The sequence below is a fragment of the Megalobrama amblycephala genome, linkage group LG6, assembly GCF_018812025.1.
Source record: "Megalobrama amblycephala isolate DHTTF-2021 linkage group LG6, ASM1881202v1, whole genome shotgun sequence".
In the NCBI taxonomy this organism is placed as follows: Eukaryota; Metazoa; Chordata; class Actinopteri; order Cypriniformes; family Xenocyprididae; genus Megalobrama; species Megalobrama amblycephala.
This window is the reverse complement of record NC_063049.1, coordinates 25,796,023-26,372,738: the sequence shown is the minus strand read 5'-3', so window position 1 is coordinate 26,372,738 and position 576,716 is coordinate 25,796,023. Positions and strand designations below refer to the sequence as shown.

General features: G+C 36.9%; 10 protein-coding genes, 3 long non-coding RNA genes and 1 other non-coding gene across 30 annotated transcripts; 9 read left to right on the top strand and 5 right to left on the bottom strand.

Annotated features, from left to right (window-relative positions):
• Positions 1-100,926: 100,926 nt before the first annotated feature.
• Positions 100,927-105,464, top strand: LOC125270230. Its single transcript, XR_007185301.1, has 2 exons — positions 100,927-103,015; positions 103,634-105,464. It is a non-coding gene; the product is annotated as an uncharacterized LOC125270230 (long non-coding RNA).
• Positions 104,460-121,695, bottom strand: LOC125270229. The gene is made up of 4 exons (XR_007185300.1): positions 121,429-121,695; positions 105,150-105,352; positions 104,682-104,791; positions 104,460-104,512 (listed from the first exon to the last, which is right to left on the bottom strand). It is a non-coding gene; the product is annotated as an uncharacterized LOC125270229 (long non-coding RNA).
• Positions 120,300-129,016, top strand: LOC125270228. The gene is made up of 2 exons (XR_007185299.1): positions 120,300-120,622; positions 127,235-129,016. It is a non-coding gene; the product is annotated as an uncharacterized LOC125270228 (long non-coding RNA).
• A 48,611-nt stretch (positions 129,017-177,627) lies between these two features.
• acvr2aa (activin A receptor type 2Aa) lies at positions 177,628-242,826 on the top strand. 2 transcript variants are annotated; one of them, XM_048193595.1, is made up of 11 exons: positions 177,628-178,812; positions 203,562-203,772; positions 205,741-205,850; positions 210,816-210,970; positions 224,266-224,409; positions 225,966-226,109; positions 226,840-226,985; positions 227,131-227,245; positions 232,692-232,830; positions 238,937-239,067; positions 239,156-242,826. In XM_048193595.1, exons 1-11 carry the CDS (start codon positions 178,758-178,760, stop codon positions 239,348-239,350), a joined length of 1,545 nt encoding a protein of 514 aa, XP_048049552.1. In that variant the 5' UTR covers positions 177,628-178,757; the 3' UTR covers positions 239,351-242,826. The 2 variants fall into 2 exon arrangements, with proteins under 2 accessions (XP_048049552.1, XP_048049551.1); XM_048193594.1 differs by having other exon boundaries at positions 205,741-205,892.
• A 6,765-nt stretch (positions 242,827-249,591) lies between these two features.
• Positions 249,592-270,024, top strand: epc2 (enhancer of polycomb homolog 2 (Drosophila)). 2 transcript variants are annotated; one of them, XM_048193593.1, is made up of 14 exons: positions 249,592-250,044; positions 253,464-253,623; positions 253,741-253,886; positions 256,988-257,194; positions 259,582-259,730; positions 259,944-260,073; positions 260,190-260,399; positions 260,557-260,640; positions 262,349-262,488; positions 262,719-263,020; positions 265,556-265,677; positions 265,814-265,952; positions 266,240-266,582; positions 269,565-269,698. In XM_048193593.1, exons 1-13 carry the CDS (start codon positions 249,892-249,894, stop codon positions 266,539-266,541), a joined length of 2,244 nt encoding a protein of 747 aa, XP_048049550.1. In that variant the 5' UTR covers positions 249,592-249,891; the 3' UTR covers positions 266,542-266,582; positions 269,565-269,698. The 2 variants fall into 2 exon arrangements, with proteins under 2 accessions (XP_048049550.1, XP_048049549.1); XM_048193592.1 differs by having other exon boundaries at positions 249,593-250,044; positions 266,240-266,528; positions 269,565-270,024.
• Positions 270,025-273,057: 3,033 nt separating this feature from the next.
• On the bottom strand, positions 273,058-281,899 carry itm2bb (integral membrane protein 2Bb). Of its 2 annotated transcripts, XM_048193590.1 has the most exons (7): positions 281,717-281,899; positions 278,613-278,744; positions 278,076-278,186; positions 276,543-276,755; positions 275,495-275,605; positions 274,391-274,541; positions 273,058-274,153 (listed from the first exon to the last, which is right to left on the bottom strand). In XM_048193590.1, the coding sequence occupies exons 1-7, from the start codon at positions 281,789-281,791 to the stop codon at positions 274,065-274,067; spliced, it is 882 nt and encodes a 293-aa protein (XP_048049547.1). In that variant the 5' UTR covers positions 281,792-281,899; the 3' UTR covers positions 273,058-274,064. The 2 variants fall into 2 exon arrangements, with proteins under 2 accessions (XP_048049547.1, XP_048049548.1); XM_048193591.1 differs by lacking the exon at positions 278,076-278,186 and having other exon boundaries at positions 281,717-281,897.
• A 625-nt stretch (positions 281,900-282,524) lies between these two features.
• Positions 282,525-285,564, top strand: med4 (mediator complex subunit 4). The gene is made up of 7 exons (XM_048193588.1): positions 282,525-282,683; positions 282,974-283,040; positions 283,358-283,528; positions 284,023-284,080; positions 284,680-284,766; positions 284,906-285,037; positions 285,186-285,564. The coding sequence occupies exons 1-7, from the start codon at positions 282,613-282,615 to the stop codon at positions 285,356-285,358; spliced, it is 759 nt and encodes a 252-aa protein (XP_048049545.1). The 5' UTR covers positions 282,525-282,612; the 3' UTR covers positions 285,359-285,564.
• A 4,448-nt stretch (positions 285,565-290,012) lies between these two features.
• htr2aa (5-hydroxytryptamine (serotonin) receptor 2A, genome duplicate a) lies at positions 290,013-358,632 on the top strand. 2 transcript variants are annotated; one of them, XM_048193586.1, is made up of 4 exons: positions 290,013-290,516; positions 328,075-328,994; positions 345,724-345,924; positions 357,018-358,632. In XM_048193586.1, exons 2-4 carry the CDS (start codon positions 328,526-328,528, stop codon positions 357,815-357,817), a joined length of 1,470 nt encoding a protein of 489 aa, XP_048049543.1. In that variant the 5' UTR covers positions 290,013-290,516; positions 328,075-328,525; the 3' UTR covers positions 357,818-358,632. The 2 variants fall into 2 exon arrangements, with proteins under 2 accessions (XP_048049543.1, XP_048049544.1); XM_048193587.1 differs by lacking the exon at positions 290,013-290,516 and adding an exon at positions 323,949-324,010.
• Positions 358,633-377,367: 18,735 nt separating this feature from the next.
• On the top strand, positions 377,368-381,846 carry esd (esterase D/formylglutathione hydrolase). 4 transcript variants are annotated; one of them, XM_048193584.1, is made up of 9 exons: positions 377,368-377,509; positions 377,927-378,001; positions 378,078-378,166; positions 378,478-378,576; positions 379,077-379,201; positions 379,346-379,465; positions 379,566-379,664; positions 380,908-381,075; positions 381,540-381,846. In XM_048193584.1, the coding sequence occupies exons 2-9, from the start codon at positions 377,934-377,936 to the stop codon at positions 381,618-381,620; spliced, it is 849 nt and encodes a 282-aa protein (XP_048049541.1). In that variant the 5' UTR covers positions 377,368-377,509; positions 377,927-377,933; the 3' UTR covers positions 381,621-381,846. The 4 variants fall into 4 exon arrangements, with proteins under 4 accessions (XP_048049541.1, XP_048049542.1, XP_048049539.1 ...); XM_048193585.1 differs by having other exon boundaries at positions 377,379-377,509; positions 377,930-378,001; XM_048193582.1 differs by lacking the exon at positions 377,368-377,509 and adding an exon at positions 377,774-377,794.
• Positions 381,847-383,592: 1,746 nt separating this feature from the next.
• On the bottom strand, positions 383,593-429,274 carry lrch1 (leucine-rich repeats and calponin homology (CH) domain containing 1). 6 transcript variants are annotated; one of them, XM_048193578.1, is made up of 21 exons: positions 428,891-429,272; positions 411,809-411,953; positions 409,563-409,689; positions 409,048-409,153; positions 406,478-406,614; positions 406,270-406,400; positions 404,684-404,771; positions 403,939-404,044; positions 403,182-403,267; positions 400,862-400,929; positions 400,694-400,756; positions 400,274-400,351; positions 400,106-400,142; positions 399,029-399,142; positions 398,028-398,084; positions 397,823-397,892; positions 396,746-396,859; positions 393,448-393,557; positions 393,159-393,296; positions 392,530-392,607; positions 383,593-385,750 (listed from the first exon to the last, which is right to left on the bottom strand). In XM_048193578.1, the coding sequence occupies exons 1-21, from the start codon at positions 429,117-429,119 to the stop codon at positions 385,637-385,639; spliced, it is 2,196 nt and encodes a 731-aa protein (XP_048049535.1). In that variant the 5' UTR covers positions 429,120-429,272; the 3' UTR covers positions 383,593-385,636. The 6 variants fall into 6 exon arrangements, with proteins under 6 accessions (XP_048049535.1, XP_048049536.1, XP_048049532.1 ...); XM_048193575.1 differs by lacking the exon at positions 383,593-385,750 and adding an exon at positions 386,839-389,366 and having other exon boundaries at positions 428,891-429,274; XM_048193579.1 differs by lacking the exon at positions 396,746-396,859 and having other exon boundaries at positions 428,891-429,271.
• Positions 429,275-429,917: 643 nt separating this feature from the next.
• On the top strand, positions 429,918-438,254 carry rubcnl (rubicon like autophagy enhancer). The gene is made up of 12 exons (XM_048193574.1): positions 429,918-430,136; positions 430,464-431,105; positions 432,198-432,366; positions 433,734-433,788; positions 433,877-434,009; positions 434,164-434,297; positions 435,327-435,391; positions 436,273-436,511; positions 437,029-437,090; positions 437,256-437,409; positions 437,609-437,699; positions 437,905-438,254. The coding sequence occupies exons 1-12, from the start codon at positions 430,134-430,136 to the stop codon at positions 438,006-438,008; spliced, it is 1,851 nt and encodes a 616-aa protein (XP_048049531.1). The 5' UTR covers positions 429,918-430,133; the 3' UTR covers positions 438,009-438,254.
• Positions 438,255-440,615: 2,361 nt separating this feature from the next.
• On the bottom strand, positions 440,616-440,725 carry trnal-caa. The gene is made up of 2 exons: positions 440,688-440,725; positions 440,616-440,661 (listed from the first exon to the last, which is right to left on the bottom strand). It is a non-coding gene; the product is annotated as a tRNA-Leu (tRNA).
• A 3,394-nt stretch (positions 440,726-444,119) lies between these two features.
• dnah7 (dynein, axonemal, heavy chain 7) lies at positions 444,120-522,225 on the top strand. Of its 2 annotated transcripts, none has more exons than XM_048193567.1 (66): positions 444,120-444,172; positions 444,271-444,453; positions 444,628-444,699; positions 444,788-444,878; positions 444,955-445,123; positions 445,209-445,299; positions 445,429-445,609; positions 445,875-445,947; positions 446,400-446,525; positions 448,042-448,161; positions 448,652-448,835; positions 449,041-449,220; positions 449,684-449,956; positions 450,054-450,181; positions 450,251-450,329; positions 450,436-450,660; positions 451,311-451,457; positions 451,907-452,227; positions 452,483-452,850; positions 454,796-454,982; positions 457,420-457,613; positions 462,074-462,272; positions 462,762-462,902; positions 464,901-465,113; positions 465,247-465,356; positions 466,194-466,362; positions 467,444-467,546; positions 467,811-467,938; positions 468,675-468,887; positions 472,650-472,748; positions 472,855-473,103; positions 473,604-473,753; positions 475,107-475,289; positions 478,421-478,597; positions 479,905-480,036; positions 481,227-481,448; positions 482,286-482,483; positions 485,512-485,667; positions 486,024-486,192; positions 486,739-486,865; positions 486,943-487,162; positions 487,239-488,111; positions 489,901-490,130; positions 490,253-490,583; positions 494,986-495,332; positions 495,703-495,883; positions 497,433-497,618; positions 499,248-499,411; positions 500,075-500,229; positions 501,081-501,271; positions 503,390-503,523; positions 503,711-504,046; positions 505,426-505,552; positions 506,137-506,331; positions 506,447-506,539; positions 507,007-507,183; positions 507,370-507,531; positions 507,752-507,952; positions 508,104-508,265; positions 509,203-509,388; positions 511,998-512,135; positions 512,256-512,486; positions 516,538-516,690; positions 517,579-517,756; positions 519,754-519,857; positions 521,631-522,225. In XM_048193567.1, the coding sequence occupies exons 2-66, from the start codon at positions 444,442-444,444 to the stop codon at positions 521,835-521,837; spliced, it is 12,021 nt and encodes a 4,006-aa protein (XP_048049524.1). In that variant the 5' UTR covers positions 444,120-444,172; positions 444,271-444,441; the 3' UTR covers positions 521,838-522,225. The 2 variants fall into 2 exon arrangements, with proteins under 2 accessions (XP_048049524.1, XP_048049525.1); XM_048193568.1 differs by lacking the exon at positions 444,120-444,172 and having other exon boundaries at positions 444,275-444,453; positions 521,631-521,856; positions 522,065-522,225.
• Positions 522,226-522,240: 15 nt separating this feature from the next.
• slc39a10 (solute carrier family 39 member 10) lies at positions 522,241-552,321 on the bottom strand. 4 transcript variants are annotated; one of them, XM_048193569.1, is made up of 11 exons: positions 546,878-547,349; positions 546,657-546,703; positions 531,744-532,949; positions 529,973-530,144; positions 528,883-529,058; positions 528,620-528,793; positions 528,284-528,404; positions 527,557-527,868; positions 527,386-527,466; positions 525,421-525,611; positions 522,241-524,506 (listed from the first exon to the last, which is right to left on the bottom strand). In XM_048193569.1, exons 1-11 carry the CDS (start codon positions 546,915-546,917, stop codon positions 524,354-524,356), a joined length of 2,673 nt encoding a protein of 890 aa, XP_048049526.1. In that variant the 5' UTR covers positions 546,918-547,349; the 3' UTR covers positions 522,241-524,353. The 4 variants fall into 4 exon arrangements, with proteins under 4 accessions (XP_048049526.1, XP_048049530.1, XP_048049529.1 ...); XM_048193573.1 differs by lacking the exons at positions 546,657-546,703; positions 546,878-547,349 and adding an exon at positions 552,299-552,321; XM_048193572.1 differs by lacking the exons at positions 546,657-546,703; positions 546,878-547,349 and adding an exon at positions 552,179-552,311.
• Between the last annotated feature and the right edge of the window lie 24,395 nt (positions 552,322-576,716).

Genomic DNA, 576,716 nt, shown 5'->3' with positions numbered 1-576,716 from the left:
ATATATATATATATATATATATATATATATATATATATATATATATATATATTTTTTTTTTTTTTTTTTTTTTTGTTGCTGCCAATATATATATATATAGCTTTGCTGCCAAAACTGCCCTGACCTGTCGAGGCATGGACTCCACTAGACCCCTGAAGGTATGCTGTGGTATCTGGCATAAAGATGTTAGCAGCAGATTCTTTAAAGGGGACCTATTATGCAAAATTCACTTTTGCATGGTGTTTAGACATAAATGTGTGTTGGCAGTGTGTGTACACAACCACCCTATAGTGATAAAAATCCACCCACTCCTTTTTTTTAATCCCCATAAATCATAAGCAGTGTCTCAGAACAAGCCGTTTCCAGATCCCTGGCAGTGTGATGTCACAAAAGCCATAGGCTCCGCCCACAAATGTTGACAGACACTGAAGTTTGAACACAGAACTGCCCTGAGCACGTTCACAATCCGCCATTGTTGCACTGACGAGAATGTGTCCCAAGCGTTTTAGGTGTTCTCTAGCTGGATGGATTAATCCACATAGCTCTCTCCATTTACTACTTAAATCTGAGCTGCTGAAAACGAGGTGGATTAACTTGGTTTTCCAGGAAAATGCTCCCTCAGTTCTGTCGAAATTCGTTGATGTCTGCGCGAATCATTTCACACCGGACTGCTTAGTGAACGAATATCAATACAAATGGACAATACAAAACAGAGACTGTGCTAAAAATGTGTTACTCAAGGAGGATATACAAGACTGTTCGTGATCCAGCTTAAAGACTCCAGAGTGATACTGGATACGGCAGTAATGAAGGTGAGGGCTTTTATTACAGTTCATCTGAGTTTATTTACGGATATAAAGTTTATTAAGCACCACCCGAAAGGCATAATGTCTTTATATATTTGTTTACTTTTAGTTGTAATGAGTGTTTCTGTATTCTTCCTATGCATGTTGGTGATGATAATACAAGGGAAAGAGAGAAAGTTTATGGATAATATTTTAATGCATACTTGCAGTGTTTTATTAAGCTCTTACAGTGATTTTCTTAAGTAAAAACGGACGCTTCATCTTTTGTGTGAAGTACAATAAACGTCACAAAACTCATCTGTATAGTTTTGGCCATCATTCGGACGGTACAACAGGGCTGTACTAATATAGTGGATAAAAACAAGAAGACAATATAAGTTATAAGCGTAATTGAACTAAACTATACCTGTTCTATCTCCATGCAGCATATATTCGCAGTTTCTGACATTATATTGCGTCCTGACTGAATCCTGACACCAGAGAATCTGCTTGTGAAGCTCCGCCCTCTTAGGCCGAGCACAGCAGCTCATTTGCATTTAAAGGGCCCACACTGAAACGGCTTGTTTTTGCTCAACCACTAAAAGCAATTTTAACATGCTATAAAAAAATGATCTGTGAGGTATTTTGAGCTAAAACTTCACATACACACTCTGGGGACACCAGAGACTTATTTTACATCTTGTAAAATGGGACATAATAGGTCCCCTTTAAGTCCTGTACACTCTAAAAAATGCTGGGATAAAAACAACAACAAGTTGGGTTGAAAATGGACAAACCCAACAATTGGGTTGTTTTAACCCAGCGGTAGGGTTAAATGTTTGCCCAACCTGCTGGGTAGTTTTATTAAACTCAACTATTGTTTAAAAATTACTGTATTGCTTAATTAAAATTAACCCAAAGTATGTTGGAAATGAACATTTATTAATGTTCAATGAATAATTATTAAACAATAAATATTTATTAAATTGCTTATTAATAAATTTATATTAATAAACTATTAAACTATTACATTTATATTAATAAAATATTAAAGCTTATTAATAAACATTCACCTTTTGTCTATTATTGTTGCCTCTAATTGCATCTGGTTTTTAATTTCCCAACTATTTTGGGTTCATTTTAAGCTAGCCATATAGCAATTTTTAAACAGTAGTTGGTTTAAATAAAACTACCCAGCAGGTTGGGCAAACATTTAACCCAACCGCTGGGTTAAAACAACCCAACTTGGGTTGTTTTTAACAAAGCATTTTTTAGAGTGTAAGTTGCGAGGTGGGGCCTTGATGGATCAGACTTGTTTGTGCAGCACATCTCACAGATTGGACTGAGATCTGGGGAATTTGGAGGCCAAGTCAACACCTCAAACTCATTGTTATGATCCTCAAAACTATTCCTGAACCATTTTTGTTTTGTGGCAGGGCACATTATCCTGCTGAAAGAGGCCACAGCCACCAGGGAATACTGTTTCCATGAAAGGGTGTACATGATCTGCAACAATGCTTAGGTAGGTGGTACATGTCAAAGTAACATCCACGTGGATGGCAGGACCCATGGTTTCCCAGCAGTACATTGCCCAAAGCAGCACACTGCCTCCGCCGCCTTGCCTTCTTCCCATAGTGCATCCTGGTGCCATGTGTTTCCCAGGTAAGTGATACACACGCACCCGGCCATCCACATGAAGTAAAAGTAAACGTGATTCATCAGACCAGGCCACCTTCTTCCATTGCTCCATGGTCCAGTTCTGATGCTCACGTGCCCACTGTTGGTGCTTTCGGCGGTGGACAGGGGTCAGCAAACCCCTGTCTGGTCTGCGGCTATGTAGCCCCATATGCAACAAACTGCAATGCACTGTGCATTCTGATTCCTTTCTATCAGAACCAGCAGTAACTTCTTGAGCAAACTGAGCATCAGTAGTGGACCACACCAGCCTTTGCTCCCCACATGCATCAGTGAGCCTTGGGCGCCCATGACCCTGTCACCGGTTCACTACTGTTCCTTCCTTGGACCACTTTTGATAGATACTGACCACTGCAGACCAGGAACACCCCACAAGACCTGCAGTTTTGGAGATGCTCTGACCCAGTCGTCTAGCCATCACAATTCGGCCCTTGTCAAACTCGCTCAAATTCTTACCCTTGCCCATTTTTCCTGCTTCTAACACACCAACTTTGAGGACAAAATGTTCACTTGCTGCCTAATATATAATATACAACTAATATACAACTAAAGTTTTCTGAGTTTTGTCACACCGCCAGTGGTCGAGAATGTCCATGTCACTGGAAATCGCACAACCCCTAGTTGCTTTCTCAGTGCAAATTGCTGCATGTGAATTCCCGTGCAGTGTTTGATTCAAAACATTGCTCTCAACACTCGCAGCACTTTTAAAGCAAATCTTTACAGCTTAAGTTTCCTGAACGTCTGCTAAATAAAATCATGCTTCTGTCGCACTTCCAAAACAAGCTTGTTTAAACATCTGGGATGGTATAGTCGTTTTTTTCAAGAAGAGTGTAAATGCTGTGTTTACTCTTGACCGCCACATCTCATTAAGCAGCCTCTGCACTCTGACTGCCTAAATACTGCGTCACCCTCTTTCTCTCAGTTTGTTTTCTCTGTCATTCACCATGTATTTGCACTCACTCAGCCTGTGGGTTTGGCCCCTGGCAGCAGCGCAAACGGGTTACGGTGTAACCGCACCCCTCGTCTGCTTCATCCTCCCGATCGTCCTCTCAGCCATGTGGTGTGAGGTAACACGGCTGACCACAACTGTAAGTAGTTCCACCTTCAGCTCATGGAAACCTGGGGAGAAGGCTAGACTGTACAATTATGACCAGCATCTTCCAGAAGAAAAATACATTTCTCACTGTTAGCGGTTGAGGTATGGCAGTAAGGAGTTTAATGATGAGGTGGATGGGCCAGCGAAATTAAATGACATCTGATGACCTCCATTATTAAGATTCATTAAAGGAGCATTGGTTCTGTGTAACCTAGTTTTAAAAACACTGACAAATGCTGACTCCATCAATAGTTTTAGCTGAACTAATGTGAAAAGGCTGATGTGCTACAGTCAATATACTGCTAGTTCAGAGTGGAGTCGGCGCCAGGATGAATTTCTTAAGGGAGTGTTTGGAATTTCGGCCAGGGGGACACATTTGTCACTTTGCCCTAATTCAATGTAACGCTGATTAAATGAGTGGTCATTCTCTAGGACAGAGCGATTCATTACTGTTTGACATTATATGCATAATCCTGAAAACATAAAATGTATGTACGCTACCACTCAAAAGTTTGGAATCATTACGATTTTTTTTATGTTTTTGAAAGAAGTCCCCCAAGGCCTCTCACCAAGACTATTCATTCAAAAATACTGTAAAACAGTAATATTGTGAAACATTATTACAAATTAAAATAACTGTTTTGTAACATATTTTAAAATATAATTCCTAGAATATATTGCAAGAAGCTAACTGAAACCTTTTACCCAAGATGGCAAATGGATTTGAGAGAAATTGACTATAAATTTACTGTACATACATTATATATGAATAGGTTCCATATTGTGAAGACGTTGACTGTTTAAATCAAGGTTTTATTTCATAAAATTGTTTAAATATTCAAGCATTCCTCTTTCAGTGTTCCAGTTTTAAAATCTCCAAAACTGAAGCCATATATTAAAACACATGTGTGGTCAATATTTCAGTATGTTTCTATGGTTACACATGAAAAAATCAGTTTAGAAATGTAGGTAATGTGTTTTCCTGCCCATTTTTGCACAATATTCTCTCCTGAGGAAAGCTGTAGCTCCTTCACATGTGAAATAGAGGCCTAAAATCCACATATACTGCAATCTTTCTTGAAAACAAAGTTCAGTTTTGTGAAAGCCAGGCTTCATTTCATCTTCGATTTGAGCGTGACTCAAAAAGATCAATTTTCAGATGAAGCCTGTGGGTACTTAAGTAGCATCAAACACTTGAAAGCCTTTGATTTTAGTCCTGCATTCTGAATACGTCACAGAATTTACAAACAAGAATACCCGTTTAAATGCAAGCTGAGCTCTGAGGTTTAGACTCTTTTGTGTTGTTGTGAGTTTGTGTAGCATCCTGGAGCTCGCAGATTTTATTTATGGAGCTAAGGTTGTGTTTGAAATATACTGTATGTAGCAATTTTCAAATGGGTTTTATCTAATTACATGTGAGTCTTTCAAAATTTTAATAAAATACAGATACATTTAAATGATTTGTCTCATCAAACACATTAAGAATCATTCATTAAGAAAAATCAGGAACAGAAATTATAAAGTCAAATGGAATAAATGTAAATTGCACAATAGGTTAATGAGCCATATCGAATGAGGAAAGAAGCTAGTGCCTCTCATGTCATTTCACAAGGGTTTTGCAAGATTTTGAGAAAAATTCCAAGAACATTAAATCTGGTTATTCACCTCCAATATACACTGGATAATGGTTATAAATAATATCTCAAACTAAGTTAGATCTGTAGGGAATATGATTATGGGTTTGAAGTCATGGCAGATCTTCAAAGGCCCTTCTTGCTCGTGTCTGATGCCAAAGATTAAGAACACAGATGAAATGCTCTTCGCTGCGAACGCCGTTCTGTATTAGAAAATTGTGAGGAAACACTGACTGTCACTGAATGAAATAATAAAGTGAATGAATTAATTTATCTGTTACAGTATATTAAAAATGAATCATCCACTAGTCTTAGCATTAACAATAATTTACATAACCTCTAACAACTGTGATCATTCAGTGAATATACAACCTTTGCTTGTCTACACACAGGATGCGTTCTTGTATTCTGCCTATGATATTTTTCAGTTGTTCTTCAGTTTACCTTGAAAAGACCAACCCAGTCTCGTAAGAAGTCATAATAATTTGTACAAAATGGAAAGATCATAAGAAATCGTATAAAGAAAGTCAAATAAAAATGTGCGACTTGTACCTTTTCCTTTAAGCCAAGCACGATTTTGCCATCTTGTGCAAATTGTTACGAGTTTTCATGAGGGTGTGTTGAAAGATTGTCTTTAGCCGTTCTGTCACATGTCACTTTTCCAGTGTGTCATGCTGTTGTCGCTGTGTCAAATTAAAATTAGACTTGGAAAAAGTTACGAAACCATTGTATTGTAATTTATTGCATTTTTATAATTAAATTATTTACCATCACATTTTTTAGTACTTTGACTTTGAATGTTATATATATTATATATGTTATATATGTTATATTATATATGTTATATATGTTATATATTTATATATATATTCTGATGTCATTCAAAAACGTTCTGAACTATCTCTTTAAAGTTTACCTTTTTGTTATCAAAAATGGCTCAGAAAACATTCACCATCACAATTCACAGTTTTGGCCTCTCATGCCAGTGATGATCTGATTCCATTTTGGGAGCGTGTATGACATTAAATGCCCCTTTCAGAAGAAGGTCATCACGACAGGCAGTTCTTGATCTGTACACAGGAAAAGACATGCACGTATGCACAGACCCACACACACACATTTTTGTCCACAAGACTGGGGGCAACTCTTCATCACAGGAATTCTTGGGGAATTTCTGCTCTACCTCGCAGGCAAATGAAATTAGTGGGGATTGTGGTGACAGAGTGGCCATTGTGGGAATCATACAATGTGGTTCTTCATCCTCTCTGCACTGCTTGGGGTGGAAAGTCCTGTCTTGAAGGCTGGTTCACTGGCCTGCAGGGGTGCTGTTATCCTCCCCCCTGCCCCAGACACGGTGGGATGCTGGCCAAAAAGGAATGATTAACTGATTACAAGGCAAAGGGGGTTTGGCCCTTGTGGTCATCTGATGCACATGCTCATTTGATACCTGTACCGATGGCAGACTTGATGTAGCCAGTTTTTATTTTGGACAAATGTGGTTATCTAACAAGCTCGTAAAGTCACATTTTCTCATGTAAATTTTAAGTCATGGTTTTAGAGAGGGTAAAGAGTTTGTTACCAATTTCTAGCCATGGTAGCAAGAGTGTGAAGGAGCCAGGTGTGATGTCAAGGTTGGCTTTATTAAGAGCCTATTACTATTAATAAATATTCTAAAATAGCCCTAGTTAAAGTTTATGTGGTACTTGTGCCATAAAATTTGATTTGCAAGTAAATTAGCACGAGTTATAGACATTCAAATGCTGACTACTGTTCAGCACTCAAGATTAAGTTGTTTTTCAAAGTTGCACAGAAAATGATGAGCCCAGCACCTGAGGTTCGGAAAGAGCTGGAGACTCAGGGTTACAAGATTTCCATGGCATCTTAACAGACCTTGTGATGTAATTACTATTTGGCTTGAAAGCAAAATCTAACATTATGCAGTAAATGAGAAGCTTTTTGTAAAAGAAAGGAAAATCACAAAGGTTTGACTGACAACAATGTCATTGTGTGCTTTAGGTAGTGATCTTTACCAGTCTGGTAATACATGCATACGGACTGCATATGGAATTCCAGTTTTTGCATTTATTGAACACAGAGGACTTTACATTTCAAGCTTGGCAACTCGCGGGTAGATGAAATCTCATTGTTGGGACGGTATTCTAAAAATATGAGATGATCTGTTCGCTATTAAGGAAGTCTTTGTGGATGGCAGTTGGTCATACATTCCTTTGCACAATTACACATTGCCCCCTGTTCTAGGAACAGAGGTAGCATTATAACTGTAGTGCACGATTGCATTTGGGGTTTCAAACTGACAAAATAAAATTGAAATGCTAACATGAAACATACATGGGTAGCTCTCATACTTGTTCAGAAAGTTAAATTTGATTTTATTTGTTATGCTTTCAGGAGAAAGTAAATAAAAAATCCCTTTGTCAAAAATTGTAAGTTGGTTCAAGTGCAAATAAACACACTCTTTGTTCATGGTTTGTTCATATGTTTGCCTCAGGGTGTAGTTATTATCCTGTGTCTGGCCTTTATTGAAGTACAGATAGATTTGCACGTCTAGATATAAAGACATCATTTTACTAAACCTTGAAAAACAGGTCTTGGATGGTTCTGAAATATGAATTTGAAGGGTGTTTTTAGTAACAACTAAACTTTGAGTGTGATATCTGCATATAACACTTGATCACATTGCAAAAGAAATAATCAATCTGATTGTTCTTTTTTTTTCTTTTTAATTGAAATAGAGGAAACTATAATTGCTTTATCTCTCAGCCTTGGATTCCTTTTTGCATCTAATTTTCGATTTGCAATAGTTTGCAAGCAAAGAAAACGTGTTTTACTTCTTTAATTAAATATGTAAATATAAGGGGTACAGTAGCTCTAGTCATAACTTGGAGGTCTAATAATTTAAACCTTTTTCCAGTGAGATTTCTATGGCATATCCGCAAAGGTACAGTCCATTTATCTACTTATTGATTGATTTATTCATTCTCTTACTTTTATTCTTGCGAAGGACTTCCATGTTGTCTTCAAGCAGGTGCAGGCAAGGAAATATCCTCTTTAATATCAATGACTGGCCACACAAAATTTGAACACTAGTGATGCCATCTCTATTTATTGATTAAATCTACAGCATATCTAAACAAGACCAGTATCTTTCCTCACATTTCATTCTCCTTCCATACAATGTCATTTGCTACACATGCATTGTTCCAAATATATGTCATAAAAATCAAAAAGCAGTGACTTCCCTCACATGGTACAGAGTACGGTTTAGAAGTTTCTAATCTTATTTTACAAGGCTGTGGCACAGTTGCCAACTATTTACAAGGCTTCGCTAATTACCATCAACCCATCACTATTTAAACTCATAGAAACCAAGAACACAAAAGCCACGCTGGGCTTAGCAAACAGATTACTGCTCTTAGAAGTACATGCAGTAAAGATTTAATCAACTCGCTTGAATTCTGGGAGAAAAATCTGACTTTATTGAGGCTGTGCATGATTTATCACTCTGTGATCCAAGAACTAATATTTCTTACCTGTTTCTAAGCATAGATTCCAGTCTCATGCCAGCCAGATACATCATTACCACACGCCCTGACTATATTTTTATGTACTTTACCGCAGTGAGTTCTTAAGTAAGTCCTGCATGTCCTTAATTTGATCTTCTCCCTGAATTACAGCCACCCAGACGGTGTTTCCCTGGAGGATTCTGAGTGTTGTGGCAGCACTAATTTAAACCACTGACCTCCCAAATGATATTGTCTCCCTTTCTTCATCCAGATTTTTCCACATTCTCATTTGAGCACATATCTTTTCACCATGTTGTTCATCATGTCCCTTTCCCCCCCCCCTGGAGAACCCCTGAGCTGAACAAAGATAATCTCACTGCATTCCTCCGTTTCCTCCTGGTGGGAGGTAGTGCTCTGATTCCAGTGATGAGCACATCTTGACTCGCGGCACTGGCCCATCTGGGTTCAATATGCCCCTTGTCACTATTTCATCTATGCCTAAACAAATCTTTTGATTTAGGTAATCACAGACTGCAGTGTAATTTTGTATTTTTATCCTAAAGGCATAAGATTCTACTATAGTTAAACTACCTGTGTGAACTGAGCAACTTGATTTAAAGATCTGATATCTAATCATCTGCCTTAGGAAGATATGAATAGAATTAATCACATAACAGTTGATTGTTTATCACTTGATAGTATTAGGTAACATGCATGTTACCTTTAGAATGTGCGATTTTGATTGTTTTGGACAATCTAAAGCAAGTGTTGGACTGCAAAATGTGTTTTCTAATGTGCCACTGAGATTGTTCTCAAATTACAGGATGCAGTTTATTGTGAATGCTCATTTAAAGGGAGAGTTCATCCAACTTATATGACTTTCTTTAATGCAACGCAAGAGGAGTTCTGTATAAAAAGAAAGCTAGAAAGTTACTTTTTCCCACTCAGTTAAAGTGGACAGCCTTGATAATGATTCACGGACATTAATGGAAAAAACAGCTTGGACATTCTGCTAAACTTTTGCTTTTGTGTTCCTCACAAGAAAGAAAGTCATACAGGGTTGATATGACACAAGGGTGAGTAAATGATCATTTAAATTTTTTGCTGATTTAATGCACCAATACAAATTCATAGTAGAATCAAAGTGTCCAAAAACATATAAACAATATTTGTCTCTGGATTTTGGCATCCATGGTTTTCCAGAGTAAGGTTTCAGTTTTAGATTGGATTAGTGGTACTAAAGTGAGCAGAAGGAAAACTCAGCAGCTGTTGGTGCACCCCAGGTGAGCGGGACGCCCTGATGGCTTAAGGCTGTCTGAGATAATGGCACCATCTCACCCCTTCATCTCCCACTGTCTTTACATCCCATACCAGTAAGAGTTTAATGATTAATCCTTCAAAGTGTGCTAGAGATGTCTGGGTAAACATTCACTCATATTTCCTTTGTGCAATCTCATGGCTCATTTTTGGTGTTTTGTTTTATTAGTAAGATGAAACTATGATATCACTTTCTATTATTTGGTGCTCAAGAATCTTATAAAAGAGTTTCATGCTGCTGTTACTGATAGACCAATAGAAACACTTTAAAATAAGATTCAATTCACTGACAATAGTTTTAAATATATTAAGTGTCATAAACAACCATTTTTACAGCATTTATTAAACTAGATTAATATTAATTTATACTATTTTATGATTAATACTATTTTATACTTGTTTTTGTTTGTTTATAGTTAATTCATGTTTGCTCATAATACAACGACTAATAAAATTAAAATGTTATAACTGCTTAAAAATCATTTAGTATATGTTGAAATGAACAAAGACTAATGAGCAAAAGGATTAATGCATAGCTAATGTTAACGGATTTAACATTATTTTAAAGTGTTACCTGTTATCAGATATTTTAATAAATTTATTGGTTAATGGCCACACACTGAACATTTCTATAAATGGTACTGTGTCATACCTCCAACTGTACTGAGAAAAATGAATATAAGATAATTAATATCTGTAAAATCTGTACCTGTATTTCTATATCTGTATCTAAACTGGGATGGATGTAAGAGTATATATATATATATATATATATATATATATATATATATATATATATATATATATATATTTTTTTTTTTTTATTTATGTACTGTATATTGCGTGTATAATATATTGTATATAAGTTTGCTGTACTGTGTCCTGCACCTGCAACCAACTTTTTCTAGAATTTCTCTACCTAGACCAAACTTTTTTTTTTAGTTAACATTCAATGGTCACTTTAATATATGTACATAAGCTTATGTCAAATGAGTTACATTGTTGAAATATAACTAAATGCTTTAAACAAATATAATTCGGGCTGCAGTAAAAAAAAAAAAAAAAAAAAAAATCATGGTTATTCACTGCTTCACATTTGAAGGGGATCATTATCTCATGGACAAAAGAACACACAAGAACAGGTGACAGAGGCCTCACAACAGCCCAAATTCCCACTGACTGTGGCCCCTTTTGGCCTAGCAGATGGCACAAGGCTTGTTGCTAGGGATAAGGAGTAAGGAATCCATTTTTTAATTCCAGATTATTTGCTTCAGCATGGCAAGCAATATCCAAAGCTTTCCCAAGGCCAAAAGGGGAGGAGGACGCATTGAGAGAAGACACAGGCCAGGTCAACAGTCACTTTTATAGGCAAAAGGACTTGTCAGTACAGCTGGCTGAGCTCGCTGAGGCCTCAAAGAAACAGATTTGCTAAAAGTTGCTCTAGTTCGCTTGAGGTGCCTGAAAGGGGGGGGGGGGGGGGCAAAAAATGTTTTTAGCAGGTGAAAGATTGTTGGCTCTCTTAATTAATGAAAACATGCACTACCTTTTTTGCTCTCAAGTTTGTTGTGTAGAAAAACAACCGGTCCACTGGACACACACAAACATTGGATAAGTGGGGATTCCAGCCAAGAGGGAAGTGTTGGTGGTCTCCCAAGACGTTTGATGAAGGAGCTCTACCGCAGCAGCTGATATTTGTTTTGATCTCACCGATCTCTTTATCGGGCTCATTTGTAACAAGAAACAAAAACAGACTTTTTTATTTCAGAGAAAACAGTCCTGTCCACCTAGACAAACCTAACGGGAATGATGTCAGATGTTAGGAGCCAAAATTTAAAAAGCAGGATAAGAGGGTTCAACAAAGGATATGGGAATGCCACAACTGAATTTCAACTGAACTAATTTGCCACATATTAGCAAAACAATACAAAAATATAGCTGCGAGCAGCGATGGCGGGCCCAAGCCCGGTGGCACCGCCACCCCGGTGGCTTCAGGGCAACTGTGCACAGCGGGCAATAGGCACTTAAAACGGTTAAACATCAAAGGACTATGTCAAATTCACTCCACATTTACTGCACTACAAGGTGCCACTATAGAGCCCCTCCTCCCTGCCCATTTTCAAAGGATTACATGTGCCAAGTTTTAACATTATTCTGATGAATTTTGAAGCAAATCAGGTAAAAATAAGAGGGTGATCTCAATGTATGCTGAAAGTGACACATTTTCTGCTTCCAGTTGGTGGCGCTATGACTTTGAATCACAATAGTCACATCCATGTGATCAGCCTTGTACAACGAAGACTAAGCCGAAGTTTCATCAAAATCAATTAATGTATGCAGAAGTTATAACACTTTGTTTCCCTTTTCTTGCCATAAATTCGTTGCCTCGCCACGGCCAAACCGTTTGAGATATCCAAAATCCGTTTGCAATTAAACAACTTCAATGTGTTAGCAACAAGTTAAAAAAAGCTTGGTGTAAATTGGATAAACCCTGTAGGAGCAGTAGTATAAAATTCATAGCCTGTTTTTTCAAAAAATTAACATTCAAACCAAAATAGCTGACTTCCTGTTGGTCGGAGCTAATGAATGTAAATTAGAAAATTGTCCGGCTTGATGAGAACAATATGTGTACCGAGTTTGGTGATTGTAGGAAAAACTAACCCCCCCACTTTTGTCAAAAGGTGGCGCTACTGAGCCCCTCCACCACGCCATTTCTATGGCTTTGTCCATGTCTACTGGTTGACAATATTGATGTGTGTGTCGAGTTTCATGCAATTTGAAGCATGTTAAGAGCCTCAAAAACACTCAAGAATATTATTACAGTTTGACCTGTTGCCATGGCAACAATATTTCAAATATCAAAAATCCTGTCATAGGTCTACATCTGCTGTGTATTGACATTACACTGATGAAGTTTGAAGCAAATCAGGTAAAAATAAGAGGGTGATCTCAAAACATTTCAAAAAAGTGATACACTTCCTGCTGCCAGTTGGTGGCGCTATAACTTTGACTCACAATAGTCACATCCATGTGATCAGACTCCTATAACGAACACACTCGTGAAGTTTCATAAAGATCAATATATGTACGCAGACGTTATAACACATTTCCTGTTTCCTTTTTCTCGCCATAAATTCGTTGCCTCGCCACGGCCAAACCGTTCGAGATATCAAAAATCCCCTGGCAATTTTTAATCATCAGTGTCTTGACTTCATGCTGACCGAGTTTGGTGGCGATCGGATTAATCGTCTAGGAGGAGTATATCAAATTCCAGAGCATGCGTTTTTCAAACAACCCTTAATAGCTGACTTCCTGTTGGCGTGGTGTTTAACTTAGAGCACGAAAGTTGTTCGGCCCGATGAGGTCTATATGTGTACTGAGTTTCATACTAATACGTGCAAGCGTGTTTAATATATGGACCAAATTTTCAGACTTTTTTCAAGGGGGCGCTGTCGAGCCCCCCTGCCACGCCCGGGTACCAGCCTCTCCGGCGTCCTAATGGCCGCGGATTCCAATGTGTGTGCCAATTTTCAAGAGTTTTTGAGCATGTTAAGGCCCCCAAAAAGCCCCGGAAGACGGAAAAAAAAAAAAAAAAAAAAAAAAAAAAAAATAATAATAATCCTTAGAAGAACAAGAGGGCCCTGCGCGAATTTTCGCTTGGGCCCTAATAAATCAATGTATTATAAAACGGAAGCAAGTCAGCTTGAGCAAGTAAGCTCATCAATATGCTGTTAAAACGAAGTAGAGCAGATTTCACCTATTCGTCCAATAGTTGGGGGTCTTCTTTGTATTCAGTCTGTAACTTCTGGATTTCAACTATAGATAAAACTCAACGCCTCTCTGGTGAGACAGACAAAGAAAAGCTTTTGTGAAAGTTTGAGTAGTTCTGATGTAATGACAGCAGCTCTCCACGCAAATGCACTGTATCTCAGCGGATCTGATGCCAAGACTACATTTACACTCCATTATATGCAAAAGCAATAATACATGTTTGAGAATGTGATTTAGTGCTCTTTCAGGGAAAAAGAAAATACAGAAAAAAACAATGAAATGGTAGTACTTTTTTTTTTTTTTTATGAACTAATTTTATCTTGAAACAATGCAATTTAATGCCTAAGACTGGATATGAGGACATGACACTTCTTTTGCTGAATTAGGTGTCAGCAAATGACTACTGTGTTCAAGTAGGCCACCAATTTCCTTGTAGTGGGTTTCATATTAGTTTGTGTTAGCATCTGAGTTTCAGTTGAGATTAGAAAAGAAAGTTCCACAGTTTCAAAATGCTGTGTATTTACACATTTCTGTATTATTTGAAAGCAGTCATTTGGAAATGTCTGCATGGTAAGTGGCACGTCGATAAAGTAAAAAAAAAAAAAAAAAAAACGTAAAGTTTGGCTGGTTAGTGTTGTTCGGGTGAAATATGAACTTCAATTTTAAATGTTCCATTTTAAACGTTTAAAAGAAAAGTTTTTTTTAACTTTCTATTCATCAAATAATCCCCAAAAAATGATTTCCTCACAGATATTAAGCAGTACAACTGTTTTCAACCCTGATAATAACAAGAAATGTTACTTTATTAGACTGAATTCTGAAGGATCATGTGACACTGAAGACTGATAGGACTGAGAATGAATACATCTTATTTGAAATATTGCCTTTTATAGCTTTCTAATTTTCCTTCTGTTGTCTTTGACATCACTTGCTGTTCACTCCTCATTACTCGCCTCAGGTTACGGGAGGCATTGCAGCCTCCACCTGTTTCCACATGACTGACATCATCACAGCCCCGCCCATCGCATGCCATCACGTCAGCGGCCGTGTGCGACAAGAGCATGACAAGCAAACACCGCGCGGACAGGCTATTTGTCTGAGCAGGCAGCGTGGCGTCTCGCAGTCTGCGTGAAGACTCTTTCGTCATGTTACATTTCCTCCCTCTCCTCCGTTTCTTCCTTTATCTGTGTCCCTCTCTCTCCTCCTCTTGTTCCCTGAAGCTCAATTTCAGTCTCTCTCACATCCTGATTATAACGTCGTTATCTCATTAAAACGGCCATAGATGTAAGAGCGAGCGAGCTGAGTTTAGAACACAAGCAGTGTTTACCGCGGTGAAGCTGAGGTAGCGACTTGTCAGCTTACTTTGTAACTTCTCAGAACCAATTTCCCACATTCCCTAACCAGTACAGTTCGTCTGGACTCAGTCAGGTTGACAGGTACTTTAAATCGCCTTTATGTGCAGTATCTGTGTGCTGTTTAATATTTTCTTTCAGCTGAAATAGAATTATGACTGTTGGATTTGTTCCATATAGATTTGCAAAGTATTTATCTCTTATTTCATTAATTTTTATAGAGCAGACAAATCTTTGCTAGCCACTGTCATCAATTACTCTTCAGTTCCAGTGCTCTACCAGTGATTCATAGCCTAAACGTATCCATTTTTCTACTTCATTTTCTTTTGAAATATAGCTTTTATTTACTAACTGTTGCTCCGTGAACCTGAACGTAAAGAAAGAATGATTTTTATGCTAACAAAAGAAGAGTAAAACATAACAGATGTGCACCATTAGAAGGGAGTTACAGGAACGATCACAATTCAAGTGGGCATTACAGTGCCAAAAGACCAATGACGGAATACCACAGTGGAAAAGCAAAAGCAATACAATCTTATCATGTTATAATGAAAATGAATGACATTATCACTTAGGTTTCTCAGCAGCATAGTAAGAGTTTTGAGAAGAGATGAGCAAGGTTAGATTAGAACACTGTCTCTTTAGATTTAGCTATTTTATGATTATTGACAAACATTGGGTGACTTTAAGAAAACCTCAGGTTGTCCATCCAACCCAGGCACCAAGACTTTGCTTGTTCTCTCCCTACACTAAAAATTGAGCAGAATGTTTATATAAATGTCAGATTAGTTATTCAGAACTGAGCTCTTGCTGACTTGCTGCTTTGACCTCAAAGAGTCAAGAGAGACTCGCCGGTTTGCTGAATATTAAATTCAGAGGTAATTTGTTTAAAACGTATTCATGCAGCAAGCAAAATGATGTCTCAGAAATACATTAAAATGTGTTCTCATATGATCCTCGAAAACTATAGCACGGTGTTTTGTTTGTACCATTTCCACTATTGCTTCTGTAAAGAGTGATTTATTGTAATTTTAGAACTTATTCTTGTTCAGAACAGTTTCAACTACATATTTGGCTATAGCAATGTTGTTTGTACATGAAAGTAACTGATTCTTTTGAGGGGACCCTGCCGAGCATATTTTAATTCTCATGTTGAACACTCCCCTGAGACCTGTCCCTCTTCATCTCTCTCTGCAGCTCTTAAAGACTATTATTGCAAAAAAAAAAAAAAAAAAAAAAAATCTGAATGAAAACAGCAGGATTACCAACTCCCATGTGTGGTTTTTTTTTTGTAACACTTCACTTTTTAACCATTTGAGAGTGTGTCACTTGTCAACTAGTCTTCCAAAGGGATTACAAACCACTTTGTAGACCTCGGTTTATAATCACATATCATTAAACTGTTTTCTTCTACAATGCTCCTTTGACATTGATGTAGGTTTACAGAGCACTAAATAGAGCTCTCTAATTGTATTTGAGAGCAACAATGTTAGGAGAGCATTTTTTCAAACCATAGCGTCCTAACCAACAAGCTATTTTTATTTTTTGTAACTATTATTTTAAGTGATGATAATATTTCAGAATATTACTATTTTCACTGTATTATCAAATAAATGCAGCCTTGGAGTTTCATTCATTCAAAAAAAGAAAAAGAAAAAGAAAAAAAGACCCAATAAATAAATAGCTACTGAAAAATGTAGTAATGTTGGTAGCGTTGTTACTTTTAGTTAGTTACTACCCCACACTGGTAATATGACTAGCAGTGGCGGCTACTGGTCTGTCAGAGAGGGGAAGCTCATTTTCGGCCTACATCACAAAATTGTCTATTTATTTAAAAGTAAATTCTGCCCTACGTTCCTTTTCAAGAAAATGGTCTGTGACCCTGTCGTACCAACTAGGAGTCTTTTCAAGTGACTTGACCAGTGTCCTCTCAATGGCCAGCAGAGCTAGGCTGCTTAATGAATGAATGAATGAATGAATGAATGAAGGAATGAATGAATGAACGATCTAAAAAAAAAAATATTAAACTCTGTAAAACTGAAACAAGGAATGTGGTGTATAATTGTGTGAAATGTATGATGAAAATCAAGCAATTTCGCCAAGCAAATATCAAAGAAATAGGTTGCAGCAGTTTTTATTTCGACTGAACTTGAGAAATCCGAAACAGGATCAGGTAGATAGTACAGAATCGCTGTCAGTCAAAAGGAGATGCAGTCTTTCGACAGACCCTCCAATCATCACACAGAAGCTCGGAGTCCGGGCCAGCCCACTCCCCATTCACCCCCAGAGACGCTGAGCGTCCGTGGGCGGGACATAATCGCAGCGTTTATCCAATGACCGTCTAGTTTCGAAGCGCTGAAAAAAACCGTTCAAAGCAGCCCCATTGAAGTCAATGGACGCTGGGCTTCAATAGGGAAATGCACTGTGACGCTGCGGGAATGTATGAGAAGGAATCGAGTCAGCCGACCTGCTATATGTAACTGATTCTGAACGAACTCGTCTTTGAGATGAACGTTTTCTAACGCATTTTTAGTCAATAAAATGTTAATACAATAGTACATATTTGACCATTTATTTTTCTGACATTATAAGGGAAGCCGAGCTTCCCTTGCAGTCTTAAAGAAATCGCCACTGATGACTAGTGAATACACTACAAATAATCATTTGTCTTGACATTGTGGGAAATAAAAAGGAACTGTCACTTTTTCTGATTGTACTATATTTTCCAATGCAATGGTGTTAGCCGTGTTCCATGTAAATTTTAAATGAGCGCAAACCTGCTGAAGCTGCACTTGACATGTTCATTCCTTCTTGACCTCATAGGATGTGTGATTCATGGCGAATCAGATCATTTTAATAAATTCCAGCCACACTGGGAACACGCTAACCTATTTCTCTGTAGGGAGGAATCTTTGGCATTAAAAATTACGCCGAGGAAATGCGCCCATCAGAGACCTCTAAAGCGTTGCAAAGGGGAAGATGTCATGCCTCGTATTTGCTACAACACTCAGAGGATGTGGCTTATGCACATTTTTAATTATCCTTGTCACCCTAAGGCCGGGCCTCAAATGTGTTTGTGTCTTTGACTCAAATGGCTCAAATGAAACTCATTTCCACAAACAAAAACCCGAAAAGTTTTCCTCACGTAAATCAAGTGCGCCGAGCGCCCCGCAGCTCTCCTCCCTGTCGCTTCCCTCAGAGCCCTTTGGCAGGGGCTCGCAGTAACTTCTGGCCACGTTCTGGAGGAGATCCACCCCGGGTAATTGTGGCCTCCTAATTGCCCAGGCACCGCTGGGCTTTGTGAGGGGAGACAGCGGCCCGTGCTCGCCGGCAGCCCCCCCTCTAAATGAATGCCATGTGCTGGGAGTGAACGCCCGAGTGAGTGGCTGCGCCGGAACGTTCTTTGAGGTGGCGCCGTGACGCCTCCGGCTCCATCGCTCTGGCCCGGCGCTGCCAAGAGCAGCATAGTTCAACTCTTACGTCTCTCAAGACACACCTCTCTCTCGCTCTCTCTCTCTCTCCTGGTTTATTCTTTCTTTTGGTTTCTTTCTAACTGTCTGTCTCCATAACACACCCTCTCCTTCTCTCGTCCTGTTTTTATCTTTGCCCATCTCTGTTGCTCTCTCACTCTTTATTTCTACTCTGTTTAAATAATATTCATGGGATGCTCATTAGCAGCAAAGTTTGAGCCCCTCTCTCTCTCTCTCTAGAAATGGGGAATGCTGGCCTCAGGAATGCCAGCATGTGCCAGCCTCTCTGGATAGGCGACCCTTTTGGTTTTTCTCTTCACTGTCCCTGGCTTCATCCAAGAGTCTCCGATGTCAATCAGAGCGCCTGACATCTGGGAGGCTAGTTAGCACACCAGCGCTTAAAGAGGCCACGTGTGTTTGGTGGGAAACCCTCATGCTGCTGTCCAGCTCACACACACATACACACAACACAAGGCCCCTTTAAAGGGCCGATCCTCTTGACCACATCTCTGTTTTCATCAAGGGATTTCTGCCATTCTGGATTTTGCGAGCAAATGTGTAGAATGCACTGAAACTATAAAAATTGCAGCTGTTCTGCACCCTCTGCATTTTTCTTCATAGTATTGTATATGGACACAAGGTAGATTTAGGCTACGTTTACATCTGGTATTGAGATGCGTTTTGGTTGAGGGAGACACATTCTCGTTTACACCTGGTGTTTTAATCCGTCTCTTTTGTCAAGCGCACGCATATAGTTTGCCACAGCACACTGGCAGAAGTAATGATTATGAATGCATCGGGGAAAAACAGCAAGGAGACTGCTTTAACATTTTAATAATTAATTGATAAACTAGTGTTTTCTGTATTTTCGGCTGCAGTGATGAAGCTGATGATGCTGACTCATCTCTGCAGTAGTGGACGCACCTATATGCACGTTTCATACGGATTACATAACCAAAGTATATTTGTTTTCCATTTCAATTGGTTCATTTAAAAGTAGACATTTCGCTTTCCATAGATATATTATTAATGTCTATGAGGCAAGTTTACATGGGGTTTCGGTTCTTTCTTTTTTTGGCGTGCTCAAGTTCACACAGAGAGATGGCAGAAAGTGCATCGTTTGCTTTCATTATTTTACAAAAGCTCAACCTTTTGTTGTTATTGTGAGGGCACACAAATAAAAGTAGACTCTTCACAGATTCAAAAGATGTGTTACTCTTATCTGTATGACCAAAAATTAGTATTTTAAGTGCAAGTGATCGCACCGGCGCCTGCATGTTAGCGGTCATGCAGTAAGCGCACTACTATTCAGCTTTCACACTACGCACAAACACTTGAATAGCCATAGATGGAGTTTGCGGGTTTGGGACCAGAGCCATTTATAATTTTGAGCTATTCAATAAAAATAAAAATCAATTAATTCAAATATTCTCATTTTATTTGTCTTATTCTATTATTTTAGTGAGTAGAATGAGTAAATTAGGGCTAAATCATTCTTTAAATACTATACTAAAAAACCAAGAAACTCATTCTCTCCCAACTCGTGAATCATACCGTGCACTGTAAAAAATGACCGTGATTTTAACAGTAAAAGACTGTGAAAATGCTGCGGTGAAAAACTGTCAACTGTGAATAACTGTAATAGATCTAACGGTACATTTCATGTAATTTTACGGTAAAATACCGTTAAATTCACAGTTTTTGGAAGTGAAAAATAACAATTCATTGTAAAAATTTACAGTGAAGAACCATAAATTGACATTTCCACAATTCCCTGCGTGACACTTCACATTTGATACATTTTCGTTGAAATAACTCTGTTTCTTCTTAGTTTTTCTCATTTTTTTCTAATCAGTTATGTACATTAGGGTTTTATGTTACATCTAATGTTGTTAAATTAATGTTTATTGCATTTTTAAAATTTCATGCATGTTACCATGATGGTGTTTGTGTGAATGACACTGTGTGCACCTTATTTATATTAGTATTGTCCTCCTCAGCTTGTGGAAAAGCTGCTTGTGATGAACTTTGATTCATCATGTGACTCTTATCACCACTGTGTTTGGTGACTGTCAGTGTATTATAAAGGTACAAAACAGATATTAGTACTTCATTAGGTTGGTAAATTAACATTATATCAGTTAATGAAATACGTTATTTTACCGTATTTTTTATTTTTTTTTACGTTGCTACTGTATTTTTTATGGTAAAGTTCTGGCAACCACAGCTGCCGTTTTTTTTACCGTAAATTTTACTGGGATTTTTTTCACAGCGTGGTATGCGAGAGGACTCTCTTCTCGTTCTGTTCCCACTATAGTTGAGGCTTATGCTAAATAGCAGGCTAACTAAACTAAATGGATATTTATTCATAGTTTTAAAAATAAACCTACAACTAAAGGAGAGGGCGCTCTAACTCTGATGCTAGCTTTCACTATCAACATCTACGCAACTTGTAAAAGAGGCAGCTTCTTCTGCATTAGGTAGGTGCTTTTGACTCTTTGTATAGCAGTCATTCATTATAAATTTTAAATGTAGAAGATATGATGCATATAACTGTATGAAATGTAGAGTATATGTTAGATATATAGCCACCACAGACATTTAGAGGGACAACTCTCCCCAAAAATTTGAAATAGCCAAATTGTCCCTCAATATTTGATATGATGCTGCTCTGCTGCACCCTATTACGTGCAGCTCTGTTTGTTATTTTAAAAAGTTTAAACGTTTTTTGGTTGTTCTGTCTCAACAGTCTAACAGCGCTCATCAATGTCAAAATGAGTGAGATGGCCAATCAAATCAAAAAAGGCGGGTCTTACTGTTTACAGAAGACAAGGAAAGTAGCAGCTAAACATTAATATTTAACTGTTTTATGAGAGGAATGTTGAACGACCGACACTAATATCCAGGGATGCAAACAACTCAACTTTTTAAGAAATGTCACTGTTTTGAATGTAAAATATGGTATAATTTATATTTGATTCATGTAACTCGTAACTGATGAATGTGACAAGACAAATGTTTTCATTTTCGACATATCAGATATCAGTAAGAGTGAACGTGCATATTTTACAACAAAATATTATTTGACAATAGTTTCAATTGATTAATTCACAACTGCAGTAGAACTTATTTTACTGTTTTATTTATTCCCTTTATTCTTTTAATCCTTAATAATTATTTAATTCCTTTAAAACCTGTGGAGTATTTTTTCTTTGCGACTAATAAAATTTTGGTCGACTAAGCCTCTTCTCCTCGACTAATGGTTAGTCGACTATTGGGGGCAGCCCTATCTACAAACAGATGGATGGATGGATGAAACCATGGTAGAAAAACACTTAATTTCCCAGACTGCATTACCAGTGTTAAATTACTATTCTAATCTATTCTATTCTTATTGTCACAACAAACAATAAAAAAAGTTGACAGAGCTCACCCTAAAAGGGCTCAGTTTAGTCAGAAACAATGCAGTCATCTCTGATGTGTTCGAGTTTCGTAATGTGAGCAAAGGTGTTGGAAAATAGGAATATTATGCCTCAATATGCATCATGGGAAACAGCATGACTAAAATCTGTGTTCTCGTTGTTATATAAATGGGGGATTTTTACAGAGAGACTCGCCAACATTTTTTACTCCTTCCCAAAAATCTTTACGAGATAGGTGCATTTTTTCCCAGGCTAGAACAACAGCCCTGTTCCCTGTGGAACTGAGTGACTGACTGTAAGTCACACACACACACACACACACACACACACACACACACCCACACACACACAAACACACACATCAGACGCCCCCCTGTCTTGCCCTAGGAAGAAGCAGGAAATGTCTAAAAATAGACTCGATTAAAGGTATGTTATGGCAGAGACACATGAGAAGGATGTACTTGTGTAAGAGAGAGATTTGCTCCTCAGCATTCCTGCCTCTGTTTCTCATGTGAAAGTTTGGGAAAGAGCCCAAGCAGCTGAGAAGTGGCCCGTTTATTTTCCTTTAAGGTTCAACATTCTCTGTGTCACAGTTCAGAGAAAAGAGTAGTATGTGTGTGTGCGCATTTCAAACATGTTAGTTGTTTTTAGAACAAATTAGTGGTATGTTTCCTGTATAACACCTTTGATATCCTAGTCTAGTCTAGTCTTGTCTTTTCTGTTCTAGTTTATTCTATTTCAGGGGTTCTCGACTGATTTTACTTTGGTGACCTTACACAGTTCCAAAAATGTTATCATACCAAAGCAAACAAAAGTTAAATTAAAATTATTATTGTAATTATGAATTATTACAGCACATACTGAATAGGAACGACCGTTTTGGGTTAGGACTCACTTGTTGAGAACCACTTATCTATTCTATTCTATTCTATTCTATTCTATTCTATTCTATTCTATTCTATTCTATTCTATTCTATTCTATTCTATTCTATTCAGCTGTGCTCCAAACCTCTGTTATTGACTTCTCAATTATTATTTTTTTGCATTTAGGGTGTGCAGATGTGCATGCCATGCATGTGTGTGCGCTGTGCTCTGTGTGTGTGTGTGTGTGTGTGTGTATACGCATGCAAACACTCCCGTCTGCGCTGCACCTGAGCAGCACTTAATGAACGGAAACCTTGTAAAATTATCTTTGTTACAGGCACTCAAATAAAAGCACTGCCTTCCAAATTTCAGTAATTTCATCCTGCCAAAAGCAATGCAGTCCCTCTGCAGCCTCTCTTTTTCATCATCCTTAAATCAAGCCTTTCAAATCTGATTAGAGATATCCCTCCGATGAACGTATACAAATGAAACGTTTGATGAAATCTTGTGCGGCCCTTCTCACTCAGAATTTTCATACGCACGTTTATCTCTCTCGACACCCAAGAGAAGTCAAGAAAATGTTGAGCACACATTTCTAGGCAGGATCATTTGGGGCAATTACAAACACATGGCACCGAAGGGAGGAATAAATTGTAATCTGAGTGTATTGGCTGAAAGCACAGAAAGCATTTCAGGAGACGCCGTACCTGCAGATATGCTAGATATGAAGGATTTCTCTGAATACATGTTTTTAAAAGTGTCACATGCATTTGGCAGCTCATTGACTGACTTGCTGTTTTATCTTTACCACTTGTGCAGTGTTTATTTTGACTCCATCGTTCCTGCTCTAATGCTGACAGAATCAAACTGACTTCAACCGAATGGTGCCACTAGATGAGGTAAAGGCCTTTCGCACTCACGCTGCATTCGAAACCAGAACGCGAGCCAGAGCGAGGGACGCCACATCTGGATCTCTCTCCTTGTGAAATTAGTTCAAAGACTCACAGCTCCTTGATTATTTAAACATTGTTCAAGCCAATTGAGGCGCCTTCTTTTCAGAGGGGATGGAACTGTATAAAAATACACCGCAGTCACTTCAACACCCCTGTAAGAGCACGGAAAAGAGGGGGGGGAGCGGAAAAAAAAGAGAGAGGCTCCATACGGAGGACTTCTGTGGGCAGTGTGTGTTTGCTTTGAATCCTCTCAAGACATCACGTCGCTTCGGGGAGCCTTTTGACGTGCTCTTTACTCTTCGCGTGAGGCTTTGATGTGGTCTGGATGAGGGTTATGTAAATCAAACCCATAAAATGCCGAATCGTGCTCTAGATTTGAGCCTCTACAATGCTGTTGTGGTGTATAGAACATTAGAGCGGATTGTAATGAATTATACGCGAGCGCCAACTCGCCCAGAAAGAAAACTGAAACCGTTAGTGGTGAATTAAGACACAGAAAGTTTGTGACACCATGCTTGTTTGTGTTAACGAAATGTGACGCCAGCTCCGTCTCCGGCTGACCTCCAATCCTACAAATTTGGTTGAACCGAACTGAGCTATTTTAGGGCCAAGGTTCGAAAGTCTGTTGTGACTTCGATGTGGGAAAAGGCTGTCCTCTACACTCCCCTGTCGCCTGATGCATTCCAGCTTAACAAGTCGAAGAGTGTAAGGGAGTGTGGTCTAAAAATGTGTATTAATGTGTAGTATGTTGACATAAGGGATTTAGAAACGTGAGAGTCAAGCCATCACTGTTCAAACAGGTCAGTGTCACTATCTCGCACACACGTAGAGCGCAGGAAGACTTCCTCCTCGGCCCTCTCTCTGCCTCACTTGTATCAGAGGAATGGCATTCCTGAGCCATTTCATTGCAGAACAGGAAGTGGGTCCGGGGCCAAAAATGATTAGGGGCTGGGGAAAACATAACATCCCCAGTGCCTGAGTGCTTTGGTGGGAGTTTTGTGGCCTGACACTGTGTCAAACACATGTGAGATAGCAGTCCCTACACTTAAGAGACCAGATCCATGGCGCTCTGGCTGCGGTACCTGACTCCCACCCTGAGAAAGCAGCCACAGTCCAAGCATCAGGGGATTCTACACAAACAAGGGATTGTAAGGAATCAAAACTGTGCTGTTGATTTAGTAATAACAATACGTTGGATGTGTCTCTGTGTTTTACAATACAAATGTAGTGTAATTGAGATATATTAGGCAATCTGTAATTACTAGGCAAAGTAAATTGACATATTCCTCCTCAAAAGGAGAAAAAACGATATTGTCTTTCTGAATACGCTCTGAACTGTGGAGATTAATTCAGTCTTTTGTTACATTAACAAAACACCAGTGCTATTAAAGTGGAAAATAACCTACTCGATTGCGGCGCTGATATAACATCTTATTTTTCCAAAGCCAAAACAGCATCAGTCGATTGCAAGTGCTTCGCATATACATGATAGAATACCAGGAGCTCAACCAATTTTACATTCGACTTGTGTTTCCCGCGCAGTTTGGGATTATGCCCCATCCAGATCCACTTGGCAGGATGTGTGCCTCAGTTATTAATATTCCACCAGAGCTTAGAGAAAATAAACTCCCTGTCAGAGCGTGTTGCCATAGCATCTGTGGCCGCCACAGAAGTCAAACTTTATTTGGCAGGTCCAAAATGGCTCCGCATGGCTCATTGTTCTCAATGGCTTCATTTTACAAAGAGGCCCCTTTTCAGTAGACGTCAAATTTCCGTTTATTTGCTCTCTACATTAATCATGTCTTTTATGAACAGAGCATAACTTTTTTGTCTTGTTTTTTGAGAAGAGGAAGAAAGGCCAGCAAAACAGGAAGTTTCTAGCAGGGCATGAGACAAAGAATCAAACATTTTTAGCAAATAAAATATAAAGCGTTGCTTTGCAGTCCTGCTGGTTTTAGCCTATTTTGCACATTTCAAGCATGTCCATTTTCTTCCTATCTATCCAATTGAGTAATGATTGATTAGGCATATTTGCATAGACTGCAATAAATTGACCATTATGATCTCGGAAAATTAAAATTCAATCTCCCACTATAAAACTGCAGTTTTGTCCTATACAAAATAATCATTGTTGAAATACACTATACCATTCAAAAGGTCAGTAAGATTACCTAAGATTTTAAATATTTCAAATAAATGCTGTTCTTTTTAACTTTCTATTCATCAAAAAAAAAGAAAAAAAAAAAAATCCTTGAAATGGTATCATGGTTTCCACAAAAAATTAAGCAGCACAACATTGATAATAATAAGAAATGCTTCTTGAAGGATCTTGTGACACTGAAGACTGCAGTAATGGCTAATGATAATTCAACTTTTAAATTATATATAAAATATATTAAAATAGAAAAGTTATTTTAAATTGTAACAATCAAATATTGCATAATTGCAGTTTTTACTGTATTTTTGATCAAATAAATGATCAAATGATTAGAAAAAAGAAAAAAGAAAAAAAAAAAAAAAAAACTTACCTACCCCAAACTTTTGGGTAGTGTACATGCATTATATTTATGTTATTTATGGTTTTGGCTCTGTGCAGATAATTGGTGCGTGCTGCATGGTTTTGTAGCTCTTTTCATAAACTTGCATAACACTTTGCTCAAAGGTGCAACAACATCATTGCAAATAACGCAGGAAACAGCAAATTGTGAAACAGTAAAGCAGTTTCCATGATTTATTGATATTGCAGTGCATGCTGGGAATTGGGGTCCTCCCCCGGCACAGCATACATCAAAATATAACAAGGTCAATTTGTGCAGTTATTGTACAATGAATTGTACAATGGTAGAATCATCTTTATATGTGTACTGTTTCTTTGTTTGAATACTTAGTTTCATTGCATAATAACATTCATAATTCAAAATGTAATTATTTATTACAAGTAATGTATTGTATAGTCAAAGAGATCTGCAAAGTGAGCCAAACAGCAGGATGGCGAGAGGAGCTTCAGTAAAGGAGGACAAGGATTTCCAAGTGTCTCAGGCAGGCCAAATGTATTGTTCTTTCTACGAGACAGGCTGAAGGAGTCAGGAGCCAAGGAATACACTTTATAGACACAAATACTCGTAAATTGGGAATGTCACCTTAAAGTCAGGGCATTTTTATTATTGTTGGTGGAGCTGCTGAGAGCCTCTGATAGTTTATTCTCCGAGACTCCAGCCGTTCCCAAGTCCAGGAATCCGCGGTGTTCCTCTTGCCTCTGTGTGAGGGGATGACAGGGTGCCAGGGGGCACTCACTAGACCTTGGGGTGATTGATGGCTAATGGCTAACCTATCTGCACACAGGACAGGATTATGTTGGCTTTCATTAGAAAGATTGAATTCACAAAATAGTTTTGTTTTGTAAAAAGGGGATACTTAGAGTGAAGGTATTGTACTAGACAGTTTAATGAATGCTGCTAAATGTGGTGAGAACTGCTTTTCTTGCCAACAGGGATTCTGTGGAAGGTTTGATGTCATTAAAATTCGTGGTCGCTCATTTTTATGATTTGCCCACTTGAATGTTTGACTGAGTTTGTTGTGGTTGACTAATTGAATCTGCAAAACCTTTGTGTTATATAAAATATAACAATGACGCTTCTAATGGTATCTGTTATTTACATTTCTATAGAAATAAATGAGTCACTAGGCAGGTCCGATAGATAGATAGATAGATAGATAGATAGATAGATAGATAGATAGATAGATAGATAGATAGATAGATAGATAGATAGATAGATAGATAGATAGATAGATAGATAGATAGATAGATAGATAGATAGATAGATAGATAGATAGATAGATAGATAGATAGATAGATAGATAGATAGATAGATAGATAGATAGATAGATAGATAGATAGATAGATAGATAGATAGATAGATAGATAGATAGATAGATAGATAGATAGAATATTTATTCAAACTAAGCTATTAAGTGGATTACAAAAGGATTTTTTTGTTTTTTTTTGAAGAAAAAAAAAATGTTTTTGCACAGGTTTATGGTTCATACTGTGATCAAAAAAGCAGTATATAGCTGATTTCCCCTTGCTGCCAAGTGGGATAGGGGCAACAGACAAAGGAAACATTCATATATTCCAATTAGATTTGACACACTTCACTGGCTCCAGTGTGTATGGGGGTCGGAAGGTCCATTTGCTGTCTGTTTTCCATTTTTGTTGGTGTCTGCAAATTAACAGAGAATGAGTGTGTTGCATTTTATTTTACCTCTTTAATTATGAGAGTGTTTGAAATGCATGCACACACATACAGCCTTTAATAATTTGTAGTGAAGGAGTCTTGGCTAGAAATATAGTATTTGTTTGTAGTATATGGTTGATCAATGCAAACATGTACTTTGGTATATTTATTAGATGTTTTGAGATGCATACATTCTATATTTATCTGATTAAATTAAATGAATACATAATATTCTCCATTTATCAATCATGTGTACTTCACAGGATTCTCAAGGTCCAAGTTTTGAGGTCACAACAAAGACTCGCAGCTTGTGCAGGGGGATCTCATTTGTATTTGCACAGTATTTGTATGTTAAGTGCACACATACATTTTTGTGTTTGGGTAGACACTGAAATTATTATAAATTAATTATAAATAATGGTAAATACTATTAATGATAATTCATTTTGATAATATGGATAGATTCTGATTGGATAATCCACATTCAAAGATGTTGTAGAATGAAACACACATTCGGTATTAATGCGTTCACATTCTACATTGCTTGATAACCATAAAGAGTTTGGATCATAAGCCATATTATGAGGGGAAGAATTGTTATTTTGATAATTATTAGTAAGTTGATAAGTTATTTAGCATATTGCTGTTGCCGCCAATTTAAAAAGCAATAGCCATTCAAATCCTTGTATTACAGTGATTTTCACCACTCTGCTTTGTGTTATGCTTAAAAACATCACTTTCTTATAGTAAAGTCATTGTAATGCACATCCTCTTGTGGCTTATTGCTTTTACTGATGTCAGCATTTCATTAATAAAAGTACAGTCATTAGCACTTAAATGGGTGAATTTAATCAAAAATACAACTGAAACTAACTTTTTTCTATTTTTTAAATTAGCTTTTTGCTCGTTATGTCAAAATAGGTAAATGCTAACTGTTAAATGCAATCGCAGTAAAATATCTTATTAATCTAATTCATTAGAAATACAATATAATTCATATTCTACAGTACAAAGCTGAAAGGATTTGTAAAAGTATGTCTCTACAATTGTTCACACATGAAAGGTTTTACATTTTAGACGCTTGTCAATGCATTTATACGTTTATACAGTAAAAGTGTGTTGTTATAAAATGTACATGCGCTTTATGTGAATACTAATGAGATCACAGTAACTGAAACTTAATTATGGCCATTTTTTTTTTTTTTTTACTAACAAACAACCATGGCAAGTTTAATTTGAAGGCAGTTGAGGTAGAGATCATACCTCCAACTCTATTTCAGCTCTCGTTCTCTGAGCTCTGCAGTGAACGTGGCTGTGTTTCTCAAAACAGTAACTCAAACCTTTTTTTGTGCTGTAAGCAGCCTCGCTTCAAATAAGGTAGACCACAGACCAGTGCTGTCAACTCCACACAGGTTTGTCAAATGTCAGCCAAGCCACGGTGCCGTTTTCAAAGGGACCACAGCTCAAATTATATGTCAGATGAGAAGCCTTAAAACTGTTGACGAAAAAAACGAGTAGAAGAGGCTGATTTGGTCCGGACTGTTTTATTTTTCAGTCCTGTTTTGGGAAGCCTCCCTCAAATACCTGTGGAGGCCGGAGATGAGGGACTAACTACAAAACCTCGACTGCTCAGCAGACCAAATTTTAGACAATTGATTGTGTTTTATGTCAAGAGGTACCGTATTCAAAACCACAGCTGTGCATAAACATACTATTTAGTGGAAACGACAACTTAACTTCTTTCCATCATTTTTCTCTTGAAACATATCCATGTGCCTAATCAACAGGCACAAATGGCAAGGTCTATGAATGATGCCATATTTCAAAGTGACAAGTGTACATAGTCCGTTCCAATCACATCATGTTATATGACAGTATTTTAAAGTGAAATGACATTTGGAGACAAAATTCAAAAACACTGAGCCTGACATTGATCAATTGATGTGCGATGAGGTTCAGAAAATGTATTAGAACAAGAATATGACGCATTCCTGAATTTGACAACTTACAAGCAGTGCAGCGGTAGTTTGACATGTTGCAAAAACAGCCAGAGGAGTACAAATTAGTGGCCATACTGTGTTCAAGGACTGAAACCTCAGTCACATATACAGTGGGTTGAGAAAACAAATGGATGTCCAGAGGAGCCAACCAAAAGTGTGGTAAAGATTGGTTGGTCTGAGGACTGAGCTGTCGTGGAGAAAGTTCAAACCTCAGTGCTTTCACATTCTCAACAGCCCATAGTGTGGCATGACCCCATCCACCGCCCCGTTCCCCACTGTATCAACACACTGAATGACTGTATACTACTCGTGGCTCAGGAGGCCATGAAATGATAAAAATGTGTATCAACTACTGGATTCTATATCAAGCGCATTCTCCACAGCCCTTGAGCAAATAAAGGCCCTAATATCTTTTTCTTGGAAAGGGTTTCTCCTTTTGTCTGCTGACGCCAGGAAGCTTTTCGCAACAGGGTGAGGAAAGCAGGAATATGAGGTCACAGGGCCTGTGTGTATGGGTGTGACTGGTAGGAGGCATCAGAGGCTCGCTATCGCATTCCCTGTGAGAGGTTCCAGCGTTCCAGGATTGAGGCTGAGGTCTGGCACATGGATGCTCAGTTAATTTTACACTCCATGCTTATTTCACTTGGCAGGCGGTCTGAGGATCTTGAATGCGATTGCTGACCATGATGGTTAGCATCCTTTGACCGCTGTTTTTAACAGAGTTTTCAAGTGTTCTATCAACCTGATCATTTGAGTGGTGAATATCAGGCAAGCGGTTTCAAGGCGGTTAAGATGTATATCCAGGGTCAAGCTGTTTTAAGAAGAGACACACAACTGATTTATACTGAATTTGTCACTTTTGCTTGGACTAAATGCTGAGAGACAGATAGATATTGTAAAATATGACAATATTTATTCAAACTAGGCTATTAAGTAGATTACAGCTAAATGTTACAACATCTGTGGAACTGATTTTGGTGTCACAACATAAACCAACACAGGCACAGACACACATGTCCTCAGATGAGCTTGTAATTCCATGGATAAATGCTTTTAAAAAAGCTAAGTTATATATTTATTTATTTCCCTTCACTATCTGCAGGACGCTTACTGTAATCTGATTATATCTTCAGCATCTGAGCGGTTTTTCAGGACCATACATTGCTTTCTGCCTATCATCCTTCAAACATAATGCAGGTACTGTACACTGAAAAACACATCCAGTTGTGCAGTATCTAGTTTGATTTTATCAGAGAACAGGGAGGACCCTGGTAAATCCCAACCTCTGGGTCCGTCCTCACAGGCTCCACTGATCTGTGGCACTGCTCTGAGATCAGGCATGTTGAGACCATTGTGTATCCCTGAACAGATGCCTTTCTTCCAGGCCTGGTACTGAGGGAACAAATTTTTGTTGTCACAATTTCTGAGGCACAAAAAGGTTAAAACAAGCTATAAATCCATGTAATGCCTCCAAATGCCACAAATCTGGAATAGCACATCTATTTGGCAGATGTTGGAACAAAGTGATACAGAAAAAAGGCATAGGGAAAATGTGGGAAAGCATATTTCCTTCATTTGGTAGCTTTAGATGGAGAAGTGCCCTGTAGCGATATGTTAAAGTGAAAAAGGCAACTATTATGGTATTTAAAAGAGTGAAGTCTGTGCATGATTATATATTTCTGTGAATTCAGAACCTTTCATGCATTAACAACAAAGAAAACCTTGTCTATTTAAAACACTGGTGAAAGGGAAGAAGATATACATGTCTCGATAAGAACATCAGCCGTAAGAGAAATGTAGCATTTTAGTCATCTGTTAATGACCTTGATGCTCGGGAAAAATAATAGCATCGCATCTCAGACATTTCTGTAACAAAGGCAACGATCATCTCCATTGAGTGAAAAGAGTGGAAAGTGATCCATGAACTGGAAAGCTCCCTCAGCACTGTTAAATTAAATGAGTTTAAACTTTTATGAAAGAGAGACACCAAATTATAGCTCAAATACTTCCATCGACAACATATAATTTAAAATTCACCAAGGAGATGTCTCTGCTGCCAAAGAGTGCGGTTTTCTTTTGAATGTTTTTCGCATATGACAGGCTGCAATTATTCAATCACAGTAAAATGTCACTGATGTTTTTAAACAGACATGCGCCTCTCACCTCAATTAATCAGTCCGGTTCATTTTCTAGAGTTTTTACCACGTTCATTCAGGTTGTTTTAAGTTACATTTGAAGAGAGGAGCCTTGAAAATGCTTCAAAAAGCTAAATAATGGAACAATAATCATATCAAATTTGTGGTGAGATGCTGCCAATGTAGAGGGTATACTTACTTCAGCCTAAAGTAATTCAAAACTCTTCCAGTTCATTGGTGGATTCATTAAAGAGTCATTTCACCTAAACAGGAATTGTGAAGCATTTTCCAGAAAGGCTGGTCAACTGATAATTTTGAGGATCATAGCTATCTTTGTAGTTCAAGGAATTTCTGGATTCATCAAGCTCTCCTTTGATTTAGTGGTAATGCACTATACAGTGTAATATTCCGGGTTCAGTACACGTTAAGCTCAATGGACACCATTTGTGACAATGTTGATTACGCAAAGATTAATTTCCACATGTCCACCATTGTCTTCAAAACAGTTTACAGTGAGGCAATTACAATTGAAGTGAATGGGACCAATCCATAAACGTTAAAATATTCACTTTTTCAATAATCCTGAGACCCTGGATATGACCGGTAGTTTGGAAATTGGATGGATGGATGGATGGTATAGCAACAAAACATAAACAGTATGTTTTAACATGATTTTTGTGGGAAAATCATTTTTCAGTTATATCCAATTTACCAACTTTGTTGCCATGGCTAAAACCCTAAAATGAAAAACTGAAATAACATTTAAATATTTTTTAACACAAGAATAATGTAATTGCTTTTATAAAATGACTAACTTCACCTTACTGCTTTTAACTGACAAATTGTGCCCCCTTTATTTTCATTTTAATTGTAACCTCATTTTTGTCTTAGTGGTTTTTTTTTGTTTTGTTTTTTTCAATAACGAGGGACAAGTAAAAATGATTTAATGTGGTAATCAACATGATGCCACAAATGCTGTCAATTGAGCTTAACTTGTATTGAACCCAGAATATTCATTTAATGAAAATTCGAACAGCAGGGAATGCACATCAGCTGCACTAGACAAATGATTCTGGATGGGGGTGGATGGATGAGGTTTTCAGAAGCTGAGCGCTTTGTCTATGAAATGGGACTTCTGAATTGCTTCAGTTTAAATAAATTTTAAACTCACTGCTGGAAGCCAAGACTGTGATCAGAGGTTAAACTGGGCACAGAAAGGTGGGGGACTGTAAGTGGGCATCCATCCATCATCTAAGAGCTGCATAAATAGAGGTTTAGATGCTGAATTATGGCACCAAAGCCCAGATTAAACTAGCCCTCAGTATAAATGGGATTTTGGGAGCTCGGCCCACTTAGCTCATGTCCATAGTGACTGTCACCTTGTTGTGATTTGCAGGGTATCCCCTGTTACATGTATTGTAAACGCTCACTCTTCACAGATAGTCCAGCATGCTTTCTTCCCCTCTTTTAAATTCACAGACCTCAGCCACTGCCTTGTCTCTTGAGTCTTGCGGTGGACTCCATCTAAACTGAACTTTTAATGGAATGGAATCTGATTGGTTGTGGCTGTCCTGAAGTTTTGAATGACAAAACCAAAATCCTTGCCTCAGGATTAGAATCATCATCCCTTCAGTGTGCTGACTATGATATCAAAGCAGTGAGTGATGACAGGATGCCTTCTGAGACAGAAAGGGCATTGGAAAACACACAGCCTCTTTTATGTTCCAGGCACTGATATTTATTTAAACTAGCAGATTTTTTATTTTTTTTTTAAAATACATTTAAAACTTTTTTTTTTACTTTTTAAGTTTTAAAACTTTTTATCATGTTAAAAATGTTAGTGACATTTCCACCATTGAAATTTATCCAACATCGTGCATCATTTGAGACGTGTTGGAATTTTCTGTTAATTCCGGAAAAAAAAAGAAAAAGAAAATTTTCCTGTGATGCATGTACTGTAAATCCATTGTCAGTAGACAAATAAACTATAGAGAGCATGAAAAGTGTTTTAGAGTTACTGTTAGCCCACAGGGCCAATTTATTTTATTAATTTAGTAGGCACCATATTTTTGAATGAATCTTATTCCTCTTACTATGGGAAGATTCATTCCCGATCGGAAAAATATGTTGGCACACACCCTCGTGAAGATCTACAATATGAAGACCTCCCTGCTTAGATAACCATGGAGATCGTTAAGGAGGTCACACTGAACTCTACATGAGATTTAGGGGGAAAAGCATTTTTATCCATGGTCGTCTTGACCGCCTGTTCAATTTCAGCACAACACGTCTGGCCCCAGCTCACCGACAGCAATATGCCCAGTACATCTGTATCAGCATACTGAACACTTCTTGTATCTGACCGGATTAGTTCAGATGTTCACAGGGACAAGAGCCCCGTGCTCTGGAACTGCCGACACAGGTGGCGTCCTGCTCTCAATCCCGTCCTAAAACGGCTTTACAGCTGCCTGTCAGAAATAAAAAAAGAGGAGGCAAAAACATCTGTCCGGAGATTGCTTTTTTAAGACTGATTAATGAAAATAAAGCTGCTCCACCAAATCCTCTACCTTGTCTGAGTAGTTTTTCCAAGTTGAACGTCCATGTGGTGAGATAAAAAAAATGTCAGGAGTGAAGAGGTCTTGTAAATCTAAATCCTTGGCCTGCTGGCTTAATGTGTGGCTGTCTGCTGTTATAAGGTGTATTAGAGGTCATGTAAATGCTGTATATTGGTGTTCTTTCAGTGTTTTCAATGTTGATGTGTTGCTGCTATTGTCTTGGGTTCCAGAGATCTGATACCATTGTTTTTCATTGAGAACAGAACCAATGTGTCTTTATTTACAGAAACATAGCCCACTGTGTTTGGTATAATGTATTGTTGATGAATGAGCTCCTAAACAAAGGTCTCTCACGCACATATGAAAGTTAATTGTAATAGTAGTACCTAAACTGGTATGAAAAGAAGAAAAATATGACATAAAAAAAAAAAAAAAAAAAAATGCAATCTTTTTATGGTGGAATTTAATTATCATTGAATTGCCCATGAATGCAGTAAAACTGAATGCACTACATTTTGAAAGCAAACAAACAACAACAAAAAAAAAACACTGGGGACTCAATTTCCGCAGGTTTGAAATAATTGTGATTATTTTCTTTTGCAAGTATGTTTGAAGTTTTTAAAATGGCTGCCACTTTTAAATTATTTTAAAAAAAATCCACAGGGGTTAGGGATTTTTCGAACTTTATAAGCCAGCTGTTCTCTCTCAGGTCCTCTGTACAAGAAGGCCATCAGGTTGTTTCTGGTTTATTCATCATTGATCCTTTGGAGAGTCATTTTAATGTTCTGAGTTCTCCTTAAGAGAACATGCTGGACCATAGACCTCCACAGGTGGGAAATGAATTAGAGGAAGTAGAGTTCATTGTGCAGTGCATACAGTTTTGATTCCAGCTGAGAGCTCTTTGTATGTGGTCACTAATGGCTGCTGAGAGCCCCTCACTCGTTGGAGGTGTTGATACAAAGGCCATATCAGGCATGAGTATAATCACAGTTTGCTCATGCACTTACTGGGAACTGCATTCTTCACACAGGAGTTTCACAGCACACTCAAAACAGAGCTCATGTTACAAAGCAGTGCATTTAATCCAGCAATTTAAATCGACTGATGAAAATCCTAAAGAAAAGATGCTTTTTTGTTCTTTTTCATTCATCAAAAAAAATCCTGATCCTGAAAATACTGTGACAATGTATCACAGTTTCCACAGACATATTAAGCAGCATAACTGTTTTCAACATTGATAATAATAAGAAATGTTTCATGAGCACAAAATCATCATATTAGAATGATTTCTGCTGCTGAAATTTCAGCTTTGTCATCACAAGAATAAATTACATTTTAAAATATATTAATATTGAAAACAGTTATTTTAAATTGTATTAATGTTTAGTAATATTACTGTTTTGTCCTGTATTTTTTATCAATAAATTGAGCATTGGAGGCTTCTTTCAAAAGCATAAATTCTTACTTACTCCAAACTTTTGAACATTTATAGTTGCTTTTTAATCACAATGAATGCTACATTGACAGCCCTTTTTAAAACATCTCAGAGTGTCAGTACCAATTAAAAGTGCTATGTTATGTTGTAGCATGACTGTTGAATCTTAATATCTTGAAATCTTTAAAAGAAACATAACAAAAAATGTGGTCTGGGATCATTCATTTTCCCTTTATGCTCCTGACAACCTTACTTTTTCTTACTTCCCAATATGTTGTTTGGGAAAATGGTGAATAGATGTGTTAAGATGGTCAGTGTGATTAGCCTGTATTACTTCTCTTCTAAAACTGACAAATCCGCCGTAATCCGTCATCCAAGATAACAGGCAGAAAAGTTGAAGGACACACTGCCAGAGAGAAATTACCAATATTTCTACTTAAAGAAGCACTCTGGGACTTTTGAATGTGTGCGCTTAACTGGCCGGCCCATCATTTCTGATTACACTAAAAGCATCTGACACATGCTAATTATATTCAATTCATCAACATTTGTTTGATTACTAATGACATGGGTGTCACGAGTGGCATGTTTTCTCATGATGTGTTCACTGTCTTGTCCAAATGAGCTGTTTTTTATTTTACCCTGCAGAAAAGCTTCCTGTAACGAACTAGCCGGCCCTTAACGCTTCCTCATTTGTATATCACTGATGTTAGCGCAGTCAGCTTGAGATGTCAGACAACTGGAAAAAGAACACAGTGCTTAGAGCACTTATCTGGGCCGGAGTGAAATGACATGGTCTCCAAGTGAAGCATGGGATAATTTCAAGTCGCTAACAGCAAAGTGTCCAGTAATGTACTGGAGAACTTCTAATTCGTTGACGTCCCCCAGTCTACAAAAGAGCACGTTGGTCGTTTCTCACAAGGATTAGGCCGATAGTTGGTTCGTCGGTCCAACATTGTTGTGATAGTGGAATCCGACCAGGTGGACTCACGGGGGCATGTTGCTTTTCTCTAATCCGCGTGTAAAACGGAAGTGTAAATGTTCTGCTTTGTTTAGAGTCACTAAGGCATACGCTCAGGGAAAATCCAGCGTGTTTCCCATTTTAATACCTACCTCCATGAGGGTAACCAATCCCAGATGTGCTCCAGCACAAAATACATTTTCACTCTCTTTAAAAGCTCCTTTTCCCCCCTCCCTTCTGACTCGGGGTCAATGACTTGAGTTTCAGCTGTAGTGGTAGCTAAATATAGATTTATTGAGAGTCACTAAATGACTTGTTTTTAGAGCATTTGTCAATGCGGTCCTTAAGAGAACAAATATTTATGCATTTTTAAATGGGGATACGTCCGGGAGAGTGGCGTCGCTCTTCCTGGGGCTGACGTGAGAATGCAGTTCACCGCGTGTCAGGTTTTAGTAAATCAAGATAATTGGTCATTTAAAAACAGGGAGACAGTAAGTGAGAGAGAGAGAAAAAAACACTCTAACGGAGGCCTGGTCCATCAGCGTCTTTGTCTGTAATAATAGACAAGGCAAGAACAATAATTTCAAAAGGGTGAAAAGGCGGCGGTCCTCCTGTTTGAGAGGCCGCTGTACACAAACCAGCGCATCGCAAACTCTGTGAGAAAGTACGGCCGGGTTGGGGGGGTAGGAACGTGTGAATCTATAGTGTGTTATGATAGCTCTGTACAGGGCCCCCAGAGCGATGTCCTCTCCACGTTTTGGATCACCTAGGGGGTCCTTGCATCCTGTTCTTCTCCAGCAGGGAGAGGTGGGAAGTTCCCCCGACAGGAAGTGGGCCTGTCAGATCTGCAGATTGTGAGGGCTTTGAGAAAGTTCTGGGTGTTTGGCTTGCCCCGTGCTTTCCCAGGGAGAAGAGCCTCAGGAAGAACTTGTGAGACGGGGATTTAGGCCTGTTTCCTTTTTAGATGTTCTCTGTGTTTTAGAGTATCTTTTCCTTACTGATTGGATGAATCTGTGCCCTGTAACAGGACTGTCACTGTGTTCTTGTTATTGTTTTGTCTCCTGAAATGTGTTTTGAACAGAACTTATCTAGGGATTATTGTTTTGTTTTTTTTATCCTTTTTTTTTTTACAGCCATACTATATTTGACTTTATATGGAGCAATGTGACTTTATATTTGACAGTTTGACTATATATATCTCACAATAAGACTATTGTGCAGTTGCATCTTTACTTCTCATAATTTGGATTTTATTTTTTAAAAGTGCGACTTTATTTTTCCAAAATCTTGCATTGTGAATTTTTATTGTGTAGTTGCAAGTTTATTTTTTCAGAATTATGACTTAAAGAAGAATATATGTATATTCAGGGCTTGACATTAACTGATTTCAGCAGTGGCATGTAACGCAGTTACTCCCTAGCCACTTCGGCGGGTGGAGTTTTATATATAATATATACATTTTTCAGTTTAAGTCTTTTAAAAAGGCACTTTCAAAAACTAAGTGCACTGTAGTGTTGTCAAAAATAGCAATATCTGAAATATCTGAAACTCATTTTCCGCTCATCTGTCTGACAGCGAGTTGACACACAAACCTGACTCCTCTCACTCGTTTCATTTGCTCTGGATGAATATTGTTGGTGTCTCGCAGGGCTTGAATTTCGGCGTGGGATTGCATGTATTGTGCATAATTTAACTCATTCCCGCAGATTTTGTGCTCACACCCAAAGCTTGCACACATAAAGCCCCACAGTACTAAACTGGGTTCTTTTTCGCTGCTTATTGTGCTTAAACAGTCAAAATTATGTACTATCCACAGTGGCCGATGAACAAAAAAGTTAATGTCAAGCCCTGTGTATATTTATAGGATGGTGAAATTCATATATATGGAGTCATAAATAGATACAAAATGATATAAATAAATAGAATTAAATATAAACTGTATTCATAGATACAATATTTTTAGTTTTTAAGAAAACATATGCATATTGAATGATTATATAAATATGATTATGATTGTAATGATTATAACTTCTCATTTTTTCCCATGTTTTTCAGTATTTGTTTTGCTTATTCATCTCAAATACTGGCCCTGTCCAAAAGCAGCTACTGTAGACAGAGCCTATACTAATACAAAATGACCCAGAACTGAAACTGAAAGGAAATTAAATTAGCCAAAGGCCTGAAGCTCTCTCTCACCTTCATCATGGGAGATAATCTCCATCACTGAGATGTGGCTGAGCCCCTGGGCGTTGTGATATTGATGTGCAGACGTGTATCTGCACTGCCCTCCCAGTGCCACCCTGGGTTTGGCCCGCAAGTTACAGACCTCAGTGATGCATGCATGCACAATTCAGGGATGCAGTCAAGGCAGCTTAGTGGAGACTTAAAGACTCAAGCAAGAAAAACTGGCAAGTGAGTTATACTTCCTGTTAGGGGCGAGACATATTCTAATACAATATTGTGAATTTGTTATGCTTTAGATATTGATTGTCTGTGTTTTATTTCATATTTACAGAAAGATTGCATTTACAACTTGACTTACACATTCTGACTGGCATGTTACTTCAAGTTCAAATTCACTTGTGAATGTGCATCATTTTGTGCAGAAGTTGAAATATTACATTACTGTTCAAAAGTAAGTAATTAATACTTTTAATTAGGGCTGTCAAAATAATGCGTTAATTTCGATTAATCTGAGAAAAAACAACATGTTAAAAAAAATAACGCAGATTAATCCATTCCGCATTGACCTTTGAACCTGGAGCCGTGTAAAATGAAGGAGCCTGTAAAATGAAGGAGGGAGACGACTGTTGCGCTGACGGACAGAACGAGCAGAGCTCCTCCCTCACTCTACCTCACACATAATAATCTAAATCAACTGACACAATGCTAAAAGTTCGTAAGACCGAATCCATGTTTCACGAGGTGCATTCGGAGAACGTTTTTCCTGAATAACCGCTGGGTGTGAATAGTGCTCAAAAGAACGCCACCTCATCTTCTCTGACAGGCGCCCTGCACGTGCAGCTGACATAAACCACACTTTCAGTAAACAAAAAGAAAATCCTATCCAGTAGTGAAGTGTTTTCTGTGTTGACAAATCTTTTGTGATATCCTAATAACAGTCGTGATTCGCACGCAACGCGTCAACGTCCGCTAATGTCCAATTCACAACCTAATGACTCATTGTAACGGTATGCTGGTAGAGAGATGAGGCAGATACGGATTTCCACAATAATAGACAGTACTTTAATATATCAAGGCAGGTAACACCAAACACAAAACCAAACAGAGAACGGACAATGAGTGAAGGGAGTGAGTGAAATATAAAGGGAGTGCTGATAATAGAGTCCAGGTGCAGGTGATCCGTGAAGATGGGGAGATGACGAGGGAAGTGAGTGCAGGTGTGGAGAACAGGAGGATCATGGGAAATGTAGTCCAGGGAGACAAGGGATCTGTGACATTACCCCCCCTCCCGGTAGGCGCGTCCTCGCGCCGTAGATGGAACAACCGGGAGGGGGGTGGGCGCCCTGGAGACCTCATGCTGGTGCAGGGGGAGGAGCAGACTGGAGTGGAGGTCTCCAGGGCGGGTCCAAGAACCATGGCGGGTCAGGTGCAGCGGGCAGCCATGCCGGGTCAGGTGCTTCCGCCGTCGAGGCCAGGCGGCACAGAAGGTCTGGCGAGAGATGGCGGAACCAGCGGCTCCGCCGACTGAAGCGCAGGCAGGGCTCCAGAAGGCCGCAGTAGAAGCCAGACGACACACAACAAAGGGAACACAGGAGGGAGTGAGGAGGCCAACTGAGACTGAGGGACGGAGGGACGGAGCGAAGACGGAGGAGTGCAGTCCAGAGGCGAGGGCAGACTGACGAGGGACCAAAGTGTGACCGGAGGCAGGGTGGAGACTGGTGAGACTAGTGGACAGATGGGCCATGGTGGAGGCGAGGGAGGTTGGAGCCAGGGTGAAGGTAATCGACCAGAGGGCCGAGGTGGAGATCTGGACGAGGGGGCTTGAGGTGGAGGTGCAGTGTGGAAACAAATGGGAGGAGGCGGGAGAGGGAGGCAGGGAGGGAAAACAGTCTTAGGGCTGGAGACCAGCGGGGAGACATTTATAACAAAGTTCATAGTAGGAGAGGCCTCGTGACAGGCTGGAGCGGCAGGCTTGGTGGCGGCTGGAGCTGCCGGCTCGGAGAGGGCTGGAGCGGCAGGCTTGGAGAGGGCTGGAGAAACTTGCTCGGCGGAGACTGGAGAAACTTGCTCGGCGGAGACTGGAGATAATGGCTCAGTCCAAAAGTCCATTAACCAAACCGCCTCACTTGGCGGCTCGTGTGAGGCTGGAGCCTCCTCGGTGAGGGCTGGAGCGGCAGGTTCGTAACAGGCTGGGGCTGCTTTTTTCCTCCTCCTCCGCTTTCTGGACCCAGCGGAGGAGTGTGGGTCCAGCGTGGGACAGGCAGGGAGTTCGCTGGAGGGGTATGCGAAGGCAGACGGAGGCTGACTAACTGGCCCGGCCAACCGTGTTTCTGGATGGATTGGACGAAACAAAGGAATTTGGAGCCATTTAACCACAAAATTAAATTGATAGTTTCGCTTAAGGAGAAACGATAATCAGGTTCATCAAAATGGATAGTGTTGTCGTCCAGTCCATCCAGAAACAGGGCGATCAAATTAGCGTCTGGCCAGTCAGTCAAAAAAGCGAGCTCAACGAACTCCTCCACATACCTCTCCAGCGAACGACCAACCTGCAGGAGCCCGATGAGACGATCTCCGGCTGTCATAGAAGAGGGAGGCATGGGAGAAGCTGGAGCCAGGGAAATGAAGAAAGAGTCCATCTTTTTTTTTTGGTTGTGGAAAATCCTGCAGTTTAAAGGTCCGTTCTTCTGTTACAGTATGCTGGTAGAGAGATGAGGCAGATACAGATTTCCACAATAATAGACAGTACTTTAATATATCAAGGCAGGTAACACCAAACATACACAAAACCAAACAGAGAACGGACAATGATTGAAGGGAGTGAGTGAAATATAAAGGGAGTGCTGATAATAGAGTCCAGGTGCAGGTGATCCGTGAAGATGGGGAGATGACGAGGGAAGTGAGTGCAGGTGTGGAGAACAGGAGGATCATGGGAAATGTAGTCCAGGGAGACAAGGGATCTGTGACACTCATTTGAACAGATTCATTTTAATGAATCATGACAACAACTGATCTGTCCACACGGTCTATAATGAATCATTTACTCGAACATCTCTGAAATGAGAACAAGTGTGCTTACCCCATTTAGCAAGAGTGATTAGTAAAATTAGCCTTAATAATCCACAATATTTTCAGGTTATTTAAATGACAATGTGTAGTAAATTAGGCCTACCTATAAAATCAGTTAATTTAGACTGGAGTGAGGTGAAACCAGAACAAAGCAAGTTGTTGTTAGCTAGGTGCATTCAATTGTATATGGTATAAAATTACATTATTAGTTAATATAACATCTAAATGCTACTTTTTAATACTTTTCAGGTTTAGCAAAAAAGCATCTTCTTTTACAAAGCTATAAAATCACTGTTTTTTTTTTTTTTTTGCAAAGAAGGCAAGAAAGAATCACAGTGAGAGTGACGGGTACTTTATTGTCAGTATCTGGCTCGCAGATCACGTGAGTAGGGCACTTTTTACTGTTTGTGTGGATGACCATGTCTGTCACCACCGAAGACCATTTTTGACCCAGGAAAAACCCTGCATTGATTCATTTGAATTGAAATATTTACTTTCACAGCAAAAATTATGTATGCAATTAATTTAGATTAATTAATCACAGAGTATGTAATTAATTAGATTAAAATTTTTAATCGATTGACAGCCCTACTTTTAATTAATACTTTTATCTAGCAAGGATGTATTACACTGATCAAAAGTGACAGTAAAGACATTTATGTTACAATGGTTTTCTATTTTAAATAAATACTGTTCTTTTGAACTTTCTATTCATCAAAGAATCCTGAAAAAAATGTATCACAGTTTCTACAAAAATATTAAGCAGCACAACTGTTTGCAACATTGATTTTAAAAAGAAATGTTTCTTGAGCACCAGTATCATGTGACACTGAAGACTGGAGTAATGATGCTGAAAATTCAGCTTTGATGAATTACATTTAAATGTATATTAAAATTTAATATTTCACAATATTACTGTTTTAACTGTCTTTAATATCAATTAAATGGAGCCTTGGTGAGCATAACAGACTTCTTACTGACCCCAAAATCTTACATATCTGATTAATCTCATGACGTCATAATGCACATTTTTCGCCTCATTATTATCATTGCTAAAATCATCAAACAGTTAATTTATTAACATTTTTATCAGAACTAGAGAAAACCAGGTTAATCATAAGATAATCACACAGACCTCACGATGGGTCAGATTGCTACACAACTACCCAGAGTGCACTACACACGGTGTCACTGCTGTGTTAAAAGGAGAGCAGAACCCCTTGGGGGCCGGACTAATGGCAACATTTAAGTGTGTATGTGTGTATGTCCATTTGTGTTCAGGAGGGCTCCACTGTTTCCCCTCCCACTCAGGTCAGTGGTAATGCACTCGTTGTACATCCTGGCCTCCACGTAGGGGGAAGGAAAAATAAATAGTAGCAAAAGAACGCGTCTGGGATCTAAGGGAGGAATGCAGCGGGGCATGGGAACGGCAGTCGCCCACGAGGATACTTTGGCCAGCCATTAAACGCCACCTCACCGTCATTACGACACACACCCAGCCCCATATTATCACTGCAGCCATCGGTGCTCGTGGGGGCTTGAGAAAAAGTGTGTGGGCGCTGTCCTGATTCAAGAGTGGGCAGGAATTACAACACCTTCTTCTCATTTGCTCTCTTTTCCTGTCCCTCTTTTCTCGAGTCTTTCTCACAAAGTCTTTCGTACTCTCTGGGGGAGGGTTTACAAAATCCTGAAGACAGGAAGGCCTAACTTGCAAGCTTCAGACAGCCGGCTCTACACTAAGGACAATTTATTTTAACCGTGGGAAGGGGGAGGGCGACTCGGGTGTTGTTTGAAGGTTTAAAGATGACAAGGCCTAAGGTCCATCGGGGAGGTGGGGGGGTGGGGGGTGGGGGGGGGGCATGTTGTTCCCACGAAGAGCGAGGGCCGGAGGGGTTCGACTCCCCGACTTGCGGGAGCTGACGCACAGAGGAGCGATGACTGCGAGAGAACTGTGTGCAGGACTCTCATGTCAAGAGAGGAGGGAGGCAGATAAGGAGTGCCGCCTCATTAGTTTGGCTAATGTTAACAGAGTCGACAGTGGAGAGTAGAGAACAGGTCACAATGAGAACTCCGGTTTGATTTTGAACAGGGGATGGATGGAGTGCAAAGGCCAAACACAACAAGTTCCTGAACTTTCCTTTTTCAATATGCTCGTTACTGGAGAAGCATGAAACGCTGTGTAGTGTTTTGAAATCTCTGAGATGTATTGCCAGTGGCATAGGTTTTGTTTGGGGAGGAGGCATTTTCTCCCCCTAAAATAAATAAATATATAAAATTATATGTCCATTTATAATAGGATAAGAGATATAGTGGGATTACAAAATTATGATAAATTGAAGTAGCACAACACTCATTTATGTTAACATATACAATACACAAGGAATTAAAGCAACATGGCTATGCTGCTTAATATTTTATGAAAACTGTGATACATTTTTTTAGGATTCTTTAATGCATCCATGCCAAGTATTTATTTATTAGAATTTTTGGTTTGACTATATATTGTGATCACTGACCACAAAATTTTGAATGCTAATGTAGATGAGTGAACAATAACATTTTATTTTACTTTGCACTATTGCTAGAATATTTTAGTGCTTTACTTTTGCTTTAGTGGTGTTTACATATTAATCACATTAATGTTGCTTGTAACTTGTTTTGATAACATGCTAGTAAGTGTTTGTTATTAGCTATACAGTAAAGCAAATACAGTAATATTCAGTCTGGTATTTATTTATTTATGTTGTCTGATGCAATGCAGATTTTATTACATCATTCTATTAATTATTGATTTCATTCATTTCTGATGTCAGAAACCTTGCTTGTCCACCAATAATAATCATTTGATGAGAATCAAGTATCAAAAGTGACATTTGTGAGTTTTATGCATGTTATTTATTTCTTGAAACTTATTTATAGTTCACTCCATTACAAAGTAAACAAATGGCAGTTTTTGTTTGTGATATATCATGCAGATAGAGAAGTATGATCCACACGTGACATATGGCGTCAAACATGTGAAGTTGACAAACCTGTTGAGTACACTCCGTATTTCTTAATCAAGTGATTTATTTTGTGCACATGAGCATGTGTATGTGTGAGACAGAGAGAAAGAATTAGTGTGGGTAAATGGACATCTTGAGAACACCTCTGATGAGAGATTAGTATGAAATTGGCAGAAGCAAATGAGGTCGTTTTGTAAAGCATAAATCTCAATCTGTCTCTGTCATAACATTAACTATTTCAGTTGCCATTAAAAATGGCTTAAAAGATGAAAGATTCTTCATTTTACTCTGAGGAATGAGACATGCCAAAAGGAATGTCACTATTTCAATACAGAGCAGCTAAACAAATTTCTTAGTTGTTTAAACTACAAGTTAATTAACACATTCTTAATTGAGTACAAGGTACATAATTATTTCATAAGCAGCATAAATATAATTTAACTTTCCATTTCAAATGTTCGACTTTTTTCTGTCTACAGGTTGGTTTAATTATGCAAATGAGAATCCTAGTTTGCACAACCTAGGCTTTGATGTTCTCTAATTGTTCAGATCATCAAAGGCAGAATTGCCATTTGGTGTGAATAAATGTAACACTTTCTTCATTAAAGGGAGGCGTATGTTAATGAAGGTGCGAGTAATTAAATATGGATGAATCCTGGAATGTTTAACAGGAACATTTGTTTCACCATTGGCACAGGAAAATGAAGATGGTTGAAATAACAGTTCAAATGAGACGAGATCAGACAGAGACTAATCTTTCCGTTTCAGGTTGTTTTCTTAATTTGGAAAGCTCCTGCAGGAATTTGCTTGCAAATTCTGATTGGCATAATCATAAAAGCTGTTCAACAACATCACTACATCCTCACTAATCTGTTGCTCACTTTGACCATTGACCTCTGGGTGAGCAGTCAGTAATGTGAACCCTTCATAAATAAAACAATTATCCTGTCATTAAAAAAAAAGAAGTCTAGTCTTTGATTATAAAGTGATTTGAGGACAGAGAATGTAAAATATTAGATGAGCATCTATAAACCAGCCCTGCGCTGCTCTAGGAAAACTTTTCATCTCTACCAGGCAAAATTATAGGTCATTCAGAATTTAATTGATATTGCATTTTAAAAGGGGCTGAATTCTTGAATTTAAATTGAATTTGAATTGAGGCAGCAAACAGGATGCAGAAATGCAGTTTAAATTTGAATGCAAGAAATTAAAAAATAATTGAAATTCAAAGAATTATAATTTAAACAGAATTGTTTTTTTGTTTTTTTAACCAGAATCGCAAAGTTTGAATCTCAGCTTTAAAGGTCCCGTTTTTCGTGGTTTTTTGAAGCTTTGATTGTGTTTATAGTGTGCAATATAACGTGTTCATGTTTCACGTGTAAAAAAACACAGTATTTTTCACATAATTTACTTATCTGTATACTGCTGTTTCCACTGTTATAAAAACGGGCTGATGAATTCTATGAAGTCCCTCCTTCAGAAATACGTAACGAGTTCTGATTGTGCCAGCGGTTCCTGTGTTGTGATTCGACAGCAGCTTAGCGAACCTTACCCGGAAAGGTCACGCCTCTTACCATAACGTGGAGATGCACGCGCTCAGTGTTATTGTAAACATGTCTTTAATTTTACCCTATCAATTTGAGCCGGAATCAGACCCGGTGATTGGACTGCGGGATGAAAATAACAGCGTTTCGACGACATGGCGACAAACACACTCTACAAACGCAACTCTTGTGTATTCCTGTGGGCGGAGGTTAGTCAAAAACTGTTTTAGTGACGTCATTAAAGAAGGAAGTAGAGGGATGTAGTCCAAACTGGCCGTTCGATGTAGGCGACTTCTATTAAATAAAATATCTCGCTTGGCATTGAACTTTGAGCTTTAAAATTTTACAGATTTTATTTATACTCTAACAACAACATTACACACTAACTAAAGTTTGAAACATGGGATCACGAAGAACGGGACCTTTAAAACTTGCCATCTCTTGTTTGGACACGGTAAGTAGTCAACACTTCCTAACAAATCTACTATTAAACTCATTTTTATCTATGAAAGCTATTTAAACTCCATATGAAATGTATGACATAAATATGTCATATCACAAACAAAACATAACAATTTGAATTATTCTATTATTGAATTATTCGCCGTCTAGCTTTAAAATGAACTTTGAGGATTCGCCACCCTGGGTCACATGACCATAAATGATAAAATTACTTCCTTGAAATGACCATGGCATGTACCCTTCTCTAAGGGACTTGTGGAAGGGCTCTTCGTCAAGGGATTCACTTTCGTTTGGAACGCCCCTACAAATGGCATCCCCTTCCCGAAGTGCCCTTCAGGGGTGCAAAAATGCCATTTGGAATTTCTCTAACTTACTTTGAGAATCCTAATGTAATATTGTAAAAGAAAAAAAAAATCATTAAAATTATCATTTAAACCCATATGTTTTAGTTTACACAACTAAAACACTGTCAGCCATTTGTGAAAACAAATATCTGCCGACCAGCAACCATGACCTGTCAATCCATAAAGCTTACAGTAAATGCTTGTGGTGAGCGTCCTATAAAAGAGGACCTTTGCTAAGTATCTTTAAGTCCAGCTACAGAAAGCTTTAACAGGCACCGGTGATGTGTGCATTAGTCGTGTTGGTTAAGTGCGTCATAATACACAGATAAGCTGGGGACAGATGTGTCTGCCTGTTTACCATTGTTTTCCTCCATGCAATATGATTGATAAAAATATTCCCTGTCCTAATAGGCTTTTTTCACTCTTGCAGCTTTGCCATTTGGACTCTTGACATTCATTTAACCTCACAACGTGAACGTTACGTAAACACTTATCTGTGGAGTGAAAAGCGGCCAACGTTTGCCTCAAATTTGTTTTACACTGTAGGTCACCTTTTGATGAAACCACTTTGCTACATTCACAATTTATGAGATATTTGTTCAAGGTCGGAGTCATGGGCATTCATTTTAATATCCTTTTTTTCATACCTTTTCATGTACTACCTACAGGGTCACAAACAGTCTACAATAACGTGGCTAAAGTTACCGCCATGTATAGCTAAAATCAGTAAATATAATGAGCCTTGCCACAAAGCAAACCAATGCCATAATCACAGATATGCGTTTCCTATTTTGTCCCACTTCTCCATACTTGGTGGGTCTGGATATGATCTCATATTTCAAGTACTTGTAACATCAGATAAGGATTCATAGTCCCACTTAAGACTTACTCTCTTTTCTCAAGACCTGTTTTATCTCACACAGGAAAGAAAAATCACCTGTGCCACAACCTTCCACCAAAATAATGTGGGACAAATAGGAATCTCTGATAACGGATATTATATTTCTGTGAAAATATTATGTGTCTGTGACCTGGCCTTCTCAAGACAAACGCTCTACTTTCATAAATGTTTACGAGGGGAATGTTACTGTCGGCTTGTATTTCTTTTTAAGTGCAAGTGGTGTTGAATGGCCCTACAACTCTCTCTTCACCCCATCAGGAACTAGATCTATCTAGCCAGTTATGATACATCATGGATTTGGAAACATAAAAAGGCCAAACTTTACATTACAGTGTTTATGTGTCATATTATGTGCAATGCACAACATGTACAACAATGTTAATGTAAAGTGTAAAACAGTTACTGGGCATTTTTCGGCAAATTAATAAACAATAACCATTCACAAACTGATGAATCAGAATGAATAATGGTTATGTTCTAATACCGGAGTATGGATTTTCTAATGAAATGTCTACATGTCCAGATTGTGATTGTTAGCAGACTTTGTTTTGTCAGCGTGGGAATGTAACATTCAAGAGCATTTCAGTTTTGGTGAAGAACACAATGACCAGGATACAATGTTACATGATTATGAAAATAGTCAAGTTCAGCATACCACCTTTAGAAATCCAACCCCCTTTATACAATTTATGATATTTTTAATAATAATAGTAAAGTGTTTCTTCAAACTCAGGCACTTTTATGTTCCAGAGGTTGTTTTTTATTCAAACTAATAATTTATTCATTGTATATGTATTTGGTTATTTATTTATATATTTATTTTGAAAAGTCTTTGAATATGATTACCATGACTTAATGAATGTTTAAAAGTAATTATCTAAACAATGATGAAATAAACACAAACCATTCTAACCCACAGTTGTAGCTTAAATTTTAACCACATTTTGTTTATCAAAAAGACAACAGAGTAAGTGCTTGAGATGAGACATTGGTAAAACTTTACAATTAGGTCTCATTTATTTGTATTAACGAACATAAACAAACAATGAGCAATATATTTTTACAGCATTTATTAACCTTTGTTAATGTTAGTTAATAAAAAATATGCATGTTCATGTTAGTTCACAGTGTATTAACTAATGTTCACACATACAACGTTTGATCTTAAAAATGTAGTAGTAAATGTTGAGATTAACATTAATAAATGCTATAGGGTTAGCAAATTGAGTTACTAATGTTAATTAAAAAAGCCTTAAGTGTTACCGAAACATCTGATGTGTGAAGAAAATAGTAAATATCACTTGAACAGATTATTTGGACTTTATATTAAGTGTCTTCAACTACTATGTACAAACATTGAAATTAATGATTTGATGCAATTTACTTAATGTGTACATACTTGTTTTTATATTGCATTTTAAAAATGCATGTATGTAATTACATCTGTAATTAATTTCTGTAATTACCTCAATATAATATACTATAATATATTATATAATTACATAATATTATATATATAAAATTACACTTTTGAAACAACTTCTACCCCTTCTAACCCACACTTAAACCTAACCATACAACTAAACCTGTTCCTAACTTTACCCATATCCCACCTCAATAGTAGCAAAAGTGTTTTTAAGTACATTGTACCTAAAACTGTATGCAAGTTCAAAGTAGTTATGGTGTATTGTCATTTATAAATGACGCAGATAAAATCACATTTAAATTCAATAATGTCGTTCAACCAAAATAATTTACATTTCAGTATCATTATATGACATCTTCTTCAACCAATAAAATTTAAATTTATGTGCCATGTGCTTGACATTTTTGGCAACAAGCACCTGAGACATTAGCACATGTTAAGTGAGTTCCTTTGAGACTAGGAAATAATATAACTCAAATTGGAAAGAAAAAAAAAAATCTATATGTTATGCATAAATGACAAAGTCCTTTTAGGTTATAGATGTTTTCTGTATAGCTGCACTATTGTTCATTACTGGCAGGCAGGTTAATAGCCTTTTTGGTTGATGTTAGTAAGTTTTATAGAAGACAGAGTAGAATCTGTACCTTTTCCAGAAAGTATTGATGATAGTGATGGCAGTGCATCAGAAAATAAGGTCATAGTAAGAGAGGAAGAAGTTGAAGATCAAGGAGGATGGAAGCAGTGAGGGTGATGGTAGAGATGAAGAATATAAGTCATAGATTGTTGTGGAAGTCAGGCATTTGGGTATTTATATGCCAGTTTAGAAGATGTGATCCATACTACAACCATACAGAGGTCAGGAAAGATGCCACTGCCTGTTGGCCTCATTATACTGACAAGCAAATGCTTCAAAAATGATGATTAAACATCAAAATTGTGTGAAAAGTGTGGGCTGAAAAAGAAGTCTTGTTGATTTCACTTGGGCTATAATCATTGATTTGGACTTCCAAGAAAGAAACAATGTTAAAGATTGTTTTAATGTTTTACATGGTTTCCAGGCACTGAAGCTACATCTGAATTTGTCTCAAGTTTTTGACATTTTCACATGTGAGTTCCAAATGAAATATAGTAGCACAATATGAAATGGAATGTTAATAAAACATTAAAATGTTTTTTGAAACACTAAGACCTTTCACTACTATTCAGATAGTGAAAATGCATTTGAATGTGTAAAAAGTTTTAGACAATTTGCCAAAAATAATTTACCCTAATAGGAAACGTCAGTTATAAATGACGAATGCATAAAAAAGGTCAAAGGTCAGACGTAGAAAAATTTTGGAAAATGATTTTAGCCTTAAATATATGTAAAAAATAAGTCATTATTTTTTTCTAGCTGTGATTTAATAATTAGTCCCATATGGGTTAAAGACACCTAATATAAAATGGGACCGATTATGTTTTTTTTGTTTTTTTTTGTGCATCACTTCCAATCTGTCTTTTATGCAAAAAGTGTGGAAATATTTCCATAGGGTCAGTACTGCCCATAGTTGAAGTTCCATAGCTCATAGTAGAACCCAAGAATATGACACTATCAGACTGAACAATCAAAGCTTTTATCTCTACATCGTGTTTATTAACTTAGTTGTTATATGATTTTATTTGACCTTAGGTCAGAGATATTGATGAAAAATAGACAGGGACACAGACAGAGAACTTGAGCTTGGCAGCATTTCCTGAGAATTCTTCAGGATCTGTGTCACCCTACTGAGGACATAAAGACAGCCTCCTCCCCGCTCATCTGTTCCTCTGTCCCACGAGACAGTTTAAGGTGGGTGGGTAGGCACAGGAAATTCTCCAGATACTCTCTGTGTGTGTTTGTGTGTTTCAAGCTGAAACTGTTTGTGGAATGTAATTAAACCACAATTTAACCTGAATTCAGTTATTTTTTCATCTTTACTTTTGAATATACCATTTTAACATCTTTTGACTAGAATCTTTTTTGTCCTGTTTTTAAAGAGATATCAGGCCAGCTAACATCAGACAAGAGCTTGACTCATGCTTATGTGGAATAATGTTCCTTTACGGAGACCATTATCTGATCCAAAACTACTCCCAGTCACGGTTCCTCAATCTAAATGACATTATCCGTGCTCTGCTCCCTACTCCACAGCATTTAGGTGTCTTAAGCGGTACTCAGAAGTGTCCAGAGGGGGGAACAGACACAGTCCAGTGACATGAAACAGCCTAATTGCCTGGGCCTTTCCTATCTCAAGGCAGAACTTCAGTCTTTTGCTTACATTGCACCACACACACGGGCCTTTTAACTTGAACCTGAGGACACGATTGGGAGTTTGCTTGTTATCAATGTGTAATGTAATGTAGACTGAAGGCTAGAACTATCAAGGTAAATGACCTTTCTAAACACGTGAGGTTGTGTGTGTGTGTGTGTACAGGTTTGCCTATATTTGTATAATGTCAAATTTCCTCACTTTTAAAGTGAAATAGGACATTTTACTGGTCCTCACAAGTTAAAAAGCCTTTAAAATCAGCCAAAACCTTTTTTTTTCTTTTTATTTAAATCTAGTGTTTTGCATGTGTTTCTGTAATGGGTAGGTTTAGAGGTAGTTGTTGGGTTAGGCCATAGAAAATATCATTAACCTGAAATAAAATCATTAGACGTCTATGCAATGTCCTCACTATAGTGAAAAAAAAGTGTGTGTGTGTGTGTGTGTGTGTGTGTGTGTGTTTTCTCATCATGTCATTTTAGCAGCTGCATGGATGGTTTCTCATGTCTTTTGTGTCTCCTGGGACTGAACAACAATTGTCAACACATCCTCTCTCTCTTTCTCTCTCTCTCACACACACACACACATATATATATTTTAATTAATTCACTAATTCTTTGCAATACTGCAAACATAATAAAATTTGTTGCAATTATGCTTTGTCCAACCAAATAGTCATAATAAAAAAATCTGAATTAATTAATCAACAGAAAAACACAAGTTGGAACAGAGTTGTCTGAATAAACTCTTTTGTGTACAAATGTTGTTAAAGGTTTACAAGCTCTCAGCATGCATTGCAGCATGAATAAAGCAAGCAGATACAGTCAAAATGCTTCTGTTTAATTGTTTGTTACTTTTTTATCCTATTCTTTTTCTTGTTGTCTTCATTTTTAGCAGTCATGTAGGATCATTGGCTATACTATAGCATCAACAACGTGATGGGTTTGATTCCCAGGGTATGTATGTTTACTTGCAGTAATACTGATTGTCACCATTATTGAAGTTGGTATGTTAGTTGTTGAGTTCTAAAATCATAAACATGAAAAGAACATAATATTTGTTGAAAAAAAAAAAAAAACCTTGACAAATTGGTTTCATTTGTTGACTGATTTACACTTTTTTTTTTGGAACAAGCAAATTTAAATTGACTAAACAAAGTAATGTTACTGAGAACAATTATTAAGATTTTCGTTTTATATTATTGTTGTGAGAACTTAAATATATCATTTTGGTTAATAAAGGCCTTCTGAAATGAAGCAATGGGTTTTTATAAGAAAAATATCCATATTTAAAACTTTATAAAGTAAAATAACTAGCTTCAAGTAGATGGCCGTACAGGATTTGCGGTTGGAAGAGCAACCTCTGACCTGACGCATGACACAATGACGAAGCAAGGATAGAGCAAAATAAAACATCAGTCACAAATTAAAAGTCTAAAATGAGAAATTTTAAGAGAAATGTTGGAGGATTTCAATACAAGTGAAGAGGAGCTTGAGTTTGTTGCCCAGCCATATTTGTTTAAACCGCGAGAGCTGATTAAGCTTACGATACTCCTACATCCTTCATTATGCATCGCTTCAGAGGTTATTCATTTGGCTTAAGTCGACTTTCACAGTATGTGTACGGTCGTCTGGCTGAAGCTAGATATTTTACTTTATAAAGTTTTAACTATGGATATTTTTTCTTGCAAAAACCCATTGATTCGCTTCAGAAGGCCTTTATACACAGAAGGCTCCTACACCTAGGATGGCTTGAGGGTAAGTAAATCATGGGATAAATGTTCATTTTTGGGTGAACTATCCCTTTAAAGAGAAAAAGGAAAGTCATACAGCTTTGGAACGACATGAGAGTGAGTAAATAATGACAGAATCACTTTAAATTTTCTCAAGATTTCCTTTTTATCTAAATGTGTTACTTTATTTACAAGCCAAAAAGCTATTTCCATATTGCTAACATTCGATATATGCTTTGCTTGTAACTAAAGTACAGTACAATGCACATGCACATATAAGTAGTTGAGCCAGTAAAATGACTGCTATCCAGAAGTGAGCTCAAAATCAATCCCTGGTGATCTGGTCCACGGGGAAGCTGTCACCAAACTGTAAATCTGACTGTCACACCAGGGTCTGACCTCTGTCAGGAGTAAATCCACAGGGCTGATGTCAAACTCCTTAGCAGTCAATGCTGTCAGCTGTGAGAAACTGACATGGGGCAAAATCATTGATGCAAATACTGCCCTCAAAAGAGATGTACAGTATTTGGGGATTGAATATTGACAGTGCGGAGTAAGGGCAGAGAACAGCACGGGCTCTGGATTGTCTCCTCAGCTCCATTGTCAGAGTTTGTGATTTTGTGTATGTTAAGATTAGAAAAACACGTGATGAAGGTTAAAAAAAAGTTATGTCATGAATGAATGTCAAATACCCTGGACTAAATCAGATTCAGCAAAAATGAAAAACAGACTATAAGCCACAAGAGTTGAGATCATTCAGACAACACCCATCAGTCAAACAAACATAGTTACAGGACACCCAAATCCTCACGTATCTCCAAGATGCTTTTGTTGGGACGCGAGGACTTTATCTAACAAAGATCACAACACAGGATGACGGAACATCCAATAACCACTGGAAAACAATTGTGAGCAAAAGTAAGACAAAGAAAATATTTAATGTGTGCATGTTGCTGGGCTTTTGGATGGCTTCATTTTTAAGGTCAAAAGGTCATTTGCAAAGAATGCAAACAGGGAGACAAAACACACACACCTTCATCAAACTTGACATTGGTTTGATAATCCTAAAATAAAATAATAAACAAATAGATGAAATAACTAAATAGCACATGCTGAGTTGAGTAATAAAACCTGGTAAATTTTTGATTCTGCTGCTATTGTTGTTACCTTTTCTACCATGAACATTAGACATCTGATTTCAAGTGGATTAACGTGAATGTGACAAAATGAAACAACTTTTCAAAACGCCTTGATTTATCGCTGCTAGTTACTGTTGACCTGATGGGATCTGCCAGTCTTTATCATGGGAAAGTATAAAAGAGCAATTATCTCTATTAAACAACCCGTTCTGTTCTCAAAGGCTGTCCTGAACATTAAAAGGTCCTGTAACAGCCCTCCTTATCTAAATGGAGTTTGATCAGTCTAGAAAAAGCTGAAAATAGCATTTGCACCACTCTTGTTTAACAGTAACTGAGTCACAGGCAGTGTTGATGGTAAACCTGATTGAGATTAGGTAAGGTGGAGCAGATCTGGGGCTGTACCTTATCTCTTCCGCTAATTTAGTCATGCAGCCAGCGTTCCAGAGAAAGCGAGTCAGCTCTAGCTCACCGTAATCAGGTAATTAAAGCTATTTGATCTAATGGCTCTCAGCTCCGTTGCACAATTGTTTATTCCCTTGATCCTCCAGCTTATCTACCTTGTTGTTTTTATAAATCTTGAAGGCAAAATGAAGGAGATCCTGTTATTGTTTCCTGTCGCCGCTAAGTATTTATTTGCACCATTCCCTCAGATACAGGCCTGTATTCATGATGAACTTTTAAAAGTAGGTTTGATCGGGGAAGTGGATCCATCACAATAACCCCCAAGCAGACAGTCGGTAACTAACCATCTTTGTCTTCTGTAAGTCATCAAGTTGTGTTTGTGCCTGTGCCAAGAAACCTTCTAGGATTTGACAAAACCCACCGTCCCTTTCCCTCCCAGAACTGGATGATCTTGGTAAATACAGAAATAAATAGAGAAACAACCTCAAACAAATAAATCCACTTTTAAAGACGCTCTGGCTTTAAACAAAGCAAAGGATCAGATGCATCTTGAAGATGCCAAGTGAAAGGAGCCACAGGCTGTTGTTTGAAAAGATGGCTTCGCTTTTGTTCCAGATTTCCTTTTGCTTCAGTTCTGTCTCCTCCTGTGTCAGATTTGCAGAAGAGATATGTCGTGAGATTTAGGCTACAGCTCAGAGCTCGAGTTATAACATGGTGTAACATTTTTTTTTTTTTTTTTTTTTTTGAATAACCAGAACGGGTCTTTAATTGTTCTTCATTTACAATAAATGAAATAAATATTTTAGTAAGATAAATCGGTCCGAAATACACTAGTTTTAGTTTACCCTGACTAAAGACTGATAATATATATATATATATATATATATATATATATATATATATATATATATATATATATAAATATATAATATATGTCACGAGATCTCGCAAGATTAAAATGTGACGAGATTTCTCGTCGAGGCGAAAAGTAGTCTCGTGATATTGCCATGACAGAGTGTTAGGATGATTAGGAAAGAATATGCCACCACTACGTTTACATTACGCCTCCACTATCATTTTGCTTTGTATTTAAATAAAAAAAAACATTTAATTCAGTTGGATAACGGTCGCCGCCGCTCCATATTTACAGAGTTACGCGCGATCGCGAAAGTGAAAGTAAACGCGAGCGCGCATTCAAGCGCGATTTCAATACCCCTCATTTTGAAAGTGGCTCCCTGATGAATGCAAATATCTCTCAATATGAAAGCTATTTTAGGCTGGGCAGTGTAGTTGTAACCATCTCTTAGCTCTGTATCAAAGAAACATTTGGTCTTATTTGCACTTTGAATATTGAGAGAGTGCGATTATGGTTGCACTTAATGTAAAGTGTTACCATAAAAACGAATAACAGTTTTCTCTTAATCTTATTAAGCACAAACATTAAGGTTTCATTTGTTAACATTAGTAATGCACTGTGAACTATCATGAACTAACAATGAATGACTATTTTTATTAACTAACATAAACAAAGATGAATAAATACTGTAGCAAATATATTGCTCATTGTTAGTTGATGTTGGTTAATACATTAATGTTAATAAATGAGACATTATTGTAAAGTGTTATTTTTATTTATACTGTTTTTATTTCTATGATCAGTTTGTGGAAAGGAGTTCAGTTAGGAGGTCAAAAGATGTAGAAGCTCATAAATCATGTACAGCAAGGTCTGAAGAGACTGAAATCAAGAAGAGAAGTATATAACATTATATACATTATATATTACATATATATATACACTGAACTGTCTATGAAATCCTGAAAAAAGATTTTAAAAATATTAGGCTAAAATATTAATTGATAATACTAAAAAAAAAATTCTTGAGCACCAAATCAGCATTTTACAATAATCTCAGAAATATTTTAAAATATATCCAAATAGAAAACAGTTATTTTAATTTTTAATAATATTTAACAATATTACTGTTTTTACTCTATTTTTGATCAAATAAATACAGCCTTGGTGAGCAAAAGAGGCTTCTTAAAAAATTGTAAATGGATTGTCATAATTATTATTATATCATTACTAATAACAATTGGGATTATTCTTCAACGAGACAAAGTAAATAAAAACACATGTACTTTTTTTCTTGAATTGTAAACGCTCCTTAGTCTTCTGTGTCTTGTTAATATGATTAATAACATGTGGATTTGTTATCAAAACATCATGCTCTTAATAAGCATCATATCACAAGACTACCAGTGAAACAACAGCAAGTCAGAGGATTGGCTCTTTAGTTTGTCTCCAAGACCCCCAAGGCGCAGCAATTTCACTTCTTGGCATAGGCCAGGGATTTCAACCCAAACAATGCCCCAAAGGCTCACTCATTTATGGGGATGAGATCAACTCAAAAACAACTAAGGGAGAGTGGGGGGGAGGGTGGGAGCCTATAGCGCTTTATGACTCATTACATAAGCACTTAGCGACATGAATATTCCTCAAATACCTGGCATTGCAAAATGTAATCTGCTTACGACGACAGGACTGGATGTGCCCGGCTTGTGTGGCAGGTGTTTCTGCATTAGCTTCTGTTACAAAAGATTACGGAGGCAGTGATGGCAATCTTGGCCGTGGAAGAGAGGAGGGGAAAAACGTTTTAGAAATGGCTTAATCCAAGGGCTAGATTACCCACAAGGTACCGGCTAGGTAGACATCAAAGGCCGTCCCAGCCCACTCAGTGATATTGAAATGAAAACGTGTTCCCGCTAAGCTTGAATGGAAAGCGTCGCCGGAGGTTGTCAGCTTGGTTTTGGGAAAAGAGAGGCGATAGAAGAGCAATCCTATTCACTCTACTCATGACACTGTTTGGCTGCGCACTTTGCTTCTGTGCTTATCGCATTGTTGGGCTGAAAGATGAGACGGAATTTGTGCTCCTGTTTCAGAATCTTTTGATTCCGTTTTGTTTCTTGTATCTATCTGAAATGTTCTGCAACATTTCATTTACCTGTTTCCAATGTAAAGGCTCAAATTGCAGCTTTTTGAGAACCATTGCATCATCTTTTTTTATTAGCCCGATTGCAATTTGTCATGGCACAATAAAACTTCTTGTCTACTCTGTGGCTTTGCATATTAAACACACTGAAGTGCTCAAACACTTTTTTTTGGCAGTCGCGGTCAGTTCACATGACCAGAAGGTCCTGGCTAATTTCAGTCAAAATCCCCAACAATGGTGCTCTCTGACAACGCTCAGGTTGTTATCTACAAGTGCCCTTAGAGTAGTGTCGCTCGTAGAATGCCTCTTTGGAGAAAGCGCATGAATCACTCGCTCTGTTAACTTCCACAGAGACACCGTCCACACTGCCCCCTTTACTATTTCGAAGGTCGCACGAAACCCCCCTGAAGCCCTGAAACATGTCATCCGTCACTGCTAGCCCGGAGTGCCGGGTCTCATGCTGCTGGGAGAAATGCCACTGTTTAATGACTACGGAGACTCATAGACGCTTACTGTCAGGCTAATCAGCTATAATCGCTGCACAGTAGTTAATTGACAAAGGTCACGCCTAGGTTAGGCAGTGCTGCTGCTAATGGTTATAAATAGAGTTCTTAGAGTGTGTCTTCTGTTTGATGTCACCAATACATCATTACAATATGCTCATAGTAAGCAATGAGGTAATCTATATTATCATGTATGAACAGAAAAGGTTGGAAAAAAATCCTATTATTATTATCGTTATTAGGCATTCCTCTTGTAGCTATTTTGCTAGAATATTGAGTATAACATTGAAAAACATTGAAACAATGAGTATAACATTGAAAGTCTGAGCTACAGTGAAAGAGGGCCACATTATGCATCTCATCTGAGACCTGCAACCTTTCTCCACGTCCTGTCAGCCTACTCATTCAGACATGAGAATGTGTAAGCGTGCACTGGCATGTTTGTTTAGTTTGCTGTTTCACTTTAACTTGTCCCACAGGAGAACGTTTGTGAAAAATGTACAGCTTGTGGAACCTTTTTTTTATTTCTGTCTTGAAAGCTGATAGTAACTTTAGACAAAGTTCTTTGTCACTGCCTTTTTAAAGTATATGGCTGGGTTGTTTTTGGGTTGGAGGGGGGTGGGGGGGGGGTGGGGGGGTTACATGGCCATGAAATATTATGTAAGATTACTGCATTTATATTAAAGGTACAATAATTTTTGCTGCTAGAGGTCGCTTATTCAAAACAAAGGCGTAGCTTGATGATGCTGTGAATGAGCGTGGGATCATGGGAGTTGTTATCTTCACCTCCACAGCCAATGGGAAGGAATCCAATGGACTTGGGCAGAAATCATGTTCATGGATGAGCTAATGTATTGAAGTTTTGTTAACATTGCGGTGGTATAAAGCAGGATGGATCGAGAGCCATGGGAGCAGAATGAGGCCGCTGGAGACACCAACGATACACACTTTCATTATGCTTATGCTGCAGTCGGCCACTTCCGCTCTTTTTGTTGAGTATGTGGGGTATCGCAGCGCTGTTTTACATGGTTAAAACAATCATACTAAATACATTTGAGTGTGTTGAAAGTTATGTTATAATGTTGCTCTGTGTGTTTGCTTGGTGGTTGTTAACGGAAATCGAGGGTAGGGTGGATATGAAGTTACTGACAGGTGACGCAATGACACGGTCCGTGTACTGGTTAAAAATGCTGATTTCTCTGGTTTTAAACATTGTTGGAAATGTTTCAAATAATGTAAGTACAGAAGTCAACAAAATATGTAACATTGTTCTAGTGGTTTTTGAATATTTTAATCTAAAAATCGTATATATTGTGTATGTATTTTATTTGTGATTAAGCATTTTGTAGCCTCCATATTTAGGCCGAAGAATCAATGACGATGCATCAATAGAAGGAAAAAAAAAAAATCACATTCTTCTTGGCATAATGAATTCAAATGCATTTGTCTTCAAATAGTTTTTGATCAAATATTTTTATGAATTTCTATGCTAAAGAACAAGACAAGTGATAATCACATTTTGGAGGGTGGATTTTGGTCACACAAATGGTCATGCCAGTTGAGTTTTGCCTTTTATTTAGCTCATTATCTGCAGATGAGCGTAGCGTGCATGTGCAATTCATCATGTACGTGAGTCAATGACGTGACGGGTCATTTTTTTGGCGTTCATTAAGGCGTTAATAATAATAAAAAACAAAGATATGACATCCAAAGTATGTAAGGTAGAACATAGATCTCTTTTATTGAATCCAATATTGGTTTTAATTATATTTTGCTACATATAAAGGTATTTTAAAGATTCTGAAGTGTCAAAAGGTCATTCGGTTTAACCGTCCAAAGGCCACTACAGCCATTTCCTTTGTGATTAAAATATCTTAAAATGTAATAAATGTATATATTTTTTATTCTGGAATGATTTTATAACATCATTAAACATTATTAAAATTATGTGTTGAAGTCGTTGCTTTGTTAATATGAGAAAAAAATATCTGGAAAAATGAATTTCATTGATGTCATTCGGAGTAACCAATATAAAGGGACCATTTTGGATCATGTCATGCGGTCAGTATCATGTGACAGCATGTGACATCATTCAGATACCTGCAAAACACCACATGGTCATGAAGCAAAGTAGCTAAACTCTCTTTTAACTATTTGAAAAATTAATGTTTTCACTTGCCCATACACATATGCCGAAACATCAGGTCATTCAGTACAACCGCTATAAAACATGGAAAATGTTGAAATATTTTAAAAACTTGTACTAAATATAAAATGTTTGATTGTCCTTTTGCTAGCTACCTAACAAGCTAACTAGCTAGCTACCTAGATTTCAGCCTGTTAACATTGTTTGAAAATATCGTCATTCAGTATAACCGAAAGTGTAATTTGGTAAAAAACAAAATTTTAGTTAAATTGAAGGACTTTTTTATATATATAAATAAAATGCATGGGTAATATTACTGTACAGTATTTTCTTACAAACAACAGAGATAACATTCCCTATGTACACATCTTTCCAAGAGTGTGCAATGTTTGAGAGCTGGCAGAGGTTGACTGTGGTGTTGTCCCTCTCTCTGTGGTGTGAAGGGCTACAGATATCGACTGGTCAGATATTAAAGCTTCAGCAGGTGTCCTGTAGCACTGTAGAGACGGACCCTGAGTGAATGCATCAAATTGATCGCGCAGATAAAAAGGCCCCTCGTTGTGCATCAATAATGCATTCTCTTTATCTGGGTCACTATACGTCCCAGGAAGAGTAGTCACACTACATTTCCACATGAAGTCATGTTCATAAACTTCATAGCTTTGCAGAAAACATTAGATTCTGCCATCATTTACCTTGAATTTGTTGATAACAGTCTGTGTATTAGCGCTGGGTCCGAACTTTACCCTGAATTATTAAATGAATGTACACTGCCATTCAAAAGTTTGGGGCTGGTAAGATTTTTAAAATGTTTTTGAAGTCTTTTATGCTCACCAAGGCTGCAAAGATTTGATCAAAAGTACACCAGTAATTGTTTTTTATTTTAACAAAAAATGTTTTAAATGTTTTCTTCAGTGTCACATGATCCTTCAGAAATCTTTCTAATATGGTGGTGTAATTTGTTGCTCAAGAATTTCTTATCAATGTTGAAAACAATTTTGATTATTTATTGATTATTTATTATTTATTTATTATTTATTTGATATTTTTGTGAAAATGGTTTTCTTTTTCAGCATTCTAATTTCCTTCAAAAAAAAAAAAAAAAAAAAGAAAAAACTTAATGACCCTAAACTTTTGAGCGCTAGTGCTTCCATACTCATAAGGCTAATTAAATGCAGTTTATGGCATTATATTTAACACAGAAAACACATTTATCTAATCTGACAGTTTTAATAATATTATATATATATATATATATATATATATATATATATATATATATATATATATATATATATATATATATATATATATATATATATATATATATATATCTTTATCTTTCATTTTAATTTTATCTTTCAGTTCTATGTGATTTCTGAAGACAGCACTGAAAAAGCACATGTATGTTCAATATACACAACAATCCCAGATAAACTTTCATTTAACAGTTGAATGAAACAAAGACCTTCTTAAGGGTATATAATCATATTTAAACTTAACTGTGTTTAAATCATGTCTAGTCTTTTAACAAATGTTGAGTAATTTGCAGTCTTTGTATGACTTTTATTTGTTACTGAATTCAATTGTTGGTGAAGCTCTGAAATATGACAAACAAGTGAAAAATGAATCCTAAATATATTTTTAATTCATTTTACATTCATTGCTTGTTGTAAATGTCAAAATCCTAAAACTTTCCATTTATTTCAAAGATAAAATTAGATTTTGACAGCCCTGAAAGAATAATTTCTGAATAATTATCAAGATCAGCAATCTGAAATTAGTGTTAGTTGTTCAGCAGAAGAAATGTATACTGTGGAAAGAGGACTGCATGTGTGTGTGTGTGGCCTACATGTTGCTGCATTTATGAGCTTACGTTGGACTATGTGAAAGTGTGGCATATCGATAGCCTCCCTTTGTGAGTATCGATCAGGTTATGAATGATGAGCAGCAGGGTGCGCCCCCTTTAAATGCCTGACACCGGCCACTTAGCCTTCCTTTGGGAAGGTGCGTGACAAAGAAATCATTGCGAACACAAAAGCGTCTTGTCACACCTGGAGGTACAATGTGTTCTTTCTCACAGGAGCTCCACATCAATAACCCACATAAAAGAGAATGTGAAAACACTCCTGCTGCTATAAATGACTTTTGGCTTCCCATAATTTAAACTCTCTGTGCTTCACTGTCAGGTGTATCATGTTAATTCTGCATTCATGTGTTTGATGAGCTCCATCCCCTTTTTTCTTCTCCAATATTTCATTGTAAAGTTTTTTAAGAACCGTTTCTAGAAGTGTTTTATTCTTCTTGACTCTTTTATCCCTAAAAATAGTGATAGATGTCAAATTTTCCAAAGGCCATAAACATTTAATATCAGCATATCTGATACGATATACAGCACAAATGCAAGTGTGCTCAAAGCGCTCTGTAATCATTCCACTGCGTGTGTGTGTGTGTTTGATTGATTGATTGATTGATTAATTAATTGATTTGATTGATTTTTTCCAAGTAACAACAATAAACTGCCAATTAATTTATGGTGCAGGTTGTCTCTGCATGACATATCACATATGATTTTACTTTATATAAATAATTTGGTTTCATTTTTGTTGCCAGAAAGGTGCATTACAGTGTTTGTTACATTTGTTTTAAATTTAGTTAATGTTAATTGCATTATTTTAATGTATATTGAACAGAATATTTCAACAGTATTTTTACAATGATATAAACACAGCACTGTGCAAAAGTCACATCAGATGCTTCACAAAAACAAGTTATTTATATCTTCAGCTTTAGTAAGTCAATGGGAATATAAATGTACTGTAGATTTCCAAACATTCCTTCTGTAAATATTGAAGTGATGATCATTTTTATATAGGAGTGTTCACAGAGATCAGGGCTCGTATTTATCAAGCCTCTGAGAATTACTCAAGAACACTGCTAAGAATTGACTTAAAGGTGCCCTCGAATGAAAAATTGAATTTATCTTGGCATAGTTGAATAACAAGAGTTCAGTACATGGAAATGACATACAGTGAGTCTCAAACTCCATTGTTTCCTCCTTCTTATATAAATCTCATTTGTTTAAAAGACCTCCGAAGAACAGGCGAATCTCAACATAACACCGACTGTTACGTAACAGTCGGGGTGTACGCCCCCAGTATTTGCATATGCCAGCCCATGTTTCCAACATTATAAAAGGCATTAGACAAGGGCAGCCAGTATTAACGTCTGGATGTGCACAACCAAATCATCAGACTAGGTAAGCAAGCAAGAACAATAGCGAAAAATGGCAGATGGAGCAATAATAACTGACATGATCCATGATAACATGATATTTTTAGTGATATTTGTCTTTCTAAATGTTTCGTTAGCATGTTGCTAATGTAATGTTAAATGTGGTTAAAGTTACCATCGGTTATTACTGTATTCACGGAGACAAGAGAGCCGTCGCTATTTTCATTTTTAAACACTTGCAGTCTGTATAATGCATAAACACAATTTCATTCTTTATAAATTTCTCCAACAGTGTAGCATTACCCGTTAGCCACGGAGCACTATCAAACTCATTCAAAATCAGAAGTAAACAATATAACAGTATACAATACTCACATAATCCGACGCTCTGTGGGTGGAGAGCACGGGATTTAAAGGGGCCGCAGCATAAAATCGGCGCGTTTATAATGATGCCCCAAAATAGGCAGTTAAAAAAATTTATAAAAAAAAATCTATGGGGTATTTTGAGCTGAAACTTCAGAGACACATTCAGGGGACACCTTAGACTTATATTACATCTTTTAAAAACATAATCTAGGGCACCTTTAAGAGTACAAAAATAATAGGTGCGCTAAAAAGTTAGTTATCAAGCATCTCAGTCGTAATTTAAGTGAAGTGTAGGACTAAATCTTAAGTGTCAGTCTTAGAGATGATTCACGACACTTTGCTGTGCCACAAACAGGATTTTTTGATGACAACACAGGCATGGACCAATCACTGAATAGATTTCCTTATTTAAGAATATTCTCAGATAAATTAACATTGAATGGTGAAATTTCTAAATTTCTAAATTTCTACATTATGATATAGACAAATACGTTTTCCACCATGTTTTAATAGCAAATTTTAAACCGGTGTGCTGTTAACTGACCTGCCTATATGTAGCCTAGATTTTATGATATAATCAGCCACCATGGATTCCAAAAGAAAACCAAACAGGTGCATGGAAGAAGCGCTACCGTTTGCTGAATTAGTCTAACAATTCAGCCCAACATTAATCAGCGCTGACAAAGATGATGCCTGCTCTGTCCAAAGGATACCGTTTGATTAACTGCTCATCGTCAAACATTTCAAAAACGTCTTGCTCCCCTGAAAGGTTTGCGCATGCCTGTCTCCTCAGTGCCATCACAATAAAAAATAATAATAATAAGTTTTATTTATATAGCGCCTTTCCAGAGCTCAAGGACGCTTTACAGTGAACAATTAACAAGCCCCTACTGGCAACTCCTAACCACTTGAGAGACCTCTCAAGCTGTCTTAAATAACTAGGAGAGTAAGAGTGATTCTTAGCTTTAAGAAATGTGATAACTTGCATTTATACTTAAGTTTGAAAGTAGGAGTAAATTTCATGAATTCTCAGCACTTAAGACTAAAATGGCACTTTGAGAAACTTGATAAATACGGGCCCTGGGCCCGTATGTATAAAGCCGCTGAGAGTAAAATTTTAGTCTTAAGTGTGTCAAAATTCTAGGAATTCTAGGACGTAATTTTACTCTTATTCTTAGATTTAAGAATAAGTGTGATTCATAAAGGTTCCTAAGTGTCAAGACTAGGTCTTAGCTCCTAAATTATTTAGGAGAGCTAGAGAGGTGTCTTTACCTAGTTAAGAGTAACGAGATGGGAGCAAAGTAGAGGAGATATCTGCTTTCCAATGAAGATATGATGTATTGGAGTTATATGATGACATGGACTTGATAAAATGATATAAACTTGATTGTCAATTCTTTTTGTAACTGACCTAATAAGAAATGTAATAACTTTAAATAAATTTAATAAATATTACTTAAACAATAATTAATATGTTTAATGCATTTTAATACATTTAAAGGTGCTGTATGCAATTTCTCAAATTCGTTGTTGAACACTGTTGATATTTGAAATCAACCCAAACAAACACACCCCTCTCTTCATTGCACCGCCTCCAAAACTCACACTCCAATGATAACCACACTGCACTGAGTCAGTCTCGAACTCCGGCCCAATCACTGCTGTCATGCGAGGCGAATGCACCATCAATGACGCTAAACACCTCATTCTCTAGCGGGCGTCAGTGTGCAGTAGTTTACCTGCAAAACTTTCACTATCTGGCCACTGGTACACACGTAATGTGAGTGGATGTCTTTTTATCACAGCTGACGCGCAACAAAATGCTTAACGAAAAACAAAGCGCAGTTGATGAATGAATGACAAGGAAACACAAAAAATGAACATATAGTAAACAACAGTAAATACAAACAATTTTGCTTAAACCATCAAAATATGAGGAAATTGTTTTTTATTTTTATGTTTACATTATTTAAATGTTTTAAAATATGACATTGACTACAACATAATCAGTTTTTAATATTTAATTGGATCACTTGTTTTTGCTTGTGTTCATAATTTCTTTGCATTACAGCCTGGCAAAAAATAATTTGAAATAATTTGAAATTTCATTTCATTATCACACATGAAACAATTGACTCCAAGCACAGCTACACGATATGCTTACATCTTTTAACACATTTTTAAAAATATTTGAATTAAGGTTGAAGATGTCAATTTTCATATGGCTGGACATCACATTTGGTCACTACTCTATGGTAGTTCATTGACTCTCCAACTGACAATCAAACCATGCAGCAAAAGCATGTTGACTGTGGGCTTCCCTGGAGTTGTTGGAGCCATTGATGGAACTCGTGTTCACATCATCGCTCTAATTGTAAATGAGGAGACATATCAATAGAAAAAGATTCCACACCATCAATACTAATTTGTGATAATTTTGCACAATAATAAAAATAAAAATACATTAAAATATTAAAACCTTTCAGTGTCTTTTTAATTTTTTTTTTTTTATAATAACATTAAAATGATTGGTGTTGTGCTGCTGTGACTTCACCCTTGCAGGCTCGCTTTTGGCTGATTCAGAAGTTAAGGGCGGCCATTTTGAGTTGACATCATTGCAATCCTTAGTTCACAACACTTAAGTCAGCACTTAAGAATCTGTCTTATACTTTACTAAAAGTTGCTTTTAGCTTCTTTATAAAAGTCTCCTACTCTTAGAAAAGTCCTGCTCATTACTAAGAATTTTTTGACACTTAAGTCTAAACTTCTGAGAAGTTTTATACATAGGGGCCCTGATTTCAGCATCAAGTCAGTCTGGGATTATATAAAGAGACAAAAAAAAAAAAAAAAAAATCAGAGACACTTGGAACAACCTACCTGTAAACTACAGTACTGTTTTAGCCACTTCTGAAAAAATGCTGCAAAGTGAGTTAGGATGTTGTAAAAAAATAATGCCACAGTTTTTGTTTATCACTGAACTTCTGTTAACTAAATTGAATCAATATTTGGTATGACCCCTTTGGTATGAGGTTTGCAGGTTTATTGTTCCAAGCATCTTGAGAGCTGTTGACATGATTCTTCTATGAATTTACGTGTCTCAAAATAACTTTAACTAAGTCTCTGGATTATTACAATAGTTGCAAATGGCAAAATTGATATTTCCTATTGACAACACTAAAGCAAAGGATAAAACCATCTTAAAACAAGTGTTTATGTGAAGCATCTAATGTGCCTGAGACTTTTGCCCAGCAAATATATGTAAATATGAGATTCCCACTGGTCTAAGACTGTGAAACACTATCCTTTGACGTTTTTATTTAGCTGGCAGACAAAATGCATCCTCATCAACACGTGGCCCCAGAGAGGATGTATGCTTTGACTTATTCATTGTTCTTAAACATATATGTTTTTGTTTGCTCCCAGCACGTAACCCCACAGACACAGGGTCGTATATCATGTCTCTTTTCACGTTTTGCCTTTATACACCACACATTGCCAGTCGAGCTCTTCAACACAATCAAACGCAAACACTGGAATGATTGAATCTTCTCTTCACACTGCTGCTCTGCCTGGTACAGGACTGATTCATTTCTGAGGTGTGTGTGTGTATGTCGGTCTCAGGGCGAGGTGAGGATAGGGCTCCTCACTGTCTCCACAGACAGCAGTGCTAACAGGGCGTCTTTGAGGGGGGACCTCATCCGAGCGGGCGGGTGCACATCTGGGCGGCCGCACAACAAGTGGCCCACTGTGCTGCGGACCCCTGTGGCGTATGAAATCAAACGCACATTCATAACGCTTTCTGTGATTCCCCTCTGTCCCCGGGCCCCGTTCCTTAGCCAAAGTGCATCCTCGGGGGGTAGAAGAGGATCGCACCATTATCTGTGGTGCTCGGAGAGTAAAACATGCTCACGCACAAACTCGCACACAGAGGTTTTATGTCCAGCTGTTTTTTTTTCCACACATGGATAGAGGAGCATATCACAACGAAGAGGCTGTTTAAACGACAGAGCGAGGCCTTGTGGACAATCCAACTTCCTGTTGACAAGATTCCACTCCCATAATGCAATGCTCACTATCGTACGCACAGCCAGATGAGTGTCAAAGGCCGCTTTTAACACATAAGTGACACATGGCGACTCGAAGGTGAGCTCCGCAGAAGAGGACCTCAAACTCTTACAAAAGCTTGATGATATATTAAATATAAGCAGACCCTGATTAGATTTATGTAATCCATCATGAGACATTAATGGCAGGATCAACTGTCGTATCGTATATAATGTCTGTTGTGAAATTGAACAGGAGAATAGAGGGAAATTTGAGAGGAAGAAAAGTATTTTTCAGATGTCCCACATGTGACTTCAGAGTTAGTCTCTTATGTAGTCATTGTCAGGTGCAATAAACATTAATAAAAATCTGTTCAATCCCCTGCTAAAACATCTGCCATTGAAACATTATTCTGAACATCACCGTTTTGTTATGTTCTTATGCTATTTTCTGGTGTATTATGATGCTGGATCCACAAACAAAATACACTACAATGGTTGCATTCCACCATTTTTTATCCATTCTATTTTATATTTTGCTGTATTAGATTAGATTTTATCCAACTTTATTCAACGTCATTGACTTTGTATTTTGCACAATGCTGTTAAATACTGTTAACATTCAACCATAAGTGTATATACTTTTTATAAATAAATTATAATGGCACTGAGGTATAAATGTCAAAGCAGTGCAAGTAATCATTGTAGAAAAGAAAACATGGTATGGAAATGGTAATATGCAAAATGGCAGTATATGTGTATGTGTGACATCTAAAATGAATACATAACAGCATAGTTGCAAGCACAGATAAAAAAAATAATATAGAATTAAGATATATAAACAGTAGTATATATGGTATGGAACTGTGTGCAAAAGAAAAAAATAATAAAAGTATTAAGTTTAATTGCGTACTTGCTGAATAAAACTATTATTTAAAAAAACCATACTCCATATATATATATATATATATATATATATATATATATATATATATATATATATATATATATATTATTATTTTTATTCAGCAAGGATGTCATCATTTAATCAAAAGTTTCGGAAATATTTTGTAACACTATACATGTCTTTACTATTTCAAATACTGAGCTTTTGATTTTTCTATTCATCAAAGAATCCTGAAAAAAAAAAAAAAAAAAAAAAAAAAAAAATTACTGTATCACGGTTTTCACAAAAATAGTAAGCAGCACTGTTTTCAACATTGATAATAATAGAAATCTTTCCAAATCAGCATATTAGAGTGATTTCTGAAGGATCATGTGACACTGGTTGGAGTTGTGATTGGAGATTGGCGTAATGATGCTGAAAATTTAGCTTTGCCATCACAGAAATAAATGACATTTAAAATATATTAATAATATATTTCACAACATTACTGTTTTTACTGTATTTTTGATCAAATAAATCCAGCCTTGGAGAGCATAAGAGGCTTTTGAATGTATAGTGTATATATTTATGTATTAATGGTCACAAAATTTTTAAATGACTTCAAGGCAAATAAGTATTTCTGAGCTTTTAATGTGCGCACTCCTCCAAGCATTCGTCTCCTGTCCAAGAGCAGCTCCTAACCTCTTTCTGTCCCTATCTTGTTCAGTTTGTAAGACGGATATCTGTTCTGACTCCACAACCACAATATTTGTCCAGAGCGGTAGCTAATAACAGGAGCACAAGAAGAGCATGAGAAAGAGCGAGGAGTGAGGGATAATTCTGCAAGTTATGGAAGAGAAGCTTAGTGTGGACTTAGGGCGCTCCTGCAGCGATAAATGCACTCACAGCTCTTAAAGGGCATGCTTGGGGTGAACATGCTGCGCCTAACTTGCCCCTGCGCTGTTCGTTTTCAGCCGCGATCATGGGGAGCCTTGCCTGCTGCCAATATCCTGCAGATACCATGTCTAATTTCCTTCCAGTTCATTGACTAGCCTAGATGCAGCGGCCTGTTGAGTGTGAGCTGTTTCTACTTAGTTTCATGTTGAATCATGTGAAATTCAGCACAAATACTATATCCTTCTTCTATCTTCCAGGCTAAAAATGTACAAATTACACACACACGCACACACACAAACACAAAAATGTATATACATATATGGCATGCCGTTCAGGAAATTATAGTGTTTATAATATGATTGGTTGCAATATTGAATGAAAATCTGAATATATGGAATGAAAGTCTGAATATATGGAATGAAACTTATATTCGGTGAAAACTGATGTCATCAAAGCTTCATCTTGTGTTTTTCATTTGTGATTGTTCAGATGTTGAACTATGAGCAAGTCTGCACAAAATCTAGTAGCAACAATTTTAAGTAATAACGAATTAATAAACACGCTGGCGAATGCGTGTACGGGCCAAAATACTGGCAACCGGACTCAACACGCTTCTAACGATGAAGAAATCTGTTCACTATTTAATTGCGGTAAACCTCACAGGCCAACAAGTTCCTGCTTGTCCGGCAACAGAAAGAAACATGCCTTCCACCTCGACCTCACAGAGACCACCCACAGCATCTCCTATCTACAATCTTCGCCCGTTCACTCAAATTTATTTTACTCATAAATACATACATGCCATTAATACAGCAGTGCACTAATCCAAAGTATTCATTTAAAAGTTTAAATAAAACCTAACAAGCCTAATTTATTTACCTTAAATTTAAAGATATAGCCTAATATTGACTACGTCTGAAATCAAACCCCAATTCAAATGCATTCAGTTCTATTATTACCTCTTCTGTCTAGGACCCTTTCGGGTATATGGGCGAAGATTGTAGATAGGAGATGCTGTAGGTGGTCCCTGTGAGGTTGAGGTGGAAGGCATGTTTCTTTCTGTTGCCGGACAAGCAGGAACTTGTTGGCCTGTGAGGTTTACCGCGTTAAGTCCACCGCGATTAAATAGCGAGCGGATTTCTTCATTGTTATAAACGTATTGGGTTGCCAGTATTTTGGCCCATACACACACTCGCCAGCGTGTTTATTCATTTGTTAGTACTTCAAATTGTTGCTACTACATTTCGCGCAGACTCGCTCATAGTTCAGCATATGAACAATCACAAATGAAAAACACAATATGGCGCTTTGATGACGTCAGTTCCCTTTCAAGGGAACTCGCATTGTGTTGAGAAACTGACGCAACATCTTGTTCCCTCTTCAGGGAACTAAGGTTACAGTGGTAACCAAGACGTTTTCATTGAATACAAGTTTCATTCCATATATTCAGATTTTCATTCAATATATACAACCAATCATATTATAAATACTATAATTTCCATGCCATAGATAATATATTATAGTTTAGTACGTCAAGGTTTAGGCAAGGCAAGGCAAGGCAATTTTATTTGTATAGCACATTTCATACACAATGGTAATTCAAAGTGCTTTACATAAAGAATAATAATAAAAATAGAACATAAGGAATAGAAATAACAGTAAAAACAGAGAATTTTACCGCAATATTTAAAATGCTTTAAAAGTCAGAATCAAGATGATAAAATACATTAAAAATGAAATAAAAACAGGAAAAGGAATTTAAAGAATAAAAAGATAATACATATAAAATAAAGTGCAAACAGTTCGGACATAGCACAGTGCTAGCATAGCAAATGCATAGTTAAAAAGATGTGTTTATATACTTTATGTATATAGATATATATTATAGTTTAGTATGTCAATGTTTATATATATATATATATATATATATATATATATATATATATATATATATATATATATATATATATATATATATATATATATATATATATATATATATATATATGAAAATATTTGCATCAATACAAAGATAGATACTATATCTTACATGTGCATTTTCTATTCCTCAGGAGTCTTTTTCCTTTTACTAGCTCTCTTGTCTCGTCCTGTGGATTGAAAGCAATAAAAGCGTCACCTTGAGTGATTTGTGCACCCTTTGGCATTTTTTAGTTGAAAGACACTAGGCTTCTTTGAGTGTGGACACCCGTGGACCATCCCTCACAGCCTCCACATTGATATATGCTATGGTTTGTCCCTGCTCTTATTCGTGCACAGCTGTGGCAGGCAGCGGGCAGGAACAATGGTCGTCTCTCCTTTGGCCCACAATGCCACACTTGTGTTGCCCTCTCTGGACTCTAAGGCGACCCCATCTCCTTTAGAATAGTGGGCAGAGGGAAAGAGTGAGGGGAGGAGTGACTTTACAGGAGAGAGATGTTAAATTAAGATAGTAAAGACAAAGCTAGGGGCTGAAGAAATATTAGTATTGGGGGGGAAAGAAAGAATATTTGTGGGATAAACATGCAGTGAATAAAAAAAGTGCTCCCTGCAGGGTGTTTGTCTTTGGTCAGGTAGTTCTTGGACTGACTCCCATTTTCTAACACAATTGGCAGACACCTGCTCTTCACAGATGGCAATTGAAGGACTCGATTTGCCACCATCTGCTCCATATTACAGAAAGGTGCTGCACTCTTCCTTAAGTATTAAATAACAAGGAGAATCTCAACACGTCCAGTGGAATGCAGCTCCAAAGGTTACTTTATCCCTTGGCTCTTGTTTGTCAAAATGGGTTGTTGCAGTCTATGTTTAGGAATTATTTGGCCTGCTCCACATACTTTGGCGCCCAAGGTCTGTGTTTTGCACAATAACGAGAATCTGTTTTTTGTATGCGCCGGGCCACTCATTTTTGCTACTATTGATTCACCAGGCAGATTTTTTTTGTTAGATTTGAGCTCCCTAATGAGCTGAACAAGTTCTCTGGTTCATCTTGAAAGGTCAAAAGCCCAAGGAAAGTGTTCAGGTCAAAAAAAGTTGGAGTATTTGACCTCTCTACCTAACATCTAACACCTTTAAACACGTTTAGCTTTGACTCCAACCGCCACCCTCGTTCTCCATCCAACTTGATTATTCCTATTGTCATAAGTCAAGATATAATTGCGAGATCAATTATTGATTGTTTTCTGACTTTGTTTATGCGATCTGCCAAGCGCAATTGTGTTTGTATTCATTATTTGAATATGACGTTCTCATGAGGATTTGGTTGCATTCGAGAAGAGGGGAAGAACTTTGCTCAAGGCAAGAGCATATCTTCAATGTCAGATCACACACACACACTCAGGCCTCTAGACTTTCATCTGCAGCGATACCGAGATGCTCGGCAGCACAGTTGGAGGTCTCTAAGTTGGGGCAAGGGCTCCTCAGACAGAGCGTTTCCTCCACGCATACAACACACACGCACATGGAGACACGTACAGCACACTTGCTTTCGGCGTACTTGAATTATTCATGTAGGAACAGGACAAGAAGCTACAAATGAGGTTATGCAGACCTGCGCTGAAACATATTGACTTCTCTCTGCAGGAAGACGATGCTCCTTTAAATCTGTGCCATTACATTCTCTTTGAAATAAAACGAATTGGGAAGGTATTGTGTACCAAATAATAATAGCAATGTAAAATGCACATGGTTACTGAAGAGCACTCATTTAATGAAGCCATTTACAGAATAAAAAGGAGCAAAAACTGTGATTGAGAAAGAAATGGTCTTTATTTAAACACTGATATTTGAATTGCAGCTCAGGTTCAAGTCCAGCTCATGCTGTGAATGCAGTTATTATTGATGATTCTGTGCTTATATACACTACCAGTCAAAGTCTGGGGTAGGTAAAAATCTTTTTGAAAGAAGTCTCTTATGCTCACCAAGTCTGCATTTATTTGATCAAAATACAATAAAAACAGTAATATTGTAAATAACATATTATAACTTTTTTATTATACAATTTAAAATAATTGTTTTTGTAGATTTAATATATTTTAAAATGTAATTTATTCCTGTGATGGCAAAGATGAATTTTCAGCAGGCATTACGCCAGTCTTCAGTGTCACAATGATCACATTCTAATATGCTGATTTGGTTCACAAGAAACATTTCTTATTATCAATGTTGAAAACAGTTGATTTTTTTTTCTTCCTCATGATGCTTTCATAAATATAAAGTTCCAAAGAAAAGCATTTATTTGAAATCTTTTGTAACATAAATGTCTTCACTTTCACTTTTGCTTAATTTAATGCATGTTGTCAAATAAAACTCATTTCTTTACTTACTATCCCCTTGAAGCGTGAATATATTCTCGATTAGATATTCTGGAAAAAAAATCTTGCTATCTTTTTTTTTTTTTTAACCATTTTCTTCACTTCAAATGTAATATATTGTCTAACATTCGCCTTACCAAACATTCTAACTACTTTTTTCTTCAAACTACCTTTATCACAGACCCTCTAATCTGTTGCCAGTCTGAAGATCTGAGTCATTAGCCATTGGCCAATCCAATAGACTTTGCCTCAGAAGTAAGTCTGGATCAACAGCCTGTAACAGTGGCATCATACTGGCAGGGATAGAGGCATTTCTCTTGAGAGGGTCTGGAGGTAAAGAACCACAAGAAGTGGGCCAAGAAAGAGAGCAGAGTTTTTCCTCACATTTTTTCCTCACTGTCGCTCCACTGACTAACTTGGCTGCCGTCTTCCATATACTGTATATTCACAGAGTGACCAAATAACAACCAGTATGTAAAATCTTTGGAGTGACTCTCATCAGCACAGAATTAATGAATGTTGATCTAGACTGATGTAAAAGTCACATAAATTCAGATATTACTTTTCAGACTGAGGTTGAATTGCAAAAGACCTGTATCTGATTTAGGACCACATATGGAAGTGTCCCATATCAGGCAAATGTAACACTAGCCAAATTGTGAAGGAAAAAAACGGATGCTGCGTTAATTGCGTTAAATATTCACGTTAAACTGAAAAAATGAATTGCATGCGTTAACGCGCTAATTTGACAGCTCTAATTTATATACAATAAATTAAAATTGTTAAATTAAATTACTGCTTAGATGGGGAAAAAAAGCATTTTGTCAAATTTGTCAAGTCAATATATTGTTGTTTTATATCCATAGCACTAAACATCAACCTATCCCTGGCCTACCTCATCAAATGTATGTAAATCATATATATTATCTGTACTATACAAATGTATAAAGTAATATTTAGTACAATAAAAAATAATTACAATATATAAAAAAATATTAAGAAATATATATAAAAAGTTATATGTATAGAATACACTGTCAGTTCTGCTACTTGGATGTAGAAAATACTACACAAAACACACACACACACACACACAGTCACAGAGGTAAACCTGAGGCACTCAGCCGGTAATAAAGCAGACATAACAGCATGCTGGATATTCCCTCAAGATGTCACATTAGATCAAACATAGAGTGAGCCAGAGAGAGCGAGAGACAGAGAAAGAGCGAGTGATCCAGGAGCGCTGGCCTCAGGTGTACTGGCCACGGCTGTCTGCCAGACTCTGACACGTGCCAGGTGAAACATGTCATCCACAATGTCTTTGCTTCAATGAGGCAAGAAAAGAGCTTCCCAGCATCGGCAGGCTGAGACACAGGAGGCGGCAGTCAGCTGCAGGCTCTACCTGTCTGTGTTGGAGGGACGCTGGAGTGGATAAGTGGTTATGTAATTTGTTGTTGAGCAGCAAATTACACGCTCTGTAACTTTTACCCGCCCAGCCAAACATGGGGCAAATGGTGGTGTGCTATGCAATTACACGAGAGGCATGAATATACGTGATGCGAACGGAAGGTGTAATTTGTTAATGAATGGTAATACTTTGCTCATGAACTCTCTGTAGGTCTGTTAATTATTTCATTTGTGATTCATGATTAGGCATGATTACCTAGCAAAACACATCCTGACACAGAAGAGTCACTGTTCACTGCTACGAGTAACTCAATTCAAACTGCTGTTTGCTAAATCTGATTGGATGAGACAAAGTCATTGTAAAAGAGCAAGAACACACGTCAATAGGATTCTATAGTAAGTTCAAAGTGGTTTGGGAATGGAAACTATAACCAAAATTTAGAGACATTTACGCTTGAAACAAACAAACAAAACAAAACAAAACAAAACAAAAACAAAAAAACAGTAAGTTCTTCTTTAAATGAGGAAATCCATTAGGTAGTAAACTAAAAATGAACAACCATTTTTACAGCATTTATTAATCTGGGTTAATGTTCTTTGTTCATTGTTAATTAATGTTATTTTTCATAATATATTAAATAATGTTAATTAATACTGTACATTGTATATGTAGAAATTAACATTAATCAAGATTAATGAATGTTGTGTTGTATTTTTCATTGTTATTTCATGTTTACTATCTCATTAACTAATGTTACAGAAAGAAAGAAAGAAAGAAAGAAAGAAAGAAAGAAAGAAAGAAAGAAAGAAAGAAAGAAAGAAAGAAAGAAAGAAAGAAAGAAAGAAAGAAAGAAAGAAAGAAAGAAAGAAAGAAAGAAAGAAAGAAAGAAAGAAAGAAAGAAAGAAAGAAAGAAAGAAAGAAAAAGAAATTTATAATGCTACAATTCGTTTCTATTTTGAATAAATGCGATTCATATGAATGATTCATATTCAAAGGATCATGTGACACTGAAGACTGGAGTAATGACTGCTGAAAATTCAGCTTTGCCACAGGAATTAATTACATTTTTAAAATATATTAAAATAGAACGCAGTTATTTTAAATTGTAATAATATTTCACAAAATACTGTTTTATTGTATTTATTTTACTAAATAAATAAATGTTGCCTTGTTGAGACTTCTTTCAAAAACAATAAGAAATCTTACAGACCGTGAACCTGAACGGTACTGTAGTTATATTTCAGAAAGATTATGGTAATTATTCATAAATCGATTTACTTATGAGTGATTAGATTAAGCCATGCATTACAGTGGTTTTTACCATGGTTAAGAGATGTTTTATGTGCTCCGCTTCATGTCATGTCTATAAGCGCCATTTATATGTGATTACACATGGCCTCTCTACCTATCTGTCAGGTTCTAGCCCAGTCACATTATATGTAAATTCTGATTTAAGGAAAAAAGAAATAAGCTCAAACCAAATTTTTTTTTTTTTACACTGTCACTGTAAAAAAAAAAAAAAAAAAAAAAAAATCAACAAGCTCACAGTTTAGACCGTACTCACATGCATAAATGGATTGAGAGCTTGCTAAGGGTGAGTCCCTGCAGGGCTGTTTTGTGCTTTGAATGATGGACTATCTTCAGAGCAAACCTATAAGAACATCATGTCAAATGCCATGGGCCACATCCGCAAACATGCTGCCAAATACCTCCCGAAACCACAGTTCCCGCCAATGTGAATCCTCAGCCTGCAGGTGAAATGGCTATTTTTGCAGCAGATATGTGATTATACATATGATTATACTCAATATCTGATCTTTAGCATGAAAGTATTTCAGTGAGTTAGACATCTAAGCCTCCGACTTTTGCGCTCTTCATGTTTAAAAGTTGAAAGATATGAAGCAGGCTGTGCATTAAGTATTTAAAGAAGGAAATATTGATGCCTGAACTTGAATATATAGAGAGGATACCACATTAAAGTTTTATTACAAGGAATAAAAGTACCTAAAGCAAGATGTTCGTACAGGAGAGGCGCCGATACCGGGATTAAATGATTAATGAATTCTGGAGGGAATACTTGCGAATCTTAAAAGCCCACGCTGCAACTGGTGAAATGGTTAAAAAGAAAGAGAGGCTACATATTCCATGCCGTGCGTCAAACACACAGTCGGAGCGGGTGAATATTTTCAATTGTTCTGAAAAACAAACATCTTCATTTACTCATTACCAAAGAATAGATCTCGTTTAGCACCGTCAACCTCCAAACGCCTCTGAATTATACACCAATTTTCTTTACATTTTGAACCGATTCAGTTGTATTTTCTCAGATGACCAACAAACAGTTTTGTTTGTTATACTAACAGTAAGTGCGGTAATATTGCAAACACATATTTCGGTATTTAACTTAATCCCCACTCTCTTTGTTTACAAGAGTCACGGTCTGGTCTGGACTGGAAGGAGGCTGCAGGCCCCAAACTGAAGTCCTATGAAAATACATGAAGTTAGAGCAAATGTTGGCCAGAGACGTTAGTGGCAATGTTTTTTTCTTCCACAAAAATCTCCCGAAAGTTGACATAACTTCAGGTCCTGACTAACAGCCCAGTGGGAAGAAATGAGTTTCAGTGCAGTTTTGGACTGTTTTCCTTAAACTGAGCTGTGAGCATTTTGGCAGACATTTCTGGTGCTCTTTCGGAGGTCCTTTGCCTATGTGAATGCGAGTGATGCTTCTGCCAAGGGTAGCAGTGAGAAGTCTAAAATCCTGGAGAGTAAGATGCAAGGCCTACATTAGTTATGTGAGCTTAGCCAAGGCTCTGTTTTTCTCCCTGGCAAAAGTTGTTTTTATCAGGCCCCTGTCAGGCTCATTTGATAGCACACTCCTTTGGTTTTACAACTGCTTTGGCTAAAGAGAGACAACCCACTGAGCGATGGAAATGGCGCACACCCAGACCGTATCTGCGAAGACCAACAGGTCACAGCCAAAAATGTATTGCATTTTACCTTTATCAGCTTCAGTCTTTGATTATACACGAGCGATACATGTGCAGGAGACATCTGATATCAGAGATATCCAAACTGGACGGAACCCAGACTTGTTCTGTAAGAGCTTTGCAAGGCATCCAGCTTCCAAATCTGTAATTGTGTGCTGTTCAGAGATTTTTTGTGGAATGTATAAAAGGGTGAATTGGATGATGTTTGCAGAATGGGACAACACCCACAATACCGTGCTGGGACTCGCGCTGGGCCATGAGACTCGGATCCAACTGAAGAGTAACAGCATCGTTAAGCTGTCCAACTTGAGATAGTTAGGAACAGGCGACGCTCCAAATATGGATAGAGAATAACATTCTCTGGTTGATGACTTCGATCCATCTCTTTATGAGAAAAATTTCAATCCAGAGATGTCCTTGTTGTTGGAATTTGGAAATATTATGTGATGACAAGGGTGCATCACAGTAACCAATTTCATATCTAGATTATATGGATAGATCTTACGGACAGCAATTCTGAAACAAACACAAGCAAATTATTATTATTTCATTTTTATATTATTTTACTTTTAATGCATATTATCTTATCATTTTGTTTGTTAACTGAATGGATGTTGATTGAAAAGCGAACTTGAGCTTTTTAAAGCAGCTATAGAACTTCATAACTTATTATTATTATTTATTAATATTATTATTATTATTTTAATATAAAATGGTTAAACTCAGCTCTTGCTGGAACCGCTACTAGCTTTGCCTTTGACATCCAGCTTTGTTGAGAGGAATCATAGAAATCTATACAAAATATAAAAAAAATCTATACTCTTATATACTTTCTTAATACTTACATTTTAACATTTTATTTTATATGCAGTAGTGGCCAGAAGTGATGTCCGGCCTAGGAAAGTTGACATCTTCACCATTTATTCGAATATTGTTAAAAATTTTGTAATCATATTACGTAGTTGTAAGAGAGCAAAAATGAAATATTAATAAGAGAGAGCAAGAATGAAATGTTAATAACTGATTAATAACTGATATTAATTAATGTATGCTTTTTCCTGTGAGTATTTTGTTTTTCTATGCAGTTTATTCATAGTAAAATAAAAACTGTAGCTGTAGTTTGCCTTTTTTTTTTTAATTTTGTCAGATAAATAAACCAAGTTTACTGTTATGTTCTTCCCACAAATTTCTAATTACACTACACTATGTAACTTTAACACTCTGAGGTCTAAAAACGCGCCGGCGCGTTTTGCAGGTTTTTTTTCACATTGCAGCAAAACAGACTTAAAATACTCTGTCATTTTTTGTCATAGAGACATAAGTAATACATCAATTGAAACTATAGAATATCTCCTTTTATTTGTATACACTCAGAGTAAAAACAAAATGTTGTGCTTTTTGTAAAATAAAGAAAACTAACATGATGCGTGATCTCTCATCTCCCTCTGAACGAAGTCCAATCTGATAGTTCTCAGAAAATGAAGTGTAACTTAGTGAATACTAATCACAAAAAAGTCATACTTATGTCTAACAAAACGTTGAAATGTCAGGTTTTAAATCGTGCAAGTCAAATCGAAAACAAACATTCTGTGTTTATGTAATCTGTATGAAAAGAGAGCCATGTCAGAAGTCCGTGATTCAGCTCATTACCCACTAATGCGGCCACGCCCACGGAGCCAGCGCTATTCACAGGCAAATTCAGAGACAACACATGCATTCATCATCTCAATCGTGTATTTATTGCCTTGAAAATTGTTTATCTGGATGAAAAAGCCATGGTTAGCGATCTCTGGAAGACATTCAGTAAATTCCTGTTTGTTTTCTTCTATTGATAAGTTTTAAGTGAGTTTTTGTTTCTTTAGCGCCCTCCGGCTGTAGTATGAATTGGTAAACACCATTCATGGAATATCGTCTTCTTCTTAGGTGAATTTGTGGACTAAAATGCACAGAGCGCCCTCCGGCTGCAGTATGAATTGCAAACACCAGCGCTCATAGAGATAATAATGAATATTAAATAAAAAATAACTCCTCTGTATAGAAAATTGACATAAACATATGAGAATCCTATATTTCTCCAAATGTGCATGCTTTTAAACTAAAAGCCTATATTCAGACTCTTTGCATCACAGAAATACATTATATTTTAAAGTATAATATAAAACCATTATTTTATATTGTAATAAAATTTTTCTGTATGTTTCATATATCATGATGAGCTTGAGACATCACAGAAGTTTTTTTTCACAGCCTACCTGACTGAAATGCCTCATTAATATGCAAGTCTTTTCAGGTCATTACTATTCAATTCTTTTGTCTTCACAGGTGAGAATGAGCCATTATTCATGGAGATTCACGCCTCCTCGCATACCGTGTTTCTTGGCAAAAAGTGTCTTACAAAAACTAAATCAGTATATTGTTATAAATGAAAGAGTAGTCAGCATAATTTTTACATAATTTTGAAGCAAAAACTCTAGTCTACAACCTTCAATACCCAAAAGTCTTGTGAACACAGATTTAATATACTTTTATTGGCCTTATATCAGTGACTTAAGTTTTTTGTTTTTTCAGTAACCACGCATAAACGTTATTCCTTCAAAAACACAAACATGTACACACATGTTCCTCACATATTATGGTAGCCTAGTTTGTGCTGAATACAGTGTAATGACACTTGTGTCATTAATATGTTTATGAACAACTGAAAAAAGCACAAATGTCAGGGTATGTCAAAACTTCTCCAGGCCCCAAATCAGCCTCAGACTCCAGAGGGTTAAAAAAAAAAAGCAGAGGAGAGTCTGCTGGCAAAAAGAGAACGCAACCAAGCTCGGAATAAAATGAGAATCAACATTGGCTTGGCTTTCAACAGGTGAGTAAGGTATTTTATTGAAGAGACAAATTGCTATATGTAGCTCTCTAACAGAGTTAATTGTAAAGCATTATATATATTGTGAAGGGTCATATTCATCCGCACAGTCACTCAGAGCTGAAGCACAACCAAAACAATGTTCTTCTGCAAAATGCATGCAGTTTTGTTTTTTAACTGAGGGCCAAAAGTTACATAGTGTACCTTTAAAAAAAATAAAATATTTTGCTCATGGTTTAAATCGAACTTGTAGAGTCATTAAAAACAAATATCCCATCCGGACATCACTTTTGGCCACTATACTGTACATTATTATTATTATTATTATTATTATTATTATTATTGCTAATAATATTTAGGGCTGGGTATTGACAGAAATTTTCACGATTCAATTTGATTTCTATTCACATGCTTGCAATTCGATTCGATTACGATTTTCGATTATTTTGGATGTAGTATATCAGAGACAGTACATGGCAAATTTTGAGAAAAAAAATCTCTCAACTAATGCTGTAAACTACACATGGGAGTCAGTTGGTACTACTTTACTATAATATTGAAGGTTAAAATTAACTTTAAATTAAATTTATATACAAACACTTAAATTACACTCAATTATGTTTTTTTTTTATAATAAAAGTTTAAAATTACATAATCATATTTCTACTCCAATTCCTTTTTTTTTTTTAAATATAAACATTTAAATCATGGCTGTCATATCTGATTTATTCAAACATGCATTAAATATTGAAGAACATTATAATGAATATGTAAAGGTGCATAGCTATATTTGTCAGAATGCTGCTTTCTAGAGTTCACTTTTCTAGCTGACTAATGAGTTTATGGTCACTGAATATGTTTTTCTGAGGTAAATGTGACGTTACGTGACATAGTTTACAAGCTGTTTTATTGACGTCTTTCTGAGGTTGAAACACTGATTGAGCTGTTACACAAGACATGATGCGGATTTCGGTAAGTTGTACTGTATCTTTTAAGATACCTTCAGATGTTTAGTCATGTTTATTTTGCGCTGTAACTGGTATTAAAGTGGAGAGGATGTTCACATGCGCTCATGCTGCTGCTTCTCTTTAACTGAGGCACTAAAGCGATCTGTCACGACACATTAAACAGCGCCAAAACTGTATTTATTTTTTGAATCTCATAATAAGATGGATGTCATGGATGACTTTGCTTCATATCAAAAAGTAACAAAGCACAAAGATTATTGCGATTTATTGAATGGGAGGCACGCTACATGTTATGTTCAATTGAAAACAGACTAGACTAATTGATTCTTGGGATTTACACTCTAAAAAATGCTGGGTTATTTTTTTCAACCCAAACGCTGGGTTGAGACTGCTGGGTAAGGACGCTGGGTTAAAGGATTAGTCCACATTCAAAAAAAAAAAAATTCCTGATAAATTTACTCACTGCCATGTCATCCAAGATGTTCATGTCTTTCTTTCTTCAGTCAAAAAGAAATGAAGGTTTTTGATGAAAACATTCCAGGATTATTCTCCTTATAGTAGACTTCAATGCCCTCCAAATGGTTGAAGGTCAAAATTACAGTTTTAGTGCAGCTTCAAAGGGCTTTAAATGATACCAGACGAGGAACAAGGGTCTTATCTAGTGAAATGATCTGTCATTCTCGAGAAAAAAAAAAAAAAAAAAATGTAAATGTACATGCTTTATATAAACAAATGATTGCCTTGCATGTGCTTCCGCCAAAACCGCACTTCTGTATTCTTCAAAAAGCTTACGCTGTATGTTCTACGACTTCCCTATTTAACTTACGGAACGAACGCAGTGCCAGTTAGATATATACAGTTAAATATAGTGGGTTTCTTGTGTCATATTTACAGTTTTTCTCAGTCGCTTTGGTGCATTTCTCACATCACTATTTACATTTGCACAACAGTTAGTTCAACCTCCACAACATTTAGTCATTTGTGCACATCATAGTAGCAGTTTCTCATTCCTTCGAACAAATTGCAAATGCTTTTGGACATGCATCAATTGCTTTCATACAACTCTCTGCTGTTTTATAACATTATCATTTGCTTATGTCATGTCAGTCAAAATTAACTATACTTGTGAATGCTGAATAGTCATTCCATATAAAACTAATAGTCCTCATTTCATTGCTTGAGTCATTACATACAAAAATGTTGAACTAGTTGTCAAAATCTGTCAAGCAAATTTTACACATTTTTTTAAAATCTTTTTTTCCTGAAAATGTCTCCTAAATTGAACAATTTCTCTCAAGTGAATCTCAACTTTCACTGATGAGAAGGGGTGTGTGAAGCATTAGTTGCAACCAATGATAAGCCACTTCTCTACAATCACTGTCAGAGCTGAATCCCATAAACCCCCATTTTACAAGCATATACGAACCAAGCAGGACATAGTGTGTACCATTTCTACAATACTGTGACACAGAAGTGGAAGGTCAGCCTCATGGAAGAGGGGTAAGGGTGCGGGGAAGAAGGGGAAGGGGACAAAACAGGGGAAGAGGAAGAAGAGGCCAATAGGCAGATCCCTGATGAAATCAGGGCTACAATTGTGGATCATGTTGTCAATCACGGCCTCACAATGGCTGAGGCTGGTCGAAGGGTGCAGCCAAATGTTGGGAGAACCACTGTAAATTCAATTATTCAAACATTTCGTCGGGAGAACAGGTGTGTATAAATGGACAGTAATTCAGCACTAAACAATCTGCACTGCTCTACTGTCATCGTGTCATACATGAAGCTTGCAGTGGGACAAGAACTTGTCACTGTACATTTTACATTTAGACGTACAGCTTTACTGCATCACACATTTAGTGTATTGTAGTGTACAGTAGTGTTACAGTAAAGATTTGCCATATGTACTGCAATATTGTTTACAGTTGTGCACAGCTCTACCCAAAGGGAGTTCATGTTTGTTGCAAATAAGGGTGTATTTTTTCTTTTGCACAATGCTGTGAACAAATTAGAATTGCAAAGAGCATATGCAGTAAAAATGTGAAACATACATATTCAGTGTCTTGTACTCAGTTACCTCACTAAAGACAGTAATGTGTAACTTTACTGTATTTTTCAAATGGCTGTGCAAATAGTATATAGTGCTGTCTTGAGCATTTTCAGGTAGTGTCACCAAGATCTGACTTTTTTGCATTGGAAAACATTGACAGAGTAAACTGTCATAATGAAAACATGACAAAGCCATTTGACTATCTTGTTCATAAACAATGGTGTCAGGACTTTTCATCTTGATGACACTGACACTTTCATTGACACGAATACTTGCTTTTGAGGAATGACCTATCCATTTTGAGCAAGTGACACGCTTTTGCAGGTTATCAACTAGGTTTTGCAGTTTGTACTAATTGTTTTGAGAACTGCATTAACTGTTGTGCAAATGTAAATAGTGATGTGAGAAATGCACCAAAGCAACTGAGAAAAACTGTAAAAGTTTCTTGAAGTCTGTTAATAGAAGGTTACCAACAGATTCACATTTTAATTTTTTTTTTTTTTTTTTTTTTATCTGCACGATTAACCCGAATGTAATGACCTAGTTTTCCTGGAGGAAATGAAACTGCGATATGTTATAAAAGTTGGTTTATTTTGATGGTGTTGAAGCGATAATTGTTAAATTTGATTTGATGTGATTAATGTTTTGCATGTAATATTTCAGACTTGTTGTGCTTGTATTCATTTGGCCCACACCGGGAGTAAACGACAGGCGACTGCTGTGCGAGGATGCGTGATCTTCTCAGCTTCTTCAGAAGAGAGGGAAAGACGATTTATGGTAAGTAAAGTTTAAAATTCACGTCGCTATCAGTTTTTTTTTGTTGATAAAACCATGTTTGTTTTTGTAGATCAAGCCAGAGACCTAAGGAATGCTTCATTCTTTTGAGTTTGTGAGTTTATTTTTAGAAAATGAATGTTTCTGTTGTCTTCTGTCTGTTTAACGTTACTTAAAATGGTATGACTTCTTCACATTTTTTAAAATAACTGATGTCCGTGTTATTCATTGCAGAACTCAAACCAACTGTGGAGAGGAGATATTTTTAATTTTCTCGTCTTCATTTATTTATTTTTTATCCATTTACAGTCTAGATAATCAGTATTTTTAAGCTTCACTAATGCAAAGTTATTGTAGTAATCCATACCAATATTTATATATGAATAAAATCCTAAATTAAATCGGTTTATATCATATAAAGCAATCATGTCTGTTCAGAAAATTTCCAGAAAACTTGCAATGGATGGACAAAAAAATTTAGAGAATATTAAAAATATCTTCATTTGTGTTTCAAAGAATAGCCAAAGTCTTATAGTTTTGGAATGACATGAGGGAGAGTAAATTATGACAATTTTCTTTTTTGGGTGAACTAATACTTTAAAGAGCAGCCCTCCCAAGTTCATCAAACTGTGTGAGGTATGTCATTTCTGTTTTAATACTTCAACTAAAAAGTAGTTATTTATATTTTTATTTAAATAATTTTTGGCATGTTAACTGTTAAGCTTCATAATGACAGAAAAACATCTCACTGGACTCCACACTACATGCTGTGTAGGGATCCACTGGCCCCTAAACAGACCTGCCAACATGTATGCATTTTGCGTAGCAGGTATGCATTTTGACCTCAAAGTACGCTGGTACGATTTGTCACTCTAAACTACGCAAAAACCTGGCTCTGTGCATGCGTAGTACTCAAATCAAGCAAAAGAAAAAGAGTTCGACCAATCATAGTGCTGGGTTCATTTCCCCAAATAGCAAGAGGGAATGATTGACAAATGCGTAAGGCCTATCAATAAAACGAGACTGCAAATCGACAGCAACACAAAATCCCGCTCGATCTCCCTCCTTCCAACCCCGCCTTCTGACAGTGACTGAACTCTGATGTGAGGACAGTACAGTACTCACACACTTGTAACTCCTTAAGGTAAACGGCTATAAAATACTCAAGTAATGTTGAACAGCAAATCTAAATAAAATTGAAATTGCTATATGGCTTAGTGATTATGAAAATGCTGTGACGTGTGACTGACTGACAAGCGCGAGTAGGGCTGGACGATTATGGCCTAAAATCAAAACCTCGATTAATTGAACATTTCACCTCAATTACAATTAATGAGCGATTATTTTGTTTCTTTTTTTTTTTTTTTTTTTGCCCTCATAGTTCACTGACAAGGTTTGTACTGTAAATATGATTGACTATTAAAAGGTGGGATATTTTTTCACTTTCAGCAGTTATTTTATCTATGGTTCGTAACATTTCTTACAGATTTCTGCTCGTTGTAAGTCAAATAAAGATAAAATAGCACAGTACCAGTACGAGTGATTGCGTGTGAATTAGTCATACAGTCTCTCTATTCATTGTGAAGCTGTGGGTTGTAAATGATTACTTCAAAAATATATGCTATAATAAGTTTTGAGTTTCTAAGCTACTTTAGTGATAAATCACAGGACAGCGCTGACAACTAGTTTCTCCGTTCCTCTCTGTGCACGCGATCTTCTATTTTGCGCAGCTACTGTTTGTATGTGTTTGTGCCACAATGCAGCTGAGCAAGCGTGTTAGCTCGATATAATAATACACATCCGATCGTCTAATCGCTTGAATGTCCAAACCATAAAACAAATAGGCTACAACTGACAAAGTTCAGTGAAGACGCAAGGCTCACCACTCACCGCTCCCACTCCATCACTGTTGAACCGGCGTTCACCTCCGTGTTTTGCTTTTATGCCACTGACTGGACGGGGCAGAGTCACGTGGCTACACACGCAGCAGTGTGTTTTAAGGGGGAAGTATTAACAGGATTTAAAAAAAAAACAAAATAACCGACATCGGAAAATCACGTCAGTTAGAGGTTCTGAATTTCGGTTTCGATTACTTTTCGATTAATCGTCCAGCCCTAAGCGCGAGTCTGGGGAAACAGGCATTTATGTATTTATTATCAGTGTTGAGAAACGTATAGCCTACATGTGTTGCGTTACTGTGTTAATAATAACTAAAGTACCCAATTATGTTGCATAGCCTAATTATTTTGTATGAAAACTACCACGTTAGTTACCTATGGATTTAAAAGTACCGTTGTCTCAGTGCTACGCAAGCTCTCTCTCATAAACGCGCGCACACACAGAGAGAGGGAAGATCATTGTAAAATGAAAATTGATGTGCTAGGTTTAAAATTTGTTCTTGCTTGTGTTGTTTTGTTTTTTTCTGTCAAAATGTCAGAAACGCTAAAGTTAGGCCTAACACAACCGATCGTTATATGTTGGACTCACCTAAATTATAGGCTACTTGATATTCTTGAATACTCGATTTGTTTTGCTCTTATTGGTCCTGTGTATTCATTGTCAACTGTTTTCTATAAATATGTTTGTATTGGCTAACGTTTATTCAGCTAAAACTTGTCTTGTTTATAATGTGCAATGATCAAATTCAAATAGAAACCCTTTTTTTCTGTGGGATTTAGTATCATATTTGGATATTGCAATAATAAATTAAGTATTTTAAATGAATCACATGTAAACTCAGTGTTTTTACTGTTTTCTAAGGGTTTTTAATTTTAGAATAGTTGTCATTACAAAACCTGTTTAAACGACTGTCAGGTTAGTCGTAGTTTGTAAATATAGCCTAAAAATTGCAAAAAAAAAAATATATATATATATTTTAGTTCATTTTAAATAATTGAATGCGATTCACTTGTGGTTGTCAGTTTGTATAAGCACACGTCATGTTAACTTGTGTTAGTTATTAAAACTCTTATAATATATAGCTCCATATTTTAGGCAACAATAGATATTTTAGATAATTATTACCAAGTAGTTTTGTATACAACTTAATATTATGGATTTATAGTTATGTTTGAAATTAAGTGAACTTTGTAAGTTAACTTATTACCTTTGTTTGCTTGAATAAATTATTGCAATATTTAATACAATTACTTAAAGTTGAAACCAGTGAATAATTTTATAGTGTAGTGTTTTCGTTGGCGGTGGATAATATGCAAAAAAAAGGCTTATTTGGTCTTAAAAGGCAGTTATATTCATCAATGTTCATTGAAATGTGAAAAACTATTTCATTTATCTGTGTGGCTGTTGATTTGCAATTCTTTTCTGATTTTCATCTCACATGCATGTTGTTACTTTTGACCATGTTTGCCCTAAAATGTTACCTTTTGATAGTCATCCTGTGTGTACAAGTGATTTTATAATGTCTAAGATTTCTGGGTTTAATTAAAAACCAATTTGGGTTCATTTAAATACAGCAATGTAGTCATTTAACACCAAAATTTAGGTTACAAAAAACAACCCAGCATGCTGGGTCAAATATTTAACCCAACTCTCTGGGTTAGTCCCTTTTTGACCCAGCACTGGGTTGCCAAAATAACCTGAATTGGGTTGTTTTTAACCCAGCATTTTTTAGAGTGTAAGAATCGATATTGGTTCGTAAAATGAGAATCAATTAAAATCGAGAAATCTATATTGTTTACCCAGTCCTACTAATATTATTATTATCGTCAACTGACTAACCCATTTCAGTAATTAATATTATATATCATAATCTGAAATGAGCATGTAAATATCAAAACCGTGGTGAGAACGTATCACGACAAAGTTCCTCGTAACTCCTCTCAACAAAGCTGGAAGTCAAAGGCAAAGTTAGTAGCAGTTCCAGCAAGAGCTGAGTTTAACCAGGAGCAGATGGATTCTAATCCTAAGGGTTTCCCTTTGCTTCCGGAGTCACCCACGTCCACAGGTGCTCGCCTGTACTCCCCCCATTCCCATTTTAAATCCTCCCCCTCCATTTCCTGTAAAGCAGGTGCAATGTTAATCCCTACTGGGGGTCAGCGTGGCAACATGCCTCTGGCTAGACCTCCACCTGCTCATGTTGAGCAATACCCATCCACAAATGTATTCTCTTATGGAAATAATCATACTCTGAGGCTAAAATAAAGATTTGTTCAAACGTGGCATCAACATACAGCAGTGAGGCTGACCTTTCTAATGTACAATGCATAATCTCTCTTTGAAGAAATGTAGAACTATAAAAACAAGAATAAATAATTGTTTAAATTATTGAATCTATAGAGAATGCTTAAAAGTCTGCCGTTTGTGTTTTGAACTGCCAATCAACCAGCGAGTCATTTCACTCCCTACTTCCTGCCTGAGTGATCACCTCTCGCCTTCCTGTCACTCAAACCTCACATAGCAAGAATTTCTGAGAAAAGGGGGGAAAAGTCAGCTAGCGCCTCAAAGACGCCATGTGTCAAAGAGCCGGACTTTTCACACTTGAAAATGTACATGCAAAATTTCATTTAAAATTTGATTACACACATCTTCTTCCGCATTCTAAGATAAAACAGCATAGCTGACTTATAGCACGGTGGCCCATATTTTCATCTGAACCAGTCAAAAGAAGTTCACCAGCTGGAGTGTGGCAGAACTAGAATGTGGAGTCACATGTTGGGATAAGTTACAGATCTGTGAGATTAACGCAGATGGTCCATGCAAATAATTAAAATGAATCAAACATGTAACAGCAGTACTTCTCTTTCCTTCCATCATGAAATTATCTAATTCGACTCCTAAGACCAGTTAAGGCATATTTTCACTTAGTCACTTCATGCATTTTGATTGATTGCAACCGCTGTTATGTGCACCATTTTGCATGCTTACATAGTTACATATATAGGAGGAGTTTACATGTGTGGAGGTTTTCAAGTTTTTGGATGCCATGGCCTTATCCCCTTGCAATGGACCACCTTCCTGAATTATAAAGCCAGAAATACAGTTTCATATAGAAAGACTCATTTATATGTGAGAGAAAAACAAGTGTGCATTAAGAGTAAAATGTTTGCACATGTAAATTTTTCGCTATTATATTGTTACTGTACTAAAGCCAAAACAGATATATTCTGCAGATATTATCTGGTAAATAGTTACTTTGTATTAAGCTGACAAGCTTTGTAATAAGCTTTGTATTATGATTTTGTTTTGTTTTTTACCTATTAAATGTTAGAGCACACCCTTGAGCCCAGTTTGAAAACCCCTGGGCTGGCCTAAACAAACATGTGCATTTACACATTCTCCTAAAATCTTTTGAGTGATTATTTCGTTGTCGGTCTTCAATGCTCTTAGGGTTATCTACACTTGTTCTTTTTGTGATCAGAAAGCTATATTTTCAGTATTAAGTGCAAATATCCCCTTAGTCTGACTCCACTTACAACTCAAAGTACAATGCAAGTATCTTTAAATTCTACTGATTGATAAATATCTGCTTGTTATTCAATAAACAGACAAATTCTGTTGTTGATTTTCCTTCATTTTCCCATTTTGCCCTTACAGGCATGTTATCTTAACCACAGGTATCATGTCTTTCTGAGACAGTTTCTTAAGCAACCCTCCCTAACCCTCCCTCTAGTTTTTCTTTTGCAATCCTTGTACTTTCTTCACCGCTGTCCTCAAATGAGGTAAAAGGAGAAACAGATAGAGGTGAAACTGCTACTTGTGTGTTTCTGTATTGAGAAACTCAAAGACAGCATTCCAGTTAAGGTTCAGCCTCCACGAAAACCCAACTGCATTATCAGCATGATTCACTACCCAGATCTCTGCACTCAGACTTTGCCAGGTACATCGTTCGGCCGACTGGATTGCGACAGGCCACTCTTGGCTCAACCTTAGTTCCCTCTCTCTTAGTTTCATGAGGAAATTAAAAGGGAAGAGGTGACTCTAATCAGAGGTTAAATTATTTTTAAACATCTGGTTAAGAATGTTGTGCAAATCGCACAAAGTCAAAGAGGGAAACAAAAGTTAAGTCTCATGTAAACGAACAAAAGGGTAAAAAAACTACAGTTAATCATGTCCATCACGTCCATTCGGGGCCCCTCAGATTTTTAATAAAAGTAATTAGTGAAAGAAATCTTTATTTTATTTTGATTTTGATTACTATAAGATTATTATAGAAAGAAGTGCCAAAGAAAAAGTACTACAATATCTCCTTGTAGTAGAATAGCTACTTGTCTCACAATAACAGAACAAGTAAATAAAACTGTTGGGTTTTATATAAGAGAAAATCAACAAATCTCTATGAAACAAAATTTCAGGTCTTTGTAGACTTTGGAAGAAAAATATGATTGTCATTGTTCTAAGCACTTGATTACACAACCACAACTGCCCTCTGCTGAGGCTGTGGTTCCCTCAAAGAAAAGTCACTGCTCTCGCAAACCTTTACCACAAAGTTACAGCCTTATTATGCCAAATTACTGCATGCAATCTTGGGCCTTAAAGGTAGCTCATCATGCACTGATGAAAAACACATGAACAAGCACAGGCCTTCATTTCACTATTAAGAATGATTACAATCGCACCAGGGGCGAGTCCTGTAAGACTAGCAGTCATTTGCGTTAATTACCGACATTATCAACAAAGGAACTGCGTTTGTCGAAACCTGTCTGATTAGGGACAGAGAGACAACGGCCTCATGGGAACGAGAAACAAATGTTCTCCCCTGATTTCTGTTTGTATAGTTACAAAGTTGCCTTAAAATCCCCTAAACGTCGTCACATTTGCATGTTTTTTTTTCTCTCTGGATTACACAAGACATGGTTCGTCCTGAATAATGTGTCCTAGGTCCTTAAAAATGTTAAAGTTTGACCCCTTCCTTTGTTTACATTAGTGCTGTCTACTTGGTAGTAGCAATTAGAGGCAATTGGCAGGTTTTTTGATGTCACATAATATATGATAATTTATGCCAGTGGGAAATCATGCACACATAAATGGCACCAGATATAAGTTGTCTGTCTGAGGCAAACTTGTTTACATCAAAAGTACAGGAAAATCTGATTTTATAGAGATTTACATATGACATTTATGCACACAAGTTGCTCGTCGTACTTTGGTTAGTAATTTTTTGTGGTTAAATTGTAAAATGTTCTAATTTATATACTGAAAACATTTTTTTTTTTATCTAAAAAGGTAAAATTACCCAAAAGTTAAAAAAAATGACAAAGTCTTAAACTTAAAACAGCCAATCACATTTGTTTCAGTTGCACATTTTGTTGAATAATTTGTCAACACGTTAAAGCAGCTAAATTATTGACTGCCAAGGAACATGTGGGTGGGAATTGTGCTTGAAGTATTATAGCAGGGTCGAGTACAAAATGCAGTGTTACAAGTTTTAAGCCCACAGATATATTTTAGTTCTTCCTGTCATTACTAGTGATATCTCCCCCAATGCTAATGGATCTGTAAAGCATTACCATAAATCTAACCTCCCCCATAATATCAGAGTTCTTATGGGTCACTGACTCACAAGATTCTACTTGATGCCTTCACACCGTGTTAAAAGATACAAGCCCAGTAGCCTTGTGTAATTCATTTCTAATGCTACGCTCTAACCTTTCAGGTTGCACTGCTACCTAATAAGACATGTACACACATGACGTGAATAGGCCCCTTGAAAAAAACACATTCAAATATGAGTAATATCGCTTTGACAGCAATCTGCATAAATTCAAATGCAGCCTGAAGCATACACTGGCCTCTGTTTAAAATTCAGAATTATCCCTCTTTTAGCACACACACTATGGCATCTGTCCTCTAGAATTACTGCATGAAAAACGGCACCTCACTCTCATGCAAATGGCAAGTTTTGATGAAATAGTGTGGATTGTGTCAGATTCTCATCACATAGAGGTGTCTAGGGCCACATCCAGGTCTCAGGCAAAACATATTCAAGCATGTAAATTTATTGACTAATCTCGCTGCTCTTGTTAACAGGGCAGATATTCATATGCGCTAAGGAGGTTTATCAATTTTTAATAACTTATTTGAAATTTCATAAGGGAGATATGATATCTTAACAGAGAGAGGAAGAAAGCATGGCAGTTCCATTGATGTTGTTTTTATTAGAGAAGGTGGACCACAGAGAGACTTGGACCACCGAGAGATGCATCAAACGCACAATAAACCCCTGCTGAATCAGCATCGCTCTCAGGAGTTTTAAGAATATGTACAGGGAGTGCAGAATTATTAGGCAAGTTGATTTTCTGATCATATTTTTTTTCCAAGCACATTTTACCAATTCCAATCCACATCAATCTTAATAACTACTATTAATATTGTTTTTAATCATTTATAAGTGATATATAATTGTTCATGAAGGCTGGAAATGAAAAATGCCTTATATTCAGGTGTGCAGAATTATTAGGCAGGTTTTCTTTTACAGGCAAAATGAGCCAAAAAAGAGATTTAACTCAGACTGAAAAGTCAAAAGTTATTAAATACTTATGAGAAGGACGCAATACTAATGCAATACTAGAAATTGCAAAGTTAAAGCATGACCAAGGGACAGCAAAATGCTTATTGGGTCAGCGGGGTCAAACAAAAACAGGTGGAAAAGAAAAGACACATGTTAACTGCAAAATAATTAAGAATTAAGGTGAAGAATTAAGTGTAAAACAATCAGGAACCCTTTAGTCTCCAGCGCCACCATTTTCCAGAACTGTAATCTACCTGGAGTCTCCAGAAGTGCAAGGTGTCAGGATCTCAGAGACTTTACGAAGGTAAAGAATCCTAAAAAATGATCCACTCTTAATAAGAATCTCAAGCTGAAGTGTTATAAAATACATGAAGACTGGGTTTTTATAGGCCTTATAGACAGACAGCTTGAGAGTGACTCCTGAAGGACCAGCACCACAATCTCTTGTACCACTGTTTGAAGAATTCATCTTCCAGAATCTGGCAGTAAGTTTTGGAAGATCAGTTTTAGTCCATCTCTGCAAGACGGACATTTCAGGATAAGAGATGGACTAAAAGTGAACTCCCACACCTTACTGCCAGATTCTGGAAGATAAATTCTTCAAACAGTGGTACAAGAGGATGTGGTGCTGGTCCTTCAAGAGTCACTCTCAAGCTGTCTGTCTATAAGGCCTATAAAAACCCAGTCTTAATGTATTTTCTAACACTTCAGCTTGAGATTCTTATTAAGAGTGGGTTATTTTTTAGGATTCTTTAGCTAACGTAAGTCTCTGAGATCCTGACACCTTGCACTTCTGGAGACTCCAGGTAGGTTGCAGTTCTGGAAAATGGTGGCGCTGGAGACTAAAGGGTTCCTGATTGTTTCACACTTTATTCTTCACCTTAATTCTGAATTATTTTGCAGTTAACATGTGTCTTTTCTTTTCCACCTGTTTTTGTTTGACCCCGCTGACCCAATGAGCATTTTTCTGTCCATTAGTCATGCTTTAACTTTGCAATTTCTAGTATTGAATTAGTATTGCGTCCTTCTCATGAGTATTTAATAATTTCTGACTTTTCAGTCTGAGTTAAATCTCTTTTTTGGCTCATTTTGCCTGTAAAAGAAAACCTGCCTAATAATTCTGCACACCTGAATATAAGGCATTTTTCATTTCCAGCCTTCATGAACAATTATATATCACTTATAAATGATTAAAAACAATATTAATATTAGATATTAAGATTGATGTGGATTGGAATTGGTAAAATGTGCTTGGAAAAAAAATATGATCAGAAAATCAACTTGCCTAATAATTCTGCACTCCCTGTATATCACATTTAACAGAGCTGGTTTGACACTCAATATGTGACTATTACGGTTATCAATAGATTAAAATTAATTATATATGTCAAGTAATTAATTGAACTACAAAAACTTAGTTTAGTTTAAAAAAATTGTTTTAGTCACTTTCTGCTTCTTGTATTCCATCAGCAATATTTTGTATATAATTTATATATATACACTGCCTTTCAAATGTTCAAGGTTGGTAAGATTATTTTAATGTTTTTGAAAGTATTCTCTTATGCTCATAAATGCTGCATTATGTGACCAAAAATACAGTACAAAACAGTAATATTGTGAAACATTACATTTTAAAATAACTGTTTCTATTCTATTTTAATATATTTTAAAATTAATTTATTAATGTGAGGGCAAAGCTGAGTTTTCAACTGCCATAGTTCACTGACAAGCCACGCAATATCGCGTTCATTATCGAAGGCGATTCATCTGCGATATTGCGTGGCTTAGTGATCTACGGTTCTGTCTATTAAATGCCGCTCCATTTGAAAGCAGGTGATGGCGATTTAGCGGTAATCAGGGAACCGGCTTTACTGACGAAATGCGCGTGACAATCGCATGCGATATATCGGTCAGCCCTAATGTACATGTATATAGCATACATGGATTACAAGTTGCAGATCTATACAGGTGGAGCTGGGGAAGGTGGAGCGTTTCTGAAAGCGTGATGCAAACTGCTACAGCAAATGCTGACCAAATATTTCAAGGTTGAGCAGCGAGCTCATTGGCTACTGATACAGCAGGAACCAATCAGCTGTGCCCTATAGAGAATGACGTGATTGCAAGCAGATTGAGTCATGGACCTATCAGCCTGTGCCATCTAGAGTTTCATGACAGTGTATTATTAAGAGTGTTGAAAACAGTTGTGTTGCTTAATATTTTTGTCAAAGCCATGATACATTTTTTCAGGATTCTTAGACTAGAATGTTCAACAATAGAAACATATTTGAAATAGAAATCTTTTTGTAACAATGTAAAAGTCTATCATTTTTGACAAATTAAAGAGTCCTTGATTAATAAAAGCATTTCTTCATTCATTTTCTTGAATCAGACTCCAGAATTAGTTCATGTGTACTTAAAACTTTAGAGGAAGTTAAATATGGTGAGTGGCAATTAAATGGGCCTGAGAGAAAGATGGGAGTGAATTATGTCCCAGACGACTATGTCTCCCCAGGGGTGGAGGTATTTGTTGCTGTAATAGGAAGCATTTGGTCAGCACTGAGCAGCTGAAGTGAGCAATCAGGTCCGTGGCAGATTACCTTACCCAGACGACAGGCCTGCTGGGAGCGTCCTGATGTAACGGCACCTGACATGCCTTCCCACAGCTCCCTGCATGTGACTGTGTGTTTCTCCCTGTATGTGTGAGCATTTATTCGTATGTGTGTGATAGTTTAGGGTCTGCTGGTAAGTGATGGCTGGTGAATCACAGGTTTTGCCAATCTGGTGGGTTGGCATTTTTTAGGTGGAAAGAAATTATACAATGTAAAAACAAAAGAGAATTTGAAATTCCTCAACAATGTACCGCACACCTTACCTAAATCTACCCTCACGATTAAAGTTCTTTATTTACCCGAAAAGGAAGTGACAGTAGTGGTTCAGTCTCCTTAAGCCTTTTCCTCTATCAAAACATTCATGGCCTTCAACTCGGCCCCTCGTGACCCCAGCATCTGTTTGAGGAAATGGCCCTTATGCATCATGGACTAAAATGAACTTTTCCTGTGGCCTTGAATGAGAAGGTCATTAATGGGATATTATTCCAACAAACTCCTAGAGTTGCTATCACCATATCACACTCAACGTATCTACAAAACGCGTGCCATTTGTGTCCCTCATGTGTGTAGAAAAAAAAAACCACACCTTTTATTTTCATGACAGAACAAAATTCAAGTCAAATGAATCCATGTCAATTCCAAAATCAACTGAAAACTGTTCTTTACTGATATATCACAGCTTTATGACAACGCTGAGTTGTCGACACTGTCAGAACGAGGCATATGTTCATCTGACTGCACATAATTTGCTTAGTGACATTGTAATCTATGCAAATGATTTTTAAGCTGAACACAATAAGGCCCTCTCATTTCGTAACGTAAATAAGTATGCATGAACAGACAATTAGAATATGATAATGTAAATATCAATCAAATCGTGGGGAAAACATGTCAAAGCTAATTGCCCATCTATTTGATTGCCAATAGCCACAAGCTCTGTTTTTCTCATACAGTTTTATTCATTTTGAAGTTTACTATGTAGATGAACTTTGCGCTGGCTGTTTGTCAGGTCTCGATTAATATGGTACGATGTGTTGTTGAACAGTCTTACAGTGTGAACTACAGGAGCACCTTTAAATGTGCATTCTTGAGTGTCGACACACAACACATGGCATCTCAAACCAAAACCGTGGATCAATATGTCATTGTTTATTCTACAGTGTCTAAAAAACAGCATTGTTCAGCTTTTTTGTTAAGTTGTTATTAGTTTGTTTTGTGGACCTCACCAAATCAAGTGACACCAAATCAAAAGTCTGTCATTAATTACTCACCCTCATGTCGTTCCAAACCCAAAAGACTTTTCATTCATCTTCGGAACACAAATTAAGATCTTTTTGAAGAAATCTGAGAACTTTCCGTCCCGCCATAAACAGCTTTCACAACTGAAACTTTGACACTTCAAAAAGTTCATAAAGAGATTGTAAAACTAATCCATTTGAATTGAGTGGTTGAGTCCAAAATTTCTTAAAGGATTAGTTCAATTTTAAATGAAAATTTCCTGATAATTTACTCACCCCCATGTCATCCTAGATGTTCATGTCTTTCTTTCTTCAGTCAAAAAGAAATTAAGGTTTTTGATGAAAACATTCCAGGATTTTTCTCCATATAGTGGACTTCAATGGCCTCCAAACGGCTGAAGGTCAAAATTACAGTTTCATTGCAGCTTCAAAGTGTTCTACATGATCCCAGACGAGAAATAAGGGTCTTATCTAGAGAAACCATCGCTCATTTTCTTAAAAATAAATAAATAAATAGATAAATTATATAAGTTTTAACAATAAATGCCCATCTTGAACTAGCTCTCTTCTTCTTCTTCTCCATTAGAATTCCAGCAGTGTAGTCACTGCTAAGTGTATTACTGCCCTCCACAGATCAAAGTTTGAACTAATTGTTATATACTTGCACTAGCATATTGTATATGACAATTTAGTTCAAACTTTGACCTGAGGAGGGCAGTAATACACTTAGAAGTGTCTATAGTGCTGGAATTCAAATAGAGAAGAAGAGATCTAGTTCAAGATGAGCATTTATGGTTAAAATGTATAAAATAAAAAATAAATAAATAAATAAATAAAAAATTAGAAAATGAGCGATGGTTTCTCTAGATAAGACCCTTATTTCTCATCTGGGATTGCTGTAAACTGTAATTTTGACCTTCAACCATTTGGGCTCCATTGAAGTCCACTATATGGAGAAAAATCCTGGAATGTTTTCATCAAAAACCTTAATTTCTTTTCTACTGAACAAAGAAAGACATGAACATCTTGAATGACATGGAGGTGAGTAAATTATCAGGAAATTTTAATTAGAAAGTGAACTAATCCTTTAAGAGACTCAATCGCTTTATATGATGAACAGATTTAATTTAGGCTTTTATTTACATATAAACATTGATCAGTGAACATAAACAGAAGCTCAACCGAAACTGCTTGATGCTTGAGAACAAACCTCTTGCGGAAGCTCAAACATGCTGCGTAACACGAGAATGAACCTCATAGGTTTTCGCACACATCAAGCAAACTTGCTTGAGCTTCCGTTTACCACAATGTGTGAGTTGATGAATGTTTACATGCGAATAGAAGCCTAAATTCAATCTGTTCATCATATAATAAAGCGATCATGTCTCTTCAGAAAATTTGGACAAAACCGCTCAATTCATATGGATTAGTTTTACAAACTTTTTGAAGTGTTGGCTGTCTATGGAGGGATGGAAATCTCTCAGATTTCATCAAAAAGACCTTAACTTGTGTTCCGAAGATGAACGAAACTCTTATGGTTTTGGAACAACCTGAGGGTGAGTAATTAATGCTTCAAATAGCAATTAAACATCTAAAAGTATCTTTATTTTTATGTTTTCTAAGAGGAGTACCTTTCCTTTGACAATGAAGAATGCTGTTTTTCTCTGCTCGATTCACCACCCGTGCTTTCCCTCAGCAACTTCCTCATTAGTCCAAGTTTGGTATTGTTTTAAAGCGCAGCATTCCAACTTTGTGAACATTCAAAGTGAATTTTTGAGTCTCAACCAATAAAATGTGGTTTTCAAACTCACCGCTGATGTAAACAAATCGATCTTACTTGCGGTGACTGACAGATCCGAAGCGCTCGCACAAAGGCGCCTTATACAGCGAGCAATCCTGATTACAGTACTTCAAAAAATATAAGTATAATATTGAAAAAAAAAGTTGAATATATATATTTTCATATAGATATTTGGTTTTGATGAGGTGTGTGCCAAATTGAGTGTTATTAACAGGGATTTTAAGGTATGGATGCTAGGTGATTTATTTATTTATTTATTTTTTTGGAACATTCAGAAAACTTTTCTCAAAATTGACTTTGCAGACTCTATCAACTTCAAACAAGTGTAGCTCAGTCATTTTTTGTCAGATTCCAACAAATCATACATCAATTTGAACAACTATTTTTAAAAATGTGCTCATTACAATTTATTTTGCCAGCACGGTTCACATATGTAAATAAAAGCATGCATTTTATATTTTTTAGGTGGCATAACATACTAAGAAGCAAAGTCAAAGACATGTTTTGTCAAGGAATTAAGAATTAATTAATTAAGTCATTATTCAAAAAATAGCTCTGCCCATCTGCCTTTGGTTGGACAAACAGATAGTCCCGCCCCATAACTCACACCATTGGTTAAGTCAGTGTTGTACCAGGTCAAGGAGAAAGTATTTTAACAAAAATTACACACATCACACTTAAAACCGTGCCTACAAAATAATGGCCACAGTGAGGTCAAAGGTACACACCTGACATTTCCTGCTTTTCCTGCTTCTAATTGGCCAAGTCCGACGTTTACATTTTTAAAACCAGGGGAAGTGTGGCATTTACCCTTATATAAACACACAACGCCATTCGGGATGCAACAGCTGTCGAAGATTTACATGCCAACCAGTGCCACAAACTTGCATCATTAGAGTGTAAATGCTCAGACAGCAAGGTACCTGCAACATGTCACTCACTATATTTGTTATTTGAACAGACGTGAGTTGAAAGCATGAAATCTGGCAAGAAGCATGCAGGAGTGATTTGTGACTGTATTTTTAGCTCAATGCTGTTCATTTACTATTTCAGTTACAGCCATGATTTGTAGAAGATAAATTTCCATAGCAGCAGAAAAGCTGTGAGAGTATACGTTTAAATATTTAAAAATGCAACTGACTTTAGAACCTTGCGTGTTTAATGTAAATTGTGCCATCATTTGTATTTAGCAAATCAGGCATTTCCCGTTTTCACATATAACCTAAGGATACGTCAGAAATTGAGAAGCCTATAAATTACACGAAACAATCAAGTTCCCTAAATCAGCACTAGAGTTCCCTAAAGGCTTGTTCCATACTGTCGTTTCACATTCTCTGTCAAGTTTTTCCCTTTCAAACACACACACACTGCGGCACAAAAATGTACACTGTGATTTTCTCATTGAAAAATGGCTGTGAGCAGCGAGCACCTATGAAAAGCTACAGAATTGTATTTCCCCACATCATTTATTTTCTTTGGGCTGCCGAGTCTTTCTCCCATGCTTCATGCTCTGGCTGCGGTGAGCTGAGAGAGAACAGGACACGCCTAAAAAACCCTAAAGTGTCTCTGGTGGCCGGTGTCAGTTGTGCACAGAGATTGTGGTCCTTGGCCCCGACCCAAGGATTAGGTGTTCCAGGGAAGAGAGATTTCTTGGCCCTCACCAATCCCCAAGAGTGCTTTGGGAATTGTGTGTTTGTGTATATGTGCCTTTTCCCTCCTCCCTTCCCACCTCCTCTGCACTTGAGTTTTACGCCATCTTCCTCCTCCTCAAATGCCCACGATAGCACGCGGATGGCATAATCAGGGTCTGCCCTGGCTGGGTGGGTTTAAAAAAGACTGACAAAATGTAGCTTGGATTGCGAGGGGAGACAAATCTAGTAATATAGTCAAACAGAGCGGGAGAGCGAGAAGGGGGGAGAAAAAGAGAGAGAGAGCAGTCAAAGGAGTGAGTGGTGGGGGATCTTGGGCAAAGGAGGTAAGACAGGATATGAAAACAATGGACTCATTGTAGAGAAATGATAGTGGGATGAAAAGGAGATCAGTGGAACACAGCACCATCTACAGGCTGATACGACACACCATCAGATGATCACAGGAGGACGCCCAGAAGTGGGTGGGATGGCGTTTCCTTTCATGACTGGATATCATTTGTGATTGGGAAGAATAAATGATGAATTCACTGTAGTGATACGGGTGAAATCGCTTTGATAAGAGATGGATTATGTCGGTTTTATTGTTGCAACATGAGAAACAGTGAGTCGGTTTGAAACCCTCCTGACATGTTTCCACATAAAAGGCTTCGACAAACAAGAGAGAGGTGACCTATAGTGACAAAATGCATTCTTCTCCATTTCCTGCATTTTTACAGGCTGCACATGAGGAGCTTGAATTTCAAATGGAACAGTTGTACGAATGCCAGCTCTGACGCTTCCGCTCTGCTCCTAAGTCCCTCTTTCTGTTCTCCAGGTGACTGTTTTCTAGCCCCTCCACCTTTCCTGTGCCAAAAATGCCAACTGTAACAACAAAGAGTGGCAGATGCCAAGGGAATCCCAGACGAATGACCTCCGTGAAGCCGGCCTACCAAAGAGAAGCAAATATTTACCCTGCGTGTTTGAACCCATGGCGCGGTGCCACGACTGCCCCTCGGAGCACATACCGGGCCGATAGGCTTACTCGTCCTCCAACTTTACTCTCTGGGACTCCTGGGTACACTCTACATGACGCCAACTAAAGTATTCTCAATTTTCGACCATCACGTCATGGAGAGGAACATGTCAGAAAGGGGTATGTTTAAGGAGATATTAAAGGAATATTCCAGGTTCAATACTAGTTTAGTAGAAAAATCAATTGGCTCATCTCTCCTTTTCTTTAAAAAAGAAAAAGAAGGAAAAACTGATAAACTGAAAAACTATATTTTCTAATAAAATTAGTTTCACTGTTGAAATGGTATAGGGACAATATTCATGTTAATGTGTAGATTTATATTATAAACTTTATAATGCCTTAAAAATGATTATTCAGAGAATGTCACAGCTCAAATAATATATTCATTTTAAGAGAAGATTTAATCTATAAAGTTATATAAAGTAAGCTTAACATTTGTACTTTTTAACCCCCAAAATCTGCCCTATTCATTTCAATTGTAAGTTCCTCAACATAGCTGCAAATTTTGTTTTTTAATAAAATAAGAGTCAAAATAAAGGTTTGTGGTGATCAACATTATGCCACAAATGCTATCAATTTAGTTTAACTTGTATTGAACCCAGAATATACCTATATTTTTTTATTATTATTATTATTATTACTACTACTACTACTACAGTTTTATCAAACAATTTTAAATTTCTCAGAAAACTCAATTTAAAAGGCCTTATTACTCGTGCTGACTCTTATTCCATTCAGGTCTGACACATGCCAGAGCTCAGCCGCCCTGAGACCAATGTCTCCTTACGGGGCACGGACTTCAAAGTCCATTTTGGATGGACTGATCTGAAGAACGCGAACTCGTCTCTGATAACCAACAACAGAGCAGTCGGGATCAGTGGAGAAGCCACCAAATGAGATCTCCTGGGCATCAAACACACACAATACATAAAATATGTGCATATATTAATGTGCTGTTCTATTCTTCTGTCGAGGTGAAGTTGGTTGAAATATGCTGACAGTCTTGGCTGTGCATGATTTACTCATCTGTCATCGCTGAATAATTATACATGGAAAACACATACTGATTGTAGTTTTCCTTGACTCGTTGACTCAGACTTTGGAAGAGTTTGTAGGTCATGCCAGGGTGCAACAGATGCAAGACAGCACATCCGACCCACCTGTGCACTCCATGGCCCCATAACCCAGCATCATCCTCAATCAGATTAGCATGTCCACTCCAAGAAATGAGCTCTCAAATCGGTCTTTAATCCCTCAGGATAAAAACAACAACAACAACAACAACATGGCACCATATAGGACAGATATGCAAAACCTTAACCTGGGACAAGAAAATGGCTACTTTGATGCTATGTGTCAGCCATAATTTTAACAAAAAAAAAAAAAAAAAAATCAGACTTAATCTGATAAAAGGTTCCAGATTAGGTGCGGCGCAAATTGAAAAACTCTGATAAACTTTGAATGCCTGTTAGGATTAGGGTATTGTGCTTTAATTTGGGTATGTTGGTATTGTGCTTCAAATTGTAATCCGTGTATCCTGTAGGAGCAGTCATCAACTACATGGTGGGGAAGCAGGAGTTTAGAGGCAAAATGGAGATGCATACAATGTATTGAGCTCTACTGAGCTTCAGTGGATCAGCAGATATGGAATCAATCACTAGAGCTACTGAATTTATGGCTCTACTAAGCTTGTTCTACTAGCTAGAACAAGTTAGACAGGTGGGTTTTTGAGAACAGCGATTCAAAATAAAATTAAGAAATTCTTCAATGGTAAACAAAAAGTAACTTTTTTACTGAAATATTCCACATCAAGCTCCATTTCGAAAATGCATGACTCCAGGAGTTGGCATGCAGCGGCGATTCAAGCCTGCTCAACCCACGCCGTCTCTAAAGACCCTAAACCAAAGCAAACATTTCAACAACATTTCCATCCATTCCTACTCTAACAGTGTGATGAGAGCAGGTTAAAGCTGTAAGCCATCAAAGTCTGCCGAGCAGCGTGCCCTGTTTGAAACTCATCTGGATCCCCCATAAACACTCGGCTACTAATTGACTACACATGTGGCGCTGAGTGCATTTTAGCATGCGTTAGTGTGAGTGTGTGTGCCGTAGCGTGTTAGAATGTGCATGCGTGTGTTGGCATATACCATGGCTTATCAGTCTGATCAAAGACAGCCTTTCCTTAAACTGTCTGGAATATGAAAGGCACACAAAGGCTTCATGGTAAATATCTGATCCGGAGAGTAATTGGTACCTGTCTCGGAGATCTGGCTCTTTGATCGACACTCCTTTCCTCTTCCGTAGTTTAAATGTGGAAATATATTTACTGGTGGCTCCCCCACATCCGATCGTCGTGCACCATCTGGGCAGGGTGCTAAAAGATGCTCGCTGCCAAAATGGGCTCTCTAAGCTCATGAAACTGTCCTCGCTTCTTGTCACACTGCATATCAAGAATACCTGGGAGGAATGACATACAATTTAATTATTAGGAAAACATGTAAAATGTTATAAGAATATTTAACAGGGCACTGAGAAGCACATTATTTTTAGTAATAAAAGACTCAAATTACTTGCTTTAGTGACTTATTTAATAGATAATTCACTGTTGTGCAAGAAAGCAAATAAATAAATAATGAAATTAAACGCATTACACTATTTCATGTAACAAAGAATGTATTTTTTTCCATGTACAATACATCTCTTCAGTAGATCCACTATTACAAACATGAAAATCATCTAAATGCATCTCGTTTGAATGATTAATATGATGCAAGCCTCTTAAATGAACTTAAATGAACCTTCTGAGGTCATGTGACTAACATGGTGTCTTGCTGGGACAGGGTTGAGAGAGTCACGACTTTTCACCCCAGTGCATCGCTGTGTTGTCTGTCATTTTGAACATGACTGAATGACGGCTATTTACATGCCCTAAGGGACAGTATTGTGTGGCAGGGGCCAGATCACATGCGCAGGGTCTGCTGAATTGAACGCCTGTTCTAAAGGGGGATTTTTGCCACTGTAGAATCTTTTAAAAAACAACAACCATAAACTCATACTTGCCTCTAAATAAAGTCAAACTCTTATGTCAGTAGGTTTAGTGTAGGTCTACAGTCTCTGGGAATGTGTTTTTTTTTTTTTTTTAAGGAATGATGTCTCAGAGCATTTCATGGAAATGATTTGTATTATATAATTATATACTCACATGAAATGTACTGTTAGATGCATAAAAGAGTTCCCCCCAAACAACCAAGTTGTTTAGCTGTGCTGGGGCCAATTGATACTCTAAACTATATCACCACATTAAATAACTGTTAGTACGCAGGCAGTGTATTGACAGCACACCGGCCAACACAACCTCAAATGTCACCTATAAGACCATAAGCCACTTTAGGGATTTCAGTGATGCGATAACTCACATATCATAATCAAACAGAGTCTGGATGCGATTAAGAGCCAAAGGCCTCAAGAAATCCTTCTGTCCTCTCAATAACAAAAGGATTGCTATTTCTCCCGCTAGCTGGCCACGTTCTGTTTCACAACAGAAATAGCGCCTCAAAAACATCTTTAATAGCCTTATCAGTCTGGTTGGAAAACACAGGCCCCCGATTCTCGCTCCGTACATCAGAAATGTTGCCCTTCAAATGCTTAGAGAGTCTGGAGTTATTTAGCTCTGGTCCCCAATTCCAGGCCCGTGCCAAACCCAGAGTAGCATTGGAGGATTGTGTTTAAGAGCTGGCACAGGATAGCTCGGATACTTGTGTGCAAAGACACTGCCAGAGGGAGGGTGCCAAGAGGGCCCATCTCATCTCCAAGCTGTAAGCAACTGGAAAGTTTCAACAATTGTGGCATTACATTTTGTCTTGGACAGGGATATTTTAATGTTCACCATATTTTATGTCTTGCATTGGAATCACCTGAACAAAGATCAGAAAAATGTTCATTATTCATACAAGTGCCATTGTTCAAAGTAACCATAAAATCGAAATTCTTATTTTTTTATGTAATATTATAGTATTAATTATAAATGATTTATCGTTGCAAATCATTATTTCTTTTAAATTTGTGTGCCCTTTTAATCTTTAATCAAAATAATTTTCTGATGACATGTTTACTGGCGCAAGGCCGGGACAACCTGTCACTCAAATGAGAATGCAGCAATAGCAAACCACAACAATCCAATCAATTATGATGGACAGAATCAAGTCCCACCCTACTTTTTTTTCTTGTTTGAGAAGCCATTTCACTTGGAAATAGGGAAGACTATCGCAACTTCCATTTCATTCCGACTTTAACTGTAAATTTGCTGTCTCCAACATATTTTAAGCAAAACTGTAAAAAGAAAAGAAAAAAGAAAAGAATTGACTTAGAGACATACGAAAATAGACTATCATTAACACGCAATCAAAGACGACACAATCAACCTCAAAGCTCCGTCGCTGATTTCTACTGGAATATATCATTGCTTGATCTGCGCAACTTCCATTACCTCCAATGTATATCAGATGGGGAGGAAATAAAATCAGTATTCGTGTCCCATCCAGCTTTTTGCCAATGGGAGTCTACGATTCGGAGACAAGTGGTGGCGAAGCGGGGCTGTGAACCTCTCATTTGCAAGAGCACAGAAGTGTGTGGCTTAGGAAAATGGCTGTAATAGCAAACATGTGTGCCATATGTAACATGTTAGTGAAGTTGGGGGGTCTTTACAGAGTGGAAATCTTGATAGCTGCTGATAAGAGCCCTTTCTTAATTTAGTTGACTATACAGGAGGAAACTACTAAATACAAGCACAAGACAGATGAAACGGGGGTCTTTTATACAACAGCCCACGATTGTGTGATGTCGCTTTTCAATTAATAAGAAGTTAATATTGAGTAACTTATTTTAAGACAGTTATTGCCAGTAACTTTGTTTGCTCAACTAACAAAAATATTAAGATAAATAGTTCCGAATGATGCCACAGCAGAACACCGAGCAACACACAGTAGAGCAGGGGTGCCCAATCCTGTTCCTGGAGATCTACCTTCATGCAAAGTTCTGCTCCAACCCTGATCAAACACAACTGAACCAGCTAATTAAGATCTTAAGGAACTCTTGATAATTACAGACAGGTGTGTTGGATCAGGGTTGGATCTGAACTCTGCAGGTAGGTAGATCTCCAGAAACAGGATTGGCACCCCTGCAGTAGAGGTTAGCTCCTGAATGATTCCCTGTTTTGTTTTTTTTTTGTTTTTTTTTTTAAACAAATTGGTTGTATGATAGGGCTGGGACAATATATCGATGCATAGCATATCGAGAAATTATTCTGGATCGATTCTAATATTTTTCAAATGTATCGCAATTCTATCTCAAATCGATTCTGAGCTTAGTTTTTAACAGCAGATGGCACTGCCTGCTTTAACCCTCTGGAGTCTGAGGCTAATTTGGGGCCTGGAGAAGTTTTGAAATGCCCTGACATTTGTGCTTTTTTCAGTTGTTCATAAACATATTAATGGACTGACTTAATATGACATTCCATATTAATGGAATGACTGAATACAGTCATTACACTGTATTCAGCACAAACTAGGCTACCATAATATGTGAGGAACGTGTACATGTTTGTGTTTTTGAAGGAATAACGTTTATGTGTGGTTATTGAAAAAACAAAAAACATAAGTCACTGAAATAAGGCCAAAAAATAATATTATATATGTGTTCACAAGACTTCTGGGTATTGGAGGTTGTAGACTAGAGTTTTTGCTTCAAAATTATGTAAAAATTATCATGCCTACTTGTTCATTTATAACAATATATTGATTTAGTTTTTGTAAGACACTTTTTGTCAAGAAACACAGTATGCGTGGAGGCGTGAATCATCATGAATAATGGGTGATTTACACCTGAGAAGACAAAAGAATCGCATAAAAGACCTCTAATGAGCTGCATAATAATGAGGCCTTTCAGACAGGTAGGCTGTGAAAAAACCCTCTGTGGTCATGTCTCAAGCTCATCATGGTGTATATCAAACATACAGAAGAAACAGCAATACTGTGAAATATTATTATAATTTAAAATAATGGTATTCTATTATATTCTTTAAAATATTATGTATTTCTGTGATGCAAAGTGTCTGAATAATTATGTTACCTCTATGGCATTTCATATAGGCTTTTAGCTTAAAAGCATGTACATTTGGAAAAATATTGATGGATTCTCATGTTTATGTCAATTTTCTATACAGAGGAGTAATATTTATTCAATATTTATTGTCATCACTATGAGCGCTGGATACTGTGTTTTCAATTCATACATTTAGTCCACAAATTAATCTAAAGAAGAATAGGCCATGTGACAATCCAGGAACTAACAGGCTTCCAGAGATCGCTAACTATGGCTATTCAAAACACCTTTGAAGACAATAAATACACGATTGAGACGATGTATACATGTATTGCCTCAGAATTTGCGTCTGAATAGCGCTCGCTCCGTGGGCGTGGCCGCATTAGCGGATAATGAGCTGAATCACGGAGGTCTGACTTGTGTCTCTTTTCATACAGATTACATAAAGAGAATATTTGTTTTTTATATATAAATATTTGAATATTTGGTTTGACTTACACGATTTAAAACCTGACATTTCAACATTTTTTTAGACACAAGTCTCATTTTTGTATCATTAGTATTCACTAAGTTACAGTTCATTTTCTGAGAACTATCAGATTGAACTTCGTTCAGAGGGAGACGACAGATCACGCATCATGTTAGTTTTCTTTATTTTGCAAAAAGCACAACATTTTGTTTTTACTCTGAGTGTACACAAATAAAAGAAGATATTCTATAGTTTCAATTGATATATTACTTATGTCTCTATGACAAAAAATGACGGAGTATTTTAAGTCTGTTTTGCTGCAATGTGAAAAAAATCCTGCAAAACGCGCCGGCGCGTTACCCAACTCCAGAGAGTTAAAAACAGCCATACTCTGCTTCCTTCCAATTCCTTGCACACACCACTTGAATCTTCTATAAAATAATCAGTTCATAAAGTTCAAAAAGGTTTAAGCGAATTACAAGGGGGTTTGCAGTAGGCTGTTTACATAAAAGCATTCTGAGGTGCAAGTACATTCTCAGACTCTGCCGAAAGTATAAGTGTTCTTCAACACTCTTCTTCGTGAGCATTTAAGTGTGTGGTTAAAAAGTAGCCTAGAGCGCAATCTGCTGTTAAAAACTAAGCTCAAAATCAATTTGAGAGTGAATCCTGATACATTCTGAGAATATAAGAATTGATGTTTTGACGCATTGACATATTTTCCCAGCCCTATTGGATGATTTAATGACTCGCTTAGAAAGACAGTCAGCAGGTGTGTTCGACTTGAAGCTGTGCTGTGCAGACCGATTGGTGTATAACATCAAAGTATGCATGTATGCTTTCCACTTGCTCTGGCGGTACTTTGATGTCATACATTGATCAGTCTGCACAGCGCTGCTTCAAGTCGAACACACCTAGCCACCTACTCTTTGTAAGAATCAGCATTAATTAATGAATCGGTTGAATGGATGATTGACTTGTTTGAATGAATGATGACTTATTTAGTTTCTGAAAGAATAAACGTTTTGAGCGAATGGGTTCAATAAATGACTCAATGACTAAGACAGTCACTTGCGCCACCTACTGGCTTAATGATGTAACATGAAAAGTCACTAGCACGGTCTGTCTGGAATACGAAAACATGGACAAGCCAAGTGATTTAAAAGGTGAAAAGTGCTGTTGGACTATAATTGGCACTCTTGGATCAGATTTGAGGAACTGAACTGTCGCTTTGTTCACAATAAGATCATGAATGACACCAAAGCAACAAATAGACTGGGAAAAGGACACAAAGATATTTTTATCTGTTTAAATTGCAAATTAACTAGAAATTAGATCAACAGAATAACATCTGTGATCAAATGATGTTTCTATTTAAAAAAAAAAAGAAAAAAAGATGGGAGATGGTTTTGGAAGATATTACTGCGATTTAGGCCTGTTTTCTATCACACATGCTGGAACTAATATGATTATGAAAGCTACATGTTTAAATAAGTGAATAACTCAATGAATAGGCCTATTCTTAACAATACTGATTTGTCAAGGAATCAGGGAAGGTCTACCATTGAACAAAAAAAAAAGATTTCATGAATAAAATGAACAAAAATATGATAATGACTCCTGGAGAGTCTGTTTATTGAGTAGTGGAGATTTTATGCTCTGGCTAAGGTAGCATTGAAGTTTGACACTTAAGTGGTATTTATAGATTTCCTGAAAAACATGGTCTAAATGCTTAGAGAGTGACAAAATTCATTTTCAGTGAGTATGACACTGTTCTCCTAAAATAATACTCACTTTATTATGTTTCCAAATACTTAAAAGGCATTTATAATTGAGGACAATGTACACTTCATTTCATGTGAAATTATTTTGGAAATGATGCCACTGAAGCAATGGTTGGAGGCTATATCCAAACGCAGGAATGTTTCACAGAATATCATAGAAATGATACAGTAGCTCTTTCCATATCTTTCTCTGATTCAGAAAATTCAGTTCTTTAGACTCTTATTATGTTGATTCTATATACATTTGCACATGGAGTGGTACAGAGATAATGTATTTTTGTAGGCCAACCCAGAAGTTAGCATCACACTGGTTCCCTCGACAAAAAACCCGATTGGATTTTCCATAGGCTTTTGAATTATTTGCAAAAAAAAAAAAAAAAAATGTTTATCTTGATGTTTTTCCCATCAAGATAATTTTCTCAAATGAGCACAACTTTTATGACAACTAAATGTAATCACCAGAAACAAAAAAGCTAAACATAGGCTATAAATGAACTACATGTTCTCATGACTTCAGCGTCACCACCTCCAAGCTTCTGACAACTCTTTCAGTCTTTATTAAAAAACATTTTCCCTGAAAGTCTTTATAGTCCCATTTAGCAACTTGATAGCCTTTTTCAAGAAACGTAGAAGCATTAAAAAGTCACGAATGGGGTATTACTGGTGTGTTTTATGTTGTAGAATAAAACGTGAAAATATCTTGACCTTGTGTTAACCAAAATCCTATTCAAAAAACCTTTTAACTTTGGGATGATGGAACTGGAAGTGCTAAAATTCTAAATTGTTTCTGGGTTTTGGCCTACAGAAATACATACATACAGAAATCGAGGCACATAAATATATTTATGTTAGTGTGATTAAATCACAACTATTTTTTTAATTGATTCACAGCCATAATGCATTGGTCAACAGTCATTCCGAGGAAGTTCAGAGCCCTGTAAATAAGTAAATAAGAACCTCAATGTCACATTCATCTTTTGAGTTTTATTGTAACTACAGACTTGTTGTTTATTGTCAGTTTCTCAGCAGTAGCAGCTCTAAACTAACATGGTTCATTGTGTGTTCATCGACAACTTGAAGCCTCCATTCTCCAAAAAAAAAAAAAAAGGAGGATGCCACAAGGACACCAGCACGCTGGTTCAAACGGATTTGTGCTATTGCTAAGAGACCACTGGTCGAAGCCAAAACCTCTTCCTTCCTTCCGACCAGCCTTAGTAGAGAACAGCTTAAGCTGCAATGAATTAAGAAAATGAGAACCGGAAAATTGCACTTTTAATTTTCTGACCTTGTTCCATTTCCTGCGCTAATGTCCAAGCACTCTGGGAGACACATCCCTCCTTTGTTTTTATGACTTTTATAGACAACACTCCACCATGTAAACCCTATTTTCAATACCGAGCCTTACAATACACATTTTGTTTCAGTTTGGATCGATGTGTCTGGGTTTCCTCTGATCACGGGGTTTCCAGCAGAGAAAGGAGAAGAAGTGGCTCAAATAAAAACTTGAGGGACATCATGGAGATTTTGGCAGATTTTTGAGCACCATAACAATATGATTTTAATGTGGCAGAATATCCCCATGGGCCATTATAGCCTGTAGTGAAACCCCGTTGAGTTGTACAAAAAGTGAAAGGAAGTATGCCAAATTTCTCAGAAATCACACAAACAGATATTTGATCAAAAAGAGTGATGTTTATCAGAGGTGACGGTAGAACGTTATTCTCCTGAATAATCATTTTCTAAAGTCCATTTTGTTCAGAGGATTTTGGAGTGACTGGCAGGTATCAATGTATCAGACTGATATCGCTCAAAGTCAGCTTTAATCAGCCAAGTCTCAATGGCTCCCAAGTGCTGTTATATAGTGAGAATATACAGTGCTTGAATCACCATTAGTCAACAGCTGGCTTACTGCATTTAAACCAACCGAATGGAGGTCTCGTGAGAAAATAAAACAACAGCAGCAGTCACATGCAGTACTAAGTGATGACATTCAATGGCTGTGGGGTATATGGAGGCCTTATTAATCACAATACATTTTATCATAACTTTACTTTTGTATTCAAACATTTTTTGTGCTCTTCTTGTTTGTTTGTACTGCAGAATCCTCGGTGGAAAAATGAAACAGTACCCCGCGCAGAACAATAACTTATTTGATTTCAATGAGAGTATTGATGTTAAGCCGGCTCTTTATTTGTAGCGTACTATTTAGTGTAGTGTGTGAAAAAGAAAAAGGAGAATACTGCATAACTGTCTTGCGTTAGTGTTTGGATGTAAGCCACTCTGTTTTTGCTCCATGCAGAGATTCATCGCGCCCTCAAGGAGCCTTATTTAGAGTACAGATGCATCTCATCTGCTGGGTCTTAGAAGCCATGCCACATGGGAGGACACAAATTTGTTTTAAGTAGGAATTTAAATACACACATAAAGAAAACTCTCTCAGTGCCTTGGCCTTACAACACAAACTTTGCAGATTTCACATGTCTATTTCACAGAAGTGCTCCAAAAAAAAGACAAGAAAAAAAAAAAGACCGCTGCCCCGTTTTAAGTCACGCACCACGGCCTGAAAAAGGTTGCACTCCACCACAGAGAATGGCGCATATAAGCAATTTGGCAGTTCTGTATTGTTTGTGTCAGCAGAGTAAAGTAATTTATCCAAGATAACCTAAGGAGACCTCATTTGGTAGTGCTGAATTGACCATTCAGTCTTATCACAGACCTTTCTGAGATGTTCGTAGTCTCTCTGTTTTATCCAAGTTTTAATATCACAACTCATTGTCCTTGTCTGATTTAATTAGTTGGCACTTTATTTGTGAGTTAAATGACCATCTCTTCCTCTTTTCAAATATGAAATGACATTGTGACAAGATAGTGATTCAAATCTGCCTCTCATTGTGTCCTGCTCATGGGGACGCCATCAAATAAATTAAGCAGATAAATGAATATTCATAATAAGTTGTGGTTATTCTTTCTCTGCCTTGAGAGGTAAAATGATTGCAAATTACATGCTGTAGATACCGATGCAAGTTTTTAAAGTTAATATAGATTAATTTACTGTTGTGAGAATAACAAACTGTACGATGACCCTAGCTTGTGACTTATTTCTATGTGGAAACACCATGCATATTAGGTATCCCAATGAAGAGTCCAAAGAAAAAAAAAAAAAGTTTTTAACCTGAACTCAAACATGAAGACAAATCTAATTTACATGGTGTTCTCTCAAAATATTCCATGAAATGTTTGAGGAAAAATTGAGTTTTCAACCCACCCAAATAAATCAAGCCTTTGTAACCCTATTTGGCATCCCAGTTCTTGTGCAAACCTAAATTTATATGCCTACTGTGTGTATGTATGTATGTATGTATAATGTTGCAATTTCTAAATTTCATTTTAAAATTGTTTAAAGGTCCCGTTCTTCGTGATCCCATGTTTCAAACTTTAGTTAGTGTGTAATGTTGTTGTTAAAGTATAAATAAAATTTGTAAAATTTTAAAGCTCAAAGTTCAATGCCAAGCGAGATATTTTATTTAACAGAAGTCGCCTACATCGAACGGCCAGTTTGGACTACATCCCTCTACTTCCTTCTTTAATGACGTCACTAAAACAGTTTTTTGACTAACCTCCGCCCACAGGAATACACAAAAAAGGGGGCGTGGTCTTGTTGCGCTCCCACGGAGAAGAGCAAGAGTTGCGTTTGTAGAGTGTGTTTGTCGGCATGTCGTCGAAACGCTGTTATTTTCATCCCGCAGTCCAATCAGGTCTGATTCCGGCTCAAATTGATAGGGTAAAATTAAAGACATGTTTACAATAACACTGAGCGCGTGCATCTCCACGTTATGGTAAGAGGCGTGACCTTTCCGGACAAGATGCGCTAAGCTGCTGTCGAATCACAACACAGGAACCGCTGGCACAATCAGAACTCGTTACGTATTTCTGAAGGAGGGACTTCATAGAACAAGGAAGTCATCAGCCCGTTTTTATGACAGTGGAAACAGCGGTATACAGATAAGTAAATTATGTGAAAAATACTGTGTTTTTTTACACGCGAAACATGAACACATGTTATATTGCACACTATAAACACAATCAAAGCTTCAAAAAAACACGAAAAACTTTAAATATTGTAAGATCAAATGTAACCAATTTTACATTTTCTAAAGACTGGTTGGAAATAGGGCAAATCAAAATGTGTATATTTAGACAATTCTTAGTTTTAAGTATTATTTTAAAGTTTTATTTTATTTTTATTAATCTACATTAGAGCAAATCCATTGGGGGAAATTCTATCAAAGGCTGCATTTACACTGGCACAAAAAAAAAAAAAAAAAAAAAAGATTTTTTTGCTCAGACACAGATCGGAATTTGTTGCACACATGTAAACACAAAAATCCACACGAGATCCGATTTTTTCGCATCCAATCTGAGCCACTTCCAAATGTGGTTTGAAATCAGATCCATATCCGATCTCTGGACATGCGACCTACGTCTAAACACGCATATCCGATTCCCATTGGAAATCCAAGCCACCACAAGGTGAGGGCGACACGTTTGCTTACTAAAAGGTAGCTTTAATGTTGTATTATGAAGCAGACGTGCCTGTATGCACTCGCACTAAAAATTCGCAGCTTTATTATTGAGGTAGAAAATGTCTATCTATTTTTTCCTTGAAAGAAATTGTGTGCACATGCACACACAACATTCAGCAGCTGAATTTGAACCTCTGCCCAGTTAACTTAAAAGAGACCGCCATGTGTTTTTTTATTTTTTATTTTAATAAACCAAAAGCTTCACTGGGTGGGTATGCTACTACCTCTCTCTCTCTCGTGTACGCTCTCTCCTTGCTCGTGCTCTCTTTATCATTCATTCAAATAAATGTAATCTTAGCTGCTACTTTATTTCCCTTCAGAATTGTAGATTTAACGACTGTAAAATAACAAACGCAAATTATCTTTATTTTCCAGTCTATATTAGTTCAGTCAGAAATCGTGCTGCAAAACATCCATGACATTGACATCTGTTAAGTTATCCATTCTGGCAGGTAATCATGACTTGACCACCCGACGTGAAATATATAAATAATTTTAATAGCACTGCCATTCAAAACCCAAGAGTCTACCATGTGCATGCAAAGCTATCAATGACAATCATTTTGGGCGGGAATTAATGTAAACACAGATATCGGATACCAGTTGCGTCTAAAGTGAATGTAAATACACTGGCCAAAAAAAAGATCGGATCTGTGCATTAAGACTTGCAGTGTAAATGCAGCCAAAATGCCTTAAATAGCAAAAAGAAAAAACATTAACTTTTAGATTTAAAAAAAAAAAATTGAGATTGACAGAGTGAGATATGACCTTTGACCCTTCCTGCTTCTCTGGGTTATAAAGTGACTGAGTGCTACATAGCCACGGCAGCTCATTCTTAAAGGGCTCGTAGGAAGGACACACTGCATCTGTGGTGAACAGCCCTCTGGTAGAGCGTTTCTGCACAAGAAAGCTTGAGGACGCATCTGAAGTGCTTTGATAAAGTGCTTTGAGAGAAAATGAACTCCCTCATGGATTTAATGACATCAAAGAGCAAGTCTCTGGCATCGTAATAAATTCAGACCAAACTCATTGAGAAAGAGAGGGAAATTGAGCCTTGATTATCACAGCTTTTGTGTGACATTGAAAAGACTAAGAAGGCCAAGGGAGGAAGGGGATAAAAAAACCCACTTGTCCTCTCTCAAACTAGCCCACAGAAGAGAAAGAGAAGAGCCGTTTTGAGGATAATGTGCTGCCTGGTCGTTAGAGCGCTACATGGTTCTGAAACAGAAACTTTTCTGCCCATTGGACACAGCTTTTATAAGCATATATAGAGGACAAAAGAAAGCCTGGAGTAGCAAGGAGCCCTCACAAAGGCCATTATTTATTAAGAAAAAAAAATTGAATCCCTTGATGCATTATTATTTATGTGATCACAGTGTTCAGACTGGTCTTTTTTAAAGTCAATCCAAACTGTGATACTTACAGTTTTATTTATGTTATTTTATGTGGATTTTATTTACAGAATTATGTACCAGTCACTACGTTACTCTCTTTTCCCAGTATAAATCTTTTATATACATGCATTTTGAATCCCAGTATAAAACTATAAATCTTATTTTTCGGATGCTGTGTTAAATTCTTCCATGTTTCATAGCAACAGAAATAATTGAGTTTGCAAGCACAATGGGTCTGGCATCAGTACCTTGTCACAACAGTTCTTACCTCATAAGTGGACGTAATTCCACCTCAGCTCATGCCAAATTAAATAAATGCTTTCATAGTAGTATCCAAACACTTATCCAAATAGCTCACCGACTCTGCCTTCCACTGACTCATAGGTAACAAACATATGACATGGAAATATTGGATATAAAAGTCAGGGGGGTGAATTATGGGAGTTAAAAAAAGAGTGATGTAAAATTCAGGCCAGTCTGTCATTACCTCAAGCTTTAACAGCAATACTTTTCAGCTTGGGTTTTGGGTGAGAGCTGAAAGGCTGAAGTTGACAGATTTAGTTTATTGGTACACTGGCTTTCCCCACCAGCATAGATGAGTGTGAATTGATGCCTCTAGAAATTGCCATATAATTGTTCCATTAGATTTGACATTGAGAGGCCTGTTTCTTACTTCAGCTCAAATTCTAGTTATTGTTAAAAAAAAAAAAAAAAAAAAAAGAAGAAGAAAAAGATATCTGTGGTTTGCGTAGAATGTCTTCATTTCAGTTCTGTGACTTGTTAAATGAATATCCATGAGTGAGCGAATTACCATTTGCAATGGAAAAAGTCCGGAAGACAAGTGGGTGTTTGCTCATTTAAGCCCTTCATGAAAATCAGGGTGGAGGATCCGGAGGTTTGCATGAGTTAGTGCTGGTCTTGATTTGGACAGAATACATCTCTATTAACAGGTTAAAATGTTAAATTTGGGGTCAATAAAATGTTTTATTTTAAATTAGTTTATTCGCCAAGGACACATTAAATTGATCAAAAGTGACAGTAAAGACATTTATAATGTTACCAAAGATTTCTAATTTAAATAAACGCTGTTTTTATTTGCTTTTTGAAGAATCATGGGGAGGACATACTAACAAGATATTATGTAGCACAATTGTTTGCAACATTGATAATAATAAGAAATGTCTCTCGAGCACCAAATCAGCATATTCAAATAATTTCTGAAGGCTCATGTGACACTGAAGATTCAGCTTCGCCGTCACAGGAATAAATTACATTTTAAAATACATTAAAATAGAAAAGCTTTTTTGAGTTGTAATAGCATTTCACAATATTACTGTTTTTACTCAAATAAATGAAGTCTTTAAAAATCACATTTAAAAAAAAAAAAAAAAAACATCCAACAGACTCCAAACTTTTGAACAGTGAATACATATAAACCGATTAACTCTGGAATTATCTGGATTTCTGCTTAAATGTTTGCTATAAAATTATCTTCATCTGATTAAAATCATTAAAACCATATAATTTAATGAACCACAAACATGAAAACCCACAACATGCTACAGTGGCATCTTTGTTGAGCTAATCGTGCAATCAACTTCAGTGATGAAAGAAGAATGTGAGCCCTTATATGTAGTAAGTGGGGTGAGCATTGTGTATCTGGAAACTTCCCATTAATGCTGATCAGATATGCTGTGAATTAAGTATTTTGACATGTTCATCAATTCAGAACTGTTTGGATTGAAATATAGTTTTGGTTTTAAAGTTTGTCTAATGAACTCAGGCAACAATAAAATGCTGCCACACATCCCTGCTGTTAGTATTTCTGAATTGTGATGATTTTATAGTATATCCGTTCACTGACCATTCAATGACACTCAAATCTTTCAATCCATAATGTCATATTCTCAACCCCTTTGAAATATTTTTTCATAGGTCCTTATTTCTTTGAACAGCAGGTCATTAATATTATGCAGTTATGTTTATGGTGGGGTGCCACACCTGAACTGACTGGAACACCTGACACCAATTACCCCCTTTTCAAGAGTTCATTATCCAAACATTCCACAGGCCTTTTCCATTAAGGCTTTCAATTGTTTAAACCAGGGTTGTTCCTGAGATCTACCTTCCTGCAGAGTTTAGGTCCAACTCTAATCAAACACACCTGAAGCAGCTAATCAAAGTCTTGAAAATCATAGGCAGGTGTGCTGTAACCAAACCTATTCCAGACAAAATATACTTAAATAGAATATAGAACATTTTCTTCTTAGCGAAATATGAATTAAATTGTTAGTTCACCCAAAAATGAAAATTCTGTCATTTATTACTTACCCTCATGCTGTTCCACACCCGTAAGACCTTCGTTAATCTTTGGAACACAAATTAAGATATTTTAGTTGAAATCCGATGGCTCAGTGAGGCCTGTATAGGGAGCAATGACATTTCCTCTCTCAAGATCCATAAAGGTACTAAAAACATATTTAAATCAGTTCATGTGAGTACAGTGGCTCAATATTAATATTATAAAGTGACGAGAATATTTTTGGTTCTCCAAAAAAAACACAATAACGACTTATTTAGTGATGGCCGATTTCAAAACACTGCTTCAGGAAGCATCGGAGCACAAATGAATCAGCGTATTGAATCATGATTCAGATTGCGTGTCAAACTGCCAACGGCCGAAATCACGCGACTTTGGCGCGCCGAACAGCTGATTCGATACACTGATTCATTTGTGTTCCGATGCTTCCTGAAGCAGTGTTTTGAAATCGGCCATCACTAAATAAGTCGTTATTGTTTTTGTTTTTTTGGCGCACCAAAAATATTCTCGTCGGTTTATAATATTAATATTGAACCACTGTACCCGCATGAACTGATTTAAATATGTTTTTAGTACCTTTATGGATTTAGTACCTAGCCATCGGATTTTAACTAAAATATCTTAATTTGTGTTCCGAAGATTAACAAAGGTCTTATGGGTGTGGAACAGCATGAGGGTGAGTAATAAATGACAATTTTTATTTTTGGGTGAACTAATCCTTTAAAAGGGCTGTATGTAGAATTCAGAAACCGTTGTTATTAGCAACACTGGTGGCTGTTAACTGAACTACAGCAAATATTGCTCGTGCTCGCACACATGCACACGTAAACTGAACGTAATTAAAGGCCCCAATATACTCATGACGAAGTTCTTTTTCGTTTTCTCCTAAGAAGTAAAAATAAGTTTGGACATACCTTTGCAGAGATATACTGTTAATGAACATCCAGACGCCGTCTCCTGAGAGTGACTGTTAGATAAATGTGCTGCGCGCGCCGCTTTCTTCTCAATAAAAAAATAAATAACAAAAATGGCAGCGGTAAGCATCTGATCTGTTTTCACCGGCATCATGTCAACGGATGAGGTCATTAAAATAACTCTGTTATGATAGTTTGAGTATATTTGAGACCTATAGACCTGACTACGTGAGACTATTTAAGTAATATCCCTTTTCTCTGCGTGAGATTACAGTTAGTGGCGGGTGCAGAAAATAGATGATCATGGGCCTCTATAAGTGTGGGTGGGCCGGAATAATTCGCATCACCCCATGTTTTTTTCAGCCGGCTTAATTTGAAAATAAAAAGATAAACGGGTCACTGCACGGCAATATAAACGTCCATGCCTTAAAGGTGAAGAATGTAAGAAAGATTAAACAGGTCACGAACACGTCAAAGCAAACGGGGTAAGTTATTGTATTGCAAGACACTTCGGTAAAGTTGGTTTTATATTCGCACATTCGGACTTCTGATCAATTCAGACTTTCCAATAAATGTGCAATAAATTAATGTTTGCGAATTTTAAGCAGCGACATGATATTGACAACCAACGATTGTCAACTTACAACATTTTTCACAGTTGATCAAAATAGGCAAGTATTGTTTTAATGGCATATTTACTTGTGAATGTCCACTGAATGTCCAATGTAGTGTGATTAACAAGGCTATTGAATACGGATGTCCGAATGTGCGAATATAAAACCAACTTTAGTTTAACGTTACCCAAGTTTGCAAGACGCGCTACAATAAAGTCTGTGTCGACGACTCGCCATTGCTAATACAGTACATGTGGCTTATGTACATTTCAGAAAACCCATTGCTCACAAATGCAAATAATATGGCATATTAACCATGCCACGGCGGGCCAGACTACAAAAACCTACCCATAGCTTACCTTGTATGGCCGCTGTCTGCTCTAAACAAGTCGGAGTCGCGGGATTTTGCATTTAAGATGTTGATGATAATATCGTCGTAATTCTAATTATCTGTTAGTTCTCTTTCAGAAGACCAAAGTGTCAGGTTTTTACACTGTCCTGTCATCTTTTAGACGTGTTTCTTTCTTAAATGTCATAGATGGTGGTGGTTTAGCCATTTTTGTAATAACATAAAAAGGTCGCTGCTAACATTAGTTGGAATCCGGATATTGGCGCGAAGAACATAACATTACTGGTGTGACGTAACTGAAGATAATTAGCATATTCTTGTTAATATTAGGATCGAGTTCTAATGCATAACAAAACGCATTTAATACTATTGTTAAAGAATTGTTAAATGTTAGAAAATTGTATTATTAAAAAAATATAATAATGTATTGTACAGAATGGAATGTCTATAGACACTTATATAGTGTATACACTAAGTGCAAATAGCGTCCCTTGTTGGCAAATGCTATTTACACTAGCTCCACTCACCAATGTCTGGTTGGGCCACTCAAGTTTTAAAAAAGAGGTGCAGCAGTATTGTCTGGCTATCACCAGACCAAGCTCAATTTAAAATTGAACATTGGTCTGGAGAGTCTGCATGTATTTTCTACTGCACACGAGCATTATTCACGCAATTGGATAGTCCTTCAACCAATCAGATCAACGATCCAGGTGACGTACTTTGCAGAGCGACACGAAAACTCCAGACAGGTTTAGTTTGTATTGGTTTGTACCATTGATCAGCGGTTTGCAGAAGCAGCAATGGCATCGAGCGATTTTTGCAGGTTGTGCAAAAAAACATGAAAGTGAGTGATATTTACACCCAGTCGAGCGATTTGTTTGCTAAACTAAAGAAGTCATTTAGGATCGTTGAGAGGTTAAAAGCTGCTTGCTGTCGCTTCTCTATCGTCATCGTGTTATACCCGCCAATAGCGAGCAAGGTGGATAAGCCAGTCTGTGATTGGTTCCCACAAAAGTGTAACAGATGCAGCAGAAATGAATGTACGGGTTTCCAGACTGAGTTGCCGGGCGAAATCAAATCGCCAGCAGATCAGGCTGGGTTTACCCAGTCTAGCAGCAGTAGTGAGTAATACTCGCAGACCTGATTTTTAACACGATCGACATGGGTCCGAATCCGCCTTTTGCAGAGTTCGCATTTATTTTCAATAAAAATGAAAATAATGTTCTGAAAGTGCAAATAAACTGTGAATGAGTTTATTGTTTATTGTTTGAACGAGTTTAAAGTGTTTATTGGGTAGGTGCAGCGTCCATTTAATAATCATTTACACCAAAAATACTGAGGTGCAAATAGTATCTTCCACTATAAAGTATAGATGGCATCTTTACTCTTATTGCAAAGATCTGATACTTTTACATGCTGTAAATAGAATCTACTGCTATTTTCACCTAGTGTAAATGCATGTCATTAAGAAAATGCTGCTATTGTCACTTAGTGTAAAAAGAATATATTTCTTTTGGAATTTTCCTGAAAATTGTATAATTGGGGTGTAACAATATATTGCAGTATACAATATGTATAGTGATTCGTGGATAGTGTTTAGTTCACCCAAATTTGAATATAATGTATAATAATGCAGTGGGGGAATATTTGTGGGTCCTTTATAATGCCAAATGTCTTACGTGACCAGTAAAACATGGCATTATTTTAAATATATCTAGTCAGTGACATAGTGCAAGCATATTTGTCTAAAATAATTCATTGTCTAGATTTTTTTCTTCTTCTTAAATGTGTCATAGAAAGATCTTTAGCCATTTTTGTAATAATAAAAAGGGCCTGCTAGTTGGAGTCGGTTGGAATCCAGATATTGGCGAATTGTCAAACATTAAAAATATTGTGTTATTAAAAAAAGGCCTGTTAGCAATAACAAAATTAATACATAAAAAAATTCTCACATAGCCCTTTTGATCTTATCGTATATTATTATTACATGTTTAGAGATTTTAATCACATTGTAGGTGATTCATTCACACATTCAGACATTCACTAAAAATAATTTCAAAAACAGTTACAACTCATCTTAAAGCTTATTCAAATACAAGTCTGTTTCAAATAGCAATAATGCATTTTGATTTTAAAATAATAGATTTAAGTAACAAATTTATTGTTTTTATTATATATTTTTTTTCATTTACACATGATAAAACCAAATGTTAATGATTTTAACTTTTAGCAAATCAGTGTCTTAAGATTTTCTGTGCCAACATAGTAACTCAACTGTGCTATGGTTTAATATAATGTATATTAAATAATATTTTAATTAAAGAGTCTTTTATTTTTACTGTTCACTGGTTTAGAATGTATCTTTTTATGTAATATTTTTAAGCAAATATGTGGAGAGAAAATGAATGTATACTAAATACTGTGCTTTAATGTTTAATATAGTGGTGGTAAAAATATAAAATGTAAATAAAATATTTAAAATATTTATATTAAAATAATGTTTTAAATGACAAATAATTACATTAAAAAAATAATTTATGTTTTAAAATGTTTAAATAAATATTAGCGGTTGGGTTTAGACCCCTTCAGCAAAACATTCTTTCCGTAGTTCGGTGGAAGAGCACAAAACTTTCAACATAACTGTCACAAGCCTCACACACAACAGTCTCACTCAACTCAATGGCTCCACCCAGCAGTAAACGCTCTCCATTTTTTCATAGTGAAGGCAGAGCAGGAAATGATATAATTGTTGCATTTTTCCCATGCCCGTTTGCCCTGTGCTTGACCCCCTCCTTCGGCTGCTGGGAATGGTCACTTAGTGATTAGTGCTGTGAGCGTCTGAGTTTTCATCCACAGAGATCTGTGTAGGGGGTGTTCGGAGACCTTTACAGTGCGTCCGTGTGGCTGTGAGAGAGGACTTGTGGGAAAAACGGGTTTATGTGGCGCTGCAGCTATAAATAGTGCATCAGGAAATCTGTTTAACAATCACTCATGGGATGTTTAATGAGTCTATAGTTAGCAATTCCAGCAGAGAACAAAAAGACATTTTTAATCAATCAGCTACATTGCATTACGAATATGCAGTGCACTGAGCTGCCTTTCGCAGTGGATTTGATTATGGCTGTTTTATCGTGTTCAACATCAGCCTGTTCTTCAGTCAATTAATACTGCGTATAATAAGGTCGCTCATGGGAAAGGCAACATCTAAACAGTGAAGTGAATTGTGTCCTAAATCCAACCAAGTGACATCATGTCGTTTTGCTCCTGAGGTCATATGAAACGCCCTGTGCCGTGTTTCCCAAGAGAAGACAGTGGAAGACATTAGGTGTTTCGGACACTCTGGGTGGAATCTGTGTAAATTAGATCCACTAGTCTCAAATCTTGACTATAACGGTGGGAAATGTCAGTCTGACCTCAGGCATCAACCGAGAGTCTGCTGTCACCGGCTATTAATGTTAAACTGGCCCTCTGTAGTTCCCATAAACATTTATTGACTCCTAATAAGAAATCACAGAAATGACTCAATTTGGACACTTCTAATGAACACTATATTTAGACTTGTCTCTGAATGGACAATAGCCACATTCACACATTACGGTAAAATTATCAGATTGAATTTTCTGGTGAATCTTGTTCATACAAGCGGCGTAAATGGAATAAAAAGTGTAGCGACCGCCCCCTCACACCCGGAATCTAAAGTTTTGTTCACACATAGCATCAAAACAGACATTTTTACAGCTTCTTATCCCAGATAAATAAAGAAATGTAAAATCTCAAGAAATGTTTTTCTCTAAATTGAATTCAAATATTGGATTATTGCCCTGACATAGCATTGTTGTCGTTTTATCCAACTATTATTCAATGATGTCATATGACTTTAATTTTCAATATTAGTTGAGCAGGATTGTCTATTACATGAAGGTTTGAATTCATGATTCATGCTTTACTTGATATGCTACTTCTAAACAAAATAGATTAATTTGATCTTTGTCAGCCTCTCTTCACCTTCTGTAAAAAAGATGAGGGGAAACGGTCACATTTCACTTACTGAATGAAACAAATCCAAACCAATCACGAGTCATCAAACATCACAATGACGATATATCATTCTGGATCCAACTATCAGTCAGACCTCAATTTATTTGGCATCCAAATTGCTTTTGTGACATTTATAAAGGAAACCAGTGTGCTCTGTGATTCCAATCCAGCTTTTCCCTTACAAAGGCAGATAAATAATGCATTCTGGGCCGTCATCACTGCAAAACTATAGACATACTGAGACCCACACACATACACGCCTATTCCTCAAGAAATGAATGAACTCGTACTGGATTTTTTTTTTACCCTTTTTTTTCTGATACACAGAAGTGGGTGAAATAATTGGCTGCCATTTCCTTTTATTGAGAGAGAGCAGTATAAACTGTTTGTAATTTAGTACATTGCCTCACTTGAGAAGTTACATAGTTCACTTGAATGTCTATTGAAAAGTGTTTTTTTTTTTTTGTTTTTGTTTTGTTTTTACTATTTGACCAGTTTAGAGAAATCCCCTAAAATTATCGTTTTAGGTCATATTTTTAATCAAATAAATATATGGAGAAAAAGGAATGTACATTAAATATTTTGCTGTAATGTTTGATAGGTAGAGGCAGAATTCACACTATATTAACTATTAATATTAGTTAAAATTAAAAATCTGCTTTAAAATATGAAAGGAAGAAAAGAATATAACAAAAAGGAAGAAAAAATAACTAATAATGTGACGTGAATGTTTAGGGGCTGTTTTCATCTAAAAACGATAAACTTTTTGTGCTTTGGCAGGTCATTTACACGACAACAGCATTTTGGTGGCCTGAAAATGTAAAATGTGAAATGTAACGTACAAAAACGCGAATTTGTGAAAACTGTAACGTCATGCGCATGCGTATTACGTGTTCAATCTATAGGTGCGTAGTGTTTCTTTACAAAGTGACAGCTCCAACTACTGGCCTGGCATGCACAATACAGCGTTTTGGTCATTTTCACAGATCCGTGTGAACGGGGATCGTTTTGACCGAGTTGTTGTCTGTATGTGAAAAACGCAAAAGGAAAAACTTTTCCCTTTTGAGTACGTCGTTGTGTAAACGTACCCTTAGCCATATCTGCAGGTGCAAGACTGACCGAGTCATGCAATAATTGTCTTCATTTGTGTTGTGTACATTATGATTACATCTAATCATTTCTCATCAGTAACACAGTTGTATACCACTTTTTACCTTTTTTTTAACAGTGCAGGATGTCTGGTGACTGTTTATATGACGAATCCCAGCAGCCTTTGTGTTTGAGATTGGGACTATTGTAGTAGCTCAGGAGGTTTAGTTAGTTTGGGTTGGCAATAGTCCTTCATTTTAGGGTTTCAAACTACTGTTTAGTTTTTGCATAAACAATTGCATTGTTCAATGTCAACCTTATTTTTACCTCCTTTCTTTTTTGAAAGTAGGATCGTGTCAACAGTTGGACTTGGAGTGGTCCTAAAAATCATACTCTCATGAAATCCAGCCAGGCTCTCATTGATATAGTAACAAAGCACGATGAGTGTTGTTGGCCGTTCGGTTAAATTGTACAAACAATGTGGATTCTGGAATTTTCATTTGAGTTGTGACGCATTACAGTTATTTATGATTATTCTGCACTTGACAAAACTTTAAGGAATTACATTTTAGGATCGTAATACATTTCTTTTGTTCCCTGTAATTATGCATGTATTTTATGTATTGAAGATGAGAATTTATTTACAAATAATTACAACTGCATTTTTATTTCTTTGTGTGATTGTGCAGGCCATCAGAATGATTCATGGAGTGGATATTGGAGTAAAGCTGTTGGCTTGTGGCTTGGGAACTGTAAGAACTGGATTAGACTGTTTTCGGCCTGTGAAAGTAGAAAAAGAAAATACCAACAAGCCAACAATCCAAGGTCCATAGTGGTCTTGTGTGTGTGTTATCAGTGGAGTGCCAGTGAGGTGGGGGATACAGTGGCATTATACAGTGGTACTGTGGCATGATGAATAATGCCAGGCTTAGAAGATGCGCCCAAGCCAAGATTTGAAAAGCTTTGAAAGCTTTACCAGTACAAGAGGAGGAGGAAAATATCTGCCTGATTGTTCTTAAGAAAAACATTTCTATATGAACAATTCTGTTTGTTTTTAATTATATTCATTTTATTGCATTCTTCTTTTTTATTGCTGGATCTTGTGAACATCTGAGACATTTTAAAACGGAAGAGAAAGAGGAAAAAAGTAGTAATATGCACTTACCTATAAAAATGCTCCTTTGGTGCAGGGTTTAAGTAAAGGCCAGTATTTACTATACAGTATCTGAGGTGATTTTGTCAAGTGCATGGTTTCCTACAGAAATTGCTGTCACTCTTTACCTCTAACATCTGCTTCCATTAAAAGCCACTCAGAATGGTAATTTGGTGACCTGCTGAGCCCCGAAGCCATCTCTACTGAAGCACACCTGTGCTTTTCTAAGAGTATAATGGGATCAGGACTATTAGCTGGCAATTAGAGATTGTTTAAACCTGAAGTATTACCAGATCACATTACAGGCACCGGCCAACATTTAGACAAGTTCACAAGTGCAAGTCACCCAGACAGAAATGGAAGCCTCTTTAATGCTTATATGTTTTTGGCTTAAATGTACACATTTGCCCTTGTGCTGAGATTTTAGTATACAGGCTGCTTCGATATAAATGCTATGGAAAATTTGTTTGTGGAGCAATAATTAACACCTGGCATCAAAAATTGGTCACTGCCTTAAAAGTATATTTTTATGGCTTTTTAATTATTATTTTTTGGTTCATAGATGAACACTTAAAATAAATAATGTCACCTGCATTTATATAAATATTTGAGTTATTCCCACAGCTATGACTCTCTTCATTTGCAAGATCTAGTTACTGACAACATACATCATTTCACATTAGTAGATGACATAACTCATACTTGAAGCAGCCGGGTAGGAGTCGCTTAACTAAACATTTATATTAAAGAGACATTGTGCACCGTGTGAATTTGATAACTTTTGATTGACCCTTGTGGATTATTAAATCTTAAGAACACACAGTGACCACGATCTGTGTAGAACTGGTAAACATGTCCAAGAGCTTACTTAATGTTTCACTTGTGGACCAATTTGGCCTGCCCAACACCCTGCAGCTGTTAACATACCGTGAAATGCTCAGACTGAGCCAAAAGACAGGAAGTGGCTTGTATTTAGCCATCGACTTGATAACTACCTTCTTTTTTCTTTTTTATGAGAAACGAAAGAAAGAAAGAAAAACAGTTCAGAAAAACATTCAATTACACACAGCCAAACTGAAATTACTGATGTGCATTTAAATTACATTCATAACATGTTATTGTACACTCAATCTGTCAGTAGGCAATAAATCAACATTTTGAAAAGTGTTTTTGTTTGTTTTAAAAACCACGTGTTAAAGCATGTCGCTCTAGCCACTGAAATACTGTTAATGTCAACATGCCGCCCTCTAGTGTTCAAGAGACACTTTACTGTGAATGGAGACATTTCTAGCACAAATAAAATAAATCTAAGACTACATACCCATTTTCATTTTAATTAAAATGTCAAAACTAATTACAATAAAAAGTTCAATTGATATGACCACATGTAATCAGACAGAGGTTCAATATAGACCTAAACATGAAGAGAATTGTTATGAAGGCTAATTTTGGACTGAACCATAGCAATAATACATGTCAAATAATTGATCAAATAAACATTAAGTTATTAAATAAATGGGATCTATAAGAAAGTTTTCTGTGGAAACCAAAGGTAAGTGTTTTCAGATTTTCAGAATAAAATCTTACTTGATTTCAAAACATATTGGCTATACTTTCTACTAGCTGCTCACTTGAGCAGAATATTATTAACCATTACTTCCTTTCATTCGAAACTTTTGTAAAAGAGGCGATGAGAATTGTTTTATTTTAAATCCCTGAGTTTTGGAGTGTGTCATTGTAAATTATGTTGATTTTGGGATGAACTACTCCTGAGAAACGGCAGTAGTGCAAAAAAATTAGCCACCAGATGGCAGCAAAACCTTGTCTATATACCCGATATCTCCGTTCATGTCACTTGGAAGCTTTGATTCAAACAATATTGTTAGTTAAATTATACAACCAAAATTAAAGTGAACTTGATGGTTTATTTCATGCCGTGTTTCTACATCGGTGCTTAAGAGAACTGGTTATACAGCAGAACAACCCTCCATTTTAACTCTACAATCCCATAAATTGCTACATAAAACTGTCTAGTTGAATTCAGATTTGTTTTTGTAACCACTCTGTGTAACTTTTTAAATTTAAATTATTGTGGTGTTCATAATACATATTATTTTAAACCAGCTTTACAGTAAATAATCATTTACTCATGTTGTTGATGTTCCAAACATTATTTTAAACATGAAATGCAAAAGGAGATGCTGCAAAATGTTAGGTTGGCTATAGCCACAGCCCAAGACACAATTTATCTTTTTTCCGTACAATGAAAGTAAAAAGTAACCGAGACTCATTCTGCCTAACTGCTCCTTTTGTGTTCCACAGAAGAAAGTAAGTTATATTTTGTCCATCCAATACCCACAGTAAGTTAATGTCAACTGTGGCTCCTTCTGAGATGTTTAGATAGACGAGGAGGAAACCTTGGGATGAACTAATACTCAGCAGGGGGAGCCCATCATCTTCTGACTGTCTGCACATATTAAAAACAAACGAGGCAAAAAAAGAGTTACATACACAAATGTTAATTTAACCAGATATACTAACCCAGAAACAGAATATGACAACAGTGACTAATTGATCTCTCATTCAGTTATATGATGAATTATCATAAGATGGCAATGTTATTCACTCTCAAGAAGAGATGATCTCCTCCATTGGAGCGCAGCACTTCAGAATGAAGATCTTAATGAGGGTTTTTGAGTAAAGCTACGCTAGAGCCATCTCTATAACTAAAACCCTGTTTCACCCTTTAGAAGAGAAACCTCAAAACTGATGTCAGATTTGTGCAGTGAGGTAGTTTCCACCGCCACCTTAATGAGATTTTCTTGGCAGCGCTTATAGCTCCATCTAATGCAACATAATTCTGAACGCAAGACCCCCTATTGATGCCTGATGATGTAATGCATGATGCAACCATGTGTAAGGCTTTGACCAGATTATATAAAAGATGAGGCCGAGGGATATTGGTGGAAAGTCATGCCGTTAGGAAAGAACAAGTCCTTGTACAACTTTTATGTTAAGTATAAAAGTGGATCTGAGAAAGTATAGCTTGTCTCTGTTTGCTAACAACAGTCTACAAATACTCTTTGTTGGTATTCTGCTTTCATTGTGATTCAGAAACCTTTTGATATCTGAATTTATGAAGAGGCCACTTTGAGACTTATACAATAAAAGATGTAATTAAATCATCAAATGTTGTTGTGGTTTATTGAGCTGCCTGTTGCTATAAATACTGATGTCCTCAGTGAGATTTAACTGTGTGTTTGGGGGGGATGAAAAGCTCTGAAGCCATGTGCCATTTTAAACCTTTCTTTTATGTGCCTTTTTACTTCATGTAACCACACATGAAGGCTGGCACCACAGGATCAAAGATATGACTCCTGTTTTTCAGAGATTAAAGTGCAAGTGCTATACAGTTTACAGTTGCATATCTACACACACGCATTTACAGTGTGTGTGTGTGTGTGTGTGTGTGTGTGTGTGTTTTTTTTCATATATATATAGTGAGTACACCCCTAAGTGAAAATGTCCAAATTAAGTGTCAGACACACTTTTATATTTTATATATATATATATATATATATATATATATATATATATATATATATATATATATATATATATATATATATATATATATATATATATATAAAATATGGTTGTTGTTTTTTTTTTCTTCAATTTAGTTTAAACCTAGAAATTAACTAACTTTTGGCATTAAAAAAATATTTCGGATTCTGCACTTCTAAGTCGCTTATCAAATAATCAAATTATATAACTAAATATTCCAGCAGTTTCTGTGCACAGTAGATCATTTTAAACCGTTTCAGTGGCTCTACCTTAAAAATAGAGGAATTATAATGCATTGACTGCAGTGAGGTGTCAGTGTGTCCCAGGGCATGTGTTTGTGTTTTGGGGCTATTTATATATGGCAGAATATGCGCTAAGATGATGGGAGACATGTGTTCGACCAGCCACGTTCCCTCTAAGCCTCAAACCAAAGAGGAAGGTGAGAATGGGATAAGAGCACCCATGCCTCTGAGGCAGGGTTTACCGTTTTAGCTGTGGTTGATCCAGCTATATTGACTGGCATCTGTGTGCAACTTGCTTAACATGCAGGACAGCCTTTTTTTTCCCCTTTTTTATTTATTTATTCATTTTATATTTTTTTGTGTGTGTGTGTCACCACATGTCCTTTGTGACTCTTAAGCTAATTTCCAACAGATTTAAAAGGATAATTCACCCAAAACTGAAAATTCCTGCAGACCTGCACTCGAAACTATATAGAACCTTAAAAGGATTATTTCAGGTGCTTCATATATAGAATCTTTTAGGGGCTCCCATTATGGGATCATTTTATAGATTTAGTTTTATTTTTAATTAAATTTTATGAATTAAACAGCTTTTAAACATACCACAAGAAAAAAAAAAATTAAATAACCGATAAACATGAAAGTATTATGGAATCATTTAAGACATTTCTCTTTAAAATTGAGCCAAGAACCCTAGGGTTCTATATAGAAATCCAATTAACTTTTTAAAGAATGTGTGTGACTTTTTTTCTTTCTGTTGAAGAACACAGACATTTTGAAGTATGTTGTCGATGGAGTCCAAAACCACGCTGGACCCAACTGATTTCATTGTATGGACAAAAAGGGGAAATTATTCAAAATATCTTATTTTGTGTTCCAAAATAAAAAAAAAGCCATAAGTTTGGAACAACAACAGAATTTTCATTTTTGGGTGAACTATCCTTTGAAGTTGCATGACATATTTTCATAGTTCAAATGCAAATCTTTGTTTTTTTGTGCATGGACATTCCAGTAGTAGGGTTAGTATGTGCATGGGCGTGTAGGATAATTAGCGTGGGAATATTTGCGTGTATGTATGAGAGAGAGGAGGCACATTATCACGTGTGTAATCACAAAGCTTCATTTTCTGCGTCAATCCAACGCGCAGTCATGTGTTTGCATCAGTGAATCAACCACCAGCTTCATGTTGTGTTTGTGTTTTCACAAGAGTTTGCTTTCCTCGCTTCTTCAGTTAGTGAAACAGCTGCCCTCTCACGCATAGCTGTAAGCTCCTGGATGAAATGTGACTGGTTAACTACACAATGGCTTAGTCCTGCGGGCTGAGGGGGGGATGGGACTGGGGTTTCAGGTCACATGATATGAACCATATTTAATACAATCTGAACTACATGCAGCAGGACTTACAGCAGTGGTTGAGCCAGCAGCTCGGTACAATCTCACAATCTGTGTCAGTGACCCACTAAAGACCAAATACTGTGTGCTTGTTAATACCAGTCGTGTGACCAAACCTGGAATTCAATGAGCAATACAAGTACAATGAATTCTCTCTCAACTTTGCTCACAATAAGGAACTACGTAAGCGATAATGTGCAGTCAGTAAGTGATTATTGCAAAATAAACTCTTGACAGGGTGATTAGGACCTTAATGTGAATTGGATGGGTCTTGTATCACCCTACGGTAAATAGGTTTATTCTGAGATAATGACCAGCTGACTGCACATTATCACAATTATTATATGGCTACTTACCAAATAAATAAATAAATGGGCATGCAATCTAATTATGTTTGAGTTGAAATTATATTCTTATATTTCGCTTAAAGCTTAATTATAACATACTAACGTTTGTAGTCAGTACGACTTTTTAAAACTTTTTTTTATTATTCAGCAAGGATGCATTCACTTGATCAAAAGTGGCAGTGAAGACTTTACATTAAAGATTTCTATTTCAAATAAATGCTGTTCTTTTGAACTTTCTATTCATCAAAGAATTCTTTTAAAAAAATGAATGTTTCAACAAAAATATCAAGCAGAACAACCGTTCTCAACATTGATAATAATAAGTGTTTCTTGAGCACCGAATCAGAAGAATGATTTTTGAAAGATCGTGTGACTGGAGTAATGGCTACTGAAAATTCAGCTTTACCATCACATAAATAATTTACATTTTAAATTATATTAAAATAGAAATGTAATAAATTGTAATAATATAATATTCCACAATATTCCAATGTTCTGATCAAATAAATGAAGACATGAAGAATTCTTACCAACCCCAAACTTTTGTGTATAATCTGCAATCCAAGTTACTTCTAGCAATCAAGTTTATTCTGCATGTGCATACGTTGTCTGTATATGAAAGAATCTCTGTAGCTTCTAATGTTAGTTATGCACAATCTTGTTCATTTCAGCATTAGGTCTGAGATAATAACAAAAATAGCTGTGATCAACAGCTTCAACACCGTTTCCAAAAACGGTATGAAGGGTGGGTGGAAAATGGCATCCTTCTCTGTGTCACCCTTGCTTTTGTAATCACTCTGATGTGACATGTAGGTCACCGTGGCTCACAAAGCTTAATAGAGTTGTGAAGCATATAATCAACAGCCACTAACAGTGTGACATGTGAGACATCTGGAAGAGCATGATGGTGGATCTACAATCTTTTCACATCATGTGCTGCTTATCAGCATTATGTCCATACTTCCATCTTAACCTATGCTATTGATACACTAGATAGACTTGGTACAAAATAAGCATAAACTAGCCTGAAGCAACATTTGCTGGTGTAGTCCGGTCCATTCAGCAGTGTTGACCGCATTTAAAATGAAAAAAAGGTCAATATCTAAACAAACAATAGGGTCTTAAATACTGTTTAATGTTCTACTTAGACTTACATAATTTATTTATATCATTTATGTCAAGGTATGTTTGGGTTTGATGACAGACAGTGCATTACATGCTTTACTCACCTGATGGATAACGTTTTTGTTTTTGTTTTTTTCCTGTGGTGTTTTTCTGTAATAATTAAGCAAGTCTTTTGTAAAACAGATCAGAGTAGAGAACAGATCTGCTGGCCTTGAGATATATATATATATATATATATATATATATATATATATATATATATATATATATATATATAATACAAACCCGATTCCAAAAAAGTTGGGACACTGTACAAATTGTGAATAATAACAGAATGCAATGATGTGGAAGTTTCAAATTTCAATATTTTATTCAGAATACAACATAGATGACATATCAAATATTTAAACTCAGAAAATGTATCATTTTAAGGAAAAAATAAGATGATTTTAAATTTCATGGCATCAACACATCTCAAAAAAGTTGGGACAAGGCCATGTTTACCACTGTGTGGCATCCCCTCTTCTTTTTATAACAGTCTGCAAACGTCTGGGGACTGAGGAGAAGTTGCTCAAGTTTAGGAATAGGAATGTTGTCTCATTCTTGTCTAATACAGGCTTCTAGTTGCTCAACTGTCTTAGGTCTTCTTTGTCGTATCTTCCTCTTTATGATGCGCCAAATGTTTTCTATGGGTGAAAGATCTGGACTGCAGGCTGTCTGTTTCAGTACCCGGATCCTTTTTCTACGTCGCCATGATGTTGTAATTGATGCAGTATGTGGTCTGGCATTGTCATATTGGAAAATGCAAGGTCTTCCCTGAAAGAGACAACGTCTGGATGGGAGCATATGTTGTTCTAGAACTTGGATATACCTTTCAGCATTGATGGTGCCTTTCCAGATGTGTAAGCTGCCCATGCCACACGCACTCATGCAACCCCATACCATCAGAGATGCAGGCTTCTGAACTGAGCGCTGATAACAACTTGGGTTGTCCTTGTCCTCTTTAGTCCGGATGACATGGCGTCCCAGTTTTCCAAAAAGAACTTCAAATTTTGATTCGTCTGACCACAGAACAGTTTTCCACTTTGCCACAGTCCATTTTAAATGAGCCTTGGCCCAGAGAAAACGCCTGCGCTTCTGGATCATGTTTAGATATGGCTTCTTTTTTGACCTATAGAGTTTTAGCCGGCAACGGCAAATGGCACGGTGGATTGTGTTCACCGACATTGTCAGTTTTCTGGAAGTATTCCTGAGCCCATGTTGTGATTTCCATTACTGTAGCATTCCTGTATGTGATGCAGTGCCGTCTAAGGGCCCGAAGATCACGGGCATCCAGTATGGTTTTCTGGCCTTGACCCTTACGCACAGAGATTGTTTCAGATTCTCTGAATCTTTGGATGATATTATGCACTGTAGATGATGATAACTTCAAACTCTTTGCAATTATTCTCTGAAACTCCTTTCTGATATTGCTCCACTATTTTTCGACGCAGCATTGGGGGAATTGGTGATCCTCTGCCCATCTTGACTTCTGAGAGACACTGCCACTCTGAGAGGCTCTTTTTATACCCAATCATGTTGCCAATTGACCTAATAAGTTGCAAATTGGTCCTCCAGCTGTTCCTTATATGTACATTTAACTTTTCTGGCCTCTTATTGCTACCTGTCCCAACTTTTTTGGAATGTGTAGCTCTCATGAAATTCAAAATGAGCCAATATTTGGCGCGACATTTCAAAATGTCTCACTTTCAACATTTGATATGTTATCTATATTCTATTGTGAATAAAATAGAAGTTTATGAGATTTGTAAATTATTGCATTCCTTTTTTATTCACAATTTTTACAGTGTCCCAACTTTTTTGGAATCGGGTTTGTATATATATATATATATATGTTGTGTATATATATATATATATATATATATATATATATATATATATATGTATGTGTGTATATATATATATATATATATATATATTAGTATCTTACAGAAGTGAGTACAGCCCTCACATTTTTGTAAATATTTTATTATATCTTTTCATGTGACAACACTAAAGAAATGACATTTTTTTACAATGTAAAGTAGTGAGTGTAAAGCTTGTATAACAGTGTAAATTTGCTGTCACCTCAAAATAACTCAACACACAGCCATTAATGTCTAAACCGCTGACCACAAAAGTGAGTACACCCCTAAGTGAAAATGTCCAAATTAAGTGTCAATGACACACTTTTTTTTTATTATATATATATATATATATATATATATATATATATATATATATATATATATATATATATATATAATATAGGTCCATATTGAAATGACAGCATTACGCAGTTGCTGCAGATTTGTTGGCTGCACCATGATGCGAATCTCCTGTTCCACCACATCCCAAATGTGCTCTATTGGATTGAGCTCACTATACTCAAATGGCCTCCACAGTCACCAGATATCATTGTCATGTTTAAGAAACCAGTTTGAGATGATTTGAGCTTTGTGACATGGCGGAAGGTAGATGGGTACACTGTGAACATAAAGGTATGGACATTATCAGCAACAATACTAAGGTAGGCTGTGGCGTTTAAACAACGCTTAATTGGTACTAAGGGGCCCAAAGTGTGCCAAGAAAATATCTCCCAAACTATTACAACACCACCAGCAGCCTGAAACATTGATACAAGACAGAATGAATCCATGCTTTCATGCTGTTTACGCCACATTCAGACCCTACCATCTGAATGAAGAAATCGAGACTCGTGGAACCAGGTAACATTTTTCCAATCTTCTGTTGTCCAATTTTGGTGAGCTTGTGCGAACTGTAGCCTCAGTTTTCCCTTCTTAGCTGACAGGAGTGGCACCTGGTGTGGTCTTCTGCTGCTGTAGCCCATCAGCTTCAAAGTTCGATGTGTTGTGCGTTCAGAGATGCTCTTCTGCAGACCTTGGTTGTAATGAGTGGTTAACCAGTCTGGTGTTGTGATGGTTGAGATGGTTGTGCTTGAAAATCCCAGCCCCTGCTCTGAATTATTTTCACTTTTCTTTAATTTGGCTAGCTGTAGTTTTCATGTTGAAATGGTCTCTTGTGTGGCTATTGTGCTTTGTGACATTTTGAACAGCTGTGCATGGATTAAGGCCACTGGAACCGGACCGTAACTTAAAGGCGTGTGTCATCTTAAAGGCGCAAGTACATTTCTAATGTTACTTTTGCTTAATCGTGCTTGTTGAAGCATTTTAATTAGTTATATCTATTTTAGATATTTTATGTTTCTCAAACTGGGGTACGCGTACCCCTGGGGGTACGTGAGGTGACAAAAGGGGGTACGCGAACAAAATGCGGAGTAGTTAATTTAACTCTACCATACCTTAAAATAATATTAAAACCGAACATGTATTTCTAACTGGCAAAATGCCGTAAATCCCTTACATTTAATCAAATTACCGCATGTTTTGCAGTCTAAAATGACTGCATCCACACAAGCAGCATGCATATGATAGATTGCGTGCAGTCTGCTGCCTTAAATCGCGCTAAATTACTGCCGTTCTCGACAATGCACCTTTGTAAAAGTGGGGATTTAGCACTTGCATGAAGAACAAATATAGACACAGATAGTGGATTTATATCAATTTAAGACTCAAACTTTCTTCGATACAAAAACATACCTTGTGTGAGTTCTTCTATTTAATGTTGATAACGAGGAAGAATGCAATTGTACCCAAATATCCACATGACTGCAAACGTGCATTATTATACAACAGGTCAAAAAACAAAACGTACATTTTAAACACAGTACTGTCAGTATTTACTCTATTTTGCAACGAAAAAATATTTCTAACTAAAACCACAGCAGAGCTACAACACACGAATGCGGCTTTGAACGAATCGTGAGAGTCAATGATTCAATGATTCATTCACAGCCACTTGCTTCATTACAGAATGAATGACTCTATGACTCACTCATAAAAACAGTGACTTGCTGCCACCTACTGGCAGTTTTAGTTTAATATTTAAAAGTATCACTTCGTTTTACCATCATTGCATATTTCTCTGTTAAACATTTTTTTATTTAAAACATTATTTATTTTATGAAGTTATTCATAAACGTAAAAATATGCACTGGAAAATCAATTTAGGGGGCAAATATTGTCCCTTAATGGTAAAGGTGTGACTGCAGTCGAAGTGGAAGAGAGGGGGTACGCAGAAGGATGGGAATCCCTTCAGGGGGTACTCCACGCTAAAAAGTTTGAGAACCACTATATTATCTATTGGTGAAGCATTTTGAACTACATGATCTATTGGTGAAGCATTGATCACTATTGAAAAGGGGGGTGGGGGTCAAATAAAAAAAAGGCAACAACTAAATTGTGGTCCATGTTATTTAAAAAAAGAGCTATGATTTGAGATGGAACTAAATGCTCCATCACACTCTGAAATATTCATAATTAATTCTCATAAATTCATGCCAAAAAAAGACGTTTTGTCAAACTGTAGCAAAATACAAACAAAATGACATACTGCTGAGCTTCAGAGATGTGGTGGCATTTCTATTTTTACATCTCATTTAAGAAGTTGATATTCATATCCTTGGGAGCATGCAGAATGTGTCTTACTCATCCGTGCGTGATGTTGTCAGGAGATTGATGAATTATTCATTACAAGCCTTTATTTTTGCGTGCCTCTTTAGGTTTGGATCAACCACATAGTGCATCATTCAGGTGGCCGACAGTATCTGGTGCAAAAGAACAGTCAATATTGATGTGGGGGTCATTTAAAACTAAAATATTCCTTATCGAAGTCAAGACTGTTTAAAGCAGCATACATAAAACATTCTTGCAGCAGACGACGTCCTCAAAGGATTCACACTCAAACCTGTAAATGTTACACATCACCTGATCTTGACACTTCAAATGTTCATCAAATACACATTTTGTTGTTTTTGATTTAGTAAGTTTTAGAAGCCATGTTTTTGTCTTCAGTTCAAATGGAAACACTTCAGCACACTTATAAGGATACTGAACATGTAGGATCTGTACACAATCCATAATGCTGGAAATAAGCTTATTTAAAAGTACAATAATATGGAAGGTGCGCAAGTAGGTTTGTGGCTGTTTATTTAGGTTTTGGTGTTTCTTTCATCACGGATCAGAGACGCTGACCGCAGCTTTCTGTTGAAGTGGGGAGGGTCGGCGTGACCTAACACATTGCATCTAAATTCTGCTGCTAAGAGAGTCATCTATTATCCATGCTGTGCTTCCTGCAGCCCACGCGCTCTTTTCATAGAGAGATTATGCAATTTCCACCCAGCAGAAATCCTGTTTCTTAACATACGAGGAACATTACAGAAACACTATAGAAAGATCTTCATGCACGCATTAAGAAGATCACACGATTCGGGTTTGCTAACATTTGTCGGAAAGAAATTACGCTTTTCCTGACCCCCTGCTCACTGTTGATGTACAGAAACAAGCACAATAGGACTCAAAGGCATGTTTTTAATGAACAAAAGTTGTGTACTGGATTTACTGACACATTTTTTTTGTGTGTTTTGTTTTGTCACATCATGCAAAGATAATTAGTGTATTTTACATAGATGAAAAATTGTCAGGTTAGAGCAATATTCTGGGTTCAGAACAAATTAAGCTCAATCAACTGCATTATGTAGGTTACCATAAAAATCTAATTCCACTTGTCCCTCCTTTTGTTTAAAAAATAAATAAATAAATAACTACAATCTGGGTTACAGTGGTAACAGTGAGTCACTTCCAATGGAGGTGAACAGTATGTAAAACAAAAAATGTAAACCATATGCATGTTAACATGAATTTATTATGGAAAAAATACTTTGCAAACTTTTTTCTGTTATATGCAATTTTTCAACTTCATTGCCATGATAATGTAACACTATATATCCATCCTATGATTATGATTTAAACAAATATTCTACTCAAATAAATAATACACAAGTTTTAACAGGATAATTAATGTAAATGCATTTTGTAAAAATGTGCATATCACTTCCATTGTAAATTCCGCACCTACTGTTACCTTGTTAAATTAACATTTATGGCACAAATGCTATTGACTGAGATTAAAGGGATAGTTCACCCAAAAATTATCCAATGATTTACTCACCCACAAGGCATCCTAGGTATACAGTATGTGACTATCTTCTTTTAGACAAACACAATCGGAGTTAAATTATAATATATCCTGGCACTTCCAAGCTTGATAATGGTAGTGAAGGGGGCGTGAGCCCAAATAAGTGCATCCATCGATCATAAAAGTAATCCATACGGCTCCAGGGGGTTGATAAAGGCGCCTTCTGAAGCAAAGCGATGAGTTTTTGTAAGAAAAATATCCATATTTAAAACTTTTATAAACTATAATAACTACCTTCCGGCAGATGGCCGTAGGCATCGATTTACGCCAGAAGAGTAACCTCAAACAAAGTAAGTAACCTCATGCCGTTCCACACCCGTAAGACCTCCGTTAATCTTCAGAACACAAATTAAGATATTTTAGTTGAAATCCGATAGCTCCGTGAGGCCTTCATAGGGAGCAATTGACACTTCCTCTCTCAAGATCCATAAAGGTACTAAAAACATATTTAAATCAGTTCATGTGAGACAGTGGTTCAATATTAATATTATAAAGCGACGAGAATATTTTTGGAGCACCAAAAAAACAAAATAATGACTTTTTAGTGATGGCCGATTTCAAAACACTGCTTCAGGAAGCTTCGGAGCATAAATGAATCAGTGTATCGAATCATGATTCAGATTGCGTGTCAAACTGCCAACGGCTGAAATCACGTGACTTTGGCGCTCCGAACAGCTGATTCGACACACTGATTCATCTGTGCTCCGATGCTTCCTGAAGCAGTGTTTTGAAATCAGGTATCACTAAATAAGTCGTTATTTAGGTTTTCTTTGGCACTCCAAAAATATTCTCGTCGCTTTATAATATTAATATTGAACCACAGTACTCACATGAACTGATTTAAATATGTTTTTAGTATCTTTATGGATCTTGAGAGAGGAAGTGTCCATTACTCCCTATGAAGGCCTCACGGAGCTATCGGATTTCAACTAAAATATCTTAATTTGTGTTCCGAAGATTAACAAAGGTCTTATGGGTGTTGAACGACATGAGGGTGAGTAATAAATGACAGAATTTTCATTTTTGGATGAACTAACCCTTTAAGCTCCTCTTCCCTTATATTGAAATCCTCTGACATTTCTCTTTAAAATGTTTCATTTTAGACTTATAACTCATGACCGGTGTTTTGTTTTTCTCTATCCTCTACGCCTCCGCGTTCGCCAATACGTCATGCGTCAGGTCAGGGGTTACTCTTTCGCCATAAATCGATGCGTACAGCCGTCTGCTGGAAGCTAGTTATTATAGTTTATAAAGTTTTAAATCGATTCATTTCAGAAGGCCTTTATTAACCCCTGGAGTCGTATGGATTACTTTTATGATGGATGGATGTACTTGGGCTTCAAAATCTCACGCCCCCTTCACTACGATTATCAAGCTTGGAAAAGCCAGGATATATTTTAATATAACTCTGATTGTGTTCGTCTGAAAGAAGATAGTAATATACACCTAGGATGGCTTGAGGGTGAGTAAATCATGGGATATTTTTAGCTATCCCTTTAACTTACTTAACTTACTAAACCCTGGAATGTGACACTTTATTCACAGATGTGTGAATAAAACATTTCAAGAGTCGTAGTTCAAGAGTCGGATTTTATTCACAGATGTGTGTGAAATATGTAAAACCAAATTAATTAAAAGTGAACAATCATTTTTGATCAAATGTTGAATGGTGTATTCACAGACCAAGTGCCACTGATACAAATGCTAGTATCAATTACAACGCCAAACTATTCAATATGACGCCTAAAACACACATCCACAACTTAGCGCATCCTCAGTAAATGTCGCGCTAATCTCCCTAAACTCTAACTCTAGCTGTTCTTCCAGAGAATAATTCTTCCAGCGTGAGTCGACTGTCACTAATCATTCAATCAGTTCACTCACGGGAGCGCAAACTGCCCGAGCAGCAGATTCCTTCAGCGAGAGCCAAAGCGGAACTCAGCTCGCGCAGTAATCCATACACGCAAGAGCACACATACACACGCTCGCACGCCCATGAGGAAAACAAGAGCTTGTGCATCTATTTTTGCTCTCTCGCGACCTATGGTTTTACAACAGATGCAAACCAGACTGAAAGCCTACTGGCTAATCGATATCAGAAAAAGTGAACCCGTAGCCACAGAATCTGACTCACTGTATATAGTTACAGAAAAGCAATGAGTTGAAGTAACAGGATAACAAGAGCACATCTACCCGCTGAAGCAGGGATAGAAAACAAACTGATATATAGGGGCGTGAGTCGTCTTCATTAGATAATTAGATAGGCTAGATTGGCTTCAACTGCAGGAGGAGGACATGCTTTTTGTTTGATGGCAGAAAAGACATTTCCATTTCTGAGAACACCCAGGTGGAATAAGCCTGTGGCAAAAGGTGGAGTTTTATTGCATTACCCTTATCATAATGAAAACCTGTTCACCATGAAGTGTTTAGCTACCAAAGTATCAACAATGTTAAACATCATCAAAATTATAAAACCGATCTATAACGACTAGATACTATAGCATATGATTAATTCACTTGTATAATTTGCGTTTTAGGCAGGTTAAGGGCCAGTCACACCACACTTTTTGTTCCATTCAAATGCTTGAAAATACTGGAGACTTGAAATGCTCATGTGAAGAAATTTGGCATTTCGCTGCATTCCAAAATTCAATTTTGGTAAACTCTGACCTGTGAATTTTTTTTAATAGCATGTGTGACCAATAGAAGATCAATATGTCACGACATGACTTCTTAGCTGAATTAAAAGAATAGAAACTTTAAAGCTGCAGATTTGCAGCGTTGCAAGATAATTGAGTAGATTGTGTTTTTACATTTATTCAACTGATTAGGTATTGTTCCCAGCCAATATTTTCCCAAATGAATCACTTGTTTTCTTTTTTGTTGTTGTTGTTGTTTTTGTCTGTTCCATTTGAATTGGTCACATGGGTTAGGAAAGCGGTGTGAATCAGTGAAACATCTGAATCATTCAGACAGCTCACTTATACACTGAATCATTTAACTACAATTAATTGAAAATAAATTCATTCAAACCTGAAAATCTATCCTATCAATAGCTACGTTTACATGCACCCAAATATTTCATTAGTAATTGGATTGATGACTCATCCTGACTGAAGAGCCTTCATGTAAGCTTTTGAGCTAAATAAGCTCAACTGAAAGGGGTGGTGAAGACCTGAAATAATCTGACCAACATGAACAAAATTAAGAATGTAAATGCTTGAATCTGCCTTTGTTTTTGTTGTTTGTTTTGTATTGGGTTTTTTTTGGGGGGGGTTGTTTTATGTGAACTTTACATCTTACAAACGTGTGTATGTTTATTTACATCTTGTGTCATAAGAACTGTATGGAAGAGGATTAGGGCCAAGCAATAATAAAAAAATAAAACAATCTCGAGATTAAAGTTGTTCAATTTCGAGAACTCGTTAAATTTCAAGAAAAAAGTCGAAATAAAATGTTGAGAATAAACTCGTTAAATTACGAGAAAAAAACTTGTTAAATTTTGAGAAAAAAACTTGTTAAATTACAAGAACAAATTCGTTAAATTATGAGAAAAATGTCGTTAAATTTCGAGAAAAAAGGCGAGATAAAATGTTGAGATAAACTCATTAAATTATGAGAAAAAAGTCGTTAAATTACGAGAACAAACTTATTAAATATCGAGAAAAAAGTCGAGATAAAATGTTGAGAATAAAGTCATTAAATTACAAGAATAAATTCGTTAATTTAATGACTTTATTCTCAACATTTTATCTTGACTTTTTTCTCAAAATTTAACTACATTTTTCTCATAATTTAACGAATTTGTTCTTGTAATTTAGCAACTTTTTTCACGTAATTTAATGAGTTTATTCTCAACATTTTATCTCGACTTTTTTCTCGAAATTTAACTTCGGTAGAACTGTTCAGTTGAGGAGACTGAATATTTACTCAATTTTTGCTATAAAAAAAAAAAAAAGATATATGTATGTCAAGGCAAAAACTGCAATTATACTCACAGAAGCTCCCGTGACATTATTGTGGTGGCTTTCTCCATTTCTGAATGTGTGACTGGGCCAGCAGACTTAAGTTTTGTTCAGAATCGGAATGCATGTAATGAACATGTAAAGAAATGTGGTGTGAATTAGATTGCAGTGTTTAGGATTCATATAAGCAGTAATTTCAGAATCTGAAATGGGATTGGATTCATTCCAATTGATGAAGATTAGAGCATGTACTGTAAACATACTAATTTAGTAGCCAAGCCAAGTAGTATAACAACATTACATAAATAATTTGTGTACAACACAACAACAACAACAACAAAAAATGAATGCTTAAAAGCAACAACCTATTATAGCCATGCTTGTACTGTAGCTAGTTGCTTTAGCTGAAAGCGATCCTTCAGAGAAAGGATTAGCTAGTTAGCTTAGCTCATTTTTAGTAGTAAACCACCATCCTTTGCACATTCTAATATTTATTGACGATTGATGTATTGTATTGTGCACAATAGGTAACACAAGAAGTGACCTCTAAAGCACTGTATCATGTGATAAGGTTGGTAGATTGCATCTGACAAGAACAAAGGCTTACCAGCAGTACAGTGGTCATGCAACTAATGCAAACACAATCAAATGAGATACTATTGTGTATTGAAGTAACACACATGTAAGCCTCTATCAGATATCCCACCCATAAGTACTTGCACAATCAGTAAAGTACTGATTCTGTATTGGCTGGAGCTCAAGTTGTTTGAGTGCTGTATTGTACTGTACTGTATGAGGAAGAGGAAGGGAGGGGAGAATCTGGAAAAGAGCCACATAACTTTAAAGCCTTCAGCACTGATCTGAGACCAGCATTTAGATGTTTGTGGTGAAGATTATGATTTAAGATCTATTTCCTTGGGAATTGTATAAAGCTAAGAATTCAGTGAACAAAGACAATGGATATGTTTTTCAAGGAAGGGAAAGAGTTTTATTATTAAAAATAGAGAAAATCGTTATTTATCTTTTAGTAACAATTAGGGATGTCAATTTAATACAATTAATTATATGGCAGGAAACCATAATGCAATTAATAATGCCTCTTGGTGCTGGAAGGGACAAAACAGAACACAGATTTTTCAAAGTCGAATTTTTTTTTAATTCAACACATATTTTGGCTTCAGTGGTGAGAGACATTGAAAAGAATAGCGTGAAAGACGAATCCTGTATGCATACACCAAAATTTAATGCAGATCGAATGTGAATCCATGGACTGTAGACCAGTGGTAGATGTGTTCAATAATATGGAAATTAAATTAACAATAAGTTGATTTTATAAAAACACTTTTTATCATTTCTAGTGCTAATTATAGTAAGTGCTATCGAAAATATAAAACATGTTATAATTAATGCTTCAGTTCAGTTTATCTATCACTTTATCTATCCCGTTTATTTATCCCCTTAGGAAAAGTGAACTGAACTGAAGCATTAATTACTTAATTAATGACTGCCATGTAATATGTCTTAAAGGGTTAGTTCACAAAATGAAAATTGTCATTAATTACTCACCCTCATGTCATTTCAAACCCCTAAGACCTTCAGAACACAAATTAAGGTATTTTGATGAAATTCAGAGAGATTTCTGATCTCCCTATACACAGCATTTCAATGTCCAGAAAGGTACTAAAGACATCGTTAAAATAGTCAATGTGACTACAGTGGTTCAACCTTAATGTTATGAAGCGACAAGAGTCAGTCGCATATGCTGTTGACATAGTAAACCCAGTGCAGCGCTTCCGGGTTCTACGTCAGAACGCTGTATTGGAAGACACTGTCTATGTGAGCATCACGACACATTCGTGTGATCAATAGCAATCCCTATTTCTCAAGGCAAAAAAAAGAAGCTACAAATGTTGTTTTGCCTTTAAAAGGTACATTTACCAAACTGACACTGAGAAGCAATGAGATGCTTATAGCCAAAAATGTCAATATGTTAATATAAAATGTTCATTTTGCTCATGTGAACAGTGTCGGCCAATGCTGAGTCAGCGTTTTGACGTAAAACCCGAAAGCCTGCAATGTGTTTACTATGTCAACAGTGTAGGAGACTGACAGGGAAGAGAAGTTGTTGAATAAAGTCATTATTTTTGTTTTGTTTTTGCGCAAAAAAAGTATTCTGGTCGCTTCATAACATTAAGGTTGAACCACTGTAGTCACGTGGACTTTTTTAACAATGTCTTTACTACCTTTCTGAAAGTACTTATGATGTTGCAGTCTATAGGGGAGTCAGAAAGCTTTCATCAAAAATATCTTAATTTGTGTTCCGAAGATTAACGAAGGTCTTATGGGTGTGGAACGACATGAGGGTGAGTAATTGATGACAATTTCATTTTTGGGTTAACTAACCCTTTAAAGGTACAGTACGTAATTCTGGGCTTTCTATCGATATATCTGTGGTTGAAACATAAAATTGCAGTTTAGTTGCAGAGGAAGCCTAAAATGCTGCCAAATCAAACAGATTTTTTTAATGTACGGTGAACTAAATTTAATGTCAAAAGAATTTAAATATATTGATTTAGGGGCTTTTTGCAGCAGATATATGCATTATGCAATTAATTGTGATAATGTCAAATTAATTTGATCACAGTTTGTAATCAATTGACAAACCTAGTTGTGATCTATAACATGCAGAACTGGGCATGGACATCACCAGGTGGTGGCACTAAAAACGAAAAGAAAAAGAAAAAAAAAACATTTTATATTAACATTTTTGGCATCTCATTCCTTCTCAGTGTCAGTTTGGTAAATGTAATTAAGTACCTTTTAAAGGCAAAACATAACGTTTGTAGCTTCCTTTTTTGCCTTGGCAGAGGAATAGGGATCGCTATTTATTACATATGCAGCAGTAACACTGCATCACCGTGTGGAATCGATCAGCTGTTCAAGTGCTAAAGAGTGATTGCAAACGTGGAAAAAATAAACCTCATTAATGGGACCACTATCTTACTAAATGGCCAGTCAGACCATTAATGAAAATCAGCTGTGTCCTGTAGTTTATTTTTATTCATTACATATAAAAGGAGTTCAACAATATTTCAAAGTTTCACAGACATGTTCCCATCCCAGTAACCTGAGCGATGAGGACTTTATCAGCAATAAAGGTGATGTAAGAAGTTCCTTAGGGTTCCTTATAATCATAAGAAACATAATAAATCTGATTCCAATTGCACTTTATTTAAAGTGTCATGAACCCCCCTGTGGAAAAGTGGGAGGGTAGAGAGGTGGAAAAGGGGAGACAACAACCAATAAAACACAGACCTGCAACACAATCATTATACAGACATATGAATATTAAAATATGACCATGTATAGAAAAAAGTTGAGGGCACCTTGATCCATTTTAAAAATATAACCCTGTATGTCACCAAACTCCCAAGAATGAGGGAGAGATGTGGAAGAACATTTAAAAGGTCTAATAATATTTTAATATTTACGAGCAATAACAAACAACACATGTCAGTTTAACACAGAAAGAATACATTGTTCTTTGAATTTTCATGTTTAGAGCACTACAGTATATGGCTGAAACTAACAATGATGAACAAAGGTCTTAACAGGTTTGGAAGGCCATGAGGGTGAGTAATTGATTACATAAATTTCATTTTTGGGTGAACTAACCCTTTAAGTACAACATATATGACCATAAATAATGACTTGTGGTTCAGTTTGAGTGATTGAATCAGATGGTAATTCAGTAACAGCTCTGAATGATTCAGTGAGTGAGTGAGTTGTTTTAGACCAACAAGTTTGCCTGTGACTCATTTATGACAAAAAAGAACTAATTCTTAACATTCATGAACCATTAACAATATATTCAGTTCTGAATAAGATTGATTCCCAATCCATTTCTCAACATTTTCTTCACACACACAAAGGGTAGGAGGGAAAAATGTTGAGAGAGGGAGAGAGAAAACAAGGAAAAACAGCCGACCATATAATGCATAGTCCAGCATAGCCCTGGGAACCAAAGACAACTGTTGTCTTGTCATCTTTGGCACTTTTTTCTCCAGCCTAGAAGAGAAAGATCATCGGAAAGAGTGAGAACGTGTGTGAATTTTCCCACTGTTCTTGGCTGAGCTGAGTGACTGCATGGTCTGTGCGTTTAGTGGCTGCTAATCATCTCTTCCCGTCTTGTTGTGGAAGTGCATCCTGTGCCAAGGCCTGAACCACCCTCGCCTGGCATGCTGCCTGGACCATCTCGCCCAGGCTGCATATCTGAAGTGGCTTTTGGAGCCAGCATGGACAGCAACCCAGCGGGACGCTCCTCACAACACCGCCCAGTGTTAAAAGAGAGCAGATCTGTTCCGTTAGCATGAACATGCTACTGCTGAAAATATTTTCCTTTCTGATATGTGCACAGACAGTGTACTTTACATTCTCACTACTGGAGAACATACAGCTGTAGAAACCAAATAGGCCCTTTAAAGGTGCCCTCGAATGAAAAATTGAATTTATCTTGGCATAGTCAAATAACAAGAGTTCAATACATGGAAATGACATACAGTGAGTCTCAAACTCCATTGTTTCCTCCTTATAAATCTCATTTGTTTAAAAGACCTCCGAAGAACAGGCGAATCTCAACATAATACTGACTGTTACATAACAGTCGGGGTGTACGCCCCCAATATTTGCATATGCCAGCCCATGTTCCCAACATTATGAAAGGCATTAGACAAGGGCAGCCAGTATTAACGTCTGGATGTGCACAGGTGAATCAACAGACTAGGTAAGCAAGCAAGAACAATAGCGAAAAATGGCAGATGGAGCAATAGTAACTGACATGATCCATGATATCATGATATTTTTAGTGATATTTGTAAATTGTCTTTCTAAATGTTTCGTTAGCATGTTGCTAATGTACTGTTAAATGTGGTTAAAGTTACCATCGTTTCTTACTGTATTCACGGAGACAAGAGAGTCGTCGCTATTTTCATTTTTAAACACTTGCAGTCTGTATAATGCATAAACACAACTTCATTCTTTAAAAATCTCTCCAACAGTGTAGCATTAGCCGTTAGCCACGGAGCACAGCCTCAAATTCATTCAGAATCAAATGTAAACAATATAACAGTATACAATACTCACATAATCCGACGCATACATGCCGCATGCATGATGACACTTTGTAAAGATCCATATGAGGGTTATATTAGCTGTGTAAACTTTGTTTATGCACTGTTCAAGGCAAGCGCGAGATCTGTGGCCGTGGAGCACGAGAATTAAAGGGCCAGTAGCCCCGAATCGGCTCATTTATAATGATGCCCCAAAATAGCAGTTAAAAAAATGAATAAAAAAAAATCTATTGGGTATTTTGAGCTGAAATTTCACATTCAGGGGACACCATAGACTTATATTACATCTTTTTAAAAAAAAGTTCTAGGGCACCTTTAAAGCCAAAAACGGTCCTGAGTGAAATTTGCACGCTACAATTCTTGATCTTCCATATTGCTCTGCAGCACAATCTATAATGAGCTGAATTTACACATAAAGGAAGTGTTTTTGAAAAAAAAATTGACTTCATTTAAATAATTGTAATGTATTTCACGAATTGGCCTGCCCATTCAGTCTTAACTGGTAAACAAACTTGACTTGCTGTCCTCGAAAGAGGCTCGAACCCGAGACTCTGCACGAGCTCCGAGCTAGACCCCCTATAACGGTACTCTGCAGAGGAAGAATAGAGGAGATGGGGAGGAGGAGACATGGACTGAATGCTTAGGCTCCTCCCGAACCCACATTTGGAACTTCATTTAGTATAAGGTTAAGCTGGAATGAGGTGCAGCCTTCAGGTTTTTGTGCTCAATTAGCGCAACCGTTAAGTAAAATCACCCCTAAATATCTCGAAACGCAGCAGAACTGAATGTTTGTTCAAATATTAATGTCACATTTTGAGGATTACAATCGTTCTGATGATTCTGTGAGGGTGTTAATGATGATTATCATGAGGACGCGTTTCTGAATTGTAATCTTCTTAATTAGCGCTCGCAGTCATCTGTTGTGTTCATCAGTGGTGATGTAAATGACTGCATTAATAATTGATTGTTGGCACACTGATCTCTAGCTACATGCTCTTAACAGATGGCCTGATGCTGAATGGAGGTTTCTGCAGCTGTTGGTTACAAGTTAAGGCAGGTAGAACTGGATTTCATTTCCACCAAAAGCTATTAGTCTTTTTAGTGCCTCTATGTATTTTTCGAAGTCTTCTTTATAAGGGTACTGTAGCTTCACATGCCCCTCATCCCCTGGCACACTTGGCATACTATGCTACATTTTCCTGATTATTTACTCTTTGCTTGGAGGGGTTGTTTTTTTTTTTTCAGCTTGGTCAGCTGACTAGATTTGTTACTGCCAAGGTTGTCCTTAGATACCCTTGTTGCACCTAGTCTTTGCAATTCAAGCTTAATCTGTTACACGGGGAAAGCGCAGCCGTGTAGGAGGGAAACAACATCAATCTTACAGCTGTGGAGATGTCACGCAGCTTACCTATTTCCACCCCTGCTGTCTCGAACCACCGTAGCACACATGCTTTGACCTGTTTAGTAGCTCTTGAGCCCTGTTTTCAGATAAAATATTGTTGAGAGAGCAGCATGGTCTTTGTAAGAATGCCCACGCAAGGCCTTGCCAGGTTGCGGCTGAGTGTATCGCTAGCATCGGATTCCATCCCCATGGAGAGACAGAACCAAGGAAACCAAGGGGCCGATGAATAAATAGTATCCCGCTGATTTTACTGTGAAAATGTTACTTCGGTTTGCCGTAGACCAGGGATCAGAAAACTTAAATGGCACATGAGTGACAGAGAAAAAGAGAAGTATTTTCTTAGTCATAAAGCTTGTTTTAATTAGTTATGAGCTGAATTGGAGGAAAAACAATAGTGAAGTGTGATTAAAATGTGCTAATCAACAGAACTTCACTGCACCGAGAAATAATTTACACAACCCTCTAAACCGCATGCTGCAGGCTAGTAACAACAACATATTGCATAATGCATCATAAACCCCTTGATAGCATGGCACAAATGATGTCCTGTTTGCTATGGACTTATTTAAATTTGCTTATAAATACATATTTTCTTTTCCAAATGTAGTAGATTCAGTTCCTGAATAATAAATAGAATATATTTTTGCTGCTATAGCCTGCAGCACCATTGCTGGCCTTCTCATTAACAGTGTGTTTCACGCACTGATGATATTTCACATGTTGAGCTTATTATAAATATTATAATGAGATTAGAAATAAATTTGCTGTTAAGAAGGCACAAAGAAAAGTGCTTTTGTTCATTATTTACTGATAAACAGGATTTGTGTGCGCACACACATATGTTGGGTTTCCAAGTTTTATGGGGACTTTCCATAGCCATAATGATTTTTATACTGAACAAACTGTATATTTTATCCCCTATCCCTAAACACAACCCTCACAGAAAATATAATTTAGTATGACTTACAAGCTGTTTTCCTCACGGGGACCAAAAACTCCTCACAAGGTCAATGATTTCTGTTATTACTATCTTTGTTGGGACATTTCGTCACCACAACTTTAGGAACAACACACACACACACACACACACACACACACACACACACAAACATAGAATGCTGACAAAACAAATTTATATTAAATAAATAGTTGATTTAATTTATGATCAAAGAAAATAAATATATATGTGTGTTGGTTCAGAACCTATTATTAGATCTGTTATGCATGAGTTCATTAGGTCCCTCTCTCCTCTCCCACACATTGCAGTGTTTGAAGAGTGTAGTTGAGCATTGGCACTGACACCCTTTACTGTCTTCTTCGGTTCTCTGTAAACTGCAGTTCAAGCTGATATATGATTAAATATCTGCTACAGACCTTTGATGGAATAGTAAAATGGTCTTGGCATATGTTTGCCAATCACTGCTTTTTTTTTTTTAGATTTAAGCTTTGAAAACACAAAGTTCCATTGAACTTGAAAGATGACAGAGCTAGTGTTGTAAATGTCACCTGATGAATGACTAATCATTTATGTTTCTCATAATTTCTCTTTGGCTGCATTATAATTTCTTCATTTGGGAATATGATCAAAGATTGCATGAACATGTTCTTGGAATTTTGCTATTGAAAATATAACATTTTAACTCCTCAAATTAACAAAATTACTTTACTAAAGATTTGATCATTGTGCTAAATGTGATTCGAAGATAAAATCCGTAAAAATGATCCTCTCTTCCCATTCTGCATATGGGTTAAGTTAACACACATGACAAATTGTATAAAGAGTTGCTGTACAGTTTTTGTTTTCAGAACACTAAGTCTACTTGAGTCAAATAAAGTCACCTCGATCAATGTTTGAGAGGTTTCTAAAGCATTTTAGCATTCAAGACACAAACCAAAATGCTTTCCACACACTGACAGTAACTCTCAACTTCATAATTAATGGAAAAATGCACTCTAATCAAACACAACAACCATTACAAACAATATAATAATCAGTAAAAAAAGAAAAAGGTAAACAGTAAACACTAAATTTACAAACATTATCGCAGCGATTTGCAGGGACATGGAATGTTAAGTATACATCTTTACTATATATCCATTTATATACACACACAGGGCTTGACATTAACTTTTTTGCTCAAAAGTGGCTATAGTGGTTCTCCAAAGTTACTAGCCACTCAACATTTTCACTGGCCACAATTTTGACATCAATACCATGTGGCAAAACAGCCATATATTGTTAATATCTCATAATTTAGCAGCAGGTATATTAGGCTGCGGTCACTTTAAGACCTGAAGCACGGATCCATTATACTGTTACATGTTTTCTTAATCAACTGTTTACGTTCATTTAAAACATAAATGTCTGTGTTTACGTGGATACATACCAAGAATTGCATTTTGACCTTATTTTGTGTGTATTTGACTGTTTAAGCACAATAAGCACCAAAAAAGAACTCAATTTAGTAATGAGAGGCGGCTTCATGTGCAAGCATTTTGGGTGTGAGCACAAAATCTGTGGGAATCAGTAAAATTATTTGCAATACACGCAATCCCACACCAAAATTCAAGCCCTGTAACACCAACAACCAGAGCAAATGAAACGAGTGAGTGAGGTAAGGCAGGTTTGTTTGTCAACTCATTGTCAGAGAGTGGTATCGCGCATCTCTTCAGCAGAAAATGAGTATAAGAAGCATTTCAGATATTCCAGGATCAATATGTATTGATTTTTCAATACATATCGCACTTAGTTTATTATTTCAGATGCATTTTTAAAAGACTACAATTTAAAAAATGTATATATTATATATAAAATTCAACCGGCCAAAGTGGCTAAGAGTGACTGCATAACACGCCACTACTGAAATCCACAGCCATTTGGTGAGTTGGCAGGTGTTAATGTCAAGCCCTGTACACACATACATCTATGAATTGCATTTCATGTCAAAAAGGTTGCTTAACCCTGCCATACACATTTATATAGACCAATGCATACAACTGTATGTCACTTATAATGCAATAAACTTGTATAAGAGAAACATGTACATACACTAATATCCGGAACCCACATTAAAAGCAAAGCTTTTAACTCAGTGACCCTTCTGCCGACGGCCTCGGATATGTCCTCGAGCCATTTGCCGTGATCGTGACAATGTCACCGTGCTGCTTTCATCAATTGCACAGCCGTTCAAAGGGATCTCAGCAGAGAGCTAGTAAGAGTAAGCTCCTCTGATGAGACCAAAGCTCTGCAAATGGCACTTGCTTCAGCACTCTCATGTTGCAAATGATCAGCTAATTGGCTAATTAAAGTAATCTTTGTATAAATTGCTCCTTAATTACAACCAGCCAATAATGAGCTACCCCAGAGGGAGGGTTAACCCCCTACCCACATCAGTGTGACTATTATTACACCTCTTCAGTTTATATGAGCATGAGATTGGTGAACCATCAACCATTCTTATTAAGAAACATACACACATTTGATGCCAAATGAGTCAGATAGCCAGAACAGCAGATACACGCAAATACAAGACAACAGCTGGCCACTGCTGACACTGAAAGGTAGTTTCTGGAAAACTAATCTCTGTAATTTACAGACAAACCCCATTTTCTGATTGCATTTGTGGTTATGTTCCAGTAAAACATTCCTGCTTAATCTCCCCCTCTCACTTTGAACAAATACTGGTAATTGATTTAAAAATGTGGGCCAACTGCCCTGAAATAATGCCTTTCACACAAAGACGGCTATGTAATTAATACTCTGTATTGTTTCTCCAAAAGAAGTCCAGAAGTCTAAAATTCTCCATATGTGCTTAGAACGAACTTAGTTAAAAAAGGCTGATTTTTCACAAGGGAGGAAAATTGGAGTCCCAAGACAGCTGAAGTGCTTTCAGGATAATGTGGCATTAAGACTGGTTGGTTCCTCTACTGGAATTCAGTGTGGTTATATTTATATTCATGATTTATTCATATTTAGACATGCATACTTAAAGGAGACACACCAGAAACAAATTACATAATTCTGAATATAAAGTTATAAAACTATATAAATCTGAACAGTTAAATGTCCAAAGAATTAGTTGTAAATATGTAGTAAATATAAATTAATGAATATAAATATAATATAATAAATATAATCTGAGTATAAATATAGCCTAATTAATGTTATGCATATTAATAATATTAATATTACAAATAAATTGGATATATATTTTTATTTAATTTTAAGTTTTTTTGATTGGATAAATTGGTGATTATCGCAGTGAATTGGCTATTTAAAAAAGGCATTTTTTGTTGTCTTTACAAATTTGAATTTGATACAAATTTATGTCAACTTATTTGTTAAGCAAATAGCAATATAATATTTATTGGTCACACAAAGTTTGTCATATTTATTAAACTGTAGGTGTGATGGAGAGAGTCTATTGGCGTGTAATGTTTTCATGGAAACTCTAGCAGTGAAATGTGAACTATCGCAGGTAACATCGATTTCAACACGGCTGAGGGAGAAGTCACTTAAGAATGAATGGACTACTTGCACAAACAGAGTTACAGTGCTCAACGTAAATGAGTACAATCCCCTTTGAAAAGTAACATTTTAAACAATATCTCAATTAACATAAAATACATTACCAAAATGTTGACAAGACTAAGTTTTATATAACATTTGTTTAACTTATAACATGACAGTAAGGTTAATAATATAACTTGGAGAACAAAATTTTCAGTTTTACTCAAATTAGTGTGATGCAAAAATGAGTACACCCCACTGAAAGTCTCTGGAGCAGAGCTAAATTTTAGATTACAAATGTCTAATTTAACAAGAATTCAACCACATGTGAGTCTAATTATTCATTACACAGGTGTCCAGCAGACAGTTAACTATAAAAGGGTGTTAAAACCCCTTCCCATTTCATGCTGTCAGCAATGGCACCACATGGAAGAGAAATGTCACAAGAAAATAATTTAAGAAAATTATATATTTTCTTTACACCAGAAAGGTGAAGGCTACAAGAAGATCAGCAAAGCTTTACTTATCGGTCAGAATACTGTAGCAAAAGTGCAAAAACTTTAAAAAGATGGAACTGCAATCATCTCACAGAGACGTCCAGGTCGTCCACGGAAGTTAACACCACGACAGGAGCGTCTTCTGATGAGAAGGGTTGAAGAAAATCGGCATGCAAGTTCACTGCAGTTATCTAAAGAAGTAGAAAGCCAAAGTGGGGTGACTATTTCCCGTGACACAATACGGCGTACGCTGCAGAAAATCCAGGCACAAAAAAGCCCGCCTAGAGTTTGCCAGGGCCCATGCTGACAAAGATGAGGACTACCGGGACTCTATACTCTGGAGTGATGAGACCAAGATAAATGTTTTTGGAACTGATGGCTTCAAAACTGTATGGCTTCGCAAAGGTGAGGAATACAAAGAAAAATGCATGGTGCCTACAGTGAAACATGGTGGTGGCAGTGTCCTTATGTGGGGCTGCATGAGTGCTGCTGGTGTCGGGGAGCTGCATTTCATTGATGGCATCATGAATTCACAGATATACTGCTCTATACTGAAAGAGAAGATGCGACCATCACTCCGTGCCCTTGGTCGTCATGCACTTTTTCAACATGACAATGATCCTAAACACACATCTAAGGCCACTGTTGGATTTCTGAAGAAGAACAGGGTGAAAGTGATTCAGTGGCCAAGTATGTCTCCTGATCTGAACCCAATCGAACACCTATGGGGAAGAGACAAGTTGTGCATCACTCTCCATCCAGCATCCAGTCTCTAAAAGAGGTCATTCTTGAAGAATGGAAAAAGATAGATGTTGCAAAATGTCGCCAACTTGTTCATTCCATGCCTAGAAGACTTGGTGCTGTCATTAAAAATCATGGAGGCCATACAAAGTTCTAGATGTAGTAGTTTTTGTTGTGGGGTGTACTCATTTTTGCATCACCCTAATTTGAGTAAAACTGAAAAATGTGTAATCCAAGTTATATTATTAACTTTACTTTCATGTTGTAAGTTAATCAGATGTTATATTAAACTTACTCTTGTCAACATTTTGGAAATTGTTTTTGTGTTCATTGAGATATTGCTTAAAATGTTACTTTTCAAAGGGGGTGTACTCATTTACGCTGAGCACTGTACGTTTATTACTGCTCCAGTGCTCAGTACATCTGTGCAGAGGACTAATTTTGGGAAGGCAGACTAATTTGATCAATTAAAAAAAAACAAATTAAGACAGGAAAATTGAGGCATGAAAATGAAATCGTTTACTCGCTCTCATGTCATTCCAAACCTGTATAACTTTCTTTTTTCCTATGAGACAAAAAAAAAGGGGAAAAAATGAATATACAAGCCATTCTTTTGAAATGCACACTAAGGCTGTAAGACTCCAAAAAGATCCATAAAAATAGTCCATATGATTCATTCCATGAAAGAAAGGAAGTCAAAGGGTTTGGAACAACATAAGGGTGAGTAAATGATGACAGGATTGTCATTTTTAAGTGAACTATACCTTTAAAAGCCCCTGTGGCTTCCAAACTAAGCTCAGCCCGATTGGTTATTTCCTGTTTAGCCCTCCATCAATGCACATCATGTAGGCAGCCGCATCAGAGACTTAATATATGCATGCTACAAAACAGCAGTCTTAGACCATTTGTTCATTTGGTATGCAAATAATATCAGGTATATTGCTCTGTTACATTAGCACTGAGTGCCAAATCACTTCAGTTGATGTCTATTAGCTCTGGGAACTGCTGAGGTAAGAGGACACACATCGTTTAAATGACTCCTTTGAGAATGTTTGACTGACAAGAAGAAAACTGGCATTGTTCGCTTTCACAAAGTTATTTTTGTATTTTTATTTCCTGTTGGTACACCATCTTCATTCTCCACCCACACTTTCCTATTTCATTGTATCATCTTTGGCCTCATGCTGAAATAGGAGTTTTATTAAATTCATTTTATATTAGACTGTTAAAGGGAATAGTGGGGGACTTTTGTTAGATATACAAGTTGTGTTTTGTAAGGTTTCTCTGAAAAGGCCTTGTGCAGGTGCCATACTGTCATTTTTCATTTCATGACACTGTCCTCGCGCATGACGGTTTATTTAATGGGATAAATAGGCAAGAAGCATCAAGGTTATGGCGAAGCCGTGATGCAAATGGTCCGACACATCGGGGGGTGACAGCTGAGCAACAACAACAAAACGTGAGCCACTATTTAAAAGGTGGCACACACATAATGCATGACCACCACAGCACCTTCGAAATAAAAGGCTTTTATTTATGTGCTGTCAATACAGTTAGCTTTACATCTTTTCAATGGCAACACAACGGCTCCAGACAAAGACACGGTGAGAGGCAGCTATGTGAACGCAAAAAATATTGTTCGAGCTCACTACAGCTGCCTTGCACACTTTTGGTGACTGGTTTCTACTGTAGGTTTGGCCAGCGCAAGTGGCGCAGTGTGGGAGAGTGGCTCTCAACCTTGCAGACTGAAAGGGTTTCCCAGGGACAAGCCACAAAGAGGTCCGTCCGTCAGAGGGGCCCACGCACGCCGCCTCAAAGATCCGTAGCAGCTGTCACGCTGGAGTTCTCGCCAAGCAACAACAGTTCGCTGCTTTGAATAATTTCAGTGAGAGATTTGAATAAGCACATTTTCAAAAGGGGTTTTGCCAGCTTCAGGGTGACTGCGAGCAGAGCAAAATGAAAATGAGGTGACTGGAGTGAGAAATTGAAGCTCGAAGTGAAGTGAGAAGTTTAAAGGTGTGAGGAAATCCATCTCGATGGAGAGATTCAAACTAATATTACGCCGTTTTAAAACTATTCATTGTTTCTTGTTTTGGTGATTACATGTATATTTTCAGTGTTTCAGATATTTTTCATAAAATCCAACCGCTCAGTGAGGCCTGCATTGCCAGCAAAATAATTAACACTTTCAATGCCCAGAATGCTGCTAAAGACATATTGAAAACAGTTCATGTGACTTCAATGGTTCAACCTTAAGGCTGATTTATACTTAAGCATCGGATCTAAGCCGGAGCCTCTGCGCCTAGGCTATGCGTCTGTTTTCATTTACACTTCTGCGTCGTTGTCCGTGTCGACGTGCATGCAGACCACTAGGAGGCGGTGTCCGCGGGCATGTTGAGTATTAAAACAAAAGCCGAAGAAGAAGCAGCTCGTCATGTATGTTGTCAGAGAAGCTTACAAACAGAAACGGCAGAGAAACGGCAAATAGGTAATGACTTTTGTTGCATTTTGACTTCATTTGTCCTCTGAAACAGAGCGTTTTTCATTCCTATGGATGTTGAAAGTGCTCACTCTTCTCCTGTTGCTCCGCGCCAGTTTTTTGACCCGAGGGAGGGGTTCTAGCAGACCAATCAGAGCGCTTGCGGTCCGCGTAGAATTGACGCGTTGTTACATTTTTGAAGAGGTGCACGTCAGGCTACGTCGTAGGCTACGCGTGCTACGCACAGCCTACGCTGTTGCTACGGCGTACACTCGATGCAGAAGTATAAATCAGCCTTTAAAGTAATGAAGCGACGAGGATACTTTTTGTGCGCCAAAAAAAAAAAAAAAAAAAAAATTAACGACTTTATTCTGCAATTTCAAAACTTTAGCGCTTTACAGATCTTTTGTTTCAAATCAGTGGTCAAAATAACGTGTATCAAACTGCCAAAGTCACGCCCCCAGTGGTGAACCTTTGAAATTTCAAAACACTTATGATTTAATGAAGCCTCGTTTACTGAAATCACGTGACTTTGGCAGTTTGATAGTGCTCCGAATCACTGATTCGAAAAAAAAAAAAAAAAAAGATTTGTAAAACTTTGAAGCTTCATGAAGCATCAAAGATATTGTTGAATATTGAAAGTCATTATTTTATTTTTTGGCGCACAAAAAGTTTGTCACTTCATAACATTAAGGTTGAACCACTGTAGTCACATGAACTGCTTTAAATATGCCTTTAGTAGCTTTCTGGGCACTGAAAGTGATAATTGTATTGCTGGCAATGCCTCACTGAGCCATCTGATTTCATCAAAAATATTTTAATTTGTGTTACGAAGATGAATGAAGGTCTTACAGGTGTGGAACTAACCCTTTAAATAGTTACCCTAAAAATGAAAAATATATCAAAATATTACTCACTCTCATGTTTTTCCAAACCCAAAAGACTTTCATTCATCTTCAAAACACGAATGAAGATATTTTTAATGAAATATGAGAGATATTTGTCATCTCAACGTTCATAAAAAGATATTAAAATCCTGAAACAACAAGCAACGGTCAATTCAGCTGTGACTTTGTCTGGAACTATTTTAGTTTGGCGAAGCAAAAGTTCACAATGTATCGGCCTGTTCACACCAAGGACCTTATCTATATAGTTTTAATAATCATTCTAATTCTATGATAACAGGGAAGTCCACACCACAGCTATAAAGATAATGCCACAGAGGAACAATATCATTGAAATCACTTTCAGAAAGATTTTTTCCAGCTGATAAGTAATAAAAACATTGACAGCCAATCAGAATCCATCCTGCTTTAAAGAGCTTGAGCATTTATAGTAGACAACGTAAACTGTATTGTGTTTATTGTAAAGAGAATGTTATCGCCAGTTGGTGTAGACAATAATATAGTTATTGTAGTTATTATTGCAATGTTACTCAATATTAACATCTTTTTTAATGAACTCTTTAAAATGTTTTCTTTTATTAATTTTTTTCTTTATCTATTAGAACTTTTGTTTGAAGTTTTAAGTCGTAATTTGATTTTAAAAAAACAATCAAAATCTCCTCTAGAAATTAAGTTTTCGCTGTGTAACACGTAACTGATATACTCAACTTCATCATACGTTGCATGTTTAGTGCAATGAGAAAATGCAAGTGATATCTGATAACAGAAGGTTCTGGTTGATCTGAAGGGTTTCTGTACATCTCAAAATACCCTCGAGTCATCCACATAAACCATGTACCATATATCACCACATTTACTGCAGACAGCTTCAGCAGCCAGGAACACAGGCCCCAAGCTCAAGTTTCATTTGCATCTCTGATCAGGATTTTATCTACAAATAATGTGCAGACGCCATCTCGTCTCCTGGCCTGCGTGTTTGATCTCAAGCGCAGTGAGAATCTGATATCATAGGCTGTTGTAAAAAGAGACAGGCATCAAAAAGCCTGCCACGGAATAAGTGTTTACCCATGACATAAGGAGCTGTCAGTGCGTCGTCCGCACTGTCGGTCCCCTCGGGATAAAAAGCTGTGCAGATTTGAGGACTTTATCTCTCTAGAAGGGATTATATGTGGTTACAGGGCAGAACTGAATCATTAAAGGAGACTTCCGGGTTCAAGTTTTGGCTTTTGGCATAACGTTGATCAGCAAACAAAATAATTTTAATTTGTTATTTTAAGGCAAAATTATGGTTACAGTAAGACACACACAATGGAAGAGTAAAAAAACCAACCTAAAATGACACCCTTGCTTCAGGTTATAACATCAGATTTCACATAACTTGCAGAGCTCATGAGAAAAGGCCTTGATTTCACAGCATCTGCTCCAAGATTCTGTTGTAATTGTCAATGCCAACGTTTCATTGTCTGACGAGCTTACAGCGAAGTGCTTGTTCTTCTGCCAAGGAACAAAACAAAACACCAATAAATCTGACAATTGAATTTTTTTCTTCTTTTTTTTTCTTCCATTTTTCAGGTCTGGTAACTGACTTTACATTGATGTCCTCTGGCAAATCACATTATTCATAACTGTTGACTCATTATTCAAAATCATTACCACGCAGACAAGCAATTAAAATGCACCCCAAAGTTGTTTCCAATGTGTCATTTTCAGGGACAACTGGGCAGGTATACAGCATATTTCACACTATACAAAGATTTTTATTGTTTCATTTGGAAGTAGCTGTCAGAACGGTTATTGTATTTTTACAGTTTTTGAATGCAGTATAAAAAAAATCTCAAAATATTGCTGATCTCTGATGAGCTTTTTGCATTCTTAAAATTACGTTTATCAGGAAAAAATGAGCAAATACTAATCCAGTTTCAACATTCTTGTTTTGTTTTTGTTTTTTTGTTGTTTTTTTGTAATATTTGAATATATTTTCTGAATATAGATTGAGTATTTTTCTGAATATATACTTTTTTTATTGAATACTGTAGATAGATGATGGAAAAAAAACCTTTTTCCTTGCTTATTTTTTATTGTTTTCCCATAACTTTTAGCATTATTGATTGTTTTATAAATATTTCATATTAAATTTTAATGTTAATAAATAACATTTTATGCTAGAAAAAAAACAACATGAAAAAAAAGTTAAATATGTAATGATTAAAAAAGGGGTTAATGAAAAATAAGAAAAATGTTAATTATCATGTTAAATTGCAGCTTCCATGAGGATGAATGGGTTAAATGAAAATTCTGTAATTAATTACTCACCCTCATGTCGTTTCAAACCTGTAAGACCTTCCTTCATCTTCAGAACACAAATTAAGATATTTTTGATAAAATTCGAGAGGTATATGACTCGTCCATAGAAAGCAATATAATCAACACTTTCAAGGTCCAGAAAGGTACTAAAGACACCGTTAAAACCATCGACGTGACTGCAGTGGTTCATATAACGACTCATATACATCTCGGATTTCATCAAAAATATCTTAATTTGTGTTCTGAAGATGAACGAAGGTCTTACGGGTGTGGAACAACATGAGGGTGAGTAATTAATGACAGAATTTTCATTTTTGGGTGAACTAACCCTTTAAGAGGGAAAAAGTAAATAAATAACATTTTTCTTAGCAGTATATTTAAAAGCAAAACCCAAAATAGACTTTTTTTTTTTTTTTGTCAAAACTTTATTAGTTTAATGGATATCTAAACTTGGGTCTAAGAGAACATTTCATTTTGTCTCTCACAGAGTCCCTAAGGGGACATGGTGATGGAAAAAATATCAGATGGGAGGAAAAATTATATTTCAGTGCTTTTTTTTTTTTCTTTTGTCATTAAAGTATTCTGTTCCTTAGAGAAACTCTGAAAACTATTGCCTTCTTATGAGAAGCTTTATGTTCATTTGCAAAAGCACTGAAATTTTTCCTCCCACCTCTTATTATTTCCATCTCAAAAGTTTTGCGAGTGAATGCAAAGTTTCTTGGGTGAACGCAAAAGTTTTGCAAGATAATGCAAAACGCATTGAAATATACCATGTCCCTTTATGGGCTTCGAACTCTCTGATAGCACTTTGTACAAGAAGTCAGTTCTTTCAACAGCTCAAAATATCCTAGCTCATGATAGCATTGCAGGATAACATATTTTCATTTTTCTGTCGAAATGCTGCAGTTCGCTTTTTTTTTCTTTTTTTCTTTTTTTTAACCTAGCTCTGCAGCATTTTATAATCAATATTGGGTTTTTTTTTAATCATTTTGGTGTGTTTTTCACAGTGAATTTAAATAAAGTTAAAATTTAAATAAAACAGGTGTGAATTTGAGAAAACAGGCTGTGTTTGAACCACTACGGGAATTGAAACCCATCTGGCATCCCTTCATACTTGACAATATCACTTTTCCAGAATGTGGCCATGGCTGACAACAACAACTTCAATGAATCAACACAGAGAAGGCATATGTGATTTTCTAAGCTCCTCTGACATCTTAAACAATATCTTTTTCAACAATGGCTGAAATGGTTGAGGCCTGTCAACCCCACCAGTCCCCCTTGGCACTTGCTCTCTCATGGAGCACATTGATACATTCAGTATGATTTAGATCAACTACCTTGGACAAAACCACTTCGGCAGGAAGGTACGAGGAGGGGAGGGGATAAGCAGGAACTTGAGAAATGGCTCTTTTATCAGCACTAAAGTGCTGGTTGATCGATGGGCTGTGATTAAAGAGACTCCGATGCTGGCCACGCTTGAGAGAGACATCAGGAGAGCCTGCCAGGACAAGTTTCTCAGAAGTGTGTTTATGCGAGTAAGCGTATAGCCGATTTGGTAACTAGGTTCAGCTGAGGACAGGAGTAGCATGGGGATTCAGGCCAGAACATTCCGCTGGAGAGACACGATCAGGTTTGCCTGAGGGAAAAGAATCTATGTTTTGAGGATACAGTCCCATAGAGCACATTTGTGCACTGTCTGGCATCTATTCAGCACTATTGGTGAATCAACAGGTTTTCTTACAGTTTATTTTCTTAGCGGTTGATTGTGCCTTTAAATTCATATGTTTGGCAATTTCTTATGTCACCTCAAGAAGCATTCTGTAAAGTAATGTGAACGAGTTAAGCAATCTCTTTTTGTCCTTCAAGAATTTGGCATTTTCCCATAAGTACATATGACTGGAAATTCAGCAGAGAATGATTTCATCACGGGAAGGTGAATAACCGCCCCATTTCCCCAGACACCCCTGGGCTATACATGTGCATTCAAACAGGTAAGTTGAAACAGGCCTATATGTAATTAGTGGTTCTTGTTAAATTATGATTGCTCATACGGTTAATGATTTTAAAGGTGCCCTAGATTATGTTTTTAAAAGATGTAATATAAGTCTAAGGTGTCCCCTGAATGTGTCTGTGAAGTTTCAGATCAAAATACCCCATAGATATTTTTTTAATAAATTTTTTTAACTGCCTATTTTGGGGCATCATTATAAACGCGCCGATTTTATGCTGCGGCCCCTTTAAATCCCGTGCTATCCGCCCACAGAGCTCGCGCTTGCCTTGAACAGTGCCTTAACAAAGTTTACACAGCTAATATAACCCTCAAAATGGATCTTTACAAAGTGTTCGTCATGCATGCGGCATGCATGCGTCGGATTATGTGAGTATTGTATACTGTTATATTGTTTACTTCTGATTTTGAATGAGTTTGATAGTGCTCTGTGGCTAACGGCTAATGCTACTCTGTTGGAGAGATTTATAAAGAATGAAGTTGTGTTTATGCATTATACAGACTGCAAGTGTTTAAAAATGAAAATAGCGACGGCTCTCTTGTCTCCGTGAATACAGTAATAACCGATGGTAACTTTAACCACATTTAACAGTACATTAGCAACATGCTAACGAAACATTTAGAAAGACAGTTTACAAATATCACTAAAAATATCATGTTATCATGGATCATGTCAGTTATTATTGCTCCATCTGCCATTTTTCACTATTGTTCTTGCTTGCTTACCTAGTCTGATGATTTGGTTGTGCACATCCAGACGTTAATACTGGCTGCCCTTGTCTAATGCCTTTTATAATGTTGGAAAACGTGGGCTGGCATATGCAAATATTGGGGGCGTACACCCCGACTGTTACGTAACAGTCTTCGGAGGTCTTTTAAACAAATGAGATATATATAAAAAGGAGGAAACAATGGAGTCTGAGACTCACTGTATGTCATTTCCATGTACTGAACTCTTGTTATTTAACAATGCCAAGATAAATTCAATTTTTCATTCGAGGGCACCTTTAATAAACTTTTGCATGTAACTTTGTGCTATTGACATGAATATGTAAAAAAAAAAAAAAAAAAAAAACAAGGATCTAGCTTGGTTAACCATTCTCCCAACCCCTGTTTGAAATCAGTAAGATATTATTCATTTAAGAAATCCAAAATTCATTTTTGACTTTTATTTAATAACTGTTTTTTTTTTTACTTAAAAACTCCTTGCATTTTCCATTGCTTGAACAAACATAGTCCTCTAACTCTGGTTAACACTGATGAAGCCAACATGCTCTAATGTCAATTCATAACTATTTTATGGTTTTGGCAAATTATTGGCTAATTCCGATTAATTAGTACAATCTCATTCATACATTTTGTTAAAATCTGCTTAAGGCCCACAGATGGTTGGGTTTAAGGGTGGACTTTCAGGCTTACTTTTTCTAAAAATTATACATTTACATATGAATCGCACAAATTCATACAAAACTGTCTCTTTGTAAAATAATTAAATTTTCTCTTGAGATCACATTGTTAATTTACAAAGAGGAAGAGCAGAGAAGAGCAGCCATTTTCTAGCCATTCACAAATGGTTCTGTCCTTATGACAGATTACAATACCTGAGGGAGATCAAATGAAGTGGTTTTTTAATTGCAGGAGAGAGGCTATAAGTGAAGTGCCCACGCAGAACCAGCTCTGCTCGGCCATCGCTACCACATTTCTCTGCAAATTAATCTATATAAATAATTAAAACATAAGAAAGGCAATAAAAACGATAAAAAAAACAGCAGGGAGATTCACTCATAGACAGTAGATATGATAATTACAGAAAAGGGCAAGATGAAATGTGGGGACAACAAGATGTGGAAAGGGGTCAGAAAACTAAACAAAGATCAAGGTGAAGGATGGTAAACAAAATGTTCCTGAAGAGTGTCATCCACTATATGTGTCAGCTCTGACATCTGTGGCATTTTCGAAAGTTTACCTTTGTTTATTCTTTAAAGTGTGATAACAGAAAGCCCAAGTCCTTAATGGCTCGCTAAGCTTACTTTTTCACAGATTCTTAATGTATCCTTTCTTTCTTGTAATATACAATTTGTATGATCTTTCTTTTCTGATGTTTTATATCTAATTGTGCAGTGTAAAGACTGCAGCAGTACTGTATTGGGGGGATGTGCAGTACCATCTGTGCTGTGCTTTTGAAGGTCATTAGCAGGTCCGCATGGAATCTGTGCTCACAAAACTGCAGATTTCCACAGAATTGGAACATCCGTCTTTTACAAAGTTCTACCGCATGTTTGTGTGTTGAAATGCTTTCAGCTACCGATACGAGTGTCTCATCTCCATTTAACACATTTTACCACATTCTGCAGAACTATGTGCGGTTTCTCAAAAATCAATGCACAAAGTGCAAAAAATTGAGAGATTCTGCCTGAGCCGTATTAGCCATCGCATGCTGAAGAAAGTAAGTAAAGCAGGGATGTAATACACTGTATACGTGTAAAATATATTCCTTGTCTTTTTAGAATTCTCAAAATGCGAGGTTCTGCACCGAATCACAAGATATTCACCAAAGAAACCTTTATGACCACATTTGAGCCATGACATGTTTTCAAACCATAATGCTACATTAGTAGTGCTCTCTATGAAAAGTTTGTGGTTCCAAAAGAAAGCACCAGCAATAAATGTACGAACACAACAATTTCACAACATACTGATCTCGTGTTTTCAAGCAACAACTAACTTCACACTTGAACTCCACAGATGCTGACCTAGATATTAATATATTTTCCATTTCACTACCCACATCCTGTTTGTTACACACAGACACCACATCCTTTTGTTACAGTCTTACCTGTTACTACTTACATTTTTTGTGTAATATATGTAGCGTATTGGGTTGTCAATTATTTAATTTAGTACATTTAAGGATATAATAATAATATTTACATACTCAAGTCATTTAATCACTGCAAATATTTTTTGATTAAAATTGTTATCAGAACATCAATTCTAAGGCACTTTAGATAAAAGCGTCTGCTAAATAAATAAATAAATATAAGTATTATGTAATTAATCCCCTTTTTTAATTGCTTAACAGCTCTAGTACTACTGTTATATGTCTTGTGTATATGTCTGAAAAAGTTTCCAATGTTCTTTCATCCCTCTCGAAGAGTTGAAATAGTGAAGATGAGGGCAGAATGCTTCAGTGTCTGAAGTGTTTAGCTGTGTTGGGTCTAGTGGATGTCAAGAGGCACAGCCAGGAACGCTTTCTCAGCTCATGTAGTCACAATACAGCCTTCAACCCCACAACCACCAGGTAAAGACAAACACAAAAGTGACCCCCTGCCAGTATGCCCAGGTGTGGGGCGACACCACAGCAGGGGGCAGCTCACAACCTTTAAAGCAGGGCTAGATCAGGCAAGCTTTCCTTGAAAGTCATGCTGTCAAAATCTCTTTGATTCCCAATGCGAGCCGTTTATGAGATTTTTAAGGAAAATGTAAAGCTACCGTGGTTCGATTTACATGCTGTGATAACGGTTTATTTATTATTATTATTATTATTATAATGATGGTAACAGAAACTTTTAAATACCAGCATCATAGAACATTAAACATTAACAAGTCTCTCCATTTTCTCATCTTGCTAAAAAATGCATAAAATAACACTTTTTTCAACATATACTCTCCCAATTCAGCCCATTTGCAAAGCATGATGGGAAGTGAAAGCCCTGTTTGATTCAACCCCGATTACTTGATTGAAACATGTTATTTCAAAATGAAAACATCAAGTTAAGTCAAAGAGTAACCATTTCAAGTCAATTTAACATGAAGCAATCACATTTAAACCAGAAACATGATACAATTATGTTCATTTCAAAATAAATTGTTTAAATAAAGTGAACACCATCAAAAAATCTTTTTTGAGTGTAGACAGATAGATAGATGTCTCATGGAGAATCAATTATGCCTCAGCTCTTATGAAACAAATGTTTCAGTGCTTCACTGTTTTTCAGTAGTGGTCAAGATAACAATGAAGTGAAGATGTCCAGTGGAACAGCATGTCGAGTGACAGACGCATTCGTGCTGTGAGGAATTTATCACTATGGCTCCATCAGTCTCTGCCCAGCCAAGCTGCCAGTCTTTGGATGAAACCCCACTTGGCACCGGCCACTAGCTTTTCATTTCAGCCACAGACAAACCGAACCATCAGGGAGTGAAACCTGCAGTTAGTCTCTCTGAACGGGAATTATGGGTTGATTGGCTGTTATTGTCTTACACAAAGCAGCTGAAAAACAAAATGGTACAAACATAATCTTTGGGGTTCCTTCTCTGCTCCCTACACATTCAGAAGAGGATATCTTTAGAAGTTCACTTGACTTCTGTGTGAGTGTTGCTTCATCACTGCACTATCAGTGACAACAGAAAATGGATCTTTTTTCCACCAAAATTTTGCTAATATGACTGCACATTAACATATATGCTTCCTGTGATTTGAAACCTCAATTATGAAAGCCGAATATCTTCTAAGGACCACTTTGCATGGCACTTTTGGGGCGAATGGAAGGTACCAGTACAGTTTAATGGATTTTTATTGATGCAAAGAAGAAATGATGGGGCAAGAAGGTGAAAAGAGATTTGAAAGTGTAATGAAACTCACATCACATTGCAACCCACCATGGTTCAATGTGCTGAAGCATGTGGCCTAACCAGTAAGCCAAGGGTCTCTACAGCACAATATGAGTTCTTACACCAAAACAGAGAGGCAGCTTATAATGTGAGAGCATGTTTTAGTGTGAAGTCAAACTGTGGGGCGTGCAGGCTCTTATTTCACCATATGTTGAGAATATTTTCCTACCTTTTCATGAGCTGTTTAAGCCTCAAGGGAAAGTCATTTATTCCTCCTCTTGTGTCTGTGGCCCAGAGGCACTGTTTCCATCTTAGGAACTGAAAAATAATTAAGAGCTCTTTCTGCTTATTATGTGTTTGCTGTAAGGCACCAGCTTCTCCATATGCTTTTCAATTCCACACAAGAGCATGACGTAGACAGCAGGACAATGACAAGGTCAGTGATATTTGAAAAAACAGCATGGCAGTCAGATCATGAAAAGCCTGAAAAACCTTGCTTTCAATTGACAGACCCAATTGCGTTTTAATGCCTTAGTGTTGGAAGATTGATATGATATGTTTAGGTTTTAAATCTTTAAATACTCTATAGACAATTTAAACATGTAGTTTTTTTTTTTTTTTAAACCTTCCCCTCTCTCTCCCTCACATGCAGGCACATGCACAGCACTACATTAGTGAGATTAAAGCTAACTGGGCATGTGTCATTTTGGCCTGGGTCACTCAGGTAATCTCCAGTCACCTTTAGTATCTGAGGTAGTCACACTCAACCTTAAGCCTCTGCCTTAAAACAAATCTGTTTTACTCGCACGTTAATCTCTACTCTTACACGGTGTGTAACAACAGTGCTTGTTTCTAATAAATCTAATAAATGTTGATCAGTTAGATGTGCCATTGCATTGCTGTATATCTCTTTGTTTATATCATAACATTAAAGATGCATAGACAAGAGCCACTGCTGTGAAATGAGCCTATAATCGTCTGATGCTTTATTTTGATGGTGCAGTAAAACTGCAGTATACTGGAATAAATCATTTTCGTAATCAGTATTTTTTTTTTTCCTGTTTTCAAGTAAACATATTAAAAAAACAAACTTGAAGGGCAAAATATATTCAAGATATTAAGATTTGTTTACTGAGAATATATAGGAATAGTTAACTCAAAAATTACTCACTTATTTACTCACTCTAATGTATTACTTTCTTTCTTCTATAGAACATAAAAGAAGCTATTTTGAAGAATGTTTCAACAGTTTTTGTCCATAAAATGAAAGACTCCGAAACACAATTAACAAAAAAAACAAAACAAAAAACAATAAAGCTAAAACTGAAGTAAAAATAGACTAAGTGGCCATTCACACAGAACATGTTTTACATTCCACTGCTCTGCTTTTCCATTGTTTATTCTACGTAAACGCCCTAGACTGATGTGTTTGATAGTTGCGCTCGTGTCTCTTGCATTATCTCACGCATGACAAGGCGTTCTAAAAAAAATAACACGTTCCGTGTGAATGGCTCCTTTAGTGTGCAATGGAGTAAAACCAAACGTGCCGCACAAGTCCTGAAAAGTGAATCCAAAGCACCTCGATCAGCATAGGTCATAAATATAGGTCATAAACCCTGCCCTCTCCATGTAATTTAATAATTTAATTAAAGTGTTTGTTTTTTAAAGGTGCTCTATGTAAGTTTCTGACTGTACTAAAGCATAAAAGTACCGTAATATGTTTGCAGATATTTATTAAACATGCTCAGTTCATTTCTCTGAAAACCATTGCTACAGCCAGTTATTTTACGTTGAAATTTGCGTTCATTGTCGGAATTTCTGTATATGTTTCGATCTGTGCAAGACCACACGTTGCAAATTTGCCCAATAGTATTTCGCCACCCCGGGTTGCCAGTTGTCAGAAAACACATGCATCGAAGCCAGTGAACAAACTGGGTCAGAGATCGCAGATTCTACCTAAAAGCCTCAGCAACCATCTAAAAGTCTCTATGAATGGGAGCATATTAAAACGTGATATCAACCTCATCATAAATCAACTAATTATCTTACAGTGTGTAAGTCTCCTCGCCTTTCAATGTCAATTGACCCTTCGCAAAGACCCGCCCCCCTTAGTTACTGTTGCTTTGTCCGACAAGCCGTAGAGTTGTCACGCCACACACAGTGAAAAATACATTGCGAAGCAAAGAGGACACTGACAACACGTCGACAGAAAAGACAAAGCAGGTTACTTATGATATTAAACAAAGTCCCAGCTTTCAAACTGTGTAGTTTTTTTAAAGAATTTCAAACAATAAAAACCATTTTATGGCTCTTTAATGTGTCATGACAGACTGCTGTAGCGCCTCAGCTCAAGCGGCTCGTGAACCGATCATCTCTTCTTACTAGTTAATTTATAGCATCAAATAAAGATGAATGAACAAGAGAAGGAATGTTGTTTCAAACGCGGAAAGACGTTAGTACACACCATTTTTAAAGTTTAAGTCCACCGAGGTAAATCTTTTGTTGGACTAAATGGCGGATTCGGCAATGTCAATCAAACTCCCGGCGAAGGGTCAATTGAACTTGCTCCTGTTGCGCGTCTTCAAACTGGCAACCCGCGAGAGCTTCGAGTCTGAGAAGGAGGGGGCGGGGCAAACAATATTTTGAATTTGGCCTGCAGTACCCATTTCAACCACTAGCTGTCATTTTTACATGGAGCAACTTCAAAATAAGTTTGGTTATGTTATTCGATGCTATAAAAACGGGGGTTTGACATCATGATTGACAGCTGTGATTGACAGCTTCTCTGAGAGAAGTAGTCACTGAGGCACTAACAGACTTTTTTCAAGATTTTCGGGAGGAGTTTGCAGCTTTAACTTTAATTTCTACATTTCAATAACGGTTTATTTTACAACGACATAATGAGTTGTTCTGCAGTAATTCTGCGGGAGAGTGGGCGGGGCCTTGATAGTGCGCGGCTCCACTTCATGCTCACTACTGCGCAGAATCGTGTCCCGAATCAGCACAAGATGTCAGCGCCATATTGGGACATTGGCAGCTTCACTTTTCTACAATGGAAGAGAGTGGAGGTGCGTCGTCCATCTTTTTTTTTTACAGTCTACGTGTAAAACAGTCTAAACGTTCTTCAAAGCAAGTTCATCTTCCTAAGATGCATGCATTTTTAAAGGTTACTGTATAATATAGAGGTGGAGACAGAATATAGCCTATGCTCTGAGAGACTCTTCCACTGACACTGTTGTGCGCAGTGCATTCACCACAGTATGTTATGCATGGTTAAACCTGCATGGATATCTCAAGCATACATAAAGTATTTTTCCCAGAATACATTTCAGGACTGTTTTCAGATCTTTCTAGCTATTATCGTAGAACGTCGGTCAGCGGAATAGCTGTAATTTAGCATGTGAGACTTGATTACAGCTTTCAGAGATAAATGATAGGGCCTCGTTAAGGCTGCCATAAAATAATTAAATCAAAGAAAATGAAAGGGAAGTGGAAGATGATGCCTTGATTTGCTGTTATGGTGAATGAATAGGGGTATTCTTGTCACGTGTCAAGGCTCAGCATTAATGTGCTTTAAGAGAACAGGATGTAATGTGATTTGCCAGCGCTTAGGCTGTGCGCTTAGCCACGAGCAGGAAGAGGTAATATAAGACGTAAGAATGTGGCTTAGTTTTTGAGAGCTCATTTTCCAGGCAGGGGTTATGTTTGCATCAAATACGCAATCTGGCTGTTTTCATCTTTGACACAGTAATTCATTGATTTAGACTGATGTCAGTACAAATACACAGACCTAGGTCCATTGTGATTGAGGCCTGATCGTAGGTTGTGCATAATCATTGGGCAGCAGTGGCAGACAAAGCACCAAGGGAAATGTTAATTAGCCACACAGAAGAGCCACATGTCCATCCGCCCAAGGACGCCCGGTCCGACGGGTATGACAAGCACTGACAGATGCGCTGCCATCTCACACGCTCCCTTTGAAATTTATCAGGATAATCCCTGGCATGTTTAGAACTTTGATTAAAAGTTAATGAACTCACAGGAAGAGATATGTTGGGCATTCCGGCAGTCAACCCGCAAGGCAAAATCTTCTTCGTGGTCCAGCAGAGAGCATGTGTGCATGCTGTCACTGTGGCACTGTGCTGACAACATGTCAGTCGAAGTATGTGTTAAGTATCCACTCGAGCATTGTGCGGTGCGTGTGATTGACTTAGCAAAGAGGTTCCTGTGTGTCACAAGGTCGATAAAATGGCACGTGAGGGAATGTCATTTCAATGGGTTATTGTAATGACCTTCCATGGGAACGCACGGCTGCTGTAGATAAATTCAGATTTTCTAGCTCTTAATTACGATGAGCTGGAAAGAAGATAAACACTTAACAGCCACTCATGGTCAAGATGACAGTCCCTCAAAGGCCACAAAAGAGTAATCCCCTTCTAGATTATAAACCACACGTTCAAAATCATTAGCTGCACAATATGGACCAATGAGGTTTCCTGGTAATGACAATGGCAAGGAATCTTTGTAATTACTTGACAAAACTGCTCAGGCCTTGAGCAATTGAGAAATAATTCCTGTTGATTAGCACAGAGCAGATGACGGCCTAGTGAACCTCAATGCCAGTGTGGCGAGATGGTAGAAAAGATGCTCTGTAGTCTGTACATGCTGTGAATTTCTTTTTCACAACTGTTTTAACATCATTGTGAAAGTACAATAATAATAATAAACCTCTTAAGACCGAATAAGGAAAATTGAAGGAATAAATTGAAGAAAAACAATATGTCAATATGTTCACTAAATGTAAATGTCCAGGGATAAACATGATGAGTTGTATTAGCAACACTTCAGATTTTGGAAAATACAACTTCCAAAAGTTTTAATTTGTTTTACAAAAAAAAAAAAAAATTGAATTGCTCTGCTCCCAATCATTAGAATATGGAAATATCCTTTACTGTACCCTCTGATCACATTGCAGAAAAGTGATATTCTTCCTCCAGTATTTTTGTCTTGTTTTCCAGTGCAATTGTCTAAAGATTCTTAAATCAAGATGCATTTACTGGAAGTACAAAATGACCTAAAATATTGATTTTGAAAATGCTTGATTTTTGTCAAAATTATCAAAATGAAGTGAGTTTAAGATTAAAATATTAACAAATATCTGCCAATGGGCTCAGAAAAACTCACTGACACATTTGTTCTTGCTTTAAGCATAAACTCAATTAATTGTGTTCAAATTTTCAAGACTTCTTTTTAAATTTGCATATCAAGTAAATGTATCTTGATTTAAAGATGTTTAGATATTTGTATTGGAAAACAGTTCAGTTTTTGCAATGTACTGTATGCAACATTTAATGACTTTATGAATTTAATTTCTGCTTTGATTTAAGGCCTTTAAGGCCTTAATTTGTGTAAGGGTAAATTAAGACCTTTTTAAGACCCACAGAAACCCTGTTATTATTAATACTATATTATTTTTGGTCTTTTTTGTCAAAAGTATAATATATTATTTTTGACATGGCCTTTCACAATAATGTCAAAACAGATGCGAACACTTCTACTATCTATCTATCTATGGAAGAACTGCATTGGTTCATTTTAAAAGGGAAAGAGGAGGTGTGGAGGTTGGTAGAAAAGAGCGTTCTTCAGCATTCTCTCGGGTTTGAAATATCAGGAGAGGGAGACAAAGTGCGGTGGGCACTGTCATTGATCATATGTCTTTGACCTTCACAGTAGCTTAGTTTGAATATTTCCAAAGTCACCTCAGGTTGGTGGAAAATTGACATTTCATTTGTGAAATATGTTCCAGAGTGCCCTTTTCACATTTAGTTCCAAAACTTTCAGCTCTTTCACTGCATACACTGGATGAAGAAACAGAAAGACTTCAACAAAGGTTCAGATCACTGCAGCAATGAAAAAAATGCTTATGGTTAAATAGGGCATCAGGATTATGTGTGAATATTTGTGGATCAGTTTACATAGGCTGCATTGGGCCAGGTTGGGAGTTGCTATTATGTTACAATGAGAGCAGCACACAAATCACTAAGAACAGTCCTCTGTGGAGACCTTGTAATGTAGATTTATGATGCTTTTCATTTAAAATGGTCTGGCTGGTACCTATCTTATGCCACTAGATGATTTGTTACATTTAAATATCTGAATAAAAAGAAATGTTTCGCATGAGATTAAATGAAATTAAAAAACACAAAGCTGCTTCACACAATGGTCACTCCTGATTATGACAACATCGCAATAGTTTTAAAATGTGCACAAGCATATTAAAATCAACAACTGTTTAGCACAGAGGCGTAAAAATTTGTATTACAGCTCATGTGAAGATGAATCTGCTATATAATGCAGGTTAAAGTTGAAGTATGAGTGCACTTTAACCCCTATTATGAATTCAGACATTCCTGTCAAAATTGACTGAAAAAAAATGAGTTTACATTTATAAAACAAAAGAAAATAATGAATGATATTTTATTTAAAGGCAATGATGCTATTAAGGCGAAACATCCACAAGCTTTTGTCCTTTCATCAAATGCTGACAACAACAATGGCAAATGATTTCTCATTTACCATGCAGGTATTTAATGATTTTTAGTAACAATAAAACAATAAATGACTCATTACTTGTCTTTCTGTGTTGGTTTCCCTTTCATATGATTCCTGTTAAAATAAATTACTGTATGCAGATATCTTAAAGTCTTAGCTATAAAAAATAACTTTTGAACATTATCACTTTTGAACACGTCAATAGCCAGCGGGCATATTGTCACACTATGAGGTAAGTTGTCATAAGGGAACACGCCATCGAACAGCATCGAACATCTGCTTGTTAACTTGTAATATATCAAAAACTGGGTAATAAGGTTCATTAGTTAACATGAACTAATAATGAACTATACTTATCCAGCTTTTATTAACCTTTGTTAATGTTAATTTCAACATTTACTAATACATTATTAAAATCTCACTTCTCAAGTGAGAATACTAACTTAAAAACTGTTTATGAGCAGTTTTCATTTATAACAAGGTGCAGTCTCCTGACTTATGGTGTCTGGACACCAATATTTTAGAGATTCAGAAAAGATGAATCACCGTCTGGCCAACTGAGATTTTGCAGAGATTTTGTAATAAAGGTTGGGATCATGATTTTTCAGTAGTACTGCACAATACAAGTGTATATTAGCATTTTTATTGTTAGAGCATTTGGACCCAGAAACAGTGATGCCAGACTTAACAACTGGATTATAAGCTTTTCAGCAAAATTTAAATAGTATAACAATTATGGTTAACGCTTTAAAATAATGGTCCGTCATTAATAGGTAACTATTTAGTAAGTAACGCAGGATAAATGAGTAGTACTAAATTAACACTTCAGCTACTACTATTAACTAATATGGAAACTAGATTAACTAATCAGTAAGTAATATCAAATTTAGGACTGAGATAGTTCCTTATTAGGTAATCAATAATTACTGAATGAGATTGGCCTCATTAAGAATAACTAATAACTATGACATTATAAAGAATTACCAATTACTAATCACAATATTAAGGTGTCTGAGACGTGAGCAATTTTTATTCTTTTTTATTCTGAACATTGTCATAAAATGCATTCCTAATTACTCATGTGTTACCTCTTCAAGAAAAAATAATGTTCCACATCACTAGTAGTTCCTGCAGAGTGACTAGATAATATTTGAGTAATTATGATGCATTTTATGACCATGTTCAGAGTAAAAAAAGATGATCTTCAAGAACTAGTAATGATCTGGTCCAGATGACTAGTAGTTTTTAAAAAGAGTAACAATTGACACTTGAAAAAGTTAGTTAGAATTAAGGAATTAAGAATTAATTAGCAGATATTAAGGGCACAGTCTACTAATACTCTAATGTTGTGTGTCTTACAAAGTTTCTTATCTTTAGTATAATGTCTATAGTGGACTATTGAGATAAAGTGTTACCATAGCGTTTATCCCTGTTAATGTGCATACATTTAGTCAACTGCCCTTTTCAGCTGATTTGGAGGCATTGCTCTGCTTAGTTCCTATTAGCATTAATAACAATATTTTAGATACAACTGATGGCAGGTTCTATGCACAGAGAAAACACACACTTCTGTAAGTGGACTTTTGACTCAAAACCTTAGGGTATAGTTATTAAGCTATAAAACTGGTGACAACTTCCCCATGTGAGAACTAGCCCTGGTCTCCCCAATATGTGCAACATAAAATAAAAACAGACAATTCTGCATTTGAATTCGCCTTTTTATAAATCATAGGGTGTTACATCACAGGTATGATAGTATCCTACACTACTATTAACATACAGTGAATATTTCACTGCCTACCTTCGTCACTCTGCTGCCACATACAAACCCCTCATAGAGAGGGCTGGGTTTATGTGAACCCGGCACTGTGGTTGGTTTCAATAATTTACATATGCGATTCTGATTGGGTAAAACGCTTGTCAATCGGTACGGTACTGCGCATACGTAAAAAAATGGGCGGGTAAAGGCAGTGGAGGACAGAAAAAAACAAAAACAATCCGCCCGGGCGTCCATCTTGAATACAGTAAGCCAACGGTGACTGACAGCAACGGAGAGTGAAATCGCGATAAATTGAGTTCCGACCGCTCTTAAAAGTCAACTGACTGCGAACACCGGGAAAATACATATTGAAGGATTACATTTAGTGCCGTTATCTGTCAATTCCGTCTAATTTTTGGCGTCATATTCCCGACGGGGCTGATGAAGTTATTTCGGAGGCTGTAACGTTACATGCTAAGCTTTATTCAGCCGTCGACATGTCTTAGTTTAAAACGACTGCTTGTTTTAACTACCTACCTTAGCAGCTCTGGAAAAGCTTTGTGAGGTTGGTAAATGCAGATTTGAGTCATTAACACCCGAAGGGAATGTGGATATAGCGCGTTTGGCCATATTTAAGTCCTTCACTGTCAACTTGAGCTCGCGCGTGCGCTGAATCGTGCGCGTGACCCCATTTATTTCACTTTATCTATGCTCAGTTGTACTACATAAATTATATTTATAAATATATATATAAAAAGTGAAGTAAGCGTGATGCGGAAATATCGTTTAGGGATGGTGATTATATTTTTATCCCGGTAAATGTGCATGCATTTAGTGTACTGTCATAGACTTTTCAGGTGGGTGTGATTTAGAGACATTGCTCTGCTCGAAATATTTGTTTCATTGCATCAATAACAATATTTTATATATATTTTATGGCGGGTTCTATGCATAGGTTGTCCAGCTCTATTCATTGGAAATGGGAGCTGTCCCATTTACTGAAAGATCTTATTGAACGGGCTCGTTTATTCTGAGCGCGCGGCAGGGCAACATTGTATATATAGTATTCGTACGCGTTGGAATTTCCTCGTTATTGATATGGTTTTTCAGGAAAACTGCTTGGACAGTCATAGATAACTTTATTTCTAAAAGCTCGTCTGCGCGAACTATCACCAGTGGACTCTTTGATGCCGTTTTCCCAATCGCTAAATCTGAGGACTATAAACTGCCATTGGATTTGTGCACTGCCATATATCACTGACTCGGTGACATGGATGTGTTTCACTGACTGCTGATCAGTAATTCGAGGGGAAACTTGAATGCAGAGACTCTTGGATTTTGTAGGACAAGACAGAAGATTGAAAAATGGGACCTGCAACAAAGCTGGCGTTTGGAGTGTTCCTCATCTCCTGCTCCTCAGGTGGGAATTAATATGTGGTGACCCCTTTAAATGCAATATGCATGTACAGAGTGTTCGTTTGTATCATGACATGTTTTTTTTTTTTTTTCTCTGTGTATGTATGTGCCACCGGAGGCTGTTTCTCGTGTTACTCCGCATTGAGATCGAATTCTCTGGTTTCTCGTAAAATAGCTACATAACACCATCTGAATATAATCTGAGCATGCACCATACAGGAGCAGCGTTTACTGCCAGGATTGTGCAGCTTATTTTCTCAGTGACTGGTCTGACAAGTTTCCAACATGAAGACCTGTTCGGTAGAGTTGAGAAAGCACACTAGTGGTGTATTGAACTACTGTATGTTCATATAATATTGGCCAATATCATTGTGCTGGCTGCTGCTGCTGCTCATGTATGCATGCATGCATGTTTTATATGTTGCATGTAAACCCCCTCTACTGGTAGCTCTTATTTTTTAATTATGGATAAGCACTGTTACATTTATGTATATCAGTACATGAGTAATTTAAAAAGGGAAAAAAAAATCATTTGATAAGGCCGGCTAGGCCAAAGGTCATATTTGCATGTGAGAACATTAGATAAGATATGGCTGAAGTTACATGAGCATATTTAATGTGCACCTTTATATGATTATATATATATAGGAGTATTTAAGGAATAGCAAGGCAACAGTGTATGTTTCTATACAGACTGTGATCAAGGTTTGAATTTTGCTTTTATTGAAAAATGCATAAGAGGCACAGTCTGTGCCTGTACTCTGTGTTCCCACTACATCCCTCATCCTGGATCACACTTGCCCACACAGCCCTGTACTCTTTTGGCTACAGAGACAATTAATCAATACAATGTTATATTTGAGCACATCGCTTCGGTATTTATATCAGTCTATAGGCAGAAGTATTCAGGAGCATCTGGGTAACATAAGAAACCATATCTTATGGGTCACATTGCACATGCTCTCTCAGAGGAATCGGTGTTAACTAATGGGATGAGCATACCTGCTCGTAGTGATATGAGGAACCTTTCACCTGATTGTTGTTTGAATTGTGTTTACGGATTTGTGTTGTATTCTTGTGTTACACAACTCAATGTCTAATAGAGTTACTTCACAATGTTACTGGATGTTTTGTCTGTATTTGGACCATGCTTGCTACTGTTCAGAAATGAGAAATAATTGAACAGTTTGATTTTGTATGCTGCATGTGAGCTTTCACAAAAGTTTTGCCCAGGCATGAGTTTATGCCTGCTGAGAGAATCAAGTTTGAGCGCTTGCCCAGTCGAATGTAAATTATGCCTTAAACGCCACGACTCCTAAAATAAATCACAACTGGCAACTTCTGACTAAACGCACACAGAGAAACGGGAAGCTTAAAGAGGAATTTGTGAATTTATTTAATGAAGTTCCTATAGATCTATCAATGCAGAATGACAGAAACGGTGTTTTTCTTATATAGATATATTTTACTTAGTAGGTGAAATGCTGTATTATTTGTTATTGTTTTCAAATGGATTGTTTTGTCAGGATAACATGAATTGTATGATTTTTTTATTTATTATTTTTCAATTTCTAGTCTAATCCTTTTATGAACGCGCTGATTGAGCTATGTGCTCTGGTTGAAATCAAAGCATTAGAGTGAAAAGCTTACGCTTGTAGCTTGTGTTGATGCATTACAAATCCACACTTGAGTTTTGGCATGGGGTTACATTTTGTAGACAGCAGCAGTAGCAGTTAGCAAACACACTTAATACATCAATACATCCATGCCAGTACATGTTAGAAATATAAAACCACTGGTAAACCTCTTACCTGGAAGTTGAAGTAAACCTACAACCTAAAAGTTGTAACAAGATACATTTGTTGTTGGTGTTGTTGTTGTTGTTGTTATTATTATTACAACAAATAATAACAATAAATCATAATAACAGTTTTAACTTTTTGAGTGGTGGTCACAGTGCCTCAGATCTGATGAATGATAACATACCAGAAGTGTGAAGTAATGCGCTTTATTTTATGTTATAATGTTGACTGCAGACTTCTTAGTTGAACTTCCAAACTTTGTTTTGGCTTCTGTTTCCTGTATCTGTTTTTCCTGTAAGTAATTACCAGCTATTATAAGTAAATACTGTTTTTCATGAGAGCTTTGGAATTGAGTGTCTTGCACGATTAACATTTAAAGCAAACAAAAAAAGTTTGTGTGCCTTCCAGAATGCATCATCATTTGGCAGTATGCATTAAAATGACATACTTATGCACAGCGTTATGTGTGCTTGTGATTGTTTTACTGTTTTAGACTACATAGCCTACTGACTGGAGTGCAGAACCGAAGTAATGGTGGTTCCTCTTCCACTGTCTTATTCTTTGTAATCTGTCAGCACAGCTGTTGTGAGTAAGAGGGGTTACATTTATTTCCCTTGTATAACACCCGGACAGCTTAGCTGGGGTCATTGTGCAGTGACACAACTTCTAAAACAAATCCCCAAAACAAAGATCTTTCTGTGTTGTGGATAACATACATTTACTCCTGAAATCCTCTTTTGTAAAGCCACAGCACGGTCGCTGATGGGCAAATCGATAAATGTGCATTTGGATTATACAGTGGCTGGTTTTTGTTGTGTGACTAAAAAAAGATTTTCACTGAAAAGTATGTTCACCTTTATCTTACTTGCTTAGTTCTTTTTTTGTACATATGTGACCCTGGACCACAAAACCAGTCATACATCACACTGGTATATTTGTAGCATTATATATACATTGTATGAGTAAAAATTATCGATTTTTCTTTTATGCCAAAAATCATTAGGATATTAAGTAAAGGTCATGTTCCATGAAGATATTTTGTAAATTTCCTACCGTAAATATAGCAAAAATGTATTAATATGCATTGCTAAAGACTTCATTTGGACAACTTTAGAGGTGATTTTCTCAATATTTTGATTTATTTTGCACCCTCAGATTCCAGATTTTCAAATAGTTGTATCTTGGCTATATTGTCAAATTCTAACAAACCATACATCAATGGAAAGCTTATTTATTCAGCTTTAAGAAGATGAATAAATGTCCATTTCAAAAATGTACCTTTATGACTGGTTTTGTGCTCCAGGGTCACATATGTGATGAGTGAACATACTAGTACAAGGCTATTGTCTGTTATGAAGGTGCAAAAGGAAATGGTCACAAACTGTTGGTTGCTCTTTCTTCTTTTTATTTCAATTTTCTTTCTAATTTCTGGAATAATGAAGTCTTTCTACATGGTCATTTGGATGAACTCTTTCATACGCAAGTTTAAAATATGCTAGCTGAGCCCACAGCGTGAGTTTTTAAGGTGACCGTTTTTTTAGAACGTATCATATTCATAATATTATTTCCATGGTGATGCGCCATGCTTGTCATGTGACACACCGCAGCCACAATAGCACTGTATGACAGATGTATTGCCTTTATTCAGTTTTTCCTTTTTTATTCAAAATATTCACAAACCTGTTACCATATCATGAACTATTCAATATATTCAGATTCTCAAATATGTGTAAGTGAATGTGTTTTGTCGTTTAAACGCCATTATTATCAATCATGTTAGTTGATCTATAACATGCAATAGGGCTGCAAGATATATTGCAATTTATCGCAAATATTATTGCATGCGATTTGCGATTTGCATGCACAGCTTGTCAGAGCTGTACTTGTCAGTAGTAAATGCTTTTCCATCTGAAAGCCAGAGGGCGCTCTCATGCAGAATCTCCAAATATGCCCTTCCACAGAAGAAGATAACACGCCTCAATTCCAGGAAATCCCTATGGATGCTATACTATCACTGTAGCTGAATAAACAGAAGATCGATACGCTTTGATTAAACATGAGTAATAAACACGACTGTCTAATTCTGTGTAAGAAGCCACATCATCTCACAGAAGGATGCTCAACTGCCGTTATGAAGTGAATTTGGAGTAAAAGCATGTTATTAAATGATGTCTTTTGTTGGACAAGATGTTAATAAATGCTTCTCATGCCTGGAAAGATGTTTGACGCGTGTTGCTTTTTCAGATGTACATTATAAGCGAGTCAAACTCGCAGTGCTTTCAGATGGATTAGCATTTGGAGCCATACTTCATAATCGCACTAAGAATCGCATTTAAGTGTGATTTCAATGTTATTTTTGGTATCGTGAAATATATCGTGCAGCCCTAGTGATGCTCCGATCTGCCTTTTTTGCCAATACCAATTCCGATACCTGGGATTCAGTATTGGCCGATACAGAATACTGATCCGTTATTCAGGTAATAATAAAAAAAAAAAAAAGTACTGAATTACCTAAGAAAACTTTGCGTCTCACTGTGTTGAAGAGACTGGGATCATTCTTTTGTGCAAGGCATCAGGCTTGACTTAAACATTACTTTCTTAACTTTGTAAAACAAAATAACAAACAGACACAAATGTAGTGAATTATTTATTAAATAACTGTGTGTCAGTGCAACAACTGTAAATAAACCAATAGCTTCACTAGCTTAGTAGACATTCAAAACAAACATATGCACCATATAAATATATGCACCATATTACATATTCATTATAATTTTTATGTTCTTCAATATTTAATGCATGTTTGAATAAATCCATCAAGTTTGTATGACAGCCACCATTTTAAAGTTTATATTAAGTTATTATTATAACTTTATTATTATAAAAACTTCCTTGGGTTTAATGTAATTACAAATCAGTTAATTTTAACCTTCAATATTATATAGTAATGTAGTGTAACGTGTAGTGTAATGTAACGTGTTTACAGTATTAGTTGAGAGATTTTTTTTTCATGAGAAAATTTGCCATGTACTGTACCTGTTATATATCCAAAATAATCGATATTGAATCGAACTGAATTGAATCAAAATTTGAATGGAATAGTGACATTTGTGTCATTTGTGTCACCCCTGTTAAATATGTCGACAAATTATAATTGAAAAGATTATTATTGTCACTTCCATAGATATCGCTGTGTATTTAAAACACTATAAATGGATTTATTGCTAGTATTTGTGTGTATTTAAATGTCTGAAGCCTAAAATAAACATTATGTGGTTGAAAACACTGAAGAGTTGTGATATACGATGTCCATCTCTGGCTGTGCTCCAGCCAAAGCACGAAAGCACATTTGAATTTAGCAGCTGAGCATTCTTACCAGCCTAGAGTGATCACACTGGTATGATCGTCAAAGGGTTGAACAAATTAATTTCACATTATTGCACATTTGAAGCCCTAAGTCTATTTCACTTCCAGGTTAAAGAGTTAATCGGGAGTCATTTCACTATTTATTTTACAAACTGCAACTAAAGATCTGTGAATTGTATGTGTTTTAGTACATTTATTGTGTATGATCTCTTATCTGATTGTGTGGAAATCCAGAGGGAGAAATGATGCTCAGAATTTGATGGTGTTTTCAGCGGCTCGGTTCACAGTAAATGCTGCTCCACATGAACTACATTTCTGCAAGTGCTGTGCATGGGTCGCTTATAGCATGCATTTTAAAACAGTATCCACCGCCATACCACCAACCGTCTTCCCAAATTGGTTTCTAAATCAGTTATCAACAGGTTTTCCCACCAAAAATAAAAGCCCTTTGGTTTAACATTTGAAAGCCAAGATATGCATGCATAAATAGTATTACTGTAATGCATGCATAAATAGTAGTACTGTAATTTTATTGCTGATCAAGAGCTGCACGATTCTGGATAAAATTCAGAATCATGATTTTTTTGGTTTCAAATAGAGATCACGATTCTCCCACGATTCTAAATATAAAACTAAACAAAATATCATTCAGTTTACTAGAGGTTCTGACAAAATATTAATTGCTGGAAAATTGTTTAATTAATTTGAATTATTATTTTTTTTTTTATGGTTTTGAATCAATTCAGTGACTCATTACTTGTTTCATTACTGGATGAATCAGTATTTTTGAATGAATCTTTTGAATGAATGATTCAATGACAAATAAATTTTTTAAGTCACTTGTTGCCACCTAGTGGCGTAAGATGTAATACAACTGTTATAAGCGCCAGGTTCATTTCAAAAGGTGCTTTGCTCTATTAGATCTAGTAGCTTGCTCTACTAGATCGCTATTGTAGACATCAGTGTTTATATCCTAACTTTAAACTGTTATCTCAGTACTTCTGTGGTAATTGAAATATTTGTAACACAGAAATAACTACTGTGGTTCAAAACTGCTCTCTCTGGCTCAGCACGGCAGCACAAACACTGTATGATTTTGTCAACGGTTTAAAAGACGCTGGCGAACTGTTGTCATTAATAAAATAAGATCTTGTGGGTGTTTGAATCAAGATCGCGATCATTTTTCGATTAATCATGCAGCTCTATGCTGTTCTATAAAATTATTATTAAAGGGTTAGTTCACCCAAAAATGAAAATTCTGTCATTTATTACTTACCCTCATGCCGTTCCACACCCGTAAGACCTTCGTTAATCTTCAGAACACAAATTAAGATATTTTAGTTGAAATCCGATGGCTCTGTGAGGCCTCCATAGGGAGCAATGACATTTCCTCTCTCAAGGTCCATAAAGGTACTAAAAACATATTTAAATCGGTTCATGCGAGTACAGTGGTTCAATATTATTATAAAGCGATGAGAAAAAAATAAAAAAATAAATAACGACTTATTTAGTGATGGCAAAACACTGCTTCAGAAAGCATCGGATCATAAATGAATCAGTGTATCGAATCTGCTGTTCGGAGCGCCAAAGTTACATGATTTTAGCCGTTGGCAGTTTGACACGCGATCTGAATCATGATTCGATACACTGATTCATTATGCTCTGATGCTTCCTGAAGCAGTGTTTTGCCATCACTAAATAAGTCGTTATTATTTTTTTTTTTTTCCTCATCGCTTTATAATAATATTGAACCACTGTACTCGCATGAACCGATTTAAATATGCTTTTAGTACCTTTATGGATCTTGAGAGAGGAACTGTCATTGCTCGCTATGAAGGCCTCACGGAGCCATCGGATTTCAACTAAAATATCTTAATTTGTGTTCCGAAGATTAACGAAGGTCTTACAGGTGTGGAACGGCATGAGAGTAAGTAATAAATGACAGAATTTTCATTTTTGGGTGAGCTAACCCTTTAATAATAATTATAACTGTTATTATTGTTGTTAAATATGCAATCTCTTATTTTACAGTACCGTATGGGGTGGTTCAGCTTTTCCTTTTGTTGTTCTTAGCTGATCAAATATCCTGGTTTACGGTGGGCACATGTGTGTATTCTTGTTGCAATAGGAAGAAAACATGCAAAATAAGTAGGTGTCACAACTTCTGCCTTACTGTACTTGACCTTAGTCTTCCTTAGTTGGTTTATCTTACCGTGGTATCTTTACCCAGATGTAATCAGTGTTCTCGGCTGTACCATGTTTATTTAATGCCAGTTGGATGGATGTTTTTGTCCCAGTATCAAATGTCGGTATGAACCCATTTGCTGTGCAGTGTGTCGCACTGTTATAAAACGACACTCATTCACCCCATTAAGTAAAGTCACAGCGCTAATATTCAAACAGAATGTCAGATGGGCTACAAAAAAAGATTGGACTTTCCGTACACAGGAAGAGGGGTTTAAAAATGGAAAGTCTTTCGTTTAAAGTTATTCTGTATTGATCCATGCAATCTTGATGATACAAACACATTATAATTTGATTCTTCCCTTTTTTTATTTCACCTAAAGCGCTAATGTGTGATTGATAGGTTGACCTTGTGTTGCTTCGCAGTGTATTTTGATCCTCGCCTACTGGACTTCCATGACATAGGCAGGTTGCAGCCACTGTTGCCCAAGATGCAGATGCCTCTGTGAATTATTTACAACCACGGTTGACCACTGCTGACGGAAGGGCTATTTGAAATCAAATGTGCTGCCTTTGTCCTCTAACAGTCTGCTTTGACCTGTGCCATAGTTTTCCTGTTTCTTGTTGACAGACAATTAAATCATGATCAAGCGAATATATATATATCAACCCACCAGTTTCTCACTGTAAATGCAGACATGTTTAGGGCTTTCAGCTTTAAAAATCTGCTTGGCCTAAATATTCGGTATATGAATGTTTTTTTTCAAAGGATAGCAGATTAAACCGGCCATCTCTCAACATGTTTGCAACCACTGAACAAGATTTTCAAGTCTTCAAAAATGTTCATGACCTATCTGTACATGAATTTCACTTTGTTTGCAATCAACGACACAAAGTCATGTTGCTTTCTGACAGCTAGACACAGGAACAAAGGCTGATCCAGTTTGTTTTTCTGAGTGTGTTCGTTCATGTCTTGCAGCATAGATCTGCGATCTTACGCTGTCGAGAGCAGAGCTTTCAGACGGTCTATTGGTTGTGGCTGGTTTGGGAGGGTGGAGGGGAATCAAAGCAGATTAAAGGGATTTGCAGCAAAAAGTGTGTTAAATATGATTGACAGCTGATTGACTTGTATGCAAAAAATTGCTTATTGAAAACATATGAAAAATGAGATTCATACAGACAGAATAGACTTCCTCTGTGATTGACATGTTTTAGTTTGTTTTTAATTTATTTTCTTCCCGCATTATGTTAGTGTTGTAAGCATTTTTACATTGTAATAAGTAAAAAGTGTAATTAAAAGGCTGAAATTCTTGAAAAAGTAGTTGAGCTTTTTTTTACTGTTATTTTTACTATTTAATTTAGTTTTAAAATTTGAATATTTAAACATTTGCCTGTCAAATCAAAGTTAGTGTGGTGTCAACAACTTGCAGGAAACCATGGGCTTTGTGTTGAATGTCACGTGACCAAACTGGAAAACTGGTCTCCCTGCTGTAGGAGAATGCAGAGACGCGTATGCATGTAGTACATGCAAAAAAACCTGAAGCAGAAGCTATGCAACCTGTTTTTCAGAATACAAAACTCTAATTGTTTTTTGATTGTTTGTTTGTTTGTTTGTGTGTGTGTGTACGTGTTTTATGACAAATATGAAAAAAGGAAATATGTCAAATAATTATTAATGTTTTAAAAGGATGTTTTCAGTAAAATACTTGCTAAATAATAGGCTTATCCATTTGATGACTAGCTTGTTGAATCTGGGAGAGTTTAGTTTTAAAATGTGCAGCAATTCCTCAAATATTTGTTTCATTCTATTAGTATCCGGGTTTGATTATTTCTTGGAAGGAACTTTAGTGACATGAATGCCAGGAAGTGTGTTTGTAATGGTAAAGTGCAAGGTCTCACACTGCCAGAGAGGGCTTTTGTCTGAGCTTCTCAATAGGAGCACAGCATAATATGCCCAATTATGCAGTGAAAAGTTCTTTAAAAAGCTTTTTTAATGTTTATTTGTGAGGGTTTATAACTAAGTTTCAGCATTTATATGCAACGTGCATATTTATTTAGATTCACAATTTTATATTCAGTTTAGTTCTATAAAGGTTTGGTGGACTGTTGAAAACTGGCTTACAGTGTACAGTGGACACAGACTCTAATTCTGTGTTAATAGTGGCAGTGCAAATCTGTTTTTGAATATCTCAGTCAAATGATTATTTAAATGTGGTCAGAAATAAATGTTTGGAAATGTCTAAAGATAGCAAAATTATTTGTTGTTTGTTTGCTCTATTATGGACCAAACTAGCCTTAAACAAAAATTATCTATAGCCATTTGAAATTGTAGGCAACCACTGTTTATTGTATTGGTACCTTAGCAGGTTTTGGGCTGCCATAGGCAGCTCACTCCTAAAGTTTTAGATATTCTTCATATTTTGTGTGGTGGTTGATGGAAATGATCTTTTCCAATAAGTTTAAATTATTATTATTATTATTTTTACCTTAATAAAGCTTTTTATAACCTAAATTATAGGGTTGGGAATCTTTAGGCACCTCACGATCTGATACGATTCCGATTCTGGGAGTCACGATCCGATTCCAAAACGATTCTTGATCCACTTTTTTTCTTAGTAATGAATTAGTTTCATAAACTTTTTTTTATTTATTTAATACATAGTCTATGTAATTATAATTATTTTTTAAATAATTACTAGTTTAAAAAAATAATTAATAAAATTTGTATGGTAAGATTTTTAAATATAGGCTATAAACAGCTTCAAAACATAAAAGCAAGTAGTCTAATAAACAATAATAAAGAGGAACAACGAAACATTACAAGCAATAAACAAAGAGTGCTTTCCATATTTAAGAGTATCTGAACGTTTTCCATTCAAAAAACATTAGATTTTTCTCTTTCTCAGCTTTACGGTTGTTTATTACTGATGTCATCATAGACAGCGGAGGAATAAGCTGCATACACAATAATGCACAGATCTCTTTTGAAATATAAGATGTTTTTGTCCTGTCTGTTTAATCCTTTAAGACATCTAACTGATTGTGTTTACATTCATTTTGCGTCATAAAAACATTTTGAGCTGCAAGTAGGCTACATTTTAACACTTAAACGGAATTGCACACAGCCACCCTTCACAAAGCGCACGTGGAAATTGAAAGCAGCCTTCCGTCAGTGAGTTACATATTTATAAAATATAAGCCCACAGCACTCCAAACAACATAAACGATGCCTTTGTAGAGCATTTGTAAGGAAAATAGACCTACCGGTAAATCCTATGCAATGATAAAACGCGTGAATGTCAGGGTAAAACGGGGGTTTCATGACCCTTTAAAGTAGTGTTTATAAGCGCAGTGCTGCTTTGTGTACAGCGGTAACCAAGGAAACACTAGGAGTGTGCGATATCGTCTGCGATAATATCGTGATTGTTATGCGCGCTAATCATTTAGCACACATGTGCTGCTGTGCTGAGGGAAACATAGCCTTTGGTTCGCGTGTTTGAACGCAGAGGTTAATGAGCCGCACTTTTGTGACATTTGAATTCTCTGCTGTAATGCGATCTCATGCGAACATATTTTCCATTTGTGCTGGTAGATTACAGCAAAACAATCCACATGCACACAAACCTCTGCTCTGGTCGCGTCGCAGGAAAACACATTGTGTTGTAGCACTGAGGAAACGAACACCAACGATATGTCTCTGAATGACAAGAGACCGAGATGAGAGAAGTGATACTTCCTCATGCATAATACCGCAATTATAATCGTATGCATACTACAGCGCAGTGGTTGGATTAAATGAGCTTTAAGTCATGCATAAATGCAGAAACTGTTGACGTCAGCATGTTCGACCAGCCCATACTTGGAGCCAACCAGCACTCCGGATCTTTGCCGGTGGTACACGATGACGTCAGAATTTGTGACGTTGCTCCGACTTTGCTTTTCAAACCGGAAGTTAGAAATCGCTCTGAAAAATGCAAAAATAAATAATTGTAATTTTTAAATAAAATTAATGAGTACCTTTTTAGTGTTTTCAATGATGTACAGCCTATACATATCTGTTCACAGCTCTGGGGTTTCATGACCCTTTAATACGCATTATACAGAGGTAAGGGGAAAAGAAAATGCCATCGAAACTTTTCTAAAAACAGTCAGTTCACTTAAATTTGTTTTTTTTTTATCTAGATGAAATGGCCATAGCCTTAAAAAATGTCATATGGTGCAACCGTGATTTATCTTAAAATTAATTCATCATGCTTAACTTTTTTCTTTCTTTTTTTTTTACAAGTTACAAGTTCATTAAAGTGTTTAGAAGTATTTGCAGTTCGTTTGAGATTCTGTAAAGAATCACCTTATATTTATACTCTATAACTTCAAAGTTGCCTTCTTAAATGTAGTTTAACACAAATTTTTCCCGTAAATCACATAAAACTGATAAAAATGTTTTAAAAATACCATTCACTTAAGTATGCTGTATCAGTGATTCATATTTCAGCCACAGAAATTTGATATTTTATTTTTAATTTATTACAGTTATTGTTATTATTAGTCGCACCACATGATGTCATGTGTGGTCTCGCCAAATGACACGAAGACCTTAAATTTAATTAAAAATCTGTTTTAAAGAGCTCAATAAACAATCAGTTTTATGCAAAAAAAAAAAAAAGATTTAAACCAGATTAAAAATCATTTAAGTTGAAATTAATTAATTCTTTAATTCATCAAGTACACATTAGGCTTAAATTGATCAAAAGTGACAGTAAAGAAATTTATATTAATTTTATATTTATATTCATCAAAGATGATAGAAATAAAATGTATCACAGTTTCCACAAAAATATGAACATTGATAGTAATCAGAAATGTTTCTTGAGCAGCAAATCAGCATATAAGAATGATTTCTGAAGAATCATGTGACACTGAAGACTGGAGTAATGATGCTGAATTCACCTTTGATCACAGGAATAAAATGTGAATGGGGGCCATGTTTTGAAGTCTAAAATAATGCATCCATGCATAAAAAAAGTAATCCATATGACTCCAGTGGGTTAATAAAGGCCTTCTGAAGCGAAGCGATGCGTTTTTGTAAGAAAAATATCCATATTTAACAATTTATAAATTAAAATAAGTAACTTCCAGTGGATGGCGTATGCAGAATGCGCAAGTCAAATATTCTATTCTATTCTTTTCTATTCTATTCTATTCTATTCTATTCTATTCATATAATATATATTCTATTGCCAAAGTGTGCATAAAGGGTTGCTTCAGTGTGACCCGTCTCTGGCCTGTGTTAACGTTCTGTTTACAGACTTTGTAATATTTACACACAAATGACATTTTAGGAAATGAGTGCTATGTAGTTTGTGTACAAGTCCGGAACAGACAGCCAAAACAAAACAAACAACAACAAAAAAAAACCCCAGCCGGTTGGCGATCGTGTGTTTGGAGCAAAAACATCTAGTTCTGATTGATGGCAAGTCCACTGATGCATCTCTAATTCATATAGCGATTGAAACATTGACATTTATACTTCATACACAACAGCAATGGCAGTTGTGAGGGTGGCATGATACAAAGCGCCTCATGCCACCCTCCTCCACTGCTTGGGCCCCGTTTACTCTTGCCATGAAACTGCATTGTAAGTAATTAGATAGCTATCTATTGCAATTCAATTGTCCTAGACCACATAAAAGCACTTGGGTGTGTTTACATGGACGATTTTATGTGTTTTAAACCAATAAATCTGATTACTCAACACACTTTTTAATGCCAAATGTGATGAGGCCTCTTGGTGTCCGATGTACCATATGAGTACATTTAGTTGCTATATGTCTATTGCTGCATACAGGTACAGTAGTTGAGCACTAATATCTGCATTACTGAAGCAACCAATAAGCATGACTGAAAATAAGCATTTAGATTCAGTCTGATCACATGCAAATGTGTGGGCAGTCAGCCCTATAGATCACATTTAGAAAAACAAATAGGGCATTTATGATTTAAGAGGTGTAGTTTATTTGTTGCAGTATGCAGTGGTGATTTAAAATGGTTCATAATTCTTTCTAATGCTCCATGGACCAGAACAGCTAATAATGAAAATTTGGATTGTAAATAGAAAATAACTGTTGCTGAGGTCAAGTTTTTGTTTGCATTAGGGGGTATTTGGTGTAGTAGTTCCTGTGTTAAAAAATAGAACAGAACCATATAGTTCGACATGCAGTCGTACTGCCATTTTATGTCTAATGAGGCATCTGAAAATATAAACATTTAGGCTATATCTACATTAATCCGGATAAAACGTTTCAAAACGCTCTCAAAATATTTCACCATTCACTGATGCGTCCAGGTCGAACTCAGTCACCAATATATGTTTGGACGCAGTTGCCCTCATGTTTTGCCGCAAGACAGAAATTGTAAGTAAATTTTCTGTGCAGGATCTTTGCAGGACTATTATTTGAAGAGTGTACAAAGAAACATATCTTTAGCAACAGTGTGGTAGTGAAAAGCACAGGCACAATAATACCAGTATATCTATTGTATATCTAATATATCTATATATATATATCGGTTCAATATGCATCACATGACTAAAAATGCGCCATCATTTTAGAATACCTCCGTTTTCACAGTCCACACTGTCACTGCGTTTTCAAATGTATCCACTTGGGAGTGCTTTTCCAAAAAGCTCCATCTTTGTTGAAAAAACGCCAAAATGGAGATTAAAAGATGCGTTTTCAAATGAAAACGAATTAGTTTGGACAAGGTTTTAGATGTGTATGAACTGAAGATGTGTATTCCATTTAGTGTTGTCAAAAGTACCGGTACTTCGGTACCAAGTCGGTACTGAAATTTTGAAAATGTGACGATACCAGCATTTCTGTAGTACCGAGAATCCGGGTATATTCGGTACCCACTGATAGGGCTGTGCCAGTATTTACGTGAATATGACACGAGTGAAGCACAAAGCTTTGTTTACAGAAGAAGTAATAGGTTAACAATTAAATGTGACATCGCAGCCATGGAAACATTTTGGTTAATGCCGAATGAGAGAGGTACGTGAGTCCATACATTTAAGCTTCGTATTCTGTTTTCTGAATCGCGATCTGGTCACCTGATTAGCAGAGAATTTAACAATATTCCATTAGTTATTCCACTGAACATCTGTTTCTTTTCCCAAATCTTCACTCAGGCAGGGGATTATAAACGTTTCTCGTTTAGGCCTATAGGCCATTCGCATTCTTTACTGTGGTAAAGTAGAAAAAGCACCGTAGGACAGAAACCTTTTTGCTTGCACGTCAATTTCTATTTAACAGAGTTTGTGCTTGTTATTAGACTTTATAAGGCGCGTCAAGTTTATTTGTACAGCGCGTTTCACACACCAGTGATTTTTACTTTCGCTTTCTCTGGCAGCGCTAAGTCCAACATAGCCTGAATGTCTTGCCCCTGCGGAGGATAAAACACGCTCCGTTGTTTGTAACATCAGGAGATAACATGAAGATATTATTAAAGAGAAATTGTCTCTTTCCTGCTCGTGTCCCACATCCCTCTCAAAGCGCAAAGCAGTCTATATCAAAGTAATAACGGGACTTTGGCTATATGACGCGTCTTTGTGTGGAAATAAAAAACGAATTATTTTTTAAATAATATTTAACTGTCTTATTATTTAGGTTACTTTTATGTACCGATATTTATTTCATAGTTTTACAGGCTGTAGTGTGTTGTTTCTCTGACGGAATAGCTAAAATAAACACGCACGTCTGTTACCCCTGTTGAAAAAACGAGCATATGCTGGTAAAGTAGGTTTTGAAGCTGGTATGCTGGTTTGAGCTGGTTTATGCTGGTCCAGGACCAGCTTAGGACTAGCATGGACCAGCAGGACCAGTTTGGGACCAGCATTTGACCAGCATACAGCTTCAAAACCTACCTTACCAGCATATGCTGTTTTTTCAACAGTACAAAATGGATGTTTGAGCATTTATGTATTTATTTTTTTTATATTTCAAAATTTATTTCATTGAGGTAGCCTATATACACACACAAACACACACACTCCAAATCATATTTAATATTTTTAAAATAGGCTATATAAAATAGTAAAATAATTCCAACAGATTTTGCTGTGGTACCGAAATTGGTACCGAGAACCGTAAAATTTTCATGGTATCGGTACCGACTACTGGAATTTTGGTACCGTGACAACACTAATTCCATTTAAGAATAGTGAAGGTAATTCTCTTTATTGTTGTAGAGTTAAGACCAATTCACATCACACCGACAGATACAGACAAACGCTGACAATCACTGGTTATAAATAGATATATAGTGAATTAATAAAAACGACAAGTAGTAGCTACATTATATTGCACGTATTGTGCATAATTGTACTCGTTCCCCGCAGGTTTTGTGGTCACACCCTAAGTGCGCTCACATAAAGCCGCCTCTGTCTCAGTACTTAAATTGAGTTCTTTTTTGCTGCTCATTATGCTTACACAGTCAAATACACACAAAATGATGTCAAAATGCCACTCTTGGCATTGACCATCAAAATTGTGGCCAGTGAAAATGCCGAGTGGCTAGTAACTTTGGAAAACAACTAGCCACAGTGGCTGGTGGAAAAGTTAACGTCAAGTTCTGGACATGTTCATTTATTACACTTTTCGACAACAACAGTTGTTCCAATGCGTCTTAGGTCATTGCACCATTTCTGTCATTGCACATGCGCAGAAAGTTCCAATTTTCAATCTGATTGAGTGTTTATATGTCCTGTCGAATGGATTAGAAAAGGTTTAAACCACCCCTTAAAACCCGAATGAAGTTTCAGTCGGATTTGGCCAATTCATTCCCGTTGACATGGCCATGTGTCCTTTTTATTCTGACTGTGCTACTAGTCTGATTACAAACGGATTATTAGGGTCCATGTAAACCCAGCTTGTGTCTGATAGGAAAGTCAGTGTGCAGTCTCGCTTTCAGTGAGAGTAAGTAATTTGTCACAGCACAGGTTTAAAACAAAAGTTTTTTTTTTTTTACGTAAAATGTAGACATATTTCACATTCTGCTCTTCTAGGTCACTTATCAAGTAATCAAATTATAGACACTGATCATGTGAACCTTTGTTTGGATGGTCATCGATTTTTATGCTGATGATATAATACATTTGTACTAAAGAAAAAATATTAAAAAAAAAAAATGTAAAATGGAAGCATGTTCATTATTGGTCTCAGACATTACATATATGTTGCAAATGTTTATGAATCAATATGTACATGAATTAATTGGAATGTGTAATGTATAATCGCTGTCTGGTCATGCAAAGAGTTTAAATATAGAGATGGAAAATGCCAGCTTGAGAATCTCCAAATATGCCATCAGCAGCCCACTTCTACTAGTCAAAACCTTTCAAAAGACGTTGTAGCTTGTTTCTAATGTACAGGCAAAGTGTTGGTCATCAAGTTTATTGTCCAGGAAACCACCATACATGATCCATTAAAGGGTTAGTTCACCCAAAAATGAAAATTCTGTCATTTATTACTTACCCTCATGCCGTTCCACACCCGTAAGACCTCCGTTAATCTTGGGAACACAAATTAAGATATTTTAGTTGAAATCCAATGGGTCAGTGAGGTCTCCATAGGGAGCAATGACATTTCCTCTCTCAAGATCCATAAAGGTACTAAAAACATATTTAAATCAGTTCATGTGAGCACAGTGGTTCAATATTAATATTATAAAGCGACGAGAATATTTTTGGTGCTCCAAAAAAAACTAAATAACGACTTATTTAGTGATGGCCGATTTCAAAACACTGCTTCAGGAAGCATTGGAGCATAATGAATCAGTGTATCGAATCATGATTCGGATCGCGTGTCAAAACGGCAAACTGCTGAAATCACGTGACTTTGGCGCTCTGAACAGCAGATTCGACACGCTGATTCACAATGCTCTGATGCTTCCTGAAGCTGTGTTTTGAAATCGGCCATCACTATATAAGTCATTATTTTGTTTTGTTTTTTTTGCGCACCAAAAATATTCTCGTCGCTTTATAATATTAATATTGAACCACTGTACTCTGATTGGACTGATTTAAATATGTTTTTAGTACCTTTATGGATCTTGAGAGAGGAAGTGTCATTGCTCCCTATGGAGACCTCACTGAGCCATCAGATTTCAACTAAAATATCTTAATTTGTGTTCCCAAGAAATTACGAAGGTCTTACGGTTGTGGAACGGCATGAAGGTAAGTAATAAATGACAGAATTTTCATTTTTGGGTGAACTAACCCTTTAACATTATGGCATGTTGTCTTTTCACTCATGTCATTCATGGGCTGTGTTCGGAGTGTTTTTAAGCTGCCTCTTCCACCAGCTCCATATATTTACAGTGCGCTCTGCTGTTTTACCTCGTGTAACCCTGCTGACTCAGAGGAGTCTGTGTATCCCAGCGTCTCATATTAAAACCCGAGAGCAGCTCAGCAGAGGGGCAGGGGCTGTTGTCAGGAAGAGCAGTCGTAGAATATAGGTCAAAGATTTATTGAGCCATCTACTTGTTAGTGGAGAGGGCAGGTGAGTAATTCCCTTATGTTTGACACTTGTAATTAGTTTTTAATTTATTCTAGATGTTTCCAAACATATGCTGAGGTCATTGGAGCAACATGGGTTGCTCCTTTTCTCATTTAAGATGAGTAAATGTGATTCTTCCTCTGTTGATCATTGCGTGTCTTGTACAGCATTGTTCTTCTCTGCCTTGATGTGGATGTGACAGTAATTCCAGCAGATTTCCTCCTAATCCCAATAACAGTAACTTGTGTCTCTGGAACAAATCCTGAGGATTTATCCCCACTAAAGGGCAATTAGCAAATTAATTCCCACCAAAATAATTTATGCCCATGTTTCCTTCAGGATATTGTTTTTGTAGTGTGATAACAATACCTATTTTTTTCCAACAAATTATTGTTTTTTTTTTTATTATTAAAATACTTTTAATTCAGACAAAACCTGTTGCAGATATGTTTAACTATACATTATTGTCGAATAAACAACCAGTGAGTTTTCTGTGATTCAGTTCCATGATTCAGTCTGTGATCAATTTAGTCTAATTCATGTAAAAGAACCACAGGATTCATTTTGCGTGTGTTCACATAGATACGCTACTATTCAAATGTTTGGGGATTGGTTGAGGATTTTTTGTTTTTTTAAAAACGACAAGTAGTAGCTACATTATATTGCATGTATTGCACATAATTGTACTTGTTCCCCGCAGGTTTTGTGGTCACAACCTAAGTGCGCTCACATAAAGCCGCCTCTGTCTCAGTACTTAAATTGAGTTCTTTTTTGCTGCTCATTATGCTTACACAGTCAAATACACACAAAATAATGTCAAAATGCCACTCTTGGCATTGACCATCAAAATTGTGGCCAGTGAAAATGCTGAGTGGCTAGTAACTTTGGAAAACAACTAGCCACAGTGGCTGGTGAGCAAAAAAGTTAACGTCAAGCTCTGGACATGTTCATTTATTACATTTTTCGACAACAACAGTTGTTCCAATGCGTCTTAGGTCATTGCACCATTTCTGTCATTGCACATTAGGGATGGGCGATATTATCGTTTGCGATAAATACCGTTGAAAATTCTCCTCATGATAAAAATTTGTCTCCTCGCGATAATTACGATAAGTCTAGTTGTTGACTTATTTCGTGCGCGACCGATTCACTGTTCATGTGTGGAGTTAAAACAAGCATGACGAAAGACGTGAGGCTGAGGAGCAGCTTGTTGTTAAGCGAAGAGTTCCCTTCACAATTTGGAACTGGTTTGGTTATAGAAAATCAGATGTGGAGCAAACTACGGTAATCACTATAAACAAATGTTCAATGAATGAGCCGTATGTCATTCACGCCATCATCACCCGGGTTTTGATAGCGCGCGAGTGCAGGTGAGACCTGAACATCTCACGTTGCTATTGTTTAAACTAAACTCATTTAAACCTTGCCAGTTGCCACTTTAAACATTCAACTGTAAGACGCAAAAGAGAACTTGCGCGCGCTGTGAGGAGATTTATGTGTACTCATCCGAAGCGCGTACACGGAGAGCTGCGTCAGATATATTTTGTAAACTATCTGAAGACATAGTTGGGATTGTTACTTTTTGATACAGTTAGGGCTGTTACGGTCGGCATGACAATCGCGCAACATTATATATAATAAATAAATAAATATATATATATATATATATATATATATATATATATATATATATATATATATATATATATATATATATATGAGGTTGCGTTAACTGTTTTTGTTTTTTAGCAATGAAAAATATGAAGGCCGTCCGTCAGATTACTGAGGCTGATGTAGCTTGTAAATGTAATTCCCGCCCCTGCCCAGTAGGTGGTGAGCGCGCTCCAGTGTGGCAGCAGAGCGCGAGTTCAGTCTCCAGAATAAAATGATGCGTTTGATTACAAGCACACAGTTTAGGTATATTTATGATAATAAAGTTATGATACTTATACTTAAATAATTCAGTTTCTAATCCAGTTCATTTTGTTTTAAATGGTTTGTTTTCTTATTTTTCTTGCTGACTAATGACTATCAAGTTTATGGTGTAATATATATATATATATATATATATATATATATATATATATATATATATATATATATATATATATATATCGTCATTGGTATCGTTATCGCAATAAATACCTGAAATTATCGTGATAATTTTTTTAGGCCATATCGCCCATCCCTATTGCACATGCGCAGAAAGTTCCAGTTTTCAATCTGATTGAGTGTTTATATGTCCTGTCGAATGGATTAGAAAAGGTTTAAACCACCCCTTAAAACCCGAATGAAGTTTCCGTCGGATTTGGCCAATTCATTCCGGTTGACAAGGCCGACTGTGCTACTAGTCCGATTACAAACGGATTATTAGGGTCCATGTAAACCCAGCTAGTGTCTGATAGGAAAGTCAGTGTGCAGTCTCGCTTTCAGTGAGAGTAAGTAATTTGTCACAGCATAGGTTTAAAACAAAAGTTTTTTTTTTTTTTACGTAAAATGCAGAAATATTTCACATTCTGCTCTTCTAGGTCACTTATCAAGTAATCAAATTATTGACACTGATCATGTGAACCTTTGTTTTTATTTTAGTAATTTAGTTAATCGGTCAATTATTTTGACCTATTTCTAATTAATCGAGTAATAGACCTAAGCAAACAATAGCCTTTAAAATAATTTAAAATACATATATAATAACTATGAGGCAATCATATTTGGTTCAAATAAAGTAACAAAAGCAAGTAATCGTTTGGTTTTATAGAACAACCCTGTTAAAATACATAATATCATATACATAATATTGACTATAATATAACAATCAACTTAGGTACATTATGTATTATAACTAATGCCTGCAGACAGTGTCAACGGCCTGGTGATTGTTGATGTTACACTAACAGCATGATGAAACCCTTGTTTAATATTGGCCAAATGACATTTAATTCAAATGTTCACTTAATATTTGGCAGCTTTATTAAGCTTTATGATAGAAACTGTAATTTCTTGAACAAGAATGTGTGGACATCAAAACATGTAAACTCAGAGTGAGGGTTTAAACTTTTATTTTGAAATCATGCTGAACCGTTTATTTAGAAAGATATTGATGTATTCTCCTGTGTTGGCGTAGGTTTATAAATGATTTACTTTACAAATCTGATGAAATGGTGCACATTGCATTCCCAGATGAATGTTATAAGCAATCCAAATGCACAGTATATGCAGAGATGGAGTCTGAAATGCCATCCATGAATGTAAATGATAACAGTTCATGTGGACCAGCATTTACTGTGAAATTAAAGCACATATACAGTATATTAAACCCGCAGGGCGTATATTTACTTAATTGAATCACAGCTTTTGTGCATTTATCATAGACCTATAGCCTGACGTGGTCATACTCAATTCTAGTTCGAATATGAGTCTGATACTGCTCCATTGGGCTTTGATTATGGGGGCGTATTTCAACCGATCCAGGAAAGACCTCAATTGGATAGACCTACAACCAATCAGAGCTACAGAGTAAGTGATGTATGTTGAGCGACGCATAGTTGTCAACAGAACTCAACTGCACACATGCTGGAACTAGTAGAAGATGAGCGTAAACAATCTTTGCCGGTGTTGTAAAAAGAATAAGTATACACAGAGTACTTGCCAATTAATGCACTGTCGATATCTTCTATAACGGACGCGATGGCGGAATCTACACATCTCAGTTCTTCAACAACAGCCATCATTGTTGTAAACTAATTCAGCCCAAGCGCTCTTTGATGACGTGGCTGATTACGTTTCTGGTGATAATCTGTCAATCATCGCCCTGACAAATGTGATTGGTCCGAACAGTTTCTGTTCGGGCATAATTACTCCTCTACGGATCGAGTCCAGACCGAACTCCCCGACCTCAAAATGTTGTGGGCGGGGCTAAGTTCGGCTGGCATCCAGGCTAATAGACCTATGCACTCGCTAGTGTTTTGCTAAAGTGTGATTTTTAAATGGTTTTTGAAATATCGTGCAGCCTTAGAAAATGGCCTAATAATGCAGTTCACTGATTCCTGTCCATGGAAAGCGCCACTTCTGGTATTTTGCCGGTTACTCGACCCGGGTAAATTGCAAATGAGGATTTTTTTAAATCAAGTACTCGAATTTAATCAAGGAATCATGACAGTCCTATTTTAATATTTGTTTGTTTGTTTGTTTGTTCGATTCACTGTGTCGTTCCAAAAAAGTGACACGGGAAGCACTGGTTTGCGCTGTACTTACGCATATGTACAGTGGGTGCGGAAAGTATTCAGACCCCCTTAAATTTTTCACTCTTTGTTATATTGCAGCCATTTGCTAAAATCATTTAATTTCATTTTTTTCCTCATTAATGTACACACAGCACCCCATACTGACAGAAAAACACAGAATTGTTGACATTTTTGCAGATTTATTAAAAAAGAAAAACTGAAATATCACATGCTCAGTATTTAGTAGAAGCACCCTTTTGATCTAATACAGCCATGAGTCTTTTTGGCAAAGATGCAACAAGTTTTTCACACCTGGATTTGGGGATCCTCTGCCATTCCTCCTTGCAGATCCTCTCCAGTTCTGTCAGGTTGGATGGTAAACGTTGGTGGACAGCCATTTTTAGGTCTCTCCAGAGATGCTCAATTGGGTTTAAGGGCTCAACAGGGCTCTGGCTGGGCCATTCAAGAACAGTCATGGAGTTGTTGTGAAGCCACTCCGTTATTTTAGCTGTGTGCTTAGGGTCATTGTCTTGTTGGAAGGTAAACCTTCGGCCCAGTCTGAGGTCCTGAGCACTCTGGAGAAGGTTTTCGTCCAGGATATCCCTGTACTTGGCCGCATTCATCTTTCCCTCGATTGCAACCAGTCGTCCTGTCCCTGCAGCTGAAAAATACCCCCACAGCATGATGCAGCCACCACCATGCTTCACTGTTGGGACTGTATTGGACAGGTGATGAACAGTGCCTGGTTTTCTCCACACATACCTTCCGTCGGGCCACTCTGCCATAAAGCCCAGACTGGTGAAGGGCTGCAGTGATGGTTGACTTTCTACAACTTTCTCCCATCTCCCGACTGCATCTCTGGAGCTCAGCCACAGTGATCTTTGGGTTCTTCTTTACCTCTCTCACCAAGGCTCTTCTCCCCCGATAGCTCACTTTGGCCGGACAGCCAGCTCTAGGAAGGGTTCTGGTCATCCCAAATGTCTTCCATTTAGAGATTATGGAGGCCACTGTGCTCTTAGGAACCTTAAGTGCAGCAGAATTCTTTTTGTAACCTTGGCCAGATCTGTGCCTTGCCACAATTCTGTCTATGAGCTCTTCAGGCAGTTTCTTTGACCTCATGATTCTCATTTGCTCTGACATGCACTGTGAGCTGTAAGGTCTTATATAGACAGGTGTGTGGCTTTCCTAATCAAGTCCAATCAGTATAATCAAACACAGCTGGACTCAAATGAAGGTGTAGAACCATCTCAAGGATGATCAGAAGAAATGGACAGCACCTGAGTTAAATATATGAGTGTCACAGCAAAGGGTCTGAATACTTAGGACCATGTGATATTTCAGTTTTTCTTTTTTAATAAATCTGCAAAAATGTCAACAATTCTGTGTTTTTGTGTCAATATGGGGTGCTGTGTGTACATTAATGAGGAAAGAAAATGAACTTAAATGATTTTAGCAAATGGCTGCAATATAACAAAGAGTGAAAAGTTAAAGGGGGTCTGAATACTTTCCGTACCCACTGTATATGTGTGCATTTGGTTTTAATTAACACATGTCTTTGTGGTAATAATAACACTGATGTGCAATGAAATTGTTGTACTGAAGATACCCTGTATGTATGTGGAATGCACATACCTAATGATTTTTTTTTTTTTCTCCTGTAAGAAGTTGTGTATGTATTTTTGGAGCATACTAAAGTGCAGTTTGTGACATTTAAGGAATGTTCCTGTAATCACTTTATTGCTGTGTTTTTATGCAGAGTGTGTTCCATTCAAGTGTACTCAGCGTGGTGCTGCCACTAAACTTGTGCAACCAGTCCTCAAATACTTGGCCTAAAGCGTAAACTGTTCCTTGTGGCACAATATATGAACATTAATTGTTCCCATAGATGCAAGATTGCCGCCAGACAAGTGTTTCTAACACCTGACTTTCTGTTCTATTCTGTTACGCTTTGTCTAAATGTTTTTGAGTGCAAGAACGCATCTTATGTAAACGTCCAGACAGAGACTTAGTCGTACGAGCCCACAGAACCTGCACAAGATCCCAAGTGTCTTTTGATCAGGATTAGCAAGTGAAGTAAGAATCTCAATCCGTTATTTGCTCTTTATTTTGTTCATGAAATGTTTTTCCTTGTGTGTTAAGTGATGACTTGGGGTGTTTTGGATAATTTCTTAACACTCATCACATCTGTGCCATATTCAGACATGATCTGAGTTGTGGTTGTTTCAGGAAGATGTTGGGAAACCACCCCCCACCACATCCTGTTTCAGAGTGGCCCTTCTGTGTTAATCACACTCACTACCTTATGTTTGTTTTTTGGTTTACCACAACACTCGCTAGTGTTTTGCTTTCTTTTTTTAACCATATGGTAACCCATGAGTAGCTCCTAAAAACAATTTCACCATTTTTGGGTTATTTTAAACCAGTTGTGTATCGGTTATGAACCTCCAGTGTCTGTCATCTTTAATTGATATTCAGCTGCCAATCAGTGACTGACTGATTGTTGGGGTTTGAGCTTTACACTTTGAGTTGTGTGTAAAGTCTTCTGAGAGATCAGTGGAGCAGGTTTCTGTTTCCACAACAGACAGTCCATGTCTTAACCAGCGTCCCCTGTGGTTTTTTTTCCAGGTGCCATTCTCGGACGCTCAGAGACACAAGAGTGTGTGTTCTACAACTACAACCCCAGCTTGGAGAACCGAGGTAACCGCAGCGGTATTGAGTCTTGCGTGGGAGACAAGGACAAGAGGCTTCATTGCTTCGCAACTTGGCGAAATGTGTCAGGATCAGTTGAAATAGTAAAGCAAGGCTGCTGGCTTGACGATGTCAACTGCTATGACAGGTAATCTCTAGTGCTTATATGCCTGTTTGACTGTTTGACCAGGATGGTGTTATACAGATAAATGGAGCGGGGAAAAGTCAATTTCTGATTAATTGGCTGGTAGTTTTTAAAAGTAATATATTGATTCAAAACTGAATGCAGCGATTTTCATTATTGTTTTTGAATTTACTATCATAATGTGGTCTTTTGAGGGTTAACTGCGCTAACTTTAACTGGATATTTTTGAGTCAAATATGAATGAAAAAGACAATGACTTGTGCTTCAGTAAGTGAATCATATGTTTATTCAGTGCTCGCTCTGATGGATTCAGTGAATGATTTGTTAGAATGATTCAAACTGATAACCCAGCAGTTTGTGAGGCTTTTTGACTGATAGCCTCTGTCAGAGTTAATGAGCATCATTTTAAGTGTTGGGTTCAGTGCAAAGTCACATGTCACAGCTTCCCCCCCTGAATAGCAATTGTTTTGATTTCACTTAGAGGCGTGGTAAGAGCCTCCAGCGCTGCCTGTTCGATCAGCATTCATTTTTGACTATATCATAGCTCCAAAAGCTGTAACTGTAGTAGAGATGTTTTTGCTGCTCAGTTCTGCTGCAGTTTTTTTTAACTTTGTATCAGCATTTCTAGAATTGATGTCATTTTGTGAAAATATTGCAATGTGAGGGGCACTACCATTCAAAATTTAACTCATTAAAATATACTTTTTTAAGAAATATGTATATATGTAAAATATTAAGCAGCACAACTGTTTTTGGTTATAATAAGAAATGTTTCTTTAGCACCAAAACAGCATTAGAATCATTTCTATTAGAATTCATTCTGAAGTGACACTGAAGACTGGAGTAATGGCTGCTGAAAATTGTGCTTTGCCATCACATGAATAAATTACATTTTAATATTTGATCAAATCAATTTAGCCTTGGTGAGCATTAGAGACTTCTTTCAAAAACATTTAAAAAAAAATCTTACCGACTCCAAACTTTTGAACAGTAATGTATACTTTATGCTTTATACTTTATTTCAAGCATTATTTAACTTGCTCCACACATTAGATAGAGAATACCTCAGACATTCATGTAACCAAATACTTCCTTCTCAAGATTTCACAGTATTTCAGATCATAAAGTCTTGTGTAAACATGTTTCCATATTGAGGTTTGGTTGTGAACTTTGTAACCTACAGCCATAAAAGGGGAAATATTAAAAACAGTTTTATCAATGCATCTGCCCCTATGCAACAGGTAGCACTGCTGTCAGATCAGGAAGTGTTTCTCCTGAACGAAGGTGTTTTGATAGCGTGCAAAGGCAGCAGCACTTCTCCTGTTCTAACATGCTGCTGAACCCGTTTACCTTCTTCGGTGGAAGGATTTATGTTTTTTTTTTTCATGCACATTGCTCTGCCATGTCAAGTCCTTAGGTAGCTGAGCAAGTATTGCAACCTCTTAATGGCGCGTGTGCGTCGCAAGACAGTAACCGACTCACTTTTCTGACTAAATGCCTCTGGAATGTCATATATTCCCCTCCTATTTATTCATTTGCACCTGTGTGTGTATCTTAAGGATTATTGGTGTGCTGCTAAGCTTTGTTTATCTTCTTTAAGCCAACCTGAGAGCTCTGCTTTGATGTGGGCTGCCAGATATTTAAAAAGTATCTCTTTGGCACAGGCATTTTTCCGCCCATGTGCATTTATTCGTTTGTTTGCTCTCTAACCCGAGCGAAATCCAAATAAATTAAGACGCATGTCTTAATAATCCCCAAATATGATGCCTGTGTGTGTATTGTATGTATATGTGTGTATATATATATATATATATATATATATATATATATATATAATTAGTATGTACTGTTTTGCACTTTTGGGTTATTTGGTGTATGGATGAAATCTTGAAAAAAAAAAAGTTGTCTACTAGAAATTTCATCAGAACATCAGTTGTGGACTGATAGCTCTGCTTGTTCTTTATCTTACAGCACTGAGTGTGTGGAGAAGAAGGAGGACCCAGATGTGTTCTTCTGCTGCTGTGAGGGCAACATGTGCAACGAGAAGTTCTTCTACAACCCCGATATCCCGCCAGTTCAGAGTAAGGCTCCCTTCAGCGACACAAACAGCAAAGTCTTTAAGGGTATTGGAAGTTCTTCAGTTATACCTCTTCCTCTTATGTAATTGTGCTGGTGTTTGATTCTGTTGGTGTGAAACTCTCCTTTCTGTCTTTGTCTCATCATAGCCTATATTCCCTCATAACCTCATCATTAAAATCATCAGATAACCTCAAAGCCTCTAAGGCGTTTTTCATGACTATTCATGTCAAAAGTCATAACAGACTCGCTGTGTTTTTCGTATCCTTTTACAATCCATTTTAGTGTTGTTGTTTTTTTTTCATGTGTTTTTTTTATATCCTGAATTATGAAGTATGTATTTGTGTAGCCACATTTTAGCACCACAATCCAGTGCATACCTGCATTGTAACTGTTTTTGTTGTGTTACAATGAACATTTTCTCTGATAGTCTGTACATCAGTGTTCTGTGCTACATGTTATTGAACATAAATCTTTAATGAAAATATAATAAAAATGTGCACATTAGGAAGACAACTTTCTGAATGATATATACATATATTATATACACATGCACTTTCCTTTTTAAGCAGAACATCATAATATATCACTGTTATGCTGTTTATATTAAATCAGCTGGTTGTCTTGAAGGTACTGCTTTTTTAGTGTGCTCATATTGAATTGGTGACATGTTCAAAGTGTTGTCAGTGGTGTGAATGTTCATTATTAGTTCCTGTTGGAAACATATGGTGCAACTAAAGTTTTTTTTTTCTTCTGCATGATCTGTATTTTCAGTTTCCTTCTGAGAGTGACATTGATGAGATGCAGTTTCTGTGAGCTTTTTGGGTTTGAAAGTATCATAACTTAAGTTTGTAATTTTGCTTTTGCATAAATGTACAGTTCCAGTGAATCCATTGTGCACTCCATGTGAATGTAGGAAATACAGTTTTAACATTTGATTTTTGAAATATCAAATTACAGATGTGCTTTTAAGCTACAGATATTAGGGACTTTTATAAACTTGGTTATGTTTATACATTTGTTAAGATAATTCTCTATTTGTTTTATAAAAATGTATGCTTTTATATGCTTATCTTGCCACCTAATCTCCACCGACAAAAGCTCTGTTAATTGCTGAATCTATTGGTATTTCTTGTATCCACTGCACAACTCAATGGCTGTGGATTATTCTGCTTTTGAGCTTGTCTCTCATATACCTTATTGATACAGCTCATCAGGCTTTTTCATTTTTCATAAGCTTTGCTTTTTTAGAGAGGCAGGTTCCTGTGTAAAATCGAAAGTGTTTGTTGTGATGTTGCTGTTACTGGAGGCTTTTAAATTAAAAACAGTAATATTGTGAATTATCACAATTTTAAATATTTTTTTTTCTATTTTAATACATTTTAAAATGTAATTTGTTCCTGTGAAGGCAAACTTGAATTGTCAGCATCATTAATCCAGTCTTCAGTGTCACATGATCCTTTAGAAATCATTTTAATATGCTGGTCTGGTGCTCAGTAATCACTTATTTTTTCCTCTTTTTTTTTTTTTAAATATATATTTTTGTGGGAACCGTGATAATATTTTTGTTCAGGACTTGACAGCATTTAATTGAAATTAAAATTTTTGTCCCATATAAATAACTTTACTGTCACTTTTCATCCATTTAATGCATTCTTGCTGAGTAAAAAAAGCATTTTCTAAAACAATATTCGGTAACACTTTAGAAGGGGGAACATATTCTCCAATAACTATGACTTTTGCCTCAATAAACTACTAATTTACTGCTTATTAATAGTAAGGTAGCTGTTGTAGTGTTTAAGTTTAGTTGTGGGGTAGGAGTGGGGTCAGTATTGGGATGTAGAATATGGTCATGCAGAATAAGGCATTAATATGTTAATGTAAATAATTCACATTAACAACAGTTTAAAAAATAAATAAATAATTAAAAAAGGGGAAAAAAAGCAACATTTATATGTTGCAAAAATAGTACTGTTACTATTTACTCTGTTCTGTTCCACACGCTAACTTGTCTAAGTGTAACATTACAGAGTTTGAGCCTGTGTAGCTCTTCATCCACTGCAGTAAATCCTCAAAATACATGAACTGAACATGAGCATGACTTCTGAACAACCATCTATATTGAGCAATTCTGTCATTTGGCAATTGAGAGCTGCTTTCATCCATCCATCCTAAAATAAAATCTTTACATGATCGTCTAGCGTATCATATAGAAGACATCAGAGCTTTCGTTGCACCCGTTTGCTTTGCCGTCTTTGGGCTTTCAACAGCATAACGTGATCTCGCAGCCCCAGAGATGACCGTGTCTTTTAGATTACCGAGGCTGATCTGGTCGCTTTATCTCTTCTGAGTAAACACTGACATCAACATCCTCTTAACTAAATGAGGGATGGAGGCATGTCAGCGAGCCACTGCTCTTAGCTCCCTGCAGGAGGGCTGTTTTACGTTTCAGCAATTGTGATTTATCATCTGCCCGCAGCCGCTTTAAAAGATGCCCGATTTTGTTGTGTTCAGCGCTGGTTGAGATCCGTCTGATGAGTTTTGACACTACAACTGTCTGTATCAGTGCGAATGTGGTGGGTAGAAGAGTCTTCAGTTCTTCAGTAGCAGAGGAGGTGGGTTGGAGGGGGGGTCTCACTCGTGCTTATGTAATGGGTCTATTTCCAGCATTGACTCACTCCATATGGAATGATCTTGATATGAAATGCAAAAACCCACAGGGACGCAGAGAGTTGCACAAAGCACACTGGAGTTTCTCAGAACTCGTTTTCTGCGAGCATGGAGCTGTGTGCTTTTCATGACCTTGTGACTGGGTACTTTTATGCCCCGCGGCTGCATGTGGCCATTCTGCCCGCTGAGTGGGGGAAGGGTGAAGTAGGGTTGGATGAGAGTGGGTTTGTTGGGGGTGGATGTGTTTTTTCCTCCGCTCGTGGATTAATCCAGAGTCCTTAACCCACTTCCAAGTCCATAGCTGGCAGGAGAGGGAAGAAATGGCCTCACGAATGGGATCTCTGCTGGACCAACACTAATATGGGTTCAGCCGAAGTTCGACCGGGTGGGTTGCGCACATGTTCCCGCAGTCAACCCAGGCAAATGGGAAATGCTCTGCTATAACACAAGAGTGAGGGATCACCGCATCTCTGGCGAACAGCCACAGCCCAGTCCGATCTCTGGCACTAGATGCAGAGAAACCAAAGGCCACCGTGTGCTCTAAGTATACACGTTATTCTCCCTCAAGCGCGCACTCGTGCAGTTCTGTTGAACCGCTCTTAACGGGAATGTGCATTTGCATAGACGCCTGAGCATTGGAATAAAACTATTTGCATAAAGCAGGATCTGTCAGCAGCCTTCAGGGAATCAAACCAACCTTGAATTTCAAGGCTGCCGTGTAAGAATTGTAATTAGCGAGTTCAAAAGGTGCGGGACATAAGATAAGTATGCAGTGAGAGATTCTCAACGCACACTGCGTATCTCGCTAATGCAACGTATAGAAGGTGTATGCTAGACTTGACATCCGTCTTGTGTGCATGTGCTGTTCCTCTTGAGGGAATTGGGAGCAAACTCTCATCTGAGGTTCTGCTTAGTAATGCAAATGTAAGCTGAAGTCATTCTGTCAAATGCTGATATCATCCCTTTTCACATTCATATCTCTTATTAAACCAATAATAACCATAATGGGGTTTCAGCTTTCAAAGAGCATATATGTATTAAAAAAGAGGGAAATACTGATATTTCTTTATATTTAGTTTATTTACTTGTTTATTATTCATTTGTATTTATTTGCTTTATTTTATTCCTTTCAGCTGGAGCAGTTCACTAAATTAAAAAAAATAAAAATAAAAATAATTTGACAAATGAAAAATGATAATAAAATCTTAGGATGTGGACTCCTATATGCATATAGGAGATCCTACTCTTTACTTTAAATGTTCACTTTCATAATTTATTAAATATGATTATAATAGGTATCTGTAAAATTATAATGACCTATATTATATAAGTTTATTGTAACAGTCTTAACTAGTAGAATACAGCAAGCATATTTGTTTCTCCTAAGTATTTGTGGTAACACTTTATTTTACAGTGTCCTTGTTGCATGTTAGTTACTATAGTAATAAAAATAATTTATGTAAAACTACATGCAACTAACCCTAAACCAAAACCTAATCTTAACCCTATAGTAAGTAAGTATATGTTGTTAATTAATATTACTCAGTACTTAAATGTGTAATTACACCAGGGGTAGGCAAGTTCGGTCCTAGAGAGCTGCTGTCCTGCTGAGTTTAGCTCCAACCTTAATTTGTATATAAGGATATTTGTATATAAGAATTAAGGATGCCTTTACACAAGCACATTGAATCGAACACAGGGGTCTTGATATTTTTGCTTATTTTTGTTATTTTGTGATTTGTAAGTCACAATGGCTAGCATTTTTATTTATTTATTTAGAAATTAATACTTTTTTCAGCAAAGACACATTAAATTGATCAAAGGTCCCCATAAAGACTTTTTAACCTCTTTTGACTTTTTATTCATTAAAGGATCCTGAAAAATTATGGTTTGCATCATGGTTTCCAAAAAAATATTAAGCAACACAACTGTTATCAACATTGATAATAATAAGAAATGTTTCTTGAGCACCAAAATAGCATATTAGAATGATTTCTGAAGAATCATGTGACACTGATTACTCAAATAATGATGCTGAAAATTCAGCTTTGATTCCAGGGATAAATTACATTTTAAAATATAATAAAATAGAAAATGGATATTTTAAATTGTAATAATATTTCACAACATTACTGTTTTTACTGTATTTGGATCAAATAAATGCAGCTTTGGTGAGCATAAGAGACTTCTTTAAAAAAAATATTACCGACCCAAACTTTTGAGCGGTACAGTACATAATAAATAATCAAATAAAAAGTACTGATTGGTACTGATCTCTCTCGTTCTTTTTATCTCGCCAGCAACATCCAACCCCTTCACTCAGAAGCCACCACTGTTCAGCACCCTCCTGTACTCCATCGTGCCCATCATGGGCATCGCTGCCATTGTCCTGCTCTCCTTCTGGATGTATCGGCATCACAAGCTAGCGTATCCACCTGTTCTGGTGCCTACCCAGGTAACTTGATATTTTAAATCACTTTTAGTAAAATGAGAATGAAAGTCTCATTTCATTTTTCTTTTTTTTGTGTGTGTGTGTGTGTGTGCACATGTTTTTTATGAGGACACAAATTTGTATAATGACATGGGTATTACACTGGTATTATGATGTAAACATTAATTATGAGGACATTTCATGAGTCCTCATATTTAAAAATAGCTTTAAAAACATTTAAAAAAAATGTAAAAATGCAGAATGTTTTCTGTGATGGGTAGGTTTAAGGGTAGGGTAGTTTAGGGGGATAGAATGTACAGTTTGTACAGTAAAAAACATTATGCCTATGGAATGTCCTCACTTTGATAGCAAAACAAACCTCTGTGTGTGTGTGTGTGTGTGTGTGTGTGTGTGTGTGTGTGTGTGTGTGTGTGTGTGTGTGTGTGTGTATGTGTGTGTGTCTGAGAGAGAGAGATACACTAAGGTAAATGTATCACATGCAACAAAATGTTGTAAAATCCATCTGCTCTTATCAGTAGCTCTTGAGTTTCGGTGTATCAGGACATCTTCATGTCACTAGAAACTGTGTTGTTGAGAGCTGTTATTTCCCCTGGGCAGAACCTCCTGTTGACGTGAATGGCAGTGAATTCAGGGATCTAATGTGCTCAATGTCACACTCGCTCAAGCTCAAACACACTGTCAGCTGAAATCAAACGAGATCTGTCAGGACACTGTTGTGTTTCGATGCCCTCTTCTCCCACAATAAACACGAGATAACAGAACTGACATAACACAAGACACGAGCAATCGGGTGACCTTTACCCCCTGCGTGTGACTAGTGTTAAGATTCACATCTACTTCTGAACTACACAATAGATCAGCCAGTGAAGTAAAAATCTGAACTACTGGGCCAGTGAAAAAAAAAAAAAACTCCTTACTGTTGAGCATTGCAGGACATCTTTGGCAGCCCAGAATAGATGCATTTTCATTATATATGTGCTGGGATGATATGTGGGACTGTATGGTAGCACAAAGGGTTACCTTTGTGTCAGGTGAGCATTTGGAATTCCCCGATTGAGTTTCAGTGTTATGTAGGCCAGATCTGACAGATAAACCATCCCCACATCACTGCTGATATCAAATATCATAATCAGCCCAAACTTGTTTTTGATATGTTGGAAGCTTTATTAGTTCTTAATACAGCAGTCAGAAATCTTTTGGGACTATTACAACACTTACAACAGTCAATATAAAACTGTTTGCAACTTCCATAATGGTATATTCTTCTCTGTAAAAGTTGTAGAAATTTGTATTATTAATTGGATTGTGAAAAGCAGTCTGTATATGACAGGTGGTTGGGAACGTGCTTGGTGAGGTCAGCTGAGAATGAAAATTGTTTTGGAGATGATCAAGTTTTATTTCGTATTATTTACACTTCAGTTCATAGGGTTTTTTTTATTTTATTTCATTTTTTTTTAAAGAAAGGACACATTAAACATTTTACATTGTTACAAAAATTTTAAATAAGTGCTGTTATACTTTATATTTATGAACAAAACGTGAAAACATTTAGCATATGATTTCTGAAGGATCACGGGACACTGAGTTACATTTTAAAATAAATTAAAATAGATAAGTTATTTTATTTTGAAATATTATTTCACAATATTTCACTTTTAACTGTACGTTTGATTAAATAAATGCAGCTTTTGTGAGCAAATAAATCTTACCCCACATTTTTGAATGGTAATATATTAATTTACTTTTTGTTTTGATCGATCATGTCCTCCAGAATTTTGTCTCAAGCCTCAAAGCTGTCACTCTTCTGTGTAACAAACATTGCAAGATTGCCAGAAATGATTTTGTAACATGATAACGGGAAGTGTGACATTTTGCAAAATGCAAAGAAATGCAAAGAAACCTGCTTGTGTTATGAAACCATTACCTTCCAAGTGCTTACTCAGCATCTGTAAATAACGTTTTGCTTTATTCTACCTTTCAGAAGAGCATACATTATATTGTTGATATCACCTCAATTTCTAGTAGGGATGATCCGATCAGGATTTTTGCAGTCGATACCGACTACCGATTTCGTCATTATCGGCCGATACTGATCATCATTAAACCGTTCATTCAAATAATACACTTAAAAAAGCTGATTCATTCATGAATAAAACAAGGTGTTGAAATTAATTTAACTTTGAGCACCAATTTACAAGGCTCAATGCATTGAACAGCGCTGTCACCAGTCATGGGAGATCCCCTTAAACGTTGGAAGGATACTACGACAAAGATATCGCTTTCATCTTCTGACAACTGATGGCAAACTTTTTAATTTTTTTCACAAATATTTGGCTTGACCTGAAGATTGACAGATGCAGGTATTCACACACACTTCATTTCCCTGTCGCTGCCTGCTCTCTGTGTGTGTGGCTGTCTGCTCTGTTTTATTAAATCCTTTAGCCAGTGTTTCTCCACGTGATATTTCTTTAGAACATGACAGGTGACTGCAGCACTAAAGTTTGACGTCATCAAGTGTTTTACATCATCAAATTGGAATCGGTTTGTGAGATTTGTGCCCAAATTTAGTGACTACCGATCGAGTCATAGAATGTGATTATCGGCCGATGTCAATCTGAGCATCCCTATTTTCTAGTGTTTTTTGCTAAGAATTGAGCTTAACTTTCACAATGTTTATTGTGTAGCCAGAGCTAAATATTAGGGCTGGGATGATACAGCTATCTTCCGATTCGATACTATCATTTGATACTTGGGTGCCGATAAATAAAATAGGCCTAGTTATTGTCTTCATTGCTTTTACCCATAACCTTAATAAATAAGGTTGTGACACCAAAAACTTCTGGCCTAACTCAAAAGACAAGTAAACTATCAGTAATAAAATAAAAACAAATTATCAAATTATGAGAAATAGCATACATACAATAGAACAAACATAAAAATAAAATAAACAATGCATGTTTTCAGGTAAGTCTAACAGTATTTTTCCGGTAGAGAAAATGAATAATCAAATGTAAAATAGCACTGCATAGTCTTCACTGTATAAATTAAATATAGATTAATCCTTATTAAAGTAACAAAAGTTATTCAGTCAAGAGTAATGAGCGATTTAGTTTTTTCTTTGTCCTTTGTTGTATGAGTAACATTAAAACAAAGACAGCATCAGGTTTATTAAGCTGCTGTCACTTTAAGAAGATGCGCAAGAAGATGTGAAAGAGCTCAATTCGGCATTCACACACTGTCTGAGAAGTGGCTTTCTGGGCGTGCGTTTAAGATGTGTGCGCACAAAACTTCTCACGCTACTGAATTGAGTTCTCATTCTCGTCTTCTTGCGCTTGAGTATTTAAATTGGCAAGGCTTAAAAACGTGTAAATGATAAACTTACGTGATGCAGCACTGGCCCAATTGGGCAAGCAACTGTCCCGAGCAACATTTACACTGACCCGGGGCCATCGGGCAGTCCTTTTTGTCGAGACCTGCCCTCTGTTGAAATAAAACAAGTTACTGTCCTCCACCTCATCTACAAGCAAGGACTAAAATAAAGCAATTTTTTAATATAAATTAATATTGTTTCTGGAATAAAAAAATTAAAATTGTATCAAAAGGTGAATCGACCCCCAGCCCTACTAAATATGAGTAACGCGAGAACTGTCTGACTTAGACTTGATAATTATCACTATTTATTCTTTTTGTTTGGTTAAAGACTCTTCTCTTGTCTTCCTGTAATTTGGTTAGTTACTTCATTCATACTCCTGACTGCAATTTAAATGGGTCCATCTTTAACTTTGTATGGTGGTTGCTGTATGCATTTACATTGGACACTTTAAAAATCATTTTATGATGCCCTTAGCAGTTGTCATCAACATTGGTTTGAATAGCTCTGATTGAAATGTTCCTCCATCAATTCTCAGGCAATTTTAAAGCATGTAGTTAAAAATAATGTGTCTTCGTTTGAAACGTTTGGCCCCCAGCCTCCACTTTAGAGTCTCATACCATTTAGATGGCAGAGAGATGCATCTTGATTATTTAACAGTTTTCTTACAAGGGCCAAAGACCCAACATGCCCCTCAGGAGAGAGAGCACAGTGTGCTTCAACCGCATTAAGTGCTTGGCTTCATGGTGAGGAAGGGAATTTCTTGTTTCGGGAAAGAATGGCCATTCAGGCAACTGCACGCATTTTGCAGTGTTCAAGACCATGAGGTCAGCTCCTGCGTTCATGTGCAACTCATTGCCTTGGTTCCATTTCTTTATATTCAAGTTTTACTTCTTGTACATTCACATGCTCAGTTCTACAACTTTTTTTTATGTTGTTTATGGCAGTAATTAATATTTAATATGTGCCACTTCTGTCTTTATCTAAATCGCCATTTTCTTTTTTGTGATTCTGGAATGTTCCTAGTTGTCAGTGTATTTGGTGAAGTCTCTCAAGTATCTTGTGGAAGTCTGGCAGTTGCTGTAACATGCAGATTTGGCCTTAGGTGCGAATAGCAACCGTTGAGTGTTGTCCTTGGGGCAGAAGGTTCATTCTTTCCAGTTAGATTCACTTAGATAAAGTTAAAATCACACACAAGCCAGAAATTCTCGTACATAAGGCAAGATTTTAAAGGTGCCCTAGAATCAAAAATTGAATTTTTCTTGGCATAGTTGAATAACAAGAGTTCAGTACATGGAAAAGACATACATTGAGTTTCAAACTCCGTTGCTTCCTCCTTCTTATGTAAATCTCATTTGATCTCCGAAAAACAGGTGAATCTCAACATAACACCTACTGTTACGTAACAGTCGGGATCATTAATATGTATGACACCAATATTTGCATATGCCAGCCCATGTTCAAGACATTAGACAAGGGCAGACAGTATTAACGTCTGGATCTGTGCACAGCTGAATCAACAGACTAGGTAAGCAAGCAAGAACAATAGCGAAAAATGGCAGATGGAGCAATAATAACTGACATGATCCATGATTACATGACACTTTAAGTGATATTTGTGAATTGTCTTTCTAAATGTTTCATTAGCATGTTGCTAATGTACTGTTAAATGTTGTTAAAGTTACCATCGTTTCTTACTGTATTCACGGAGACTAGAGAGCCGTTGCTATTTTCATTTTTAAACACTTGCAGTCTGTATAATGCATAAACACATCTTCATTCTTTATAAATCTCTCCAACAGTGTGTATTGTTAGCCCGTTAGCCACGGAGCACTATCAAACTCATTCAGAATCAAATGTAAACATCCAAATAAATACTATACTCACATGATCCGACGCATGCATGCAGTATGCATGACGAACATCTTGTAAAGATCTATTTGGGGGTTATATTAGCTGTGTGAACTTTGTAAATGCACTGTATTATAGTCAAGAGCTCAGGGGGGCAGGGAGCGAGCGATTTAAAGGGGCCGCGCGCTGAATCAGTGCATAGTTAATGATGCCCCAAAATAGGCAGTAAAAAAAAAAAAAATTAATTAAAAAAAATCTATGGGGTATTTTGAGCTGAAACTTCAGATACATTCAGGGGACACCTTAGACTTATATTACATCTTGTAAAAACTGGTTCTAGGGCACCTTTAATCAGAATATCAACTTGAAGCCCACACCTGCACCAGTATGCTTTTTCATTGTAAAGATGAAGCATGTGATTTTTTTTTTTTTTTTTTTTTTTTTTGTAGCACAAGCTGCACCAAACAGTACTGCAAAAATACAAAATCATTGGTTGGACAACCAGATTGTCCCATCCCGAAAATATTGGTTCAGTCAGTTTTGCTACGTTGAATGGCTTACTTTAAGTCTCTGCACATTAAAGTAGAAGAAAGTATTTTAACTTAATTTTAATAGTATTTTAACTTCAACACTTCATTTTTATGAATTTTAGACTATAACAGAATCATGTTCCTATCTTTTGACTTGACATAAATCTTAAATATTTTGGACAGACAAAATTGGCTTTATCTTAGAAATGTCTTGTGTTGGCCAGCAAGTAAAAGTTCCTACTTAAATAGTGAAACAGATTTACTAGTTCTTCCAGAAACCATGAAATTCCCCATCTCGTCTTTCCATCTCATATACGTTAAACTAAAACTAACGCTTGATTTCCTCTTTCCTTCCTCAACTAGCACGCCTTTCATATAATGATAGAGGTAAGAGAAGCCTGATTCATTCATTCATCTTTTTTTTTTTCAAGATTATGTTTGAACCTCATTTTAAACCTTTTTTCCATTGCTATCAAAAGCACCCCTTTGTTTTCGTTAGCACATTTTTCTATAATATCCCACTGGTTTTATTTTGCGTTTATCCCTGCACATTGCCTCATCAATCTGTGATGTTCTGAATTTCAGTGCACGGATAACAAAAACGAAATCCCCTCTGATTCAGGGGATTCAGGCAGAGATCCCTTGATTTAGGTGCATGATAAAACGACAGTACTGAGGTTGATAAATGCACGTCTCCAAGCATGCAGCAAATGTATGCAAAGATGAATGTTATGAATGTGGGAATGGGGAACATCTTAAAGTGCTTTTATTGTACTTAGCATATGAAACATTTGCAGTCATATTGAAAGATTCATAGCAAACTGTCATATTGCATCAGCATCACTCCTTGGACTGACTCCGTTTCAGCACACAAAATGCACATGAAAAATCAGTGGTTTGATCAGTTTAATGGATGTGAAGCTGTGGGCCTGTGCAGCACTCATTTGTCAATCTGTGTGGTAGTTTTTTGCCAGAGAGGCAAAACTTAAAATCTGGAATGAACTAAGATTATTCCCTAATGAGTCCTGAGCTTTATTTACATTTGCATGAATGTGCTTCATGACAGATGTTCGTCCATGAGCTAAATAAATCTGCAACAGCTAAATATTGCTAGTTTTATATGGGTCATGTTATGTAAAACTGGATTTTTCCCCCCTCCCAGCAAGAAATGCAGCAGTATAGACCTTATATAGCCCCGCCCCTTTTCAGCGCTGCGCTCGATGTCTTTTGTCTTCTGGTTTGTATTTCCACAGCGATCTTACGTATTTATGAATGAACTGCTCTTTTTTAAATCTTCTGGGTCTACTGACATTTGTTAAGACATCTGCTTTAAACATTACAATGGTCACAATAACTTTCATTAACCCTACAACAAGTAAGTCCACTTCACCAGCTAATTATTCTTTGACAGCGATGCCATAAAAATGTACAGGGCCACCGCAAAAACGAAAGTTCAAAGACAATATTTTATAGATGGCAGCGTGCTTTTTTTTCTCTGGCACATAAGGTCTATAGTGATTATATTGATTGTTTTTTCAGCAGTTGTTTTCCATATCACTTTAACAGCAAAAGCAGTCAGTTTTATTTCTAGGGCCAGAAAGAAAGTTTAAGAAAAACTGAATTTCGACCAGAATATTTAACATTTGGTCCGGGAAACCTTGATTAACATTATAAGTGGATCTCGGGGGGAAATAAAATGCTGCAAAAGTGTAAGAGATTGCCCTATTAAAACCTTTTTTTTAATTGCTTTGTGTTCCCAGAGGCTGCTTGAACAGTAATGTTGGGCAGTCCAAAAAACATGTAAAGGAAATCAACTGGTCATTTGGTGTGTCTGGAGCCAAAGATTGTTGCTTGATTGCTGAGAGATTTAGTCCATCCTGAAAGTTTATTACAAAACATCACATTGATGCTTTTATCCATCCTTGTGTCAGTACTGATTAGATGCACTCTGGCACTCAGTAGTCTATATGTATATGCTGCCTACGCTTCCATTTGTTAAAGCAAACCACCGTGTATTGCTTTGAACTAAATGTGTCTTCGAAAATGAACGACTGTATGTAATTCACAAGAGATCAAAAGCCCTCAAATGCACTTGCGTTCTTCAAAAAGTATAGTCTTGGTAAACAATCATGGACCTTATGGGGTGTTTTTTTGTTATAGAAATCTAATAATTTTTTTTCCATACAGAAAATTTACAGTAGACTTAATAACAATACTTAAAGCTCAAGTTGATTAATTTTATATATTAAAAACTTCAGACATGCATTGATAAAAATATAACAATCAAAACTTTCAATCAGCTAATGCATCTGAATTGGATGTGATGATAATGTGATGTACCACAAAATAATGAAGGCAAGTGTTTCTGTGAGCTGTCCTTGTGGGCTGAATGCAAAAACAAACTGACTGTGATCTGATTTTTACAAAACGTATGTGTGTAAAACAAGAAAGCAAATGAGAAAGAAATGCATCTGAAAATGTTTTGCTTTATCTTTTTTAAAACCAGTTATACAAATTATAGGTTGAGAAATGAGAATTAGGGACATCTGTGGTCATAATATGACACTAAATACATGTATGAATGCTTCACACGTACAACAACTTGGACTTTTTCCACTGGTCTCTTTATTTTCAGACATTGAACAACACAAACAACTCCAGTAACCTGCTCACTGAAATACTATATCTGCCACAGGCATCTGGGTAGACAGATAGGCCTCTTAAATTACCTGTGTTGTTCTTTTTGGAAAAGGAATGCTTTAAAAATGTCAGTCTTTGCCTCCATCCATGGCTGCTGCTCCAGGGGCAAACACTTCCCTTTAGACCTATTGTCATCATATTTATGAGTGGCGTCTATTTAGTGACTGACGTTTGGGCAAATGGAAAAGTAAACATGACCCTGACCTGTGTGGGTGTAGGTGCGTGAGGTCAGGGTGAGGGTTGTTTTCTTTACGTCCCCCTCAGGAGCTCAGTCCCTCCCATACTGCCATCCTCCCTCATTACGTGTCGGCTCTCTCGGTCTGTGGAACAGCGAAGCATTGCCATCTCAGAAGTATTTGCTTTCTCGCCTGCATTCTGACCGTTTCGTGTTTTTCTTCTCTGCATGATGGATGTTCTGTTCTTTAACCTTGTCTCCTCCCACCCACAGTCATGCAATGTACTTTTCTTCAGCATTTGTTTCCTTGAGGACTGGGAAAAAAGTTAGTTAACAACCCAGATCCATATGCTAAGGAGTCTAGGTTCAGAACAATCGGTGCCTTCTCCCCCCACCCCCATGTTCAGTTGTTGGAAATGTAGGCCACATATAAAAACATGTTCTCCAGTTGTCCTACTTTTGCCTGAACTCCAAACCACAATTCAGCAGGTGCTCCGTGGACAGCCTTTCGTCATCCTACCTACTTATTGAGCATTTGTTTCTAAAGGAGGCCAAATGTAGCTGTTTTTCCCTATTCAAGCACTTAATACTAACAATGGGAAGTACTGTAAGTTGTTCAAGTTTTAAAGTGAATTTCACAAGACCTGTAAAGAATGTGCCTGGGTCATTTTTCTTCCCAGAATTAAGAAAAAAAAATTCAAAATTTATATTTTGTTTATATTTGTTTAAAGAAAATGGAGGCTGTATATAGGATCCTGAAGAATATTTTGCATTGCAACATTCAGTTGAACAATAATCATTGCTGAAAAAAAAAAATGTATATATACAGTAGCTTGCGAAAGTATCCAAACCCCTTCATTTTTTTTCACATTTTATGTTGTTTTCTTATGTTAAACTTCTCTAAAGTCCCCCTGTGGTGAAAATTAATTTTTTAATGTTGTTGTTTTTTTTGTTTTTTGTTTTTGTTTTTTTTTGTCTATGTGGTGTTTTTAATATGCTTTAAGACAAATCATGTGCAAATTCATAAGTCAACACCATTGCAGAGTATTTTCTATTTAAAACTGCAGTGATCTAAAGACAGTTTGAAAAACGTGGTTTGAAATCGCTGGTGTTTCTGATGCCACAAACTGCCTTGTAACCAATAACATCAACGCATATCATTTATGCATAACATTTAGGCTTTAGCATATCATTAACTATGACTGCTCTGAAGCAGGAGAGTCTCAAGAAGCCAGGTTATCCCGGTATATTTTTCTGTTGATATAAAAAATCAGGTAGATTTAGCAATATATAGCAGGTGTATAATGTATATTACAATGTTATGATGAAATGCCTTTTTCCACTGAGGTTCTGAATTGTTCAAAGCGTTTCTAAGGATACTGATTGTTAGAAGACAGCTGTCTGACTCACGAACGGGAACATTTGTGTAACATTAGCAACACATTATTAGCTGTTTGATAATGTAGTCAAGCAAAAGACTAATCATATTAATTACCGTCATTTGTCCGACGTTGTAAAAAGTGATACCAGTGTGCAGCGTTTACCTCAGAAAGTTGACCGAGTGGATCTCTGTGAGTGGAGGTGGAGCTAATTAGCATATTCATTGATCCGCGTATAATAAATGAAGAGTTACATTCAACTTATTTTAAGGCATGAAGACATTTTTTTCACAGGAAATAATGTTTAAATGTGTCATTTTGGTGATCAAAGATGAGTTTTAAGGGATAAAATTATTGACTACAGGGGGACTTTAAATTACTTTATTCACATTAATTTACACCATAATGATTTACACCATAATGATAAAGCAAAAATCAGATTTGTGATAACTTTGCAAATTTATTTTAAAAAATTTCCATAAGTATTCATACCCTTTTCTGGTACACTTTATTTAGCTCAGGCGCGTTCCAAATTCATTTGTTGATTTTACTACACTTTGAGTGGAGTTAACCTGTGGCAAATTCAATTGAATGGGTATGATTTGGAAAAGCACACACCTCTCAATAAAAGGTCTAACAGCTGAAAATGCATATCAGAGCAAAAACCAAGCATTGAGGTCAAAGGAACTGCCTGTAGAGCTCAGAGACAGGATTGTATCATGATACAGATCTAGGGAAGACTACAAAGAATTCTGCTCTATTGAAGGTTCACATAATCCTTAATAGAAGAAGTTTGGAACAGCCAGGACTCTTCCTAGAGCTGACCTTCTGGCCAAACTGAGCAATCAATGGAGAAGGGCCTTGGTTAGAGTGGTGATCAAGAAGCTGATGGTCACTCTAGTTGAGCTCCATGATCATATATGGAGATCAGAGAAATTTACAAAAGGACAAACCTCACTGCAGCACTCTACCGATCTGGGCTTTATGGCAGAGTGGCCAGACTTAAGCCTCTTGTCAGTAAAGACACATGAAAGCCCACTTGGAATTTGCAGAAAAGCACCCGAAGGACTCTCTCAGACTGTGAGAAACAAGATTGTCTGGTCTGATGATCCTCAGTTCCAAGCTTCCTGTATGGAGGAAACCAGGCACTGCTGATCACCTGCACGATACCATTCCAACAGTATTCCAAGTGTGGTGGTAGCCTTAATGAAAACCTAGTCCAGAGCATTCAGAACCTTGAACTGGGCAGAAGGTTTACCTTCCAACAGGACAGTGACCCTAAGCACACAGCTAAGACAATGCAGGAGTGGCTTATGGACAAGTCTGTGAATGTCCTTGTGTGGCCCAGCCAGAGCCTTGGCTTGAACCCACTCAAACATTTTTGGAGAAACCTGAACATGTCTGTCCACCAGAAAATTTTTATTTTGTTTTATTTAGTAACTTTTAGGAGGGTGTACTCATTTTTGCTACACAACATTTTATCACCTTGATAAAAAAATCTTATTTTTCTGAATAATTTTGACATGCTTCCTTGGTAATTGATTTGGAACATTATACCTCTAAAGAACCCTAACATGTCTTCTAAGTAATTGAGTAATTGCTGACTTTCAGAAGTTTCATATACACACATATATGTATTTAATCAGTTATTAGTTTTTATATTTATATTTTGCAAAATATTATTTCTTTTTTTATAGATTCAGCTTTTTTGCATTGAGAATTAGGAGAGCAGTATGACAGGCTCTGCCAGCACGGCGGCAGGGTTTGGATTTGTGCCTACAGATGCCATCTATATTGCTTTCCTACACTGATTCACTTAAATAACTGGGATTAGCTTATTTGATAAGCGGGAAACAGCCTATTGTGACAAAGGGTAATTGGTCAGAAAGGTTATGTCGAGTGTAGACAGAGTTTGAGTGCACACTCATGCATTTAGATGAACTGCTAAATGGTCTCTGCTTACATAAGGCATGTTAAGAAAGGTTCATGCCTTCAAGATGTAATGGCATGCCAGTGCATTTCATGGCATCCACAAACTAGGTCAGCTGATTATCAAATCTGTGGTCCACTTATAGAAGCTATGGATTATGTTTAACAAGCTCTGAACTTCAACTCCCATAAGCCCCTTCTGTCAAAGCTTTATGCAGCTCAGCTGCATGACATGCATCCACCTTTACCCGACCACATCACCACAGTCAGCTAGTATTATTTGCATGTGTTATTTCACATAAGGTATCTGGCACAATAGTAGGGGTGGAAATCTTTTGGAATCTCATGATACAATTAACAATTCTTGGTGTCAAGTTTCGATTAAAATGTATTGGTGATTACTGGCTTTAGAACTATAAATTCATGCAGTTTCTCTTCAGAATTGTAGCTTGTGTTCTTTTGAACTTCTCTTACAAAAACATTAAAAAGTTTAGGGTTGGTAAGATTCTGTCTATTTTTGAAAGAAATTAATACTTTTATTCAGGAAGGACACATTACATTGATCAAAAGTTTAGCTTTTACCATCACAGGAATACATTTTATTTAAAAACATTAAAATAGAAAACTGTGATTTTAAATAGTACTATTTCAAAATATTTTATTTTATTTTGAAAAATTATTTAAAAAATGTTTTTAGAATTTTTGTTTTTTATAAAATACTTTCAAAAACATTTAAAAAAAAAAAAAAAAAAAATCTTACCAACCCCAAACATTCGAGCGGTAGTGTGTATAAAACAGGATGACCTGAAACTATCAAAATGAGAGTTTCCTCCATGCTTGATTTTAAACTGAGTCAATCTAGATGTTTTTTCAGATATTTGTCTGGCATAGAGAATTTGTTTATTTGTCAAACAAATTTTCTCTATGCCAATTCACAGGTCAGAGTCTAGTGAAGACAAAATCTTTGCATGTGCTTGTGTACCCATTCTCTTGCGTTTGCATGTATATAAAATTGAAAATAAAATCTAGCATGAACTGACCCTTAACTCCTTTAAAGTGGGGATCACAATTCACCTGTAGAACAAGTAATCAGCAAAACGGAGATAATGATTACAATCATTTTGAATGGCCCTTCCCTGTACTCATCTTATTGAAATGACCTTATGGTGGTTAATTATGTCACTCTAATAACACTGCATAGGGTGTTTAGGAATCAGCACAACCAGCGTGTTATTTAGAAAATCGCTGTGAAACTTGCTGTTTGACGATGGTCATCATAGTGAAGTCTACAGCAGTTATTACACCTACATATGGTCTGTTCAACTAACTCTATAGTTTACACTTCCTTATTTGTTGTCTTGCAGGACCCTGGACCCATGCCGCCGTCTCCCACCCTGATCCAGAAGCCACTGCAGTTGTTGGAAATTAAAGCTAGGGGGCGCTTTGGCTGTGTGTGGAAGGCTCAGCTTCTCAATGACTATGTGGCAGTGAAGATCTTCCCCATTCAGGTACCATGAGGACCTAAAGCCAGGGAATCAGCTTCCAAAGCTGATGAGTTAATCTAACCTGCTTAACCAATTACACAGCCAAACGTGGAGCTGAGCCATGTGTCAGCCAGTGAAGAACATAATCATGCACTGCTTGTACAACATTAACATATAATGTGATTTAAATAAAAATGAATTTGCGAGTAATGTAATGTATATCTAGTTAATGACAGACTTGTCAGCAAAGATGAAGCAGTTGTATAATGGCTCAAAACAGAACGTGAACAGAATAGTCATATAGACAGATACATAGTTACCTAAATTATAAAACGCTAAAATTATATAAAATAAATATTGTAAAATTTATTGTAAATATTGAAAAATGTATAATTAAATATGACTTTAAACAGAATATGAACAGAACAGTGTTCAAGAGACATTTTTTAAAGAAATTAATACTTGTATTCAGCAAGGATATATTAAAGTGAACGTAAAGACTTTTACATTGGTACAAAACATATACACAATAAACATCACAAGAATCAAAAATGTGCTACTTTCCCATAGACTGGATTGAGACTGACCATAGATGTCTCTCGAGCTGATGTCTCGTGACATATCGATGTAGTGCTTCAGTTCAAGCAGAGCGCACGTAAACCTGTCATCTCTTCCGCTTTACTAGTTACAACTCGAAATAAACATGAATGAACATCCGAAGGTATGTTGAAAGATATGGTACAGTTTTCAAAAATCTGTATCATGCCACATCATGTAATCGCTCAATCAGTGTTTCAACCGTGGAAAGACGCCAATAAAACGGATTGTAAACAATGTCACATTTACCATCACTTTTACCTCAGAAAAGCTGTTTAATGTCCAAAAAACTCATTAGTCAGCTACAAAAATGATTTTTGTTGTTGTTTTACTTGAATCAAATGTATTTTCCCTTTATTTTCTTGTCCAAGTGCACCAGAATGCTTTGTTTACAGGTTAAAATCACACAAATTTTCTCCTGGGGGATGCCCCCAGATCCTCTTACAACAAATTTGTCTGTAAACGTCACCTTCTTCACCTCTTGTTATTTTTCAGGTCTGTTGTAACACTGACCACTGGAGAAATGACTGCTGAAAATTCAGCTTTGCCATTACATTTTACAAATTACATTTTTACAACATATTACAATAGAAAAGTGTTAAATATACATTAATTAATTAACAATACATAAATTATATAAAGATAAATCTGCATTTCTTGAAATAAAATAAATTCCTGAAAATTGGCATCCTTAATGGAAACACAACTAACAGAAGCTGTTTCTGTACACAGCTCAGAGTGCAAGTGAAATCATTTGTTTCATCTATCAGTCACCCATGTAATTTGCTTTGGTAAATGACTGCTTGCTTACATAATCTGAGTTGATTGTGAATGTCAGCTAAGACTCTGTAACTCGATGTATCAATTGTTTTAATGGTCAGTAAGCAGCCCTACTGATGTCGACTTACCAGTGGATCAGTGTTCAGGGGTTTGCCCATCATGCCAGTATGCTGTAATAACTGTGTACTTTGTGTCTTTCTTAGGACAAGCTGTCTTGGCAGAATGAGTATGACATTTACAATCTCCCCGGCATGAGGCATGAAAACGTTCTGCACTTCATCGGAGCCGAGAAGAGGGGAAGCAATCTGGACATTGAATTGTGGCTCATCACGGCTTACCATGAAAAGGTCTTTAACTGCATGGGGTCTGGACAGCATTGGCTTGCACTTAAAATGAGGAACATTTCTAGATCAATAAATGTAGTTTCTCAAAGTTTACAAAAAAAATCTCTCTGTCATTATTAGCAGGGATTACATGTTATATTTTTTATTTTTTTGCAGTGTTGTTAATGAAATGTAAAGTATTTTATTTATTTGATATCAATTTTTATTAAAACTTTGAACTTTAGACTAAAGACTTCCATTTTGCCCATTGAAATTATCAATCCTAGTAGCTGAACACTCAAATAAACATGTCAAAAGAAAGCGTGATAAATGAGAAAGAGAATTAATACATCACATTGCATGGCTATTTTCTGAACGCCACTGATTTAGTAAAATGCATCTATCTATCTATAAATTTGCAGTGATGTCTGTAAAACATTTCTTTATGAAGGTCTTGAAATGTTCTTAAGGGACAGAAAGAATGAAGTGACAAAAGATTCATTACAAAAGAAATATGTCATGTTGATGCCCGGTAGGATCCAATTATACAAAATAAATAATTTTCATAAAAAAATAATTCAATTTTCAATATGTGCTACAGTAGCACTCAAAGTGAGTTACTTTATCAGCAGTCATCCTGTGTGTTATTGCTGAGTTTATACTTTTTATTGAGAGTTAAAAGGTTTTAGTTGTTTGTACTGCAGGCTGATGCACAGCCATGATTGATCCGCATGTCTCTGCTGACTATGTGCAGGGCTCTCTGACGGACTACCTGAAGGCCAACGTAGTGACGTGGAACGAACTATGTCACATCGCTCAGACCATGGCTCGAGGACTGGCTTACTTGCACTCTGACTTCCCTGGACACAGAGATGGCCACAAACCAGCCATTGCACACAGGTTAGAAATATACAACTATCTTACTATCTACCATTGTGGTTCTTGGATTTATTGAATAGTGGACACTTGGTCTATATCTTGTCTCACATGTTGTTCCAGATTTGAGCAGTTTTTACATATTTAATCTTGTATTATATGTGTACAGGGATATTAAGAGCAAAAACGTGCTGCTGAAGACAAACCTGACGGCCTGTATAGCTGACTTTGGTCTTGCTCTGAGGTTTGAGGCAGGGAAGTCAGCTGGGGACACGCATGGGCAGGTAAGTGTTAGAGCCGGTGCTGATTGTAAAGTGCCGCCCTTTGTGCAAGGGTTGGCTGTTTGAAGTGAGTTTGAATATAAATATGATTCTATCGAGGTGTATCAGAGGCTGTAACTCAAATCCTAATGTGCTGTCCACATAATAGACTTGTCACTAAACATAAACGTCAGTAGTCGATACCGTATGAGCAGTGAAATTTAATTCTCAATACCACAACAAATTGCTATTGAACACACTCTTTTATGTAAAAAGTTCAATTATAATATAAATGCTAATAAATAGATGTTAATATAAATGCTAAATTCAATTGTAACCATGGCATTTAGCCTTCAAGTGTTCCTTGATCTTGAAGTTTTTCCAAGAAATTAAACAGGTGGTAATAAAAGCATGAACAAATAGAACAATTAAGAACAATAGATACAAATGGATACAAATTAATTTAACAATGCTTGAATACTTCAGCAGTCTGAAGTATTCAGGTAAACATCCAGTAATTGAATATAATAAAAACGTAATCAAATATTAAAAAACTTAATGTGTTATACAAGACATAGAGAATTAAGATATTCACTAGTTTTTATTAGGCTATAAATCACAGCTGTCTTGGACCATCCATATTCAAACCATGACTGAATTGACTGCAGTGATGGCAGAAAGATTGTAGAAGGCCTTGTATTAAAGGGTTAGTTCACCCAAAAATGAAAATAATTTCAATTATTACTCACCCTCATGTCGTTCTACAGCTGTAAGACCTTCGTTCATCTTCGGAACACAAATTAAGATATTGTTGATGAAATCCGATGGCTCAGTGAGGCCTCTATAGACAGCAAAGCCATTCAAACTCTCAAGGTCCATAAAGGTACTAAACACATATTTTAAAGGGTCATGAAACCCCAAAACACTTTTTTTGAGATGTAAACAGATATGTATAGGCTGCACATCATTGAAAACACTAAAGGTACTCATTTATGTTATTCATAAGTGAAAAATAGTTATTTTTGCATTTTTCAGAGCGATTTCTGTCTTCCGGTTTGAAAAGCTGAGTTGGAGCAACGTCACAAAATCTGACGTAATCGTGTACTTTCGGCCTAAGTATGGGCATGGTCGAACATGCTGACGTAGACTGTTTCGAGCGATTCTCGACATATATTCATCACATAAAGCTCATTTAATCCAATCACTGCGCCGTAGTATGCATCATTGCGGTATTATGCATTCACCTCTGCCTGCTCTAGCTGCGTTCAAACATGCGAGCCGTAGGCTGTTTCCTTCAGCACAGCAGCACATGTGTTGTTTGTATTTTTCTCGCGATGCAGTCAGAACTGGAGTTTGAATACGAATACATGAAAAACACGACTGTTATTATGATGTACACGCGGAGCGCGCATATGATCGGTTTCAGCGCGGAGCTCCGCGATGAGTTTAATAACACTAGCCACGTGGCACATAGCTTATACAGAATAAAGTATCCGTGTTTAAAGTTTTTATTTCACACATTCTCCTGCACCAAACATTAACCAGCACGGTGTAGTAATGCACACGTATTTCATCAAGTCTTCTTCAAATTAATTATATGTGCAAACTGGACACTGATACAGTGGTGTAGCCTATCTGAACGCGACAACACGATTATTCTAATAGACAAAAGACTGATTTTGAGACTGCAGTGCTCGTAAACATAATCAAAGTAGCCTATTATTAGCCCTATTAAATATTCTTTCTCATTTCTCCCTTGTGCTTGGGAGTTTGTTGTCATTTTCTCCGTGCTCATATATTAATATTCGTTATTCTGTATAATGAGTGTGTTCTATGTCTGTGCTTCACTGGTTGTTCTCTCCCCTGTTCTCCCCCTCTACAATCCCACTTTTCCAGAGCTTTACACACCCATTTTAACAGAGTTTTTGCAGCTCAGAGGTATGAACAACCAGGGTAAAACAGGGGGGTTTCATGACCCTTTAAACAGTTCATGTGAGTTCAGTGGTTCTATCTTAAAGTCCCCCTGTAGTCAATAATTTTATCCCTTAAAACTCATCTTTGTTCGCCAAAATGACATATTTTAAAAAAAATTCAAGTGAAAAAAAATTCTTCATGCCCTAAAATAGCTTGAATGTAACTCTACACCCTTGCCTCATTTAATATACACAGATCAATGAATATGAAAATTAGCCCCGCCTCCACTCGCTTACGCCAGCTCGGAGAGTCTACTGTTGCTATAGTGACGAGCAATTTGATGTTTGTATTGTGGATATTTAAGAAAAAAGCTTGCTTCGCTTCGTATATTCAGTTTAATTTCTGACGCTTAAATTGTGTTTTAAATTATGAATTGGTAAAACGCTTTTGCAAAACGGTCTGAATCCACTTGCATTTCTTTGGACTGCTCTCTCACTGAATCACCTGAAGCGATTTCTCAGTAAAAGAGACAGTATCGAGAGAACAAGCAGCTGTTTTCCTCTGTGAACATGCGTTAAATGGACGTTTAACAATTTCGTTGCGTTTTGGAGTTCAGATTTAAAAGAAACATTCAGATTAAAACCTGCAGGCGCCCGTGCTTCTCCATACATTAAATAAATGCACATCCTTGAATGAGCGCAGATTTCCAGTGTATTTACTTGAAGTTATCAGGTAGGCTAATATCTATGGTTTGAACCATTCCAGAGGCTGCCAAAATCAGAATTTATAATGTACTGAATAAAGCTTTCTCCGAACTTGACGTGCGATGCCACACTAACTGACATATGCACATGAATCACGGTCACACGCTCAGAGCAATATTGTTTTAGCTATGTTTTATAGTTTTAATATATTTCGAAGGACAGAACTTCATTGGCTTTACTTCAAGTCAGCTATCACTTTACTTTGGCGTGAGCCCCCATGCGCTCGCACACTTGGCACAGCCCTTGCGATGGTTGTGTCATTAATTAATATGAATTAATATAGATAGCCTTTTGCTTGACTACGTTACCAAACAGCTAATAATATGTTGCTAATGTTACACACACATTCCCATTCTTCATCTCAGACAGAGTTAGACAGCTGCCTTCTAACAATCAGTATCCTTACAAACGCTTTGAACAACTCAGAACGTCAGTGGAGAAAGGCATATAGTTCATCATAACATCGTAATAGACTCGCTGTATTGCTAAATATACACAATTTTTCATATCAACAGAAAATTCTTCTCTCGAGACTTTCCTGCTTCAGAGCTTTCATAGTTAAAAGTGCCCTAGAATCAAAAATTGAATTTACCTTGGCATAGTTGAATAACAAGAGTTCAGTACATGGAAAAGACATACATTGAGTTTCAAACTCCATTGCTTCCTCCTTCTTATGTAAATCTCATTTGTTTAAAAGACCTCCGAAGAACAGGTGAATCTCAACATAACACCGACTGTTACATAACAGTCGGGATCATTAATATGTACACCCCCAATATTTGCATATGCCAGCCCATGTTCAAGACATTAGACAAGGGCAGCCAGTATTAACGTCTGGATCTGTGCACAGCTGAATCATCAGACTAGGTAAGCAAGCAAGACAACAGCGAAAAATGGCAGATGGAACAATAATAACTGACATGATCCATGATAACATATTTTTAGTGATATTTGTAAATTGTCTTTCTAAATGTTTCGTTAACATGTTGCTAATGTACTGTTAAATGTGGTTAAAGTTACCATTGTTTACTATATTCAAGAAGACAAGAGAGCCATCGCTATTTTCATTTTTAAACACTTGCAGTCTATATAATTCATAAACACAACTTCATTCTTTATAGCATTAGCCCGTTAGCCACAGAGCATTATCAAACTCATTCTGAATTAAATGTAAACATCCAAATAAATACTATACTCACATGATCCGAAGCATGCATGACGAACATTTTGTAAAGATCCATTTGAGGGTTATATTAGCTGTGTGAACTTTGTTTATGAACTGTATTATAGTCGAGAGCTCGGGGGGGCAGGGAGCGTGAGATTTAAAGGGGCCGTTTACTGCAGTTTCAAACATAAAATACTCAGCAAGGTGTTGACTTATGAATTTGCACATGGTTTGTCTTAAAGCATATTAAAAACACTACATAGACATATAAACAACATTAAAAACCACAGGGGGTCTTTAATATTATAAAGTGACAAGAATACTTTTTGTGCACCAAAAAACAAAATAAAGACTTTTCAACAGTATCTATATGGGCCGATTTCAAAACACTGAACCTTTATGGACCTTGAGAGTTTGAATGGCTTTGCTCTCAATAGAGGCCTCTCTGAGCCATTGGATTTCATCAACAATATCTTAATTTGTGTTCTGAAGATGAACAAATGTCTTACGGGTATGGAACGACATGAGGGTAAGTAATTAATGACATTATTTTCATTTTTGGGTGAACTAACCCTTTAATACTGTTTGTATTGTATTGACCTGGTACTGAAGTACCGTTAGTTCCCCACTACATATACAGCATTTTATTATAGGTATGTTTAAGCAGTAGTGTGTATCTAGATCAGGGGTGCCCAATAGTTCGATGCTGGTAGATTGCACAAAATTTTAATAAATGCTTTTGTTAAATTTTAATAAAAAGAAATATAACAATGTCCTTCCTTCTCCTTTTAGTTTCTGTCTGATTTGCATTTGAGTAATACATTTTGACCAGGCAAGATTTTTGTTTATTCAGTTGCCATGACAACTAGCCTGCTTTGCACAAATTGCGCCTTCCAAGAGCTTCGGAGTTCAGAGAACAGAGCGCAAAGTCAGCTTCCTCCAATTACGCACAAAACAGCCTCATGGATGTGTCCATGAAAAATCGTCTGCTCAATACGTGCACGCTCTTTTTCATGTTCAGCATTTTTGCACATAGAGCTTGTTGTTGTATATAATACAATGATAATTAAGGAAGTCAGGAAAAGCATCCTTCTCCTTGTACTTGGCAATGAATCCATTTGAAAGGCCGACCATCGCAGGTGCTCCATCAGTTATGATTGACACCAGTTTAGACACTGGCAGCTGTGTTTTGTCGACAAATATTATGCAAACTGTTTGATTCTATTCAGTCATCAGTTAAATGCCCTGGCTATTGTAATCTGTTGTGCTGTATGTTTTTGAGTTTAGTATTAAAATTGAGTATCAACAATGAACATTTTTCTTCTGAATTCCATGTAAAGATACATGCAGTAGTAGCAACAAGCATTTGAATTTTTTTATTTATTTATTTTTTTTTTTTGGTTAGTAGATCTCATTTTAAAAGTTGATCATCACGCAAAAAAGTGTGGGCACCCCTGATCTAGATCATTGAAACATTCTCATATACTTTAATGTAAAAGTTGCTCTGGCAGCTGTATCCTGGCCCATAATTCACTGATGCTGTACTCATCAAGGCAGACTATATGCATGTACATGTACCGTTTTTACTGTTGTGCTAATCAGACGGTGGTCTCCCTGTGTGCTTCAGGTGGGAACAAGGCGTTACATGGCCCCGGAGGTGTTGGAGGGGGCCATCAACTTCCAGCGAGACTCTTTCCTCAGGATAGACATGTATGCGGTCGGGCTGGTGCTGTGGGAGCTGGCGGCCCGCTGCACTGCCTCTGATGGTATGAATGCGTGAGCTTCTGTTCTTTAAGACCGTTTTGACATCACACTCTACAGCAGGGTTACAGCAGGGTTAAATGTAGCTATGATTATGGTTAAGGTTTCTATAAAACTATATTTGTTTTAAAAACAGTAGTCTAAACACGGGTAAAAAAAATATATATTTTATATATTTTACAGTATATACACGCACACAAAGAAACTTCCATAGATTTATAACAAAAATGAATTATATTCCCTTACTCCCCTAATAAATTTAATACAATATACATGACTATTAATAATATAGTATTCAATATGAATATATCACATTGCCAAAACACCATAGTTTAGGGCTGGGCGATATGACCAAAATCTTATATCACGATATGAGTAATTTTTATATCACGATAACGATATATATCACGATTAGGGCTGCAACTAACGATTATTTCAATAATCGATTAATCTGTCGATTATTTTTACGATTAATCAATGAATCGGGGGGGAAAAAACCCCATTCATTTCCAACCTTTTATTCAAAAACAGAACTGACAGTGCAAATTCACAGTGCAAAAAATCCTCAGAACATGCAAAAACAGGTTGCTCTTTTAACATCCCTGAGCTGTTAAAGTAATAAAAAACAAATGAACTAACACAAAAAACATACACATGTATGCTTTACATCTGCCAAATATATAGGGGTTTTTTTTAAATAAAGTGCACAAAAAGATGTATATTTTTGTTTAAAGGGACCTGAGCTGTCAGAACAATACATCTTTTTTTTTTTTTTTTTAAATAAAGAAAAATACAAATCAGAAAACTTAACAGGATTTGTTTGAATGGTAGAACTTCTTTTCTATACTACACTCACTCACACACTCACTCACTCACTCCCAAATATATTTGTCAGCAATAACCGATATGGGACAGAGCACAGAATAAATACATGACAACAGATCAGTGTTAATTTTGACAGCAAATTTTTATTTAGTTTTAGTAATAGTCTTTTGACTAAAATGCCATTCAGTTTAATCATGCTTTTGTCATTTGAATTGTTTTAGTAGTTGACTATATATCACAAGATTTTAGTTGACTAAATCTAACGGGTTTAGTTAAATTGTAATGCATTAAGAATTTCTCTAAAATTTCCAAACCCATTATATACTCCTGGAGAAAACATCTACTGTATTAACCTATTAATATGAATAATATTAAAATTTGAACATGCAATACAAACACAGATTTAACTGCTGTGACATAAAAAAAATATGATCTTATAATTAAATAAAACCACTCCTCCTAAAGAAGAACACAATGTCTTCTTTTCAATGAATGATATATGCATTCTTTATAACAACTTGCATACAACATTCCTTATGGATTAAATATAATTAATATATAATAAATCCTTATTAAAGCTAAAGAGCAGTGAGTGATTTTCTCTAACCCTTTCGAGCGTGAGTTTAAAATATTCTAACTGTCCCCCCAGAGTGAGTTTTTTTAAGGCGACCGTTATTTTAGAACGTTTGCTTTTAATGTTTCCATAGCGACGCGTCTTGCGTGTGACGAGCGCTGAACGCAGCCACAATAACACTGTATGACAGATGGACCGCTATTATTTTGTTTTTCCTTGTTTATTTAAAATATTCACAAACTTGCTTACTCTCCGATGGTCTTTCCTCTACCTCCGCTCTGCTATTTATTTATTTATTTATGCTCCGCTTCGCGTTCAACCGCGCTTTTTTATACTCAAACATCTCCGCATCTTATTGAGAGGCGTAATAGTCGCGCGACACAACGAATCGATAATGAAATTCATTGCCAACTCTTTTAATAATCGAATTTTATCGATTTTATCGATTCGTTGTTGCAGCCCAGCCCTAAATAAGATTTTTATGATATCAAAATTTTCCATATCATTGAAATTTCATAATTTTCATCAATTTCAATATAATTTAAAAAATTAATACTAGCCTAAAAACTCTAAAGGTTACTGAAGACAAATAAACAGTGATAAAGAAAGAGCAAAGAAAACAAACTACAATAGAACAAAGACAGACGAAAAAAATTCAAGCATTAGAAAATGTATAAAGTTATCAAAGGTACAGTATAAAAAACAATGCATAGTCTTTGCTGTGTAAATTAAATATACATTTATTCTTATTAAAGTTACAAAAGCAAGTAGTGAGAGATTTTCTCTTTTTTGTTGTTTGATTAGCATTAATAATGACAGCAGGTAAATTTGGATGCTGTCCCTTTAAGACTGACTGCAACTGTACCTTCACTTAAATGGCTGTTTACTTGCAAATACACGGTCACTTTGGCACTTAGGTATGTGTATTTACCCGTTCAAGCCCAATTAAGCATCAAAAATCACTCTGTTAAGTCCTCACATGCTCTATGAGCAGCGGCTTCATGTCGCGCATCTCTATGTCGCACGTCTCTCAGACGGCACTGAGAAACAGTCTCAAAGAGAGCGCGTGCATCTGCTGAAATGAGTTGTCTTTCGCTGCTAATTGCACTTAAATGGTTTAAAACCACTTGTTTTTAAACCGCAATGCTTAAAAACTCATGCAAATTATAAGCTTTCGTGACCGCGCAGCATAACAACCTCACGCGACAGACGATCGTCCAAAATCTCTTATTAGTTGACACATTTCTACCTGCTTATCGTTTCCACCAGTATATCGCCCACCCCTGCTTATTGTGCTTAATACACTTTAACATCGAGCACGTCTCTAATTCGCGATCGCCTTCTGAGAGCGGCAGTTTTCATGCACGCACTTTTGCAGTGTGTCAGTCAGCACGAGTGCTGCTGCACCGAGTTGCTTTTCAGGATATATTCCGTTTACAACTCTTTTAACATCAAGCACGTCTCGCTCTTTATATTCTCATTCATGCATTTCATCACTCTGAAGTGTCAATAGTGCAATGTATTTACATACTACGATATAGCAAAATCTCTAACGATAGACATTTTATTTCATGGTAACGATATATATCGTCATATCGCAAAGCCCTACCATAGTTAATACAGTTAGTGTTACTGCAGTACATCTATGGTAAATGTTTGTACGGGTGTTAATTTGGGAATTTAATTCTAACTTCTTCATTCTTGGCACGTTTCTCCAGTTTTCCTCATCAATCTTGTTTGCATATAATTTTAAACTAGTTTAATAATAGAGTGTTTTGTGGCTTGTGGCTTGTAACAGAAATGTGTGTTTCGAATTTAATGTTGCAGCGCTGTTTAACAATGTGTCTGTGAGTAAATGCACCTGCTCTGAGTTTGCGTTGCGTTAAGCCCAAAGAATACTTCGGCTTTTAGCCAAACACGCAGCTTTTCAAAGTATATTCCATTTGATAATCATCTTTGTCCAGTGTCTGCACTATTTCTTTCCAGAAGTTATGACCGATAAAAATGTCTTTATACTTGTTTAAACTAGAGTTGCGGATATCTCTTATCTCCCTCACACTAGCAGTTGTCAACGTGGGCGTCTGTTTTTGTGGTAGTTTGCTGTTTGTCAATGTTCTGTCTCTTCCTTTTCTTTTTTGGCCGTGAAACAGCGGCCTGAGTCAGTGCTGCCACCTTGTGGACAAACTAATTAGTGCAAAAACAATTCAAGGCATTTTGGCGACCTCCGCGTTCTCATCCCTCGGGCCAGATGAAGATGATTGGCGTGCCGCCAATTGAATATCCCTGGTCTACAGTTATATCAGTTATTATACCATGGTCTGTCTGAATACTCGATTCTGATTTACTGGAAGGTGTGCGTTCAAATCGTGTAAGCGTTTGTTTCAGAACCTGGTACGTTTTCTCACTTTGTGAACACGGAAATGGCACTTGGATCGGCACCGAAACAAACGCTCCGAGATCGCCTGAACGAGGTGGTCTCAGCCCAATTGCAAACGAATTCTGGAGCGGTTCGGTTGAGGTGAGAAAGCAATCTGACACAACGGACCAACGTATTTCATAACGGCAAACAAAAAAGCAACAGTGTCTGATTTTGTGAGTGAGCACATTAGTTATCGCAGTTGAAAACCAAAGAGTGCCTCTTCATCTTAAAATGTTGTATAATTGCTCGTATCTGTGCATTGCAAGAATGCAGTCCTGACAAAGCCTTGCTTCTGTTGGGGATAAACAGTTTAGGACCCTTGAAACCAGATATGTTGAATAAAGACCCCGAGTCAAAGTAAAAAAAAAAAAGAATAAATTTAATGAAGAATAGTTTGCAGTTTCATCAGCAGAAGCCAGTTTCACGTCTCACAAGGAGTTCGTAGGCCGCTCTGCGTACATTCACATTTCCACAATAATTATACTCTAACAAGAGTCTACTAACTACGTCATTACTTCAGGTTGAATGATTCTGATTGGCTAAGAAAAAATTTGGTAATCTTCCACACATGGACAGATAGTCAGAAGCATATCTCCATTCGTCACAATGTTGACGAGGGTACTCTGGATTTAGGTACTGGATGTCCTTTTGGGGTCATGACATGGCGTCTGCTGGTCTCAAGCAGAGTGCCAGTTGTCCACCAGTACAAAGGACCTGCACAAAACACTTAGCGCACATACACAGATACACATGTTTCACAGCTTCTTCAAAGTTGAAGTTGATCTGAGCTCTGCTCTGAGCAGGACACTTTCCCCAAAACATACTGATAACATGTTCTTTTCTCTCCGTGAGAGGTAAAGACAATATTCAAACTTATTTTCTAGTGTTTGAAAAGGAAAAGAAATGCTTTAACATACGTTGAAAAAGTCATTCCAGTAATTTAACAGAAAGATAAATGTTGATGAATAACTTAAAAGATATATATTAAAGCGGCAGTGGATTCCAGAATCCACTCCTTCACTTCCTGCTCTAAATGCATTATATTGGCTATATAATTATGCGGGAATGACAGCTACATTCGTATAGTGTTTGCATGTGTCGACAGTTACAAATAAGCCGCAATAAGCTCGCGGAGTGAACTTGTCAATCATCTTGATGGATGACGCAGAGGAAACTCTGACCAATAAGAGGATAGTTTTACTCGCATGTGACTTCATAAAGACATTTTCTTGCACTTTGAAATGTTGCCTTGTGAAAACGAAACAAACCAAGAAGAAAATGCAACATTGTAACAAATTAAGTCCCTGTTTCTGAACAAAGCAAATGGTCTACAGGTCTGAAAATGCCCTAATGCACACCTAGCCAATTATCCCTTACTTATATAGTAGAGATTTGATTGATGTTAGTTGTAACATGTCTGGCAGCTCTCCCCAATCACACACACTTTCTGTATGTTTTACTGCCACTCGAACTCCTGAATGAGCCTGTCACTAAATTCAGTATGCTCGCTATTATTGATTATTGTTGTCTGGTCTAATGGAACAGTATTGATCAGGTTTGGACAGCGAAGCAGACTGGGACTGTTGTGACAGTCTCATTGGATGCAATCACAGTACATGCTAGGATTGAATGGATGTGTGATGGCAGATCAGGTGGTTAAACGTCATTCTGTTCTGTGTGTCAGCTATCCCTTTTATAAAATTTAAAGGTAGCTATTTATGTTTGGGTATACAGACACATTTATACTTTAGGAAAAACATATTAAAGCATCATTTTATTGTTTGTTTCCCAAATTAAATAATTGCCTTTAATATTGTTAATGTAGTAAAGCCAAAGCAAATGATTTAAATATTATATATGATATATAATAAAACCTGAAAAAACATTTTTTAATGAAATTTAAATTTACTTGTATGGCACGTTTCACGATACATGTTGTTCTAAGGCACCTTTACAGAGAACGTTGCATTGCAACATTGCAAATAGTTAAAAACTAGGGCTGTCAATAGAATAAAATAACCACAATTAATCTTATAAATTCTGTCTTTAAAAAGAAAAATACAAAATAAAACTGTAATAATTTAGTAAATGCAAAAAATATTGCATTACATTTAATTCGGATATAATGTGAATTCTGACATACCTATATATAAAAAAACAAAAAATTAACTTTTTGTTTTTGTCTGGCAAATTTTCTGTGTATCCTGTGTAGCTACCTGACCCCAGTTTGAAAACACTCTCAATGGTTGGACTTCCTGATCTGAACAGATGTTTGTTCATTTTTTTTCTGAAGGTCCAGTTGACGAATACATGCTTCCGTTTGAGGAGGAGGTGGGCCAACATCCCACTCTAGAGGACATGCAGGAGGTGGTGGTCCACAAAAAGCTTCGGCCCACTCTCAGGGAGTGCTGGCAGAAACATCCGGTACGTAACGTCCATTGTTAAACCTCACCAAAAGTTTTAATTAAGTGAATAATATGCTTGATATAAAACGTGTTCATTTGTCTCTCAGGGTCTGGCCATGCTGTGTGAAACTATAGAGGAGTGTTGGGACCACGAGGCCGAGGCGCGTCTCTCCGCGGGATGTGTCGAGGAACGTGTGGTACAAATGCAGCGGCAGACTAGCGTCTCTGCCCCAGAGGAAATAGTCACCGTCGTAACCATGGTGACCAACGTGGACTATCCCCCTAAGGAGTCCAGTCTATGACTAGAGGATATCAGCATGTGAATTGCGGGCTGACCGAACAGAAAAGACATGTCGGGAATGGTGGTGGACTGCTGTTCTGACAGCCGGCTTCAGACATGCTGGATGATTGTCCTGTACTTACAGCTGGAGCAAATGCAGACTATACATTTTGTGGCGAATCTGGGTTTAATACAGGTATACCTGGAGCCAGCTATGTTAATGTTTGTGTGTGTATATATAAACAACTAGTACCACGGAGCGCTCCGGTAAGGACGGAAGATTATAAGCCGGCATCAAAAACGTTGTTGTCGTTTCTCTGCTTGGAGAAGAAACTTTCCCGTTCAAGGAGTAAACGAGACTGCTCCACACGGTCATTTCAGTATAAAAAGGGCAACGTCCATGTAAAAAAAAAACACATTTAATGTGTTCATATGAATGACTATTGTAATGCCAATAAGAAACAGCTTTTTGAATGTGTAGTGTGACGCTGCTGTACAGATATCAACAGAAAGGGTGACGATACAACCCAAATCAACACGTGTTTTCTCTGAAAGCTTCAGAGCTTCTGTCAGATAACCACCAACCTCTCGACAAGGTATACCTCAGTTTCTCATCCTAATAATACGTTTGTTTTGTAACACTATATGATATAAAAAAGAGGCTTTTCGATGACCTCCATTTGGCACGGAAGCTTTTTAAATACGGGGAAAACTTTTTTTATATGACAGATTATGCCAAGAAACGATGGCCATTCATAAACCAGTGTTCTGCCTTCTTTCTTTTAGTTGTTCTCTGTGTTGCCCTGCTGTTTAAAATGTGATACTTTTTTTTTTTTTTTTAGCATTGTGACCGTTTGTTTGTTGAAACAATTTTTGACCTTTATCAAGACCTGTTGAGAAGAAAAAAATCCCTGAAAATATGAATTTTGTGAAAATAATACAGAAGCACTTACCAATATAGGTTTGCAGTGTCCTCACAACATTGACGTATGTGCATGCCTTGTGTTCTTTTTTTCTTTTTCTTTTTTTTCCTTTGTTTTTCAAACCTTTGTTATCACGTGGAGCTTGTGCATGAGATCCCGTTAGCAGTCATGGAAACCCCTTCGTTATTCGTTAATCTGAAGTATTTCCTGTCTTCAGGGCGTCACTTTTTGTTTAATTTTCATTTTCATTTGGAATCGTCCAATCCTGGTCTTCGATGATCACTGTCTGTCACGTCAAACTGGTTTCAGATCAGCAGCCAGGCGACCTTCTACACACTTATACAAGAACTGTATCTCAGTATGTCTCAGGAAGCGTTTCCCTTTGCTTTGAGCCCTCTGGTGCCATTCTGGTAACCCTTGTTGTATTATGTATGCAAGGGCCCTTGGTATATAACACCTTATTAGTGTGGTCATATTATGTGCAATAACATCCTAAGCAGGGACTGTTTAACAGGTCACGGGCCACTTCCAGTGTGGTAAAAATATAAGCACCTAGCAGATTGCTTAGACCATAATGTACATCACGAACTGAAGTTGACGTCAAGCTTACGACATGCTATGCATATGTTATGACGCCCGGTTGTCTGAGAGTATTAAGCTAAAAATATGCTGTAATGGGGACCGAACACATGCAGTTACTCTCTGCCGACTGGCTGACAGTCTTTCAAATGAACAGCTTCTTTGTTGCTGCTCTTAAGCTTCGTTCACACTGCACTTAAATCCATTTTGATTTTCAAATCCAATCTTTAGGATCAACTGACATTTTGCAAATCTGATCCATTTGTTCAGACATTGTAGTCAGTATCTGTCCCGATATCCCAATATCGGTCATTACCATCGCACTGCATCCCAAATTATGAAAAATCTGCCTGAAATCACACAATTAAACTGATTTGAATCTGATTTCAATTCACATTTGGATGTGATTTGAATCAGGTTCGTAAAAAATCTTATTTTTACAAACAACTAAACTGATTTGAGTCAGATGCTAATTTAGATTTCTGAGATTTCTGCTGTCTGAACAAAACCTGAAATTACCATTTTCATAACAATGATTCAGCGGCTCATTGATTTTGTTCATTTTGGTTCTGATTATTAACCATGTCAAAAATCCTGAATTGTGAAAACATTGAGATCTGATCTGACCATTCAAACTTAACGCTTAAAAATCTAATTTTAATCTGATTTCAAACCACACTTGGATGTGGTGTGAATCCGGTTTGCATTTCATGTTGTTTGTTTTTTTTGTTTGTTTTTTTATCCATTCACACTACGAACATCTAAACTGATTTGAGTACGATACAAAATCGATTTCTGTTGCCTGTCTGAACAAATTCTGAAATATAATTCAGTGGCTCATTTTGATTTTGTGATACCGCATGTGATGCATTTGACAATTTTCAGGTTCATACAACCGTATGCAATCAAGCCCTTTCAATGAAAGCTCTCTATCTCTCTCTACTGTAGCATTCTCAGCCAGCTCATTCTGTTTTACTTCATCTGACTGCTGTCAGAATGGTAAAGTAATAAGGGCCCATGCCATCTTTCAAAGGCCCTCAGTTGGACTCTGTAGGTGCAAAATTGAAGGCCAGGTGGTTATAAGACCAAGCTAAAGTTCCGGTTAGGGTTAGGATGAGTGCCGTTGGTTTAAGAGCATCATCTGTGAGGTTCTTGCGATTTAACTTTTGACTGTAAACACTACAGAAGATTCACTAAGCGTGAGCGACTGCTGCTGGCCTGTAGAGTGTTTTCACCAGGTGCTGTCCTGTACCCTTGTCTGTGTTTGGTGTTTTATTTGGGGAATCTGGGAAGATGGTTGAAAAAGATAAAAAGCCAAACTTTAAAAGCCCCCTGTTTAGTAGAAGACTCAATTGAAAATGCACCGTATGTACATATGAATGTTGTTTAAGATTGTGAAAAGAGCATGAGTTTTTTTATGTCTCAAAGAAAGAAATCCTTTATTGATATTATTATTATTATTATTATTATTATTATTAAATATTTTAATGTTAATTTTGTACATCTGTATCTTAGTTTTATTAATTTATATCATGGCCCAACTGTCATTCTTCTTTTCTGGATAAATGAGAAGTGATGCTTTCTCTATTTTTAAAACTAGTCAGATACAACACTACAAAAGAATCAATCCTTTACCTCAGACTTCCACTCACAGCGTTCAAAAGACTGAACAAACAGTGTAGCACGACAGACAACATGGTGCAGCGTTGCAAGTATTGCTCCTGGGATTCGACCAGCAGCTTCTCTTTGTCTTTTCTCTCAGACACACTTCAGTGACAATGCTTCTTCTCATTGAGTGAATGTCTCCGCTTTACCAAAACTCTATTTTAGGTGCGAGCAGCTGTATTACTGTTGTGCTGGACATGCCATTTTTGTCCACCTTACTCTTGAGTATTTAACGCATTCAGGGCCTGATCAGACATAATTGTTACATAATGTACAGATGAAATTTTATGCTACTACTCCCCTCAAATAAAGTATAGTGACTGCTCTCAAATGTGTACTGTGTCTCAATTACTGAACTCATCTGAAAATAGTCACATGCTTATTTCAGTCTGCTTTTAGACATAGGTGAAGATTTCCCCTGGAAATGTTTACGTGCAAACACAGCATCTGAGGTAATGTGTAGATCGCATTACAAAAAAAAATATGTTTTTCTTTAAGTTCACCGATTTTAATACTGGCAATTTGACATTTTCTCAAAGCCAGGATCAGTACCGTCCAAGCCTGACAGGTTATTTGATGAATAGCTGTTGTGTATGATCACACCACTAGATGTCAGCATTTCACCTTATTATACATTCATTTTGATTGTAAGATTTTACTGATGCTTCTCAACTGAAAAAAAAAAATCAAAAATTACATTATTATTATTATGCATCCTGATTATATAAAACAATTTTCTGGTGTTTTTAAAATTGCTGTCATTGTCCCAGACTCACCTGGAAAGGGATTGAAGCTCCAGCAGGAGAGTTCTGCACTCCAGTGACTGAATGCCCATCATAGAGGTTATATATAAATTGAAGTGGACTTCTTGTCCGGCATCTCATCTCACTGTTTCTGTCTGAGCTGTTGAACTGAAGCACCTGGTCAGGCTGCTGTAAATGTCCTTTAATAACAGTGTGGGAGTCGACACATCACATTCTCCCTTGCATGCTGCTGTGTGCTTTAACATAACAAAAAAAAAAAAAGAAGTTTATAATGCATGCACTTCTTCACAGTGAGAAGCATTCATACCTGAAGCTCTGAAATCCAGACTGCCATCTTGAAATCACATGACCAGTTGAATACTAGTTTTACTCAATACACTGAACATGTATAATCATTGCTAACTGTGAATAGTGAATTTCTGCAATGGCATTGTTAACAGTGTTATTGCATTATTATCTATATGCTATTATAGTTTTTAATTAACTTAATTAGCTTTTATTTATATATTTTTAATATTTTAGTCTAATTTTCAGTTAGTTGACAAAAAATGTTTTTAATAGTTTAAATTTTAATTAACGATAACCACACTAATCAGTAACTGAAAAAGTTTGTGTTATTCTACATAAATATCGGTATAATTCTAAGACGATTGGAATGATGGGTTTTGTTCTGTAAATAAATAAGATTGTGAGGCTGATCTTGTGACTGCTTTTACAAAATGTAGTTCAGTCCTTCGGATGAGATGTTAAACCAAGGTCCTGACTGTCCCATGGCACTTCTCGTAAACAGGTGTAACCCCGGTGTCCCGGCCAAAATTCCTTCCATTGGCCCTTATCAATCATGGCCTCTTAATAATCCCCATCCACTGAATGGCTCCATCACTCTCTCTCCACCTATAGGTGTGTCATGCCGTTATACTTTGGCTGCCATCGCATCATGGTGGATGCTGCACACTGAGGAGAGACACTCTGATATGATTGTAAAGTGCTATATAAATGCCTCTTTCATTCACTAATAACATGTTTCGCACACATTTTGAGTGTTTTGGGCATGTGGTGCGTTTCGATTTTTACTGATTTGGCCAGTGTCCATGCAAAAGCAACTCCTTGCAGTCAGTCAAACTGCCCTGTGAGACCAAGTGGTTGATAATAACCTGATCAGAGAGAGCCATTATTCCTGGAGGAGAAAATTAACATCTATACTGAGCTCCTCCTGGGAAAAACATGTGTCTCTAGAATCATTTAGCAGCTCCCCAAACACAGATGTCACAATGCCAATGCATATGCCTCCATGCACATCTGCCATTTGCCTCTCCATCCTCTCCAGAGCTCACATGAGGAGGTTTCACATGATACATCTGAGCATTTTAACCAGATCAAAACAGTGCAAAAGCTATTAAAAGTTGTTTTCAGTAATTGAAATAAAGCTGGAAATATATATAAACATTAGATGAAAAAAATAAACTTAAAAAACTTAAATGAAACTTGTAAATGTTCTCTTGCCAACAAAAAGAAATAAGAACAAGTAATATATATATATATATATATATATATATATATATATATATATATATATATATATATATATATATATATATATATATATATATACAGTACAGTCCAAAAGTTTGGAACCACTAAGATTTTTAATGTTTTTAAAAGAAGTTTCGTCTGCTCACCAAGGCTACATTTATTTAATTAAAACAACAGTAAAAAACAGTAATATTGTGAAATATTATTACAATTTAAATAACTGTGTACTATTTAAATATATTTGACAAAGTAATTTATTCCTGTGATGGCAAAGCTGAATTTTCAGCATCGTTACTCCAGTCTTCAGTGTCACATGATCCTTCAGAAATCATTCTAATATGCTGATTTGCTGCTCAATAAACATTTATGATTATTTTCAATGTTGAAAACAGTTGTGTACTTTTTTTTTTTTCAGGATTCCTTGATGAATAGAAAGTTCAAAAGAACAGCATTTATCTGAAATACAAAGCTTCTGTAGCATTATATACTACCGTTCAAAAGTTTGGGGTCAGTAAGAATTTTTATTTTTATTTTTTTGAAAAGAAATTAAAGAAATGAATACTTTTATTCAGCAAGGATGCATTAAATCAATCAAAAGTGGCAGTAAAGACATTTATAATGTTACAAAAGATTAGATTTCAGATAAACAATGTTCTTTTGAACTTTCTATTCATCAAATAATCCTGAAAAAAAATATTGTACACAAATATTTTGTACAATTGTACACATTAAATGTTTCTTGAGCAGCAGATCAGCATATTAGAATGATTTCTGAAGGATCATGTGACACTGAAGACTGGAGTAATGATGCTGAAAATTCAGCTTTGCATCACAGGAATAAATTACTTTGTGAAATATATTCAAATAGAAAACAGTTATTTTAAATTGTAATAATATTTCACAATATTACTGTTTTTTACTGTATTTTTAATTAAATAAATGTAGCCTTGGTGAGCAGACGAAACTTCTTTTAAAAACATTAAAAATCTTAGTGGTTCCAAACTTTTGGACTGTACTGTATATATATTAGAAATAAAAAATGAATATCGATTAACTTTTGTTGATGTAACAGTTTTAATATTAGCAGTAACAGCAAAGTTTTACATTTAAATCTCTCCATTCACACATAAAACGTATTTGTCTTGGACAGAACAAAAAACTATGTGAAAAGCCAAATGTTACTTCAACCACAACATGGATCTATTGCAATTCAACTGTCCAAACCACAACTTGAGATCTGGAAATGTGCTTAAAATCGGTAGTAATGTGCATAAATTCGTATAATGGCAGAATACAATATAAACACACACTGTTCAGAAAAAGACATTATTTAATTTTTTATTTGGACATGCTTTTTTTTTGGTCTTGTATTAAATTTAGATCTTTTTTCAGTATTTGACTTGTGTCAGTGCTGATAATCATTAAACAACATAGCTGATTTTTGTCTTTGAGCAAATTTATTCTACTCGACCACCATTCCATCAACTGGATGGAACTGACATAAATATTTTGAATGTTGCGATCCTATAGGACTTATGATAGCAACCTGAATCGTAACAAAGCACTGTTCACCAGAGGAGAACTGGCCCCCTGACTAAGCCTGGTTTCTCCCAAGGTTTTTTTTTCTCCATTTTAACACCTATTTGCCACTTTTTTGCCACCTGATGTCACCTGTTGGAGTTTGGGTTCCTTGCCGCTGTCGCCTTTGGCTTGCTTAGTTGGGGACAACAGTGCTTTGATCTGCCTGCATTGACACTATTCTTTAAGAGCTGCTGTGCGGCCAAAATAATGTACCAGTTATCAATGTAAAGCTGCTTTGACACAATCTACATTGTAAAAAGCGCTATATAAATAAAGGTGACTTGACTTAATAAATGCATTTATACATATTCAGTCCACAACTGTATATGTATATACTGAACTATCCAGTTTTTATGAGGGGAAATTTTATATCCAATCCAGAAGACATATTCCTGTGCTGGGTGGATAAATGTGAAAAATTGTAAAACTGTCTCTCCTCTCCACAGGCAAAGGGGAAAATTATGACTCTTAAAGAGTTTCAGTTCAAATTAATAAAAAAAGACCCAGAAATTATACACTATACATATAAGTGTGACTTACTTTTCTCCCTTTAAACTTTCAGACTGAAATGTCAATATCATATGAGCAAGAAGGAGTTGCCTAAAAAACATCCCACAGAGAATTCACACTTGAGCTGAGTTGAAACTGGGTCTAGTAATGCCTGTGGCCCACATGGGGCCCTGGGCTCACTCTTCCCCCTCAGTGAATACACGTAGCTCATAATATATAATTCAGGAGGTCTTTAGGTCATTTGCATGCTATGTGCATTTGCTGAAGTGCTACGTGAGTAGGAAAAAGCTGACTGCAACTTCCACTTCTTTTTCTACCCTAGTGTTCATACGGGCTCACAAAAATAAAGAGGGAGCTCAGCTCAGACTGTCAGCTGTATAAACTCCTACACAACACTGTGAGACACAGCCACACTCCTGTCACCATTGGTTGACAACGTGGAACGTCACATCCAGAACTCCCAAGACTTAGCAGAGAAGGTCCGGGACCTGCAGTACCTAAATTACAGGACCCTGAGGGGAAAGCAGAGCGGTATATGCAGCAGAGCAATGAGGAATATCATTGCTGTCACTGCACTTGAGGGGATGGGACACCTCTGGACAAGACTAAAGATGAGGTTCACACATGCAGGCCAAGGATACTCAAGTCAAAGTTTTGGAGAAATAGGATGGTTTGAGAGAGGAAGGAGACCATTTGTGAAAAAGTGGAACAGTCATCTTTGAAAACTGTGACACCATTTGCCAGCTACTTACCTTTCATCCTTATCGCAGCAATTTCACACCAATTCGCACCCGTGATCTCAATCCCTTCAGCGACTCATACAATTAACGAGTGACACACAGCGTGACGTCATTGTGTATATTGAGGTTAAATGCAGGGAATCGCCACTATCAACAACTGTGGGAAGTGAAACATCTTGAACATCAGAAAATAACATCCAGGAGACTAGAACAAATGTACTAGGGGATTTTCAGAGACATGCACATAGATTAGGGTTTAGATTCAAACAAAACACCAGTTAACAAGGAAATTTGCAGAGAGTGTGCAGACATCTTAAATTAACTCCTCCAGGTATTTTCCTCAATTAGAGGTACAGTTGAAGAGGATCAGCGGTGATTGGTGGGACCAAGGCAAACAAATCCATTTCTATAACTATTTAAAACCAATTGAACAGGTAATCAGATGTGAAATGCATTGCAGAAAATATTTTTTTTTCCATGACAACTTCCTCTATGAAGGCTAACATTTATCTTCCACTCAGTTTAGATGTTTTTGTCCTCTCATCTCATACATACAAGTTCAATTTATTGATGTTGGCCTGGCGATACCAGTCATTTTAAGATGAGAAATGCAGTATTATTTTACAATGTCACTCTTTAACCATAAGGAGCACCGGGATATTTCCCAATGGGCCAAGTGTCAAAACCAAATTCACTTTCAAAAGTTTTAAGTGTCTTTTTTTTTTTTATTATTTAAGTGTCAAATCCAAATTAACTCTTGGTAAATTTGGGGTCTGAAGTTTTATTTATTTTTACAGAAGTCTCTGCTGCAAGGCTGGATTTATTTAATCAAATAGAGCAAAAACAGTAATATTGTGAAGTATTATTACAATTTAAAAAAACTATTTTTTCAGTGATGATCCTTCAGAAATCATTCTAATATGCTGATTTATTGCTCAAGAAATATTTCTGATTATTATCGTTTCTTGCATTTTTGTACAAACCGTGAAATATTTTTTAAAGATTTGTTGATGTATACAAATTCGAACAAAAGTAAAAAAAAATCTTACTGACCCCAAACGTTTGAACAGTATAGTGTATAACATAATGGCCAATTAATTCATGGATCCTAGTGTATGCAAGCAATTTAGACAATGTTCTGTAGCGAAACACTGAGTAAGCTATAGCCCCTGCAGTGCTCAGACATTCTCCGCTCCGCACATCCACCACTGCTTTAGGATTGCCTCGGTGCTCTAAGTTCTGCTCGTTCCTCTCATTAAAAATGATTTGTGTCTTAGCAGGTAACTTTTTCCAAGCAGCTCCCTATGTTACACTTTCCTCTCTGCATGCTGGCCGCCCAGCTCACTTCAGTATAAGAAATTGAATGGTGAAGGACGGATGTTATTTATTTAAAAAACTTGTGTCAACAGAATACTATGATCATGTTAGTGTGAAAACGCTCATAATCAGAGTAAAATGTGGAGTATCCTACGTTTTAATCACACCATAGGTTTTAATCATGTGAACCAGGCAAATAAAAAGTAGCAGCAAACAATGTCATTGTTGAATTAATCATAGGCCTATGTGTTGTGGGTTGGGGTACAACTTTATAGGTTGAATGTTGTGAACCAAGTCATTTCTATTAAGGGGATAGGTAGTTCACCCAAATGTATATTAACGGTTGATCAACAGGGGCGCTGTTACTGGGAAAGATTATTAGGATGATTTTAAGGGCCCTGGTAAGACAGGAGCCGTTCAATGCTTCTCTGAATCTACCCCAGTCGCCCCTGTTGATAAAAAAAATGTGGTTTTCAATTAGAAAAATTCTGTGGCCCAAAATCTTTATATTTGTTTACATTCTCGATTTTAGACCATCCTTGTCTTCGTGGCACATGTAAGGACGTCATCATCAATAGACATTTGTAATGGACGGTCTACTAATGTATATGACAGCTCTCCAATGCAGGCATGTGTTCCTTCGCGCCCGTGTGTCGTAATATCGTGTGCACGCATGTTGTATGAGGTGCGCGCGCAGCAGCACACGCGCGCTCCCGCTCACGCTCTTTGGCAGTGTCGCGCGGGCTGTCGGGATCATGTCCGCCATGTTTTCATACCAGCCTAGAAAAAAAAGCCCGTGAAAAAACACCACAACTCGCCCAGAGATGCCTTTAACCGCCGGATTTCGATCGAAGGGACGTCAGTGAATGCGGCCGCGGAGAGAACCGTCGGCTCGTGTGTGTACTTGTACCGAATGATCCGTGTTTAGTGTGTTTGTGATCGCTGAAAACAATGAGTAAACTCTCGTTCCGCGCGCGAGCGCTAGACGCCGCCAAACCGCTGCCGATCTACCGCAATAAAGACCTCCCGGACCTTACCGACTGCGTCTCCATCAACCGAGCGGTCCCACAAATGCCAACCGGGATGGAAAAGGAAGAGGAGTCGGTATGTAATTGATTTTAAATTCATAATTTTTCATGAGGTTCAGGTGCATAGCAGGGTGTTGGTATTCACGTATCGTTTACGCACGTTTTACTGCGTAAGTCCATTCTCTGCTCATAGGGATCTGTAAGTAGCGTTCTGAGGCTCTAGGTTACGTATAAAATGTACGACAGTTGCGTAGTCGTGGGAAATGTTTTACACTAGTGGCGTGAACAAGGTTATTTACGTGAGAGATTTGCTAGTGGCCAATGCGCATTCACGTCAGCCTTTTTGCGCAAATGCGTTCGAGATTAACGTATTTTACGACAGGAATACATGAGCTGAACGGCGTGTCTCTGAAGGCTGGATGTGTGTTTGATTCTTCAATGGTCCTGATGTTTAGTTTCTGCAGCAGCGGGCCTTACTCACCAGTTAAGCATAGGCAACTGACAAACAGTGACTGTCAATGTTTGGCATATTTCATCCTTCACATTTGAATATCGTAAATACAGGGGTTTTTGAATGTGGAAATCATTCGGTACTATCATGGTATACATCAGAGTACCATGATGTTGCCATTGCATCACAATATATGATGTTCAAATCACCACCCAATGATGAAGTCAAATAAAAAAAACAACAACTAATAATTCTTAATACCAATAATTGTTATTGTTTGCTTAAATATTATAATTATTAGTTTTAAATCATTAATGGATATGATACATACCTACATTAGACATGTACTACATATCTACTTTACACACACACACACACACACACACACACACATATATAAGCTGTTTTTATTTTTATGTTGTCATGTAACAAGAAAACCATAAAACGGAAAGAACCCCATTAAACCTCCAATGACTGTAAAGATCTGCTTTTTTAAATCATTATACATTTTGACTTTTATTATGAAAAGAAAGTTTTGGTCAGGTCAAATGTAATTCTAAGAACTTATGCTATGCTATGCTATGATATGATATTGAAAACATGATACTCATGAGTCAAGAATTCAGTAACATTTTAGTTTAGGGTCCGATTCTCACTACTAACTAGTTGCTTATTAGCATGCATATTACTAGGAATGGCTGGCTGGCTGGCTGTTTATTAGTCCTTATAAAGCACATATTAATGCATTATTCTGCATGACCATATTGTACATCCCTTAATCGTACCCAATACCTAAACTTAACCTTACTTACTATTAATAAGCAGTAATTAGGAGTTTATTGAAGCAAAAGTTGTAGTTAATAGTTAGTTAATAGAGAGAATTGCACCCTAATCTAAAGTGTGACCAAAAATTCATATTATTGTTTTAGTACTTGGTTACACCACTGTAATGAGTTTTGAAAGATGTGTGACGGATCATCAAGCATACATGGATTCCTTCAGTTTGATTTATCTTGATTCATTAGTGATTTGTTAGTGAAGTTAGTTTTATTAAAACAGAAGTATGAACAGTTAGTTTTATTAAAAGAGTCATGTGGCCATCTTTATCAGTAAGCTCAATAGGTTATGTTGGGCAGATGTATAGTACAGAGAGCAAGTACTTGTTAAAAATAGGGTTAGGTACCATTTGCATTTTAGCGATTGATTCTGCTTATTGATTCTGATTCTTTTCGATTCTCAGTTTCAATTCCAGTAAGGTAAAACATTGTCAAACATTTTTATTCTGTGTGTTTTGGCAAAATGTTTTGTTGCAGCTGATTTCCATGAACAAAAATCAGCAGCCTAAAGAACACTTCCTATGGGTTTTAACAAAAATACCACAGCATAAACGGCTAAAAGAAATTGCAAACATTATTAAAGAAAAAACGTAATAAAATAAGAACAAATAAACAAATAAGCAGTAGCACAAATAAATACAAAGTTCAGGTGCAGAAATTTTAATCAAATGTAAAATAACACTGCATAGTTTTCTTTTTATAAATAAAATATAGTTAATGTATATTAAAGTTACAGGAGTTACAAGTTCAATATTAGTAATTTTCTTTTGTTCTTTGATTAACATTTATGACAGACTGCAGCAGGTTTATTAGGCTGCTGTCAATAAATTAATTGATTAATTATTCAAACTTTTTTTAATAACTCAAATAGCTAAAACAGAGCATTTAAATTGCACATAAGGCAGTTTTTATATCATTTTTTTTATAACAGATTTTTTTCTACTATAAAAATTTAAATGACAGTAAACTGTAATAACTGTGTAAACTGTGTTTTCATGACAGATTTATTCAAACATACAATAAGTAATGTAGACATTACTAACATGTTAAGTAAAAATATAATGAATATGTAATACAGTGAATATTTAGCAAAATGCTCTTTTCTAGAGTTAGTTTTTTCTAGCTAGTTTATGGACTTTAAATAGCTTTCTTGTGGTAAATGTAACATTGTATAGTCTACAAGCTTTTTTATTGACGTCTTTCCCTGGTTGAAACACCTATTGAGCGATTACATGATGAGACAGGATTAATTTCGATTAGTTGTAATGTATCTTTCAACATACCTTCTGATGTTCATCCATGTTTATTTTGTGATGTAGTAAAGAGGAGATGAGACGATCGGTTCATGTGCGCCTGATCCGAGCTGCTGCTTGAACTGCACTACAGCAATCTGTTACGCCTTATTAAAGATAAACAACATTTATTGTTTGAATTTCATAATAAAATTGACAGAATTTTGACAATTTGAGACATTGCTTCATATTAAAAGTAACGAAGCACAAGGCTTTTTGCGATTATTGGATGGCAGGCACTCTACAAATCTTTAGTGAAGTTTCGTTCATGCTATAGCACAGACTAAATGAAAATGAAAATGGTTTGAAATCGCATTAGAATGCGCACACAGGGATCAGTAAGTGGAATCTAAATTTTTATTTTATTAAAGGTATCCGACTCCTGACTTCAAGTATCTAATTCAAGAATTGAAAATGATTTTCAATTCCCAACCCTAGGTAAAAACAAGAGTTATGTTCTGCTATTATGTTACAGATTGCATTTGTTCTCCTGACCTACCTGATAATGAACTGCTCACCTTTCTATTATTGAAGTGTCTTCTACAGTAACTATCTTATGAATCCAAAAGTAATCAGAGCAACTTGGTGTTCATTTGTATGCTTGCGAGCTGTGTAAGCCGTTGCAGCGGGTTTCATCACGTTGCTGTTCTCAGCTACATTAGAAGTTGTACTTGCCCAATTCTTGTTTCCACCTCTGTGTGAGTTTTTTGAGTTTTTTAACTTTTTCTTATTGCTGAGTCCAGCTACTTAAGTTTCAGCTTAACTAACTGGCCTCACTTGCTAATTAAAATATTTTGTGCTATATACAACTTTAGGTGACAACTTTACTGTTGTGTAACCTGTTCGCAAATTTGTGTTGACACACTGTCAGTGCAGAACTAGCTTTACTCACTCTTTCTCTCATGGTGTGTTTCAGGAGCACCATCTCCAGAGGGCCATCTCCGCCCAGCAGGTGTTCAGGGAGAAGAAGGAGAGCATGGTCATCCCTGTGCCAGAAGCAGAGAGTAACATCACCTATTACGACCGCCTTTACAAAGGAGAGTTCCGCATCCCCAAACAGCTCATCCACATCCAGCGTGAGTGATGTCTACCGCAAGCCCCACTGAATTCTTCAATTTCTTGGTTCAAACATACAAATAAAATGTTATTTGAATATGACCTCAATCTGACCTGTATCTGTTACTTTGCACCAGCTCTGGGTCTGGATAACGAGCTGCCTGACTATGATATGGACTCAGAGGACGAGACTTTACTGAACAGACTCAACCGCAAGATGGAGCTCAGATCTGTGCGGTTTGAGACTATGATGGACCGGTTAGAGAAAGCCAGCACCAACCAGGTAATAACAAGTGCATTATACTAGGGATGCACGATAACATTTTTTTCTGAACCGATCTGATACCAAAAATTATGAGTATCGGCAGATACTGATTCCGATCCAATACCAGTGCAGCTTTTTTTTATATTCAGTGTAGAATTTCTACACTGTGACAATTCTATGACATTCTGTCTGTGACAAAAATATATTATAAACTAGATTAGTGGATAATTCAGCAACAAAAGTTATTCTAGAAAAATCATGAGTGCACAATAATTTAATAAAATCTAAACATTCAGTGAAAAAACATTTAGTGGGGAACAAATAAAAGTCATTATGTTTAGCACTAAATCTGGTACAACATTGACCAAAATACATTAATGAAAAACAAAGTAAATTTATATTTGTATATACACGTATGTATGTATGTATGTATATATGTATGTGTATGCAGTTGCAAGAAAAAGTATGTGAACCACATGCAGAAAATGTGAATAATTTTGACAATATAAGAGAGATCATACAAAATACATGTTATTTTTTATTTAGTACTGTCCTGAGTAAGATATTTTACATAAGATGTTTACATATAGTACACAAGACAAACAAATAGCTGAATTTATTAAAATGACCCTTGTAAAATGAAATGTAATTGAACCAACACTCTAATTGATTTATATTACTATACACTACTGTTCCAAAAATTGGGTTGATAAGATGTTTTTGAAATGTTTTTGTTTTTTAATGTTTTTGAAAGAAGTCGCAATGTAGGCTGCATTTATTTAAACTAGTTAAAATACAGTAAAAACTGTAATATTGTAAAATATATATTATTACAGTTTAAAATAACTGTTTCTATTTTAATATATTTTAAATCTAATTTATTTTCATATTAGAGCTCAATTTTCAGTAGCCATTACTCCAGTCTTATTATGAAAGTTATTAAGTTATTATCAATAATAAGCTGTGCTATTTAAAGGTGCCCTAGAATCAAAAATTGAATTTACCTTGGCATAGTTGAATAACAAGAGTTCAGTACATGGAAAAGACATACATTGAGTTTCAAACTCAATTGCTTCCTCCTTCTTATATAAATCTCATTTGTTTAAAAGACCTCAGAAGAACAGGCGAGCACACAATTTAAAGGGGCCGCAGCCTGAATCGGTGCATAGTCAATGATGCCCCAAAATAGGCAGTTAAAAAAATTAATTAAAAAAAAATCTATGGGGTTTTTTGAGCTGAAACTTCACAGACACATTCAGGGGACACCTTAGACTTATATTACATCTTGTAAAAACTGGTTCTAGGGCACCTTTAATATTTTATTGTAAACTTTGATACACTTTTTCATGACATTTTGATCAATAGAAATTTGAAAAAATGTTGGTAACATTATAAATCTCTTTACTTTCACTTTTTATCAATTTAATATGTCCTTTCTTGAATAAAATAATTTATTAAAGTGCTCTAAGTAGGCAATAATTCATCACAAAAAACACTTTGTGGTTGACAAATCATTTTATCATTGCAAATAAACCAAGTATGTATTGTCCTAGTAATTTTTTTTTAAAATGTTGTTTGATTCATGATTTTCAAGAATGAGGATGTGTCATGGCATCTGTCTGATCTGGCTTTACCCTAGAGACAAATTACTTTTCTCAGAATACCTTGAGCTGCGTTTCCACCCAAATTACTCGGAACAATTTGTCCCAGGAACCCCCCCCCCCCCAGTCCTGTTGCTGTCTGCATTTCCATCACGGTCTGAAGTAGGGCTGGACGATTAATCGAAACCGAAATTCAGAACCTCTATCCGACGTATTTTTCCCATGTCGGTTATTTCGTTTTTTTAATCCTATTAATACTTCCCACTTAAAAACATACTGCCATGTGTGTAGCCACGTGACTCCGCCCCGTCCTGTCAACACGCAGGTGAATGCAGAGTCAACACGGAGACGGTGCACAAGCAGTGAGCCTTGCGTCTTCACTAAACTTTGTCAGTTGTATGTGTTTTAAGTTTAGACATTCAAGTGATTAGATTATCGGATGTGTATTTATATGCTCGCGCAGCTGCATTGTGGCACAAACACTCATACAAACAGTAGCTGCAGAAAACATGAAGATTGCACGCACTGAGGAGCAGAAACTAGATGTCAACACTGTCCTGTGATTTATCAATAAAGTAGCTTAGAAACTCAAAAGTTATTATAGCATATATTTTTTGAAGTAACTATTTACAACCCACAGCTTCACAAATAATAGAGCGACGGTATGACTAATTCACAAACACAATATCACTCTCATTGCGTACTGGTACTGTGCTAATTTATCTTTATCTGATTTACAATGAGCAGAAATCTGTAAGAAATGTTAGGAACCATAGATAAAATGACTGCTGAAAGTGAGCCGTTATGTCAGATCACTCTTTCAAAAGGAAAAAATATCCCACTTTTTAATAGTCAAATTTACAGTACAAACCTTGTAAGTGAACTATGAAATAAATAAATAAATAAATAATCGTTCATTAATCGTAATCTAGGTAAGATGTTCAATTAATCGAGGTTTTGATTTTAGGCCATAATCGTCCAGACCTAGTCTAAAGTACTGTGAAGATTAGGCAAATTAGTCTGGTGACACAGGACTTTGTGCAACATAGAAGCTTAATAAAGCCTGAAACTCTTCGTCGGTCCATCTGTCGTATTTTTTATTTTTTTTTGTTAATTTGAATAGCAAACAACTCTTACTGCTCGCTTCGCAACAGACTTTTAAAAAATGGTGGTTAAATAAAATGCTGTGTGGAGTCAACCAATCAAAATGATGTGGGCACTCATGAGGTTGAGTCCTACTCCCGAAAGTTCCTGAACTTTGAAAAAACACTAACTCTTGAGCTGGGATTTTCTGAGGGGGAAATTTTTAACCAGAACTTCATTTAGACCCCTGATCCTTGTGGTCGAAACACACCGAGTCCCTAGTTCCTGGGGAAAATTCCTGCGGTGGAAATGTGGCTATAGTTTTTGAGTCAAAATAAGTTTAGTTGAAGTTTAGTTGATCTAAAATACACCTCGTCAAATTTCACTTTTATTCACATTAATTCCTCTGTCTCTGTCTTAATAATTGTTTTGTAGTTGGTCACTCTTCAGGAGGCCAAGCTGCTGCTAAATGAAGATGACTACCTGTTGAAGTCAGTGTATGACTACTGGGTGAGGAAGAGGAAGAACTGCCGGGGCCCGTCGCTCATCCCACAAATCAAGCAGGAGAAGAGGGATGGCTCCACCAATAACGATGCATACGTGGCCTTCAGGCGTCGCACAGAGAAGATGCAGACTAGGAAGGTATGCAAGTGCTCTGTGTTTTGTCATGCATGCCTCAAACAGTATTGTTAGAGGGCATTCAGACAGGACTTGTTTTTACCTTCCAAATTAAATATATTTTTTTTTATACGTTTGTGCATCAAACTAATATCCTTGCATCACATCTAATTTGTTTTTTTATTATAATTTTTTTACATCAGCTTTTTGAAGACGTCAATGTTTAGTTCTAGCTGTGGCTGACCGATACAGATTTTTATATGCCCAATATTTAGTACTTTTTTGTTAGAATATAAAAATAAATAAATAAATAAATGTATATGTATGCAGTACATATATACAGTTGCTGGTCATATAATTAGAATATCATCAAAAAGTTGATTTATTTCACTAATTCCATTAAAAAAGTGAAACTTGTATATTATATTCATTCATTACACACAGACTGATATATTTCAAATGTTTATTTCTTTTAATTTTGATGATTATAACTGACAACTAAGGAAAATCCCAAGTTCAGTATCTCAGAAAATTAGAATATTGTGAAAAGGTTCGATATTGAAGACACCTGGTGCCACACTCTAATCAGCTAATTAACTCAAAACACCTACAAAGGCCTTTAAATGGTCTCTGTCTAGTTCTGTAGGCTACACAATCATGGGGAAGACTGCTGACTTGACAGTTGTCCAAAAGACGACCATTAACACCCTGCACAAGGAGGGCAAGACACAAAAGGTCATTGCAAAAGAGGCTGGCTGTTCACCGAGCTCTGTGTCCAAGCACATTAATAGAGAGGCGAAGGGAAGAAACAGATGTGGTAGAAAAAAGTGTACAAGCAATATGGATAACCGCATCCTGGAGAGGATTGTGAAACAAAACCCATTCAAAGATGTGGGGAAGATTCACAAGGAGTGGACTGCAGCTGGAGTCAGTGCTTCAAGAACCACTACGCACAGACGTATGAAAGACATGGGTTTCAGCTGTCGCATTCCTTGTGTCAAGCCACTCTTGAACAACAGACAGCGTCAGAAGCGTCTCGCCTGGGCTAAAGACAAAAAGGACTGGACTGCTGCTAAGTGGTCCAAAGTTATGTTCTCTGATGAAAGTAAATTTTGCATTTCCTTTGGAAATCAGGGTCCCAGAGTCTGGAGGAAGAGAGGAGAGGCACACAATCCACGTTGCTTGAGGTCCAGGGTAAAGTTTCCACAGTCAGTAATGGTTTGGGGTGTCATGTCATCTGCTGGTGTTGGTCCACTGTGTTTTCTTAGGTCCAAGGTCAACACAGCCATATACCAGGAAGTTTTAGAGCACTTCATGCTGCTGACCAACTTTATGGAGATGCAGATTTCATTTTCCAACAGGACTTTGCTCCTGCACACAGTGCCAAAGCTACCAGTACCTGGTTTAAGGACCATGGTATCCCTGTTCTTAATTGGCCAGCAAACTCGCCTGACATTAACCCCATAGAAAATCTATGGGGTATTGTGAAGAGGAAGATGCGATATGCCAGACCCAACAATGCAGAAGAGCTGAAGGCCTGAGCACTGCCACAGATTGATCGACTCCATGCCATGCCGCACTGCTGTAGTAATTCAGGCAAAAGGAGTCCCACCTAAGTATTGAGTGCTGTACATGCTCATACTTTTCATGTTCATACTTCTCAGTTGGCCAAGATTTCTAAAAATCCTTTCTTTGTATTGGTCTTAAGTAATATTCTAATTTTCTGAGATACTGAACTTGGGATTTTCCTTAGTTGTCAGTTATAATCATCAAAATTAAAAGAAATAAACATTTGAAATATATCAGTCTGTGTGTAATGAATGAATATAATATACAAGTTTCACTTTTTGAATGGAATTAGTGAAATAAATCAACTTTTTGATGATATTCTAATTATATGACCAGCACCTGTATTTCTACACTCAGTACTAAATTGAGTTCTTTTTTGCTGCTTATTTGCACCGAAACAGTCAAATACACACAAAATAATGTCAAAATGTCAGTCTTGGCAAGGATTCATGTAATGTAGTCAGTTTCGTTTTAAGTGAATTTAAACAGTTGAGAAAGAACGCATGTGTAACAGTGTATAATGGATCCATGCGTCAGGTCTTAAAGTGACTGCAGCCTTGTATACCTGCTGTCAAATTATTAAATATATAATATTATTATATAAATATATTATAGAGATAATATTAAAAATATCTATATGACAGTTGTCCCCATGGTATCGGTGTCAAAATTGTGGCCAGTGAGTGGCTAGTAGCTTTGGAAAACCACTAGCCACAGTGGCTGGTGAGCAAAAAAGTTAATGTCAAGCCCTGTAGATCACATTTTCATAACAAATTTTCCTCTCAATAGAAGTGTGAACACCTGCTGGACCCATGCATCTCTCTGTTATGCTGTCTCTGCAGAATCGCAAGAATGACGAGGCATCTTATGAAAAGATGCTGAAGCTAAGAAGAGAGTTCAGCCGAACCATGAGCATCCTGGAGATGATCAAGAAGAGAGAAAAGAGCAAACGAGAGCTGCTGCATCTGACGCTGGAGGTGTTTGAAAAAAGGTTCGTCAACGTTGCTCTTTTAATAAAGCTGTTTTAAGACAATGTCTGTTGTATACTCTATATAAATAAAACTGTTATGTGTCACTTAACAGCTAGAATGGTTGTATGTGAAGTGACTCATCTCTCTCATCTCTGGTCTTGTTAAGCTTTAAATAATTAGAAAAGAGCAAATTGGTTTTTACATATTGTTTCTACTTATTTTGTGTATATTAGATATCAAATTGGAGACTTCTCAGGAGAGATTCTGAATGAAGTCACTGTACCTCTGGCAGAGAAAACCATTTACCCTGCACCCACATCCTTACCCATGAGCAGTCGGCACAAGGCAGAGAGCAAAATGAAGGTAAAGGCCAACAGTTGGAGGGAAAAGAGGACATATGAAAGCCCTTGAAAGATCTGTGTGCGGGAAATGTACTCAGTGATAATTATAAAACCATTTGTTCTGTCTCTTTCTTTCAGTCGCACAAATCTGGGCCCAAACACCTCCACCCCTTCACAGTCAAGCCTGAGCCTCACTTTGACTTTGTGCGTTCTCATAAGAAGTACACCAAGAGGACCAAACTTGATGCATTTCGCCAGCCTGGTCGGCCAGAGCGACAGCAAACCATCATCAAGGCAGACATTAAACAGTACGACTTCCACAGCTCTGGAGAGGAGGATTACCCACTGGTCAGTACACAATCAGTGTTTGGCTACACATGCTCATGTAGATGTGTCATATTTAGAGGTATTTACTTAAAATACATTAAAATGATTTTTGTCAGAAGATGTAATAGTATATAAATTATGTCTTTTCTTTCTCTTTTTTTTCTCCTCTCTTCTGAAGTCTCCAGCATCAGAGCCGGATGAAGAGAACGATCCTGATGGAATCTTTGCCTTCAGACGGAAAGCTGGCTGCAGTTACCACGCTGTGAGTTTCCCATTAAACATCAGTGCTGGCTGTAGAGCATAAAAGAATCTGCAACTGTGCCAGTCAAAGCTGGGCAATATAGCTGAAAAATTATATCTTGATACAGTGTTTCCCACAGGATTTTGTGAGACTTGTGGCGGCGGATGACGTCACGTGCTAATTAGCATATTTATGATGTCATTGCATTGCGTTTGCTTTCAGACAAGTTTTGGCACTTCAGATCTGACTGTTTTGCTTCTACTCTCTGACCCGTCACATACTGTAATACAATTGAATGCCCAATAAAGCTGTTGCCATTATTTATATAGATTTTTTTGTTTGTTTCTGTTGTCAGACATGAAACAAGTGTAAAATAGTGACTAAACACAACCCAATAAATACTACACTCTCACTATACTCCTTAAATCATTATTTATAATCGCGAAATCGTCTGACAAAATCACCATACATCTACACTAAAGAGCAGCTTATTCATGTTCATGTTGAGAACGTTGTTTATGATTGCTTAGCACCGGAAGATGCCACGGGAGAGCAAGCGCTTTGGAAAGAAGGAAAAGGCAGCACGGATGGGTTTTCCACATGTTTTTAGATGCAACATATGCAAGGGTTTTGGCTATTTAAGCTGCTGCTTTGCCACTCACTGCACAGAACAGGCGCAGAGAGAGGTGATCCTGTGCCGGGAAAGTCAGACCTCATGCTCGTGGGGCAGTACTGGCGACATCTTAATGAAAGCTAGGGTTTATCCAGAAAAAGTAATTAGATTTGTCACTATGTACCTTTCATGGAAAAAGGCACTAAAGGGAACTGAAAGTTGTTAAATTATAGTGCTAAAGTCGCGCCCGTGTGTGCGAGATGCTGGAGCTGATGGCAGGGCTGATGGCTATCTGTGGCGGGCCTCCACAAATAAATGTGTGGGAAACACTGTGATATTTAAGCTGCCCTAAAATGGCTTAAAGCTGTGATTCTCAACCATTTTGACTTCAAGTGCCCCACTGGCCACAAAAATATTTATAGGCCCCCATAGTCATAGTTTTGCTTGCAAAACTTATTTTAATCCACTGCTACAATAGTTTTTATAAATAAAATTATTAAATTTGTTAATGTTGATTTATTTATTTATTTATTTATTTTTTACTGTATTTTAAGGCTTGTTTTGTCAAAACCACTGGCTTTTTTCTTTTCCCCAAATCATTTTCCGCCAGCTGTTGTTGTCAAGTAGATAATTTCTTGCATTAAACAATTAAAATGTATGTAAAATAATCAAAATATTTTTTAATTTTAATCTTTAATTTATATTATTTATATAATTATATATTATAATGATATGTTATTTATATAACTATGTTGTTCTACTAAATATTTGTAAGCATAAGAAAATGCTGCTTGAGGACTTTTGAGAACAGTTAGGAATGTTAATGCATCGTATTTAACTTAATAATTGAAACTGAGAACTGAATTTGCAGAAATTCACTTTCCACCTGAACACTCTCATACCTGGGGGTCATGAGATGTTTTTTTTTTTTTTGTCTTAGTATGTAGATTAAAGCGGATGGCCAATACTGCTGCTTTGCTTTGTTGCATGTGAATATTGTGGCTAAACCCTCCTGCCATAGAGTATGCTATACTTGCTTTATTAGTGACAGAGCAGCATATTATTTGGCTTTGTGGTGGTCATTTCCTTTGCCAAAAGTGTGTTATGTGTCTTCAGCCACTGGTGGACCAGAGCTGCTCTCCTCACTGGCAGCAGACGGATCAGGACCGGCTATGGCAGCGGAACTGTCTCACCGCCCTCTCTGTGCCTAAACGCTGTATCGCAGTGGCACACAGGAGGGTGGGCAGAGGTGGCAGGTGTGTCACTATTTACAGTTTTTCCATTTCCATTTTTATCTTTTATAAAAATTGTTTCTTGTACTTAAGTGTGAATCACTCTATAGATGATGTGTGGTTTGAATTTATGACCCTGCTCTTTGTTACTTCAGATTAAAGTAGAAAAGTTGATGAGGCTACTCCCTAATGATCAGTGCTGAAGGTCACAGATAGTATCAAATATCTTAAAGAACTCTGTTGTATCCCATCAGGGTTGTTTTGGATCGTACCTCGTCGGAACTGGACCGTGCACTCAGGCACCTGGACCCTGACATGTTTTATCCCTCCGCTGGCTCTAGTGTGCCTGACCTCCCCGTCCATACAAACACAAACTCTCACATCTCCAAATCAAGCCCTGAGCGCTCACTGACTCAGCTCCTGAATGACATCCAGGCCTGCAGGTGGAAGTTTTTCCGCCCTCGGCCGCTACAGGACAACTCAAGGAGTGAGGACAAGAAAGGGACTACGCAAGTGGAAAAAGGTGGAGGGACGCCTCCCTCTAACAGTGTGTCAGGTGAGGCGTCTGAGCTGAACGGGTTCCAGAAGGTCGATCAACCGAATTTCATTCACCCGCATAATGAGCGATCTCCATTGTGCCCTTCTATCTGTCAGTTTACTCTAGGGTTTTTTAACAAATTCAGCCTGTCAGTCATTCTTAATGTGGCCTGACGATTGATTTGATTGCTTGCTGCGCTGTCTAATACAAAATAGCATTCTCTGTGTAAAACTCAGCAGAGAGTTGAATGGCTCTCAGTGGCTGTCAATTAGAAGACTGCAGTCCATAAGGACCACATCTAAGATTTTTTGCTGCTCATTATTCAGCTTCATTACTTTCATAAACTTCAACTGGCGCCATTTAGGCACAGCACATTCAGTTGTGTCTTATCCTGGCAAATGTATTTATGAAAACAAATAGCTTACCTGGGAATGAATATTCACAGACATGAGCCATAGCGATACGACAACTCCTGCACAGTACCACTGTGGCTTATTCAGTAAGGCAAAATTTGATGCTGATGAATACTAAACCTGTGAAGTATGCCAGTTGTTTGAGTTAGGCTTACATGTTAAGATGTAGTAATCATTTAGAAAACAAAAAGAAGTTGAGTAGCCCTAGTTTACTCAGTGTTTACTTGAGGTGAGCTGTGCTTGAGGCACTTCGTCATTAAAGGGTTAGTTCACCCAAAAATGAAAATTCTGTAATTTATTACTTACCCTCATGCCGTTCCACACCCGTAAGACCTTCGTTAATCTTCGGAACACAAATTAAGATATTTTTGTTGAAATCCGATAGCTTTGTGAGGCCTTCATAGGGAGCAATGACACTCCCTCTCTCAAGATCCATAAAGGTACTAAAAACATATTTAAATCAGTTCATGCGAGTACAGTGGCTCAATATTAATATTATAAAGCGACGAGAATATTTTTGGTGTGCCAAAAAAAACAAAATAACAACTTATTTAGTGATGGCCGATTTCAAAACACTGCTTCAGGAAGCATCGGAGCATAAATGAATCAGTGTATCGAATCATGATTCAGATCGCATGTCAAACTGCCAACGGTTGAAATCACGTGACTTTGGCGCTCCGAACAGCGGATTCGATACACTGATTCATTTATGCTCCGATGCTTCCTGAAGCAGTGTTTTGAAATCGGCCATCACTAAATAAGTTGTTATTTTGTTTTTTTTTGGCGCTCCAAAAATATTCTCGTCGCATTTTAATATTAATATTGAACCACTGTACTCACATGAACCGATTTAAATATCTTTTTAGTACCTTTATGCATCTTGAGAGAGGAAATGTCATTGCTCCCTATGCAGGCCTCACTGAGCCATTGGATTTCAACAAAAATATCTTAATTTGTGTTCAGAAGATTAAAGAAGGTCTTACGGGTGTGGAATAGCATGAGGGTAAGTAATAAATGACAGAATTTTCATTTTTGGGTGAACTAACCCTTTAAACAAGCAACATCGTGTGTCTTTACATTGAAGGGCTGAGTGCAATGTTATGTAATGCAATGTGAAATATGCTGATTTGATCAGGGATGTGATTTTTCTGTATTTATAAGGGTTTCTGTATTTTCCAACCTTAAAAGTATGACCCGCGTAAATTGCGTAAATTCGAGAAAAAAAAATGTTTGGGTTGGTATTAAAATGAGATATGACTTGCAATCATCAAATCACAACGGTTGTGATGTAATTATATAAATATATAGTCTGACGTGCTGCAAATTTTGGAGTAAAGCCAAAGCATAGCATTGTGTTCGTTTTCAGTTTCGCTTCACAGTAAATGCTACTTTGCAAGTGCTGTGTTTGAGTCACTTATGATTCACATTTGGGAACGCAATGTGCACCGACTATCTTCCCAAATTCATAATGAGAGTCATTTATAATTCTGTTGTTGTCAACAAAGAGAAGCATTAAGTTCTTCCTTAGGATATCCATTGAAATAAATGTTCAATGGTTTAACATTTTGAAATCAAAGAAAAGCAATCATAAATGTAATTTAAATTTTACTGTTGTTAAAATAAAAATAATGATAATTGCTTATTTATTATTGTTATTATTAATAACAATAATAATAATAAATCTCCTTATTCTTCTATTATAACATATATTGTATTATGTAATTTATTATTATGATTATTAAATACAGTGCAATTGTGTTTTTAATAACAATTATTGTGGTGGTGGTCAGGTTTTCTCTTTTTTTTTTTGTCTTTAGCCTGTTTAATGCTCAAGTATCATTTCTTATTATCAATGTTGAAAACAGCTGCTTAATATTTTTGTGTAAACTGTTATTTCTTTAAATAGAAAGTTTAAAAGAGCAGCATTTATTTTAGACGGTAATCCTTTGTAACAATATAAATGTATTTTCATCAATTGATATGTTTAATGCATCCTCACCGAATAAAAGTATTAATTTCTTTAAAAAAAAAAAAAAAAAAAATCCTTTACTGGCACCTAGTGGTGGAAATTGAAATTGCTGGTTTAAATCCCCTTAAATCTGTAAACATCACATTAATCCCCATGTTCTTGCATGTGCAGGTGGGTTCACAGAAGAGCAGTTTCACTCCCATCAGCAACAGCTGGTTCAGATGCACAAACAGTTACAGCAGCAAGAACTCCAGCAGAACTCAACAGCACCAGAACCCCACACACACCTGCCCGTGAGTATATCCACACAATTTCAGGCGTTATGGGGTTAAACATCACTCCTATTCTTTTCTGCAATAATTATCATTAAAAGTTATGTCATTAAAAATGTTTATTTATTTAAGAAGTAAAAAATCATTTCTTCTACAGAACACGGCCTCATCTGACTGCATGTCTAAGACTCTGGACTCGGCTAGTGCACACTTTGCTGCCTCTGCTGTGGTCAACACTCCCAACAATGAAAACAGGCCCCAGATTGCAAGTGTCAATGGCGTCCTTTCCAATTCAGGCAAGTGCAGCTCAAGGGGAATTGAGCAGAGGCATTGAATATCCAATACTATTTATATGAAAACATGCCTGTTTCAGTAGTTCTTTGGGATATTAAGATCCAAATATTTGAAAACTGTAAACTGCTTTATAGAACTTTTTTGGGGAATCATAGCAAAACTGTGACTGAAACACATTTTATTTGGACATTTATATGATGATATCCACCTCTTTTTTTTGTGTGGTTAATTGAAAGAAAGGTAAGCATGATTGATTATTTAAATGATTCTTTATTTTTGTTTCCTGCAGGAAGCTTTAGACAAGCCAAATTGAACCGTACTGCTGGTGGTGGAGGTGGTGGTGAGTCAGGCTCTTTAGTACGGATGACGAGCGCATCTGGCCTTCAGCTGCCGGTCCCTCAGTCTCTGCCTCACGGCCATGGGCACCTGAGCACCGTGAGCGCTGTGTCTCCTGCCCATACGCACCACAGTGCACGTTTGTGTGCCCCTTCACCCTCAGCCTTAAAGCTAGCCAGTGTTGCCAGCAGTCTGGACCGGGTACCCAAAGTCACCCCCACTAGTGCCATCGACATCGCCAGGTCTGAAACCTGACACAGCACTTAATCACTTCCTCTTCTTTTTTGGGGCCTATGGTGAAAAATTAATTCAAGTATCTATATTTCAAAATTTTGGGGTCTGTAGGATTTTTTTTATTGTCTTCAAAAGGAGCCTCTTATTAGTGATGGGTATCGGTTAAGGTTTTACCGGTATTACTACTGTTACCGATACTCCTTAGTGATTCAGTACTTTTCTTATCGGTTCTTTTTGTCAAATGAAATGAAATGTAAAATAAATATTTAATATTGCAAAAGAAACGGCAATGTTTGAACAAAACAAATTAATATAAAACATCTATTTGTAAATGCACCAGTGTGCAGCCATTTTTAGTGTTTTATAAAACATAAGATAAGATACAACAAGAACAAACAAATACAAACAAACTGACAAATAAAAAATTTATGAACAATAAAAAAACGATAAAACAAAGATACAATAAACAGTGCTTTAATTTTTTCAGGAAGGTCTACTAACATTACTGTTCAGGTAAGTAATGTAGACTACAAAAGGAATCTAACAAAGTAATCAAATGAAAAATAAGAAGCCCAAAGTATAATTTGCTTGTCTAGTTGCGAACCATTTCAGAGCATGCAGACAGAAAACCTGCAAGTCTCTTGCGCGGATTATTGTGCTTTCAATATCTTTTTATTATCAAACACGTCCCACAACTTAGCAACAGTAGAGACTGCATTTTACAAATCACCGATTTTGCTGATTCTGATGTCAAGTTTAGGCTTTTAGGGAGGAACGAATGTGCACCACTGAAGAAAGGGAAGCTTCACTACATGGAATGTGACTAGTGTTTAATAGTTTCACCTCAAATATTCTTTTTATAGTCCTTGGAAGCCAAAATTGTAAACGAAAATAAAATTAGATTAATATCACAAGCTTAAAGTGTAACCAGATGTTTGAATGTTTAGTTCTCTCGGCCATCGTCACTAATTAAGCAGGGGCTTTAGTGTTGTGTGCGCTGTAACTCTTCCACTTTAGAGATCTATCTCTGCTCGACTGCGAATCATAGTTAAATGTTTTTATGTTATCGCATATAGAAACACCTGGCTAAATATAATTTGCAAGATAACGTCTAATATAGCAATAATAAATAGTCTGTGTAATTTTTCCAGTATCGACCGCAGAACCGATAACGTCCGAGCTTATCGATACTGAGGTCTTTCATAATTTAGCCCCGGGGCCTGTTTACTAACTGGTTTCAGTACCCATCCCTGTCTCTTATATTCAACGAGGCTACATTTATTCAATCAAAAATATGGTAAAAAGAGTAATATTGTGAACTATTATTATAATTCAAAATAACAGTTTTCTATTTTAACATATTTTACAATGTAATTTATTCCTGTTATGATAAAGCTGAATTTTCAGACTTTACTTTGTTTACTTAAACAGCCATTACTCCACTAATCTGATCTGGTGCTTAGAAGGATAGTTCACCCAAAAATTAAAAATTAAGTAATCATTTACTTGCCCTGGTGGTGTTCTAATGTTGCATGCCCTTTTTTCGTTTTAAGACTACAAATTGGAGATACTTTTAAAAAAATATGACTGCAATGACTGCTTGTCCATATAATGGCAGTGAATAGCAACTAACATCAAGCTTTTAAAAAAGCAGAATGATCCCAAACGATTCTGAGGGTATACGGTAGAAATTGAATGTAGTATTTAAATTGAAATATAAATGTAGTTAAGTTAAATGTAGTATAGTAAATTGAAATTGAATGTAGTATTTAACGAAAATCCTGCCCTTTGCTGTTGGTATTCTGTGCACGACTTCTGTGCGGGACTTTAAAGGCAGGAACACACCAAGCCGACGAAAGCAGACTGCGGGGTTGGCTCACGTTGCCAGCGTCTGGGTCTGAAGTTGGCCTGACACACCAAACCGGCGCTCGACAGCCAACGGCCAAGTAGCATGTCCGTTCTGCGCCTGCGTAAGATGAAATGCCTTTCCGTACCAGCAGGTGGCAGTAGCTAAACAGCCAATCGGAATGATCAGATGGCCCGACTGACCGACGAGCTCCGATGCCGACTCAACGTCAAATCGGCTGAAAAAAAGCTGAAAATGACTGACTTCAGCCAACAGTGCGGAACACACTTGCAAAAACTGCCCGACAGCCGACTGTCGGCTTGGTGTGTTCCTGCCTTAAGTCTTAAAATCCGTTGTATCAAATTTAAGGCCATAAAAAGTTATAAATATCTTAAATGGTATAAGAAAAATCTTAATTATAATTTCAAGAGGTCTTAAATTTGGGGACAGAAAAACAGGAACCGCGATATGGCTTAATGTCATAATGAAACTTCAAAAGGTGATGATAACTGTGAGTGCTGCATGTTTTTTAAATCAGAACACGGCGTTGTTGTGCTTTCAGAGCAATTCACAATCATTGAATACACATTTATGCCAAGCAATTACTTATGAACTACTGCTGATGAATTATGATGTTTACCTTAAGGTGTTTATATCATACCAAACTTGTTGTATTTCTAAAAAGCACAGCTGCATTGTATACAGTGTTTACCAGGGTAACTGCCATATTTCTGCTGTTCTTTAAGCACCACCTACTGTCAGAGAGTGAAATTGCATTTTCATTTAGCCGGTGGATCTAATATATTATTGTAGTATTAAATTTTAAAAATCCTGCAGATACCCTGGCCTGGACTGCATGTTCATGAGACTCTATTTGCGCCGCAGTTTACTCCAACTTGCCCAGAGAAGCACACTAGTTGTGATAAATCAAGATTATTGGCAGAAATCTCAAAAAAGTATCACTGTACTTTCTTCACCGAGTTGAATATCTCCGTACCATAACTCTGGTTGTCAGGCATACGTGAATTCACTCTTAAAGTGATAGCAGTCTTTTAAACCAGTGTCATTTTTAATGTTAAATGGCAAAAGACAAAGAGAAAAGTCTTACTAACCCCAAACTTTTGAACGGTAGTGTATATCTTTAAATTTAAAATACAGAATTAAAATTGTAATTTCTATAATTTTATTGATTTTGCAGGGAGAATCACGAACCAGAGAGGCTCGCTCTCAATGGATTATCAGAGACCACAGTTGCCATGGAGGTCACATAGCCCATCAGAAACACAAAGACTTCAGTGCTGAGATCTGTGCGCTTCTATGCGGACTTATACCCAAAAGCAGCATATCAAAATATTAAGAGAAATTTGTCAATATTATAAGTGTACATTTTGTAAAATTGGGAATTATCACTACCTTGTAAAATAGTATATTTGTATCATTAGTCTGTCATTTCTGTTACTTGAATCCTAGAATTCTTCTTTTTTTTTTTTTTATCATCATGCTTTTGCACTTGAAAATGCAAGCAAGACAAGTGCATCAGTTCATTTTGGGATCATGAGCATGAATATAGGTCCTGTGTCACTTGTTTTAACTATTTATTTTGCAATGTTTACATTTTTGTATCTCGTACAAATAAATCCAATGTTGTGACCACAAAATGCAGACATAGCTATTATACCATGCTTTTGTGCCTTTTTTCTTTAGAGGAAAGAAAATTTGGTTTCATGGATGAAGAAATGTGCCATTTTACAAGTGATGTTCTTCCCACTTGAGATGTTGACCGTATTTCATTGGATTATTTTTTTGTTTTGTTTTTTTGCTTTCCATCTCCCTTGTCTTAACAAGAATAGCATGTTAATTCTGGAGGCCGGTGGCCTTCATCAGAATGTACTTGCGTGAAATTCCTTGAGAAATCTAGCTGAAGACCTTCAGTCTGGGTTACAGTTTCTGCTCTTCTGACTGAGTCATCCGAACGCTCAATTTTTTGTCTTTAGCTGTTGCTGGTTAACCAGTCTGAAGGGAGCCATTCGGGACGGATATTGTCTTGGAAGTAAACTCAAAGTCTACAGGTCATAAACATTGTCAGCCATCTTGTTTATGAATGCTGAAATTTCTACATCCTCAGTCCAGTATCTTCAAATAAATTTCCACTTTTCAAACAGCCTTTTTAATGAAATGAGCAACAGCTGCCAGTGTTTGACTAAAGTAGTTTAGACTTGCTTCAGTTTCCTTGAAAATAAGCACACTAGTTTTCAGTTGTGATATCTTAGACATGAATGTTTTGTTGCTGCATGTTTTTACAATGTTTAGGGAGATGTATAGGAGTCTACAGGTTGTCTTCATTTCATTCTGGTTTTCACCACCAGAGGGGGCAAATGAGCTCTTCCAGCCATAAAACCCAGGGGAAGTGGTTGGTTGAAGAGGCTGCTCACTGCAGAGCCAATGAAACATGACATCCAGCTCACCCTCTGGATGTAATGGGTGGTGCTTGAAGGTCCATCCACATCCTACCCAAAACTATCCCTAAACCACTAGGTCAGACTCCACCCATTAATTCTATTAAGCCCATTAACACCCATTAAAATATTAAGCTGGGATCAGATCAAATATTTTAACATTACATTCAACTAATGATCATATACGGTCTGTTACCAGGAAAACAATGAATGTCTGAGGAGCCAGGATCAGAATTCGAAGACTGACCCATTAACCTTATTAAAACATTGTTAAAACATTCTTTCTTTTTCCAAGCTCAGCTTGCTTTACATTACACTGGCTATGACTGTCATTCAAAAGTATATATACAGGTGCTGGTCATATAATTAGAATATCATCAAAAAGTTGATTTATTTCTCTAATTCCATTCAAAAAGTGAAACTTGTATATTATATTCATTCATTACACACAGACTGATATATTTCAAATGTTTATTTCTTTTAATTTTGATGATTATAACTGACAACTAAGGAAAATCCCAAATTCAGTATCTCAGAAAATTAGAATATTACTTAAGACCAATACAAAGAAAGGATTGTTAGAAATCTTGGCCAACTGAAAAGTATGAATATGAAAAGTATGAGCATGTACAGCACTATTGGGGCTCTTTTTGCCTGAATTACTGCAGCAATGCGGCGTGGCATGGAGTCGATCAGTCTGTGGCACTGCTCAGGTGTTATGAGAGCCCAGGTTGCTCTGATAGTGGCCTTCAGCTCTTCTGCATTGTTGGGTCTGGCATATCACATCTTCCTCTTCACAATACCCCATAGATTTTCTATGGGGTTAAGGTCAGGCGCGTTTGCTGGCCAATTAAGAACAGGGATACCATGGTCCTTAAACCAGGTACTGGTAGCTTTGGCACTGTGTGCAGGAGCAAAGTCCTGTTGGAAAATGAAATCTGCATCTCCATAAAGTTGGTCAGCAGCAGGAAGCATGAAGTGCTCTAAAACTTCCTGGTATACGGCTGCGTTGACCTTGGACCTCAGAAAACACAGTGGACCAACAGCAGCAGATGACATGGCACCTCAAACCATCACTGACTGTGGAAACTTTACACTGGACCTCAAGCAACGTGGATTGTGTGCCTCTCCTCTCTTCCTCCAGACTCTGGGACCCTGATTTCCAAAGGAAATGCAAAATTGACTTTCATCAGAGAACATAACTTTGGACCACTCAGCAGCAGTCCAGTCCTTTTTGTCTTTATACGCTTCTGACGCTGTCTGTTGTTCAAGAGTGGCTTGACACAAGGAATGCGACAGCTGAAACCCATGTCTTTCATACGTCTGTGCGTAGTGGTTCTTGAAGCACTGACTCCAGCTGCAGTCCACTCTTTGTGAATCTCCCCCACATTTTTGAATGGGTTTTGTTTCACAATCCTCTCCAGGGTGCGGTTATCCCTATTGCTTGTACACTTTTTTTCTACCACATCTGTTTCTTCCCTTCGCCTCTCTATTAATGTGCTTGGACACAGAGCTCTGTGAACAGCCAGCCTCTTTTGCAATGACCTTTTATGTCTTGCCCTCCTTGTGCAAGGTGTCAATGGTCGTCTTTTGGACAACTGTCAAGTCAGCAGTCTTCCCCATGATTGTGTAGCCTACAGAACTAGACTGAGAGACCATTTAAAGGCCTTTGCAGGTGTTTTGAGTTAATTAGCTGATTAGAGTGTGGCACCAGGTGTCTTCAGTATTGAACCTTTTCACAATATTCTAATTTTCTGAGATACTTAATTTGGGATTTTCCTTAGTTGTCAGTTATAATCATCAAAATTAAAAGAAATAAACATTTGAAATATATCAGTCTGTGTGTAATGAATAAATATAATATACAAGTTTCACTTTTGGAATGGAATTAGAGAAATAAATTAACTTTTTGATGATATGCTAATTATATGACCAGCACCTGTATATATATATATATTTTTTTTTTTTTCATTTTTGAAAAAAAGTCTTTTATGATCACAAAGGCTGCAGTTAATTGATCAAAAATGCAGTAAAAATAATATTGTGAAATATTATTACAATTTAAAGTAGCTATTTTCTATTTTAATATAGTTTAAAATGTAATTTATTCCTGTGATGCAAAGCTGAATTCGTAGCAGCCATTACTTTCAGTTTTACTGAATAAAAATATTATTAAACCCTCATTTTTTAAACAGCAGTGTATTTTGACAAACTTAAAAAAAGACAATCATTATGTAAGATTTTTCTGTTTATTTATTGTTTCTTAAGAGTTCATAAGCTTGAAGACAGAAAAGTGTAGACAGAAACTGAAGACAGAAAAGTGTAAAGTTCATGATCTTATTTAATGATGGCTTATATACAAATTAGTAAAGAACAAAATTTCAAATTGGAACATTTATGGTAATTAAATTTAGACATTTATAAGTTCTATATTCATATATTTGACTGAAAGTGTTCTGTATGTATGGTTACTGATCCCATAAAAAAAAAAAAAAAAAAATCATTTATAGTTAAAATAAAGTGCAAATTTAAGAATACCTCAAATTGTGACAATATGGCCTGGTTTCATAAACCGGGCTAAGATTAAGTCAGGATTAGGCCATAGTACAATTAGGAGATTGAAGTAGCTTTTATAAACATGCCTTAGGAAAAAGGAAAAAAACACATTACTGATGTGCATGTTGAGACAAAAAAATGGCATTGGCATTTTAAGATATGTCAGTGCAAGTTGCTTTCAGTTAAAATAGCTCAAACATGCATTTTAGTCTGGGATTAGGTTTAAACCTTGCATTTTAGCACTGCAACATAGTGATGATCCTGATTATGCACTAATTTACTGAAACCTTTGAACAGTATCAAGGTTACATACAGTAGATGTTGCAAATGTAAAAAAACAAAAAAAAACCAACAACAAACATTTTTGTATTTAAAGATACAAAAAAACCCTCAAACTTTTTCAGCAAACTCAAGGGAATAAATTATTAAATTACTTGCTTTCTTAATGCTGATCAGATTAAACGCCATTGTTAATCCCTTTTTGTTCTTGTGCACATTGCTACTTTTTATTTAGTCTATTATTCATAAAATAGCATAAGACAAATATAATAATAAAAAAAACCCTCATTGTGCAGAAAAGACAATTTCACATTTTAGACATGAAGGCCTATGAAAAGCTGAAAAACAAAAGAAAGTGTTGAAGATCTGCTTCTGTGTCAGAGACACCCATGCGTGATGCTTGTTCTTCATGGCTCGCAGATCAAAGTCTCCACCACAAACTTGTTTTCAAAATGGCGGATCTTGTGGCAGTTCAGGGCCTCGCGCTTCTGCATACCTGCAGTGAAGCACATTCAGCTTTCAGACGTTTGAAAGTATACAACAGCTATGATGTAAAACCTCAAACACTCTATCTTACATGTATGTGGTTTATGGTAGGCAAAAGTACTTGTTTATGCATTGAACGTAAGACGAAATACTGTATTTTTGCTTAAAACTTGAGACGTTTATGGAAAGATGTAACCACTGTTGACAGTAAACAGTGTTATCAAAGGGTTTGTTTGTGTGAACTTACCCAGTATGGTGTCTTTGCGCTGCAGTCTGTACGTGTCTTTGTTGCTGCACAGTTTATTGATGTAATAGCCCAGATCACTGGTGCTGTCCAGCTTCTCTGTCACCATCATCTGTACATGCATCAGGTACGTCTGAGGAAGATACATTTTTGCCTGCAAAAAAACAAACAGAAAACGTAAATCTAAACCCTGGGACACATCAAGTTGACATCAAAGAACTAAGGGCGACGAAAGCTGACTGTGTTGTCACCTCTCGTTGGCACTCGAACACAAAAAGGACCGCTGTCAAATAGCATGTGCGTTCTGCTCCAGCATATATGGAAATAACTGCCTATATCAATAGGTCTCAAAAGTCTATTTTCATCATTGAAAAAGGGAAACCAGACTGTTGATAAACAAAGCAGCTATTTGCATTGCAGCGCTTCCAGGTTCTACATCAGAACGCCGGCTCAGTATTGGCCGGCTCCTGCGTCAGCTTCACACGCATGTGTTGTGCTGCTCACATGAACAGCGTATTTGACGGGAGAGAATAATTTTTTTGAATAAAGTTATTTTTGTGCACTTCATTACATTGAGGTTGAACCTTTGTAGTCACGTTGACTATTTTAACGATGTCTTTACTACTTTTTGGACCTTGAATGTGGTAATTCATTAGTTAAAAAAAAAAAAAAAAAACTCCCAGATTTCATCAAAAATATCTTAATTTGTGTTCCGAAGATGAACGAAGGTCTTAGGGGTGTGGAAAGACATGAGGATGAGTACATAATGACAGAAATGTCATTTTTGAGTGAACTAACCAGGCGTCTGTACCGTCTTGACTTCATTGCTTGTTTTCATCACTTTTACTTTTATTCTCGTGCACTGACTCATTCACTAAGCTGAACAGCCAAACAGAGTTCTCTCTCACTGACGCTGAATCGGCCCAAAAAACCCATACGGTGTCTGACTAGAGTCAATAGATTCGGAACACACCGGAAAAAAAACGTCTCGACCGTCGGTTGGGTGTGTTGTGACTCCCAGGCTTAACGTCTGAAATGCATTTGTGCGAAAAACAAAAAACACATTCATGCAAACAAAGACATTATTCACAGCTTCTCTTTGTTTACCTCGGTGTTGGCCACGAACTCACGGAAATTTCGGGGTGGCATGACGACAGAGGTGTTCAGGGCGATGATGTAGCATTTGTTCAGAGTCATGTCGAGATAAGCAGTCAGCATCTGACAACACAGAATGACAGATTTATTCACATGGAACCAGACAGATGCACTTAAGACTGACAACATTATTTTAGTATTATAAATAATATAAGATGTAACCAAATATTCAAGATTGATGGAGACCAAAAATAAAAATATAAGAAATGGTCACTGAAAAATCCATATTAATTGTCCAATAATCTGAATATGTCAGACTCTTTTCTTTTGAGATGTTCAGCATTGAAAACCCATCAATAATCTTTATGTATTTATGTAAGTAGATTACAGCAAGAGTACATTACACTAATGTTAAAAAGTTTGGGGTCAGTGCGATTTTTTTTTTTGCGCATTATTTGATCAAATACATTAAAAACAGCAATATTACGAAGTACTATTAAAATTTAAAATTACTGTTTTTTTATTTTAATACATTATGTTAATATGTAGTGTATTCCTGTGATGGCAAAGCTGAATTTTCAGCATCATTACTCTAGTCTTCAGTGTCACATGAGCCTTCAGAAATCATTCTAATATGCTGATTTGGTGCTTAAGAAACATCTCTTCTGTTTTGTTGCTTAATATTTTTAAGGAAACTTTGATACAATTGTTTCCCAGGATTGATGAATAGATGAAATGTTCAAAAGACCACCATTTATTTGAAATAGAAGTCTTTTGTGATATTGTTTTCGCTGTCACATTTGATAAATTTAGTTCATCCTTTCTGATTAAAATGAGTAATTTCTTTAAAAAAAATCCTACAGATTTACAGATCCAAACTTTTCCAAAAACAGTTTCTGTGGTCTGGGGATAATATACATAATAACAGTTTTTTGCAAAAAAGGAAATAATACAAAAATGCAAGTTGCTACAAATTTTTGCATTAATTCGCTAAATCCTGAAGGAACCGATGATATGTCTGTGGTGATTATGGCTAAACACTGTGTGTGTATTTCTGCACCATTTTGAAGTCATGCAGGATGCTAGCTGGATCGCTGTCCTTGAACTCAGGCACTGGTACGTTGATGAGCTCCACCTCATCGTCTTCAAAAAAGAACACATTCTCTTCAATCAGCCTCAGCGGTATTTCTACATCCACCTCCACCTCCACCTCCTCATCAAACACATAGTCGTCCTCATAGTACTTCATCCCACAGACAAACACCTCGTCGTCCTGTGGGGTTAGAAATACATATAGCATGAACACAAGCATGTTTAGGTCTGCATTAACATTTCAAAGAATGGTATGGTATACTCTTCCCTGCCACAAATAATGGAGATTGGTTGAATTCACATTCGTTCTTGCAATCACAAGATTACAAAATCCTGGAGGAACTAACTGTTAATTTTGTTAATAAAAACTATGACAACAAATGTTTGTCGACTAACTTTTTTATGACTAAGATGAGATGATGGCGAGACAAGACCAACGTCATTAAATGTTAAATGTGACTAACCACAAGCTATATCATCGATGAGAAAAAGATGAGAGTAAAATGAAGTTAAAAAAATGATAACTTTACCAAAATCTCTCTTTTTTGTCTAATAAAAAAAGAAGACAAAATATTACTGATTGTTTTTAACAAGCATCTACAAGCATTCAGTTTTCAGATGTAAAGAGTTTAAATCCCCCTATCAGAGCTTTTCTCTTAAAGCTCTGATATTTTCTGCCCAGTGTTTTACTTTATCTTTGCAATCGGGCAACCATACGCACATATTCTCGCTACACCACGCGAGTGCTGCCGATGATCTGATAACACAGATAAATAAGCTGAAGTTTAGCGATCACCATTTGAGATATTCTGCTCAAATTAAAGTGTAATAGTCAGCATGTGTTCCTTCATGAGCCATTTGCGTTGTACTGTGACTAAATCTGCCATCAAACCTTCTCAGTGATTAACTGTAATAAATTCAACCATGTTTGCGTTCATGGTTGCTGAATAAATGCACTTACGCAGCTCTGCGTGAAAGTACGTCTTTTTTGCCGTTGTTTTTATGTAATTTGGAACGATTGGAATTACTATTAGTAGTTTCACTGTTTTAGATTTTGAAAAATGTTCTTCTTTTACCAGTTTTCATAATGGAGTATGTTAATTAGCCTATGATAAATCAGGAAACTAGATTTAGAGGTAAAATAAACTATGCGTATGAGTTGACATTCCCTTGATTGGTGCTTATAGGTGAAAGTGAAAATTAATTGTTACAAAAAATACATTTCTCAAATGACAACAATCGTTGCGATTATAATTTTATGCAAAATAATTGTGATTATCAAATAAACCTAACTTTTCACTGACTAAAACTAAACCAAAAAAAATCCCAGACATTTAAGACATTAGACATTAAGGTTGACTAAATATGATTAAAAAAAAAGTACATTTGACACAGGATTAAAACTAAGACTAGATAAAAAAAATAGCAGATGAGATTAACGCTACTGATGATATGTCTGTGGTGATTATGGCTGAACGCAGTGTGTGTGTATTTTTTGCACCATGTTGTAGTCATTCAGGATGCCAGCTGGATCACTGTCTCTGAACTCAGCCACTGGTACTTTGATGAGCTCCACCTCATCGTCTTCGAAAAAGCTCACATTATCAGGTTTCTTAGGGAAAAACAGCAAAGCTTGATACAGAATGAGCTTACAGGAACAGATCTATAAATGTCCTGCTGTCTGAACCATCCTGCCTTGTTTTGGAAAAAAAATATGTGACTTTCTCTCAAAATGTGATGATTTCATGAAGTCATGCCTTTTCCTGAGTTAATTTCAAAGACATGTTTCTTAGCAGAACAACATGTAATGTAAAATGGGCGGTTTGCATTGTTGCACAGACATGTTTATTCTCACTGCTATGAAGTCTGGGGTGTAATTTGCATACTTTTATTCATGAATTGCTTTAAGAAACAGGCTTATACTGATTATGATATAGATGTAGAAACTAATCAAAATGAAGATAAACAGTGACGCAAGATGACAGGATGTTGTTGGGCTATGTTTTTGATATCACCATGGTTACATCAATTATCTCACCTGTAACATATAGTATCTATACATGTAGGCTCCTGCCACCACTACGCCAGAGAGCACGAGAGCCAATCCCAGACAGAAGCACCAGCACCACACCTTAGACTGCTGACGCACCGACACCGCTGCCTCAGGATCCTACAGGACAAAATCATACAGGTTACATTATTGCATTTACAACATGTGATAACTGTGGATACACAGACACTATCGTTCAAACCCCCTCCCTCCCTCTTAATACTTTTATTTAACAATAATATATTAAATTGATCAGAAGAAGTGACACAGAAATGTCTTGACTGAAAAAATGTATCACGGTTTTCACAAATATCAACCAGCAAGACATTTTTGACATTTCTTAGCACCAAATCAGCAAATTAGAATGATTTCTGATGGATCACGTGACACTGAAGACTGGAGTAATGGTAAAATTCTGCTTTGATATCACAGGAATATATTACATTTTAAAATATATTACAATAGAAAACAGTTATTTTAAATTGTATTAATAATATTTCACAAATATTACACAATCAAATAAATGCAGCCTTTGTAACCATAATAAACCAAGCTTAAACCAAAAGAACAGATAAACAAAGCTTTTTGTCCAAGTTACAAAGAGTGATTTTCAAAGCTCTAAAGGACAAAATATGAATATTATTTGATGAAGGCTCATTTTCCTTGTTTAAAAGTATCCTTGAGTTTAAGCACTATGTACTGTACAGAGCAAAAGGCAACAAGTCAGGACAGGGCTTGACCTTCCCCAGCCTGACCTGTACCCTAAACCTTCAGTCCATAGTCAGTCCAAATATCATCTGCCTTGAGATACACTGCAAATGAACCCTAGAAAGTCTATGTAGAGCCGATTAAACAGAAATGATGACTAATGACAGTTCTAAGAAAAACAGAACAAAAAAAGAAGTGAGAATCACTCTGTTTCTCTGTTCTAGTTTAAAGTCAAAATGTGTTAAAACAGTTTGGTGTCAACTTCTGCAAAGTCACAAAGTGGAATAATCAGCAACATTTCATCTATATAACGCTTCCTCACGCAAACAAAAACTGCAGAAAGAAGCTCACACATGAATCAAAAGAGAAAGTATAATTGTTATAAAAGTTTCTATTTGAATAGCAGAGGAGAAATTCAAGTGACAAAACAAGAAAAGAGAGACACAGACAACATGTTGTATAATGCAGGAGTGAGAGATACTGCACCAATGAATCGTTTCATTGTGCTCTACTCATGTAATCCAAATAGTTTATCCTCATTCAATATCTTGTAGTGGAAAAGTAAAACCGCTTTTTAGACTTCTTTCACATTCTCTCATTGACGTAACCGCACAGACTCTTTATTGAGTATGTGGAGGAGGATGTTGGATGACCTTGACCAGGATTTAGAGTATTTTTAAAGCTTCTAGAAACTTTGGGTTCAGGCATTTCCTGATTCTAAAGTGAAATCAAATCAAATTGTTCTACATTAAATGCTTGTATTTTGCACATTGGGTTCTTCTTTTGTATTCTTGGCTTGCAGCTCTGACTCCTTATGCAATACACTAATTATCTTAAACATGTTTGAGAGTGCACACATTAAACATGCCTCAACACATCTGTCTTTCACAACCCATGAAAAGTCTCCTGGTAGTAAGTGTAAGGTATATGTGACCTGTATTTACAATGTGTGCTGTAAAAAAACCACACAGCTAAACTATGTCTGGAAGAATTACATTTGGAGAAATTCAACCATGTTTACTGCTTCCACACAAAACAAAACAAAAACGTCTTGGGCTACCACCACAGAGACAGTTGAACCATTGATACTGATTAATTAAATAGATGTCAATACACATATTCTTTCCTTCTCTCTCTAATCGCAAACACAAGTAATAGTTCAGCTCATGGACATGAACCCTTTATCTGACACTTGAGTGTTGCATATATTTGAGGACTATGATAAAAAAATAAAGGTTCTTTATTGGCATTAACGATTCCATGAAGAACCTTTAACATTCATTGAACCATTGCAATACGTTCTTCTTTAGATTATTAAATGTTCTTCACAACAAAATAAGGTTCTTTTGAGAATTGTTCATGGTTCTTCTATGGCATGGCTGCGAAAATCCCCTTTAGGAACCTAAATTTCCCTCTCCACTTCCTGTTAAGTGATCTATGTAATCCTATGCTATTCGCAGTGCTCTAGAACTGAACATGTTCACTCCCTTCGGATTGTAATCTCACTCAAGATGGCAGAATACAATGTGAAGTCCACTTCACAGGGCACTTATGGTCAAATGAAACGCACCTACTGTTTATCGATCTCAATTTTACATTTGTACGTGTTTGTTTGTTTTTTCTGGGTTTTCTCACTTTGAGGCCCCCTGGCAGTCAGAGGCCCCAGCGCACTGGTCCATAGTCCATCCTTGATGGGATTATTTTATTTTTGCGGCCAGTCCAAATAAATTAATTTTAAATCGTTTGTATTTGTGAGGACATTTTCAGATAATTTGGCCCTTACAGCACACACACAGAAGACTTCAAATACCCTCCTGTATCTGACTTTACTTCCTATTTCTTTAAAAGTTCATGTTTGTCAAAAGTATTTCTAAAGTTTTAAGACTTTGGGATTTTCTATCAGCATTACAGACCAAAAAAATGTGGTAAAGAGAAAACGGGAAAACAAACATCACATTGGGGCTTGTGTACTTTCCCAAAGGTTAAAATTTATATATCAAAGTACACACACACACACACACATATATATATATATTTTTTTTTTTTTTTTTTTTTTTTTTTTTTTGAGTACTGCAGTTATTTTTGTCAGGGTTTGATTATCCGTCTTTCGTCTTTGACAAGCTTTGGGCCGTCAGCCATTTTATGACACTTTCACTTAACTGATCAAAGTCTGTTGAACAAACTTGAACAAAGAAACACACATTTACTTCTGCATTTGTGATACTCACTATACTTTTCTCAAGTTAATATAAGAACAACGTGCACACATAACTAGACTTTTCGATTAAAAAGATTAATTAAGACATAATTTTGGACGTAATATTCCTAAAATGCGGTTACGCAATTCAATAGAAGTGAACAAGATTTGTTAATAACTACAGTACCTGTACATCAGGAATGAGAGTTTCCTTCTTTGGATCCTTTAGGGCGAGAGCCTTGTTAAAAGATACTTTAACCATACTGAAAGTCTTTTGAAGAAGTTATTTCCGTGAGAGCACAAGAGAAGTGAGACGGTGCAAAATGAAAGCGTTTAGTTTCCTGATCAGCAGCAATGTTTGTGTGTGACGCACATGACAGATCACAACAGAGGCTCTCGCTGCCTCTAGTGACAACTGCTAGAAAATCAACTACAACACCTGGAAACGAGACACACATTAATTTGAGCTCATTTAAAAGTGGAATAGATAATGCAGTAATTGTACACATTTTATTTAAAATTATTTTAGTTACTTTTTTTAATGAACTCCTAAATTGTAAATTAAAAAGTGGAGGAGGGGGGCTTCGTATATTGTTGTGGACAGTGTGAGGCCTTATATAGGATATAATAATAATAATAATAATAATAATAATAATAATAATAATCATCATATATCATATATATATGTAAATATTAATAATAATAATAATAATAATAATAATAATATCTATGTACATTTAATAATAATAATAATAATAATAATAATATCTATGTAAATATTTAAAATTCTCATCGTCCTATCAAACACGAATGTGGTTGGCTATCTTCACCAGCGCTGAGAAACGTAACAAGAACCAAATAACAACAGTCTCCATCATATTTGTAACCAGGTTTAGATGTTATTCGTCGTTTACTTTATTACCCCGCAGTTTTACAAAAACTGTTTATGTGAACTTTACAGATAATATTTTATTGACGACGACGGTTTGTATATTTTGGTCCTTCTGCCAACAGGCGTCACTGTCTGACACATGCGTTTGCCTTTCATTTCTCACGCATGCGCAGAAGTGAGGAGAAACAGTCATGGCGGCGGCAGAGAAGCCCACGAAAGAAAAGCTTTTATCCACTCTGGATGATATTGAAGTTTTATCCAGGTTTGTCTTCATATATTTTCCACATTTAGGTGAAGAATAACCATTTGTGTGCTTTTTTTTTTTTAGCTGGTACACAGCAGAATGAGATGATAAACTGCTAGTTCATTCATAAGATTCCCAGTGATTTCGGCTAACAGTTGCTGAATTAGTTAATAATTGAATAAATAAAGTCCTAGTGTCTTGTCCAGTCGAGTCTACTGTTTTCACTCCTAATAATACACTAATTATACACTACTGCTGTACACACACAGCTCCTCTTTCGTTCTTTTACTTTCTTGTTTCTGTTGCAGAGAGCTGATAGAGATGCTAGCACTGGCCAGGACACAGAAACTGCCCCAGCCTGGAGAGGACACACAGGTGAGAGACACCGTACACACACACACACACACACACACACACACACAATATGAGACAACACTCAAATCTCAAGAAGTAAATTCACTGATATTTACAGACTTTCAATTTCTGAAAAGTTCTCGAACAAAGGGGGGAAATCCTGAAAAGTCGTGCACATACATACTGTAAAGTAACTGAAATGACATTTGCTAAAACATTTTGCATTAGCTTTATAATTAGAGTCAGTATTAAAGTGATGAATTACTATTATGCTTGCTTGACTATTAGATGACGGTGAAGTGCACGCAGTAACTAAATACTGATGATTCTGTGAACAGATTCTGGAGCTGTTAGTGCAGAGAGATAAAGAGTTCCAGGAGCTCATGCAGACGGCGATGGAGCAGGGCAGAGTTCACCAGGAGATGCAGACGCTGGAGAAGGAAGTTGAGAAGAGAGACAGCGATATCCAGCAGCTCCAGAAACAACTCAAAGAGGCTGAGCATATACTGGTGACTGACATGAGTCAATTTCTTTTCAGTAGCATTCAATTGTTTAAGCACTCTGCAAACCAAAATACTTTATCACTTCATGAACATTTTAAACAATAATTTAGGTTTGCACTGCAATATTAACTAGTCTGAGTTTGGTGGTTGTATTAATAATAATAATAATAATAATAATTATTATTATTATTATTATTATTATTATTATTATTATTTTAAATAACATTTCATTAAATTGGATTTCTTAAGCCAACTTAATATATATATATATATCTTTTTATTATTTCTTTTTTATGGCTGTTTGCAGAAATAACATTTTAATTTCCAGCACTAAACACTGGTTTCTGTGTTGTGCATTTGATTTGAGGTACTTTTAGAAAAATCTTTGGTCATTTGAAATTACAAAAAATGACAAAGAACAATAAAATTGCATTTTGATTAAACTCACATTCTGGAAACTGGAAATAATGATTTTTTAATTTTTTTTTATTCATCATCAGGCTACTGCTGTCTATCAAGCCAAAGAGAAACTGAAGTCTATTGAAAAGGCCAGAAAAGGTATTGTTGTGTTACACAAAAGTCACACTAGATTAAAATTGCGTTGTTTAGAGAAAAAAAAACACAGATAAGCCATATTTTATTACACCAAGTAATTATAAAACAAAACAGTTTTATCAAAATAGTTCATCTCACTCCACAACAAACCCTTTAAATTTGATGGTATTTAGAACAGAACAGGAATGAAAAAGATTATAAATAAATTATAGTGGTATTCATTATAAGCAACATTTATTATAAATGGCAAGACTAAACAAATTTAAAGTGAAACTGAAACTACTGACATTTAGGAAATAACATTAGGATATACAAATAAACTAGGGCCCATGTACCTCTCTTATTTAGCACAAATCCATGTTTTGTATGCTTGACATTAATTGTGTTATATAAGTCACTTTGGATAAGTCGCAGCATGTTTCAGATGATAAAAAATGTGACTTATATTCCAGAATATGCGGTATTTATCAGTAGAATTGATAAAGTCATAAGACTGAGATGTTTTACGTGATATACTACAGTATCAAATATTTACTGTTTTAGTCTAAAATCAAATTTTCTTAATGTTTCTTCTTTTTGGTTGTTCTGCTTGTTTTAACTAGGGAGTATCTCTTCAGAGGAGATCATCAAGTATGCTCACAGGATCAGTGCTAGTAATGCAGTGTGTGCTCCTCTGAACTGGGTTCCAGGTAAACAAACTAGTTCCTTCTGCATCATGTTCTTTCATTATTGCCTTTCATATCTTTCCTATTTCACTTCATTTTCCAATGACTTGGCTTATGTTCGATTGTATTTGCAAGCTCATATGTTGTGCGTGTGTGTGTGTAGGTGACCCTCGCAGGCCGTACCCTACTGATCTGGAGATGCGCAGTGGAATGTTGGGAAATATGAGCAACATGTCCACCAATGGAGTGAACGGACACCTGCCTGGAGATGCATTGGCTGCTGGGAGGTTACCAGGCAGGTTTATTCTTCTGTTCAGATGTTTGATTCATCTGTCCGTGTTTTTTTTTCTCTTCTAGGTTGTCTTTATCATACAAATAATATGTGTGTAATCATGTAATTTGTTTTAGCTAATAAATATATATATTTCTCTTTTTGCTTTTAGATGTACTAACCCCACAGTATCCTTGGCAGTCCACTGATGTTTCCATGGGGATTCTGCCTCCTCACCATGGCAACGATTTTGGCCTGGAGCCACCTGGTCATAACAAAGAAAATGAAGATGATGTTGAGGCCATGTCAACAGATTCCTCCAGCAGCAGTAGTGACTCAGACTGAGTGTGTGTGTGTGAGTGTGTGTGTGAGTGTGAGTGTGAGTGTGAGTGTGAGATATGTCCACAGTAACTTGAGTTTGTCCACCTGAACAGCCTGAAAGGAAAGTATGTTGTCTGCATCAGTTTATCTTGTCTCTGTGATTGTGGAGATCCGGATGGCAACATAAAATGCCTTGAAGGGGACCAAACCTACACAGGTCCTCTCTTCAGCAAAGCCTCATACAGCTGGATATGTTTTACCAATTTGCTTGTTTTTTCATACTCCACATGCCTACAGTCATCATTTATTTGCATAATTTCATTCCACTGGCCTCAAATGGACCCAGTGTGTTGTTTTCATTGTGTTCAGCATGACAGGCTCATTTGCATTTTGCAAATTTGTAATCTAGTGAAGCGTTAATTTCTGGTTTACAGTTGGAATATAAATAGCATTGTAAATATCTCTGAACTTTCAGACTCTGTAAATAAAACTTTTTTTAAAAAAAGAAAGATTATGGTTTTATTTATATGTATTTTTTTTTTTACATTGCCAATTTTGTTTATACAGAAGGGCAGTGTATTTTTTTTAATTTTTTCTCAATGGTTTTATCTCTGGAGCTGAGGTAATGTCTGATTTAAATGACCCTTTGAGTCCAGTTTTCATTATATATATATATATATATATATATATATATATATATATATATATATATATATATATATATATATATATATAGATAGATAGATAGATAGATAGATAGATAGATAGATAGATTAGATATAGATATATATAGATATATCCATATAGAGATATAAATAATGAAAACGACTCAAAGGGTCATTTAAATCAGACATTACCTCATATATATATATATAGAGAGAGAGAGAGATAGATAGCCTTGGGTATCTATATTTAATCCTTCTCATATGTCAAAATTTAAATTATAGTTTACATACTGAGTATTGTTTGTTTAATTTGCATACTGAATATGGTTTATTTCTTTTTTTTTAAGCTGATTAGAGAACACTGGGCTCAGAAGATGCCTTATCTATTTATTATGCACATTATCATCAATTTCAGTCTCTCCTTTATTTATCTTTGTTTTTTATCTAACTTTTCTTTTGTTACTTTGTAGGTATTTCCTTCAGAAATGATAGTTTGGACATTTATTTATAGTGGTTCATAACAGAAATACAATCTAGACAAGCTACATAAATTGCTTGAATAAGCACATAGCTCATACATCCCAGTAAGTGTTCCTAGGAACACTAGTAATTTGTTTGAATGTGTATAGCCTCTTGTAAAAAGGTAGTTCTATACTTCTGAATTAGTTTCTCTTTTTAGCTCTAAAATCAGTCCACCGCCTTATTATACTGCTATTCTGAGCACTGAAATCTTACTTTGTCCTCAGTACATTTTATGAATATATTTCTTGTAGGGCCCAGGTGCAAGTTCGGTTGATTTAACATTGGCCACCAGATGGCGCATCAATACTAATTGGCCAGCACAGCATCTTTAATGATTTTATATTCCATGAATTAATTCAACTGACAGCCAGCTGAACATCCATATCTTGTTACCATAAGACACCCATCACATTTTATTTAATTGTTTATTATTTGTATAATATGTGCAAATTACTGACATTAGTCCAAACAAATGTAGAATCAGGCCAAAATCATCCATGAAAATGTATTAAAAATGCAATAATTGTTCGTATCTGTTCTGATAGTGGATCGATGGTAGATTCAGATACATTTGAAGAGTATCAACTATCCTAATCTTTTCAGAGTTGGTTCAGATCCTGTATAAAAGCACAAACTGAGAAGTCTATTTTCAGTCTATTCACAGTTTGTGTCCAGCATGGTGAGTCAGTGCATGACTATTTGAAACACTATGTTAATGTGTACTAATGTTAAGTGTACCTAGGTGAGCTAACGTGTCAGGGCATTTTAGAAATTTTCCTGCTTGTAATTTAATGAATTAGCTGCTAGTGAATCACACAATAATTTATTATCTTTCTGCCTAATTTACCTTCACAAACCCTTCCAACAGTACATCTTTGTGTGTTTCTTCTTTTAGCTTTCTTCTGTCCATGCTCTTGGCAAGTTGTGGGGTGAATAGGGAAGGACGAAAGAAGAGCTGGAGGAAAGAATGATTAAGGCTCTCAGAGGTGAACTATGACAGACAGTTGAGCTGTTCTGCGTTGCTTCAGTTCACCGATTTTACAAACAGAACGCTGCAGCCACATGCTCTTGTCTATAAACCTTGCTCGGTTGTAAGGTTATAAAAACATTTGTCACATGAACAACTGCGCAAAAACAATGCTGACTATTTTCACATCACACGTCACATTCAACATTTACTACCCTTAAAATACAAACACAGGCTACTCGCATCAAGCAGAGACTCCTTTCATTCTCTGTTTTTCATTCCACTCTTCGTCCTCTTAGTCATTTAATTAGTGTATCTTGGAAAGCAGGCCAACCTCTTTAAAATAATTTGTCAAAATCCCACGATTATGAAACACATCCCTGTGACACTTGGTCGATGGGTAAGAGACATCTTCCCACATCTCTGAATCTCTTGTTACCTTATTCATCCAGGGGGAAAAGAACTAAATTCAATCTGTTGTGATGTAATAGTTTGTGCTTGTTCTGTGTTCAAGACTGACTAATTCCCAACAGAACGTCTCAGTGTACAATATGTTGAAAGATGTTTCAGTAAAACATCTCAGTACCTTTAAAACAAGATCAATTTACCTTTGAAGCAAAATGCCCTTTAGGTATTAAGACTTGTTTCAGAGAATGTGTCTTGTATATACACTACCATTCAAAAATCTGGGGTCAGTAAGATTTTTTTTTTTTAATAGAAATTCATATTTTTATTCAGCAAAGACACATTAAATTGATCAAAAGTGACATTTAGGATATTACAAAAATATATCTGTTTCAAATAAATGCTGTTCTCACAAAATCTTGAAAAAAGTATCACATTTTCCACAAAAATATTAAGCAGCACAACACTGATAATAATAAGAAATGTTTCTTGACCACTAAATCAGCATATTAGAATTTAGAAGAAAATGTTCAGCTTTACCATCACAGGAATAAATAACATTTTGAAAACATATTAAAATTAGCTGTTTTAATTTCACGGTATTTCTGATCAAATAAATGCAGCATATACAACTTCAAAAATGGTAGTGTATTTGTATTTTGTTTTGTTCCACTGATTATAAACATGACTAAATGTTTTATTTTATTTCTTATTTTCTAATAGTTATTATATAACAAACCAATTTTATACATAATAATTTATATATTAATGATATTATTTATAGCTTTAAAACATGATAAAATATTAAATATTAATAAATATCAAAATTAAAAATATTACTTTAGCCTAAACAAAATGATTTTTCCAAAAGAATTTACAACATCACATATTTTGAAATCAAAACTTGCAGAAATAACTGGTTGTAAGTCTTTCAGCACCTAGGCATGCACACACACACACACACACACACACGCACCCACACACACGCACCTCAAGAGGGCACATAATGGCTCATCAGTAAATCACAACAGGGTGGCCAGCGTCTCTATGGCAATCTCTGACTCATTCAATCACATCACTGTCTTTAGTCCACCAACACGTTCCCATAATGCAACAGGAGTGTAAATGAAGTGATGATCCCCCAGCTTCACTATAGCATATTAAATATGTGTTGGTCTATATTCCTAATCTTCTCAATTTCACATGATACTATTGTTCTCTTCTACAGAATTAACTGTGATGAAAATCTGATTTCTTTTTTTCTTTTTTGTTAGTCTAAATGATATATATATTAAAGACTTGCTCTCATCATTTGTTCTAGTTGTGAATGATGATCTACTTTTAGGGTCTCTTTGATCACATGGTTGAGCTGAAGCCTGGAGGCATGTCTGCTCTCTCTCTCTCTCTCTCTCTCTCTCTCTGGTAATGTGCTATTAGCAGTAACAGACTCTCTAAGGACTTCTCACCTGCTCACTATGTGTTTCTGTCTACCCTACTGAATCTTTAGAGCCTTTGTTAGTTCCATCATCAAAGTACTCAATTATAAAATAATTACAGTAATACAGTAATATAATCAGCATAAATAATTATAGTAATTTACATGGAGACTCATTTAGTTTTGTAATAAAAATGATTGTAAGAGCATTCAGTTGTGTAAGGGGTGGGGGATTGGTACATTGTAGCCTATTGTTGTGATTTTTCCATTGTTCTATAAAGTTCTATGAGGCTAAATTACTAAATTATTATGTAAATTATCCCACTTATTACACAGCCACTAACCAAGTACATAAATATGTAGGCATGAATATGAATTTACATTAGCCTATTTTATACTTTACTTGTAAAGAAATGTGAACTGATTTTATCTTTAAAAAAAATGTAAAACAGTAATATGTGGCTAATATAGGAATTATTTTTACTTCAGTTTTAGTATAGCCTAGCTATATCAAATTAACCTAAATTAAAATGAGAAATGTTGCCTCGGCTAACATAATTAGATGACATAAAATAAGTTTTTTGTATTTTTTGTATTTTATTTTTGTATCAGTTAATGTTTGTTTTATTTTAAGTAACGAAAAATGTGTTTAACTATAAAAGACTGCTCTAATGCCATTTTCAATACAATCGATAACTGAGACACAGTGGCGCCGCAGTTGCGTTTGAATGCGCGCGAGTCCGCGGAAGGATACGAGTTACCAGGATGCTCGGGCTGATATACAGCGTTGCCATAGACTACAAGCAATATAGAAGTATCTGAAAACGTCTATCCACTGAATGTCGCGATTGGTCAACCGGAATTATAATTCCTGTAATAAGTACATTTAAACATCTACATTTTGCACCTTTACTGGAGGACACTGTGTGATCTACAAGGAAGAGGTCAACACAAACTTGAACCTCTGTAATTTACGTCTATGGATAGCCTACTTATTCTTATTTTAGATTCGGAACATAATTATTTTCTCTACCCCTGTTGGTGGAAAATTAACTTCTGGACTGGAAATAGCTGGAAATCTCTCATCTGGACCTTCAGACTCCTCTACAAGACTCAAGTCTGCCGATGGCTGGGGTAACTTTCATCACAAGTTCTATGTCGTCATGCCACTGGTGTCTGGTCCATGAGGTGAGTTAAACACTTGACACTAAACTCATTTGGACTTGCATTTACTGCCACAGTAATAACTCCTATGTGCCTTCAAATTTATATCTTGGCATGAATGTGGCTATAGGCTACCACATAAAGGGCCTCATTCATGAAAACGAGCAGAACGAATTATGTAGCAAATCGTTCTGACATAAATTTTCAGATTCATGAAAATGTTCATATTTTCAAAAAGTTAGCTGTTACAAAAGAAATGTACACCTGCTCTCTACCACGTGTAAATGATGCATAAAACTAAAACAGTTCTTTGTTCTTTTAGGTAAACTGATGACACTACATTTTCATGCACTATGTGTACCATAATAATATTTCACGCCTTCGTTTGCCTTGTCCTTTACTATTTCGTTCATTTGCTGCAAATCGAGGGAACGAATTAGTAGCATCAATTTTGCGCACGATTTATAAATCGAGGGAACGAAGGCTAATTTATACTTCTGCGTTAAGTGTACGCCGTAGCTACGGCGTAGGCTGTGTGTAGCACGAGTAGCCTACGGCGTAGCCTTGATGTGCACCTCTTCAAAAATGTAACAACGCATCAATTAGCTGTGATTGGTCTGCTAGAACCCTCCCTCAGGTAAAAAAAACTGGCATGGTGCGAGCGGAGAAGAGCGAGCATTTTCAACTTCCATAGAAATGAAAAAACACTTTCAGGGGATGGGCCATCAAGCTGCAACAAAAGTCGTTGCTAATTTGCTGCCAAGTTGCTTTTTCTTTGGCTGTTGTCTTGATACTCACCGCGTACACTGCCTACTAGCGGTCTGCATGTTGCACATCAATGCGGACAACGATGCAGAAGTATAAATGAAAACCGACGCATAGCATGCGGCGCAGAGGCTGTCTTTGTCATGGACCTTTCCCGATCCTGCCCCCATTTTTCTGTTTCTGCTTCACTTCCTGTTTCCTCACTGTATAATAAAAAGGCAAAAACACCAAAAATAAATCTTTAATAAATAAATAAGAAAATAATGTCTCATGTTTCAGTTGTTTCACGAGCTCACACTTGATCGAAATGATCGGATGACTCACAAATGATCGAATAGAGAAAAATGGTAAAATAAGCATATTTGGCGTGGAGTCTGAGGAGATGCTCCGAGCTCAGAATTTAGCCCAAACACAGAGTACTCCCCCCGGCTGGGAATAGGAACCAGCCGAGTGTTATGAGTCGTGGTGGCGGAGGGATGCAGGAAATTGTTGAGGTAACTAGGTGAGTTGGCTATGTATATATGCCTCCTCTCGAGATGATTAGAACGTGCTCCTCCCGAACTTTGTTTATAAAACATCATTTGTCACCTGAATTATGCAATCTCTCGATATGCAGACATGTAAGAGGCTATACTTGTACTTGTATATATACTTGTTTAATTGGTGACATTTAGCCTACATTTTAAAATCTTTATTTAAATGTAGCAACATTTTTATTTTAAAAAGCTTTATTTGAATATACCTCATTCTACAATCACTGCCTATCAGCCAGTCACTGTGTGCATATAGTAAAAGTGTTGACATAATCCAAAGCAATGAGGTCAACCCCGCCCTTACTCTTAGCTAAAGACTTCTCTTTGTTCCTTAGTAAAAGTTTATGTCAGCAGCTTTGTGAATAGATTTTAAGAGGAAACTCTTAATTAAGAACTTTTACTGCTGTGTAGGAGAACTCTTAGTGGTAAGATAAAATGTTTTGTGAATACACATTTGTGAATGTTTACAAAGCGTTTGTGAATCCGGAGGAGATTTTTTGGGAAGGTCTGTTTTACGAGCAAATTACTCAGAATTTACTCATATGTTTACGAAATATATTTCATGAATGAGACCCTAAGTGTGAGACCCTAAGTGTTTACCATGATTGAATGCTTCATGATGGAAAAAATAATGTTTGCATGAAGATTGCACTTAATGAATATTTACTTGCATGAATATAGCAAGGGCACATTGATACTAAAGAAATGTCAAGGACTGATTAGCCTAGTCTAGTGCCTTTTTTTAATACCTGTCACTCAAATATAGACTTTACATGTTTACACTGACAAATAATTGTTTTAACTTGGATCAGATAATAAAAGCTGGTATAAGGTAGCTGAGGGTTTAGAAAGATGGATTTGCTCCTGTCAGATTTGTACAGAGCTGCGAGTGTTTGTTTTGTCCGCTGAGAGCATCTATGCCTCTTTTCCCCTGACCATACAATCCATCTGAACATATTTTTTTCCTTGATATAACAAAGGAGAATCTGTCCACTCCATAATAAACTGTTAAAGACTATGGAGAATGACCATCTCTGCTTTCTCACCATTTTTGTCTCACATACACAAAACATGTTTCAAATACCAGAGTTTAATATATTTTTTAAACAAATTAATATTTTTATGTATTACAGGGTAGATGCATTAAATTGATCAAAAGTGACAGTAATGTTCTTACAAAAAAAAAGGTATTATGGTTTCCACAAAAACCATTAATCACTGAACTGTTTTCAATATTGATAAGATTTTTTTCTTGAGCACCAAATAAACATTGGAATTTTTTTCTGAAAGATCATGTGACACTGAAGACTGGAGCAATGGCTACTAAAATTTCAGCTTTGGAATTTCCATCTCAGGAATAAATTGCATTTCAAAATATATTACAATATATATATATATATATATATATATATATATTTTTTTTTAATTGTAATAATAATATTTCACAATATTACTGTATTTACTTTTTTTTTTTTTTTTTTTTTTTTTTTAATAAATGCAGTCTTGGTGAGCATTAGAGATGTCTTTCAAAAACACTTAAAAATCTTATGGACTCCAAACTTTTAAATGGTAGTGTGTATTACACAGGTGTATTCTAGTCTTAGTCAATTTGGTTACAGCTTGCAGAAGTGATGACACTCATGCGCAACAATGAATCCTGTTGAAAGTGCTGTACCGCTGTGCTTTGATAGTACATTGAATCCAGAGTGCTTTTATCTATTTATAATCAAAATAATTCTGCCCTTGAAGATAGATTACACAAACACTGTCTTGATTTAAACAGTGTCTCTTTCTTGGAGAGATCTAGGGCCATTTATCCTGTAATGAACTCTTATAGACAACCAAGTGAGGTGATTTTTTTTGCTGCAGAGAATATAATAAAGGGAGTCTGGAATATTTTGGCACAGAAACAATAATGATTCAAAGCTGGCATTCATCTTCAGCTCAATTCTCAATTTCAAAAAGGTATCCTGTCCTGACAGAACATTAACAGAGAGAGATGATATGAAGACTTCAGATTCAAAAGCCTCTAGGTGCTGTCTGAAATTTTCTTCTAAAATTAGCATTTTTATCAAGCTCGTATATGTTTAGGTTTAGTAGTTTCACTTTAATGGCAATTAATAGGTCCTTTTCATTGCCAATAAAGTGAAATAACTGAACATAAACATACATGCTTGATAAAAATGCTTATTTTAGAAGAAACTTTGTTAACACTTTAGAATAGGGAACACACACAACTATTAACTACAACTTTTCCCTCAATAAACTCCTAATTTACTGCTCATTAATAGTTAGTAAGTTATAGTTGTTAAGTTTAGGTATTGGGTAGAATTAAGAATGTAGAATAAGGTCATGCAGAATATGTGCTTAATAAGTACTAATAAATAGCCATATTCTAGTAATATGCATGCTAATAAGCAACTAGTTAAAAGACCCTAAAATAAAGTGTTACCGAAAATTTCAGATGGCACTTAGAGACTTTTGCATCTGAAGTCTTCATATATGTAAATAATCTGACTAGTCAAAGCCATGTTGAAATGTTATTTGTGTTATTTGAGTGCAAGTGTATGTGTTTATGCATCTTGGAGCAACAATTGTTGATCATCAAACATTGAATCCCAATCGCCAGTTCTCTCTGTCTGCAGCCGTTGTCTTATAATGTTGGCAGAATGTTATGTCTCAGTCATGTTTTTGAAGAACAAGTCGTTTTGTGATAACACTTGGCTCAGTGTGAGATGGCATTGGGGCAGAGAGTGTCTCTCTCTCTCTCACACACACACACACACACACACACACACACTAATGCACACTAGCTCGAACAGAAAACTTTGTGTCCACCGCTCAGTGTCAGGAAATATTAAGATCTAAATCAAGGTCTTTACCCTGTAGGTTTTTGTGTGTATCAGTGGTTTCAAGCTGTTTGAAGAAAGATTTGAAGATCACTAGTAGTGCCAGCCTTTCTTTTCTTTTATACACACACACAGATATTTCATAAATGACCATAGATATAGTGTCTGAATTGATCATTAAATGTACAGAAATATCTCAATAATGTGTCTTTCACACAATACGCCCAGCATTAAGCTTACTCAATAGGATATGTGATGTCTGGACAAAAAGAAGGGCTTTTCTCTTGTCCTTTTCTTCTTTTATCATGACGGATAATTAAATCTGTTCTGTCCTTCCACTATTTTGGTCTATTTATCACGCTGTAGTGAATGCTTGAAGACAGTAGGTTGTTTTCAAGCTTGTTTTCCCCTTTAGTCAAAATCATGAATGAAAAGGGAAGTGTTCTTATCTGCAGAGAGCAAATCAGTGGATGAGTCACCTCTATTGCACAGCTAAAAAGAGAGAAATGGCGGTGACTTCGGTTTATTAAGGGTAACATGATGAAGTCCGTCTCACATGGCCAGAAGAGAAGGAGAGAGGAAATATGAGGAGGAAAAAAAAGCCCTCAAGACAATGAAAGAGACTGAATTCTGCACATTGTCTTCAGACAATGAGGTATATTTTCCTGAGGCAGAGATCATTTTAGGAATTACTGGTCAACATAGAGCACATAACCAATAACAGGTTCATCTTTCTGAATTATTTTAGAAACTCACAGTGTGTGCTGTATGTGAGCATAAAGGTTAGGACTGACACTGATTGTGCCCAAACAAAATCTTACTGAAAGCTTATTTTTTTGAGATATCAAATCAAATTTGGAGCACAGCTGGTTTAGATTTATGGCTTTGATTTTGTCAGTTTTAATGTAAAATGTATCTTTTTGATGACAGAATGCTGTCAGATTTCCTTCCATGGACTGCCTTTGTAACTGCCACTTTGACGCTTCAAAAACAAATCCATATATGAATCGAGTGATTTAGTCCAAATTTTCTAAAGTGAATTTATCGCTTGTTATGATAAACAGATTTAAAGGGGGGGTCTAATGCTATTTCATGCATTCTGACGTATTTACACTGTTAAAGAGTTACATTCTCATGCTAAACATGGCGAAAGTTTCAAAACACGAGTCGGGCGTATGACGGAGTATTTCTGTGCCAAATACACTCCTTCTGGTTCAGAGAAGTTTCGTAAAGTTTTTTTTCAAGTACAGCCCTGTATTACGTAATAAAGGGCAGAATTCCTCATATGGGCACTTCTCCCTGATAAGCGTGCGCACACATCACCCAGAGCAAGAGCTTTGTTCGGTTATGGAAACCGACACATTTTTCAACAGTGTCACCAAAGAAGCATGTTTTTGGTTGTGAGGGAAAGAACCTTTTTTCAGCTCCCCAAAGAACCCAGCGTTAAGGGAACAGTGGATGCAGTTTGTTTTTCTTGGGCAGCAATGGAGTTGTGCACGTATGTTTGTTTGTTCCCGGAATTTCGGTGACAGATGTTTTGTAAACAAGTCCCAGTTGGACACTGGATTTGCAGATCGCAGGCTTGAGTAAAACTGCATCAAATGTCAGTGCGCAAGTGCATATAATGTAAACAACATAAACATTTTCGTTTCCTTTTTATTTATAATGATGTCGCAGCTTGCAGAGAATCGCTACACAAAACCTGTGTGTGCTCGTGACTCTTTAGCTCTGCCCATGGCACGCCTCCAGGAGCTCGGCTTTTTTCGGAAAGAGTCGGTACAGCGTATCTATCTTTTATAAATATGATAAAACTAAAGACTTTTTGGAGATATGAAGGATGCAATACTACTCTATAAGTACTAAGGTTAACATGAGATTGGCAGAAACTGTGTGTTATGTACCCTTTAATTTAGGCTTTAATTTTACTTGCATTGATCAGCGAACATAAGCAGAAGCTCAACCTAACCTGAAATTCACAAGAACAGAATTCATTGGTTATGCAGCACGTTTGAGCTTCCGGAAGAGGTTTGTTCTTGTGCATTATTCATGTTAGAATGTAACCCTTCTTGTTCTGTTTTCTTCTACTGGACCTACAAAGATGTTTTTCTTATGTTGTCTTATGTTTTTTGTAAGTAAAGTGTGGTCACATTTACCATTCATTGTAAGAAAAAAATCTGTAGAAAAACAGAAAATATACTGGTAATTTTTTTCTAGGACATTATCTATTAAGTTTACAGACATTTCCTTTAACCCTAAAACACAATACAATGTATAAGTATAAATGTGATGTGTGTTAAAAACTGGAGGCATGTTCCTGGAAAACTGTATGTGTAGTAGAAACACACACTCACTTTGGCATTGCCTCTCACAGGTCACTGGATGCTGCTCAGCGTTAAACTGGCTTGATCTTGAACACTGGCTTCTAATTGCAGCGCCCTCCACAAGACCACAACTCATTTATCTCTCTACTGAAATGATAGCTCCTCGTTAGGTGAAGCAGCAATTAATATTCATACATTTTTACAGCTCTTTTACAAGCACTTTAATGATGTCGTAGTTGGTAAACCTTAGAGCCAAATCTAAATATTCAGTTGGAGAGTTGGGAATTATTTTTGATAAGATTATAAGTAATGGACAATTAGGATGTCAGCTTAAATTTAAGAGGTCTTTTATCTCTGCAAGTTATCAATTACAGCTTATTTATATCTGCCCCCAATTCCCCTTTTTGCCTGTTAAACCTCTTTGAACATTTTCTTTTCATGGAACATAAAGTTTTGACAAGTTTCACATCCCTTGCAGTAATAAATAAATAAATAAACAGACTAGATTAGTCTTTGGACATTGTCCCCTGTGATCCTGTTATAGTGTTCAATTGCCTCTCTTTGATATTCCCACCAGTCATGTCACTTTGTTAAGTCTGTGCTGTGTCCAGCTGAAATTTGTGTTTTTCAAATGCTCTAATACAATGTTTTTCACATTTTTAGAAAAATGTTGGTTTCAATAAACCTTGGTAATTATTCTGTTCATTAATAATGGACAAGCCACAGTTCATTTTAGTTTAGAATGGCTATAAATGTGCAGATTCTCATTTATGTCACTCTGGCTTGGTTCTGCCATCTACATTTCTCCATTTAAATCTTAGTTTCAGCTTCAGCATGCAGTATTAAATGACAGTTAGAACAATGTATTTGTGCTGTTCTGTTCAGATCTGTATATGTACATGTACTTCAAGCCTCATTACACACATCTCTTTCTAAACAGCAAAACTTCCAAGCTACTGTTTTAAAGCTACAATACAAAAGGTTTGTGCTGATTCTGGAAGAGTTCTAAAATTGCAATGATAAATCAAATCTATCCTGAACTAAGTGTCTCAGTAAATATCCTGCTGTTTGAGAGTCCTCCTGGATTGACCCTCTAAAAGTGCTGAGTTATGCTCAGGCAAGAATATTCTCTTATTGCTGCTGCTGAAGTTAAAAAAGTTTTTGGGAAGTTTTAAATTATATTTAAGCGTTTTGGCTTGCAAATTTCCCTTTTCCCAAAAGCATCGTTATCTGAGTAGTACCTAAAAATATTCATAAATGAATTAGGCCATTACGTGTACAGGTCCATTATGTGTAACTTAAATGGACTTTAAAACTTTTAAACTTTTCTTTCAGAAACGAAGATAAACAAAATAAAAGCTATTAATTCATTTTGGTCAGTGTACACTATATTTTAAAACAATCATAAAAATAATAAAATTATAAGCTTATATAAGAAAAAGATTTTAGTCCCACTCTGCAGTCTGAGCTTGTCCTGTAAAAAATCTTAATTAAGATGATAGACAGTAAGATAAACCTTTGTGGCAGTCACATATTGCATAGTGGAAGTAGCAATTATCCAGTGCTTGCACCTCAAACCAGATGATCTACGAATGTGACATTGCAGTCTGCAGTGTGCATTTAAATTTTTTGACAAAACGAACACAACTGTATGCTCTGGTAACTTAAACATTTCTAAAACTTAGCAATGTCATAATTATGTATTTTACTACATAGCAAAATCTCCAGAGTTAAAGGTCCCGTTTTTCATGTTTTTTTTGAAGCTTTGATTGTGTTTATAGTGTGCAATATAGTGTGATTCGACAGCAGTTTAGCGCATCTTGCCCGGAAAGGTCACACCTCTTACCATAATGTGGAGATGCATGCGCTCAGTGTTATTGTAAACATGTCTTTAATTTACCCTATCAATTTGAGCCGGAATCAGACCCGGTGATTGGACTGCGGGATGAAAATAACAGCGTTTCGACGACATGCCGACAAACACACTCTACAAACGCAACTCTTGTGTATTCCTGTGGGCGGAGGTTAGTCAAAAAAGCTCCCATAACAAGTGAACTTCATGTTTACTTAACAAGCAACTGACATGCCATTGAGAAAACTTTGTAAAATAAAGCACATTGTTAGTTAAGATGATCTTAAGAGCGTGAGTGGCAATGTCATCAGGAAACCCAAACTACATTTTTTGTTGTACAGTGTCTCCCTCATTTCTAGTTTCCTGCTCACTATGGAATGAGTTCAAATTCCTCTTTTCATTCCGACACAAGCGGTTTGCATAAGAAAATGAATGGCTGCAGATTTATAGATTTTAACTTGTTTATTCCCCTGCTGCCTTCCCTTTTCTTCTATTCATTTATGTTTAGAATTTGTTTTGCTTCGTTTCACACAGTAAGGTCTTTTTGTTTACCTTTTATTTTTTCCTGCATTTCCTTTTGTTGCTTTGCTATTTTCACATTCAGTGACTTTCTCTTCCTTGCATTTCAAAAGTTATTATGATTCTAATGCTTTTATTTTAATGTCAGAGATTCCACTGCCAGAAAGAGCAGTTAAGTCAAGTCACTTTTATTTATATAGCGCTTTATACAATTTGGATCATTTCAAAGCAGGTTTACAGTGATCAACAGGAAATAATGCTCAATCATGCAAACAGCATTCAGTCGTGCTGTAAAGCATCTCTAAAAAGACAATAGTGTTCAGCTGAAGTCAGTTCAGTGTTGATTCAGTTCAATAAAGTAATAATATTATTCAGCAATTTTATTGATTTGACTGTACTGACGCAATTGAATGAGAACTGAACTGAGCTGGATGATGACATCACTGTTTTCTAGCTGAGTTGAACTCATTTCATATTTGATGATCACAGTTATTGGAACTGAATCAGCACTGAACTGACCTCCACTGAACAATGACACTATTTTCATTTTAGAGCTGCTTTACAGAATTTAAATCCATTTGCATAATTGAATTATTATTTTTCTGTTTATCTCTGTAAAGTTGCTTTGAAACAATATGCATTGTATAAAGTGCTAAACCAGGTAAAATTAGCAGGAGCATCTCTAGCCTTTCATCAGTTCTACAAAAGTAAAAGTTTGCAAACCTGTTTGACCAATTAGAGTGTTTCATTTGCGAATTTTACATAGGCGGTTCTTATTCTAAACAGCTAATAGAAAACACACATGACATGATTGCTGAAATATTATCAGGGAAATTGATTATTAGTATACTGTTTCCATTGTCAGACAAGGATGTATCAGTAGCCTATATTTCCTGGGGCACAGCTGTATTTCTCTGAGACTCGTGCCCCAGTAAAAAGGGTCTAGATACATGGCATTAAAAGCATTGCTCTTCCCTGGTCTTGAGGGAAAAGAAGTGTGGCAAGACAGAGGTAAAATCGACTACGGTATCTCGGCACAATAGCAGTGGTCAGAGGATGGTCGAACTGTGGTAACCAATGTAAAGGCCTTACCCACTGAGACACCATCACCTGTGAGTCACCCAGTTGACCATTATACAGGAGGAAATGAAAAATGATAACGTCATACTTCAAGGAAAGGTCATTGTGAACCCTATTTTCTAACTACTTTCATTCCTCTACCAACCAATTTCTTAGGGGATTATTGAAAGCTGACACACACTCAAACGCACACACAAACACACACACACACACACACACACACACACACACACACACACACACACACACACACACACACACACACAATTACCAACACTTAACAATTCGGACACTTTTTTTCACACATTCTCTAAGCCAAACTTTCTCTAATACTCACTTTCATGCTCTGTCTCCCTTTAGCTCTTACACACACACTTGCTTATAATCATCAGTGACCTATTTTCAAACACTTTCAATCTCTGAACCTCTGAGATGACATTTTAAAACAATAAAAACATCTCTTAGCATTTTTTTTCTATGCATGGAGAATAAAGTTTATTGCCTGGTTGCATAAAGCACCTTAAGTGTAATTTTCTCTTAAGATCAGATCACCCTTAGCTTGGTTTCCTTAAACTTAAGGTTGTTGCAGAAAAGGGTTTCTTTAGGTGAAATGTCATAAACCCTTAGAATTTCCCTTAAGTGTCTATTTTTCACTCAAGTGATCCCTTAAAAAATGCAAAGTGTTCCTTAAAGCCTCTTATTTTTAAGTATAACAAAGTTTGGAAAACTTGGGTTTAATCCATGTTTACACAAGTTTAATCCATGACTTCTAACGAGACACGATCAGCCGCTTTGTATGATAAACAAACTTTAATTTAGCCGTTGATTCACTTATAAATATTGATCAAATTACATACATATCACACATCAAATATTGTCAATGAAAGCTCAAACGTGCGTGTGTCACACACAAGAACAAACCTCATCGGTTCTTGCTTGTCAAGCACACACATTTGAGCTTTCGAAACAGCCTGAATCATTTGGATTACATTTATGTCTTTCAATGAATGGACAGAAATGATGAGAGAATATTAAAAATATCTTTATTCGTATTTTAAAGATGAATGTTTTCTTTATTTGTTTTCCTTATCAATGTTATGTTGTTTCAAAAACATATTGCTATCTGTGTTAACAAATAATGTGTTTATGACAACAGTAGAATTGTCTCTGTCATAATTCACTTAGTGGTTTCTAAGTGTTTAAAAGATAGTTCAACCAAAAATTAAAATTCTGTCATCATTTACTCACCCTCTAGTTGCTCAAATGCTATGTTGTACATTGTTAGTTCCTGATACCTAATGCATTAACTAGTGCTAAAAAAATGTTATTATTACAAAAGAGTTGCCACTATTTTTTTTTTTTTTTTTTAAATATATTTATTCTAACATTGACAGTCAGTAGACATTTCGTTGGATTGGTAAAATTGATTGACATTTCATCTCCTTGACCATTGTTTTCTTAATATTTTCTCACTGGAGCTGAATGGCCCTGAATGTAGATGCTTTGCAAGTTTAGAAAAAGCATAATTTAGCTCAGCGTTGCCTCCCAAATAATGAGCAAGCAAACACACACTCTGGTTAGCGTGGGAACTTTGCAGGTTTCAGGTAGTCCGTGTCTTCTGTGTCCTCTCTTGTGGTGTGTGTGGTTTAGAATAATGAATGTCATCCTGGAAAATAACCTTTGCAAGATAATTTAGAAGCCAAATGTTGTAGCTGACATTTATACAGAATGGAGATCCTGACAAAATTATAATAAATGTAGGGAAAATGAGGGCAATTTTCATGTAATGAAATCTTTGTGTGTGGCTTGCATGTTTGTCAGGAACAATAGAGTGCTGCACAAAAACAGGTAGTAAAAGCATAAAGGTGATTCATAACCTGGGTAAAAGCTTTTTTAGTTCTTATCTTTTGAATTTGAGGGCTATATCCTGTTCCTGCTAGTAGGTTATTCAACCAGCAGTGAAAGAGAAATGTCAAAAAATAAATTGATGTGGCAAAGAGAAAGTCTTTCCATTTGCTACTTAAGTTGCTTGAGAGTGGGAGCTCTGATGTGCTCTGATCTACAGTGAATATCTTGAATATTGGCGAGAAGATGTCCACTATGACCCTCCATTTAATTTTTATCTGTGCATTCAAACACTGGAGGGAAAGACTAGACAAGATAACAAGATAATCATGAGTTTCCCCTCAGCAGATTCACTCAGTGCATTTTAGGCTTTCACTCAAGCAAACATACTTACTCTACAGCATAAACAACTGGTTTATTAGTCCATGGTATGTGTTTCCAAAAGTTTTTTTTTTTTTTTATATTTAAAAAAATATTTTATAAATTATTAAACAAAACCTGTGCAAACATTGTTTGCATACGATTATATGATTTATATTTGCTCAGTTCTTTCACTGTACAGATGGAGGGACATTGGAAGCTTGATTCAGATTAAGGGATCAATAAACATGCAGGCAAATAACTTGAGATATGGCCCAAGAACAATATTATTAATTGTTTAGGGTCCAGTTCTCACTATTAACTAGTTGATTATTAGCATGCATATTACTAGGATATTGTTTATTAGTACTTATAAAGCACATATATTAATGCCTTATTCTGCACAACCTTATTCTACATCCCTTAATCTTACCCCATACCTAAACTTAACTACCTTACTATTAATAAGCAGTAATTAGGAGTTTACTGAGGTAAAAGTCATAGTCAGCAGTTAGTTAAGAGTGAGAATTGTACCTTAAACTAAAGTGTGACCAATTGTTGTAATGTTGGTTTTATTTGAAATTTTTAAAATACACTTAATTTTCTTTTGGTCTTCTTGTTGACGTCAGTGGACCTATATGAGATATAAATGTGGCGTGTAACTATAATCTAAGTTGTTATAATGTCTGATAAGCCTCAGATACAAAACTTGTTAAAGATTTGTGTGAAAATTAAACTGAGCTCTAACCAAGTTAAATGAATAGTTCACCCAAAAATGAAAATTTCCTCACCCCCATTGTCATTCTGAACTATTATTGGTTTCTTTCTTCTGTGGAGCACAAAAGCAATTATTTATGACAAGCAAGATTATGTGAATAATGTAATTTCAGTCTGGTCCTCTCACATATAATGTACAAACCCGATTCCAAAAAAGTTGGGACACGGTACAAATTGTGAATAAAAAAGGAATGCAATAATTTACAAATCTCATAAACTTCTATTTTATTTACAATAGAATATAGATAACATATCAAATGTTGAAAGTGAGACATTTTGAAATGTCATGCCAAATATTGGCTCATTTTGGATTTCATGAGAGCTACACATTCCAAAAAAGTTGGGACAGGTAGAAATAAGAGGCTGGAAAAGTTAAATGTACATATAAGGAACAGCTCGATGAACAGTTTGCAACTTATTAGGTCAATTGGCAACACAATTGGGTAAAAAAAGAGCCTTTCAGAGTGGCAGTGTCTCTCAGAAGTCAATTCCCCCAATGCTGCGGTGAAAAATAGTGGAGCAATATCAGAAAGGAGTTTCTCAGAGAAAAATTGCAAAGAGTTTGAAGTTATCATCATCTACAGTGCATAATATCATCCAAAGATTCAGAGAATCTGGAACAATCTCTGTGCATAAGGGTCAAGGCCGGAAAACCATACTGGATGCCCGTGATCTTTGGGCCCTTATGCTGTGTTCACACCAGACGCGACTTGCGCGAATAAATCGCGCTATTCGCGCGTAGTTGGACGCTTGAACATTTTGAGTTTACTCGCTTCATTCGCGCGTGAAAATCCCTTCACAACAGACGCGAATTCGCGTCATGAGAGGGGCTCTCCCGCTCCTTTATGTGTCCCAGACTCTGCACACTTCCTCTGAATAAACACATCTTGTCAGTGGGGAAATAATTGTAAATTACAGCGAATAAGCTCAATTGGTCGTCTTTAGTTGGCTTGTAGTCTTAATATGTATATTCATTCGCGCGAATCGCGTCATTCGCGCCAATCGCGCCGCAGGATGTCAATTCGCGTCTTTGCATTGACTTAACATGTAAATCACTCGCGCTTACCGCTTCATTCGCGTCCGGTGTGAATGCACCATTAGACGGCACTGCATCACATACAGGAATGCTACTGTAATGGAAATCACAACATGGGCTCAGGAATACTTCCAGAAAACATTGTCCGTGAACACAATCCACTGTGCCATTCGCCGTTGCCGGCTAAAACTCTATAGGTCAAAAAAGAAGCCATATCTAAACATGATCCAGAAGCGCAGGCGTTTTCTCTGGGCCAAGGCTCATTTAAAATGGACTGTGGCAAAGTGGAAAACTGTTCTGTGGTCAGAAGAATCAAAATTTGAAGTTCTTTTTGGAAAACTGGGACGCCATGTCATCCGGACTAAAGAGGACATGGACAACCCAAGTTGTTATCAGCGCTCAGTTCAGAAGCCTGCATCTCTGATGGTATGGGGTTGCATGAGTGCGTGTGGCATGGGCAGCTTACACATCTGGAAAGGCACCATCAATGCTGAAAGGTATATCCAAGTTCTAGAACAACATATGCTCCCATCCAGACGTCGTCTCTTTCAGGGAAGACCTTGCATTTTCCAACATGACAATGCCAGACCTCATACTGCATCAATTACAACATCATGGCTGCATAGAAGAAGGATCCGGGTACTGAAATGGCCAGCCTGCAGTCCAGATCTTTCACCCATAGAAAACATTTGGCGCATCATAAAGAGGAAGATGCGACAAAGAAGACCTAAGACAGTTGAGCAACTAGAAGCCTGTATTAGACAAGAATGGGATTCCTATTCCTAAACTTGAGCAACTTGTCTTCTCAGTCCCCAGACGTTTGCAGACTGTTATAAAAAGTAGAGGGGATGCCACACAGTGGTAAACATGGCCTTGTCCCAACTTTTTTGAGATGTGTTGATGCCATGAAATTTAAAATCAACTTATTTTTCCCTTAAAATGATGCATTTTCTCAGTTTAAACATTTGATATGTCATCTATGTTGTATTCTGAATAAAATATTGAAATTTGAAACTTCCACATCATTGCATTCTGTTTTTATTCACAATTTGTACAGTGTCCCAACTTTTTTGGAATCGGGTTTGTAACAAAGGGAACTGGACATCGGAGTGGGAGATCCACATGCAGGCTTTATTAAAATGAGCGTAGTCGTACAGGCAGAGGTCAAACACCAGCAAACAGATACAGTAGGGCAAGGCAAAAGAGTAATCCAAAACACAGGCAAAGGTCAAGACAGGCAGCAAGTGATCATCAAACAAAGAAACAGTCCAGGGTCAAAAACACAGGCAAGGCAGGGAACACGGAACACGGAACACGGAACACGGAACACGGAACACGGAACACGGAACACGGAACACGGAACACGGAACACGGAACACGGAACACGGAACACGGAACACGGAAACAAAGGTAAAAACAAGGCTAAACAATACTCCTCAATGTTTGTGTGTTTGGGTACAGCTTATAAAGTGTCACTGATGGGAAACAGGTGTGAGTGTGTGATTGGTTCCTAGATGGGGGAATTGTGGGAAATGTAGTCCAGAGTGATGTGTGACTGTGTGTGCCATGAAAAGGTGATAATGGTGAACCGGTGACCTCTGGTGGGGAGTAGCAGGAAACAGCAGGTGCAGGATACGTGACATATTTAGCTTCGGAGGTTTTGGAATATAGCACTTAAGTCATATAGACTAGCGGTTTGCACGCATAGTCGAAAAGTCGATCTGTAATTATTATTCGAAAATTAAAATACTATTCAAATTTTACTAAGTTGCTTTGCTGACCGTAAATGCAGTGAATCCATGATAAATCCCAAGCATGTAAACTAAAACTCACAGTTATAATTAAATGCACTGGGTGGCTCTGTGGAGTGTGTTAACAAGTTGATTGTTTTTGATCACATAATTTCGTCATCTGTCTCGCAAAGTTTGGAATTACTTGATGAAAATGATCTTACTAAATAATCTTACAAAATGCAATTACCTGCTACCTTATCAGATAGCAAAATGATCTCCAGACATACACTTCCTTTAAGTTTTATTGAGGGAGACAGGTTTAAGAACAGAAAAAGCAAAGTGCTGTTATAAACTTTGCTTAGCACACAGTTATCTTTGTCTCTGCAACATCTGTCAGTGGAGCATGTTTTCTCCCCCGAGCATGTAGATATTATTGATTTTCTCAACATGAGCATGTGAAACAATATAAACACGATAATTGTGATTAGTGAACTGAAAAGGCTTTAAATAAAATGAAAAATGACAAACAATAATAATAACAGCATGCTGTTACTTTGCTGTCGAATACACAAGTCAGGAAATCATGTAAATGGCTCACTAACAATGCACTCGTCCATAATTGTTCTCAGATTGTTAATGCATTAGTCACCAATTGAATGCACAGTAATAAGGGATAAAATTACAGATACCCTTTCTGAAATAAGGAGTTTTAACTGCAATGACTCAGCACATGTATAGTTTGTTTTAGCCGACATTCATCATTGTTGTAAACAAATCATGTGCACAGCTAAATTGCAATCACTTACATTATTCAATAAACACAGAAAGGACTCCAAACAAAATTAAGTGCGGTTGAGTAATGATGGCCATTCAGTTCGCATTACAATGTACATGTATTGATTTAGCAAACCCTTTTATCCAAAGTGACATTAGTGGACTGCAACATAAGCTAGACCTGTTCTCCTGAATTTTAATAGCCGAACATCTTTTAAGTGAAAGTTCAGGGTGGCTGGGATGAGGAAATCTCCCGCTTACATTAGTAACTACCAAGCTAAGCCTGGCATTCACTCACTTTTTTCCAATCTTTTTTTTTTTTTTTTTTAACAACAGAGATTACCTTCAGTTGAGCAGAGTTATTATATAAGGAGAGCATGTACATAGCCCTTCTTGGCAGATTTGTATTTTTCCAAATGAAAACCTACCAATAAACATACAGTACTCAGGTTATATTCATCCCTGTAGAAAAACCTCACATTTCATCAAGGATAAATTCAGAGCGATGGAAAAGCAACAATGATTAGAGTATTCCTACATTGCCTCATGAGGCCTTTTTATAGATTGACACACTTCCAAGCATCCTCTGTTTGCGGCAGTCAACCATCAAAGAAAATGAATAATTCATGAAAGCGACTGTAACGGTAGAAATTCATGTGAAGCCAAAAGCTCTTGTCAAAGTCTTTCCTCAGCAATCCTCTTGTAGAATATCCGATGAGGACTCATTACCGTCAATGGTTAGCCATTGCTGACCTTGTCTGATGAGGTCTGGCTCTCCATTTGCATTTGGTAGGTTAATGTGCACTGATTTTTATTAACGATTTCACATGGGATTTGGAAATCTCTTTGACATCAGCTCCCTAGATCTATTTTTAATGTTATTTTCTGTTTATTAACTTATTTAGAAAGCATTACTTTCATTTTAACACTAACTTCAACCCATTTATATCCATGATATTGTACTTTGAAGTATGCAGTGACAGTATTGTTTTGTCTCCCTCTCCTGCATGAAAATGAACAAAAAACAGGTACACGTCAACAGGTTGTTGATCTGGGGTCATTTGGATGACTTTATTTGATGGATGTGTTTATTGCCCTGCTGGGTCACCAGTGTCTCACCCTCTTGGGTTTTTGCTTAGCTGGAGAATGTTTCAAAGACAACTCACTGCAATGCTAAAAATAGAGCTCACTGAATCAATAGGTTTAAACTAGAATAAATAGATTGTTGGTTTTCAATTCTCACATGTCATAAAAATTGACAGATGTGTACTGGTGTCCTCTGTGATATCCCCTTCTTGAGACTTAGTGCTGAAGGACATTATTGCATAACACATTTCATGAGGTGACTCACCATTTTTGTGTTTTGCATTTTCTTCGTCTTTTGACCTGGGGTTAGTGCATTAGCAAAGGAGGAAAATACAGTAGGAGCCAGTCCCATTTGAAAGGATGGAGAATTTTCTGTTGTGTTGAATAAAGCTGGTTCACACTGTATGATTTTGGCCACGATTTGTCAGTCTGAGACAAATTTTGATAACCCTTAAAGATTCCTTTGATCCTGGACCAAAATCTGAAGTCTGATTGCTAGTTTGACATGTTCGCCGACAGCTGGTTAATGACCGTTGTGATCAGATTTGCACTGTCAGAAGTTTTGAGGCACAGTCCTGCAGTGTGACCTCCTATGACAACCTTCAAAGAAAACAATAGGAGCACAGAATCTGATGATGCAATTAGTGAGACAACAAGCCACCACTTGCTCCACACACCCACGTTTTAATTTTACCCCCCCCCCCCACACACACACACTTTTTTCAAGAGAAGCCATGATCAAAATTAACGCTATGATTGTTTTTTTTTGCTAGCACTCATTCGCATCTGTACAGTCTTGTTTTAACAACTGAGATCCCACAGTGTGACATGGATTACAGCCGGCATCATGTTCGTACAGTCTGAAAAGCAACAGTCGTAAAGGACTATTTTTTAATAAAATTTTCAATTTAATTAAATTTTTATTTTTAAAGAGGATTTTTTTATATTAAATATTTATATGTATAATTTTATTTGTATCTATTTTTATGATGAACAGTTTGAATTTAGGCTTTTATCCACATATTCATCAACTCGCACATCAGTTGTGGTAAACGGAAGCTCAAGCATGTTTGTTTGACGCGTGCGAGAACCCAGGAGGTTCATTCTCTGATGCACATGACGCGAATCTGTCACACATCCTATTTTCTCTGAACTCTTTGCATTCTTTTAACAATTTTTAACTCATTTAATGCTGTGCTTCCTAGGATACTCAACAAAATGGGAATTTTGACAAAATTTTGCATTTAACCCTGTCTGAAGCGGCATTCTGTGTTATATTTGTTCACAGAAAGCCGCTTCACAACTTTTTTTGCATCTTATTTTTCACAGCTTTTTTGCATCTTATCGCCATTGAATGGTTTAATAGTACTTGAATGAATTAATGGTTTAATAGCACTTGAGTGTGATCATATACTGTAGTGTAGCCAAAGGATGACAGAATTAAAAAATGTAATTAAATTTAATTGAATTAAAAAAATTATCTCATACTTATGGTGAAATTAAGCACACATTTGTCTTGTTTAACAGGTTTGTCATCATTTGCTATATCCAGCAAAGTAAACTATTAGATTGAAGGACAATTCTTACAAAACCAGTCGTTGAGAAGTGAGCAGAGAAAACACCTTGGTTACGACTGTAACTTCGGTTCCCTGAAAAGTGAACAAGACGCTGTGTTGAGAATTGACGCTATGGGAACGCTCTACATAATTGCGTCATGAAGCATGTGTGAAATCAGTCCAATAGCATAGACGGGTGACATCATGACCAGGAAGCTATAAAGCACACCCAGACCAAACAGTGTCTTTAGTGAACCGAGGTTACAGTCATAACCGAGGCGTTCCCTTTAAAGGGAACTCACACTGCACCAAGAATTGACGCTATAGGAATGTCTATACCAATTCCACAATAGTGACCAGTGGCTGTCTAGTGTGAAATCAGGCGTGCACAACTAGGACAGCAGCACCTGGGATTCAGGGGTGAAGCCCAAAAATCTAGGTTGTAAACCTGCCGAATGTGAGTGGAAAGGACCAGCCTGCTGCATCACACACCTCTTGTGGGGTACCCCTATTAAGAGTCTGAAGCCTCCATCACTCCTGATCTGACGCACCACAGAGGAAACAGAAAATGGGTTCTTCCCAAAGACACCACCCAAATGTGTGTGGTAAGCCAGTAAGGCCGCCATGTAAACCTTTAGAGTGGATGGGAATAACCCTGTGGAGAATCGATCCTGCAGAACTTCCAGCACTGTACCAAACGTACCAACCTCCATAAGAGCTCCACCCCCTCAGAAGTGGAGTCTCCATACCATGGGCCTCAGCCCCTTTCTCGACAGTATGTCCTGCTCCCTGAATTTGGTGCCCAGGGATGTAGAGCCTGAGCCATCATCACCAAGCAGCAAGTGCCAAGAGAGATGATGACCCCTCTACAGATCCTAAGCTGAGCGACCGTTCATGATCGCTCCCCAGCCCGTGAGGAAAGCTGCCATCAGACCTAACAGTCTCAAAACTGTTAGAGAGTGAGTGACTGTCCTAGCTATCTTGCTCAAGGCTGGGAGAATCAAAACAATATGAGCACGAGACAACTGTGCCTGCACCGTCGTCGGATCCTCTACCACACCTAAAAAAGTGGTCCTCTGGAATGGAGAACACACACTTTTCTAAGTGTTAAGTCTAAACTCCTATACTTTCATGTGGGTGAGGACGACATGTTGTGGAACTGCCACCTGCTCCATTTGAGCAGGAATGTAATGAAATGGGGGGTGATAAGAAGCAGACTTTGTTGGACTAGATTCCACATTAGAGAGTAGTTACTCTTCACAAATAGCAGTAGAACGTGACCTTTTTAAGAAAGAAATAAATGATATTCTGAAGTGACGGTCAGAGTTTTTAATCCATAGAACCAGACAACGATACTATTTCCATGGGTCTAGACCTAGTCATCTGTTGGCTATGAAAATCAGGTCAAATGAACACTTTGCTGATATTTCCTCCATCAAATCCTCAATGGGCATCATCACAACTGAACCCAAACAAATTAACGAGATGTTTCGTGTCTTTTATTCCAATTTGTATAAATCTGAGCTTCAGCCTGAACAAGATAGATGGAATGAGTTTCTTAAAAAATTACAGTTACCACGGCTGGCAACAAATGTTTCCATTCTTCTTGACAACCAAATTTCTTTAGAAAAATTGAAAAAGGCAGCCCTTGCCATGCAAAGGAATAAATCACCTGGTCTAGATGGGATACCTCCTGTGTTTTATGTTATATTCTGGAATGAATTGGGTTCCTTGCTTCTAGACATGATATCAGCTTCAGTTGAAAAAGGCAGCTTTTACTGCCCTAATATCTGTACTTTTAAAGAAAGATAAGGATCCTACAGAATGCGCAAACTATTCAGATTAAAAAATTTATGCAAAGGTTCTTGCCTGACGCATTCAGGATCACATGCCCTTGTTAGTCCATTGTGATCAGACAGGTTTTATTAAGTCTAGACTGGCAGTGGATAATGTCAGACGCCTCCTGCATATAATCGATGCAGCAGTGGGTGCTAAGGCTCCTTCAGCAGTGATGTCCCTTGATGCGATGAAAGCCTTTGATAGGATGGAGTGGTCATTCTTGTGGTCTGTTCTGGAAAATATGGGTTTTATACATATGATTAAAGTCCTTTACTCTAATCCCACAGCATTAGTACTCACAGGGCAATTGCTTTCCTCACCATTTTCTATCACTAGGTCTTCGTGACAAGGGTGTCCTTTAAGTCCAGCTCTTTTTGCTCTTTCCCTTGAACCTCTGGCCCAGATGATTCGACAATGCACTGATATACAACCTATTTCCATTCACAATGCTTTGCACCATGTAGCATTATATGCTGATGATGTTCTGGTTTTCATGGAAAATCCAATACAGTTTATTTCTAGCCTGCTGTCTATTTGTGAAGAGTTTGGATGCTTATCTGGTTTTAAGATTAACTGGTCTAAATCTGCCCTTTTACCTTTAAATGAGTCTTTTTAAATGAATTTTGCAGTATCCACCTATTATTTCTGTTGTTCGGCACTTTAAATATCTTGGAATACAAATTTTTCTCTCTTTAAACCATACTGTAACGCACAGTTTTTCAGAAGTAGGCAAGGACATCAAGAGAGATCTGGACAGATGGATTAATCTGCCCAATTCTCTGCAGGCACGAATTTCTATTGTAAAAATGAATATTTTGCCTTGACTAAATTTTTGTTAGTTCTATGATACCCCTTCCCCCTCCTGTAAACTTCTGGAATAAAATCCATGGTAATATCTCACAATTCATCTGGAATAGGAAAAGATCGCGTTTGAAGTTGGCTACTTTACAGAGGAAGAGGGTAGATGGAGGCTTAGCAGTACCTAATTGTAAGCTTTATTTTTGGTCTTTTGTGCTCCAGCCTCTGCTTGTATGGTTTAACCCTCATATTCCTGTCTCTTGGCGTAAGTTTGAAGAACATATTGTGCATCCATGGAATTTGGAAGACGTTCTTTTTTCTAATGTATCAAATAAGCAATGTCAGCTGCGCTTTGGTCCCATAGTTTCCCATCTTATTCAAACTTGGAGGTTGGTTGAATCTAGATGCAAGATCTCCTGTAGGTGGCATACACAGTCTCCCATATTCAATAATAAAGGTCTGACAATTGGTGGCAGACCCATTTCTCCTTCGCATCAGAGTAGGAGTGGTATTCGTCACCTGAAAGACATTTATAATGATTCTGGTTTGTGCTCTTTTCAAGATATTGCAAACTCATTCAATTTGCCAGCCTCCTCATTTTTCTTTTATCTACAGCTTAGATCGGCGCTCAAAGCATATAGTGTACTTTGGCAACAGCCTTTGCGTGTACACCTATTGCATAATTTGATTATTGCTCAAGGAAATAATAGAGGCTTGGTGTCCATATTATATAATTTTATTTTGGAGGCCTCTCGTAATCCTGACCACCAACAGATTAATTTCAATTTTGTACATAGAATGTATTTAACCCCATTTAATGAAGAGATTATCCGACCAACAGTACCCATAACAGTGCCTGTTTTGTTATTGAATAAGTTAATAATGTTGAATAATATTAATATTCAGCATAAGCGCATAGTACTAGCTGTCAAGTACTAGCTGGCCTCACAGCTGCTAAAAAGATGATTGCATTGAGATAGAAACCTCCTCATTCACTTTCTGTTAAATGTTGGATTCTTACATTTCTGGATGTGATCTATTTAGAATTGTCTACTGCTCGAGTTAATGGTGCAAATGAAAAGACTCTCTTTAGTTGGAACACTGCTGCTGAGACACTGAAAGCCTGGTTAAGATAAATTTTTATTTATTTATTTTTTGCCTGACTTAATTTCTGCTTACTCGTTAATTTGAGCTCCTGAACTTGAGTAATTCCCCTTTATATGTAATTTTTTTTCTCCTCCATGTGTATATTGTATATGTATGTATATTTTATTTTATTTTATTTATGTACATGTGTATATGTTTATATAGGTATATTTACACATTTTGACTGTTTTGGGATTTTGAAATGCCTTGTAATATATTTTTCTTTTCCTTTCAATAAACATTTGATCGCAAAAAATAAGACTAGGCCGACAGGACGAACTGAAAGCTGGTATGCTTTGCCCCTGAAAGCAAATCTGAGGAACTTTCTGTGTTGAAGGAGGATGGAATATGGACGTATGCATCCTAAAAGATCTATCATGACAAAACAGTCCTTGTATCTGATTATGTCCCGATTCACCTCAGTGCAGAGATCTAAAACTGAACTTAAGCCCCCATCCTTTTTAGTAACGATAAAATACTGACTGTAAACCCGGACTCTCTGTCAGGGGGAGGAACACATTTTAATGGTCTCCTTCCCCAGCAGAGTTTTTATCTCCTGGCTGTTTCATAACCAGAGCCTACTCAGGGCCTACCACTGTGGACAGGATCCCCACGTGCAAAACCCATTGAAATATATTGTGTTCCATGCTGTCAAAAGTCTACTAAGGGGAACCAGTCTCTCTAGTCTGGCCTCCAGAGTTTCTGAGTAACCAGTAACCAGTGGCGAAATGGTAGCTCTGAGACCCTCTACGTTTCTGGGCAGATGCTGAGATATGTGCTCGCTGGAGACTGCTGCGCCCTGAAGCATATATATATATATATAATATATATATATATATTGCAGTTAAAAAATTATCAACTCAAAAATCTTAAGTTTAAATGGGTATGATTCCTCTGCTCTTGGTCTTGCATTCATCTAAGATGAGAGAAAAAAGAACAAAAAAGGGTGCATCCTTCTGGGGAGCAGAGGATCATTTTGTGATGTGAAGCTCTGCAGGTGAAGGAGCTCAATAAAGGGAGGGAGAGGGAGGCAGGGGGCTTGAGTTAGTGTGTTAGCATGTCATGTCCCCACGCTCCTGTCTGTGTTTGTGCTGAAACACGACTCACTCAAAGGAGCAGAAAGGCTTCAGAGGAGAGCTCAGCGACCTGCTGCCAAGACCCAGAGGCTTCAGATCAATGAGCACACAGCTTCTGGCAGTCTCACTCAACAACAGGCTATGAGCATAGGCTTGAAGAATTAACCACAGGCAGTCAAAAAACAAAGGAAAATGCATTTGAGGAGAGTTATGACTCACCAAATGCTTGAACAAAGCTGGATTTTTGTAGGATACATTGAATTTGTTCTTTATATTTATCTGTATGTGTATGTTTTTGGAGGTTTGGATATACTGCATGTGACGCCACAGCTGAGTGACATGCTATAGAAGGTATGCATTGACGTCACTTTCCTGCCAGAACGCGCTCCCTCCGCTGGACTGAGTGGCAAAAGAACCTGCTGCATGACTGGATTTAATAGGGGAAACTACAAAAACAAGAGTAAAACGATTACACTAAAGGTTGGGCATGAAAGAGTTCCTTATAACATGTCAAAGAAACCTAATCCATGGATATTGACATGCAGCCAGGAATCGTGTTTCTTGACATTTATATGTGCCTGATTTACTGTAACTTTGCCTGTGAACATTTTATATAACTACAATATACATAGGTTTAAATCCGAGTAATCACTTATATCAATGTTATATATATCGTCATATCGCCCAGCCCTAAAATTTGCATAGTTTTTGTCAGTTTTTTTTTAAAACGCCCAATTATGCAGACTATGAGATAGTAAATATTTAATTATATTTAACACAATATATAACAATACAGGGTATAAAGGGTATGATTTTACCCCAAAATCCAACATTTTGACACAAAATGATAACAGCAAATCCATGTTTCTCTGCCTGGAGTCCAGCTGTTTCTGTGAATTACACCGATCCATTTGCTTCTTTTATCTGTAGCTTTCAGCAGTCTGTAAAAATATACCTCAGATTTTGTGTCAAAGCTATTTGTACATTCAATCCCAAAGCTCTTTCCCGTTTTGGATGCGTTTTGTGTGTTTTTTGCTGCATTAACGCTGAAAACCAATGCTGCCACTCAAGTTTTTTGCCACTCAGTGGTAACCGCAATCATAACGGCCAACGGTGACATGCATACCCTCTATATGTCTTTAATGACAAAATTCGCATTTAGGAGATATAAGCATTCAAAACTTACAGTCTCTCACTTCCGCTAAAATGGATCACGGATTTTCATGACATCACATCACACTTCAGCTTCTCATCAAATCTTCTGTCCAATCAAATACTCTCTAGAATCTGAAGTCCCGCCCCCTCCTACACTATCAACAGACACTGAAGCTGTGGCTGAAATCGGTCATTTGTTCACACATTTACTATTTTCTACATGGTGAATGGCACATAGTGCACTATATAGAGAATATGGAACGATTCAGACAGTGTAAATGCTTTCCATTTCCTACTTAAAAACCCCAGATGGCAGAGAGCAGCTCAACCCTGACTTGAATAAAGGCACATCTCCAGGACCTGCTATAGGTAGCGCTCTACTCCAGCTCTAACTATAGTAGTAAACATGGGTCATACTAGAGCAGCTAATGAGGTGCCCATCCAATGGGGAGCATACATCCCTAATTCAAGACCCAACAGTAGTTGGGGAGGGAGGTAAACAAAATAGAGAGAATATATATTACCCTACATAACTCCAGTCACCATGGACCGTGAGGTACAAACACCTGACTTTCATTCCACAAGAAAAAAATCAAGCACGAGAGGAGCTCCCTCATCACAGCTCATAACATGGAGTGCATTCAGCTCCCTCAAGATAAGGAATAAGGCTCACAAACCTATATGTGGGGCAATGGAGGAAGTGGATTATTGTTTTAATAACACCTGCCTCGACTCTTACTGCATCTAATTCTTCAGAATTAGGCATGCTCCATTAACAATCAGGTTCAAAGCGGCCATAGAGCAGCTTCCTGAACCAACAAAAAGCAACAGAGCAAGCAGATGAAGTCCAAAAGGAAAAACAAACTCTTGTCAGACTCCTCTCAAAGCTCCACCTACAATCCCAAGATCAATTCCATCTTGCCACCTCGGCAGCCGCAGAACCTAAACTGCAAGGTGCAAATGCTAGATTCCCATCTTCGAGAAAGAGTCAAACAAAGGCGAATGCACCACAATGAATGCATTTAGCTCCCAGCTGAACATGCTTCATGCATATGCTAGATTCTAATATCAAGAGAGAATCAAGCAATAACAGAGCTTCTAACAGTGAATGCATTGCCATGAATGCCTCCTAAACCCTTTGAGAGCCAAACACGCTCCATGCAACACCCTCGGAAGAGAATAAAGCAAGAACAGAGCTTACTGTGAATGCAGTAAGCACACCCAGATTTACAAGCAGCTCCTGAAGACAAAAAAGTTGATGATGTGTATTACAGGCACCCTTTCATACTTATGGGAGTTCCATTGGTGACATCATGATCTGTTGTCAGCCAATTCATTGGCGTGTTTATCACACGTGCTTCAGACACCGGTCACGCTGAGGGTGTTCCCCATAGCGTCAATCCAAGATGTTGTGTTGAAGTTTTACTTCAAAACGGAACTAAGACTAACCTAACATATGTAAAAAAAAAAAAAAAAAGCTTAAGCTAATGAAGACAAGTAAACAATCAATCAGTGATCAAATAAGAACAAAGAAACTAATTAGAAGCAATAGGACAAAAAACTACAATAGAAAAAGACACAAATGAAATAGACCTACCGGAAAACCTAAAGCACTAGAAGAAATACTACATAATCAAATGTTCAAAAAACACTGCATAGTTTTTACTATGCAAATTAAATGATGCAAATTAGTGATTCAATCTGTCTGTAAATTCAATCAACTTCCCTGCAGAGATCCTGTCCATGTTTATTCTTATATCAGTGGCATAAAGGTTTATATACCACAAATATGGTTTTAGTTTTAACTATGGTTTACAAGTTGTTGTACTTACACTGTAAGAAAAAAAATCTGTAGAACGGATTATGTCCTAGCAGAAAATGATCAGTACTTTTTCTGTTAAGTATACACACATTTATTTCAACACTTCAACACAACACAATAAAATGCGCAATTCAAAATAATGTGTAAAATATCTGTGAAAAGCATTGCTTTGAGAGCATAAAATCCCACCATCCCTTCAGAGAGCTCTCCAAAGCCACGCCTCCTCCAAAATACATGAATGTGCACAGCCAGAGCAGAGTCTGCAAAGCATCATGAGCTGAGATGGCAAGTACAACTGTATTCTCTTAATTACAGTAATTACAACATGACGTGATCACAACATAAGTTTGTTGTTTTGGTTCAGGAGGAAATGCAAAAGGTTGCCGGTGTTTGTTTGTGGTGCTCAGTGATTGTCTGTCTACTCTGCATACCCTCATTTGGTCTCATTGGACCAAATGCAATAATTAGATGAACATTTTTTGGTCCTGAGACTTCCACAGAAGATAGAAGTACATTGTTTAACAATTTTTGACCACTTTTATCATTGATTTTGATAAGTAAAAATTATTTGTGTTAAAAAATATATGCTGTAATTAGAATGTTCATTTAAAAAATACAGAAACAAAATTATTTAAAAAAGTAAAGATTCTGAAAGCATTGAAGGAGAGCCTTTAATAATTTAATACAGCTTTACAGTAGTAACAATAAATGTTTTATTATATGATATGTGTAATATCATATTTTTAAATATGATTGTTTCATTTTGTGATTATCGACACCCAACTTAATATATGATATTTACCATCTTAAATCATGTCATGGTTAATTAACTCATGTAAATATTAGATCAAATTAGCGCAGAATTTACTTTGGATTGCTGTCCGCGATCGTGTCAAGGATCAGCTAAATTTCCACATTTTTTTACATTTATTTTGTCATTTTTAATTATTTATTTATTTACATTTTTAATTTATTTATTTATTTATTTATTTATTTATTTATTTATTTATTCATTCATTCATTTATTATGTCAATTGATTTATTTGTTACAAAATAGTGAAATTGGTTTTGAAGCAGTACATGCTGGATGGCATGTTTATCCTTGCAGAAATGTCTGGGGAAGTTCTTCCAGATGTCCACTTATGATTTTCTGACTGCTTTGTTTTTTATGACAATAGACTCTTATTTATTATTTGGCATTTGCTGAGGAGATTGGTTGACCGTCATCAGTGATATGAGTGCCAGCTGGGATGGTGTGAACACAGAAGGGGTTTGCAAACTGGCCAAGATCTTGAACTATGAGTTAATTCATTACAAATGAAATGGCAAAAAATGCTTGATTGGCATCTTGTGATAGAGTTGCAAGTAAGGGAAGCAGAAAGGACAACAGACACAAACTGTGGATATGTTGGCATGGATCAAAATCACAGAACCACAGCTGTGACAGGCAATTTTAATTGCACTGTTCGCTTCTCAGATGAAGCAATTAAAATTGTGATGTAACAGGAATATTGCAAAATAATTTGTTGGTTTATTTGGTTCCTGCTTTTAACACTGTAGTCAAGACCATTTGTGATTTCTTTTGAAATTAAAAAAAAAAAAAAAAAAAAATATATATATATATATATATATATATATATATATATATATATATATATATATATTGAGTTTGGTTATGCTATCCCCATCTTCTAAATCAGAGGCATTCTCACTCTTCTAAAACAAAACCATTTTATTTCTATATATTAAGTGCAGATTTCATCTTTGCATATTTATGGGATTTTTTTCCCTGTCACAAAATCTGTTTTATAACGTCCCTGGTGTTTTTATCCTCTCAAATCTTAAAATACAATTGTCTAAGGTACCTTTGTCTAAGATATGTATTGTTTGATTTTCAAAAAGGAGACAATCAGTGCATCTTTAAGTCTTAGAGCATCCCATTTTAACACATTAATGACAGACAATGTAGCCTATCCTTAGCATTAAATGACTCCCTTGTTTCTAGATTTTGTTTTTCAGTAGCAGTTTGAATTGTATAGTACATTCAGACAAAGAAAAGAACAACAATTTGGCAGAAAAGATGATGCCTGACAGAAAAGAAGAGATTTGTTGGTCATGTCAGTGAGTAATCTGACATGGAATTATCTCTGTTAGCTGCTTTCAGTGACATTAACGAATTCATTCACTGAGAAGCATTGAAGTTGTTTTTTCAAGATGTCATAACTGCTTTTGTCACTTTTCTCACATCCGCATTTTAACTTAAAGTTAACAATATTTACTTTTTTTGACATTTTAATAGTAAATTCAAGCAGATCATGAAGATTTCAATTCTCAGCAGATGATTCACAGGCTGGAAAGGAACAGATTGCTGCAACAAGAGGTGTTGACTGAGACTGAGTGCTTATATTTATCCACAAGCATAAAAACACTCACAGATGATGATGATGATGGCAAATGAGGAGCAAACAGAGAAAATGAGCATTATGTAAAAGCCAAACTGTTCATGTAATCTCCATTGTGGTGACTGTGATTATATTTTGGATCAACAATTAAAAAGAAGAAAGTAACATTTGATGTCAAGTTTGGAGACTGTTTGATTTAGTTCAGCAATTTTCTTAGAAGAAAGTTTGATGTCACTTAAGTTTTCAGATGATTTCCCAATTGTTCTGCCATTTCTACACATGCATGCCTGATGACTGAAAGAGAAACAGAATGACTAATGTCACAAAGAAATCGAGTGTCGCAGGTATGACGTCAGAACCTAGAAGACTAATTCACCACTGACTCCTTTGAGATTTTCCTATGGGGTTTTATAATAGGGTTTTATGATTTATGTGTAAATAAAGTGTGGTAAACATAGCTTGACTATACTTTTATACTAGACTATACATAAATTACCACCATAGCAAAAACACGAATTTTGAAGCAGTTATGTACATTTTTGAAAATGTACATTTTTAATAAGTAACTACATAAGACAGCTTGAGGTGTGAATGTGTGCAGTGTATGTTGTAGACAAAACCTCAAAGTATGGTCAAGTTATGTTTACCACAGGCTTTATTTTACTCCTAAATTGAAAAACGCCATTATAAAACCCCATAGGAAAATCTTGATCTGGTTGTGTTTGATTAGACCTGGAATTTAAAGACTTTGGTTTTCACTCTGCTATTGATAGAGCAAACAAATGACAAGAAAATGACTATGCACGGATTTAGAAGATGCCTTTAGAATGCATTTTGAATCATTATTCAAATTGGATTCTGTTTTTGGAAAGTGGAGTGGAACTGCAGCACTATCAGAGCCAAGGGCAACAAAGGATTATTTTAAGCTTTAGTCATACATCATTTCAAAATCATTTCTATACAAGCCTCAAAGTGGCCATGCTGATCCTATATAGAGCATGAAAAATGTATATATATGTTAACCCCTTAACTGTCACTGTCCCACTGGCTTTTTTATTGCCTTTTTTCCCCATTACATATTTTAGTAATCATCATAAATTAGGTATCATTCGCATGCTTAAACATTCAAAATTCATCCTTTTGAAATCGGACATTGCTAAATGATGTGTCGAACTTGCACAACTGGGTATTTCATAAACCAAATTTGGAACGCAACTTGGTTAGGCATATGGCTTTGATTTTATAGCAAATTTTATAGTAAAAATTATTTTGTAAAATAGACATAAATGTTTAGTACAGTACATTTGCTTTACAGTAACCTTGAACTTCTATAATGTGGGGGAATTTTACAGTTAAAGACCCAAAAGACCAGATATGATGAATGAAGACCCGTAGTCAGAGTTTAAAAAAAAAAAATAAAAAAATAAAATTGAAGACAATTTTACTGAAGAATAGTTTGCAGTTTCATCAGCAGAAGCCAGCTTCAAGTCTCACATTGAGTTTGTAGGCTGCTCTGTGTACATTCATATTTCCACAGTAGTTATACTCTAAAAGAGTCTACTAACTATGCCATTACTTCAGGTTAACTGATTCTGATTGGCTAAGAAAAACAGACAAAATTAGTAATTTTCCACACATGGACTGATAGACAGAAGGGTATCTCCATCCTTCACGATTCTGACACTCGGACCCTGGATTTAGGCACAGGATGTCCTTCTAGATCATGACAAGGTGTCTGCAGGTCTCAAGCAGAGTGCCAGTTTTAAACGAGCACCAATACTAGATACCTGCACACAGAACACTAGCGCATATACAAAGATACACCAGATTCACAGCTTCTTCAAGGTTGAAGATGGCCCAGGCTTTAACTATAACAGAAAATATTCCCAAAACATACTGGTAAGTTGTACTTTTCTCTCAGTGAGAGGTAAAGACAATATTCATCATTATTTTCTAGTGATTGAAGATGAAAAAGAAAATAAATGCTTTAACATACACTGTAAAAAATTATTTTATGGTGAAGTAAATACTACAGAAAAAAACAAACGTAATTTCATGGTTTAATTCAGTGTTGTATTGTTTGAGTAAAATGTGTTGCAAAAGAAACTTCAAAAAGTAGAAATTACTCAACCTACTCAACTGGCCAAGTTAAAATTACTTATTTTCTTTGTTAATTTTACTTATCTTAGTAAAAGCTGCAGTCCGTAACTTTTTTTGGTTAAAAATTCTCCAAACTCAATTTTTGAGCAAGTACATAACCAGCCAGTGTTCAAAACTATCTCATTATCTTAGCTCGATTCTATGGAAGCCCGTTTCCGCCACTAAAAAAAAAAAAAAAAAAAAAAAAAAAAAAAGCCACTAAAAACTCGCAATTGCGTGATAAAAAGTCAGAATTCTGAGATATAAAGTCGCAATTGCGTGATAAAAAGTCAGAATTCTGAGATATAAAGTCACAATTGCGTGATAAAAGGTCAGAATTCTGAGATATAAAGTCGCAATTGCGAGTTATAAAGTCAGAATTCTGAGATAAAAACTCGCAATTGCGTGATAAAAAGTCAGAATTCTGAGATATAAAGTCGCAATTGCGAGTTATAAAGTCAGAATTCTGAGATATAAAGTCGCAATTGCGAATTATAAAGTCAGAATTCTGAGATATAAAGTCGCAATTGCGAGTTATAAAGTCAGAATTCTGAGATATAAAGTCGCAATTGCGTGATAAAAGTCAGAATTCTGAGATAAAAAGTCGCAATTGCGTGATAAAAAGTCCGAATTCTGACTTTTTTTCTCGCAATTAACTGATGGTCAGTATCTCTGTCTGTAACAGTGCATCCAACGATAGCCGTGCTGCCGTGAAGTCTGAAGCTGTTGGTGTATAAAATGTGCCACTTCAGCTTTGTCTGATTTATTGCGCCTCCGCCACAGCTGATTCTTCTTCTTCTTATGATTATTATTACATTGTTATTATTGTGTAAAATTCATTAGTGTATCCATTCTGTTAAAAACAACTTTTATTGCCCAAATACCTCGCCTGTAATTTGCAGAATTGCATGATTCTACCCTTGAGTTGCAAAGTTAATGAAACATGATAGGTATTGGTTGTTTTAGTATTAAGCCCACTAGATGGCAGTAAAAGCTGTTTTTTTCTCCTTGAAACGCTGTGTACAAGGTTACCGTGGAAACATTCTATATGCATATTCCTGCATAATGCATATGTCCGGAGACTAATCTTTATGTGTCTCCTCCAGTAAAATCAATATTTCTTTATTGGTAAATCGGCGCTAAAAATAATCCTTTATAATGTCCTCTATTTTATGTATAATAATAACAAAGCAGCAATCCTGATGGTCTATTTAATGTATAATAATTAACAAAGCAGTAATCCTGATGGTCAGTCGCAATGAAAGGAAACGCAAGCAAAGTAAGAACTGTGAGAAATAACGTTTCACAGTAGTGATAAAAAGTCAGAATTCTGAGATATAAAGTCGCAATTGCGAGAAATAAAGTCAGAATTCTGACTTTTTATCACGCAATTGCGACTATATCACGCAATTGCGACTTTATATCTCAGAATTCTGACTTTATCACGCAATTGCGACTATATCACGCAATTGCGACTTTATATCTCGCAATTCTGACTTTATATCACGCAATTGCGTCTTTATATCTCAGAATTCTGACTTTTTATCACGCAATTGCGAGATATAAACTCGCAATTGCGAGTTAAAAAGTCAGAATTCTGAGATAAAAAGTCGCAATTCATCCTTTTTTTTTAGTGGATTTTTTTTTTTTTTTTTTTTTTTTTTTTTTTTTTTTAGTGGCGGAAACGGGTTTCCATACGATTCACAACGGCAAGCTTGTAATAATGTTTTATAATAAGAGCGACCTGGTGGATTTCCGCAGGAAATTCAAGCATGCAGCAGTTCGTCTGTGCGTCATTACGTCACGTCCGTAAACAGAAAGGAAGGAGTCCCGTCGAGAGGCTAGTCAGTTTTATCACGTGAGGATGATGCTTGTAGTGGATCATTTATAGCCTGTTCTCACAGCAGCTGAAATAATTAAACGTATCATTTTGATGGCGGATTGTAATCCAGAAAGATCCAAATGACAATCATCAGTGACAGCTGGAGATTCACTCATAGTCAAAAAGCAAAAGACTTTGGACTGTGGAGTGGCTACAGAAATTGAAAACTACAGGTAACGCTAATATACACTAAATACACATAGTCACGCAATGCTGATGTTGTTAACATTAACAATTTGAGAACAAAGGATAACAGTAATAATAATTTGCACGGTTTGACTTGATCGATCGTGGCAGCACGATTTATTGTAGGCCTAATGATTTTTTCCTCAGTTGATCAGAACAAAAGTGGCAGAAATGTTACTTACTTGTTCAGATGATATTTTCCAGTGAAAATTCTTATATTGGTCATACTTTCAAGACGTAGAATCTGTGATTCCGAAGTACAGTATCCACACCGGTGTGATTGACAGCAAACATTAGATTCATCTGCGCTGACGAGCTGTGCCGAGGCACAATGTATGTACAGATAACTGTTCCACATGTGACTGCAATTGCAGGTTTCAAACAGAAATGGCGACAAAGAGGAAAAATGCAGACTGCAGCTTTAAAGGGATAGTTCACCCAAAAATGAAAATTTTATGTTTATCTGCTTACCCCCAGCGCATCCAAGATGTAGGTGACTTTGTTTCTTGAGTAGAACGCAAATGATGATTTTTAACTGCAACCGTTGCCGTCTGAACACTATTATTGTATTTTTACCTCTAAAACACCACTGTCCAACTGCGTTCAGCACTCGGTTAGTGAGGTCTGATCGCGCTCTGACAATGGCAGCAATGTCTTGCACTCATTGAAGTATATGTGCGAGATATTACTGCCGTTGTTAGACCTCACTAACCGAGTGCTGAACGCAGTTGGACATTGTGGTGTTTTAGAGGTAAAAAATGATATAAATACTGTTTGATTTCTCGCACAAACTGATTGTTTCGTGTCTTAGGACATCAGTGTGTCGTCACGAGCTGCAGGGTTTAATTTGAATTTGTCTAAGCAAGTTTTATTTACTCTTATAAAAGAAGTTCCCATTGACCCACATTATATGGCTGACAGATGGCAACGGTTGCAGTTAAAAATCATCATTTGTGTTCTGCTGAAGAAACAAAGTCACCTACATCTTGGATGTCCTGGAGGTAAGCAGATAAACATCAAATTTTCATTTCTGGGTGAACTATCCCTTTAAGTAGAGTTACTTAATTCCATGTTTGAAACTTTAAAAATATGCATGCAAAAACTTGCGAAAGAAAAATTAAGTAAATTTTACTCGTTTTTTACCGTGTACGTTAAAGAAGACACTCAAATAATTTAATATTTGAAGGATAAATGTTGATTCCAGAATCCAACCCATCAATAACTTTTTACACGTCAGCAATAATCTCCTGTGTCTTCTTTAAAAAGAGACCAACCTTAGGTCTGTTATTCCATTCATCTTGTTCTTCTATTTCTGAAGATGGCTATTGCCCTTTGCAGTCTCTTTGTTCTTATCTGCTCGAGCACTGAGCATCTCCATGGTTATGAGCCTGTGATAGGTCAAAAAAGAGGCAACAATGTGATTATCGTTTGGTTATCTCATTCCCTGTTGAATGCATTGTTAGCGACAAAGCCTTTCCATGGCAACAACTGGCTGTGAGTGGCAGCAAGTTTGCTGATATCTGAGTGGAAAGCAGTGCTGGAGGGCTAGTGCTAATGTCCTGTCCAGTGACCTGGAGTTGTGTTGAGGGTCTGCAGTGCAACAGCTCACAATTCCAGTCTCTGTATTATTATGAGCATATAGCTGAATTTTCAGTGGACTTGTGTATGGATGGTGTCCATTTACATTCTGCAAGAAGCATCACATAGACAACATTCAATTAATGTGTTTGCTATATCGGTGCGATCACTGATGACAAAGTACAATTCTTAAATCAGAAATACAGCTGGCATTTAATAATCATGGTACAGCATCACTGTATCAGGAAATGTCCACCGAAATACGGTTATAGCTGAGAAATGAGGAAAGAAAAGCATGCAGCTGAAATGTTATTATTTGCATATCTTATTCATTACTGCACCTCAGCAACTTTCATTTGTGCTGCTAATGAACCGAGCAGAATAAAGACCAAAGGCATTCTGTCATAACGCTGAGATTATTATTCACAAATATTCCCATTATTTAAAAGTTAAAGTACAGGACTGAACCTGTAATGAGTCATCATGGATGACCACGATAGAGCCTTATGAGTGCTTTAGAGCAATATATTTCAACAAAGCTAGTTAAATATTAGTCATTTTCTTCCTCTAATCTAATTAATCTAAATGTCTGTTTGATTGATTTATTTATTTATTTATTTTTGCATGAATGCATTGTGTAACATCCTTCTTCTGTATAGAGAATACTGTAATTCAAAGGTCATTTCAATGTTCCTTTCATTTGCTAAAGTACCATCTTGCATGTGTGTGTGACTTCTGTAAAGATTTAATGTACAAATCTACGAGTAGTGCTCATTAGAAGGTGAGATCAAATTGGCAGTGAAGTATTGATAGTCAACATCTAACAGGTTAATTTATTATCATAGTCTCTTAGCTATGGTCAACACTTTTCATTTCACACCACGTGCCACACTCACACATTCACATGTAAACATTTATTCCACAAGACATGACTGCCAGGTTAGATGTACTACAAAACGGAAGATAAGCGGTACAGTGCTGGGGGTAACGAGACAGTTCAAATGTAAATGGAAGTGTGAGAGGAGAAAGAGAGAGAGAAAGAATGAGAGAAAGCTTGAAATATATAGCACAATGGATGCGTGTTTGTGTGAGAGAAGATGGATGGATAAATGGATGGATGGATAAATGAATAGGGATAGATAGATAGATAGATAGATAGATAGATAGATAGATAGATAGATAGATAGATAGATAGATAGATAGATAGATCAACTCTGCTTGGAGTACATATAGTCCCTCTCTAAATAGTGTTAAAGCAACACTGAAGCAGAGTTAAAGTTAATGAGCTAATTAAGCGATTAATTAAGTGATGAATAAGCATTAGTGATGATCACCTGCTGTTAACAAGCAGAATCGCTGAAGAAAAGATAGTCCTCCTCTACTGAGATCTTGAGAGATATATCTTTTATCTTCAGTTGAATTAATCTAAGACTGTGGCTAAAATCAGTTGTAGTTCTTGTGTTTCTCTTTTCTTCAGTGATTCTGCTTGTTAACAGCAGGTGTTCATCACTAACGCTCAATCATCACTTAATTATCTCATTAACTTTAACTCTGGTTAAGTGTTATGCTGCGTTTACGTCACCTCGTATTTACCGGAATCTTGAGATGACAACACGTGACGTTATATTCGGAGCTGTTCACGTCCTTTTGGTCCTTGGACTGGGAATTATGCGTTTCCATGACACCACTATCAACACCTAAATGAATCTACAGCGGTCAGGTGGTACAGCGGCCACGTGGTACATGTGGGAGCTCTCAGAAAACTCCCAGCTTACAAGCTGTAATTACGAGCTCTACGAGGACGTGAACGCTTTTTACAAGCTAGAATCTCGTAACTACAGGAATTACAAGGCCGCGTGAACGCACCTTTACTTTAACACTATTAAGAGAGGGACCACATGTACTCCAAGCAGAGTTGATTTAACTCTGGTGATTTTGCTGTGTAGTGATAGATATACATTTAGATGGATGGACGGATGTACATATAGAGGGATAGATTGAGAAGATATTTGTATGGATAGATAGGTGGATAGATGGACAGTTAGACATTTAGATATATGGATGGATGGATGGATAGACATTTTGACGGATGAATGAATAGATGGACAGACATTTAGATAGATATACAGACAGATTGATGGACAGACATGATATTTTATTTCAGCAGTCATGATATTTTAACAGTTCAGTCTGAAGCATTTTTGTCTTCTCGAGGTAAGTTTGTGTGTTTATATCTTTGTCTGAATGTTTTCCTAATCTTGCCTATTTCCATCAATCACATTTTCTTTGGGCCTCAAGAAAGTGGAGTGTGTATTTGTGTCGCCTGTCATGTTAAATAAGCTCCCTGATTCATCTTGGTAGTTGCAGACGCAGGTGCAGAAGAAAGAGGGAACACCTGAGAAACTTTCACTAAACCCCTGACTCACACTTCTCTCTCTTTCTCTCTCTCTCTCTCCCTCTCCCCCTCTCACAGCACAGCTGGATTGAACAGAATGATCACTGACTTGAGGAGGACCAGACTCTCCTAGCTCACACACACAGCCAGAGAGAGCAGAGAGAGGGAGCGAGAGAGAGCGTGTGCTCAACTAGCAGGTCATCCAGCTCATAAAATCTGTTGTGTTCTGACAACGAGAACAGAGAGCAGCAAGAAGATTTCATTTAACAGGCACAACACACTGCGCGTTCTGAAATGCACGGATTATGGAAACCACATTTTATCAATACACCGTACATTTCCAGTGTTCAGGCTTTTTGGTGACAGTAAAAGAGTAGCAAGAAGACTTCAGGAGTGTTTTCAAAAAGGGAAAGAATGAAGCAAACCTCTGGACTCGTGGCTGTATGAAAGATGCCATGAAGAAAAGAAGGATACATCACCTCTAACTGAACTTGTTTTTGACAATCTATAATTGTTAATAAGGGACAATATGAACTTGCATGCCAACATTTCAAAACTTGTATCTAAAAGCATCTTCACCTCTTCGAACCTGATGCCCTTTGACCCTGACACCTGGACACCAAGCCCGGACATCATGCTGGGTAATGTGGTCCGTAACAGTTCGTTTGGCTGTAACAGAAGTTGGGCTGATATAGAAGCATCTCTCTTCCCCAATCTATCCATCAGCGGCACTTCCAGTGAAAGAAAAGAACAACTGTCATGGCAAAGGTGCAACGGCGAGATGAGTAAAGAGGAGTTAGTTCGGAAAAACTGGGTTGCGCTGCTGATTTTGATTGCGGTCATTGTTACGGTTACCGGGAACATTTTAGTAATCATGGCTGTCAATCTGGAACGAAAACTGCAAAATGCCACCAATTACTTTCTCATGTCACTGGCAGTGGCAGATATGCTTCTGGGACTTCTGGTCATGCCTGTCTCCATGGTGACCATTGTGTATGGTGAGTCTGCTTCAATTTTGACAGTGGCAAATGGCAATAGGTGTGTATTGTAGTGATGTAAGCTTTCATTTACACAATGTTGAATTTTCTTGTGCGATTCTGTGTAACAGTAATGCGTGGTATGCTAGTAATGTCAAACGCCATGGTGTGTATATCTATCAGGTTTTAGTAGTTTTCAGCTAATGATTTGAAACCATATAAAGAGTTATTGCCATATGAGTTTCCACTGGAAAAGATGGAAGTGCAATTGCAGCTGATTTTATTAGGGGGCAGAACATTTTCCCACCACATACTTTGGGATTTTCCCACCTCCTACTTGAAAATAATGACTGGAACGGTGCTCAAAGTCGGACATGGATTAGATTGATCAACCATGACCTCAGGGAGAAGCGTCATTTAATGTGTCAAAGATGGCGGCGACTGTCGAGCGTGTCGCGCCGTTATGTTTGTAATGTTGTATATAAAGATTTTTCTCTCTTTGCTATTTTTAAAGTGTACGCAACGAGCATTTCGTGTTCATGACTTGTTTTTGCCAAAATTGGTATAAAAACACAATGTTCTCGTTGAGTTGTGGCACCATCTTGTGGTGTATTTGGGTGTTCCCCTTCCAGCTTCCAACAAAAACATGATTGGAGCGGTGAAGGTGTGATTTCTAGGGATGTGCAAGACTAGTCAACTAAATGGTATGACATTGGAAATACTAGTCGATTATATTTAAAACATTTTTTTTTTTTTTTACATTTCTATATTTTTACAAAGGCTACGTTCAAATTATGTTAATGACATATTAATGCTATGTTTTTAAAATAATACATTATTTTGAAAATTGGATGTCTGGTGTGGAAAACAATGTAATTTAATTTCAATTCAATCCTTGTATGCGTTTTCATTGACAGCGGCCTCAGAGAAATATTCACTCGAAAAATGAGGTGTGGGAGTATTTTGGTTAGAAAAAAACAAAATATTGTGGTGGCTAATGTTAATGAAGTGAATGCTTATGTTTTTTTACGACAGTGATCATAATGCAAGGCAAGCACATTTCATATATGTTTTTCAGCACCATTCAGTATAGGATTTGACTTCATATTGGGATCACATATACACACTTTTTTTTTTTTTTTTTTTTTTTTTGTCTTCCGAGGGTTTGTTTACTTTTAGACTAGTCAACTAGTTGGTTACATAATTTCTGTATAAAACGTCAGTGAAATTAGTATTAGCACGTGACAAATCTAAATCAATCACATCCCCTATTTTAAACTTGTGATTGAATGTTTGTGTAAAGTAAGGTATATGGTGTAATAGCACACAGTTTGAAATGACTTTGAACAGGACTGCAACATATAGTATTTGTGGCATTTAATAGTAATTTTCTAATCTAGTACTACTATTCTGACTCCAAGTTTAAGGTATTTTAAATAACAGAAGGGTTTTGATTGACTGGTTGCTTTCATTGCTGATATTTCATTAATTTTTAAAAAATATATTTAATATGTTTACGTATCATTTCCACATTGTGTTGTTAATTTCGATTCATTATCTGTCGTGTTTTATGAGGGAAATGTTCATTTCTGTGTAATTTGTTATTTGTCTACTTAAAGTGGATGTGTTAATTGATCATTAGTGGCCTTGTGTGCACTGACGAGGGTATTTTCATGCAAAGGGATTGCTGGATGACATTGTAGATTATTTTAATTGCTTCTGTATTTTATAATGAGTCCAATCACATGAAAAATGCATGGTTAGCGCACAAGCTTTTATATTCCGTTATGATGGAGTTTACTATTCGAGTGGGAAAAAGAAATCTGTTTTTATAATGGAGCTTGACAGTGAAATGTCATTGTCATGCTGCATTTCAGGCTGTTATCAGTGTGCCGAGGCAGCGGCTTTGAAGAACTCTGGGACAGAACGGTTCAAATCGCGTAAGAGTGTGCATGCCACCCTCTTCACCGTTGCCATGTTGCTCTGTCTCTTCTGCTCATCTGTCCCCTCTGTATATGCTGTGGGAAGTATTAGTGCTATTAGTCAGACTGTGGATGTGAATAAATGTCATGTCATGGTTTTAGGACAGAGTCACATGTTACAGCCCAAACCTTGTTAACATTTCAAGGGGTGTGTGTGTGCTGCTTAGTAAATGTGTCTGTTAAACGGTCAAACAAAAGAACCCATTAAAGGTGATGATGTGGAGGGAGAATTTTTAGAGAAAGTCTAATTATTTTCTGGACTGATGCTATTCAAATCCACTGGATGCTTGAGAGATTCAGGACTTCACCTGTACTTTTATGAAGCAATTTGTCTTTGTCTTCTGGCTGGCTGTCTGTTTTGTTTTTTTGTTCAGGAAAAAATGACAATATTGTTGGCCAAACATTTTTAATTCACCTTTATTTTTCCTGTTAATTGGCTTGATTAAACTCTTTGTCCTTGTGTTTGACGGTTGAGTCACGTTCTGTCTGTTCCATTCTCTTTTTGTTTCTTTTTTTTTTTTGTCTCGCAGTCTCACATGAATGCATGTTCATACACAAACACAGATTTTCCAGAGAATGTTTCTGTATGAATTATAGCTTCTATCTTTTTTTTTTCCAAAGCAGAACATTTGGACTGTGAGTCTGTGGGATTACTTTTAATAACTTAGGCAAAATATTTAATGAATATTGTATTTAGAGAAATAATCATGTTTTAAGTACTAAGCATGTAACTCACCACAGTAGGGATGCACCGATATTACAATTCTACCAATAAATGATAATTATGTTCATATTAATATTATTATAATATATTTTCATATTTATATTATTTAAATTTAAATTCAATTGTAATATTTTCAGATTAAAATTCTATACTGTTTTGTCTAAAATTAAAAATCCTGTAAGTGAATTTAGTTTTCACATACAATATGAAACATATTCATTTGGTGATTTGCTAAAGATTACATTGTTATTAAATTATTAGTGTTTTTAAAGATTAACTTTAAGTGTTAGATCACAACCAAGTTAATCTAAATGTAAAAGTAAGGGAAATGAGCTGTACAAATAAATATCCAATATTGATTGATACAATAAATTCAGAAATCTAATATAAGTTTGTCTAACTGACATGGTACTGTTATATTGTGCATCACTATATAACAGTGTTATTGTAGTACTATTTATACACTATTATAATATACACTGCTCGGCCAAAAAAAAAAAATGTTGCCTTAAATAGGCAAATACTTAAGAGTCAATGATCAGATCATTATTGCAGTGATTATTATGTTTCTAGGATGTTATATGTTTGGCATCAGTTCTTCTAACCCTAACTGATGGAGTGTGTAGCTTTTCATTTTTTAAACAACCCTGTAGGAAGACACATCATGGCCATATTCCATGATGACAATGTCAAGATTCATCAGGCTCAAATTGTGAAAGAATGGTTGAGAGGGAGCATGAAGAATAATTTCACACATGAATTGGCACCTCTGCGTCCAGACATTAAATTCATTATAAGTCTTTGGGATGTGTTGGAGTAGACTTTACAGAGTGCTTGACTCTTGCATTTGTCAATACAATTCTTGACCAAACATTGACAAACCTCTTCATGGAAATAAATGTTGTGATGTTATTTCCATAAAAGCAGTCACCTAGATTAGAACACTGCTTGGTAAAGCAGTGACAAGTTTTGCGCACCAAGTGTCAATTGCATTTTCTTCAGAAAATGCAAAAATTGCCTTGTTCAGAATAAGCTGTTTGATCAGATGATAATTAGTGTGTTTTTGAATTGATAATGGCTGGATTCAATAGGCAGCTGCTCTGTATTGTTTCAGCACAGGCCACATGCAGCCACAGAGGAAGAAAGCTAATCACTATAATACTGTGGGCTGCTCCCCCCACTTCAAGACTTCAGAGCAGTGTATTTTAACACTGAAATTCTGATAAAGAATATTGCATGTAAACAAACATTCAACAAAGTAACACACACATTGAGAGAGACTCGAATAAGGGTATTTCCTGATGGACAAATGTCTTTCATTAGAGAAGTGACCTGGTGGATAATGCTCATGCTCCTGCACGGTTGGAGGCAATGAGTTTGAATCTAGCTTGTGTCATTTTATATCTATTATCTATCCACCCTATTCAGATTCCTGGCAATTCTTTTTTATATGCAAAAAAGCCATTAAAAAAAATGAAAAAGGGGTTATAACAGTAAAGGGGGGGCAAATTGTGCCTCCTGATAGTGCCATTTATTTAAGCAAATATGCAAATCCATAACAGCATAAATGCCCCCACAAAATTAGTCCTGTGCACAATTTGCATACCATGTTTCTTCATCTTGAGGACTGTAAAGCATCTTTCCACCACTGCAAACCCACCACCTGAATTGGCTCTTTAAAATGCAGCCGGTCTGGATGTTTCTGCTCTGTCTTCATTATTTGATCATAATTTGTATACAAACATCTCTCTTAAATTAAACTACATTTATCGCCTGTTTTTCATACTACATTAATAGCGGCTGTTTGAAATTTGCTGATCGTAATGTCACATAATTGTTATGAGCCATAGTGTTCTCCACCTTCACATTATCATTTGAGGGAATGTCTTATTAGAACTAGTGATGAGGCTTAGTGTAACACCACTGAAACCTCCACCGAATCACTTGTAAACACTGACTGATTCCACTGGTCTTAGAGAAGAGCAGAGAGGCTGAAGTGCTTTCAGAAGAGAGATGACAGAGAGAGCGAGAAATTGACACAAAGGACAGAGATCTTTTAAAAAAAGTCCTCAAGAGAGGGATCACATCTGAAGCAGCAGGGGTGATAAAATCAGAGAGGAACTCCCATTGAGTCTCAGCAATGTGCTGACGTACTGGAGTCGTGACAAAGCATGCTCTGAGTAATCCAAAGGTAATCAGAGCTGTTTTATAAATAGCCCATTATTTGAACAGGTAAGAATAGCTATTTGTGTATGTGTGAATCAGGACCATTATTTCTAGGATGCAATGGAGCCAGTGCCTCCTCAAAAAAAGCAAAAAAAAAAAAGCTGTTGAATAATGGTCCTAAAAGAGGCTTGCTATTAATATCTAAAAATAGTAATAAAATAAACAAAATATGCTACCTATTATTGTAGTTTTTTAAGCAATTAAAAAAAGTTAACGCATAAACTTGATGTGTCTAATGAATGTTAATTAAGTGAATGAAGCAATTAGCTGTTACATTTCACGTGTTATAGCGAGAATACCATGGGTAATGAGAATTAAAGGATTAGTCCACTTTAGAATTAAAATTAAGGTTTTTGAGGAAAACATTCCAGGATTTTTCTCAATATAGTGGACTTCACTGGGTTTCAATGGGATGAAGGTCCAAATTGCAGTTTCAGTGCAGCTTCAAAGGGCTCTACATGATCCCAGCCGAGGAATAAGGGTCTTGTCTAGTGAAACAATTGGTCATTTTCTAAAAAAAAATAAAAATTATATACTTTTTAACCACAAATGCTCGTCTTGCACTGCTCTGCGATGCGCCACACATTACGTAATTGGAAAAGTCACACGTGACGTGGGTGGAAGTATGGATCCCATGTCTACAGAGCGAATGTGCAAAGATTAAATGGCCTTTACAAAAAATGTAAAACAGCTATGTCAGATGATTTTGAAGTTGGTGGAGAAAATGAGATGGAATTTTTCACCCTACCTTTCCAACGTGATTACGTAATGCGTGGTGCATCGCAGAGCGGTGCAAGACGAGCATTTGTGGTTAAAAAGTATACTTTTTTTTTTTTTTTTTCAGAAAATGACTGATCGTTTCACTATATAAGACCCTTATTCCTCGGCTGGGATCGTGTAGAGACCTTTGATGCTGCACTGAAACTGTCATTTTGACCTTCAACCCATTGAACCCCAGAGAAGTCCACTATATGGAGAAAAATCCTGGAATGTTTTCCACAAAAACCTCAATTTCTTTTCAAATGAAGAAAGAAAGACATAAACATCTTGGATGACATGGGGGTGAGTTAATTATCAGGAAATTTTAATTCTGAAGTAAGCTAATCCTTTAATCTGATAAAGACACGAGTGTCTTCATTGTTCCTGTTTATTTTTCCAAAGAGTGACAGTTAGGAAAGCCACAATAAATGGGATCAGAAAACACACAGACACTAATTTCCCAATGATTCTCTAAACCTCTAAATCTCCCAAACGGCTCCACATCAGAGCTCCAGCATTTTTTCCCCCCGCCGCGTCATGTCACCATGACGATAAGAGTGTTTCCAGAACAACACTCAAAGCTCAATAGCTGCCGTTAATGCAACATTGATGGTTCTCTGGCACAGGTGGTCTCTAGGTTGCCACGGCGCTCACGACTAAAAAGAGAGGAGTGACTTAATGAGCAGCATGAAGGGCTAATGACGAGCATCTGCGTAGACTGAAATATATTGTTCATTTCATTCTCATTAGGGCCTTGGCCACTTCAAGCATATGACACCTGTGCCACATCAGTAATGACTGCTTAACTATTCTCTATTAATCATACATCTGCATTGTACATCTAGGGTGGGTTGTAATATCTTTTTGGATGGTTATAGATAGCCGTCATCACTTTCCTAAATGTGAGCTGCGAAACTTTTGCATTTCCACTATTTCAATTCAAAACAAAAGCCTGTGTCTTATAACCACACACAGCTCTGTTAAATCAGGTGCTGACTGTGCTGGAATAGCACTGCACAGTGTGGATTCAAATATGGTCATTCTTTTCAGCACAAACACACCTCCGTTCTACATAAATTAGGACTATGAATTGCGCTTTATTAAAAATAACTCAGCACTGTTTGCCTGCTGCAATTATCCTTGCTAAAGAAAAAGAGATGTACGTTTTCTGTTTATCGTGAGAGCAGTTATTCATCAAATGATGGAGAACAGCATTATTACAAGGCATACTGTATATCCAGATGTGTGGTAGAGTCGAGCACAATTAAAGATGTTAAAGAAAAGTGAATAATAGTGGCACTAAACCAATGCAAACAGCATGTGCAAGTCATTCTTAATGTATTTATCCCTAAATGACTGTAGAGTTGAAAATCAACAAAGACATTTGCTTTCCTCTTCCTGTTACGTACAGAGACACGGAGACAGATGTAAAAGCAAACCAGGTGAGTTTATTGCACAATAAGCAGAGCACTGAGTGATAGTAAGCAGATGTGGTTCTTGAGAGATGAATGGAATGTAATACTGTCCTTTTCAAACTTGCAGAAGCTGAAGCAGAGATGCACTGGAGGGAGACGGTGGAGACACTCACACACACAGGCAGGTAGGCACACGAGGAGAACAGGAGACGAAGGAGATGAAGGGGATCGCTGGAGCAGGTAAGTATGTCGTTGGGAGTCCTTAAGGTAAGCATACATGTGCTGTAGTGCAAACGAGACCGGACAGTGAGTGTGTGTGAGTGTGGTGGCTTTATAGTGGTGGTGATAATGGTGCTGATGATCTTCAGGTGGCGGTGATTAGTATGCTGGTGATTGAGTGCGTGGGTAAGGAAGAGAGGTGGAACCTGACGTGTCTGTGACAGTACCCCCCCTCTCACGGCCCGCTCCTGAGGGCCGCGGACCCCGACGTCGTGGTGGTCTTCCTCTGGGGCGTGGAGCAGGTCTGTCTGGGTGGTTGGTGTGGAAGGTCTGTAACAGAATAGGATCAAGGATATCATTCTTGGGGACCCATGAGCGTTCCTCGGGGCCATAGCCTTCCCAGTCGACGAGATACTCGAGTCGACCACCACGGCACCGGGAGTCCAGGATCTCTCGAACCACGTAAGCTGTGCCGTCCTCCAGGATGAGTGGAAGGGGGGCTCGGCGGCTGTCACGTCAGGTTCTGTGGAGGGAACAACAGAAGGGTGGTGAGGTTTCAGCAGTGATACATGAAATGTGGGGTGAATCCTACTGTACTGTGGAGGGAGCTGGAGTCGGTAGGTGACGGGGTTGATCTGCCGAAGGATGGTGAACGGGCCAATGAAGCGGGGACTCAGCTTCTTGCAGGGCAGACGCATCCTGATGTCCCTGGTGGACAGCCAGACCTTCTGCCCCGGTTGGTATACTGGAGCGTCGGAGCGCCGAAGGTCGGCTGCCATCTTGCGTCTGCGCAGGGCTCTCTGCAGTTGGTGGTGAGCTGAGTCCCAAACCCTCTCGCTCTCCCGGAACCAGTAGTCGACTGCAGGGACGTTGGAGGGTTCCCCATCCCAGGGAAACAGTGGGGGTTGGTAGCCGAGTACGCACTGGAAGGGTGTTAGTCCAGTTGTGGCTTGGCGGAGGGAGTTCTGTGCGTACTCGGCCCAACCCAGGTACTGGTTCCAGGAGTTCTGGTGGCCGTGACAGAAGGTACGCAGGAAGCGGCCTATTTCCTGAATCTTCCGTTCCGTCTGCCCGTTCGACTGAGGGTGGTACCCAGATGACAGGCTGATGGTCACACCCAGGAGGGAGAAGAAGGCTTTCCAAACGTGAGAGATGAATTGGGGTCCTCTGTCGGAGAATTCCGTCAGGAATTCCGTAATAGCGAAACACATGGTTAAACATCAACTTAGCAGTGGCCATGGCGGTAGGTAGACCCTCCAGGGGTATCAGACGGCAGGACTTTGAGAAGCGGTCTACTACCACCAGGATGCATGTGTGACCGTCAGACTCAGGGAGGTCAGTGACGAAGTCCACTCCCAGGTGTGACCAGGGTCTCTCAGGAACGGGCAGAGGAAGAAGCTTGCCGGTGGGAAGATGGCGTGGGCTCTTTGAAATGGCACACTCCCTGCAGCCCTGCACGTACCTCCTGACATCGTTGGCCATGTTGGGCCACCAGAAGCGTTGTTTAAGCAACGAGAGGGTCTCATTGGCCCCCGGGTGGCCAGTGCCAAGTGAAGAGTGGGTATTGTGCAGGAGTGGAGTGCGACGTGCCCGTGTGACGTATTGCAAGCCTTGGGGGCAACCCGGCGGAGTGCGTGTGGAGGCATTGGAGGAGGGCATGGTTTCCTCGGAACACTGGATCGGGTTTACGAAGATGGACTCCGGTAGAATTGTTTCAGGAACTTCAGGCTTTTCTTCAGGGGAGTAGAGACGCGACAAGGCGTCAGCTTTGGTATTCTTAGAACCAGGGCGATAAGAGATTGAGAAGTTGAACCTTGAGAAGAACATGGCCCAGCGAGCTTGACGAGGGTTGAGCCTTTTGGCAGCTTTCAGATATTCTAGATTCTTATGATCAGTGAGAACTTGAAAGGGATGAGTAGCCCCCTCCAACCAATGCCTCCACTCCTCAAGGGCAAGTTTGACGGCCAGGAGTTCGCGGTCACCGATGTCATAGTTGACCTCCGCCGGGTTGAGCTTGCGGGAGAAGAAGGCGCATGGATGGAGTCTACTTGGTGTCCCCTGCTGCTGTGAAAGAACCGCTCCCACTCCGGTGGTGGAGGCGTCCACTTCCATGACGAATGGGAGATCTGGGTTAGGGTGGACGAGGAGGGGAGCGGTTGTGAAGGCTCTTTTAAGGGTCTCGAAGGCGTTGGTGGCTTGTGGGGACCAGGACACAGACCTGGGCTGATGACGGAGTAGGTTGGTGAGTGGACTGACGATGGTACTGTAGTTCTTGATAAATCGGCGGTAGAAGTTGGAGAAACCTAGGAAACGTTGGAGTTCTTTGATTGTTGATGGAATGGGCCAGGACTGGATAGCGGAGACCTTCCCCTCGTCCATCCGGATGCCACTGTGATCAATTATATACCCCAGGAAATGGACAGAGGGCTGGTGGAAGGAGCATTTTTCCGCTTTAAGGAAGAGATGAAATTGCCGTAAGCGTTGGAGGACCTCCGCAACGTGGTGGCGATGTTCGGCCAAGCTCCGGGAGTAGATGAGGATGTCATCAATATATACCAGTACGAACTTGTGGAGAAACTCCTGGAGCACCTCGTGTATGAAGTCCTGGAATACGGAGGGGGCGTTGACCAGGCCATACGGCATGACGAGATACTCGTAGTGTCCGGTGGGCGTGACAAAGGCGGTCTTCCACTCGTCCCCCTCACGTATCCGGACGAGGTTGTACGCACTGCGGAGGTCCAACTTAGTGAACACAGTGGCACCGCGGAGATGTTCCAGGGCCGCTGGGACGAGGGGAAGTGGGTAGCGGAATTTGACAGTGATCTTGTTGAGGGCACGGTAATCAATGCAGGGCCTCAAGCCTCCGTCCTTCTTAGCCACAAAAAAGAAGCTTGAAGCAGCAGGGGAAGTAGACGGGCGGATGTAACCTTGTTCGAGTGCCTCCTTGATGTATTCCTCCATGGCCTTCTCCTCCGGTAGTGATAGGGGGTAGATGCGTCCCCTGGGCACTGGCTCACCCGGTAGCAGATCGATGGCACAGTCCCATGGCCGGTGTGGAGGAAGCTTGGAGGCGCGTTGCGGGCAGAAGACGTCACTGAAGGGGGCGTAGTCCGGGGGAACATCCACAGAGCGCTTCTCTACAGGGCTTTCGATGGACGTGGCATTGATGGCGAGAGACTTGGAGCGTGGAGATTTCGGAACGGGAAGCGCTGGGAAACAGTCTGGGAAGCAGTGGTCGCCCCACTTCAGGACTTCGCCCGTGCGCCAAGAGATGGTGGGGTTGTGTTGTTCCAGCCACGGGCGCCCTAGAACCACGTCAGCGGTGGATTCCTCCAGAACCAGCAGATGTATATTCTCCGTATGCAGAATGCCGACACAGAGTTGAAGAGGTCCCACACAATGACGGATGTTCTTACGGCTCAGGGGTTTGCCCGTGATGGAGTGGATTTGATAGCTAGTCGGAGACGGGGAGATCTTGAGCTTGAGTTGACGACAGAGGGTTCCTGAGATGAAATTTCCTGCTGACCCTGAGTCGAGGAGCGCCACCACTGGAATAGAGGCATTTGCAGCAGTAAGAATTACAATAGTAGTGAGTGGTTTCATTTTCTGAATGGAGGGAAAAAAAAAAAAAAAAAAAAAAAAAAAAAAAAAAAAAAAAAAAAAAAAAAAAAAAAAATCGCACTCACCACGGGCCGAGGAGGACGAGATGGGCATGTAGAGATAGCATGCCCTAGAGATCCACAATATAAACATAGGTTCAGGGTCAGCCTTCTTTGTCTTTCCTTAGGTGTGAGACGTGAATGATCTATTTGCATGGGTTCGGTGGCTGGTTCTGGAGGGCTGACGGGCTCGGACCGACGGAGGAGGTTGGTGGTGGATGACTGGCCCTGGTGCTCTAAGAGACACGACTGCATACGAGAACCCACGCGGATGGCGAGTTGGATGAAGCGTTCTAGTCCCATCGAGTCCTCGTATGCAGCGAGATGCAGCCGCACGTTGGGTTCCAACCCCTGACGGAAAGTAGTGATGAGGGCTTGTTCATTCCATCCGCTGGTGGCAGCAAGCGTTCGGAACTGCAAGGCATAATCGTTAACAGATAGATTTCTTTGCTTCAGATTATAGAGTTTCTCACCAGTCGAAGAGTCCGCCAGAGGTTTCCCGAAGACCTCACGGAAGTGAGAGACGAACGCCGTGTAAGACTTGACAACAGGGCCCTTCTGTGTCCACAGGGAGTCTGCCCATTGCAGGGCCTTACCTTGCAGTTGCGAAATGATAAATGCTATTTTTGCTGTGTCGGTAGTGTAGAGGTGCGGCTGCATCTCCAGGACCAGTTCGCATTGGAGAAGGAATCCACTGCATTCCTCCGCCGATCCACTGTAGGGCGCCGGTTTGGCCATGGGACTGGCAGTGAATGCTGGGGAAGAAGCGGTGATGGTGGGTGCGGAAGCAGCCGCGTTGATGGATGACGATGATGATGGCTGTGGTGTGAGTGCTCGGCGCAGCGCGTCCACGAGCTCTTGAAATGGATCGTTGGTGCTCATGCTGTGAAGTTGTTATGGTCCGGTCTTCTGTTACGTACAGAGACACGGAGACAGATGTAAAAGCAAACCAGGTGAGTTTATTGCACAATAAGCAGAGCACTGAGTGATAGTAAGCAGATATGTGGTTCTTGAGAGATGAATGGAATGTAATACTGTCCTTTTCAAACTTGCAGAAGCTGAAGCAGAGATGCACTGGAGGGAGACGGTGGAGACACTCACACACACAGGCAGGTAGGCACACGAGGAGAACAGGAGACGAAGGAGATGAAGGGGATCGCTGGAGCAGGTAAGTATGTCGTTGGGAGTCCTTAAGGTAAGCATACATGTGCTGTAGTGCAAACAAGACCGGACAGTGAGTGTGTGTGAGTGTGGTGGCTTTATAGTGGTGGTGATAATGGTGCTGATGATCTTCAGGTGGCGGTGATTAGTATGCTGGTGATTGAGTGCGTGGGTAAGGAAGAGAGGTGGAACCTGACGTGTCTGTGACACTTCCAACCCTCTCTTCCTTAAAGTGATAGTTCACTCAAAAATGAAAATTCTGACATCATTTACTCACCTCCAAACCTGTATGAATTTCTTTCTTCTGCTGAACACCAAAGAAGATATTTGGAAAAAAGACCACCACATGCCCCCCCGCGAGATCTGTTTGGTTATTGACATTCTTCCAGATATCTTCCTTTGTGTTCAGCAGAACAAAGAAATTCATACAGGTTTTGGAACTGAGTAAATGATGAGAGAATATTCATTTTTAGGTGAACTATCCCTTTAACAAAAGAGCCATTTGTGATTCTCAAAGGCACAGTGGTGTTGATAATGATCAAGGCCTAAAAGCCAAGATGAGTACAGGGGCTCTGCTAATTGTCAAATCTTTTGTACTGTGCTGTAACCTTAAGATATAATCTGATGGTTTGCTTCAGCAAATGGGTTTTTATCTCATGTTTACTTTTTAAACACTATCAGGTAGGATGTAGTGTAGGTGGGATGTTTTTCAAATGCAATAGAGCATTATTAGCACAACTCTCTCTCTCTTGTCATACATACAATATAATGTAACAATTATGTAAACAACATAAAAATGTTGCCATATTCACATTAATCTGTTTCGTTAAAAAAATCACAAATTGGCACTTACTAGATATTTCACTTTGAGTGTCACATAACCTGCAAGATGTAATTTTTTTTAGAAATGTTGCCACAGACTTGTTTTTCCAAAGAGCCTGAATTGTATAATAAATTGTTTAAAAAAAATACAATAATACAATGTCATCATGTATTGTGCATCCTATCAAATTACGACAATGCAAGTTTGAATATGTGCAAGTACAAATTAGATTTTGAATTAAGAAGACTAGTCTAATATCTATAGGTGCTATTTTTCTGAAACTTTTATGATTTTTTATTTATTTATTTTTTTTTTGATAGCTCCTGTTCACTGCATGATTTGTGGAAAAAAGGCATTAACATTCTTCAAAACATTCATCCAGTCATACAGGTTTAAAATGAAGATGATTATGGAAGAATTTTCATTTTTCTGTGAACTCATCATATTTTGAGTTGTTTTCAGTACAAACAGGTAGAGAGGAAGAGAGAGAGAGAGGTGTGTGTGGGCAAGGAGGGGGTGATTAATTAGTCTGATAGATTCAGGGCTGCTTAACGAGGCAGAGGATGAGTTCAGGAAGGGTCAGGGAAAGCGGGGTGAGCCAGCGGTATTGTAATTATCCATCTACCTACACAAACACACATGCAGACATACTCCTTGTGACATTACAGTGATTTTCCTTCTTGCCTTAGGCAAATATCATGGACTTTTTTTCTTTTCTTTTTCAACATGGTGACAGAGTGACGCATATAATCATGCCCTCAGTGGTCATTTCTTCGGCATCCAGCTCAAATCTGTACTTACATGAAATGCATTTCAAAATGTGGGACTCTAGAGTCAAGTCTTTGCTAAGATTTGTCACTCAGCTTGTTGAAATCTTGTGCTGATGGTCAAAAGGCAAAGCTTTTAAGGTGGCGGTGCTGTTCGCCTGTGTGTGTATTCATTGTTAATGTTGTCAGGCTGTATGGTTAAATTTTGTGCTATTTGTATATAATTTGTCATAAATATAACCTAAACTTAACCCTATCAGAAAATGTCCTGCATTTTTACAATTAAAAATATAATTTACTCACCTATATGCATTTCCTTCTTCTGCTGAACTCAAAAAAAGATATTTTGAAGGATGTTGATAACCAAATAGTTTCAGTATTAGTTTCCCATTGTGTTTTTTGTCCATACAATGTTAATCCAACAAAACCAAAACAGTTTAGTTACCAAAATTCTTCAAACATGTTCATAACAACATGAGGGTGAGTAAATAATGACAGAATTTTCATTTGTGGGTGAACTATCCCTTGAATTGACTGTATTTTATAACATTCTTACAAATGACGACGTCCCAAAAAGAAGGTTTTGCCAGATTTAGCTCACTTCTGGGTACAAATTTTGTTAAGTCGGTACACACACACACACTCATTCACACTCACTGCTTTCTAAGGTGTCCTTCAGCCAAATCAGGCTATTATCCTGCATGGCCCGATAACGTTTGGCTTTCATCTGAGCAAAGGCACAAACACTCAATGGATTTGAGGGAATTTGTCAGGTTTTTGTTGGGTCTGAGTATTAAACGCTGAGTATTACCCTTCAGTAATTAGGGCATCCCCTGAGCTTGTACCGATGAGCAACTCCAATTAGACAAACTGTCTAAAGGGTTTTAAATCGAGTCTTTGCCCTTCATTGTTTCTGTTTCCTTTTCAGTCACAAGCACAAACACAGATGCATGCATCTCATAGACAGCACACACACATCCACAGCCATTTGATATTAATGGATTATTAATTAGCCTCTGGTTTTGATGCGGCATCTCTTGTTTGAGCTTTATGAAATAAAGCCACAGCTGGTAGAAGCCTCAGGGAGGAGAAAGAGATGACGTTCTTCATCTCTCATAGTCTATTCATAAGCACCTCTTATGCCTGCCAGTGATTGACCATTTATTCGTTCAGTTGTGTATTTTCCTTTTTGTGCATCTTTCAGCAAGACTTTGATTTTTATTTATGCCATGATGCATACCGCTACATCAAACAGTGTCCCCATCTTAATATTCTCTAAAAAGACCTTCATCTCTTCATATCATAAGCCCTGTTCTAAGCCCTCTCTCTATCAGCCTATGCTCTAGGCACTTTCCATGAAATGGGGTATAAAAATAAGACCTGAAACTCATTTTTTTTTCTTTTCAATAAATAGTCATTGAAATGAGGCGCTTAACCTTCTGAAAATGTTGATCAACAAGCTCTGAAGACTTTATTATTGCAATATCTGAAACTCTCTTATTGAAATTTGGGACATAAATTCAATTTAATTTAGTCTAAATACAGTTTAAAAAAAAATCGAATTTGTGTGGTTTTAAGTTTTGCCCAGACAGCAACGTGTAGATTACACGTGGACCAGACGTGGGCCAGATCTGGGCCGACACTATGTTGCTGTCATGGTGGTAATTAAAATATATTCTAAAATTAATTTAATTTTAAATTAATAATTAAAATAGTAGTCTCTATAGTTCCAGTCACATGTCTGCATCTCATGTTCATAGTAAAAGGCGTCTATCTTTAGCTAGTGTGTCACCCAGACTTGTTTTTATTCCTCAATAGATAGTGAAGGCAGGAGAGCGTGGGAGTTTTTCAAAGCTGAAATAATGTTATTTACTCATGTTTATCTCCCATGCTGCTGCATGCATCAGACTGAATTTTAGCTGAAGCCCAAAAACTGATATTTTCTTCTGCAGAGAAATTCACAGAATCTGTTTTTGAGCATGACTTGAACTGTATGGAAACCACAGGTTTTCAATCACTTTGAAAGAACACAGTAAACGCAACACACACAGGGAAACTAATGTAATACTGTGGCTCTGCTGAGGTAACAATCCAATATCAAACCTGAGTGAGTTCTGATGAAGAGTGCTGTTTCTGAAACTCAGGTGTGTGATTGTGTACTCTTTGTTTTGGTGATTGATGCTCTTTATCTGTTTTTGCTCACAAGCTCTGTATATTCATTCACCCACGTATATGACCATTCTTCCCTTCACTTCCTCTCTCTTCATGCATGCCATATTCTGCATCTCCTCCTCTTGTTATTCTCTCACCATTTCTTTTCTCTATATTTTTCTACCTCATTTCCTCTTCCCTTGAAAGTCTATTTTCTTTGTGGCACTTCATTTGTGTTGGCTCTTTTGGCTTTTACTGCTATGCTTCATTTCGAACTTGTGAATGTGAAAGTGAAAGGCCTAAAAATAAGAAAGTACCTGCCAATAACTGCAAATTTCTATAAATGTATTATTAATTCAACATTTTTCTTCCCTTCATGGTTTGTGTCTGTGTGTGTCCTGTACAAAGTGCCAGGAGTGTTAACAATGAACTTTACAGTTTCAGTCTGGTGAATGGTGGATGGTCATTTTCTGCCTGACTGCTCGCAGAGTGAGTCAACTCTATTGCACTTATAGAACTGAACTTACTCTTCAGGATGGATGGATGGATGGACAGACAAACAAGCTGATAGATAGGCAGACAAGCTTATAGATAGATAGATAGACAGACAGACAGACTACATTATTGTTGAAATTAATTTCTAGAGTATTGTATAAATTAAACTGCTTTTCATCACCAACAGAAAGACTGTCTTGTGCTGTTTTCATGAGCTCATCACACTCATCCTTTCCATTGAAATCACTCACTTGAGCTAAGTGGACAAAGCCAATTAAATTATCTTACAGGTCACATTAGTATTCAACAGAGAATGTTGTCAGTTTTATTCCTTCAGTTTGATTTTCTGAATGTGTTTCTCCTCTTCAGATTACTCCTGGCCCCTCCCTGCATCACTCTGTCCCATGTGGATCTACTTGGATGTTCTCTTTTCCACCGCCTCCATCATGCACCTGTGCGCTATCTCCCTGGACCGTTATGTGGCCATCCGGAATCCCATCCGTCACAATCGGTCAAACTCCCGCTCCCGCGCACGGGCCAAAATCACGGCGGTTTGGACCATCTCTGCAGGTACGACATGTGGGCAAGACATGTGCTGTAGTGTGACATGAAGCTATGATTATGAAACTGTTGAAACAGGACGTCATTCTGTCTGATGAGTCATGACTCTGATCAAATGTACATTCATGAAAACAGTATTAACCACTGACTCTGCTTTCAGAATATGTGAAAAATTGGAAAAATTTCCTCTATTGCCTTGAGATTACATTGGCTGTTTAAGGATACTACTAAAAAGAGGAGTGATCCAGAGAGGGTTTTTAAATGTTAATGTGTACTTGAATTTGAATTGCTTTTTGGACTAGACTAGAGAAATCAGTGGCTAATAAACCTCCATGCCTTTTGTCATTCTCCAGAGGAAAGGCAACATTTTATTGAATGCATGAGGGGGAGAGAGAGAGCTGTTTGAGCTGTTTGAGTTGGATATCTGTAAATCAGAAGTAAAATTGCAGCAATATTCAACTATATTATAGATTGGAACTGAGAGGCAATAATGAGACCTGCAGTAGTGACTGCAGCTTCATCAGTATCCTGCTGATTATGTCAATGGAGAACCACAAGGAAGAAATAATTGAGAAGGCGAAAAAATAGCATAACAGAAAGCTGATGGAAATTAGATTTTAAACATATTCCGAAAAAAATGGCTATGGTATTAGCCTTAGCAAGATGGAGCCATCATTTTACAGATTGTAAATATACGTAAATAACATTTTCATGCTTTTCAAGCTTGCTTGGAAATTATTCTCAATAAAAATATTGTTCACAAGTGATATTTACCTTAATGTTTCTTTGATGTATTTAATCTCATGTATGCTCTTCACTAAACGTGTTGTTGCCTTGGTAAATAAGTACACTAACTTTTGATAAAACAGTATTATTAAATCATTGATACATGATATAATAATAATTTGTTTAGAAATTATTTATTTACTTAGAGACCAATATTGAAAGTCATATTGGTCTGGGACAAAAAAAAAAAAGTAGCAAAAGATAATAATGAAGGCATGGAAAAAAGTTTCCAAGAGAGTTTTAGTATGACCTTTATAAAAAAAAAAAAAAACTGTTCGTTTTAATAAAAATCAACCTCTGCAGTGCCCGAAGAAATGCCCAAGCTCTGATCTTCTTCAAAACGACCTCAATCCAGCCCTGTTTTTCGATCTGCATGCAGCACAGACAGAAATGAATTATTATGAGCAGAAAATGTAATAAAGTGAATGTCACAATGCCATTTGCATCACTGTAATGCAAAAAGAAAAAACAAAACAGTGTAATGAAACATATTTATAATGCAAAGTAATATAATTAAAGTCAATAAAGACATATACAGAACTATTCTAAAAATATCTGCACTAATAAAGCAGTTAAACTGTGCCGTTACACATTTGAATAGAGCTTCAGTTCCCAGAACTCCAGTCTCAAGCCTCTGCCAGTGGTCATAGAGCTGGGAGCTAGTGTTGTTTTAAAGTGAAGATGAATTTCAGATGGTAATTATGTATCGTTTTGGGATCAAAGAAGACCTACTAACATTTCAGAGATTAGGGCTCTTTGAGCATGAGACAGATGCTTTTCAAAGAACAGCATGTCTGGTTGTTAAGACAAAAAAAGTGCTTTTGTAATTATCAGTTGAGGAGGCGCATGCCACTGAGATGCGTAATTATCTGTCTTTTGTACTGGAACATTTGATCATCCATCCATCCATCCATCCATCCATCCAGTATTTGTAATGCAAACAAAACTCTCTCCTCTCCATGTTAAATGGCTCTTAATCTGCTTTAAGGCAAGACATTACAAAAAAAAAAAAAAAAAAATTAATGCACTGGTCAGTTTTGAGATGTTAAGATATTTTGCTTCCATAGCATGTCTTCTTTCAGACACATCTAAGTGTTTTTGTTTATTACAGGCCCGGATTAGCTAATGGGGAGCACCGGGAGAATTCCCGGTGGGCTGGTCAGTTTATTTGGCCGCGAGGGCCGGTGTTGTCATGGCACTGGGTTGAAATATGGATGCTCTAGAAACTGTGGACGCGGCCAAATGTACTAAGCTGAGTAGCCTAACTTGGACGGCCCAGGGCGGCACGGGGCACCCGCGCGAGAAAAAACAAACAAACGAATGCGCGATCGGGTTTTTACCACTCATTTGCACGCAACGTCAATGAAATTCATGTCACTCGGTGTGTAAATTAACCTGGTCTGGAGGGACTCGGAGTGTGCGCTCGGAGAAGACAACTCACTCAAAAGTATACGAGAAGAAGGGATGAGGTGACGTCTGTAGGGACAGCGGGACAAGTTCTAAATCAACGCTAAATTATGGTAAGGCAAAAGGTCTAAGCCACCGGAGGCCGATTTAAGTAACGTAAATAAATAAAAAGGAAGAGGGGAAGACATGCAAAAGATAAAGATAAAGGTATGTATGCAGCTTACTCATATCGTAATAATAGTAGGCAAATAATAAAATATGGCCTATCACTTATGTTATGTTGCTTGCTATGCTATTACACATTGGCCAACAATATTCATTTTTCTGTCCATCTAGCTTAACCAGACAGTAAAATGTGATTTTGTAACATGTAACTTTTTTTTTTTTAACAAACGTAATAGCCTACTTTAATATTTTACTGTAAAGTTGTGCAATTTTGTAGGATTTATGGTATTTGGTGTTATTTATTTGTCTCAATTTGTAATAATTTAAGTATATACATTTATATAAAATAGCAAAATTGTATGTTAAATCCACTTTAATAAAGATCTACATTTCTAAATTTCATTCATAGTGATAGACATGAAAAATGTGCCTGGGTTTAGTGGATGATTGCTGCCATCTACTGGAAAGCAAACACTTAATTAAATTAAAATTAAAATAACATGAATTTTTAACTACAGCCACTAGATGGCTAGAGAATTAATCAATGGTGCACATTATAAAATCATTATTATAACTATAAAAATAACTCTATATCAAATTTGAATCTATCATGGGTATTTGAAGATATTTTTGAAAAATCCAATTATTTACAAGGCTGTAGAGAACAGTGCACTATGGCAGACTTATATACTGAGGTTTTAATTACATCATTTTAATATAGTCAGTCGTGAATTAAAGTGGGCCGGTCTAAGGCATGAAACTCCAGGGCTGAAAATGAGTCCCAATCTGGGCCTGGTTTATTACATTATATATTTGCATATGTAGATTTCAATTACGATACATATCTGTTTGTTTATGTTTTGTTATGTTTTCTTGTTTTGTTACATTTTCTTTATTTTCCCCTTATACACTGATCCAAAAATTTCCACTTCAGTAACACGTACATATGCCAAACTTTCAGTGGGGTTGATACATATATAACTTTTAAAAAACAAAAATGGTCTGTTGAAAGTTCTTTCTGATTTATAGAGTGATAAAAAGAGATATCCAAAATCCCCTCAGTAAAAACATTTAACTTTCAATATATCAACAAAATGAAATTTTAACCTGGCTTTATCCAATGTTCAGCTCATCTGCATCTTACATAACATTTTAGAAAACTTGCAATACAAAGCAATTGTCTTTACGTACTGTGATTTATCATCTGTTGAAGTGTGGTGATATAATGTTAAAGGTTTTACCCCATTCACCTGTAGTGTCTTGCCTTCAACATCAGTCAGCACATCTGAGCAAAGCACCATCATCTCCACTTAACATTATAATGCTGCATTTCTAACTTTTTCCTTACTTTCATCTCTGTTTTCCAGGTAAGGATGAGAAATGTGATGTCAGAAAAGGTTGATAGTGAGCAAGATAAAGTAATCCCACTTTAAACTCACTTTTGAAGGAGAAACCTTACCGATATATAATTTTAATCTCTTCATCTTCCTCTCAGATTTTGACACTCTTATCATAGTCATCCGAGACCCGTAGTTTTCCATAGACGCAGAGCCAATTCCAGATGCATCATTCAATGGCACGGGGTCCATTACGGCATCCCCCCCTTACCAGCTCTGTTTCCCCCAACAAACCCCAGAGATCAGACACGATTTGCAGAGATTTACTGTTGCCATGGAGATGTCTTATCACCATGGCAGTTTCACTGAAAGTTTGTCCTTGAGCGATACAAGCTTTCCATTTGCAAGATGCTAGCGGGAATGAGAAGTATATCATATACAACATTATACAGAACTGAACACTGATGGTCGTAAATAGTTGGTTTATTGAGGGTACGCTTCCAAACTGTTATAGGCAACGAGAGAAAAAAGTCCCATCAATTACTGTGAAATAACCCGAAGGCATGTGACAAAGATGGACATTTTCGCTGCCTAAGCATTAGCAATATATCTAAGTAAGTGGAATAATATCAGCCTGTCCTTCAACAAGAGAGCCATCAATCACAGGGTTCCTATTGAGCCGCCCAGCATGTTTTTACTAAATATACACCACCAGCACTCTGTTTGAAGCAGTTTAATGATTTGTAAATAAATGATGTATTAGTGCTTAAAACAATTAATGGAAAGTGTTTACACATAATTATGAGCCAAGAGCTATTTAAAGATGATCACCTCTTTTGAAACAAGATTTGATGATGGGGGATCAAACAGAATCTGTGCTGTTAAACTGATGTGTGTATGTGTGTGTGAGAGAGAGAGAGAGAGAGAGAGAGAGAGTCTGTTTCTCCTTAAAATAAAATAAGAACCCCACTTTGATTGTGATTTATACATAAATTGTTTTACCATCATTAACTGATAAAAAAAAAAAAAAATGTTGGAGTGAATTAACTCCAAGGGGGAATATTAATAATTATCCCTCATTATGATTATTAATTATGGTCAATTATGAATATTTGAATCGGTTAATCAGATTAACTTGATGTAGCTACATTAAAATTACAATCAATAAATCAGTTCATCCTGGGAAAACAGTATTGATTATTAATTAATTATAAGAGAATGGTATTTTTCATGGCCACAGAAAAGTAAGTCTTTCTTAGCATTTACAGTGCTTTGTAATAAGCATTCACAGAGCAGGTAATAAGATCTGATCATTTAAGAGGCAATTTATTGCAGACAGAGAGTCAGAACCAAATATGTATTGTGTACAAGTTTTATTAACTAAATCACGAACACATAACTAAACTAACAAACACATAACAAACACGCAGGTCACAAACATACATAGGTAAAAATTAGCAATGATAGAGTTGAACCTGAAGTGGGACAGGAAGTGGAGTTATGGGAAAAAGCCAAAAACAATCTGGAAAAGACCATCAGTTTTCTCAGTAATAAAGCACCTTTGCTAACAAAGGTGGTTCATAAATTAGTTCTAAATTGCTGTTTAGTGTTCAAATGTACAATACTTGCAAAATGCCTTTACTCTGTTGAGGAGCATCGGGTCTGCAGGCTGAGAAATCCTTGATGGTTTGGTCCGAAGTCGTAATCAATATCTTCTGCATTGGATGAAGAAATATGAAACAACCTAAGCTGTTAATTTGACTCTTGTATTAGAAAAGAGTACATTATCCCTTCTAGATGAGCACATGACTGAGGTGTAGGTTTAGGACTACAGGCCTTGACCTGAAGAGATCAGTCCGTCGAAGCAAGAGAGAGAGGGAGGAGCATTGTGCGCTGTCTTTTAACCTCTGGTTAAAGTCACACCTCTTAGGGTTGACCTGACCAATGAGAAGGTTGAATTTCCGGGCGACAACATTCCTCTTGTCTGGGCATTTTTAAACTGGCTGATTTGTTGAAGAAGAACTATTGAAGATTCTTGTAATACTGATGTGTTGCACAGGTATCGACATATCGTATACACAAGAATTTAAATCATCTCGATATGAACCCATAGACACTAAACATGGCATAATTGAAGTTACATTAAATGTATCATAAAACATGTGAATACAATACCCACGTAGAAGGCGACGTTCTCAAGACCTTGCGCAATGTTCCCTAAAAGTTCTCTAAAGGTGACGAAAATTCAGAACCTTTACAGAACATTCGGGATGTTCCTAAAACATCCTCTTTTGGTAATGAAAGAACTGCAGTTCAAGGTTCCTTATATGACTTTAGGGGGACGTTCCATTTTGGTTATTTTATGGTCGAAAAAGAATGTTACAAAGAGGACATTTGGGACATTAAAGGGTCATGAAACCCCAGAACACATTTTTTGAGCTGTGAACAGATATGTATAGGCTGCACATCATTGAAAACACTAAAGGTACTCATTAATTTTATTTATAATTTGTAATGAGTTATTTTTGCATTTTTCTAAGCGATTTCTGTCTTCCGGTTTGAAAAGCAAAGTCAGAGCAACATCACAAAATCTGACGTCATCGGGTACCACCGGCAAGATCAGGAGTGCTGATTGGCTCCAGTATGGGCTGGTCGAACATGCTGACGTCAACAGTTTCTACATTTATTCATGACTTAAAGCTCATTCAATCCAATCACTGTGCTGTAGTATGCATAAGATTCTAATTGCGGTATTATGCATGACGAAGTGTCACTTCTCTCGTTGGTGCTCGTGAACTTGCATCTCAGTACTACAACACAAAAATACCTTTTCCTGCGACCAGAGCACAAGTTTGGGTGCATGTGGATTGTTTTGGTGTGATCTGCCAGCACAAACAGAAAATATGTTCGCATGAGATCGCATTACAGCGGAGAATTCAAATGTCATAAAAGTGCTGTTCATTCACCTCTGCCTGCGTTCGGACACGCGAGCCGTATGTAGGCTGTTTCCCTCAGCACAGCTAGCACATGTGTGTTGTTTGTATTTTGCCCGCGATGCGGTCAGAACTGGAGTTTGAATACGAACACATGAAAAATACAATTGTTATTATGATATACACACGGAGCGCGCATACGATCGGTTTCAGCGTGGAGCTCCGCGATGAGTTTAATAACACTAGCCACGTGGTACATAGCTCATACAGAATAAAGTATCCGTGTTTAAAGTTTTTATAGACATATTTCACATATTCTCCTGCACCAAACATGAACCAGCACGGTGTATGCACACATATTTCATTAAGTCTTCTTCAAATTAATTATATGTGCAAATTGGACAATGATACAATGGTGTATCTGAACGCGATGACACGATTATTCTGATGAACAAAAGACTTAGAGAATGGACCAAATTAAACTATGTCTTTATTCTTTCTCTGTTATGTGTCGTTTATCATGAGACTGTAGTGCTCGTAAACGTAATGAAAGTATTATTAGCCCTTTTAAATATTCTTTCGCATTTCTCCCTTGTGCTAGGGAGTTTGTTGTCATTTTTCTCCATGCTCATATATTAATATTCATTATTCTGTATAATGAGTGTGTTCTATGTCTGTGTTTCATTGGTTGTTCTCTCCCCTGTTCCCCCCCTCTACACTCCCACTTTTCCAGAGCTTTACACACCCATTTTTACAGACTTTTTCCAGCTCAGAGGTGTGAACGACCAGGCTAAAACAGGAGGGTTTCATGACCCTTTAACAGAACGTTCCCACACAGTCCTCTGTTGGTCATTTAATAACGTTCACGATATGAGTTTAGGGGGACGTTCTATTTTGGTTATTTTATGGTCGTGCGAGAACGTTACAAAGAGGACATTTGGGAAGTTATCAGAACGTCCTATAGAAATAGTCCCTTAAACATTCCCAGAACATCCTGAATGTTCCCTGAAGGTCCACCAAATAACATCCCCCAACCCTTGAACTCTACATTGTGACCGTCTCTAATCATTCTGGGAACGTTACTAGGTGACAGGTTACCCCTCTAGAAATTTTACATTCCCGGAACATTCTCAGAATGTTACCACTTTTACGACGTTGTCTAGTAACGTTCCCAGAACGTTCAGAGACGGTCACAATGTGGAGTTGGGGAACGTTATTTGGTAGACCTTCGGGGAACATTCAGGACGTTCTGGGAATGTTTAGGGGACTATTACTATAGGACGTTCTGTTAACTTCCCAAATGTCCTCTTATGTTCTCGCGCGACCATAAAATAACCAAAATAGAACGTTGCCCTAAACTCATATTGGGAACATTATTAAATGACCAACAGAGGCCCGTGTGGGAATGTTCTGTTAATGTCCCAAATATCCTCTTTGTAGCGTTCTTATTTGACCATAAAATTTAACCAAAATGGAATGTCCCCCTAAAGTCATATAAGGAACCTCGAACTGCAGCCCTTTCATTACCAAAAAAGGTTTTAGGAACGTCCCGAATGTTCTGTAAAGCTTCAGAATTTTTTGTCACCAACGTTGCGCAAGGTCATGCGCATGACCTCTTCACCTTCTACGTGGGTGTTTTATCGAAAATAATAAAGTTTGACGTCACCGTTATGGAGGTGAGCATTTGCTTTAGATGTGTTCTTGATTTTTGATGTTAGATTTTCAAAACATGTTTGTTATAGCAAAATTTGCAAGAGAAATGATCAGATGAAAGTTGGATTTGGCTGTTTATGATGGTGATTCAATCATCATGGAATGACCTGATTCACTAATCCTCTTCAGACACTAAAAATCTGAGCGTGTTAACTCTTAGTTCAGCATTAATTAACAGTTAGTTTTTACTTTTTTTCTTTTAAAATTCATTGTGTCTTTAAAATTCATTGTGTCACAGTGTCTTTTAGACTCACACAGACATCAATCAGCGTATGAACCTCAACAATGGGGACAATAAATTAAAATCTTTTTTGTGACTTTAGCAGCTTGTTTTGTGATGTTCAGAGTTAATCTGTTTATCTGAAAATGTTGTCACCATTGTTGAGGACCATACGCAGAATCTTGATGTCTGTGTGAATCTACAGGCTCCTGTCCGAATAATTTCTACATAGTGATTAAAACTTTATTAAAGTATTTTTATGCATTATCTTAGGACTACAACATGAAAGAAATACAACATTCAGAGATCAGTGAATAATATGAGATCATTAACAATGAGCAACCAAATCCATTTGATAAGATTTTTTTTTCTCACAAAGGTGTTTTAAAAATACACTGTAACAACATTAGTCCTTGAAAAATGAGGAATATTAGTTAAAATGTCAAGGGTCAGGAGCCCAACTAATGCAAGCGCTTACCTCCGTAATGGTGACATGTATACATTTTAATAAATCATCAACATCTCATTAAGAAGTTTTGCATGAAAGAAACAAAGTCAGAGTGGTTTGTAATAAGTGAAGATGCTGAGATCTAGAGAGATCTGTTAGTGTTTAATGTTGTTTCTGTTATCTGAGTTTTGTGAGGTTACCATTGTGCTGGAGAGTAGATCCTGTGCTTCAGTCAGTGATGATCCAGAAACACTGATGTTCTGCTGCATGTTGCTTTATTTAAAGACAGTAACTGTGTACTGATGCAGTGATTACATTAGCTCATGTATGTGTTGTTGTCAGCTAATAACTTATTGCAAGAGGTTTGCATTTTAAAGGTGCTTTAGAACGTTCTTTCACAAGATGTAATATAAGTCTAAGGTGTCCCCTGAATGTGTCTGTGAAGTTTCAGCTCAAAATACCCCATAGATTTTTTTAAATTAATTTTTTAACTGCCTATTTTGGGGCATCATTAACTATGCACTGATTCAGGCTGCGGCCCCTTTAAATCGCACACATCTTCATTCTTTATAAAGAATGAAGATGTGTTTATGAATTATACATACTGCAAGTGTTTAAAAATGAAAATAGCGACAGCTCTCTTGTCTCCGTGAATACAGTAATAAATGATGGTAACTTTAACCACATTTGAAAGTACATTAGCAACATGCTAGCGAAACATTTAGAAAGACAATTTACAAATATCACTAAAAATATCATGTTAACATGGATCATTTCAGTTATTATTGCTCCATCTGCCATTTTTCGCTGTTGTCCTTGCTTGCTTACCGAGTCTGATGATTCAGCTGTGCACCTGGATCTATGTTAATGGATGTTAATACTGGCTTGTCTAATGCCTTAAACATGAGCTGGCATATGCAAATATTGGGGGCTTACATATTAATGATCCCGACTGTTATGTAACAGTCGGTGTTATGTTGAGATTCGCCTGTTCTTCTGAGGTCTTTTAAACAAATGAGATTTACATAAGAAGGAGGAAACAATGGAGTTTGAAACTCAGTGTATGTATTTTCCATGTACTGAACTCTTGTTATTCAACTATTCCAAGGTAAATTCAATTTTTGATTCTAGGGCACCTTTAAAGAAAAGGTTTCATAATAATAATCCAGGAAGTACCTATAAAGAGCTTTTTTTTCTGTAAGACATTAAAGAAAAAAATATTTTTTGTTTGTACAGCCACTTTTGTTAGTCAGTTTAGCTCTAATTTTCAATTAAATTTTTGACAAAGGCAGCAGGGACGTTCTGAAAACATTTCCAAATAAAATGTGGTTCCCTAAACGTTCAAAGAACGTCCTGAATGTTCTGTGAAGGTCCGCCAAATAACGTCCCCCAAACCTTAAAAGAACTCCACATTGTCTCTGAACGTTCTGGGAACATTACTAGACAGCATCCTTAACACCAGTGGGGACGTTCTGAGAATGTTCTGGGAACGTAAAATTTCTAGCGGGGTAATGAGTACAACACAACAAACAGTTATAATGGATACCATTTCCTGAGGATATGCATGTTCACTTATAGAATAGTCTGTCCATAAATTAAGGCAGAAAGGTCTGTTATAAGGGTTTGTGTGCCTTTTCTCTGGGCCTGACTCAAAATGACATTTGGATGCAGAGTTCTGCATAGCTGCATAGTTTCAGATCATAAACGTCTTATCTGATCGTGTCCAAGAGGCTCTTGCCCAGACTGGTCTTCTCGGGGGACGGGGACAGAGTGAGTTTAAAGATTATTTGTTCAATATGCCAAATAATTATGGCATTAATGCCATTAAAAAGAATAATGAATTGCATGTTAATGTGTTTTCGTTCATTTACGTTTGCTTGGACAAATGGACTGTGAAAAGGACATAGATAGAACAGATGCATATGTCATAGACAACTGCAGGTCACACAACTTTAGTGCTTTTGTGTGAAATAAGCAATTGTCATCATTTCTTCTCTTTTGTTTAGTTTTTTGCCACTGTGTTTTTTGGCCCGTCACAATTTCTGCAGACTAAACTAAACTACAAATGCACTTTCTTCCCTGTCTTTCTGCAGGCATCTCCATGCCAATCCCAGTGCTGGGTCTGCGCGATCACACCAAAGTTTTCAAGGATGGCAGCTGCCTATTGACTGACAATTCTTTTGTGTTGATTGGGTCCTTTGTGGCCTTCTTTGTGCCATTGACCATTATGGTGGTGACCTACTTCCTGACTATCAGCGCTTTGCAGAGTGAGGCTACGCTCTGCCTTGATCAGCTGGTGCCCAGGCCCAAATGGAGTACAGGATTCACTCTGAACTTCCTTCCTGGCCCATCGCTCTCACCCTCAGAGAAGAAACTCTTCTTGCGGCGCTCGTTGAGCCGCGAGGCAGGGACAGAGTCAGGGGTTGTGACGCCACCTTTCGGACGGCACAGCGTGCAGTCCATCAGCAACGAGCAGAAGGCCTCCAAAGTTCTGGGTGTGGTCTTCTTCCTGTTCGTGGTCATGTGGTGTCCCTTTTTCATCACAAACGTTTTGGCAGTGGTTTGCGAGCCGGCGGCGTGTGACACTGATATAATGAACGGACTGTTGAATGTGTTTGTGTGGGTTGGTTACCTTTCCTCCGCTGTTAACCCCCTGGTTTACACACTCTTCAACAAGACTTACCGCTCGGCCTTTGCTAGATATATCCGATGCCAGTTTCACGAAGAGAAGAAACCGCTACAGCTAATTCTGGTCAACACCATTCCACCGCTGGCCTATCAGTCCACACACCTGCCGCTCACTGGATCAATAGGCAATGGGGATTTTTCTCTGCCTCTTCCCAATAAAAATCTGTCCAAAATCCGTAAAAATGAGAGTGTCAGCTGCTTGTGAATTCCCTCAATGAACTCACAAAATGCCAACTGTAACCCTGGATTTTCTTCTGAGTTCGTGTTTGGCATTCTATCCGTCTTACCTCTAAAGAAATCAGCTTTGATTGGTCTAAAGTATTAGTATTCAAAGCCCAACTGCAGCTTTGAACAAACTGCATCACAGTCCATGACTTGATCACAGGGTACTGATACATCAAAAGACATTCGTCTGAATGGGATCTGTCCTTAGTACCATCAGTGTCAGTTGAATCAATGGGATAAAACTTCTCTGGTTATAAAAATTGTATATAAGTGTTAAGTCAGAGTTTCGGTTTAATGTCAAGACTTTTCATTTTTATGTAGCACTTTATATTCCAGAAGGCAAAGTCTAAATTCATGGGAGTTCAGCTGTGTTTTGTTTACAGTGTCAGGTTTTTGAAAACAAGTGTGGATAAAAGTTGTGATGTGACTAGAGTTTTGTACTGTCAAACGATTGAGATGATGTAGCCTCATTCATAAGCTGCTGGTTTATCATTTTACATTTGCATTCAATGTCATGGAAAAGAACTACAAGAATCCTATAGAAGCCTGTTTCCACTTCAGAGTACAAACTAAATAAGGTAATTGTGAAATTTAAGTTTAAAATAAGAAATAAAGTAAAATGGTAAAATGATAAAGGTGAAAAATATAAAAGTACATATGTGAGATACACTATACTTCTCAAAAGTTTGGGGTTAGTAAGATTTTTAAATATTTTTGAAAGAACTTTCTCATGGTCACAAAGGCTGCATTTATCTGAACAGCAATATTGTAAAATATTCAGTTCAAAATAACGGTTTTCTATTTTAATATACTGTATTTTAAAATGTAATTTATTCCTGTGATGGCAAAGCTAAATTTTCAGCAGTCATTACTACAGTCTTCAGTGTCACATTTGACTCTGAGGTGGAAATGGGCTTCCATAGAAACCTCCTCAAATGAAGACTACAAAAGACTACAATCCAGATCAGAAAGCATGCTGTTTGACCAGTATCTTTCTGGTGGTAAACAACATAGCTATATGTTAATCCACCAGCTAGACCAGCACCAAACTGGTAACCTGCATGAACCAGCCTGGACCAGCACGGAACGTCAAAGCTGTTCTTTTCAAATGGGAACTCAGTTTTCACTTTTGCAGCTTGTCATTTGTACCTATCAAGAACCATTTCTGAGACAATTTGACGTTTCACATATTGTTCAGATAGTGGCAGTACTCAAACCTAACACTTACCTTTGTCACATTTGAAGTTCATTGAAAATGTGCTTTTAAAATCACTGTTAAGTTTTTGGTTCTCAATATGTACCTCTGCATTCAGGGTTCCATGGCAAAACAGATCTCAGGACCATTCTTGCATCTCCACAGGTTCAGAACTCAGCACCTCGTGATCAGCACCATTCTAATTCTATTTCCAGTGTCTGAATTGACAGTGGTGTTGTTGTTGTTATGGTGACGGTCATAAACTTGTTTGCAGACATTGAATGAGTCATCTCTGTTTCATCTTTCTGAGTGGATAATTATGCAGGTATGTTTATATGTTTATATGCCCTCATTCCATTATATCATAGATACTTTGAATTAGCTTGAACAATAGAGCTGTAGATGTTCTGAAGAACACCGAATTACAAATGTTTTTCTGCCAGCCTCTGTATTTATCAAGTCCACCGCTTATGGTCCTTTATTTGGCTCTGTTATGGGAGGCAATGACAGTAAGCACATGAAGTTACATTAAGCCACACTGCACATGTATAACACAAGGTGACTCGGTAGTGTGCAGAATGTGGCAAAATGATATCAGAAGAAAATAGAGCTATTCAGTTCGTAGTCCTAAAATACAGAAATTGTATTGCATTTTCATAAAATCATGGTAGATAAACATGACTTAAAAACAAAATATTCTATTATACAAACCCATAGAAAACTCCTGAGTGAAAAATACACAGCTTCCAAAACCAAATACTTACCTACTATATAGTATGTGAAAAACAGTACACAAAAAGAGTAGTATGTCTGAAAACATAGTATTTGAAAAATAGTAAGTAAAAATTAGCCAGATGATGACTTACCCCAGATAGCAACTTTGTGCCGGCCCAGCCTACATCCGTGGTATGATGATCTGGGCCACATGTGGTGTGGAATAATGGCACTTGGGTGGACCGCTCCTGTTTGCCAGATCTGAGCCACAAGCAGGCCATAGCAATGCCACATGTCAGCCAAGAGCAAAAAAATAAACCAGAACTGGACCTTATCTGAGCCACAAAATCTTTATATATTATTTATAGAATCATCTTAGCATTAACATGTCTGCTAACAAGCAGAATCACTGAAGGAAAGAAGAGAACAGAAAAAAAGAGACAAACAGAAACACAAGAGCTACAACTGACTTCAGCCACAGCCTTAGATGAAATCAAATGAAGATAAAAGAAGACATTAAATCTCTCCCGATCTCAGCGGAGGAGGATTAAACAACTCCACAAACAGCATTACTGCTTCACATATTACTAACAGGATTGAATTTATTTCTGTCATTCATCTACAGAAGTTCTTATTGAGTTTAACGCTCATGTTTGGTTCATTCGAAGCCACCATAATGGTGATTGGTGTTTCTATTTGTTGGGCTCTTAACTCGTATAATATGTTTGATTTCACTTATTGCTATGACAGTGTGTTTTTTAAAAATATTTGCATTAACAAAAAAGCTGACATGAGATCAGATTGTTTTTTAGCTATTGATGGCTTTTATAATTGTCACAAAACAGCCTGAATCACCACACTCATTTGAATGTAATAGTGTTGCGCCATTAATGCATTTGAATTGTTTTACAGGGCTATATATCACACTGTATTTGCAGAAATCAGATAGATGACTGAAAATAAAAAACATGAGCTAAAACCAGTAAACTACAATGACAAACAGATATGAGCAATCAGCATATGAACCTCAACAATGGTGACAACAAAATATTCAGACAATCACAAAAAGTTACTAAAAGAAAGATGAAATGTGATCAGGTGATTTTTTAGCTATTGATAGTTTTATAATCTTCATGAAATAGCCTGAATCACTGATGTCATTTGAATGTAATAGTTGCATTGGGCCATAATTAATACAGCACAAGGAGACAATGAAGTAGAAGCACAAAAACCTCTACGTACATTATCACCCTTGGTGCCAAAGAAATCCAGAAGCTTATTACAGAGATGATCAGAAGCAGTAACATTAGAAACAGTTTTCCGATTCAGCAATTTGTTAATAGAATTAAAAAGTTGTCTCAAATTTCCTTGATTGTCATTAATCATTTTAGAGAAATAATCAAATCTGACAGAAACAATTCAAACCTTATATTCTTGTAAGAAATCTTTCCATGCTTGATGATGAACAGTCAGACCCGAGAGATGCCACCTACGCTCCATTTTAAGCAAGATGTCTTCATCATACGCAAATCCTCATTATACCAAGGAGTAGGACATACAAATGAAACAGAACGTGACTTTTGAGGAGCAAATAAGTCCAGGCCAGACAAGAGAACAGAATTAAACATAGAAACCTTTGTCTCTAGAGGATCAGATGAAGAGAAAGAAACTACTTGAAGAGTCAATAAAAACCAGAAGAAAAATCAGAAGGGTCAACTGATCTCCATTTCCGGTATGTCAAAATACGAGAGGAGGCAATGTTGGCAACAGGTATGTGCATATCAAAAAAAATTGCCAGATGATCAGACAAACCTAACCCTGCAAACTTGCCCCATGCTGGCTTTTTGCGGGCACAGTGGGCTAGGGCCAGCCCACACCAAACCTAAACAGGCCCAGCACGGGCTTGCCCAGGCGAGGCCCACGGCTTTGGACTCACTGCGGGCTCTCTGTGAGCAGCCCACATTAGCGCACTGCCCACATTAAGCCCATGATGGCCCAGCCCATTCGGGCCTAGAGCAACTTTTTTACCTTTGGGCCCATGCAGGTTTTATGTAGGCAGACCACTTTCATTTCCCATGCTCTGTTTGGCTGTTTTTTTATTTTTAATTTAATGTGAAATTCAATAAGACCTTCCATTTATAACTCTGCACAGGAGGAATAAAAATTAATGATAAATTACAGTAATTCACATTTATACAGTATTGTTCTGTTTTCTTAAATTACATACACTGTATGTAAAATTACAAAAATAATCTGTAATTAATACAATAACAAAACAGAAGATAAAATGGTCAAATGACTGGCAGCAATTACTGCCAAACAAAAACCATAAAATTAGTAAGTAAAATCTCCTTATTTTAATTAGCTCAAATCAGTCACATGACTGGCAGTGTGGTTACCATTGTGGCTACCATTGTGCAGAAGAATAGAGCATGTGCTTTAGTCAATGAGGAGCCTGGAAAAGCCAATGTTATGCTCTGTGTTGTTTTATTTAAAGGCAATGCATGCATAGCTGATTTCAGCGATGGCTGGTTTTGTTTTGTTACAGTTTTGTTTTGTTCCATCTGAGGGTTTCAATGTTTGCGATCAATGTTGCGGTTTCAATGTCTGTTTTATTTGGTTGTGAGATTTCAAGATTTTAGTGACAACTGGTTTTGTGTCGGTTATGAGATTTCAACAACTGTCAATTTTCAATAACAGTTTTCTTCTGTTACGAGATTTCAAAGACAGTTTTGTTTTCGTTATGAGATTTCAATGATGGCCGATTTTGTTCGGTTACGAGATTTCAATGATGTCTTTTATTCTGTTGTGAGATTTAGAGATTTCAGTGACTGCCGTTTTTTTTCCGTTATGAGATCTCAATGACAGTTGGTTTGTTTCCCTTTCAAGATTTCAATGATGGTCGGTTTTGTTCGGTTACGAGATCTCAATGACAGTTGGTTTTGTTCCATTTCAAGATTTCAATGACAATCTTTTTTTTTTTTTTCAGTTACAAGATTTCAATGATGTCTGCTTTATTTGGTTGTCAGATTTTGAGATTTCAGTGACTGCCGGTTTTGTTCGGTTACAAGATCTCAGTGACAGTCAGTTTTAGTCAGTTGTTTAAAAGTCAAGGGTCAAGAGCCCAACTAAAGCAAATGCTTACCTCCATAACGGTGACTTCAGTCTTATTTTCAATAAAACAAAAACATCTAAACCTGAGTTAATTCTTAATAAGAAGCTTTGAATGAAAGATATAAAGTCATATTGGATTGTAATAAATGAAGATGCAGAGATGTAGAGAGATGAGTGTCAGTTTTATTCGGTTACGAGATTTCAATGATGTCTATTTTATTCGGTTGTGTGATTTCGAGATTTCACTGATGGCCTGTTTTGTTCGGCCACGAGATATCAATGGCGGTTGGTTTTGTTCCGTTTCAAGATTTCAATGACAGTCCTTTTTTTTTTTTTTTCAATTACGAGATTTCATTGATGTCTGCTTTATTTGGTTGTTAGATTTCAAGATTTTAGTGACAGATGAACTTGTTTGGTTACAAGATCTCAATGACGGTCAGTTCTATTTGGTTGTGAGATTTCAGTGACGGCCGGTTTTGTTTAGTTATGAAATATCAATGACGGTCAGTTTTATTCGGTTATGAGATTTCAATGACATCAGTTTTATTTGGTGATGGTCAGTGACAGGTTACGGTTAGCTCAATGACAGTCAGTTTTGTTCCTTCATGAGATTTCAGTGACACTCAGTTCTAATGATGTCTATTTTATTTGGTTGTGAGATTTCAGTGACAGCCAGTTTTGTTCGGTTACGAAATATCAATTACGGTCAGTTTTTTTTTTTTTTTTTTTTTTTTTTGGTTACAAGATTTCAATGATGTGTGTTTTATTTGGTTGTCGGATTTCGAGATTTCAGTGACGGACGATTTTGTTCAGCTACGAGATCTCAATGACGATCAGTTTTGTTCCTTCACAAGATTTTAATGACAGCTGGTTTTATTTGGTTGTGAAATTTCGAGATTTTAGTGATGGCCAGTTTTGTTTGGTTACAAGATCTCAATGACGGTCAGTTTTTTCAGTTACGAGATTTCAATGACTGTCAGTTTTCAATAACGGTCAGTTTTCTTCTGTTACGAGAAGAACATTTCTTATAATTATCAGTGTTAAAAACAGTTGTTTAAAATTGTTGTGGAAACCATGATGAATTAAATTTTTCTGGATTCTTTGATGAATATAAAGTTCAGTGAACAGCATTTATTAGCATTTATTACATTATTAACATTTATTAAATAGAATATTTTGTAAATGTCTTCACTGTCACTTTTGATAAATTGAAAGCATCCTTGATGAATAAAAATATTAATTTCTCTCTTTTTTTAATCTTACCACAAATGTTTGAATTGTAACATGGTTTCCACAAAAATATGAAGCAGCACACCTGTTTTCAACATTTCTAATAATCAGAAATGTTTCTTGAGCAGCAAGAATGATTAGAATGATTTCTGAAGGATCATGTGACACTGAATGCTGGAGTAATAATGCCGAAAATTCAGCTTTGACCACATATATTGTGCATTTTACAATATATTCACACAGACAGCTATTTTAAATTGTAATATTTCACAATATTACTGTTTTACTGCATTTTTTACTAAATAAATCATGTTTTAGGCTATTAATCATTAATGAGGATGTTTTATTTGGATATTTCGTCCCTGCGTTTAATAGTGTAGTTAAATTGTAGCTACCTTTTAGCCTATTTTTTAGTTTCTTCGTTTTTCAAATCATAAGAACAATTAACAATGTTCTCACATTTTTAGTAGGCTACAAAGATAAAAAGTGATCAACAGGTCCTTAATTCATTTACAAAGAAACGATTTAATAAAAAGTTAACAGTTTCTTAATTCATTTACAAAGAAACAGTTTAATAAACAAATAAGATTAACAATTTCTTAATTCATGGGACACATTAATTTTCTGCATGTTATGAGCAGAGCTCTGTATTTTACAGGAATAAATGTTTTAATGTGCATGCCTGACCTGTTGAAATAGGCTACATCAGTGAATTATTAAATGTAGTTTCAAGCGTTTTGTCTGCCATCACTGTAATATTTCACTGTAACTGCAGGCTTTCAAATAGCTGGAACATTATGCACTTAAAGAAATTAGAGCCTATAAATGTAAGCAAAAAAAAAAAAGATGGTGTAAAAAAATAAAAGTGATATAGAACTGCATGACACACATGTTAGTAACACAGCTGCCCAAAGCTCTACCACTCGCCTACGAATAAATTCTGTTCTTTTAAACCTTTTATTCATCAATGAAAAATCCTGAAAAAGGTATCACAGAGGTTCCCCCACCACTTTTTGCCAGGGTCAATATTGTCCCCACCACTTTTTGAAACATCCCGAGGCACAGATAGGCTACTAATACAAAATAAACATCTTTAATTGATTAGCAATCCGTTCGATTGTGTTAAATAATAGGCGATCTGGCACTGGGATGTGTTGTTTTTGTTTTTAGTGCATATTTCCACTGTTATCAGTGATGCAAACAGTGTTCTTTTGGCACTCGTGCACACCGCGCAGTCTTCACACGAACGAGCGCTTCAATCTATCACTGTTGCGGCCGGAGACTATTCGTTTGGGTGAAATCACAAAACAAAATGCACATAAACGTGTCCCTGCTCTTAATATACAATCACTGATGAACATCTTTGGTTTTAATGAGAAAAAAATAAAATAAAGAACACGAGGGCGGATTAGAACCCAAAACCTCTGGCACGCTGAACAAGAAATTTGCCCCTCGTCCATCAGGACAAAGTGTACTTAGCGGATCAAATTATTTATTGGCTCATGTAAATACACTCGGGACTAACAATATAGCCTACTGTATTGTATTAGATTTAAGGACGAAAATATCGTATTACACATGAGGTCTATGTCAATAAGTTTAGTTTATTTATTATTGTAATGATTTACAGTAGGCTACACACACAGTCTCACACTCCTGTTCCGCCCACTTTTTAAAACAAAGTTACGCCACTGTAAGCCACACAACTGTCCAACTTTGATAATAAATCAGCCTATTAGAATGATTTCTGAAGGATCATGTGACACTGAAGACTGGTGAATTCAGTTTTGCATCACAGAAACAAATAATATTTTAAAACCATTATTTTAAATTGTAATAATATTTCACAATATTATTACTGTTTTTCTGTATTTTGATCAAATATGAGATTTCTGGAAAAAAAAAAATAGTAAGTTGTAAGAATGTGATGTGAAACTAACTAACTAACTAACTAACTAACTAACTGCATGGATGTGATGTAGGGATTATTTTTGCCCCAGGGTTACACCCCTTATTTTCTGAGGTTTATTTTAACCCCTTATTCAGTACAGTTTATGGCGACTGTACTGGGGCGTTGGGGAGTATGTTATGTACTGTATGGACTATTTTACACAAGGGTTACACCCCTTATATTCTGGGGTTTATGTTAACCCTTTATACAGTACAGCTTATTGCGACTGTACTGGGGCGATATGACCCATTTAGGCCACAGGTTGATCAGACCTGCTGGCCTCTCTAACACCTCTTCCTGCAGCTACCTGGTCTACCAGGAGGTCTCTCATCCAGATATAGTCCGGGCTCAACCCTGCTTATCTTCGTGGGTGTGCAGGTGAAAGCTTCAGGTTGACAGCTGCAGGCATTTTCTAAAGCATCTTTCCAACCATAGACTCTCTTACTCTGAGTTTTTGGGGTTACCATTGTGCTGAAGAGTAGTAGCTCTGGTTAGGCTGAAATACTTACAAATGTGAGCTGTGTCATTTATGTGAAAACATAAAAGATTTGACTGGCTTTTAGGTCAATGGTTTAGTACATGCATGTGTGCTTGTGCTAATGTTAGCTAAACACATAAAGCATATAATGTTAAAATTCATAAAATATAAGTGGTATAATGGTTTGTATATTGTTGTTTATACTGCTTATATCAGTGTTCTTAAACTTAATTTCTGGTGAGCCATGCACAGTTTTGTTTCAACACTAGTCAAACACTCCTGATCCAGCTAATCGAGGTCTTAAGGATTACTAGAAACTTCCAAGCTGGTGTGAGTTGGAGCTAAACTCTGCAGGTCTGTGGCCCTCCAGGAACTGAGTTTGAGACCACTGGCTTATATGTTCAATAAATGTATAAATATGCAGTATCAAATCTTATCACATGAATTAAATCTTTCAAGATCTCAGCAGAGGAGGATTAAACAACTCCACAAACAGCACCAGCTTCACTTTTGACTAAACAAATTGACTTAATTTCAGTCACCATTGTGGTGGTCAGTATTTGCTTTAGTTAGAAAAAAGTCATTAAATTACTAGTCTCATAATCTAATGACTTTTTTCTCGTAATTTAATGACTTTATTCTCAACATTTTATCTTGACTTTTTTCTTGAAATTTAACAAGTTTTCTCTCATAATTTAATGAGTTTATTCTCAACTTTTTATTTCGACTTTTTTCTCGAAATTTAACAACTTTAATCTCGAGATGGTTTTATTTTTTTTATTATTGCTTGGCCCTAATCTTCTTCCGTATTATTGAACAAACATTTGGACATTAAGCTTTATGAAGCAAAACAGGCTGTCGCTGAAATCTCATAAAGGAACAAAACTGACTGTCTTCGAAATCTCGTAACGGAATAAACCGACTGTCAGCGAAAAACTGATAGTCGTTAAAATCTCGTAACTGATAAAATCCGACCGTTACTAAAATCTCGTAAAGGAACAAAACCGACTGTCATTGAGATCTTGCAAAAGAACAAAACCGACCATCATTGAAATCTTGTAAAGGAACGAAACTGACTGCTATTGAGATCTCACAACCAAACGTCACTGAAATGGTATAATGGAATAAAACCAATCAGATGATAAAAAATAAACACACAAAAATTATTCTGAGACAACACACAAAGACATCAAGAATCAGCACATGAATCTCAACAAAGGTGACAATCAAAAGTGTCCTGCTGCAATGCATGCTGAGATCAATAGTACAAAACTCCCAGCATGCATCACAGCATGAATAAATTATGCAGCTAAATTGTCCTATTATTTTCTTTAATTCTAACTATTTGCTTTTATTTTTTGCTGTGGTTTTTGTTCGGTCTTTTAGTAGCTTTTTGTGATGTTCAGAGTTGATCTGATTGTCTGAATATTTTGTTGTCACCATTGTTGAGGTTCATATGCTGATTGCTCATATCTGTGTTTGTCATTGCAGTTTACTGGTGTCAGCTCATGCTTTTTTCCTTTTTGGTCATCTATCTGATTTCTGCAATATTTTCACTTGAGTAATTCAGGCTGTTTTGTAACAATTATAAAAATCAAGAGCTAAACATAATCTGATGACATTTCAGCTTTTTGGTGTTCGGGTCAATTTGACCCGAAAAAGATTTTGTTTTTCACGGAAATACTAGTTACATTTTCTTACTTTTTTGTGGGGGTTTTGTTACCTTGTTACACTTGTGGTGTTCCCGGTCAAAAATGACCGGCCTATAAAAAATAGCTTATAAATCACTCATTATACCATATTTTCACCCAATCTTGGATTCAATCTTTTTGTCAACTTGTTCTCTTTCAATTAGGACTGGTTTTATATTTCTGTTTGCATCTGATTAATCGTGGGCCTCATTTATCTGAGAGTAGGCATGGTCAAAAATGGTCACAATGGCCGACCATTGAAAGTGAATGGGAGAGACTGAAAATAACAGAACAATTTAGTTTTCAGGAGCATGTTCATTATTTTCATGTACACATATGAGCATATGTGCTTGCAAACATCGAGCCCTTGGACCTGTGCATGTATCGATACATTTATACACACGCTACCCAGACACACACACGTTAAAACACACAAACTTTTTTGAGTATTACACACATTCTTTTCCACAGAGAGAAATTTGATCCTACCCTAACCTGCATCTAATATACATTTATCCATCTGACATTACCACACACACACACACACACGCACACACGCACACACGCACACACGCACACACACACACACACACACACACACACAAACACAAACTGGCCGTGACTGCAGTGACCCGGCTTCAAAAGAATCTTTCTTTCATGTTCTTGTTTCATCACCAATTTTCTTCAGATTTTATTTAATATTTCCAAAATTATTCAAAAATTTAAAAAAAAATTACTCAAAAAATGAAATGCCTACTCTCAGATAAATGGGGCCCATGATTAATCAGATGCAAACAGAAATATAAAACCAGTCCTAATTGAAAGAGAACATGTTGACAAAAAGATTGAATCCAAGATTGGGTGAAAATATGGTATAATGAGCGATTTATAAGCTATTTTTTATAGGCCGGTCATTTTTGACCGGGAACACCACAAGTGTGACTATGTGCCATATTTTTTACAAAACAAAAGTTTCAAAACAAAATTCCTGGTGAAAATTTTAAGTTGACTAGTGTGATCAACAATACCAATTTTCTTCAGATTTTATTTAATATTTCCAAAATTATTCAAAAATTAAAAAAAAATTACTCAAAAAATGAAATGCCTACTCTCAAATAAATGAGGCCTATGATTATTCAGATGCAAATCAAAATATAAAACCAGTCCTAATTGAAAGAGAACATGTTGACAAAAAGATTGAATCCAAGATTGGGTGAAAATATGGTATAATGAGTGATTTATAAGCTTTTTTTTATGGGCCGGTCATTTTTGACCGGGAACACCACAAGTGTTATAGGGTTTTGAACACTACATGAGGGTTAATACAAATATATTTGACAAACACACTGTCACAGCAATAACAGAAGACAAACATACCATAAGAGTTAAGAGCCCAACTAACAGAAACACCAATCACCATTATGGTGGCTTCGAATGAAACAAACATGAGCGTTAAACTTCTGTTAATTCTCAATAAGAACTTCTGTAGATGAATGACAGAAATAAATTCAATCCTGTTAGTAATATGTGAAGCAGTAATGCTGTTTGTGGAGTTGTTTAATCCTCCTCCGCTGAGATCGGGAGAGATTTAATGTCTTCTTCATTTGATTTCATCTAAGGCTGTGGCTGAAGTCAGTTCCCCGCTAGAAATTTTACGTTCCCAGAACATTCTCAGAACGTCCCCACTGGTGTTGAGTAACGTTCCCAGTACCTTCAGAGACGATCACGATGTAGAGTTGTTTTAAGGTTTGGGGGATGTTATTTGGTGGACCTTCAGGGAACATTCAAGACGTTCTCTGAACATTTAGGGAACCATACTTTATTTGGAAATGTTCTCGGAACGTCCCTGCTGCCCTTGTCAAAAAAATGAATTGAAAATTAGAGCTAAATTGACTAATAAAAGTGGCTGTTTAAACAAAAACTATTTTGTCTTAAAGATCTTACAAAAAAGTTCTTTACAGGTAATTCCTGGATTAATATTATGAAACCTTTTCTTTAAATTGCAAATCTCTTGCAGTAAGTCATTAGCTGACAACAGCACATGCATGAGCTAATGTAACTGCTGTATCACTGCATCAGTAAATACACAGTTACTGTCTTTAAATAAAGCAACAGGCAGCAGAACATCAGTGTTTCTGGATCATCACTGACTGAAGCACAGACTCTACTCTCCTGCACAATGGTAACCTCACAAAACTCAAATAACAGAAACAACATTAAACACTAACAGATCTCTCTAGATCTCAGCATCTTCACTTATTACAAACCACTCTGACTTTGTTTCTTTCATACAAAACTTCTTAATGAGGTGCTGATGATTTATCAAAATGTATAAATGTCACTGTTACGGAGGTAAGCTCTTGCTTTAGTTGGGCTCCTGACCCTTGACATTTTGACTTTATTTTTTCTCCAATTGTCATAACAATGTAAAAGTTTTAGTGGGACAACCTGTCACCTAGTAATGTTACCGGAACGTTCAGAGACGGTCACAATGTGGAGTTCTTTTAAGGTTTGGGGAATGTTATTTGGTGGTCCTTCAGGGAACATTCAGGATGTTCTGGGAATGTTTAGGGGACTATTACTATAGATGTTATTAAATGACCAACAGAGGACTGTGTGGGAATGTTCTGTTAATGTCCCAAATGTCCTCTTTGTAATGTTCTTTTTTTGACCATAAAATAACCAAAATGGAACATCCCCCTAAAGTCATATAAGGAACTTTAAACTGCAGCACTTTCATTACCAGAAGAGGATGTTTTAGGAAAGTCCCAAATGTTAAGGTTTGGAATTTTCATCACCTTTTGAGAACTTTTAGGGAACGTTGCGCAAGGTCCTGAGAATGTTGCCTTCTATGTGGGTTGTAGCTCTTGTGTTTCTGTTTGTCTCTTGTTTTCTGTTCTCTTCTTTCCTTCAGTAATTCTGCTTGTTAACAGACCTGCTAATGCTAAGATGATTCTATAAATAATATATAAAGATTTTGTGGCTCAGATAAGGTCCAGTTCTGATTTATTTCTTTTGCTCATGGCTGACATGTGGCATTGCTTTGGCTGCTTGTGGCTCAGATCTGGGCTGGCACAAAGTTGCTATCTAGGAGTACTTTTGCTGAGACTCTGAGGTGCGCGTCTGATGGACATTTTACCATCTAATGAGGCCACGGGAAAGGATTTGCGAATGGTGAAGCAACGCAATTGACGTGGTAGGTCACATGACAATGATAACATGGTGGATGTAGTATGCCTGAATTTCATTTATACAACACACATTCATATTATATATAACATACTTTTTTAAATGATCACAAAGTAAGTTTTAAACCAAATGTAGTATGCAATTTCAGAAGTAGTGATCATGAATTAGCCTTCCAGTTATTTTAGATAGAGAGGAGCAGCTTGTACTGCCCTTTCAATTGCATAACCATCCTGTACTTCCAACAGCTAAAATAAAAGAGTAATAGCTGAATATGTGCCAGAGATTCCATTAAACCTCACATGAACATCAAAGTGAAGAGCACAGACTCTAGTTTTCACTAGTTGGACATTTAGTTGGACATTTTGTTGAGCCAACAGAAGTAGACATGGAAAATATTTCCATTATGCCAGGTCTCCCCTGAGTTACTTGACAAAATCATGAATACGAATGAATGTTTTTGTACACTGTAAAACAATCAGTTGTGAGAAAAAGTCCCGTTCCATCAGCCGCTGGGTGATTTGCCAATCACCTGCAGGCTCAGACCAGCTGCCTGAATCATCACAATATGTTTGCAGTTGCATGAGAAATTTGGCATAGACATAGACATGGTACATAAACAAATACATAAAAAAATATGTTCTGATCTGGTATAACTACAATACTGCTATATATATATATATATATATATATATATATATATATATATATATATATATATATATATATATATATATGGGGGGCCTTTGAGGTTAAGAATATATATATATATATAGGCCTATATATATATATATATATATATATATATATATATATATATATATATATATATATATATTCTCTGGTATTTCTACTGTAATTATGACAACATTGTTTTAAAACTGTTTTTATTAACATAAAATAATTAAGTTTGTGATTCCAGCATATTCAAGATTCTAATTCTGTATAAATTCTTTTTTTTCTAAATAAATAGTTGAGTCAAGTTTGTTTACATCTTGTTTTTTATGTTTTCATGATTTTAAGAAGTTTTAATATTTAATAATTTAGTTAGTTGTTTATATAATTACTAATTATTTTTTATAATTAATAAGTTTGCTAAGACCCCCTTGTTGAGAACCACTATCCTTAACCTTCTGAGCCATGATAAAATATTCATATTTACATCACCTCTGTGTGTGTATATATATATATATATATATATATATATACACACACACACACATATATATATATATATATATATATATATATATATATATATATATATATATATATATATATATATATACTAAATATAGGAAGGCTTTTATGATATGACTGGCACCTGCACGATTCCTAATCAGCAAGGTGCAGCAGCTTCTGGGAATCAGAAGTGGTGTGGGTGGAATTTTCTTTAAAAATTAAATAACCTTAAGGTGATTTTTTTTTAATACATTCATTTTCTGGCCCAAAAACCTGCACATGTACCAACACACACCTACACACAGAAACATACACACAGAGTGATTCAATTCAATTAAAGAACGCTTTGTAAACAGTTTTTAGTCTTCATGCCGGAGGGCTTCATCTAACCCAGAACTAACTACTACGCCCACCTAGACGAATATGAGTATCAATCCTCCAGGGCTAGAGTTATATCTGAGAGAGAGATGGGAAAGTCAGGCTCAATTCAAAGTTCTTTGAACTTTAAGCATGAAATGTCAACTGTCACAGTTCAAAAATGAGAGAGTGTGAGAGAAAGAGAGAGAAAGCTGGCAAAAGAGACTCGAGTAAAGAATGAACCCTGTTTAACACTCCTTTCATGTATTTTCTGGGGTTCTCCTAAACCCTCTTCCAAGCTGATGATGAGCTAAATTATTCACATATGTCACATCACGCCTGTAATCCTAATTAATGAATCACCTCTGTGATACATGGGAGACTCATTAAAAGAGGGCAGGATCGAGTCAAGGAGCAAAGGCGATAAAGATTACTGAAATTTAAATGCCAAAATCACCATACATTATGGCCATATATAAACAAAATCCCCCTGTTTTTATCTACTTTTTCTCTTCCCTTTCCTTTGCTTACCTTGTGTTAAATTGCTTTTAGACTGACAGGTAGTAGATGAAATGATCTCAGATGCCTCTGATCCAGCCAGAAATTGGCAGTAAAACTCAGCTCAGTTGAGCTTTTCACAGACCAAAGCAATGATTTCAAGAGATTGCAACGTCTGCTTCCTGTTGACTAAGGATGCCTGACCTTTGTAGCTTCTTTTAAAGCTGTTATGATAGCTTCATCTCATTAACTAGTCAGCTGGCTAATCAACGATTCAATGCGTGTGTATTTTTCACACATAAGCAAGTGTGACACTTTCTATTAATAATAATACGGTCTGCAGGCACATAAATGTGTTGGTCATAATAGCTGAAGACAGGGCTGTGTGATCTCCTGTGGTTATGGCCACTTAAAGATGTCATAGGAGCACTTAAAAATGCTGGTGATATATCTAAATTAATTTTTTAATAGCAAACTGCCATGTGTGACATGCTCTGTCCAGGGTGAACGCAGGTACCCACAAGCGGTATAATGTTTTCACAGCTTGTCTGACCTTCTGCTTTCTCTGCTAGTGTACAATTTCTGAACTTTATTGATTTTTACAGCTGTAATCTAAACTGCACCATAAAAGCATCATAATTCTAGAGCACGTTCTTAAAATCAAAGATCTACAGAAGATTTATGTGCAGTCAAGGCCAGTTGCCTAGTTTCTACATACAGCTTCGTTTTTTTTTTTTTTTTTTTGAGAGTGCCTAGAAAATAACACGCTTTCAGTTTCAAAAACAGAGCATTTGGAAATTGCTGGAGTGCAGACCATCGCTCAGTGTGAAATAAATCTATTGAATTGATGGAAAGGTCCCTTGCCGGTTCTAATCTTCACAGTTTCTGTGAATCATGTGACCATGTCATTTCCTTTTTTTCTGGTTATAAAGATAAAGAGTTTTTCATTTCAGGTAATTTACATCTTAATGATGCTGCATTGTGCATATATTAAAAAATAATGTTCTAAAACAGATAATAAATTCTATTTCAAATTAATTAAAAAATTGCAAAAAAGCTTTGATGTATGTGAAATAGCAACTATAAATAAATAGAATTAAAAAGAAATAAATAGAATTGAAAATGAAATTCAATCATTTTAAAATCAATCAAATAAATAGGATTAAAAATAAATAAAACTCCAAAACTGTTTTGATGTGGGTTAAATAGCAGCAATACATTATTAAAATTAAGAATAAAATTTAATAAAAATAAATAAATATAAGCGTATAAAAAAAATAAAAAAAAGAGATCCATTTAGCAGCAGTTACAGAAAGCTTGAGATATAATAAGCAGGACAAGGGCATCCAGCTTAACCATCACAAGGTTAGACTATATTCTTTTGCACTCCATACAAATCACTGGCCTTGCTTTTGATGTAGCTGTAAATCAAATCAGGTTACAAGAATGTGTCACCTTAGCTGTAAATCTCACTCTTTTCATGCTTTATCGGTATGTACTAATGCTAAATTAGTAACTAAAAGTCTAAACAACTTGGTTTAAAAAAATTATTGTATCAAAGGGTGACTACAGCTCACTTCATCTTAATATTGCCTTTTATCTAACATGTGAACATTGAGAGTATTATTAAGCTTTTCAAATCAGTAAGCCATTCAGACCTTAGTGATGATTCATAGCAGTGGATGTGTGATCAAATTCCCTTTCAGCTAGACAGACTCTATATTCATATATTATGTGGGAGTCATAAGTTCCTTTGGAAACCAAAGACGAAATCACATTCTAATGAGTAGGTACTAGAATATGAATTGACTTCATGACCATTAAGGTAGTAGGTCATCCGGGGACTTTTCACCAACTGTATTCGGACATACTACTGTTTTGGCGTACTGTTTTTCGAATATACGGAAGTATTTGATTTCTCTTGGCTGATGCTGCATGTTTGATGCTCAGTTAACAATATAGTTTTACTACAGATAAAGGCTCTTAAATAGATAAAGAGTGTTATAGAGTGTACAGAAAGTACTATTATATTGAGGTACCACTGAAAGTATAGTTGTGTCCCAAAAATGATGTATTATACACTATGCGCTTATGCATTATGTACTCTACCGTTTAGTGTATGAATTTTATAAGGTTATTGGTAACACTTTACAATAAGGTTTGTTAACATTAGTTAACATGAAATTAAGTAACGTAAAGATGAATACAAACAGTAGCAAATGAATTGCTCATTGTTCATTTTAGGTAACGCATTTACTAATGTTAGCTAATGGGACCTTGTTGTAAAGTGTTACCAGGTTATTTTGTAACCCAGCATTAGAGGAAAGCTTGAAAGTTGAGTTCATGAAGTGTTCAATGTTCGGCTCTTTCTGTTAAATAATTGCATCATACGGGTATTTGAAGTGATGTCTTTTTGGAATTTTCAGTGTCAAACACACTTCTCACACTATTTATAAAAAAAAAAAAAAAATGGCATAGAATAGCGCATAAATGAAAGTGAAGTGACGTGGAACCAATTATGGTGTCCCATACTCAGAATTTGTGCTCTGCATTTTACCCATCCAAGTGCACACACAGCAGTGAGTACTGAGCACACACACACACACACCTGGAGCAGTGGGCAGCAATTTTTTTGCTGGGGTGCCTTGCTCAAGGGCACTTCAGTTGTGAGTAATGAGAGTGGAAGAGAGCGCTGTTAATTCCCTTACATTTTCTTCATGACCTTCGGGTTACAAGTCCAACTCTCTAACCTTAGCCCACAACTACTGAATAATTTGTAAATATTAGAATGCTTAATTGTTTAAAAGATTAATGATGTTACCAGATAAGGCAAGACTTAAATTTTTTGTGGTCTTTATTAGAAAACCAATAAAAATGTTGAAGGTAAAATGCCTTTACAGATGGCTGATGGAGAGAGATTGATTGTGTCCTTCCTGTTCTTCAGTACACTGTGTTTCTGCAGTTAAATTAAGTAAGCATTCCGTTCCATGCTCTGGTAATTGTCTGGACAGCCTACGATTTGTCTTTAACAGGGGACACTAATGTATTTTCCACTGTATGTGGTCATTACTGTTTATTTAGTTTTTAGAAAGGATGTGATTATTGGTTTGAGATGCTCAAAGTAACACGTTTCCATGGAGTTTGTCATTTCATCCTGATCATATTTAGCATGCAGTGCAGTGGAAGTAGGCACTGAATCATGCCGAGCGTTCTGTAAATGATGGCAGTACTTAAGGTGAAACAGTAATCGGTTTAAACTGAAGGACACTAAAACAATAAAGTTCATTAATGGCACATAAGGATAAGCAACGGCTAGGGCATATGGTCACAAATCATTCGATTTCAAAGGAAATCAGATAGTGTCATTATGAAGGACAAATGGAGATTTTAGTAGAGCCAGCAAAAAAGCATTATTAACTGATGTAACAGTATGTCATCTCATCTGTAAATTATGCTGTTAGGCAGGGCACTGATGTATCATTTGCATCTGCACATCACTACAAATGAAAATCCACCCATTGCACCATATGCACCAGGGTACAACATAACCATTAAGTCCAAATGTAATATTGACTAACTATACATCATGAGAAGTAAAGTTTATACTTTGTATTATATCATAATTAACAAGGCACAAACATGTTCAGTTAAGTAAGCTACACTTTCAATGTCAAGTGTTTACATTTATTAACACTTTCAGACCAACAGTGTACACATTAAGAAAAATACTAATAGATTCTCATGTTTACTTTGCATTGATAGATAGATACAGATAGACAGACAGACAGACCTTTAGGCCTATATTTCATTAATACTTACTTTTGGACAACAAACATCCTATTTTAAAGATTAGTTAAAGGGTTCATGAACTGCAAATATAAGTTTGTTAATGTCATTTCTTGGGCGCACACTAACAGGTTCGGTCACTAATACGCTTTCAACCAGGAAGACGTCTCTCGAGCGCCCCTGTATGACTAAAACGTAGAAGCACAGACCAAGAACGTAAGTGGGCGTGACTTTACGTCTTACGCAAGCCTTGACGTGACACTGAACTCTGGAATCCTTTAGCTGCAGAGGTAAGTGCTACAAAATAATATCCAAGCCATTATCCTGCATGAAGAGGACTGTTACACGGGAGCTAAATTAAACGTAACTTTCTGTAGCGTATCCTTTGGCGTTATTTCGAGAGTCCTGAGGCGCTTCTTTGAATCGTTTTCTGCAGATCCTGCAAGCTGTGTTGTGAATTTGGCAGGCCAGTTACTGTAGTGCGCATGCGCAGACTCCATGAGTCTGGGGCGTTAGATATGAATTAAATGTTTAACGAAATTATTTGACAAGCTTCAAATGGTGTCCAGATACATGTAAAGCGATTACCCTTCATGTTTTGAAGTCAGATCATGAAGTATTATTTGTGCAAATGTTTTCATGCGCGTGCAAAGTTATTCTATATATGAAATCTGATCTTTCATAACTCGAACTTTGTTTTTTCTCAGCAGAGCAATGGCACTGACGCAAGTTTCTTCTAATAAGTGCTGCAATGGATATCAGAAAGTGTTCGAGCATGACAGGTGAGAGACTAAGTTTCATTAAAACGCCTGAATGAAACATTCGCCTCACTGATCTTAACATAAACTCTATTTCCAGCTCCGAGTTAAAATGTAAAATGAAGTTCGCGATTTACATCCCTCCCAAGGCTGAGAGCTCCAAATGTCCAGTGTTATATTGGCTTTCAGGTACTTAAATTTATTCCTATTCTCTTTTCTAGGCCAGTTTGTGTGAATGAGCATGAGTACTATTTCTGTATACTGCATACTGAAGTATACTACATTTAGTTCACATTGTTAGTCTTATTGGACAAATATTGTTGCCTTTAAGTATGTTTACATTTATGCATTTAGCAGATATTTTTGATTCAAAGTGACTAACAAAAGAGGAACAAAAGCAATTAGTCAAAGAGACAACGATAATAATAATAATAATAATAATAATATACAGTACCAGTAATGTACTATAAATGTATTTAATCATACACTGTGTTTTCTAGGTTTGACATGCACTGAGCAAAACTTTATCACTAAAGCAGGGAGCCAGCAGGCGGCTTCTGAACATGGGATCATCGTCGTAGCTCCAGACACCAGTCCACGTAAACATCCAAACATTTATTATACACCACACCACTACAGTGTCGAGTCTTGCTGGTCCATCTCTGGAGAGATTACACCCTATAATTATGATTTCTGCTCGGCCGAATCCTAGAGATACATGGACCGAAACTTAATAATTATAGAAACGGGTGGATTGTGGGGCTGAGGTCCCATGGAAAGTCAGAACATTACTGCAACATATATATTAAAAAAATAAAGAGTCTCCCCTGAGGATCAAATAGCATTGTGACTTCCCAGTTTAGGTCAGGGTTTAGAGTTTCCCACCAGACAGTCACTTCACTGCTTGGAGAAATTCCAGTTAAAGCATAAATCAAATGTAAACTAATATTATGTCATTTAAGTCTGTACTGTTGCAGTAAGAAAGTGATGAACCCCTGGTTATTTTGCTATCAGAAATATTCAAGTCAACCAACACTAAAATTTCCTCATTTACACACAAGCCCATGCTCAGAAAATGAGATGATTCTGGTCTCGTCAGGTGGCTGCAACATTGAAGGAGAGGAGGAAAGCTGGGACTTCGGGACAGGTGCAGGATTTTACGTCAATGCCACCCAGGAGCCCTGGAAGACCAACTACCGCATGTACTCGTATGTCACCGAGGAGGTGTGTACTTTATCTCTGTTCTAAAAACCTAGTTATTCACTAGGAAAAGTTATACTCTGAAGACGGTTACACTTAAAAATGAAACATTGACACCTTAAACACTGCCGCATGCACTCATCTTCATCCTCTTTCTCTTGTTCTCAGCTCCCACGACTGATTAATTCTAACTTCCCTGCTGATCCAGAGAAAATGTCCATTTCCGGTCACTCCATGGGGGGACATGGAGCTCTCATTTGTGCACTTAAGAATCCTGGGAAATATAAGGCACGTTTCATATTACATGCAATAAATCGTCATTTCATTATTTGAAGATCAGATATTCTATATGATTTTTTTAGTTCTTTTGTGCATTTGCCTGTTTCAGTCAGTGTCAGCGTTTGCGCCCATCTGTAACCCCATACAATGTGCATGGGGACAGAAAGCTTTTTCTGGCTATCTTGGACCTGACAAGTCCACCTGGGAGGTAAGAGGTGATTATATGTGGATACTCTACCATTCAATTTTTTTTTTTTTTTTTTTTTTTTTTTTTACTACTTCATACTTTCATTCATCAAGAGTGGATTAAATTAATCAAAAGTGACAGTAAAGACACTGATACAAAATATTTTTATTTAAAAAAATGCTTTTAAAAAAACGTTCTATTCATCAAAGAATCCCGAAAAATCAGCACAATCAGCAAATCAGCACATTATAATGATTTCTGAAGGATCTTGTGACACCAATATGGAAGAGGATTAGGGCCAAGCAATAATAAAAAAATAAAACCATCTCGAGATTAAAGTTGTTAAATTTCGAGAAAAAAGTCGAGATAAAATGTTGAGAATAAAGTCATTAAATTATGAGAAAAAAGTCGTTAAATTACGAGAAAAAAGTCAAAATAAAATGTTGAGAATAAACTCATTAAATTACGAGAAAAAACTTGTTAAATTTCAAGAAAAAAGTCGAGATAAAATGTTGAGAATAAAGTCATTAAATTATGAGAAAAATGTCGTTAAATTTCGAGAAAAAATTGAGATAAAAGTTGTTAAATTACGAGAACAAATTCTTTAAATTACGAATTTGTTCTCATAATTTAACAACTTTTTTCTCGTAATTTAATGACTTTATTCTCATAATTTAACGAGTTTAATCTCGAAATTTAACAACTTTTTTCTCGTAATTTAATGACTTTATTCTCAACATTTTATCTCGACTTTTTCCTCGAAATTTAACGAGTTTTTTCTCGTAATTTAATGAGTTTATTCTCAACATTTTATTTTGACTTTTTTCTCGAAATTTAACGAGTTTCTTCTCGAAATTTAACAACTTTAATCTCGAGATGGTTTTATTTTTTTATTATTGCTTGGCCTTAATCCTCTTCCGTACACCAAAGACTGGAGTAATGATGCTTAAAATGCAGCTTTGCCATCACAGGAATAAATTAAACTTTAAAGAATATTAAAATAGAAAATGGTTATTATAAATTGTAATAATATTTCACAATATTACAGTTTTTACTGTATTTGTTATCAAATAAATTCAGCTGTGGTGAAAATAAGACTTCTTTCAAAAACATTAAAAAATTTTACCAACCACAAACTGAATGGTAGTGTATATAGCAGTGTATAATCATTTTATCTCATGTAACATCTTTTACCGTAGCACACTGCTTTCTACAACATCAGGAATCCCTTTGTCTTAATTGTCTTCCTCTGTCATCTCCACAGCTGTATGATGCTACAGTATTGGCTGAATCATATTCCGGTCCTGAGCTTGATATTCTGATTGATCAAGGCCGTGATGACCAGTTCTTGTCTTCCAGTCAGCTGCTTCCTGACAATCTGATCGCTGCCTGTTCTAAGAAGAAAATTCCTGTAGTTTTCCGCCTTCAGCAGGTCAGTACTGAACCCACCGTGATAAATGAGAGAAATGGCATGTTGGGAAATCTATTTGATTATACAGTACCTGGGCTTTTTGCACTTTAAGGCAAAAGGGGCACATACCAAGTACTATGAAATGCTAAAATTCATGTGAATTTTTCACTGAAATCTTTTATTATGCTCATAATATAATTTGTAATGAACATTTGTGTTAAACTAATAAAATTGAAGCATTTTCACTTGTGGTCGCAGATTTTTGGACCACATGGTGGTTGGACAGGTCTCTGAATTTTAAATAAACCTCAATAATAACTTTAATGCATTGACTTTTGTAATATTTTAAATTAATTCTCCATCAATGCAACTAGATTAACTCAGGTCTCAGGATTAGATGTCACTGTTTAACGCTTTATAATGGAGTATATAAGACAAAACCACTGCTCTTCGGTTCAATCTTGGTTTTTCTTTTGCTCTATCAGGGTTATGATCACAGCTACTATTTCATCTTCTCCTTCATCAACGACCACATCAAGCACCATGCCAAATATCTGAATGCCTGAAACTGTGACATGATTATGGCAACCAGCTCTTGTGCCTTCCAGATCATTACAAAAACCTATCTACACACCTGGAAATGACATCAGAGCCATGACTTGACTGGCTCACCATCCCTTAAAATTTACAGTGCAACCCTCTGTATTTTCTTATGCATAATTAACAGGGTGATGTTTATGTGTAGAGACATTTACATTTCTTTAAATAAAGGCACTTGGTTGTGGTTTTGTATTTGTTGTTCTGCAGTGAATGATTTGAATGAAGAGGTATTCTGCAAATGACTCATTTGTGCTGTTATTGTTATTCTACATGTTATTGAGCATCTGATCATTGTAGTTTAGCAAATAATATCACCATTATGTCATGTCTACAGTATCTTGAATTTCTAAGAAAAAAACTAGTCATTGAAGGTGAAAGTTTTTACTGGTTGAAGTTGGTACAGATAAACCTTATTTACAGAGGTTAAGGCAAAAGGTGGAATGACTTGCATGCTTTTCCCAAAAACATTACTGTACATGCACCTTAAAGTTCACAGAATTGTAAAGGGGGTAAAATCCCAAACATTGAAAAGACATGGAAAAATAATTCTTATTTATAAAAATTAAAGTACAAAAATGTTTAGTACAAGCCTTTTCTCTTTATACATTGAAGACAAAATAGCCACATAACATTCAGCAGTTAAAGATTTGTATCCCATTTTAAGGTGATTTATCAAACACATTATTCATCTGATCTGCTGATAATAGTTCCCCCAAATACTGTAATATAAATACCACGCATAATACTATTTGCCAGTTGCCAAAAAAGACAGTCCCAAATACATAAAGTGCAAAACACTGTCATTTCTAAATCAAATCGGTATTTAAACCTCTATCTAGTGTGTAAAGTAGTTACTTTGTCTCTGAAGTGGTGGGGAATGTGGATATTACAGTAATGATGCACAACTTGCCCACTGTAGCAGAGATTTTGATACTGTACTTGAATGAATCTAAACTAAAAACACAATTTATCAAACGATACAGCAGTGAATGGAACTATTGTCTATACTTTAATTTTAAAATAAATGCCAATGTTAAAGGTTTATCTCCTGTAAAACTACCACTAAACACCAAAATCTAAGTGCTCTCCCTTTCAAATGTCTCTAAAATTACACTTTCTAATCCATATTTTCTATTCCATGTGTTTTAATTAAATTATGACAGGTTTATGAAGTGGAAGAAAAAAAATCCCAGAAGTTGCCAAGTATATGAATACTATTAGGATACACATTTGTTGCGTGAAAATACTAATTAAATTTCGAGAAAAAAGTCGAGATAAAATGTTGAGAATAAACTTGTTAAATTACGAGAACAAATTCGTTAAATTATGAGAAAAATGTCGTTAAATTTCGAGAAAAAAGTCGAGATAAAATGTTGAGAATAAAGTCATTAAATTACGAGAAAAAAGTCGTTAAATTACGAGAATAAACTCGTTAAATTATGAGAAAAATGTCGTTAAATTTCGAGAAAAAAGTTGAGATAAAATGTTGAGAATAAACTCATTAAATTATGAGAATGAAGTAATTAAATTACGAGAAAAAAGTCGTTAAATTATGAGAACAAATTCTTAATTTAACAAATTCTCGTAATTTAACAACTTTTTTCTCATAATTTAATGACTTTATTCTCAACATTTTATCTCGACTTTTTTCTCGAAATTTAACGACATTTTTCTCATAATTTAACGAATTTGTTCTCGTAATTTAACGAATTTATTCTCAACATTTTATCTCGACTTTTTTCTCGAAATTTAACGAGTTTTTTCTCGTAATTTAACAAGTTTATTCTCAACATTTTAGGATACACATTTGTTGCGTGTGTGTTTAAACTTAAAACCTCTAGCCATATTTTTGTTAGTAATTACAGTATAATAATGTGAATAAAGTTTTAAGAGCAGTTAAAACTTGAGTTTTTGTTGGCAATTACAGTACATGGATAATCCTTGTGAATGTTTTTATTTGTCATTAGTGCATGCAGATTATTCTCATGAATAAATCTCTCTCTGAAATTATACATGGAAGTGTTATAATTGCTTTTATACAAGAACTTAAATCATAATAAAATTGCTTTTTCGCCCTGTCAATTCACATTAATAAAATAAATTGTGCTTCAAATTTAAGTGAAATAACCAAATCAAATATATTCTTTCTAAAATAAGCACATCAAATATAAATGTTCTATACATTTTTCACGTCCACACACCATTATCACATTACAAATCCTTCTACCAAATACAAAACTCTTAATTTAAAAAAAAACATTTAAAGCATTTATAAAGAACTGTATAAAACGATTATGTTTGTAAGTCAGTTTGATAAGAAAATAATTTTGGCAACTGTCAAATAATCTCCAGTGAGATTCCAGCTTCAGAAGTTTTGGTCTGTTTCATGAATCTGAGGAGCTGAAGCTTTGGACATCAGACTTTCCGTAAGCAAAAACACACAAGTAGAACAAAGTAAAAAAAAAAAGTCCTTAGACACACAAACTTACATACAAAAAGTGCAAACATGTGCCCCCGTTCTCTCACTCTCACAAAAGAAACACTCTCCTGAAGATATCAATCACACATACACAAATAAAGAAAAGTATGTTGCTTTCTGTACACACACTCAGACATATTCTTTTAGTGAAATAATACCTGACTGACAGGTAAGCAGAACAGAGACTGTATGAAACTATAGTGAGGCCACACTTCCCCTGAGACAAAACATCAATGGCTCCCAAAAAACAGTTAGAAAGCGGTTTAGTTTTTCTTGACTGCTAACACACTATGACTGATTGATTTTCCCCAAATCTTTCATTCACATTTCTCACGTTTAACACATTTCACCTGTTTTCACACACTGAACACTTTTAAATTTCACTATTCTATGCAGAGTAAATTGTACCACATGTTGTACACCCTCAAACTAATGATTGTCAGATGTATTTGCTGCTGATTTTTTTAAATGTACTTATTTTTGCAGAACTGAGAGATGACTGCCTAAGGTAGGTAGAGAAAGTCTTTTTCATATTCAATTTGGTATTTGACCTTTTCTTCTCCAGTGCTTTTCATCTACTGTAAGATCACTTTACTGTAGTGTAATAAAAAAATCCTAAAGCCAGTTGTATTTTACTGTATCTGCACTTTCATTTATGTTGTATACTGTAATAGACAGCTGAGAAATTATTCCTGAATATATTATTCCCCAGTGGTTTTTGTTACAGTGTTGATTTGAACTGATCTCACTGCTATTCTCTAGGCAGGTAAGTAGTCTGTGCATTTGTTATTTGTTTCTGAGGCCAAAGTCTGATTCTGACAATATACAGCTTGTTTTTGACAAAAATATTTGATTCTGACCTGGAAGTTTCAGGTTTGTGCAAGTTGGTGTATAGTTTTGAGATTGTGTTTATAGTATAGTTATAGACAATGGTGAGTTGCTCCCATAAAGTGTGTGTTAGCAATCGAAGAAAAACTGTATACATTTTTTTTTTTTTAAAAATCACATATTTTAAAACTGGGAGAATGAGTGTTTTAAATCTAGATCACTAAAGGCCCAACACAAATATCATATAATCCTATAATCTAAACACACACACACACACACACACACACACGTACAGTATATATATATATATATATATATATATATATATATATATATATATATATATAATATCATCAGGAATTGTGCATATCTCAACTAGCTGCTTAATAAATATGTATATTAAATAAAGGAATTTTATATCTCAAGCTAGTTTTTGAGCTAAATTTGCATATACAACTAGGTACTGTGGGCAACAGTGATCACATAACAGTACTAAACAATAAAAAAGTAAAGGAAGTGAGGAAAACATGAGCATATACCTGCAGTTGAGGATCAGCTATTATAATAGGAATATATGGACAGTGTCCAGGGAATTTCTCAAAGATCATCTGGCGGTGAAGGTCCATCCACGGGGATTAGTGTGTGTGTGTGTGTGTGTGCGTGTGTGTGTGTGATTCATGTGAAGAGTGTCTGGTTGGTGGAAGTCTCATCCAGCAAAGCTTGGACAGTAATGCCAACTTTGATCAGTCCCTTCTCCTCCAAAATATGATGTGGCAGACATAATTTATCCTGGAGAAAGAGAGTCACAAATTAAGTGCTTAGTCAGAGAGGAAAGAGACAGGGTTCCCACAGTCATGGAAAGCATTTAAAATTTTCAGGCATAACGAAGTTTTTTAATTAGATGTCAAATAATTAAAATCTCAAGTCATTTAATTTTCTTAAGTGAAGATTCTTTATTTAAATGTTAAATTGTTGTTGTTGTTTTTTACTTTTATGCTCAGCTCAAAACATTTAATTGTTATCAAGAGCAATTTCTTTAAAAACATTTTTAAAAATCCTTATCTATAAATCACAAACAACTAAATTTTAGTGGTCAAAAGGAGTGGGAACCCTGAAGAGAGAAAAAAAATGACAGAAAATCTTCATTAAAACTGAATGCACTTTTTACTGAATGCAGTTAATTAAACTCATAGAGACTCACCTCATTTAGCAGTGATGCCCAATATGATATCAGTTATTCAAACAATCAAATATTCAAAATATATATATATATATATAAAATAATTGCATCTCAGACACTAAAGCCTAAACACACATACACTGCTGTTCAAATGTTTGGAGTCAATAACATTTAAAAAAAAAATGTTTTTAGAAGAAGTCTCTTATGCTCACAAAGGCTGCATTTATTTGATAAAGTCAAAGCAGTAATATTGTGAAATATTATTACAATTTAAATAACATATATTCAAATAGAATCCAATTAAAAATGTAATTTATTACTGTGATGGTAAAGCTGAATTTTCAGCATCAATTGTGGAAATTGTGATATATTTTTTTCAGGATTCTCTGAGTTTTATTCCCCTGTGAATAATGCTATAAAATATGAAATAAAGTGCCTAAAAGAATTTTGAGTGCTAATCACAGCTATTCTTAGAATAATTAAATACATTAATGCACCAAAACAAGATACAAGATATGAGATGAAAGAGCACGGTGTGAAAGAGAACTTATTTGAAATACAAATCTTTTGTAAAATGATAAAAAAAAGTGTTATTTCCTTTCAAAAAGAAAAAAAATCTCACCAACTCCAAACATTTGAATATTAACTAAATTGTAAGACAAAAATGTCTTAAAGAAACAACCACAAAACTGAGAAAAACAACCCAAACTGTACATTTATTCCTTTTCATATACAGGGTCGTAAAAACCACAATGCCGTACAAAGTCCATTAGCAGCAGCAGCAGCAGCACTGCACATAATTCAACACTGAGAGGAGTCAAAGAGTCTAGAGCTGAACAAACAGAAGCAGCTGAACTGTCAGAGCAACCCATGCAGTCTCATTTAAGCCTTTAAAGTAATACAAACACTTTTTGCATTTGGTAGCTTTTTGAGAAATGAGGAAATAACTGGGAAATTATACCAAACAAAAGGTCCTGAAGAGTCAATATTGCATTTTATTTTTAGCAAACTGGATGATGAAAGCAGAGCCAATTATAACAGATGTGATCGCACAGATAAGGTTCAAAGTATTTTGTATTTTGAGGAAATGATGTCAAGAGGCCTTGGTGACATCACTGTCTGTTCATTTACTAACTCCTTTTAATGGTTCCTTTTATCTGTGATGAGATGAACAAGGTCAGTCTATTATGTGAGATAAAGATCAGAACCTAAAATAGAATCGGAGGATCCAATTAGAAGAGACCAATTAGAATCAAGAATCAGACCTTCAAAGCAGTTAATTACATACAACCACTACACTGATTACTCAATTACTGAACTCATACAAATTGTGTTAATCTGATATTTCATAATTTAAAAACCTGCTTCAGCCCTTTATTACAGATCACTGATAGAATACATGAAGAAAATCTTCATGAAGACCCCATTATTCCTCATTGTTTGGTTTGGATTAGTCACATCTCTGTGGAATGATGCTCACTACATTAATTAAAAAATAGGTTTGCTTCACACCGTATGCCATTTTGTTTTTCTAATGAACAGGAAATTAAAGAAACGATTCATTAGTCCTATTCTGATCTCTCGTAAAGAGAATAAAAAAAATGCTATTGATGGAGTTTTGGATAAAATAACACTGTAATCATTTATGACTGTGCAGGATATTTAATAATTTTCAATAACACATCAACTTGAAAAGATCAGTCCTTGACTGCTGATCTTTAAATACACTGTTAACCAAAAGTTGCTGCTTTTAACATCCATCAGATTAATTAGCCCTTATGCTAATGATTAATATTTTTAATCATAGATTTAACCTCACCATACAAGACTTCTGTGCAAAGCAAAGCTATCGTTTTGCTTTAATGACATCTGGGCCTTCACTTACTCAAGTGTTCTCATATTATCATCTGTAAATTGTTTTTTATTTTTTGAAGTAGACTAAATGTGCGCTTGATTCCTGTCGATACATTGCTGGTCGCCGGCATGATTGGCATGAGGCAAGACCTCCGTATCCATTTCTATTATTTTAGTTTTGTCATGCAGATGCTAGTAACTATACCACTTATATTGTTTATATGTGCATTTTTCAAGATGACCAACAAAATATCAGCGTCATGACTGCTGAAATTCAACTTTCTGCAACGGGATTCAGAAAGAGGTGAAAGTGAGTGAGAACGTGGCCATTTTTCATTCCTTATTAAAGTGCTCAGTGCACCTTCCGCGTACATGTTTGTAAAACGTCTGTTTAAAGATGGTTTCTTTAGCATTTTGCAAAGACTAATAAATATTATATTCACCAACTAATAAATAATACTTCCTCAAACATGAAAACATCAAGTTCCTATATTAAAGAGCACATGTTGTTCTTACAAAAATGTATTGTGTTATGTTTGGTTTCACCATAGCAAAGTTAAGATGTAAGCGTTGGTTAAACGTATGAAACTATCCATCACAAACCTGTTTTTTGCATTTGTTTTTTTTTACGGTAACACTTTACAATAAGGTTCATTAGTTAACATTAGTTAACTACTTTAGTTAACATAGATTAAGAATGAACAATACTTCTACAGCATTTATTAATCTTAGTTAATGTTAATTTCAACATTTACTAATACATTATTAAAATCAAGAGTTGTGTTTGCTAACATTAGTTAATGGACTGTGAACTAATATGAATAAACATTAATGAACATTAACAAAGATTAATAAATACTGTAACAAATGTATTGCTCATTTTTAGTTAATATATTAACTAATGTTAACTAATGGATCCTTATTGTAAAGTGATACCGTTTTAACAAATTCAAATTTGCTCCTTCAAAAAACAGGCAGTGTCTATTTTAAGACAGACTTTCTTAAGTGTGGCCATCAGAAACTGTCCAATGTGCTTTCCAGGACCAATAAATGATATGATGTGTTATTTGTGTTTTTAGTGCATGTATGTTATTTAAATTCGCTCCAGCTGTAGGCCACAAACAGCATCACCAGACAGAAAACGTGCAGCAGACTTGAGCCAATCAGATCCCATATTTGCCAGGAAGGAGGTGGAGTCTGAGTGGACTCGGGGATAAGCTTCTTGACCTCTGTCTCTCTCTCCCTGCCACTCTCCACCTTTCCTTCCTTCTGCCTTGTTCCTGTGCTCTCCACCATGAGCAAGGCCGCGACCACGGCCCAGAGCGGACGCAGGTTACACTGCAGAACGTCATAAGCCGAACAGAGAGAGGACTGAGAGAGATTCAAAACATAGAGAGAATGGCAAAGAGAACCAGGAAGAGGAAGAAGAGAAGAGAACAGAGTAAGAATGAAGTATAGATGGAGGGAGGAACAAAGGGAAAATGAAAACAAATAAGAGGGGAAATAAGAAAAGGAGAGATCATCCGTTCGGCACCAGAGAAAGATAAGGAAGGTGATTAGACAGTGATAAAGGTCAAAGGTAAAATGCTTTGAGCTCAACAAATGGTAAGAATTCTGGATCATTCTCAGAAAATGGTGCCATAAATTTGTGTTCCAGTAACTTACTCAACAAAGCCACATTGTTTGATACATTGTGTAGTGCTAAGAGAGTTTGAAATCTTTTTTAAATAAAGTAAAAAACAATCATTTTTTTCATGAAAACCTCAGTCAGTTTAAATGTTCTCCTTCATCTCCATTACATGGTTTATATAGTATTCTGTTCAATCTTTTAAACTGTGACATTTCCTTCTTTATAAAATGATTTCATGTTTCTAAAGAAATGACATAATATTTGTGTCTTTGTTGACCACATGGTTCAAACAAAGTTCAGTGTATATTACAGTATTTCAGTTATTTCAATTTGCTCACACATATTGGCATCATCTCTCTCAATAGTTCAGCTAGTTTATAAAAAAAAAAAAAATGGTGATACATAAGAATTCTTGGCACAAAGGACAAGAACATTGATTAAATAATGTGGTGTGGTGCAAATACATATGTTTTTCTTCAGAAATCATTCTAATATGGCGATTTGGTGTTATTATCAATGTTGAAAACTGTTGTGCTGCTTAAATTTAATGTATGTAAATATAAATGACTTTAGTGTAATTTTTAATCAGTTTAATGTTTCCTTTCTGAATTAGTATTCATTTCTTTAAAAAAAAATAACAAACTGAACCCAAACTTTTGAATGATAGTGTATATAATATGTTTGAAAGTGTATAAATTACACTTTTTGTGACCATTGAAAAAAAAAAAGGACTATTTCTCTGAATTTGGTTATCTAATCATAATATAAATGAGAAATATGAGGGGATAATAATTTCTAAATCATCTTTTTAACCTTGCAAGAAAAAAAATCCTCAAATTTTCAAGCACAATTGGCACCATTTCCTGAGAATGACCCTCTTATTGCCTTCTGAAATAGAGAGTTTTCCAAGAGAGAGGTTGAACATTATCAGTCATTGTCTCTCTTTCAGAAGGCAGCTGTGGCTAGTGTGAGGTGTTGCTGGGGCAGATGCTGTTAGCATGGTGGGTAGCAGAGCATATGCAGTAGTGATCTTATGCCAGGCACAAGTCAAGCTACAGCATTAAAAACTGTACAAAGCAAGAGAGCTGCGAAAGCCAGTAAAGAGCAGAGCAGGTCAAGCTAGACTACTGCGTAACTCAACGACTGTACTACACCCCAAGACAAGTTAATAATCAAAACAATGATATATAAACTTTACTAAGACCAGAAGTTACCAAACAAACAAAGCTTGTCACATTATCCCTGAACACATTAACAGAATAAACTAGCCTGTTAAACAGCATCAGCTACACGTAACAGGATAGCAAACACAAAAGACACATAATGACAAAGCTAGCTGCCATGCAGACTTGTAGTAGTATACTGCTACTACAGACACAAGCTATGACGACTACAAGGTTCCTGTACGGCACACTAATCAGAACAGCCTGTTATGAATGGCTTGGACCAAGCTCAACCCATAAAGACATGAAGACAACATCTGGGTTTCTACAAGAAAGGTCACTGATATGATAGAATAACCCTTTTTTGGTGGGTAGGATGGCACAACCAATAGAAACTTTTGCACAGTTTGAGCAAGAATGTAAAAAGTGGACCCAAAACTGACTACTGACCCTCACTCGACAACAACAAACATTTCGTCCATGTTTCAAGGGAACATGGTCGTTGTGCTCATTGTGGCTATAGTTTGGACACAAACAAAGATTTTCATAGAAGAGATAGCTGTAATTGCTTCTAGCTTTATCTGGTTAGGACAATGTATTACGCAAATTGTCACACTGGAAAAATGAAATAATGGTTTTATGGACGATTTACACAGAAATTCATTCCACTCATGTGTCATGGTCCATTGTCTGTTTATCAGTACAATGGAATCCTGTCTGTCACAGCTCGAAGAAACATGATCATTTATCAGAGAGCAGGTCAGAGCCATCAACAGGATGGAATGAAGCTCTGGAAATGGATGAAGCCTAAAGCCATGATGATAACATCTTAATACAAGGGCAAGATGCAGCTCTAGTATGAGGTTGTGAGAAAGTGCCTGTAAATGCTGTTCTATGATCAGTTTTTCTCAAAATCTATTGACTACAGAAGGTCCAGTATGTTCTTGAAGCTGCTAAACACAAGGCTCCAAAATGTTTTCAAGGGCATGACTGATCATAGACCAGTTTGAGGCAATCTCAGCTGCTTCAACCAATCATATTAGGGGTGGCTGATGATCAAAATCAGTTATTTCATCAAGTGACAACATGTATTTAACCAGAACCGGTTTTCAAGAAGCCCCGTGTGTACAGGTTCATTTTCACAAAAACTCCTTTGAACTAATCGGGCAGGTTTCCCAGGTTTAGATAAATCCTGATTCAAAGAGGAAATTCAGTGGAAATCCCCATTAACAGTACACTTCATTGACAGACTAGTTATAATCTGTAAAATGTATAGAATCAGAGTCTCAGTTGGCAGTAATACCTGCAGCTATTTTCTATGTAGGCAATATAAACACAAGAAGAGATCCTTTTTACTTCAATAGGGAAAAACTGAAACAGAAACTGTTTGTCAGTAATAAAATATGTTTCAGATAAGCAATAGAATCAGACAAAAATAGTATAATAAATTATGCTTCTTTCGTTCAGTAACACTAAAAATATATTTGATCTGTGATTGACTTCCTACAGCCGTCATGTTGATCATTGTGGTTTTTTACATTCATTTCTCTACAAGTGGTCTGTCTCCCCCTCCTTATACTGCATCTGAGAAGACATCATTTTACACCACCAATACCAGTAAATAAATGCTTTTAATTTAGGACAGTACATGAGAGACTGGTATAGCAAAACCCATACAAACAGCGGCCCTTGAAATACAGATCTAGTTCATTTGGCATTCACAAAAAAATTACTTATTCACCTGAGGGACTCCCATTTTCCTGCAGGCGTCCAAAAAGTTTTCAACGTTTCTGCGACATTTAGCCATGCTAAGCTTGGGCTGAAGGTTTAATGTGTCCATATACAGATATAAAAAAAAGAGAAAAAAACACAGGTTAACTAAATTCAGTTCTGAAGTTACTACACTACTGTTCAAACGTTTGGGGTCAGTAAGATTTTTTTAAAAGAAGGATGCATTATTCAAAATTGACAGTAAAGACATTTAAAAGTTACTAATGATTTCCATTCCATACATGCTGTTCTTTTGAGCTTTATATTCATCAAAATATCCTGAAAAAGCACCAAATCAGCATATTAGAATGATTTCTGAAGGATCACGTGACACTGAAGACTGGAGTAATTCAGCTTTACCATCAAAGGTATAAAATACATTTGAAAATATATTAAAATAGAAAACAGTTATTTTAAATTGTAATAATATTTCACAACATTTCTGTTTTCACTGTATTTTTATCAAATAAATGTAGCCTTGGTGAGAAAAAGAGAATTACAAAAAAATAAATACAAACTAAAAATCTTACTGATCCCAAACATTTGAATGGTAGTGTATAGTGTTTGTGTGAATGTGTGGATAATTCAGGGATGACTCACCACTGCAGGGGATGGTACATGGATACTGGCCACTGAACGCGGCTGAATGTGATTGACTAGGTGACAAAGCACGACCCCATCCATGAGAGACGAGCCCAGATCTTCAGGAAGAACTACTTTCAGTCTGCTCTCAATACTCTGGCAACATCAACATGGTTTGGTAATAAATAAAACTGTTTCATTTAAATCTTGTGGGGTCATTTCACAACTATATAGGCAGTCTAGCTAACTAACCAACTAACAAATACAGTTATTTTATATACTTAGCTTCTGTGTGAGCGTTTCGTACCTCTCGTAGTTGCTCTATGAGCTCCAGCTCCTCTCTGAGCTGCTCCATCTTTCTCCTCATGGTGAACTGAGGATCCACTGACTCCAAAGTCTTGTGGGTCCTGAAAAACACTGTCACACAACTGAACCGTCATCAGTCTGCACAAAGCACATTGTATTTCCTGTCTTACTCTCACATGCATAAAGACACACTCTCATTTATTCAATTTCATTTAAAGTCACATTCATCATGATATCCCAAAACTCTAAACTTTAGGTTACATATGGTGATTTTGACATGAAGAGGCTAAAACTGTTAATAAATATTATTTTTGGCATTATGCTGCTTTTTAATAGACAAAAGGCTTAATCACAATGAACATTCTGTCCACATTTGACAGCTCACAGCCATTATTATACACTATTTCCCCACAAGGGGGAGCACTGGACATGAGAGAGAGGAAGATAGAGACAGACAAGAGCACAACGCTTCATTCCACACATCTGAGTGTGCTTCTGTAGTTGCATAACTACTCATCCTGTGAAGAAATGAAAATAAGAGGACAGTATGTAGGGAACACTAAAAGGATGTTATTCCAGAACATTCCTCCCTCTTTTTGTTGTCTCAGTTTAAAGCCCTGGAGCCATGTTTCTGTGCTCGGACATTGACGTAATACATCAAGCACATGCTTGACTTCTCTGGGCAGCATTAGTGAGAAAAAAAAAAAAAAAAAAAGTGTTTGTGTGTACCTTCTTAAACATTTTGGGACAAATTTGTAATCATAAGTGAGCTAAATCTGACAAAATCTCCTTTGGTAAAAAAAAAAAAAATTGTACAAAAGTAAATAAAGTTATTTTTTATTCTAAAAATCCAGAAAGGATAACTAGCAGTATATAAAAACAATAGAAGTCTACCGAATTTCTACCGAAAAAAACGTTTTACCGAACGTATGTGCGTTTGCTTCAGGGGAAAAAAAGACGACTTAAAAGTCACTTCTCAAACTTCAGAGGCGAGTCTGTGTTTTACAGCCTATTTACTTACTTAAAAGTGTGTATTTATTATGTTCAAATACTTTCTTCATTTTTCTGCCAGCCTAACATAGAAACACTGACTCAACCAATGGCATGAGTTTTGGGGGCGGGGCTTTCTTTTTGTTCACCAATAGCAAACTGTGTTTGGAGAAAACTGTTTGAAAACATTTTTTTTTAAGCTAGTGACACAAATTAAAAAAATGTAGCTTTTAAGAAAAATGTCTTTTTTTCTCACATTTTTTTTTTAGTTTCTATCTCACTATCTCTCTAAGAGCAGCACACACATCAATCAAACCAAGATTCATTCTCGCTTTTACTGTTACATCGTATGCTAGAGACACTGAGTATTACAGAATGTTATCCTTAAACGGTGACACTTTAGATTAGTGTCCAATTCTCACTATTAAATAAACGTTAACTATGAATTTTGCCCCAATGAACTCATAATTACTGCTTATTAATAGTTGAATGAAGTAGTTTAGGTATTGTTTAGGATTGAGGGATATAGAATATGGTCATGCAGAATAAGGCATTATGTGCTTTATAAGTACTAATAAACAGCCAATATCCTATTAATATGCATGCTAATAAGCAACTAGTTAATAATGAGACCTTAAACTAAAGCTTTACCGAACAAACTTACAGGTCAAAGAAAGAAACAACACACAGGAGAATTTCTGACGTCTAACAGGAAGTTACAAATTCTACAAGTTCTCTACGAGTATTCCTCTTTTGGACTGTGCATGTTTGCCTAATATGATTTTAACTACCAATAAGAGTGTAATACTCTCAGTTCAGTGTTTATGTCAGTTTTATGTTTAAAGACATTTCACAGATTTCCCCTAAAATTGGTTTAGATCATATAATAAGGCAGCAGATTCCATCTCCATGAGTCTCCTCATATTATAAAGTCCAATAGTACCTGTTTGTATAAAGCTATTAATTAGTAAAATGTTCCCTCTTTCCAACACTACCTCTTCCTCTCTCGTAAGACAATGAGCTAGTACACATGTCTCTTGGCAGTTTTTCATCCTCTGAAAGCATTTCCACTTAAATGGAGGTCTGATTTTCCCTCTGGGGCCATTATCTAATGCTTCAAAATAGCAGCTCTATAAATACATGCATCTCCATTTAAAGCCACTGGGCCACCCCAAATTTCAGCTCAACCACATCCCCTCTCTCACTCCAGTGTTTTAAAAGACATTTTAATGCTACACCACAAACCTCAGAATTTTTTTTACTTTCATTAAAAAAATAAATAAATAAATAAATTCTCAGTATATGAGAAGTGACTATTTTTACTAAGCTTAAAGGGATAATTCACTCAAAAATGAAAATTCTCATTTACTAACATTCATGTCATTCCAAACCAGTACAAATTTATTTCATCTGTGGAACATAAAAGAAGATATTTTGAGAAATGTCTTAATTTTTGTCCATACAAAGGAAGCCACTGGTCACCACCATGGTTTGCTTATCAATATTCTTTAAAATATCTTAATTTGTCTTCCACAGAAGAAAGACAAAGTCATACAGGGTTGGAACGACATAGTAAATAATGACAGAATTTTCATTTTTGGGTGAACTAACCCTTTAATTGGAAGCTAGTGATAGTGAATCTTGTCAGGAAATAATTATTTAATTCAAAAAGATTCCAAATTCTCTCCATCAACCAAACACCTGTTGAAAGTGAAATGCTGGTCAGTGGGCTGAAGTATTCAGCCATCTCTGAAAACCAACTGTGTCATTTCTAAAAATTGATACTCAAGCAATAAAAGAGACAAAAAGTTGGACAAACTGTATTTTTACATTGTCTGAGGATAACTATCAGAGTAATGAGAGTAATGCTTGCCCAAGCAAAGTCTGCTGCCATCATGCTAGGGTACTGTGGGTGGTCGCCAGAGCGTTGCAATGCAGTCGAGTGTTGCAAGGCAGTTGCTAGGGTGTTCTGGATGTTATTAGGGATTGCTATGTGGTAGCTAGAGTGATGAGTGTACTAGGGCATGGCTAGGCAGGGGCTAGGGTGTTCTGGGTGGTTCTGGACCCTGTAGCGCAAACAGTGCAGAACGAGTTTCATACTAATTTCATATTTAGGGTTTAAAGGATTATTCAAATATCTATGATAGTGACCAACAAAAAAAAAAAAAAGAAGAAGAAAAACTATATATATATAAATAATAAAATATTATAAAGAACAATAAAAATACCTGAAATGTCATCTTTGACAAGAAAACACAAAGAGATGCAACGCATGTGACTGCATAGGACGATACATTGAGCAGACCTACCACTGCTTGGCATGTCTCCTTCAGCTGGGCTAGGGGGCGTGTCTCTATCGGTGGGCAGGGCCTGTGTAAGTGGGAGGGGACAGGGCGGAGTCGAGCATAGCACAGAGGGTGAAGCTAGATGTAGGTATCAACATAAAGGGCAGTACCAGTAGGAGGAGGAGCCAAACAAGGGATTTTCATTTGAAAACCATAGAACACAGGCAGGGGTTTCAGGTATCAGTCAGAAAATGGGAGGGTGCCAAGCAACAGTAGTTTGTGTAATAAGAGCAGACAAGCAGGCAAGCAGCAGTTCAGGGAAACAGGTAAATAAAAGGGAAGAGAAGGAAACAGGAAGATATGCAGAGCAAAGTGACATGTAAATACAGCACAGCACAGCACAGCACAAAAAAATAAAAAATAAATAAAAACAAAAGAAGTCAATGTTAGCAGTATTTCAGTACCAGTTTGTTGGCATGCTGTTAATGCACCTGGTACAAATGACCATTATTTATGTTAACTGTCAGATTCAGGGCATGATAATGCTGTTAATGTTAGACATAAATAACAGGTCACAGATAATGATGCAAATGCTAGCTTAGATGTTAGAGGGGGAAGCAACAAAAAGCCTCTAGGCAGCTAAACAAACAGCTACATCAATTAAACTGCATCCAGATGAGGTAAAGCAAGTTGTTTTGTGTATTTATTTAAACGTATACATTAATAATGAATAGTATATGAGAAATATATAACATCTCTTTGTAAATAAAAGAAAATACAGGACATTTTCAGTTGCCATGTACTGTTTTCTAAACCAGATGCAGTTTAGCCCCCAAAGCCAAGAGTGTAATAATAAACAGCAGTATGTATGGATAAAAAGCCTGACTGTAATACTGCACGACTGTTATGCGCTTGACAGGATAACAGGTGTTGGCCACAGGCAAAAGGATCTTTATACACAAACACTTCCGCCCTCATACTACTAAAATCTGCCGATAATAAAGAGCGAGCCCAAAATGTGCACCGTCCTCTAAAGTGCAATGCTTCCCATGCCGACCAGCACATTGACACCATGTGTTAATAAAACAACACCATTCTCACCTGATCTGGGCTTCAGACCAAAGGGAGGTGAGCTCAGTGTGGGGCTGGAAACTGGGGTTTTGTCTTCATTCTGGTACATGACACAAAGACACTCAGCACAAGTGCACTGAACCAAGTAAAATTCAGTTTTATAAGTGTAAAGTGCACCTTATGACCAGAGCAAAGACATGGCAACATTAAACTGTGAGTCAGCAAAATGATTTACCTTGGTAACTTGGCTCTCAAAACTATCACCTGATCTTTCCTGGCCAATCACGTCGCCCTAAGAGTGAGAAAGAAAACAGGCTGTGGGATTCTTGAGATGATGTAAGATGCAACACACAAGCTCTTTAGACGTAGTGAAACAATGCATCACTGTTCTCTGTTGACTCGAATCAATATGACTGTCTTTCTCGGTCTCGAACTGTTTGTTTTTCCTATTTTATTAGATTGGAAAGATAACTGCATGATTCTCAATCCCCATGAGTAAATTTACTTATTCAGTCTATAATTGGGATTTCTGAGGTCATGAAGATAACATCATGGACTAAAAGTACAACAATACACTGTATGGGTCAAAATTATCGATTTTTCTTTTATGCCAAAAATCATGTTCCATGAAGATATTTTGTAAAATTTTGAGTGGATATGCATTGCTAGGGACTTGATTTGGATGACTTTAAAGGTAATTTCCTCAATATTTAGATTTTTTAGAATTTATAGAACAAACTATACATCAACGGAAAGCTTATTTTCAGCTATAAATCTCAATTTCAAAATTTACCCTTATGACTGGTTTTGTAGTCCAGGGTCACATTTTAATGAATAACATGTAGGGGCGGCAGGAGACGAATAGAACTTATGAATAACAGTCATTCCAATTCTGTGGTGCGTTATTAGGAGTTCTGTGCACACAGATTCTGCGTAGGTCTGCAGAGAATGAGCAGCACATTTACAAAAGCACAACTACAACAAGAATGATGTCACCACAGCACAAACAAAAAGCGCATATGTGGCAACTACATCAGAACCACTTGTTTGGATAATTTGGTACAAAGCGCACTGCATATGAATGACAAACACATTTGCACCAAATGATGAATCATTTCTCAGAGAGCAGCTGCATTTGTTATTACAATGTCCCCACTTGACTTGTACAAGTTGCTCAAGTGTTCACCAGTCAAACAGGGTGTATCTACAGGCTGGATGGCAGGACTGTCAGATTACCTGTTGTGCCATGTGCAGGGCATACTGTTGGCATGCGAGCTGGGCCTCGAGCCGGGCTCGTTCTAGAATGTACTTTCTCTTCCTCTGGAACTCCCAGCATTCTCCGGGAGCCGCCTTCAATGACAATCACTGCTCTTAAGACCATCACACTACAGCTTACCAACAACAGCACACATCACTCTGGAAAAACAGCCCTAACTGCCTTTAACCAAAACATACACGCTACCAGGCTAACGAAAACTTTTGCACACCATGGCAACAGTTAATAACAGATTTACTTTAACAATAGTCAACACTTATCATCCAAATAATCAGATCACAACACAGGAAACTACGCACACAAACAACAACACAAAAAACTACGATGACAGACCACTGCACACCGACAGCACAACATTTACTACCGTTCAAAAGTTTGGGGTCAGGACAATTTTATTTTTTGGAGAGAAATTAATATTATTCAGCAAGGATGCATTAAATTAATCAAAAGTGAAAGTAAAGACATTTATACTGCTACAAAATAAATCTATTTCAGATAAATGTTGTTCTTTTGAACTTTCTATTTATCAAAGAATTAAAAAAATGTATCACAGTTTCCACACAAATGGATTTGTGATCAAATAAAAAATCGTTCCAATCCCAAACCTTTGAAGGGTAGTGTTAGCACTTCAAACCATACAGCTCTTTGTAATCAGAGAGGCTACTGTAAGTGTAGAACTTGATTTTCTTTCATTTAGTTCAGTTTAGATGAAGGGAATGGCTTTTTGCAGCTGCTCTTGAATGAATGGAAAACTAGCAACTTTTGATATTATAAACCTTGTAAAATGACGTCACATAACTGACATCACATAAACATTCTAAAAGGTGTATGAAAGACAATCATCTTGGGAAACAGAGAAACGGGTCGACCTTTAACAATAGCCCACTGATCTCAGAGGAACTCTAGAGAAACACTGCAGTCTACAGAGCCACTATAAAGAGGAAATGAACAGAATGCTCAGAGGAACCAGTAAGGTCCTGTAAATGAAACATGTCTATCAATTATGTAACTTAGACACATATGTACTGGCGTTTTACCTGAGGTGTGGCCTGACTCTCATCACTCTCTTGGCCACTGTAGGAAAACAAAAACAAGAATGGTGTGTTGGTGAAAACTTCAAAATGCACATTAGTATTTGCTACTACTACAACGACTATTTGGTTTTTACTGTGAAATATTTAAGCTATGATGGTAAAGTCACTTACTTGAGTGACTCATCTACTGTAACCATTTCCACAGGGTAAAGCTTAATACCAGAAAGATCAGCCGAGTTCATATTAACCCTTTATATAAACAAAAAAGTCAAGTCAATTTTATTTGTATAGTGCTTTTCACAATACAAATTATTTCAAAACAGCTTTACAGAAAATCTGCCTCTCTGTGTTTAAAATATCTTCATGCCGTAGTTTATTGAGACCACCATGCATGTTGTGGCAGTTCATGGTTTGGCAGTTGTGGTTTATTACCAATGCTGATTATCTAAGAAATGCATCTGATATTAACAGTGACTTTCCAATATTAATTAAATACAGAACTCATTTGAATATCACAAAATGATGACTTGTAACGTGAGGACAAAAATGAAAGAGAATGAGTAACATCCCAGCCATCACCTACTGACCTACCTGTTAGGGTCCTGCAGCATCTCCACAGCTTCCTTTAGCTGATTGATCATATTGACCTTTGACCTGTTGGACCCAGTAACATGGTATATATGTTTTAACTAGTAACATGGTATATATGTTTTAACTAGTGACCAAATAAATGCAATAAATAAACGGATATAAACATACGTTTGTTCTGAAGCCCAGTTGGTGTCTTCCTCTATCCTGAGGGGCTCATCGAAGTCAGCACCTCGACCCTTCAAAAACACACACACACATCAACTCCAGCTGCAAACTCAGTCATGTGACTGCAAACTAAAGGCCTGATTTGCTTGAATTTAAATTCAACCAGATCCACGACTGGCTGTTTGAGAGGGTGACGCAGACACAGATGGGAATACACACACCCCTTCATACGCACAATGTCCCTCTAGATGTGGATTACTTCACAAGGGAACTGCTAATGCACAAATAAACACTGTCTGCGCCAATCCTATGATGTAATGAGGCATTATCAGATAAACTAACAGTTACTGGAACATAGAACAGTATGCCAAGAGAGGCAGATGAAAAATATGACAAGAAAAGAATGGAATGAAGGGAAATAGGGCAGATAAAGGCAGGAAAGAGAGGACCAAAAGATCAATATTGTATTGAAGAAAAAGACGCTTAACATACTCCAGCTAGGGCTCAAACTGGAACACTTTAACAGCCAACATTAAAAAAAGCAGTACAAAAAAAACAGATCAAACCTGTTTTAAACCACATCAGCCCACAATATTCTGTAAAGTAGGACAATTTCTCATGGATCTTTCAGAACGGAAAAAAAAACAACACCTTAATGAACGAGCAGTAGTTCTCATTTAGAGCAGTAGTTCTCAACCAGGGGCCTCAGCAAACTTCTAATGGGGCCTTAAGATGTCTTAAAATGATTTAAAATAAGGTAAAACAAGTATTAAAATAAGCTAAAATAACTACAAATTAAGATATTTCTATTTTTAATTCAACACATCAACAGCTACTACTCTTTGAAGAACCAGGATTTCCGCAGTCTGGAAAAACCTGTAAATATGACGATATATGAGCCTAATTTTGTGCGATTTCTAGACCTGGAAAAGTCAAAATTATTATTAAAACTGCATGGGTTTTTTTTCATACTTTTTATGAATACATATATTTCTAGTTATGCCAAGCTCTAGAATATTTTATAAATTCTTATTATTAATCTTATCAATGAAGTAACAAACAACTGGAAAAGTCATGGAGACTTTGAATATTGATGTGGACAACGCTCTACTGGGTGGTTGTTCTGCTCGGCTTTTAAACAGACTACAGTTGGTCCAAAATGCGGCAGCTAGAGTTCTTACTAGAACCAGAAAATATGACCATATTAGCCCAGTTCTGTCAACATTACATTGGCTCCCTATTAAACATCGTATAGATTTTAAAATCTTGCTACTTACTTATAAAGCTCTAAATGGTTTAGCTCCCCAGTACCTAAGTGAGCTCTTAATGCATTATAGTCCTTCACGTTTATTGCGATCTCAGAATTCAGGCCAGTTGATAATACCCAGAATATCAAAATCAACTGAAGGCGGCAGATCCTTTTCCTATTTAGCACCTAAACTCTGGAACAATCTTCCTAGCATTGTTCGGGAAGCAGACACACTCTGTCAGTTTAAATCTAGACTAAAAACACATCTCTTTGCTCTTGCATACACATAACACATTATCAATACATTAACATTTTTCAAATCCGTTAAAGGATTGTTACGCTGCAATTAGGCTAATTAGGTCGGCCGGAACCGAGAACATTTCCTATAACACTAGATATACCTGTACGTCAGAATAAGAATGGCATCTACGCTAATATCTGTCTCTCTGCTTATCCTGAGGTTTGCCGGGTGCTGGATCCAGGCCGTATCCAGATCAGATGGAGAACCTGTGTCTGGACCTGACTACAACGTAGCCCAGGAGACAATGGGCCTACAGATCCAGTTCTGGCTGCATCTATAATTCAGATTTTTAATCCCCGTATCCGCTTACATATATTTATATATAATCTATTTTTAATCTCTAGAATAAAAATGTATAATTCAGATTTTGATCTCCATATCCATTTACATATATTATATATATCTTCCAAGGGGTTTTTTCCCTCCTAGGACTTTTTTCCCAGTGTTAACACGCTGGGTTTTTCTCCTAGGGGTTTTTTTCCACCCCTGGGAGTCAGCCGACATTGGCTTAATGTAGCACCATCTTGTATATGTTACATATTACCACGCTTGTTTGTACAGCTTATTTTTAACCACTTCCCTTTTTTCTGTGCTTCTAATATGTAAAGCTGCTTTGAAACAATTACCAATTGTAAAAGCGCTATATAAATAAATTTGACTTGACTTGACAATGGGAGGCACTTGGTGCCTGTGCTGGTGCCAATCAATTAAGCTATAGATTTGAATACATTTCTGACAGAGCATGAGAAAAGAACAATCTTGAATATGCTTACTTTGATATAGTTGACGAACGGAGAGCTGAGTGCAGAGTCTCGATAACCCAGACGTTCCTTAAGAGATTCCGACGGACTTCTGTCTACTACAAGACACATAAACATGGCTAAATTATTATATTGACTATGATAAAGAAATTTTTACAGACACTAAATGTAAAGGAATTATAGTGCAGAATGCACCATCCATAACTTAAAATCACCGACCAAAGTAAAATTACTTTCTGTAATGTTTTTTTTTTTTGTATTAAAAAACTTAAAAAAAACCTGACATTGTCATAATTGCTGTCAATAAAACATAATTGGAACACTGGAACATTCCTCCAACTGAAAACAAACAGAAATCTGAACAAGTTCAAATTCTGTAGTGCTCTTCTAGAATGAACAGCACACATGTACACACAAAGTGGACATGTCAAGTAAATCTTATTGAAAGCTTAAAGAGTAAATGACCCTCCCATCAGCTTAGCAGTCACACACACTCTAAAGTTCAGCACACACACACTTTTCCTTTCTTCCTGCAATGTTCTCAGTTTTCATCTCCTCCTCCCTTAATTCTCCTTATGTGCTGACACTGACTTCCTAGCCAGTATCCACACTTCCTATCCGGGACCCTCCCCTGGGCTTAACCTGGGTCTCATGCAGGCTAAAGTCTCACAGCAATGTTGTGTCAGCCCAGTAAGAGGATGTTTTTCTTTACAGGCCTTTAATATCCTGCCCACACATGTGAGGGCGTGTTTGCGTGTGTGAGCAGCACCTGTCAGGGCGCTGATGTGTTCACTGGAGTCGTCTTTGCTCAAGCCCTCCTCCTCTGTGATGTTGGTCATGGGCACATTCAAGCTGAGACTGTCTTCATCTGAAGGCTGGAACACAAAACCACAACATCTAAAACAAGTGAACTGAAAGTGATGTCACATCAGACCAAGACTTACTAGCTTTTACTTTTACTAATCACTAATTTCAGCCTTAAAAATAAATTTTAGGAGTTTTAATTTGACATTATTTTCACATTTATTATCCATTCTTTATATTTTATTGAAATGATGATGACACAATAACAGTCAATCAGAGAATAGTTAATGTTTAACATACAGTTATTTTGAGCGGGATTTTGGACCAATGCGATTTCACTATGGGCGGGGCTACCCAGCATGACAATACAGAGAAACCAAAACACTGACATACTGTTTTACAACCACAATTGACCTGAGAGTGACACTCTATGCTGCATGATAACTGTCAGATACCAACTCGACCTTTGTCACTAAAGCATATGAGCTCAGTTCTGAGTTTTCTACCGCAGCCCAACCATAAGCTAACTAACACATTAACACATGTTTTTAATAGTGTTATTGCCTCAAATTTGCAGGACTGATGAAAACACTATATAGCAGATGAATAAATATGGAAATAGACATGCAAACATGCAAAGAACATAGACAAGATGGTCACACACTTCTCTTCTCTTCCACTCAAACAGGCACACACACATAGAGACTGACCTCTGTAGCAGAAAGGCGTTTGTCTCCATTATCACTGCCTACTCCAGAGTCACTGTCAAGTTTCTTGTGCTGATCAATGTCCTCAGTGCTGAGACAAAAAGAAGAGGGGGATTAGAAGTTAGGGGTTGCACAGGACAGAAAGAGAGAGAAGGAGCCTATGACTCTCATATGAGAAAAGGAAAGAAATCTTTCGGTCTCTCTCTCTCTCTCTCTCTTCCTCAGAAGAGTGACCCCCTGCAGTCTATTAAAAGGATTCTCCTGAGATAAGGATGATAATGACAGCCAACACATATACACACACGACCTGGATTTTTTTTTTTTAGATTCCACACTGTATTCCACATTCAGATCTTTTTATACACCCATCTAGCGGTGCATGATTTGGTTATATATACACTGCGTCCATAAATATTATGCAAGTTGATTTTCTGATTATATTTTTTTTCCAGTAACATTTTACCAATTACAAACCACATCAATCTTAACTACTATTAATTTTGTAATTAATCATTTATAAGTAATATATAATAGTTCATGAAGGCTAGAAATGAAAAACGCCTTATATTAGGTGTGCATAATCATTAGGCAGGTTTGCTTTTACAGACAAAATGAGCCAAAAAAGAGATTTAACTCAAAGTTGAAAAGTCAAAAATTATTAAACGCTCATGAGAAGGATGCAATACTAGAAATTGCAAAGTTAAGGCATGACCATTGGACAGCAAAACGCTCATTGGGTCAGCAGGGTCAGACAAAAACAGGTGGAGAAGAAAAGACACGTTAACTGCAAAATTATTAAGAATTAAAGTGAATAATTAAGTGTGAAACCACCAGGAACCCTTCAGTCTCCAGTGCCACCAATTTCCAGAACTGCAACCTAGCTGGAGTTTCCAGAAGTGCAAGGTGTCAGGATCTCTGAATTTAAGTTAGGTAAAGAATCCTAAAAAATGACCCCCAGCACCACATCATCTTGTACCACTGTTTGCAGAATTCATCTTCCAGAATCTGGCAGTAAGTTGTCCACATCTCTGCAAAACGGACTTCAGGGCAGGAAATGGACTAAAAAACTCCCAAAAATTACTGCCAGATTCTGGAAGATGAATTCTTCAAACAGTGGAACAAATATATGTGCTGCTGGTCTTTCAAGAGTCACTCTCAATCTATATGTCTATAAAGCCTATAATAAAAATAATTTTTTAAAAAATCAGTCTTCTTGACTTTTTTAGTCTATAATCAGTCCATTTTACTACACTTCATTATGTGATTTTTATTAAGTGGTGGTCATTTTTTAGGATTCTTTATCAAACATATATAACCTTCAACATGATCCAGAATGCAACAAGCTGTTTTTGGAGCTTGATTAAATAAATGTTTTGTTTATAATAAGGAGGACATTTTCGGCAATGAAACTTGCAGGATGTTTTAATGGTACAAAGGCCTCTTATATGTCAAAATGTCATGTCATGACCCCTTTAAATATATATGGTGCTTAATTTTTCCTTTTGTGATTTAATAAATCACCATAATACATTTCAAATGAATTCAAACACAATTTAAACACATTCTACTTGATAATCATGAGGACTGACCTCCCATTGGTGGGCCTTGTCAAGCTGAGACGGTCTGTGACAGGAAGGTACAAGGCATCGGCCATCTTGTCACTACGACATGCCTCCATGGCGAGGTATTTAAATATATGAATCTTGCCCTTCATGCAGATCTAAAAGCAGCAAAATAAAGTCAAAATAGTTGTGAGAGTACTGAAGTATAAAATGTGAGTGAGTGTGTATGTGTTACCTGTGCAGGAGGGCTCTGAAGAGGATTGATGTCCAGCTGTAATGATTGGAGCTGGGTCATTTTTCGATAGCAGACAGGAATAGTAGAAACCTTATTACAGGAGAAATCAAACTTGACCAGGGGTAAATCTGCCAAATCTAGAACACACACATACAGAGAATTACTAAACCACAAAAGTGAATACATTTTGCAACAAGGGGGCAGCCAAAAGTTAAAGTGCCCCTATTATGCTTTTTTGGATATTATCTTTCATGTAGTGTGTACTATAGCTGTTTGTCAATGTAAAAGGCCTGCAAAGCTTCAAACATCAAGGTGCATGATAAATGGAGTTATTGTCCCCTAAAAGAAGAAGAAGAAGAAGAAAAAAAAAAGATTCTGAACTGCTTGAAACGGGTCGCCATTAATTCTAGTCTTAATTCCTGCATAAATCTAGGTTTGTAACAAAACTACATAACGCCAGCCAATAGTCTTCAATGCCTGCCTGTGAACAAATGTCCTCAAACACTGTAGTTGAGGCTGAGGCCTGGAAGAGTTTGGTTCATGTTGTCGACATGTTGAGAAGACGGTGTTTTCAGTGCTGCAAAAGCAAATCCACTTTGTTGGACAGGATGTCAATAAATGCGAGAAGCATGTTTGAAAAGATGTTTGACGCATGTTGCTTTTTCAAATGTACTTTATAAGCGACTCAAACTCACAGTGCTTTCAGATGGATTAGCATTTGGAGCCATACTTCATTGACAAGCTGCGCATAAAAAAAAAAATCGCATTTCATAATTGCACAAAGAATCGCGTTTAAGTACAATTTCAATGTTATTTTTCATATTGTGCGATAAATCGTGCAGCCCTAACCGAATCCTTTAATAAACCGTTTCAGACACTGTGAGAAAAGAGGTGATGCTGCAATGTATGTTGTGAGAAAATTGAAGTGTTTTTAACCTTGGAGACAGGGGTGACTTAAGATAACCAGACGGCCCTGGGCTACAGGCTACAGTAGGCCTACACCAGATTAAAATGTTATTTTAGCTTCCTGTTAATTCTTTATTTGAAATATATTTTGTTGATTCACTGGTTAACATTTACAACACTGTGGGTCTATGGGTCAAATATAGGTGAATATGCAAATTTAGGTGAATATGCAAATTCACTCTTTGCCAGTAGATATGGAACAACAGAATTATAGCGGTTACATAAACAAAGCAGCATTACTAGCAACACTACGTTATTACAGGCATTATACAGACCTAATATGAAAAAAAAAAAGCCATCAAAGCTTTCAGCCCATGGAAGCCCGTGCGTTAATGCACCCCTGGTAGGAAACTTCCAAAACAAATTTGAAACCTTTAAAATAGCATAATAGGGGCACTTTAAAACATTAGGGAAACAGGAAAAAGCATGCACACAACAGCTCTTGAAAAGCAAATAAGAGATATTCAGTGTTTGGAATATCAATAATAAAAAGCTCACATTAGACTATATCATCTTAAATTCAGAAAAAAAAAAACATATCAGCTACATAAAATCTTGTTGGGCTTCTACAGGCATTTATAAGTGTTATTTACTGGTTATTTAGTAAAAGACAGCGATAAATCAAAGTTGATCTATCAGGCAATCTATATTAAAGCTTCAGCTCCATGAGGTCATTTTGGCACAATGTGCTTGGAGATTACGTATTTTTCAATAAGCTGCCAGCATAATTTAGCTGAATAATTAGTTCAGCTGCAAAATTTCATTGCCAAGGTAAGCTGTTGAAATAACTCCAGCCATATTTCAGACAATGCTTGGCTCACATAAAAATTTTACCACTTTTTCTCGACGTTTTTTTTAAAGGAACACGCCCACACTTTACATCTATGTTCTTGGCAGTCAACTTTTCTTCAGAACAACTAACAAAAGTGTTGTGTTAATGGTAGATTATATAAGTACAACGTGAGGTTGAGTGTTTTATTTGGCTTTGTTACAATATGGAGTGAATTTGTTGTTCAAAAATTACATGGTCGAAGGAGGGATGTAGCGGCCAGACTGGGCAATAGAGTTTAAAACTGGCGTTAGCAAAAGCATTGGATGTTTAGTATTTTGAATACTCAAGCAGCACTCAATGTTTAATAAAAGCCTAAATTAAATCTATTCATAATTATAAAGTGATTTTATTTCTTCAGAAGACTTCAATTACATTTATAATGTCTTTATGAACATTTTGAAGCATAACATTTTGTTCACGTGGACTTTCAAAAGGGGGGGGAAAGAAATCTTTCAGGTTTCATTAAAAATAACTTTATTGGAAATTCGAAGATGAATGAAAGACTTTTGGATTTAGAAAAACATGAGGGTGAGTAAATGATGACAGAATGTTCATTTTTGAGTGAACTAACTTCCCTTTAATGTATGACACAGAGAGGACCTGAATAAGAAGGTTGGTGGAGTAGAGGTCAAACAAGGGCTAGATTTCCTGTAGCTGTGGAGCTACCAGAGGAAGTTTTTATGGGTAATGTGATGAGTAGTGAAATCTTTTCTGCAGAGATAAGAAGGTTGGAGGAGGGAAACATACACACACACACAGATTGCAGGCTCACCCTCTGGTAGGACACAGAGAAGGTTTCGGTGCACATTGAGTTCCCTCAGAGCTTTAAGTTGGCCAATGTGGCGTGGAAGAGCTGTGATTTCATTACAGCTTACATCCTGATGAGAAAAAGATAGAGGAAGAATTTAGAGTTCATGTTTATCTTCTGTTCAAACACAAGCTTCTGCACAAACCTTTCATTACACTAAGTACTAAGCACTAGTACTATATTTGGTTGTAAAGTATGAGGGGCCATTTCCCACCTAACATAGCCCTACAAATCCTGGTCTGTGCATGTTCTCATTTATGGTTACAAAAGAGAGCAAGAGAAAAAAGACAGGGAGCAGACCTACCAGAGAATAAAAACTGGAACGAGAGAAAAGCAGTACATTCAACATAAACAGATATGAGCCAAGTCAAGAAAGGGTGAGTCAACATGGTAATATATTCATAAAACACAATGCAAGTATCACAAACATCTCATGCATATGAAGACATCAGTAGTACGGCACACACGCTCACACTTACCAGCTCCATGAGATTGGTGAGCTGGCCAATGCTTTCTGGAAGTGCGTTGAGTTTGTTATTGCTGGCGTTGAGCACTCGCAGAGGAAGACCACACACACACGCTGGCAGCACTGACAGCTGGTTCCGGCTACAGCAACGCAAAATTCAAACAAAACACATTACAGCATCTTTCTGAATGCTACTCTTCAAGCAGAAATATTTATCTGGAAAACTTAATTCTGATTGATCAATGACAATGTATTTATTAAAGTGGGAGGGAAAATGTTAGAATCAAAATATAATTTGAACTTGGAAATAAAAGAAACATTAAAAGAAACATGGGGAAAAAGATAAATATAAGGTAAATATAAGGACATAGTAAATACAAAGGAGTAATGAGTATGTATTAGTAAGTAAATGTATCGAATTAATAGAATGTTAAACAAAATAAATATTTACACCTATATAGCTGCTGTGCATGAGCTGACAAACGAAACGCAGAGTGGATTGAGAGCGCATAGGCACAGACGTGCGAGCTTGTCGAGTTCGCATCCCTTTTCACAGACATTGCTGGAAAGTTTGTAGTTCTGTCGGACATGTCAATAGCAAAGGTAAAATTACATATTACTAATGTTAACTGATGGTAAAAATGCTCTTGGTTGCTGATCACTCACTCAGCACATATGCGTCATTTGGATTAAAACTAAATCGTATATTCACTTTTATGGACCTCATGTGTTGAGGTGTACGCCTTATCTGAAAATTAAATGAAGGTAAAACATTTTTAAAATTTTTTTCAATTACTTTGATGGCAATATAATCTGTAATGGGGGGAAAAAAAAGAATAAAACCTATTCACTAGTATTCTTAGACTTTTAGACCCACTGTATGTGAATATAATTAAATGTATATGTGTGAAATAAAATTATTAACAGTAATTAATTAATAATAGTTGAGGCACTGAAAAGAGGCTTTTGTGCATTATTAACTCATAAAAGACTCATATCCAAATATAAGTGATAAATAATTTGTTTTCCTGTAACACTTCATCATTACTGTCTGTTCCATATTAAACAGGAAAAAGACTGACTTCAGGGAAATGTTCATGGGTTCATGAGAAGTAATAGCTAGACATACGTTGCCTGTTATGACTAGAGGATGACAGACAAATGTATAATTTTTTAGTGTGTGTGTATATACTGTATGTATGTGTATGTGTGGCAATAACACCAATATCTGAACTAAAAAATGTAAAAATGCAAGTTTTCTGTAATGGGTAGGATTAGTTTTTGGGGATAGAATTTGTAAAGTATAAAAATCATTAAGGAAAACATTTAAATCTGTGTGCAAGTCTCTTTTCACTTTCTTTTGGCGCTTCCATATGCTCATTAACTTTCATCCATTTTTTATGACCTCACACAATTTTTCTGCTTGATTTTCAGTTTCTGCTTGATCTCCAGTTTATATTCACTCTTCTCAACCGTTAAAGAGCTTAGTGCTTCATTAACTTCTTACAAAACAAATTCCATTGCTAATTAACTCAGTGTGAATATCAGGCCTTCTGCAGGAGACATTTGGCTGAAGAGAGAGAACCCAAACAGAGCGAGAGAAAGAAAGTGTGTGTGTGTGTGTGTGGGGGGGGGGGGGGGGGGCTTTATTTACATTTACTAGATGTGAACAGAAGCAGGAAGAACAACCAGAGGGGAATGTGTTTATTTGGATCACTTCACTGCAGCATATGTCATGCACTAAGTTTAATCTTGGGTTGTCCTGTATGATATGTAAATGCATGTAATGTAATAGTTTAATTGAGCAAGTGGTGTTCAGTTTTCATCTTGGCAATAAATATGGCTAAATAAATATTTTGCATTTTTAATCCAATTTATAAAAAATGTCTTAAAGTCAGTGTTATAAAATAATGCGTCAGGTGGGAGATTGCGAATGTTTATCACAGATCAAACTTGAGATAGCAGGTTAAATTCATCACATGCATAGTAGCACATAGTGTGCTCTGGCTGTAAGCTGCAAATGACGACAAATCTAATAGTGTGTCATCTGGGCAATGCATACTAAAAACTGATGGTATACATACAGCTCACTGCAGAAATACTATGAGTAGTATAGTGGAATGCTTTTTTGAGCATACTTACAGTTTCACATTTTCCCAATATATTACGTTAATGCATTTTGAGACTAAAGACACAACACAATGTAATTCATCTCTTTGTGAATGTGTATTTGTCTGAGTGTGTTAGTGTGATGTTCACCTGATGTTTAAGCAGGTAAGGGACTGAAGGCTGATGATGGTATCAGGAATGTTTCTAATGCAGTTGTGATAAAGGTTCAGTGTTTCCAGGGAGACCAGATGACACACCTCTGACGGGATGTCAATCAAGCGATTTTTCGACAGATCTGGGAGAAAAAGACAGCTCAGTTAACACTAGCACTTTAAAAAATAGGTTAGGTTAGAGAAGGTTAGATGATGCAAATAGCACAACTTCACATTACATTCAATGCTACATTTGTTGTTGTAGTACCCTAGCTAAACACAAGGAGGCGCTTTCATAACAACAGATATCAATGAAGAGAACATTAACAAAAACAACTGCAAGTGTGTGAAGTAAGGGATCCCAAGGTTAAGTATCCTTCCTGAACACACACACACACACACACACATACACACACACACACACCTCACTTCAAAAGCCATAATTGGTAGTGCCTGAGCACAGTTAGTATTTCATGTGCCTAACGGTGATGTCATTGTTTAAATGATGACATTTAACAAATGTGTGTGAGGGTTTAACTACCAAATCATTTCATCAAAGTGATTGGTGTTTTGCTTTCAGGCCATGTTTTTATATCAAATTCATAGTAATATTAATGAAACTGTGCAGCAGTGTGTGACTGAAGTACTTGCTCCCTGTATACATTACGTGTGGGTTTAATGATATAACAAATGACAACTCTACCACTGACCTATAGCCTGTTGTCACTACGCATTAGTGTTTCCATGGAAACCATACACATAGGCCTATGAGAGACTGCGTGAGTGCTAATAGTAAAGGACATTCCAAAAGAGACACATACACACAGTATTTTACATGCATTAAATAAGCCTGTCAAGAGGAACCCCTAATACACTTCAATATATATAGTCAAACAAGTTTGACAGAAAAATGTACTAAGATGGGACCTAGAGAAATAGCTCTACAAACACTAACCCTATAATGAGAAGTTTAGAGGTTTAAAAAAAACAAACAAAAAAAAAAACACATGATACCCAAACCATAACTGACGAATCAAAAGCACTAATAAAAACTGGACTGGTGATACAAACTTTGATCTATTTTAGGGATGCACCAATTTTGACATTCTGGCCAATACTTAGCAGCTGATAATCATCATCTCACAACAGTATGTTATGTGTGATAACACCCTTATGAAAAAGTACACTTTAGCATACTTTTAAAAAGATTACTTATTAAATAAATAATACTAGATTTAGTAAAGTGCAAACTAAATATGTTTTCAGACACGTTAATTGAAATTAAATGTAAATGTATTATAGTGTAAAGTTTTATTAAATGCAGTTAGCTGAACTTTAGAGTGCTTTATTGACCCACTTAAGTAAGATTTCAGTACATCTTTATTCATAATTTCATAATTACTTCTATTGTCTTTGAAATAGAGCTAAACTGTAATGTCAAATGTACTGACATGCATTTAAGGTAAGCTATATTTTATTGAAAGCTGCATTTCATGTATTTAAATACACATTGTTATTATTGTTGCAATTTAACACATTTTAAATATATTAACTCTAACCCCCGGTTTCACAGACAAGGCTTATGCTAGTCCTAGACTAAAATGCATGTTTGAGCTGTTTTAACTAAAAGGAACTTGTACTGACATATCTTAAAATATGTCACTGCCATTGTTTTGTATCAAGATGCACACCAGTAATGTTTTTTTCTAGTGAACGTTAATAAAAGATACTTAAATATCCTAATGGACAAAGGCCTAATCCTGGCTTAGGCTAAGCCTCGTCTGTGAAACCGGGCCTAAATGTAATATCGAATAACACAACAGTTAAAATTATAATCAAGTAATTTACACTTGCTTTAGTATGTTATTCAACACATCAAAATAAGTGTACTTCTTTTAAAGAACAATAAAAGATTATTAAAACAATGATTTAAAATGTGCTTTAAAACAAAACTTGACATTTTTCATATTTGACATTATTATAAAAGTGCACTTTTTAAAAGTGTACTTATGCGTGTTCAGAAACATCATCATAAAAGTGTACTCCAAGTACACTTAAATGAACTTTTATTTAATTAATATTACAGTTTTTGCAGTTAAATATAAAATAATAGTTAATATAAAATATTAAAAATATACTTTTAAGATTTGAAGACTATATACCAGGGGTGTCCAGTCTTGCTCCTGGAGGGCCACTGTCCTACAGAGATTAGCTCCAACCCCAATTAAACACACCTGAACAAGCTAAACAACTAGGCATACTAGAAACTTTCAGCAAGCTGGAGCTAAACTCTGCAGGACCGACTTTGGACACAGTATACTCTATATAATTCTGTACCAGTATTTCTCAGCTGGTGGGTTCCCTTATGTCAGAACTGATAAATTATAAAGGTCTAAAATATTTGTCCAAACCTTTATTATTTAAAAGATCTGTATATTGTAGCCATTACATTTTAAGTGCTATTAAAACAGCCCACAAAGCTCTTCACCTCAAACACTGGAGTGAACATGGCAGATAACCTAGATGTGTCTTGGTTACAGGCTGACAGAACATCTGATGTGCTAGAGGTAAACACTATGGGCAAAGGGCAACCAGTGCTTACTACTATTAAACATAAGAGCATTAGTTTACTGAAAAGAAAATATGATTGGACAACTTATTATGCTATGTGTGCCACCAAACAGCCCAGTCTCAGTTTTATGGGAAAAGGTCAAAACACAAGGGGATGAATAATCATTTAATGATTTTAGGCCAGTAGGTCAAATCTGCAGTGTGTTGAGATAAGCCTATAAGACCAACTAAACAACAGGTTTTTAAAAATCATATATACAGAGTTTGTTAAAGCTTTTCTAGTGAACGTCATATAACATTGTTCTACTGAACAACATTAATTAAACACACATACTCTAGGCAACCGAGCGTCCCCTACACATGGACTACTGTAAGTCAGGTACAGCCAATAAAGAGAGAGACAGAAGACAAAACACAGACCCGGAAACACATGAAAACATGCCCGCATGATGTGCTGCAGAGCTAGAAGAAAAGCTGTTCTGTGTTTTTCTACAGAGTAACAGTCAGAACCTCTTCACAGACTCATGATTTTCTTAGTCGTACAGACATCGGTCTCTCATCTCTGATCTGTCTCTGTGTGAATTGTCTCTCTGTCTTGCTGAGCTGTAACAGTGGTCCGTGTTGAGGCTGTTTGTTCTGTTCAGAGCACACAATGGGCATCGAGATGGCACAGATGGCATGGATTATCAGACTAACCCCAACAAAAAGCACACAAACATTTAAGATATAATAGTAAACAGACACATGAGAAATAGAACAGGAGGGAAGGATAGAAGAGAATGAGCCTGAATTTGAGCTCTACAGTATGTCAACACATGGGCTGTCAAGGGAACACTGTGATGTAAGAGGATTCTGGGAAATGTAGGTCTGTACCTGAACCTGTGCAACAACACTGAACTATGATAACCAATAAGTGTTAGTAACATATCCACTTAAAATTTAAACTTAACATAGCTGGGCTCAACAAAAAGGATTTTTTGATTCAGACTGTCCTGTCAAATGTTTTGATGATCGCCAAAAATATGATTAACTGCTGCTGATTTAAACAAGTGAAAAAAGCAAAGTTATATTACGATAATTTTACATTAATAATAATTTCCGACTCAAGTTGTTAACCGATACTCTCACAACTTCAACAATATCATCTATATTATCCACCGGTCAGATAACTTTATTAGATTAATTGGTGACAGTATGTGTATTTGAATATATATAACTCAGCTAAGAAATTCACCATAAAAAAATATGGTGACAATGTTTCAGGTATTACAGGATGTCATAATGGTGCCTGTATAATTTACAACTTATAGACATACATTTCATCAATGATATGTCTATTTATTCTTCTTTATTCTACTGATAACCACCACAATAATACAGATGGTACAATGGAAAGCCATATGATGAATCAGAGTTCGTTGTTAAGTGGCCAGTCTATAAAACAAGTCAAGTGCTTGTATATACAATAGACAAAACACCATCAGAATAACACACAACAGTGAAATAATAATGCAATATACATTAAATAACAAAAAAAGTAACACAAAACAGCCCTAATCTACATTACTGATAACACAAAATAAGAACAAACAAAATATTTTATATAAAATATAATTGTGATGTGTCACGGAGCCAGGGACATATGGGAATGTCCTTTTACTATTTTGACAGAATTATACAGTAAAATTACAAAGAATGTGATGTTTAACAATTAACTTTTACCATATATTGTATGATAACGTATAGTTAACCAATGAACTTTCACTGTAGCATTTTTACAGTAATTTTCTGTAAAAACTACAAAAAAATGTGTACAGTGTATATTTACATATACATACAAATACAGTTGTATTCTGTACCCTACAGTTTTTGGCTTGGGGTAAGATTTTGAAATAGCAGTATCTTATACAGAGACACAGACATACTTTACTGTACGAGTGAGTGAAGTTTTCATTAAGCTGATTAAGCTTTTCTTCCTTTATTTATCCCTCATTCTTTCACTTAAACACTCTTGTCCTCCTCAGAGTGTCTCTGAAGTGGGAAAAGGATGTAGAAACACAGTCTGTCATTATGCTGCTCTGGGTGTGGCCTCATCCTGCGGCTTACAGCTGAAATAATCAGCTGAGCCTGTGTGTGTGCACTTATTTACAGTATGCAATCAAACAGATGGTTCTGACTTAAATTTATACCAAGTGTGCACAACAGTTAAATGCATGTACAAGTGGAGTGATTCATTTGTGCTTGTGCGTTTCTGCTACTCAGCATTCCTCTGTGTGCCCACTCTCAACGTGATGGTGTGTGTGTAAGTGTACTCTTTGAGTTCTGTTGAATAAGCAATCTGTTTCTCTATGACAGGCAGCGGCACCCTGTTTCACAGTGGATGGGTGGAGTATGTGTGTTTGCGTATCCTGAAGTCAGATGTAATAAGAACATGTGAGGAATGAAAAAGACCATAAAAGCTCACAGTTGAGCAGAGATCTCTGGACCAGCAGGCAATCCAAGCAGTGCTTTAATTTATACACATTGCTCATCACGGAGGAAGTGAGAGGATCTCAATCTGTTATAATGTGAATTTATTCAATACCAAAAATGATAAAACAGTAAAATCAAAGTAAAGCCGACATGAAATGGGAAATGTGCTACTTCCCAAATGTGATCCAAATGAAATAGAAATGTAGGATACGACTTGATTTTGTCCTTCGGGAATTGATTGGATCATTGTCGTTTCCTATTGCTGCGATCTCTTTAGGCTGATCGATGTTACCTGGAGCTGTTCACATCCACACACTCGGATTTCTCTGTCAACACTATCAACGCCAAAATAAATCTGCAGCAGTCAGGTGGTACAAGCAAGAGCCCTATAAGTTGTATACATTCATTATGTTATAGGGATGTGCGGTATACCGGTATATATTTTATTTCAAATGGTACGATATCATGATTTTGCTCATTTCGGTATATGCTGCTGTTCTGAAGTTCGCTAGGTGGCGTTCTGCTACACAAACTGACGCGAAACCGGCAAATGTGACAACATAGAGGAACAAAATGGATAAAGCAGTTGAATCTCACTCAACACACCCAAAGCTAATTAATAATGAGAGCAGGAGACACATAATTTGGAATTACTTTGCTTATAAAAATGATGAAAAACCATCAAACCATGCCAAGCATGTCACTTGTATGGCCTTGAACAAGTCAGGATAAGCGAGATTGACAGGTCAGTGCATCATTCAAACGATCTAATTTAGACATTTATTTTCTTTTAACACTGATCAACACACGTACATAAGATCATATTGTTTAGATAACACGAAAGCTCCAGCATGCGTTTGAACCAATGATGTTTATATCTCATAATATTTGCACTTGAGTTTAGGTAGTTCTAACAGTATTCAAATACAGAGATGCTAGTTACAGAAATTAAATAAAGTAATCAAATGTAAAATTACACAACATTAATTAAGTAAATCCTTACGATTAATTAAAAGTTACAAACGCTATTTAGTGATAGACAGCAGCATGTATGTTAGGCTTCACAGATTCGATAATGTCTACTATTACACTTGCAATGACGCATGCTATTAAACTATTTAAATTCACGTGAGACATAACTGACTGTGTTTATGTGAATACTCACTAAGACGGACATTTTGACAATTTTGTGTGTATTTGACCGTTTAAGGTAAAACAATCCAATTTGGAATGCGCAAGCTCTATATTCTATCCAAAGAAACCGTCTCTCAAAGAGCTCCCAAGTATGTTACTACTGAATGATAAAATTGCTTGGATGTTCAATTTGGCTAGGTTTAAAAAAAGACGTGGGCAAGTGATTTCCGTCAGTTGTCCAAAATGTGCACGACAGTGTTTTGTATCGCAGCGCACTTATATAGTACAGGCGCAATGTCTTTTGAAGCCAGAAGCAATTTGCTCATTTTAAGAGATAGAGAGGGGAGAAAAAGTATTGCTGAAATTACCTCACAAGAAAGTTTTTAAATTACTGATTTGATGTGATAATTTGTGTTGATTCATTTACTAATAAACATTTGCAGTAATTTCCCGCTTTGTAAACGCAAAACCTGAGAGAATGAGTAAAATTGTGCACAAATTTAGACCCTGTATGGTATTGATTTAATACCGATATATCGGAATTAGATTGTGGTACCGTACCGAAGCCAAAATTGTGATATCGAGCCATCCCTATAATGTTATGTGGTTTGAGACATGAGGTAATTTAACATCATCTCTTGTGATGCTTTGCAGAATCTGCTGTGTGCATTCATGTGTTTTGAAGGAGGCATGACTTTGGAGAGCACTTTGAATGGGGGGTGGCTGGGATCTCATGCTTCCAAAGATAACTTGCTATTACTAGCAAGATTTTCTATTACTATAAATCCAATATTTTCAGTTTGATTCATATCAATCACATTTCAGTTAGTTGCTAATGGTTAAATATTATTTTAGATGAGGAATCAAATCATAATGCATTGTGTAATGGGTATTATTATCATAAATGATTTTTAAATTGTGTAATCGATGCACTATTTTTTTTTATTTTCAGATCAATGCATTTTACACCCTGAGCTTGGAGGTCTGATTTATTCTACCATATGATGACCTGATTAGCATGCTCAGTCCATCTGTCCCCACCACATACATACACTATGCATGCCGCGGTAATCTGTGTTACCGGTGTTACATGGTGTTCAGCCATACACCGATTACATTACTTACTTACAACGGACTCTACAATTAAATGAAAGCATCTGCCTCATACAGCACAAGCTGTAGTCGAAGCAAAGTGTAGCAAAAATCAGATTTCACTTATCACTTGACGAGAGTAAGGAGAGATGAGATAACTGACAAGACGATGGTGGAGGATCTGGTGTGCAACAGATCTCGAGCACCAGCACCAATATCTTATCTTGTAAAATATGCAGTCAGTACTGCCGCTCTCTTTACACAGAGTATGCATGAATATGCATGATCTTGATCGAGTATGCATTCAATAGTTTTCAATACCCCACAAAACATACATACATATCCATAAAAAAAAACACACAACCCTTTCTCTGCTGTTTACACTAAGTAATACAGATAATACAGTACTACAGTAATATAAAAAAATATATTCTTTAGTCTTTCTATGAACTGTTTTCCTTTTCCACATATTTAGCATATTTATACCTTGTATAGCAAGGCCATAAACATATTCAAAGATTAACTCAAAGAACAAGAGAATTATCCATTAATAAAATATATACTACAAGCATATCACCTTCATCAGTACACACACACTTTGACCCTCTTTCTGGTTGTCGGGGTGGAGCTCTGATAAAATGAGTGTCTCAGAGTGTATGTAGGACAGATGAATCTGGGTAATATCACAGTCTCGAGGACGTAAACAGCTGGTGTTTGTACATACTACCTTATATTAAACTGAAAAGGTCACCATTTAACAGGTAAATACAATATGGATCTATAAGAGATTTTTACGAAACACTATTCAAATGTTTGGGGTCAGCAAGGTTACATTAATTTGATCAAAAGTGACAGTTCAGACATTCATGATGTTACAAAAGATTATTTCAAAAATATACTGTTGTTTTGAACTTCCTATTCATCAAAGAATCGTGAAAAAAAATGTTTCCACAAAAATCTTAAGCAGCACAAATTTGATCATAATAAGAAATGTTTCTTGGGCACCAAATCAACATATTAGAATGATTTCTAAAGGATCATGTGACACTGAAGACTGGAGTAATGGCTGATATTAATAAAAAAAATAATGACATTTTAAAATATGTTAAAATAGAAAATAATTATTTTATATTTTAATAACATTTCACAACTATTTTAGTGTAATTTGATCAAATAAATGCAGCCTTGGTGAGTAAGATATGTAAAAAAAAAAAAAAAAAAAAATCTTACCAAAACAACCTTTTGAATGAGGTGTACATAGTTCTAGGCTTTTTTGTTTTTGTTTTTTACTGCCCTAAATAAAAGAAGCAATTTATCACATTTAAATACTGTTTGAACTATTTTGACAACATATGGAGTGGTGTCTACAATATTAGTTTAAAACAAAAGACAGGGTGTGATAATGAACACGGTTGATGATGATGTTCTGATTATAATGATGATTTTCTCTCTGACCGTGGTCAGATGCCCCCAATTTAATTAATCTTTCTAACTGTATACCAGCATAACACAGGTTTGTTCTGTAAGACAGAGGCAGGATGTTGTCTCCTCCCTGGCTCATTGTATGATAACATGTGCAGAAAAGGCCATTTCCTCCTGGAGAAACATGGGAAACACACACACATTTACACACCCCTTCCCAAACACATGAAAACCTGTTTGGGTACTGCCTGTATAGAAATCTCATAATGCTTTGATTGGACATTTATATGATTCTAATATCAAAAAAATATAATATGCTTTCCAACTAAGCAATGGAGAGTATAAATGACAATTACTCCAGCAGGGTGACAAAGATACACGTGAAGTGGTGTTTTATGACTTGACTTGACTTGACCTGCACTTCAGTCACTTCCGAGTTCATATCACATTTGCACCAAAACCAAACACTGGCTATCAAAATGACTGATAGGTTAAGTAACAAGCCAGCTAGATTAACAAAATAATGTTATCCAACAAGAGTTTTGGACAACTAGCTTGCAGGCTAAAGGTTTTAATGAATATTATAATCTTTACACAGTCTTGTCACAGTCTTGTCACAAATGACTTGTTATAGACACTGTAAAACCATAAATCATAAAGGTTCATGTGCTAGCAAACTAAACTGTTTGCAAACTACTGTCTTGAACTATGGAACGAAAGTAAAATCAAAAATAAAACAGAAAGAAGTGAGCTAAAGAAAAAGCATGACATATGATGTGGCCAAAAAGTGTGAACTTGCTTGGCTATTCCTGTGAGACCACATTTCCATTTCCAGAAAATGATCTCGCAAAAAGTGTGTTTAATAAGTAACTGTAATTATCTGAATAGGAGGACAACACATTCAGCTGTTCTTTGTCATTCTCTTCTTTCTGTCAGCATCACACGCATGCGTCGTGCTGCTTACGTGACCAGAGCCGGCCAATACTGAGCCGCCATTCGAACGTAAACACTCAAGCTCTGCAACGAAAATAGCATAGCAGTATGACAGAGGACAGACGAATTTGTTGAATAATTTTTGTTTTGCTTTTGCGCACAAAAAAGTATTCTTGTCGCTTCATAATATTAAGGTTGAACCACTGTAGTCACGTCACTGGTTTTAATAATGTCTTTAGTACCTTTCTGGATCTCAAAAGGTGCAATGTCATTGCTGCCTATGTGTGGATCAGATACTCTTGGATTTCATCAAAAATATCTTACTTTGTATTTCAAAGACAAACAAAGGTTTTGGGGGTTTGGGACGACATAAGGGTGAGTACTTAATGACAGAAATTTCATTTTTGGGCATAATAACCCTTTAAGGTCTGTAACAGCATCAGATTTGCAATAAAATCCATTCAGAACCATCATGTAATGCTGTGACACTCTTACACGCCTACAGAAATATGGCGTAGGTTGGAAAGCCCTACAACGGTACTGAGCCAAAGCCTTCAGGACAGAGATGCCCCCATTAAGTCACATACAAGTCTTTTTTAGAAATCCTCATTAACAGGCCCCAATAGCGTCTGAAGAGTAATGATTTAGTTTGTTATACTTTACAATAAGGTTCAATTTGTTTATGTTTGGTAATGCACAGTGCTGGATAGTAAATGATTCCATGTAATCTGGATTACATAATCAGATTCCAAAAACATAGTTATAATTGGGGTTATATTACATTTTTAAATTCTCAAATTAAGACTACACTTACATTTTTATTGATTACATGATTATATATTCCTTGATTGTCTGCTAATCTTTTTATACAATTGTCCTTTCTAAAAAAGCCTATCTAGTGGAATTGCACACACCAGCCACTAGTCAAGTGGCTATAATTTCATGGAAAATGGAGAAAATATTTCAGAAAATAGATGTATCTGTTAAGGGTGTTGCATGCAAATCTTTGACACCTGATAACAGAGAATAACCTTGGCAACAAACCGCTATAGATTTTTTACACATAAGACTGTTACGTTAATATAATCAGCAAAGACCATTAGTGGCAGATGCATTTCGCCCTATCTTCCTTTCAGGTTCTATCAGTGAGTGTTTGAGCTTTGTAATGGTTGGCAGGTTGTTGCCATGGTGCATTAGCAAACAATCTGAAAGGTGTTGATGTAATGCATCTTTAATGCATAATGTTTATCCAAGTGTTGTTGCTCAGAGGTAAGACGCACTCCTACACATACCAAATATTTGGGGGTTGGAATATTTGTGTGTGGGTTTTATCTCATAATCCACCCACAAAACATTAACATACAAGCACCACAGAGGAAAAAAAGCTGAACATGAGATTATTTGCCAAAAATGCTTGAGACTATCTCTTTACACTTCGATCCTATTAGCAGTTGGCGCACTGAAATTAAACCCTGACCGTCCGCAACAAAAGACATGACTCAGAGAGCTTGTCAGAGAGAGGATTTGTGCTTGCACGCTCACATTTATGAAAATGCTATCATGTGGAAGAGGGTTTGTGTGTGTGTGTGTGTGTGTGTGTATGTGTGTTTGTTTGTTTTCATGATTTATGAGAACACAAATTTGTATAATGACATGGGTATTATACTGGTATTACGACGTAAACATGTTTTATGAGGACATTTCATGAGTCCTCATTTAAAATATCTTTAAAAACATACTAAACAATGTTTTATTAAAAATGTGGGTAGGTTTAGGAGTAGGGGTAGTGTAGGGGGATAGAATGTACAGTTTGTACAGTATAAAAACCATTACGCCTATGTAGTGTCTTCACGAAGATAGCAAAACAAACCTGCTACAAAGCTTGTGTTTCTGTGTCTTTGTGTGTCCCAATTCAAACACTGGAAACCAAAATGTGTATATTGTGTAACAAGATTTGTCTGTATGTGTGTGAGCTGATGTGCAACGTAATTGTGTGGGCTGACAGCAGAAAGAAGTAGGAGGTGAGAGAGACAGTGAAAGAGCGGATGGCTTCATCATAACATCATCTCTCATCTATGTAAGAGTTGATCACAGGTCACAGGTAGTTTGCATGTGAAGAGGAGTGTGTGGATCACACATGCCACCTCACATGCTACAAGTATCGTTCTAAGAGCAAAAAGTGACAAAAACAGACCAAACTGCATCATGTTGTAAGTGGGCCTGTGCTGCCTTTCTAAACAGCAGTTCATCCTTTTAGAGAACACAGAATGGATCTGTTAACTAATTCGCTTAGTGAGGTCTGATCGCGCTCTGACAACGGCAGTGATGTCTCGCGCATATACTTCAATGAGTGCCAGACATCACTGTTGTTGTCAGAGCGTGATCAGACCTCACTAAGCGAGTGCTGAACGCAGTTGGACATAGTGGTGTTTTAGAGGTAAAAAATGATATAAATACTGTTCGGTTTCTCGCACAAACCGATCGTTTCGTGTCTTAGGACATCAATGTGCCGTCACGAGCCGCAGCGTTTAATATGGATTTGTCTGTGCGTGTTTATTGACTCTTATAAATTGTGTTACCATTCACTCGCATTATAAGACTGTCAGACGGCAACGGTTGAGGTTAAAAATCATCATTTGTGTTCTACTGAAGAAACAAAGTCACCTACATCTTGGATGCCCTGGGGGTAAGCAGATAAACATCAAATTTTCATTTTTGGGTGAACTATACCTTTAATGGAGAAATGATCGATATTCAAATTCACACTGTCATTCAAAACTTTAATGTTTTTGAATTGAGGATGCATTTATTAAATCAGAAATACAGTAAAAACAGTAAGATTGTAAAAATATTTAGGGCTTCAACAACTAATCCCTAAAATCAATTATTATTACCTATAATGAATGTGTCTGCGCACTGTGCCTGGGAAACCATCAGCTAGTCATGGTGCTTTACAGCAGTGAATAACCCATTTGACAAAATGCATATGGAAAATAGCTTGTCCGAAACCTGAGAATGCTTTATATTTATACAAGCGCTTCATTTACTGCGTCTTGCCATGTCATGCTATGACAGATGTGTGTGCTGTTTAATGCCTGTGACATGTTTTCCTCACCACATAACTTACATTTTATGGTTATATCCTTAAATGTAAATGTTGGAAATTCCCACAGGTATTTAGCATTTAGCATATTCTGATAACAAGCGTCTTGTTAAACTTCACAGACTTCAATGAATGAGAGCAATAATTCTGACTAAAATAAACATTTTGTTAAAATATTTTTTGTTAAAAAATTAAGTGTTGGTTTAAAAATACACATGTAACACAAGTAGTCAGAGCAGTGGCAGTAAAGGTACTATTGGTATAAATGTACTAAAGATACTATTGTTTGTATAGCCCATTAATGTAATATAATCAGGCCTATGTTCAGAGGAGTGAATGTGTGTTCTTCACATCTTGTATAAGTTAACATTTTGTGCTTTTGTTTATTATCATTTGCAATTTGCATTTGTTTTTAGGTTTAGAATGTAATGTTTGTATTTTAACCCTTTTTTGCAAATAATGCATACACAGCATAGCATACATAGATACATTAAGTTCACTATATTTGTTTTCATATATTACACATTGTTTGGAGGACAGCATTGGGCAGGATGTGGAATAACACTGTTTAAAATAATGGATTATACATTAAAAAATAATTTTTAATGTATAATAATTGTATGATTTTCACCCAATAAATCGAAAAAATAATAAATCGATAATCAAAATAATCAAATTTTCTGCACCATTTACTTCAGTCATGATAACACTTCAGTATGGGGAACAATTATCACTTTTAACTAGTTGCTTATTAGCCTGCATATTGGCTGTTTATTAGTACTTATAAAGCACATATTAATGCCTTATTCTGCAGGACCATATTCTACATCCCTTAATCCTACCAAATACCTAAACTTTTTAAAGGTAGTGTAAATTTATCCCAGTTTGTCTAAACAAATTAAAAAGAAAACACAAAAAATTATATTCATTTTGAATGCTACAAATTTTAGGTATCAACAACATTATAATATACAATATCATTCCTTTTGAGATTTGATAAATATTACATTTAACATTATGTTATTAAAATATTAGTGTTTTTAAAGATAAACTAATACAATTAAATAAACTCACACTACTGTGCATTTAAAACAGCTATTAAACTGAGTTTTTCACTTCCAGTTGTGTTGGAATTTATTAAAAAACCCTTTCTTGAAATGATGACACTAATCAAAACAAACAACAGGCATCTTCTTCCCAAAGAACAGAGCTCAAGGCCACAAATAAATAAAAACCCTACACAGGGTTTTATTAGCAGTGGAAAATACCCAACACCGCCCGTCTAACTCTGTGAGACTTTCTTCATGTAAAATGGTAGAAAGAGAGTGTCTGTTTGTGAGGAAAACATGTCCCAGCTTGAAATATCTTGAATCAGTAGAAAAGAAAAAAAAACACAACAGCTTCTGAGGAATCCAGAGTTATGGGGAGAAATGGGAACTAAAATCAGCTATGGCACAGGCACAGAACACCTGAACGAGTCCTAACCAACACTTCTACTGAGGTCAGAATCTTGGGGCCCTTGAAATATATCTGAAATATCTATAAGGATGCAGAGTGACAGTAAATGTATCTTGTGGAAACTTTACCTTTACCAATGATAAGGATGACTTCATCTTTGTGAGCTGTGACACCATCAGCAGTGTTTAATCAGTGTTTAGTCACTTAATAACACTTCTTACATTCCAAAAATCATAATGAACTGAATGTATAATTTCCTGCATTAAAGTACTTCAGAAGAGCTTCTAAGAATGCTAGGAATTTGCCATTTCCACGGTCTGCCCTTTCCTGTTTCCTATTTTAGCTGCTCTCCTGCCTCCAAGCTGAGGGGAGTGCGGAGGAATTCACGGGGAACGGAAGCAGATCTCCCGCTCAGTGAACATTCCCAACTGTCATCTTGGCTTTTCCTGCAGCCGTTCATGACTATTGGTGATGACCAAATCTTTCCAGTGAGTGAACTGTTCTCCATACATTCACAGTTTCTTTTTTGAGAAATAGCACTGAAAAGCCGGGGACAGACTTAAAGGTGCCCTAGATTCAAAAATTGAATTTACCTTGGCATAGTTGAATAACAAGAGTTCAGTACATGGAAATGACATACAGTGAGTCTCAAACACCGTTGTTTCCTCCTTCTTATATAAATCTCATTTGTTTAAAAGACCTCCGACGAACAGGCGAATCCCAACATCATTAATATGTACGCCCCCAATATTTGCATATGCCAGCCCATGATCAAGGCATTAGACAAGGGCAGGACGTCTGGATGTGCACAGCTGAATCATCAGACTAGGTAAGCAAGCAAGAACAATAGCAAAAAATGGCAGATGGAGCAATAATAACTGACATGATCCATGATATCATGACATTTTTAGTGATATTTGTTAATTGTCTTTCTAAATGTTTCATTAGCATGTTGCTAATGTACTGTTAAATGTGGTTAAAGTTACAATCATTTCTTACTGTATTCACGGAGACAAGACTGTCGTTATTTTCATTTTTTAAACACTTGCAGTCTGTATAATTCATAAACACAACTTCATTCTTTATAAATCTCTCCAACAGTGTGTAATGTTAGCTTTAGCCACAAAGCACAGCCTCAAACTCATTCAGAATCAAATGTAAACATCCAAATAAATACCATACTTATGCGATTAGACATGCTGCATGATGAACACTTTGTAAAGAACAATTGAGGGTTATATTAGCTGTGTGAACTTTGTTTATGCTGTTAAAGGCAAGCGCGAGCTCTGTGGGTGGAGAGCACGGGATTTAAAGGGGCCGCAGCCTAAATCGGCTCATATTTAATGATGCCCCAAAATAGGCAGTTAAAAAAATTAATAAAAAAAATCTATGGGGTATTTTGAGCTGAAACTTCACAGACACATTCAGGGGACACCTTAGACTTATATTACATCTTTTAAAAAAGATGTTCTACGGCACCTTTAAAGTCCCCCTGAAATAAAAATGTACGCTTTTAGTATGAATGAATATGTTAGCCTTAAGGTTATGAATAAGCCGGTGTGTTCCAAAACAGACTATTATTGTGGTCTTTTTCTATGACCAGAAAAAAAATGAAAATAAATAAATAAAGATAAATTTATGTTATTGTATTTTGTGGGGAAACACTGATCACCTTTTCTTCTGTACTGTGATATACTTCCAAGTGTAAAGGACTTGGTTCTATGCATCAGCTGTTGATTGGATTGTGAAATGTGGGCGTTGCATTTAAAAATGGAGTATTTGATTGGATCATTGAATCAATGTCATTTCCTACCTATGTGATCTCATGTGAGTGACAGATTGTCCCGCCCTCACGTCAGTAAACACATCAACAGAGAAGTGGGAGGGAGTCCCATGAATTAAAAAAAATGTTATTAATAAGCACTAAAAAATAATTATTAATAAATACTACAATATTCAATAAATAGAAATAGGAATTGAGTTTGGTTTCATGGTGAACGAATCGGTTAAGTGAAAGATTCACCTCATTCAGCACACACACAAAGAAACTGTACAGAAAGATCTGAGTGAATCATTTTGCTTAAGAAGTTCAAAAGATTCGGCTCACTAAGATCCCTACCACTACTGACGTCATACGCCTCGCGCAGATGCATGACTCCAGTTGTCATCATCATAAAAAGCAGTAGACATTAAAGCATCAAAGCATTCTTTTTTTAAATTCGGGAAGCTCAAGTCTTTCCTTACAAGTGTGTCCTCATTGACAACGTCAGAATGTTGCAAGTTAATTATTTGCGCCATACAAAACAAGAGAAAAACAAAATAACTAATTCCTGTAAATCCAATGACCATCAGCCTTCAGAGTTCTGGTTTCAAATCATAACCCACAAATATATTCATTTTCATTTCATAGGCATGGTGTTTTCCACTTATCTCCAAACATGGAAATGAAATCTTCAGTCATAAGTGTAAGGGGATTTCCATAGTAGCCTACTCAGTATGTGGACAAGCTGGTCATATGAAGTCTAATATGGACAGTCCCGCGCAACAAATAACAACATCCTCTACTTTCATCCCACACATCCTCAAAGCTTTGCTGGGCGTTTGTAATGCATCTGGACACAACTGAACTTAAGTGGCCCACATCTTTATCCTGGCCCAGGACAATGTCCTGTCCGCAACCACATACTCTGTAACATTTTATATGAATGCTGACGGAGACGTTTATCTGCTTTCTGTTGAGTAATGTGTATAATGAAAGTTTTAAACAGCCAAAAACATAAGTGGTCAAAAATGCATTTTGGGTAACATTCCCGTTTGAAACTATTCTAAGCGCTTCTGACGGAGCAGGCGCGCGCACAGCGTGCTAAACACAAATAAAGCATCACTTCACGTTACCTGCTTCAACCGTATCCGTTAGGTCGTAATTTGATGCTGTCCGAGGGAATTCTTTCAGTTTTCTTGAGCTGAGGTTCATAAATCCAGAGTTCGCCGCATCCTCCAGAGCTCTCTCCAAGCCCCGGTTGAGAGGCAGGTTCGTGTTGGAGCCCAGTCCGCTCAGGTTCGTCTGTAATGCGGCAGAAGGCAGCTGGGAATGAGGACGGGGCTCCGGTCCCAGCGTCGACATATTCGCCCCGTCGGGAAAAAAAGCTCGTCGAAAGGCTCTGGGATCGGTATATCCTAAAGAAAATGTGCTGGTCTCAACAGCAGTAGGTGAATTTCCTCCTAGTGCGCTATCTGACTGTCTATAACGCGTCTGCGCAGTTTTTTTATGGAACTGAGCTCGTGCCAATAACGTGTTTACTGGCCTTTACTACAGCGCCATCTGCTGTACGTTCATCGCAACAGCACATACCGATGGCGCTTTAGTAGAAAAGTTTACTAGATGGATATTCTTATATAATAATAAAACCCCTCACCTTTTGGGAATTCATGGTTTTTATGCAAAATGAAATAGTATTAAGTACACAATAAATCCATGCTCTCTATTTACCCTCAGAAATATATATAGGCTATATTTTTCTAAATATACTGTAACTCATAATCAGAAACATAAATAGTAGACAGTAAAATGAGAGTGTTATGATCTGTTATATTATAATATTATATATTAAAATATTATTTTACTATGCAGCACACACTATATTAATTATTTTTGGATGCTGCATGCTTACACAATTAATTTTGGTGTTAATGTTAGAAATAAAGGTTAACATTTTTATGAGTAGACCAGATTTAAGGAGAACATTGTGCACACCATTCTGAAAGTGTTTGTACAAGTGAGTCTGTACTCCAGAAAATACTGAATTTATTATAATTTAGGTTAAAAGGTTAAAAATATACAATTATGTCTGACTTCAAGTAGCCTATATTGTGGCTAATGACTTAAAAAAACTGACTTTACAAGGACATCTAATGAAATTTTATTTTAAAAAAACCAGCAAAGTATTAGTCAAAAACATATTAAAATCAGGTTATGATGTTAGATTAGTCATCTAATCAAGTAAGTTAGACACTGTTCTGCTTTTTTAAGGAAATAGTACACTGTATTTACAGATCAAGGAAGTGAAACTGCCGGAGACTAATCAGATCATATCATAAACGAAAGCAACAACTTTTCTCTTAGTTTCTCGAACAAAATATGGTGAGTTTTACTGGTTTTTATCTCTTTGCTAGATAACATATCACATAATCAAACATGCGTCTAAGGACTTTTTACTCTCAGCTGTCGATCAGAATCATTGAGAAACATGGGTAATGCTTCAATACAAACTGCTGCAGTTTTGAATCTGACTTTCTTTCTTCTGAGGAAAATGGAAGGTTTTGAAAAATTACTATTTCTGTCCATACAATGAAAGTCAGTGGGGTCCAATGTTGTTTCAGACCTCATTGACTTTCACTGTATGGACAAACACAGTTCAAGAATTCAACAAAACTATTTTCCCTGTACTTTCCCTCTCTCTTCCTCCAGGCAAATGCTGGTAGTAGCAGCAGTATCATCAGACAGCAGCACTTTGTTAACTGGTTAGTGAATTCTGAATTAAATGAGAATCATTCTGACAGCACTGATGATGATGATATTGATGAAAGTGGACTGAAGGTGTGCGAATGTAACACTCCAGTCAGTGAATGGGATTCAGACCTGCTCGACTCTGAGGAACAGTACCATCTACCCCGGAGCAGCCCTGTCATATCCCGCAAGAGACATAACACAGAGACAGAAAAACAGTCTGATCGGTCTTTGACACCTCCAATATGGGAATTATCCATCTCTCCAGTGATGAAATCCAACTATTCAAGTGCACATAGAATTAGTCCCTCAGACAAAGACAGAAATATTGATCACTGTGATTCACCCAAGGGCTCTTCAGGACGGACAGAGCTCCTCACAGGTAATCGTGGCAGAGGAATTTCACACATCTCTCAGGACACTAAGCTTCACAGCCAGTCTTTAGTTTCTAGAAGGTTACATGAGGGTTTCCAGTCAAAGACTAAAAAAAGAGCCTGCTCTGACATCCCACCAGCATGTGCTCAGAGGAGCTCAGACCGAGTTAAGAAACGTGGATCATGTGTTGATGTACACAGCACTGAAGACATCTACAGTTTGGACCAGGTAGTTATGCTATAAAAAAGATTAGTTGAATTTAATTAAAAATAGTGTATAAATTTTGCAAGCCATTTTTAAGACTATATGCTGTTCATTTACTATTACTTGATAAAATATGTTACATTAAAATGACCTGAGACAACACTGAAAAAAAAAGTAAAGTCATTAAAAAACTTCAAATTATTGTTTATTAAAGGATTATTCCACTTTTAAATACACTTTTCCTGATAAATTTACTCACCCCCATGTCATCCAAGATGTTCATGTCTTTCTTTCGTCAGTCGAAAAGAAATGAAGGTTTTTGAGGAAAACATTCCAGGATTTTTCTCCTTACAGTGGATTTCAATGGCTACCAACAGATTGAAGGTCAAAATTACAGTTTCAGTGCAGCTTCAAGGGCTTTAAACGATACCAGATGAGTAATAAGGGTCTTATCTAGCGAATCGATCGGTCATTTTCGAAAAAAATACATTTATGCTTTATAAACAAAATATCGCATTGAACGTACTTTCCGCTTCCGCATTCTTCATAACACTTACGCTGAATGTTCTACGCCTTCCCTATTCTACTTACGGAACGAACGCGGCGCCAGTTTCGTTTTTTTCCGTAACTTGAATAGGGAAGGCGTAGGGCATTCAGCGTAAGCGTTATGAAGAATGCGGAAGCGGAAATTACGTTCAAGGCGATATTTTGTTCATAAAGCATAAACGGTTGTATTTTTTTCGAAAATGACCGATCGATTCGCTAGATAAGACCCTTATTCATCGTCTGGTATAGTTTAAAGCCCTTGAAGCTGCACTGAAACTGTAATTTTGACCTTCAACCTGTTGGTAGCCATTGAAATCCACTGTACGGAGAAAAATCCTGGAATGTTTTCCTCAAAAACCTTCATTTCTTTTCGACTGACGAAAGAAAGACATGAACATCTTGGATGACATGGGGTGAGTAAATTTATCAGGAAAAGTGTATTTAAAAGTGGACTAATCCTTTAACAGCCTCTGGATGATTTTTGCCTTTTTTGAAAGCCTGCTTCTGTTTGAGATCTCTCATATTATAATTTTACAAAAGTAAAGTGTGTATTTTATTGTTTGTCTTCAGGAAAATGCTCATTTTGTAGTTGTGGATATGGTACTAGAAGTTCTGGAGGCGGTGAAATGGGTTGTGTGTCTGCAGCAGTTAAAAAACACACATCCTCATCAAGACAGATGTGAAACACACAATACTTCAAAAGCAGATTTAATCTCTTCATTTGACAGCGGGTTTGAGGGTAAGATCGGATTGTGTTGCAATAAAGTCCTGCGTCATCCGCATGTAATGTGGTCCTGACAGAGGTCAGATAATGCTGACCTGGTCTCTTTAAAACTAACAGGTCATCATTAAGTATTTACTTCTGCAGACTTTATTTTGCTGAAATAATTATTCACTTCACCACAATTATAAGTAACATTTTACAATAATGTTCAAATGTTAACATTAATGCATGCATTAGGTGTCATGAATTAACAATGAAGAATATTTTCACAGCATTTATTAATCTAGTAACTTAAAAATATACAGTTTTTTTCTAGTTAAATAATGTTGGTGCTATAGTCTCTCATATTACTCTTATTTGTTTCATAACAGAACTGGAACCGTCTTGTGTTTCAGTTATTGACTCTAGTGGAAATTACCTCTGAAGACTTAATTTTAAGAATTAATTTTACTGTTATACTGCTGCACTGACTATTTTGTACATTGTACTATTTTTTCTTAGCAGAAGCTTAAGTAAGATTATAAAATAATTGAAATTCATCAAAATTTTCATCTAAATATTTACTACATATTTATTTATTTGGTGAGTAGCTATAATAAGCAGGATAATGTATAATAAGCTGATCATTATCACAAAATAAATAGTATAAGAAGAAATTAACATTAATCAAGATTAATAAATAATCACAATAAACAAAAATAAACAAATATCATTTTGTGTGATTTAATGGTAGCTATTACATAATGTTGAAGTATGTCACGCCACCATGCAGATTGTTCACTTGTTTTAAAGGTGCTATAGAGGATGTTTTGTTTTATTCATTTTTGCATTACTTGAAACTGTCTTTACTAACTGATAAAAGACCATTTATTAGGTGCACTGAAAGGAATAATATTAATATACATCATCTGTGCACGAGGTAGGGCCTTAAAAACATCAGCCAATCGTTTATGTGATCATCGCATAAATGATTGGCCCTCTGGCTTGTCAATCACTGCCATTACGTTCCTTGTGAGAGACGTGCGCACTCCAGTAACTTTCTACACTCCACAGGCGCCGCATGCAATGTTTTTGTCAGGAGTAACAACTGCAGATTATGAGTTACCTGCGGTGAGTCCGACATAATGAATCCACTAACACGACACAGCGAATGCCGGTGGTAAACAAACACTCGTGTTCCAATACTCATGCATGAGTTTTGGGAGGCGTTCCCTCGAAATGAGTTGTTCTTACGCATGCACTCATTTCAAAAACTCAGTAGTAACAGTCTTTGGTTTCTCAGTCGTCGAAAACATCCTCTATGACACCTTTAAAAGAAAAACAATTCATATTCTAAAGCAAATTTAAAGAAAAATATTATTGTGTATTTGTTTCTTTGCCAGATGACAGCGCCCCCCAGCTATCTTCAAACAGATACTCCCTGGCTTCATTTCAGAGGTATGCACTGAATTCTGCACGTACAAGGCCATATCATCATGTTTACATTTTTATGCATGATTTCCAGACAGAATTGTTTTATTTGCAGTTGTCTCCAGAGCTCCAGAATGCAGTGTTCTGCTGAAGATCTAGCCTATCATTTGGTGTCAGAGTTCAGGAAGCAGTGGTTCCCCTCTGAGCTACTGCAAAACCCTGTCAACCTCAACTCTGCTCTGCAGGAAGTGAGAATGGTTTCGTATAAACAACACACACACATTCATGCAGAGAACACACAAGTGCAGCCACACACACACACTTTCTCTGCCACATACTGTACACACATAAATCATACATACATATAGCTTAATTGATCACCTCTGGCCGTCTTTTCCGCAGGTCGCTTTCCCTATTATGGCAGAGGACAGAATCAGTATAACTGAAGAGATCATGCAGAAGACCAGAATGAGAGGAGCATTAACCTGGGCTCCACCCAAATTTCAAATCATCTTCTGTGTCCAGCCAACACACAGGTGAGCAAGACCACCACATCCACAATAACAGAGTTTATACATTCATGAAATAATATACAAATAATGTACACTCTAAAAAATCCGTAAAAATAGTGCAAAATGTACTGTATTAATTTAACAGAATCTTCCATATTTATACAGTATTTTACAGGTGTTTTACCTGTATTTTGAATTTTGCACTTCATTGAGTTGTGTTTTAGGGTTAATGGAAATGTCTTTTTTTACAGTGCACTTTAAAAGAATACTTATGTGCAAAGTGAATGAAATGTTTTAGGACACTTAACTGCATGTTATTTGCAATTAAAATAAATATTTTGTATTAAGTACATCTTTATATGTTTCATATTAACTACTTCTGTTGTCTTTGAAATAAGATTAAAGAGTAACTTGTATGTCATGCATTGAAAAATATTTGTAATTACACATGTAGTGATGAAGTTTCAATTTAGTACATTTAAAATATATTTACTTGAAATGTAATGCTGAATAACACTATACAGGTAAAATAAAATCAAGCACTTTACATGTGATTTATTTATTTAAATGATTACAAAGTACATTTTTTAAAACTGTACTTAAAGGGTAACTTCACCTACAAATGAAAATTCTGTTATAATTTACTTACTGTACCCTCAATTTGTTCCAAACCTGTATGCATTTATTTCTTCTGCTGAACACAAAAGAAGATATTTTGAAGAAAAAAAATACTATGGAAGTTAATGGGGCCCATCAACTGTTTGGCTACTGACACTCTTCAAAATAACTTATTTTGTGTTCAGCAGAAGATAGAAATTCATACAGGTTTGGAATAACTTGAAGGTAAGTAAATCCTTTAAGTATGTTAAGAAACAGTCATGAAAGTGTACTCTATTTAAGTACACTTACAGTATGTGGTCTTTCACTATTATTATATTACCTGCAACTTTATAAATATTCACTTTTAAGATTTGAAGTAGACTAAGTGCATATTCCATACAATTAAGCGCATTTCTTTTTCACAAAGGTGTTGATATAAATATTTTTTTTCAGACGCAGTGATGTCATCACTTCCCAGCACTTCCTGTGTGCCGGTTGTGGTACTGAAGTCGAGCCCAGTGAGTAAAGAAGCTGCTCTTAAAGGGTTAGTTCACCCAAAAATGAAAATTCTGTCATTTATTATCATTTACTTACATTCATGGCATTCCACACCCGTAAGACCTTCGTTAATCTTCAGAACAAAAATTAAGACATTTTAGTTGAAATCCGATGGCTCCGTGAGGCCTGCATAGGGAGCAATGGACACTTCCTCTCTCAAGATCCATAAAGGTACTAAAAACATATTTAAATCAGTTCATGTGAGACAGTGGTTCAATATTAATATTATAAAGAGAATATTTTTGGTGCGCCAAAAAACATAATAACGACTTATTTAGTGATGGCCGGTTTCAAAACACTGCTTCAGGAAGCATCGGAGCACAGATGAATCAGTGTATCGAATCTGCTGTTCAGAGTGCCAAAGTCACGTGATTTCAGCCGTTGGCAGTTTGACACGCAGTCTGAATCATGATTCGATACACTGATTCATTTGTGCTCCGATTCTTCCTGAAGCAGGGTTTTGAAATCGGCCATCACTAAATAAGTCGTTATTTTGTCTTTTTGGCGCTCCAAAAATATTCTCGTCGCTTTATAATATTAATATTGAACCACTGTACTCACATGAACTGATTTAAATATGTTTTTAATACCTTTATGGATCTTGAGAGAGGAAGTGTCCATTGCTCCCTATGGAGGCCTCACGGAGCTATCGGATTTCAACTAAAATATCTTAATTTGTGTTCTGAAGATGAACGAAGGTCTTACGGGTGTGGAACGGCATGAGGGTAAGTAATAAATGACAGAATTTTCATTTTTGGGTGAACTAACCCTTTAATGAGATTCATGTGGTCCAAATCTTTCAGGCCTATACATTAAACCTTGACTATTCCTCTATCCCAAGGGTATATAAAGAAACTGCGGTATTGTGACTACCTGGGTAGATACTTTTGTGATTGCTGCCACGGTGGTTTGGAATCAGTGATTCCAGGTCGGGTTCTGAATAACTGGGATTTTGCACGGTATCCGGTCTGCCATTTTTCCAGACAGTTACTGGACTCTATATGGCAGCAACCACTGTTCAAACTTACAGGTGTGGCCAAAAACCTGTACAGCCAGGCCAAAGAGCTACAGCGTTTCAGAGTGAGTGTTTCATTCATTCCTGGAACAATATTATATAATATAAGTGGTCACAGAAAAATAACCCTTAAAATGCTCTTGTTCAATGTTATCTGTTGTTGATTGATTGTTATGTCTAAGTTCTGATTGGATGTGCCTTAACTTTGCTCTGCAGGAAGTTAAAATGTTTATGCATGACACACATTTGTTTTCTATACATATGATCAATTTTTAATTACACTACTGTTCAAAAGTTTTTGAAAGAATCTCTTATGCTCACCAAGACTGAATTTATTTGATCAAAAATACAGGAAAAACAGTAATATTGTAACAGTAATATAGAAATTTTATTAAATCAGCTATAAAACAAATATAAAATACTTAAATTCGAATAATCATCGTGTTTTGATGCTCTTTGGCCTTAATTCTCATTAGCTTTTTGTAGAGTATCTGTATTTCTTTTGTTGTGGTAGTATTAGGTCAGTCAGGTAGCATGGGCAGTTATCTCATGATATTAATCATGTGCTCTCATTTGCTTTAGGAACTACAGGAGCAACTAATATCCATCAAAAAGCTTCTGAGTACATGCAGACTATCAGCTGGGTGATTTGTCTCTTCTCTAGCCGTTTTGTTTCTGACCAGTTTTGGTACAGAGAATTCATAATGGACATTCTTGGCAGTGCCATATAGCCTTAAAACAATTAGGATATGATGTTTCTTTAAGAAAGTATGAAGTTTTTCTTTATTGACACCTGTTTCTCTAACCAGAGTCCTTGATGAGTTTAAACAACTTCCTGCTCACCTGATGCAGGAACTCCACCTCTTTTCCCTAGAAGACCTCATCAGGGTGAAAAAGGGTCAGCTCTGTACCATTGCAAAAGCCTTGCAGCAGTCTGCAGTTGCTCACATAGATCTTTGTGAGGTTTGTCTTGCTATTATTTAGACGTCTCAATTAATGTAAATTTGTACATGCATGATTATAGAATTGATCACAGTTGTGGTCTAAGAGAGCATTATATATCTGTGCAACACTCACAAAGTGTGCAACACACAAATGTACTATTATATTATTACATATACATATATATCTCAACGGTCACTGTCTCTCTTACAATCTTCAGCTGTGTCAGGCCAAAGGTTTTATCTGTGAGTTCTGTCATGGGAAGGAAGTGCTTTTCCCTTTTCAGAGAGACACCTGCACCCGCTGCCAAGGTCAGACATCAACATACTAAAAGCTTTTCCAACACACTGTTTAAAAAAAAAAAAAGACATTTTAAAACAATGCTTCTGTCCACCTTGGGTTAGTGCTTTAGCAGTCAGTGTAGGAGGAGAACTCAATAGTATAAGCTGATATAAGGCCATTCCTGTATTTCATAAAATGACAGTTGCCTTGTATCTTGGATTTTTTTTTTTTTAGATTGCAGAGCCTGTTTCCACATCTCGTGTTTCCGTGATGAATCGTGTCCCAAATGTGCCAGACTCCAGAAACGAAAGAAACTCCAGGAAGACATCAGTTTATGAAATCTACTTCTTGCTGCATTTTTAATCTGCATGCAAACGTCCAGGTCTTCAGAGTTTTTGAACTGTTCATTTAGGCCTACTTGATATACTACTGACATATGTAATTGTGTAAAGCACAGATGAATGGCCTTTTCATATTTATAATATGTGCCGTTGATGTTTTACATACAGGTGCTGGTCATATAATTAGAATATCATCAAAAAGTTTATTTATTTCACTAATTCCATTCAAAAAGTGAAACTTGTATATTATATTCATTCATTACACAGACTGATATATTTCAAATGTTTATTTCTTTTAATTTTGATGATTATAACTGACAACTAAGGAAAATCCCAAATTCAGTATCTCAGAAAATTAGAATATTGTGAAAAGGTTCAATATTGAAGACACCTGGTGCCACACTCTAATCAGCTAATTAACTCAAAACACCTACAAAGGCCTTTAAATGGTCTCTCAGTCTAGTTCTGTAGGCTACACAATCATGAGGAAGTCTGCTGACTTGACAGTTGTCCAAAAGACGACCATTGACACCTTGCACAAGGAGGGCAAGACACAAAAGGTCATTGCAAAAGAGGCTGGCTGTTCACAGAGCTCTGTGTCCAAGCACATTAATAGAGAGGCGAAGGGAAGGAAAAGATGTGTACAAGCAATAGGGATAACCGCACCCTGGAGAGGATTGTGAAACAAAACCCATTCAAAAATGTGGGGGAGATTCACAAAGAGTTGACTGCAGCTGGAGTCAGTGCTTCAAGAACCACTACGCACAGACGTATGCAAGACATGGGTTTCAGCTGTCGCATTCCTTGTGTCAAGCCACTCTTGAACAACAGACAGCGTCAGAAGCGTCTAAAAACAAAAAGGACTGGACTGTTGCTGAGTGGTCCAAAGTTATGTTCTCTGATGAAAGTAAATTTTGCATTTCCTTTGGAAAACAGGGTCCCAGAGTCTGGAGGAAAAGAGGAGAGGCACACAATCCACGTTGCTTGAGGTCCAGTGTGAAGTTTCCACAGTCAGTGATGGTTTGGGGTGCCATGTCATCTGCTGGTGTTGGTCCACTGTGTTTTCTGAGGTCCAAGGTCAACGCAGCCGTATACCAGGAAGTTTTAGAGCACTTCATGCTTCCTGCTGCTGACCAACTTTATGGAGATGCACATTTCATTTTCCAACAGGACTTGGCTCCTGCACACAGTGCCAAAGCTACCAGTACCTGGTTTAAGGACCATGGTATCCCTGTTCTTAATTGGCCAGCAAACTTGCCTGACCTTAACCCCATAGAAAATCTATGGGGTATTGTGAAGAGGAAGATGCGATATGCCAGACCCAACAATGCAGTTGTGTTCTGAAGGCCACTATCAGAGCAACCTGGGCTCTCATAACACCTGAGCAGTGCCACAGACTGATCGACTCACGCCTCATTGATGCAGTAATTCAGGCAAAAGGAGCCCCAACTAATTATTGAGTGCTGTACATGCTCATACTTTTCATCTTCATACTTTTCAGTTGGCCAAGATTTCTAAAAATCCTTTCTTTGTATTGGTCTTAAGTAATATTCTAATTTTCTGAGATACTGAATTTGGGATTTTCCTTATTTATCACCTTATTAGTCATAATCATCAAAATTAAAATAAATAAACATTTGAAATAAATCAGTCTGTGTGTAATGAATGAATATAATATGCAAGTTTCACTTTTTGAATGGAATTAGTGAAATAAATACATTTTTTGATGATATTCTAATTATATGACCAGCACCTGTAGTTCTATTAAGTAACAAGCATTACCAAGTATTTAACAGAGACCTGCCAACCTCTGCTATGTCCTTTTTTGTATTGGTTACACAGAATCAGGATTAATTAATGTGTCAGAAAATGTGAATCACTTTTGAAAACACACAGCTGAAATTTGGACATTAAAATTCATCTGTGCACATTTATTCTTCTTCCCTAACAAAATACAAAATGTTCTCACACAAGACCCCTGGAGTTGATAATTTAGTCATATATTTCATTCTAGTATTGGGTGTTATATGGGCACTTTTGGTCCTGCAGACTTTGAAAATGGCATCTCCTAAAACACATTTCACACTCAGTAGTTTATTCTATAATTTTGTGAAATTCATTTCCACCACAGGGTAATTTCCACCACATCTCAAATAATGTTGTATATATTTTAATGTATATATTTTAATGCATTCTGTAGTAAAAATGAAATTTTTAACATTTTTTAAATAAAACGGCAGACTTGCTAATTTGACACTGTTGTCTCCTTGGCAAACAAGCACACTAACATTTTATAAAGCTTTACATTGGGGCAAATTGATTGGCATGGTATAAATTACAGCTTAACTGGGGCAGACTGAAATATATCGATAAGTCCTTTTCACAAACATTAAAATATTGACATGTTTTATGTTTAGATAGTTAGTTGTTAGTTAGTTGTTTAGATCATCATAGTTTAAACATAATATTATTTAATATTAATATATTATTTTTCAAATGTATACGTGTTTAACATTTAAAGTCTGGAACAAGTGTAAAAAATTTAGCGCGTCAACGTCCATAATCAAACATCCTATTATCTCTAATAATTAAACAGAAAAGTATTGTCAGAAGTGGGATTCGAACCCACGCCTCCATTCGGAGACCAGAAACCCCGCTTCACAGGAAGGTTTGAACCTTGAGTCTGGCGCCTTAGACCGCTCGGCCATCCTGACATACGTCACCTACTACACTGCAGTCTTTCTGACTTCTCAGTCCATTTTTTCGTATGATTCAAATATTAATCAAACTGTTTAAACTGTTGCTTAGTATGTTTGTTTTTTTCTTATCGTAAGAAATACTCTGATTTTACAACATCTGATTTGTCATTTTAATCTGATTTTTAGTATTCTTTTACGACGCATTCTCGCACTTACATTAAAACTGCTACTTTATTAAACGATATAAATGTCGATTATATCAATAGCTGATTTCAAATGCTTTATCCTTTACAAAACAATCGGAAGACTGTACTGTATTCAGAAACAAGCGTGTAGCGCTAACGTTAGCATAGGCTACAGCGGTGTATGTCTGCGAAAATTACAACACCCACAAACAGCTGACAACACAGACAATATGAAAAGCTCATTAGTAAAATATCCCCGGCCGCGTCAAAAGACATGTGTAATAAGAAAACTTATATACAAGAGACATCGATAGTGACAGTTGCTGATGACTTGAAGAGTCCAAGAAAAAATTACCATACGGATTTCTTGTGGTTTCTACGGGTTTCTTGATTTTCTTTCTTGGAATTTAATCTATAAACGCAACTTCTCACCAAACATGTGTTTTATTTATTTATTGAGGATGTGAGCCAACTTTTTTTTTTTTTTTTTTTTTTTTACCATGCAGGACTTATTCAGACCTATTCTGATTTTCTCTCTAAATATAAAATGCCAGTCACTCCTAAAGATTATGCTGTAGTTGTTTATATTGTCACCTCTGGTCTAAAAATGCTTCTTAAAAATACCTGTCCTCAGCTCTCTCTACATTCTGGATCTTGTCAGTCGAATCTGTTTCTCTCTCCCCAAATTAGGAATAATAATGAATGTGTTTGGGCTTTGTTTCAAAGAGGTCTATATTCCTCAGATCTGCTATTATATCATTTTGGAATGGTTGTGTGTTGATGCTCTGTTGTGAAGTAAAACGTGGAAACATTCTCAAAAATATTACAAATATAATCAAAGAAATTTCATAAACTCATTTATAAATACCCTCGCAATTACTATTTTGTAAAAAGATTTAATTGTGATATTTTGTACATTGTAGAACATTTTCAGCTGGTTAAACTTAGAAATGAAAGTTCACCTGCTGCCTTAAAAAATGTGAGTTAACTCAACTTGAAGATAACCTTTGTTTCAACTCAAAAATAGTCAAGACAACTCATTACTTTAAGTTAAAAATTACACTTAAAGTAATGCACTGTCTTGACTATTTATGAGTTGAAACAAAGGTTATCTTATATGTTTAGTTGAGTTAACTCACATTTGTAAGGCAGCAGGTGAACTTTCATTTCTAAGTTTAACCAGCTGAAAATATTTTACACATTTTGTGGTTTACATGCAAACATGCTTTTATTTATTTTGGAGTTGTCCTCTTTCAGCTTGTTTTTGTTCATGTCTTAAGGCTCGCAGTCACATCATGCCCAACTTTCAGCTGTGTTGAAAGCGTGTTACTTGTTTTTTTTTCTCCTATGACATATCTTATCACAAGGAATATTATTTAATTAATCTGCCAGTTATTTTTAGCTAAATTTTGTATTTGTAAATGTAAATTTGGGAGAAATAAGCCTTTGTTTTTCATTTAAAAAAAAAAAAAAAAAAAAAAAAACAGAATTTCAACAATACCTAAAAACAATGTTGAAAAATAAGCTGCAAAAATTATATTTGTAAAAATTTTTCTTTTTTTAATTTTGTCTCCTATTTATTTATGTATATGCTTAATTAATGTATCCCCTGACTGTATTTGTAATTCTTTTAAACCCATTTTTAAAAAAGAGGACTTTTTCTACAGTGGAAGGAAGTGGAGACACGTTGTCATTTTTTACAGTCTATGGCTATAGCAGCAGGGATTTTAAAGATTCTCATCATAGTCAGGGCAGTGCAACTGGTACGACCGTACTGGACCCCGCAGCGAACGGACCAAGGGGGCCCCAACTGGGCCCCACCCCATGCTTGGGACAAAAAAAAGTATCTGTTCAAGTCAAGCACACACATAAACAGCCTCATGCACTGTGTGACAGCCTCAGAGAGATGGGTTTCCTCTGGAGAGATGCTCATCATGTACTGATGAAAGAGCAGCAGGGGTCTGATGTCAGAGCACTGTAATGTTGACTGTGATTGATGGCACTCAGTCGCGGCGAGGGGTTAATGAAACTGTGTGTCTTTTTCCTCTTTTCCCCATAATGTCCCTTCATTTCCAACATCTCATGCTTGTCAATAGTTTATTTCACTTATCACTCTCCATCCTCTAGAGGGTTTCTGTACTCCCTGTCCTTCATGATTTAAGTGGGTTTTTTTGTTTGTTTTTGATTGAGTGACTGGGCATTTGCAATTGAGGAAGGACTGAATGAAGAAGAACCTGTACATCCTACCATCCCTGTGTCAGTTAGGATTAAAATATGTCCAACTGAGGAAATGGCACTCTCCATTCTCATGACAAGCTGTTTATTTTGTAGCTGGTGTAACACTGGCACTTGTTGACTTATTATTGCAGGAGTATAACTAAACTAATGTGAAAGGCTGAAGATAAGGATATGTGTTTATTAAAGTCTTTTCCTGGAATTCTAGAATATATATGTGGGTTTTATCAAGGCCGTAACCGTCTTGAACACTGGGGAACCTTTTTTTTTTTTTTTAAATAAAGCATAAAGAAACAAAACAGTGAACGAAATTGCTGCTAATACAATGCTATATCAGATATACAATAACAGCTGTAGAAAAAAATTACATTACGATGTCCAGAAATCAATTTTAATAGTAGCCTACATTGAGAGCTCATGTTTAATGTGATAGTTTCATAATACAATATATTGTTAGTTCCGAGATTCTTCAATTTAATTTATTTTAACCTTTGTGTCTAAAATATCAGCACACCATCATCAGCCCTTTTCTAATGAGACTGTACTATATAGTATATATGTGATAGTATGTATATAGCCATTAGCCACATTTGTGGCTTAAATGAAATGTTGCTTAACTTACAGTAGGCTACTTACTAACAAGTTTACAAAGTCGTTAACGTTACTTTCTGTCGATTGGCGCTTTATCTTTGCTCGCATGCACTTGTTGCTTTTTTGACTGACCACAATGAAATCTGACGAGTGATTCTCCTTAGCTCAAATATAACTGTTTCACACTGTTCACATTTTTTTTTTTTTTTTTTGTTAAGGAGAAACTGTATTTCTAGAACTTCACCAACAATGAACTGGCTATAAAATGTTAACGGAACGAAGCAAAAAAAAAAACAACAACAAAAAAAAAAACAAGCAAAATGCTTTGTGCGCGTGCTGGGGGCGGGCACTGTCGCCTTACGTCAAATGTAAACCAATCAGAACCCATTCCGCTTGGACTCGCGCTTCCTTGGTTACCGTGCTGGCAACGCCAAGACACATTCACAAGCGGGTAAGTCACCAAACAAACACTGGTAACAACTTAAAATAACTTTTTAAACTAAACTCAACAATAACTTATATGTTTCCAAATAAATTGTTGTGTTTAAGCTATTGCGTAGACTGCAGACCGTTGGACAGGTGACTAGCTGCGTTTTTACGTACATTTGCTAAACTGTCCAGATGTACTGACATCTGCAAGATACGGCGTTCTCAAAGCTGCTTCATATTAAAAAGTGAAAACGACCAATTTATTAAATGTAAAGACCCAAAGTGCAGAACATGGAGATACCGGTGAGTAAAAAGTGAAGTTTAATTGCGTGCTATAGAGTTTGTTTACGTTCTCTTAAATAACTTATCTCAAGATGACAATCACTCAGTCTGAGTGTTGTGATATACGCTATTAATTGCTAACTGCACAATTTCGGAATAATAATAATAATAATAATAACACTAAACATCTTCCAGGGGTCACTTGGAAAAAGGAACCCCCCGAAGAAACCAGCTAAATCTGTGAGTCTTTTACCACAGATACAGAAGGTAAAGCCTGGCACTGATTCACCAAATCTCTTTTAATCAAGATTATATCTTCTCATTCTACAACAGTATTGATGGCTTGTGATTTTAGGTTCGAGCAAAACCTCAGTGGCATGAAGCAAGCCCAAGCTTTAGACTTCAGGGACCAGCTCAGGAAGACCCCCTTGGGTCTTTGCTCTCCAGTAAGAAATACAATATATTTTGATTTGCAACCCAGACTATATTATCAGTGTGAACATACTTCCAAATTCCCTTTAGGAGACGTGCAAGGAGCAGGGGTGCAATGGAGTCAGACTCGTCATCGAGGTCCGCAGCATGTACGGACCAAATATGGAGGGATTTCAAGAGTATCATACAGGCATCGTGGCAGCGACCAACCCAAGAGGGATCGTGAGCAGTTTCGCAGTGCTCTCGTCAGCATTATTATGTGGGTTTGATTTCCATAAAGATGAGTTCTTGATTACAAATTGTACCTGTCACATATAATCACTAAAAGAACAATATGATTTCAGGCAGCGTGAAGATGCCACTACTACACCCATCACAGAAGACAGCACCCCATCCACTTCAGGATCACCTACTGCTGCAGAGAAGGACATTTTGGTAAGGGATGGCCTTTTATCTGTAGATTCATTTCTAGAATAAAAGGTAATTATTTCTGTGCAATTAAAAATACAGTATGTCATCATGCTGTTTGGTCACAAATATTGTGTCTTGTCTTATGTCTTTCAGAGGTACTACTATTACATCCGCAATGGGATAGGCACAGAGGACGTGGCAGCCATGGAGGACTCCTGGCTTGAGAATGTTCTTGCTTTAGTCCCAGAGCACCTGAAAAGTTTGAGCAGAACCATTGAGGCTGTCTCAGATGAGATAAGAGAAGACTATCTGCTGAGCATCAAAAAAGCCATTGGTACAGTCTTCTGTTTGGCAGATCTGGCATGTACTGTAGACACGGTTGCATCAAATATTTCGGTGGTCTAAAACTTTTTCACCTAATTCAGATCTGACGTTTAGTCTAGGTGCTTGTTTCTACAAGATATTTCTTCTTGTCATCTGTAGTAAACAATCATTGAAAAAAAATTCCACCCCCTTTTACCATATTCTATGACAGTGTTTGCCCTGACCAAATATTGTGTGTGTTGTTGTCCTCTATTTTCTTAATTCCTCTATTGTAGTGGATTTTGTTCTGCGGGACCCCAGAGAGAATCAAGAGCTCAAAGCCATAGATCTTCCCCCATACAGACAGGAGTGAGTCCTGCTAAATTCCTTTTAGTGGTACAATTTACAAGACAAAAATAATATCACAGACATAAAATGGACCATAACGCATTCTAGTTATTCTAGTTAGTGTATATTTGTCAATATAATATAGATTCATGAGTATGAAAGTAATTGTTTTCTAGTAAATTCAAATACAGCCTTATATTATCTGATTTGTAATACATGATAATGTGACGTTGATATAACAAAAACTTCTGTGGCATGAGTACTTTAAAACTTTATTTTATCCCCTTCACTTCTACCCATATGATGTAAAGTATTTTGAGTTATGTTAATATTATTTAATATAGTTAATGATGGAATATAGAAAAGTACCTTCACTGTGGAAAATAAACATATGTAAAATCACCTCAATATTCTGTCAATCATTGTGTATTAAATACGAGTTGTTGTTTTTTTCCTTTGTTTTTTTCTTGCAGACTGGAAGTTATTCCAAAGCCATGGAAAAAATCATTTCTTCAGGCCCAGAAAAGAATGAGAAACCAGCTTCACTCAATCAATCCCATTATGCTAGCAGTACTGGATCTGTGGCAAGTGTCTTTCAAGTAAGTGTCAAATGACCATGAAGACACTACAAGACTTGAAAATGTCAGAACGTTGAATGTGTTGAACTTGCATTGTGGCAATGAATCCCGTTGTGAAAAAGAAGTACACTTCAGTATACTTTAAGAGTTACAGAAATAATATACTTGAAAAGAATATACTTGAAGTGCTGGAATATACTAGAATATAAGTCTGAAGTAATTTTTTCTAACTCTATTGCACATTATTATTAAAACAGTATGATTTAAAATGTACTTTAAAGCAACACTTTAAAATACTAGTTCTAATTACTCACCCTCATGTTGTTCCAAACCCAAACCTGTCATTCTCCTTACGCAGTTGACACAGTAAGCACAGTGCAGGCTTCTGTGTACTACGCCAGAACGCCGACTCATTATTGGCCGGCTCCTGCTTCAGCATCACACGCATGTGTAATGCTGCTCACGTGTACAGCTTTGGCCAATACTGAACCGACATAAACACAGAATCCCTGCACTGTGCTTACTGCATCAACTGCGTAAGGGGAATGACAGGGAAGAGAAGAGATTATTGAATAAAGTTGTTATTTTTGTTTTGTTTTTGGGCACAAAAAGTATTCTCATCGCTTCATAAAATTAAGGTTGAACCACTGCAGTCATGTCGACTGTTTTAACAATGTTTCTGGACCTTGACAGTGGTAATTAAATTGCTGTCTATTGTGGAGTCAAAGAGCTCTCGGATTTCATCAAAATGTCTTAAGGGTGAGTAATTAATGACAGAATTTTCATTTTTGGGTAAACTAACCCTTTAAAGTAGTGAAAGTATACATTCAATACTTTAAAGGTGCAGTTTGTAAATTTTAGCGGCTTGTACCGGTGAGGTTGCGAACTGCAACCAACGGCATCTCACCCCTCCCTTTCAAAGCAAAATAGAGAAGCTATGGTGGCCGTCTGGCCGACACAAGTCAAAGATGTCATCTTCTGAGACAGCAGAGAGTACGTTAGCCAGTCAAGCAATGAGGTTTCTTCTTACTTCTAACAAAGAACGGTCTCTGATTCTAATAAACCAGACGACTACTTCTACTGCTACTTCTGTCTGCATATTCAACATAGTGATGATGCAATCTGCCTCTAAAAACACGAACGATTTAGAAGAAGAACAACATAGTGATGAAACACGCTCTGTAGAGTGTTTGTCTATTTAGGGCTGCTAGAGAAACATGCCAGCGCAAAATGACGACTTGACATGGAGGGGGGACCCGTGGTGTATGTAGATATAAATGGCTCATTCTAAGGTAATAAAAACATAACGGTTTATTATGTAAGGTCTTTATACACCACTGAAAACATAGTTATGTATATTTGCATTTCTGTCAATAGATCCTCTGAAATTTTACACATTGCACCTTAAGGCACACATTGTTTTCACAAGGGCCATGGTTGATGTCACAGAGATGTTACTCTCAGTTCCATTATTGTGGTTGCCTCTGTTCTCCCCTCCTTTTCCATAATGTCCACATTGTCTTGTTCCCTTCTGCAGGAAGTTGCGCCTTATTGATGTGGAGGTCTTCCACAATGAGCAGGAGTCTGTGGAGTTGTCCACCTTTCAGCATTTAGTCAACAAACACATTGAAAATGCCATAGGCATTCTTCTCAAAAAGTAAGCACTCTTTTCTGTTTTTGTATGCTTGTAAATTCATCATTGACCACATTAGAGTTGTCAAAAGTACCAACTTCGGTACTGAAATTTTAAAAATGTGATCAATGCACGGGAGCATTTGAAAGCACACGTAAGTGTTTGAATTTTTTTAGCATTTTGAAAGCAGGAGCGGGAGCGTTTGAAAGCAGGCATCTGTCTGCGGACTGTTTCAAACACTACCGTGTGCATATGTGTAAGCCTTCGATGAAGAGCGTCATTGATGACTATTTACAATGTTTTTGAAGCGTTGATAATTGAAGCCAATCACAGACATATCCGATGAGCCATGAACACAATGAAATTTTCGAAGTCGGTACTTTGACAACTCTAGATTCCATTAATCCAAGCTATCTCTTGAGTTTTTATGGAAGAGGACAATAACTTGACAGTCATCTTAAGCTCAGCGGACTGTACCATGCAAAAACAATTCAACTGTGATTGTTTCTAACAGGTGGATACCAGAAGTGCAGCAAATCTATTATCTTGGTAATAAGCGCAAACAGATCCCTAGTAACACTAGTGTTGCTCAACTACAGTCTTTCTACAACTGTGTGGCCACGCTCATGAACTCCCAGCTCCAAAGCCTGGCACTGGAGTCCATTCAGGACTACACACACCTCATCGCCCAGGACCCTGTAAGATCTCCTGTACCACTGCATCTGAAACTCTGAACCCTTTTTACTTTGAGAAAATTGAATTATTATATCACTGTATAACCTTTTTTGCTTCAGTGCATCTTTTATGATTTATTTTTTGACTAACAATCCCTATAAATCTTCATGGCCAATGAAGTAACATGTTATTTGTTTTTTTTTTTGTTTTTTTATTCCCCCATTGAAGCATTCAGTGCGAGCCTATGAGCATCCAGGGTTTGTCTTAAGGCTGGTCCTGTACAAAAATACTATCAAATTTGAACCTGATTTCAAAGACTTTGAAGTCACCCTGCTAAACATCTATGACATGATGCTGAAATCCTTAAGTTTGATCCCCCGAGTGGAGACGAAGCTGTACCCAGAATGGGTAAACATATGTTTTTTTAATTTTATGTTACATCTTGCTTGTGGTGTGTGGTTCAATAGCTGAAATATTTAAGGGATCATATCATGAGGAATCAAATTTCCCTTGATCTTTTGAGATGAAAGAGTTTATTAGTTGAAAACACTATGTTTCAGATTTCAAAATGTCCTCCCCAGTAAAAACAGACCATTCGCAAAAAACTTTTTCTTTCTGAAACACAACTCGGTTAACTTAGTTAACAGCAAATTCTGAATGTTTTTGGTTAAAAAAAATGTATATATTATAGTTGGTCTTCAGGGAAAGAGAGAAAAATCACACCTTTAACATTGTACAAAGATTACCTCTAGTAAATTTATCAGCTGCTATACACAAACACAAATGTAATTCCTTTAAAAAGCAGTCTTTACTCTGATTATTGGCATTAATATTTCATGTATTTACACACTTTATACTCTGCTAATTCTAGCCCGGCCCAGAATCACAACGTATTCTGAAGCCTGTCATCCTGCCAGAGATCCTGAAGGACCAGCAGGAGAAGGTCAAACGGGTAATTCGTGCAGAAAGCGCAGAACCTTTGAAGCATGTCCGTCTCTATGATAAGTATGCTCCGCTGGTGTCCCAGCAAGCTGAGGAGGATGTTAGCCAGTTCCTGCAAGAGCAGCACTCCTTCCAGGAGCTGATGATGGAGGTGACCCGCTACCGGCAACTGGCTGATGAAATCCAATATAGCACCCTAAAGGTTGATCTTTATTTACATTAATTGTACTTGTTCACATTCTACTAGATTTTACCCACAGAATTATGATTGACTGAGAATATTCATCTCTGATGTTTAGGTGGTGCGATTGGGCATGTTTGAAGTGCACTCTCATGATCTGGTCCGTGCCCTCGTAAAGCGAGCCGAGGGTCTCCTGGATAAACTGATCACCCATATGTTGCAGGGTCATCAAGAGTTCAATAACAAGTGAGTCACTGCCGAATTTCTGAATTTTATTTCAGTAACCTGTTAGTAATCTGTGTCACTAATCTCTAGATTGTGCGAGGAATATGATACAATATCAAATAAAGCCCTTAGACATCCATCAAACACACAGGAGCTCATGGAACTTAAGGTAATACTGACAAGCTCTATCTTGGAACCATTTTTGTTTAGTTACGGTTGACAAAAAAACAAAGACCTTTCATTATGTTATTTCCTGTTTGTCATTTATGCTGTAGACATATGTGGAGAAGATAGAGGCCGAGGAGATGCCTCAGTTGGAAATAAAGCTCCAGGAGTCCAATAGCAGGTTGTGTTTCTTGGTGGATTATGTCACATTCTCGCTCACAGACATCCAGCTGAACAGCAAGACCTTCCAGCGTCATGCACAAATGCCTTCCGTCTTTGATCAGCACCGCCAGATTATCAAAGAGAAAACCGCCCAGTTCCAGGATGGCCTCAAGGTACTAGAGATGCCACACTCTGGCCAATCAGCATAGACAATTCTAAAACCAATTGGTCAAACCAAACATGGAAGCATACAGACAATGTCAACATGGCAACAGACACAACAAACCTTCACATTATGCAACACTTTGTACATTAAATTGTATAGTGGATATAAAAACAACAATTTATTGAAGACAATAAGGAATCTTCTAGCATAAGCATCAAGCTTTTATTCTGTACTTAGCAACAACAAAAACACAAGAGCTCTAAAAAATCCAAATTTATAAGATACAAACTCATAAAATCGCCAATAACACTTAATTCAGGGCAGTCGTGGCCTAATGGTTAGAGAGTCAGACCGGTAACCCGAAGGTTGTGGGTTTGATTATCAGTACTAGCAGGAAATGACTGAGGTGCCCTTGAGCAAGGCATCCAACCCCCAATCGTTCCCTGGGTGCCACGGCAAAATGGCTGCCCACTGCTCTGTGTGTGTGTGTCTACCACTCCCAATGTGTGTGCATTAACTTGGATGGGTTAAATGCAGAGGACAAATTCCGAGTATGGGTTACCATACACTTTCACTTTTCAAATATGATGAAAAACTTTGATGTTAACTCTGATACTGCTACACTAATGCATGTAATATTGTGTTTTTCAATCATAGTTGAGGTGTGAGAGGGTTTTGGAGGATCTTGAGAGCTATGAACAACAAGTGGAGGAGTTTATGACCTTTGGGGACCTCTCTGAGCTCAGCAAGTATTTGAAAAAAGCTCAGGCTCTCAATTCCAAACTGGACTTGGTTATGGAAAAGGTACAACAATATGTTTGGTTAAAAATGTTTGGATGTCTTACTGCTTCATTAACCATTTTTTTAACACTTGTATTGCATAAAAAATGCCGGATGGAAACACTAAGATGTGAATACAATTTCAAAAATGCACTTTAAAAAACCCTCATAGCTCACTTGAGGCAGACACATTTTTTAATACATTTTTTATAAACTGTGATGCAAACTCATTTACTGAATACATTTCTAGATGTACATCAAAAGATGAAGTCATTCCAAGATAAAAAGAAAACCTGATGTTCTTGTCTTTCTGAAATGCTCGAGCCGAAGCCTGTTCACACTAGTGCAGACAAAATGGATGTTTAGTACATTTGTCAATTGGATTTGTTGAAAAGTTTTAGAGTACCCCTGATAATGGCTGCTCTTATCATTGTACCTGCACAATCAAACTCGTACACTCTCTTATCCATCAGATCAGAGGCTTCAACCAGGAAGAGGAGGCCTTTGGCTGGCCTGTCTCTCAGTATCCACAACGCAAGACTATTCAAGACCGTCTGCTCCCTTATCTGCGACTGTATGAAATGGCGGCTGAGTTTCAGAGCCAGCACCATCAATGGGTGACCGGCCCACTTGCAGCCGTCAACCCGGACAAAGTGGACGCTGATGTGGGTAACTACATCCGTTCCTTGTACAAGCTTGAGAAAAGCTTCCAGGATTCACCCAAAGCTCTTCAAATCGCTAGCTCTGTGAAAGCAGAAGTGGAAGCCTTTAAGGAGCACATTCCACTAGTGCAGGTGCCGTACAAAGATATGATTATTTTTATTTGAGTCACTTTTTTGATGGTGTGTCTGTATTTAAATAGGGTAAAATGTGTTAAATAGAACTTATTGTACCTCATTCTTGGTAGCTCAACACATCATAAATTAGCGAAAATATTTAATAAATGAATATGCAAGGGGCTGAAATCTGCTACGCTTTCTGGGGAATTCTGAGGGTGCAGATTTTGTGCCGGCCTACTCATTAATTATGCGGATGATTTGTTTCGGCAGGTGCTTTGCAACCCTGGTCTCCGTGAACGCCACTGGGAGGCCATGTCTTCAGTTGTCGGCTTCCCCCTCAAGCCCTCAGAGGAGGATGCCTGTGTGGCCCAGTTTCTTCCCCTGCATTTGGAGGCTCACCTCCCTGCCTTTGAAACCATCAGCGAAGGGGCCAGTAAGGAATACGGCCTTGAAAAAGCCATGGAGCGTATGGCCAGTGAATGGGCAGGGATGGAGTTCACCCTCCTGCCCTATCGTGAAACAGGAACCTCCATTCTATCCTCATTGGATGAGATCCAAATGCTGCTAGATGACCATATTGTCAAGACCCAGACCATGAGGGGCTCACCATTCATCAAGCCATTTGAGGCCGAGATACGGTGAGAGTTGGGAATAGTTTTAAACATCTCCAGTGTCACATTTTAGTCAGTACAAACAATAGTGCCTCATAAGTGTTTATTCTACAAACATGCAATACTTATACACACATGGTATTGCAGCTGCTATATTTGCTTCCTCTCAGGGGCATTTCTGGAGTTTGATCACTAGACTGATAGACAGATAGATTGATTGATTGATTCATTCATTCATTCTATAACAAACAGTAGTTTTTTACAGATTAATTTTCTGTATAGTGCATAAAAAAATGCTAAATTTGCCTATGTAATTTTTTTAGGTATAAAAGATTACATCCTGTTTTCAGCCTTATCTACTGTAATCTACCTAATCAGACAATGATTTAACAGAAAACTTTTCTGGGGTGCAACTTTTTAATTACATTCATCCATGCTTCCTCTAAATTTGCATGTGAAACAAGCAATTTTTTCCCACCATCATCGAAACGTTCTAAGCAATGTAAGTAATGTTGACATTATCATTTCCGTTACAATCTATATGCACTAAATTGCTGGTTAAATACACTATATTGCCAAAAGTATTGGGACACCCCTCCAAAAAATCATTGAATTCAGGTGTTCCAGTCACTTATGTGGCCAGAAGTGGCAGGCTGCTTCTACAAACATTTGTGAAAGAATGGGTTGCTCTCAGGAGCCCAGTGAATTCAAGTGTTGAATTCAAGCGTTATACTGTAGGTTGCCACCTGTGCAATAAGTCCATTCATGAAATTTCCTCACTACTAAATATTCCACTCTTTCAGTCAACTGTTAGTGGTATCATAACAAAGTGGAAGCAATTGGGAACAACAGCAACTCAGCCACGAAGTGATAGGCCACGTAAAATCACAGAGCGTGGTCAGCGCATGCTGAGGCACACAGTGCGCAGAAGTCGCTCAAGAACAGTGCGTAGAGAGCTTCATGGAATGGGTTTCCATGGCCGAGCAGCTGCATCCAAGCCTTACATCACCAAGTGCAATGCAAAGCGTCGGATGCAGTGGTGTAAAGCACGCCGCCACTAGATTCTAGAGCAGTGGAGACGTGTTCTCTGGAGTGACAAATCACACTTCTCTGTCTGGCAATCCGATGTACGAGTCTGGGTTTGGTGGTTGCCAGGAGAACGGTACTTGTCTGACTGCATTGTGCCAAGTGTAAAGTTTGGTGGAGGGGGGATTATGGTATGGGGTTGTTTTTCAGGGGTTGAGCTTGGCCCCTTAGTTCCAGTGAAAGGAACTCTTAATGCTTCACCATACCAAGACATTTTGGACAATTTTATGCTCCCAACTTTGTGGGAACAGTTTGGGGATGGTCCCTTCCTGTTCCAACATGACTGCGCACCAGTGCACAAAGCAAGGTCCATAAAGACATGGATGAGCGAGTTTGGTGTGGAGGAACTTGACTGGCCTGCACAGAGTCCTGACCTCAACCCTACAGAACACCTTTGGGATGAATTAGAGCGGAGACTGTGAGCCAGGCCTTCTCACCAACATCACTGCCTGACCTCACAAATGTGCTTCTAGAAGAATGGTCAAAAATCCCATAAACACACACTCCTAAATCTTGTGGAAAGCCTTCCCAGAAGAATTGAAGCTGTTATAGCTGCAAAGGGTGGACCAACTCCATATTAAACCCTACGGATTAAGAATGGGATGTCATTAAAGTTCATGTGCACGTAAAGCAGCCATTCCAAAACTTTTGGCAATATAGTGTAGCTTTAGTGACTCAAGATTGGTCACATACTTTGTAATCCTGATTTAGCAGCACCAAAATGCAAAAAGAGACCCTAACCATGTCAGTGAGGACAGATTTGTACAGAATGACACAGTTCAGCAATGATAACCCTTCAGCCTGATGGTGGAAAAGCGCTAGTTTTTAGCTATTCGTCTAGCATATATACATTGAATATGAACGAGTCTGTATGCATGTATCTCAGGGACTGGGAGGGTAAGCTGCTTTTGCTGCAGGAAATTATGGACGAGTGGTTGAAGGTTCAGGGCACGTGGCTCTACCTTGAGCCGATCTTCAGTTCCCCAGACATCATGGCCCAGATGCCCGAGGAGGGGCGTCGCTTTACTGCTGTGGACAAAACCTGGAGGGACACTATGAAACAAGTCAGCTTGGTGAGTCAGAAAGCCCCACATAAGCAGCAAAATATAAACATGAATTTGGGTTTGTTTAAATCTAGAGTTGAGAATAACTCTTTGGGAAACTTTCTGACATATAATTTGTGTAAAACTATAGTGTGCTCATGACAAATGAGACAGCTTTCAGACACACGCCCAAACATAGTCACTCATTTCAGTCTCAGTGCTATGAGAGACATCAATATCTGTTGTCCTCTAAATGGAAAAAGTCACCTGGCTGTACCATCAAATAGGAATTATGGATTTTGTCTGGAGGGACTCAAATCTGGGAGTCTGCAGAAAACAAGGTCGTCGAACAGCATGAGACATGTTGCTTTCCTCCAAAAGGTTTGAGAAAATGTGTGTCCATAGGTTTTTAAAAAAAAACCTCAGCACCTTTTAAGGGAGTTAAAATACACTTTAGAGACTTTTTGCTGACAGTTGAAAGACATTGTGAAATAGAGACTCACTTTAGTCATATTATAAGCTTGGTCATATAGAATTTCTTAAAACATGAATCTAAAGCAATTCTGTGAAATAGCATGTTTTTGACAGCTGATGATAATATGAACTGCAATATCAGAATGTCCACTAGGTGTCTCTCTTCATCTATGGGATCCACAGAGCTGTTCCTCGCCTCCAGATTTTATTTACTCTTTTCTAATGTGTTTCTAACTTTCCCCATTTGACAGAAACAGAGATAAACATTCTGTAATTGAATTCAAAATTCTGGGCTTCTTTAAGGATGTTTTCCTTTTGAATAATTCCTACCACTACTCCACGATTTCCACATTAGGCTACAAGGCATAAATGGCTCTTCTCGGAAAAGCAAACATATATTATTTCAGCTGGAAGGCAGGTGCTCTTGCCTGTTGCTGCTTTACCAGATTGCTGGTTTCATGAACAGCAGTACATAAAGAAAGACATGCTTATAATATCAGTGGGGGGTTTGGAAGAAACATCAGCGTAGTAGATGCAGATCTGAGCCCAGTTTTTATTTTGCATAAAACACAAGTAGGGACGTTTGAAGCTGTTCTGAAACCCGAGGAATAATGCTACTGTAAATGAAAGGGAATGCATTCATGAAGAAAACGCGATCAGTAACTGTGAATATCTGGATTTGTTGAACAGCCCACCTGCATGTTTCTGCACCCTGTGAAAGGAAGCGGATGATTTTCAGCATCCCTTCATTCAGGCGCATTCTGGTAGCAGTCACCCTTTTACTCTAATGTAATTCAGTGTGATGGAGGGGGAGAATAATTAAAAGAGTAATTGGCATAAAACATCCCCTCTCTCTTTCATTAGAGTCATGCAATGGTGTTTTTTCATGTTTTAAAAGGGTTATTTGGTGTGGGCTTTGGTTATTAACAACCCCTCATTACTTCCTCTCAGTCCCTGTCAGAAAACTCAGGCTTTTTTGTCATCCAAAAGTGATCGTTGAACTTCAATCTCTTCGTGAACGTGAAGTCTAGTCACCGTAGGTAATAGAAAATCAATAGCAATCCGAAAAGGGGAAAAAGCAATTATTATCTCTTTACAGGTGAGCAGCATCTGTGAGGGGTGGAAAGGGAGGGGTATCCAATTGTTTCCTCTCTCTCTAATGAAGGACGTGGCCTTCATACAACCTTTGTAGGAGCGTTTGAAAATCAGACAGCGAAAGATGGGATGAGTTTTCCTAGTGGGAGACACCTTTTATAAATGAACTCTTTTGTGAGAGCAAGGAAAAATGGCTATGAATATCATCTTTTCATCACTGGATTTGTCTGAACTTTGAGGGCAGAGAATTAAAAGGACTGTGATGGTATTTCATTACCCATGATTTTCATTCTTGTTGAGTTTCTCTAGTGCAGCTGAACTTGAAAACATCTCACACCCGGTCCAGAGTCTTCCTTTAGACGTCGGTCTAATATGTCCAGCTATGGTCAAATATGCACTTTACTGATCTACTAAATTATTAGTGGTGCTTGCTATAGAAGCTTTTTCTCATACATATGGTATGGGATTTGAACAAACCCTGATTTATAAAACTTCAGCGTGTGGCTTGCACTGGCTGACATGAATAATACCATGGGGCTTGTTGAGGAGAGGTGTTGAGAATTGTTGAATCCCATAGATTTACAGTGCATTGAAGGAAGAACCCAAGCCATATCTAAGGACCAGGCTTGGGGCTGTAAGCAACCACCCAGAACACCCTAGCAACCACTTAGAACACCTAATAACTGCATAACAATGACTTGGAAATCACCTACAACCAAGCATCACAGCAACACGTTTTATAAGCAGCACTCATATTTTCTGATGACGATGTAAAAATCTAGTTACCCCATATCATTTATTTAAATTTTATAAGACATGGCTAAATAGATTGCAGACTGTTTCTAAATATGTCTCTTTGTGATATTCATTCTGTGCATTACATGTGTTTCTCTCTTAGGACAAGCATGTCCTGGCAGTGGTGGCTATTGAAAAGATGTTAGACAAGATGAAAAGCAGTAACGAGTTGCTGGAACTCATTCTGAAGGGTCTAAATGAATACCTGGAGAAGAAGAGACTCTATTTCCCCCGCTTTTTCTTCTTGTCCAATGATGAGCTGCTGGAGATCCTCTCTGAGACTAAAGATCCAACCAGGTACAGAGGAACTTTTGAATGTATTCAGTAGTGACAGTCTGATAGATCTGCTGATATTTGGCAATACCTGTATCTTTCCAAATTTTACTTATAGCTTTGTCAGTGGGTAATGGATTTGTGTGTGTGTGTGTGTGTGTGTGTTTGTTTGTAAATTTTGAGTGAATGTTGTATAAATTACTTTTTCTTTTCATTTTAGCAACACTGGGGCATATCATTTGCTATCACTGAATTTGTTATATACACACTACTGTTCAAAAGTTTGGGTTTGGTAAGATTTTTTTAATGTTTTTGAAAGAAGTCTCTGATGCTCTCCAGAGCTGCATTTATTTGAACAAAAATACAGTAAAAAAAGTAAAATCATGATAAATGTTTTTCAGGATTCTGCTGTTTTTCAGCATTTGTTTGAAATATATATGTTCAATATACTGTAAATGTTCAATTTATATTTATATCTTACATAAATGTGTTTGCTCTAATTTTTTAGAGGAAAAAAAAATAATTTCTTTAAAAAAAATATCTTACTGACCCCAAAATTTTGAATGAAAGTGTATACATTGGCATTATAAATGTCACCGCTGAAAATGCTTTCTAAATATTAGTATACACTGATGAGCAAAAACATTATGACCACCTGCCTAATATGCTGTTGGTCCTCTGCGTGCTGCCAAAACAGCACCGACCCGCCAAGGCATAGACTCTACAAGACCCCTTAAGGTGTCCTGTGGTATCTGGCACCAAGACATTAGCAGCAGATCCTTAAAGCTCTGTAGGTTGTGAGGTGGAGCCGCTGTGGATTGAACTTGTTGTACCAGCACATACCACAGATGCTCCACTGGATTGAGATCTGGGGAATTTGAAGGCCAGGGCAACACCTTGAACACTTCATCATGTTCCTCAAACCATTCCTGAACAATGCGTGCAGTGTGGCAGGGTGCATTATTTTGCTGAAAGAGGCCAGTTCCACCAGAGAACACCATTGTCGTGAAGGGATGGACCTGGTCTGCAGTGATGTTGAGGTTGGTAGCACATGTCAAATTTACGTCCGCGTGAATGGCCGGACCGAGGGTTTCCCAGCAGAACGTGGCCGTCCATGTGATGTAAAAAGAAAATGGGACTCATCGGACCAGGCAACCTTCTTTCACTGCTCCAAGGTCCAGTTCTGACACTGACATGCCCATTGTACAGTGGGGATCGAAAGTTTGGGAACCCCTTTCAGAATCTGTGAAAATGTGAACATTTTTAACAAAATAAGAGGGATCATACAAAATGCATGTTATTTTTTGTTTAGTACTGTCCTGAGTAAGATATTTTACATAAAAGATGTTTACATATAGTCCACAAGACAAAAAAATAGCTGAATTTATAAAAATAACCCCATTCAAAAGTTTAGGAACCCTTGGATCTTAATACTGTGTGTGGTTACCTGGATGATCCATGACTGTTTTTTTTTTGTTTTGTGATGATTGTTCATGAGTTTCTTGTTTGTTCTGAGCAGTTAAACTGAGCTCTGTTCTTCAGAAAAATCCTCCAGGTCCTGCAGATTCTTCAGTTTTCAAGGATTTTTTGCATATTTGAACCCTTTCCAACAATGACTGTATGATTTTGAGATTCATCTTTTCACACTGAGGACAACTGAGGGACTCAAACTCAACTATTAAAAAAGGTTCAAACATTCACTGATGCTCCAGAAGGAAATACAACACATTAAGAGCCGGGGGGTGAAAACTTTTTGAATTTGAAGATCAAGGTAAATTGTACTTAATTTTTCTTCTGGCAAACATGCAAGTATCTTCTGTTGCTTCCGAAGGGCAGTACTAAATGAAAAAAAATTATATTTCAACAAAATAAGAAAAACGTGGACATCTTCATCCTGTTCAAAAGTTTTCACCCCCCAGATCTTATTGTGTTTCCTTCTGAAGCATCAGTGAACGTTTAAACCTTTTTTTAACAGTTGTGTTTGAGTCCCTCAGTTTTCCTCAGCGTGAAAAGATGAAACTCAAAATCATACAGTAACTGCTGGAAAGGGTTCAAATATGCAAAAGATGCTGGAAAACTGAAGAATTTGCAGGACCTGGAGGATTTTTCTGAAGAACAGAGCTCAGTTTAACTGCTCAGGACAAACAAGAGACTCATGAACAACCATCACAAAACAAACAAACAGTCGTGGATCATCCAGGTAGCCACATACAGTATTAAGATCCAAGGGTTCTCAAACTTTTGAACGGGGTTATTTTTATAAATTCAGCTATTTTTTTGTCTTGTGGACTATATGTAAACATCTTTTATGTAAAATATCTTACTCTGGACAGTACTAAACAAAAAATAACATGCATTTTGTATAATTCCTCTTATTTTGTTAAAACTTTTCACATTTTTACAGATTCTGAAAGGGGTTCCCAAACTTTCGATCCCCACTGTAGGTGTTTTCGACAGTGCACAGGGGTCCCCATACACAGCAGACTGTGATGCACTGTGTTTTGTGACACATTCCTCACATAACCATCATTAAAATTTTGTGTGACTTGTGCCACTGAATACCTACGATTGGCTCGGACTAGACAGGATAGCCTTCATTGCCCTCGTGCATCAGTGAGCCTTGGGCTCCCAACACTGTCGCCGGCTTGTCACTCCTCGGACCACTGTTGGTAAATTCTCACCACTGCTGACTGGGAGCAACCCACAAGCCTTGCTGTTTTAGAGATACTATGACCCAGTCGCCTTGACATAACAATTTGGCCCTTGTCAGAATCGCTCAGATTGTTATTCCTGCCCATTTCTCCTGCATTCAACACACTGATTACGAGAACTGTTTGTTTGGTTACCATCTAATCTACCCAGACCTTAAATTGTGGCCTTGTTAGGAGATGATGAACGATATTATCTTCACCTGTGACTGGTCATGTTTTGGCTTGTCACTGACCATCGAAAAACCCATATTGGCAACCACTGTTGATCATTCTGTTGGATCCGCTGTTGAGTCATATCCACTGGTTCAGTTATAGCTGTTCCTGGAGCTTATTGAAGTGTCAGAATTTCTGTGGGTTTGCACTTTTAGTGTGGTGAGTTGCAGTAATTTACAAATCTCAAGTAAATCTCAAAGGAAAAGAGTCTTAAAGAAAACATTTCTGAAAACCATATGATTTATAGGCTTGAGGAATATTGTTTGTCAGCAGTTAAGGTGATCTGATTTTGAAGGCTTCTGTTTTCGATATACTTGCTATTTGGAATCTGCTGTGTTGATAAATTGCTTTATAATAAGGTCAGGCTGGGTGACTGCATGTCAGAAGGAATTATGGTAGATCAGTCAGTACTATATCAGTTATAACAGATAATGCAAGATAATGCAAGGTTTGGACAATTTTTTTAAGTGCATTGCTGTTATGCTTTCTTTTTCTGAATTTTCATGAAGAATAAAAGGGAGTGAAACTGTATCGCCACATCACATGCTCTGAAGTGCAGTTTAAACGTGGTCTTTTTTGAGTGTTTAGTATACGCAAGAATGTAGGCTAGATGTAATTTACTGTAACATGAAATAAGAAACACAACATTCACTCTGCAGAGCTTTAATCTCAAGCCTGTGATATTTATGAGTATATCTTATGTTCTCACATAGCCTACTTTGGCATGTCTCTCAGGGCACATTCAAATAATGTTACACCACCTACCTAACCACTGCTGCCTACATGAACATTTAGCATGTGAGGCCTCAAAAGAAACAGGGAAGGACAAATGAAAAGCAATTTAACTTCACCTCAGCCCTAGAAAACCAAATTTGAACCCCTTAAAACCCAGTATTTACTAAGGGAATTTAATTATAGTGCTTTTTCTTCTCCCTGTGACTCTCTGGCCTACTTTCTCTGCTGTGGCTCCCCTGTGCAGGCCCTTAACGTATAAGCAAATCTTGTTATATTTCACCCCAGGTATTTTTTAATGATGAATGCTGATGCCTTAAATGCAAGTTTAAATTGTGCTTTTGGTTTCACAAAACTAGGAATGTTGGACTTAGCTCGCCTTGTTTTTCTGCTCTTCTGAGAGTTCTGACCACCTCTGTATTTCTTTCTTTCTCTTTATCTCACACTTCCTGTGTCATTCTCACTCATCCTTCATGTCTCCCCCATTTCTTTTGCATTTGAGAGTTCTGAGATTCTAACTTTACAGAAGAATAAAATCTGAATTTGCAGCAGCTGTTTTGCAGAGGTGTGGGTCACAAACTACCAGAAGGTGGAAGTGATAATAAATGAAGATAAAAGTTAATAGAGTCACTGACTCGAGGTGGTTTGGCATAAAAGTCGTCCATGCTATCGTCTACACATTTGAGTATTGCTTTTTCTCTGAAAGAGAGATATCTCGGTGTTGCTAAAACATAATCATGGTGTAATTGGTTTTGCATGTCAACTCAAATGAAATATCAGACTTGTGTTGAAAAGAGGCATCAGTTCACCACCACCTTTATGTTTCAGGGTGCAGCCTCACCTGAAGAAGTGTTTTGAAGGTATTGCTAGTGTGGTGTTCACTGACGTTTTGGACATCACTCATATGAGGAGCAGCGAAGGAGAGGTGGTAGAGCTACTGGATATCATCTCTACATCTAAAGCTCGTGGGCAGGTGGAAAAATGGCTCCTGGAGCTGGAGAGTGGCATGCTCCACTCTATACACAAGGTACAGAAGTGTATGAACTTTCTTTGAGTCATTGGATTTCTACATAACAGAAATGGAAACTATGTAATTGGATTCGATTTAGTTTAGCCTGGCTTGTACTTTAATTGGTTCTGTTGACAAATCCTTCACATGGGTAATTGCTTATGGCTGTACAATGACAGTTTTTGGTTTTTGTTTTTTGAGAGAGAGAGAGAGAGAGAGAGAGAGAGAGAGAGAGAGTTATTAATACAATGATTTACAGAGCCTCTAAAAAGCATTCACCCACTTTGGACATTTTCATATTTTTTGTAAGCACTTTGAACTTGAAGAATTAGGGCTATATATTTAACTGATTGTTTTGCTACTTATGAACACAAAATCTTTATAACATTATACAAGACATTATGGATTCCTAAGGGGTGAATGAATTTCATATCAGCACTATATATCTGTGTCATTCTAAGAAATGTAAAATAATGCAAACTGTCCCTCTTGGGTCCTGGCTGTCAGGTGATTGGAGAAGCATTTGAAGCATATCCGAAAGACCTAAGGATCAACTGGGTCAGGGCCTGGCCGGGTCAGACAGTGCTCTGTGTGTCACAGGTTTACTGGACAAAGGACATTCATGAAGCCATTGCAAAGGGACCAGAGGTACGTTATACATACAGTAGCAATATAATCTGGAATTCTTCATTCTGTGATGACGCGTTTCTACAGTGATAAACACTGCATCATATTTTCATAAAAAAATGAATATACATTAAAGGGGTGATGAACTGCATTGTTTTATTGTTTTAGAGGTTTCCTATGGTGCACTTATACTGTTAGTATGATTTTTACATCAAAATTGTCATAATTTAGAAATAAAAAGCAATTTTTATTATATACCTTGATTTTAGCACTCTGATTTGAACGCTCTGTTTGAAGGGGCGTGTCTGCTATTGAGACTTCAGTGTAAACGTCACTGCTGTGATTGGTTAACATCTTTGCATATTAAATAGATAAGTATTACATGTTTAACTCTCTCGAAAACTTTTAGCACATTTTTACTATTACAGCTCTCAAGGTTAACTAATCATGTAAAGTGTTGATTATATTTAGATCTATGGCATTATATTTAGATATTGGCATGAAAGGTTGCAGTGATGAGCACATAGCCGATCACAGACATGTTGAGCACATGAATGCAGCAATCTCGTCAATTTCTGCACGCTAATGAATGCTTTCATAACTAACAGTGCAAACAAACTGTAAATAAGAAATGCGTTGATTCTTTTTGGTTTTGGTGCGAGTCCAGAACTCAGTCACTGATAAACTCGCGCTGTTTAAATGACAGCTCCAGCGATTGCAAAGGGAGTGTTCTTTGATTGCTTTCTATTTATAAAATAACAGATTATTTTCATCCTACTAAGAGAAACAATGTGACGTTGACCGTTAAGTCATCACTGGTTTGATTTACTGGAACATCTGACAGTACATGAATCATTACAAATCAGAAATCACAGGTCACAGATCAGGCATGAGAATGAACACAGTTACATGTTGTTGCATTACTGTCGAGTCCATATCGTAAATGTCTGTTTGCAAAGCCTGCTCCAAAATTGCGACTGATTTACCAAAGAATCCACAGTGAAATGTATCACATAAAAAAATAAATAATGCTCAATTGAGACATTCACATTGTTAAAAATAAATAACATAACCACATTCCTAGCATTAGGATCCTTTAGAAGGTGTTATTTTTAGTCCAGTGAGTGATCCTGTGCTCTTCTCTCTTCCTCATCTCACTAACGCCAGTGGGCGGGGCCAAAGTTGCAATGTTGAAGTAGGAGTTGATTTTCTTCTGAAGAGGCGGTCGTTCACCTATCTTTTACGTCATAAATAGGCACAATCTAGGACGAGTCATTTGATGGGCTTGGTAACATTAAAAGCTGTTTTTGGACTGACAAAGTTTTCAGTTCTGAAACTTACAAGATTCTTATAGTATGATGACCTCTTATATGTCAAAAGCTCAAGGAAAATTTGAATTCTCAGTTTATGACCCCTTTAATAATGCTATACTTTGTATTATACTACCTTGGCAGTAAATTACAAAAAAATGAATTAACATTCTGCAAGGGTGAGGGAGTGACGTCAAATTTGACATATTTCACTCTTCTGACTGCTGTAATCAGTCGCTCTATATTTTTTCCTCTTTTTTTCTTTTGCTATTGAAGCAAACGGGAACACAAAAATTATATTTGCTGTCATCTCCCATTCACCACTATAGAAGTTTACCCAACTATGATGATTTCCCCTTATCAGAGCCCTGGAAATGTTAAAAACGGTTCTCTGGTTATTCATGGCATTCTACTCAATATATGTGCATAGTTACCTGCTTAACTGTAAAACTAATTCCCAGACTGTTGTCCACATAGCCGTGCTGTTTTTATGTTTTTTTTCTCATATAATAAAATAATTAAACTCAAATCAGAATTTAATTTGTTTATTTATTTACATATTTGCCAATTAGCCATATAATAAGCAAGATAATGTGTAGTCATTATCTGCCTCATTTTCAGTTGGGTTTATTTTGAAATAATGGCTGTCTTACTGTACATTATTCCTTACATAATATCTTATTATCTGACTGGGTTATTTCTGAATCAGGCTCTTCAGGCCTATCTGGAGCAGAACAATACTCAGATAGATGACATTGTGTCTCTGGTGCGTGGCAAGCTGTCCAAACAGAACCGAGTCACACTTGGAGCGCTGGTGGTGCTTGATGTTCACGCCCGGGATGTGTTGGCTTCTTTGGTACAGAAGGGTGTGGATGATGAGACCAACTTTGAGTGGCTCAGCCAGCTGCGCTACTATTGGATTGTAAGTCAGTTTGATTGTCTGTAAATGTGATTGAAAAATATTGTGAACTTATTTGTGTATAGTTTGTCCAGATATTGTTTTGGACACCAGATGATCTTGATTTGAACTCTTTGATATGAACCTGTCTCTGAAGGAAAACCAGCTCCAGACAAAGATGATCAATGCAGGCTTGGCATATGGCTATGAGTATCTTGGAAACACACCGCGGCTGGTCATCACCCCTCTTACTGATCGCTGCTATAGGTCAGAATGCTTTCCATTATATAAAATGCACAAAGGCAAGAAATTTCAGTGTCTATGCACCCAGAGAATGCTCTACAAACAATCATTTACTAATTGAATTATAATATTACCGTCATGCTGTATTTTTATATTTTTTATATTTTATCCATCATTGTTTTCTTTTTTTCTAAATGTTATATAGATATAGTCTATTTTTATTGGAGTACTTTAAAACTTATAATTGCTATCTTCATCCTTTAGTGCAATGTTTCTTATTTAGGAAAATGCAAAAGAGATATATAATATACATATTTTTTATGAAATGTATACAGCAAGGATGCCTTAAACTGATCAATTATGACAGTAAAAAATGTCATATAAATGCTGTTTTTGTACTTTCTATTCATCAAAGAATCACAAGCAACACAACAGTGTTCAACAATGATAATAATAAGAAATGCTTCTTGAGCACCAAATCAGCATATTAGAATGATTTCTAAAGGACATTGTGACCCTGAAGACTGGAGTAATGATGCTGAAAATTCAGTTTTGCCATCACAGGAATAAATTACATATAAATTAAAAATGAAAACAGTTCTTTTAAATTACATTATAATACAATTTCACAATATTACTGTTTTTACTGTACTCCTGAACAAATAAATGCAGCCTTAGTGAGCAAAAAAAAAAAACTATACAGACCCCAAACTTTTGAACATTAGTTTAGTTTATAACATTGTTATTTTTTTATCTTTCAAAATGACTGAAAATATTTTGAACCCTCTGTTTATGTTATTAAATTCAGTAAATTATTTAATTCAGTTAACACAACCTCTAGCTGCATCTTTTCTTTACCAGAACTCTATTTGGAGCTTTACATTTACATCTTGGTGGAGCCCCAGAGGGTCCCGCAGGTACCGGCAAGACCGAAACCACCAAAGATCTGGCTAAAGCTATAGCAAAGCAGTGTGTCGTCTTCAACTGTTCTGATGGCCTGGATTACATTGCACTGGGCAAATTCTTTAAGGTAAGTTTTACAAAGTTATGATGCACGAATAGGTATTTTACAAGTTTTTACAAGTTATATAAGTTTCATTTATTCAGCTCACAGCAAAAGAGCTATATTTAAAAAAAAAAAACATAATAATATAATAGTATTTGGTATTGGCTTACTGGAAATGAAATGTTAAAAAATTCAAAGTTAAACATCACACAAGAGGTCAAGCTCTGTGTGTCTTTAGAAAAACTCTTCTCAAACAGAACAGCACTGACATGACTGTCACTAGTTACAATAGCAACAGATTTAGAACTCCAGAATTGTTCTGGTGAAAAAAAAAACTCTTGCAGAAATTGGTTATGAGATTTGTATTATCTCATCTTGTCTTGGGTTGTCTTATAGATCACTAACCCCACAAAATATTACTAATTAAACTGAGTCTAATTATTTTGTAAATCCAGATTTAGACATTACTCTGGGGAAATACAGTGGAGTCCAAAAGTCAAAGACCACAATGATCTAAGAATTATTTTTTTTTTATTATTTACACCTGGAAATAAAGTGAAAGCTGTTTTATTTAAAATAAAATGTAGAATGAAGAAAATATTTTCTAATTCATTATGGGAATGAGTTGGAGAACATGATCATCAAACTTCTAGAGTTTATGTCCTTTTGGGTTCTGTTGCCGTTAAAGCAAAAGAGGAACATAACAAATACAAAGACATTTTAAAATGAATATTAATTTCCAGTTAAACCTTTCAAAATATAATTAAAAAGTTTATATTGTGAATGTTAGATAATAGTAAAATTATTATTATAGAATTATTTTCTCTAGTTGCCTTTACTTTTAGACCCCACTATATCTAATAATAAATACAGGCATGTCAGTTTTCCATTTAGTTTGGTATGTTAGCAAAGATTGCAGTGCTTTTGCAGTACAGCTTCAGTACTATCAGGGAACCACAGCTGTATCTTAATCAGAGAGCATAGAATTGCAAAGGGCTTGCGTTTTAATGTCATCCTGCTCACCCTTTGTCAGTTATCTGGCAGCAAAGGTGTTTTCAGACTACATTTGCTGCAAGTTATGGTAAAGATTCTTGGTCTCTTCCAGGGCTTGTTGTCGTCCGGTGCCTGGGCCTGCTTTGACGAGTTCAACCGTATTGATCTGGAAGTGCTTTCAGTGGTGGCTCAGCAAATTCTAACCATCCAGAGAGGTGTGTGTTTGTGTGCACATTCTGAATTAGAATGTTCACTGCGATGTTAGTGGATTCAATCAATGGCGCTTCAGAATTTTTTTTTCTCCAAACCTCCTATATGCTATCAATCTTAATAGATGTCTACATCTGAATTTGATGTGTTGAGTCCAGTCAAATCAAGCATTAGGATGCTTACATTGCATAAATCTATCAATATAATGAGATTTCTGGGTTTGGATGCAGGCATAGATCTTTTTTTTTTTTTTTTTTTTTTTTTGGCAGGTATTTCTGCACACGCTGAGATGCTGCTGTTTGAAGGGACAGAGTTGAAACTGAACCCTACCTGTGCTGTCTTTATCACCATGAACCCTGGCTATGCTGGACGTTCTGAACTACCTGACAACCTGAAGGCATGTAGAGAACCATGTCCACACCAAGATGTGCAGAGCATTTGGCATATGCTCACTTTTTAAGTGTGTCATACTTCAATCACATGCCTTATATTCATTTTTTCCTAAAAAAAAAAAGCTTCACTGAAATTACTAAAAACTTTGTTAATGTTAAAGCTGCTGTCTGTAACTTTTTTGTGTTCAAGATTTACAAAAATTACATAATGAGTGAGTACATCATGAATCCATTTTCCAAACTGTGTTATTGTCTTATACTGAATCACTATGGTGCACCTATAATAATCAGACTATTTTAGATTGGTTTGGGTCACCACAGCTGCGGAGTAGCCCAGTACCTGCGTGACTCGTCATAGACATAAACAGAGAGAAGTAGCTCCCGCTGCAATTTTCTTCCGCAAGACGCATGCAGTTCTGTTTATTAACCGCTAGAGCGCCAAAAGTTATTGACTGCAGCTTTAACATAAGTTAGCGAGTAATAACAACAGGTATTTAATATGCAAATTTACCTGAAAACTATGTAATGTAGAGTGTTATGGAATATCCATTGATTATTATTTTTATTATTTATTTTTATTTATTATTATTATTATTATATGAATTGTGTATTGGTAATGTTTCTGTAATGTTTCTTTATTTCTTGCTGCCACTGTTCACTGTTTCCATTCTGTTTTATTGGAGTAGATAGTTGATATTGCTTGTTCTATAATTGTGAATGTTGTGTAATTTTCTGCTGCAGGCTCTGTTCCGGACAGTAGCTATGATGGTGCCAGACTATGCTCTGATAGCTGAGATTGTGCTGTACTCCTGTGGGTTTGTCAGAGCACGACCGCTCTCAGTGAAGATTGTAGCTACGTATAGACTGTGCTCTGAGCAGCTCTCTTCCCAGCACCATTATGATTACGGCATGAGGGCTGTCAAATCTGTTCTGACTGCTGCAGGGAACCTGAAGGTAGGACCTGTATCTGCAAAAAAGCCCCACATGTTGCATTTTTGTCACACTATGATTTGCAGTGACACATATGAGTATATTTTATTTTCGATTTTGGTTTTATATTTAATTTTATTATTTGGCCTTATATTCTTAAATATTTATTACAAAAGCTAAAATATATTGATTTAGCAATTTGATTTAAAGTTACGAGAACTACTCTGTCTAAAAACATTCTATGGTGTTTACCATTGCATTTCAAATCATGGCCTTTTATTTGCGACATCCGTGGCCTGAATCTATAATGATGTGATTTGAAGAATCAGTTTTTTGTATTTGAATGTGAAGGCCTTTGTTGTTTTGATTTAACATCTCATTTGATTTAGTATCTATATACTGTATTTTGGCTCCTGCTGCTTCTGCTGAGCCACCATTTCTGAGCTCTTCATAAACTTGTTAAAGCAATTCTAAATCTCCCAACTGCAATTGGCTCAGTTCCTCTTCGCCTGCCACTGTTATCAGCACAGAGTTACCAAGGTTCGAGAAGTGAAACATTTCCACTTTATCTCAATTCCCATTGCATTCTCCTTCTCCTCTCTCCCTCTCACCACTTTTCGCCTGTGGATCAAAGCCAAATGAATCTGACATTGAATATAAATAGTGTTCACACTCAATTCAGCAGCACGGAGAATTGCAAATCTGTGAAAAACTCAAACTATTGACATTGAGAACTTTGCTAAAAAAACTGTGACCCTAAAGTATTCTGGGCTCCAATCAGTACTCTCTCTCGTCATCTCTAAAGTGTAAAAGCACAGAATGTAATAAAGCATGCTTTCAAACTCCACACTTTTCAGATTAAAATGTCAATGCAAATTTGCAGTTGTCATATGTTATAATATAATTCCATTTGAATGCTAGACAGGCAGTCGAGGCTTTTGTGCAGAGCACCATAGAATATGCTCATTTCAGCATAAGATCTCCTGAAGCAAGGCCAGAGCATGAGCACTTTCATGTTCCTAGGTGGCCCTACCTGAGCTCATTCCTTGATCTTTGATGTATTACTGCTGCACTAATTTCTTCTAAAAGCTTATTTAGTATGCACAAGGGCCTATCCTCATACAGGTCTCATTTACCAACAGTCACTGAGAACACTGAGAATAGTGGTGCAGCCATAGGGCATCAGATTAGACAGGTCAAAGGAACAACTGCAGAGCTTACACAATGTGCCTCAAGCAAGATGAATACTATCTTTCTATTTACTCTGCTGTTCTGATATGACTGCACCACCTGAATAAAAGCCATGTCCCTTGTCAGAGCCACACTGCAGGCCACTCACTCCCTGCAAACTTTTAGGAGTGGCAGCTGCATTTATTTGGAGGAATAAATCCCATCTTGTTCTGTGTTTGTGCTGAATAAAGGAGTCACTTTTACTAATCAAGTAATCCTGTTTGCATCCCACTCATATTTACTACTACAGACGCGAATCGGAGGATGGGGCTAAAGAGGCAATGATGTAGGTGTTAATTTTCTTCTGCGGAGGTGGTCTTTCGTCGCACTATGATGTAATAATGTGACAAAATCCGAAACTAGACATTTTAGCAGCTTGGGTTAAAAAAAACTAAAAAAACTGTTATTGGTCTAACGAGGAAGTTTTGAGTTCTGAAACTTACAGGATGTTTTATAGTACAATGACCTCTTATATGTCAAAAAGTCACAAGATCAGATTTTCACTACACTATTCTTGGGTCCAAAAGAATTCATAATATTGGTATTATCGCAATATCTACAGAAATTAGAAAAAAATCTTTAATCTTTGACTTTGTGTTTTCACAAAAAAAACCAAAAAAAAAACTTTTTTTACTTATATACTTTAATTATCTGCTCTGGTGTTTAGGAATAAAAGTATATGTACTAGTTTGTCCTTATTTCCTCACTTTCACTGGGTGGGCATAGTTTTGAAAAAATATGCAGCATCTTTATAGTACACATACTATCTTTTTTTCACTGGGAAGGAAGTGTACAGTTGATTTAACTGTTTAACATTCAAAATATTAAGAAAATTTTGATTTTTCCATGATATGGGCTGGATTTTCCAATAACGTTGTCTCTTAGTGTGCTACGAAGACTCTAAAGGTAGACCTTAACTGAAGATACACCGTTTCTATCTTCTTAAGTGCGACGTTACCAGCTACTGTCCGTGGTGGTGCTGAATTGGTTGATATCGATGGCTCGAGAATCGATAATTCACTCTATACAGGGGCTGCTTCACTAAATCTATATTGTAATTTATCTATATTCTCGGGGCGCAGAGCCCCCATCAGTGAGTTTAAGGCGACTGTTATTTTAGAACAAAGTTTTAATTCCTTGGAGACGCGTCATGCAGCTGACAGACATGTAGGTATCACGTTTATATCATTTTTTCATTTTTTTATTCAAAATATTCACAAACTTGTTAACTATATCATGAATTTTATGATATATTCCGATTGTAAAATATGTGGAAGTGAACGTGTTTTGTTGTGCGATGTATTGCCGTGCAAACTCAGAGCTGTCGGATTTACGAAATCTTCCCCAAAATACATAAAAGTATGTGGCCGGTGAACTGGGAGAAGAATAGAGTAAACTTTGTTTCATACACAATGTGTATCTGATATGAATAAAACACTTCGTCAAATTATATAAGTGAAATGGTTATTGTTGCAGCTTCCGTAGACATCAGTGTATGGAATTTGATATTAACAAACTATAAATGTCTTTTTTTTTATGCAGTAGCATACTTAATTCAAATGTGTATATACTGTAAATGTCTGAAACCTAAAATAAACCTGATGAGGTTAAAAACACAGAATAGTTGTGATATATGACAAGCGCGGAGCGCGCATCTGTCTCTGGATCAGCGCTAAAGCACATTTGAATTTAGTGAATCTTTGCATTTTATTCTTTGCCATGATCCTAATTGAACACTGCGTGTAGAATTATATTTGTATTGACTGTCAACAGTGATAAGGTATAGCTAAGAGTGGTCCAGACCAACCTTACGAGCGAATGACTTACAGAAGGTATACTTAACTAAGAGCGTTTCGGGAAACGCGTATTAACGTTAAGGCACAGCTTAAGGTATAATTTAAGAACGACGTAGAGTTAAGAAGGTTTTGGGAAATCCAGCCCTGGTCTTTTTAATAAAAATATGGTTGTCATTACCTGAATTTTTAGGGAGTGAATTTTCTTGTAGAATGCAGTCTTTGGCTTAAATAACTGAATATTTCCACATAGAACAGGACAAGCACTCAAGAAAGTAGTGATGACTTGTATTTTACTGGAATGTGACCATTAATTATCTTAAAGTGTCTGTTGTGTGACAGTAAGAATCCTGGAATATCAAATCCACAAAAATCGAATCTCACACAACTGAAATAGGCACGGGAATACCCTGACCTTGACAGCTCCCACTCGCTTTTCTCGTTTTGCCAAATTTGAATAGTGTCTGCTTGTGTCATCTCTGCTGTTCTCAGAAATGAATACGCCTGTGTCATTTTCACAGCAATCTTTGCACCATCACACCCGAGACCGCACTCTTTTTCCATCTTGAAATTACTTCTGGAGACAAAGGCATGCTCTAAACCCCTCAGGTCTGAGTTGCAAATCACTGTGATGGTAAAGAATGAGCAAAGACAATGTGGCTGAATGCCACTGTCCCCTGGAGACCCTGGAAAAGTGACAGCACAAGCAAATCTTTTATTGAGTGTCAAACCTCTTTCTCTCCCTGTGTTTAACATGTCACAGCTAAAGTTTCCAGAGGAGAATGAAGATGTTCTTTTGCTGAGATCTATTATTGATGTTAACCTTCCAAAATTTCTGGCTCATGACCTTCCATTATTTGAGGTACAACATCAATATATTCTACATATACCACAAATTATGCATTCATTAAAATCTACATTCTCAAATTAATATTCACTAACTTCTCATTTGTTGTGAATCTGTACAGGGTATCACTTCTGATCTATTCCCTGGGGTCAAGCTTCCAAAACCAGACTATAGTGTGCTGCTTGAGGCTATTAAGGAAAACAGTGCTAAGATGAACCTGCAGGTCACTGACTTCTTTGCTGAGAAGATACTGCAGATCTATGAAATGATGATTGTGCGTCACGGCTTCATGTTGGTGGGAGAGCCCTTCGGTGGGAAGACATCTGCCTACCGCGTGCTATCCGCGGCCCTGCATGACATCTGTGAGAAGGTGCTGGAAATGGACAACTGTTAACAAAAACTAGTACTGCTCAAATAGTCACAGTGGGAGTAGAGCTTTCTGCATTCAACATTGTACGTCTGTTACATAAGATAGGGTTTTAAACTTTTTTCTTTTATCCTACTTATTGACTGTTTTTGAGTACTTTTTTCTTGTACCCAGAGGATGTGAACTCCCAAAGTCTCAAATACTCCCACATTTCTCAAGCAGTTCCAAGTGGATGTGAATTTGTATCACAATACCACAATACAAACTGCTCTTTTTGCATAATAGAGTGCTTAAAAACTCTGCAAAATGTTTTCATGGAAAGGAAATGTGATTTCTTGTGTTTCCAAAGAACAGACAACACATTTAGTGATGGTACTGCTATAAATCACTGCACTGAAGCACATTCATACACATGCTAATATGACACAATTGAAAACAATGCTGCAAAAATGTGTGTAAGTATTGTATTGTAGTATCAGTAAAACAAACTGTTTTGAATGCAGGGTCTGATGGAGGAGAACAGGGTTCAGATCACTGTTATCAACCCAAAGTCTATCACCATGGGCCAGCTGTATGGCCAGTTTGATCCCGTCTCCCATGAGTGGTCAGATGGCATCTTGGCTGTCAGCTATAGAGCATTTGCCACTTCCCAGGTACAATTTCCATTCCATTCATCTAATGTGTCCACCCATCCCACTTCTGTTCCACTCATCTGCTCTCCCTCCATTTATTGAATAACTCATTTATTCAATCATCTGTCCATCCATCCATCTCTTTCCCTCCCTCCCTTCCATCTATTTCCATCCATCCATCCATCCATCCATCCATCCATCCATCCATCCATCCATCCTTCTATTCCTTCCTTCATCCATACATACATTCATCTATCTATACCTCTATCCTCTCATCCATCCATATATCCCTCCATTTGTCCATCCCCATATCCATTCCTATCTTCCTTTTATCCAATCTCCTCCTTTCCATCCATTTATCCATTCATCCATCCCTCTCTCCTTCCATCCATCCATACATCCCCTTCTACTTCTCTAAGCTCATCTGTTCATCCATCCATCCTCACATTTATTGCTTCTCAGCATTGCACACATTGTGTAAGTAATAATGTAAAAAGTAATTTAGTAAAAAGTAATAATGGCTCTCCATGTACAGAAAAAAAAACTGATGTGTTTAAGTTAAAGCCATCCCAAAAAAGAGTACTTAAATTCCCACAGCGCTGTCTGCCTGAAACATGCAGCTTTTATATTTCTTTCACCATGGTAACACTAAGCCTAAATCTGTGACATCTTTTACCCACTAACTTTAATGTTATTCAGAGTGCAGTCATACCCACATTCCCAAAGGATTACAGTTTGAAGCTTTGTTTCCCTGTCTTATGATAGAAATGTTTGTGTTTAAACAGTTGTTGGCAGAAAACACAGTAGAGCATTCTCTTTGGTGCAGCAAGAAAGTGAGGAACAAACCTAGATCCTCTAATAGCTGTAATTGAGGAATAAAGAGCAACATAATAAGAGGAGACTGGTGTCAAATGTTTGCCTCACACTTAGTTTTATATTTGATTGCCACTGCATTTTCTTGAGCCATTGAAGGCATGTTACAGAATCGTGACTGTTTTAGCGGGAAAAGCCTGTTTCAGTGGAAAGAACTAGGCCAAAACAATGCAAGCAATACAAACTTGCGATATGTTGAACAGATGTCACAGTGTTAAAAATTAAGTATCAATATTTTTTGACTGGAGAAACGTTCATGAGGAAATGTTAGCCTAATAAAGGTTTGTCAGATAATTTTTTTTTAGGAAAAGCAGTCATCATTTGTTATTCTGCAGAAAAAAACATCTTGTCCCGAGTAGCTCCAGTCTACAAAGTGCTACAATAAAAGAACATATTTTACAATAATACCTATTTTATTGAGACATAGCAACAGCACAAACAGAAAAGTTGAAGTTAGATTCTGTTAGAGTCTGAAATGACTGCCCACTACCTCCCCACCAGAGTCCTGACAGAAAGTGGCTGATTTTCGATGGGCCTGTGGATGCAGTGTGGATTGAGAACATGAACACTGTACTGGATGACAACAAGAAGCTTTGTCTCATGAGTGGAGAGATCATCCAGATGTCCCCACAGATGAGCCTTATCTTTGAACCCATGGACCTGGAGGTGGCTTCGCCAGCCACGGTGAGAGAGCATTTATTTGATTTTTGTAAAATGATTTTGTTAGTGAATCTTATAATAAGGAATGGAAGAAGTTTGTAAAGGTTATTTCATGAACCGTTGATCATTTATTGTGGCATGACATATCGTTTTTCTATTGGTCTTCTTTTTCTATACAAATTTTTACAGGTCAGATTTGACCAAACTTGAACTTTGGAATGCAGCCTAAGTCGCATCAGCTTGCATTTCCTACATTCGCATACCTGTGAATGGAAGTCACTGGAACGATAAGTTCTCAATATGATTGTAGTTATATTTCAAAGAGGACATTTTAATATTCTATTAAAGGAGCGGTTTTTAATTCACACATTTTTTATTTATTTCCCCCCCCGAGACTTATAACGTTAGCAACTTTTTTTTTGTTGTTGTTGTTGTTGCCAAGAACAGTCATATTTTGGTTTTATATTTTGATTTTCCACTCTCTCTCCGTCATTTGAATGAATTCTTTCCCCGCCAGCCTTTTTTTTTTTTTAAAGTTGCCAGCCAATGCCAGAATTTTCATTTTCAAAAAACTTTCATGGCCTCCAGAATAATTTATTGTATGAATATCTGAACATGCAGTATGTCTAAAGAAAGAACGGAGCCTCTGCCTTTAAACAAACAAACAAACAAAAAAAGTTTATTCTAGCTACATGCATTCTTTTTTTTATCAACACTTGAATGTAGGCAAGTTTCATAAAAAAAGCAACATTTTGAGCAGAAAGCTGAGAAAATCTAGTTTTTGTCAAAGATTATGTATGGATCAGATTCAGAACAATGATCAAAACATAGATGGAATAGATCGCTTCCATCAATATCCCCAAAGCTTGCACAGTCCTATACCACTTCCTGGGTCGACATTTCATTTGGTAATGTTGGGCAGTTTTGATTTATATGCTGTTTATTGTTTGATGATCACATTATTTTACATATGCTATCGCTTGTCTCTGCTTCTTTTTTTCTGTGTTTTGATCTGGAGATTCTGTATTCTTTCAGAAGATGTGTAATAGCGCCACCTACCGTATAACAGTGGAAACATGGAAAGCTGGAAAATTCCATCAATGGTGGGGAGAGAGTTAAATGGAAAGATTAAATAGTCCATTTTTTGTCGGACTATAATAGTCCATCCTTTTTTGTGAAAAGATGACCAGTGCTGATCACTTTGCTCTGGTATTCATACATGGGTTGCACATTTACTGTTGTGTCCAATTTAGTTAGACAGCGACATCCATAATAAAACAGACTCTTTTTGCAAAGCCTCCATAACATTGTGACATGCAGGCTTACAAAACAAGTAATATCAAAAGACCAAAAATGATCACGAATCTTGTTAAAAATAAACTCGCTTGTTTCTAACTTTGGGAACGCTTTAGCAAGCATTTGCAATATATTCTAATAATATATTCCTGTAATATATTCCACCTACAATGTCAGGCCTACACTGCACATTTTTTTTTTTTTTAAATACAGTACAGTCTAAAAATGTGATGAAATTTGATGAAAATATATCCTCACATTTCCCAACGCATTTTGTAATATCTTTATCAGAAGAAACATCTCTCAGGCAGCCTTTGATGTTTTGGGTTGCAAAAAATGTAGACCATCAAATGGGATTGTCGTTGTCATTCGGCAAACCTGTCAAAAGAGGACTTATCAATTCACTGGCAGTGCCACAATAACACACCCACACTGTGATTTCCCCCTTATCCAGCCTACTCAAGAATGGCATAATGGCATGTCGTTACTGGAATTCTTTCTTTCAGAAACACCAACGCGATTTCCTCCCCTTATTTATCTCAGCGTCTTCTCCTAAGATGGCTTTGTATCCGACAAAGCTTCTGCCTCACACATCCCAGCCTGAGGAAAGGCTCGTATAGTTGTGGATCCCAGCCTTTTTTGCCCCAGTGTGGGCAGAAGACTTTGGTTCAAAAGAATGGGTGATGATGACAGAGATTAAACAAGCATGTTATTGAGACAGAAAGCGTGTAAGAATATCAAAGTGTGTGTGAACGTCCGTGTGTTTTCGTGTTGTTTGCGACCGCCACCAGATCAGATCAAAGTAGAAGCTGGAGATAGAACCAGAGGGAAAGAGTGAGACGGAGATCAAATCTGTGAGAATATCTTGTCTTGCTTTGACAGAAAAAGAAAGAGGTCTCACTATAGCATAAGCATAAACCATCTCCCTTTGGCTCATATCTGTCTCTTGCAATTTCTCTCTTGCTCTCCCCCTTTTCATATATTGATGCTTGACTCATATGGCCTGCTGCAAACTAGAGCAAAGTTCAGTGAGAATTCAGTTGAACAAGCTAACGTGTTCTCGAGGTCATGCTTGGCCCAGATGTCTCCTCGGGCTTAACACCTGTGCAAAAGCACCCAGTTTGCAATTCACTTACACCTCTACCATTCGCATGGGCCTTCCGTGGGAGCCGGCTTCCGACAGCTGTTTCCATCACGTAACCTTGATGATGTGCTATTCATCAAACCATTAAGCACAGAAGACCTTTATCTTTATTAGTAACCCAGTGCAGCTGCTGTGCAGATGAATAAAATGGAATTTGTTTGAACTATGCACCATTCCAGATGGCTAAGTAATATATATATAAAAAGTTTCATACCCTTTTGAGTTCAATGTCCACATTTTTTAGAAAGTGCTACTGTGGTTATGAGTGCTGTTTGTGTGTAACTTTTTGATATATACAAAAGAAGATAATTTCATTGTCATTATCTAGTCAAATTCAATATCAACATTTCTGCCTGTTTACCACTCAAAGGTTTGGGATCAGTATTATCTTAATTAATAATTAATACCTCTATTCATCAGTGATGTATTAAATTGATCAAAAGTGACAGTAAAGACTTTTACATTTTTACAAAAAAATTCAAATTCGAATAAATGCTGTTCTTTTGAACTTTCAAAGAATCCTAAAAAAAATCATGATTTCCACAAAAAATTAATCAGCACAGCTGTTTTTTTTTTTACATTGATAATAATGAACACCAAATCTGCATATTAGAATAATTTCTAAAGAATCATGTCAAGTGAAGACTGAAATACATATATAAACATTTGAACTGTACTGTATATATCCTTGAACTGGGACATTACTGCTTTCTAGGTTTCTCGGTGTGGTATGATCTACATGGAGCCTCACATGTTGGGATGGCGGCCTCTGATGCTGTCCTGGCTCAACACATTGCCGTCCACTCTGAGCTCCATGCACAAAGACGTTATTACTGGCCTCTTCGACCGCATGCTGCCTGCATGTCTTGAACTCATTCGCAAAGGCACTAAGGTACAACTGTAACTGTGCTGCAGATAATGAGTGTCTTCCCACTGAATCCAAGCTAAACAGGACACCCAGATGATTGAATATTGTATGTTTGTTAGTTTGAATATTTCTTTGCTCTAAACATATCAATGTGACTGCAGTCATACCATGAATGGTGTACTTTCTCAAAGTTACAATTTAAAGTGGCCATTATTGTACAGCAGAATTCTTTACTCAAATATGTTTGCATAATGATGCTAATTTACAACTTTCCAAGTTGTATGTCTCTCTTATAATTCATCAGTCTATTATCTTCTTTTATGTTAAATATTTTTCAGATCTCAACCTCAAATCAATAGTTTATTTTCATTCATTTCTAAATTATGAAGCCCCTAAGGCAGGGGTGTCCAAACTCGGTCCTGAAGGGCCACTGTCTTATAAAGTTTAGCTCCAACTTGCCTCAACACACCTGACTAGAAGTTTCTAGCCTATAGTAAGACCTTGATTAGCTGGTTCAGGTGTGTTTAATTAGGGTTGGAGCTAAACTCTGCAGGACAGTGGCCCTCCAGGAGCAGGATTGGACAGGGGACAAAAAATATGAGCTGGGAGAAAAAAATTATGTTTCAACACTTTTGTATTCTTGCAAAAAAGTTTTGTGTTCCTCCAAGAAACTTGCAAAAGCATTGAAATATTGTTTTCCCTTCCACCTCATATTATTTCCATCACCATTTTTTTTTTTAGTTATAATAAGCGATTAGTCATAAAAACAAATTTCAGCTTGAGATTTGTGACCTCTTGTCATAATGCACTGATACTACAAAAAGACACTTGAACAAAGACATTAGTTTTTTTTATGAAACATAATTATTACTACAAGAGTCTGGAAGGAATAGGAAATTTTTTCGATGTGCTCAATTAAGTACAGGCATTACATACAGAATTTCCTTTCCCAATAATCACAGGCTTCTGCAATTAAGGGTTCTTTTGTGCTTACATGCATGCATTGTGCTCAGAATGGGATAAAGCGCTAATTATGTGCTTTCTTTTTTTAAATACCACTTTTCCTGACAGTCCTGTTTTGTCTCTTAGTGCTTACAGTGCACTTTGGTTATACAGTTTTTGGCAGACAAAGTAGCGCTTTCTTCTGCCACTCATTTGCTGCTGCATTTCTTTCCTTGTTTGCCATTTTTGTATAGCCATTGTTGAGCTATTGTTTATTATCTCACGTTGTACATTTAAGATAGTTTTGTCCAGTATGATGGAGCACCATTGATCATCTAGCCACGGGTTCTTGGTCCAGACTAATGGAGTGTGTTTTGTGTGGTTATCAGGAATTATCTCCCACGACCAACACGAGCCTGGTGAGGTCTCTGATGAATCTGATGGACTGCATGATGGATGAGTTCAGAGAGGAGAGCCAGATGAAGGGGATGGATGAGAGAGATGTCTGCTCCTGGCTTGAGGTGAGGAAATAAAATGTGGAATGTTGGACACTTTATGGACTCAACACTCACAGCTTTGCCTATGTAGCTGAAGTTGATCCTCACTTCTGCTGAGCCTACACTGAGGCAGTTGGCTAAAAAGCAAGCAAAACATCTTAGCAGCCACATAACAATTTCCTAGAAATAATCCACAACACGCTAGCATCATGGTGGCACGTTCAACAGGCACCACATTTTCATCATTTGATCTAATTGTGATCAATCATTATGTGAAATAGTTTTAACATTTAAGTGTTTCAATATATCTGACCCATAGATAGGGTTCAGAAGGTTATAAATACACAGGAGAGATACCGTATACTGGATATAGTGTATTTCAAGGACCTCATCTTTTCATTTGTTTGATTAATCAGCTTTCATGGCTAGTGAATCAAAATTGTTTGCTTAGTTTCACTTAGTCCTCTAAAGCATACAAGGGATGTTTTTTCAGTTTGAGTGGTCCATTGCAAATTCATCATATTAATTGCTTCTCACAAATGTCTTAGCTTTACTGCCCCGAAAGGTCATATCTTAAGCCGAAGGCAACTTTTGCCATTTTTTTTTTTTTGTGTTGTCTGAAGTCTGTCAATACTGTCTGCATTTCTCCTCTAAAGGTAATAATCTTTCTCCACCTGCTCCTCTGAGACGGAGATCATATCAGTGAATCAAAAAGTGCCAACATAGATGGCGAGTCTCATTGATTAGGTGCCGGTACAGGATCAATGCTTAGAAAATCTCCCTCCTCTTAGATAGGAATGACTTTATTTGCTTCCTCTCAGTTAGTCATCAGAGTATTGCTCAATCCTAAAGCTTTTTTTTTTTTTAATGCCAAAGTAGCACAAAGCATTTTGTCCCAAATCAATACCGGCAGTGTTTGTATTGATTGTCATTGCTGCAGCAGATTGATCTAAAGGTGGAACTGAGTTTGTAAAGAAATATTTATGAATAATTGATTGGATTAGCAGCTGTGGGAAGGTCAGCAGTGGGTCGTAGTGATTAAACACAGCAATTGAGAAAGTAATGATTTAGATCATTTATGGAAAAACTCAATATGATACCTCAAAATGGACTTATCAGAGGTCAACAGTAATATGTTACTGAGCTGTTTGTTAGTCAAAAAACACTACCTCTAGCTTTGCATAAAAACAATGTTTTTCTCTCTTCCTGTATAGGGCATCTTTGTTTTCTGCCTCGTGTGGTCAGTTGGAGCCAGCTGTACTGAGGCTGGAAGGGTAAAGTTTGATGGTTTGGTGAGGGAGATGCTGGCAGGTGGCCTCAGTGAAGAGACACGCACACAACATGGAATACTGGAGCACGTGGAGCCTCCCGCCAAGCAGCTGACAGTGCCTTTACCCACTGAGGGCACACTCTATGAATACCGCTTCCTCAAAGAGGTCAGGAAGTTCCATCAACACAATTGAGTGGATATGTAGAGAAAAGCAGATTGAGCTCTTTTGGGAAGTTTTTTTCCTGTTATTTTTTTGGGAGGTAATTAGGTAGATGACACATATGTAATCTTTTATGTTATCTGTATTATCTCCACTTTCCTGCAGCTTCTTATTCCTTCTCAGAGATGTTTCTCAATCTGGCTTTCTAGAAAGCAATTGTGCAAATTTAATATCCATCCTTATTTAGTATTTAACATGCCATCCTGGCTTGATCTATATTTAGAATACAAAGTATAAAATCAACCACTTAATTTCTGGAGTTTGAGGCATGTGAACTTGATTCTGTTTTTCATCCTGAAATAGGCCTACTAATAAGCAAATCCACTCTCTGCTCAGGAAGCACACCCTCCTCATCCTGAATTAGGTCATCTGTCTAATTATTTGTTAGAAATCACAAGCTTTATCTCTGTGTAATAAAACTTCAGGCATAACCTGGACTAATTTGCCAATTTCATGCCTCATTAAATGCTGAAAATGTCATTTATTAGAGAAGAAATGGATTATCCATTGCTTACATTTTTATACTGTAGATAAAAGCCTTTTTTTCTGAACTGACAGGAATATGAACAAGCCCATAATTCTTTTGTGGTGTATATAAGACTTCTACAAAGAGTGCATCATGACATTTTTGAGGGTGTCATGATGGTGGAATTGGGAACATTGCAGCATTAATATACACTGTAGGTTCAGAGAGCACTGAAGGATAGAAGAACAAAATTCCAAATAAAAAAGCTAACAAGAATATTTGTTAAATGGTTTACATGAGCAATGATACTCTATCAGGGTCCAGGCAGATGGGAGTTATGGACTGAGGAGCTGAAGGAACAGCCCCCCATCCCCAAAGATGTGCAGTTCAATGAAATAATTGTGCCTACGGAGAACACTGTACGCTACACTGCTCTCATGAAGCTGCTCATCACTCATCAGAAGCCCACCATCTTTGTTGGCCCCACGGGGACTGGCAAGAGCGTCTACATTCTAGTGAGTGTTTCAGTGCAGTTTTTACCACAATGAATACCAGTCTGCCACTATTTAGAATAGGACTGTCAATCGACTACAGTGGAAATGAAGCAGTCAGTCAAGTTAACATTATTTAGTAAATGGATTCAACTCTAATCAAAAATTATATAACAAACACGTACAATGTAACTATTTAAAAGACAAAATGATGTCTTGTTATAGCTTTTGTAGCAGGGGCGCCACCATCTTGCAGTACTACAACCTGTGATGTCACAGGGTTGGTTGTCTTGCCTGAGTTCAACAGATACAAATGTAGAGAGGCAGACAGTGGAGGACAGATAGTGAAAGATAAAGACGGAGACAAAACTGGAAAGCCACAGGGCATTAGAAGACAAAAGAGAGGCCACTATTGCATTGCTCCTGGATGTAAAAATTAGTTTTACAATTTTAAAGCAAAGAACAAAAGAGTCCATTTTCATAAACTGCCGCTGAAACGGAGAATAGTAATGCTTCGCTTCCCAAAACACATTCAGACACATTCAGTCCCACTGTCTCAAGATTTTCATAGTTATACTTGGATATGTACAATATGTTGCCAAAATGACTGTCAGAAATTAAAATGCACCACAACCATTAAAAACACCATTTGTCATTCCACAATATACAGAGATCAAAGATGAAAAAAAAAATCACAAAGTATTTCTTGTTGTGACTCTACGTTTGCCATTCAGGGCTCCATACAATGGATAATCTCCTTATGTTATCCCCAATTCCGTCATCTTCCTTCCTTGCCATCATCTTTTTTGATCCTTTTGCATTTCGTGCAATAAAGTTTTTAACCAACTTTTCCTTCACTGCTGGAGTCCTGAATTATTTTTGTTTGCCTATTTTTATCAGCCCGGAATTGCTTTGCAAATAGCACTGGAGCCCTCTATTGGTCAACTACTTGGTGACAGATATTATGAGTTTATCTAACGATTACAGCAACGAGGCAAAAAAAATCAAAGACCAGAATCGAAACTATAATAATCTTCATTAATCCAACGGAGCCAACCAACCCTGTGACGTCACAGGTTGTAATACTGCAAAATGGCGGCGCCCCTGCTACAAAAGCGATAACAATTTTTTTTTTTTTTTTAAATGGTTACATTTATCGTGTTCTATATTGTGTTATATATCGTTTGTTGTATAATTTTTGATTAGAGTGAAATCCATTTACTAAATAATGTTGACTTGACTGACTACTTCATTTCCACTTTAATACTATATGTTAATATTTTAATTAATCTAAATTAACACATTAAATTGACACTCCTAATTTAGAATAGTTTGTATGTCCTGCATAATTCTGATTCTGCTGGTTGTGCCATTTAATGAGGAAAGTTTACTGCAATTAAAAACTGTGTGGTGACTAAAACTCAGTTTAGTATTAATCAGTTCACAGAACTGATTAATACTAAACTGAGTTTTAGTCACCACACCATAGATTTTATGAATTGTGACTCTTCAACAGGGTGAAATTCTTTGTATTCATAGGTATAAAAAAGTTTTATTTAAGACTAAAACTCATCTGTTGAATTGAGTCTCACCTTCAACAGATAATTTGCTTTAAACAGAATATTCTGTTATTATCTGTTATTATCATACCACTCAAAACTCATCAAAGAGTCATGCTGCTTGAGACTTTTTGGGAACATAAAAGAAGTTTACTTAAAAAGTATGATATATTTAGTCAGGATTTGAACTCTTGTCCCCTGCCCACTGACTGAAAACTGTACCACTATATTAACAAAGGTGTCTTTTGGTCTTGTGTAATCTCACCTATGACACCAAGTAAGCCAGGACTTCCACTGGTGCCTCTGCTGAAAAATAAATAAATAAATAAAGAATTAGGTGCACGGCACATCTGTCTCTATCTACAGCTGAGCATGAAACCGCTTACGTGATGTTGTACGTCTGCGCGCAAGGGTTGACGTCATCAGATTGTGATAAATGAGTCAATGGTTTGAGACTAACTGTGGCCCACTATGTATGCTCCCCCTCCCCCTTTCCACAAGAAACAAACACACTCAATGCTTGTATTTTGGTCGATGGTACGGTTAGAAAGTCACTCAACTGGAAATCCATCAGCCAAACAGCCTCATCTCTCTTACCTGCATCATTATGCTTTTGTTTTAAATACGCCTGTGGCATCAGTTTACACAACAGTTTGTGCTTGTGTTATATAAAGATTGAACAGACTGAGTAATGTTTGTCCAAAACTCTTATAAAAAAAAAAAAAAAAATCAATATAATCTGAATCACCAGTTATTTCAGTAAGATTGATTTAATAGGATTCATTCATTCTTTCTACTCGTGTACCCACTCACTTCATAGTTCCCTCTGCCTCCTCTTTCCGTTTTATTTTTTCACAATTTCCCCCTCTTGAATCTTTGGCAAAAATTTAAAGGACTCTTAAAGTCTCCATGTTGTGAGTGTGAAATGCCTGCAGGTGCCAACTTCATCACTCTCATTTAGCACATGAATATTAAATCATCATTTTTCACACTCTGCCACATGGCTCTTTCACAGAGTTTTAAGGAATGAAAGAGATTGTATGTGTCACGCATAAGTGGAGAAACATCATGTTCTCCTCAAACTATAATGAATGAGGTCTCTCTGAAATGTGCATATATTTACATGAATTAGTTGACACATGGCTGATCCATAAAAGCTTTTATGTTGGTTGTGCATGTTTTTGATTTTCATCCTTTAGGTTAACTGTTAAATTTATTGTGATTTAAAGAGATCCATATTTCATCGGTTTTTAGCTTGCATCAAGCTGTTATATGAGACACAAGCATAATTATGTCAGGTGCGAAGGTTATGTAAAACAATTTCATAGACTCATTTACTTACAGCATGTTTTATAAAGGTAGTGACAGGCTTACAGTAGAAAGACTGTTTTCTTGTCACTTCCAACACAGGTTGAAGGTGTTTATGAAAACTGAATTTTGATGCAACATCTGTGCTAAGTAGAGCTAATTAAGTGTCTCCAAATCCCCCACAGGACTTTTTGTTAAATCGTTTGGAGAAGGATGTGTACAGTCCTCTGTTGATCAACTTCTCAGCCCAAACAACAGCAGCACAGACTCAAAACATTATTATGTCTAAACTTGATAAGAGAAGGAAAGGAGTGTTTGGCCCTCCCTTGGGAAAGAAAATGGTATACTTTAAGCATATTTTTATTACCCTTTTTGTCACTGGAGAGATTATGATTAAATCTCAATCAATTTTTACTAAGCAGTTCTTCTTAGCTTTTTATAATCCATTTATGACTTTGTGTCTAAAATTCTGACTGTAATGTGAAAATTAGTTCTTTATTGCCTCTAAATTAAATGTGAAAAATTGAAAAATGTGTTTGATTCACAAGTTTACCTGTATTTAAAATGGCACAGTAAATATGCCATATTATCTTCCAACATTCAAAATTAAATTAACATGAGTGTTATAAAACATTTTTAGACCTGTCATTTTTTTGTTATTTTGACCTTTAATTTGCCTTTTGATTACTTTAATTAGGTGGTGTTTGTGGATGATGTAAACATGCCAGCAAGAGAGACCTATGGAGCCCAGCCTCCAGTGGAGCTCCTGCGCCAGTGGCTCGATCACTGGAACTGGTATGACATGAAGGACTGCTCCATGATCAGCTTAGTGGACATTCAAATCATGTGTGCCATGGGTCCGCCAGGTGAGTTCATGTCATTTATATATGCTAATACAGTTATTATTCAAGGCAAATGCAGCTCTAAGAGCAGTGTCCAGCAGGTGTTATTGTTAACAAAACTAAAGCAAAAGTTATTCAGCAATGGAAATAAAGCTCAAATAAAATAAAAACATTAGATGAAAATTAGAAATGGCTAAAACTGCTAAAACTCAACTAAATCTAAAGCTATAAAAATATAATAAAAACTAAAATATATAAATAAAAGCTAATTCAAAAATATTTGAAAAATACTATCATTTTAATTAAATAATACTAAAATAACACTGGTGTTCAGTTCAGTACAGACCTTAGGGATATGCATAAACCATGAAGATAAAGAAGATGGTGTAAAAAAAATCAAGAAATCAAAGTTAAACATTGGTCACAGTAAAACAAATCTATCAAGCTTCAGGAGGCCAGTAGTACTTGCATGCAACTTTGAGATTGTTGCAAAGGAAGCAACATGTCTAATGTTTTGAACAGTGTACACTGGTCTGTTTGTACGTTTGACATGTCCATTGTCATGTGCAGGTGGAGGTAGGAACCCTGTGACTCCTCGCTTTTTACGTCACTTCAACACAGTGACCATTAATGAATTTGATGACAAAACCATGTTCACAATCTTCTCAAGAATTCTGGACTGGCACTTAAGCATAAGGTAAGGGTGCTTCATACCAATGTGAGTAATAAATAAATTAAATTTTTAATACATTTTCTGTTCTTACCTGCTTTCAGATTTCCATTTCCCAAACCATTCGTCAGTGTCACCTCTCAGATCATCAGTGCCACCATGTCTGTGTACCAGGAGGCCACTAAAAACCTCCTACCAACCCCAGCCAAGTCCCACTACCTCTTCAACCTTCGAGATTTTTCCCGCGTCATCCAGGGGATCTGTTTATCACGGCCGGAGACAGCAGACGACCCTACGGCCATCAAACGCTTATGGGTGCATGAGGTAACTGCAAACACAGTTTTATAGGCCATATCATAGCAAGAAAGCTGAACTGATGTTAAAATATCCTCTCATGCAGGTCCTGAGGGTGTATTATGACCGCTTAGTGCATCCGTCTGATTGTGCATGGATGGTGGGCTTCCTGCAGGAAGTTTCAAAGTCTCACCTGAAAGAAGACTTCCATCAGCTATTCAAGCATTTGGACAGTGATGCAGATGGGCTTGTAACCGAAGATGACCTTCGGAGCCTCATGTTCTGTGATTTTCATGACCCCAAAGGTGAGGACCGGAACTACCGTGAGGTGGGTAACCCTGAGAAGCTCCGTCAGGTGGTGGAGACCCATCTTGAAGAGTACAACAATATCAGCAAGGCTCCCATGAATCTTGTACTTTTCCGGTTCGCCATCGAACACGTTTGTCGCATCTCCCGCATTCTAAAACAGCCCCGTGGACATGCTCTTTTAGTGGGAGTTGGAGGAAGCGGCCGTCAGTCTTTGACGCGCTTGGCCGCCCACATGGCTGAATCCGAACTCTTCCAGGTGGAGATCTCGAAGAGTTATGGGGTTGCAGAATGGCGTGATGACCTCAAGCTCATCATGCAAAAATCGACATCTGGGGAAAGTCACGGAGTCTTCCTTTTCACCGACACCCAGATTAAGATGGAGTCGTTTTTGGAGGATGTGAGTAACTTGTTAAACACTGGTGAGGTTCCCAATCTCTTTGCCGTAGATGAGAAGCAGGAGATTTGTGAACGCATGCGTGTATTGGACCGTCAGCGGGAACGTGATAAGCAGACGGATGGCAGCCCACTGGCTCTTTTTAACATGTTTTTGGAGCGCTGTCGCAGCCAGCTGCATGTGGTACTGGCCATGAGTCCTATTGGTGACACCTTCAGAAGTCGCCTGAGACGTTTCCCTGCTCTCATTAACTGCTGCACCATTGACTGGTTCCAGGTTGGTGTGAACGTAAAGGCTATGCAGTGTTATTTTAGTATAATTAATGTACTATTTTAGTTTTTATTAATATTTTGAATTAGTTTTTATTTTAATTTTAATAGAAATTTTGTTTTTTATTTTTAATTTTTAAATATGTCAAGTCACCTTTATTTTTATAGAGCTTCATACAATAGAAATTGTGGTTGCACTTTATTTTACAGTACTTGCACTTATGAGTAGGATACAACGGGGCTAAAGGCACACCTTAAGAAAAAATGTGCTTTTCACTACTCTCAAAGTGAATGATTACAGGAAAAATATATATGTTTGTATTGGATAATGATGGAGCAACATATTTTGTGTGAAAAAAAAAAAAATCATAAAGTGGTTAATTTTGTTTAAAAATCTTATAAATGTATGAGGTGGTGAGGGGGCTCCCCAGCATGGGGTAAAAGGCGCACGGTATTTACGCAAATACTTTAGCTAAAATAATATGGTTTTAATAATGACTAGGTTAATACTTGTTCAAAAGAATCACTTTAGCAAAGTTTGTATTCTTTTCTGTTTATTTTGATAAATAAAATAATTCATTTTTGTTCAGTAAATATACTGTCATTAAAATAGGCCTATGTGATACATATTTTTTATATATAAAATATAAAAATAGATTTTAAAAATACAGAAATACAGAAACAAATTTATTTTAAAAAGTAAAGATTCTGAAAGCATTGAAGGAGATCCCATAATAGCCTATTTAATATAGATTTACAGTAGTAACAATAAATTATATTTTTTATGATATGATTAATATATTTTAAAATATGATTGTTTCATTATAAATATGGGTATTATCTATAAGATAGATACCCAATTTGATATATGATATTTGCTATGTGAATCTAACCATGTCCTGTCAACAAATGGAAAAGTCAGCCAGCTATTCATTAACATGTTAATTATTGTGCCTTTTGCCCCAACAGCAGGGGTGCTTTTTACCCCAAATACCATACTTTACATATTCTTCCGTTATTGAAAAACTATTGCTTGAATTACCTTGAACAAAACTGAAAATCGTTAAGAAGACCTTTGTCTGAAAATACAAACGTTAATTTAATGGATTCTTATTTGCTATTTAAATCAACAACATTTTAAAAAATATCAAATATTAGATCAAACTACCTCAGAATCAACCTTGCGTTGCTGCCCGCGATCACATCAAAGATCAGAGAAATTTGCACGTACATTTTGAAAAACGGATGTTTAGGAAAGTGCTGCGGCAAGTTTTTGTGCTGTCTAGTGGTTTAGAGGAAAATAAAATCAAAGGCGCCTTAAGCCCTGTTGTACCCTACATACTATACCTTTCTTACTTAATTAAGACAGTACTGGGTATTTAGTTACTAAGGTATATGGGTTAAGGTTAGGTTTTGGGGTAGGCTCAGGGTTAGATACTGTGAAGCTTCTTTGAAATTTCAGTAGAACTTTATTTTACAGTCATGCTCTATATGTGCATACTATGTACTTATAGTAAATACAGAAACTGGATAATAACTAATAAACTGGAAAGTAACATAATTAATGATGCAAACTTAATCAAATATGAGACAAATTCAGCTGTAATGCAGCTGTAGCAAGATAATAGTGTCATTATTCAGATTAATTCAGTTCAGTGTTGATGTCTATATAGTTATATAAATGTGAAACAAATGAACTATAATTGTTTTGAAGAATTCAAGAATTTTATTAAATATTAATTGTGCATTGTTACAGTCAAAAATTAAATGTGTATTGAATCATTATGTTCCAAAAGAGCTGGCCAGAAGATGCTCTGCAGGCTGTGGCATCTCGTTTCCTGGAAGACGTTGAAATGACGGACACTGCTCGTGAAGGCTGTATCAGCATGTGCAAGAGCTTCCACACGTCCACCATCAATCTCTCTGCATGTTTCCTTTCGGAGCTGCAACGCTATAACTATGTCACACCAACTTCCTATTTGGAGCTCATATCTATGTTTAAGCACCTACTCCAGCGCAAAAGATCGTAAGTCATTCCAGTCTGAGTGGCTTTACATTAGAATCATTGACTGATTAAGTTTGAATAATTAGGTTATGTCACATTATTTATGCCATTGATGATAATATTGATGGTGTCTGTTGTTTCAGTGAGGTCATGAAGCTGAAGAGTCGTTATGAGGTTGGTCTACAAAAGCTGGAATCAGCCGCCACTCAGGTGTCCACAATGCAGGTAGAGCTGGAGGCCCTTCAGCCTCAGCTGCGTGTGGCCAGTAAAGAAGTGGAAGAGATGATGGTGGTCATTGAGCGAGAATCTGTGGAGGTATCCAAGACAGAGAAAGTGGTCCGTGTGGATGAAGCAGAGGCTAATGAGCAGGCAATGGCTGCCAAGGCTATTAAAGATGAATGTGATGCCGATCTGGCAGTTGCTGTGCCCATTCTGGAATCTGCATTGGCTGCTTTGAACACACTCACACCGCAGGTTGGAGGAAACTATAATTGAATAATTATTCTTACTTTATGTTGCATACAAATTGTTTATAGTAACAAAGATATCTCAGATTTTGATATTGGCCAAAGAAACACATTCTAGCATAAGTTAAAGGGATAGTCCGCCAAAAATAAAAATTGTATCATCATTTACTCTCATGTTGAACTAAACCTGTATGGACCACAAAAGTTGATATTTTGAAGAATGCTGGTAATCAAACAGTTTTGGTGAGCTTTGACTTCAGATTCAAAACAGTCTTTAATGGTATCTGCAGGTAAATTAATACAAGGCAGACAAGGAAACATAACTGTAAATAATTGACCGGACAAAAATCAAATGAAACACAAGGATTTAATACAAGGAACAAACAAAGGGAATTAATTAGGACACAGCTGAACAGAATGATTAATCAAATCAGTAACCAAGGTAATTAATAATGAGACTGACAGGCATGGAGACAGCAAAGACAGAAAATAAACTCAACCTGAACAAAACTGTGACAATATATAATTTTAAGTAATAAATACCCGTAGTGCCTTTGGGTTACTTGATGAAACATTCTTAAAAGGGTCATGACATGGATTTTTATTATTTTAATATGTTCACTGATAATGTTAATAAAGTTTTTTATTAACAAAAACAACCTATATACATATATATATGTAGAAAAATGTCTCGGGTTACGACTGTAACCCTGGTTCCCTGAGAACAGGGAACGAGACACTGCGTCCTCGAACGCATATGGGGAATGCCCTCGCATAACCGGTATCTGAAACAATCTGTCAAATCACGACAATCCTACTGACCGGCGATAGCCTATGACGTCAAACAGGTGCAACCAGGAAGAATATAAGGGGCGTCTGGAGAACATGTCATCCGCTTTTCGTCTAAAGGGACTGACAGCAGGCAGAATGGAGGCATGGCAACGAAACGCAGTGTCTCGTTCCCTGTTTTCAGGGAACCAGGGTTACAGTCGTAACCCGAGATGCTCCCTTTCGAAAGGGAACTCGCACTGCATCCTAGAACGCATATGAGGAACGAAATACACACGCCACCATGCCGAGAGGAGTGCATGCCAAATGGCTGAGAAAAATGGCAGAAAAATGCCAAGCACTCAACTCCTTCTGGTCACACAAGGCTGTCAGTGACAATACTCCCTATGGCCTAAGCCGAGCTGAAGCCTCAAAGGAGGGAGCCCTCTGAGAAAGACAGAGGACGTGACTCACCAAGGCCGCTCAAGACATAGTACCAACATCTTAGCAGAAGAGGTTTCTTAAAGGGAGTCAGGCCAGCATGCTCGAGAGGAGCTCTGGCCAGTCACTTTCAGGGGGACAAGGGTCAACCCCTGGAGCCACCATGGAGGCCGACCTGGCCCAAAAAGAGCCCTAGTCTGCCAGCAACCTGTCTGTTCATGGAAGTCCCTTACTTAAAGCCCAGGGAGGCAGCCATATGAGAGGGACTGCAGAAAGGCAGAAACCACTCCTCACCGGAAAGAGACGGGCATCCCAGGGAGCAGAACTCAGCAAAGTGCTTCCCAACCCTCAGAACGAGGGGAGTAAACTGCTCAACCTTGGATCTACAGAATGCTAAAAACAGAGCATTCTGGAGGCTGGCTATTCATAAGGCCCAAAGGGGCTTCTAGCTCCTAAAAGCTGGTCTAAGGGGAGTAAACACCAGACTTCTTAACACCCCTAGATGAACTCAGGGAGCAAGGTCTGGAAAGCTCTGAGGACATATCGTATTCAACTCTCAGAAGGGAGAGGAAGCCAACAACACTCAGGACATCCAAAGGGAGGTTCAGAGAAGCAGAACCTAGGCCACCTAGGTGTCTAATTTATGCCACACACCAAAGGGAACTGAGGCTTTGCATATCGCATCTACTCTAATATCAAGAGGAGCAACGTTCACCTAGGCCAAAAAAAGGAGGAAGCCACAAACTTGCCTTACAAAAGGGAAGTTAGGAGGGTCTGCTACTCGCATTTATTACCCAATGCAGAGGGCGGGCACTGGCCGGAAACAACTGTAAACATAGAGGAGGCATACAAAGAAATAGGGGCGGCCCAAGTTAAAGGCCAACACACCAAAACATGACTTCTGAGAGGTAAAAAGAACAAAAAAAAAAGCAACCTAGTGACTCTTATTGGCAAGAGGAGGCAGGTATGTTCAAACAGGTGAAAACATCTGTGGCCTAACGGGCAGCGGTAAATAGAAAAACACTGCACACTTTCACCATTTTCTAGTAACAAAAGAGGCCTAATCATAGGCCAATACCAGAAACATCACAAGCCCAAGGACAGAGGCCTTAGAGAATATGAAGCCAGCATATGAAGCCGACGTCAGAAAGATAAAACAGGGCCAGACAGAGCGGAGGCTAAAAAGAAAGCCAACACGCATCATAGGGTGATATAAGGGAAAGGCCATACCTGAAGTCATGATGCATCTGGAGCTCAGGGGAGTGGAATGTTTCAGCATATTGCCTTAAACTCTCAGAGCGAGAGGAAACCACTTCACTTCAACCTAAGGGAAGGTTAGCAAGGAGGTCAAAATTTCTTTAAAAAAAATAGCCAACTACTTGAAATCATGAGCCTCGCTGGAATTCAGCCAAAGGGGTGACTCCAGAAAATGTGATAACCATAAAAATGACTTGCCACACAGAAGTATTCATTCTGAAAACCCCAATAAAACCTACAAACCAAGATCTTAAGAGAGTAAGAATTATAAAAGGGTTTCACGACCAACCTTTGCTTAAAAGGGAGCTCCAAGGCCCTAGTAAAAAAGCCCCTAAAAGCATAAACCCTAACTAAAAATATATTCACGAAAATCCTTAAGCAGGGAGCTTTGAGGTCAATGCAAAAGCAATGGCTCTAATAATATAGAGGCGACCTACAAAAAAAACATACAGAGAAAAAGGCCCACCTATAAATGTAAAAGTGGCCTACCATACTCACACAGTCTAAAGGCTGCGCTTCTCTTCGAACCCGGTCCGGACCATCAGAAAAGTTCCAGCTTAGGGAACATACTCATCATTGGCCCAGCCTCAGGACCGATGTAGAAGCGCCTGTGGGGAAGAGGGGTACCGAGGGACAGCAGAAGAAATACATACTGGCGTTCAGAACGCCTGTGCTGTATAACTTCCCTAAGATCCTGCTTCTTCTTCCTAACTTCTCGCCTTCTCCGCGACCTGCTCCTCCTCTGAGCAGGGGCCCGAGCGGTGATGCTAGATTTCTGGCCCTGTCTATTGTCCTCAAACCAGAAGTAGTATGCCATAGTATGCAGTGAAGCACCAGCCTGACCCGCTGCCGCATATGCTTTGCCTTTCAAACGCAAAGTGGTTTTAAGCGGTCTGGTAGGCAGAGCCGGAGATTTAAGGGTTGACGCCATCCTCATCGAGCAGATCACTCTCGTGAGCCGCCGAATTGCGAGAGACAGTGACACCCTTCTCAAAGCATTCGGCAAGCTCCACCTGTGAACCCCACGACTTAAACCGCCTCTCTGCCTCAGCACGAGAGGGGCCCGAGCCACCAGGCACAGATGTCTGTTCTTCCTTTCTCAAGAAGATGGACAGACGAGAGCGGAATGTCCTCATGGAAAGACGCTCGCAATGCACGCAAACTGATCCCTCGAGAATAGAGCATGCATGCTCTTCGCCCAGACAGTGAAAATATCTAGGACACGGATCAGCACAACGCTTGAAACGTTTCTCAGACATGATAGATTGTCTGTAGCGATCTGTTCAAGGTAAGACTGACAGTCCCTGAAGATGAAAAGAGGATGACATGTTCTCCAGGCGCCCCTTATATACTTCCTGGTTGCACATGTATGACGTTGCCGGCCAATAGGATTGCGAGCGCGTTCCCCATATGTGTTCTAGGATGCAGTGTAAGTTCCCTTTCGAAAGGGAACTATTTTAAAACTATTTTTTTGTGAACGCTCCATTACACTGTGCCTTCACAAGCTGTTTAAACAAAGCGAAAATTTCTTCATCTTTTACTTCATCTTTTACTACATTCTTCCATTTGTCCTGTTGACAGACTCAAATGCGTTAAGCATGTCAGTGTAGACGGTGTGTAATAATGTGTAACGTGTAACTATGCGTCAGTGTCTTGCTCTGGAGGCAGTCATACGCACATGTATTTGCACGTGTGACATCATAGGTCACCCAATATCAGAACAAGCTGATTTTGGTGTTTGTTTAAATAAATGCTTTGTTTATAATTTGGAGGATGTTTTAAGCTATGAAATTTGCAGGATGTTTTAATAATACAAAGACCTCTTATATGTCAAAAGATCAAGGCAAATTTGATTTCTCATGTCATGACTTCTTTAATATGGTCTTTTTAAATGATTGCAAACCACCATTATTCAACGAATCAATCTGTGCCACCCTGTGTAGGATATAACTGTGGTTAAAGCCATGAAGAATCCTCCAGCTGGTGTCAAGCTGGTCATGGAAGCCATCTGCATCCTGAAAGGCATAAAACCAGATCGTATTCCAGACCCCTCAGGCTCCGGCAAGAAGGTGGAGGATTTCTGGGGCCCAGCAAAGAAACTGCTAGGAGATATGAAGTTTCTCCAGAGCCTTCACGAGTACAATAAAGACAATATTCCAGTCAACTACATGAGTGTCATCCGCAACAAATACATCACCAACCCAGACTTTGTTCCAGAGAAGATCCGCACGGCCTCCGCTGCTGCAGAGGGGCTCTGTAAATGGGTTTGTGCCATGGACTCCTATGATAAGTGAGTTATAGCTAAACTAAACTAAAGGTCACATTAGCCGAATTTTGGTACATTGTCTACTGTCTATACTCCACAGTTCCTACAAAAGTCAATTTCAAACAATTCAGCTTTTCTTTTGGTCAACGCATTGAATTAGCTGCAAACCTGTTGCAAAATATTATCCAAAATTTGCGACCACAAAGATTCCTATTGAAATAATTGAATTTCGTCATCAAAACATTTGCTAAACCGTAATTCATAATTTAAGACATGAACAATAAACTTTGGATTTTATATGGGTCTCCAAGAAAATTTTATTTTAGAAAATGTAAAAATCTTTTTTTATTAAGACCCATTTCATGGTGAAACTTTTTTTCTTTTCCCTTCACAGAGTAGCAAAGGTAGTGGCCCCAAAGAAAGAGAAGTTGGCACTTGCAGAACAGAAGCTGAAGGTGGCTATGGAGAGCCTCCAGAAGAAACAAGCTGCTTTGAAGGAGGTCCAGGACAAACTGGCCAAACTACAGGAGACCCTGGAAGCCAATAAGAACAAAAAGGCTGACCTTGAGAATCAGGTAGGTAGAGGACAGTATTCACAAAAGAGGCTATGCAAGGTTCTAACGATCAACGAATGGTTCGATACTGTTTCTGAAGCTTTGGGTATTATACAATGTTCAACTATTTTTGTTTGACATTCTTTGTAACCTCTCCTTCAGGGCAGCCCAACCCTGTTGAAAATGTCCGCTCCTTGCTGGAAGTTCATTTATTTAGGAATTTAGTTTTTGTTTTTACATCAAGAGGAGTTGAGGGAATGTTTTCCTTTTGTTCTTTGTTTATTTTCCTTCAGATCATTTTTATGTTTGAACTTTGAAGTTGTAAGAGTGAAGCCTTTGTTTCTAAACCCACACAAAAAACACACAGGGGCACATGCGCACAAACACACACACACACACACACACACACTGTTCTCATTTGTCTGTGGAGACTGCCTGTCAGTTTAGTGCGTTTGGGTAAACCAAGCATCACCAAGGCCCTGCTGCCGTTTTCTGCCCTATTTCGCTTCCTTTCATGTTCATTCTTCTTTTTTCCCCCCCTTCTCTCCATGTTTGTAATTCAGGTTGTCTGTTTTCCCTATTGGAGGGTAGAAATTGTTTATGCCATGCTCTCTCAAGCATGGCCAGAATCAAGGCACTTGAATGCACCAAGGAAAACCTGTTATGTTGTTCCTGAAGCTCCACTGGAACGGTCTCTTTCAAATTGTTTTCTCACTTTGGGATATGAGTTGGAAAGAACAGGAATTTTGGAGGATTTCATCTCAAAGACAATAAAGTGTCATGATGCTGGATGCACCAATGTCACAAAGAATTAGTGAAGTACCATCACAGGGAGTGAGTAAGATGTTTGGATTGTTCAGAAATTGTGCTGTCAGCTTCGTGCCCAAGCGCTGAGCTCCTATCACTCTCTGCAGGTGCCGTGCAGGCTCACTTTGTCGTTTCAAACAAATATGATGTTTCTTTAGTGCCAAACTGGGGTTTTAAAGATCCATTTATCTATGATGATGAAAGAAGGCCTGTACTAGTGGATCAGACATTATATTAGATGCTTTATTTAGAAGGATGTTTGTGTAGTAAACATTCATTTATGGTCACACATTTTTATATAAATGCAGTCATATCTGATCATCCTTTTCAACCGTGTGAATAGCTGATTCTCTCTGAATACAGATGACAGCCACATTTAGCCTGCTGTATCTTTGATGTCAACACCTGTTTCAGCCTGTTTTTAAATTATGTTAAATGTGCTGATGCTGCTAGTGTATATCACATAAAATGGTGAAAATTAGAATTGGCCTGTAGTCGATATGGTACATATCAGGGAATATGTGTTAAGAAGTGTGTTATTATATTGTTAAAAACTGTTGTGCTGCTTGATATTTCTGTGGAAATCATGACATTTTTGTCACATTTGATGAGTTTACAGTATGCCTGCTGAAAAAATTGTTTTTAAAAAAAATACTGATCCCAAACTTTTGAACAGTAGTGTATGTCTGTGTAACTTTTTGTACATCTCCCCACTCCTATGCATCCCTTTAGTCTCCTCATTTTCCTTGTTTTTTTTCTGTAGGTGGATTTGTGCAGTAAAAAGCTAGAGCGTGCGGAGCAGCTCATTGGTGGGTTAGGGGGAGAGAAGACCCGCTGGAGTGAGACTGCCTTTAACTTAGGTGAACTCTACAACAACCTCACTGGAGATATTCTCATCTCTGCTGCTATAGTGGCCTACCTCGGCGCCTTTACCTCCAGTTTTAGACAGGTGGGCCAACACATAAAACAATCCATTTCTCTTGCCAAGCGCTTATCAACCCACATTGTTCATATCAATACAACATCAATATTAACATCAGATAAAATCCATTACTTTTATCAACTATGTTCATGCCCCTACAAGTATCTTCAGGCACAAGATTTTAAAGGGATAGTTCATCCAAAAATGATTTACTCACCCTCAAGTTGTTCCAAACCTGTATGAATTTCTTTGTTCTGCTGAACACAATGGAAGATATTTTGAAGAAAGTTTGTAACCAGACCGCTTTGGGGCACCATTGACTTCCATAGTAGGAAAAAAAAAAACTATTATGGAAGTCAATGGTACCCCAGAACTGTTCAGTTTCCTACATTCTTCAAAATATCTTCCTTTGTGTTCAACAGAATAAAGAAATGTATACAGGTTTGGAACAACTTGAGGGTGAGTAAATGATAAGAGAATTTTCATTTTTGGGTGAACTATCACTAGTCACATTTGACATGCACATTTCCAGTCATTTCAATAGAAATTTATGCGATCTGGAATTTCACGATAGGGTCAAAGATTTCCCTACGCAGATTTTGCAACAGGTTCAAGTTGGTCATGCGGATTCACCACAGTGATCAACAGAAAGTTGCCTCGTTGAAAGTGACTCTCTGAGCTGTGCTTCATACTGTACATCGCTACACTATTGACAGTAGACGATGGATCTTTTTTGTTTGCAATATTTTGCCAAATTTAGCTAATGTGACTGCTCCTTTATGGGTATTCCCCTATTTGTGAGATTGCACAATGCAACAAAATATGTTAATTTACTGTAAGTGAGAAAATTACCTAGCTAACATTGATTTCATAGTAAAAAAATATAGTGTTTTATTGCCCAAAGATATAGTAAAATCTTGTAAAATCCTAGCAATTTTACAGCATAGGAGAGAGTCTACTGAACATTGAAAGACATCTGGGACAGGGTTTGTCTGGCTGAAATGTATTTGTCTTGTTTAGTTTTCCTTTACATTTCAGTCTAAGTACTGTAACGTGAGTTAAATTCATATTCATATTCAGTACAGTTTATGCGTCTCAGGTGGAGCGATATTAGAGGGTTTTTGATATCCTTCTATAGCCATTATTCGTACACATTTGCCCCTGTCAGCTGGTTATGCTTAACAACAAAGCAGAGTCCATAAAAAAAGAATGAATTCAGTGAAAACACTTTGTACAATACCAGGTATTGCTATGGTGAGTTTAAAATGGCACTCGGGGAACAGGGAGTAGTTTAACTTTAATATTCCCCCCTCTGTGAAAGCAATATCTTTTCTCCCAACAGAGGGTCTTTTTATATAAGCTTTCGTGCAGGTACATGACACACAGCTTATTACCTTTGTGTGCAGTAAGTCTTTATTGGATTTAAACAGAAAACAAAGATATCGAAGCGATAATAGTATAGTCCACAGTACCATTATTAAGTTGAAACTAACAGATAAGGTTGAATCTATGGATCTGTGTTTTCAAATAGGATTAAAACTTCTTAGATGTATCAGAAGACATCAGTGGATGTTTCTGGATCAAACTGTCTAAAGCAGCTGTGATCATGTTGTCTTTATTGAGCCGTGTGTGTGTTTCTGTGTGTGATCTCTACAGCGAGCTACAGAGGAGTGGATTGACATGTGTAAGACCAGAGGAATTCCTTGCTCCAAGAACTTGTCACTGATGAACTCCTTGGGTGAGCCGGTGAAAATCCGCAGCTGGACCATTGCTGGCCTCCCTTCAGACAGCTTCTCCATTGACAATGGAATCATCATCTCGTGAGAGTTTTTTGCCAATATATGTTACTTTAAGTGACCATTTACAGTGCCATTTGTAGTAGATATGATATCACAGACCTATTTTAGGAAATTTAAGGTTTAAGAAACAAAACCATGTTCATATTTTATGAACATGGTTTTCTTTCCAGTGGCATCTAAATGCACTTCTCACTATATTCTCACAAGTCAGTCACTGTAAACATGTTTAATTTATTTCACACTTCACACTGGATTGCACTTATTTAATTAAAAACGAAAGATAGTACTTGCTAGATGTGCAGGAGATATAGATTTACATGCTGTAGCAATACCAGGTTTGGACAAAAGGAAATGTTTGTTTTGGCATTCTATATTATAATCAACGATTAGCATGGATGTATTGCTGTAACAGATCAATAGATAAATTATACCTTTTAGACACATTGTTATTAAATACTACTATTTAACAGTAGTAGTGACCTTTGAATGACTTGTTCTTGAGTAGAGGAATAACACAACAAAAGCAGACATTTTTTGGTGAAACATATTGTGATAATATTCTTATATACATGACGCAAAAGTTATTAGAAAACTCTCAATTTTGGATAAGATGGAGATGATCTGTCATGGACAGGAAACTCTTTTTTTTTTGTGGAAGATTATTGAGATGTTTGTTCTCTGCAGTAATGCGAGGAGGTGGCCCCTGATGATTGATCCTCAGGGCCAGGCCAACAAATGGCTGAAGAACATGGAGAAATCCAACAGTCTCCATGTCATCAAGCTCAGTGATGGCGACTTTGTGCGCACACTAGAAAACTGCATCCAGTTTGGCACTCCAGGTGAGAGGTGGCAGCTTATAAACAGAATTTAGAAAAGGAATATAAAGATTACTTTTATAATACTCTAAAAATCCTTATATCACTGCTCGGAGAGGCCATCATCAAGCAGCATAGTTGAGAATCCTTTTTTTTTTTTTTTTTGCCAAGGAGACAATCAGATTTGTTAAGATTATTAGTTTTGGTCTCATCAAATAAATCTTAAAAATTGTCAAAGATATAAACAACAACAACAATAAATAATAAATAAACTGTTCTCACAGGTGCAATACCAGTATTTCTCCCCAGGGGTCCCCCTCCACCATGAAAAACAAGCACGCATCACAGTTAGATCCAAACCAGTGCATGTTACCTGTTGTAGATAAATGCACACATTCTCTCTCTTCCCCTGGAGAAGCATAGTTGTCTCTTGTACATAACACATAAAGACTGAAAGCACAAATTCCATCTAATTTTACTCTCTTGAATGCAAAGGAGACCAGGGGTGGACCCAAACCGCAACATGAGATACGCAAATGAGCCAAGTAATCTGGCCTTAGGTGCCTCTGTCTTCCATCCTCAGCTCCTCCTCATCAGTGTTGTTCTGGGATGAAAGGCAGCTGCGTAGGCAGGCCGGTGCTTAGCTGTCTTGTGTGGATTGTTGTTTTGATACCGTTCACCTCTAGAATTTGCATTTGAGTTTATTTATTAATTTCTTTTTGTTGTTGTTTTTTTCCTGTTGCATTCCTTCAATTTCCACTTCTACTACCTGCCTTTTTTTTTTCTTTTTTTTCTTTTTGTGAGTAGGTCAAATAAATGCTTCTGTAGCTTTTGTTTTGGCTTAACTCTAATCATTCATTCATGGTGTATTGTAGTGTTGCTGGAGAATGTTGGGGAAGAACTGGACCCCATACTTGAGCCCCTGCTGCTGAAACAGACTTTTAAACAGGGTGGCAGTGTCTGCATCCGGCTGGGCGACTCCACTATTGAATATGCTCCAGATTTCCGGTTTTACATAACAACAAAGCTACGAAATCCACATTATCTACCTGAGATCTCAGTCAAGGTGAGTTTGCTTTACATATAAAGCCGCACACAAATGCACACAAACTAATGTCTGCTTCTAAACAAGATCATGTAAACCTTGTCATGTAAAGACAGTCTCTTATAAGGCAGCTTTTATTTGATCAAAAATACAGTAAAGACAGGAAAATTCTGAATTATTATTACAAATTAAAATAACTTTTTATTTTAATATATTTTAAAATGTAATTTATTTCTGTGATGTCAACGCTGAATTTTCAGCAGCCATTATTCCAGTCTTTATTGTCACATGATACTTTAGAAATCATTCTAAATAGAGTGGTGTAGGGATGACGTCAGAACCCGGAAGACTAACTCGCCACTGGTTCCCTCAAACTTTTCCTAGCGGGTTACAACATAAACTACACACAATCATATCGAAAATGTGAATTTTGAAGCTGTTATGTTTATTTAAAAAAAAACAAATTATGTTTCTAATAAGTAACTAGAAATTAATGTTTGGATTCTGAGTGTGTGCAGTTTACATTGTTACATTGTTTACTGACGACCTTATTTTACTAAAAACTATCATTTTACTATTATTTTACTATAAAACCCATTATAATACCCCATAGAAAAATCTCGAGGGAACCACTGCCAAATTAGTCTTCCGGGTTTTGTCGTCATACCTGCACCACTCTGTATGCTGATTTGGTGCTCAAAACATGTCTGATTATTATTATCACTGTTGAAAACAATTGTGCCTCTTAATAGTTTTTTGTGGAAATATACATGTACATTTAGGATTCTTTAATATATAGAAATAACAGCATTTATTTGAAATGGAAATCTTTTGACATTATAGATGACATTTATAAATGTCATTATAAATGTCTTTACTGTCACTTTTTATCAATTTAATGCTTCCTTGCTGAATAAAAGTATTAATTTCTTTCGAAAATAAATCTTACTGACAAAAACTTTTGAATGGTAGTGTACACTGATTTTAATATACATTAAATGACTTCTCTTGTCCTTGAATTAATCTCTTGTTTCTGTATGGTTTTGAAACACTGATGTTTTGGTGTGTTATGGGGACTGAGTCACTGTCATGAAGTGTGCAGTCTTTGAAAGCATCAGTTAGTTCAAAATTAAGATATTCTGTCCATTAAAATTGTATTTTAATGTAATGTATTGTAATTGTATCTTTCGCCCCTCAGAAGTCTTTTAATATCATGGTTGTTAGTCTCATTCAAAGGAGCTATGCATCTTGCAATCTTCTACATGAAATCTACTTTGTTTAAATTTGCTTTAATTATTAACTGGAAACTTATAAATAATTAAACCAGTGGCCAGTTGAGAGAGTCTTTTTTCATGACACTTAAAACTAACATCTAGTTATGTTATTGCAACATAACTTATTCTACCTGTTCTACCATAAAATCATAAACATGCACATAGAAAACAAGCTTTACAGTTAAACTTTGTCTTAAAGTGTGTTACAGACAGCCTACATGACCACTGTTTAAAATTAAAGGGCAGGTGTGTCATATCTATGCCACTAGGGCCAACAAAAGGATATGCAAAAAATTCCCTGAACGCTCACGTTGGTCAGACAAACAAATAACCCTGCCCTAAACTCATTGGTTGAGTCAGTGTTGCTGTGTCAGGCTGGTCTGCGTGCTTGAACAAAAAAATTTTTTACTTAAATTAAAACCCTGCTTGAAATACCTGGATTCTGGACTTCTGGGCTTCTTTCACAACCACACCTTAATAAGCCTGATATATCATTTCACTTTTAGGATGAGCATGTGGTGTTCACAACAGGATAAAACAAATGATACTGTCGAGGAACATCAGGATTGCAATTCTTCATTACAAAATGTGTTCCACCACAGACTCACATGTATCACAGCTGGTAATCAAAGAAATATTAGGTCTGATATTAGCAAGCAGTCACAAAACCTTGGATGATATCATTTTCTAGAAAAGCTAGTTTTGTGGTTGGTTATGCCAAATCCATAAGGGGAATCTGTGAGTTTGGAAAAGGGCCTTCTGGGGCTCTTGTAAATAATAAACACAAGGGTCTGCTCTCATTAAAAATAGGATTCTAAGAACACCCGCCCCCAGCACTGTCTGTGTTTTTCTCTGTTCTGTTCAGGTGACCCTGCTGAACTTCATGATCACCCCAGAGGGGATGCAAGACCAGCTGTTGGGCATTGTGGTGGCCAGAGAGAGACCTGACCTTGAGGAGGAGAAACAAGCCCTCATCGTACAGGGGGCTGAGAACAAGAGGTATCACCCAGAAACACAATTAACTTGACAGTTTAGTCCTATGTGTTCCTTACTTCAAATATTGTGTCTAAAAGCAAGACAAGTTGAATCCTTGGGTAAATATTTATCTGCTTATGAAGTGAGGGCAAAGAGCAGCATGCTCTCTCAGTGCATTTAACCATGTACTTTCTCTCTCTTTTCTTTGTAGACAGCTGAAAGAAATAGAGGATAAAATCCTAGAAGTGCTCTCTGCCTCTGAGGGGAACATTTTGGAAGATGAGACTGCTGTTCAGATCCTCTCATCTTCTAAGGTTCTGGCCAATGAGATTTCTGAGAAACAGGCCATTGCTGAGGTTACTGAGCAGAAGATTGATCAGACACGCTTGGGCTACACCCCCATCGCCATCCACTCTGCAATTTTGTTTTTCTCCATCGCTGACCTGGCCAACATTGAGCCCATGTATCAGTACTCTCTAACCTGGTTCATCAACCTCTTCATCCTGTCCATTGATAATTCCCAAAAAAGTGACCTTCTCGAACAAAGGTACTCTGTCGCTAGAGATGTTTAATTTAAATTATATCTATTATGGTAATTTCATGCGTTTCATTGCAGTTATGGCATGCTTTGAAAAGTTAAAGTTGCAGCTATAAGGCACTTTTTTACTCCTCCTCATGTCATTCCAGACCTCTGTGACTTTCTTTCTTCTTTCTCAACACAGAAGAAATATTTTTTGCTTTGTTTTGTTTTCTGTCCATTTAATGAAAGTATAATAATGTTGTTTTGGGCCCCACCGACTTTCATTATATAGACAAAAACAGTTGAAAGAAAGAAAGTCATACATGGAATGACAAAAATGATGACTGTACATTCATTTTTAATCGAACTATCACTTTAAGCAGGGCATCACAGTTTCCAGAGAGACTATTACTAACGTTGGTTCTGTGGTAATATGGATGTGGGGACGTGGAGGAGGTTTTTTCATAACAAAAGAATATGAAGACATTGTTTCCCTGTATGACTATTTAGCGTCAGCACTGTCTTACTCGGCCACTATGGTGTTCTGATGTGAGTTTGAAATCTGAGAGCTGTGGGAATACTATGACACTTCAGCCCAGGGCAGAATCCTCTGGTTAAAAGAACACAGTGCCAATTCTCTAGAGGACAGAGACACCAAAAACCAGATCTTTAAAACTCTCTAAAACTCTAAAAAAGAGAGTGCTGTTCTACAGTAGCATCAGGTGTTTATTTAATAATTTAAAGTTTGTTTATTTGAAGTGACATTTAAAAAGATGTAATATGTGTAGTCCAGTGGTTCTCAACCTGGTGTCCAAGACCCAACCGGACAGTGGCTCTGAACCTTTTTAACACCACCCCCCACTGTCCACAACAATATTCAAAGGACCAATGACTTTTCCAGGTTTTTTTGTGATTTCCTGGGTAAAGATTAAGGATAAATTTTTTTTTTTTTTAAATTACTGTATAAAATATGTTAGAAATTGGCGTAACTAGAAAAATGCATATTCATTACAAAAATGACCATTAAGTTACAAGATTGAATTATTTTATATTACTTTTTCAGGTCTAGAAATCACACTTTTAAAATGAGGCTTCCTCATATATGAATCCTTGTTATTCAAAGAAAAAATTGAGTTGAGGGGTGAATTAAAATATCTTATTTACATATAAATAATAAATATTCATTTCTTATATTAGCATAATCTTGATTAAAATGTAAAAAAACCCCAAAAAAACATGAAAATATAATGATGTAAACCATTAAACTGACATCATAATTTTGATTATTATTATTAACCACTGATCTAGTCATTGAACACAAATATGATCATCATTAATGTTAAATCTGTAAGGATATTGATACATTGATACATATTGATACATAAATACTTTCTCTGTGTATTTAGACTCCAAATTCTGAAGGACTATTTTACGTACTCTCTTTACGTCAACGTATGTCGCTCTCTGTTTGAGAAGGACAAACTCCTCTTCTCCTTCTGCCTCAATGTCAACCTGCTCAAACACAACAAGCTCGTGAGTAACTGCCTTCACTTGCACACAGCTGTGATTTATTGAATCAATAAACTTGAGCAAGACAGTACTTCATGTGATAAATAATAGTAAGAATGAAGAGGTTACTCTCACACAAGGCATCTTAAGGTTAATGGCTTGCATGCATCAGTCTGACGATGTTTATATCATGACTGTCTCAAATGGTCCTGCAACATTCGTCCACATAAACACTAGTTTAACCGATTTAATCGAAGTTTAAGTGATTTATGATCAATGTTTGTCACACTGGCTCTCCATGCCTTAGCTGTTACTCAAGTTGCAACTGTCTGTCATCCATTTATTGTGCTGTCAGTAGTTTTGTCAGCTCCTGAATCAAGTGGTGTGGGGGCAATGCACCAGTACATTTATTTTCATAGACTGCGGATTTTCTGCAGGCGATTTTTAAGACTCGTTCGCTATTGTTCTGTTCTTTTGAGTTGGATGTTTAATCAAGCGCAGCTGCTGAAAAACAAATCGTGTCTAAAGAATTTTCATTGCAGATATAACTGAATAAAGTAATGCACGGACAACACTCTCCTACCACCTTCTGTTCCCTTCTCTTTCAGGTGGATGAGAAGGAATGGCGTTTTCTCCTGACAGGCGGTGTGGGTCTGGATAACCCTCATTCAAACCCCTGCACCTGGTTGCCTAAAACATCCTGGGATGAGATCTGTCGATTGGATGAGATGGAGCACTTTAAAGGCCTGAGGAAAGACCTGGCTCGACTCCGGGAGGGCTGGAAAGAGGTTTACGATAGCAAGGTGCCATTGAGATTAAGCACACACTATTTCTTTCCTGCTCAGCGGTATGAAATGGACTGGGGAAGTATGAAAGGAACACCAGATTTTTATTTTATGGTCTGTGTGTGTTCTGCAGGACCCCCATCACACTGCGTTCCCTTCAGAGTGGCAGGAGAAACTAGGACAGTTCCAAAGGATGTTGGTTATAAGATGCTTACGGCCAGACAAGGTAAGGTTCTTTTCACTGTGTTTATTAATACACCTCGGATTTGATTGTGAGAAAATTTATTCTTTTATTCAGCAAGGATGCATCAAATGTAAAGACACGTATAATGTTACAAAAGATTTTGTTCCATTTTGTATAAAAATGTATCAGCACCACAAACGTTTTCAACAATGATAATAATAAGAAATGTTTTAAGCACCAAATTAGCATATTAGAATGACTTATGAAGGATCATGTGACACTGAAGACTGAAGTAATGACTGCTGAATATATATATTACAGTATATTAAAATAGAAAAACAGTATTTTCATAATAATTCTCAATATTTTACTGTATTTTTGATTAAAAAAAATGCAGCCTTGGTGAGGTTTCTTTCAAGACCATCAAAAACCTACCCCAAATGTTATAATGTGGAGTATCTGTAAAAACCTCACATTTGGACTTATTTCTTTGTGGCTGCCCATCTCAGATTGTTCCCATGGTTCAAGAGTTTGTGTCAGACAACTTGGGGCAGCAGTTTATTGAGGTGCCACCCTTTAATTTGGCCACGGCTTTTGCTGACAGTCACTGCTGCGCTCCGCTCATCTTTATCCTGTCCCCAGGATCAGACCCCATGGCAGCACTGCTCAAGTTTGGCGAAGAACAGGTACAAACAATTATAGACTTTAAATCTCCATAATTTTCTCATCAAATTACTCTGTATTAGTAGTAAGATTCATTTTTTTAACAGCTGTAATTCTTAAGGTTTTTGGAATAGACTGTTTTTTTTGTTTCTGTTGTAATGGGTGATGCTCTTTTATTATTAACACTCTGTGTCTTGCTTGTTTTTCAGGGTTTCACAGGTAACAGACTGACCTCTCTGTCTCTGGGACAGGGTCAGGGCCCCATCGCCATGAGCATGATTGAGACTGGTGTGAGGGAGGGAACCTGGGTGGTTTTACAGAACTGCCACCTGGCCACCTCTTGGATGTCCACCCTTGAGCGTGTTTGTGAGGTTGTACATAAAGATTTGATGGTCCAATCATGATGGAACAGTAGCTTTTAATAATATTATTTTCACATCCACATTTGTTCCTTCATGTAGACTATTATTTTTAGTGTAAAATACTCTTTACATTTTTAAATGCATGCATTGCACTTCTAATGTATTTGTGTGTACAACATAAAAAAGTGCATTAGAAATACTCTGAAGCAGCACTTTGATTTTCTGACAGGAGCTGAATCCAGATACCACTCACCCAGACTTCCGCTTGTGGCTGACCAGTTACCCCTCTCCCAACTTCCCTGTGGCTGTACTGCAAAACGGAGTCAAAATGACCAATGAGGCTCCCAAGGGGCTGCGCTCCAACATCATTCGTTCTTTCTACATGGACCCTATATCTGACCCTGAGTTCTTTGACAGCAGCTCAAAGCCGGTAGGTCCTTCACAGAGGGAAGTCAAGGTTTTTAAAGTTGTGCATATCTTTTAATGGTTGTAATGTTTATTTTTGGACTCCTTGATAATTAAACTTCCTATTAATTGTTTAAAAAAAAATCTAAAAAAGCGGCTTCTGTGTGTGTTTTCAGGCTGTCTTTAAGAAGCTGCTGTTTAGCTTGTGCTTCTTCCATGCCCTGACCCAAGAGAGGAGGAAATTTGGTCCTCTTGGCTGGAACATCCCCTATGAGTTTAACGAGACAGATCTGCGGATCTCTGTCCAGCAGTTACACATGTTCTTGGACCAGTATGAGGTAAGATCACACGTGTACCTGTCTTTTCTTTATATTCACACACATACAAATTGTCTTTCACTGTTCTTACAACACACATACTCTTTCCACATCACCCTCTTCCTTTTCATGCTTTCCAGCGCGCCCCTTAAACCACCCCTAAAAAAAGAACGTTCTTGACATTTTCCCAACTTCAGAGAAGCACTCCTCATACTTCCCTTCCTCCTTTCAAAACAAGCAGACTGCACCAACTGATCAAGAGCTTCCCTGAATGCTCTGACATTTCTCCAGTGCTACATAGTGCCACCCACTGCATTAGCAAGGGAAATTTCAGCCGGAAATGTCACAATCCTGCCACTCCTCTGTCCATCTTTTCATATCCCCTCGAAGATCGTTATATCGAACCCACTAACCTGACATGCACCTCCACTTAAAAAAAAAAAAGAGTCTTTGTTGAGTGGCCCTGCTTTTAAGACACATGAAAAGGTTGTTGTCTGTTTCTTTCTTTCTCTCTCTTTTTTGTTGTTGTCTTTTTTAAAACAATCTGAACAATAGGGTGAAAAATTGGGACACAGCCCTTGCTTGAGATGTCTTTGTGAGAGTCATCGTCAAAAGTAGCGCTTTACACATGTAGCCACACTATTCAAAATTAAAATAAATATGATTTAAAAAAAGGTAAGTCATAAATATGAGAAATCAAACTTTCCTTGATCTTTTGAGATAAAATAGCTTCACGTTAGTCCAAAAAGAGAGTTTATTGCAAAAATGATTCATCATGGAAATGGATTTGTCATCTGCTCCTTTAAAATGTTTCAGATAATTACAATTATTAATTAAACTCATCATTCTCAACTGATTACTATCCCAAGACATTTTTCATTCACCATGTTATGTATAGTTCACCTCATTACCTTATTAGTTGCTTATATGGTGATTTCTCTCTGTGTGTCCTTACTAGGAGATCCCCTTTGATGCTCTTCGCTACATGACAGGCGAGTGTAACTACGGAGGTCGGGTCACAGATGACTGGGATCGCAGGACGCTGCGCACAATACTTTCCATATTCTACACCCCCGAGATCACTGACGATGCCAATTACAAGTTTGACCCCAGTGGCCTGTATTACTCACCACCTGAAGGAGATGTAAGACACAATGACAAAAAGATAAATGACAAAACTGATGAACAGCATATTCAGTCTGTCATATATACTGCCATTTAAAAGTTTGTTGGTTGGTAAGATTTAAAGTCTCTTATGCTCATCAGAGGCTGCATTTTTCTTTGATCAGTAAAAACAGTAATTAGAGCTTTGGATTATAATCGTTTTTACGATGCATTTTACGATGCTGATGTGAATGACACTGCATCGATGCATGCCAACAAAAGAATTGATTTTTAAATATCTAATTAATTAGGCCTATCATACATATTAATGTACCGTTTCATTGTAAATAAATTACTCTTATTATAAGCTATTTTACTTTTAAAAAAGTTACATATATGTCCTTCGTAAGCAAAGCACTTGCCTCTTGCCTCTGTGCGAGCTCACAGAAAGCTACCCCTCTTAGATAGCGTGCAATATTGAATCCAGATCTCTTTCGTGGCTAATTGTGCTTAAATGGTCAAACAAAATATATTTCAATATATTTTAAAAATATCTGTCTTGGTGAGTATTCACATAGTTGGTTATGCTTAAAGTGAATGTAAACAGCTAGGGGGGATAATCTGATGTGTAACATTATATTAGATCAGATCCGTGCATTAGGTCTTAATATAATAAACCTGCTGCTGTCTGTCATTAACATAGACTGTAAAAAAAGATGGACGACGCACCTTCACTCTCTTCCATTGTAGTAACTGAAGCCAGTGTGCCAATATGGCGCTAACATCTTGAGCATCGAGTCTGAGCATAGTTAACTTGGAGCCCAAGTCTGGGCAGTAGTGAGCACGAAGTGGAGCTGTGATATCAATGTCCCGCCCAAACTCAGAACAACTCATTATGTCGGTATGAAATAAACAGTTATGGAAATGTAGAAATTAAAGTTAAAGCTCCAATCACCTCATGAAAATCTAAAAAAAAAGTCCATTGGCGCCTCAGTGACTACTTCACTCAGAGAAGCTGTCAATCTTAGCTGTCAATCATGACGTCAAACCCCTGTTTTCATAGCGTCAAATAACTAACTAAAACCAAACTTTTTTAAAGAACATACACCAGAGTGATAAAAACTGCCTAAAATGACAGAAATTGTCTTTGAAAACTGTAATTTAATTGTTTAGTTTGTCTAACGTCCCATTGGATTACATGGAGAGGGTGGGATTTATGACCTATACTGCATCCAGCCACGTGGGGGCGATCGAGACACTTTGGCTTCACTTTTCAGGACTTGTTTGGCACGCTTGGTCATTTACGTTAATCAAGCAACAAAAGAAATAAGAAAATCACTCACTGCTCTTGACTGAATAACTTTTGTAGCTTTAATAATAATCAGTTTGTTTGTAATTAATACACTAAATATCATGCAGTTCTTATTTTTACATTTGATTATTCAATTATTTCTTACTTGAATGCTAATGTTAAATAGATGTAAATGAAAAAAGTAATGCACTGTTAATTTCATTAGTTTTTTACTTATATTGTATTTGTTCTAATGTTTGTTATTTGCATCTTTGTTCTTATTTTAATAACAAAGATAAAATAACAAAAAAACTATATTGTGATTATTAATATAATAATTATTATTAATACAAAATTGGAGGAAAAGATGCATTGTGATAGATCTAGAATCATTTTATAATCAAATCGTTACCCTGTGAATAATAATCAAATCAACTTTTTGGTGCTCTAGCAGTTAATAAACAAAACTGCATGCATCTTGCGGAAGAACATTGTAGCCATAGCTTTATGTCTATGACGAGTCACGCAGGAACTGGGCTTCTCCGCAGAGGTGTCGACCCGAACCAGTCTAAAATAGTTTTTTTTTTTTTTTTTTAAATCAGCACATGGATACGGCAAAGATGATTAAGTTATCAACTTTTAAAGAATACATTTTAGTTCAAAAGCTTGTCCAGTTTTAGAGGGGTTATGTCAGACAGAATTTCAGCAGCTGACATTAAGTTAGTTCAATATTTCTGTCTTACAAAATTCAAAGAGATTCTCTACACAGATCTCGCTGGAAACCAAACTGAAGCAAGGCTTCATTTTCCTTCCTTGATCATATTTTCTTCAAAGGAAGACCATATGAAGCTCTGCAGGCCGAGGTTTCTCATTCAAAACAAATCCCAAAAGAAGGCAATTATAAGAGAAAACAACAATTCTTTTCTTTGTACAAGATCAGTCAAGGTGTTGGTGAGCTCAGTGGGTCAGAATCCTTCCCACATTATATGACTGTTTAAAATCACTACAGATATAAATGACTTGGTAAACAATCAAAAAACATGCATATTTTAGAGATGCATCATTCTGCCTCTTTATGAAAGTTCTGAAAAGGGATTATAAGCTTTAAGTTCAATAACTAAACACAGCGGGTTACTGCCAGTGGTGATGTCTGATTTATTTGTGAGCACATGTATAATCTATGCCCAATTTTATTTGGCATTTTCTCTCGAAATCTTTTATTCATGAATGTCATTTGCATAGCCATTATTATAAATGTCAGCAATCTCAAGGGTAGCCTGTTTTAAGTGCATGCCATTATTTAGCATCACCATCCTGGATTTAGTGTTGCATTAAGAAGCTGATTGTTTCCTTTTCAGTATAACAGCTACATTGAGTACACCAAGACGCTTCCTCTCAATCCCTCACCTGAAGTCTTTGGCATGAATGCCAATGCTGATATTACTAAGGACCAAGTGGAAACACAGCTACTGTTTGATAGCATTCTTCTCACTCAGGTGTGCAAACACATTTTGATTATTGGTGCAAACTAGCTAGTATAAAGTAGCTCTTAGTAGTACTATTATGACCTGTGTGATGTTTGTAACTGTTATTTTTGCTCGATTTCGCCCTCACAGTCTCGTTCTTCAGGTGGCAGTGCTACATCTACTGATGACATGGTGTACGAGGTGGCTGCAGACATTCTTAATAAACTTCCTCAGGATTTCGATACAGATGCCGCCATGCGCAAGTACCCCACCAGCTACAATCAAAGCATGAACACAGTGCTGGTGCAGGAGATGGGACGATTCAACAAACTCCTCAAGACCATTCGGGATTCTTGTGTCAACATCCAGAAGGCCATCAAGGTCAGAACATTAGCAAAACCTTCAATCGATCATGTTTTCAGGTCCTTATTCTTTCTGGTCTGAACACAAATTGAGGAATTTGCAGTTTAATGGAAGCGTTGTTGTCAGAATAGTATAGAATACTCCCATGTGAGGCTTCTGACAAGCTCAGCTGTTAGTTTGAGGATGTTTTCTTTCCATTTGCTCATAGCATGGTCCAGTTAGCAACATTCATTTAGCTTTCAGGAGTATGTGGCATTTCGTGTCATACTTACACATAGTATTCATATTGTCTAAATACATTTACTCACAATATAAATTATTCAAGAAAGCTTGCTGAGGGAGGTTAGAAGATAACAGAAGTTTAGCAAGTGATTTGACTGACCAAATGTTATATACAGTATATTGAATACATTAACTTTTTTTTTTATTATACAAAGTTTCAATGGAGCAATTCACATAAAATTGAGACCAGACATTGGTATTAGCTCAAGAAATCAATACAAATAACGAAATCATAATATTACAATCCATAAAAAAAAAAAAAAAGTTATGTGTAATAAAGTTAAATGACTTGGCAAAATAGTATTGAACACACTAATGCCGAGTTCAAACTGCACGATTTTAGCCCCGATTTTGGCTCGCCGACAGGTTGAGAAATCGCCGACAAATGCCCGAAATCACAGGCAAATCGGTGCTCGTTCACGCGAGTGACAATCACGCAGTGTGAATGAGCAAAGACGCGATCTGAGAGAATCGCCGACGAGTCGCCGACGCCCGTGAGATATTTGGCATGCTAAATATGAAAACTACATCGGCGATGACCGACAGCCAATGAGAGAGCAAGATACAGAGCAGCGGGGAGTTCGGGGAGGAGTTATAGACCACAACATCAGCAAGCATGGCTTCATTCACATAAACATTACAATTCTATCAAACGGAAACAAAATACAAACATTTGCTTGACCATCCGCAACAGCAGCACATTGAAAAGTTATGTATTTACCTCCAACTCTTGTTGCAGAACACACAATCCACAGTCTCCCCAACCATTTCCTCCTCCATATTTTTCTTTTCTTTTTCTTGTTTTCGCTGCAAATCAGCGCACAGGCAACTCGTATTGCAAGCTTCTTGCGGGCTACCGTTTAAAATAATAATAAATAATAATAATAATAATAATAATAATAATAATAATAATAACAACAACAACAACAACAACTCCGGTCTTGCAAGCGTGATATCGCGTTGTTTCCTTGTCATGTCTCGCGTGGGTTTGGTTGTGAAACGTAGTTTGAGTGCCAGACAGAGTTGTCGGCGATTCTTCCTATTGTAAAGTCATGCAGTGTGAAAGCTTCTGTCGCCGATCCATCGTGCAGTATGAACACAGCAGCGACTGAATGCTGGCCAAGATAGTCATGCAGTGTGAAAAGAACAGTGACCTGACTACTTTGAGAATCGTGCAGTCTGAACTCGGCTTAAGAAAAAGCAGTACACCAAGGTAAGGCAAGTCAAGAAACCAACAGATTTCACCAAGTAGTTCTACCTCCTACCTTAGCAAATTAGAATTAGTTGGGTCAGTGCATGTTGTTAGGTTAGAAAAAGGCTTACCCACCTCTGAATGCAAGTATTGGACATCTCATGATGGGAAGAGGCAAAGAGCTCTCCCAAGACTTTCACAACAAGATTTGTCGTACATAACGGTACTGGTTACAGAAGGATATTCCAACTCCTAAATGTTCCTGTAAGCACCACTGGGGCTATTTTCCACAACTGAAAGGAACATCATTCCACCATCAACTGGCCATGCAAAGGAGCTCCTCTCAAGATTTCTAATCAGGGAGTCAGAAGGTTAGTCAGAAGAGTACCCCAAGAACCAAGGGCCACTCAGAAAGAGGTCCAGAAAGACTTGGAGGCAGCAGGTACAGTTGTCACAGAGAACACAATAGGAAATGCACTCCACCGCCACAGCCTTCATGCACGCTCACCACAGAAAGCTCCATTATTGAAGAAAATGCATGTAGAAGCTCATTTGAAGTGTTCTACACAACTCTTGGAAAGGTCTGAACTACTGAGAGAATTTAGTGTGGTCAGATGAGACAAAAATTGAACTTTTGGCAACAATACCTCATGCCATGTTTGGAGTAGAAATGGCTTTTTTCATTGATCCTAAAAATATCATACCAACAGTGATGTTTTCAAGGTGGAAGCATCATGGTATGGGGCCGTTTCTCTTCTCATGAAACTGAGAGAATCAATATTATTGAAGGGAAGATGAATGGAGCATGTAACTAGGAATTCTTGAGATTGAATTTGTTGCCATCCCCCAGGATGAAGAGGAGACTTTGGTGGACCTTCCACCAGGACAACATTCCAAAACACACTGCAAAGGAGAGTTTGAATTGGTTCCAGAAGAAGAAAATAAAGTTGTTAGAATGTCCCTGTAAATCACCAGACCTAAACCCAATGTTACGTGACGTGTATAAGGCACGGGGACGACAGAGAATACAAGGAGTAGGATTTAATCACTAGAACAAGCAGGTAGCGCAATATACACATCAAACTTAAACGTAATCAAACATAAACGTGACTTACATCAAACGAGAACGGACAAGGAATGAAGGAGAACACAGGGATTAAATACACGAACCAAACAAAGGGAACTGATGAGATAATTAACTAGACACAGGTGGATAAAATGAACTAATCAAACAGACTGGGGAAAACTAGGTCACAGGGGAAACCGAAACACAAGACATGTGACACCCATCAGAGCATTTGTGGAAGGAACTGAAGATCAAAATTCACAAGAGAGACCCCCAGAATATTCAAAATTGAATATTCAAGTTTGGTCATACAGGTGCCTTGAAGCTGTCATTGCAAAAAAGACTTTTCTACTTATTTTACCCGTTGTATGTGTGCATTTTATATTTCTGTCAGGACCATTATCGTCGATTGATGATTAAGAATTGGCATACTGTTTGGATTAGTGGTATGGTTCTGTTCTGGGCATGAACTCCCTGCCCATCTATGCAGCCTAGCATGAATAAGAGGAGGGAGCGCAGCAATAACCCCATTACGGTAAACAGAACAGAACCAACATAAATGTATTGCAGATATCATTAATGTTCATAATGATGATAATTTAATGTGACAACATAAATCAAGATAAATGACATTCTGGTTTGAAGAGGAATATCAGAAGGAGGAGCTAGGAGATGGAGGAGGGTAATTAGCTGCTGATAATACTGAATGAACCTAAAATGTCGTGCCGGATGCCGTGATAGGTGTCGTATTCCTATAGGTAGAGCTGAGAGTCAGTTGATACGAGTATGATGCTTGAGATTATAAATATATTAAATATATTATTATTTTTTTTAATTTAGAAAGATCCATTTAAAATGATTATTCTAATGAGCATAATGTTCCATTGTTTCAAATTTGCTAAATTTCTGGATTACAAAAACTTTATATGGAAGCAATGCAAACTTGCCAAAAAAAGTATTTGAACATTCTCTCCCTGCTGAAAGATACAAGGAAAATTCATCGTGCCCCAGGGCATGTCCTAATGCTGTTCACTCCAGCTGAGCTTCCTTTAGTTTGTCCTTTAGTTTGACTGACAGATCTGATCCTAGTTAGCATTATTACCCTGCAGGGTGAGAGGGATGCATATGCAGAGATCTGATCACAACCCTGGCTTTCATTTACACATTGTGAACCCTTATCCTGTAATCTAACCCTAAAATAATCCCTTTATCTCTTCTGACTACAGCTTGATTTCTGCTCTGAGGAACCTCTCTCCTTTATCCTTTCATTATCATTCATGATCATACATCTCTATACAACATCAAATGCAATAAAGTTTGAAACCAGCTCTTAGAAAGACAAAAAGAAAATGACAACATAACTTTTCCTTAGGAAAGAAAATGCCAATATACTGTAAATATGACCCCTATAAGGAATTTACACAGGTGACATGTGATGGCAATTTCCATTAAATTTTGATGATTATAAATAAAAAATCAAGATGGAAAGACGCAAAGGAATGAATGAATGCATGTGTGTCTTGACATAGGGACTGGTGGTTATGTCTTCTGAACTTGAGGAAGTAGTGAGCAGCATTCTGAAGGGCCGCATCCCTGCCATGTGGATGAAGAAGTCGTATCCCAGCCTCAAACCACTGGGAAGCTACATCAGTGACTTTCTTGAAAGACTCGGGTTTTTACAGGTAAACTCTTTATTTTCACACTTTATTTGGCATGGAAATGGCATGTTCGCAGTAATTGCTTAGTCAAACAAAGTATCAAAGGCTACAATCATTAGTGCATACACACTACTGTTCAAAAGTTTGTGGTCAGTAAGATTTTTTTTAAAGAAATTAATACTTTTATTGCACAAGGATGCATTAAATTGATCAAAAGTTAAAGGCATTTATAATTTTACAAAAGAGATCTTTCAAATAAATGTTCTTTTGAACTTTCTATTCATCAAAAATCCTGAAACTCACGGTTTCCGCAAAAAAAATGAAGCAACGCAACTGTTTTCAATGTTGATAATAATAAGAAATGTTTCTTGAGCCACAAATCAGCATATTAGAATGATTTCCCCAAACTTTTGAATGGAAGTGTATGAGAGAAAAAAACTTTCCTTTCTTACTTTCAGTAATACTGTATGTTACATATTTGGATTCGAAAAACAGAGTTCTGTACACATTAAGAATTTCTAGTGATCAATTTCAAGTCTCTAATTCAAATAAGTTGTTTCCCAGTGAGTCTTTGGGATACTCAAGTGCACATTCATACAGCAGATGAAGCAGAAAGCATTCTAGTGTGCATTGTGAGCCACGGGAAAATCACATGAAATGCAACTGACTCAATGTCTCATTCAATGAGTTCAGATTACAACAGTGCTTCTGCAAAAGACTGTATTGTAAATGCGTTATACAAGTGCCCTTCCGTTCAATAAAAGAAAAAAAATACTTTGAGTCTGTAACATTCCAAAGACTCTTTTGGCCTTCAAGTTATGCCTTTAGAATCAGTTGTGACCAGTGATGTTGTTTGTGATTATTGATTTTGGTATTTAATAATAGTATCATTCATCTGCGTCATCCACACAGGGATGGTACATGGACGGCACACCCGCAGTGTTCTGGATGTCCGGCTTCTTTTTTACTCAGGCCTTCCTCACCGGAAGCCAGCAGAATTTTGCTCGAAAATACACCATTCCCATTGACCTGCTCAGCTTCGACTTTGAAGTCATGGAGGACAAGGAATACAAAAACCCCCCAGAGGATGGTAAGAAAGAAAAAAAGAGAAGAAGCAAAAGAAAAAGAGTATTGACAAGCATGAAATGTAAAATATATGAGAGGGAAATGGGTTACAAGTGACAAAAGGAAAGAGAGACACACAGTTTCATTAACCCCTCACCGCGGCTGAGTGCCATCAATCAGAGTCAACATTACAGTGCTCTGACATCAGACCCCTGCTGCACTTTCATCAGTACATGATGAGCATCTCTCCAGAGGAAACCCATCTCTTTGAGGCCATCACACACTGCATGAGGCTGTTTATGTGTGTGCTTGACTTGAACAGATACTTTGTTGCGTCTACTTCATTTTTTATAGTTCGCTCAGTCAGTGTGTAAAATGGGGAGAGATTTTAGTTAGTGTGCATGTGTGTGCACTGTGCAGGGGTGTAAAGTACCTCATTATTCAAGTATTATTTCAAGGGATTTGAACTGAATACTCTTACATTTTCAATGCAAAAATGATACTTAAAGTAAATTTCTGCAGGGCTTAAATCTTTCTGAGCTTACAAGCCAAAATACACTTTCAACTTTTCCTAGTGAAAAAAAATATATACTAAAATATATTTGAAATACTTTTTTTTTGTTGTTGTGCTAAGTATACTACAAATACATTTACATATTTATGTGCTTAATAAAAATACCCTGCAATTGTACTTTTGGTATACTAAACCTGTATTCATAAAGTCTGCTAAATTGGAACAACTAATTTTGTACCTAATGCACTTTAATTGTGTGGAAGCAGTGCTGAGGTCCAACTAAAGATATACTTAAGTATATTTGATTGTGCCAAAGTGGAACTATTGCAAATATACTTTAGGTACACTTTAAATATATTGCACTCATATGATCCTTATTAATGGTGATATTAAAACACATTTTAGGCGTAATATTAAGAAATGTGCATTGTGCAATAAAGAAATACTCCAAATAAAGTTTAATTATTATTTTATATCAGTAAGTCTTAAGTGATATGTCAATAAATATGTTAATGGATTTGAAGTATATTTAGTATGGAAGAGGATTAGGGCCAAGCAATAATAAAAAAACAAAGCCATCTCGAGATTAAAATTGTTAAATTTCGGGAAAAAAGTCGTTAAATTACAAGAACAAATTCGTTAAATTATGAGAAAAATGTTAAATTTCGAGAAAAAAGTCGAGATAAAATGTTGAGAATAAACTCATTAAATTATGAGAAAAAAGTTGTTAAATTACGAGAACAAATTCGTTAAATTACGAATTTGTTCTCATAATTTAACGACTTTTTTCTTGTAATTTAATGACTTTAAATTTATGAATAATTTATGAAATGTATTTTAAATAGATTTTGGTATAAAATTAATCTTAAAAAAGTTAAGTTATCTATAAGCCCCCTGGAGGATCACTGGCCTACACAGTCATTATGCTTTAAACTACATTTTAGCATTTTATGCTGTCATACTTCTGTGGTTATTTTGGTGAAAGTAACTCAAAAGTAACACAAAAGTAGTGTAACGCATTGCAATTCAGAGACAGAAATATTGTAATGTAACTAATTACTTTCAAATGACAGTAACTAGTAATATATAATGTATTACACTTTGGAAGGAACTTGCCCAACTCTGGAAGACACGTCACATTAGCTGTAATTATAGCCATTGCTGAAGATGTATGAATCTGACTCAAGTGTGAACACAGACAATGATCAGTCTATATAAAATCAGCCACTGCTGAATTTCAAGTAGCAAATTTCAGGTAACAGGTTATAGAATAGTGGTTTTAGTTCAGTGTACTGTAGGCTTGCATAGTAGGGACATTGTGAATAAACATTGTGCATTACAAAGTTCTTTATTAAGAAAAGCTAAGGAAAAAGTTTACTTTTTACTTTTAAATGTGGATCTCACTTTTTAAACGATGTTTTTGGCTAGATACTTTGACTTCTCATGCAGTACCCATACCTTTTCTAATAATTAATCCTCTGTACTTTTTGTATTTGTGCTTCTCTCAGGTGTTTACATCCGTGGCCTTTTCTTAGATGGTGCCCGCTGGGATCGGAGAACAAAACGCTTGGCAGAGTCTTTCCCCAAAATCCTGCATGACACCATGCCTGTGGTGAGAGACTATAAAATGTATAATCTCATTCAAATGAGGCTGATGACATCATGCATATCCTCTGATGCGGGTACATATTACTAACAGAGATTTAAGTCACAAGAAAGTCATTCCACTGTAATGATCAGTCGGTTGAAAAATGTATTAAACTTGCAAAAACTTGTTTCAGTGCAATTCAAAAGTTTCAATGCAATTCAAAAAATATGTTTGCCTGCTGGCAAACTATAACAGTATCTATGGAAACAAGAAGCAATCATGAGACATCTTTTTTTCCTGATTTTAAAGCAGCATGCAAAAAATGTGAACGAAGGTACATTATGCTAAAAAATAATTTCCTGCACACAGAGCTGCTAAATCATATGTGCACACTTTCAGGTTCTTCTCTTCAGTCTTCAGATTAGTCCAGTTATAAAAGCATGAAATGGCTGGTTGTTATCAGGTGCCACTGCCATGCATGGAAAAAGTCAACCCACAACAAAATGCATTTCTTCTGTTAAATCCACTGGAAGCATTTAAAGTCAACATCAAACAGCATTCCCAGCTCGACCATAATGTAACATATTTCAGAGTGAAACCAGATATTCAACAAGGAACAAAATGTTAGTATTGATAATGTATCAAAAAAGCAAATATGTTGACTTTGATCTCAGGGCAGCTGCAATGCAACCATAGAAGTATAAAAACAGAATGCATAAATCCACTTGAAGAGGGTCTGCGCAGACACCACATTTTTCAGATTTCCTTGAAGATGACTCTTTTCATCACATATAATTGTGCCAAATTATCTTGGGGCTTCTTGAAGAAAGTTTAAGAAAAAAATCTATATATATTAAAAATGCTTATTTAAATACAGTATGTGAAGGGAGTTCTAATCATGTCTATATATGACAGGTGAGATATTCAAATAGGTTGTTAAATGTAACAGAACAAGAAGAGAAGAAGAAGATTCTATTAATTTTGTCCTTTTTATTCTGCACAATGGACATTGCCACAATAAATAATGGATTCACTGCTGTTTAATATTCAGACATTTCAGGAAAACTCATTACCAAAATAAGTTTGACAAGAGCTAAACTTAATTAAACATGCATTTGTTACTTACGGTAAAACTTTGAAATGCAAATTTCTTTTGAAGGCCATTGTTAATTTCAGCTGAAAGCATTTCATCTGAAACTGAAAATAAAGTTATAAAATATACACGCACACACACACACACACAAAGGGGTACATTACACGTTGTTGGTTTATATATATATTCAGTGTATGTATATGTATATGTGTATATATATATATATATATATATATATATATATATATATATATATATATATATATATATATATATATATATATACACACACACAAAGGGGTACATTAAAAGTAAGTGGAGATATATATATATATTATATATATATATAATATATATATATCTCCACTTACTTTTAATGTACCCCTTTGTGTGTGTGTGTGTGTAAATATATTTTATAACTTTATTTTCAGTTTCAGATGAAAAGCTTATATTAAGAGTTTCTGTTAAAGGGGTTTGAGGTCTTTGAATTAGTTTTTGGTGACAGCTTTTTTTTTTTTTTTTTTTTTTTTTTAAGAGCTTAACAAAAGTCCTACTTCTCTCATTCTGTTAGAAATGAGGAAATAACCAACCACATCACATTACAGTGAAATTTCATATTCGTATAGTAATCAAAGCAGATCATAGGAAGAGAGAAAGAGCAAAGAAACTTCTCATCAACTACACATCATACTGTCTGTTTGCAGATCTGGCTGAAGCCCATGAGGAAGCAGGACATCCCAGAGCGCCAGTGCTATATTTCTCCTGTATACAAGACCAGTGAGAGACGCGGAACCCTTTCCACCACTGGACACTCCACCAACTACGTCATTGCAATGACCCTGAATTCGGACGTGCCTCCAGAGCACTGGATCCGTCGTGGAGTGGCCTTACTGTGTCAGCTTAACTCGTAGATATGCTGCTCTGCTTCTAGTATCCTTCACTTAAATCTTTAGTGAACTATCTGTGGCTAAATATTTAAAAGATGATCAGTAGCAATATTAATAAATTTATAAAATTAATAGATGGATTACATATTTTTAAAAAGTATAGAGCATTTTAATGAAAGAGATTTTTAATAAGCTGAAACTCAAAGTAGGCTATGCAAACTTTATTTTCCACTTCTGACAAAGAATTGCAGACAATCAGCAAGAATGGCAAATGTATTGAAAACGCTTCAACATCCAAGCTGTGAATTTTTACAAAAAAAAAAAAAAAAAAATGTCCTGCCAAAATTGACAGTACTAAAATGTAAGTAAATATCTGGATGGTCCTTTGTCGGAATACAATGTAAGACATGAAGAAAATTGGTGAGAGTCATTTTTTATCATCAAGTTTATTTCTTTGCACCACGTAATCAAGGTGTTTCATTTGAGCTTTACAGCTTTTACTCAAATGTTACGGTTTAACAAAATGGACAAATTAATTTTACAGACACATACACAGGATTTAGACCTAATCTCCGAAGACTGATTAGGTTTGCTCACGTGACCCAAAACTCATTGGCTTTACATTCAAGCTGTACAAAAATGAAGTACTTCGGGGAAAGAGGAAAATCAACAGTACGTGTTCTCATCTCTCCATTTTATAACAGAAATGAAACACAGCTAGACAGTTTCCTTCATGCATGTTTCCATCCAATGCAATTAATAATGATGCACACCCACAATAAATGGATGTCACATGGTGACAGGTTAAGCATGAATCACATAACATGCCCCACCAACTCATGACGATAGAGGATTCAAGCAGCAAACACAGCGAGTGGAATGTGTAGAGGCGACTGTGGGTACAGGCAGCGCTTGTGCGCAAATTCAGAAACAGCCCATATTTGGCACAATCAAAATGTTGCACACTCATTAAACAAGAATTACATCAACAGGGGGACAGATTAACAGATGTTCTATAGATTTGATTGTAGTCAGACTTTCATACAGGTGCACATAAGGCCAATAACTGAAACGTGTGCATTAATTCATTAATGGAAGGGTGTCAACAATGCGTTTAAGATTGTCAAAAAAAAAAAAAACCTTAATTTTTACGTTAAAAAAAAGGAATGATTCTCCCAAACTTTGTATGCAAAGTAAGTTTTTAGATGGTCGATGAATAAAAGGTGCTGATTTCTCAATTTTTTTTTTTTCTTTCACACAAACTATCCAGTAATACCAAACATGTCCTATAATTAAAATAAAAAAGTAACAAAGGCGTTTCAAAATGCCAACAAAAAAGTCTTCAGTAGCAAATCTCCTTTGGGGAACATAATTATTTCATGAACAAGATGATCATTATTTACGACACTTGGATATGAAAATCAACTCGTATTTATATTCAGAAAGTAGTCTAGAACATGATAACTCTGATGAACAAATAGACTCCCCAAAGAAAAATAATGTATACCTTGATGTACAGATCTGCTTAGCTAGTTGTTCTTCATTTAAAAATCACAGTGCTTTAGCATTAGCTTTAATACTGGACTTGTTCAGTCACTATTCATCTGACCTTATGAATGCGATCGGTCTTTCGGCAGCACTGCATCAGAGGTTATTCATAACACTATTGCATACCTTTTTCTTCAAATACTCAAAGTTGGCCAAAACACTAGTACAATCTTAGCCAATAAAAACAGAAAATAATAATAAAAAAAAAAAATCAAACAAATGAAATTCTAAGACTGAGGACACTCCCATCACTATGAACAGTAAATATAGTGTAAGAAACAAACAAGTAGTCAATGCTGACAGCAAGTGTAAACCAGTAAAGAAAAGAGCGCTTTAAAGAACATCATGTGTGTTTCCCATGATCCTGGCACACAATACCAGTAGTTCTCAATAAATAATAATAATTAAAAAAAAATCTGTAGAGTTGATGCCAGTTGGGCTCTGTTGCACCATTTTAGTGCCTGACACAGCAATGGTGTGACGCACTAGACATACACAGCACAACACGCCAGTTATGAATGAATGGACTGAGTTACAATACAAATGAATGAAGGAGCTAAACATGACACTGAATGGGTGACTTATGAATAGCTGCTTCTCTCTAGGACACAGTCCTAAAAAAAAACAAAACAAAAAAAACAAACACTACAATATTAAAGGGATAACCCAAATACTGGGGAGTGCTTCTTGTGTGCTGTGGATGTCTGACTGGACATACATACTCAAAAAAACAAACAAAAAACAGAATAGAACTGAACCAGAAGCTAGATCTACAAAAGAGCTTGAAGATAACAAGTAACCGTTTTGAGTGGCCTAGAGAGGAGAAGATGAGAAGATGAAATGTAAACATGTTTTTTTGCATGTCCATGTCCACTGTAAGCTACTGATGCTGTCTTCTGAGACATGCTTGCAAGACTGTACCACAAAGCCACTTTAGGGCAAAGCACGTGTGTGAATGTAGCTGAATGACACCCCCCCATCACAGTCTCCAGCTAGAAGCCAAAATCAATCACAATGTGATCCTCGAAGATGGCGATCAGCAGCATGATGCCGAATCCCGTGAGCATGCCAAAGTTCTGCAGGACGAAGTGACCCATCTCACAGCGTTTGTGCTCCTCGCTGTCACCGTGAAGCATCTCTGGCAACTAAAGATGAAGAAGAGGAAATTTAATATTTAATAACATTCTAACACCTATAACTCAGAACAATTACATTTACAGAAAAAAAATGCATTTTTTTAACAGAAAAAAAACAAGAAGATACAAGAAGTTACACATGTTACTATTATGGTTATATAACTAATTGTGAGGTGTGTTAGATGTGACACATTATTTTAGATTTACTAGATGTTGAGCTGCTCACTTCCAAGCAGCTTCCAATGTAGACGTAAAAACCATTCAAAATTTATTTATTTTTTGTTTTATTGTTGATGCATTAAATCGGTTTGGTGGTAGGCTGAAGTACTTGGTAACAAAGTGACAGTAAAGACTTTTACATTGTTGAAAGAATTTAATTTCAAATGCTGTTATTTAAACTTTATATTCATCAAAAAAACCTAAAAAAAAAAAATGAACGAACCATTTTCAACATTGATAATAATAACCTTGAGCAGCAAATCAACATATTAGAATGATTTCTGAAGGATCATGTGACACTGAAGACTGGAGTAATGATGCTGAAAATTCAGCTTTGTCATCACAAGAATAAATTACATTATAAAATATATTAAAAATGACACCATGTCTACACCGGATGCAACAGCTAAAAGCATTCTAAGTATTTTATGCACTTTTTTTTTTTTAATTTATGCACATCTTTGTTTTTCCATCCAGCATTTTTTACACGATATCTCACAAATGCACTTAAAAATAGGTGGATGGAAGCTAGTAAGCTTGCTCTGAACTACAAGGATCAAACATAGTGAACATGCATTAAGTGACGGCTTCAGTGATTATTATGGGAGTGGTCTAATACTGTCACGTTGCTCACATGAATAATTGTTTTGTTTTTCATGCAGCTAAGAGGCCCAGTGCGAAGTTAATCATTTTGGTTCTCTTACCATATCCACTAATGCCACATAAAGAAACATGCCAGCAGTAACAGCAAAGATCCAGCTGGTGACGTTGTGCGTGTACTGTCCCACGGCCGTGCCTATCACCATTCCAGCATAAGCCATCAAGGCAGAGAGGACGTTGTACACAATAGCTTGCTTCACTGACATCCCAGCTTTCAATAAAACAGCAAAGTCACCTGAAGGCAAACACAAATGTGCACTATTAATGTACAATAAACAACAGTTCAGTAGCGTGGGTTTAGTTAGCCCATGCTAAACCTGACAATAATTGCCGTGAGAACGGGCTGTCCTTAATCTGTCAGAAAAATCAAAAGAGGTCTTTCCTTGTGTTTTAGCAATTATATGCTGCCAATCCTTTCCTATATATATATATATATATATATATATATATATATATATATATATATATATATATATATATATATATATATATATGCACATGAGGAGCCTTTATATTTATATCTATATATATCTATTTATATCGGTCTTCTCTAGACTACACTCTGGACTTTTGGTCTGTGTCACCTGGCCTAATTAAATCAGTCATCAAAGGCAATTAACAGCACTGCAGGGTAAGCATCCCTTTATTATAGCTGTTTCTCAAGCCACAACATGGGGAGTCTAGATTCTCAGGGTACATTTACACAACAACAATGTACTTAAAAACTGATTTTTTCTTTGTACAGATGACAATGCTATCAAAACTATCCCAGTTCACACGGATCTGCAAACATTACTAAAAACGCTGTGTTATGCATGCCAGACAAGTAGTTGGCGATGCCACTTTGTAAAGAAAGACTAAACACCTGCGCACATGCGCATTCTTTTACAGAGCACTCACGCCAAATGAGCATGCCTATTACTAAACACGTAATACGCATGTGCATGCGTCACCGTTTTCACAGATTCGCATTTTTGAAGTTTACACAGAAACGTATTGTTTTCAAAAACATGCACTTTGAAATGCACGTACGTTTTCAAAAGTTTGCCACCAAAACACTACTGTTGTGTAAATAAACGGCCAAAACACATAAGTTTTCCGTTTTTATTTGAAAATTGTGTCGTGTAAAAGGCCCCTCAGACAAAAAAAAAAAAAAAAAAAAAAAAAGAAAAAAAAAGCTGCTCCAAACGCCAAACGTTATTAGAGTCCCGTCACCTCCACTGGATGGCAGACAGACAAATATAAACAACATCAAATACGAAACATCATTGTTACATCAAAGGCATACTTCTGTTGTATTGTAATGTCTGGTTAATTTAAACAAAAAAGGGACATTTTAAAAAGAGTGGCCCTCTAGACAACTACCTCAAAACTTCATAAAAGCTTTGGCATCTTTTAAAAGCCATATGTGCTGCAGTGTTGTTGTTTTTTTTTTTGATTCATTCAAACATGAAAAAGAGAGCACAGAAAAATAGCTGGAGCTCTTTGCCTTGATGTTCCTGAGTTTGTGTCAAGTGATAATGGATAAAGAACACCTCATTGGCTCGAGGCTTGCACCAGGATTGCCGCATCACCCTAAAGCTAAGCCTGACCTCTCTCATTGACATGTTATCTTTTTTCAGGGTTATGGCCCGTTACAATAACTAACGATAACTATAAAATTTTAAAAATCATTCTAATTTTATTAGAATGGGTAAATCCAGTCCGCAGCTATAACATTAACAACACAGAGGAACAATATTGTTGGAATCACTTTCAAAATGATTTTTTCCATTTGATGAACTGTAAAAACATTTAAAGCCAAGCAGAATCCAACTTTAATGATTGATCATTTTAAATAGCAGAAGACAGAACTGCAGCACAAGCTCATAACAAACAGACTGTTAGTATTTAATGAGGACAGCTGCTATAATAATTTTACTGCACATCTAGAGGTCAAATGTAAGAAAATGGATCTGCTATTCTAATATTTTGTCTCTTGACATACTGCAGCTGGTTAAGCCACTTACCTAGTTCGTGGGGCAGTTCGTGACAGAACACAGCTACTGAAGTACTAATGCCACCCGTAATATTAGCACTGAAAGCAGCACCTGTAAATGACAAACAGTTCCTCAGATACAGAAACCCTTTTGATTAAAGACAAATTAATCTGCTACTAGTTTCAATGTACACAAACTGACCTATAGCGAGTCCATCACTAAAGTTATGCATGCCATCTCCCATAATGACCATCCATGCTATGCTGGCAATCCCTGCATCTTTCATTTCCTGGTCAGAGTGACAGTGCCCATGGTGGGAGTGACCATGGCCGTGTCCATGTCCATGCTTTTTTGACTTGGCTTTTGGCCCACTGTCCTCTTCTGTTTTTACAGCCCCCTTATAGGGGTGATCTGAATCAGAGATGGCTAGCGGCATCTTGCTGGGGGAATCCAGAGGCTGCAACTCCGTCATCTGAGTGTCATTGTGTCCAGCTTCACATGTAGTACCTTCTCCTGCATGAAAAAAAGGAAGGAGTTACTTTTGTGGTCTGTGCTGACTCACGCATATGATCCACTCAGTGCTTTAATGTCTCTGGACCAGAGGATGATAACACTGATGCAAAACCAGGTGTTATTCAATGGACAAGGACAGCATATTTCCACAGTCTTTTTCTGGACTCGGTCTTGACACTGACTCAGCATACTCAGCTCTCGGCCTGGAGCTTGTGTTGACTCAAATGTGAGTTACTTCTGAATATTACTGCACCAAGCTTGGTGTGTTACACAGCTTGAGTTCATTCCTATAATATCCTTACAAAAGATCAGTATATAGGAAGAGACTCGGAAGGATCTTCAGGATACCAGCACACACAACTTTACTTAAAAGCCAAACAAATCGTGTTGGGATTTGATGAAGAAGTGAACCCACCTTCTGTTAGAGGCTTCAGATGGAGCCACTCAGCATCTGAACGCCTGTTGAGTTTGTGGTCTGACAATTTTCTCCCGATCTCTGCCTGCTCTCCTTTTTTCTTTCTCTGGCAGAGGTTTCCCTGTGGAATGCATGAAGAGACAAGTATTTATAAGCACTAGGTTCTGAGAAGGTTTTCTGTGCACTAAAAGCCCCACTATGTGCAGCAATTATGGATTTTATTTTAGTCTGCCTCAGCTCTGTCATTCTCAAACAACTATATGTGACTGGTTTTCTTTCCCTTTTTGCAAGATTTTATTTTCAGTCTTTAAACTTTAAGGTATTGTGGCGTCTCACCCTTTGGTCGCTGTAGTGTTTGAACATGCCGATGCAATGTTCAATGATGAAGAGGAGGTAGATTCCTGCTAGTGCAGTCAGTCCTTTCCAAACTCCGTCAAACTTTGTCAGAAAATCCTCTACAGGTTCTTCCTCTGTGTGTCCTTCATGACTGTGATTATGGCCTCCTTGAGACTGCAAAATATAGGGAAACAGTTGAAAAGTTTGACTGTTTGGACCTCTGCAATGGTTGACTCTTTGTTTGTCACAAAAAAAGAGCTTACGTGCGGGAGTAGATGCAGCAAGGCGTCACCACTGAGGGTTCCCACTGCCAGTGCCACTAGGAAGGTCAAGAGAAACTTGAAGCAGGACTGGTTGAGGATGGGCACCAGAACAACACCCAGCAGAGACAGCAAACTGATGATGGTGATCGACACAAAGCCCCACGTCCAGACCAACACTGCAGAAACAATCAGCAGCAGTGGGTAAGACTGGGATCATTGGATACGCAGATTTAATGCCGGGTTCAGACTACACACTATTTTTGTCTGTTACGATAGTCACTGTGTCAGATTATGCGTTTTTGACTCCTTAATTTGTGTCGTGGACAAGAAACATGTCAGACTACACGTTGCTTCTCGGCCAATCATTGCTAGCAGGCTTTTGTGATGTTATCGTAAAGGAGGAACTAGCGACTGACTTCCGGAAACAAGAGTGTTAACATTGGTTGTACAAGCCTAATGCCAATTCCAGTACTCACCGGGTTGCTGAAGTGCCTCCACTATCATTCGTCAGCATTTATCTTTTTTCACTCTATCGTGGTAGTCCCTCGAGAAAACATCATATAGGTAGGAGTATTGTTGCCATAGCTCCATGAACCTTTCCGGCCATTGCATAATTCAACCTAGCAGCACCAATACAATCGTCTCTCTGGAACCCATCGTGGAGGACCGGAAAAAAATTAAACATGCTAGTCTTTCTGTGAAGCGACGCAGACACAGCGTCGGTTGTCGTCCACTATGACACACTATATGAGATGAAACGATCAATTCTTGCTTCCCGACGCCCATTGTGGTTTACGTATCACCACAACACCCTATGTCAAATGGATCCTGTCAAAATTGGGCTGAGATCGTGTAGTCTGAAATCGGCATTAGATAACTTTAGCAAAAATAGACATGTCTAATGAAAACATATTAGACAACTGTTTTAATATGGTTTAGCAGTGTTTCTCAACTGGTTGTTAAACTTAAACCATTTACTAATACTGTTCACTCTCTTTATTAGCTAGTGAACTAGACCAGTATAGAGAACTGTAGATGAGTGAATATACTTTGTCAATATTAAATCATACTATTACAGGATCACTAATACCTGAAGATGTTGCATCTTGTGCCTCAGACTCAACGTGGTGATAATGAAGGATGCAGAAGCGTCTGTCTATCTGGTAGAGTAATGCTGGACATAAATAGGTGAACTGCACTGGAGATATGAGGGAATCTGAGCTCAGTCCATACTGGTGTAGCAGCTCTGTTAAATTCAGACACTGACAGAGAGAGACAGAGATTTTTACTTTGTATTCGTACATGACTCATTTCTCAACATATACAAGGAATATAAGTCACATATCAAAAATATATCTAATATTAGTACCTGCAATTAGTATTTATATTAGTATATGGAAAATTAGGTACAAAACCTACATCAAAGCATTATACTTCAATATTCTAAAATATCAATTTAAGCTACCGATATTTAAAGTGTGCAAACAAGTGAAAATAACAATATACCATATAGTATTTAACAATGAAACAAATCTAAATGTGTGTTAAAACAAAATGCTACAGCAGTGGGGAAAGAGCATGGGCATTCATTTGCATTATTTTAATGTTAAACATAAAAATACTTTATTACTGTCCACCACTTGTTAATTCCACAAATCTGTCACAGTCCTCACAAAAACACTGAATTATGCATTATAACTTAATGCCTTGCTTGAAGAAAGTGAAGTCTGAACTATCTTCTGCAACTGTAATTTTTGTTACGAAGGAAGTGCTTCGATGATGCTAAAAGCTTACTTTTTTTTTTTTTTTTTTTTAATATAAACTCTCCATCTTGACCAATCCCTGATTAGACCAACTAGGAGAAACCATTTCAAATGACATTTGAGGCATATCTGAAGAGCACTACCATTTATTAAAAGTTTAGGTCACCCAAAAATGAAAATAATGTCATTTATTATTTTCATTTACTCGCCCTCATGTCGTTCTACACCCATAAGACCTTCATTCATCTTCTGAACACAAATTAATATATTTCTGATGAAATCCGATGGCTTAGTGAGGCCTCTATTGCCAGCAATGTCACTGAACTTCTCAAGATCCAGAAAGGTACTAAAGACATATTTAAAACACTTCATGTAAGTACAGTGGTTCTACCTTAATATTATAAAGTGATGAGAATACTTTTTTTTTTCTGCCAAAAAAAACTAAATAATGACTTTTACAAATCTTTTGTTTTGAATCAGTGGTTCCACACCACTGATTTGAAACAAAAGATTTGTAAAGCTTCGAAGCTTCATGAAGCAGTGTTTTGAAATCACCCATCACTAGATGTTGTTGAAAAGTCATTATTTTGTTTTTTTGGTGCACAAAAACTATACTCGTCACTTTATAATATTAGGGTTGAACCACTGTACTCACATGAACTGTTTTAAATAAGTCTTCAGTACCTTTCTGGATCTTGAGAGGTTCAGTGACATTGCTGGCATTAGAGGCCTCACTGAGCCATCAGATTTTATCAAAAATATCTTAATTTGTGTTATGAAGATGAACGAAGGTTTTACGGGTTTGTTCCTTGCTGCTGTCGCCTTTGGCTTGCTTAGTTGGGGACACTTGACATTTGATATTCAACAGTGCTTTGATCTGCCTGCATTGACACCATTCTTTAAGAGCTGCTGTGCAGCCAAAATAATGTACCAGTTATCAATGTAAAGCTGCTTTGACACAATCTACATTGTAAAAAGTGCTATATAAATAAAGGTGACTTGACTTGGGTGTAGGGCGAGTAATAAATTACATTATTTTCATTTTTGGGTGATCTAACCATTTAACAACCATATTACAAGACAGACACTGAAATGTACCTCCTCGTGTTGGTGAAAAACACCATGTGCATGTGATTTCACAGACAGATCTTCTCCTGGCACCTCTCTCCTGTTCCTCTGCGGCTGAATAGGACTGTGGTCCTGGCCACTGTGCTCATGGTCAGCTCCGATGGTCTCCAGCTCGACGGCCTGAGTAACAGTGATGCTGGTCTTGTTGCGGCCTCGAGAGGCTCTGACTTTAGGTGGTCTCCTGTTTCTTCTGGGTTGTGTGGTGGGTAGCTCAGTTGGAGCAGAAGGCTGGATTCTGGCTGTGAGCTGAGGCGTTGCTGAGGTGTGCTCCACGCTGTCTAGACCATGGAGATGAGGATGGGGGTGCTTGTGGTGATGGTGGTCATGATGATGGTGGCTTTGGTCACTGAGATCATTATTTTCTTGTGTATGTTCACTACTCTTTTGGTCATGATTGTGCTGGTCATGGTCATGATCATGATCATGATCATGATCATGATCATGATCCAGTTGTTGTGGCACACCACTGTCTTGTTTTTGACTGTGCGTGTGTGAATGTGTGTGGTCATCATCATGATCTTGAGTTTGAGGACTGTCAGTGACATGTCTGTGGATGTGTTCACTGTCTTTCTCATGGACATGTTTCTCAGATCCACTGTGAGTAGTGCTCTCGGCTCTGGTGCCAAGTGTTTTGCTGCATGGTAGCTCCTCGGCAGGGCCGTGTTCTTCATTCTCGTGGTGGTTCTTGTGGGAGATGTGGGTCTTCTGGTGAGGGTGCGGATGGCCGGCCGAATGCGAATGCCGTCCTTCCTGAACCTCTAGAATATCCAAGTGTGCCACATGATCGTGGCCAAGATCCTCGTGCTCCAGCCCAACCACCCGCACCTCGCCCAGCCCTAAACTCAACAGCAAACTCTGGAAGCCTTTAAAATCCAGACGATCCTTCTGGCCATACCGACAGAACAACTGGTGAATGTAGTAACGTTGCTCGTTCTCTGCAGGTTCGCCGTGGCTGCCGTGTACTAACCGGTTCGATAAACTATCGCAGGACAATTCTGAAATCTGAAGGTCATTGTGGACATGGTCATGGTCATGGTCAGCATGGTTGTGCCCGTGGTGATGGTGGGACCCTCCTTCATGGCAGTGACTGCACTGATGGTACAACAGGGTCAGCACGCAGAGAAAGCAGAATCTGGTATGTGTGTGAACTCTCATTATCTCCTCGCTTAGAAACCTCTGTGAAGAAATAGAAATCCAACAACTCAGTACACCAGAAATACACCAAAGTTGTTCTAGGCTTTATGCTGAACGTCACATTAACAGACAGGAAAATTGGTCTTATTGCAATCTGCTTGTCAGAGAAAGTGTTAACAGCAGTATGAACTGATGATAGCAATGGACATTTAAGGTAATCAGCTATCCTAATTAGTTCTCACTAACATTTGGATATTAAAATCAAATAAAACGTGAATAAGAATGTAAAAATGTAAAAAAAAAAAAAATGCATATGTTATAGACGTCAGGTATGCTCATCTTGGGTAGCTCCTTTATAGGCATCTTGAGTTAAACAACACTATATTAACGTAACGTAAAAATAACCTGAACCAGAAGCGATTCGACCTGCTTTACAGAATATGGAAAGTTATTGCACATAACCTCCATTAATGCCTTATCTGAATTTAGGGTTTTTCAAAAGTGCCGGTACTTCAGTATCAAGTCGATACTTAAAATTTTAAAAACATAACTGTACCAGTCTTGGCAGTTTCGAGAGTCTCGAGTATCCGGTCAGTCTGGTATCTGCGCTGCTTTCAAACACTGAACTGAAGTGATATCAGCTTCAGTGATTATAAAGGGAGTGATCTTTGCTCGTTTTCAGTATATAACCATTCATAATTCAAATGAAAGTTTTATTTTTCATGCTGCTAAGTACACACTGCAAAGTTTTGTGAGTGACAACCATATTAATATGTGGGATTGAATCAAAGATTGTGATGTTTGACAACGGATAGGACCATAAAAAAATAAATAATCAGACGTCAAAGTAGATCTGTGCATTAAGTCTTAGAGTGTAAGTGTAATGGAACACAGAATCTGTGAAATTTGACTGGGATTACTACCGACTAGGGGTGCAACAATATATTGTGTCACAATATATCGCAATACAAAGCTGCAACAATATCGTATTGTGGATAGTGACAATATGTATTGTGTATAGTTCACCCAAAATGAAAATTACTGTGTGAGAAAAAATAAAAGTTTACAGAGTTTTAATGTCAGTTCTACATTGCACTACTATAATGTTGAATATAATAATGTATAATAATGCAATGGGGGAATATTTGTGGGTCCTGATTATGCCAAATGTCTTGTGTTACCAGTAAAAAGTGGCCTACATTATTTTAAATATATCTAGTCAATATTTATATTTTTCTGTATTTTCAGTGTTAGAATCATGAATATTTTTATTCTGGTGTCACCATTGTCCTGTGTATTGGTTTGCCAGCACCACGTCCAAGCCTATTCATTTCCACCCCAATGTAATACCAAATTTAGCATTTAGCAACTTTTTGTTAACCTTTTACTATATGACTTGAAGTAATAATATCGTATCGTGAGTTCAGTATCGTGATATGTATCGAATCGTGAGGCCATCCTTAAAAATATTCTTGTTTGCCGTAACCCGACCGACCCTGTCAATTTAGGACCGACTCAAATTATTATTTTTTTTTTTTGCTTTAAGTCCGACCGACTTGCCGGTTGTAAATTTGCGTTAAGACCGACCAATTTGTTTTTTTTTTTTACTCTTCAAACAACTAATACAAAAGCAATAAAATAATATTAATTATATTTAAGTAAGTATTGTAAATATATAAATAGCCTAGGCCTACATACAAACGAAGGCTACTTTCTTTCTTTTAAATAAAAACCGTCATCTATGTTTACAATATTGGTTAACGGATGTCACACTATGGCCGGTGCGTTCGCTTCGTCTCAACCCGTTGAGAGACGAGACGTGCTGACAGATAAAATAATTACATGATTGTGATAGCCTACGTAACGTTATATTTCTCTGATTTCTTCAAGCCGTCGTATTTACCATGTTTACTATGGTAATAGCGCGCATAGTCTTGGTGATCAGAATCCACATCGGATCACAAACATAAGTTATTTAAAACACTCGCTGCTGTCTGAAAGTGAGTTTTGAGCTAAAATGATTTTAAAAGTCTTTAATGCTGGTGTTAGCTGGTAACCTATATGTAATCATCGGCGCCTCCGTCTCCACACACGGATAAACTCCGCCTTTGCTCGTAACCACTCCCTCCTCAAGCCCGAGCTGGCCCGCTTTGGACCAAGTTATTCGGCGGGCCGAAAAACCCGGGCCGTTGGCCCCGAGGAAGCCCCGATGAGGCACGATCAAGCCCCGGAAGTGACAGTGGAAACGCGACTGGCCCTGGCACGCACTAGCACGCCCGCTTTAGGCCCGACAGTGGAAACACGGCTGCCCCCGAAGGCACGGGTTGAAAGACCCAGTCAGTGACGTCACGATATGCTAATTTGTTTAAATTCATACCTACGTAATCACCATCACCAAAATTGTACTTTTTTTTTTTTTTTACATTGAAACTTGAAAAAAATATATATAGACCGACCTACCGACCCTTTTTTTTTTTTTTTTTTTTTTTTTACTGTTACAGCAAACCAAAATATTTTTAAGGATGGCCTGACATGAGGGTATTGTTACACACCCCTACTACCGACTACTAAAATGTTGGTACCAAGACAACCCGGTATCGTTGAACAGTGACAAATCCAATCATTCAAAGAAATCTAAATGGCTTTTCTTCTTGAGAGCCATATAGGAAAAAGAATGGGGAGGGGGATATCTAGATCTATCCTTTTTCCCAGGGGGCTGATAGATTCCCAGCTGGAAAAACACTGAAGAGCCTTAATGGTCCCCCTACAGCAACTACTGTGTGCCTTGGAGGGGAAAGTGTGATCAATCTACTATTAAACAAAACAAGTCAAGTCAAGAGATCTCAGCATGAGAAAAAAAAGATTCTTTTAAATCTGCATACAAGAGCCACAAATCAGAAACATGTTTATGAAATGGATCTGGGTGTAAGTGTTTCCAAAAACTTTTAGTCCTAATGCATTGCCATTTATTCTCTGTCGCTTCTACTTTGTGCTATATTCTGCTAATAGTTTTTGCTCACTGGCAAATCTCACAGAAACACAAAATAAATCTAAGCTTGTTTACATGCACAGGAATACTCCAATATTAAGAATTCTGTCATAGTCTCGTTATATAAGCTTCACGTAAACACATTAACCCGATTGCTATAACCAGATTAAGCCAATATTCCATTTTTTAGAAATCTGAAAAAGACATCTGGCATGTCAAAAACAATATGCAAAAACAACAACAACATGCTTCAGCTTTTGCAGCGGACAATTTCTTTTTTTTAATGACTTTACTTTTCATGGGTTATTTATGTTAAGGAAATATGACATCTACTGTGACAAGACATTTATATGCAGCAGAGTGTATAACCGTCAGATAATCATTTATCAAACTTAACTTCCCTATTGGAAGTAATCATAAGTCGGCCAAACAGTTAAAAGTAAAAGCAAGGTTGAAAGTACATAAAGATCAGCACACTGGTGGGCTACAGTGGATTAAAAGTTACACTGAAAAAACAGTGTGCCTTTTCATATTTGCAAAAACAACTGGCTGCAACAGATTCACTTACCAAAAGAAAAAGAAAAATTCTAATAAACCCAAGGGAAGAAAACCTACAGACTAAAAAGACTGTGTACATAATACAAAAGAACCTAATTTATTAAAAGCCAAAATATCCTGTGAGCAGTACTTACGGCAGCCTGCGCTCCAGCCTGTTAAAGCATGTGAACTTGTATTGAAGTGTGAAGATGGTCAAAGCATTAGTATAATTATGATCCTTCCCTTCAACAACACGGTGTTTATAAACATGAGAGTAGAGTGACCTCTGAACCCTTCAGGAGATAGGATAGGCCAGGAGCACAGCCTGTATGAAGATAGTCCTGCCTCATTGTGCTGGCTCAATATGCTCTTTGTTGGTTTATGACATCCCAAAAATGGCTGATTATTTTGTATAAAAAAAACAAAAATCCTAAAAATCAGCACAGTCATGTGCTGCAGAGATATCATAAGACAAATACTAGTGGGCTAGAATTTCTTCAGCTGGAAAACACTTGTGATCAAGTGAAGTGAAAAGGCATGTAAAATTCAGAGGGGCTCTTCAACCGAACACTTAATTCACAGCTTAAACACCACTCCACTGTTTGCAAATGATCATTTGAATTGATTTTCATTTGAAATATGCCAATTATAGCATCCTCATACATCATAACAGGGAGTGTTAAGGAAACTATCAAATTTCCAGATTTTAAGAGTTAAAATTTACTTTAAAAATATACTAGGAAATCTAAATCAAGATCAAGGTGAAATATAAAGGAAATTTCAGAACCATTCAGTGTTGTACCAGCAATCCTGGCACCAAATTTAAAGCAATTCCAGAGCTCAACGCTAAGGATTTTTTCTACTGGCCCGGTTGGGCCAGTGGTTAAAATTTTTACTAGCCCTGCCAAACTTTTCACTTGCCTTGCAACAAAAAATTAATAAAGTAAAAGACAAGAAAATGGGCCTATAAAATAAGCCTAGTTATTGTTTTCGTTGTTTTTGATACATGTAACCTTAATAGAGTTATGGCACCAAAGGCTACTAGATTAACTCACTATTCACAAATGCATCTCATACCAGATCAAGTGCACATGACTATCTTTGCTTAATGTTATGAACTGCAGCTACGCTAATTATTCTCCAATTGCTTTTCACCCGTCCCGAGGTGACTAGAGAGGACATCAGCTTCAGTTTGGATCCAGACTCTTAAGAAGACCTCAGATGACCAACACATATGAAGAGACGGCGCCAACTCCTGCGAGGACTCCAGAAGACGCAACATCTGGATCAACATGCACATTGCCAAATTTCTATACATCCTAATTATTGTTAATATGTCATTCATTTTTCCAGGAGCTCATTGCTTCTACCTTCAGTTAAATTGCTAACAGTGATTGTAAATTAATTGCTTAAATTATTACATTATTTGCTAACTGCCTTCTTTAAATTGTAATGTTGACATGCATTCTCTGTAAAGCTGCTTTGAAATGATATGTATCGTGAAAAGCGCTATACAAATAAATGTGAATTGAATTGAACTAAAATTTTAAATATTGTTAGACAAGTAAACAAACATAAAATAAGAACAAAATCAAATTACAAAAAGCACAAATAAATAAAACAGAACAAACATATTAATGAAACAAATGGTGCTTTTCAAGTTTTCATGTAGGTTTAAACAGGAGATTTTCAAGGAAAGAAATTGTAATCTAATGTAGGCCTACTATAACTATTTAAATGTAGATTAAACTTTATTAAAGTTAATCAGTCAAGAGCAGTTACAGATGCATAAATTATGTTTTAAAATGCTGAAAATATAAAATGTTAAATAGCCTATTGTCATTTTAAATTATTTGAAAAAAATGAAAAGACACTTTAAATGTGAAATTAAACCCACCAGTAGGTGGACGCGAATCACTATTAATGTTTGAGTCCTAGAGATTCAACCGATTCATTTAAGCAGCTGATTCATTCAGGAAGTGTTGCTCAGAGACGCAAAACAGTTCTGTGGACTTTGTTTGGAAGTATTTTTGTAGGCGAAATAGAGTGAAACAGGCGATTTGGTGTCTAAAATGTAAGTCACTTGATATTAAGTTCTTGTTCATTAAAATGTATGCTGTATAAAGTCAATATAACATTTGTAATCATGCTGATATTTGGGAAAAAAAAAAAAAAAAAAAAAAAAACGCCACTCTGTGTAATATTTGTTAACTATATTAAATTATATACATATAAAAGATATACAGGGGCATTATTGCCCCATATCTTGAATTCTGGGTCATTAAAAGGCATTTTAATAAACTAAAACTAAATCACTAACTAAATAACTAAATCACGCAGTGAAAGCGTACACTCTAAATTCTATATTCTAACCTACTAGACTACGTCTCATTGTAGTGCACTCAATGGGTGTGTTTTTGTTTTGTGTTTGTAAAGTGAGGGACATAAATCAACAATTATGACATCATAGACGATATATATCGCACATCCTACAGCACTGGCCCGATCGGGCAAGTGACCTTTGTGTCTACTGTCCCGAGCGTCGTTCACACTGGCCCCAGGTCATCGAGCAGTCCTTATTGTCAAGCCCTGAATTCTGAAGAAATGCATGCAGTATCACAACAGATGACACTCTAGACATCATCTGTTCTTGTCTGCAGAGATACTGTCTGGACAGAGCCATGCTTTCTGCATACTGTGTTCTGTTTGAATGGTAACAGGGAAGGATAAACCGAACACTCATGTTTCCATGGGCTCTTGTTTCAACTCGGCTATGAATGAGAAGAGCAGTGTGCCATTTACTGAGGTGTGTATTTATATAGTGCCCTCGCACACAGAGGCTGGGATCAGAACAGCCTTAGGAACTTTAAGCCGATGTACATACTAAGCACAACCCGAGTACTGAAGTCATCTGCTGAACAGATAGAGTTAGAGATGACTGTTCACTTGGTCATCAGTGAGATTACTGTTACTTACAACTGTGTCTATTATGATCTTAGCCAAAAGCCTTTCAGTGAAGTCAAAATACAGATGATTCTACCACATATTTACTTTAATTTATTTAAACTTATTTAACTTATTTATTTTTAATTATTCTCTCTAATATCCTGTTATGTTATTATTACGGATCCACTTTAGGCTATAAAACTCTGTGCAGAAAACAAAACTGATTACAGTATTAAAGGGTTAGTTCACCCAAACTGTCATTAATTACTCACTCTCATGTCGTTCTACACCCGTAAGACCTTCGTTCATCTTCGGAACTTTTTGATAAAATCCAAGGCCTCTATTGCCAACAAGTTAATTTACACTTTCAGTGCCCAGAAAGGTACTAAAACATATTTAAAACACATTACTACAGTGGTTCAACCTTAATGTTATGAAGCAACGAGAATACTTTTTGTGCGCCAAAAAAACAAAATAACGACTTTTCAACAATATCTAGTGATGGCCGATTTCAAAACACTGCTTCAAAGCTTTACTAATCTTTTGTTATTTTCATAAGAATAAAGTATAGCCTTTTCATAAAGCAATGATAATCAACATAGCTGGGGTTAAACAGATTGTAGTTTATCTAGCTGACTAATGAGTTTATGGTCATTGAATATGTTTTTCTGAGGTAAATGTGACATTACGTGACATTGTTTACAAGCTGTTGACGTGTTTCCGATGTTGAAACACTGATTGAGCTGTTACACAAGACATGATGCGGATTTTGGTAAGTTGTACTGTATATTTTAACATACCTTCAGATGTTTAGTCATGTTTATTTCACGCTGTAACTGGTATTAAAGCGGAGAGGATGTTCACATGCGCACTGTGCTGCCGCTTTTTTGCCGATCTGTCACGTCACATTAAACAGCGCCAAAACGGTATTTATTTTTTGAATCTCATAATAAGATGGACGTCATTTGAAATCTGAGACTTTGCTTCATATCAAAAGTAACAAAGCACAAAGATTATTGCGATTTATTGGATGGGAGGCGCGCTACATGTTCTGTTCATTCATTAACTGAAAACAGACTAGACTAATCGATTTTTGGGATTTAAGAATCGATATCGGTTAGTAAAAATGAAAATCGATTAAAATCGAGAAATCTATATTTTTTACCCGGCTCTACTTACAATATAACAAAGTTACAAATAAATTATTTATCTATGTTTGTAATTAGTGTATTTAATCTTATTTTTTTACTGACTGTTCAATTGCCTTTAATAATGTTTGAACTTTATTAGTTAGGCTAGTAGCTTTTTCTGCAGTATCAAAGTACTTAAAGAGTGCTTTAAGTAATAAAAGGAAAGCAAAGTTACATTTGTGAGTGTAGTAAAAAGTGAGTAGAGTAAAAACGTCATTAAATGTTCTCTTTGGACAACAGGCTTGTAAATCCTTCTTATTACAAGTTTGGCACATGTTCCTTTTTCAATCTCACAGCGCTTGCAGAGATGGAGCAGCATTTACTCTGATCGAGCCACTCTGAACACAGTGCTGTGTTCAACATGACACCAAACACCAAACCAAACAATGACCATCTTCAACAAAACCTAAAAGAAATAAGATGCTAAAAAGCTAAATTTTACTATATCTATGATGGCAAGTTGTACCAAGCATTAACCTTTGTAGAATCCATTCCTGGAATAAACTGTTGGGCTAGCCCAAGTCCTGTTATTATACATTAACCTGAGCCTCTGAGCAACGGAGGGAGAGGGAAAGAGAGCCCTTAAGATGCATCATATGACTCTCACAAGGCTTCTGCCTAGACTGAGCATCTCTCGCAAGTCACGCATGAGTCCACCACTGGTGAATTCCTGTTTACAATCTAGCTTACTGTAAGAGGTTGAGCAGGGTTACAAGTGGGACTTGTCTGGATCAAATAAAGCAGCTTTTACAAAACGGGCGAACAACTTTGTGGTGATCCGGCCAATAATCCTCTCCAATTCATGCCTATGCCAACTCATTTTGTGGTCAGTGTGAATTTTAGCAGGCCACCACAAAACAATTCTATGATCTGCAAGCTTAGCCAAGCAATGTGGGATCACATCTCTTCAACCAATAACTCCAGATACATCATTTGTCCTTGGTGTATCTACGCATTCAATCGGTCATATTTCAACTGCAACACACACACACACACACACAAAAATTGTATGTCAGGAGAAGCCTCAAGGCTTGAGAGATGAGCAGATGCCACACAACAGATGGGAACTACACATGTTTGCCAGCACAAGGAATTCTGGGAAATGACAGCAATACATAGCTGCACAAGGAACAGTTTGAGTCCAGTGGATGTAGAGTTGTAGACTACCTAACAAAGACATCTAAAAAGGTCTTTAAAGAAGAATCTAGACAGTTCAGTAAGACAGTCCAGCGCTAGTTAAACAGGCCTGTTTGTGTGTCTAGGTGGAGTCAAGGATGAAAGCCTCGAAAAGCATGACCTCTTGACTCCAAACACACACACACCTTTAAAATAAACAGACTCTCCAGAAGGTCCAGAACAGCATGTCATTCGGTTCATGTGGAGGCACTGCACCCTGATGCATGGTAGCATTATGGTTAAAGTTTGTTGAGACTAAATGTAAGTTATACTGGGGACAACCGGAAATGTTTTCCACCCAAACCAAAAGTATTTCAACTGTAACCAGTCCATAAACGTACTTGTTTTGATCATAAACTGGTTTACATCTCACAAAAACAGGCAGAACTGCTCCGATCACATGAAGAGAGCAAATAAAATACAGCATACCATCAGTTGAGTGACCTGGATTAACCTAGAAATATTTATAGAGTGGGTTAGGCTAACTATAACAACATAACCAAGTCAGATACGATCAATCGAACATATTGCAAGCAAAACCAGTGGCAACTTTCAAAACCACCAAGTCCAAAATATCTTAGTCACCTTCAAGTGTTGCTGTCCCCTTGCTGAACTTCTGATCTTCACACTACTAAGATCGGCTTTCGACAGTCTATCCAGAGTGAAAACGTGGCGTACAGATCAGTTTAGGATCTGCAGATCTGCCTGCAGGTGCATCTGACAGCTTACCTCTTTCTGTCTCAATGGGTTGGAGGAACAAGTCATACGTCGTCAGACTCGGGCAGGGAATGCTCTACAGCAATATGGAACGAGGTCTGATGTTTTGAACTCTTCAAGTGTGCTGATTTAGTGCGGAGGGGAGGGTGTACTGGACATGTGTGTGTTTGTAAGTGTTGGTAGGTGGGTGTGTAGGAGTGGGTGGAGGGAGAGTTTTGAGTTAATCAGCCCTGAAGTAGCCATCAAATGCAGAAAAAAAAAAAAAAAAACAGTTTAAGGCGATTTGTACAGTACAAGCATACATCCACATTCAAGGAAATCTCACCACTTATGAGATCTTTCTGGTTACATTTGTTAACCAAATAGTCCAACAAAAAAAAAAAAAACACCCATCAAACCGTTTCTCATGCATAGCAAGCCTATCCAAACTCCATATTTCACCAGAGGTACTAAATACATGCAATTTCTTTTAATTACTTTCTGTTAAGAGTCAAACTTTGTGTGATTCAGCACAACAACTTCTGTAAATTGGTTTCTAGATTTTTAACGCTTGTCAGGTCAATTGAGAAGTCAACAGGGGAGACGCATTAGCTGCTGGGAAACATAAGTAGGATCCTTTATTGTATGCACCAATACAGAAACTTTGATTAGATAATAACCCATACAAATTCACCAAAATTAGATAATATTTTGGAAGACAAAATAAAATAAAAATAATAATTAAAAAAAAAAAAACTTTACAAAATAAAAAGTCCAGGGCTGAGTTTCCCAAAAGCATCGTAGGCTTAAGCAGACCATTGCACCAATGGTCTCTACGATCAACTTAGCTCACAATGCTTTTGAGAAACGCATCCCTGATCTCTACGTGCATCAAATGACACCAAACATAATGAGAAATGTACACTTCTGAAAACGTCTATTTAATTAACTTTGAGCCAACTGAATAGACCAATCTCCTTTAGGTATTCTGTCCTCTCAGAAATCACCAATAGGTCAAATGCTACAATGACTGGTACTATGCTTTTATTAAGGCTGGGAATTGACATAAATTTTCTATTCATAAGCTTGCAATTTCATTCCAATATAGATTCAATTTGATTAATTTGGATATATATCAGTTAGAGTACATCATTTTCTCAAGGAAAAAACTTTTAAAATGGTTTAATTTATACAGGGAAACCAGTCAGCTTGTACATTATTATAATATTAAAGGCCCAGTGAATTGTCTTGGAACGCACAGCATTATTCAATGTGTTAACGCAATTTCAACTGAAACAGGAAGACATGGTGGAACATATCCAACAGCTCCGCCCCTTTTTTAAAATAGCCAATAGCATTTTGTTTATACCACAGCTAGGCCAGAGCCTTTAAACTCGGTAAAGCTCAGTTTCCTTCTAATCTCTAACCATTTCTCCTCCTAATCTCCTGTATATTACTTTAAAATACAGCATTCTGTGCAAAATTCAAATGGGTCCGATACCTTTTGTGGTCTGAGCCAACTCGTGGCCCGCGGATATGATCCGCTCTGTGCTCTCATGTCATGGCCAGAGCAGACTGTGCTTGCGCTGCAGCGGTTATATTGTTTTAATAATAACAATATAACTTTTTTAATAAGTAAAAATATGAATATGTATTTTTTTTTTAAATGTAATGTTATGTGACATTGTTTACAAGTTGTTTTAATGACGTCTTTACTAGGGCTGTGTATTGCCAAGAATCTGGCGATACAATACATATCACGATACAGGGGTTACGATACGATATATTGTGATACTGTAAGAAAGGCGATATATTGCGATATTTCTTGTTTTTTTAGAAAAAGGGTGCAATTTTAGAAAAAACGGTCATAAAGAACACACCACCATATGCATAAAATCTTACAAACAACTTTTTTTTATTTAATCAATACAGTATCATTTGCATTTATATCACTAATCACTATTTTCTGCAATCTAAGGGAAAATAGTAAAGTGACTGCAGGATTCTTTGTGTATATGTTTTAAAGGTTCACAGTATAGCAGTTTTTAATTTCTAAACTATTTAACGACTAGTGCCTAGTCCATTTCATGACTGAATGTCTGTTTGTTTTTTATTTAATACTGTAAAGCTGCTTGCTTTAAAGCAGTCTAACGCATAAAGTGCTATTTAAATAAACGTGTCTTCACTGAAGTGCTGAACAGAGCTGGTGCAAACATATCCACATCGCTATGATCAGATGCTTTCTTTATGCTGTCACCGATGTCATTTTTGTTGTGTGTTTATTTTGTTACTGAGAGGAAAACGTGCAGTACATAATGTTACTACATATTCTATCTAAATGTCTCTCAGCAGCGTGGATCGCGTTGGGAAGTGAGCTCTCAGATTCAATTTTAACGTCATATTTTGCAAACACCTGACTCTTGTCGATCTCCTTAGTGGGCTCCTTATAGTTGAAGCCAAAATGAGTCCACACTTCAGCTCTGCATGCCGCGGGAGTGGAATAATTCTGTCGTCTTGTGAGCTGGGTTTGCTAATGCTAACGCTATTAAACCTTAAATGCATGACTGTTTCGCCAATCATTCTTACATATTCGGGTCTTTATCGACCCGGATCTATATCTAACACGGAAGGATCTCTACCTGTCGCAATAATATAAAACTCCTCTGATATTAGAGTAACAATTCGAGAAGAATAAAATAAATCATATTTTGTTACTTTTTGGAGCTTGAAAGGGCTCGGTTTGAGCAGATGTTTTATGACATCATCACTTTCCTCGTCAGAGCTCATTTCCCAGTAAATTCAGCAAATAATAGGCTAGTTTTATGTTTGAGGTCACGAATATGAGCCCATTCGCGATCTCAAATGTATTCTCAAAATTATATAATTTTCAACATCTTCAAAATCAATATTTCGATCGCTAACAGCTTCATCAGATTCATCCTGTAACAGTTACAGTCATATTTGATTGCATTCAGTACTTGCTCTGCAGTAAATCGCTGAGCCATTTCATGTTTTTCTTATTATTTCGTTTTCTGTCTGAATGAGTCATCACTTCAGCATTGTGTATCAGACATTGCCACCTTGTGGAATAAAGGTGAATTGCACTTATTCTGTCATCTAAGATCCAATTATTGTTGTGCAGAAAAAATATCCGTACACTCATACACACCTCGGGTCGTTTGCGACCGTATACAATTTTTACAAAAAATTAATACAAAAATAGGCATTCTTTTATAATTTTATGATTTTTTTCTTGTTATATTCTTTATAATGAATTGATTCAGGGAATACCATGAAGGTTGATGTCTAACTTTAAAAAATGAACGAGGAGGAGGGTAGTGAATGACGTCCCGGGTCACTAAAGACCCGAGGTATGCATTTAAGGGTTAATGCACCTCGTGCTTCTCCGGCTCTGCGTCGGTTTACGTTCTGAGATAACGCTGACATCTAGCGGTTGGGTTTTATATAGTCTGTGGTTTAAACCGAACACAAAGCCATGTATTGATGTAAATAAATAAATAAATAAATAAATAAATAAATATCGATACAGCATTTCTGAGAATCGATACAGTATCGGCAAACATAATATCGCGATATTCACATGTATCGATATTTTCTTACACCCCTAGTCTTTACGTGGTTGAAACACTGATTGAGCAATTACATGAGACATGATTAATTTCAGTAAGTTGTACTGTATCTTTCAACATACCTTCTGATGTTCATTCATATTTATTTCATGCTGTAACTAGTAGTAAAGAGGAAGAGATGATCGGTTCACGTGCCTCTTGAACTAAGGCGCTAAATTTGACAATTGTTTCAAAACATAAGTAACCTGCTCTGTCTTGTCTTTTGGCATGTTTTCAGTGTCCTCTTTGCTCTGCAATATATTTTTCACTGTGTGAGAACAGTGTCAATTGCATGAATCTGAATGCATGACAGTTGGCAGCCCTGCATATGACAGCATTTTTTTTTAGTTATGTTAAACTTTCCCACACTCTACTGCTTATGCTTTGTTCGCATTACAGTATTGCGCTACAGCACCCCACTGGTCAAACTGTGTTATTGCAGGCTCTTAAAATAGGTCATATCAGATCTAAAGACTATTAGACAACAAATATTTGTCAACAATTTTTATTGTCGACGTCGTCAATAATGTCGACTAATCATTCAAGTCACATGATCATTACAGCTAGGCTATAATTATCAGCTTACATATATTGGCCAATACTGATATAGCCGCAACACTCCGCTGACAGACACTGCAGAGACACAAAGATAAGGGTGTGCTAAGTGAAGTTTATAACAGCACTTTCTTGTTTTCTGTTCTTAAATCCATCTCTCTCAATGAAACTTAAAGGAAGTATATGTCTGGAGATCATTTTGCTATCTGATAAGGTATCATCTCAGCTCAGTCAGGGTACAGTTGCTCTTACCTGCAGTCATGAAAGCAGTGATGGACAGCTCTTTCCTCATTCGACTCTTGTTTGGATTTCATGTGATAACTCAGTTTCATTAATTCATTTGATCCAAAGTATTTCCATTTTGTAAGATTTTGTGAGATCATATTCAAAGTAATTCCAGACATTTTGCGAGACAAGCGACGACATCAAATACAATTGAGGTCAATGAATGATGGGCGAATGTTTAGATTTCCTGCCGTAATGATCTGTCCGTCACAGACTGTGTGATTTCGCCACTTCCTGTGGAGGTTTTTTTCTTCTTCTGCAGCTAACCGACTAATACCAATTTGTCAACTAAGCCTCTTCTCGACGACTTACGGTTAGTCGACTATTAGGGGGCAGCCCTATTGGAGAGTTAAGCATCTTAAATGCATCCTGTTAAGCAACAAAGTTGTTAAATGGTAACATCATGGCACAATATGCCTATGCATGCCATTAATGCAGAAGTTCAAGACTTCAGATATGAGCAAACTATGACTCATGGTTGTTTTCGCATGGTTATTCTAATCTCTGAAAGTCCCTTCTTCAGGGACACGTATCATAACTAACGTGATGTTATAACATGATGTCACACTTTGCTCCAAAATTTAGGAAGGAAGTTGAGACTTAAGGCTTTGCATGTTGTGTGTGTGGTTTGGTATGTAATAAACTGTGAAATAATCGTATTCCTGACTGTTAGTACTACATAAATATAGAGATTTAACACTGAATACACATGGCCACTAAATGCTCAAGACTAGTTATATAAACCCTTAATATGTGTGACCTGATTTTTTGGTCTTGAACATGGGAATAATCACTAAAGAAAGTCATCTAGAATAAACCATTGGCTTTTTAGGCACAAAATACTCCACTAAACCTGCCATAGAACACACAAACTTAAAGGTGCCCTAGATTATGTTTTTAAAAGATGTAATATAAGTCTAAGGTGTCCCCTGAATGTGTCTGTGAAGTTTCAGCTCAAAATACCCCTTAGATTTTTTTTTTTTTTTTTTTTTGGGGCATTATTATAAACACGCCGATTTTATGCTGCGGCCCCTTTAAATCCCGTGCTCTCAGCCCACAGAGCTTGCGCGTGCCTTAACAAAGTTTACACAGCTAATATAACCCTCAAAATGGATCTTTACAAAGTGTTCGTCATACATGCGGCATGTATGCGTCGGATTATGTGAGTATTGTATACTGTTATATTGTTTACTTCTGATTTTGAATGAGTTTGATAGTGTTCCGTGGCTAACGGCTAATGCTACCCTGTTGGAGAGATTTATAAAGAATGAAGTTGTGTTTATGCATTATACAGACTGCAAGTGTTTAAAAATGAAAATAGCGACGGCTCTCTTGTCTCCGTGAATACAGTAATAACCGATGGTAACTTTAACCACATTTAACAGTACATTAGCAACATGCTAACGAAACATTTAGAAAGACAGTTTACAAATATCACTAAAAATATCATGTTATCATGGATCATGTCAGTTATTATTGCTCCATCTGCCATTTTTCGCTATTGTTCTTGCTTGCTTACCTAGTCTGATGATTTGGTTGTGCACATCCAGACGTTAATACTGGCTGCCCTTGTCTAATGCCTTTTATAATGTTGAAAACGTGGGCTGGCATATGCAGATATTGGGGGCGTACACCCCGACTGTTACGTAACAGTCGGTGTTATGTTGAGATTCGCCTGTTCTTCAGAGGTCTTTTAAACAAATGAGATTTATATAAGAAGGAGGAAACAATGGAGTTTGAGACTCACTGTATGTTATTTCCATGTACTGAACTCTTGTTATTTAACTATGCCAAGAAAAATTCAAAATTCAATTTTTCATTCGAGGGCACCTTTAAAGTGTTTAATGTGATATTATAAATGGTAGATTTTCAGGCACATGCTAAGACCCTTAAAATCTTAAGACTATATCCCTAGCCAGCGAGACCCCACCCACTAAGTCTCACGTTCATTTAATCTCTTAAATGCTTAACAGCTCTGTATGTACAGGCACCTACAGCTGATCATGTGAACAATCTTATGTGCTGATATAACCAAATGTGAAGTCTTGTTTGATTAAGATTGGGCAAGTCACATGACAAAATGCCAACCCGTATTTGACAAATTCTTGTTTAATGCTGGCCTGCAAAGCGACTTTGAGACTGTTCATAGTAAAACAATACATGCAAGATGTTCAACTTTCAGAAAGAATCAACCAGTTGACAATTTCTCAACTTAAATACTGTGTTAGCATGTATCAAGATTATGTAATGGGACGCCTGGGTTGTACCACAAAAGTATCAGTGGTTAGGTATGTCTGTCAGTCTATCACAGAACCAGAAATGCAGCCTTTTCTGGTTAAGCCTGACAGCAACAGACACATACTGACCAGCATCTCCACTTGCATGGTTATTTGTTTATTCTCTATGATCCTACTACAATAAATATTCATTAATTATCATGATATATTATGATAACAACAACAACATAAAAATAGCATTTGCAGAAAATACAGTATAATCAACTGGTAGAACCAAGGTTATCTATATAATATATGGATAAAGCTATCCATTGGCATTCCCAGTCACCTCAACAAAGGACACAATCTGCCATATTTGTTAATGAGTACTTATTTCTGCTGCCAGATTGTTTTGAGCCAATCACCTCAACCTAAATTCCACTAATGACTCTACAGCCGCAAGAAAAAGCCATCATGACAACATTAATTGGCACCTCAAGAACACACACAGTCCCAGAGAGGTCAAGTCAGACAACACCTACATCTCACAATGGACCAACAATCTACATAAGTCAAGGCAAACATCACACTTGCATCTATTGTTGTCAACGAAGTGGATGTAATTGAAATACTGCTGCTTATGAAGAAGCATGTTATGAACAAGTAATCAATTACATCTATTATTACATTCCACCAAAATTTCTCTTTCCATCCATTTTTGCTTACATATTTAACAGATATTTTACATAGTTTTTGAATGGCCATCGATAGAGAAAAATGCTATAACTACCATCCGGCTGCAAAGACTCTCAGGCAGAACTAAAGTCCATCAAAAGTTGCAATGCTACTGAGTCGCAGTCATCTATTTCTATTAAGGATTCTGGTCGGTGCATATACTACTCCTTCACCTTCAACAATAGGCTACACTGTATTTATTGTATCCTCAGAATCGCCACTGATAAAAAAATACACTGGTTTTATGTTAAAAAGAAAGAAAGAACAAAAAACTGAAAATTATAAAATAATAGTTTTTGCATTACCACTCTGCTAGGTATAAAAAAATAAACAGGATTTGTAATTTACTATGGAGGTGAATACAAAGTGGCCTTGACAAATTAACACATTTTATGGAGTAATTTGGGATTAAATATTTCAGATTTTCCACGTTTTCAATGGTTAACATCTGCCTTTTATAAGCAGAGGCACAGTAGATCCCCAAACACCAGTTGTTGTGGTTAGGCACGGTTAAACAGGAAGGTTTCTGCAGGTGTGCACTAACTGAACAGGAAAAAAGCATTACCATTACATTGCATCAGTACCGCCATTTGTCCAGTCATTGTGTCACATTTCTGGTATTAAAACGTGTAAAGAGTAGTATCTAGTTTACGCTTATTCTACATCAAACTATATTAAAATTATTGCTTATTGCTTAACACCCTTCTAATGTGATACTGCAAAACAAACATTTATATATTCATGTAATATATAAATAAAGTCAACTTGTCAGAAGAAAAAAAATGTTTTTGCTGGTCTTCCAGCCTAGCCAGGCTGGGTTTCAATGGGATTTGGGCACTTTTGAGCTGGTCAGGTTAAAGGGTTGGTTCACCCAAAAATGAAAATTCTGTCATTTATTACTTACCCTCATGCCGTTCCACACCCGTAAGACCTTCGTTAATCTTCGGAACACAAATTAAGATATTTTGTTGAAATCCGATGGCTTCATGAGGCCTTCATAGGGAGCAATGACATTTCCAAGATAAAAGTACTAAAAACATATTTAAATCAGTTCATGCGAGTACAGTGGCTCAATATTAATATTATAAAGCGACAAGAATATTTTTGGTGCACCAAAAAAAACAAAATAACGACTTATTTAGTTATGACCGATTTCAAAACACTGCTTCAGGAAGCATCGGAGCACAATGAATCAGTGTATCGAATCATGATTGAGATCGCGTGTCAAACTGCCAACGGCTGAAATCACGTGACTTTGGTGCTCCGAACAGCAGATTCGATACACTGATTCATTGTGCTCTGATGTTTCATGAAGCAGTGTTTTGAAATCGGTCATCACTAAATAAGTTGTTAGTTTGTTTGTTTTATGGCGCTACAAAAATATTCTCGTCACTTTATAATATTAATATTAACATTGAACCACTGCACTCACATGAACTGATTTAAATATGTTTTTAGTACCTTTATGGATCTTGAGAGAGGAAGTGTCATTGCTCCCTATGAAAGCCTCACAGAGCCATTGGATTTTAACTAAAATATCTTAATTTGTATTCCGAAGATTAACAAAGGTTTTACGGGTGTGGAACGGCATGAGGGTGAGTAATAAATGACAGAATTTTCATTTTTGGGTGAACTAATCCTTTAGACTGGGATAATTTGGAAACGCACATGTTGCACTATCACTGTCTGGGCCAAGAAAATGTGCAAAGAAACTAGAATTAAACAATCTGCATTATAACACCACATTCAGAACACAACCCGCAAGTTTAATTGGCCATTTTAATTTGACATTATCAAATGTAATTAAAAGATTAAGCATATGTGCACAGAAACCTCAAAAAGATTAATTCTGCAGTCTAAGGAAAACCAGCAAAACAGGAACATTTGGTTTTACAAATAAACCAGCATAAGATAATCTTTAAGACTACAACACCCTTAACTTCTTCACATGACTGATCCTAAACCCAAACATGCCATGAAACTCCACACTTCCCTTTCACTGTGCAATAAATCTTAATCAATGCATACGTGAATAAATGTCTATTTTATTAACAAGAATAGCAATAAACACGTGTATCTAAAGCTGAGAAAAGCCGTTAGTTGAGCAGCAGCTTTAAAAAAAAGCGCAATCGGCGGAAATATGGTAAATCTAAATAGTAGCAGCTAACACTGCTAGCGCCGAAAGCAATGAAATCAATAATAAGTCAAAACTTCTCCCGGTTTTATCTTAATACCCTGCTCTCATTGACCCATCTGAAGCTGCTCGGGTCCATGTTGTGGGAGTGTGTGAAAACAAAGCGGGTTTTATATAGTTTACCTCACTCGAGTGCCGTGTGCATCTCCTCTCCGCTCGGTACTAAAGCACTCACGCTGCGCACCGCACAAAACTGCGACCCCACTGCGGAAACGCTATTCTCAAAGCCAATTGCGCACTTACTTGTTACGTTCTGTCACCCGTCTCCACATTTCGAGGAATGTGTAACGCACTTTACGCAACGTGGAACGAGCTCTATGACGTGTACTTCCGTCACCAGACAGTCTGAGGCCAGTCTGAGCTCGCAGCGGAAGCGGACGTCACAGAAGTCGGTTATATCAAAGACTTTGGTAATCTGCTAAAAAAATAATTGTGACAAAGCCGCGGTACATTCTCGCATTGTGAAAATCTTATCATTATGTCATATGTAGGCTAATTGTGTCTGAGTTACATCCATATGAGACCTGATATAGACAGTCGAGCAAATGCAAAGTCCACTCCAGTCAATGTTTTCTCCATTGAAATGATAGCAGTTCAGCGTTTTTAGCTTGTCGTTTTTAGGCTGATGTTGTATCTAGTAGCCTAATAACTTATTGTTTTACTTTTGACAAAGATCCCACAGGGAAAATGTATCTCTGTCTAAATATTTATATTCATAATTAAATATTTATAGTTTAAAGAAGTGCTGACACTTTTCTCGGCTTCTGCTTAGGCAGACGAGACATGTGAAATACATTAGGTCTATTTTAATTATCACCTCATACATTTTGTGCTTCAAACCTAAAAAAAAAGCATACTTTTGTTTTTTGTTTGTTTGTTTTTTTACAGTATTTAGACTATTTGTTTGCTTTTATGTTTGTGTTTCTCTCACATGAAACAGTGAAAAAATAAGGTAAATAGCAAGCTGTCCGTATGTTTTTATATAGAGATTTACAATTATTAGAGTCGGTTGTAGAGAAGAGCAACCTAACGCTTTTTGACTTTCTCGGTTTGTGTGAATGTAGGTCTACTTAAGGTTCAGAGAATTTATTTTGTTCCACATTAATTTCACACATGTCTGGTATAAATATGCGGATTTGTTTCATTAATACAGTGTATACTTTTTTCTTTATTTACCCCAAAAGAAGGGAAGTGAATGTGACAACATGCATATTGTAACATGTGATGGGGCACGTTGTAACATGACCATATGACAGCTTAAAATGTTATTTGAATTTTATATATATACATACATACAAACCTGATTCCAAAAAAGTTGGGACACTGTACAAATTGTGAATAAAAAAGGAATGCAATAAATTACAAATCTCATAAACTTATATTTTATTCACAATAGAATATAGATAACATATCACATGTTGAAAGTGAGACTTTTTGAAATGTCATGCCAAATATTGGCTCATTTTAGATTTCATGAGAACTACGCATTCCAAAAAAGTTGTGACAGGTAGCAATAAGAGGCCGGAAAAGTTAAATGTACATATAAGGAACAGCCGGAGGACCAGTTTGCAAATTATTAGGTCAGTTGGCAACATGATTGGGTATAAAAAGAGCCTCTCAGAGTGGCAGTGTCTCTCAGAAGTCAAGATGGGCAGAGGATCACCAATTCCCCCAATGCTGCGGCGAAAAATAGTGGAGCAATATCAGGCACCATCAATGCTGAAAGGTATATCCAAGTTCTAGAACAACATATGCTCCCATCTAGACGTCGTCTCTTTCAGGGAAGACCTTGCATTTTCCAACATGACAATGCCAGACCACATACTGCATCAATTACAACATCATGGCTGCGTAGAAGAAGGATCCGGGTACTGAAATGGTCAGCCTGCAGTCCAGATCTTTCACCCATAGAAAACATTTGCCGCATCATAAAGAGGAAGATACGACAAAGAAGACCTAAGACAGTTGAGCAACTAGAAGCCTGTATTAGACAAGAATGGGACAACATTCCTATTCCTAAACTTGAGCAACTTGTCTCCTCAGTCCCCAGACGTTTGCAGACTGTTATAAAAAGAAGAGGGGATGCCACACAGTGGTAAACATGGCCTTGTCCCAACTTTTTTGAGATGTGTTGATGCCATGAAATTTAAAATCAACTTATTTTTCCCTTAAAATGATACATTTAATCAGTTTAAACATTTGATATGTTGTATTATGAATAAAATATTGAAATTTGAAGCTTCCACATCATTGCATTCTGTTTTTATTCACAATTTGTACAATGTCCCAACTTTTTTGGAATCAGGTTTGTACATGACAAGTAAAATACCTTTTTTTTTTTTTTTTTTTTTTTGGAAATTCAAATTTAAATAATTTTGTAGTTTGACAATGAACACTCTGCAGAACACAGCTATACAGCCTAGGTCAAAACAATACAGGTAAACAGTTGAAGAAACACATTCAGAAAAACACAGAGCTGAACAAAACTCTCCTCTCCCTCCACTCACAGCTCTCACAGAACAGGAGATAGATGAGCCAGTACCAATGCTGTAAATTTCTTGAAATAATATTTTCTAAATGTTCAGGTTCTTCCTCTCAGTCTTTATTCACCTTTTCCCCATGGTTTCTCAACAGAAATTCATAAAAGTTAATTATGCCAATTGTATTGGTAACTGTATAGAATAGCATAATTCTAATAGCGGGGCACATTGTAACCCAGTGTTACACCATACCCTATCTGCGCAACTGGAATTTAAACCTGGTTAGTATCTTCTGCTGGTTAGTGAAGCATTAAAGAACTACCCAAACTGCTAAATAAAAATAGAGATTAAAATAATATCAGATTTGCCTAATTTTAAATAAACACAAAGAATATAGATGAAAAATTAGCTTGTAAGAAATTTATTTTTGCTATTGTCAAATAAATGTTCAGTGATATCTTTCAAAGATTTCTGAATTTTGGCGCAATTTCTTTCTCTATATATTGTCGATATGGCAACTAATAAATACACTAAGTTTCATCAGGCTAGCATGTGTGGAAGTATTTAAACCATGTGTGTTAAAACTAACCCCACATTAGGTTGTGCCCCATGCTTATAGGCCTACAGGAGTAATTCTTGCTTAAAAATTCAGCTTTGCCATCACAGGGAAAAATGATTAAGTTAATTAAATAATTAAATGTAATAAAATATAAAACAATTATTTTAGATTGTAATAATATTTCATAAGATTACTGATTTTACTGTTTATATGTTTAAAGACGTAAAAAAAAAATCTTACCAATAACACACTTTTGATTAGGAGTGTATATTATAGCATATAATGAAAGTAATTCTTCTTTATTCATAGAGATCAATTTTGTAGATTAATTTAGGGATAATTTTGACATTTTCAGCTTGTAAAAGCATGTTCCAATAAATAAAGTTAAGATCACACAATTCTAAATTTTGGGGGCCCCTGGGTTAAAAAAGTAATTATGATACTAACAGGCCCATGATAATATAGATTATTGTAGTGCTTATAATAACATAACATGTTTTTACAGCCACAGATCAAACCTAGCCCTCAGTAAACTCATAACACAAATGATAATTTCCCGTTAATGCCCTATGAAGTGTTGGAGTTGTGCATCAACAGAAATCAGCCCCAGAGGTTCAGTCTTCACATGCTGAAATATCATTAACAGGAAGTGCTGAGCCTAAAGATATTTTGAGAATATTAGAATCTAAAATGTTGCTGTTGCATTGTTCTTGAAACTTATGGACTTAAGGATAGTCTTATCTATGTATGTATGTATGTATGTGTGAATCTATCTATATCTATATCTATATCTATCTATCTATCTATCTATCTATCTATCTATCTATCTATCTATCTATCTATCTATCTATCTATCTATCTATCTATCTATCTATCTATCTATCTATCTATCTATCTATCCATCCATCCATCCATCCATTTAAGGTGTAATGATGCAGTTGGATTATCCTTCATCTTGGATTCTGGGATTCTGGTGTTGAATTCACGTCTCATGGGGATTTTTTCATTCTTGTGTGTTAGACACAAGTCCTAAAATATGTTGAGGCACTACAGCTTTTGCATCCCTTTGAAGAAATGACAGAATTGTGCTTTTGTGATCAGCCAAGACTGTGACAGTGAACATCAGCATCCTGAAGACAAAAGGATTTACTCTGTAATGGATGCCACTCTTGTGGAAACAGAGCACCTTTGAGTGGTGTGAAAAATGAGAATATGTAGCTTAACTAATGCAACTTGAAAAACTTGTATGGGATTGTACTGACAGAATCCTCTTTGATTTCCTATGTAACACATTTCCAGTGTGTTAGATCTGTCCAAACGACATCTCAGAAAGCCACTGTAGGACCAGTGTATTAGGAATACTACTTTGCATTAATAGCTATCTGTCTGTCTGTCTGTCTTTCCAACATTCTATGTATCCTGATATCCTGCAAATACAGCACCCATATATAGTTTCTTATTCCTGGAACAGTGAACAGAGGAGGATTCTGCAAATTTTAAGAGAAGAACATCGAGATGGGTGCTGCTACAATAAAACAAGTCTATTCTTAACCTCTGTGAATCCCCTGCCTCTACATTTGAACCATGGCAGATAAGCTGGCTTTTGATTCCTGACGATCATGTCAGCGGTTATATTCTGAGAATACATTCTGCATTAGAGATCTGAGGCTCTGGTCTAACACAGCCTTGTCCAATCCCACGTTTCTCTGAAATCCTTACAGAGAAAAAAAAAGAAATATGTTAAAGAGACCCTGCTGTGAAATAACATCTGGAAAGGAGGAACAGGATCAAAGTCAGAGATGCTCAGCTCATGAAGCTGAGGAAAGTTTCAGAGTTATCAGGGAAAACTCTTTTTGAGTTTAGGAGGTCTTATACTCCACTGGTGCTGCGAATAAACCCCTGTGTTTCAATCAGTCATGTAATGTGTTGCCAGCTGGCATTAATCCAGGTCATCTCAGAGAATCAGGTGACACGACTGCTCATAGCAATGGATAGTCGGCATCAAGATGACACACTTCACATATTAATCACCTGTCAGTCCCGGACTGTCATTGACAAGCAAGAGTCATCTGAGAAATATGAAATAGTGCCTTTGCTTCGCTTCACTTTACTGTAAGACACCTGCAACACACTCTTTTCCTCTGGAGATCACATAGAATTATTGATGAGTGCTGCCACTCAGCTGCAGTATGTGTCTCAGGTGTCATTTTTCATTTTTCTTCCTGTTTGCTTCACATGCATTCAGCAAAACAAACCACAGGCCTTGAATATCTTCTACTGAAAATCTCATTAACTTGCTTTTGAAAATACAAGGGAATGGATTTAGGTTTTAGTTTGTTTTAACCAAAACTGTCTTTCAAAAATTGATTTTGACATTTGATGCTGCTTGAAAAAGTCATTCTGTAGAGAATGCTTGAAAAGAAGAAATGTTGACATTATTACCATTGGATTTTATTTTATTCTATTGACCGCCATAGTAATGCATATCATAATGTATTTACTTGGTGGGTAGAAAAAAGATACACCAACTTAAAGGGTTAGTTCTGTCATATTACTCACCCTCATGTCGTTTCACACCCATAAGACCTTCGTTCATCTTCGGAACACAAATTAAGATATTTTTTATAAAATCAAATGGCTCAGTGAGGCCTGCATTGCCAGCAAGATAATTAACACTTTTAGATGCCCAGAAAGCTACTAAAGACATATTTAAAACAGTTCATGTGACTACAGTGGTTCAATCTTAATGTTATGAAGCGACGAGAATACTTTTTGTGTACCAAAAAAACCCCCAAAATAACAACTTTATTCAACAATATGATGGGCAATTTCAAAACACTGCTTCATGAAGCTTAGAAGCTTTACGAATCTTTTGTTTCGAATCAGTGGTCCGGAGCATGTATCTAAAGCTGCATTCACGTCACCTCGTACTTACCGGAATCTTGAAATAACAACACGTGACGTTATATTCGGAGCTGTTCACGTCCTTTTGGTCCTTGGACTGGGAATTATGCGTTTCCATGGCACCACTATCAACGCCTAATAAATCAATCTACAGCGGTCAGGTGGTACAGTGGCCACGTGGTACATCTGGGAGCTTTCAGAAAACTCCCAGCTTACAAGCTGTAACTACGATCTCTACGAGGACGTGAACGCTTTTTACAAGCTAGAATCTCGTAACTACAGGAATTACAAGGCCGCGTGAACGCACCTAAACTGCCAAAGTCACACACCCCAGTGGTGAACCATTGAAATTTTCGAAACACTTATGACGTAACGAAGCCTCGTTTACTGAAATCACGTGACTTTGGCAGTTTGATACACGCTCCGAACCACACGCATGTATTAATTTCTTTCAAATTAATTTATTTTTAAAACTTACTGACTGCAAAGATTTGAATGGTAGCATATATTTTATATTTAATTTTCAAATTGTATTTTAAATATAAAAGACCAGATGCTATTGTCGTGGAAATCCGACTTCAACCACTGACAATTCAAACAACCTCCAGTTGTCAATATAATATATATAATACTCAGTACCAATATAGTAGTACAGTACCTTCGAGGTAATTCCCTTCCCGAATATAATATAATACTACAGTATCTCGAGGTAATTCCCTTTTCGAATAGGCTACTTCTAATACATTTCCAATACTTCGAGGTAATTCCCTTCCCAAAGTAAGGTGACGGCGTCCCGTCAAGAAACTACTATCATCACTACCTCAATCACACGAGCACACAGGTCTTTAGCATCTATACACTCTCACCGTCCTTCTCAGGTGTACGCTGGTCCGACACAGGATCATTAATACTAACTCCGAGTATTACAGCCTCACCCCGAGGGCGACTCTATAGTCTTCCGAACACTATCCCTGTCTCCGCTGTGGTCTTTTGAGCGTAGAATCCAGCGCCGCCGCTCCCACCACGCGCATCACGCACTGTGCGTAGGGCACCAAGTGCTGAGGGGGCACCAAAAATAGCCTAATGAATTTTTTTTTTTTTAAATGCCGGTATTATTTCATTAGCCTATAGAAATATTAGGCACATTTTAGCCATGTATATGTAACAAAAAAGGGGGAACAAGAAAGATATTTAATAATTGCTCTAGTCTAGTCTAGAAAGTAGACGGATGGTCCGTTCCGGTTGTTCGCGCGGGCGCCTGCCTGACGCAGTTTGACAGATTTGAGCATGGCTCCGAAAAGACAGCAGGAGTCGGGTGCTAAGAAACGAAAGAAGAAGAAACTGCGAGATGATGCCCGTGCATCACTTTCAGGTAAGTCCATGTTTAATCATTCATAAATACGGGAAATGTGCTGCATGTGCTGCTAATCGTAATGCGCCTCAAACTTGCTGACGTTAATGTTAGCATTAGCAAACTATGTTATTTATAACTTACAACTTCGGTGCAAGCTAAATTGAGATTTTACTGTTAAACATTACCTATTTTAAAAATAACTGACCTGACGCCAGCTAGCTGTTACTTTTTTTTTTTTTTTTACTATCTTTCTTTAGATATTGAGCAGTAGTTTATGGTTTATTTTGACGTGACGGTGGTTAATACTGTAACGAACGGAGGAAATGATGAAACTCACTTAACAGCTTAGTCTTCTTTTATTCAGGTGAGCACCTGTTTGGCCGATGCTCTTGCCTCACAGACATCGAACCAACAGAACCCCGCCCACACAACACCACGCAGGCTCTACTTTCAAGAGAACCTCCCACCCCTTAAAGCCCCACACAAGCTGAACCATAACATAAGAAAAGAACATACATCACTTAGATTTATCTGAACAGAACATAAAACACTCTTTGGACTTGCTACAATACTTTCTCAGTAACGTTAACAGTTAGCAGTCAGTGCAGTGCACATGGTAGGCTAACAATTCCTGTTAATATATATATATATATATATATATATATATATATATATATATATATATATATATATATAAAATGTCATTATGAATGATATAAAGCAAACATTACTGTTGATTTGTGTGCATTATTGCACCTCATTCTATTATGCTTTATATTAGATTAGATTTAGATTTACATTTATTTATTCATTTAGCAGATGCTTTTATCTAAAGCGACTTACAAATGAAAACAATAGAAGCAGTTAAACTAACAGTAGGACAACAATATGCAAGTGCTATGCCTATGACCCTTCTCAGTTTAATCTAAGATTTTACTATTTTACTCAGTTTAAGATTTTACTTTCTCTTTTTAGTGTTCTTAAGTTTTATACTGTGATGCTGCTATTGTGTGTTATTGGTATTGAGTTATGTTTGGTAATAAAAAGTTAAACTGGCAAAAACAAATGTTTTTTTTTTTTCTCGGGGTCGGCGTGGGGGGCATCATAAAGGAATTATGCTTAGGGCACCAAAATGGCTAGCAGCGGCACTGGTAGAATCTTTAGTACTTCTATTCCTCAGCTGCAGCATATACCTGACACGACTTCCAAGTTGCTCTTTGTAGAAATGAAGTTTTATTTACGGTCACTCGTCACAACAACAGAGTGAGTCCCTGAACAGAAAGGCACATACACATTTAAACCTTACAGTTGAGTAAAAATCAATGTCACTCAAGTCTTTTCAATGTGATTTGATCTTGTGATTGGTTTATAATGATCTGAGCTGAGCTAATCAAGTGACTTTAGTAAGCTTACATGATCTTTGACCTGAGCATCCTTAGTCTGCATCTTTTATATATTTCTAAAACCAGTACATAAAATATTTCCATCACACTATACAGTATAAACTTGGGTTAAAGGACTTGACTCTTATGTAGTGCTTATTCGATAGGCTACAGATTGTTTCAAAGCCTCACAGTAACAAACAGGAAAATAACAGATTCAATGATGCAAACTTCTTCAAATATCAAATAGACAAATCCAAAGAAAAGGTGACACATTTTATTCATGATCATAAAATCAATGTGTTATATCAGTGGTTCCCAAACTTTTTAGCTTGGAGTAACCCCTGAAGGGATTACCATCCTTCTGCGTACCCCCTCTCTTCCACTTTGACTGCAGTCACACCTTTACTATTAAGGGACAATATTTGCCCCCTAAATTGATTTTCCAGTGCATTTTTTTACCTTTATGAATAACTTTATAAAATAAATAATGTTTTAAATAAAAAAATTTCAATTAAGAAATATGCAATGATAGTAAAACTAAGTAAAACTTTATTTAATATTAAACTAAAACCGCCAGTAGGTGGCAGCAAGTTACTGTTTTCTGAGTGAGTCATCGAGTCATTCATTCAGTAATGAAGCAAGTGGCTGTGAATGAATCATTGACTCTCACGATTCATTCAAAGCCGCAGAATTGTTCGCGAAACACAGACGTGTGTTGTAGTTCTGCTGTGGTTTTCGTTAGAACTATTATTTAATTGCAAAATAGAGTAAATACTGACAGTACTGTGTTTAATTTTTTACCTGTTGTATAATAATGTCACGTTTGCAGTCATGTGGATATTTGGGAACCATTTCGTTCTTGCTCGTTATCATCATTAAATACAAAAACTCACACATGGTATGTTTTTGTACCGAATAAAGTTTGAGTCTTAAATCGAAATTAATCCATTATCTGTGTCTATATTTGTTCTTCATGCGAGTAAGTGCTAAATTCCCACTTTTACAAAGGTGCATTGTAGAGAACGACAGTAATTTAGCGTGATTTAAGGCAGCAGAATCTGCACGCGATCTGTCATATGTTTGTTGCTTGTGTGGATACAGTCATTTTTGACTGCAAATGATGAGGTAATTTGATTAAATGTACTGGATTTACGACATGTTGGCAGTTAGAAATACTCGATTTTTTTCATATTATTTTAAGTTAGAATTAAATGCACTCAGGCATTCGCGTACCCCCTTTTGTCACCTCACGTACCCCAGTTTGGGAACCACTGTGTTATATCTATCAGTGTTGTGTTATTGCTGCACGTATTTTGAATATATTGTTTATTTATAGTTGCTATTTGTTGGTCCACCCAATTCTATTTATGATTAGGCCTACAAAAACTCACCAGTTTTGCAGTCAGTTAATTAGTGTCATTGGATTAGAATACAGTAACTCACAGGGAAAACCAATCCATAACTGATTTTGCACCTGCTATAGCTTGAAGCAGAGTTCTTATGTTCAAAACCCCAATCAAACACTTAAATCAACACTTTACATGATGAGCCTGCAGCTCAACCACATCAGTAAGGAAATAAACGCAGTTACTGTGCCAGCAGAATTACCTCCGCATTGATCACTAATTAAGCATGTTTGTCTCGCCGCATATGGCAAAGCCCACATCACATACGGGGGTTATCCTCAGTTCAAAACCTCTCCTCGGGTTCTTCTGGGAATCACGTGGCCCTGAGCACATCAGCTTTATAGTTTGATGGATACAGATTCTATTACCTCAAATCATTACCATAATTTTCCCCAGCCATCCACACCATTTGTTATCAAAACTACATTTCAGACAATTGCAAGGCATTTCTCACGCCTAGCAAATCTGTTTTGCCACATGTAGTCATGATCCATCAATGTAATTTGAAAGAGCACAAGTGCGTTTTGCTATGAGCGACAGCAGTTATTGAATTAGAAGAGCATGGCTCATCCTCACCTGCCAACACAGCTGCTAATGGCCTTAAATCTGAGCAGAGCCATGCCAAGTTTTCTATCAAGTCTGTGAATTCCTCTCTTACACTTGTAGTGATTATCTGCAAATTAGCAAGAGATACTTTATGTTTCTGCTGTGCGTCACGTATAGGGATGGCTGGATTGATGCTTCAAAACTGATTGTCACATGAAAATGTGGTGTTTCTTTAATGCTAATGATTATTATTTATTCAACATGACAATTATTGTGTATAATAAGCTTCAAAATACTTTGTTAGCAAACAGTTTTGAGTATTTTTTTCCATCAAGAACAGAATTGCTGAAAGAAGCAAGCAATCACAGACAGCTGTCAGACACAGTCTATTCAAACAGAGAAAATGGTGTAGCATTGAAGTATTTTACTTTCTAAAAGTGGCATAATGTGGTGATATTGGCAGTGAAAGAGCAGTGAAAATGGAATATAATTAATGATTTGATGATGCACACATAAATACAAGACCACCAAAAAGGATCTGAATTGTGTAAATGATTCAATCTTATATGATTAAAGCTGTGTAGAAGAATTTTTTATTGTTTATCATTTATTCTCTTGATTTATAAAATGATGCATTGATACTTGTTTTCTCTCTGTCTTGTGTGACATTTAAAACAGCTTGCTTAGTGGAAAATTACTGCTTATGCTGTTGTTTTTCAAGAAGCACTTCTGAAACTAAGAAAGGAAGTGAGGCAAAGGTGCAAATGTGTCTGTCTAGACAGCTTGGAGTTCAATAGGGCATCTATTTTAGACCTCTCTCTTTTTCTAATTCTTCTGACCCTTATATGGTAACATGTTTCATGGTTAGTTTGGGGTAACAAAGAACAATAAGGGGGATATATAAGGCAACCGCACTAGGTGTGGTAGTTCTTCTCTGGAGAAATCTGTATCTGCATTGAACAACTTCTTGCAAGAATAAAATCAACAAAGACATTTCTTGAGTCTTTGTTTCATTACATTCTCACCTCTGAAGGAAGAATTTTTCCACAACAGATTTTAAGTTTTACACACAGGAAATGATTTTTATTGCACTTATGTTATCTGGATTAAAACCAATCACATCTATAAACAAACAGTGGTAACATAAGTAACTTTGCAACTACATGTCAACTTATTCTAACCATAACCCTACCAGTCTACTAATCCTCTACTAACACTTTAATGAGAGTTAGTAGACATGTAGGTGCAACATTACTAATAGTCAAGAGAATGTATTAAAGGGACCATTAAAATAAAGTGAAAACCAAATATTGAATATTAAATAATTATATAATATGTATATATTAATATTAAATAATATCAAATATTAAATCTTTTTTATTGTTTTTGAAAATAAATCTTTTATGTTCACCATGGCTGCATTTATTTAATCAAAATACAGTAAAAACAGTAATATGGAGAAATATTACTACAAATTAAAATAACTGTTTCTATTTGAACATATTTTAAAATGTAATTTATTCCTTAATGGCAAAGCTGAATTTCTTCAGTCTTTAGTGTCACATGATCATTCAGAAATCATTCTAATATGATAATTTGGTGCTCCAGTAACATTTCTTCTTCTTCTTCTTCTTTTTTATTATTATTATTATTAATGTTGAAAACAGTTGTGCTGCTTAACATTTTTATGGAAATGGTGATACCTTTTTCAAGATTCTTTGATGAATAGAAAGTTCAATTAACATCATTTATTACATTTCTTTATTAAATGTATTAAACCATTTATTAAATAGAAGTCTTTTGTAACATTATGAATGTCATCACTGTCATTCACTTCTGATCAATTTAATGCATGCTTGATGAATAAAAGTACTAATTTCTCTCTTTTTATAATCTTACCACAAATATTTGAATGGTGTCATTGTTTCCACAAAAAATTTTAAAGAATTACTTCACTTTAAAATGAAAATTACCCCAAGCTTTACTCACCCTCAAGCCATCCTAGATGTATATGACGTTCTTCTTTCTGATGAACACAATCAGAGTTATATTAAAGGGTTAGTTCACCCAAAAATGAAAATTCTGTCATTTATTACTTACCCTCATGCCGTTTCACACCCGTAAGACCTTCGTTAATCTTCAGAACAAAAATTAAGATATTTTAGTTGAAATCAGATGGCTCCGTGAGGCCTTCATAGGGAGCAATGGACACTTCCTCTCTCAAGATCCATAAAGGTACTAAAAACATATTTAAATAAGTTCATGTGAGTACAGTGGTTCAATATTAATATTATAAAGCGACGAGAATATTTTTGGAAAGCCAAAAAAACTAAATAATGACTTATTTAGTGATGGCCGATTTCAAAACACTGCTTCAGGAAGCATCGGAGCATAAATGAATCAGTGTATCGAATCCGCTGTTCGGAGTGCCAAAGTAACGTGATTTCAGCCGTTGGCATTTTGACACGCGATCTGAATCATGATTCGACACACCGATTCATTTATGCTCCAAAGCTTCCTGAAGCAGTGTTTTGAAATCGGCCATCACTAAATAAGTCATTATTTTGTTTTTTTGGCGTTCCAAAAATATTCTCGTCGCTTTATAATATTAATATTGAACCACTGTACTCACATGAACTTATTTAAATATGTTTTTAGTACCTTTATGGATCTTGAGAGAGGAAGTGTCCATTGCTCCCTATGAAGGCCTCACGGAGCTATCGGATTTCAACTAAATATCTTAATTTGTGTTCCGAAGATTAGCGAAGGTCTTACGGGTGTGGAACGGCATGAGGGTAAGTAATAAATGACAGAATTTTCATTTTTGGGTGAACTAACCCTTCAATAAATATCCTGACGCATCCAAGCTTTATAATATCAGTGAACGGGACCAACGAGTATGAAGCTCAAGAAAGTGCATCCATCCATTATAAACGTACTCCACACGTCTCCGGTGGGTTAATAAAGGCTTTCTGAAGTGAAGTGATCCATACTTAACAAGTTACAAAGTAAAATATTTGGCTTTAGCCAGACCGCCTTCTGTATTCAACTTACGCTTTTTTCGTAAGTTGAATAGGGAAGGCGTAGGACGTAGTGTAAGCATTTTGAACTGCGAGAGTTTTACACTTTCTTCATAACTTGAATACGGAAGGCGGTCTGGCGGAAGCTCCCGGAGTGTGGAGTACGTTTATAATGGATAGATGCACTTTCTTGAGCTTCATACTCGTTGGTCCCGTTCACTGCCATTATAAAGCTTGTATGCGTCAGGATATTTAATAATTTATCTCTGATTGTGTTCATCAGAAAGAAGAAAGTCATACGCCTAGGATGGCTTGAGGGTGAGTAATGCTTGGGGTAATTTTCATTTTAAAGTGAACAAATCCTTTAAGCAGCAAAAACTGTTTTCAACATTGATAATAATAATAATAATAAATGTTTCTTGAGTATCTGCTGCATGACATTTCATGTAACAATGATTGTATCATTGCTGTCAAATAAACAAAAATAATAATAAAAAAAAAACTTCAGAGCCTCCTGATGTTATTTCAGTATATAAAAGGCTTTAGTTCCCATAGATCATTTGCACTTACTCAGATTGAGATGAGGAGTGAGTACATCCATCAAAAGGCCAATACTTCAGCACACCACACTAGACCTTTGTTTGTCATGCAATGGAGAGCTTTCAGACTTCTTTGATCTCTCAGATAAATCAGCCGTAGCCCTTCTCAAGCACACACACATATAATGCTCAGGAGTGTGTTTATGCTTTTGTGTTTCTGTATTCCCTTGGCATCACAGGCCGTTATTTGTTCTCCCCAGTGACTTTTCGGAGGATTGGTTCTGTCAGGAAGCGTGTTGGGCAGATTGCAGCAGACAGGATAAGTGGTTGGTCAGCAGAGCAGCACTCCTGCAGTATCCATTGGGACTGCCGGTATAGGCGATGGGTCAGCGTTTGCTTCTTTACCTGCATCTGCAGGTAACCCAAGAGGCTACAAGTAGGTCACAGGAAACATTTATTGTCATAACAAAAACTCAGCCTGCAACAACAGAGCTCATTTATGATGTTCACGTAATCTCAACCTCCTATTCTGCAATTTAATTCAGTTGTGTGCTTCAAAACAATGTCAGCAAAAAGAAAAAAAAGTTTCTCCAACCCTAATCAAACACATCTGAACTTGCTAATCAATGTCTTCAGGATTACTAGAAAGCTACAGGCAGTTGAGTTTGATCAGGTGCTGAACTCTGCAGTAAATTGGATCTCAAGAGCCAGCTGCCCATCAATTGCATAAAATCACGATTCTCCACATTCCAAATTCATGTAAATATATGTGCCACAGGTAATCACGTCCTTGCTAATATTCTGACCAAAAGCACAATTGCGAGAATGAATCAGTGTTTGTGTACAAATCGGTTGAATGAATTGAATCAATGACACTCTTGGGTGCTTCTTCTGTTCCAAAAAGTGTCCCAATTAACATAATTCACAGTATTCTATTAATTAAATACTTTTATTAGTTAGATTTTAATATAAAGAATTAGCCATGCATGCTTACTCGACCGTCTCAGTCTAGCATTTAAATCTTTGTAGGTTTTTTTTTAAGTTGCCAGCAGCAACATTTTCACATAACTTTCATGGCCCTCAAAATATTATATTGTTTTAATATCTGAACATGCAATATATAAAAAAAAAAGAACATTGATTTTTGATTTTTTTTTAAATCAAAATTTAAATGTGGATAAGTTGTATTAAAAGAGCAACATTTTAAACAAAAAGCTGAGAAAATCACGTTTTTGTCAAAGAATACAATGTTTTCATAAGCAATGCTCCTATCACTTGTTTCTGCTTCTTTTTCGCCTGTGTTTTGATCCAGAGATTCTGTACTCTTTCCGAAGATGTGTAATAGTGCCCCCTACTTTATAACAATGAAAACATGGATTGCTGGAAAATCCTGTCATTGGCAGGTAAGCGTTGTGTCATAAATTACAAAAAATTGTCAATGGCAGGGAAAGATTTAATGCCGAGGAGGACACTATACAAGCCACAGAAGGACGGGAAGGACACATCCTCACTAGGATGCAGCCTTCCAACTGAGAAGCGGGGAGGAGCAGGGGACGGGGGGACTCGCTGCCGGCTGCCCTCAGTCGGAGGAGCCATCGCCGGCCGCCAGGAGGCGGTCGAGGATCGGGCCATCCACCAAGCGTCCAGTGCCATCGCATGTGGCACCGCGAGGAAAAGCCTCTCGGCAGGCTGAGGACCGAGCGGCAGTGTGTCTGGGAACCGGACCCAGAATTTTTTCCCTCTTTCTTTTTCCTCTCTCCCCTCTCTCGTCCTGTCGCTCCCCTTGCTTCCGTCTCCTTTCTCTCGTCTCGTCTGTCCTTACCCCCAGGTGCTGCGGCCGCCGAGACAGGCCCCGGGGGGGAGTAAGCGCAGTCTCGGGAGTACCCCCCCGGCCTGCGAGGGGCGTTGGGGGTATGTGACGAGCAGGGCGGGCGAGAGCCGTGAGGGAACGGCGCGAGGCCGGTGACGCGAGTGATAATGAGCGTCACCTGCGAGGCGTGCCGGCCTCGAGTCTCTCACGGAGGAGCTCCGGAGGCATAAAAGGAGGAGCGACATCAGTGAAGGACGAGAGAGGACCAGGCCTGGACTTTACGTTATGTTTTATTATGTTTGTGTGGCCGGCAGATGTCCGCGAGGGTCTGCCGGCATTACTTTCGTTTTGTTTGTTTATTTTGAGATTAAAGTTTTGTTCAATGTTCGCCGGTTCCCGCCTCCTTCTTCCCATATCTACTAACCTCGTTACAGAGAGATTTATAAAGAATGAAGTTGTGTTTATGCATTATACAGACTGCAAGTGTTTAAAAATGAAAATGAAAATAGCGACGGCTTTCTTGTCTCCGTGAATACAGTAATAACCGATGGTAACTTTAACCACATTTAACAGTACATTAGCAACATGCTAACGAAACATTTAGAAAGACAGTTTACAAATATCACTGAAAATATCATGTTATCATGGATCATGTCAGTTATTATTGCTCCATCTGCCATTTTTCGCTATTGTTCTTGCTTGCTTACCTAGTCTGATGATTTGGTTGTGCACATCCAGACGTTAATACTAGCTGCCCTTGTCTAATGCCTTTTATAATGTTGGAAACGTGGGCTGGCATATGCAAATATTGGGGGCGTACACCCCGACTGTTACGTAACAGTCGGTGTTATGTTGAGATTCGCCTGTTCTTCGGAGGTCTTTTAAACAAATGAGATTTATATAAAAAGGAGGAAACAATGGAGTTTGAGACTCACTGTATGTCATTTCCATGTACTGAACTCTTGTTATTTAACAATGCCAAGATAAATTCAATTTTTCATTTGAGGGCACCTTTAAACATATCGCTTGAATGAATAATTCACTCATATAGATATGTATAGGTGGGGGGAGTGAATGAACAGTGCTCTCTTCTACGCACAACTGAGGTACCCTTGAGCAAGGCACCTAACCCCTAATCTCTCCCCGGGTGCTGCAGCAAAAATGGCGGGCCACTGCTCCGGGTGTGTGTTCACGGTGTGTGTGCACTTGGATGGGTGAAATGCAGAGCACAAATTCCGAGTATGGGACACCATACTTGGCCACACGTCATGTTACGTCAATATTGCCACTTGTTGCTCAGCTAATCAAATTCAAGGACTGGAACTAACTATTCTATAATGAAAATAATTCACATCTGGAAAATGCCTCAACCATACAGCCATCCATTCTGTTGGGCTCATTTAATAACTGTTGTCATTTTCTAAGTTAAGTTTTTAAAGTTTAACAACCATACAGCACACAATTGTTCAAAGAACGAGCACACACACAAAAACCTGACAATGACATGTTTACCTAAACCTTCATAACATTTGCACAAAACAAGGTGGTGCAAGGTAATATATGCCATATTTACCTGATTTAAGAGTTTGACACTCCACCAGGGAGCTTCTGTGGCAGCTTTATTCTAAGAGCGAGTTTATTTGCAAACTCTTTATTAGTCCAAAGCAGAGCATCCATATAATTACAAATCTCATCCATGTCTCATAACGAGGCCTGTCATCGATATTTATTTGGAGAAAAATGGGGTCCTACTTTATATGCTAAACATGGAGCCACAATGAGTTTGCACATTCCCCGAGCTGGAGACACTAATGGCTTGCTGTAGTCTAATGAATGATACATTGAACCATGGAACAACCTCAGAGACAGAGAGAGAGGCACATAGAGAGAAAGAGGGAAATAATCAGGGGAAGACAAAAAAAAAAGTCCTCAAACACTCTTTCAGTTCTGTAAAGGCAGGGAGAGGACATGACCTTTGAGAAATCTGCAGTAAACGCTATTGTGAAAAAGCTTCTCTCTCTCTTTGTTTCTTTCTCTTGCGCTCTTTCTCTCATTAGTGTCTTGTAATTAGAATTTGTTTACTGATCAGTCATGCATTATGTGACATCGTAGTTGTGGAATGAAGCTGAAGATTACACGAACAGCACAGAGAGCACGATCACAGCGGCAAACAAACAAGCCTGAATCTTCTTTACAGGCTAATTATTGAGTTAGAGACCAATGTGATCTATGTAGATAGGGTGTGAGGTTGTCACATTTTAGTGTGCTGTTTCTCAGAAATATAACAGTCACAAATGTCAATGATTTTTCATCATGAGGGGACAAAAAGATCTTACTGAGAATCAAGGTAAAGCAAGTACTAACTTTGCACAGATGACCTGATGAGAGTATATTTGTACTAATTTAAAATCTCTTAATTTGTAATAAACATAATAAGCAGCTTCAAACAGCAACAAAATCCTATTTCTAACCTATAAACACATTTATTTTCTTATGTCATGTGTGTCTTTTTTAGTTCTGTTAGTTCATTTGTGTTTTAGTTTGGTTTTGGTCTGTTCCTGTTTTCCTGGGTTCCGTCACCATTAGTTGACAAAAGCTGTATTCAAAATCACCCCTTATACCCCCATTCACTATTCCACTAAAACTGTTCACTTGAGGGAGTGAATGAAAGCGAGTTTGCGAATTCGGACACTGAGTGCGCTTTTGCATAGTTTGTGCTTGCTGTTTAATAATTATTTGAAACTTAGCAAACTGGCAGCTGCAGTAGTAAGATGAAAAAACTTATCTTGGACTATGAAATTATGTATAAACCTTAATTAAACAATTTAATAATCAATTAAAATACCTGTATGATATTATGCTGTAGCCACATTGGGCCAGTGGTTTGGAAAATGGATGGATGATTCATCTGCGGGCGCCATCTTCTGGTCAGACACAGGAATTCATTTGGCACTTGACTCTCACAGTGAATTATGGGTATTCTCTAGCTGTTGAACTTACATTATTGCGGTGCATTATGGTATTGAATAACGTCCAATATGCTTCCATCACGGAAATGGTACCGTATCATTAAGGCCCGGACTAGCTGGCTCAGAGATAGTTTCTTTCCCCAGTTTCTTTTTAGGGCACTGAATAACATATCTGCATAGACTTACCTCCATTACTGTACTGCTTCATCTTGCCCTGATGCCCGTTGGTATCCTTACAAGACTATGTGAATGGTGTAAATTCTATTTACAGAACATCGCACCCCTGTCTTATTGTATTTTTGTGTAAAGTGTATTTATTGTATGTATAGTGTATTATTATCATTATTTTATTTTTTTATTTTTTGTGTATAATTGTAGTTAATTATATGTTACATTCCTTGTTATGCATTGCTGCTAGGATCTATCCACAAAAGATTTTCACTCCTTGTACACTTGTGTCAATGATGTGACAAAAAACAATAAAGTATATGGTTTCTGACACCACTACAAATGACTGTCCCCTTAAATATAGTGCCCCATTTAAGGGTATAGGGGCCGATTTCGGACACAGCCCTATTTTCCTAGTGTGCGTGCTAGTTTGTTTCCATACTTACTGATTAGTTTCACCTGCATTTCATTAGCTCCCTTTGTTTACTCTGTGTATACAGTATATAGCCCTCTTTTTCTATTCATCCCTGTCCGTTCTCACGTCAATGTTAAAGGGTTAGTTCACCCAAAAATGAAAATTCTGTCATTTATTACTTACCCTCATGCTGTTCCACACCCGTAAGACCTTTGTTAATCTTCGGAACATCAGTTCATGTGAGTACAGTGGCTCAATATTAATATTATAAAGCGACGAGAATATTTTTGGAGCGCAAATGAATCAGTGTATCGAATCTGCTGTTCGGAGCGCCAAAGTCACGTGATTTCAGCTGTTGGCAGTTTGACACGCGATCCGAATCATGATTCGATACACTGATTCATTATGCTCTGATGCTTCCTGAAGCATTGTTTTGAAATCGGCCATCTCTATATAAGTGGTTATTTTTTTATTTTTTTTGGCGCACCAGAAATATTCTTGTCGCTTTATAATATTAATATTGAACCACTGTACTCACATGAACTGATTTAAATATGTTTTTAGTACCTTTATGGATCTTGAGAGAGGAAATGTCATTGCTCCCTATGAAGGCCTCACGGAGCCATCGGATTTCAACTAAAATATCTTAATTTGTGTTCTGAAGATTAACGAAGGTCTTACGGGTGTGGAACGGCATGAGGGTAAGTAATAAATGACAGAATTTTCATTTTTGGGTGAACTAACCCTTTAAGTTGGTTGCGTTTATCCTGTTCCCCTGAGCTTATCCTGTGCTTCTGCGTTGCTCCGGTTCTCCTGCTTTTATTATTGTAGAAAAAAAATGACCGCTGCATTAGATCCTCCCTCTCTACTTGCTGCAACCTCCTGTGACAACTTAAAGTAGATAATGTTGCTCTTACCCTCCTTGAAATGTAATCTTCGCCTAGCAACCATGATCATATTGAATTGATGCTCATAATTCCACACTCTCTCTCTCTAATTTAGCCACTATCAGGTTTGGTGTCGTCAGGTTAATGGCTTCATTAGGCCACAAATTGCCACCCAGGGCTGTGCAGACCCGCCAATTACCATTTTTCATCATTTGTTAGATAAGCCATTGAAAATATTGCCAAAAAATTTCTAGTAAATCGATTATCTTGGGTTCAGAGTTTTTTTTTTTGAAGTGATAAAGATCTTGCAACTTGCCAGTGAAATGAAAGATGCCAAATACCATCAACGGAAACAAGCTTAAAGCTTGTCTGATAAGCTCTAGTGTGCTGAGGACAAAGACACTGGGCAAAACAGAGTAAAATAATAATGCTCGTGGGAAAGTAGGTGTAAGGGCGTCTTTTAGAAAACGTAATCCTTATTTTATTACATGCATCATTTCGTGGTTTCTGGTATTATAGTTTGCAGTTTCAAGCAATTCACCTTAAGGTGATTAAAACATGTTTTTCTTTTTATTCTATCAATACCTTTTTTTAATTCAAAGTGCTGTTGAACTGAATTATTATCCACTTTTAAATACACTTTTCCTGATAAATTTACTCACCCCCATGTCATCCAAGATGTTCATGTCTTTCTTTCTTCAGTCGAAAAGAAATGAAGGTTTTTGAGGAAAACATTCCAGGATTGTTCTCCTTACAGTGGATTTCAATGGCTACCAACAGATTGAAGGTCAAAATTACAGTTTCAGTGCAGCTTCAAGGGCTTTAAACAATACCAGATGAGTAATAAGGGTCTTATCTAGCGAATCGATCTGTCATTTTCGAACAAAATACAACCGTTTATGCTTTATAAACAAAATATCGCCTTGAACGTACTTTCCGCTTCCGCATTCTTCATAACGCTTACGCTGAATGTTCTACGCCTTCCCTATTCTACTTACGGAACGAATGCGGCGCCAGTTTCGTTTTTTCCGTAACTTGAATAGGGAAGGCATAGGACATTCAGCGTAAGTGTTATGAAGAATGCGGAAGCGGAAAGTACGTTCAAGGCGATATTTTGTTTATAAAGCATAAACGGTTGTATTTTGTTCAAAAATGACCGATCGATTCGCTAGATAAGACCCTTATTACTCATCTGGTATCGTTTAAAGCCCTTGAAGCTGCACTGAAACTGTAATTTTGACCTTCAACCTGTTGGTAGCCATTGAAATCCACTGTAAGGAGAATAATCCTGGAATGTTTTCCTCAAAAACCTTCATTTCTTTTCGACTGACGAAAGAAAGACATGAACATCTTGGATGACATGGGGGTGAGTAAATTTATCAGGAAAAGTGTATTTAAAAGTGTATTAATCCTTTAAGGCAGGTGCGTATAGGGCAATTTCTACCACAACAGCAATAGTCTAAAAAATTGATAACCACTAGTCTATGGTATTTTAGCACTGTGTTTTTATTGTTCAGCTATATGTATTCATGTCCATAGCACAGAACATGTATGATAAGTAACACGCCAAAGTTTAATACTTAGGAAAAGGTACTTAGCAGGTCACATTTTTCCAATGTAAACAGTTTTAGTTACAGAGCACAAAATGAATAATGTATGAATTGCATATGTTATTGTGGTCACTGTCCTCAGCACAGCGAAATACAGTGTACAAACATACATAATGCAAAACGCAAATTGGATTCTTATGCCACTCCACTACAGTTATATTAAAACAGAACAGGCAGATGCATTTAATAATAACAATTTCATTAAAGACGCACCATTAATGTGGTTTATATTCGTGTGCTACAGTATATGCCAAGTGTTTTGAACCCATACAATAGAGACTTTGTTTGAGGAACAGGCCAATAAAACAATATTAAAACTTTCATAAGCTTAAAAAGACTTGAAATATTTAGAAACCAACAATAAGTACCGACTTATTATGATTCTTACATGTTTTATTCATCATGATAATCTTTTAACTTTTATGGATTTTGAAGCATACAATCAGCAGAAGTAAAAAGTGAAACATGGGCTACAAACTACACCATGGTCACACGACTTCAACGTCTCCACCATTAAGCTTAACTCTTTAAAAACATAACTCTATTTAAAAAAAACATTTTCCCTGACATTTCTCACTAGTCCACAACCTCAATGTTTATAAATGCTGTGGTGGGAGGAGCAATGACCGACAGTGAGCGACAGTTCCAGGGAAGCAGGGCCACTATGAAGACGCCTGCACCTCGTGCCCTTGCATTTATTTGGGCACTTTTTTCCCCATGGACACTTTCTTTCCTTATTTTGGACATCTGTATGTTTTATTTTATGTTAAATAAAAGCCTCTCCAAGGCCTGATGCCCCACTGTGTCTTGTTGTTCCTCCCGCCACAGCATTTACAAACACAGTGAGGCTGTAAAAGTGGACTTTTGAGAAGATTAGTATATCTGTTCGGCATGATGACTTTTAATGTCCCCGACAACCTCTGAAGTCCTATTTGTTAGCAACCATCTTTTTCAAGACAAGTAAAAACTTTAAAACCAAATAACCAGAGGGTTTTACAGATGTTTTTTTTTTAATGTCATGTTATCAACAGACCTTATTTCAAGCATTTAACCAAAAACCTATTCAAATACCCTTTGACTTCAGGACAATGGAACCAGAAGTACTAAACTGCTAACTCGTTTTTGAATTTTGGCCTAAAAAAATACGCCACCCACGCAGCACTCTATATGTCCTTAAGTGTAGAAAATTGATTTTGAATGACATAAGGGTAAGGATAAATGAAATTTTTTGGGTTAACAAATCTTTTAATACAGTCTTTGGAAATGTGTTGAATATGCCACCCAAGGGACCTTTTGAAACATGTATGAATTGGCTCAAAATGGATGGAGGGTGCAAGCATAAAAGCCAGTAGAGTGTGATTTCCTTGCTTAAAAATTGACTATTATTGCCAGTCCAGTGCATTTAACTCAAACATTTGGGGGATTTTCATGGTGACAGAGCATTTTCAGTGAATTGCTATATTATTTGTGAGTAATATTCAGATGCCCTTCTAAATAACTTTTTCCGATTATACAAAGTACATTATAACACTGTGGAATTGCTGATGATAAAAAATCCTTCATAACACTCATATGTTCAATTACTCATGCTGCAGCCTGTCTCTATTATCTGAAGACCAGTGGAGAATTCTGAGAAAGCATGCTGAGTTTATTCTAAGCTGCAGGCACAGGGAATCCAGGAGAGAAACTCTAATGACCAAAGCAAACTCTTACAGCTCCAGCTTCCAATGCATTTTCTCTAAAATGACTTTAGCGGCATTTCCCGAACGAGCTCTTCTATCATTAGAGCCTTAAACTATGGAATATAATATTGACTTCATCACCATACGTCTTCATAAGTAGATTTTATTGCCTTTCTGTTCTCTTATTTTAAAGCAGCACTGGGGTGCCAAAACAGCATGCATTGTGGGTAATGACTGGCATCAATATTACTGTAATGCGATTGGGTGATATGTGGCAGTCATTAAAGGGGACGGTCAAAAAGGGGTCTTCTTATGTTCTTGTGTAAGGGGAGATGCCACAGCAACAAACATCATCTATGCATGCCTCTCTCTCTATATTTATACAACAGTCTTCGAGTCTGGGCATTCCAAGAGCACTGCTATAGAGTCCAACAGCACTGGAACTTTGTATCATTCCATTTGTCTGTGTGTGCATGTTCAGACAGTTTTTTTAATGGTCATTGACTCATTCATTCAACCTATTGTTTAAAGTCGGCATGAAATGGAAGATGCAATATTGCCCCCCCCCCCCCCCCCCCATAGTGACAGATATGCACATAAAATTGGCTTCTCAAACAAGAAAAAAAAAATCCATTGGGAATTTTGCTATTTCTATTTGTGCCAGTAAACACGTCATCAGAGAAGAGAAGAGATGTTGCTGCAATAGTTTAGAAGGGCAAATCAAGTTCAGCAAGTATTTAAGTCAACTCTCCACACTTTACGACCCCTCACCTTCAGATTCTTGTATCCATGGCAACACACCAGTTGGAAAGACAGAAACTAGATACAGATCATTAGGACCCGCATTTCTGAGCATCCCGTCTCCATAAAAATGCGGTAAACAACTTTTAAGGGCTCAGCGGATTCCGTCATGCTGCTGTCCTCTGT

Bases quoted from the DNA above. Each gene is read 5' to 3' on its own strand.
- acvr2aa (XM_048193594.1), top strand. From the start codon at position 178,758: ATGGGACCTGCAACAAAGCTGGCGTTTGGAGTGTTCCTCATCTCCTGC. The intron at 178,813-203,561 runs GTGGGAATTAAT...TTTTTTTTCCAG, and splicing joins CCTCATCTCCTGCTCCTCAG to GTGCCATTCTCGGACGCTCA. The intron at 227,246-232,691 runs GTAAGTGTTAGA...TGTGTGCTTCAG, and splicing joins CTGGGGACACGCATGGGCAG to GTGGGAACAAGGCGTTACAT.
- epc2 (XM_048193592.1), top strand. From the start codon at position 249,892: ATGAGTAAACTCTCGTTCCGCGCGCGAGCGCTAGACGCCGCCAAACCG. The intron at 250,045-253,463 runs GTATGTAATTGA...GGTGTGTTTCAG, and splicing joins TGGAAAAGGAAGAGGAGTCG to GAGCACCATCTCCAGAGGGC. The intron at 253,887-256,987 runs GTAATAACAAGT...ATTGTTTTGTAG, and splicing joins AGAAAGCCAGCACCAACCAG to TTGGTCACTCTTCAGGAGGC.
- itm2bb (XM_048193590.1), bottom strand. From the start codon at position 281,791: ATGGTTAAAGTATCTTTTAACAAGGCTCTCGCCCTAAAGGATCCAAAG. The intron at 275,606-276,542 runs GTGCAGAAATAC...CTGTGTTGTCAG, and splicing joins TCCTGCATGACTTCAAAATG to ATGCTGACTGCTTATCTCGA. The intron at 274,542-275,494 runs GTAAACAAAGAG...GTTTTTTTGCAG, and splicing joins AGTTCGTGGCCAACACCGAG to GCAAAAATGTATCTTCCTCA.
- med4 (XM_048193588.1), top strand. From the start codon at position 282,613: ATGGCGGCGGCAGAGAAGCCCACGAAAGAAAAGCTTTTATCCACTCTG. The intron at 282,684-282,973 runs GTTTGTCTTCAT...TTTCTGTTGCAG, and splicing joins GATATTGAAGTTTTATCCAG to AGAGCTGATAGAGATGCTAG. The intron at 283,529-284,022 runs GTGACTGACATG...ATTCATCATCAG, and splicing joins AAGAGGCTGAGCATATACTG to GCTACTGCTGTCTATCAAGC.
- htr2aa (XM_048193586.1), top strand. From the start codon at position 328,526: ATGAACTTGCATGCCAACATTTCAAAACTTGTATCTAAAAGCATCTTC. The intron at 328,995-345,723 runs GTGAGTCTGCTT...TCTCCTCTTCAG, and splicing joins CATGGTGACCATTGTGTATG to ATTACTCCTGGCCCCTCCCT. The intron at 345,925-357,017 runs GTACGACATGTG...GTCTTTCTGCAG, and splicing joins GGTTTGGACCATCTCTGCAG to GCATCTCCATGCCAATCCCA.
- esd (XM_048193582.1), top strand. The intron at 378,167-378,477 runs GTACTTAAATTT...TGTGTTTTCTAG, and splicing joins AGTGTTATATTGGCTTTCAG to GTTTGACATGCACTGAGCAA. The intron at 379,202-379,345 runs GTGTGTACTTTA...TCTTGTTCTCAG, and splicing joins ACTCGTATGTCACCGAGGAG to CTCCCACGACTGATTAATTC.
- lrch1 (XM_048193575.1), bottom strand. From the start codon at position 429,119: ATGTCGACGCTGGGACCGGAGCCCCGTCCTCATTCCCAGCTGCCTTCT. The intron at 399,143-400,105 runs GTAAAACGCCAG...TTGTCATTGAAG, and splicing joins AGAGTCAGGCCACACCTCAG to GCGGCTCCCGGAGAATGCTG. The intron at 389,367-392,529 runs GTGAATAAGTAA...AATCTCTCTCAG, and splicing joins GGAAAATGGGAGTCCCTCAG to TCCTCTCTCTGTTCGGCTTA.
- rubcnl (XM_048193574.1), top strand. The intron at 431,106-432,197 runs GTAGTTATGCTA...GTTTGTCTTCAG, and splicing joins ACATCTACAGTTTGGACCAG to GAAAATGCTCATTTTGTAGT. The intron at 437,091-437,255 runs GTGATTTGTCTC...TTCTCTAACCAG, and splicing joins ACATGCAGACTATCAGCTGG to AGTCCTTGATGAGTTTAAAC.
- dnah7 (XM_048193567.1), top strand. The intron at 465,357-466,193 runs GTCAGAATGCTT...TTTCTTTACCAG, and splicing joins CTTACTGATCGCTGCTATAG to AACTCTATTTGGAGCTTTAC. The intron at 503,524-503,710 runs GTATCACCCAGA...TTTTCTTTGTAG, and splicing joins CAGGGGGCTGAGAACAAGAG to ACAGCTGAAAGAAATAGAGG.
- slc39a10 (XM_048193569.1), bottom strand. From the start codon at position 546,917: ATGAGGAAAGAGCTGTCCATCACTGCTTTCATGACTGCAG. The intron at 532,950-546,656 runs GTAAGCTGATAA...ATTTCTTCACAG, and splicing joins ATCAGTATTGGCCAATATAT to AGGTTTCTAAGCGAGGAGAT. The intron at 528,405-528,619 runs GTGAGACGCCAC...TGCATTCCACAG, and splicing joins AACACTACAGCGACCAAAGG to GGAAACCTCTGCCAGAGAAA.